The sequence below is a fragment of the Calonectris borealis genome, chromosome 7, assembly GCF_964195595.1.
Source record: "Calonectris borealis chromosome 7, bCalBor7.hap1.2, whole genome shotgun sequence".
In the NCBI taxonomy this organism is placed as follows: domain Eukaryota; kingdom Metazoa; phylum Chordata; class Aves; order Procellariiformes; family Procellariidae; genus Calonectris; species Calonectris borealis.
The window spans coordinates 30,926,150-31,502,865 of NC_134318.1; the positions used below are offsets into that span (position 1 = coordinate 30,926,150).

Genomic DNA, 576,716 nt, shown 5'->3' on the forward strand with positions numbered 1-576,716 from the left:
CGAGCGCTTGGGAATGCACGGTTGGAAACAGGGAGTGCAGTGGGAAAGAACAAATGAATTCTGACACTGTAAGTGAAGATAAAGCAGTGAAGAGAGTGAGGCTTCAGCTGGCAGTCATTGCATCAACAGCTTGGATATTTCAATAATCAGTTTAAAGTTGGGTTTCTCAGGCATGCAAAAACCTCAGCTCTTCAAGGTGTGTAGTTGTAGCTCAAAGCCATTGAAAGTCAAAAGAGATTATGATGGTGTGGTGTAAAAATGCATTAATGAGATCTCTTTTATCCGTTGGAGGAAGAGACAGAGGTGGCATAGTCATGAGCAGATTTCTGTTGCTTGTGATCCCAAACTCCTGTTCAACTAGGAGCAGAGAAGGAGGAAGCTGTTTTTTACCCTCTGCAGAAAGCTCAGTCACTACCTGAGGCTGAACCACCTCTGGACTTTCCTAGTAGCTTGTGGCTCTCCAGTTGCATGAAATGTGCCTCTGTCTTCTTTTCCCCATCTGTTGAACAAAGTGGTCTTCAGTGGACAGACACAGCAGCATGAGTCCGTTATCCTGCTCATTCTTGCCCAGATGTGCTCTGACTGGTGCACGGCAGTCCCTCTGAAGTTAGTGGGACTGTGGGAACGACCTGTGTGACTGTGCTCTCCTGGCCAGATCTTCATCAGATATAAATCTGCACAAGCTTCTAGCTTCAGTGAGGCTGGAGTAATTTGTAGTGTATTTTGCAGTGTTTCTGCTTGAGCAAGTCAGCAGGTAACTGCTGTGGCACTCCTCTGCCTGTAATTACAAGCAGCAACTCCATTAGATGCCACACTAAGAAATTACTCTTTATATTACTCTATGACCAGGTGACCTGCCTAGTGGATGAGGGAAAGGCAGTGGATGTGGTCTACCTGGACTTCAGTAAAGCCTTTGACACTGTCTCCCACAGCATTCTCCTAGAGAAGCTGGTGGCTCACGGCTTAGACAGGTACACTCTTCGCTGGGTAAAAAACTGGCTGGACGGCCGAGCCCAGAGAGTTGTGGTCAACGGAGTTAAATCCAGTTGGCGGCCGGTCACGAGCGGTGTTCCCCAGGGCTCAGTACTGGGGCCGGTCCTGTTCAATATCTTCATCAATGATCTGGACGAGGGGATCGAGTGCTCCCTCAGTAAGTTTGCAGATGACACCAAGTTGGGCGGGAGTGTTGATCTGCTCGAGGGTAGGAAGGCTCTGCAGAGGGACCTGGACAGGCTGGATTGATGGGCTGAAGCCAACTGTATGAGGTTCAACAAGGCCAAGTGCCGGGTCCTGCACTTCGGCCACAACAACCCCAGGCAACGCTACAGGCTTGGGGAAGAGTGGCTGGAAAGCTGCCCGCAGGAAAAGGACCTGGGGGTGCTGATTGACAGCCGGCTGAACATGAGCCAGCAGTGTGCCCAGGTGGCCAAGAAGGCCAACAGCATCCTGGCCTGTATCAGAAATAGTGTGGCCAGCAGGAGCAGGGGGGTGATCGTGCCCCTGTACTGGGCACTGGTGAGGCCGCACCTCAAATCCTGTGTTCAGTTTTGGGCCCCTCACTACAAGAAGGACATGGAGGTGCTGGAGCGTGTCCAGAGGAGGGCAACGAAGCTGATGAAGGTCTGGAGCACAAGTCTTATGAGGAGCGGCTGAGGGAACTGGGACTGTTTAGCCTGGAGAAGAGGAAGCTGAGGGGAGACCTCATCGTGCTGTACAACTACCTGAAAGGAGGTTGTAGCGAGGTGGGTGTTGGTCTCTTCTGCCAAGTAACAAGCGATAGGACAAGAGGAAATGGCCTCAAGTTGCACCAAGGGAGGTTTTAACTGGACATTAGGAAAAATTTCTTTACTGAAAGAGTGGTCAGGCCTTGGAACAGGCTGCCCAGGGAAGTGGTTGAGTCACCATCCCTGGAAGTATTTAAAAGACGTGTAGATAAGGCGCTTAGGGACATGGTGTAGTGGGCATGGTAGTGTTGGGTTGATGGTTGGACTCGATGATCTTAGAGGTCTTTTCCAACCTTAATGATTCTATGATTCTATATCCCACTTAAGCAAAAACATGTAAGAACTATTCATTCCATTTTGGGGCTCTGTGGTGTGTGATCTGTCTCTTATCTTCAGTTTTCTCTCTGATTTCCAGCCCTCAGATTGGAAGGGGCTCTGTCCCCATTGAGTTTTCCAGTGTGTAGCCAGTCTTTGGCTGTACATTTTGGCATCTCACAAAGAGCAGCCTAGGCCCTGACTGCCGTCAGCTGTCCCACAAGTGATTACTGCAGCTGCTCTCCATTTCAGCATATGGGGAGGCTTAGACCCGACTCAGGGACAGGAGTGGTGCTTTGAGATCCAAACCTCTGCTGTGGTTGGATGTAGTAATGGTGTCAATATGGAATGTGCTTGCCTGGAAGTGTTTTTTCTGTGCTCGTGCTTGCCTTTTTTCTCTGTAGCAGAGGTTAGCCTGATCCTTCTGCTAGGCGGGTAAAGGTGCATTCAAAGGACAGGTCTTACCGATAGAGGAGTGAACAGCCAGCCAATCTCCCATCCGGTTGTTTCACCAGAGAAGAAAAATGTCTGTGTTATATTTTCCCCTCTGGAAGGAATTTGGTGCAATTGATATAATTCCATAGTCTGCTGTGGGTTTTTTGTCCTATTTCTTTCAGCAGATCAGTGTGCCAGTCTGAGCTTTTCAAATACAGCAGGACAGCAGAACATAGAGACAAGTGGGAGGGAAGTTCAGAGAAAAGACATCCCAAAAGAAGCTACCACTTTTCCCTGATTCTAAAGGGCTGGAAGAAGATGCCTTTGGAAAGGATGAAAATGCTGAATATAGTTTACATGGCTAGAGGATAAGGAAGGATGCATGCGCACATGCAGAATGCGTGTTGGGGAATGGCCTCCAAAGCAGGCCACAAAAGGTTGCTGAGAGCAGTAACATAAAATTAAGAAGAGGGGAAACTGTAGGCTGGAAAGAATTGAAATTGCCCTGGTGAGAGATCTTTAACAAGCAGTGGGTAATTTCCTCAAGGGAAGTGATAGACTCTCCATTGCTGGGGTTGCTTAAGTAAACTGGATGAAACAGTAAGAAAAATGCTCTAAGGACTAATCTTCTGTCAACTTGATGGATTGATGACCTAATTGGTCCTTTGGTTTCCTTCCATCTCTCATGCCTACTGTTCTGTGAACAGCAGCTTCTAGTCATTAGGAATAAGACTAGATGAAAGGAGTAGTGTTACTGGAAATACTCATTTACTTTCTGTGATTTGGTCTTCTTCCAGACCTCTTGGCCATGAGAATGCTTTGGTGCTGTAGGAGATAGAATGGGTGTGGGGCTCAGAGAGTCCCAAACTGAAACTTGCATACTGCTTTCCCTATAATGCCTTGAGTTGTTTCTGTCTCTCAGACAGGATATTCCTCTGAGACCTGGCCCAAAGCAAGCTATTCTTACAAAGCTATGGTAATTCATTGTCACTCCTACACTTATTGGCTGGGTTGTGCCAACCTACTCTTTCTGCACGCTCCTTGAGGCTTTTCAAGGCACAAATAGGCAGACAGATTTTTTTCACATCAGATCTCATGGTTTTGGGCTATCTGGTGATGCAAAACAGATGGGAAGCTTTGTGAACTTCCTTCTCCCTTCCCCACATATTTTCCATCTACCAAGTTTCCTGTGCTGCTTAACTTCCCAAATGTCCCACCTAGGAATCTGGTGCATGATCAGGGAAAGAGGAAGGGCACAATGGCTGTGTTTTAGTATTCTTGGTGCCTGGAAAATACTTTCCATGCATTGGAAGAAACTTTAGGATGCTCAGGGTACTCAAGAGACCAGAATCTGCTCTGCACTGGGAGAACACCAAGGTGGTTGGAGGTAAACACAGCAAGACACAAATACAGCTGGGTCTTGCACCTATCTCATTTCATCCCAGTAATAACGAAGGGCATCCTTTTTTCTTCCCATTCTCCTTGACTGTTTACCTTTTCCTTTGCCTCTTTCTGTACCATTTAGGATATGTGGATCATTGCTACATCTACTGTGCTGCTATGCTCAGGATTTCAAGTGCCGAGAAAACTGTCTTGCTGTAGTTTCCTTGTCATCCTTTTCCCTTTGTACATCTGCTGGTAAAGCAGCCTGGCAATAGATGAAACTTTAAATACATTAGACATGCATTTGCATTTGAAGAAGGAAATAAAATATGCATGACTCATCCTAACTCAGACTCGCAGACTGTTTCCAGATTACCTTCCTGCAATCAAAATTTGACTTTTTAAAACAATTTTAATTGCTGTAGGTTTTTTTTTTTTTTCAGGTATAAATGGTGGAGTTCCCAGGGCATTCAATGAAAACTTCCTCAATTGATAAAGGTTTTTATGATTTCTTTTCAGAGTCTTCAGATCTGGTCCCTGTGAACTTCTGAGCATCATCAGTCCCTCTAACCTTGAGTGGGGTTACATAGGTTACAGTCCTAGTCTTTTTCTTGTCTTATTTTCAATGGCTTCAATGACTTCTCTTCTCAAACTGCTTACAGGTGTCAGTTCCCTTGGAGCTTCTCAGCAGGTTGCATTTACTGCTTTTAACTTGGCCAGCACATCCTTGACAAATGCCACTTGAAGCTGCAGCTCCTATGACTCCCCTTATGTTTTACCTTTCATTATTACATCTTCTGTTCACTATTACCCAGTCGTAAAATTACCAGAAGGAAATGGCAGTGGACTAGGACCATTGATCTTCTGTCTATAGTTCAGGCTAAACTTGAGTTCATTGGCATATAGAGCACAAACTTTATGCTGAAAGGAGATTTCTGCAACTGCATCCCTAGCTTGTTCAGTGCAACACAGGATTTATGCATGTATGGGAAGGGCTGTGATTGCACATGTGAAGACTAGTGCAGGTGTTGGAGTCCTTTGAGAGAAGTAGTAGTGGGGTTTTTAGCCAGAGAAGACCAGTGGTGGAGGGATATGAAACTGATTGAGTTATCTGTTAACATCAAATGCTGGAAGATTATAAAAATAACAATGTCTTCTGAAATAAATGGACTAGAGTCACTTGGAGGGGAATGGCACATAATCCTGGCTGTGCACAGCAATCCCAGTCTTTGTTATCTCCAAGTAACTGGGAGGGAAATTGAGGAAAGAGGTTCTGGTGAGGAATCAAAAAAGTTACTTTGATAAATCTGGAAAGGTTCTGAACACCCAGTTATTCAGTGTCCATATGCAGTCCTTTCTCCAGCTGCTAAAACTGAGGAAAAAAGTAGGAAGGCTTTCAACAGATATTCATTGGCAATTAGAAGGGAAATATCCACTGTGCTGTGTCTGTTTCCCTTGGCCATTTCCACTTAATGAATGCCCTCAGAATAGCAGCTCTGCTACTGAGCCAAAGCAAATTCTGCACCATGTCGGTTAGTTATGTGTGCCCTGTGGACAGAGAACAAAAGTGCTAATGCATGATTTATGTATCAAACCAGCACAGTAACATTAACAAGCTAAGCTGCACAATGCGCCTGTTGAATAGAGACTGCATCTCCATAGGCTAAAGTGCTTCTTGCCCTGACCCATCTGCTTTACTGAGGTTGTTCTAGCTGTTCCTCCCCCGCCTTTGGAGGTGAAAGCATCCTCTGTGCTGCTGATGTGATGCTTGAGCACAGGGTGGAAATCTGTGCTTAGCCACTGTACAACAACTAGGATGCAACATTATTAATCATGGGTGTCACTGAGCCGAATGTACCTGCTGAACTGGGGGATGCAGGGAGGTAATAGGAAGGGTCTCTCTAGGCAGGTTTATTGCAGTCAGTTCCTCAATGATGTGAATATATCAATTTTGGGGTTCATATTCTCTTTTAGAACCTCATAGCAGGTTTGTGGTTCTCTCTTCTGGATTCTGTGAAGGCCTGACTGAGCGGGAAAGGGGACATGTAAAGAGACTAAATGAGAACTGTAAGCGTAAGAGGAGTGGGACAGTTTGGTGCAGAAGTCAGATCATTTTCCTTCTCTTGGCTTTTGTATTTTGGTGTTCTCAGCAGCAGCCAAAGGCTGATCGTTGCACGCTGGAGCTGGACTCTGTTCTGAGCTTGTCTACGGCTTCTGCGTCTGTGTGCAGGTGCTGTCTTTTGGAAATACTTCTGGGGCACGGCCAGCTATAAGCTGTGTCTTCAAGCTGTGTAAGTTTGTGGTGCAGGGGAAATAGTACATGAGATGTGAGTAAATGGTATAAGTACCATATGGATAATGGCTATTTATTAATAATACCTATTCTCTGGCTGCCATTTGGCAAACATAACAGCTGGACTGCCCTATAAAGAAATTAAAATGACTTCTAGGAATGGAGACGTTCACTTGCTTTGTGAACTTTTTGTAGAAGGTACATTACCTGCAAGGGTATGCCATTTTCTACAGATCCTTACCTCTTACAGTTTTATTTCTATTGTTGATTCATAATGTGAGGCTTAGGAAAGCCATGTGTAACCCAGCAGGTGGTTGTCACCTTTATCTTGCTGGCAAGGTGTGGCAATAGCATAAAAGTCGTGAATGATCTTCTCTATCGATTTAACATAACTTCTGTTCAGCAGAGAGCACTGTTAAATGCAGATATACAGCTCTTCCTGCCTGCGTGGTCCTACCACCCCTTAACATGGGTGATAATAGGATATATCAATCCTAGCTGTCAGGGCGCTTCCTCTTTTGAGCCTGTGCCATTTGTCATGTTTTAAAAAATATGAAGGCTGTTCTTTAGTGTCTCTGTACTGTGTTGGCTCGGTTGGAATTGCCAGCTTTGGGAGTTAGTCCACCTGAAAATGGAGAGATTGCAGGAGAAGGGAATAGCTACAAAATGTCTTCCTCTTTTTGTGGTATGAGAATGTTCTCTGCTGTGCTCACTCACCACTCAGGGTTAAGTGGTAGACTTGTTCCCAGCTGAGCTGAAATGGGACAGCATTGCACAGAGCTTGATGATCAAGCAGATCATCTTTGTATCAATCAGTGTTGGGATGTTATGTTTTGAAGCTCTTCAGTTTTATTTCCTAATGCCCTTGCGATGGCTGTCCCTGCAAAAGAGCTGTGGTGTGTTTGGAACTGGTATCGTTGCTTTTCATGATCTTAAGTGTGCCTATTAAAACAAAAAAAGGCCATATTGAAAATCAATTTTCTCCTTGCAGGTCTTGAGCAATTTTGTAAGATATAATAAGATGAGCAATCTGGTTCTGGCAGTGAAAAGAACAGATGCCAAGCTGTAATTTCCCTTACCAGAAAATGCTGCAGAGTCACTTTGTGTTGCAGAAAGAACAATCAGTGTTATTAATAGAGGACAGTTAAAACTTGGAGTCCTGAGAGCACACACTTGATCTGGTCTCTGCCATATGGAGGACGGTACGCAGGGACACATCCTGGTGAGCCAGGGGAGAGATGACAAGATCTTAGAGCATAAGAGGTTGTCTGTACCTTGACTGAGCAGTGGAAACTGTTGAGTAACACATCCCATAACACCAAGGGGTCATGTTTCTGACTGTAGGAACTCTTGATTGTATTTTTTTGCAGGGCCAGCCTCCATAGAAGATGGTAGAGCAAAGCTGGCATTGCCCATTTGCACAGAGCTGGTAGCTGTGAGGCTCTGACCCAGGTCCTCTGCATACTTCTCAGCTGAATAGATTCAAGGAATTGGCCAAAAAGAAAAAAGACATTATCTCTTGAAAGTGCCGAAATTTGCCGGTGTGAATATGTTCCTTCTCTTATCTCTAGAAATATCCTGGGTCTGCCACCACCACCTCCTTGTCAAGGTCAGACACCAACCAGCTTCTGGAACAATACAATACCTCTGCCTACTTATTTTGCGGATACAGATGTGCATCACTTTTAAAGCAGGTGCTGGCTGGTACAAGGTCACAGGGGTAAATTCACACCTGAATTTACTGCATTTTTATATCCCTGGGCAAGCAAGCCCTAACTCATCTAAACAGTCTTCAACTTGTTCCCTATTCTGGCCAGCTCTCTCATCTCCTTATTAGAATTAATTGTGTTAAGTATTGGGTCACAACTAACCCTTTTTTCTGGAGGATGTGGCAGAGATAATATTGCATTCTCAGCGTCATCAGATTTGCTCTTCTCCATTAACTGATGGGCTTATGCTTTTCTTTGCTCTGCTCTTACTTTTAATGTATTTATAGAGTCTTCTTTGTTGCCTTTATGTCCTTGTTAGTTGTAATTCATCTTATGCCTTAGCCTTTCTGATTTATCCCTGCATGCTTATGCTATTCCTTTATACTCTTTCTTAGTTGCCTGTCCTTGTTCCCACTTTTTATACAGTTGCTTTTTGATTGTTCAGTCTTTAAAGTGCTCCTAATGTAACCATATTGGTTTCAAGCTATGTTCACTATCTTTCCTCTGTACTGGGGTAGACTGCTATTGTGCTTTTGATACAGTCCCTTTCAGCACTACCAGATCTCCTGCATTCCTCTCTACCTTAGATTATCTTCCCAAGAGACCATACTTCACAGTTCTGAATGTGTTGAAGTCTGCTGCTTTTTTTTTTTCCCCTTCTTTTTTTGAAGTCCATTGTCCTCATTCTCCTGGTCTCCTTTCCCTTCCTCTGCTGTGTTATTATTACTTCCACCTGCATTGCATTCCACCTTTCAGTCCTTAACAGTTTCTCCTTATTGGAATCAAATCTAAATGCCCACCTACTTCCTATAGTTTTCTTCACCTTTTAAAACAAAGGCTTGTCACCATTACAAAGAACTTAGACTCTGTGTCCTATTGTACTGTTTCAAGTAACTAAATCCTCCAGGAAAGATGATATTTCTGCTATTTACCCAGAACAGACTCATCCACTTGCTTCTCTTTAGATCATCCCCTCCTCCCCACATTCTTTAGAGCAAGAGATCTGGAATAGGGCCTGACATTTCTCCTGTTTCTGAGCTTCAAGCAAGTACTGCTGCCATGAAGTGCAGCACCCCTTCCCTTTTTCTATGTTGTTATTCCCTTGAATATGTGTGTATATAGCTTTCCCTGTATTTTTTTCTGTGTGGCCTTATTTCTGATAACATCATTTTAAGTATGAAAAAGCCCCAAAGTTACAGACCAAGTAAGTGAAAGCAGAATAGGATCCTTTATAATCTATTCCAGAAATTGCTTTTTCCTTCACAGTGAGCTTTGAGCTACTGTGAAACATCTCTGCTCATTATTGGGATCCAATACAAAATCTGGTAAATGAATGCTGGCCTATTACAGCTTTGCTTTGAATGCTGTCTTCCCCTGTCCTTAGCATGCTGTATCAAAGGATGCATTTACTATGCAATTTTAGGCTTCTGATACTACCAACAAGTGATAGGATGAGAGGAAATGGCCTCAAGCTGTGCCAGAGGAGGTTTAGAGTGGATATTAGGAAAAAATTCTTCGCTGAAAGGGTTATTGGAACAGGCTGCTCAGGGAAGTGGTTGAGTCACTATACCCTGGAGGTGTTTAAAAGACGTGGCGCTTAGGGGCACGGTTTAGTGCTGGACTTGGCAGTGTTAGGTTTACGGTTGGACTTGATGATCTTAAAGGTCTTTTCCAACCTAAATGATTCTATGATACTATGTGTTTCTCCAGGGCAGAGCTGCCTGGTCAGATAACTCTGGGAATCAAGAGACTACATAAATTCTCATTTGTCTCTTTCCCTCACAGTGTCTACAATGGCTTTCCATGAAAATACAGTCAGTCTTTTTCCTAAAGAAGGTGTATTTGCAAGCTTGGCTGCTCTCAGGTGAAGACTGGTGCCACTGGTTTAGCAGCAGGAACAGATAAAGGTGGATGTGAAAGGAGGCAAGCATTTTCAATAGAACTGATGCATAGTTAAATGAAGGAAACAATACAGATGCAGAACAATAATAATTTTTATTGGACCTACAAACCCCTGCACTATATGATATATCCATAAGTGCTATCCACTAGCACAGGACCTAATAGCTAGGTATTTACATGTATAAGATGCCAGAGTGTTCATGTAACATCTGGAATTTTTACCACTAGAGCAGAAACATCTGCTGTTCCCCCACTTCGGTAACAACAATAAGTGATTATTCTGGACCAGTAACAAAGGGTGTCATGAAGGCAATGAAGGGTTACTAATGAAGGCAAATGTATTAAAATAGGAGAGATGAGCTGCTTATAAAGCCTCCTGTCACCCTGTGCTTAGGGCTGAATGCTGTGTTGTACTTCGTTTTTCAGTTGGTCAAATAATTTTCAAAATGTTTGTAGTGATAGGAAGGGATTCACAACACAGTTCAGACTCAGGTCTACCCCAGCCAAAACCAGCACAGTTCTGAGTTTTCTTTTTTTCTGGCTCCCCTCCAGAGTTTCTTCAACTTCTAAATCATTTGCCAGAAAATGAGGGGGAAGAAGTTTTTCCAGTCTCTGCTCCAAATAACAGAATTTACAGATCTGCTCTGTTAGTAAAAATTGTATTTCTAGGTATTTAAACATTTTGCATATTTCATAATCTTAACCACAATATAAAGCCATAAACACGCATTGTTCCAGTGTTGTTTATTACAGTGCCTTTAAAAACAGCATGACATTTAATTCAGTCTTTTGCTCATTTTGGACATTTTCAAAAGAATTCTCTTTCATAAGTCATGTGCTATGGTTTCTTACTATCTAATTGTGAGTCATAAAGCATCCAGAATGGGTTGCTTATATATATGTTTTGGTTTTTGTTTCATGTGGCAAAAAAAAAAAAAATCACAGATGTACAGAGGAGCTTGAAATTAGGAATTCTAACAGGTTCAAAAGTCAGAGTAACTAGAAAGTTGGGGTGCTTTATCTATGTTTGATCCCATGATCCCATTACTTTTGGAAGCTACTTTTTTGAAGTTCTTAAGCTATAAGTATTAACTCATTATATTAGAGGCTGCTGTAGTCTTGCTGATGGTTTCCAAAATGTTGTTTTCCTCAAGTGAGAAAGAAATGCTTCCATTATAAAAAGCTTAGCAGATAATTTGCCATTCATGTAGGTTGATTGATTCAGCTACTGCAGATCACAGATGGGCAAATGGTTTGACTACCAGCTGGGCTAAGAGAGTGGTAGGTTCAAGTTTCTACTCTGCTCTAGAGTTAATCCATTACTAAAATCAGAGGTGTTCAGTAGCATAACTCTGAAGAGGGGTTAGAGGTGCAAGTGTTTGATTTGGATATCAGAGTCTCCAAAGTCCTCACTTGTTAAAGGCATATGTAAATACCTCTTTCTAGTGTTTGAAGGCTGGAAACTTTAAAGGTTCCTTAGTAATGAATAGCTGGGACAGAGCTTGCCTACAGAAGTAAATTCAGGGGAGGCACAGGGTGTCAACTAATGGAATAAATTAGCCTCCTAAGCTCACATGAATGCCCTCATTCAGAAATAAAGTGGTCTTAGATTAGAGGAATGCATGGCAGGGCTTGAAAAACTTCCAGAACAATGATGTCCATTGGGGAGTTTAAAGAACCTTAATTTGTGTGTGCTGCCTCCATGCCACTTGCTGGATTCACCTCATCTTTTCTGAGCATTCCCATGATGAAATGGGCCACAGTTAATTCTCATACTCATTATCTGAGGCTTAGATTTCCTTTGGAAACACTGATGGCAACAAATTCAAAACCTGTTCTCCACAGCTGTAACTGTTGTCAATATTTCCCTTCTCTGGTAGCATTCCTGCCTGAAGTCTCATTCCTCCAGCTGTGCTATTCAACCATCCATGCCAAGTTAGGAAGAATTCTTTGCACCTCACCATATCCATATGCCTCTGCCACACTAACATATTTTGAGCCTCACGCCCTGTCTCACGGGGACATCCCAGTGCTGCTGCATACCTAGGCTGAGAACTGCAGCAGTAGGTTGCATAGATGTTGCACGGAAGCGCAAGGCCTATGTATTGGCCTGTTCGCAGGGAAAAATTAACGGTAAATTGGTCTTCATATTGCCTTTTGGACACCTGGTAGTTTTTAATCTAGACATCAAAACAAAAGCTGCTTTCAGACACACTCTAAACAAACTGAGGTCAGCATTCAGCTCTGAAGGAAATAATTTGTGGCATTAATAGAGGATTATTAGGGAGGCCTGGATCATTATATGAAGTATAAGCCTGCCTTCTGCATACAACAAGATAACAACCAGCCATCCAAGGATCTTTAACCTCTAGAGTTGACAGCATGAGGATGAAAACAGAAAAGTATTCCTGTTAGAACAGAGGGATCAGAGGAGGCCTGTGTAATTACTAGCCATTAAATAAAATATGCTCCTATGTCTTCAAATGCCAAGGCACATGTATAATTAGCTGATAAACTGCAAATGAATAATTACGCAGCAGCAAAAACCAGAGGAGTGGAGGGATGTTGTTCACTTTCTCTCTCTTCTTGCAAGGAAGAGTACTATGGAAATTGCTTATTTTAGTGAAAAGTTGGTTATTTGATGTTAAATGGCACAATGACTATCTGAACTGGGAGACAGCATTTCACAGCTGGCCCCAGGATTTGCTGGTTTATGAACCGCTGGTGAGATTTATGTAGCTTGGAGATGGATGGTGGTTGTAACTTCAGTTAGTTCACGTGGGCTGTGTTTGCACACAGGCAGTCTGAGGGATCTGAAACAGAAGCTGCTGCTGAGCTACCTGGCAGTCGCTCTGCCCAGGGAGGTTAGCAGCCTGGAGATGTTTGTAGGAACGGAGATCAGGTCCAGGTCTGCAGGATGGAGGTTGGATTTTCAGCTGCCTTGTGCTGGTGCAGTGCTGATGATGTGAGGATTGCTCCAACATGCTGATTTACACCAGCTGTGGCGTGGCTGTGAGGTACGGGTCCTCGCTCAGGTTACTGTGCTGAGTCACTGCACATAACTGTCCCTGACTGCTGGGTCAAAAGAAAAATAATGCAATTCATTTTAATCTCCTTTCATTGCAGTCTAAACTGTGCTAGATAATGTCACTCTTTCTGGGATGTAAGAGTGTTTCCATGGATGTTTACAGAACCTCAGAAATGTCATCAGTAGATGCCTGTATGAGCCTCTCCTACCTTCATAATTACGGAATCTCTAAAAATAGTTTTTCTCTAGACACGTCAATGTTTCTAGATTTGGCAAAAATGGGAGTGAAACAAATAGAATCAGGCACAAGGAACTAAAATCAGATTTTCTTCCAACTAACTCCCCAATTCAGGAATTTTCAAATCAAAGAACATAGATAGAAAGGTATTGATTGTCCTGAGTACTTACAAACCTCAACAGGTTTAGAAATGTAACTCTGTGCCTAATAATCTGAAGTATACTCACTGTTTTGTGTTCAAGGAGTGGGCTGTTGAATGGAATTACAGGTTTGCTTGCAGTATGTTATTCAGCCTTTAGATGTCTCCTGCTGCTGAAAAAGATGTTTGGAAAGGGCACTCCATGGTTAATAAGAAAAAGAAAGTTAGAGTGTAAGTTTTGCTGAAGCCTCTTTCTGTTACCTTTAATGGGCAGCTTTAAATGTTTTTTAAGAAAATCTCTAATTCCACATACCATGGCAGCTAGCAAGGGTGGGTAGTGATGCTTATAGTTTCCAAATCAGTTCACTCATTTCTTCCTAAAGTATTTGTTTGAATTTTGAAGCTTACAATTAAGTCTAAATATAACATTTCAAGTGAAGTATATATGCATTTCTGAAGTTTGAACACATAGAAAGTGACTCATGATCATAGAATAGCGAAGATGTTTTTTAACATTAGATTAATTTATGCTCTGGAAGAAACTGACATGCTGGAAGTGACTTCAGAATTTGCCTCTTTAATAAGTATGTACATAAAAATGATTTCATATACATAAGCTTTTCCTCTCAAATAATCCCACAGCATTTTGCAGATGGATGTACTAATTAGGGCCAGTGAAAAATCAAACATTAAAATGCAACCTGAGAAGTGCTAAGTTTCAGAAAACATTGCAGATTTTGAAAAAAATGAAGGATTGCTGTAGCAATTGTTTTAAAATGAAGTGATTTGCATAGAACTATTCCCACCAAAAATATGGGGGTTTTTTCCTACAAAAATTTTTTGAGAAACTGTTGTGTTTGAGTTTTTCTCTTTTTTTTTCTTTTTCACCAGAAATACACCCAACATGAGCTAATGTAAATCTGATAGTGTTGAATATGACAACAGCTGAACAGTGAGTGACTCCATCACACAGATTTACCTCTGGGAATTAAGGCTATGAAATAGCAAGTTGAAATTGGAGGAAACTTAGAAGAGCTGTGGTTCAGAGGGTTAAAATCTGTTTGGAAGAGGAAGGCTTATGCCCTTCTTCTTTCAATCAGTGCACTGCTGTTTTAATTATCAGGATTAATGATCTTGGCTTTTAGCTCTCCATCAAAGGGCAATGTCTCCAGTGCAATTCATTTTTCCTACCGAATAGTTGGTTTAGAAGCCATTAAGTTACCTTCAGAATCTCCAGTGTTGCTACAAGCAGCTATGATTGAAGTTGGTGTATAGTTTCTGGTTGGAGTTGATTAGGTAGTTTCTTCATCCCACTACATTTTTAGAAAATTCAAAAGCTTTTTGCTTTGAGAACTTTCTGGGTATATTGGTGACAGAATGACCAGCGTAACTTGGTGGAAGGAGGTGTGTGTAATGGGCAGGCAAGAAAGCTCCCCCCTGAAAATCATTGCAGAGTGTGTGACCAGAACCTGTGAGGCTTTGGGTCAAAGGCTTCAGCTGCCACAACGATCTCGGCTTCAGTATCCCCCATATATGATGTGCTTGTGAGGACATAGTTTCCATGTCTCTGCTTCTCAGGCTCTTTTCTTTGTATGAAGAATTAGACAATCCCTATGCTGATTCCACAGGCCTGAAGTTGAAGTATTTACCTGCAACAAAGATGACAAAGGTCCAGGTTTGAAACGGACACAGAAGAGACCTCAGCACAGATTTCCCACATTTCCCCAATGGTATGTTATAAGGTGTGTTGGGTTGCATGCATATCCATGTCTAAATACTGACCAGAAATCCTAGCCTTGTCAAGATAAGTTTCTTCTGAAAAGAAAAAAAGTTTGAATTGACAATTTCTTGTGAAATACAGGTTTTAACTCAAAAATTCCTGCCCTGTTTTAGTTTTAACCCTGTTCAGTTTGTGAGATCCGATTTGATCAAAGTACGTGCTGAGACAGCTGCAAGCACAAAATACTCTGTGGCAAACCTTAAAGCATACAAAAGAAAGGGAAATTAAATTCATTTTCGTCTCAGTAGGCTTCCTGGAACAATTTAGTATGTAAAACACAACATTGTTCATAGCAATTTCTTATCCTCAGGGTGCCAGTTCCTAAATTCTAGAGGCCTTCAGAGACACCACACAGCAGTGTTTGATAAGGGACACCTTCTTAAAATTTTAGCCTGGGTTCCTCCTACTTCTCATTTCCATTATCAAGTAATATAAAAGGAAGGGGGGAAATCCAAGCACTGAGTTCACTGAGACCAGAGAGGAGGTAATAAGAGAAAGCTTTATTGTGAAGCCTTTTGCAACTTTTTGAACTGTGCCCAATTCGGATGGAGAATACTTGGTCTTACTCAAAAGTAGCTAAATTAATTTTTCCTCTCTGCTATCATTCAGTATGGAAGAAGTCATTTGGCTCCCAGAGAGTAAGAATAGAAATAAGACTGCAGTACATAATTTTACAAATTAAGGATTGCGTTCTTGGATGGTACAAAATGGCATCATCCACTTTGTATCCACAGCACTGCAGTGAGAATTGGCTGTCTGTTACTTTCGTGTTTGCTACTCTTCTTAGACATTTGTTCTATGCCAAATGTCTCTATTTATATGGGGAAGTTAGCGATGGTACAAGGGAAGTTTCTAATGAACCTCACTGAAAAAACAAGAAGAAATGTTTGTCATTGTCATGGTTTAACCCCAGCCAGCAGCTAAGCAACACGCAGCCGCTCGCTTACTCCCCCCTGGTGGGATGGGCGAGAGAATTGGAAGAGTAAAAGTGAGAAAACTCATGAGTTGAGATAAAGACAGTTTAACAGGGAAAGCAAAAGCCGTGCACGCAAGCAAAGCAAAACAAGGAATTCATTCACTACTTCCCATTGGCAGGCGGGTGTTCAGCCATCTCCAGGAAAGCAGGGCTCCATCATACATAATGGTTACTTGGGAAGACAAACGCCATCACTCTGAACGTCCCCCCCTTCCTTCTTCTTCCCCCAGCTTTATATGCTGAGCATGACATTATATGGTATGGAATACCCCCTTGGCCAGTTGGGTTAGCTGTCCTGGCTATGCTCCCTCCAGCTTCTGGCAGAGCATGGGAAGCTGAAAAGTCCTTGACGGAGTGTAAGCATTACTTAGCAATACGAAAACATCAGTGTGTTATCAACATTATTGTGATACTGAATCCAAACCATACCACTATACCAACTACTAGGAAGAAAATTAACTTTATCCCAGCCAAAACCAGGACAGTCATGAACAGAGGAATTATTCACTCTAACAGTCTTTCATATGAAGTTTCCAATATCGTTCGAACCTCTGAGTCTTTATGAACCACTGAAACTATTCTATAAAAGAAAGAGAGGGTGGAGTAAGGGATTTCTCCAAGGTCATGAACTGCATGCACTAAATTCTGACTTTCAGCTGTCAAGAAAGCTCTTATTTCAAGATGTCAGTCTTCACTGGAAGTTTAAAATGTTGGCAATCTTATTGGAGGGACAGTTCTTTAAAGGGCTCTGATTTAACTTTTCACTTCCAAAAGCTTTGGAAGAAGACCTGTTTCTAAACAATTTGAAGGATGTGATTTTTAACACCCTTAAGAAAAATTAAGATCTATTGGGACTGGTTTAGATCAAAGTCATTCCTGGTCATTCCTGAGGGTATTGAAATAGATTAGACATGGTCTTTTGCTAGGTCTGTCTTCTGTAATTCTTTGATTACCTCTTATTTCATACTGTATCCCAGGATGTGAAAATATTGGAATATTTGGATCTTCTTTTCAGTGATTTTTTGCTCACTCGTGTTATGGCAAGGTTAGTACTAAGAGGCATGTTGCTGGAACATGTTACATTCAGATGTTAATCAGCTGACCTCTACAGAAGACATGATACATGTTACTCACATTACACTGTTGAAGTTATGCCTAACTTTTAATTTGTCTGATTTATTAAGTCTTAATTTTAGAGTGATCTGAAGAGACATTAAATGCTAATTTTTAATTACACAAGCAGACATGAAAGTGCTTCAGTATTTAAAAAGTAGCTGGATTAACTCATCATAGTTCTCATGGCAGTTTGATCTTTTCTGTCAGCTAGTACTGCCTTCCTAGTAGCTTTGACTACACTGGAAAACTATTGTTGATTCACTTCCTGAGTCTTTTCTTACCGAGAAGAGCTTAGCACAGTTCTGAAATATGTATGTAGAGAGAGGGAAGACTTCATGCTTAGAAAAGTGCAGTTTAAGAAAACCACACAGTTTGATTTACACTTGCCTTAAGGACTTCCAGGCCAGCATTCTCAGCTCAAGGCTCCTAAGATCATGGAGCATATGAGATTTTCTGATGTCACTCATAGTCACGAAAAGTCAGGGAGTTAAAAGTGAAGTTGGGACTGTATTGTTCTCTGAAGTCATAGAAATGAAAAGCTTAAGGGGCCTTTTAGGATTTCACTCTGAGGTCATGACACCAAATCATTGGATAGATGAAGTGGCAGGACAACCAGGTTCTTGATGGATACCATGAGCTGCATCAGGTCAACAGTATTGTTTCTTCTTTGGTGTCAAGCAGAAGTGAGAATGAGTGTAAATGGTTTTGCCACTGGTTTTCTGCGTGATGCTTGACTAGTCGTTTAAGCTTTCAGTCTGTAATCTCCTAGCGTGTAGAGAATTGAAATCACCCTTTGTGTCTCAGATCTTTGGCTGGAAAACAAAGGTTTAGGTTCAGATGTTGACCACATTCATGAATCTTCCATACTGCTTCCAGTGTAATTCTCTTGAAGCAAAGAGGTTTCACCTGTTGGTAGATTACCTTCCTCCTTCAAAATGATGGATAGAAAATTACCACAAAACAAGCTCTGTCAGTTCTGATCCTCTTCAGGATCAAATTTCATTAGGACAATAACAAATTTTTGTTGCATTCATACACTAGCTGAACTGTAGCAAGCAATAGGATTGCCTAGGCAGTAAAGAGAGAAGGATGTGGAAGTTTTGGTGTTACCTGCGTGTATTGAATAATGCATTGATTCTGTCCTTAAAAGGAAACACTTCAGAGTTTGACTTAGGGGAAGGCATAAATAATTGCAAGAGGATGATGTCCCTCCTTGGCAGCCACAGGCATTGTGAATGGGAGTGCAAACAGCTTATAGACAAGTGTCAGGGCACTAGTGAGTATTGTATGTGCAGAGATGCCAACAACAGGACTCCAGAAGTTGATGGGGGCAGAGTCTCTTCTTTTGTAGGTAATATTCTGCAGGTTTTTGTCAATGGAGTAATACTTAAATCAGCAGTGAGAGCAGGACTGGGCTCTAAACATCCGGCCTCCTATAGACCCCAAATTATGAAGGGTGAGAAGAAGAGAAGGTTTTATCTCGGTCTTATCTCACTCTAGCTTTGTGCCACAGCTAGGTCCCCTGGTTTCCATAGGGTATCTTGTTGATTTGGTCATACACCACTTCACAGGCTTCAGGTCTCTTAATCTCATTTTCTGACTGGAAGAAAATCCCATATTATTATTTTATTCCTCATTCTCTTATTTGTCTAGCTGTAGGGACAGTCAGGCAAGTCTTTTTTGAGCTCAGCCTATGGTTGCTATAATTTGCCTTAAGACTACTTTCCCTTTCAGTCCCAGCCTGGGGATCTCAGAGCTGGCAGTAAGCAAAAGATCACAGGTGAGGATGAAAGTCTTTGGAAGACTGAAGTGGCTTCTTGTCAGGCCACACTAGGCTGCCTTTAAAAATTAGGTTGCATGAGGAAAGCAGGCTGGGACCTCCAAGGGATTAAATTTATCTAAGCCAGTGCCATGCTTAGGGAATATGAATCTCTGTAAATGGTTCTACTGGGGACTGAGAAACTAGTTGCAGATGACATAATGCATCATACATGCAGTCTGCTATTTGCTAACACGGCAGTTCACAGGGATGGCCCTTCACTGCCTGACCTCCAGAAAAGCACAAACAGGACATAAAAGCACTGCACCGAGAGCTACTCGACAGAGGCCCAAAGCTCCAGCTGCGGGAGGAGATTGCTCATCTTTGCATTGCAGCAGAGTGAGATATGCATTACAAGAAAAGCTATGGGAAAAAGAGCAAGTCTCAGTGGTTTCAAAAGCCGTGCTTCCATGGAGCTCCTTACAGTGTTTTCAAAGCAAGTTATCTTAGGCTATTTCATGGGTGCTCATCAGCCCAGAGAAAAGTTCTGGAGAAAGATTTCTGCCTAAATTGCTGCCTTTGTTAGTCCTTTGGCTGCAAAAGTCTTGTAAGAATCTCCTTGGAAGGCTTTTCTGGAGACAAAGGAGGCTCTAAAATCTCCAAGAAAATGTGGGAATTTGTAAATGAAAAGATTACCAAGGACTTCAGATAGCTCATGTGATTGGACCCTATAAATAAACTTCTTAACAAGCCCCTGTTATGGCAACAACCCATCATGTACTTCTTTTCATAAATTTCTGAGGCTGTCTCTGGAACTTGGTGGGAATGCATCTGGTGGTTGAACCCCTTCTGAGAGACGGCAGTGACTCTTTTTGTGTCACAGGCTTTTGACCGCTACTAATGGTCAGACAGCAGGGAGTTAAGAGCAGAATGGTGAGGAGAGTGCAGAGGAAAGGTCTTTCACCCTGTGTTCCTGAGGTTGTCTTAATTAAAGCATAAAGGGCAAGCAGTCTTTTTTCCTCTTATGCACGTTGAAAACAACTGGTTGTATGTGTCAAAAACATTTCATTCCCTTCATGTCCTTCTCTGTGTATTGATTGACTTAATTAGTAGTGCATGGCATGTTTCTCTGTTTAACAAAATGGTGTGGGATTTTTGACATTTAAAGAGTTGGACAATGCACATGAAACACACATGCTGTTTAAGACAGTCTTTGGTATAGAGATCCCTATGGTTTTTTTCACCAAATACTTACAGCTTCTACAAAGAACCGAACCCTTCCCATCTTTGCAAAGTATTTATGGTGACAGAAACATACTTTGTTTCCTGTAATTGATGAGACCCTTATAATTTCACTAGCTGCAAGGAAAATAATGAATTATATAGAGGAAAAAAAAAAACCAACAACTTTAGTTGTTTTTTTCTGAAGTGTTGACATCAAATACCAGACATCAAATGAAGTGAAACAAAGCCCCTAATGTCTTGGTTTTTTGAACAGCTATAATGATCTCTCCCTCTCTAACAGGCAGTTTATTTTTGGTCACCTTCAAAGCTCTGTTTCCTTTGCTCCTGGTGATGGGAGGATGTGCCCCTGAAATGTGTCTGTATGGAACAAGGCTGAAGTTTGAACTGAATATTTTAAGAAGGATAATCAAACATTTGTGCTGCGTGCTGCTGTGTTTTCCCACTCTGCCAACTGCGAGCCAGAAACACTGCTTGATCAGAGCTCACGGGCTGAGGTCTGGCCTGCTTGCTGACTTACTGGTTGCACTGCCGTATTGACTCTACCGTACTATCACTCTGCGCCTCTGCTTTCTCTTGTAATGTTGGGCTGTGATTTGCCAGTTTTTCAGCCAGATTCCACAGGAGCTTTCTGGGCTCCTCTGTTTCATTTTCATTGTCTGGAGCTTGATGTTTTATAGGATTAATATGGTTTCAAACTGGAATGGGCAAAACATTTAAGGAAGCTGTAACAAATGTTGGTCACTCACTTTTTCCCCGTTTCCCATGTTTCCTTGCTGTATAGGTTGCTTACTTGGAAACTCATGTTAGTGGAGGAATGGAGCCTGTATGTTTCTGCTCTGAAACGGCAGGCTCTCTATCAGACTAAAGCAGAACCTTGCACAGTTCTTAGCAATATTGCTAAGATATTGCTGGCTGTAGGAAACCTTGCCGACGCTTGTCAGCTTGGCATAACTCAATGGGGTTGGCCCTGTGCAGTTAAAAGTCTACATGACTCACTAAGCAGATTTTGCCTCAAGGTTAAAGTGCCAAATTCCAGTAGAATTTAAATATCTCTTCATGGGCATCTTTGAAAATCTCAGCCTCAGTGACTTGCTGGGTAGCTTCCATTTATTGTACATTGTTTTACCTGCCCTTCTGCTCTAATTTTTTAACATAAACTAGGATGATGCTCATCAGAAATGAAATATCCAGTTTCTTGACAGAGACCTTACGATCAGTGATTTAAACATTTCCCTTAAAAGAGGGGGGAAAAAAAAAATCCATTTTTAAATTTAGTAAGCCTTTGTTAAACACAGCACAAAAATACAGGTGTTGGGGGAACTTAGCTAGTCCAATTTGAGTTCCGTAGGTCTCATGAGATGTTTACTTATTTCAAGTTTGTCTATACCTGGATTGCTAGTTCCTGATTTGCTCAGTGTTTAGTCAGTATTTGAGGTCTTAAAGATTGTTTGGGTTAGGTGAAGAAAATGCTGGAGGGACCAAGCACTTTCCTGATATAATTGCATTCATCCACAGTGGCTGTATACAAGCCTTTCTTTCAATTAGCAGTCTGCCCCAAAGCTCCCTCTTTCTTTTTGGCGTACATACTCACTTGTAGAACCTCCCATGCTTGGATATACAGTCAGTCTAGTTTCCGAGTCATGACGTCCCTATCTTTCACTAAACAAAGGGACATTTCATGGTTCCCTCATTCCATCCAAATGGAAGAAAGCTACCAAACCAGTCACCTGGAAAGTGATGTAAGAGCCTATAGATGAAAAAAAGATAGCAGTGGGACAGAGGATCTCAAATATAACCATATTTGGACCTTGGCATGTAGAAAATGAATTTATTTCTAAGGCTTTGTTCAGAAAAATATCAAAAAAATTCTTTTTCTTCTCACTCAGAATACACATCATAGAATCATAGAATCATAGAGGTTGGAAAAGACCTCTAAGATCATCGTGTCCAACCGTCAACCCAACACACCATGCCCACTACACCGTGTCCCTAAGGGCCTCATCTACACGTCTTTTAAATACCTCCAGGGATGGTGACTCCACCACTTCCCTGGGCAGCCTGTTCCAAGGCCTCACCACTCTTTCAGTAAAGAAATTTCTCCTAATGTTCAATCTAAACCTCCCTTGGTGCAACTTGAGGCCATTTCCTCTTGTCCTATCGCTAGTTACTTGGCAGAAGAGACCAACACCCACCTCGCTACAACCTCCTTTCAGGTAGTTGTAGAGCGCGATGAGGTCTCCCCTCAGCCTCCTCTTCTCCAGACTAAACAACCCCAGTTCCCTCAGCCGCTCCTCATAAGGCTTGTGCTCCAGGCCCTTCACCAGCTTCGTTGCCCCCCTCTGGACACGCTCCAGCACCCCCATGTGGTAGTGAGGGGCCCAAAACTGAACACAGGATTCGAGGTGCGGCCTCACCAGTGCTGAGTACAGGGGCACGATCACCTCTCTGCTCCTACTGGCCACACTATTTCTGATACAGGCCAGGATGCTGTTGGCCTTCTTGGCCACCTGGGCACACTGCCGGCTCATGTTCAGCCGGCTGTCAACCAGCACCCCCAGGTCCTTTTCCTCTGGGCAGCTTTCCAGCCACTCTTCCCCAAGCCTGTAGCATTGCCTGGGGTTGTTGTGGCCGAAGTGCAGGACCCGGCACTTGGCCTTGTTGAACCTCATACAGTTGGCCTCGGCCCATCGATCCAGCCTGTCCAGGTCCCTCTGCAGAGCCTTCCTACCCTCGAGCAGATCAACACTCCCGCCCAGCTTGGTGTCATCTGCAAACTTACTGAGGGAGCACTCGATCCCCTCGTCCAGATCATTGATAAAGATATTGAACAAGACCGGCCCCAGTACTGAGGCCTGGGGAACACCGCTTGTGACTGGCCGCCAACTGGATTTAACTCCGTTGACCACAACTCTCTGGGCTCGGCCGTCCAGCCAGTTTTTTACCCGGCGAAGAGTGTACCTGTCTAGGCCGTGAGCCGCCAGCTTCTCTAGGAGAATGCTGTGGGAGACAGTGTCAAAGGCTTTACTGAAGTCCAAGTAGACCACATCCACTGCCTTTCCCTCATCCACTAGGCGGGTCACCTGGTCATAGAAGGAGATCAGGTTGGTCAAGCAGGACCTGCCTTCCATGAACCCGTGCTGGCTGGGCCTGATCCCCTGGTTGTCCCGGACATGGCTCGTGAGCACCCTCAAAACCAACTGCTCCATGATCTTCCCCGGCACCGAGGTCAGGCTGACCGGTCTGTAGTTCCCCGGATCCTCCCTCCGGCCCTTCTTGTAGATGGGAGTCACATTGGCGAGCCTCCAGTCGTCCGGGACCTCCCCAGTTAACCAGGACTGCTGGTAAATGATGGAGAGCGGCTCGGCAAGCTCCTCCGCCAGCTCCCTCAGTACCCTCGGGTGGATCCCATCCAGCCCCATAGACTTGTGAACGTCCAGGTGGCATAGCAGGTCATTAACTTCATCCTCTTGAATTATGGGGGGGTATCCTGCTCGTTGTCCATGTCTTCCAGCTCAGGGGGCTGAGTACCCTGAGGATAACCACTCTGACTACTAAAGACTGAGGCAAAGAAGGCGTTGAGTACCTCAGCCTTATCCTCGTCCTTGGTGGCAACGTTCCCCCCCGCATCCAGTAGAGGATGGAGATTCTCCTTGGCTCTCCTTTTGTCATTAACATACTTATAAAAGCATTTTTTGTTGTCTCTCACGACAGTGGCCAGGTTGACTTCTAACCGGGCTTTTGCCTTTCTAATTTCCTCTCTGCACGACCTAACGCGATCCCTGTACTCTTCTTGAGTTGCCTGCCCCTTCTTCCACAAGTGGTAAACTCTCCTTTTTTCCCTGAGTCCCAGCCAGAGCTCCCCGTTCAGCCAGGCCGGTCGCCTTCCCCGCCCGTTCTTCTTGCGGCACATGGGGACAGCCCGTTCCTGCGCCTTTAAGACTTCCTTCTTGAAGAACGTCCAGCCTCCCTGGACCCCTTTGCCCTTCAGGACTGTCTCCCAAGGGACCCTCTCGACCAATGTCCTGAGTAGGCCAAAGTCCGCCCGCCGGAAGTCCATGGTAGCGGTTTTGCTGGCCCCCCCTCTTTACTTCACCAAGTATCGAGAATTCTACCATTTCATGGTCGTTAAGCCCAAGCCGGCCTCCGACCACCACGTCTCCCACCAGCCCTTCTCTGTTCGTGAACAGCAGGTCAAGCGAGGCATCCCCCCTGGTGGGCTCGCTTACCAGCTGCGTCAGGAAGTTATCCTCCACACACTCCAGGAACCTCCTCGACTGTTTCCTCTCTGCCGTGTGGTATTTCCAGCAGACGTCCGGAAAGTTGAAGTCCCCCACGAGAACAAGGGCTAGCGACTGGGAGACTTCTGCCAGCCTCTGGTAGAATATTTCATCTGCCTCCTCGTCCTGGCTAGGTGGTCTATAACAGACTCCCAGCAGGACATCTGCCTTGTTGGCCTTCCCCCTCATCCTTACCCACAAGCACTCGACCTCGTCATCACTACCATCGAGCTCTAGACAGTCAAAGCACTCCCTAACATACAGGGCTACCCCACCGCCTCTCCTTCCTCGCCTGTCCCTTCTAAAGAGCTTATAGCCATCCATTGCAGCACTCCAATCGTGCAACTCATCCCACCATGTTTCCGTGATGGCGACTAAGTCATAGCTACTCCGCTGCACAATGGCTTCCAGCTCCTCCTGTTTGCCGCCCATGCTGCGTGCATTGGTATAGATGCACTTGAGCCGGGCTGCCGATTTCTCCCCCGACAATGGCGTGTGGTCCCTAGGCTCTTCTCTAGAGAGCCTGGTTTTATCCCCTTCCCCCTTCGAATCTAGTTTAAAGCCCTCTCGATGAGCCCGGCCAACTCACACGCGAGAATCCTTTTCCCCCTGTGAGACAGCTGAACTCCGTCCGTCGCCAGCAGGCCTGGTGCCCGGTGCCCGTGGTCAAAGAAGCCAAAATTCTGCCGATGGCACCAGCCCCTAAGCCACGTGTTGATCCGATGAGTTTTCCTGTTCCTTTCGGTGTTCTGCCCTGCCACTAAAGGGATCGAGGAAAACTTCGTCTCATCCATTTTTACTGTGCCCCTGCTTTTTGTCACAGTGCGCTGAATAATCCGTGGTCCCCAGCAGAACACAGGACAGAGTTCTGTTGTCATAGGAGCTATAATGGAGCCCTGAGATTAAGTTATGCAGTTAGAGCTGTTGCTGACTGCTGCTTGATTTCTGTCAGCTTTCTGAGGAAAGGAATAAATGTATTGAGATGTATTAAACTCTTCATCCCTACCTTCCCCCTCTGTTCTTTGAAAGGGTGGTCCCCTTATGACTACTGAAAGCACTGTGAAATGAGTGTGTTCAGTGTATGAGGTAGGTACTTGCCCCAGCTGTCCACCTAATAGTAGCAGAGATGCTTGGTTGGGTTTCCCTTGTTCTGCACATCCCACCGCTCAAGGGGGTCCCCTTGTGAATTTGAATGCCAGCAGCTATCGGTTTGAAGTAGAAGGGCCGAAATCCTATACCTGCCACTGCTGGGGTACTTATAGTAGGACTCTGGTCTGAGTGCAGGATTCAAGTGGCCTCAGGCATCTTACAAGGGCCATATCCTAAACTGCTGTAACTTTTTGAGAGTCACTAGTCCTTTCTATGATTTATAACAAGAGGATCCAGCCCGCTCTGTCATTTGAGGACATTTTTAGCCTGGTGAATGTTCAGAACATGGCAAATTCATACAGAAGCCCATGAACTGCTTCACCAGAGCGAGTCATGTTCTAAAAACAAAACTGTTCCTCTTTAACTGGCAGACCTGATATAACACAATGACCCTGGTGCTCTTGGGAAGCTTCACTCAATCTTCTGCTAAAGGCGACTATTCATTCACTCTGCAGCATAATTGCCCTATTTCAAGGCTAGAGCTACCTTCCCTTGGGACAGGTTTCACCTTTGCTCAGCTGAGCATGTGTAGGAGTGATCCACAGGAGCACGTGGAAAGCAATTTTAAAGCAGCAAATTCCCTGCTGCTTTTGGAAGCTGTTAAATCAGGTAGTGCTGGGGTGAAGAGAGGGTACAATGCAAGAAATTCTCCCATTCTGAATAGGTTTTCTGTTGTTGTGAGCTGACATGGCTATTTCCCTCCAATGCTAAATTCTTCCAGTATAAATTTTTCAACAAGGATTTTCTTTTTCCTTAACAGCAGTGATAAAAACCCATGATAAAGGTGGAAATTTTGATGAATATGCTGTGTATTTGTAGTGTGGTATTTCCTCGAGCTCAATAGATCTATGATAAAAAAGAGGTGTGGATACAGAGGACTAATATTTTTCCCACTTGTTTGGCACTCATTGATGGGAAGGCTATATTGAAATATTGAAATAACTGTTTCGGCTGACACACCCACCAAGAAACCAACTGAAGGCAAAGGTTAAGATCTATAGATATATATTACATTCTTAAGCAGTTTTTGTTGCATATATCACCTTAAAGAAGGAGTGTGCAACTGTGGCCTGTAGTTTGAACACAGTTGTGACTTTACTGTTTATGACTTCTGTCATGTAAGATGTCTTTTGCCTTACTCATCTGTTTTCAGTCACTGTATATAGGCAATCTATAGAGATGCTGGATATATATGGAAAATGGACGGGTTAAGAGATGTATTATGAGGTAGTGCCTGCATTGCCCGCAGATCCTGGAGACTTGTGCTGTGTGTGCTGCGGCTGTGTAGATGATCTGTGAGATTTTTGGAATAAGCTGTGTTAACAGAGATCCCGAACGTGGAGCGTTACAGGTGCAAAGCGGATATAGGAGCTGTGCGGCTCTGGTGCTGGGGATGGGTCTCTCTGTAGTGTCCCAGAGTATCTGTGCAACAGCCAAGGGAGAACCAAGAGGTTGTTTAGCCATGAGAAGGTCCTGGACGTAGGCTAGTGATACGTGGTAGGGGGTCACTGCCTGAAGAGGACTGTGTTGTGTGGGTTTATTAGCATGCTTTTTACTGAAGGCAGGATTTATAAATACAAATTTTCCTGAATGGGTTCTGAAGACATCTGGCTGTCTGGAATGACAGAAATAGATCATGAGACTGAGTGAAGTTAATAAATGATAAAGGGTACTTGTCAAATTTCTGCATGTCTCCTCCCCAGCAAGAGAGTTTTAATTCAGGCAATAAACAACCCCCTCTGATTTGCCTTTGATTACAGTGGGCTGTGCTGATGTTTGACATGCAGAATCAGGCAGCTTTATGCTATAGAAATGAAGATCTTTGCTCTGGAGCCTGCTGTAAGGTCCAGTGGAAGTCGTCCTCAGACAATGCTATGCTGAACTCTTTCCATCGCTTCAGAGTGGTTAAAAATTTCTCCGTTAGTTGAAGGCCTCAGCATCCTTCAATTCAGGGTTGTTTGTGCAGTTGAGATTCTGCTTGCTCTTAGTCCTCCTTAGCCAAGTAAAACAGACCTGGGTAAAACACCTTTCAGTTAAAAAACTGGCTTCCTAGGCCTCTGTTTTGCTGCTTACTGCATATGCAGCAAAGCCACAGAGCTGACTTTATACACGGCCTGGTGGGTTTAATTTGTTTGATTTTCTGGGGATCTTGGTATATTTTTACCAACACGAATTCACTCTTTCTGCTCTCTGAGATGCATAACTGTTTCTGCTGTGCTTAGGAGAAATACCCTAAATAGTTTGAAAATAACCATTTATGGAGGACTAATTTTGGACTGGTTAATGTTGTTCATCTGTGATCAACGGACAGACAGCATTTTGAAGTGAGTACACCCTGTGCTACTTCTAAAAGGCTGTAGAAATCATCTGATGGATTTTTTGTTTGATCTATTTTACATAAAATTCTCAGACAATTTAACGGATAATAAACAATAATTTTATATACAAATAAAATACCATAAATTCCCCCCAACTTTAATAGAAGAGAGACTCATCTTTGTTGGATTTTTAATTTTATATTTTGCTAGCTGATAACACTTACTACAGATGTGTCTCTGGTCTAAAATTGGACAGAAAGGTTTTTTTTCCAAATTATTTTTAGTCACACTTTAAGTTTCCATTTGTAAACAGTTCATAAACAATTTGTTTTAATTAAATGGTTATTGAAATGTTATCTTCCTCTCCAGCAGATCAATAGGACCTTCTCCAGAGGCGTATGTAGCCAGCTGTAACACACAATGTTCATGTTCATAATAGGCTTGTGCTGTCCATGGCTCAGCTATGGTTTGCTGGTGGTTAAAGCCCACGGCAAAGATAACAGATAAAATTTGACTTCTGTTCCCTAACCTACTGCTGCCCTCCTGTCTATGCCGTAATTTTCCCCATATTCATTTCGGAGATAATCATATTAATTAACCCTTTATAAAGAAAGCATTTGTTGATAACTAAGGGTTATTATAATAAATTACATATGGAACATTAACAAATACTGTGTGATCTCAATCTTAATGAATTTTGTTTCTCATAGGGTCATCTCTCTCTCTCTCCTCCTGCTAATTTCAATCATTAACATACTCAGGTCATTGTCATCTTGCAATATGGCAGAGGGATTAGCTTGGAAAACTCCTAGCTACCAGTCAGTGGAAAGATATCTAAATTACAATACCTAAATTAAGCCCTACAGTAGCTTCTCGTTCATCATTCTTTTGCTTTTAGACACCATAGTAGAACTCCAAGAATTTCTTTTGTGCCAGAGGAGGTAGTACGAACAGGGGCCCGTGTGACCCACTTACAAGAAGGCCATGCTACAGCAAGGAGGTGAAACTTGGTCTTTCAAGTCCTTGACCGATGGATTAATAACTGGGAACTTGCACGCGTTTTTGTCAAGAACCAGCTTTGGTTCCTCTTTTCCATCTTACAGATAGGAAAATGGGAGGTTCACAAAGGAGAAGTAATTGCCCCAAAACACATAAGATGTCAGTGGCAGAGCTGGCACCAGCTGCCAGCCACAGAGAGCTTTTGATGCAAGATGTTGCCTTGCTGTTTTTAAACATGTACAATTAAAACTGCTTTCTCTTTTGTCTCCATTATGTGTAGCTTTCTACTGTAACTGTTATACAAATTGTCAGCCTGACCTCTCCCAGAAGCTGCTCTATTTGGAGAATGATGTTTTAAAAAAAAAACCAGCCTGTAAATTCATGCCTGCAAAACCCTTGGAAACAATAGTGGAGTGATACCTGCCCACCTACCTTCCAGACTCACAAAGCAGGTAGCTTGTCGTGAGAAGCCCATGTGTGTTTGTGTGCTCATTCCTCTGTGTACCCAAACCCCAGGCTGAAGTTGCACCTTTGAAATCACTCTCACAGAAGGTGTCTTAACTTTCAAGAAGTTATACCAGGAGCAGCAGAAGGTATGGAGACTGCTTTCCATCATGGCTGCGACTCTTTCTTTCTGCCTTTTCCATCCATATGACTGGGGCCAGGGAGAGGAAGGACTGAATTTTCTGATGTCTAACAGAAAACCCTTCTCAGGAGGAGACATTAATTTGGGGATCTCTCCTCTGTCCTATTACTTCTCCTGAAACTCTTTTGAGGGAGTTCATATCTCTGAAGCCTCCACTGATTCATGAAACTGGTTTGAAAATGACCAGTTAATTCAAAAGCAATAGAGTGGGTGGGAGGGACAAGTGGCCAGGTGCTCCCTAAGGGATTTCCAAATTGTAATGATCATGTCAGAGGGCATATGGGTGGATGAGTTAATACCATTAACCTGTACTGCCTGCAGTAAGGTTTGTATGCAGAGATTACTTTCAGAACCAGGGAATTTTCTTCTCCAGGTATTTTGGTACTGGACTCTGCACTTAGAGTGGAGATACTGGGATTTGCTGTAGCTGCCTTTGCTTGATGCTTGGGTTGCTGCAATGCATTTGCTGCAGAGGTGTTACAATAAATTAAACTGAATTCCTGAGAGCCTCTGCCTGCTGGGATGACATGAAAGTCAACCCTGGCAGTTGTCTCAGGACGTGTATGTGGGAGCAGGTTTGTCTGTATGCTTTTGCTGGTTTACTTTGAATTAAGCACTAGAATTCTGTTCATTTTGCTAAAAGCAGAACATGTTGCAGCACTGTTTTAACTTGAGAAATAATAAACAGGCTAGCTCTTAACATTGATTAATGGGGAGGTCCCTTCTCTGCCAGAGCAGTCTTTTACTGTGCTGCTCTGGCTGCCTTGCTCCAATGAGGGGTCCTCACTGGACTGTTAGACCGAGACTTCTACCCTTGGAACAATGCACCAGACAGCGATGAGTTTGCTTTTGTGAGTAGTATTGCTGGAAACGGTGGGAAGCTAGGAGACAGGAAGGACGTAGTGGAAATATGTTACATGCATGACTAAACCTTCCCCTTAAGGATATGGTTTTGGTTACGGTCTAAGTAGTGACTCAGTTAATTCAATTAAGGCACTATATAGATGACAAGAGCACTGGCTTTGGTGGTGTTTATCGACTGCTTCCAATGTTCAATGGATGCAATGAAAGTGAGGCCCAACTTCTTCCAAAATTTGGTCCTGCTAATCTTTTAAGAGGTGCTTGTGCTTCAGCAGCAGATGTCGTTATAAGAATTTTATTCATCCCTATATATTCACTTTACAACTGACACCCAAGATGGACCAGGCTGTGCACATAATCAATGCATGGGTTTTGAAAAGAGTTTTTAAAAAAAAGTCAATGTTTGGCTCTTGGGGTTCTCATGTAGAGCAGAAAAGGACTTCTCACTTGTCTTATTCTGAGAACTGTTTCTCCAAACTCTCTTCTCAGAGTGCTTTTCTGTTCCCTACTCACTTGATTGGGGAATGGAATAAGCTTGTGTTAACTAGTCATAATTTTTAAAAATCTTTTCCTCCTCATCTGTGTTATTTTAATGAGGACTCTATTTCTCCATTTCAATTGTTCATCATTGCTTTATAGTGATACAACTGTTAATCAGGTGTTAACCAGGGGAACTAGTTCATCATTTTCCTCCTGTATCTTTATGTTGTCAGGATAAGCAACCTGATTTGTGTTCTCTGATTGCTTCAAATCTCCTACAGCAGTCTTCTCCCTCAGCCAATTTTTCCTGTGTTTTTACTTATGACTGCTTTTTTTTTTTTTTAATTAAATTTTGTGTTTAATGGGAGTTCTTTTATTAGCACCACTGAGAATTGGGCTGCTTTACCCTAGGTTAGGGACAGCATTTACTAAAAAAAAAAACAAGTCATCCAAGCAGAAGAAAAGCAAAATGGTCACACTCAAAGAGCAGAGACAGTTGGCTAACTAGTTTTGCTTGGCACATGGAGCCCTTCTGCCTGCCACCAGCCTGTACTTTGCCTAGAAATAACAATCTCGCTCCCATATCGCACCCTGATTTGGCTCTGTGGCTCTATTTGGTAAGATACTGCTGGAATATATGACACCACTCTTGAGCCTGGGATATAACACTCCTGTGTGAAATGATTCTTATTCCCAACTCTTGCTGGGCCCGGTCTTTGCTGCCAGGCTGTGTGCTTGTATTCTGCAACTCACCACTAAGATCTGTTAAAAAATACAGAACTTTCTGCTTATTGTCCTTCAAATAATTATCTTCTGAACTGTTTTTCTTCAGTGCATCTCATAAATGGCATGCCATAGAAGATTAGAAGAACAAGTTTAATCACTCCCTGACTTAAAAGTAAAAGGTGATACTCCCAGTGGTGAACAATCCTGACTCTATTAAATTGGTCCTATTTTACTTCCCACTGTGTACCCAATCGATAATAAGCACCACTTCTTGATGACCAAAGCTGAAACTCTTATGATCCTACCCTAGAGATGTGCTACTCTTCAGTTTCCCATTAAGAATGATATGGTTATTCTGTGCCAAGCGCATGTAGCTTCTTGTGCTTTCCGAATAGAGGATTTTATGAGGTGTCCCAGCAGCTGTGTGTGTCCAGCCAGAGGAAGCAGGAGCTACTGTAGCACTGGGGTTTGCTGAAGGGCACAACACATGGAGGGCAACGGTGGTTCAGATAAAGAGTGGAAACTTGTAATGGGGGAAAAAGCTGCCAAGCATCCTGCAGCCTAGCAAGCAATAAGTGAGTCTATACCTGTGTCAAAGCTCCTTACTAATACCATATACTGGTAGAATTCTCCTAGAGTGAATGTAGCTGTATGGGCAACAGTGCACTTGTACAAAGAGTAAAGCAGAATCCCAGAAATGCCCTCTTTGCTCAGCAACATACTGTTTGCTTTACAGGTTTTTCTTGTTACTATTAAGTCAGTCTATGGGACTGGAAAACCATTTCCTCCTCAGGTGTAGACACTGCAACATGGATGGATCTGCTAGGCAAGTCAGCTGCAACAATATGGTGTTAAAGAAATCAATGCAACCTTGACAAGCACATGGCCTGGTCAGCCCATATTGATTCACTAATGACATGCTATTGCATAATTCTCCTATTTGGATCTGGTGGGTTCTAGACATGATTGATTTCAGTGTTTGCAAGGAAGCACATAAGAAGGAAAGAAAGTATATAAATTATTCCGTGAAAGTTGGTTCTTGAAAGTAAAAATGTTTTGGACACCAGAGGGGAATTCTGTAGCAAACTGGCAGACTTGTGCAACCTTTTCTCATACTGTGAATCTTAATGTTAACTTAGGAACATGTGGCTGAATGATCATCAAATCCAGTTGCTTCTAGTCAAGGCAAACATCTTATAGCTATGTGCTCTTCAAGGATGATGGAAGACCCACTCTTCCTTCCCACCACATCTTCACAAAAACTCCAGTTCATTGTCACACACTTTTGGTGCTGAATACCCAATGTTTTTAAGTGGCGAAGTACCATAGAACACGGGAGACCTTAAGGCATCTAAAGTGCTAAAATCCTATGTCCCTGCAAAAGCCAGGAATTGAAAGTACTCAAAGGACTTCAGGATGAGGACAACCTCTAATTTAGTTGGGATTCTTTCTGGCAAGGGGCTGAGGAAAGAGTGGAAAATGCAAGGGCTGAAGACTGTAAATCTCAAAGGCTTCCTTTCTGTTTACTTCAGCAGATTCTAAGAAGTTTCTACCTGGATTATTTCAAACATTGTGCAGGACTTGGCCTGGCTTAGCAGTTCTTCTCTGCTTTGTTGCCTTGTACAGTTTGAGGAACATGCAACTTGATCCATTTTCCAGGGTATATTTTTCATTCTCAAATTACCTGTCAATTTCTTAGTTTTGGATTGTGTTTTTGAGGAAACTCCTAATTCAGACTTGTGTAGCCATTCATCAGGTAAAGGACATGGATGCAAAATCTATATAAGAAATAGCTTAATGTCTGCCAGCCGGCTCCTTCCTTTCAGGCACCTCATTAAGACTCCAGTTCTCATACGGATATAGGGTTCACCTCTAAATTGCTCAGATTTGTGTGAGGACATGTTGGGAATTCTGTGAAGTTAGAAAGCAGCTAGTAAGGGAATATAAAATGGAAATATGTTTGTAATTAAGTGTTTCCAGCGTAACCAGAATCTCAAAAATGATCACATGCATTCAGTGCAGAATTTGTCTGTATCTGTAACAGCTGAAAGAGCCATTGTTTTCTCAGTTCAAGCCCCAGCCGGGGCATTCTTTAACAGTATGAAACTCTTCAAAGCAAATAGGAATGGAAACATTACATTTTGGCTTAAAAAATTCATTCAAAATGGGTTTCTGTTTGTAAAATATTTAAACGCTTGCCTGCAGTCGTAGGAATACAAGCAAAATTGTGCTACTGCGTGAAAATCTTATGAACTAGCACAGAAATGGAGGTCTAGATGCAACTGCAGTTTAGTAGATGACTCATGTACGTAACTAAATTATTCTTTAGAAAAATTACTTACTGACAAACACTTTATTTTATGACAATTCCATAATGGGCACATAGGAGAGAAATACATATCTCTATACACACATATATAACATTATCATATGAAATATTCTACCGCAGATTTTTGAACCTGCCAAAACCAGATCATGTCTCTGAACCTCTCTTTGCCCTTCCATCCTCCTGTTTATCTCTTCATCCTTCCATCCATCCCTGCCCCTTTGACCAGGACTGTAGTTTGTGTGCTTTTGTGATGTGTAAAATTTATGGTTTCTGTGCTGCCAGCAAACGAAGACATTTTGTGCTCAGGAAATTATTCTCTAAGTACTGCCCACCTGAACCCCTTTATGAAAGTTTCTTTTTGACCTAACTGGGTTTTTCCAGCTTCTTGCTTGCTATCTAAATGTGAACACAAGGGAGCACCAGAGAAGGTTTGGTGTTTTTTTGTTTTTTGTTTTTTTTTTTTTGTTTTTTTTTAAGGAAAAGAAAAAAATCAGTAAGTAGGTGTGTTCGGGGAGGGAGTATTCCTTGAAGAAGGCACGATCTGGATGGGAAGTGTGGCCAGGGCAGATGGTTAAAGACTATTCTTTATGGCCAGTCCTCTTCAGATCCCGGTGACCTGGGCCACATTACTGTCCCCCCCTCCCCGCCCAACAGCCGTGGCACCCCCTGAGGGACATCTCCCCAGCTGCCACCGCCTCCGCTGGCCTCATGTGGTTTAGCAGTGGCCCAGGGTGCATTAAGAGTGTTGTGTGGCTGTTGCATTGGTGCCAGGTGCGCAGCCGTGGTCCTTGGGAGAGCAGAGCAGGAACCCTTTCCGCCGAGGTGTGTGTGTACGCGTTTGCAGCTGAGAGTTGAGGCTGCTGTGGAGCTCTGCAGGGCAAGGAGGAGCGCAGAGCCAGGCGTATTAACATATTTATGTTGTTCTACAACCCAAAGAAGCGAAACTATGATGTGCTAAAGCTACTTATCTGTTGCTTATGACTACTGCACTTCTTCTGTGTAATCAGCCAGAAAACTGTCTTAGGAAGCCCTGTTTTGCTTCTCTTGATGTTGAGAAGAAAAATCGCATTTACAGCAGTGATACAGAAACAGGAAGAAGCAGATGCTGGAAAAAATTCATTTAAAAATTATCTTGAAGAGGAATGGTGGGTGCAGAAGGGACTATAGAATAAACTTACCAGGTTTGATTAGGTATGTAACACAAAAAGAGCCGAAAATTAAGAAGCCTTTTAAGAGGGCTGCCTATAGGGCTGTAAACACTGAAGACTGATTCCTGAGGACTGGGGATGACATTGTATAGGGGTTTGAAATGCAGTGTATCTGGGTCCTCTAGCAGGTGCTGCTGGGAATCTGGTGACTCTTCAGTAATATTTGTCTATATAAAGGTGCCACGGGGCTTAATGTCATCTTTTCCCAACACGTTCAGGGATCCTGTGGGTGAAGTTGCCAGCTTAGCTCCACTAAGCATTATGGCAGGACATTTTGACCTTCAGATGCTTCAGTCCCAGACAGAAGGCTTTGGGATGGAGGCAGCACTGTGCACAGATGTTGGGGGTGAGTATGCAGTTGTCTGCTATTTGTCTCCTAGCAGCTGGTCACTCTGGAGTGCCTCACTTATCTTAGTGTTGTAGGACAGTGGCGGCGTTCCTGGAAGAACAGCTCTTGTACGCAGGTCAGCGTCCAGGCTGTGTCGGGAATGCTACACTCATCCTCACATGGCTCCAGGAGAGCCTCACTTTCTTGGGAGCTGCAACACACTGCTGCAGATCTGTAGTGTGCTGACGCTGTTGTTTCTAGCTGGGAGGAGAGAGTAGAAAGGGGCCCTGGTGAACAGTACCAGACCTGTAACCCTCAGCTTGGGTCTCTGTGAGCAACAGTCTGCACCTTTTAAATAAAACTCCTGTGTTCTTTGTTTAAACCCACAGTCCATGTTCCTATTAAAGGGGGTATTATGAGGACTGCATCAAAACAGGGTGGTTAGTGAGGATGCATTGCAATTCTCCTTGGCATTCTCCAGCTTCTGTCTGTTCCCTACTTTTCGTTTGAAAGCTTATAGTTACAGTTCCTTGACCAGGAGGAAGCATCTGGGCGCCTATAACCGTGCAGCTGCATGAGGGCAACAAAACTGCTACTGTTGTCAGTAATGGCCTGCTATCAAGCTTATAGGCTTGAGTTGGGTCTTCTGGTTTGGCTGGGGTGGTGGAAGGTTGGGAATCCACCGTGTCCCTCTCCTGCCGTGCAATCTCTCATGCAGCCTGCAGGCTTGCTGCTGTGTCTGCTGACTTGCTTGTATGAGACCTGCACGGGGGCAGTTCTCCAGGATTGTGACTCTGGCTTTAAAGAAAGCTGGCTGCTGGAATGGTTGCTTCTTTGATGTTTACTACCACATTCTGTCTTCCGTGGTGCCAAATGCACTGATGCATGCAGAATTAAGTGACTGCTTTTAGCCAGATTATCGCAGCTCACACAGCATGCCGGGTTCACAATTATACCGTGGCCTGCTGCAACTTGGGAGAGGCATTAACTTTGCTGCGGATCTCTTTTTACTGTGTGAGCATTGTGCCCTTGTCTTGTCTGTCTGCTCCTGGGAGCAAGGGGCAGTCCAGCTGTATTTCTTTCACTGTCTGTATTGACTCATGGTTAACATTTCTCAAGGTTTTTTAAATACAAGTAAAATGTAACTCCTGGGGTTTCTGGGAATACGTCTGATTTTTCAGGTTTTATCTTTGTCATTGATCCTTTTCCAGTTACTTCAGCCAAGGGTGAGGAAGTGATGTGTGAATGATGGAGCAGCTCTTTTTTATAACTAGGCTGTATGAAAGGGTCAACTGTTAAGCTGGGATTCTTACAGAAGCCCCAGAAATAGGATATCTCTGCTTTTGTGCAGCCAAGACAATTACTCCGGGGAGAATGCTCTTCAATGCACTGAATTCGCCTTTTTGCTCTTACATTTTTTTTTATCCTCTCCCCGTCCCCCCCGGAGGGTGAACTGGACAAAGACTACATAAAGGATGCATTCTGTGAGGTCAAACCCATTGCAGATATTTAGTGTGGCCTCCGCAGTAAGAATTGCTCAACTCAAGTTGCAAGAAAGTGATGATAAATGATTCCTGTACAGGGTTTACTTTAAAAGCATTTGAAATTGATTCTGAGCTGACTTGAAGTAGAGCATAGAAGAGGAGAATAACTGATGTTTAGTTTCATCTGATAAGGGTCTTCAGGTCATCATGAAATACCAAATGGGCCTCTAATTTAGTGGTGAACACTAACAGAACAGAGAAAGCCTCCTGTCCTTAGTCCTCAGTTGTGGTCTAGCATTGCTTGTAGTTACTCTGATTCTTTTTAGATAGTCATAACTTGGGCTGATAAAAGGTCCAGTAACCTGGTGGACCGATTGGTGGGAGGAAATACATCTTTCATGGTGCAGGCTGAAGAGGAAATGAAAGTTTTTCCAGAGGTTTTCAGGAAATATTATTTCTGGGACATCATTTTGCCATCTGACACATTTATCTTTCTTACATACTTCCTAATTCAAAGAAAGCAGCTACAAATAAATGTGCAAGAAGGTTATCATTTAGTGCTAAGTTCCGGGTTTGTTTCTTTGGTTAACCAGGTACCACACTGTCTGGACAATATTTTGCATAAAACCATCATTTCAAATCTAGGAGAAAAAACTGACAGACTTCTGAGCATTATAAAGCAGTGATTAGGGGATTACGAGTAGATGTACACAGCTGATCTGCCATCTTGCTCAGGCCAACCTTCATGAGCAAATCTATCCTTGAGAGGGATGGATCTAGACAGGTTAGTTTTCTGTTTTTTGGTGGAATGCGTGGCTCCAGATTTTCCTACTAATAAAGAAGATCTCATAACCAATTGAGAGTTGCAACTGGGATAGAGGAAGGTCCTTGAACCCAGTGACAAGTCTTCGGGCAGCTGACAAGTGGTTTTCAGAGATGCATGAAATCATGTCAATGTGCACTGTTATGACCTGCTCCCTGTGTAGCACAAACAGAACACATTTACAGCAAAGCTACAGGTGCGATGTGGGTACACGTTAAATCTAGTTATGATGTGGCTCTTCATCAAGTGAGTTTCCTGCAGTGCATAGCTACATGGACTGCCCCATGTGTTTGGTCTCAAAGCACAGACTGCTACTGCCTGAGCAGAAAATGTAACTCTGCTTTTCAAGGCAGGATTCACCAGCCTCTGTGTTTGGCCTGCAACAAATCGAGACATATTATCAATGGAAGCCCTTTATTAAAAAAGCCTTCTGGAAAATATAGGCAAGGGACAATGTATTTAACATTTTTTCCCCATGGTGTGCAGGTGCAATGTGAATGCAGAGCAAACCTGAACAAGGAAGATGGCAGAGTATAATAATATCATGAGGAACTAAGTGCCACACACTTGGGTAGAAGCGCTCATTCCTGAGGAGATGAAATCAAGTCTGCTTTTGGCTACGTGTCTTGAAACCACTCTTGCAGGTCCAGGTTTACTGGAGTGTAGATTTAATGCTCCCTCACTGAGCTTTTCTGCCAATTGATTGATGAGGTAATTGACAGGCTTTTAAGAAGAAGGAGCTAATGAGTAGAGACACATTGCAAGGTTTCCCTATTCCAGGTGGACTGGAACATCATGCAGGGCAGCAATGCAGGATATGAGTTCTTGTGGTGAATGTTCAGCACCAGAGCTTGTACCGCAGGTTCAGGTTCCCTCATACACAAGCACATGGGGCTTAGGGCTTCAAGGACTCAAGGTAAATTCACGCACATCATGTGTAAGTAGGGTACTTGGGCGATAACCTGCTGTCACCAGTTTGGAAGATCTTTTTTCCCACCTACCCATCAAAGTCCGGTTCAGACTGAACAGTCTGATTCTTCAATGCTTCTCCATTGCTCTTTAGGCAGTAGTAATTATCCTGGATGTTGTATGATCACCTGCCTTGTAAAACATTCTCTGATATGGGTATGAGGGCATAGTCAAACAGAAACTTGTTTGGGAATTGTAGGCAATCTGTGAAACTTGGATCTGGAGTAGCGGTCCATTGTCTTGAAAAGTTAAGCTGGCTGGTGGGACTTCTGGCCTTTTTCCCTCACAAAAAGGACATTTTTAATTAGGATAATTTACTTTCTAGTTTCCAGGAGAGCCCCATAAACAGCCTTATTAGCATACCTCATAAGAAGACAAACCTCCTCAAGAACTGAAAGAGGTAGAATTGGTGGGGGAAAGGGGGGAAAATTTTAAGCTGGCATCAGTGCCAAAGATGTGATGCTACATCCCAGTATCTCCACGGAGTGTGGAGAGACATAGATTCTTCAAGAGATGATGTAGAGGGCCTTAATTCAGTGCCTACAGTAGACATCAGCAGAATGTCAACCCAAATGAGTCTCTGACTCATTCCTGTTTTTTTAGTCTTTGCACCTGGTTCTCTAGGTGCCCTTTAGTTTTTGACTGTGCTTGAAGATGTAATTTGATTGCTAGGACCACCTCCAATCCCTCCATTCTCCTTTACATGTGTGGAGTTGTTCTACCCCCGATTTGTTCCTCCCACCCATCCCTTTGTATAGAACTGGGCGAGCAGCCTCCAACACAATGTGCCCAAAAAAGGATTGTGCAGTTGTAAGGTGCTTGTCACCGTCACACCTCGTTCACAGCAGGGAGATGACTCAGCTGCCACCCCACATGGCTGGGATGTGTCACCAAGTGAACGATGACATTTTCAAATGCAGTGGGATTCGGAAGTGGAGTAGAGGGGAGAGGAGGAGTTGGGCTATGAAAGGACATTGGGGAACATCGATGTTTCCAATAACCTGAAGCTTTTAGTTAAAGAAATATGCAATTTAGAGAGGCAAGTATAACTGTCATCTGAGCACGTTGCGATCTATTCTATTGTTTTACTTTACAGTGAAGGGAAGGCTGGTCCAGTAGTTACAGGTTCGGCATATGACTTGAGTAATCTACGTTCAGCTCCCTGTTCTGCAGTAAATTTCTTGGATCTCTCTTACCCCAGCTCTGAAACAATGTTGAAAATAGTGCTCCCTTCATGAGAACATGGGAAGATTTCAGTCACAGTCTACATATGTTGTTGTCATGGAGTAGATCTGATTAATGCCCCCCCCCCCCCGATGCATCAGTGTTTGTGAAGCATTTGGAGCTCTTTTGATGGGTAAAGCCATGAAAATGCAAAATTTTATTTTAGCTATTCTGGACAAAATACATTCACTATTTGTGGTGGCATAGTCTGGACTAAAAGTAAACCTATTGTGTTTAGATGGTACATAGACAAAGGAATCTCAAGGCTCCCATGGAAACTAATGCTTGGAGACAGCTTTTTTTGAATGGATAGGCTACTCGAATGCTTCAGATACTAGAAATGGTGAAATAGATGTTGTTGAAACCTAAGCAATTTTTGTGTAGAGACACTTTATAAGTATGGGAGGTTTTAACTCCCATGGATAAACCTCGTATTTATTATTCACAGCAATGGGCAGCTTCGTGAACAGGTAAAGGAGGAACAACTGGGGTATAAACTGTGGTTCAATCTATCACAGACTTCTTTTGCTGCTGTGGGGAAGTCACTTAGACACAGTGAGCCTTGGTTTATCTGTAAACTAGGAAAAATATCCTTATCCTGCCTCACAGTGGTCCTAGGTCCTAATGCTCATTTTTTTACAGACTATTTATGTGCCATCCTGCTGTCTGGGACACTAGAGAGCCTCATTTGGATGCAGCCTAAAACAAAGTTCCCTGATGCTTCAGAGACATTATGGAACCGTTTGTTGGTGTTAGACATGAAGTCCTGGCCAGAGTCCAAGTTTAGTGTAGTCTCAGTCTGCCTACCAGAAATTCTCCTTTGCACATTCAGTAGGACATGCTCTTGTCTGTTATGTATGTCTATTGTGTGCTGTTAAAACAACTGACACATTTCACCCTAGAGGAGCTGCATGCTATAATTGGTAAATCTTTTTTTACAGTAAAGCAGTGCGTGGCATTTAAGTGTTTTGAGTTTCCTTTTGGGAGAAGGAAACTTATACAAAAGGATGAAAGAGCATTGTCTAGATGGGAAGTGCCTAAATATGTTCTTTCTTTGGTAGAACTGTAATGCCAAATTCAGTGCTTAATGAACAGATGACAATGATAAATGTTTGAAGAATATAATTATTGAACAAATGTTTCAAGCCAGCAGGTGGAAACATGGATTCAGTTAGTGTTTAGGAGTCCAGAAACATGAAAGCAAAGGCATGGAAAGAATCTTCTGTGTCAAGAAGTCCAGGTCTGTGCTGTCAAAGGCATCAGCTGTTTCACTAACTGATTAAACTCACTTTAAAACAAGTTAGGGATCACTGCTACCAAAAAGTTGTTCCATAGTCCAACACTTGCGGTTAGAAATCTTTCTTTATTCCCCAGCTTAAATGTCAGTGTGTGTTAGTTCTTTCCTTAATGTTAATCACCTAAGATTTGTACAGACAACAATCATATCCCTTTTCCCTTTTGTTTCTCTAAACTAGGTTCACTTTGTGGGATAGATTTTTCTCTTCCTGATCATACTGTTAGCCTTATTTCGTGCCACTTCTGATCTCAGTAGATCTTTGTGAGTATAGGTGACAGGAACTGTCTGCTTTATCCTAGGGGAGAGTTCTTGTAATGGTCTAACAGCTTCTCTTTTACTGGAAAGAAGGCACCTCATGTGGTTCAATGATGTTTTTTTCCCATTCTTGTATTTTGTTGGTGTCATCTGCTGAGCAACTAATACAACATGCTCTGTCTTTTCTTTTGATTAGCTCCTTGCTTAAAGCCACAATTCTTATTAGTCTTTAACTGCTTGCCTTGACTGTGATCCTCCAATGTACTCATGATGATTCCTCCATTCCTGCCATTGGCCAATTTCCATTATTTTTAAGTCTAATTTCGTAAGTGGAAACACAGAGAAAGACTGGTCCTTATGGGAATCTATTAGTAAATTCCCTCCATCTTCATATTCCCCTGTTCAGTACTACCTATTGTTGTTTCTTTTGTCAGCAGTTCTTGCAATTCCTGACCTAACACCCCCTTTTTCCCCATCTTGACTAACAACCTCCAATTTAGCACCACAGCAGCTGCTTTACTTGGAGTCCAGGTAGATAAGATCTACTCCAGTTCCTTTGCAGAGGAAGTGGTTACCTTATCAAACACAGGTATTGTAATATTCTAGATCTAGCTTTGGGAAGTCTGCCTTCAACTTATCTTTATCTTAGATTTTTTTTTCTTCGGAAAAGATTGTAAAATCCTGCATATGGGTGAGGCCAAAATAACTGGCCTGTAGCTACCTAGACACAATTTTTAAAATCTCCTTCTAGCAGTTAGATAATCAAGAAATGAATTAAAAGTCCTTGAAGAGAGGTCTGTGGACTCACATGTGGATGGCCTGATCTCTCTGACTGGCACAAGCAGAACAAGTGGAGTTTTACTTCTTTTCCATGGAACTGGTAATTTCCTCTCCTGTGTGTGTATTTCCAAACATTGTTTTGACCCTATTTTCGTTATTATCATCTTTAAGAAAAACTGAGGTAGACTAGTTATTCTGTTTTAAGGTCCTATGTCAATCACTGTAAATCTTTAGCTCACATTTGTTGTGGACCCATTTCTTCCTTTCTTGCTTTCCTTTCAAACATGAAAAAAACCCTTTTGATAAAGTCCTTCGTTTCCATTTCTTTTGCCAAATTTAATCCAGTTTGATTTTGGACAATTCTTGTTTTGTGTTTCTGTACTACCTGATCCTGGGGCTCACTGTTGCTTCTTGTGTCCTTCCTGAAGTACCTGTTCATCCAGCTGTATCCAGAACCTTTCCCTATGAGCCTTTCTCTCCTTTCTGGGATTACATAATTCAGGTAATCCTTTCACCTTCAGTTTACAAAACAGTTACCAAACCTGTTATGGAGTCAAGTTCCTGAGTTCTCTGGCCCTGGTAACTTTGCTCATTCTCTTTATTTCTCCAAGAAAAATGAAGAAATATGGTTGTTTGGAAGAGAAATATGTACTGACCCAGCAGAATCTTATGTAAGCCTGGAATATTTTGCACCTAAATAAAATAGCCTACTTATGGAAGAAGGGTAAAGCCTCATACTTATGTGAGATCCAGTGGCAGGGGAGACCATTTCATACAAAATGCCAAATTCAGTACAACCAGAGAAGCCTTCTGTGTGCTAAAAAAGGTAGAGATGGAGATGAATGAGGAGAGACATGAGCTGTCCAGCAGGATGAGCATACTGCAAAATGTACTGAGTTTCCCTGCAGGCGTCCCAGCAGCAGTGCAGTAGAATTGCCTTTAAACCTTGATACCTGGTAAGCTTCCACTGCCAGCCTGGTTGTTTTGGGAAGTTTTTTCTCTTGTGTTTTTCTTTGAAAGTGAAATGTGAGAGTCATTGTTCTCGTGTCCCATCAATCCATGCATTAATCTGACAGAGTGGGACCAGCCAAGGAAGGACACCAGTTCATTCTTTTCTGCATGCAAGAATTCTGTTCGGTTGCTCCTGATGCCAGGTAGCACATTGTGACCTGAATCCTCAGCTGGCATAAATTGGGAGAGGTTTGCTGAAGTCAAGGGAGTTGTGCTGATTTACGCTCATAGGTATAACAGAGAAGGATGTATTCACCTCTATCTGTGTTCCAGGGCTGGTCCAAACCTGCAAATATTGAGCCAATGCTTATTTTATTTGGAAAGTCTTTTTGACTTGATCATCTTGGATGATGAAGTCATATTTGCCAAGTTAAGAGGGCTCAGACTGGGGCATTCCACAGCAAAAGAGTACAGATACAGATTAAAAAACCATCCCCATAGGGAAAAGCTGTGGCAGACTAGGATTCCCTATGAATTGAAAAGGTAGGCAGACACACAGCATTATTTCCATTTGCAACCTTTATTGCTGACCAGCCAGATTATTTAAACAAAGGTGTTATTTGTGAAGAAAGCTGATGTGAAATAGTCATGTCATCAGTTATTCCCCAGTACTGTTATGTTTAGGCTCTTTACCCTATAACATGTCCATGTTCATTTGCTGTCTTCGGTTTTAGGTTGTAAGGGTACCTTATTGCTTGATGTCTGTACAGTCCACATACCTTACACAGTCCACATACCTTACACAGTCCACATGCAATGACAACTGTCTCATTGCTCAAGCAAGCATGGAGGACAGAGATGAAATATTATATTATGTAGATCGATATAGGGAATTCTAGCAGCCTAAGATGGGGAGTTGTGGCCACAGTGTATATAATTTCATTTTTCTGGTAGGACATTTTCACTTCAAAATTTGTCGTAGCTGCTGAAATGCTGTCCTTGGGTTGCAAATTATGACTATGCATATAGTCCCACTGAGTACTGCCCTGGTTGATAAAGATGCTTCTGTGGACTCTGAGCTAGCACAGGATATTACTTGATTTTGATTTAAAAAGAGAAAGACTAGAAATGATTGGCTGCAGTGCTGGTAATTCCCTTCCTCTTTCCCCTTCCCCTTCCCTCAGTGTAAGCAAGTCACACTGACATGAGATAAGATGTGGATATATAGAACATCAACTCCACTTCCACTGTGGGATAAACTATCTCATACTTACCACAAGGTAAAAGCGTGTAGACAGGCAGCAGCAACAGAGAACCAATGTACAATAAATCTACATGTGATAACTGGCTTCCATAGCTACCACATCAGACTCTTGCCTCCTTCCCTCCCCTTGGCAGCTAGATTCAGAAATTAGATAGCTGTAATTTTGTAAATGCCCATCAGCTTAACTCAACAGAATCCGTTGTAGACACCTGCAAAGAAAAGTTGGGAGCTGCAATGTCACTAATTTGGCTGCTTTAATCTGTAGACTACTCATCTGCCTAATTTATCTATGTGTTTGTCACTCACTAAAAGTGGCTCGCCAGTGGAAGGGTTCCCATCTGGATACATTGATCACAGCACACGTGATAAATGCCAGATGGGAAACTGGCACTGACCAGGAAGCTTGGGGCTTCACGCTTCACTAGCAGCTCATGTAGGTGAAAGCTATACTGTTGGCTTGGCGTCGATGGAAGAAAGGATGTTCGGCTGAGTAGAAAGCCTCTTTCATTTACCCTCTTGCTCCACACAAGGTGCCATTTGCTTTCTGGAGGAGACTGATAGTGTGGTTTTTTGTGCTGCCCCAGGGGTGCATTTCAAGTCCGTCTGGAGAGGATGAGGTTCCTCAAAATGAAGGATGATGAAGGACAACTCTAGATCCAGGACAACAACAATATTGATGACCAGTAGCACCATTAGTGGGACAAGAAATAATTGCTCATACGAAGGAAGAGCTCTGGTTTTGGTGGAGTCCTACCATATGTTCCTGCACTCCATACTTAGCACAGCTATTCTTGGGGACAACCCATCTCTCTGCTATGCCCCTATGATAAGACTTATCTCAGCCCTCCCCTACATGATCGCCATTCAGGAAAAGTTTCATTGCATCTGTTCTCTGATCCTTCAAATTACATGGCTTTACTGCTCTTTCTGGGAGAGCCTCCAAGACAGCAGTTTTCCCGAGCTCACTTCCGTCTCATTTTGCTCTAAGTTATGCCCTCTGGCATATCTCTACTTGCAGTTTTGCAATCCTGGTTCTTCCTGATGAATACTTCTATATTGAGAGTAAACTAAAAGAAAAGGCCAGGACAGATCCTTGGACTTGTCTACACTAATATGCTGTGCAGAATTTCACAGTGGATCAAATCTACCTGCACTGCCTTCCTGCGTATGTGAAGGGTTGCAGCCTAGCAGCTTCATCACTGGATAGAGACTTGGAAGATCTGAGCTGTTTCTGATTTTTTGCCCAGGTTTCCCACCAGCCTGATAGGTGACCTTGTGTAAAGCATCTCACTCCTCCTTCCCTTCTACAAAATTGAGCTAATAATGCTGAAAAGTTTTCCTTTGAAACATGCTTTGGGTTTACTGATGAAACCTGATATTTACTGTCATCTTTGTGTGGTGGTTTGCTTAGTGTATGTTGCCCACCAGAGTCTTTCAGTGAAGCCATAGGTGCAGCAAATTTGTCATTCTTCTATGATGTCCCTTGTGCTGGCAAAACTGAGTAGGGCTTTTTTTCATCACAATGACTAGTGTTAGCTTATAGCAAAATTCACATGAGGGAGATGGAAGCATCCAACAAACACTAGTGCTAGAACTCTTGATATGTCTAGAATAGAAATCGCTTTGCATACAGAACAGCCACCACTAGACTACAATTTACTGACTACACCCTGCTGTCCACATAAGCCTTCGACACATTATGTACCGGGGGGACGCTGTAAGTGCATACGCTATGATTTCCAGTGCACTTAGCAGGCTCTATGGCTGCAAGAGTTTACAGTCTGATCTAAACAGGCCTATTCAGAGACAAAAGGCATACAAACTCTAGGTATACAATGTATGCTTAGCAATGAAGTCTTCAAAGATGGAGTGAGGCCTTAGTCATCAACCTAAGCAGCTGCCACCTCCCATGAATTTAAGTAGGGGTTAAGTGCTTCCATGATTCCTAGGATACAAGCCCTAGTCCTTAGGATACAAGGGACGTGTGCATGTCTTGGCTGTTTGAAGAAGGGAAGGCAGCGTAAGGTAAAAAGAGAGAAGGCTACTGGAGGTATGAGGTAAAAGTAAAGATTGAGAGATTGAGAAGGAATGAAGAAGATGCCTGACCTCAGCGTGGAAGAAAACCCATCGATGCTTAATGTGAGATAGTGCAGAACGTGAAATATGTAAACGCAAGATTTGGAAAGCAGATGATCTCTGCACATAGCCACTCTGGTTGCTGGAAATTACCCAGGAGATCTGGCTATATTTTTGCATGTTATCTCCAATCACAAGGTATCTTAGTCATAAATATTGCTCCATGCAGACATGAAAATCCATCTTAGGACTCAAGCAGTTAAATTAAATAAAATCTTCCCATCATTGTCTGCCAGCACCTCACTGTGTATCACTTGTTCCTAAAGACACGGCCTTTATTGCAAGGAAGCCAATAACAAGGCAACGAGTCATTTCTCAGAACGCAAAAAAAAGAGCAAAAAACATTATCCTGACAATTGCTGAGGACGACTGATGTTGTAGTGTAATAATAAGTAGCCCCTACTATGCCTTGTAGATTTAAAAAACTTTTTAAGGTATGCATATGTATTGTCAAGTTGCCTCAACACCAAACTTCTAGACCCTCAAGCTACATACAGCGCAGCAGTAAAGACATGGCTGAGGGAGGAACTCGGGTGCTTTTGAGTTAACTTAAGATAAGTTCATGTCCACACAGCATCCTGACTGTCAGACTTCAGTGGCCGCTAGTCAAAATTCTCTGATGGAAAACTTTTTCTGAATAGTTGTTTTCTTCAAATTTTCTTGTGAAATTTTTAGTTGTTTCTAAAAAACTTAAATAAAATGCTGTTTTTCATAAAAGCTTTTAAGTAAGTTCTCATTATCTTTTGAAAAATATTTTTTTTAAACCTTCTGAGAGGTGTAGAGGAGTCAGCAACCTTCATGCTTTCCCTATTCTTTGAGTAAATAGGAAGACCGCAAGAAGTGGAAAAAAATGGAAGTAATCAGAAAAACTTGTAAAATTATTACTATTTTTAAACATGCATAGCTTAGTTTTGAATCTTTTTTATGGGAAAAATAAACTGCCAATGGTTACAAATTTGAAGTGAAAATATGCATTTTATTTTGAATTTTCAAAGTACATTTTTCCCAAACCAGCTCAATTTTTTACCAAAATTTCACATAAAAAGGAGAATATGGGGCAATCTACCTTCTCCAAGTAGCACACTATGAGTTACCAAGAAGCCTGAAGTGCAGGGAGCCCTGAGCAGCAGCTAGGGAGCCTGATCTGGAAAACAGAAAGCCATGGTAGAGACTGAAATCTGAGCAGTCTCTGAGACAGGGCAAGGAAAACGGTGCTGGTAGAGTCTCCTGCCTTCTGTCGCTGTTGCAGCTCCGGCTGGCAGGCTGCGGTCTCGTGGCAGCTGTGACTGGGACATGCCTGTAGCATGGGGGGCTTCAGAGCTGGAGGGTGTCTCTGGCTGCAGCAGGCAGGCTGGCGCAGAGGCAATTGTATGCATTTACCCTTGACTTGATCTACAGCCGGTTTTAAACTGTAGGGCAAGCAATTATCAATAAATCTAATAGTAAAATTAAATCAGATTATTATTAATTACATAAATTAATTATTTATCTTCCCCCCTCAGATTTCCTAGTAGATTATAATGCTGGTCCTTGACATCACGAAGTGGGGGGGAAATGACATAAGTCCTGGTCCCAGCATCTCTGCTTGCTTTATAGATCCACCACCTCTCCAGCCTTTGCTGATGCCTGACAGCAAGCCACGGCAGTGCATGCTTATAGCAGATGACTGCTAACATCTGAGAAGGAAAGGCAGCTGGACGTTTGGAGTTGCCATTTTGTATCAGAGTTATAGGCTGTAATTCTCTGCCTTTGAAAATGTGAGTAGGCTTGTTTGATTCCTGTTATATTCCCTTTAGCTCCTTACTAGGGAGGTATAACATCCTCCGAAGTTACACAGTTTCTGAAAATGCTGTTATAGAAACAGTTGCTATGGTGGAAAACCACTTTGCCCAGCATCCCCACCCTGCTGCTATAATCTGCATCCCTTGCTACCACAGGCACTGGGAGCTGCAGATGTAGACCTGACATGGAGGTGCAAAGCTCCTCACATCCCCTGTCTTTACAGTGTGTGCTCCTTAGTTTGCCTGATTGGTCTGATTGTGCTCCAGGGGTCACAATCAAAGGGGTCCACCTGCGAAGCGTGATCCTCCCACCACAAACCTTCCTGTCAGTATTGAAGTTGGCTCAGAAACTGGTGTACAGGACCTTAGTATTAAAGAGTGCCATTTTGTGTTTGGATGGCTGGAAATTCGTATCTCTTTCTGGTCTGATGAAAGAGTTTAACTTTTGTTCTGTGGGGTCTGGTATCAGACACATGGGCTAGTGAAAAGCAGGATAAGATGAAGACTGTGATGTGCGATGCTTATTCCACCCTGACATGCTGGTTCATGGGCCTTGCTAATACGAAGCTCTTTAAGCATGGATGCATGGGACTAGGCCCTCGAGCAGTGTGCACTGGGTCTGATACCTGCTGCTCCCTCTCTGCATGCAATATGAAGCTGCATTTGCCCTCCAGCTCTGTTAAGACAGTGGCTGCAAATTATTCATTTTTCTTCCTACCCTTTGTATCAGGTGCTTAGCACGAAAACAGTTTTTGACAGTGACAATCTCTGTACGACATCCAATATGACAGACTCCCAGATGTGGCTGCAATCTTTAAGTGCTGTTGCAGTACCCCTGCTAATGAGTTCTTGCCAGAACTACTAACCCAAATCCTGTGGATGTGGGTGTGTTTGTATTACAAGGAAGTTCTCCTCCTTCTCTCTTAACTTGGTTTCTTGTTGCCCAAAGCTAATGCAGACATCAGTTACACGCATCTAGTCACATAGACAATAGCTCCTTCTATAAGCTGAACTATTCCTGTCTCAAAATTTGGAGAAATTTGTGACTTACCCTGGAGCACTGTGGTGTATCTGGCAGCAATAAAAAAAGCTACAGCAGTGAATGAAGGAAGGTATTTTCTAGAACATTAGAAGTTCAGGATGCACTCACAATTGAGGTTTTGTTTGCTGTTGTTCCTTTTAGGTAACTAAAAATTCAGGGAGTGTGTTGGGGGAAGCCACTTTGATATGTTGGGTGCTCATCTGTCCGGGAGGATGTGATCTGAGCAGGGTGGACAGTTTCCTTCTCTGTGCAGAACAGAGCAAGGGTTGTCTGAGTATGAGAAAGGCAAAGCAGTGATCCTTCAGACCACAGCCTTGTTACTCTGGGCTTTTCTGTTTGGAATCAAGAGTTTCTTTAGCTCTGCAATTTGTACTGTTCTGTAACGCAAAATGGATGAAAAACATCGCCTAGGGAAAAGACTGAGGCTTTCTTGGGTTCACAGTGATGTTGCTCCCTTCATATCTGTGGGTTTTTTTTCTGAGATTTGCCATTTCTGTGAAAGCAGGTAGGGAGGTCTGGGACTTTGCTTTCAGAACCTGGGAGAGACTGGGCTTTGAAGGAATACATGCCATCATCCTTGATGTATGTAATGCTACAAAGCTGAATTTTCAACTTTTGGTGTGATGTACTGTTTGATTCTCACCCCCGTGACGCTCCATTCTTCCACTAAAGAGTGATGCACAACTAACTTTGGAGTTTTGATGGGGGAGGGAATATATTTCTTTATGATGTAACTGATACTGGCCTTTATTTAGGGGCAAAATAATGAGCAGAAGTCCTGGTGGCTTGATCTCATTTGACAGACTCCATACTCCAGTGATGTCAATGAAAGGAGATATGGCACCAGATAGCACCCCCAAATTATCTTCTGTCCAGTGAGCAATCTCTCGCCCTCACACCTAAAGATTGCATTGAACTGCTGCTGTGGTGAGGTCCCCACATCTCTGCACAAGCTGTCCACTTCTGCAGGATCTCTCCTCAGTTCATGCTGGCGAGCGTGTGCTCCTGGCTGGTAGCTGTGCCTCAGGCCCTTCCTGTACTCAGTTCAAATGAAGGCAAGAAAGGACAGTGGATTTATTCCAGCACTTTCCTTTTGTCTCAGGGCTATCCTGACTCTGCAGGGATTTTTAAAGCTGTACTGTTTTTCTTTTTCTCCTCTGTGCGTGTTTTTCCTGGTTGCAGGGGTTTGGATTTGCTAAACCAGTTCCCTTGCTGGTGGGCACACCTTTTTGTGTTTGAAACACAAGCTGCAGGATACATATTTTATTTGTTTCACCAACTTTGTTAACCACACTGCAGGAAGATGAGCTGTGAAGCTGGTGCTGGATAAGGGTTAATTGTGATGAATGGCATTTCCCCCCCTTGCATTCAGGCAAGCATTCAGGTTTGTTTCATTTGCATAGAAGTAGGACAGTATGAACCCAACTTGAGTGCTGCTTTCTCTTGATTATTCACGTGCTTAAGCTCTTATTTTTCTTTGTTTGCCTTTCCTGTAATTACATATGTTCTTCTTGCCTCCACACACATCAGATGTTCCTTGATAGATTCAGGTCCTGGTGTAAATTTTGAGTAACAGCCTTGATTTCAGTGGAGCTGTTTTTTGGGGACCACTCTCTTGCAAGTCTTGGAGTTAGAGCGATGTAAGCCAGAAATGAATCAGGGAACAATGTTCTAGTAGCTCTTGACCTCCCAGGAACAGAGGCTGGCCCCATTGCCTTTCCTGTGCTGTTGGCTTAATGTTTCTCTCTTTTACCCTCCCCATACTGCAGGGATCAGAGTCTGACTCTGCTGCCTCTTATTTAGGGCTCTTCCAGTGCGTATTACGCACACATGAGTTCAGAAGTGACAGATCTTCCTGGAGGCTTATGAATGAATGAATGATTTATTGTGGGGCTGGGTAATGCTATTATCGTGGAATGGGACAGGGGTATTTGGTGTTGTGCTGGTCACTAATTCATGTGCGAAGCCTCAAGTGTTGATCTGTGTGGATTAAATGCATGCTGAAGATGTTTTCTGTACTGTGTCACTTGAAATTCTCTCTCATGATGCAAGGCATTCAAAGCAAATAATTTTCCATTTCCCATTTGCCAGTGAATGCATGCCATTTAGTTTGTAATTGGAACACAGCATGCTGCGTGTGTCTTTGCTAGATCATGAAAAGTGGTCCATTTTCTAAATTGCACAAGTATTTGTCACCTTTGTTTTAAAATGGGTGTCATACATTTTATGGGGCATGTGAATACATATATTAATTTTCTCACACAGGTGAATCAGTCGTATTCTGATCCGACATGGGTCTTTATGACCCTGTTCAGGTTACATTCTGTACTAAATTTTGCCTTTTGCTTCTATATATAGATTTTAGCTTTGAATTTTTTTTAAGGAGACAAAACAAGGAATAAGTAGGCGTATCAAAGGGGCTGTGCTTCTACGTGTTATTCATAAGCCAGGAGATTCAATGAGCTATGCCAATTTGGCTTGTTGAAGACGCTTGACAGTCCATTTCTTATTAAATATGGTACATTTGAAAACTTTGATTTTACACAACTGTTTGATTAATGTGTTTTCTAGGGAGTTTTTAAATACTTGAATTGGCTGAGAAAAGTCCACTAATGCTTAATGGGGCATGACAGTGGCCTCAGCCTAGCTGTGATGTGGAATGTCATCTGGCAGGGGAGACAGAAAGGGTTATGTTCCTAGTGTTATGGGGGATAAAATGCAAATAATTAATGGAACAGATTTCCTTCATACTTCTGGAAATACAATTTTTTTTCAGGTCAGCGAACATTATGAAAGCCTTGTCATCTCTGCCTCTGAAGAAACATGTGCCTTTCAGAAAGTGAGAATGAAACTCCTTATTTTTTCCTTTTCTGATCCTACTTTTTTCCCTTGAATATTTGGGGGGTTTTTGTTGTTATTTGGTGGAGGGGCTGAGGGAGGGAAATGGGGGCAGTTTGCAAACAACTTAACATCTCAGGAGTTAATCAGAGTTCATGTGCCAAGCCAGCGTTAGTCAAAAAAAGCGCTGCTGCTCTTTCTGGGAGAATATTCTGGGAGAATATTCTTCAGCTGTCTTTGTATTTTGGCGGAGGCAGAAAAAGGGTTCAAAAGAAATGCTGTAGGATTCCTGTCTGCCTATGATTTGTAGTATACATGGCATCTGTAGTGCAAAAAGGACTGCAAAGTGCAGAGCAGAGAAAAATGCTGTTACAGAGTTGAAGTGGGGTTATCTGAAGAACCTAATTTTGCTCTTGATGCTCTTGGTGAAAATTTTTACTGTTGCTCAAAGAAATTGAATTTAGACCACTGCCAAGAGCTGTTGAAAACCCCATTGTGGGCTAAGATCCCTTTTCTGATGTTAACTCAAAAGGAGCTTTGCCATTTTGTGATGCAAGATTGAAACCAATGAGGAAAAAGGAAATAAGAGGAGATCTGGAAATGCTCAGAGTAGTTAACGGGTAGTGAGGTTGGGGGAGTGGTTGTGGAGGGAAGAAGCTCTCTTTTCATTCCATTGGGCTGAGTGGTGCTAAACTGAGAGGTGGGCTGGTTTGCAGGACCGAGGTGCATGTTGGCTGGAACGATTGACCCTGAGTCTTTGTATTCGTGGACTGAGTAGGTGGGCAGTGGGATCTTATTCTCTAGTGGATTTGTGGTCTATTTAAAGCATAACTCTGTGCTTACTCCTCTGGGATTCACTAGTCTTATCTCAATAATGTTATTTATGAGTAAGGAACAAACTTGACTGGAAATATGGATACAATATGCACTCTAACATGACAGCCTTTAGATCAGGATTGTATTATGTGGAAGCTAGGTTTACATTACATCCAAATAAAATATTGTCAGCGTCTTCCTCTGCCTACACCAGTACATTTTCTAAGATTCAGAGGCAATTTCCATCCTGTTCCTATCTCCTCTTGTCACCAATAACCAGATTTTCACAAGAGAGAGTCACTCGGCAGGTCTTATTTTCACATACACCAGTTTCCTGTGTATTGTTTAGGGTGTCATAGTATGACTGCAATTTATGTCCGTATTAAGGAGGCTTTACAGTGGATTTAAGAAGCTTTAGCATATGGGAGAACCAGAGAAACTGATGATTTGGCTTACATTTTTCCAAATACACGATATGCACAGGATTTTCTGAGCCAGGTGCCCAAGGAGTGGTGAAACCCATTAAGGCAATGCACCTCTTGATACTCAAAGTGTGAGTCAAGAATTCCTCCATGCTCTAACTGGGTTGGAAACAAGCAGAACATAATTTTTTTCTCAATGATACAAACCAGGGAGTTAATCTCCTCACTTATCAATTAAAGAGTTGCTTCAGAGCACACTGGTCTCATTAGATCTGGAAACTCAATGCCTTGATCTATCATAAGTGGTTTAAGATAAATATGGAGGAGGCTAGATTTCTTTTAGTACTTCACAATTTGATTTAGCCTAGATATTATTTCCCAATGGTGAAGGAATTGTTTACTTTGGAAATATCATAAGTGATGGAATATTGAGAATCGATCAATCATTGCCTTGATGCTTACACACAGACATCACCGAGATAATAGGGATAATTACAAAATGCAACATTCAGGTAGAGTTGCTTAGAGAAGTGTTTGATTAAACCTCGACAACTAATGAAGGGTGAACCCATACCTAGCAGTTACTATGCATTATAAAGGAGACATCCTAACTTTTGTCTTTGAAATGTATGATACCATTCAGAGATATTAGAGTGTATAAAATAATACCACCTTTATTAACATAAAAACCATATCTGCCTGACTCAATTCCGTATGTTGCCAATGTTAATTAAAGCCCATCCTTTGACTCCTGGAGAGTTTCTCTGAAGTGGTGCAACTTAGAACAGGTTTTGGTTCAAAGTTTCTTTCATTCTCATTTGCTTATATTGACAACCAGTATAAATATATAAGGGCAAAAAGTAAATTTGTTCTCCCTTTAATGGGACCACTTATGCAAGGGCTTTGGGATTAGATCTTAAATTGGCACCTTTTAAATCTCTGATACAGTTACAGACTCAGTGAGCCATGTAGAGCTCTCAGCTTTGTTACAGCTAGAACTAGCTGGAAATTACTTTTCTCCTTTGTCAAAATATGTTTTCTAACAAACATTTACCCTGCCTGCTAAAAACAGTGCAAAACACTGAACAACAAATGTAGTTTAGCTGAAAATATTCAGCTTTATTTCCTTTTCTAGAGAAACAAAACACAGACAGACAAAAAATAGTTAGGAAAAAGTAGATGACACCTGGGGATAAAATCTATTGCTGTGTTTAAAAGAAAATCTTGGGGAAGGGAAAGAAGAGAAAAGGAGCACCAGATAAACAGTTTTACGGTTCTAGTCACCAGTATGTTTAAAGACATACCTCCTCTTTGCACCTTCTCCAATGCAAAATGGCAAGACACATTAACTAGTAAAAATGCTGTCTCTCCTCGTCACCATCTTCAGGTTTCCTTGCATTCTCTCTTCCCTATAAGAAGGAAAACAGTCAAAGTAAGATAGCAGATATATCCCTATTGCTGTAGCTGTGAGATAACTGCTGTTATAATGCAACTGTTGCGGTGACAATCCAAACTGGGGTGGGGCGAATGCAATGAACGTTCTATAAGGAAGTGGACTGATTCAGTCTCTGCTGGGTTTGTCAGGGGTTTGCACACCTAGGATTCAAGGTAGCTTGCATGTCTGAATATGTTGTCTCTGGAAGAGTACTTCAGAGTTTATCCCTGTGAACAAGGGGGGGCAAGGGGCTGAAGGTGGGTTTGTGTGGCAGGGAAGTGTGCGGTATGGTAGAGAAAGTTTATACTGCCACAGCCACGCATGCAATGTTAGTAAGTGATTGTGAAATGGCTTGATTTTCACATTCAACTCTGGATGTTTGAGTCTCGAGGCTTGGGTTGGAGCTTGTATTTAAATAATGGTGCTCAGATATTTAGAAAAGATCCTTGGCAACTTCAAGTATGAGACCCTTTTGTTAGAGAGAATATTGTAATGATCCAGGCTTTAATATTGCATCTGTTGGGAGATACTGGCAAGGAATTGCTGATCATACTTTCTCTGAGTACACCCTTGTAATTGGTTGCTATGCAAAACAGAATTAATGCTAGTCCTGCGGGCACCTGTGTCCTTCAGTCTTGGCAAGAACAGATCAACGCACCAGGAGAAGATGAGGAAATCCACATATTTCCAAGAATATGTGGAAAGCCAATTTACAGGCCTAAGAATGAATAAGACTTATCTTCTGAGGCAGCAGAGTTGGGAAAGGGAGCATATAAATAAGGAGAAACTCCCCTTTGAGATGAAGTGCAGTCCCTGTCAGAAATAAGTCAGTTTTAGACCTCTGCTCAGGGCAGCGAGTGAAATGAATTAAAGGTGCAGAAAACCTGACCATGCCTGTGTCAGAAGGGAGAGCAGCATCAAGGATTCTGGTCTTTTTAGTTCCCTTTGCCATTGATACTATCTCAGTTCCCTGGCTGAGCCTGTTCTAACTTTATATACTTTAAATCATTAAAAAAAATCAATGTATTACCTGCATTCCCCTTCAAGAGTGATATAGTTTGCAAAACCCTCTGGGATCTGCTGGAAGAAGGGGATAAGAATGTCACACGTTCTGTTGTCTCCTCTCATGGCAGGGTATATTCAAAGCAGTTGGGGTTGCTAACTCACGCTTTCATTCTGGAGGTATTTGTTCAGTAACGAATGAGGCAGAGGAGCAGACCCTGAGAAATCTGCACTCTCTGATGCCCTGCTGAGTCTGCTCAGACGTTAATGTAGAATGTCTGTTCTCTCGAGGGGTGTAAAGTACACGATCAAAATGCAGAAAAACAGGCCTCTCAGAAAAATTGGGCCAGTAGATCCAAGGAAAATGGAGAAATGAAAAATTAAATGAAGCCAGGCTTTTCCCCCTCAAATAAAGACAGATCTCACATTGCAAATGATGAGAAGTCTGCAAGATAATGCACCAGGCTTCTGTAGGGGCTTCTGTATGGGTTTAACTGGAAAGAGGACAACTAGCAGCAGCACGCCAGCACTGGTTTGCAAGAAGGTTGCTAATAATCACATCCCTGCATCAATCGTGAGCAGTAGAAATTAGGAAAAGAAGGAAGAAGTTAAAAGTCAGCAATCTTCCTTACATCTAATGATGTCCTCTTGGACATGCGCTTTCTGCTGGGATCTTCTAATACATCCAGATTCATTCTTGCTGCTGCGGCTGTTACAGACTGTTATTGCTCTGGTGCTCAAAGACAGTGCCTAAGTAGGGTTTCATAGTGTGAGGACTGTAAAGAAATACAATAAATAACCACATCCTCCAAAACCTCTTCTGAAGAAGTTAGAACAAAACTAGCTTTCTCTTCAAAATTTACCTGACATTGCTGATGTTAAAGAAAGAAGAAAGCTAGAATAATAGCTAGACTGTCAGCGCCTACTCCATTCTTTATAGAAATATCTGCTGAAATAAAATGATGTGCTCTTTTTGGCCATAGTCTGGCAAAAGAACAAACACTTAATCTTAGTGTCTGCTCACAGTTTGGCTTCAAGGTGATTTGACCAAAAGCTTTATTTAATTGTATGGCAAGCAGCCTTTAGGGCTCCCTGACCTCATGTGTGTGATGTGGAAACAGGTGATGACAGCAAGTAAGGACTATGTCTGTAGGTTCTCCCTTTGGAGAATTCATATTTTGGGTGCCTGTAAGAGTTTATTTTGGATTCTCATGTCCTGCTTAATTTTTAATGGGGAAAGTGAACTTGGGTTAAAGTGCCAGATTCAAATATTTTTATTTTGATGGATGAAAAACTGGACAGGATCCCGCAATATGTGCTTGCAGCCCAGAAAGCCAATTGTATCCTGGCCTGCATAAAAAGAAACATGGCCAGCAGGTCAAGGGAGGTGATTCTCCCCCTCCACTCTGCTCTCCGAGACCCCACCTGGAGTACTGCATCCAGCTCTGATGGCCCCAGCACAAGAAAGACATGGACCTGTTAGAGTGGGTCCAGAGGAGGGCCACAAAAGTGATCAGAGGGATGGAACACCTCTCCTATGAGGACAGGCTGAGAGTTGGGGTTGTTCAACCTGAAGAAAAGAAGGCTCCAGGAAGACCTTATTGCAGCCTTTCAATATATAAAGGGGGTTTATAAGAAAAATGGAGAGACACTTTTTATCAGGGCCTGTAGTGACAGGACAAAGGGCCACAGTTTTAAACTGAAAAAGGGAAGGTTTATATTGAACATAAGGAAGAAATTTTTTATGATGAGGGTGGTGAGACACAGGAACAGGTTGCCCAGAGAAGTTGTGGATGACTCATCATTGGAAGTGTTCAAGATCAGGGTGTACCGGGCTTTGAGCAACCAGATTTAGTGAAAGATGTCCCTTCCCGTGGCGGGGAGGTTGGACTCGATGATCTTCAAATGTCCCTTTGAACACAAACCATTCTATGATTCTATGAAATATACCTATGAAGGGCAATGGGAGAGAGAGCCAAAATAAGGGGAATAAAACCTGTTGTAGAAAGGAATATAAAGGGTCAGTGGGCACCTTCAATAGCTTTGCCTAGGTGGCTGCACAAAGAAAAAATGCCTCTGACTAGAAGGAAGTCCTGCTCCCTCTCCCCCATGAGATGGCTTTTGCCGCACTCATGGACATCCAGCTTAGGCAGAACAAGAGGAGGCTAAAGAAGAGAAACTCTTAGGGCTTTCTTTGTGAGGTCTGGCATGGAGGAGGAAGTAGAGGACCAGCAGCAAACATGAAAGGCAGCTGAAAGTTCAGCTAGGAGTACTAAGAGCAGTGTTACATTACTGGTGTGTGTGCAACCTCATCTGTGACTGCCAAATCTGGTGAACAAAGATTTCAGTCCTCTGGTCTCAGCTCAGCCAACACTGCTACAGATTTTTATTTCTGATGTGGAGATGGGCGCATATCAGTTGCTCTGCTACCTAAAAAGGGAGACCTCTATTCTAGCAGGTGTGGAAATCTAAGTCCAAGACCTAAAGGAACCTGAAATTGAGAATTAGAGATGTTAAATCACTTCGGTTGCTGCAGGGAGAGATTTAACCTCAGTGTGAATGGGGGTGTGTGAGCTCCCTCCTGTGTCTACTTGTGTGATAAAGGTGGACCTCAATGAGAGACCTAGGCAGAGAAGACCCTTTCGTTTAAAGTACTTCTGAATCTCCTGTGCTGGTAATGCAGTGATGATGGCAGTATAGGGGAAAGCCTAGAAAGAACAATAAGAAATATTCTATTCCATCTGGGCTGGGGAAAATTAATTGCAACATAAAAATGCTATTATGGTATTAATAAGAAATCCTATTATGGTATTAATAAGAAATCCACTTGTGGAAAGCACGGGGTCAGGCTGAACCTGCTATTTGTAAAATTTACACAGCAATCCACTAATTCTAATCTGTTTGATTTAATCAAAAACTTCAGTTTAAAAATTCTTTAAAGAAAAATTTAAAGATTTAAAGAAAAGACTGTCTCTGTTAATGTCTTTGTGATTTTTTTTTGTCTCTCCTCTCTCTGATTTTCACTGAGACCAGAAATCTCAGTAGTTCAGAATTTCAGATCAGTGGTGTTTGAAGATCATATTTTAACCCCATTTTGTCCCTTTTTTCTTCAGTATATGATAGAAGACTGGAATTAATAACTTCCAGCTGATTTCTTGTTCTGCTTCTGTGTTATTTTCATTGTTTCTTTTGCCACACTGTCAAGCTTCCAGAGGTGAAGAAGTATTGGAACGGTGCAATGCAAGGAAAGGGAAAACACACACACTCCCCAATGGAAAAAGAACAAAACCCCCTGAAATCTTTAGTTTCTCTGGGTTAAACTGCAAAAAGTAGAAAGGAGGAAAGAGGGGAAGAACCTTTCCTTTCTTCAAAATAAGAAAACTGAACTGGCAATGATGTGTGGCCAAATGAAGGGTTTGTGTGCCTTTAAGCTCCTTTTTTTCTCAAGGTACCTTGAATGATCTATGAGAAGCTACGATTCCTTTCCAACAAACCTTGCTTTCAAGTGTCAACTGTTTGTAACTTTGAAATGATCTTAAAAAAGAGTCAGCAAAAAGCTGTGAACGGAGAGCATCTTCTATCTTGGGATAAAGTGGAGTCTGGGTGCCCCCAACCTGTTTTTTCACCCAGATCTGATTCAGGGTTATCCTGCTGCCAGCCAGAAGGCAAGTGAGTGGTGTCAGTCACAAAGTGTGGTCATCAGTCCAGTAACCGGGCTGAGATAAATCTCTCGGGTACCAAGCTTATGTTTCTCAATTCCTTACTCAGGACACCCCTCTAAAAAGGAGCAATAGTTTAAGCACAGTTATTGTGAGGAGCAGGAGAGTGAATGCTTTCTGTGGAATGTGTAATTATATAAAGGATAGGAGGCGTGGATGGCCAAAACCCTTTTCAGGACTTCATCTTCAAAGTGGTGAGGCAATTTCAGCTCCATTTTACAGATGGAAAACTGGGAAAGAGGTTTTAAATTATTAGCTCCAGGCTCTGAAGGGAAAATCAGTGCTGGTTTGCCCACTAGAACTATCACCTCTATCTCTGTTTGGACTACAGTCAACCCTTTACAGATTAATAATCATAATAGTGCCTTACAGCTTTTATCAGACCATCTGATCTAATCTAACCTGTGGATGTGAAGATGAAAGGTTAATTTGCTTTCCTTTACCTTTTCTGTCTGAACGCATTGTTTCCTTGTCTCGCCTGCCCACTTTTGGCATATGTCTCCTGCTGTCTCGTAACACTAATACTGGTTTACATCTGACTCTGTGCAGAGGACTGCAGCCTCTTCGAACAGCAGCTGCCTATTTAGAGATGTTTACGAGTTTCCTTTAGTATTTCCTCTCCTCTCCTGGCAACTTCTCTCACTATGATTTATGAATAGCAAGCATAGCTGGGGGTGATGCGAAGTATCAACACCTCTGAATTCCAGTGATAGGAGCCAGGGTAATTAAGAATAACAAACCAGGAGTGTTTGCTTTGCATGGAGATCACGTAGCAGAGAAGAGTTATTCTGTATTCTTTGGGAATGGGGGAAGTCAGTCCTAGCCCTTCCCTATGCTGTTAAACCTGCATGTCATTTTCCTTAGATAATTAAGTAATTCCAGCCTTTCAAGGAGAGACGCCCTCCTTTTTCCCTGTTAGCTTGCAGATGTAGTACATGCACCTTGCGGCAAATCAATGCTAACTATATTACCATGCATTATTGCAGTAATGGAGTAGAGTGAGCCCAAGGAAAAATGTTCAACCCTTGCCGATTGCATTATAAGCATGAGGATCTTTTATGTGGCAGGCTTATTAATTGCACTTTCATTTGTGTCCTGAATTTTAACCCTTTTGAGATTGCTCTTCAGCTCCGGAGTACCACTAAGATTGCCAGGTGTTGGATAGATTCACAAAAGGGAGAATGACAAGAGTGGTCTCTGTGGTGCTGCACTGGAACCTGGACATCTGTAACAAAGCTGAGGAATAGATTTAAACCACCACCAAAATAAGGTAGCTGTTAAATCACTTAGCAGAACATAGAATAAATATACTCTGTGTTTGGAGCGACAAATGCTGTGGTCAGATGTTCTTTTAAGGGAAGGGGAGTGAAGGGTTTTGGCCCCTCCGCCTGTGCACCATTGGCCTGCTGCATGTTTTGGCGTCGCACAAAATGCCTGTGCAGATTGTTCCTCCTCCCTCCCCAGATGAACTCCCTGATTTGCCCCAGCAGCATTTTTATTTTGTGAAGATCAGCCTCCTTAGCTGTTCTCATTTGCACTCTGTCTGAAGGCAGTGAACTTGTGTGTTGTCTGTAAGTCATAATCTAGGCTTCAGAGTGGGGATTGTCTCTTTGCTGCATTTGCAGGCCTTTTCCTGGAGGCTGATAGGAACTCTAGGCATTGCTAGAGTTTAAATGATTATTAGCTTAGTAATTAGCATTTGCATCATGCAAGTGCATATAATAGTGATACCTAGCCTTTGCCAGCCCACTACTGAGCATGCATTACACTGTGTGTGGGTTACATGTTGTTCTCTTCATGGGGACAATATTATTTTTTCTAATTTACTGTGATTTTATGAAACTTCAGTGAGTCCCCTGTGAGTTGAAGCTGTCAGCCAAGACAGTCTGGCAAAGGCTGTAAGAGCTGCCACTTAGTTTTGTCCTGCTTCCTGTCTTAGAGGTGTTGGGACCATAAATTTGCCTGAGACTCCCCCTTTCAGAATGTTTCAAACTCTATTTGCATGAGATTTGATTCAACCTGGCTCCTTTTAGGAGTAAGTTGTTGCTGAATCAGTGCACAGGAGATTTGGAGGACTGCCAGGACTGGCTTGGTAAGAAACACCTGCCTAGAGCCAGCTGCTTGCTGCTGTAGTTCTGTGTTATTTTTCTTTATATTAATACTTCCTTTTTGTTTTGTTCTTCCCCACTAAATATACACCCTTCCTTTCATGTTGACTAGTATCAAGTCTTTCCTCAGTGCTGTAGTTCAATTTCTCTCTTATTTGGTGGTGTTCTTAAAAGAAGGGAAGGAAATAGCCATAGGTGAGAATCTTAAAAGGTGGTGTTTGTTGTGGGAGAGAAAACAGCACCAAGCTGTGGCAGGTTGAACATCCTCCTGTGAAGTCCCACCATCAAAGCTGGGGTCCCTGCCAGACTTGTTTCTCTCTAGCTTGCTAAGAAAATTCTACCTTTGCACACACACACGCGCAAATTGCTTTGGATTTAGCTTGAGTAGAGAAGAAACAAAACCAGCTCCTTCCCTTTCTAGTCTATCTCAAGCTTGGGGGAAGGGGGAGTAGAAGAGGGAAAGATTTGTCTGGAAGAGGATACAAAGTGGAAAAAGTACCTGGGGTGAGAGCAAAGTCTTAATTGTAGAGAACTGTTTCTGTGTCTCTGACCACAGCAGCTTCATTCTTCTCGTATGCACTCTGTGGGGTGGGAAAAGGCAGTTTGTGTTGTTTTTCTGTCTTTTTTCTGATTTCTTCAGAAGAGTTTTCTAAAACATCTCCTGTGCAGTATCTGGTTGGCTGGAGGCTATCAAGGAAGTTTTCCATCCTTGTGGATTTGTGAGTTGTTGCTGTTTCTTTTGCCAGTAGCCTGTGGGGACCTGGATGTGGCTGATGTTTGGTGTCCCTCCTTATTTAAGGGTCCTCTCCTTATTTACTAATTTCTTTGAATTTCTTCCCTGGGGCCTTCTCCCCCAGACTAGGAGAGGAACTAAGTCTCCTGGAATTGCTGAGGACAACGTTATCTGGTTGCCCTGGGAGCTAGCACTGTGCTGCATGGGAATGCTTGGAGAAGGCATGGTCATCTCCTGTCAGTGACACATTCCCAAGCTATCCCCTCAGTTGCCATTTGTGTTGTATGACTTGTGGCCTTATAGGGACTTTGGTTTACAGCCAGTAATACAGCCCTGAAGGGCTAATTACTCCTTAATGGGCTTTAGGGATGTCACTGTTACAATGTTTGGATTACAATCTTTTGATCTCTGCAATAAGACACTCCTAGGCCTCCTCTAGAAGGCAAATCTGTGTCAAGCAAAAATCAGTGGATCTCAGGTGGTAGCATCCCTTGGTGGGGACCAGGAAAATACAAGTGATATTGCATACCCCACACAACTTTAGTTACACCTGATAATATTTAGTGTTTCTTCAATGATTGGTATGTAAGTAGGATCCCAACCAGCAGATGCTTGGGAGTCATGGAAATGTCATCTTTTTGAACTGAAGTGGGAGCAGGTGACTGTTAAGCCTACAAGCCCTGTGAAGCCTTGGAAATTTGGAGCCTAAGGAGATGTTCAGGGGAGGAGGGCATAAAGGCTCTTGAGGAGTCCCATCAAAATACAGGATGAATATGGGATATTTTCCATTTCTTTCTCTTGCCTAGATCCACTAGCTGTTGGTATCTTTCCAGTGGGATTGTTGAGAGGATGGAGAGATGGGCTCTGGCAATAGACCTTCCACCACAATGCAGGATGAGGAGGGACAGCTTGAGTCTGACAGAGCACAATTTGTGAATTTCCAACCTTTATGATTCTATGATTCTATGATTTGTGCTCTGCTTCTTAGCGGCAAAAGTCACTCCTAAGCAATCATAGACACGAGGCTTCATTAACAACCAGAAATGAAAAGCGGATGAGAGGTGCACAAAATTTCTAACAGTAAGGAGGATTCCTTCTCTCCATGGAACCTGCAAGACTGAGGCATACCCTGGGACTGGAAGGGAAATGAGGGTCATTTACTCTTTCTGAATCAATGATCATGTGAATATTAGTAACATTCCCTGGTTTTAATCAGATTTTCTCCAAATGGAACATCTTAGTACCTATAGCATGTTCTTGGATATTATAACATCTTAAGCCATGATTATGCCTCTCTTCATTATACGTGGCACAGTTGTACTAGCTTTTTAGACAAGCTCTTTGAATTCAGAAGACAAAGAGGGGCTGCAGGTTTGAATGTCCTGACCCAGTGCTTTCTAACTGATGCTAATTTCAAAATAATTTCAAAAACTTGGCAAATGCTTCTGAAAATCTAGGATCTTACTGTGGTCCTGGATGATTTGAAATCTGGGAGACAGGGAATCCTGTATTTCTGACTGCAATCTGCAGTATACAGTGAATCCAATACAGTGAACTTGTGTGCTGCACAACTTGTCTTTGTATATGCTGCAAATCCATGCACTTATTCCATTCTGATAAGCTCTTTGGCTTCCTGATGATGTTGATTATCAGCAGAAGGGGATTTTTCTTTTCTTGGCTTTAGGACCAACACCAGAAACTAAAACCTGCAGAATCTCTGCAGAGCATTCAAAAGACTCCTGCGTTCTCTGTGTGTCGCCAAGTCCTTCACCTGCGCTGTGCAGGTTGTGGACCTTTTGGGCAGCCTTAGCAGTGGGTGAAGATAGAGGAGCTGTCTGAGCATTCCTGAATGAAAGGGGCTCTTCTGTCTCCCACAGACATGGTGTTTGGATAGAAAAAATCAAAAGGAGGGATGCAGACAGGCCAGTCACCAAACCTGGCATTGCATCTGCTCACGCTGGTGAATTTCTGAGCCTGAGGGCGAGATCCGCAGAAGTGGTTCTTCACTCTGCTAAGCCTCTACCTGCTGCAGTTCCAGTGTGGCTTGTGGCCCTCTCCTGCTCTGGGGCATTGTGTGGATGGTGTTGAGCAAGAGGATAGTGGTGCTGTGATGTGGTGAGGGGACCCACTACTTTGTGAGAGCCCTGCTCCAAGATCAGCTGTGATCAAATAGTCCCACCACTGTCCCACGAAGTGTAAAACTCTTCCCTTGGCATGCTGGTATGTGGTACCCATGTTGCATGCTTGTGTGCTGGGCTGCTGGACTCCCACTTCATTGTTTAGTGCAGGAGCTAATTCCCTCTTGCAGCATCTGCACAGTGTTTTTTTGTAGCCCCTGTTTAGGAGCTTTGCAGCGAGTCTGGCAATGCTAAAGGCTCCCTGCCACGGGCCTGCTGTGCTTCAGAGGCAGACTGTCTGCTGCACACCCGGACTGGCTGTGCTAGGAGAAAATCTGTCCCTTAATGGGGATAGTACTGTACCAGCAGAAATGGTGGGGGCCCTGCCTGCAGGTGATATTTAGTTTGAGGATATAGGGACACCAGATTTTAATGATTTTTGTTTAGGTAGATTCAGGCCTTTCCTTAGTAAACAAGACAGCATTATCACAGAGCTGCTTTGTTTTCCAGTGACTGGTCTCACACATAATAAATAGGTTAAAGTTAACTGAAGCCAGCATTGATTTTTCTCTTAGTACATGTGGGATTTCCTCCCTTGGGAGGGCTTGAGTAGTGTGGGAGACCTTCAGGGGAGGGTGTATGTGTGTGAGGAGAATGCTGTGTAGCTGGGGCATTATTTTTTTTTCCCACTCTAAATTTTCCTCTTATAATCTCTTCCCCAACTCCTCCTGCCTTTCTTTCAGGTTCCAGCTCCCACTCAGAAATTTCCTGGGGTGATAGTGACCGGGAAACACACTCTGGGCCTCCGGGGTAGCCTGGGTGTGTGCAGTCCTGCAGAAGGAGATTGCATGGAGCAATGATGGGCACAGCTGGGGAAAACAGAAGGGATGGGGATACTGGGGAGCAGGTCTACAACTAGCAGTGGAGGTAGTGATGGTGAAGTTATTGATATGTGTGAAACTCTTAGGTTTCATAATTTTTTTTTCCAAATGAAAGTCACAGAATAGGGAAAAAAAAAAAGGAAACCCCAAATGATCAATGCTGTTTTAGAAGGCTTTGGCGTGAAATGATTGCCAGGCTCTATTTGTTTCTTTCTTTAGATAGTGTCATTAGATTTCTTCCATCCAAAACATCCCCTCCAAACAAACATAACTCGCTCAATTGTCTTTCTCTCCTTAATTGAACCCAGCTCCCCTTGGTTATAGGCATGTTCTGCTACTTTATATTTGTGCCACAATTTGCCTTCCAGAACATTTACTTACTTGCTTACTTAGAAATCTACTGCATTGCCTGGTGTTATGGCATATGGTTGCCTTACATCAATTAAAAATCAACATGGTCCAACAGAATATAACACCAACCCCTGCTTCTTTGAATGGATGTTTGCAGCTGGGTGGGGATTAAAGCAGATTGTAATGGATTAGACCAGGGATTAAAACAGCCTGTAATGGATACTCTGTTGCACTATTCCATTTCTATTCTTGGATATAGACTATCCAAATCTAGGGTTGTTAAATGACATCCTCACTGTCACTGTGTCATGCAAGAGGCCAGGTTTTGAAGAAAACCTGATATTCCTGCAACAGGGATGGTACAAACGGGAAAAGCCCCTTTTCTGTGTGCTGGTGATGGGCACGCAGTTCGCGAATCGTGCAGGAGATGGGGGTGTTGCTCACGTTACCTTTGTCTTCTAGAGAAGAAAAGGGATTAGAGAGCGCTGCTGCTTCTGTTTTTGGCACTGAGGCCTCTGCTAAGGGCTGGGAGATCCGGAGCCGGGAGATTTCAATAGACAGTCCCACATCATCAGTGGGATTTCAGCTGTGCATCCTATTATTTAACAGTAATAAGCAGGCACTGGTGAAGGGATTTTAGGATTTTCTTTAGAAACACCAGCCCTTCCTGTGGGTATCTGTCTGAGAAATGAGGGCCTGAGGTAATCTTGCTGACATAGTATGGACTGAATGTCTGGGATCGTCCCTGAGTGTGGCAGGTGTGGATGATATTCACAGAGGGTGATTTTAGTTGCAAGTAATAGCTCTTCAGTCTGCAGGGTGGGAGAGACCTGCTATCGGGGTGGTGAAAGTACTGCCCTAAAGAACGTGTTGGTGAACACACCTGTGCATGAAGCCCATCACATTCTGTGCCATGTCCAGCACAGCTGGGCTCTTGTGGTGACAAAGAGCGATGTGGTGGACGCAAAACAATGCCTTGTGCTGGCAGGATATGGGAAAGGAGATGCATCCACAAGTCCTCTCTTGGTGTGGGTGGGCTTTGGTCATGAAGTCAGGGATGATGCTGCACAAATGAATGACTGATCCAGGTGTGAAGAAGGCCTAGGTCTTAAACAATATCCAGCAAGGCTGAGAAGATAAATGGGACTGGGTGGACTGCACAATGGCTAAGCAGTAGCAATTGCTAGCCCCACGGTAGTAGTTACTTTGTGGTGACAGGGGTTCTGGACATGCAGAGATCTTCAGGAGGAGCAGTGAGCTGCTGCTGGGTCCAGAGGGATTGGAGAAACTTTAATCATAACATAAGGACAAGTTCTGCGTGTCACAGCTGCAGTCTCACTGTAGAAGGATGACATTTGGTGGGCAGTGCATCCCTTCAAAGTGCATAGCAATAGCAAGATCCAGGGGTGGCATGTGTGCCACTGATGCCACATAGCTGGGGACACTATTCTTGCAGCAGTGGATCTAGGGGGACAGTTGACGTTCTGCCCCTTCCCTGTACCACTTTGTTCCTTTACAAGCAGCAGGAAGGTGCAGTCTTGGGGCTGGCCGGGCTCTCTGTGTGCAGAGCAGCACCTGCCACAGGTGTGTGTAACTTGTGCAATCCCCTCGCCTGCGGTTTCATGGATCAGCTGTGGCTGAGGCCCACGTCACTGCTCCCACACAAATGAAATGTCATCTCCTAAACGTTTTGGCAGCGTAGTTTGAAAAGGAGCCGATTCCAAGCCAGAAATAACATCCGTTGGGTTGGGGGCGGGTTATTTGCTTCCCCTGCCCACACCACCCACTTTCTCTCTCTGCGTCGGGATTTGCGGCTCACGGGCAGGGCCGTGCCCGTGGGTAGGGGTCCCCACCGCGCACCGGCTCGCTCACCACCCCCCCCGCCTCCCCGGAGCTGTCAGTTCTTTTCTCTGCAAACCGGCTGGCACCCCGGACCCTCTTTTCACTCTTGCAGGGACAGCCATTTAGCGACAGCTCCCACCCTGTTTGCAACAGCCAGCGGTGTTTGCAGTCCCCTCTTCCCCTCTCCAGCTCGCTTCTCGCTGCGGCAGCCGGGCTGCACAGACCCCCCCGGCCAGGGTTAGGCGCTTTGCAGCAGGAGGTGGCCGAGCGCGGGGCATCGGCTAGCGAGGACACCCCTCCGCTCTCCCCGCGCGGGCATAGCCATCACCGATCCTTTCTCCGTGCCTCTCTCCGCTCCCTGCCGGGCTGGAAGACCCGCGTTAGGCGGGAGAAACTGTTGAGCCGTCCCCGCTCTGGGACTGGCGGTGGGGGGGAGATGCCGCGGGCAGAGCCGTGTAGTTGGTGGATCCGTCCTCGGACGGCAAAGAATGGCTGAGTGGTAAGTGGGAGGGTGGGACGGTTAACATAACGCTAATTATTGACACTTTTCAAAGGGAGGAGGAGAACGGGGGAAGGTCGGCGGTGGGTTTGATCTGAAGAGAAAGCGCCGACGTGTTGCTGCACTGAATCGCTTCGGAGGGACGTGGTACCGGCACGGACGGCTATGAGAAGGGTGACCCCCGGGAGCGTGGGGGACGCCCCGCAGCCGTGAGAGGCGGCAGCCTGCCCTCTCCTCCTCCCACCTTGTCCGGGGGCTGAAGCTGCAAAGGCTCCTTGGCCTTTGCCAGCAGAAAGCAGGTGTCCTGGCCGGGGGAGATGTTGCATCCCTGCGGTGGGAGCGGGAGCGCTGCACTGCCGTGACCTAAAGAAACACATTTCCCTCGCTCCTTCTCCCGCTCACTTCATCCCGAGATGATGCTGCAGTGACTTGCCTGCAGATACTGCCCTTTCTTGGTTATTCGCCCCCCAAATAAATCCTGCTAGTCTCCCTCCTTGGATGGTGGCAAGGTTACTGGGATTCCCACGTAAACGCGCGGGTACCCACGGCCGGGGGGCTCCGCTCGGGACGCGCACATCCGCGTGCCCGGAGCCGGCTCTGGAGCGGTGCTGCTGGATGGCTGAGTCCGTGGGTACGCTGTTACACACGGGGAGTCACCCAGGAGCTACTCATCCCAGCTGTGTTGCCTTATGCCCCTTGCCCATATCCAGCCTTTGTGCATACATATACATGCATATATATAGGGTGAGGAATACCTACACTGCTGTAAATACGAGTACATGTAAATATACATCAGGAGAAACTGAATCACGGCTGCTTTGTCTCAGGCAGGAGCACACATGCCAAATCGGGAGAAAAGGCCGGGTGGTGCTCCAGCTGATTCGGTGCGGCGCGGTGCCCCGCTCCCGCCCCCGGCCCCGCTCCCGGCCCCCGGCGGCGCGGCGCAGCGCGGCTGGTGACTCGGTGGTGTATTTCAGCGGCGGCGGCGGCTTGGCAAGGCTTGGGGCTCCTCCCCCCGTGTGGTGTTACCCTCTCACTTGATCAAATCCTTGAACGTGAACAGTTTCACTGAAAAGCACTTTTCAAAAAAAAAAAAAAAAAATCCACCAACAGTAAGGAACAGAATCCAACTACCGGGGAGAGAGTTCTTTTTTTTCTTTTTTCCTTCTTTCCTTTTTTTTTCCTTTTTTTTTCCTGGTCATCGTCTCAGAGGCTGAGAAAGAGGGAAGAGAAAGAAGGAGAGCGAGAGAAAGAGGAGCCCTTTGCAAATAATAATTATTATAATTAGAACCCGGCCCCTTTCTCCTTAAAAAAAAAAAAAAAAGCCCTAAACGCAGCGCCTCGTCCCCCCTCCCTCTCCAAGCCCCCCGACTCGCTTCGCAAAGGCATGGAGAAGGGGACCAACTGCTTTCCGACCTGCCACACCGTTTTTCTCGCCTGGACATGGCTCTTACTTCTCTCTTGGTGTTGCACCGGCGCCGAAATAACTTGCAGATCCTGCTCGTCTCCATCGCCCTCCTGGCCGTCCTCCTCGTCTCGCCTTAGGCAGGAGCAGCGACAGCCGCCGCCGCCGTCGCCGCGAGGATTACGGAGCTGGCCGGGCGGCCGAGCGCGGGGCTCGGCCGGGGCGGCGGCCGCCGCGGAGCCGCTGCCGGGCGGGGAGCCGGGGGGCCGAGCGGGGCCGCGGGGAGCGGCGCTCCGCTCGGCGGGGGCGGGCGGCGGCGCGCCCGGGGGCCGGGGCCCGGCGGCGCCGCGGAGCCGGCGGAGCAGCGAGGGGCGCCGGGCGCTGCCGGCGGGCGGCGGCCGGGGGGTGCCCGCGGCCGAGGGGCAGCGCGGCGCCCGGGCTCAGCCCCGCGGGCCGCTGGCGGAGGGGAGAGCGGCGCGGCTGCGAGGGGCAGAGGAGCTGCGGCTGAGCACCACCACCTTCGCGCTCACCGGGGATGCGGCGCACAACCAAGCCATGGTGCACTGGTCCGGGCACAACAGCAGCGTGAGTACCGCCCCATCGCCCCGACCCGGCTCGGCTCGGCGGGGAGGGAGCCCTGTGCCGACCCGCGAGGCGGGAGGGTGCCGCGCTTGCGGCTGCGGCCGGGGGTGCGGGGGGGAGAGGGGCGCTTGGCGGGCACCTCGCTCGTATTGCCAGGGGGAGCGGGACACGGAGCGGTGGCCGCAGAAAAAAAGAAAAGTTTTCCTGGGAAAAGATGAAGGACAGTGGGAACACCTTTCTCCCCCCGCCCCCGGAGGTAGAGCTGCGATCTCAGGGTTGCGCGAATGGAGCGCCGCCGCCAAAGGGACCGGGAGGGCCGGAGCCTTCTCCCTTGCGCAGGGAAGACCCCCGGCTCCCCGCTCCAGTCTGTCCCATGTGCCCGCACAGCTGGGTCCCCTTTCTCTCTGTCTCTTCATATGTAATATACACCGAGGCACGCTTCGCTGCCTCTGTGCCAGGGGATGAATGATGTACAGTGGTGGTGGAAAAGTCCTTCTGTTCCCCGCTCTGCATGCTGGCGACAAGAGAGGTCCCATTAATTCATTAAGGGGTGGAAAGCCCCACAGCACTTTAAGGGGCTCTGAGAGGAGACAGATAATGCAAGCACAGTGAAAAGTTTATAAAAACATCAATGGCATCTCAAGCCTTTTCCCCAAGTCAATAATAACGAGTAGCCGAGGTGTCCCTGAAAGTCTGTGGGACTGTGTGTGCGTGTGGGGGGTGTCCCAAAAGCCCACACGCCATCGTGCCGTGAGAGTGCAGGGCCCTCCCTCGCACCCTGCTTTGCAACGCCCGGCAGATGGCTGTGGGCAGAACTTCAATTTTCTTTTAACTTAGTACCAGAAATACTATTTCTCCTCTGATGTAAAGTCTGAGAACAGGCGTAATTTAAAGGACTCTGGGAAACCTTTATGTCTGGTGACAATATTTCCATTATTCTGACTATTATAGCTTGTTACTGCCTTGAATATGCATCTTTTATTGTTTTCCACTATTGGAAATGGGTATAAAGCAATTAACAGTATAAAAGAGATCGGCTGGATTTTCAGATACATTCTTCGTGGAACTGATTAGTCATTAAAAAGCAAATTGTCTATCTATCTGTCTATCTATCTATGCATCAGCTATAGCTTCATAATGTGCAATTCAATTACCTCTTTATTTTTTTGACTGGAAGTTTTTTCCTCTATTTATTATTACTTAGGCAATAATTCTGACAGCAATGTAGATGTTACTTTGATTTAACCAATTTTTAAAGGCAGTTGGGTTTGCCAGACATGAATTCCACTCTCATTAAAGATGAAAGCAAACATTCAAGAGAAAACAGCTGCATGGTATATTTTAGCACTACACTTGTCTCTAGGATTATTTATTTTTAATATAACATGGCATGTAATGAAGAAAACAGCCTATATGCCCTCTCTTTTGTTTCATTTCAGTGCTGAATCAAGGGGTGTTGAGCAAAAGAAGCTAAAATCCTCCCCATCCCTTCTCAGCATGGCTTTCCCATAGTTTTGAGTATTTCTGGTTAAAGTAGCAGAGAAAACTCAATCTGTACGCATTTGCAGGGGAAAGAAAGGTTATTTTTTCTAAACCGCAGGTCAGAAAGTGATTTTCACAAAATTCTCCCTCCTTCCTTGGTTTCTTTTATAGAAAAATGCCATTTAAATAAATAGTTTCCTTTATTCTTTAACTCCAGGTGACTGAGAAGGGTAATAAAGGAAAACGTCTCGATTGTTCACGACTTTCCATTAAGATTTTGCACCTCAAGATACCATGCGTTGAAAGCTTCCAACTCAAAAGCACAAGCAAAAGCAAAAGACTGGTATTTGTTGCCAGTGTGATGTTTGTAGAAAGGAAAGGCAAACATTTTAATAAATACTAGTGTTATCTTTTCATGGTTTTTCTAATACGAGGTTTAGCATCTGGAGACTTTTTCTCTCCTGTCTCTTGGAGAAAACACACTGCGTTTAGTGATTAATTGGATTTTTTTTAAACAGTGTAGAGGGAAAGTTAAATGCCTGAACCTGGGTCCTTTTTTTTATTAGCAGAGAAGGCTGAATCCAATGCCTGTTTTTCTACTGCAGTTCAGTTTTTACCTAATTCTATTGTTCGGGTGACTGTGGCACAGGAACGTCAAGCAATTTGCCCAAGGTCACTCAGGGAAACAGTATGGCTTTTTTTGCCAGCCACATTGGTTCACAGTCTCTCACCTCAAAGCGTGTATTTTCTTAGGTCACAGTAGGCGTAAAGCAGCAGGAAGGTGTATTGCAAATGGACAAAAGATATTAACTCATGTGTCATGATTATGCCAGATGACTTGGGAGAGCAGGTAGGACACGTCTGTATGCTATTGTTTTCTCTTTACTGTCAAAGCAGTAGAGAGACATACAGCTTGCTTTTACCAATTCCCTGATACTTGAACAGACTTCAAAACTTAAGCTTTTGTCTCTTATGATTTATTAAAAACATGGTCAATCAAATTTCATGCAATGAAGCGGTATATTTCAAATTGGGCATTAGTGGTGGGGAAATCCTAGCAACTGGATGGATTTGCAAAGAAGAGGAAAGCATGGTAATAAAAAAAGTGGGTTTTTACTGGGCCATATAGATCTACAGACACTCCACAAAAGGGACATCTTTGCAGCTGCTGCATGTCCTGTTACCTAGAGTGTTAAAAACCTGCTGTATTTTTTTGTTATTATTTTAAGAGCAGCTCCCCCTCCATCTCCTATCCCCCTTTTCTCCCATGTCCCTCAAATCTTAATTTAACTTATTAAAAAATAATCCCTCCCAGGCAACAAACTTTTGTTTTCTCCATTTGCAGATAGTGAGGTCAGGATTAGGATAGAGGCAAAAGGCTGGTGAGATTGGGGAATTTGAGTTCTCTGCTTTGTCCTGCCCAGAGGCTTTTTCTGTGACCTTAGGAAAGACAATTAACCTCTCTGGATCTCCTCTTCCATGTTAAGTGAGGATAGTACTACTTAGCTACCACAAAGTGGTGGTGTGGAGCAAAATTCACTTCTGCTTTGTACAATACCTGAAGATCTTTAAGTGGAAATTGTTAGGAAAATGCAAAAATACTATTCTGTGTAGAAATGAGGTTTTTGTTCTCTGTATTCTTGGGAAGGGGACTTGGCTTAATTCAGTGGGAATATTAGAAAAAGGAGGCTTGTACTTGGGCTTTAAGTATCAGTCTGACCTAATAGAAGCATTTATTGAGAGAGATCACTGAAGCTCTTGAGGGACCTGGTAGAGATCAGATAAAATGTTTTCTTGCTAAGGCCTTTCTGAAGGAAGAAGAATTTTTAGTGAAAACTACTATTATTCTCAGAAGATCTGTAAGCCATTCTTTTTTCAAAGCCATTCCTCTCTGAACACACACTGTGTACAAATGTGCCATTCAGTGAGCAGTTGTACCCTCTAACTTGTTTTCCCTCTCTCTAGATGGTTATGTTATTGCATGAAATTTTTGCTCGTTCTGCTCATCAGATGCTCTCTCCAACCTTCCTGTGGAGATGATGAAAATTCCTCAGATTATCTTTTCTTCCTACCTCTCCCCCTGATTTCTGGAATAAGGACCTGCAAAAATAAGTAGCAGCACCTTTAATACTGTTACAGCTTTAAATCTTGCTACCTTGTTTCTTGACAATAGTTTTTTCAAGAGATTCCAACAAGCTACAGTGGATAAAACACACTTACTCAGATTGCTCTCCTGATATGATCACTAGTGGAATGGTAAATGGGGACTGTTGTCATTAGGTTTCAGAGTTGTCACTCTGATGCATGTAGCTGTTTATAGGAAGTACTTAATTCTGTCCATGCTTTTTCCATGATGGAAGTGCTACAAATTCTGTGGTGGTGTGGGTGGTTTTTTTCTATATAAGAAGCAAAGATGCACGTTTTTAGCTTTCTTTTAACCTCTAGAAGACATTTTCAATCCATTATCTATGGAGAGGCCTCAGCTTATGATCATGACATGCTTTAGATATCTCATATATACATGCCCTTGCCTGTCTAGTAACCAGAGGCAAGCTTCAGGCATAAAGTTGAGGAAATGCACTATAATGCCACAGTAAAAGCAGGAGAAGGCATTTGTCTAAGGCATGTGCAATATTGCAGGTTGCTTCAGCCAGGCCAAATTCCTATATGATCCTACGGGTTGGATTTTTCATGCTATAAGAAAAATATCAGCAGTGCGTATTTTTATCTCAGTGCAGTGCAGCAGATAAACCTGAAGAAGGATAGTGTGCCTGAGTGATATAGCTGCTACTTGTGCAGACCACGCAACCGTATTGATGCTTATAGTATGATCCAGGCTCTGAAAGTTGGGGAAGGCAGGATGAGAACTGGTGAGAGACTGGACTGGCGCCTTGTTTTTTCTTGTCAGCCATGCTACGCTGTTTTGTCCAGAGGTCCGGTCAGCCTGTGGCCGTCATCTCTAGAGTTAACATGGTTGCAAGATTTACTCCAGGACGGTGAATATGAGTCTTCTTTGGGAGAAGACTCTGGTAGAGAGGAGGCTAATAGTACTACAGTAGCCTGCAGCCACCTGAAGTAGAGTTAGAAAGAAGATGTAGCTTACCTTCTTGGTTGAAGAGGATATAGCATGTGGCAACAGCCACAACATATGTCAGATTGGACATTGGGAAGAGTTTTTTCTCAAAGAAAGTGGTGCAGCAAGGCACCAGAAAGTTTCTGGAATCTCTGTCTTTGGAGATTTTCAAGACTCGTGTGGACATGATCTGATGGTGATAACCTTGCTCTGAATGGGCTTCTGTGATTATTTTCCTCCCGCTACCACTGATCCTATTCCTTTACCCTGTGGAAGCTCTCAGGGCTGGCAGTGAAAAACAGGTTGTACAATTCTCGCAGTGAAGCCTGTCTCTTCCGGGAATGATTCTTCTGAATGCTGTTGGCAGTGTTCTGGTGTGATCTGCTAATGTACTGGTGGTTTGATGCTGAGACATTACTCACTCCCATGGTGAATTACAAGCTGGGGAGGCTGATGGGCTTGCTGTGTGCCAGGTAGTTTTTCATTAAGATGCCTAGCAATGCAGTGTGTGATGGGCAGAACAAGGTGGGCAATATTTGCAATTCCAAATAGACTGCTATGCTTGGAAGGGAGGAAGGGGAGAAAATGAATCTTTAGGCAGGCAATGCTGCATTTAGTTGTCATCCACGGGTAACTGCTTCAACAGTCCAGTTGGATTTCAGTTTAAAATGTTTACTCCTAGAGCGCAAGATGGTGACAGAGCAATCATATTAATTGCACTGCATTTGGTAGATATTTTGATTGCTATTCTAGACTGTTTCTTTCTCAAATGGCTTTTGGCTAGGTTGTGGACTCATTGCCATTGAAGGTAGGCCGGCTGTGTCACAATGTCTTGATATATTCTACTTTTCCACTACGTTTAGTAATGAAGTTTGCCACAGAAGTCCTTCTCCAGGACTTTGCCAATCCATTTTTAATCAACACTCAAATAGAAGATGAGGAAATAAAAACGAAACTCTTGCATGGCAATTGCTTTTATGGTTGTGTTGAGTCAGTAGAGCAGGAAGATGGCGGCTGGAAAATATTTTTCGGGTTATTTCTCTCTGGACTGGTTTCATTGTGAAGTCAGGTCGATGTCCAGTGATGGACCTTGATGTTGCCTGTGGATCCCGTGAAGCTGGCAGATTCCCCGGGCCATTACCCTGCCTAGCGCAGCAAGCTGTCGATGTTCTTGTAGCCCAGAGCTCAGTAATGGAACTGCTCCTGTTCTAGGTGCCTGTTAGTAGTTTCCATTCAGGCCTCAATACTCAGAGTTTTTCATGCTCAGGGATGAGGCCTAGGATTTGTGGCTAAGCTTTCACAGTGATTTAAATGCAAACAGAAACAGCTATGTGATTCTTTAATTAATTTTTTTTATGGAAAACATTCATCCAATTAGATGACAAAGTATTTTGAAAATGGGTTTGAGCAGATAATTGATGTTAGGCAGGAGAAATTTTTCCCAAAAGGGAAGTGAGATAAGACAAATATTTTCTTAAATGCAAGGCTGTGGGAAGGTGAAACTTTCTGAGAGTTTCCAAATTTATAGCTGGATTCATGCTAGAGATTTTAGAAAAAATATAAAAGTAGTGTCATCTAATGGGCAAAGCACAGGTTAAGGAGCAAAGATCTTTAATGTTGGTTGTACTAAAAGATACTGGAAGCCAGTCTTGCAAACAGTCAAGAATTTACTTCAGTCATACCATAGTGTCATGCTCCTTAAGCTCCCTGGATGTCTGTAGATAGAATGGAGGAGAGCAGTACATGCTTGCCTGAGTCAGTACGCTCTTGCAAATCCAGATTCGTTTCAGGATTGAAGGACAAGCCTGAGCTCATGGTTGGGACTGGTTCCAGGACAATTGCAAGGAAACCTGTCAGTTATGGAGTTAAGGCTTGGGTTTGGCTGGGATCTGGTCAAGTTTAGCTTCCAGTGAGAATCTGTGTTTGAAGGTGTGGAGTGCCTCTAATCAAGACAGTAAATTAAATGACATGTTCCTTGCGAAGCATTGAATGCTGTAAATGCAGAAAGTCTCCAAAGCAGCAAGTATTTGGTTGGATCCTTAGTGTAAATTGATGTAGGATTGATCTATGCTAGTTTACTGTAGTTGAGAATTCAACCTGCAGTATCCTACAGCAGAGAAAAGTGCAAGGTAATAATGAAAAATGAGTACAGAGGCGAGGAAACATGGGGCAGTACAGCAAGGAGACCTGTGGGCCCTTTACATTCTCTAATTACAGCCACAGGGCTGCGGGTGGATGAGCTTCCTTCTCTCTTGTGCACAGCCCTTCCCTCTCTCTTGCTTGGTTCTGGGAGGTGGGAGTTTGACCTACACTGTAAGCCATGTTGGAGACACATCTGGTGGCATATTTGGCAGAGCCCAACAGGGATTTTAAGCTGAAATAATCCTTAGTTGGAAAATACTGCTCTGCTGAAGCCACACCTTCGCATGCAAGTTTCTTGGTTTGCTTAAACTCCCTGCAGGAATCCAAGCAAACAAATTCCCGAATCCTAACTTCCCCGTCATGTCCAGGGGAAACAGCAGCATCGTTGTTAACATTTCCTCCATGCAAAAAGAAGGGCATGGCAGTATTTCCTTTCCTGCCTTTATGGGGTATTGTGAGACTGAGGGAACTGAATAAAGTTTGCTGCATGTTTGAAGACCGTGGCTGTGTGGGTGTTAAACGTATTTGATAAATAACCTCCTATGTGAATTTAAGGGTTAATTCCCAGCCCTCGTGGCCAGCAGAGTCCCAGCACACAATAAAAATCAGAAAAGATTGATGCTGAATAATCAAACCTCTCTTTTTCTCCTTCCTCTCAATCCTCAAGGAGATCTGATTGCTCTCCCACTGAAATGAGTGGCAAAGCCCTCTTGTTCAAGGAGGGTCCCTGACACTGAGACTGTCACTCTGTTTTCTTCCCTTCGTATTCAGATATGCGATACAAACGCTAGCCAGGCAGAACTGCAAAGCACTACAGAGCCTCTGTGCCCAAAATAGCATCACTTTTAATTAGCTCCAGCGTGATTTGGATACCCTGGGGTGCAGGCTGTAGGAAAGGGTGCCGGGTTGCTGGTGTGTGAAAAGCAGAGCTGGGCGCTAGAGGGAGCGTGGGCATTTGCTAAAGGAAGGAAAATACTGCAACGGATGGGGAGGAGGAGCTGGGGCCTGGGAAATGCACGCTGGAAAGACAGACGCTGCTGAAATATTGATATGAAAACCCGCTTGGAGTCATTGACTCTGTGAAACTCCTGCTGTCTGGGGTTGCCTTTGCAAGAGGGGAAAATAATCTTAGCGTGCACTCGGCCATGGTAAAGCATTTCACCTGTCCTTGCAGCTGATACTATCTCCGTTTTGTGTCATCTCTAATTGCTGCCAAGCCTTTTCCTGAAGATGGGAGTCCCAATGCCAGGGTCTCTCGTCTGCTCCGGTTCCCTCCAGCCTGAGCCAGGTGCCTGTAAAACCACCAACATCCCTCCGGCAACTGCTGGCAGTGCTGCTGGGTTGGCAGAAGAGATGATGTTAACATTTACAGTGCCAGGAAGCAGCAATCTGAATCCTGGCTGCTCCTGACGGAAGCAGGGGGTACTCTCCGCCTCCTCAATTGCCGTGGCCCATTTTGTCTCCAGGACTAACTCTTGAAGATAGCTGTTGATAGACCCGCTTTGCTGCCGATCTTCTCCTTCTCCCACACCAGTTATAGCTGGTAGGTGAAGGCAGCAGAGTTACGCTTCATTGCCTCTCTCCCTGGTGCCTGATCTGCAGAGGATACGCTTGTCCTGACAGCTCCCTGCCACTTGGCATTCCACAATATTTTGACCAACTTGAGGATGTTGCACAAGTCTTAGTGTTTTTGTTCCTCTCTCCATTTCTTTCTTGTGAGCGTGGGGGGACAGAAGGGACTGGAATTCATCCCAGCCACTGCACGGTGGGACAAAATAACACTTCTTCCTGGGAAAAGTGGTTGCACTTACTGGTGTCCTTGGGACTAAACCAGATGTTTGGGACTTGGAAAAACTAGAACTGAGCCACAGCAAATCATTTAGGTCAATGATGGGCTACAGGCCTCGGGATCTGAAAAGCAACTGCTTTGGCACTGCTTCAGACACTACACCAGTCTATAACAAGTGGGTACTGCTGGTACATTTTCAGTGGACAGTGATGCTGCTGATACGCTCTGGAAATGCGTTGAGCCCCTTGTGGGGATTTGGTAGAGGACTCCGGTGAGGGGCTAGTGGAGTGGAGGGCTTGAGCAGAGAGCTCCAGCTGACTTTCAAGGCAGAGAGAAAAGCTTGGCTTGAGTTCAGATGTGCTTTCTTGGGGTGCCAGAGGAGAACAGGCTGTGCATGCAGGTTGTCTTCATGATTTTTGGACTTGCCATTTTGCCTAATGGGGTATGCATTGCCTCATGCCTTGGCTTTCCCATCTACAAGGAGGAGTTAACTCACATGCAGGGCTGTTGCTGAGGCTTAAAATAGATGGATATTTGCAAAAGCTCTTGGGTGGAAGAGAATGTATAAAACATGATTATTTAGCTCTTGCCAAAAGTGCTTTAGGACCTCATGGGTACAGGGAGGAAGTGGGAGTGGGAGCCCTAATTGGTTGTTAGTCTTTCCCTGTGGTTTGTGCCTGATTGGAAAATCCCCAACAGCTGTGATCAATACATCAGGTGCAGGTAAGCAGGGCTGCCTGTCTGCCGTCCTTACTTGCCTCTGTCAGAAGACTGTGTGTGTGTGGGAATTCTTTCTGTACAAGGTAGGGAGGTGGATGACTGTGTAATCATGGGCATTTCTCTGTTCTAGGCTTCTGTCCTTTACTACCAAACCCTGCCAATTTTGTGCTTACAGGGTGACAGATATGACTGTACTTATAAAGCTCTCATGCTGTCTACTTCAGCTGTGTATTTCAAAGGTCACTAAAAGGAAGGTCAGTAGTATTAGTCACTTTTTTTTTTTTTGAGAAACTGAGGTATGCAAGAGAGGAGGGATCTCTCTGGGTTGTGCTGCTATCCTGTCCCTTATTGATATGGTTCCTTAATGACAAAGGACTTATTTTACTTCATCTGCCACAGCTCAGATGCTGGGTATATTTTCTTTTTAGAAGAGATTTCATGAAAGAAAGGAAAAATAGGTGAGAAGAGGAGCTAAGAGGGGGAAGAACAGGATTCTCATTAATAATTGAAAAGTGGAACATGCTTAGCTAAAATCATTAACAGATTGATCAAGTTAAAGCACTGCAAAGTTCTGGCTGAAAGTGATTTAACAGCATCTTTGTCTGCTGTTCTAATCCCTTTACCAGCATGGCTTCCCAGATCGAGTTATTTCAAATCGCAGCTTCTTTTGAGCTGGATGAGAATTGACGTGATGTGACTGTAGGAGCCATGAATTTGGGCTTCTGTTGGAAATACAGAGACAGGAGAGGGATTACATCTGTCTGCTGAGTAGGTTGGGAGCTGGCTCTGAATTATGTGGCTTGTTTGCAATGGGTTGAAATAATTTAGGATGATACTCATAGCAGGGCACACGTAGGTCTGTGTCCCTGTTTGTGCAGTCTTGTCATGGGATAATGTAGTAGGATGCAAAGTTCAAGGGTCTTGTTAGCTTTTGGAATCATTAAGGTGGCTTCCCCACCCTTTGTATTACACTTCACAATGCAAGGGGAAAAGTCTCTGCCCCACACCAGGTACAGGTGAAGGACTCCCGAGTGAGCCAGGGCAATTAAATCTTCCTCTTGCCCTCTTGAATGGGGCCCGGGCTGGGTCTCCCCATGTCAGTCTTCTGCAAGGTGGAGGGCTGGGGCACTATGTGAAGGGTAATGTCCTTGTACTGCCACCCACAGTGTCTTTCTTGCTTTATTCCTGATCAGCACTTGATGCTATAGTGGGAGTGTGGATGGGTGTGCAGAAGGGTATCTGGGGCTGAGGCCCTGCACTCCTAGACAGACCTACTATCTGAACCCATGTGAACTCTTGTGTTTACAGTGGGACAGGGTTTTGCTTCTGTTTGGGTATCGAAAGGCTGGTGCAAGACACAGGACTGGTGAGCCTGCATGGTGACCTTGTGTATGGGAAGCCTTGCTCACAGTGTGCGGTGGGATAGGCAGGCAGACCTGCGTATCAGGCAGGAGGCCTCTGAAAACCACATTTGCCATCTGGCCTGAAAAAAGGCTTGCCTATGAGATGGTGAGGTTGCTACTTGAGAGAACAGTTATTTTAGAAGAGAGAGAACCTTTATCCAAGTGTGCTTTGGCAACTGTTGGAGCAACACCAGGAGAAAGCCCCATGCAGTCACAGTGTCTATATCAGGTGTTACGGAGGTATAATAGAGGTGGTTCAATTGTCATAGGCCAGGCTTCTCTGGGTAGCTAAGCCTTAAACAGAAGGGCTTTCAGAAAAACGTGGGATATGGAATATGGCAGAGAAAGATCCGGCCACGGCATCCCACTGCATTATGATTTCTGCTGAGTGGTTTTGAGGTTCTGCCCCAGTAGCAGCACTGAACACTTGATTATCTGGCCTGTGAGAGCTGCCTGCTCTCCAAAGGAACAGAAAATGAGTAAAATGCCTGGTCATTTTGTTAAGCAACAGAAGTTAGCCATCACTTATCCCTTAACTGCTTGCCCTTCTAGGACTCTTCATATGTCTCAGTGTTTCCTCTCATCTGTCATGATCCCTCATTCTGCTGCCCATTTTGAGGAGTAAATAGTGGCACATGGTGTACTTGGCTGAGCATTACAGGTGTGCTGGAGGGCTGGCTGTGGTCAATACATTGATCAGCTGAAGCCCTGCAAGCTGTAAGAATGGACACTGGGTGGCTTATGGTTCAGGCCAGATATTATTTTGGGACCCACTTCTCCACCCACCTGAGCTTACAGGAACTTGGTATCTCTGTGACCTTTTTTCCCCTGTTGAATTCAGTTCAAATTGGTCAACGGAATCCGAAGTTATCCTTCCCATGCTAACTCGCAAACTAACTCTGTTGCGTCCAAAGCTGAAACTTCATTTCTTTTTGAAGGCAACCTAAAACACAGCTACAGCATCAGCACTGAGGAGGCCTTAATTTAGTTAATTAATATTTTTCACTGTTGGTTTTTGCCAGCCTGCCTGCCTGGGAACTCTCTTCCTTTAATCAAAAGGCAACATCACTGACAGTGTCGCATTCTCAGTTTGCTTGTACTGCATCCTTTGTTGCAGACTCAATTCTACCCTCCCTTCCTTTTAATTAATCTCAGATTATCTTCATTACTTGTTCCTACCTCACATGCTACAAGTAACAAAACCTGCCTTTCCGAGTTGCGCTGAGGTTTTGTTCTGGTGGCTCTTAGCTTTCTGTGTGCTTTTAAATTTTTTTTCATTTGTGCTTCCTCTAGTGCTACTGGAAACGGACAATAAACTGGATTGGGGAGAAGGTGTCTTAGTGAAAATTCACAGAAAGGGGAAAGAGGCAGGTCTATCTCCAGCCCTGAAGAATGAGATCAAACGTTAGATGGTAAAGTAAAATATTGGATCATTTGAGAATGCTGTCTTCTGTAAAATGGGAGATTCTTATCTTATTCCCCAAAGACAAAGGTTAACAGTCATGAAAGGCACCGACTAGTGGAGGCTGTTCTCAGGCTGGGGCCTGCCTGAGCTGCAGAGATTTCTCCATGTGCTCATCCTAGTGGAGACAAGGGCAAGAGGCAAGAGCTGATCCATGGAACGTGTGAGGACACAGGAGTGAGTTGATATGGGTGTGAAAGCATGCAGTGCTGCTGTTTCTGTTTCACAGCTCATGGGGAAACACCTTGTCTAATGCTGTGCATTCTTACCTATGAGAATTGTCTGTAACATTTCTTGCCCTTGGTAGCTAACAGGTTTACCAGTGCAAAACTTGTTATACCTGTATTTATCAAAATGAGCTGCATGTGGGCACCTGAAAGGAAGGGACAGAGTGGAGCTTCCTGAGCTTTTTACATCTTTTTAAAATCCCATTTCAATCACTGTGGGCTTATAAAAAAAGTGTTTTAGAAATGTAGAAGATACTATGCCCATGTTTACATGTGTGTAAGGATATGTGACCTGATAACTATAGAACTAGGTATATAACTGTTTAACTAGATAAAATGCAAGTATCATGTAACCAGAGATTATTTGGGGCCATAGTCTGATTCTGCCTGCTTTTTCTCTGTTCCCTCTCTATACCCTCCTGCTGTATCTCATGTGTTCTGATCCCTTTATATGGGATTGCAGGTCCCTTCCTTCTCCTTCCCTTGCTATGGCCTTTGGACAGTGGCAGTGGGCCTCTGGTATAAATCAGGAGTGAAGGTTTTTTCTGTGCCTGGCATGGTTGGATCTTGGCAGCCCTTAGTTATAGACTATGTTCCTTCGGTTGAACATGGTTGTTCATGTGCTGAATTTGGAGCTCTCATAAAACATGTGTCCTCCCTGGGCTCAGTTCTGCTCTGCTCTCATCTGCAGATGTAACTGATCAGGAGATGGGAGGGAATGGTAGCAAGGTGGAAAAGAACTGGCAGTTAGTTGGGTAGTTGGGGTCTGTGTCTGTCCTTGCAACCTTTTCTGTCCTGAGCTAAAAGCATTTTTTTCAGAAAATGCCTGTGGAGTCGTACAGTTTAGAGAGATAAGTAGAAAACTGTGCTTAATGGTAAACATTTGGGAGCAAGAATGGCTTGCGCTTTTTTTTTTTTTTAAACCCAGGTCTATGTACAGCACCTTGCACAAATCTTGTGTCTTTAAAGGATGCTGTATATAATAGGGATGGCATAACCTTGCTGTTTGTTTTTGCCTGCATATACAGAATTTGAACTCCCTGAAGAGGAGGCAGTGTGGGCATTCCCTGCCAGCCTGTTCCTACAGACCACAGATGATCAGTTCTGATGGGGAAGATTTGGCCTTTTCTGTTGTTTCTGTCTTTTTGACACTGGCCTGTGCTAGTCTCTGGGCTGGCACGCTGGTCAGTTTTTGCTCACTTTCTTCCTTCTGAATGTGGGGCCAGAAGATGTTTTGCTCCTGCATGATGGTCCCCTGTGGTGAATTCGTGCTGACAGACAGTGCTGGCTACAGGGAGGCTGGTAGCTATTTCAGGTTCATTCTTTATTTAAGTGCTCTCCCTCCTGAGGCAGGCTTGTGCTTGACTTGTACTGACGCATTTTCCTCGTGCATCCTTCTGCTATGGCAGCTCCTGCCCAGGGCAGGGACAGAGAACCAACCTAATGGAAGGAATTAGCACCAGAAGAAAAAAAAAAAAGTCCCCTGAGCAAGGCATGTACAACTACTGGGAACTTAAGCAGTATTTTGATGCTGTGCTGCTTTGTGGCTAAGTCTAACCCCCACTGGGAGAGAAGGGAGGAAAGTGATTATTTGGCGTCAGTGTGCAAGTGTCTGGGACATGGTCAGTTCAGGTTAGACATGCCATGGCTGAATGATGTTTGGAGTTGTCTCAGACAAGAACTGGGCAGAGAAATGCTGTCAGGAGGCTTTTCTCCTACTTATTTGGGTTGATAGAGTTGAATGGGTCATCCTCACCTGCCAGGGTGCATAAATCGCTGTCATGCAAGCTAAAGCTTTAGACCACTCGTTAAATGGTCTGTCCTGCTATTAACTGAAGGAAAAGGAAAGGTGTGAGTAAATACATATTACCCTTTCAAGGGATACTGTTCAGCTGATGTTTATGGTCCAAAATCCACTCTGGTTTATGGCACTTTTATGCTGGTGTTGCTCCAATAGAGCTCGATTTAAACTAGTGCGAACAGGACCCTAATGTGAATATTTCTGTGTGCAGCCTTAGTTTTGCCAGTGTGGGTCTTTATATATCTTTTTTGCTTTGTGCCCTTGATTTTTTTTTTTTCTTCATTCTTCTTGGTTTTTCTTTTCCATTGTCCTGAGCTTGGGACCTTGGAAATGAGTTGCCTGATCGTGGGGAACATAACTAAGTCTGCAACTTGAGGCGGGAAGATTGAGGTATTGCCACAGTGTAGGCAAGTATCACTCTCCCTGTCTTGTATTGGTAGGAAACTTGGATGTTCAAGTGCAAATTTGCTGGAGTGCACTAGCATGTGCCTGCGTTGCTGGCGTTAGCAATGCAATCATTGATGTTCATTGGCTACTAGTGATTTGGACACTTTAGGGTGAGAACTGCTGAGTGGGACTTGCCAAATCTCTGTTCTTTTGGAATATTTCTAATGAAAACCTCAGTGTGAAAATACATTCCAAATGTTAATGTGCTGGTTCTGGGAAAAGATGGGTATCCATTCCTAGTGCACACGGTACCTCTCAAAGTCTTTCAGGCAAATGTGTGTTCTCAGTTCACTGCTTTGTTAAAGATCTTCGCTGCTCATGAGGGGCTGTTGTTTCGAGAGGTTGTGCAAAAGCACTTGCCTTGATAAGGACCAGAGCCTGATGAAGCAATGGCTTCTGTGTGTTTTGCAGTGTGTTTCAAGGGCTTATATTTCATCTTCCTGATGCTGCAGTAGGGCAACAATAATACCTTCAAAGTTGTTGGTGGTACATTGATGGAGTGTCAGTAAGATGAGAATTAGACCCATATGCTTTCCCCTTCTCTGGCTGCTGGCGGACTTAGACAGTATGGAATTTGAAAGCCTCTTCCATCTGCATGGCTGTGCTTCAACCTGTGTTTCATAACAGACAGCAACCAGAAAAGCATTAATGCTATGATAAATTACCAAGTATCACAATCCATTGAGCTGCATGGTGAAGCAGAGGGTTGTCTGTTGAAGGAGTCGAGCAATTGCAAAGTTCCACCAAGCAGTGTCCAAACAGCATGTCAAGCAAAAATAAGACTTCTTTACCGCCTTGGTGAAGACCAGCCTGGTTTGTGGTATGGCACGTTCTCTTACTGCTTTGCTCATTGCCTGAGCTCTGAATCGCTTTTCCGAGTTCCCAAATTGGCAGTGACCATCTCTAGCCGTGCTGTGCTGGTCCTTCACTGGTCCTGGATTTAGGTTCCCCACTAGCTCAAGTCCTGCTGGCTCATCTGAGGAATGCAGCCAGTGCTTTATAGGGTCTTGGTGAAAACCCAGAGAAATCATCTGGGCTTTGGCTCAGGAGTTAAGGCTACTTAGCACTTGAGGCTGAATGACTTAAGGCACAAATAGACAGTGCAGTAAAGGTGGTGTATTTATTAGAACAAGTTCCCGTTAACTCTTCTCCTTGCCATGTTAGATATCTCTAGCTGTTCCTGTCCATTGTCGTACAAGATCTGACTCAAAGCCAGCAAATTCTTTGCATTTCTATTGAGTTTAATGGGTTTTGGATATGTGCCCAGGAACATAAGATCGGATGTGCTGGATGAGACCAAAAGTCCATCTATTCCCAATGTCACATATCTGACATTGCTCAGTAGCACAGCTGTAACTGCCTTGAATTGTATCTGGCATATCTAGCATCTATCTGGAATCAAGCATACATAGTACACAGAGCTCTGCAAATAATTTACTGCTCAGCTTGGTGTTTTTGAGTGTGTGTGGTGTGTTTGACAGAAGGGAAATAATTTGGGCTTAATCCCTAACCCCCATCTCCACCCTGACAGGTCTCCCCGGATTCTGACTTGGACCAAGCATAGACTCTCATTCTGATTTTTAGAAAAACCCAAACAGATAACCGAATAAAAAAACCACATACCCCTAATTTTTAAGGAATTGTTGAAAGGATTTTTTGGTATAGAAAAGCTGAGATTTTTATTTTAAAAGGTTAAAATGAAACATTTCTAATTATATACTTATGAAAGCAAATTCAGCACAATTTAGGAGATATAAAATATGCTGGCCTTATTAAGTTGCTATTTTACTGTAAAAAGTCATGCTTGAAGATACTACCCCCTCTGATTTTCTGTGCTATGCTGTGTCTTGGTATAAAGTTGGTGAAAAGAAGGTCGCGGTGTTTGTGTGCTCTTGTTGGAAGAAAGCAGTGAGCTCCATGGATAAAAATAGAGATTATAGTGTCTGATGCAGGCCCTGTTAGTAAGATTGTGTCACTTTGTTTTAATTACAGGAGTTACCTTGCTGACGTCAGTGTGTCTGTCAGCAGGGCAGATGCTTATGTACTGTTTTGGAGGTGGCCAGAAAGTAACAGTTACTTTTGAGAGGGTTTTTTTTTGAGGAAGAAGTTTTTAAACTGAAAAATTCAAAGTGTGTGTGTGGTTTTGTTGGTGTGTTTTTTTTTTTTTTTTTATATGGGTTTGGTAACATTTTTTGCTAATAATAGCAGTTGACAAAAACTAAAATCAAACTCCCTCTTCTTTGTCCTGGTTAGAAACTCACCAGTTTATGGCTGGCTAGGTTGGGAGGGTGGTGTATTTGAGAGTGGAGGTGAGAGAAGGGATTAAGGAATTTTAGTAGCTGAATGATTAATAGTAGGTAGAAGATTGAATCAGTAGGTAGGGGCTTGATACTTTGTTTCTCACAAGGCCGGCTCAGCCTGATAAGGCCGACTTAGCTATGGTGTAAATTAACTGAGGAGCCTCACAAGGACAGTTCCTGATAAAGCCTAAAAACTTGTCTCAAGAAGCCAGCTAAAACGGACCCTGCGGTATGGACAAAAGTAAGAAGACAACTGAGCCTGCGCAAGAACAAAAGGTTACTAGCGGTGATGAAGAGGAACTATCAGCCTTCATCCCCACGACCCCCGACGACCACCACTAGGAGGCAATGCGCAAGTGCAGATGGGAGGGGTCTATGGAAATGACTTCTTGGAACTCATTTTAATACAAAGCGGAGACAGGTCATGCATATGTATAAGCGTATTACAAAACTTTATGAATATGTAATATTTTACTGTATATATTTATGGTGAGTACCGCGTTGAGGCGCGCACGATTTTGGTGGGATTACTCCCCCGTGCCGCCCAGCGCTGAATAAACATACCTACTTTACAATCTCATAGATTGTGGAGTCCGGTTTCCGCAAGTCAGAGGGGGAGTTACACTTCAGATCTAGATCACTTGGTCCCATTTCTGAGATCCAAGAAAATATTTTGGCAAATGCTTTCATTTTGCTTAAAGGGCTGTTTGTTTTTGTTTTTTTTACCCCAAAGTGAAGTTGCAACTTGTCGTGGTTTAACCCCAGCCAGCAAAAATAAACGCCACGCAGCCGCTCGATCACCCCCCCCCCGGTGGGATGGGGGAGAGAATTGGGAGGGCACAAGTAGGAAAGCTCCCGGGTTGAGATAAAAACAGTTTAATAATTGAAATAAAACTAAGTAGAACAGTAATAATAACAGTGAGAACAACAACAATAACAGAATACACAAAGCAGGCAATGCACAACAGAACCGCTCACCGACCGCCGACCGCGTGTCACGAACGGGGGGCGAGCCCCCCCACACACCTGGTTTTTATACTGAGCATGATGTCACATGGTATAGAATACCCCATTGGCCAGCTGGGTCCACCACCCCGGCTGTGCTCCCCCCTCCCGGTGCAAGCATCACCCAGCAACAGCCAAAGCATCAATGGGCCATCAACGCTCCTTTCACACCGAACCCAAAACACAGCACACCCCCCAGGCTACTGGGAAGAAAGTTAACCCTGTCCCAGCTGGAACCAGGACAATATCCACCCCTTATTCTATACCATCTACATCATGCCCAGGTCTCACATTTTCCCATACATTCCAATTAGTCACCGCTCCTTTTCCCTGCCTTTTGATATATACGCACACAGAGATATCATTCCCTTAGTCCATGGGCCATCCCTCTAAAACGTCCGTTGAGTTCATTTAGTCCATGACTTCGGGTTCCATCTGTCGTAACAGTCTTGCAGGGCAGGAGAGATGGTGTGTGGTGTCGGGCTCTTGCATGCGGAGGCCAGTTCTGGGCGCTCGTCTGGTTCTATCATTGTTGCACCTTGCTCAGTTTCATCGGCGTTCATCCTAAATTAATCTGGGTGATTCTTACTGTAATACTGTTAATATGGCATATGGTAACCATAAAAGTGATGACATACAGTACTATGTAATAACTAACATCGTACAATTCAGTTCATTGGCTATTTTCACCCAAAATTAAATCCCCCTGAGGTACACACCGGACTTCCCCATCCTTTCTCATCACCCACCAAGTGCACCCAGGTCCCTGAGCAAAAGCAATCCCACGGATGGGTTTTCCCTTGCCAGAGGCAGGAGCAACCCAGACTGTCTTCCCCAGCATATTTCTCATATGCACGACAGGGACTTTATCCCCCTCTACAGCACGTAAGGGTTTGGATTGGGCAGGGCCAGCTCGAGTGACAGATCCCCTAGTGTTCACTAACCAGGTGGCCTTTGCTAAATGTGTATCCCAATGCTTGAATGTCCCACCACCCATTGCCCTCAGTGTTGTCTTTAGCAGCCCGTTGTATCGTTCGATTTTCCCGGAGGCTGGTGCATGGTAGGGGATGTGATATACCCACTCAATGCCGTGCTCTTTGGCCCAGGTGTCTATGAGGGCGTTTCGGAAGTGAGTCCCGTTGTCTGACTCAATTCTTTCTGGGGTGCCATGTCGCCACAGGACTTGCTTTTCAAGGCCCAGGATGGTGTTCCGGGCGGTGGCATGGGGCACAGGATATGTTTCCAGCCATCCTGTGGTTACTTCCACCATGGTGAGCACATAGCGCTTGCCCTGTCGGGTTTGTGGGAGCGTGATATAATCAATCTGCCAAGCCTCCCCATATTTATACTTCAACCATCGTCCTCCATACCAAAGAGGCTTTACTCGTTTGGCTTGCTTGATTGCAGCGCATGTTTCACATTCGTGGATAACCTGTGCAATAGTGTCCATGGTTAAGTCCACCCCTCGATCACGAGCCCATCTATATGTTGCATCTCTCCCTTGGTGGCCTGAAGTGTCATGGGCCCACCGAGCTATAAATAATTCACCTTTATGTTGCCAGTCCAGATCTACCTGAGCTACTTCGATCTTGGCAGCCTGATCCACCTGCTGGTTGTTTTGGTGCTCTTCACTGGCCCGACTCTTGGGTACGTGAGCATCTACGTGTCGTACTTTTACAGTCAGGTTCTCTACCTGGGCAGCAATATCTTGCCACAATGCGGCAGCCCAGATGGGTTTACCTCTGCGCTGCCAGTTGTTCTGCTTCCACTGCTGCAACCACCCCCACAGGGCATTTGCCACCATCCATGAGTCAGTATAGAGATAAAGTACTGGCCATTTTTCTCGTTCGGCAATGCCCAAGGCCAGCTGGATGGCTTTCACCTCTGCAAACTGGCTCGATTCACCTTCTCCTTCAGCAGTTTCTGCAACTTGGCGTATAGGACTCCATACAGCAGCCTTCCATCTCCGATGTTTTCCCACAAGGCGACAGGACCCATCCGTGAACAGGGCATATTGCTTCTCGTTTTCTGGTAGTTTGTTATATGGTGGGGCCTCTTCAGCACGCATCACCTCCTCCTCTGGGGATATTCCAAAATCTTTGCCTTCTGGCCAGTTCGTGATCACCTCCAAGATTCCTGGGCGACTGGGGTTTCCTATTCGGGCCCGTTGTGTGATCAGCGCGACCCACTTACTCCACGTAGCATCGGTTGCATGATGTGTAGAGGGGACGCCCCCTTTGAACATCCAGCCCAGCACCGGCAGTCGGGGTGCCAGGAGGAGCTGTGCTTCAGTGCCAACCACTTCCGAAGCAGCTTGAACCCCTTCATATGCTGCCAATATCTCCTTCTCAGTTGGAGTGTAGCGGGCCTCGGATCCTCTGTATCCCCGACTCCAGAACCCTAAGGGTCGACCTCGAGTCTCCCCTGGTGCTTTCTGCCAGAGGCTCCAGGTAGGGCCATTCTCCCCGGCTGCGGTGTAGAGCACATTCTTCACATCTTGTCCTGCCCGGACTGGCCCAAGGGCTACTGCCTGAACTATCTCCTGTTTAATTTGCTCAAATGCTTGTCGTTGCTCAGGGCCCCATCTGAAGTCGTTCTTCTTCCTGGTCACGTGATAGAGAGGGCTTACAATCTGACTGTAATTTGGAATATGCATTCTCCAAAAGCCTACAACGCCTAAGAAAGCTTGCGTTTCCTTTTTGTTAGTTGGTGGAGACATGGCTGTTATTTTATTGATCACATCTGTTGGGATCTGACGACGTCCATCTTGCAATTTTATTCCTAAAAACTGGATCTCCTGTGCAGGTCCCTTGACCTTACTTCGTTTTATTGCAAAGCCGGCCTTCAGAAGGATTTGGACTATTCTCTCCCCTTTCTTGAAAACTTCCTCTGCTGTGTTGCCCCACACGATGATGTCATCAATGTATTGCAGGTGTTCTGGAGCCTCACCCTGTTCCAGTGTGGTGTGGATCAGTCCATGGCAAATGGTAGGGCTGTGTTTCCACCCCTGGGGCAGTCGGTTCCAGGTGTACTGGACACCCCTCCAAGTGAAAGCAAACTGTGGCCTGCACTCTGCCGCCAAAGGGATGGAGAAGAATGCATTAGCGATATCAATGGTGGCGTACCACTTGGCTGCCTTTGACTCCAGTTCGTATTGAAGTTCCAGCATGTCCGGCACGGCAGCACTCAGTGGTGGCGTCACTTCGTTCAGGCCACGATAGTCTACTGTTAGCCTCCACTCTCCATTGGACTTTCGCACTGGCCATATGGGACTGTTAAAGGGTGAGCGAGTCTTGCTGATCACTCCTTGGCTCTCCAGTCGACGAATCAGCTCATGGATGGGGATCAAGGAGTCTCGGTTGGTGCGGTATTGCCGCCGGTGCACTGTTGTGGTAGCGATCGGCACCTGTTGTTCTTGGACCTTTAACAACCCCACAACAGAAGGATCCTCTGAAAGACCGGGCAAGGTGGACAGCTGTTTAATTTCCTCCGTCTCCAGGGCAGCTATACCAAAAGCCCACCGGTACCCTTTTGGGTCCTTGAAATACCCTCTCCTGAGGTAGTCTATGCCAAGGATGCACGGAGCTTCTGGGCCAGTCACGATGGGGTGCTTCTGCCACTCCTTCCCGGTTAGGCTCACTTCCGCCTCCAACACAGTTAACTCTTGGGATCCCCCTGTCACTCCAGAAATACAAATGGGTTCTGCCCCTTTATAGCCTGATGGCATCAGGGTGCACTGTGCACCGGTGTCTACGAGAGCCTTATATTCTTGTGGATCTGATGTGCCAGGCCATCGAATCCACACAGTCCAGTAAACCCGGTTGTCCCTTTCCTCCACCTGGCTGGAGGCAGGGCCCCTCTAGTCCTGGTCATCATATTCGCTATCTACTTCTTGTAAGTATGAGTCAGAAGTCCCTTTGTTAAGGTCGGAAGTGGAATCAGCCCTTCTACTCTGTCTGGGGAACTCGCTGGAGACCGGAGCAGCGGTTTTCCTGGAAGAACCCGCTTTTGTGGTTGTTTTCCCTTGCAACTCATGTACCCGTGCCTGTAGGACTGAGGTAGGTTTTCCATCCCACTTCCTCATGTCCTCTCCGTGGTCACGCAGGTAAAACCACAGGGTGCCCCGGGGTGTGTACCCACGATGTCTCCTCTCTTGAGCAGAGGGACGTTTGCTCCTAATGGCTGAGACACTGGCCCGTGCAGGGGGGAAGCAGGACATATCCTCTTTGATTTGCTGGACCTCCTGAGACAGTTTCTCCACAGCAGAGACACAGGCCCGTAGGGAGGAAGAGAGACTTTCTTCATATTGCCGGAGTTGGCCAGCCAGTTCATCCACTGTTTGTTCCTCTCCATCTCTCCAGGTCATTACTGCCAATGAGTTTGCATGTGACGCTGGTGCGCTCCGTACAAACTTCCGCCACATGGGTCGGGTGCATTTGACCTCATCTGGGTCTTTGGATAACTGCTCGTTGTTCAGGTCATCATAAATCACTTCCAGCACGGCTAATTCTCTCAGGTACTGGATACCTCTCTCCATGGTGGTCCACTTGCCTGGGTGGCATATAACATCTTCCTTGAAGGGATACCTTTCCTTCACACCTGACAGGAGTCGCCTCCAGAGGCTGAGGACTTGTGCCCCTTGTCCAATTGCTTTGTCAATGCCCCCTTCCCTAGAAAGGGATCCCAGCTGCTTGGCTTCCCTACCCTCTAATTCCAGGCTACTGGCCCCGTTATCCCAGCATCGGAGCAGCCAGGTGACAATGTGCTCCCCTGGACGACGGCTGAAGTCTTTTCGCATATCTCGCAGCTCACCCAGGGATAGGGATCGGGTGGTCACCATCTCATTTACGGGTTCTGCCTCCTCCTCCTCCTGTTCTCGTGATGGCCCTGGTTCATCTTCATCCCTTACTAGACGAGCTGATTTTCTTGTGCATTTTCTTTTTTGTATAGGGGCGACTGATACCGGTGTGGGTTGGTTCTCTGTCGCAGGGGGCGGAGTAGCTGCTGTGCTTGCCCTGGGGGGTGGGGTAGCCGCAGGGCCTGTTGCTTTGTCATCAGCTGCAGAGACGTTTCCTTCCCCTTGGGGGTTCTGAGTGGTGTTAAACAGGGCTCGGTAGGCGTGGGCCAGGCCCCAGCACATTGTGGTGATTTGCGTCTCCCTGGAATGGCCAGGGTGACAGCATACTTCTTCCAAATATTCTACTAATTTTTCAGGGTTCTTCACTTGTTCAGGGGTAAAGTTCCAGAACACTGGGGGTGCCCATCGCCCTAGGCATTTGCCCATGCTATCCCACTCGCCCTGCCACTCATAGCTATCCAACCTTGGGGCAGATCTCTGGATGACATTCTTAAATTGCTTACTAACCTTGGATAAAACCGCAACAATATTCCCAAGGAGTACCAAGAGATATATCTTAACTACCCAGGGATGTTCAAGGTACTGGCAAGTTATTTTAACAAAGGAGATGAAGGTAGTGAGGGTGCCATTCTCTATTTCCTCCATAAAAAATCTCTCGGAGGAAAAGGTATAATTGCTAATGGTCTCCATGAGGTGGTACCCGAAATGCAGAAACGGCTTCATTACGAATCCCAAATACCAAATAACCCCCAATGCCAGCGTTTTAGTAACAAATCTCCCAGGCAAAACATCATTAATCACGGCAGAGCACAACAGACTACAAAACCCAACTCCAATTTTTAACAGGTACAGTAAAAACAAGAGCATGGTGCAGAACAAACGAATATGTCACCAGATATAAATTCCTTAATATGTTCTAAATAATCTGTCGTTATCTCAACCCTTCGTGCCCCACGTTGGGCGCCAAAAAGGACTGTCGTGGTTTAACCCCAGCCAGCAAAAATAAACGCCACGCAGCCGCTCGATCACCCCCCCCCCGGTGGGATGGGGGAGAGAATTGGGAGGGCACAAGTAGGAAAGCTCCCGGGTTGAGATAAAAACAGTTTAATAATTGAAATAAAACTAAGTAGAACAGTAATAATAACAGTGAGAACAACAACAATAACAGAATACACAAAGCAGGCAATGCACAACAGAACCGCTCACCGACCGCCGACCGCGTGTCACGAACGGGGGGCGAGCCCCCCCACACACCTGGTTTTTATACTGAGCATGATGTCACATGGTATAGAATACCCCATTGGCCAGCTGGGTCCACCACCCCGGCTGTGCTCCCCCCTCCCGGTGCAAGCATCACCCAGCAACAGCCAAAGCATCAATGGGCCATCAACGCTCCTTTCACACCGAACCCAAAACACAGCACACCCCCCAGGCTACTGGGAAGAAAGTTAACCCTGTCCCAGCTGGAACCAGGACACAACTGAAACGGAGTCATGAGCACCTTTGGAGGCAATGGGGTAGACCTCACATGCGCATTACTTGCGCATGATAGAGAAATATATATGAGCTCATTCTTTAGCCTTTACATTAACCACTAACAGCTGTTTCCCTCTGTGCCTCAGCTTCCCCACCTGTGAGAGGAAACTGACCGCCTTTGCAAAGCCCTTTGGGACTGACTGATGAAAAACACTGGATAAGCACTGTTATCTATAGCTATTGGGAGCAGATGTTTGGACTGAGATGTTTTTTCTTTCTCCTTCCCACAGAGAATCAGGCGTTGGCCACTGTTCAAGGCAGGCAATGAATGCAAACCGTTCTATTGTATTTGTCCAATCTTAATTTTCCTGGGTTGCATAAGCAGCATAACAAAGTTGTGAGACTTGTGGCCTGTTTGGTTGTGATCCCATCAGTCTGCAGGGGGTTATAGTCTAAATGCTGCTGCAGAGATGTTCCAGTTGAACTCAATTTATGGCTTGCTTTTTGAAACATAATTTCATTTCTAAATGTGGAAAGTGTATGGACCTGGAGATTTGCCCTGGTGCTGGGAGGAGAGTCCTAGACTGATTATTTAAAATGAATTAGTTCTGATGAAATATTTAGCCTTTAAACAACACATTTAATACAGTGAATTGCATTTTATTTATTAATGGCTGTTGCAATGAGATTTGGAGAGGAGTTCTGCTAAAACGCACTGTTGTGATATTGCAAAATATAGTAATGACTATAATATATTTTTGAATTATTAATATCCACTCTGCCTACAGAACTACATAAGTGTCAGATTTCAAAATTGTTTTTATCCGAAGAGTGACATGTAGGCATTTTGCCCTTTTTTATAGTTTTTCAAACAATTTTTTTTTTTGTTAATTAAAGGGACAAAATGAAAGCAGGAAGGACTGTCAGGTGTTGCCATAGTTTAACTCAACTCTCATGAGAAGAGCACTCCCAGGAAACGTCTCGAAGATTATTTCTCTCTGCCAGAGCCAGGTCTTTTTGCAAAGACAGATTCCTTGTAGTGGAAAGATTGCAGTTAAAGGGAAAGGTGTGTGGGAAAGCCAGGCACAGGGCTGGCTGAGGCCGCTGCTTCTTTAGCAAAACGCCCTTGTCTTACTGCTACCTTCTCTACTGCCAACTGGCTTATTTGTCCACTTCATCCATCCCTTGGCGGTTATTGTCAAAGAAAGCCGGTCAGAGCACTCTTAATCTCTGTGGACCAGATTTTCTTCTACTAGGACAGACGCTAATCTGTCAAAGGTTTGGCTTCTAGCCAGTGACTCTGCTCAGTTCAATTTGTGGCTGTGGTCCTCTGAATGATGGCCAATTCTGCTTGTTGGGCCCCAGTGCCCACCTCAGGAGGGATGCTCCTTACCCATTTCATTCCATGTGGTGCCCAGGGAGGTCCTGGATATTGACTGGCCCATGCTTGGCCTGGTGTGGGAGTGTGATGGTTTTGCCATGGGTGTCCCCCCAGCATGGTTGTGTCTCATGCCAATGAACACTTTCGGAAAAACTCAGGCCTGGTTTAGGGGACAGGGTAGCCCAAGGATGTTGCCTTTTGGCACCTTGTCTTGGGGAGGAGGGAAGTTTAACCAGATGGAGGCAGACCCTGATGTGCCAAGTGATCTCTGGACCAATAAATGGGCCCTGGCCTGTTTCAGTTTCTAATGTGGGCATAGCAAATGAAGAGCAAAAGTGATAGGAAGGTAGAGATCTCTCTTCATTTCAGCAATTGTTTTTCCACTGTTCCCTTTGAATGGAGTAGAAGTTGTCTGAAGTCTCCCTGAACTTTATTTAGGGCCTGTAATACCAGTAGAGGATGGTGATGCTGGGGGAATACACCAAAGATTTCCCTTATCCACCTAAAACTACTGCTCTGGAAGCATCCTGTTAAACCACTTCTCCAATTACCCCTTGCTCTCTGGTGTGACTTTCGGGGTTGCCAAGCAACTAGGAAAAGCGTGCAAGGCATACTTGTTAATTACTGGCAACCAGTGTGTTTTCTTCCTCCTCCCAGCATCTTTCCTATTTTATTTAATTTTCCAACTGAAGCTGTCTATCCAAAGGAAGTCTTTCTGGATATTTGGATGTATCCTGAGGCACTTTGAAAAATCTAATTCATGAGTCTGCACCTGGAGATGTTGTATTGGGTCTGGCTGGCACAGAGTTAACTTTCCCCATAGCAGCCCTCATAGTGCTGTGCTTTGTATTTGTAGCTAGAAAGGTGTTGATAACACACCGGTGTTTTGGCTAGTGCTGAGCAGTGTTCACGCTCAGCATCAAGGCTGCCTCCTCCTGTTCCCCCAAAGGCCCAAAGGGGGTGGGCAGGACCTTGGGGGGGGGGTATAGCCAGAACAGCTGACCCAAACTGACCGAAGAGATATTCCATACTATATGACGTCCTGCTCAGCAATAAAAGCTAAGAGAAAGGACGAAGAGAGGGGGCGTTTGATATTAAGGTGTTCGTCTTCTGGAGCAACTGCTATGCGTACTGAAGCCCTACTTCCTGGGAAGTGGCTGGACATAGCCTGCTGATGGGAAGTAGAGAATTTTTTTTGTTTGTTTTCCTTTGCTTCCACATATGGCCTTTACTTTTCTTTATTAAACTGCCTTTATCCTGACACATGAGGATTTTTAATCTTATTTTTTTCCCCTTGTCCTGCTGAGGAGGTGAGTGCTAGAGCAGCTTGGTGGGCACCTGGTGGCCAACCAAGGACAACCCACCACAGCTGTGCATAATATACATATAGACCCTATTTGATAATAAATTAGAAACTCTTTGAGAAGGAAATTCAAGTAGGAAGCAGGTAAAGTGCTATTAGCATTCTGGGCTTTATGGAGTACAGATCTTGAGGATAAACTCCTAGCTGCATGTCTTAGAGTAGAAATCTTAAGAAGATCCAACAAGTTGCAATAAACAACGTGGACATGTCCAAAGTCACCTGGATTAGGATGACCAACTTTCTTAACTTTAGGAGCCAAATGTCTGAATCTTTGTTCAGGAGTCAAAAGATATGAATTGCAGAGAATTGATGGGAGAGTGAGCTCTGGACTTCATGTGAAGACAGGCAATTGCATCGCTTTTTGCAGGCCCGCTGTGGGATAAGGTTGGACTTTGTGTGCAGCTCTCAGAACTAGTGGAGTCAAGAGAGTAATTCTGAGGAGGATCAGGCAAAACCAGTGGCAGCAAGGGCAAAATAAGTTCAGGGTTACATACGAATCCCAGGAACATTGTTAAAACTTTTCCTTTATTAGCTATTTTCTTTCATCTGATATTTGATAATGCTGTTCCTACTCTTTGGCTTCCAGAGAACACACTTGAGTCTTTCAGCAGAGCTATGTTTATGCAAACTGAAGAACTAGTCTTAAAATAGCATCTAGCATTAGTGTCATAAAAAATTATTAAGTGGTAGTAATAGTAAAATGAATAAATACACCACCTTAACCTTGTTAAGAGAGACATTAGTCTCCATGTTCTTTTTCAGACAACCCTTTACTTGTAGGTAAATCTACTGGAAAAGAAGGCATTAGTCCAGTCTTGTTTCTAAAATCCTGCTGACAAGTTTCCCCCTGTTCATCCACGGGGGAGGAAGAAGCAGTAATCTAATGGCTAAGTCTGGAAAAGAAGTTTTGCATTAAGAGGGATGCAGCTGCCCATGCTGCTCCCTCCTGAGGGATTCCTGAAGGATGGAGTAGCTCATTCTTGGACCATTTAATTATCTTTCTTTTACCTTCTATACCATAGAGGTTAGCTCTGTTCTTGCTGTGATCTGTGGGATTGCAGTTTGTCTTTAAAGAGGAACTTTTGGAAGACATCAATAAAAGGCACAGTCAAGCAGGAGTCTGAATGGCACCAGTCTGAGCTCAATTTTCATCGTTTGTGAGCTGATCAGGAGCACAGTACAACATGGGACATGGTTTAGTGGACATGGTGTGTTGGGTTGACGGTTGGACACGATGATCTTAGAGGTCTTTTCCAACCTGTATGATTCTATATCAGGGTGACTAGTTGTCGACTCCTGTACTGCAGGTAGTCTTGACAGCAGGGTGAAGGTGAACATTTTCAAACTGTAACACCTAAGAATGTCTATAGCCTGAGGTGCTTTCTAGGGGGATTTTTCCAATTCGAGGACACAGTCTCCAGGGAAGGCTTGTGAATTCAAGGCTATTTCTATTCTAGAAAAAAATGTACATTAGCTTGCTCATGGAACAGGAGCTTGCTCAGATATGGAGAAGATGCATCTAATTGTGTGAAAGCATCAGGCTTGGCAGAGAGAGAAAAATGGGACTCTTGTGAGAGAAAGATGTTTTACAGTGGAAATATTCCGGAAGCTTTCTCTCCGTATATCTTCAGGAGCCCAAGTACCCAGGGCTCAAATCCACGATTTGCATTACCTTTGGCATTCTTGACCAAGATGTGGTTTTCCCTCTGTTAGCTCTTCCATAAGCTATTGACCTCTTGGACACATTTGAGCCATGTACTGGCCTCCGTGTGCTGGGCACCATCCTCTGCAGTCTTGGTCACCAACTTTGTTCTGCAGTGACCCTGCTGATGTAGATGGAGTTACCCTTGTTTATATTAATGTATTTGAAAGCAGCCTGGGACTCCTGGGCACTGGTATATTGCTCATGGTAGAAGAGGAGTGTGGAAGTGACAATGCTTAGTAATTGGGAGGTTGGTTTCTCTCTCTTGCCAAGTATCCTGGACAAGGGGAAGGAAAGACAGAATTAATGGAAACAGACTCAATTGAAACTCATCCTTGCTGTGGCACTGGCTCAGTGAAATCCAATCCTTTGTTAGCCTTTGGGTCTTTGCTTATAATGCTCCGTAGTTAGAGAGAAAACACCAAAGAAACATGGCTTTGTCTTCCAATGGCTGAGTTTGTGGAGGAATAGAGGACTGGTCCTAGGCAGAATTTGTCAGCCTCCATGGGTATGCTGTCTGTTCGCTGTCTCTTTGTCTACCACAGTTGCAATGAAATGATGGGAATAGGAAGGAGATATCCAAACTTGCCTGGGAGCTGGTGAGAATCAAGTCTGCATGGGACCGGCTCTTCCTTCTCTGAAGTTCAACATACTTGAGAAATTTGCTGTCAACAGCCAGCACAGGTATCTTCTCTACCTTGGGCCAGACAAGCCTTTCAGTTAGGGGCTAGTGTGGTCAGCAGAAAGCAGTGGGATTGCATCAGCAAGAAGGACCTGTCGGAAAGGGCAATAGTAGCAGGCAAAAATAGCTTCAGTTGTGAACACTGACAGGTAGCAGATAATTCTGGGTGGGTGGAGGGGATGTATGTCCAAAACAGCACCTTTGAACTCTCAAGCACAAGCCTGCTACTTGTAAGCTACAACTGGGGCTGGCTGTGAATTTTGACAACACCCTAACTAAACAAAATTTGCATGTTCTAAATTCTCCAATTAGTAGAGAGGCAGAGGCTGATCATGCATTGTACTTCTGCACGTAGACTAGATGGGTTGGGAAAACCAGGGGCTTGGGGGCCTTGAAAGAACAGGAGGCTGTTCAAAGAAGGATTCCTGAAAAGAAATGGTTTTGAAAAGAAGGTGGTGAAAATCCTGGCTGGAGAGAAAACCTTCCCCACACTCCAGATCTTGGAGATTAGGAAGATGTGTGGAGATGAATGCTGGGGCATGCCCAGAGACTTTGGCTGGTAACGCCCAAGGCGGTGAGCAGCAGCAGAGCGTAAACGGACATGAGTTTGCCTTACCTTCTTGGATCAGCTGTGACCTCCTTGCAGGAAAGGAAGTGAAGATCCAGGGAAGGTACTGCTGAGGGGGAGCAAGTGAGTATATGTGTGAGGTAATCAAGTAGGGTAATATCACTGGTTCTTGAAGAAATGTGAGAGAGAACTGGTGGTAATAAATAGATTAATTCGATTTAAAGCATATAAGTTGTATATAACCTATCTGGACTATAAATAGAGGCATTTAAGCAGATGATGATGTGCTGAGTGAACATACCAGCCTTGACCTCCTCTAACTGCTCCAGGTAGCAAACACTTCCCTCTTGCTTATTTGCACACTTGTTTCTGGTGCTTGTTGCTTATGTTTTGCCACCAGACACTGGCAGCCTGCTTCCACTTGCTAGAAGACAGATTTTGCTTATTGCTGCAAGAGTCTGTGATGTAATTGTGAGCACCCAAGGCTTGGTCTGAAGCCTTCCTTCCTGAAAAAATAAATGGGGGTTGACTCATCTTTATTTAGCTTTCACTTTCTTTGTAGTCTTAGGCTGCAAAATGCATTTATGTGGTGATTGTCTCAGCAAAGATATCACCCATTTTTTCTGAATTTCCAGATGATGCCTTGTTTTTTTTATGTATTTATATGCATGTTAAGGGTATGTGATGAATAAAGTGAATCTTGCTTGCTAGTTCTCCCTACTTAGGCTGTATGGGTATGAACACAGAGGGAAAATGGTCTGCTTGCAGGCATGAATTGCTTGGGAAGAGGGGGAAGGACCAGCCCCTACTTTGTGTGTAGCCAGCTGGGTCTGATCTGGATCAGGTGCTGGGGCATGGCTCTGCCCCCATGCGGTTCCCATCACCTGTGTTAGAGCTGCAGCAAGCCCTGAATGCAAACAGTATGAAAAGGTGACTGAGGATTTAGTGTGACCCATGCTACTTCTGATCTGTTGAGCTATTCCCCTGTAAGTTAAGCATCCTCTTTCCATGGTGTTACCTGCTATCACTTAAATAAATACTAATTGAGTGCAATCTGTAGGGAGTTTGAAGTATACATCCTACTGGCTCTTTGTTTTCGTTCAGGCAAGAGAGCGCTGGCAGAACTTGAGCTTCCTTGGGGGAAGTCTAGTGTCCATCTCTGAGTTGACTGAGAAACGCAAACTGGATTTTGGGCAAAGTAAAGCAGAACAAATTTGTCTGGGTTGAGCCTGGGCATGTTATATTGACTGCTGGTGTTGACATTCATAGGGAAGTAAACTGCAGTAAGGAGCTTGGATATTTTGTGAGGAAACTACATATTAAAAATTTATGCCAAAATATTTTTCCCAAAATTGCTTGTGCTTTTTGCAGCTGGAAGAAGAAAGAAAAAAGGAGGAAGGCCCAATGAAAAGTTATTTAAATGCTTTATTAATATATTATGTAAAGTGACTTTGCTTTCAAAAGAATATTTTTTCAAGTTTAGGTGGTGTCATTGAAAAATATTAGTCCTATTAAAAATTTATTTTTAATATTTCACATTGCTCTTTACTGGTTTTATGGCAAATGTTAAATTGAGCAAGAGTTTTTACTTAAAGATTTCAACCGCATGTAGTGCTAGTTTTAAAATGAGAATAAAATCAATACCATGAGTCTCCATAAGACTCATGGGAGAGGAGAGGGATTACAAAATTACTATTGACGTGTTTTTCAATGTAAACAGTTCTCCAAGAAAATTGAAAATTTCTTGAAAAGTTTCAGTTTTAATCAAAGGACTTCAAAATGTCATACTGTATGAATTCTTTTTAGGAAATTGCTTTGATTTTTGGTTGTTCAGTGCTGGAAAAATGTTTTAAGTATTTTGAGCAATTCTAAAAATTTTATGATAAATGTTTACAAAAATGGGGAAAATGTTGAAACCTTAAATGGGAGGACAGATACTTTCCAATCAGCGCCAGTCATAGATAAATCTGTCAACATTTATAATCTGAGCTAGGAAGTTTAAATATCAAGTATCATGTGCTGAATGTTTATATTGAACTGCCTACAATCAATCCATAGGGTCAGCTTTTAAAATGTCAGAGGTTTAGTACGTGTTGACAGGAAGCTGAGATTTGCTCAGAGCACTCATATGCAGACCAAGATGCCATGTTTCTCAAATGTGGTACCCATGGCCAATCGGTTACCTGGTTCTTGCTGGCAACGTTTCTTGAGTTATTGGAGCTGTCTTTAAAGATTTTTTGGTGTGGTTGGGTTTGGGGCACGGGAGCCGGTTCTCTGTTACTAACGTATCACTAGGAGCTTTGGCCCTTGGTACTTTTGGCCTTAGTGGAATTCTTTTTTTTTTTTTTTCCTTTTTTAAATTTTTTTTTTTAATGCTGCTGCAAGAGAGGAAATGACTTGCAAAATCAGGTGAATTAAGTTCTATTTCAAGGGAAGATCTGTCTGTTCTTGAAAATCAGGAAAGAATTTAACACGTGCTTTCAGAGCAAGGAATGCACAATGGATGAGGAGAAACAAAGGGGGTTTTGCCTATTTGTGTAGCAGTCGAGAAATGAAGAAAGGATAAAAGAAAGCGTAAGACATTAATGGTCAATTTGGAGGTTTGGGGTTATTTAAACTTCAAACGTTAGCAGGTTGCTTATGCTACCACTTCCATTGCCTCTGGAAATGTGGAAATGCTTCCTTTCTTCCACCAGTTAGAACTTGGATTAGGGATATGAGCACCATGGCTGTAGGTGTAACAAATAGGGTTAGTGAGAGTTGACGGGAGCAAGGTATGATGGGTGACAGGCATGAGGATGCAGGGACATGATTATGAACAGGGGTGTCATGGTTTGGGGTAGGGAACATCCCTTGCTCTTTGGAAAAGCTGTGCCTGGAATAATGAGAACCTGATCACAGTTGGACTCTGTGCTATTATGTTATAAGTAAACCACTGCAAGACTGGGCTTCAAAGAGCTGACTTGTGATCCAGTAAGATAACTGCAATGTGCCTATCCCTTTTCTTTCCCCATTCTTCCTGTTGGAGCCATTCACTTGGAAAGAAGTTACAATGCTGTCGATCACTTTGGCTTCTGGAGAAAATACATATGAAAATCTGACCTTCAGTGAAAATGGCTTGATAAAATACATAACTGTGTTCAGGGAAAACAATGGTGAAAACCTGTGAATGGCAAGCTTTGCAGTATCTCACCAGCCTCTAATCTTGAATTTAAAAGCAAGCTGCTGCTGTGCTGATTTCTCTGTATCCACTACTTAATGTGCCCAGACTGCAATAGGAATTTTTCTCAAGCCTTGTGGTATCTGGGGCTCAGATTGATGCAGCTGACAGTGATGAGAGAAGTGTCTGGCTGGAGGACACTTGGCTCAAATCTGTTTGCAATGCTAGCCAGGACTCTGAGGGAGGCACAGGCAAGATAACACCCCCCTCAGCCTGTGCTTTCTTATTCTGATCTCTTGGAGACAGGCTTGATGTCCAAAACAGGAAATCTGTTCCCTTTCAAAAGGATCCTCAAAAATTGGTTCATCTGAGTGTTTTTGAGGCAGGTTGTGGAATATTACTCTTGGCAATAGTCAGGGAACCACAGTTCCTTGACTTTTGGTACACGTCTTCTGTATTACATAAGCCAAACTCATCTCCAGCCTGTCAGCCCTTGGTGAGTTTGGTTTGGCATCTGTGGTTTTTTGTGTGGGTTTTTTTTTGTTTTCTTTGTTTTCTCTTGGCTTTTTTTTTTTTATTCTAAGGATGCTTGTTAGCTAGTGGCCATAAAAAGTATGTTTATCAATCAAGTCCTTCCTTATCTCAGGCTGAAAGATGATAACTGTTGAAGGTCCCCACTGCAGGAGTCAGGCTTCCCCACAGAATGTGAATGTTTTGAGCCTTGAGGACAGTAGTGTCTGTCCTGCAAAGTGTGATCAGGGGTTGTGCTAGCAGAGAGATGTCGCTGTAGCCCATACAAATACACCACTTCTGCAGGGTCGCGCACTTGAAAATGGCCCTGCTTAAATAAGCAGCTTTACTGGCTAGCTGATAAAGGCCCTTACAGGAGCTGAGAGAGCAGCCTGCTGATCAGTGAGCTGTCATCTGGCATCAGGATTTGGTGCCATCTACTTGGTGTTTTCAGGCTCCTTGTTACCGTAAATCTCAGGGGCTCCTCGCAAGGACTGAGGCACCCTGGTCCTTTGGGGATTTCGTCCACAGGTTAATGCCTGCTGTGAGGCTGAGACCTTATGATAGATGAGGCATGTTTGGGTCTGGCAATGAAACATGATTCATTGAAAGTGAAAGCTGAAAGCTTTATGGTGAGAGGAAGAAAAAAGGAGAGGAGAAAACAATGCAGTAAAAAAGTTTACCCAGCTTTTCTGCTTATTGTCAGTAGTATTGTTTACTATGCTAGTAGTTTAAAGCTCTGACTTTGGATCCAGTCCTCTCTGCTTGACTCCTTATGGTGCTAATGATCTCTGCCCCAGGAGCCCTCAGTTCAAGCTCCGCATCCTGTGAATGAGAAGAGATCCCCCAGGCCTTGACCACCAGCTCTCCCCAGTGCTCTACAAGGCACGATGTCCTGCGTACTGGGAGAAGAGCTGCCATTCAGGTATTACTCAGTGTGTCGTGGGCTGTGCACTGAAGGAGTTGAAATGCTCTTCTTTGAGTCTTTCAATGTTTGAGAACACACTGATTAGGAACAGGTAAAAATAGCAGTGTAGGAAGATGCACGCTGAAAGACTGCCTTAAGCAGGCAGGAGAAAATAGAAACGTTGCTGATTATCTACATATATATATATACACACACACATACACTCCCCCCTCGTAGGAAACTCTGCAGGGAGTTGGAAATGCAGCAGCCTCTTGTGATCTGGAAGCAGCTGGTTGGATTATCCATGAAATGTGCTTTATGACTTCACTCATCAGCTTCAGCATGTCTGGCACTGTCTTCAGGCTTTTTTTCCTCATCTGCCTGGTCTACCAGAACCCTTTTCCCACCCCTAAAATCTTTGCTTCAGGAGATTGTCTTCCAAGAAGTTCCTCCTTGTTTAGTCTTGGAAGCAAGCTGTGCAAGTAGTATGTCCTGTGCCAGCCTCATCCCAATCCTTGCCTATATGAGTGTCTTGTGTGCTCACATCAGCAAGCGTGGTGGCTTTTTCATATAGCGCTGAATGATGCCATGGGGCAGAAAAAGTCCAAAAATTTCAAGATGTGTGTTTTTGAGGAAGGGATGTGCCTGGGCTTTAGGACTTCAGTGCACTTCAAACATTTCAGATTGACACCTGAACTGCAGATGTTTTAAATTTTATGGTGATGCCCCTGCTTGTTGTCTTGGGGTACATCAATCTTTGCATGGATCTCTAGCAATTACTCTTGCTCCCTTGTGCCTGTGTACTGAGCTACAAGGGCAGTTGGCAGAGATAGAATCATAGAATCATACAGGTTGGAAAAGACCTCTAAGATCATCGTGTCCAACCGTCAACCCAACACACCATGTCCACTAAACCATGTCCCTAAGTGCCTCATCTACACGTCTTTTAAATACTTCCAGGGATGGTGACTCCACCACTTCCCTGGGCAGCCTGTTCCAAGGCCTGACCACTCTTTCAGTAAAGAATTTTCTCTGAGATGATATGCTGCAAAGCATGGTCCTCCATCCATGTCCATCTCCATCCATGTCCATCACCATGTAGCAGCTGGCTGTTGTTTGCCAGTCTCAGCTGTCTTTTAACGTGGAACATCTACACTCCTTTGGTGGATTTTGGTTCTTGGACTCTGACTCTTGATGTGAACCCTTGGGTATTTAAAAGGATTCTCTCAGTATGGGTATTCATGAATTTGGCTGGCCAGGGAGGTGTTTAGAGAGAGGCACTTTAGGAGTTAACTGTATTCTAGGCAGTTGTGCTGATTCCCTGTGTCTCCTTCAAGCCTTTAACTCCATAGCAACCAGATGTGCATCTCTGCCTCTTCCCCATCTCTCATCACAGCCTGATTGAAGCGTGCCAAAGGTGGGATGTTATTGAGTGATGAATTTTGTAGAGTTGGTTCTTCTCATGTATTGCTGTGACACATTTACCCTCTTGGGATTAGAGCTGACCCTAAAATAATGCAAATCTGGTGTTTCTGGGGATGTTTCCCCTTGCTCCCATCTGGTTGCTCTCGTCTTGTAGCTAAGTATTGTGCAGTTTTTTTATGGTCATTTTCCTCAAAGATGTGAAATTTTTTTCCAGGTAACTTACCACAGGCAAGGGAGGCTGTAAGTCTATTTTGACATAAAACTAAAGGTATTTACATGCTCAATGTCCATGTTTTTGAAAAGAAAATGCATAGTTTCAGTTAATTATCTGGAGAAGGAACAATTGGCAAGTAATTCTGTTTGGTTTTTTCCCTGCTGCATTTCTTCTCTATGTCTTTAAATAAATAAATAGCAAGGTCTTTACTTCTGTTTAGAATGAAACTGGTTTTGTGTCTGATGTGTGAGTTGTTTGCTGAGTAACACTGAAAAACTCTAAAAGTTTCACCATGGGGGTGGACTGATAACTTGTGGGTATCTTCTTAAACCATAGAGAGCTGATGCCTTGAGCTGTGGTAGCTGAGCAGGGCTGTTCTTTTACTCCCTTGCAAATATGTAGCAAAATGTGTTACCACAAAATCCAAGTTAAACCAATTTGCTTGGCCATTGGGACTAGGCTGTGAGTGTGCATATGGCCAATTACCTTTGTTCATCTGAGAAACAGTAATTCCTTACGTGTGGTAACTTAATTGTTTATAACTGACCTGTCTGTACCCTGTGATTTCAAAGCACCAGATAGATGGAAAAGCTCAAATGGATCTTTAAAAAGATGTGATCCAGACAGCCGGCAGGGTGTTTTTACAGATAGATCTGGCATGCCAGGTCTATGCAGATGTAAAATGTTTTATCATTATCTGGTTTGGACAGGATGGGGACAGAGAGCACCAACTCTTGTAAGGCTGCAATACCACCTTACTTGGTGGAGAGATGATGTAATAAGCCAGCTGTCCTTTAGGGCCTGTGCAAAGAGTAAAGGAAATCTCATGGCATTTCTGGTCTCAGAAACGGAGCCACAGCAGGTGGTGTTTTTTGTTCAGCTATAGAAAATTGTCATGCTGGTCTGTTGTGGCCTCAGCCACCAGAAAGAACTCAAAGAATCCTTGTAGCTGAAAATAGCCAGATACTGTGAGAGTATTAGGGCTAATGCTATGTATACTTAGCTTAACCTCTTTCTTCCTTAGGTGTCTACTAGTGGCCACTGTTGCGAAGCAGGATAGTGGGTTAAATGGAGCCTTGTTCTGATTCAGTGTGACCTTCCTTTTGTTTCTGTGGGACTAGTGAGATAATTTTAAACAGTTGACATTCAGTGAATCAGCTTCTTTCTTTTAAACAGGTATTCTTAGGAGACGCTTGTGATCTATTCTCAACCAAATCTTTTGTCTCAGTGGAATCCTCCTTACTCTGAGCAGGATCTGGACTTGTCCATCAAAGGATCTGAACAGGATAGCGGGCCAAGAGCAAGGAGGCACATTGAGAATAACACCTGTTTGTTGTAGGATGGTGGCTTGATGGCTGGCCTGACTTACTGTGCTTCTCCTGGGAGAAGACTGGTGGGAGACTGCTGGGATACCAGGGAAGGCTTTTCTGAGAACATGGGTGCTGGAGGGTCTCTTAAAAGAGGATGCAAGTATGTTGGAGAAGTCTCATACCTGATAGCTCTCCTTCTTCTGGATCTTGGGATAGCACCAAGGTCTGGCAGTTGGGGCAAACATTTTGTCAGTCAACTTTTGGTTCAAATCTAACTTCCAGCAATGTAGAGCCCTGTATTCGGTAAGCTGTCACTGCCAGTCCGGCCTGTGGTATGACAGTGCTTCACCTCCTTTGAGAAGCCATAATGCTAGTGAGCAGAGTATCAGACCCTTCTGGGGTTAGACTGATGCCACCTTAATGCCTTGAAGGATTCAGTTTGAGGGATAAGAGGGGAAGAAGATACAGCTTTGGAGGTGTTGTGGAGTAGAGAGGGAGAAATATGGTCCTCTTGCCTTAGTGTTTGCTCTGTGCGTAGATTTCCTAGAGATCGAGTGTTAAAGTTGCATCTTAAACTGCTCCTTTTGGAAAGAGGACTCAAGTGTTTTGCATGAACTTTGCTCACCTCTCCCCAACTGCGTGTGTTCTGCTGTGTTGCCCATCTCAAGCTGGGCTGTTACTAAAAAGCGCTACGACAAACCATCTTAATTACCCTGCCAAAGAGCAGCTAATTTTTTTTTGCCACTTCTAATGGTTTTTAAGGTAAGGTGAAGTGCTGTTTGACAAATGGGACAGAGTCAAAGCCAGTTTTTAACTCCATGCAGAGTTGGTGCTGGTGAATGGAGTGGCTTCTGATTCGTGCTGAGGTTTGCACACGTTAATTTCCCAATTGCAAGCCATGGAAAAGAGCTAACCAAAAGAGTGAGGGGAATCTACCCTGGCCACTTGCATCTTGGTTCCCCATGTAGGCACAGAGATCCAAAAGGAAGGGGAGCCTTTTTTTGTGCAAAGGAAGAGGCTGGGAAGGGAGGAGGGAAAGAAGCTTGGTGAAATCACCTAGGATCAGTCCTAAGGAGCAAGGGTTTGGAGTGAGATAAAGGTGAACAATTTGATGGGACTTTCCACTAGGAATGCTGTTGGTGAATTTAGGGTAGTTCTCCAAATGTTTGTGTCTGTTATGGTGCAAGTTACTAATTGTCTTTTGTGCACGGATTCTGCTTTTGGCAGAACTCTTGCTGTCTGGACTGTTTTTGCAGCATGCTGACACGGAAAGGCATTCTTCACACACTCAGGAAGTATCACCCATGTTGGAGATGTGGGAGTGGAATAAGCACCTTTGTGGGACTGATATGTCACGACCACACATGGAGAAGGTTACTTCCTGTTGGAAGGTAGCTAGGCTTCTGTAAAACTGACTCAGTCTGTCTTGTTCAAGAGGTCACTGTTTGCTCTGAAGAGCTAAGGGGAAAAGGTAGAAAAAGATGAGATTCTGAGATAATGAGCAGCAGCATAACACTTGATAAATATCTGTGTTCTGGGTAACAGAATTGTACGCTTCAGGGTCTGTGGGCTAACTGACATCTTGCAGCCTGCTACTTTCCCTTTCTTTTCCTCCCAAAAATCCTTGGTCCGTATCTTCGCAGTGTCTTCGCAGCAATGAGGACACTCGTCCAGATACATCTGATGCGTTGAGACCCATTCCAGGGAGTGAGTCAGAGGAACCTCTCTTCCCTTCTCCCAAACCAGAATTCTCTTGTAGTTCACATTTTCTCTGATCACTTGTTTCTTCTCCTGCCCTGCCCACCTATAAGTCCCTAGACTCTTGCCAGCTGCCTTTATGCATGGGAATGATCTAAGGCCTACCTGCATGTGTGATGTTCTTGGTGCCAAGATGACTTTGATATACAGGGCTGTGATGTTTGTTCATTATTCTGATATATCTGTCTTGCTGCAGTTTGAAGATTGATTCCTGGAGGCACTAATCTTATTTCTTTGGTTTTTCAAAATGTTCCTTAATTGCTCTGTTTAAGGTGTTTCTGGTGAGCCAGGCTCTATTACTCTCCTAAGTGCTGATGGCTGCAGCAACATAACACACTGATTCAATTAAAAAATAAAACAAAATCAAAATCAAAATCTCAAACCAGGCAACTTTTATGAAGTGTTGAACGCTGCTTTTTTTTTTCCTCTCTTTGCTAGTAACAAGGGTTTTGTGACATTAATGCTGTCACAAATTGGTGACTGCCTACGATTGTCATTATCCTGCAATTCTCTCTGACCATTTGGATTCCACTGCACCCACAGGGATCAAACAGCTGCAAGAAGAGAAGACACTTAGCATAAAAGAGTCTCAGGGACACTAGTCAAATAGTTCTGATTACCTCTACTCTAGAAGATGGTGGTATAGTTATGTTCTTGCTGATTCATTGTAATAGTTCCCCAGAGGAAGACAATTTTCCTGATCTTTGATTTAGCAAAGGATTTGGTTATTGAACATGGAGGTTTTAGAGGTTATAAGATGTGATCTTGCAATGAGATTTGAATGATTTAAAAAGCTACCGTCCCTCAGCAGAGACAAAGTAAATGGAGCAACCTTGCCTTAACTCAGCGTGAAGTCAAACAGGTTCTTGTATTAGCTAGTTAACATTGGTGTAACGTTTAGTCAACTTTCCTTTGTGTTCTCCAAACTGATCTTCCAAACAATGGTGATCTCCAAGGTACAGTAACTGCTCGTGGAACTCTACTGATCAGCAAAATGAGAGTTTGTCAGTTTGATGTGGCTGCTTCATGGTAACTGAAGGTGGCAGAGTTGAGAATGCTCCTTTGACTCCGAGTTTGGAAACTGGTTTATTAACTGGCCACGTAGCTGTGGGGAAAAAGTTGCCCTTAGCAAAACGTGAAACTGCTTTCCACTCTGGAGTGTGACAGCTAGAGCAGTAGTGTGCTGTACCTTCTCTTCCTAGGGGCTACCAACCTAAAACATGTTTGCGGTTAAAATAAGCAAAGAAGGAACTTGTTTTTTTTGGGGAATTTGGTGACTGGGAATCCTAAAATCTGGATTTTATTGTCTACTTGTATTGCTGTTAAACTAACTGATGCTTCGAGGGAAGTTAGGAAAACCTGCCATTTTAGGAACCATTCTGTTGCCATCTTGGGAGCGTTCTATATTTCATCTTCTTTTTTTTTGTTTGTGAAGATGTCCGCGTAAGAATGGGATATCTTGCTTAGGAATCTTACCTACTTGCTCCAACTATGGCCAGCATAATCTCTGATTTAAAGAGCCTGAAGACTTGATTCTTCAGGCTTTGGGAGAATAAAGATGATTAATAAAAAGGGGATAAACAGAGATTAAAAAAAGCTTTCCAGGGACTGCTCTGAAATCCTTTTTGGTGCTGTTGATGCTAATTTTGCAGAAGGAATATCTCTGCATTACCGCGTGAAAGTCTGAGCTCTGGGGAAGCCCTGCCATACAGTTGTGTGAGGACTTGCAGTGTCTTCATTCCCCAAGTTGCACAAGGTTAGGGGCCAGCTGATGAGACTCTCTCAAGGCTTTAACATGCTTGGGTTTTGCAAAGTGCACGATGGAGAGAGCTGCCTGGGAGTTGTGCATGTTGGAAGCCTGAATAGTTCAAGCTCTGAAGACTTAGCTACATTGTGCACTTTGCCTTGTGCCATATGACAGTTGATGGCAGTTGGCCGAGGACTGGGAGGATGGCTTACATTTCAGCAGAAGGCTCACTGAAATGAATGTGCTTCTGCAAAACATGTTCAGTCGGTGTTTTTTCTGGGGGGAAGCTGTCAGAAACTTCTGAGCAGCATACATATAGGGATCACCTGGTGGTAGGAGTTGGGGGAAAAGGAGGCATTCACATCTTATTTCTCACGTGTTTCGATAATACTGGTGGAAGTTGATATTCTGAGTATTGAATTCCTGTGTGCCAAACCACTGATATCGACAGGAGCCTTGTTAACCTTGGCACTTGGTGGAATTAATGGTTTGTAGAAACATAATGAGATGATTATTCTGTGTGACCCATATAGATTGCTTGAGATTGCTGTGATTCTACTGACTGACTCCTGCTACAGCAGCAGATTCCCACCTGGCTATTGTGCCCAAGCACATCTGATTCCCCTTTGCTTGCATCAATGATCTTAGGAGTAAATGATATTTTTCTGATATGGTTACACATTGAATTTTACATGTACTTTGCTCAGCATTGCAAGTTAAGGTTGTCACCCTATAGTCTTTTTGTTTCCTTAAGGTTACCCATCTTGTCCTTATTCCCTAAAGTTCACAATCATCCCAGCTGTAATAAACTACAGACATTTAATTCTGATGAGCTGTCACAAGAGATATCACTGACGTAAAGATGGTTAATAGCAACAAGAGTTGGAAAACGGAGATGAAAATAAAATGTTTTCAGGGAGCTCTTAGCAATTCCCTTGTGATCTTGTTGTTGATCTTGACTGCACAGAAATGACAGCATATACTGAGACACCTTTTGCTACATGTAGAAAAGTGGAAATTACCTGTCTTCAGCGTGAACCGTGGAGGAAGGTTTGAATCCTGGAGGCTAGCATGAGATTCTTGTCTCCAGAGACAGAAAGTGTTGGGTCAATTAGCTGTTGAAAGCTAGGCTTCTATATCCATATTTAAGCAAATGGATCTGCAAAGAGTTCCTTAGAGACATATCAAAATTCTTCCTAAAGAGAGATGGACAAATTCAGAGTGACTGAAGCTGTTCTTTATATTGCTTTCAGGGTTGTTTTTGGTTGTGTGGTGTGGTTTTTTTTTTTTTTTTTTTTTTTTAAACCAGGTACAAGACATACATGTGTGTGCACACACACGTATATGCAGTCCTTGAAATCCAGAGGCCTCCTGCTTGGAGTGATGGGTTCAGATGCCAAAGCTCAAGTGAACAGTAGATACGGGCACCCATTGATCGGCACAGGGTAATCCCATACCCTGTGCTTTATTGATTCTGTCCTTTGGTGGTAGTTGAGGGAGGGGGATTAAAAGGAACAGCTGGATTCCTACTCTGAGTCCCTGAAGCAGCTGGTGCTTGGGAACATGTTCCTGGGCATGTGCTGGCTGGAGGCTGGAATTGATGGTCCTTCATTACCTGGCTCTTCATTTACTCAGTTGAATCATATTCTTTAGAGTGGAGATAGGGCTGTGGGGCTAAATCATTCCTGTATGATGGAGGAATGGCAGAAAATGAGATCACTGCAATTTACTTGGTGTTCTTGATAAGTGCCTGTTAGAGGAGATGATGATTCCCTGCCCTGTCCCATTCTTCCACAGCCCTTCATGCACACTTCCCATTGCACACCGCAAGCCTTAGGAAGATGGTAAAGCATGAGGGAAAGGGATTTGTTTCCTGCCAGATGAGGCGGTTATTTCTCCCAGAAAATTTTGTAAGGTCTTGCAGGCTCTGACTCTCCACCCGGTATCCAAAGCTTTGAGGGAATGGATGCTCCCATCGGTGCAGGTAGCATTGTATGATGCCTTATGCACTGAACCTGGAATGGGAGCAGCCAGGGACCTGAACTATTTTGTGAAGGTTTGTGAGTATTCATTTCTCTTGCATATTGCTGTCGTCCTGTCATGCAGCCAGGAGCAGGTCTTGCCACCTCCTACTCAGCTTCCCCTTTTGGAAAGAAAAAGAAGAAACACAAAAGGATTTTGTCACCTTACTGCTCTGGGAAGCTGTAAGTTTTGGTGATTAGACATCAGACATGTGTGATCTTGGGACTTCTGATTTTTAAGATGTATCATTCCAAGACACACAAAGCCCCTATGGGAAGCGTTATGGTTTGCAATCCTCCTTACTCTTTGAGTTTATAGCTTTTTTATTGTTTGTGTTGTCCTGCAGTTGATTTTTAAGCCAGGTAGGGAGGAATTCCTTTGAGTTTTTTGTGTGGATTTTTTTTTTCTTTTTTATTAAAAAGAAGCTATTCTCCTGCAGTCAGGAGGAACTTTAAATGGCCAGATTGCTAAATATACACTCATTTCACCAACTATTCATTATTACCATGGGTTTTAGTTATTTGCTGCTTCTTCCTTCTTTTTCTTAACTTCTTTGATCAGTTCTACTTAAGTTATTTTGGGAAAGAAAGTGTGAGGAAGTGAAAGCTTGTTTGAAATGCTATGAGTTTTTTAGTGTGTTTTTTTTTTGTTTGTTTGTTTTTAAATAATATTTAACAAAAGTGTTCTTTTGTATTCAGTTGGGGGGAACCACTTTTTCATGGCTGGAAAAAGGACAAAATATTTGGATCAAAAGGGCAGAGAAATGTTTGCTTTTGGTCAAAGGCATGTGCTATTAGAAAGATGTTTGAAGGAAAATTATTGACAAGCTCTAATATTTAGGTACTGAAGTGTTTCTAAGTGCTTTCTGTGCTTTATAACTCCTCACATTTATTGATCACTTGAGCTTTCTCTAACGTTAGTCCTTCCAGCAGCTTGTCCGGCAGTACATTACGTGTTGTATCCCTTTTAGAAATCCCTCACATAAAACATCTTAGGTTTGGGCAAATGTATTCATAAAGCATTACAGTGAAGGACCTGAAAGCAGAATGAATAGTGCTGTCCCATTGTTATGCCATTGTATTTGGCAGCAACTCCAAGCCATGTATTTACTAAGCTTCAGCAAAACGCAGGTTATTTGTGTCCAGCATTTATCTGGGAGTTTTCTAGCATGGACTGGATTTTAGTCCTGTTGGTTACGTGGTGGTAATGTGACAGTAATAGCATTTGCCATCTTGCAGAACAATGCATTCAGGAATGTTATGAACAATTTAGTAGAAGGCTCCATGACAGGAACATTTCTTAAATGGAAAAGTTAAAGATTGTGGCTACGCTGTGTTTCTGTCTGACACTATCTATCTGCTGCCAGCAGAGACTCTTGCGTTTGGCTTTGCTGCAGCCTGTTCCTGCAGCCTGTTCCCGTGGCCTCCCTTGGGCTAGCACCACAGCTGGTGCAGCGTCAGCTGGGCCAAGGAGCTGATCTGTCAGGTGGGGAACTCAAAAACCCCAAACTTGTCTGGGTAGTTTTCAGCTATCTTTTCCTCCCCCCGAATTTATCACCCAGCTTATCAGGACCGGCACAAGGTTTGCAGTGGGAATGAATAGCTGGGGGTGGTCAAGGAGCATGACTGCTGTTTCTGGTGGCAACTTGGGCTTGTGCTGCATCAAAGTGGCTGCATAGCCAAGCCCTTGGTTTATTTCTGCACTGACGAGCCATTTGTGCTGTTTATTAATATTGTACTCATATTTCAAATCTTATCCTCCCTGTCTGCCTTTACAGATCTTCCACTAATGCTTTTTCAACTGAAGCATCTCTGGATGAGATTGCCCTGGTGTTCCCAACTGATTGGGGAGTATGCTGTGCCTCAAAAGGTAGCACTTTCTTAGTGGTAGGTAGCCAAGAGCTGATGGGAATGGAGGGGGGGAGGCGGCAGGAAAAAAAGGAAACATTTCCTGCTGCTTCCATTCATCTAGTTTTCAGTGGTGGCTGGAAGAATTGGGGTCTTTCAGGCCAAAATGGCACTGCTGCATTGTGATATGTGCTTATCGGAAGATCTGAGGACTCCTGAAAATTGTTTACAAGTCATTTGAAGGTCATTACTTGAAGTTCTGGCCACCACAGGTGGTTTTTGTATTACCCATCCTGCCTGTCATGACCCAGCACGTACTGTAAGGAAAACTAGTAGAGAGCTCGGGAGTTTAAGGGTAGCAATTTAGCATCTATGCTTCACTTGCAGCCTGACTCAGAGCTGGTTAAGTGCAGATCTCTTGATTTCAATAAGTGTTGCTCTGTGCTTATATGAGTGCTTCCTGGTTGTGGATCTGCTTCTACTTTTTTAATGTGTGTGATGGGGGTGGTGAGTTTCCCTTGGTTTTCTTTGGCTTTTCAGGTATTTTTCAGCTTTCCCAACCTCATTAGAATCTACTTCCAGACCTTGCTAGGGCAGGAGGGATTTGGGACTACTATTATTTCAGATGGACTGAGAACTGAGTCCTAGTCCTACTACAGCTGTATGGCTATCAGGTGGGAGAGTTTGAGCATCTGGTCCAAAAAGATATAAATACTCTTCCCTTCTTATGTTGATGGCTATAAAGTTCTTTCCAGACTGACTAAACGTTTTGCATTTCAAGCAGTGGTGTGAAAACTGATCCATTTGGCATTATGCATTAGCTGGTCTGTTAGCAGTGTAGGATATTGAATGCTGACTACGTTTCCTACCAGCTAGCCTTTAGGAAGGGATTTGGGATTTAAGAGCTGGTTATAAATATGGGGTCCAATACTAGAATGTTGGGTGAGTCTCATGGGAGATGGGTGCCAGTGCTTGTATGCAGAGAGGGATTACTTGATTTACTTTCATCCTGCAGGAAGGAGATGTTCCCCTGGCTCTGATGTGACTGCAGGTAGTCATAAAACCTATGTGCTCTATCCTGAGACATGAGATAACATGCTTGGCAGAACTGGGGTCAGTCACTAATGGCTTTAATAAATTAATTAATTAGAACAATGTTCTTGGGCCAGTGGCCAGTCTGCTGTCAATGAGCTGTGTAGCACTAAACATGACTACAGCTTAAAGCAAAAAGCTGTGCAATCATACACACACATCCATCTCCACAACCACAGGTTGGCAAAAACCATGCAGGAAAATAAAAGTAGTAAAGACACATTCAGAAGTCCAAACTAAATTTTGTTCAGCTGTGCAAACAAAATCCATTGTAATAATCTATTGCATGAGGTGGGCTTGGGTTTCTTCCAAGAAGACTTGGGTTGGGGAGGGCTAGATGTAAAAGGGCCCAGAAACATCGAATTAGGGGTATGATGTTATAATGCTTTGAGTGGCAAAGTGGGCTTAGGAGATCCCTGCCCTTTCTGAAATCCCCATCTCTGGGTGTTGTTCCTCTCCATTGTGTTGATGCCACTGTTTGTGGGACTGTACTTGTCATGAATTGCTGACAATCAGATCAAAAGCAAAACTTAAAAGGAGGGGAGGGTGAGTGGAACCTAATCTAAGCTTAGTCCCAGGAATGTTTGTGGGGATGGTAAGTCACCGTAGAGAGAGTGGGAGTGAACATGGTGGGAACCTCTTAAGCAGAATTTGCAGCCAGAGGGACTGTAAGGTGGAATTGTGCCCTTATGCATCCCCAATAGGCCTGCAGTGGGTCTGTGAGCTCAGGGAAGTGTTCTCCATTGGAGAAGCGAAGGCAGCTGTATTTTTGTGACACTAGATTTTCTTCTGGGATATCTCCAGAGTGTGTTGTTGATACACATTGCAGTAACTCTCATTAAAGTCAGAGACACCTTTAATAGAAATTCAGATTGCTCAACTGTGACATATAGACTGCAACAGCAGCCCACAACAGATATGTTGGTGTGGCCAGAGCCATCTGACTAATTCACAGCAATTAACTTTTTTTGTAAATTGAACATGTTTTTCTACTTGCATATTGTTCATTGGCAATTTGGGATTTTTCTCAGGTTTACTCATTTTTCAAAATGATCTCCTATGTATCTCCTATGACTCATTCTTTGTCTATGGTTGACTCATGAACTCCTTCATACAAGCGTATGATGTGCCGGTTAATTTGAATTAGCTTCATAGGTCATTTGGCATTGGTTTGGTGTCTGATTGGCCAAGTCCAAATATTAGGTTCAGGATCCTTGAGAAGAGTTCAGATCAATCTGTACATAACTGTGCTCCAATATTCATATAAATTTGCTCTTTCTGTGAACTTTTAGGCAGAAATGTGCTCATTGAAAATATTTTAAGAAAGATTATATCAAAAGATGCTGGAGCAAGATCAGGGCCAGATCTTTAGGTTGTCTGGGGAGATAGGGTAATACTACTGGACTAAATTTTTAGCAGTCTGTTGTGGTAAGTTTTCTGATGGCTACATCAAGATTGGTAAAAACTGTTCTTCAGCAATAGCTTATTCAACCTTCTCCTTTTGCTGCCGAGCAAATTTGACTGTAGGCACATGCATGGGACGGGATGCCATCAAGTTACTGCTGTGATCACTTGCTACCTCTCATCTGAGTCTTCAGCGCTGAATGATGTGCATCCTTTTTGTGTGCTACTGCTGAAATCTGAAGAGACAAGCATCAATAACATCTGTCTCATCCTTCCTTCAGTATAGGGTTATGCCTGTAGCAGAGAGGGCAGAAGTGAACGTGTGTCGTCTTCACTCAGGTTAGGCTCTGAAAGAGATGTGGCATGTATGCTATCAGCTGCAAATCTAACATCGGTTGTGTTTCACATCTTGGCATATTAACTTAAAAATTATTTCAATCTGTAGGTAGGTCTGTGTGGCTCAGGAGGACTCTTTTTTTGCTGTAAGTGTGTCCTCTGGCGGAGGGGCAGAACGAGCAGCTCAGGGAAGGGAACGTGTCAGAGCTGCAAGAATTGTTCGAGCTCTTCTCTCAGTACCCCTTTACTCATTTGTGATCTGTTTAACTGATGCATAAACTGACTGTGGGACAGGTCACCCATACCTTAGCAATTATGGCGGTCCAGTTTAAATAATCGTTAGCCAATATGCTTGATTCTGTTTCTGTCTGGTATTGGCAAAAATGTAGCGTGGCCTCTGACCCTGCTGAAGGCTCCTGCCAGTTTTGCTGGGGTTGGGCCTCATCATGGCCCTGTCTGGCAGACCCATGTTGATGCATGCTTCGAAGGAATTGTGTCTTGTGAGGAGGGAGGTGGGTAATAATGGCTATTTGCAAAAACCAACTGTGTTAGTGAAAATGAAATCCTGCCTTCTTGCAAGCAAATCTAAAATACTATAGCAGTGCAGTGCTCTGGAATTGTGAGAGTGAGCCCATTTCCAAAGTGACAGGCACTGGAGATAGCTTAACGTAGATAGAAGGCTCATCCTTACCATGTGTTCTAGGCTCAGAGCTTGCCTGGATCTGTAACTCGCTGTTGGTGGCTTGCAAGTTTTCCCTTCCATCGGTCTCATCTGTCATGGCCTCCTGCCTGGCTCTGAGAGCAGTCTGGCAGGCAGAGGTGGGTTAAGCTATGTCAGAGCTTTTTATTATTGAAAGTACGTTCAGCCTGTGGACGTTAATCAGTGGTAAATTAGAATGCAATTGATACATGCATATGACATGCACATTAATTTTAAACGTGTTTATTGTAATTAGTGCTATTACAATGAATGCCAGAGGAAACAGGGAGTGATTAACTTCACATAAGCTTTGTTATGATTTGTTTAAAAAGTTCAACTTTAAAATGAGACAATCAAAATGTTGCTGTTTGTTAAGGGGGATGTGTTTGAGTGTTGTTTCCTAATGAGGAAAAACCCTTGCCACTCTCCTCTGACTTGCTTGGGTGACTCCTCCTCTACTACCTCTCTTCTTCCTGATTAAGGCTTTAGGCTTGGATCTGAAAAGTTTGCAGTGCAGAAGCTTCTCTACTCCTCTGTGATACTCTCTGCCATCTGCTCAGTCTGTTGTCTGATTTATGTGTGGGGCTGGAGTGAGAAGCTATTGGGAATGTCCCACCTAGCAGGACCTTGTGTTCAAAAGAGGCTTAGAGGATGATGTCCTCCCCTGATAATATGTTAAATTAGGGTCTCTCCTGGCAATACACAGACACAATGGTGTGATCTCATGTAGCAAGGCAAGAGGAGGCTGAAAAGTCTGTTTGAAACTTAGGCTGTGTCTAGCAGAGGTGTCGGCTGGAGTATCCTACTGGAAGTGACAGTCTCTCTCTGGTATCCCCGTAATTCCTTACCCAGACTTTGTGTGTTGCTCATGTTAGAAACTTTGTTTGCTCTCATCCAACCAGTGTTCCCCAGTGGGCACTGGTCCAAGAAAAGAGGTATGTGAGCCTGCCACAGATGTGGTGAACAGAGCTAGGGCTTAGCCAGCAGGCTGGGGGAGGACCAGGACGCCCCGGCTTGTTTTCTCTTCCTGGCAATCTGCTTGGAGTGTGATGTTAACTATGTCTTCTGCAAGTGCCAAAAGGTCTATAGCCTGTCTGGTCTTGGTTAACGCTAGGGATTGGGAAAAGGAAAAACAAAAAGCTGATGTAGAGGTCTAGCAGAAATTTGCCTCAGACAAGTGCTGTGGGTGACTCACTACATCTCTTCTCCTCTCTGCCAGCCCCTACTGCCTACATAGATTCAGTTCTGCTGATGTATCCTAATCCTGGTGAACTGCATTCACGGTGGAGGTTGTTCTAGTCCACTTGGTTAATAATAAATACACCAATAAAACTCACCACCACTTTGGCATTGTTATATAAGTATAAATCTATAAGTAGATCAGGCATTGTTCCATGGACAAAGAACATCTATGAGAGCAGAAATTAAAGAGATTAAAGAGACTGGATATTAGAGACCCTTGTCTAATATGCCAAAGTAGGATTGCAGTATAGCTGTGGGTCCCTGCTGTTTAACTGATAGAGCTTTGATCTTTCCTCCTTCTTTCTTCATGAAGTTCTCCTGGTTTCTGTGAAGACTGATTCTGTATTTCTGGGTGTGCATGTCCTGTGCAGAGACCTAGCTCTGGAAGGAGCTGGTAGCTGCCCAGCTATGTTGATGCTGTTGTAGAGAGGTCATAGTGGGGTGGTACAGATAGGACTTTTTTGGCAGAGATACACCCCCGACATGCTGTAGACAGAGTGCTTTTGGTACATGAGCTTGTGCCTCTGCAAAGTGTTGTGCATGTGTGTGGACTGGCCAGCTGTGGAATTTCTCTGCTGTATCCCTTCAGATGATGCTGCCAGTGTCCCAAATGTAATGACCTGGCCTGTCCTCATTCTGCTCCTCCCCCCCATAAAAGCTGTGCCAATCTCTGTGCAACTCTAAAGAAAATATGGGTAAGCATGTGCCTGTTTTTTTCTGCCTAGTTCTTCTGTCTGAAGGATGATTGAAGGACAGCTCTGAAAAGGGTGTATTTTCTCTTGCGTGCCTGTTTGTTTTCATCAATAGAATATAACCGTTCAAGAATGATGGCAAAGTATGAGCAAGTTGAGAGAAGCTCTATGAAACCTCCAGTGGCTGTATCTTGGGTAAAGGGTCTTGGAATCCCACCCTGCAGTTTAATTAGCCCAAGATCCTCATTTGGTATTAGGTAGAGTTCCCAAAATGCTCTTCATCTTCTCTACAGCCTGTTGAGAGGAAAAGGGAGATGTGTTTGGTGAAGAAATGTTTGAACTAGCCTGTCTCTACAGATTTCAAAGATAGAGACTTTCTTCAGGGTTGTCTAACCTGATATCCCCTCTGATGGAGGCCAGAGGTTTACACTGATTTCTGCCTCTACTGCAGCATGTTTAGGTTTTATTTGTAGTCTAAAAGCAGTGACAGCATGTGGCTTCATCGAGACTACTGTTCTTGATTACATGACAGCATGTCCCTGTCTCTGTTTTGGTCTGAGATCTTTGGTTTTGCTGGGGGGGCAGCTTGTTGGGAATACTTTTTGCTTCCGGGACAGTGTAAATAGTCAGCTTCTTGGCCAGCATCATGCCTTTCTGAACTTAATGGCTGTCCTAGTTTTGGAAGGTACTTGTGTATAATGGCCAGCCTTCCAGACATCAGTTACTAATAGCTCATGTAGGAAAAGCCAATGTGTAGGAAATCTGATAACAACCGCATGATGCTGTTCCAAAACAGCACTTTCCCAAATAACTTTTGTCTGCTTGTTATCCCTTACTTACCTTCAGCATCCCAGCAGAGCTGCTTTCTTCATACTGGGGCTTGCTTGGTCTATTCAGTTTCCAGGGGAAAACAGAGGTCACTCAATCCAGGACCCTTGAACGAATTGCTCCTAATCTACTGGGGACACTGCCTATAAGTCATGGTTAAGCAGTGGTAAATCTGCTAGCTTTTGGGGATTTTTTTGTGTATAGGCCTTTAATATATTATCCCTGCCTACAACATGCTGGGAGCAAAGAGGTGGTTACTGGTATGTGCTGGTCCCTTGCTGGATTAAGCTGCCTCAACAACCGTAGTTGCTGCTGTGGCAGATAGACATGTGTAAATGGATGGATCTGTCCATTTTTGAGACCTATGTTCTGGTGCCTGAGGTTTTGACTCTGACAGAGGCTCAACTCATTTAGCTGTTTGTGCTTTAAAATGGTAAATGACTGGATCAGGGCATGAATGTCTCGGGCTTCTCGGTTGTCCTCAGTGTGACCATAGACTCATATTGTCCACAGCCTCTGAGTGCTACACAGAAGCCAGGGAAGGATCTGCTGTTGTTTGAGTATTAGTCTGTGTTTGGCACTTTCCCAGGGAGATGACTATTATGTTTATGCTTGTAGGGTATACCAATCCCCTTCGCGCTTTTTTTTTTAAACTCATTAGCTAATCTCAGCCAAATTTGGCAAAAAGGCAGAGGCATCCATGCTAGAAAGCCTTTATAAGCTTCAGGACAGAAGATGGCCAGAGAAGAGAGAGAAGAGCTTTGGACTGGGATGGTGGCTACTGTCACCCTGTATCAGACATGAGGGAATCCACCTGGGGACCTCAGTGACTAGGGAGGTACTCTAAACTGAGCAACTGGGAAACACTGGACCCTAGGGAACAGATGTTTGCACTGCCCTTGTCTCCTTTCTTAAGACCTTGGTGTCAGGTCTCCACCCTTATGACTCGATGGTAGGAGCTGGTTATGCTGGGTGCCCGGAGCTTACACATCACCACCTCATCTACAGGGACTATTTCACACGGCTGAAGAAAAAAGGACCCAAGGTTGTGCGTGGAAAGCAGGCAAAACACAACTTTGTGCTCAGGGAGTAACTAGCGCAGGGCAGAGGGTGGGTGGTGAGCATCCCAAAGAAGGAGTTTTCCAAGGAGTGGGGAGTGATGGCTCTGAACACACTGGCTTTATGTTGTGTGCTAAGTCTGTGATGTAAAACTGGGATGTCTGCGGTGAAATAAGTCCTGCTGTCTGGGAAGGAGAGTTACACAGCAGAACGTGGAAGTGCTGGCTGCAAGCCCAGGAAGTGTCCGTTGCTGGATCACATACAGTTTGAAATGCAGGACACAACGGTGAAGTAGGAGCACTCTGTGCTTTGAAGAACAACACAGACCAACTCACAGCCAGCTGCGTGCTTTATCTAACTGATGACTCGCTGTCCTGCTAAAGAGTAGCTTTTGGCTTTTAGTTTTAATCTTGGAAATAATAACAGCATGTTGCATGATTCATAATTGACCAGTAGGGAACCTGAAAGTATGCTCCTGTGATCTGCTTCAGCCAGATTCTTCTACTGCCATGGTGGGTGACTAGTTCAGAAACTGGCTGGGGCGGGGCGGGGAGGAGGGAAGGCTAATGATGTGAGATCCAGATTCACAAAGGCTGGCTGGTTTCATAGCCGTCCAGACAACACAGCAGTAGTTGATGTTCACATTGAACATACAAACCCTGCTTTTTGTGGTTTAAAATGGGCATTGTCAACTATGTATTTATTGCTTTTAATTTCTTTCTTGCTCTTTGCAATATACCCCAGAGGTTCTTGAATTACATTTCTTTCCCCACCTATTTTTTGTTCTATTCTATTTCACAAAAGACAGTGTGGATTTTTCTCTTTTTCTTTTTTTTTCCCCTTCACCTTTTTGTCAGGTCTCATGTATAGTTTCTGTGAGCAATTTAACCACTTCATTGTTCTACCTGTGAGGTAGCTGCATAGGAAATAAATTGTGACTAACTGTAGGAAAATCGTGACTAACTGAAAGGAACTATAAGAGAATATAATATTTTCCTTTCAAAATGAAAATATATCAGAAAATCCTGGATCCTAGAAAACTTCAGTGTATCATGTCCTGTATATCTTCAATAAGCGGGAGTATAGGTAAAAGAAAAATACCCTGCAATGTGATCTGAAATTGTGTATTTAGCAAACAATGCCTTATATGATCTAAATAAGCAAGTGCTATGCAGTGAAGAGAACTTAAAAATGCAGACTCTCCCTTGCTTTGTGATTTTCATCAGTTATCAAAAGCATCAGTCCACATTGTGAGCTAGCTGCTGGGTTCTTTCTTGTAATGAGAGCTGAGTATGAGTTATAGAAATGTAAATGGAGCAATCAGAACCTGCATCTTTGCTTTTCCTGCTTCTGTAATGGGACAGAATGGAAATAAATCAACTTAAAAAACCCCCACCAAACCCATTTCATTGCTTTTCTGAAAGGTTGCATGCTGGGTTTTGGCAAAAGCTAATTTTTTCCACCAAATTGTAAACCCTTGGAAGGGGTGAGGGTGGAGTTTTGCAGTGGGAACAGCAGGAAGGGATCCTTATCTGTGACAGTGCTAATGGGTGCTGTTATCATTCTAGATGGTAGGAGTTGCCAGGGTGAGCAAATGATGCATTGATTTGAATTTTTTTATCCCAATAGTCCAAAGAAAGAGAAAAGACTTCAAGAAGGAAAGGAGAAAAGGAGACCCAGAATCAACTGCAAATGTGTTCAATAAGGGAAAGAAAAAATGAGGTTCAGCACTGGACAGCTCTAGCCTGTGTGGATTGCTTCTCCAGGCTGCCGTTGGACATGCCGAGAGGACACAGCTGGAGAAGCTGAGTCTATTAGGATGGAGCTACTCGGTGGCTGCTGGTCTCTGGGGCTGTCAGTCTGTCTCCTTTAGCAGTAGCTTGATTTAAATTTTGTTAGTCGTTCGGTTTCTTTGGAAAAAGGGGAAAGAGGTCCACACATAACACTGTCGTCTTGTTGCAAACAGACTACGTTGTGGAGGGCAGACTAGAGATGTGGTCACGGTGACAGTATCTCCTTTCTCTTTAACAGGGGCAAAGATGCAGATTGATACACTGTTCTTTAGCATGCAAAGGTGAGACTGAAGCCAGTTTTGTGAGCACATCTAATAATAGTGGCATGTAACAAACCCAGTTCCTTATTGATAGGAAGAAAGGTTTAGGTCTTTTGAAACTTCATTAAACTCTCTGTAGTAATTAACCACTGTGCAAAGGTAGCTCTCTGCAGTGCTGTCAGCTGGGCTAGTTCCAATTAGATGCACTGCCTGGACGTACCTTATTGACTAATCTAGCCTGAACATCAGGTTGCTTGAGAGAAATGGCTTGGAGAGAACATACTTCTCTTTTCTCTCTTATTGGGAGGAGACCAGGTAATTTGTTTTTAAGGGAGCGGTGAGTCTGATTATAAGAGTTTCTTCCATGTTTTTCTTCTTGTCATGCCAGGAGACTGAAGCCAAGGAGTTTTTCACAATGCCATGAGTGACCAGTGCTGAATGTGACAATAGCTGTTTGGGACCAACCTAAAGACTATCTAACTTAGCATCCTGGCTCCAGGGGTGGTGGATAAGCAGGAGAGAAGTGAAAGGAGTGGGGCAAATTGGATTCTTTGGTTGGCTTTTGGCCATCCTTGTATTTAATTTTTTGTTGGAGTCCATTCCTGTTCAAAAGACCTGTGACCTGTATAGTAAAAATGAGCACAGTCTAGGGAAGGAAAGGGTAATAGATGTACAGGAAGGGACTGGAGGGTATTAAATCCAAGTACCCTAGTTCCCAGATGCCTTTTCCGTTGGCATATGTTAAATTTTGCTTTAAATCTACCTTTAGCATAGCTTGTCTATAGAAGAACACATAAGTGCACACAACACCCTCTTATTCAATAAACACACTTTTCCAGTTGTGTCCTTGAGTCTCTTTCCTTTGCTGTGAAAACGCGCTGTTTGCTTCTGCGAGCTCTGCAGAGCTAATATAGCTGTAGGAAGAAGATGGATTCTGCTCACCTCATCTGTCATCAGCAGCATTGTCACTCGGGTATGTTTCTGTTGCTGAGCCCTTTATTGCAGGTATGGATGGGAGAACGCATTTTCCTGACTAGTGAGGTTATACCGCTGGTGCCCTCTCCTGGAGGCAAAGCTGTGCTCTGCTAATGCTCCTAAGAGCATGCCCTGTCATCTTGTAGGGATTCATGGCTTGGAGAGTATAAGGCATCAAGATGGAGATTGTGGTGGGGGATCAGAAGAACGAAGTGTGCAGTCCCATATCTTGTGACAAATACCAGATGCTTCAAAAAAATGCTTGGCATCTGTGCTTGGCTTCCCTGCTTGCAGGGAAGTTTCTTCTCTATCCTAGGTTGGTACAGGCCCAGGAGTATGGTGCTTTAGATCTGTATGTAATGCTGTAACATGACAGTGGCATTTTAATGCAATGAGGAAGGTGTTCTGGGGCTGTGCTGTGCCAGTAGAAAGCCCATGTAGGTTGTGGGTCACACTCTGTGCTCTGCTCTGGGGGTCAGGAGCTTTGAGCCTGTAGGGCTGAGGCATTGTTTGCTTTGTTGTTCTCAGCAATCAGAAAGACAGTGGGAATCTGGCCACCAAAAATCTGCAAAGTCAAATTACACCATTGAGGGGTAAAACTGAGGGACAGTTCCTCCACAATTAAAAGCTGTTGAGGTGGTGGGGGTAGGTGCTGTCTCTTGGCCTGTTTTTATGTGGAGGCTGGTCCAAGCGAGGCCCTGCTCCATGACTGGGCGCTATCTCAGTGTGTGCCCATAAAGCCCATCTTGCTCACTGGGTAGCCACAACCTTTCTTTCAGAGCCTTCATTCAAAATGCAGCCTCTAGCCATTAGGCTGGCCTATCCTTAAAACTACCAGTAATGCAGGTTATTCTATACATGTGGTCATTTTGCACAAACATGACACTTAGAGTTTTCCTCTCCTCTTTCCCTGCAACTCTTTTAGTTATCACAAGGAAAAGCAATGTCTTGATTTCCTCTGTGAGGCAAAGGATGGGAGACCCACTGTTAAAGCTTATGTGTTGAGTAAAGAGAGACTACCAGAGCCCAACAATGCCATGTAGCAGCCCCACTGATACGGACCACAGGCCTGTCTAACCCTGGGTCATTGGTATGAGGGAGATACATGCGTTGAGACCAGGTTTATAAACTGCACTGGATCAGGAGCTGTGAGTGCTACTAGATATGGAAGGGAGCTGGGATGAGGTATGTCGGCAGCCTGGGAAAAAGGAGGTCAGGAGGCAACAGTGTGGGTGTGAACATTGTGTAAGGAGATGGACGCAAGGGTGTAGGAGTAGAGTGCAAAGAGGCACAAGGAGAATGATAAGGTTGCTGGGGGTGCATTAGAGAAGTTGGAGACCAAATGGCAGCAGTTGAGTTGGCAAGAGCGGAGGGATTGGTGACAGAAATTGGATAAGTTGCTCTAGCATCCGAAGTGGGTGGTCCTGTTCTTCCTCCATCTCTTTGCTGCTTCCCTGCAATGCCCAAACTATCCCCTGCCTTGCTCCCCTGCAGTCTCTGTGCGATCCTGAGGTGAACAGGACTGATCTCACTGAACAAAGCCTCTTATTCTTCTGGGGCAATTTCCTAGTCTTTTTCTCTGTGGTCACTCACACAGCAGTATTGGTAAAAGCAAGTTGCAGCTTATGAAAAATGGCTCAAAGAGGGACTAGTTCCTTTAGCAGCAACATCAGCTCCTGCCTGCTTTGCTTGTGTCAAACTAAGCTCAGTGCATGAATGTGAAGGTGCACCAAGTCCAGGTCTTCCCCTTGCTTTATCTTGTGTGGTGATGTGGAAATACCTTTAGGAACCTACGTTGAGGAAACACAACCTGAGTGCAGAAGTTGCTTCCTTAGACCCCAAGTCTGTGTTCTGGTTTTTGTGGCTCTCTTTGATAGCCCCTTTCTGCCCTATTGTGAAGTATGTACAAAGCCAAGGACGGTTAGCTTAAGGCAGTGGGTACTGCTGGACAGTGAGATGCCTCTTTGGCAGATACTTGCAGTCCTTATGTTTGTGAAGAGGGTATGGTGGCATTTCCAAGTTTCTCCTAGTGCTATAGGAAAGGCTGTGTCAGAGGGGGGTAAGGTGGTCCCATTTTGTGTTACTGAGGGCTAGAAAAGAACCTGTGATGCATTATGGAAAACACAGAAAATTGGTAAATCGAGCGAAGCCATCAGCCACCTGGCAAGGCCTATATTCATTTACTCTACTGGGATGCTGAATTTTTAAAACTTAAAAAAACCCCAGTAATACTGAGCCTCTGTATTCCCAGCCAGCTGGCTGCAGTTGCTGTGATAGTTACCTCATTTGCAAGAAAACAGTGAGTTGCCAAGATCTACTGAACTTTGAAACATCAGCAGAGACCAGAAAGTTTTGCTTTAGTGGGGTCTGTGATGGGCCTGGGGCAATTTGACTATTGCATCTCAAATTCTGCAGGTCCCTTGTCAAATACTTAGTTTTCTTTAGAAATGAGCTCCTTTCCCCCTTTCTGTTTTAGGGTTGTTTTTTCTTTTTTTTAATACTTTTTTTTTTTTGAGACTTTTTTCTGATCTGGAATTTGAACTTTTATTTTTAGCCATGTTTGTGTGGGTATATATGTAAGGGTATATTTTATACATGTTGGATATTTTCTGTTTCAGAATAAAATTTTCTTCTCATCCTGTTATTTTGGGGAGTGTTTGGAAAGGGAGAGCAGGTGGCAGGGACAGGGCTGCAAGGCATATTTTGCTTTAAATCACTGATTTCTAAAGAGATTTCCCCTGTCTTAAACTATGTTGGTGGAAAGCCGTTGCAATCATTTAGTCTCAGAGAAGTCTGACTCTTGGGACAAGTCTCTGGAGTGCATCTGAGCTTTCTGTCTATTGAATTCTCCTTGCTGAATATTGATACTGTTGTCTGGGTTACAGACAGAGATTTGAGCTTACAAGTTACATTAGTTCTTTATTACATCTTCTTAGTTGGGGCTGTATTTCTTTTGTTCCTGAAGCAGCTGAAGAACCTGAGTTTGAGTTGCAAGGCCATGACAGCACTCGGAGAAACAGATTTTTCTCTCATTAGCAACAGGTTGTTGGAACCAGAGTGTACAAGATGGGAAGCTGGCATGGTTTGCTCTCACACTGGGGCAAAACAATGCCTGGAAAGGGCTACAGTTCTGCTGGAGCTCAGGGTGTTGAGCATCTCCCAGAGATCAGTGATACATCCTGAGTGACTCAGGGTGTGGATGTGGTTGAGCCACCGTGGCAAACTGTAGCAATCAATTTGGCAAGACTTGCTTCCAGGTGAAACCCAGGGATATATGCACATGACTTCATTTGAGGTCTGGTCCAGTCCCTTCCTTTTGTCAGGTACCTTTGTATTTAAAAAATCCTGCCTGGGGACTGAAAGTGGTTTGTAATATTTAGCATGTTGTGTGCATGGGGAAGGAGATAAATCATCAAAACCAGTGATAGCAAGATAAGTTGTTTTCCTATTTAGTGGTCTGTAGCCAGACTAATGTAAGCACTTCTATGCCTTGGCCAGTCCTGTGTTGCTGTTGATGTCTGCTTACCAGCCTCATTCAAGCATCCCCATAGCTATATGTAATCCTCAGCAGAGGTAAGGGTGTATCTTTGCTGGTGTTGAATGCTTGAGCAAGTCTGTTCCCATTTGTGTCTTTTGCAAAACTAACCCTTGTCAATAATTTATAAGCCCTAGGAAGATCTCATCTAGAAAATGATGTATAATTCTTGTCAGCCATGTTCAAGGAAGAAGAACTGAAATGGAACAAGACAGGCAGAGATGGGCTACTAAGATGACTGGGGAAAAGAGATCCCCCCTCATGAGAGGAGACTAAAAGGTTGTAAAATGGGTAGAAAGGGTGACAGAGATGGCAAGTGCTTGTTCTCTGTAAATACATCAAGGTCACAAATACTAGGGAGGGAGAAGAGCTATTGAAAATAGAGGGCAATGTTGGCTCGGGAACAATCAGTTGTTAACTGTTAGTGAATGAGCTGAAGGTAAAATGGGGAAAAAGGCTTCTGTGCAGAGCAGTGAGGCTGTGTAATGGCCTTCTCAGAGGTGCCGTGAAGGAAATGGAGCATTTTCTTAATGGGAGGTAGTTGCTTATGGTACTGTTAGAAGATTTTGGCACAAGGAGGTCCCTGCCATTTGTGTGTTCCTAGACAACAATTGTGGGATGCTTTTTGTAGATTTTTGGGCACCATATTTTTGTAGGATTAATTTAAATGGCAATAGTCCAGTCCTCCAAGACTTTTCACCTGATCCTACTGTTACTGTGTGTGCGTGCAACTCTTCTGTGTAAACAGCTCTTACATTTCACTCCAGAACAGGTTGTGTTTTAACCTGTAGAAGGTGTAAATGGTGCTTTTGGATAATTCTTTATGTCAACCTTGACTACTTTCAAGGTGTTTTGGGGTGAACAGTGTTCCTGGAAACATAGGGAAGAGGTGCTTGCTTCAGGAGGTGTGATGAAGATTGAAATAGCTCTACTTGTTGATAGGATAAAATTATCTTCCCTTCAGAATAGAATGATAACTGGAAAAAATTCCTTGGACATCTAGAAGGTGATCTGGGGCATTTGCATTGTTAGCCCACCTCTCTGCGGAAGAACCTTCTATTTGTCTTTTAAGGCATTGGGCACAGTGTTTGCACCGACTTTGGATGGGAGCCCAAGTATTCTTTCGTTCTTTTCTTTGCAAAGAGCAGGTGGAAGATGACAAGTAAATGATGACATTATTACTCTTGCACTTTAATAGTTTCCAGCGAACTTGCAAGTAAGTGAAGGCAACACATGAAATATTCATGGTTTGTCTTTGCTCTCATACAAAAGGTTGAAAGCTTCCAGAGCCGAAGCTCAGGGTACATGAAACATATGGAAATGGCATGTGCAGCTTTGCCTGAAGGGCTAATGCTGACCTTTTTTGGAGTGATAAATAAGTTTGTTTTTTCTTTTATCTCAATGGAAAAAAGACATCTGGTTTCCACACGCTGGATTCAGTCCCTTTGTCTGGAGCAGACTTCCCTCTAGATCTCTAACTTCTCTCCTCTGCAGCCACCCCCCCTTGTTTGAAGGCAAAATAAGGTTTTGAAGGAAAATATTTCCCTTGTGCCTCCTTTCCCCTCCAGTTTACAGAAGGACCACAACTAGAAGCGTTTCTCTGTAAATGAACAGAAGAAAATGGACATTGCAACAGCAGAACTTTTACAGCTGGTTATACCCAAGAGGAAACTCTACCTTTCAGTACAATGCCATAGATCTGTAAGCAGGAGGAATGCCCAGCTTGCTCCACAAGTGTTATGTGCCCATTTCCTCTAAGGGCCATGCTTCTCTCTTACAGGGCTTTCTGGTAACTCAAAAGGCAACAAAAGTGTCTATATACCTCCCTGCTGTTTTCCCTTCATGCCTTTCTCTGTTCCAGTCCTTGATTGGCATCAGTTCAAGATCCTGCTGTTCCTAGTCAGCTGTAATTGACTGGCTAAATGTGAAGAGCAGGCATGTGAGCTGTGCTGCTCTGATGGTGGGTGCTTGCCTCTCTAAGCACCCTGTGTCCTGCTGCTCCTCAGTGCTGCCCTGCTGCCCCTGCCACGGATGGAGAGAGATTTGTGCCCCAGGTTGGAGCAGTAAATTCTTGCAGGTTTCCCCTTGTGTAAGCCCCTCCAGGAGGTGGGCAGGATGCGGTGATTCGATACATAGCTGGGATCTTGGCACTGTGGCCAGAGCACTGTCAGTGGGGAGTTAAGCCAAGGAGCACTTTGTCCTGGCTTCTTGTCACGGCTGGGGATATCTGGAATGCAAGAAAGCCAGGGAGACTTGCAGGTCTGTGATGCTATTTTCTCTTCAGGTGACCGGAAAACTAGCCAGGATTTTGCCTGGGAGCTGGAGACAGTAACCTCTAGTAGCAGGGTTCAGTGCAGGGCTGTTCCTGAGCTGGTTAGAGTGCCTAGAACTCAGAGGCAGCGTTTACCTTCTCATCTGCCTAAGTCCAGATGTGTACTATATATTGCATGAGATAGGTGCTGCTGTTGCTGTACTGGGTCCCCACCCTCCCCTGGATATTTGTATGGGATGTCTTGAGTGATGTGATCAGGGGCTTGTTGACTCCCTGCTGTCCATGTCCAGGTGTAGTCGGACATCCTTTGGTACTTAAAGCTACTCTTGGTGGTACTGATAAAAAAAGCTGGTAGTGTTAGTGAAGTGTGGGCGTGAGGTCCCGGGGAGTGAATGGCTCCAGCCACATTGTGCTGAGTGGCTCTAGCAGCCAATTCCGTGCGTGAGCAAGTTCCTTCTGTGGGCCGAAATTCCCTTGCCAGAGTAGTTGATTCACTTCAAACTCTCATGCCTGTGGAAGGGGGCAAGGCAGTGCTGGGGTGACCAAATGCTGAGGGAATTGCCTTTTTGAGCCAGCCTTGGAATGGGTTGTGTGCTCTGAATCACCTCCTGTAAGGGATGAACACCTACTGTGTCATCAAAACTGTGATGACTTATAGCCCTGGTCACCTGAAGCAGTGCTTGCAGCAGGCAGCTGTAGATGTTTCTTTTACCTGCTCGAAAAAACCTTTAGCTATAGAGGGAGCAAACTAACAGCCCTGAGACTTGTTCTCTGCCTGCAGAATGGGCAGAGCAAAGTATAAATCTTGGTAATGTCACTGTGAGCCTGCTCTGACTTGGGTCGTGGGAATTGCCAGCACGGCGACTTGTTTGTTTTGGCTTGCAGGAGAGGGGTCCCTTCTCCAGGATGTCAGGGAAAAACAGCAGAACTCTGAGGCTGATGTAATTAAATTAATTCAGGGACCAGCACCTGTTATTTAACCAGCATTAACATCCACCTATGACTGACTGTAATGGCTAAAAGTATGGTTGCATAGATTTTAATATTGTATTTGCTTTACTTAAAAATAACAAACACATTGGCTTTCAGGAAGCTGAGTTCTCAACCAGAGAGTATCTGCACTTACTGCTGACATCTGGATTTCTCCTACATATTTTTGCTTGCAGAGACTGTCATTAATTGTTAGTTATTTTGCAGAATTTAACACCAAGTTGTTCTTCTTTGGATAATGCCATATCCGCAGAGATAAAGCTGACTGTCCAGTTCTTGGTACTTCTCTCTCCTGGTATTAGTAATGCTCTCTAAAGGATTCAACCACCCACCTGCCCTTTTCCACGCTCTGGTGGGGTTAGAGACCAATAATTGTGAAAATTTAATATTTGGAGGTACCATTAAGGGTGGAGTGAGAATAGAACGAATAGAAGTAGAGATGATAAGACAGTACATCACAAGACAGTGATAAGTCAGTGCAATATGAGAAAGAAGTGTCAAGAGAGGAGCAATGAAACAGAAACACTCTATATCTGTGAAACTTTCCTACCTATGGTCATGTGGCTTCTGTTTTTCCTGTGTTGGAGAACAGAACAGTGACCGTGATTGGCATCAGTAGTTGAGCTGCTACTGGTGAATATGCCAAAGAAATTATTATAGCTAGGAGTTCCAGAGATTTGCAGATATTCCTCAGCATTTCAGCTGTCAGCAGTTTGGCATTTTATAAACCCACCTCCCTTATTAATCTCTGCTGCAAGCGATTGATTTTTTTTTTTTCCCTTTTCTTCTTCTTGTGGGCATGTGCGTGCTCTCTAGTAATGCTCCATCACGCCTGCCCCGCCATCCAGTGCTGCACAACACTGGAGATGACATTTGCAAAGTGTCAGCAATCCAGCAGCTTAGAAAGGCCAGACTGCTCTGTTGAGAGTGGATCTCGGCACCTAAATGCTATTGTTATAGCCTGCCCAGGAAGCCTGGCCTCAGAAGGGTTTGTTGAGCACTGATAAAGGATAAGCCCAAAGAAAGGAATGAATCTGTAGAGTATTTGTAACAGATGAAAGCTGAAGCAAAGAGAAACCAACAGCGTTATGAATATCGTGGGTCAACAGAAGGCAGTTTCCAAATGGCAATTAATTTTTTTTCATCTGTATCCTAAAATATTCAAAGCAGAAACTTGAATGAAGTGTTTTAGTTGAGGAGGGAAGATACATTTTTATCAAAATGCAAATGTTTTGTGAAGGCAGTTTCAGTTTTGAAAATAGCTCCCATTTCTGAAAAGTATTTAGAAAATAAATCCATTTTAAAAGTGAGCAGAGTATGAAGCAATTAGGAAATACTTTAGCTTGCTTTCGCTTTTCAAAAGCAAAAAATTTTAATGGGTTATGAAAACTTAATGGAAAATATTTTTGTAGTGAAATTGAATATTAAATTCATTAAAGATATATATATATTTTTTTTTTTTCCTCCTCCCCTACCCCCCTCGCCTTCCCCTGAGCTAAAGGAGTTTGAAAGATTTGGCTGGTAGTACCTGCAAGAGCCTTCCAGCTGCCATTCCAGTACAGGATCTCAGGACTGGGATCCCAGAGGACTTTGCTCCCTAGAACTTTTGAACCCACTAGAATGAAGCTTGCTGTTTCTCTTTCTATCTTTATGCAGAGTAGTTCTTCTACAGTTTTGTTTATACAGTTAGGATTTGTTCTGGAGCCTGGAATTTTGTGTAGTTTGGAGAAGGAGTAGAAGAGGTGGCGTAGTTTAGCTGAGATGAATGCCTTCCGGCTTTGAGTTCTGGCTGGTTTCCGTAATTTCATGGGTGGTTTCATTCTAGCAACTATGGAAAAAAAATAGAATATCATGTCTGCTGGCACCAGAGCTTGGTAGAAATTCCAGTTCTATCAATAGCATTTTATTCCTACAACATGTGATTTGTCCAGATATATGAATAATCCTCTGACAGTATGGCAATTGTTTGACCTATGCATTTTGTTCTCTGATTTACCACCTAAAAAGCAAAATATTTCTGCTTATAAATTTTGATATCGACACTGAAGGTGAGAGAAGAAAAACTTCATTTCATAAGTATTTGATGTGAACAATATCAGGCTCAATTCATCAGGATACTTGGGTGTACTGAAGCATGGTGAATTGTTGTGCCAAATCCCAGCTGCCATTCTCCTTGGTGACAAGTAGCAGGAAGAATGGATGCCGAGTAATAAGGTGCAGTGCACCGTACAAGAGGGAGCACAGCAATAAACTGTGAAAGACTGCTGGTAACTCTAGCTATAAAGTGTGAGAATGAGGTGCTGAACTCATCCTTTCCAAAGCTGCTGGACTGAATTGCTTCCGCTTTTATTTCTTTGAATGATCTGATGAGACTTATTTAAAGGTGGAACAGGAGATAAGGTGCTGTAGGAGGAAGCACTCAGAGCTGTGCTCTAACAGATCACAAAAGGACCCCTGGACTTGGGCTTATCCCTGAACTGCGAGTGGTGGAGGGTGGGTGAGCTGGCTCCTGCTCTCATGCCTTGGTGTCCTGCCTTCCTGCCACCCCCTTTGGAGTTCTCATGGAAAATCATGGAGGGACCTGCTTTCTGCCCTCTCACTGTACTGTACTGCTGGGTGGTAGATGGAACAGGATTACCTGCGCACTTCATCACTCATGGTCTACAGCTTTAGTGTTAGCATACAGGCCAAGGCAGGCTGCTAGCAGATCTGTGGATGGGGGAACTTGTCCAGCACCTGAAAAGTGTCTGTGTGTCAAGCAGCACAAAGAATGTTTTCAATGGGAACTGTTGAGTTTTAGGGGTTTTGTAAGCTGAGAATTTATAGGTGCAGATACACTTTAATGCCTTGCTGTTGAGAGCTATTATCACGGGAATGTGGTAGGAGAGCTGAACTCCTAAGCTTAGGACAGCCTGACCTGTCCTGAGAAGAAGTGCCACTTGCACACACTTCTCGTACAAGAAACTGGTCCTTCCAGTAAAAGAAACCTCTTTTGTGTCTAATCCTCCTAGTTGGTTCAGTTTTGATCTGTGTATAAAGGGCCAAGTAACATTGCTGGTGGTACTGAGAGCTTTTCCACTTGCTGATTTCTATCTATGTTTTCTTATCACTGAAGGTAAGTGCTCCAAGAAAGCCCTCTGAATATTTTTCCTGTGGCTGATGAGCTAATACTGAAGACTCGTCATCCCCTCCTTCCATCCTTTTTTGTATGCATCTAAATATGTTTCCAGGGGCAGGATGGATTTGTCATTGCTATTAAGCAATGGAAATAATCTTAATTCAGACTCATGCTCTGATGTCTTCTAAGAGAAGTTTCAGTGTCCATTTTTCTTTGCATAATTGGAAGTGCTCTGCATTATTACTGACGTGCAGCAGTGTCTGACCTATGAATGCATGGCAATTTCTCTGTGGATACTAGCAGGTTGTGTGTGGTGAAGGTGGGAGAGGGAAGGAAGTTGCGCAATGTGGGAATATGGTTGTTTTAATGACAGTGAGCAAATGGGACCAGGAGGGCTTTATTATGGTGAGAGCAATCTCATGCTGCCATTTTTTGTAGTCAGTCATGACAGCTGGTTTTGAGTGCAGCGTTCTTTTCTCCTCTCCACCTTTCCAAACATCGTGTTTCTTGCATTGTTAGCAGGGAAATGAGCTGCATGGCACCCACGTCGCCCAGCAGTGTGGTCATGGTTAAATGGGGACAGTGTAAGCAGTTATTCCCCTTGAATGCGTGTTATACAAATTTAGAAGCTTGTTGATTAGGACGCCTCCATGTGCTAAGGTTGGGGGATGCTTTTGCTCATGTCCTGGCTGCAGTCTGTTGCTCTGAGTGTTTTTTTGGCTTTGGTTGCACAGTGGGCTTTCACCCTTCCAATATATCAGTGGGATCAGGAACGGATACCTCTGTTCTGCTAAGAACCAGCTCGTATTTAGTGACTTATTTGGGGTCAGACTGAGAGTTTGCACTGGAACTGGAAACTGGTCCCAAAAAGAGAGAGCTGTGAAACATTATTGTCCTCATTTTCATGTCTAAACTTGCTTGAAAATAACTGCCAATGTCTCTGTTACCCCAGTAGCAGTAAAAATATTGTCTTGTGCTTTTTATCTCTCTACAGGCGTCCAAAAACAGCCGGTATGTGTCACGATCACTGTTACAGATGAGGAGACTCTGTGACAGAAGGATTAAGTGTCTTACTGGTATATGCACAGATCAGTGAAAGATCGGAAATGGGGCAAACTGCCAGATTTCCTGATCTGAAAAAATACAGAAAAGAGCATTTGGGGAGCTGATCTCTTGAGGTATGCTCAATTTCCTCCAAACTCTCCCAGATAAACATCTCTAGCATTGTCTCAGATTCTTCCACGGGTGTGTGTTTCTCTCCAGGGTAAATTGTGTCAGTACTTTACCAGCCCTGCACATGTCTGACTTAATGGGGTTTGGCATCGAATGTTCTACCTTGGTTACTGCTTTAAGCTTGAGGAGACAACAAGAAAGCATCCTTAGACTTGTCCTCTTAGCTATATTGCCACCTGTCCTCCGCTCTTGCTGCAGCTGGAAGCAGATTTTTCCCAGTAGCATATGTTGTCACTATTATTAGGATACCAGGACAGCACAGTGTCCCCCCTATAGAGGAAAACCAGTTGATAATGCATGACATCTATCTAGTATAGTCTGAGCTGACCGAATCTCATATTTGTGCCCAGGAAGTAGGCTGCACTTGTGTTTATTAGCAATAGTTGCTTGGCTCCCTTGCTGCAGCGTGCAAGCACTCCACAAATTAGCAATCCTTAGGAGTCTTGCAAGGCAGGACAGGTCTTTCACAGTTTACCAATGGCTTGGCCAATAAAACTAGGAAAACTGTGCCAGGCTGTATTTCTTCTCCAGGTGTGTGGGAGAGGGATGTGTACAGTCCTGGCTGAACTGCTGCGGAGCTGGCAATGGGTGAGGACAGATCTTGAGTGAGAGCATTGACAGAGCTGTGTAGGGAGCTGACCCAGAGAACAGCAGAGGGCAACAGTCAGCTTCAGGAGGGAGTGGATGCTTCTTCCCTTGTGCCTGTCTTTTGGCTGTTGCTATTAATTATTTTCCCGTGTACTAAATGATTTACTCAACTACCTTTTTTTTTTTTTTTTTTTTTAAAGAACCAATTAATTGCTTAATTTCCCTTTGCCTGTCTCTTCAGTTGCATTGGGGCACAGCAGGGAGGAAATGCTTGCTCTATTGGCTATTTCTAGGGAATTAAGGACCTGAATAGCAGCTAATCAGCGTTTTAACTGTAGTTTTCTATATTCTCTCAGTGTTAATGTTGATAATAGATAGCTGGCCCAATTAAACAAAAAAATTATCAAAGCGTGTTTGAAGTGCCCTTAGGTAATTCTGCATGTTTGTTGGAGAGCAGCTAGGAAAACAAAATTTGACCTTCTGCAGAACAAAATCATGTTACAGAGAAGGATGGAGTCAGTGGTAGAGTGGGAAGTAAAAGTTGATGTTAACAAATTGTGGCAGAGATTTGGCTGTACTGGATCATTTTACCTGTTAAATGCAGTATCCTTCTTATGGCACTGAGCAATAAATGGGTGTTATGTTTGAGTCATATAATCCTCTATGCTAGTTCTTCAGTGAGATCCAGAAGCAAAGTAGTAGGTATCTTTCTGACCCTGAAGGTAGTTAATTTGCATTCTGAAGCATGAGATCTGATTACTATTATCTTAGCCGCTGCAGTTATTGACAGTAAAATTAACCAGCTCTTTTTAAAGCTAGACTTGTTCTGAATATACAGGCCATTTAATGGGGTCACCTTTCACTGATGCATGAGGCAGTGGCATCAGACGTGGGTAGAGGGTTGGGTTTCTGCTGGGATCTTCACTCAGACAGGATTTCCCAAACACCCAGTGCAGCTGGGCGTTGAATTTGTGTGTATGCTTGATGCCCTCACGTGAGCAAAAGTGGCTGACTGCATATGAGAGAAAACCATCAGACACAGAGGCAGTGTTTGCTCGTGCGCTCGGCGTGCTGTGTGGTGGTGTGATAATGACATGCCCACAGGTGGTAAAGTTGCTTTGTAAAATCAGGCCCCTCCAATTTAGCATAGCAGTACTGATATCAAAGTTTGAGGAGCTCCCACTTTGATTCTGTTTGTTAAGCTGTGTTCAGGCTAATTATTTTCTAAGATGGTGGTGAGGAAGTGCTAGATCAAAGCAGGCGAAAGTGGTGGCAATTAGGAGAGGGAGACTTCCATTTTGAAGTCAGCAGTGAGTCTTGATGCTGAAGATACCCTCTTTTGGACCTGATGTCTAGACTGTGGTTTAGCTTTGGTGTCTTGGCCTGTGGTCTTAACACACAAACAAACCCAGCTGAAATCCTGTGTATTATGGTGAACCCTGTGCTTACTGTGTGTATCTTGTGGCACTTATGTACCTTTTAAACTCCAAAAGACTAAGAGGGCTATCTGTTGTTACGTGGCCGGCCTTAATGTCACGTCAGCAGACATGAAATGTGCCATGGTTGTTAGCAGTGGGCCCTTGGTACTGGTCAGACTTCAACATTGACAATTGTGGGTACCATATCAAATCAAAGCAGCAAACTTCAGTTGGATGGCATAGTCATCTTTGCTCTGTCAAGCTCTTAGAGTGCCAAAGCTTTGTAAAACTGCATCTCTATACCTCAAGAGAAGGAGAAACAGGAGATTAAGAGATTTCTGACCTTACAAATTGGTGGATGAGTTGAATATAGTTTCAAATTGTCTAGAGAGTGGGTCAGTTTGAGTTTGCTGAAGGCTGTGAAGCGCTGAGGGTTGTGAAGTCTGTGTTATTGGGGTGCTTTAGGAGTATTGAACTAGTACCAGGTATCAGAAGGACCTGCTTGTCTGCTCAGGATTGCTATAAATGCTAAGAGCTGCTCAGTCCGAGTGCTACTATTTGGAAAAGAACTGCAATACAAGTGATAGAGAGGTGGGATCAACTTTTTATTGGGTTGCAGGACCAGTTTCATTAAGGGAAGAGAAAGATTTTCCTCTAAATCCTGGTTTTGCCAAGAATTTCTTTGTGCCACAGAGCAAGACGCTAGGCTCAAATCCTCAAGGGGATTTAGGTGCCTGGTGCCAGCATAATTTCAGTGGCTGCCAAGTGCTCGAATGGAAGTTGGAGCTATGTGAACCTGGTATTTTAGGCCCTAGGAAAGTTGCTCAGTATAAAGCAGAGGTGGTGTGCAAAGAAGCTGCAGTTATTTGGGAAAACACCTTCATTGGACATTACGATTCCAGAATAAGCTTGTTCCCGTGGGGTGTTGCTACACTTATTTAAGAATCGTTTCTTGCACCAATTGGTTTCGCTTTGCAGACAGCCCATGGTCTCTCTGCAGCTTATTTCTACACCTGTAAAATAGAGATAATATTGTCCACCATTTTTCTCAGGTTGTAAGATTTTCTGGGGGCAGAGTTTGGCAATGTTCTTGCAGAAGACTTGACAATCCATAGGTTTGATCCTGTTTGGACTGTGAAGTGCTATTTCTGTGTGGGCAATTACTTGCAAAGGTACAGCCCAGAATCTGTTCTCTTGTGCTGAGCTACTTAGCTCTGATCACACAAGAGGAACCAATTGCTCCAAAATACTTTCTTCCAGTCCCTCTTGCTGTGTTCTGGAGCATCAGACTGTACGGTTGGTTTAGCCAAATCCAGCACTCGGAAGAAATAAACGAAATGATCTAGATACCACGAGAGTCTTTAAACATAATATCCAAAAGGGAATTGAAAGACAGAGTTTCTGAAAACCCCTTGTAGCTAATTTTCTAGATCTTCTACTCCTTAACAAAAATGCTGCAGATTGAACTGCCAATACCAGCAAGTATTTTTCCTTGCATTAGGTTCTCTCGGGGGATGGCTTACTGGACTGTATTAAAGCTGGCCCTGGAGACTGAAGAGCAGCTGAGGTTTGCAAGTGTTGGATTCTGAACTGTCCTCTGTCTTCAGAGGCAGTGTTATTGTTTGAGCTATACAACATTAACATGCAAAGTGAAGACGTAAAGCTGCTGGACACTTCTGAGCTGCAGCTGATATATTGGCTGTTAGTAGATGCTTTCTCTGTTAGCAGAGTGCTTGAGGCCATATTTGTGGCATTGTGCCAAAAGCCTGTGAGCCGCTCATTATTAATGGGCAAAGTTCTTGAGGGAAGGAGCCCATAAATGCCTTTTGCTGGTCTCACTTTTGCAGAGAACTGGGAAACACTCAGCACCTACTTGGCAGCTTGTAGAGCTGGATCCTGGATTCCGAGGGGGCTCTGCCCGGAAAACATTCTCCCTGTTAATAAAAGAAAAAGATGATTTGACAAGTCATGGCACAGAAATACTCCTTTCACCTTAGTCAGGAGGCCTGGCACAGTCTGTGCTGGTGGCTGGCACCAGCAAGGGTCAGTAGTATTAGCTGCAACGGATGTGGGAAGGTGAAGGGCTTGATGATTTGGAGATGTGTGTTGAAGAGGTACTGAGGGATGTGAGGCGAAATCCAGTTAGTCCAAAACCTGGCGACGGTACTTGAGCAGTGTTCAGAAGTTATCTTATCCTGTGGGATTCAGGAGATGTGAGTTCAGGTCCTGACTTGGCTGTGGACTTCTCATGTGACTTTAGGGCAGGTGTTCAAAAGGGATTTGGCATTTACAGAAAAGAGTAGCAGGTAGCAATTTCAGTCTTCTCAGACTCTATCCTGTGGGTCTCTGAATACTTCAGCTCCTCACTGGTAAAACAGGAATGAACATACTTTTCAGGACACTTGGAACAGTTGAGAACAAGGGTATTAATATATAGGAGGAATCCTGATGATGATGATGAAAGGTCATGAAATGCACAAATCAGTGTTCTTGGACAGATCAGGCATTCCTCCTTCAGTCAGAGTAGAAATAACTACAGCGTTTCAAATATTAAATACCATCTTCCCAGAAGGCAGATGTGAAACTGCATACACATGTGTAAAGAGACCTAGCTTGAGCAGTTATTTATCTGCACAAGTGGGTCTAGTTTCGAACTAATAAACTCATTATGTCACTAAAGAAGGCAACACCTGGTTATCTTTTTTTCTGGGCTTTGAATGTTTGTCATATCAGCTGGAATGGATCAGGTTTGTGGGACGTTATATTAGCATTTGGTGCTTTTCATACTGTTATCTCTTTCATTTTAATGGTTTGCAATTACTTAAAATAACAATAATAATAATAAAACCTTGAAAATGTTTTCCTCTTTTCAACCCCACACATTGTCTCACATTGTGAGACAGCCTACCAGCACCCCACCACCGCCCCTCCATTGACAAACCTATGCAGAATCACCTGTATTGAGACATGGCATGAATTACTTTATGTGGGTGGTGAGCTCCATGTGCTGATGACCCTGGGCTGGAGAAGTTTTTTACATCGGCCCTTAAAGTGACATATTAGAGTCTTCTAAAAAACAGGGGGGAGAGGGGAACCCCACACTCCTGCTTGTTTTTTCTCTTTGGTGTAGTATGACCTATATAATTTGTCTGATGGGTCCACATTCAAGAAAGATATTGTTCACCTTGGTGCTACAGAACTAGTGTCCTACATATCTGCTATCCTTGAAGGTTTCAGATATCAGAGTTTTTTTGGGGGAGTTGGTGACTTAAAGAAGAGCTCGCTCCACAAAAACAATAGAAAAAGGACAGACATTGTTTTTTCTGTTGTCTTTCCTCTGAGCCCAAAGAGGAATTTAGGCTGGGATAATAAATTTAGGTCTGCATTTTGTCTGCTTTGTATAATCCCCTCTCCTTGTGCCTGATGCACTGATGGTGTTTAAAATATTCCTTTGGCTCATCCCAAATGTGATTATTATCACTTTTAATTATTGATGAAGTAATTATTATCATAGAATAATTTACTTTGACCTTTTTGGAGCCCATATCTCCAAGGTGGCTGAGTTTGTGTTCCTTCTGTGTTGTGAGGAATAACAACTTATTCCATCCAGCTGGAGAAACGGCTGTCTCTGGATTGGAAAGCAGTGACTATTATGCACTACCACCACTGAACAACTATCCATAGGGTCTGGAGAGCCCAGGAAAACTGTGTAGATTAGCTGTTTACATTTTGATTAGATTTAGTGAAACTTCCCATTTTGAGGATGGTGACACTAGTCACAAACAGCCTCATTTGCTGTGTTCAGGTGCAGACTTCTGGACTTTGGAAATGAGTTCTCCTCCATGAACTGGAAGGGCAAAGGTATCTAAAGACTAAGCTGAAGCTCTCTCTGAGGGTAGCTGGCATCCTCTTCCGACAGGATTTATTGTTCCAGTAAATGGGATAAAGCTGATGTTGTGAACCAACAAAAGCATGCTTGCTGTGGGCTGTAGATGTCCAAGACCATTTTTTGCAAAGGGTCATGCAAAGAGAGTAGTTTTCAGTGCTGCTTTGTCTCACCTCTGCTGGCCCACTGCCACTTTGAATCAGTAATGCTGTTCCCTGGGCATCAGATGCTTTGCTTTACTGTGGTCACTGGAAGGCAAAAGTGTAAACAATCATAAGCCCTGTGCTATAATAGTCCATGTATTAAAACCATGCTGGAGACCACTTTATAGCCTTCATCACAGCAGAATCAAGGTCCTAATTCTCCCTTGGAGCAGAAGTAAACAACTTCAGACCTCATGAGCATTATATGCCTTTTGGACAGATGAGCTAATTTTTGTTGTGGCAGAGCAATGTGTGACCCAGTTTCAAAGGATGTAAATTTTTCATGTCTCCTGACGCTAGCGAATAATGCAGAGTTAGACTACTTCTTGGGCTGGCTTTCTGATATTAATAAGCTCCATTTGTTTTTTCCCAAGTGGGAATGGGATGAGAACGCATGCCTTAATTGTGTCTAGGTGTGAAAGATGCTACCTCGTCCTTAGAGGAACATGAACTCAGGAAGAGTACAGGGATCGCGTTAGGTCGTGCAGAGAGGAAATTAGAAAGACAAAAGCCCGACTAGAACTCAACCTGGCCACTGTCGTGAGAGACAACAAAAAATGCTTTTATAAGTATGTTAATGACAAAAGGAGAGCCAAGGAGAATCTCCATCCTCTATTGGATGCGGGGGCGAACGTTGCCACCAAGGACGAGGAAAAGGCTGAGGTACTCAACGCTTTCTTTGCCTCAGTCTTTAGTAGTCAGAGTGGTTATCCTCAGGGTACTCAGTCCCCTGCGCTGGAAGACAAGGACGACGAGCAGGATAAACCCCCCATAATTCAAGAGGATGAAGTTAATGACCTGCTACGCCACCTGGACGTTCACAAGTCTATGGGGCCGGATGGGATCCACCCGAGGGTACTGAGGGAGCTGGCGGAGGAGCTTGCCGAGCCGCTCTCCATCATTTACCAGCAGTCCTGGTTAACTGGGGAGGTCCCGGACGACTGGAGGCTCGCCAATGTGACGCCCATCTACAAGAAGGGCCGGAAGGAGGATCCGGGGAACTACAGACCGGTCAGCCTGACCTCGGTGCCGGGGAAGATCATGGAGCGGTTGGTTTTGAGGGTGCTCACGAGCCATGTCCGGGACAACCAGGGGATCAGGCCCAGCCAGCACGGGTTCATGGAAGGCAGGTCCTGCTTGACCAACCTGATCTCCTTCTATGACCAGGTGACCTGCCTAGTGGATGAGGGAAAGGCAGTGGATGTGGTCTACTTGGACTTCAGTAAGGCCTTTGGCACTGTCTCCCACAGCATTCTCCTAGAAAAGCTGGCGGCTCACGGCCTAGACAGGTACACTCTTCGCTGGGTAAAAAACTGGCTGGACGGCCGAGCCCAGAGAGTTGTGGTCAACGGAGTTAAATCCAGTTGGCGGCCGGTCACGAGCGGTGTTCCCCAGGGCTCAGTACTGGGGCCGGTCTTGTTCAGTATCTTTATCAACGATCTGGACGAGGGGATCGAGTGCTCCCTCAGTAAGTTTGCAGATGACACCAAGCTGGGCGGGAGTGTTGATCTGCTGGAGGGTAGGAAGGCTCTGCAGAGGGACCTGGACAGGCTGGATCGATGGGCCGAGGCCAACTGTGTGAGGTTCAACAAGGCCAAGTGCCGGGTCCTGCACTTGGGTCACAACAACCCCAGGCAACGCTACAGGCTTGGGGAAGAGTGGCTGGAAAGCTGCCCGCAGGAAAAGGACCTGGGGGTGCTGATTGACAGCCGGCTGAACATGAGCCGGCAGTGTGCTCAGGTGGCCAAGAAGGCCAATGGCATCCTGGCCTGTATCAGGAATAGTGTGGCCAGCAGGAGTAGGGAGGTGATCGTGCCCCTGTACTCGGCACTGGTGAGGCCGCACCTCGAATCCGGTGTTCAGTTTTGGGCCCCTCACTACAAGAAGGACATGGAGGTGCTGGAGCGTGTCCAGAGGAGGGCAACGAAACTGGTGAAGGGCCTGGAGCACAAGTCTTGTGAGGAGCGGCTGAGGGAACTGGGGTTGTTTAGCCTGGAGAAGAGGAGGCTGAGGGGAGACCTCATCGCGCTCTACAACTACCTGAAAGGAGGTTGTAGCGAGGTGGGTGTTGGTCTCTTCTGCCAAGTAACTAGCGATAGGACAAGAGGAAATGGCCTCAAGTTGCACCAAGGGAGGTTTAGATTGAACATTAGGAGAAATTTCTTTACTGAAAGAGTGGTCAGGCCTTGGAACAGGCTGCCCAGGGAAGTGGTGGAGTCACCATCCCTGGAGGTATTTAAAAGACATGTAGATGAGGCCCTTAGGAACATGGTGTAGAGGGCATGGTGGTGTTGGGTTGACGGTTGGACACGATGATCTTAAAGGTCTTTTCCAACCTGTATGATTCTATGATTCTATGATTCTATGAAAGAAGTAAACCCCTTCCTGTCTTCTAACAGAAGGACCAAGCAGGATCCACATGGAAAGTGTTCTTGAGTTTTGGAAGTTAGTTTTGGATAAGTGACTCCTATGACATTGATCTTCCATAGCAATCTTTCCTCTGGGGTTGGGTGCACAGATGCTGTGCTGGTAGGTTTTACTAGAAATATGTGGGTGGAACAAATGGCTGCGGCAGGGAGCCACTGAACCACGCTGCCTCCTGTTTGTGGTGGAAAAAGGGATCTGGCTCTAGGTAATGCCACCTAATTCAGGATGTTGAGGTGTGGTGTGACATGGCACTTTGTGAGAGGAAGCAGTCCCTGCTTGTGGCCTTTCTTTGGGTTGAGGTTTTTTTCACTGAGACTTTTAAAGAAAAGAAGTTCCTGTTTTGGCTAATATTAGCCTCCCTCCCTGTTGCCGGCAGCGAGGGCTGTGAAGTCAGGAGAGAACATCCTCTGTTCTGGCTGTGTATTTTATCTCCCCTCTTGTAGCACAGGCAAATTGGGCAGTCTGCTGCCCCAGGTCCTGTTTTTGGATTGCAGAGAGAAGCATCACTTCCATAGTCACAGTCAGCTTGGACTTGCAATTCTGTCGGTAATGTGGGATTACCAATTGTTTGTTCCTTCAGGCCAGCAAACTTTAGAAGATTGGCTGGCACCGATCTCTGGTAGCGAGCTGTGAGTCTCTTTGGTTTTATTTTGCTGAAGTAACACTGGCTTATATGAGTTGACAGCTGACTGTATATGGCATGCAAGGTTTGCCAGAGCAGCTGTTGCATTTGCATGTGTGCATGAAATCTCAGTATTGTCACCCTTGGGGACTAAAATGCTCGAGATGCCTAACCTGATCTCCTCATGAGTGGGTCTTGCATTTACATGGCTCTCCTTGCACTTGAAATGTTTGCTGGGAAAATCTACATTCTTCTACATCTACCTCTTCTCTGGGCACACACGTCCACTCTTGACTTAGACAAGAGCGTGTTCAGGAACAGCAAGTTCCTTCCATGAAAAGCAAAAATGAATGGTGCAAGAACTGAGTCACCTTATTGTTAGGACAGTGAATTATTTAACTCCATGCACATCATTAACATATCATTCATCACAGCAGAGTTTGACAGGTATATTAACCTCATTCAAGCTACTGTTTGCTTGTAGCAGAACAGATGGGGGGTGGTCAGCTTCATATAACAGGATGAAATACCTCAGAAACTCAGTAAGATATGAAACATTAAGGAGAATTGGACATTAAGGTGCAGTTCAGGCCGAGTTTCTTACAAGTAGGAGTAAAAGTAATAAAATGTACTTTTATGATTTTAATGACCATGGCATGGCTTGAATTGCAAAGGTCACTCTGAGATCTAGAAGAAGAAAGAAAAGAAACGAGTATGATCAAGGGAGCAACTCTTTCCATCTTCTCTGCCATTATCTGTAACCAAGGTTACATTCTTCTTCTTGTGCCAAATCATTATAGCTCCAGGTAGGTTTGCAGTGTGATTTAGCTGTATTACTTTGCATGTATCTATGATTTTGTTGGAGAGACAGTCAAATGTATGCTAAAAGATCTGGTTTTCAAGGTGGTGAGTGTCCACAGTAGCACCTGGCAATAATGGAAGGGCATCTGACAGATCTAGTGTGGACTCTTCCATGCATGAAGATCCTTCACGTGCTCCAGTTCAGGGCGGCGTCCCTCATTGCTATTGTGTAGAAGGATTAGGAACCAGCAGTCTTTCCATAATGGTTGCATGCCAGTTGTTGTGTCATGAACACATGCAACTAACTGTGGTTAGTTTTCTTTTCTGACCATAATACCCTGGTGTCTTGTGTTCCTTGACACACAGGATGGAGTTTGACCCCTAGATCCTTTCCACAGGTTGAGGTACTAGCAAAAGGAAGGGAGGAAGGCTTCTAGTGCTGCAGGTAGATCCAGGTTCCAGCAGGACCTGAGATGCATCTTTAAAGTAATCCTTGGCAACATGATTGTAGAACAGCTGGGAATTTGACTTTTTTTTGCCACCCCCCCATGGCCTTTAGTGTGTTATAGGTGGAGCAGTCCTGTCTTTTCTTAGGGGGATTGCACTGCTGTGATTAGAGCAGGTTAGGAATTTGCTGATGAGCTTTGTGTTGGATGCTATTTCCAGTGCCTGGTCTAGTCATTCCTTTTGGGTTTTCAATCTACCTGTCAGCTCCTTATTCATTATTTGAAGCTTTTTGTTCTCCAAACGGTGACCTTTTCTAACAGAAGAGTGTAGGAAGAGAGCTGGCTTTCCTAAGAAGCGAGTTATACAAAAGGGGAGTAAAATACCCTAAGGAAGGAGAAAGGGGAAAAAAAAAAAAAACCAAAAAGGGGGGGGGGAAAGGGGCAGAAATCCATTTTTGAGCATGGCAGTGGGAGAAGTCAGGAGGCAGTGCTAAAAGCCTGGATTAAGTGAGAAACCAGCCTGTATCGTGCTTACAGAAGGCAAATACTAAATTTATTACATTAGGTACACTGGCAACAGAGCTACTCTTGCTATTAATCTGAGGATGCTGATATCGCACTGTCTGGAATTTAGGTAATTGTGCCTGTGGCAGATGCTTCTAAAAGTTCATGCCTGAGTGATACTTGGGGGGAGAAAGCCTGACAAGAAATGCATTACCTTAGACACAGCATTCACTTAATAGCCAAGGTCCTATGCATTCATCACTTGCCACAAAGCTTGTGTTCCTGAATCTGAGTGTACTTGAGCTCTCTCTCTTTCTCATTTTATATACATTTTTATTCACTTGCCCACATACACAAATATACATCTTCCTAGCCTTTATGGTTATATAGAAAATGTCAGAATGTGCACTGAAGCATTAGCTGTCTCCCTAGGAGTTCAGGCAGCCAGAATGAATAATTTTCAGAGGTTTGAACAAGCTCATTCATTAAGTGAGGTGTTAACCCTGGAATTTGCAGATGACCAATTAAGCACCCATAGTGATTCACAAGTGATGGTTTTAGCAAAAACACCCAGCTAATTTGTCTAGTCATAAATTCATCCTGTTGGAAGCCCTGTGTAGCACAACACAGAAGTCTTTGGCTACTTCTTTTTCATCTTTACATGTATCTTTGATACAGCAAAACCAGAATATTTAGGGAAAAATAAAGCCCATGCAGAACACACTGTGAATGCAAATAGCAATGATCATTTGTGGTCTTAATTTATCTAGTTAGATGGGATCTGAATTAATTAGATAATATATGAAAGAGTCCAGGGCTATTGTCACAAAGTGTTGGTCTATCTTGCTCTAGGATGTGAAATAATGTATTGCATGGAAACCTTTGCTCTGAATTGTCTTATCTGTGGATAGATTTGCCTTGGTTACATGTGTGTGTTCATTTGAGGGCGAACAAGCCTTGTCACAGTGCCTGTCCCTGACCTCTGGTCCCTTAACACTGGACCAGAGCTATCTATGGCAACAACAAATGTCTATCTCTGGCATGGCTGCACTAGAAAGATTTGCTGAGTTGTGGTCTGTTGATTGAAGCTTATGTGTCTTCATATACAAAGCAGTGTTAGGTGGATGAGTACCACCTCACATGGAGATGGTAAGCTCTCATCTGCCTTATGACAGCCACATGGTACCATCCAAGGCCGGTCAGAGATGCTCTACTGATACCACCCAAGGCCCACGTTAGGGTAAGGCCTGGCAAATTAACGTTTTGTGGGACTGGAAAGTATAACTTGATATTGAGAATGGAAGAGGAAGACCATCCTGCTTTCTGCTTCCTCCGAGCAAGATTATTTTAACTGCCAGAAAGAAAGTATGGGTCTGAGTCTGTAACAAAATTGAAGGGGAGGCCTAAACTAAGAGGTTGAAGGAGTCTGGTACAGACTCATGTGAGTTAGGGAGGACAGAAACATGAACTTAGTGGCTGTGAGTCAAATTTGCTGGCAATCTCCTTATTCTAGGTGTGTTTTTTAAACTACTGACCCAAGACAGCAGGTATCTTGGACACAGCTGAACATTTTAGTCAGGGAAGTAACTCTCTAAATATGTTATGGTGGACTGTGTTTATCCTTTTGTACAGGGATGGAGAGGATTTACTCTGGTGGAGAGCTATAAGTAGCTATTTGAAAAAGGAGTTTTCTTTTTCCTTTCTGTGTTTGGAGGCAAAAGGGAACAGGACATTTAAATGAAGATTGACACACCCATTACCCAAGATCTAGTAGTCCATTATGTCAAAAGGGCTGGGAGAAAGTAGTCCAGGAGAAAATGCTGAATCTAGGCTTAATGTCAAAACTCTGAGGTTGGCTAACTGCTCCCTGGAGGTTAGCAGACTGAAAATGAGACTGTGGAATGAGTGGGATCTGTAACTTTCTCAGTTTCACAATCAGATGAATTGAGTGTTGGCTAAATCCTAAATGTGCTGCAAAGCTGCCTTTATTCATTTTCCGAATGGATTGCATACCATTGCTTGACTGCAGGTATTCTTGTATTTTTGTCTGTTCCCTCACCTATCTTGGAGCAGATAACTCTGCTATCGAAGGAAATAGGAACCCAGTTCTTAAAATGTTTGCTTTATTTTCTGAGCAGAGATAAACAGTAAAGAGAATCATAAGCCTGGAAAGATCCAGTTTATCTCTTCTATTGCAAACACTTCCAGATGAGCAAGGGTGGCCAAAACCAATGCCACCTTGCATTCTTCGCCCTTTGCAGTCAGAATTTTGTTGTGGTTGCCAGTGGGACAGGATGACACCAGGTGGTGATGTGAAGGGTGAGGAACTTGTTTTTGCACCCATACTAGGCAACTAAGCAATACTTGTTCTTTAATTGCCACTAGAAACTTGACTTATGAAGCTGATGCACTAAATATACCACAGGCCAGATTCAGCTTTGGTCGAGGAGAGCCCATTGCTGTTGAAATTAATTAATTACCATCAAGGTAAAATTAAATTCTCTGGAAGGAGCCAGAGCAATTGGTTCAGCAACTAATTCTGTCTTTGGCCTATTGGAAGGCACAGGTTGTGTATGGATATGTGAAATAGGATGGCGTAACATCCGGCACTCCTGTGGTCCAGGAGATGGGCTTGACCCTTACTAAGAAGAACAAACTGCATGGTCATGGCTGAACTTTCTGTTCAGTGGTAAGTGCACAGCGTCAGCCACCCGCAGTGCTGGAGCCTGAGAAGGAATTGGTTATGAAGCTCGTGCAACAGCAGCAACTTCCATTGCCTGCATGTGCCATTAGCAAAAAATACTTCCACAAAAATGTCTGATGTGTTACCACCTAGATTTATGGCAGTGCAGTGTTCCTCTTAGTTTTTTTCTTTCCATCTTCTTATTCACTTTGGAAGTCATGTATGGGATATTAATTTTTGCTTGAACAATTGCCTAAGAGACAGTACAAAGAGAGACTGAGAGGTTGGTTGTTGTCTCATTGGACTTGTAGCCTAGGTATAATATAAACAACATCAGCTAGGAAAATACAAGGAAAAAAACGGCACAGTTAATGCTTAGCAGGCCAGATCCAGGGGTTTACTAGTACGTGCAACCCTTCCTGTTGTAAGACATCTTGGAGACATCATGGTAAAGGAGAGGCGTAGAAGAAACTTAAAATAATATATTGTGCAGAAGCTCACAGGGAGTTCTTTCAAAGTGCAAGGGAAGGGTACTGGGGGGAAGGGCTCTTGCACCTAATGTGTGGGCAGAGGAGGCTGGCAGGTGATCAAGGACAAGTGACAGAAAAGTCAAGAAGAAGGAAAGAAAGATGTGCTGCATGTTAGTGATGTAATTTAAGAAGAAATAGTCAGGGAGAAATTGAAGGAACTGAAGAGTAACTAGAAAGGAGTTGTGAAAAGACAGGTAGGATTTCAGGGTTGGAGGCCTTTAGTATGAAGAGTACAGACATTTAGTTTAAACAGTTGCAAAGAGAGAAGGGAGAGAGACGGAAGATATAAGTTCTCCAGGACTTTCTCCCCGAAGTGAAGGGAGCACATGAGTGGAAGCAGCAGAGGGGGAGAATAAGGGAAAATAGGCACTGTTGGCAAAGTAGAGAAGGGCCAATAACAGAAATGAAGGGCAAAACAGTTCAGAGAGCCCCACAGGGAAACTGCAAAACTTCTTCCCACTACCTGGCACTGCTGTGGCAAAGTACCTGTTGTATTGCTGCCTGTTGCCCACCAGCCTGTTGTCGTTCTGAAAACATGCTCTTGCTCTCAGCAGCAAGAGCTTTTTGGGGAACTTGGACTGCTAAATTTGGTATGATTTATCTCTTTCCGCAATGTGAAGCAAAGAAGTGTATAAAGAAGCAGGAAGGTTTCAGATGAACTCTCTCTATTATAAGCCATTTCTTACCAGCCAGGACAGCAAATAAATGCCACGTATAAACTGAATTTAATGCGCACATGTGGAGTCACCAACCTCAGGGTTTTGAGCAGCTTGATCTATTAGTGAATCTGTTCTGCATGTTCCTCTACACAAAGTCAGATGTTAAAAATGAGACCTTTAGTAACTGTTATGGGTCCTCTATTTAGAGTGGCCCTTTGCTGCTCAGAGATCGCAATTTCCTTTTGCTTGAAGCTACATACATTCACATGGTGAAAATTGGAGTTTATCCCCCATGCTTTTAGATGTGATTGCCTCTGTGCAGGTTAAAATTCAGCTAGTTGGTAAAGCAGGGGCTTTTGCTAAACCATCAAATATGCTATTATATGGCTCTGGGAAAGCTGCAGCACAGGAAGAAAAGGAGAGTGCAAGAAGTATCCTACGGAATTACACTCTTAAATACGTAATGAGAATCAGTTACAGTGATACCATTTTTCAGGCTTGTTACCGTTATGGATTTATGTAATGCCGCTTTCTAGTTTCATTATATTTTTTGTAAGAAAAAGAAATACCTGCATTGGAACTTTAATACTTCATAAAACCTGGAAAAATATAACTATGAAGTATTCCTTTGGATTCCTTTCTTGCATTACCTTCCTTTCTCCTCTTCTCTAAGTCTACCAAATGGCTTTTTTCCTTCTGAACAGCCTTATTTGGCAGATACATAAGTAAATACATGTTTAAAACAACAACAAATACTGTTATGCGGTTGTATATATCCCAGGTTCTTCCACTAAATGGATGTGTATTTGTAAAGCTGTAACAGAAATATATTTGTTATAATCAAATACTTAAAAAAGCCCTAATGTGTGCATGGAAATTAAAGTATAAGTTAAGAGTTCTTGTCTACCTCTACTGCTGAAAGATTACATCTTCTCTTTGTGTGCCTGTTTTGTGTGCCCTGGGCAATTGCAGCCTGGGGGGTCAAAGAATGGACAGAGCATCCATATGGAAAAAAAAAAGAAATACCAGCTTCAGATGTTTTGCTGATGAAAACAAGTTTTTTGTGGAAATGGAAATAAGGGAGTGTCTTAGATCAGCTGATATGAGTAGTTTGAGTCCATTTCCTAGTAGATAGACATCCATGTGACAGAACCTACCAGTGCAGTTGGTAGAAATGGTTGGTGTCAACAGAGACGCCAACTCTGAATGGTCATGAAAAATTGATTTGTGCTCTTACTCTTGGAGATGGGTCTCCCTGAGCCAAGGCTGATGCACACTGGCAGGGAATGATGCATAGGTAACTTGCCCTGTGCTGCATATCTCTTGTGATGGCAAATAAATGGCTTGTTCTCTAATCTTGTCAGTCTGATGCTTTTCATAAGCACCAGAGAGGAAAAAGAAAACAAAAACCAAACAAAACTCCAAAACAAACAAACAAACCAACCCAAAAAACCTACAATTAAAAATGTTGCTGCATATGTGTCATTTCTGGATTGCCACGGAGACTGTCACATTAAGGTTAGTGTCTTAGCTTAAGCTACCCAGAAATGAAAAGTCAAGTACAGAAACTTGTGCTAAATTTATCATCACAAATGACGGTAAGAACCAGAACCTGTCTAGTGAGTTACAATGTCGCCTTCCTTTATGGGGATAAATTAACTACATTATAGTCCACATAAATTGCATTTCTACCACACAGATTTGTTAGGGCTGTATATCAGGAAGCACTGTCTTCTCTGCTAATGACAAAGTTGCTTTGGCCTTTCCAAAGCTTGGCATATTGGATCATAATGCAGCTATTTCTCTGCTCTTTCTCCAGCATTGGCATCTTGTCTTTGTTTTGTTTGCCCAGTGGTTGTGTTTTCCTATTACTTCCTGCCTTCTTGCTTCCTTTCTGTATGAAGACAGGGTAACAGTGATTCTTGATGCCTGCCATATTTGACAGGGATTCTTTTAATCCCATTGCTGAAATATATGTACAACTATGTAGCACTGAATTTGTTCACTAAAATATTTGTTGAGGACTGAAAGGGAGGGCTGGAGGAGGGAGAAGAGGAAGACTGGGCTCTCAGCTGCTCGCATGTGAACCTATAAGCTTCTCTGCTGCATCCTCTGGCTTTTCTTTTTGGGCCACTTAGACCAACAGACTTCACTGTGTCATCTTTTACTTCTGAAACAAAGCAGGTCAGACACTAATCCAGCCTCATTGTATTAGAAGGGGGTCAGTAACAGAACCCTATTTAATACCCTGAATGCTAGGAAGTGGGCTTCCCACTTTGAAGTTTGTGGGTCAGGCCCTTTTGCATTGTGCCTGCAGTGTACTTGATTCTCTTTTTCCTTAGTGCACCGTCTCATGGCATATAGTCTTGGATGACTTCTTCCTCCTGTGTACTTAGCACACAAAGCCAGACTGGATTTGATTCTCACTCATACTATTAGACTACTATTGCCTTGCTTCATCCCCTGGCCTCTTACTAAGCTGGTTCTTTTCTTTGTCCCATCCCAGAGGTGTGTTGATCTTTTGTTCTAAGAGAAGCAATTAGCTCCTGAAAATCTCTCTCCTTCTGCACAACAGTCTTGACAATGTTACCTTCTCTGGCCTGCCAGCAAATACACAAACACTTACTTCAACTTTTCCCTTCCCCTAGCTTGCTCTCACTCTTGTCAGTCTCTCCTTTAGCAACTAAACTCCACAGTGCACAGAGGATAGGTCTTGCAGGGGGGAGAGTGTTTCGAGGAGGCAAATCTCCTGCTGCTTCAGTGAGCAGGATTATATATAGCCTGCAAGATACACAAAGTAATCCTTGCAGTGCACTTAGTGCAAGTAAGACCTCATCATTAGTTCTGTGGCCAGTCTAAGCTGACTTAAAGAAAGATAAAGATCAGTTTGAGAGAACCTGAAAGAGAAGAATGAAGATTCTCAAACACAGGGTAACCTGGTTTACAGGGAAATCTTGAATGGATGGGAGTTGTTTAGCTAAAGAAGAGGAAACAGAAGAGGGATGATAAAATGAATGTAAAAGGCAGTTGTTGAAGGTAATAATCTTTTCCCTATATCTGTGAAGGATTGGATGAGAAATATGCTTAAAATACAGCAAGAAAGAGAAGGGTAGTTCATACGAAAAGGTTTATAATGGTAAAGTGAGTAAAGCCTGGTATAAATTCTTTGGAGGTTGTAGCGTTCCTGGCATCAGAGATCTTTAGAAACAGACTAGGCAGATATCTCTTGGGAGTGATTCAGAGAAAGTAGATCCTGCCTGGGGAATCGAGATTGGTTAGATGGCCTCTCCAGATCTCACTAGTTCAATTGTTCTATGCTTCCAAACCTGAATGATCCTCCAGTTTGTTACTTGTTGCTGTAGTGGCAGCAGATTTCAGTTCCAGTTACATCTCTCTATCAGTGTCAACGACATCTTGATTTGCAAGAATTGGTGTGTAGCTTGGCCTTTCCTTCAGGCTTGTTAAATAACAAGAACCTTTGGGCTGGCTTGTCATGTTTTTTCTGACACAACTACATGTACACTTTTGAGACAGAAATACTATATAATTCTGGCTGACAAGACCTGGTATCATTTTCAGGGGTTTTCTTTAAGGAAGTCATAGAATAGTTTGGGTTGGAAGGGACCTTCAAAGGTCATCTAGTCCAACCCCCCTGCTGTGGGCAGGGACATCTTCAACTTGATCAGGTTGCTCAGAGCCTCGTCCAACCTGACCTTGAATGTTTCCAGGGATGGGGCATCCACCACCTTTCTGGGCAACCTGTTCCAGTGTTTCACCACCCACATGGTAAAAAACTTTTTTCCTTATATCTGGTCTAAATCTACCCTCTTTTAGTTTAAAACCATTACTCCTTGTTCTGTCTCCACAGGCCCTGCTAAAAAGTCTGTCCCTATCTTTCTTATAAGCCCCCTTTAAGTACTGAAAGGCTGCAATAAGGTCTCCCCGAAGCCTTCTCTTCTCCAGGCTGAATAACCCCAACTCTCTCAGCCTGTCTTCATAGGAGAGGCATTCTATCCCCCTGATCATTTTCGTGGCCCTGCTCTGGACCCGCTCCAACAGGTCTATGTCTGTCTTGTGCTGAGAGCTCCAGAGCTGGACGCAGTACTGCAGGTGGGGTCTCACCAGGGCAGAGTAGAGGGGCAGAATCACCTCCCTCGACCTGCTGGCCACGCTGATTTTGATGCAGCCCAGGATACGGTTGGCCTTCTGGGCTGCGAGTGCACATTGTTGGCTCATGTCCAGCTTTTCATTCCCCAGTACCCCCAAGTCCTTCTCAACAGGGCTGCTCTCAATCTCTTCATCCCCCAGCCTGTATTGATACCAGGGGGTTGCCCTGACCCAGGTGCAGGGCCCTGCACTTGGCCTTGTTGAACCTCATGAGGTTCACATGGGCCCACTTCTCAAGCTTGTCCAGGATGGCATCCCATCCCTCAGGCATGTCGACTGCACCACTCAGCTTGGTGTCGTCTGCAAACTTGCTGAGGGTGCACTCGATCCCACTGTCTATGTCATTGATGAAGACATTAAACGGTACTAGTCCCAATACGGACCCCTGTGGGACCCCACTTGTCACTGATCTCCATCTGGACATTGAGCGTTGACCACTACCCTCTGGATGTGACCATCCAACCAATTCCTCATGCACCAAACAGTCCATTCATCAAATCCATATCTCTCCAATTTAGAGAGAAGGATGTTGTGGGGGATCGTGTCAAAGGCCTTACAGAGGTCCAGATAGACAACGTTGGTAGCCTTTCCCATGTCCACTGATGTAGTCATTCCATTATAGAAGGCCACTAGGTTTGTCAGGCAGGACTTGCCCTTGGTGAAGCCATGCTGGCTGTCTCAAATCACCTCCTTGTTCTCCCTGTGCCTTAGCATAGCTTCCAGGAGGATCTGCTCCATGATCTTCCCAGGCACAGAGGTGAGACTGACTGGCTTGTAGTTCCCCAGGTCTTCCTTTTTTTTTCTTTTTAAAAATGGGGGTTATGTTTCCCCTTTTCCAGTCAGAGGGAACTTCACCGGTGTACAAGTACTTTCCAATTGCTATACACATAGGCACAAGTTTTCAGTCTTTTGCCAGAAAATAGGAAGCACTTCAAAACTGGGTCCCTCTAAGCCACTGTAGCTAAAGCAAGTAATTGTATTTTTGCACGTTTCCCAGTGACAAAGTAATTTCTGGAGGATAACACCACAGCTATGTGATTACATCTTTACTTCAGACTGTGGGAAGAATGATAAGAAAAACGAGCTTAAGCAGGCTGTGCAGGAAAAGCTGCAGTGAGGACTGGATTCAGCTACATATGGCAGGGGGAGAAATGGAGACTGCCCTTGTGTGGTACTAAGTGTCCACAAGGCCTGTGGTGGGGGGCAGAGACAGGAGACTGAATTTCCAGCTGGGGAGGAGAGCCAGTGTCAAGACAGCAAGAGGTGGGAGAGCAGTGAGGGACTTAGCCGATCTTAGTGGAGCAGAGCTCAGAGGTGGAGTCAGATAGGGCTCTGCTTTCTGTCTTCCCAGTGGTGCTTGCTTCTGTTTAGAGTAGGGTAATTCCTAGATGTCCACTGGATCTGCTGGTATTTCCACTTTGTTGGGAGAGTAGTATCCTAGTCCAGGCCTGGTGAAGTAGGTTAACTCATTATACTACCTTGCAGCTGGGGCAAGCAAAAAGCGTATAGCTGTTGGAGGTAACTCTCTAAGCTGTTAGACTCAGTTTTGCTCAGGTGCCTGTTGTCAAAGCTCATTCCTGACATTCAAAGGTAATGAAACTGGAACAGTGGCAGTGCACTGTGAAATCCTCCTTTCTTTGTGAGTTCTGCTTATTTTTGGTGTATTCTGCCATGTTCCCTCCATCTAAGGCTGTACTTGCACACTGTCCAGGTTGTGTTCTTGTTCTCTGATGTTCCTGTGAAGTCAGCCAGCTGCTATAGCCCCAGTGGGCTGGGCATCCAACAGCTTTGTGCAGGATAACAATACTACTAACTAGCAGGAGACTGATGCTGCACCTCGGGTGTTCATTTGGAAGATTTCTTACATCTTACACAGACGTAAGAAATCAGATATGGGCAAGACAGAGGGGACTTCACATTCCCCTTCTAATGACAACTTTTGGAAACAACTTGAAATTGTCAGTGCACTGTGTTGTCTTGTGTTGTCTGAAGTGTCCAGACTCTGCATCTCTAGGTGCTACATTCCTTATAGGGTACCCCCAGAGTAATCTTGAGTTGTGCAGCATCTTGATAACTTTAAGATCAAGAGTCTTAAAGTCTTTAAGACTTTAAAGCAAACTCACCTTATTCAGTCTCAACACAGACTCCTCTTCTGAGGTAGTGCCCACGTTGGGCAGTCACTTCATGGGTTCTATAAATGCAAGGCACAGAGACAAATCTGCATGTTGTCCAGATCTCAGGAGTGACTCCTGTAGAGGGGGCAGTGAGTCGCAATAGGTGGAATGTGAAACTACTTCTAGGTTCAAAAGATGCAGTTTGCTATTACCAATGTGTTTTGTCAGGTAAGTGCTATCTCAGGCAGTCCTGGATGTTGCTGGGAGACACTTCAGGTGTAATTAGGAGTGTAGGCTGCAGTTCAAAGCTGGCTATTGTTCATTTGTTCTGCTGCTGTGCAGGTGAACTTTGAGTCACAAAGACATTGCCAAGGTCTGTACTCTCTGTCCATAGATGTCCATAAGGCATTAGTTATATGACCATGAAGCTTGCAATGGTTGGACATCCATCTACCTACCTCCAAGGCTGCCTCTTGCCACATGACCCATGGCTACTGCTCAGTGGAGAAAGAAGAACATTATGCCCTTGTAATGAACAAGATGGTTGTATTTAAAAATGCCCTGAGGTGATACATCTAATCCACACCTTAACCAGGCAACAGGTGAACTTTGCTTTTTGGGCATGATGCAAAATCCACTTGTGTAGCAGGGAAGGAATGATGGTCTTGTTGGTGGAAAGATTTTTGATTCAGTCTGGTTAAGTTTGTTGTCTGGCAGGTTGGCTGCCAATAAACTGTGATGAAAACTTGGCCTTCCTGAAATTGGTAGGGGTGGGTCTTTTATCTTACACACATCTCTCAATGAATCACTCGTGTGCATAGATGTCTGGATACTCAAGCTTACTTTGCAAAGCCCTATTTATTGCACACCTTTAGCAGACTGAATTCCAGCAGCCTTTGAAAACTATAGTATTAAATGTGATATGGGCCAGCACTGAGAGGGAGGCACATACTATGTGTGATAAGGGGTAGTGTTTCCAGGGGTTTCTCTACCCATGCTTAATTTTTTGTTTGTTTGTTTGCAGAAAAAAATTGAGTGATCTGAAATTAAATTTGCATCTGCGTGATGGAATGAAGAAACCACTTTATTTATGTTTTCCAGATTAAATTAAGTGAATGGATTTTCTGTTCATTTTGCTTTTTATATTTCAAAGACATGTTCCTGATTAAATTTAGGTGAACTTGGTTCTGAAATACAATTTTGAAACAGAAAATCCAAGCTCTGTAAGAAACCAGTGTGGAGGCCAGATACGCTTATCAACTGCTCTTTAGCTCTGACTTTATCAGACCTTTTGAAGCCATCTGGCTCCCAGCCCTCAATAGGTGAGATTATTATGTTGGGCTGAAAATAGGACCATTTCTGTACCAGACCTAGGAAAAACCTCAGAATTTGGAGTTTTGGTGTACAGTGCAGGATTTCTGCTGCAGTCTAATACTGCAGAGGAAATGGTCCTAGCACAACCTCGGCTGCTTTGTGTTGTACTGCTGGGATGGTGCTGCCCTGCCCTGCTGGGTTGCCATATCTGGAGAGGATGTGTAGAGGCATACATGTTGGCTCCACGTGCAGCTGTCTGGGATCTGACAGTTCGTTTGTATGTGTCCCGGGCTGTGTTACAACCCACTAGACTGTCTCCAGAAGTGGATTTCCATAAACAGACTGTACATTTTGATTCACCTTGACTTGTCTTTTTTTCCTTTTTATATGAGGAATGGTAGTAGAGGATTTTTTTTTTAATAGTGATCAACTATCTTAAGCAAGTTATAAAAGTGCATTGCATGATAGACCCAGGGTCCTCTGGCTTGTGTAGTTGCTTGTGCTACTCAGATTGATCAATGGTGTTTCTATTTGAAGGGAGCAGAACTCATTAAACCATAGAGTGACTTAGATTGGGGTGGGGAGGAGCTCTACAGGTCGTCTGGTCCAGCTCCTGCTGAGATCAGCTTCAAAGCTGACTCAAGCTGTGATGTTAGATAAAGTTGCTTAGAGCCTTGTCCAATCAAGTTCTGTATACCTCCAAGAACAGAGATCCTCCAACCTCCCTGGGCCCCTGATGTAGCAGTTGATCACCTTGATTGTGTAGGACTTTTTTCCACTCCTTTATACCTCCCTGAAAATTCCCTTGGTGCAGCTTGTGTGTCATTGCCTGCCAACAAGGTTGGTGCTTGTTAGTGAGACTTGATACCCCTTTTTATGATGATGACTCATAAGTATAGGGGGATCATAGATAAAGGAAGTCAAATAATGCATCCCTGAGCTATTACTATTTCTGAACAGGGCCAGCAGCTTCCAGTTTGAAGGCTGCACAGTTAAAGTAAGATTCATTTTCTGCCCATCTCCCTGTTTCATTAAATTCCTGGTCTCAGCAACAGATTCATTTTGGACTATTTACTGCTCTTGTTGCCATCTTTGTCATTGGAATGGGATATCAGCATGTTAATGCCTCATATAACCTGTGAATGATGGTAGAGCACTGTCGCTCTTTGACATTTTCAATGCTCTGTAATTTCATTATCTGGCCATTCTTCCCTTTCCCTGCAGTGTAGTGTGTCTGACATGGTGATTGCCACTTCTAATGTCTTTTTCTGCTACTACTTCCAAAGATTTTCCTCTGTCATTATGGGTGGTTCGTCTTTCCCAAAAGGAAGGTAATTCTTCAGATTGAAAAGAACTTTCTCTTACATCCTCAAACTATATATTTTTTTTCTTGTGACAGAAATAATCAATGGCTGCTTCTTTGTGGTTTTCATCCTGAAGGATTTTATAGTACTGTGTTAGATATATAAGCACCACTCTTCACTCTGGCGTGGTCACTTTCTGAGTGAAGCAGGGGAGCCCTATAATAGAGAACTGTTAGTTCTGTTCTTGTTCTTTATATATCTTATTTCTTTGGGTGCCCTGATCTCTACCTGAAAATGCTAATACAAGCCAAACAAGCCATGTGAAAATGCATTTTGAAGAGTGTGTTAAAACAGCAGAATGTTTAAAAAGTGTCTCCTCATTCAGCTAGGGAGCAGAGGGATGCCGAGTGTCTGACATGGTTTATTACTCTCTGTGGTCCACTTCAGACAATCATCTTGACATTTCTCAGATTCCTCATTATTGCAAGGATGGAGGACAGTGGCAGTGCCCTTGACTTTTCTTTTCCTGTCCTCCTATGGTACATTACAAGATTTTTTTGTGGTTTTTTTTTTTGTTTGTTTGTTTTGTTTTGGCTTTTGCAGTGAAGGTCTGAAGTTTGTTCAGAGGAGTTGAGAAGTATCTTGGGATTTACAGGGTGGGGACACATGAGATTCTGTGGATTGCTCTAGACAAAATATTGTCCCTTCTAGTACTGCCTTCCTATGATAGTGTAATGAGCTCTTGGAGTGAGTGTATGCAGGTGACTGGGTGAAATGCTGCTTGCTCAACTATTTGGCAGATGTCTCTGGATATCAAAGATAGTAGAGATCAGGGCTTATTTTAGAAAAGTGGTTAGGGCACTCATTGAATGCTTATACTAAACAAGAAGAATATGACCAACATTAGCAACAATTCAGTTAACAGCAGGGAATTTCGTAGTGTGTGTAAGAGTGGGGATCATGTGGCTGGAAATCCCAGAGGGTTTCTCAGCCATGGGCATGTTAGTTTTTACTGGAAGTTTTGGAAGAGTGGTAGGAGCAAGTTCAGAAGAAACTTCTCTCAGGGAAATAAAGTCAGAGATGCAAAAACCAAGAAGCTTGATTTGTACATGCTCTTTTCCTTTGTCCCTGGCTTGAAAACCTTTTCAAAGCTGTTACTGGGGTCATTATCCATGTGCTGGTATCTGTTGTTACGATCTGAAAGGGCTTTTCATGGAATGCTTGGGGTTAAGCGGCACCTTCTCCTTAGTTCCAGCTCTGTCTCGTCATTTGGAAAATCATTCCCCATTCTCATTTCTTGTTTTTTAAAAAGCAGATAATATTTACTGGCCAAACATGTACAGGCTGAAGACTTTTGGTTTCATCACTTTGGATCTGTTGAAGTTCTAATCAGTGCTAAATGTTGCTGTTTCCATTCTTACACACAAATTTCTCACGATGGCATTACTGACTCTTCTGGGCCACCGTGTTGGGTGCTGGACTGTGACACCTGTAAGACTTTGGATTTGGCCTGGATTGTGGTATACTTGTTGTTTCCTATGTCTGCAAATCTCCCAATCCCCTTCCTCCCTTCCTCTTGGGCACATCAGAGTTCTTCAAATATATATGTATTAATTCTCTGTTAGTTCTGGACTCTCCAAGGGGCCAATGCAGTGCATGGAGATTTACGGAGCAGAGGAAATACAGCTTGGTATTTGGAGCCATGACTGACACTCTTTGTAGCAAGGACATTTAACTAGACACAGCCTCATGCCAGAGCCCCTGCCCTAGTACAGGACACAGTGAGGTACTGTCCCTTGCACTGGAGCTGCCAGTCCTTGGGCTGGCGGTGTTGCCACAGTCCCTATTGAGGTATGGCTGAAGTGGATGTAGTGCACAGACACGTGATGGGAGTGTTCAGTGAGTTGGAAGATCTGATTTACTGAATGAATATTTAGAGTCAAATCCATACATGCATATATGGCCAAAGGACTTCTGAGGTGGAAAGGGGGGCATGAGTACTTGTGTAAGGAGCAAAGGGAAGAGGTGGTGCTGCGGGCACTGTTATGGACAAGAGCTGGCAAGGACTAGCTGGGTGGAGGGGAGAACTGTTTGTGAAGGCTATTAGCCAAAGAAGGTCAGTCTCTATATGCTGCTGCTTTATACCAAAAAGGGACTGACTCTCCCCTTTCTTGAGTGGCTAAAGGGGAATCCAAAGGAGATCAGGCTCCTTGGACTAGCTTTCACCTTTTTAAAGAGAGGAAACATTTAAATTTAATGTCTAGAAAAAGCTTTATGAAACTGAGTTCTCAGCCACTCTGAGTAATCTTACTAAAGAGGCTACTTGCTTTACAGCTTTAAATCTACTTTGGACAGAGTATTAGCAATTATCCCATAGGGAACAATCCTGTATTTTCTGGATGAGCTGATAGGCCTCTTGCATCTCTAATTTCTATTGTGCTGTGAAGATGTGGATTATTGTTATTAAAGGCCGTGAGAAGCAACTGGTCAGCTCATTGCCAAACTGCTATAATTCATGGGCGTTATACATGGGTTGCAGTTTGCTTAACATTGCAATCCGTGTATTCTAAATTGTTTCCATAGTGCTTAGCCAATAAATTACAGCTTTATTATGTTCATGCGGATCTCTTGTTTAATCAAGAATGCCATGCATGCTGTGAATGCTAAGCTGTTGCTCTAAAAATACTCCTTGTTCTCTTGATGTAAGAGCGCGTGAATCAAGTTGGTGTTATTTTTCCTTTATGTTTGAATGTAAATCCAGTATTCTTGAATGTGAAGGGCTCATGGCACCTATAAGTACTAGTAATAGCTGTTCAAAAGTGCTCTGTGCCATTCTGACTGTAGCATTGCTAATTTGAGGCATCTAAAACATCCCGAGTCAATTTTCTGTTTTCTTTCTTGCGGAGAGAAAAAAATAACGCAATGGAGTTTAAAACGATTACATAGCTGCATCTATGGTTAAAACCAGATATGTAGCTAGACAGTTGTCTCTACATGTGTGTAAAAAAGAAAAAAACAAACCCACACCAACAAAAAACCCCCAAACAACAACAACAAAAAGAGAGAGAGAGTATATGAGATGTGCAGTGTTTTGGGAAGTAGAAGTCAAAGACTTTAAATGGAGTTCTGAGTGTATTTTAAGTCACTCTCTGAATTCTGAAAAGCAGAAACTGAGGTTGGGTTTTTTTTGTTTTGTTTGTTTTGTTGTTTTGTTTTAAGTCATCAGTAGCCTCCAAGACCTAGGGCTTTAAGAAAAACAAAATGCAACAATCTATGAGAGGTGACTTGAGCTCTTTGATACAGTAGAGGACTCTGTGGTGGTCTGACAGCTTGGTTCAAGATTGAGCCCCTGATGCCTGTTTGTAGCATCAATTTTCTAATGAGAGCTGCTCTGACTGCAGTGGTCTTATGGGGAGGTCTGTGGAGCTGTTGGAATCGGTCTCGTACTGGTGTAGAGACCTGTATCAATTGCCTTTTGAAAGGCTGGAGTGGAGAGTACCTTCATTCTGTTGTAAATTCACATATAGAACACAACGGGTTACACTGTTCCAATAACTAGGTTTGCTGAAGATTATCTTTGGACCGCTTGCTGTCGGTCCTGCTGTAAAAGGGCCCAGTGAAATGTTTCTGTTTGGGACTACTTCTTTTTATAAGTAGTAGTCTGTAGATGATCACCCTCGTTAAAGGACAATCATAAAACAGCAAACACAAAATGGGCCTTTGGATTTGTTCTTTAGTCTGTCACAGCTACTTAAAAGACTTGCTGCTCACCTTTTCCTACACGTGCATCTTGCCAAGATGAACCTGTACAGTGTTGACACCCTGACACCATCAGCTTGAATCAGTCCTCTGGTCCACACCATGCTTCAGCCTCTGGTAACATTCGGAGCTCTAATCCTTTGCCAGCTCAAGATTTACTCATGAAAAGCATGCTGCTGTTTGTCTTTGAACTTTATTCCCCCTTTGGAGCAGGTACTTGTCGTGGTGAACTTCTGCACAGTCACAAAGGCAGAACAGGAGACTTTTGGATCTAGGTTATGTTATAGTCCTCTGTTTTGGAGGCTGTTGTGGTTATTAGAATTATTCTTAATGATGGGTTTGTAGCCATCCTATCATGAAATTTGGAGCGAGGAGTGGGTTTGTTTACTGAAGGATCACAGCACAGAGAGAGAACTCACACTGGAACTTGTGGAGATGACCTAGCTTTACCTGAAGAGGGATTGGCAACTTTTTTCCTTAGTGCCCTATTTAAGATTTTGTGTTCATATGTCATGCAAGAATGGGATTGAATTTTTCCTTCAGAGAAGATTTGTCACCTCTCTCTGTCCTTACTGCCATCCAAAGACAACTAGAGACTATTGCTCCATTTTAGTCTAGGCTCTAATAAAACAGGACAAACTGGTGTGCCTGGCCCATCTCCAGCCCATGTTTTCGTTTCAGAGAAGGTGCCAATCTTAGGTTTTATTGCATAGTTGTAACAGATGCTAGAGAGACTGTATGGCAAGGATTGACAAGGGGATGGGGAGTGTCTGAAGTCCTGCGTCTGTGATTTCATGACATTCATGAAGACAGGACCTTGCGATGTGACTGGTCAGGGAGAGGAGAAGAGATTATTCCGATGGAAATCTAGGGCTCTTGAGATAGTAAAGAGGAGAACGAAGTTACCACAGACCTTGCATAATGGCCATTACAGATCTTGTTTAAGTCTTCCTTTATCTCACTGCACAGCCATTCCCTGTTATGTTTCTCAAGGGGCAGAAGAATTTTTGGAAGTTTTGAGAAACTTCTGGTGCTCAACTGAGAACACGCTGATGCAGGAATAGTCAGTGGGACTATTAACGTTCTTTAGAGCCCTTCTGCAGTGGTGGGCAGTTTTTGATATCTCAGTGCAACGTGCAAGACAACCCTACAGCCCGTGTATGTGAAATTCCCTGAAGGTCATCTGGAGACCCTGCAGAGCCACAGAGTATTTTCATAAAATATGAGGCTCTGTCTCTTTCTCCTTTTCTACCTCCAGGTTTTGGGTCCTGGATGTTCTTGTGATGGCGAAGAGAGCCAATGCAGGTGCTGGCAGAGCATGTCCTGGGTTATAGCATCCCAAATCCTGATCTTAAAAGCAGTCCCAGTTGTCACAACCGTGATTCTTATGAGGAAGGATACAGACAGTGGCTTGAAATGAAGACTGTGCTTCAATTTCTCTGTTGGCTAGAGGGCAAGAATTTTTCAGGTCCAAACAAGAAATTTTTAGGTCCCTAGGTAAGAGAAAGAAAGTCATCTCACAAGGTCAAACCTTCTGAAAGTTTTCTACTGCAGTGAGGGTTGCAGTATGGAGCGAGTAGATATTTTCATCTGACTGACTGCCCCTGGGCCCCAACCAACCCTAAAAGGGTTGCAAAAGTCAATAGTGGTTTGGATTTCCACAGTGGTTATTTACCTCTTTTCTTTTATACAATCCATGTCCATAATGTAGAATCTGTATTTCTGAGTTTCCTACTTTCACAGCTTTGAAATTCTCAGCCATAATGTTGTATTAAAGGAGATTTGAATTCAAGTTCCTCTATTTTTCTCAGCTTCTTTTTTTTTAAGTAACGGAACACTTAAGTCTGTAAGAAAAATTGCCCTTGACAGCTTTAACTGCGCTGTTCCACATCTCCCCATGTAGACATTAGCACAAGGTATTTCTAAAGTGGGAAAAATATATTTTCTTTCTTACAGAGAGCTCAAAAACAGGTGAATGGATTTTTTCTTAATTTGCCCCCCAAAATTGCAGTATTGGGCTGACACCAAAAGTTATGATTTTATTGTGGTTCCTGACTCATTCCTTCATGCTCCCCTCCCGCCCCAAAGTTGGTGCCAGTCTTTCAGAGGACAATTTTTTTTGGGGGAGGGAAAAAAAAAGGTGTTTGTTTTTTTTCTTTTTTCCTTTCCTACAGGGTCAGATTTTAAGCAAATATATTTTACCTGTCTTTAGGAAATACTCAGATGGGGGAAAATGTTCGCTCTGTATTATCTGTATCTTTCTTCCAAAGCTTTATCTCCTTGGCAGGCACAGAACTGGTAACTGGCTGATTTGGAAGATGGGTCGTCTGTCTTGAGTGACAAACCAGAGCTCTAATTGGGGGTTCAGGTCCCTCTTCTGCCTTTACTTTCCCTCTCAGGTCCTGGGTATATCCCAGGAGTGTGGCTATTGTAGCCTCTTGCTGCCTGGAGGAATCCTTAGCCCTAAGTTATATTCCCATGGTAGGGCATCTCAGGGGCCTGCTCTTTCAGCTGACATGGAGGGAGGCATCCCATTAGTCCCTTGAATTGACAGTTTTGAAGTCTTTATGTGGCCAAGCATGAAGGAGGAGAAATCACGGCATGTTCCTTCTGTTAGGCAGGCAGTACAGCACCTGCTCACTCAACAGTTTCCTGTTCCACTTGCTAGGAGGCCGCTTTATCTCTGGGTGAGGCTATTTACAGGCTATTGTGATACAGATCATGTTCATTCTTTCTTGCTGATGTAACTGCAATCTGAAATAGTTAAATGTCAGTTGGAGGCAGAGCTGAACCCCATGGCACCTGCCTACTGTGAATGTCCATCAACTGGCTCATATAGTTTTTTGGGTTACCAGGCAGAATCCAAATAGCTCTGGCCCCGTGGTGCTTAGGGCTGTTCTCTGGAGGGGATGGTGTGAAAGGCTGGGTGCCTCAGAAAGAAGGGAGAAGCTGTATCTTCAACTCAAGAATTCTCTATCCTCTGTTCTGTTGCACACCATGGAAGCTGTTGCTAGTGTCTTGCACAGGCTCGTTTGCTGTTAACATACCTGCTCCTCTGGACTCCATAGGAAGAACAGAAATTGTTTTAGTGCACTTAGATGAAGGAAGATGTTACATCTGGCTGGCTCAATGTGGTGGATGTACACAGAGGAAACATTCCCAGGCCAGTTCCTCGAAATACCTAGTGAGTCAGATTTCATGAAAGTCTGCTTGATTAGGCCCTTCAAAGGAGGTAACATCAGGGTTCCAGCGGTGTTTGGCATGAGCAAAGAGCTGCTCTGCACAGGAACAAAGAAAGGAAATTGCCCAGAGAGTGTGTGTTTTCACAGCAACAGATGAAAATAACTACTTAATGGTACAACACGAAGAATATATTAAAAAAAAAAACAAGAAAAAGCAGCTATGTAACTATGGCACAAGTTCAGGCACTGTAGTGATGATGAAATGTATGCACATGATAAATACAGAATAAAAATGAAAATAAATATAATAAAGATGATTAAAATAAAGAGTAAAGATTAGTTCAAAGGAATACCAGTAGGAAAAGGAACTGCTAGGGTAGAGTTTGACCTTACCATAGCTGAGCCACTAAGTTTCAAAGTAGCTTTGGGCATCTACAGATAGGATCTGCTGCATAAACATAGGTTCAAGGTCAGAAGGGTGCAGTCAATTGGACAGACCACATTTTTATTACCTTAATATATAAGATAATCAGATCATTTAATCTTTGTTGAATCTATAATAATGTAAAAAATATGTTAATTGGCTAGTTAGCACTCAAGCTATTGCTTCTGACCTTTTGTCTGTGGAGAGCCCTGCCTCTGCTCGTCCCTTACCTGCAGCACTTTCCGATCCTATGTGTCTTGCTCAGCCTGACTGACCCAAGTTGCCTGTGATAGTTACTCATATATTCTAAATGATCACTTATATTTTTATCTTATTCTTTCTGTTATGATTCTCATATTTCACTTTCCCTACTAATTAATTATATTTATAAATAATCTACCTAGGCGTATTTAAAGAATTACGATTAAATCATGGGTTTATTCTAATGATGTTACAGTCATTCAAGGTCAGGTAGTAAATGTGGGGGAAAATGGAAGTATTGGACTTTGGTACCTGCAGTAACCATAACAGAACGATTTGTGCATTTTGCCCTTTTTCCCTCTGTGCCTAAACTTGTCACCTGGCAAACTGCAACAATCTTTATTTCCCTGGGCTGTTGTGAGGAAGGGAGTAAGTCAAAGTCTAAGGTACTTGGACTTGTTGATAGTATGGATCAAGTGGCAGGAGTGGAAGGTCTTTTAACTGGACATTAAAAGCAGATGTAAGGGCTTGCCTCCCAACAGGGACATCCTTTCCTTTCATGGTAACTTCTGTGAAACTCCAACTTTTGGACTGGTTCCCCTGGAGGGAGAGGATGTTTTCTCGGAGTAATATTGTTCAGAATTGAATAATATTGTCTCAGAATAACATTGCCATTACAAATTAATCTCCCTGCAGGTGGGTGAGCTGGCATCAAAGCAGGGAATAGAGTGGGAAGGCTCCGACGCCCTTCCCCGCTCTGAGTGCCGGGCCAGTGACCAGACCGCACTGCTGACACGGTGGCTTCTCCAGCACCCATCTCCTGCTGTGTTGAAGGCAAGGCTCCATGTTTTAGGGAGCACAATAGGCATGTGTTTCTGTGGCATGGCATCAAATTTCCTACTGTTATTTTCCTGAGCTAGCAGTGAGGCATTTTCACATGAACAAGTAAATCTTTGGGTCATAGATATGAGGCTGGAAAGGACTTCAGTAGCTTATCTAGTCCATCTCCTGTCCCTGGGGAGAAAGGGAATCTCTTGCCCATGCTCTGTTCAACGCCAATTACTTGAGTTGCTAATTGGAATCTGAGGAAGATCAGTAATATTTATATACGTACATATGTTGGGGAGAAAAGGGGAGGGGGGAGAGAGAGAGAGAGAGTGTGTGAGAGGAGTGAGAGTTCCTGAGTAGAGCCTGGAGTCTGAAATGGAAGAACAATAAGCAGGCTGAATTGTTTTGAAAAATTAGCTTTATGGGAGCTTTTTTCCTCTCTTCCTTTCAGAAACGGCTTAGACACAAAATGCCCCACATAATTTAGTGTCCTTTACAGAACCAGTCAGTCTTGCCTTCAGTCCTCAAGGAAAACCCTCAACTGTCCTGGCAGTTTATAATATCTCAAAGGGCTGCGCTCTCTTACCTTCTGTCAATCTTTTTTTTTTTTTTTTTAATTGAGAACTGTCCGTTGAAGGTAGTGTACCCACCCACACTTGGAGGTCAAGTCATTCCTTCTTTTCAGGTCCCCATGTCAGAAGCTTTAAATGGCCCTTCAGCAGGTATGTGACTCCACAGAGTTAAATTGCTGCACAAAATCTGCTGGTTCGCAGATGGTATCAGGAGATAATTGGAACAAAAATGGAGCCAGCAAAGTAACTGGGGCCTTTTTTCATTTTCTTCTTGAACTTAGGTAGAGATGTGCACGCAGCAGCTTTAAAAGGAAGACGGAGAAGAGGAAAAAAAGATAAAATTAAATTTCCCAAGGCTTTGGTGGAGGCTTCTTAGCAAAGGGGAAGAATTGGGAGATATGATCCAGCACGGGTTGCTGAATCAATAAAAATAAATTATGAGTTCTTTGCTGTCACCTCTTATAATGTATGATAGGGGACCCTTAAATCATATCACTACCTGCCAGGAGAGATTGTATTTATGTTTAACTGAGTTACGCAGAGATAAAACTCAGGCTTCTGTTATTTTAAGCAATCTAGATGTCTTTTCTTGTGGGAATGTGTGTTTATGTGCAGCAAGGCCATCCTGAAGAGCTGGGAAAGATTCTGTGGAGCACAACTGTGCCTTGTCAGGGGGGTGGGTCAGATAATCTGGGGGGTCTTTTCTGCCTCTGACTTCAATGACTAGTGCTGCTTGCAGGCTGCTGATAGTATTGGTGTGTCTGCCCTCCCCTCCAGTGTGTTTATTCCTAAGGGTCTGGAATTCTGCTTAAATGTCTCCTGTGTTTTATTGCTGTCCTTAAAAAGGTGACTAATTCACCACGCCTTTCCCAGGCACTCTCTCCTGATGCTGTGTGGCTAATAATACTTAGCTTTTATGGACTAATTTCCCCCCCCCCTTACAAAGTGGACAAAGGCTTTACGATCTGACCTGGTAGCTATGTTTAGGGCTCTACTGCAACCTCTGGGACAGAATCCAACTATTCTTCAAGGGCTGATAACCTTGCTGGAGGCTTTTTTTTTATTTCTTTAGGAAGGACGTGTTAAGAATATGGTTGTAACTTTTTTTTTTGTATGTGTGTGCACTAAAGGTAAGCATGTAGGTATGCGGGAGGTGTATTTGCTGAAACTGAAGCAGGATTTACCAATGTTGGTTTTTTTCTATTTCCTTGGCAACAATGTTACGTGAGAGATATTGTCCAATTTTTAACGTGTAGTGGAGATGTAAGAGCAATGTGGCTGACTTACAGACGCTTTACAGCTAGTGGCTATGCACACCCCTCATTTGGGTGATAATTAGAATCTGCGGTTTGGGAGGAGGAGAATCTGACTTCTTTTCCCATGTTATTGTAAAACATTGTAGTCAGATTTGTCTTCTGAGTCCTGGAGGCATTCGTCATTGCTTTGGTGTTATCCAGCTGCATTCACAACCACGGCATGGACTTCTACGTGCAAGGCACTTCTGAACATATCCTAAATTACAATCCCTGCACCAAAATGTTTAAAAAACAAAAGCATGAGAGACCATGTCGGGTTCAATTCAAAAACCTTTCCAGGTTTGGGTGAGTCCAGAAAGGTAAATCCGTGGCACTGGAAGAGGTGTCTGCCTCAGCGTTGATGCCAATGGGTGCTTTATCTCTGGGCAGGCTGGGTTTGCCCTTGAATTGCCAAAGCAGAGGAGCAACATACAAGAATCCTGCCCTGCTCCTTGCCGGTAATCGCGTGGGAGGAGGGAGTTGGGCTTTCCAGAGCTGGCTTTTTCTGCAAAACACTGTAGTGGTTTTGTTTTTTTTCCTCCCTCAGATTCTGTTCATTCACTGCAAGCCTGTAAATGGGAATTTCAAACTGCTGCTTACATCCTGACGGCTGTTTTGTGAATGTGATCTACCTCCAGCATCACAGGGGAATCCATGGGAAGACTTCTCGCGCTCTGGCTCCCACTTATTCTGCTGCCTATTTACACTGAAAGGGAGGAGGGCAGCAGACAGGAAAAATATACCGTGGCAGTTTTCATACTGGAAAGTGAAAAGCAACACAGGCAGAGGAGGATTAAAGGAGCATGTCTTTCTTTTAGTTACTGGTTCTTGTTTTGAGGACAAGTTTGACAGTCTCAGCTCTTTGGAGATCACAAGTTCACTGGAACATGTTTTGCTTTTGTGTGTGATCTTGGGACTTGTCTCTTTCAATTTCGGTGGGTTCTTTTGCCTGCACTGCCTGAAGCCACCCACAGATCATTTTTATCTCTCTAGAGATTAAAAAAAAAAAGTCCTTTGCTGCTGCTTAAGTTGGCATCACTTTACTCTTGCAAAAGTGTTGCTCTGATTTCCAGTGGGCAGGATTTGGCCTGTGTTTGTTGTTAGTACCTCTGTTGTTTTCTTCTTATGTCTTAGGATGTGCTATTCCTTAACTGCAAGTATCTGGAGGTATGTTTTCTTCAGCTACGCTCACCAGGCAGGGGAAAAGAAGTTAAATTTGTATTTAAGGTGTATGTGTTCCTTTTTTTGCTAATCATTCCTTTACTGTGGGTAAACCTGGATTGGTGCTTTATCTTCCAGGTGATGCTTCTTAGCTTAAATTAACTAAATGTGTTGAAGCAGATTATGTCAGCTATGTTAAATTCCGGGATGGAGACTCTTTTTCAGAATAAAATGGTCTTTAATTTGATTTTTCTGATGTATTTGCGAAGTGAATTGAACCAAACTCTTAAAAGTTGATTTGGATTCTTCTTCCTGAGTGTTCCCATGTAGAGAAACACTTAGTCTCTCTCTGCCTCTTTGTGCACCACCACACTCATCAGTAAAACAAAGATGACATTGCTTGCCTTGTTTCAGAGTGGTGACGCTCGAGAATCTGTTAACCCCTGTGGAATATAAATTCCTCACCTGGAGCTTTATAGTAATGCTGTATGCTTCTCACAACTGGAGATGGCACTTTTGGGTATTGGCAACTGCACTTAGACCTCCAGGGCAAATGAGGATGGTGATGTTGTGTAGTGTGATCACACACACGCATGCATATGTTTTTGAGGGTGTATTTGTGTGAAGCGATTTTTGGTGGGACCAGGGCTATGTTTTTGGGAACCACTGTACATTGATCTAGGAAAATACTTATACTGGAACTGAGTTAATTTTCTTTGTAGCAGCCTGTGTCATGCTGTGTTTTGAATTTTCGGCTAAACCAGTGTCAATAACACACCAATGCTTTAAGTATAGCTGAACAGTGCTTGCACAGTGTCAAGGTTTTCTGTTTCTCACTCTGCCTGCCCTAGGAATAGGCTAGGGGCAGTCAAGAGCTTGGGAGGGGGCACAGCTAGACCCAAACTGGCCAAAGAGGTATTCCGTTCCATATAATATCATCCTTAGGAACAATAGCTGTAGAGTAGTCTTTTCAAAGTAGCCATCTTTCAGTGACTGCCTTTGCATAGGTGTTGGTGGTTTTTTTTTTTCCTTCTCTTTCTTTCACTTATTAAACCGTCTTTGTCTGGAATTACAAGTTTTTCTCACTTTTGCTCTTCTGGTTCTCTCCTCCATCTCCCTGGGGTGGGGAGAGAAGAGCGAATATCTGGGTGGGTGCTTAGTTGCTGGCGGGGGTCAACTCACCACACATTTAAGCACAAATGTATGTTGAGCATGTAAATGATCCTCTTCCCATCTTCTGAGCATTTATATATGAAAAATTAGACTGAGATTGGTGGCTTTTGCCTGAGTTAGCTTTGAATGCAGAGATTATATGAAAGACTACTTTACTTAGAAAATTTTTCACGCTGAATAACTCCATGAGTTTGTTGATCATTTCTTTAATTATTAATTTTGTGCCTTAAAAAAACCCCACCACCACCACCAAAACAAAAAAACCCCACCCAAAACAAAGCAAAAAGAAATAGGTACGGACCTCCACAGAGCAGTGCTGCTGGCTTTTTAAGTCCCAGAGCATTTTAAGCCAATTTGCCTTCAGCTGTGAGCAATTTACTGGTACTGGTTCCCAGTAGGCTGTAGTTGTTTACATTTTAAATTTACTTGTTGGGTGCTGTTGTGCTCATATGAATTGGGGAAAGGCAGATGAAAATTGCAGACAAGTTTCCTGTGTCTGGTGGTGGTGGGGGAGAAAAGTTTGCAAACATCATGGAAATAGGTCTGTAGGCAGGACATGGAGACCCCAGCGTGCCAGAGCAAATGGGTGGAGAGCTCTCATTTTTCACATGTAAATCTGTCCTCGATTTCTTTGTTGTGTTGTGCGCTGCCCAGTGCTCATCCCTTTGCTCATTATTAATTACACTCTGTAAATATGTGGACAGGGCTACTGATGAGCTGTGTTAATCTCTGTGCTGATATAGCAGGATCATTTAGAGAGGAGATGAATCTCATGAAGTGGAGCAGTGCTGGCCTTTCAGATGTCTACCTGAAATTATCACCTATTCTCTCTGGTTGCTGTGCTCTTCTCTCTCCTGTCTCTAATACGAGCATCGCCTTATACAGGAACATGACTGCCATTGATGTGGCACTTTTTGGTTGTCCTGAAGTTCTTTGTCAACCTGCTGAGGAACTGCAATGCCTTTACACCCTAATTTGTGGGAAAACGAGTTATATATTCCACTGTGGGGTATATGCAAAGCACTTTGCCAGTGTAGAATTGGCAAGATCTGGAGGGGGGTTTAATGTACGAAAGTAATTTTCCCTCATAGTAAAATTTTATGGGCATGAAAATTGTTATGCCACTGAATACTTTGAAGAACTTCTGAGTGCTTTTGTGATTTATGGGCTCAGAGATTCCTAATAACTGTCTGAACAATAGGAATCCCTTCAAGGATGAAACCTGGGGTACTGTTTCTGGTTATATATTTTTCTGCTTTCATGCCAACCAAGTTGTGTCAAGACTCCAGGCTGCTGGATTAGGCAATCTTGGAGACCTGCTGGCCTTTTTTTAGAGAAGCGGTCCATCATATTAGATCTGGATTTAGTGTTCAGTATACTATACAGTGAGATGATGGGATTTCTCAGTGCCAGAGACTCTTAATCTCTATTGTAGTGTAAGCTATTGAAGATAAATAATTGACAGGAGTTGGCATTTTTGTCATGCAAACCTTACAGCAGGGTATTCGAGATGATCTTAGAGGTCTTTTCCAACCTTTACGATTCTATGATTCTATTCAGCAAACAGTGCAGTTTCTGCAAAACAAAAACATACGGACTGTGGAGAGACATGTGTGTAAAATGAAGTGCATAAGGAAATTCTTGCAGTAGTGGAACATCGCTTGTTTCCAAAGAAAAAATATTTTTTTCTGGTTATACTTTCTCTAGCCCCACTTCTGTCTAGAAAACCAAACGAGTTTATTGAATTTTTCAGGTCATTTAGTTTTGTATAAGCTCAGCTTGAAATTTCATTTTCCAGAGGGTTTGTATTTCCTTAACAGTTGTAATTCAGTCTGGCCTATTTCCCCACTCTGTTCTGCAGGCTGGTTCTCCCTTTTTTCATTCTCAGCCAGCTGAGCTGCTTGGTGCCCCGAGGGATGCCTGCCCTGGGGTGTCCTGGGAAGCGCAGTGTGGCTGTGTGGAGCCCGGCCCATAGGAGACAGGGAAATTTCACCGCTGAGCTGTATTCCTTGGAGTGAGCAGTATGACCCCAGAGAAAAACACAGTTCAGCATTGAGCTGACTTGAAATTAATTTTGGGGAGATTAGTTTGGTGAACAGAAACAGTTTAATTTGGCACTGTAAGGGCGTTTTCTTTATTTTGATTCAAGAATGCCTAAGTGTAAGTTTTTGCTGTTTCTGAATCAATATAAATTGGAACTTTTTTTGTTTTTATTTCTTTTCCCCAGAGCAAAATATCTTCATCTTAATTTAGGTTGAAGAGTGGGCATTTTCTATGGGGTGGCAATTCTAGATTTCCCTCAGTTGAGGGGAAGAAAATGTTTATTTTTGTTTTGAAATAGTACATTAAATGTGAAATCTCCAATTTTCAATTGAATTCAGCTTTTAAAATGAAAACCGTCAAGATTTTCATGCAAAATTACTCTGGCACAGAAAAGCCATGGTAATTTGTTAGTGTTGACAAAAACAAGCTAAGCTTCTTCAACTACAAAGTAGAAATCAGAATCAAATGTCTCAGATTGAATCAATGAAGGTTTTTTCTTTTTCGTTTGTTCTCCTATCAGAATTCAGTTTTGGAAAATATGTCCAATTTTCCATATGTTTTGTTCCATTCTTTTTCAACTAAAGCATTCAAATTACAGAACGCTTTAGAAAATCTGGTATACTTGCCTACATCTGCCCCCGATATCCCTGCTTCTAGTTTCTTCTTAGCACGGTTGGGGCAACATGAAGTGGAGGCCTCAGAATAGCCTCCTGAAACGCTTTGAAGTTTCCTCTGCAATGTTGTGTCAAAAGCACCCCATGAAAAAACTCAGGAACCAGCTGTGCCTTTCAGGCCTTGATTTGTGTCTTAACTGCGTGTGACACTTCCTTCGTAGTCATATTTTCTCCGTGGTCTCACGAGGCAGCGTTGTGGGCGAATGTGTTTTTGCAGTTTTTCTTGGGAAGGTTGTGTGTTCAGCCTCTCTGGTTTTCAAACTCCCAAACCATTGCAAGAGTTACCTTTATTGCATCTGAAGTGTCTTGTCTCAAAAGTAAGTGGGGACAGGGTGGAGGCCACCTGGGGTTGTGGTGCAAGAGCGTTGCCTGGCCTGGGCATACGTGGTGAGTGATTTTATGGATAGCTTGCTGTAGGTGACTGTACCATGTATTACCACTGCCTCAGGCAACTCCTGCTATTTCCTGAGACCCTTTGTGAGATTTAACTGCAAAGGGATGCTCAGGCTTTTGCTTTCCATGCATTAACAACAGGCAGAGCTGGATTTTTGTTAGTCATCCTGGGTGAAAATCCAAAAAAGCCATACTAAACAACATGCTTTTACTTTGGATTTATACCCAGGAGATGAGTAGGATTCAACCCACTCCTGTAAAGCTGGTGTTATCCGGCAGTTTGCAGGGTTTATAATAGATAAATGACATCTGCAAATATAGAGCATAGGAGATCCGGGGAGAGGCACACAAAAAGCTGGGAGAGTATGAATGCTGCCTTCAGTTGTAATTGCAACTTAGGGTAGAATTATTCTGTTGAAATTTGACCAGGACACAGAGATTTTATTTAATATGTTTAGGGCTGGATCCAAGATCCACTGAGCTCAGCAGAAGTCATCCCGCCGTCTTCAATGTGATTAGGCTCTGAAACTGGAAAACTAACTTTACTCACTACTACAATGTGGTTTCACAGTAAGAAGGGTGTCATTTCTGGCAGGGCAGGGCTTGGGCCGTGGTGCATGCCTTTCTAGAGACTTGCAAGAGGGGTGCTGTCCGAACCCCTGTGGGAATATAGGGAACATCCTAAAAATGTCACTCTCATCAGACTTTAGGTAGGAGCAGGCTGCATGGCTTCCCTCAGTTGGTGTAAGGGGAGGACGTATACAAACCTTGGTTGCTGCAACTTGCAACTGCCTTATCCCCCTTTGTATGAGATGCAGGGTTTAAGTTGCGATAAAAAGGATATTGTCCTTATTTCCCCACTGCACAGCATCGGTTTAGGCTGACATGGGCTCGCGTATGCTGACTCAAATCTGCCTGGCAGGTTTCTTTTCACACTGTGCTGGAAGCAGCTCGGCTTTTATCTTCCTCCTAAAGGTCTCTGCATGGGGAAATAAAGGGACAAAATGCAATTGGGGATGGGAAAAGTGAATCCAGTAGAGAGAGGGATGCTCAGAGCGTCTATTCTAAAGCCATTAAATTGGGCGCTGACTGCATAGTCACGTACCAAGGACCCTTACAATTTGAACAGGTCTCTTCCCGGTATTATGCTGACAGTAACCGACTGCTGCAGCCCGTGTGATATTGATTAATTCTTTGGCATTTTTCTGCAAAGCTTTAAACTTCTTACCCAGCAGCCTTTCAGCTGGGAAACCCAAATGCTGTGTGAGGAGGAAGAGGGAGGGACATGTGGCTTTTGTAGTAGAAAAGATCCTTGTTGCATAGGAAAAGATTAATGAACCCAACCCGTTGAGTCACATCTCTCATTTGGACCCATCTTTTAGCCAAACTCTGAAGTACCTGAAGTACCTGTTAACACCCACCCCCCCAAAATATTTACCTATTTCCCTAGATGTTTTCACAGCCCAGATGCAAGGGAAATTAGCCTGTTCTTGAATTCTGCAAGAAGGAAACAATGCTGAAATGTTAAAATGAAGCAAAACCAAAATGAAGAGATGCCCCAGAGCTCTTCCTGAGGCTGGTCCTGTAGAATCCGAGGGAATGAACTGTGTGACATTACTACCCACTACTGGTTATACAGGCTGGCAGTGAGGAGGTTGCAGAGAGAAGTCCCGAAGGGATCAAAAGGGACTTCAGGGCGCTGGGGCGGCTGGTGGGAGGATCGGGAGCACAGGTGGTGTTTTCCTCGATCCCTTTAGTGGCAGGGCGGAACACTGAAAGGAACAGGAAAACTCATCGGATCAACACGTGGCTCAGGGGCTGGTGCCATCGGCAGAATTTTGGCTTCTTTGACCACGGGGAGGTTTACACGGCACCGGGCCTGCTGGGGACAGACGGAGTTCAGCTGTCTCACAGGGGGAAAAGGATTCTCGCGTGTGAGTTGGCCAGGCTCATCGAGAGGGCTTTAAACTAGATTCGAAGGGGGAAGGGGATAAAACCAGGCTCTCTAGAGAAGAGCCTAGGGACCGCACGCCATTGTCGGGGGAGAAATCGGCAGCCCAGCTCAAGTGCATCTATACCAATGCACGCAGCATGGGCGGCAAACAGGAGGACCTGGAAGCCATTGTGCAGCGGGGTAGCTATGACTTAGTCGCCATCACGGAAACATGGTGGGATGAGTCGCACGATTGGAGTGCTGCAATGGATGGCTATAAGCTCTTCAGAAGGGACAGGTGAGGAAGGAGAGGCGGTGGAGTAGCCCTGTATGTTAGGGAGTGCTTCGACTGTCTAGAGCTCGATGGTAGTGATGACGAGGTCGAATGCTTGTGGGTAAGGATGAGGGGGAAGGCCAACAAGGCAGATATCCTCCTGGGAGTCTGTTATAGACCACCTAGCCAGGACGAGGAGGCAGATGAAATATTCTACCAGAGGCTGGCAGAAGTCTCCCAGTCGCTAGCCCTTGTTCTCGTGGGGGACTTCAACTTTCCGGACGTCTGCTGGAAATACCACACGGCAGAGAGGAAACAGTCGAGGAGGTTCCTGGAGTGTGTGGAGGATAACTTCCTGACGCAGCTGGTAAGCGAGCCCACTAGGGGAGGTGCCTCGCTTGACCTGCTGTTCACGAACAGAGAAGGGCTGGTGGGAGACGTGGTGGTCGGAGGCCGGCTTGGGCTTAGCGACCATGAAATGGTAGAATTTTTGATACTTGGTGAAGTAAAGAGGGGGGCCAGCAAAACCGCTACCATGGACTTCCGGTGGGCGGACTTTGGCCTGCTCAGGACACTGGTCGAGAGGGTCCCTTGGGAGACAGTCCTGAAGGGCAAAGGGGTCCAGGAAGGCTGGACGTTCTTCAAGAAGGAAGTCTTAAAGGCGCAGGAGCGGGCTGTCCCCATGTGCCGCAAGAAGAACGGGCGGGGAAGGCGACCGGCCTGGCTGAACGGGGAGCTCTGGCTGGGACTCAGGGAAAAAAGGAGAGTTTATCACTTGGGGAAAAAGGGGCAGGCAACTCAGGAAGAGTACAAGGATCGCGTTAGGTCGTGCAGAGAGGAAATTAGAAAGGCAAAAGCCCGGCTAGAACTCAACCTGGCCACTGTCGTGAAAGACAACAAAAAAATGCTTTTATAAGTATGTTAATGACAAAAGGAGAGCCAAGGAGAATCTCCATCCTCTACTGGATGCGGGGGGGAACGTTGCCACCAAGGACGAGGAAAAGGCTGAGGTACTCAATGCCTTCTTTGCCTCAGTCTTTAGTAGTCAGAGTGGTTATCCTCAGGGTACTCAGTCTCCTGAGCTGGAAAACATGGACGACGAGCAGGATAAACCCCCCATAATTCAAGAGGATGAAGTTAATGACTTGCTATGCCACCTGGACGTTCACAAGTCTATGGGGCCGGATGGGATCCACCCGAGGGTACTGAGGGAGCTGGCGGAGGAGCTTGCCGAGCCACTCTCCATCATTTACCAGCAGTCCTGGTTAACTGGGGAGGTCCCGGACGACTGGAGGCTTGCCAATGTGACTCCCATCTACAAGAAGGGCCGGAAGGAGGATCCGGGGAACTACAGACTGGTCAGCCTGACCTCGGTGCCAGGGAAGATCATGGAGCGGTTGGTTTTGAGGGTGCTCACGAGCCATGTCCGGGACAACCAGGGGATCAGGCCGAGCCAGCACGGGTTCATGGAAGGCAGGTCCTGCTTGACCAACCTGATCTCCTTCTATGACCAGGTGACCCGCCTAGTGGATGAGGGAAAGGCAGTGGATGTGGTCTACTTGGACTTCAGTAAAGCCTTTGACACTGTCTCCCACAGCATTCTCCTAGAGAAGCTGGCGGCTCACGGCCTAGGCAGGTACACTCTTCGCTGGGTAAAAAACTGGCTGGACGGCCGAGCCCAGAGAGTTGTGGTCAACGGAGTTAAATCCAGTTGGCGGCCAGTCACGAGCGGTGTTCCCCAGGGCTCAGTGCTGGGTCCAGTCTTTTTCAATATCTTTATCAACGATCTGGACGAGGGGATCGAGTGATCCCTCAGTAAGTTTGCAGATGACACCAAGTTGGGCGGGAGTGTTGATCTGCTCGAGGGTAGGAAGGCTCTGCAGAGGGACCTGGGCAGGCTGAATCGATGGGCCGAGGCCAACTGTATGAGGTTCAACAAGGCCAAGTGCTGGGTCCTGCACTTCGGCCACAACAACCCCAGGCAACGCTACAGGCTTGGGGAAGAGTGGCTGGAAAGCTGCCCGGAGGAAAAGGACCTGGGGGTGCTGATTGACAGCCGGCTGAACATGAGCCGGCAGTGTGCTCAGGTGGCCAAGAAGGCCAATGGCATCCTGGCCTGTATCAGAAATAGTGTGGCCAGCAGGAGTAGGGAGGTGATCGTGCCCCTGTACTCGGCACTGGTGAGGCTGCACCTCGAATCCTGTGTTCAGTTTTGGGCCCCTCACTACAAGAAGGACATGGAGGTGCTGGAGCGTGTCCAGAGGAGGGCAACGAAGCTGGTGAAGGGCCTGGAGCACAAGCCTTATGAGGAGCGGCTGAGGGAACTGGGGTTGTTTAGCCTGGAGAAGAGGAGGTTGAGGGGAGACCTCATCGCGCTCTACAACTACCTGAAAGGAGGTTGTAGCGAGGTGGGTGTTGGTCTCTTCTCCCAAGTAACTAGCGATAGGACAAGAGGAAATGGCCTCAAGTTGCACCAAGGGAGGTTTAGATTGGATATTAGGAGAAATTTCTTTACTGAAAGAGTGGTCAAGCCTTGGAACAGGCTGCCCAGGGAAGTGGTGGAGTCACCATCCCTGGAAGTATTTAAAAGACGTGTAGATGAGGCCCTTAGGGACGTGGTGTAGTGGGCATGGTGGTGTTGGGTTGACGGTTGGACACGATGATCTTAGAGGTCTTTTCCAACCTGTATGATTCTATGATTCTATGATTAATTATGCTAAAAAAGCAAGAGGCAGATGCTCAAACGCTTTTGACTTCCACTGAGGAACCTCTATTCTTTCTGCAGAAGTTCCCATCCCGTCTGAGTCTGGGAGCTTGCACAGAGGCTCACAGGTTATCGGAGTGCATAGCTGCCTTTCTGGGAAAGGGCGACATCAGGCAACATAGCTGGTAACTAGGAGGACTACATTTACCCATGAAATCTGAGGTCAGAGCACCAAGGATATCAGAGGGAAGTTATATTCCCCTGTGGTCCCCTATGTACTTCTTAAGTCCCCTCTCCTCCTGCATCAGTTTTGCAAGGGCATGACTTCAGAGTGTTTGAAGCTCGCCAAAAAGTTAGTCAGTGGGTCCTGAAGGCTCTGACTCTCCTTGAGCACTAAAGACACAGCTGAAGTTTTGTTTGCTTGGTGTCTAAGCTGAATGTCATGCTCTGTGTCCCTCTATTTTACCACTGCAGAAAGGTGATAGCATGTGGAAATTCTCATGTTCCTGGAGTCAGTGACAGCAGATAGAGAACAACAAAACTCATTCTGGGCAAAATGTACTGTTTTGCTGGATGGGGATCTTCACAAAAAAACTTGCCAATTCTTTCCATGGAGACTCATCAATTTGTGGTAGCACCTTGAGAAACAGGGAAAGTAATTTCTGATTGGGCTAATGAGTTAACAAAGGTGCATCTGATTCCATCCCTGACCTTGAATAACCATAGTTGTAGAGAGGGCAGCTCACAATGTTCCATTAATTCCTATTGGCATGTTTTATTTCAAATGCAAAACATCTTGAGATTAAAATAAATGTTACTGGTTACATGATGCATTAAGCTAATGATTTTTTTTTTTTTTTTAACTTACTTGATCCTATAATACCACAACTTTAATGGATAAATGCTAAGTTCTCCTTTGGGTGATTTCAGATGCCTTGTGTATTGTTACACAGTCTAAAGGAAAACTCTTTTTTTTTTTCTCTTTCTTTTCCCTTTCTCTTCCTCCCTCCCTTTGCCCTCCCTAGGTGATTCTCATTCTGACAAAGCTCTACGACTTCAACTTGGGAAGTGTTACGGAGAGCTCACTGTGGAGGTAAGTGGATTATAGAAATCACAGCAACTGGCATGGAAAGATTGCACTGTGTCTCTTGTAAAACTGGAGGCTGAGCAAGGGGAGGGCATGGGATGGAATCTGAGATAACTGGAGTTGCCTCTTGGAAAAGGGACACATGATTAAGAACACATTGCTTTAGTGAAGTGAGGTCTGCAAACGAGGGTTTCTTGATGTATGGGCATTTCCCTGGCACACAGGGGAGCTTGGTTTCATTCTCGCCTTTGAGTGTCCTTAGACAAGTCTCTTCATTCCTCAGAGTCTCTGCTGTGAGGCTGGCAATGAGAGCAGTCTCTATAGATGGTACGTGCTTATTGGAATAGTGTCCAAGATGGCATACAACACAGTGCATGATATCTTAGCTGATCATAGCCACATTCCTCAGCCCTGTGAGCTGAGATGGTCATCTTGGCAGTGCATCTGTGTTGCCATGGGCTGTAAGGACAGTAGCCACTAAAGGACTAGAGATATCACAGTGAGGTGCTGGTGTCTTCTCCGCTACGGATAGACTCAGATGTGTCATGTACCTGCCATGCTCCTAGTCTGGCATGGGAGATGGAGTGTCCTGGCCTGGGGAAGCACACTGCTGGACAGAGTGTATGTTTGTAAGTACGTGTGTGTGTTTAAAAAACAAAACAACCCCCCCTCCCAAAGCTCCCCCCCACAACTCACCCTTATGAACAGGCCAATTCCTTGATGTCTGAAATCACCAATAGTTTCTATCTGCTGGGGATTGCTCTTCCTCCTAACATCCTGCCTATGGTGTGGAAAGGGTATGCCTTTAACAGAATTGTTATTAGGCATTTTTTACCCTACGGAAAAAAAAATTGAAAAAGCAGCCAAGGGTTGGAGAAGACCAAGTGCCTTGTGTCAGGTTTACCTGGTGTATTGCAGCTATTGCACAACCTGCTGAAAGTGTAGTTGGTGGAACTGTCGACGCATTGTAGCCATTGCTCTGGGTGTGAGCAGCTTCTTGGCAGATGGTCTTTTGTACTTCTTTCTTCCCAGCTAATTTAAAAGCCCCTTTTTGGAGCAGGCTTTGGGCATGTGCTGCAGATTTATTCCTATTAATGTATTTAAGGGTTAATTGTTCAGTAGAGCTCTTGAAACTTCTCAATTTGCACAGTACTTCCAAAGCCTAATTGTGCTGTACCATGGTAATCTGCAAAAGTATGAATAACCGTCAGCTAGTAAGAGAGAACACAGTCATTTCCACTTACCCTGGTACTTTTCAAGGTATTAAAGCCTTAAAAAACTTCTTCCTCTTTACCTAACAAGTACAAATGGCACTGTGATTGTACTTTAAACGTAATTGCCAAGCAATCTGCTCTGCATAAATAATGTAACAAGCAGGCAAATCCTGTCCTAATACTGAACTCACAGCATCACCTGAGCTCTGCAGAAAGGTAATAACAGCACTCCTTTTGGAGTTTTCCCAGAGTGACGGAAATGTACTTCATCATCAGTACAACTGAATGCATCCAGTACTCGGCTGGGGAAACACAGTGATTTGTGAATGTGTTTCAGTGTGTTCTGGGAACACTTCTGCATCTTTTCTGCAGTGAAATAGGGGCCAGTGTGGGGCCTAGAGACTCAGAGAGCTTGAGAAGGCAGAACCTCCTGAGTTCTCTTCCAAGGTCTGGGAGGAAAACTCAGGGTAAGAGCTACTAGGTAGAGCTCCTGGGCTCTAAACCCACCTGGAAAATTCAGGATTAAGCCACACTGTACTTCAGAGGGGAGTGTAGAGTCTTAGAAAACAGCTATGAGTTTCTTTGGAAAGGACGCTGTAGAAATGGAAATAGATACTAAGTGGAAGCAATAAGGCAAGAGAAAGACTCCTTTTCTCAGGATTTTCTGTTCTATTTGCACATTAGGGCCTCTGAATCTTTGCATGATTTAAATATTCACTTTTCAATATTGTTTTTAATTTTTGAGACCTTGACAATTTCAAAAAGAGGATCTGTCTTTGCAGAGTGAATGTAAGCCTTCTGACAATAGGTTTGTTTTCCTTAGTTACTTTTTGTACACTCCTTCAAAGCCACCTTTGAGCTCCCAGAACTGGTGGGTCACAAACTGAATGCAACTATCAAGTAATTATCAGAAGGAGATCTGGATGTTTCCAGGGTTTTGGTTTTGGGTTTTTTTTTTCTTCCGCCCTGTTTTCTGGGAATACGATACATCCTTTAAGCTAACCCGGAGTCCTGCCCATCTGAGCAGTGGTGCTGCGGATATCTATTCTGAACGCTTGGCAAACACAGTTGCCTCCACAAGGGAGGAGTGGCTTTTGTGGCAGAGAGTAATGAATCACACGGCAGTGCTTCAAAGGATGCTAAGATAGAGCAGAATGCAATGCAATCTCCAAATATCATCTTGCCTCCGCCTGCTTCATGCATCAAAAGCTTCTTCTCAGTTCCCCCTGGGTTATAGCATGAGAGGCTTCTTTTAATGGAAAACTGAATTGCCATATAAGAGAAATTTCTAATCCCTGCATCTAAATACAAAGAGAAGTAAATCAATAAGAAAACATCCTGAATGTAATTAAAAAAGAGGGCGAGAGCAAGAGAGGGGAATTAAAAGTTAGGTTGGAAGCTGCTGCTATATCAGGCTGATATCAGTTTAGGCAGCGGAAATGCTAGTCAGCATTTGAATGCAGGAAGGCAGGCATTGCTCTTAGTAAGCAAATCCATGCTTCTGGGGCCTAAAAAAAAATCACAGAAAAGGCCTCCATTGCTAATGAAGCAGCCTGCCTTGAAGCAGCCACCTTCAAGGAAAAGACACACAGAGTCACATCCCTCCCCCTTGTGAATGCCACATCTCTTCTTGGTCACAAGAGATACCTGTCAGTTGTGGTTTGGGTTTTTGTTTTTCCCACCAAGTCGAGTGGAAGTGATCATTCTCCTCCTATGAAAGGAAGCTACTTTATTGTAGTTGTACTTGTGATGGTATGACACATGAGGGGAGAGGTCTTTTTGCAAATATAACTGTAAAAATAATTTAATTATTTAAGCCTTTCAAGCATGCAAACCCTTCATCAGTTCTCATGGCCTAGCAAAATATCCAATTGGGTAGTTGAGAATCCAGCTACATCCTGCCTTCTGTAAGTAAAAACCAGATTAAATACACTTTCTGTAGAATTCCTCCTGCCCACCCCCCCCAACCACTTCTTCTCCATCAACAAAAGGAAAACAGTTCTCCTTCTTAATCTGTATATAAAATTTATATGGTTTTGATCTGAAGTACTGTTGGAGCACCTCTAATTCCCAAAACCTTTGCAGGCCAGGGTCCCTGCATGAAACTTCATTGCCCATGTAAGCACACAGGAATGATCTGTCATGAAATATGAACCCTCTGTGTAAAGGGGCCAGGCTGCTTCACAGGAATTGTAGTCCAAGAAGGCATCTGTTGAACAGAGGAGAATGAGAGGGTTAGATATGCAAAATACGGTGTCTAAAAGGCACCAGTCACAACCAGGAATTGAAGGGTGGGGTTTTTTTTTGGCCTATTTTTCTGTTGAAAATCTCAGGCAAATTTTATCAGGAGGAAGAGAGAAGGGAAAGTCTATTCAATGGCTTATTTCTTCAAATGTGCATGTTCGTAACACTTCCATATCTGACCATAGAAATTGTGATTGTGGTAAATGAATTTTGGTTTCAGGTGTATGTTGTGTTCAGGTGTATTATACGGGGAGTTCTGTAGGTTGTACGGTAGGCAGCAAGTCCTTTCATTAGTTAATCTTGTTGCTGTCCAGTTGTTTCCTTCTTGTGTTGTGAGTGTGAATAAACAGGAGGAATCTGTTGAGCTCCTTTTCTTATTCTGTGGGCCTTTTACATTTAACAGGTTTTACAAGCAAAGGAAAAACCTTGTGAACGTTTCCTCACTTGTTGCTAACCTTGTCTCCTGTTTAAACTGTACAGTTTTGAGATAGGCTTATGTGAACGTGACATTCTGTATAAGTATTTAAAGTTGCTATTGTAATATTTAAAATGTTTTCAACTGTTTCAGCTAGTGTGGGTTGAGCAGTTATTTCTGCTAAGATAAGTGGAATAAAAGTTTTTCCACTGTTGCCTTTTTTAGTATCCAGGAACAGTTATATTTATTTGGATTGCAGTAGCTAAAAAGACAGCCTCCATCCCAAGGGAGCTTTCAATCGCAGATGAAAACAAAGAGACAACAGGGCGATAGAGTAGACAGGAGAAGCCCAAGTTAGCAGGGCGGTATTTATGATCAATGTGTTGCATGACTGCAACACATCAGCTAATTAGGCAGTGGGGAGTAGTTCAGATTTTCTTCCAAAGTGCAAGCACTTGCATGTGTCAGTTCTGAGTCCCTGCTACCATTTTACCCACCTTTGATGGGTCCCCTGGAGTTCCCCTCCTCTGGTTGTGGTCCCAGCTAAATTATCTGATGGTACATAATGCCGGCCCATGCATAACTCATATTCAAAACCATGACTGAATCTTTCTGCTTAAGAGGCTAAAATGCTGATGAAGGAATTCTTACATATATTCCTTCTTGTTTTCTGTTTATTAATGAAGAAATTATGTTTCTATGGCAGCAGTCAAAAATCTGCAAACATTTTTTTTCTCTTGTGGATGCTGTGCCTGAATAGGTTGGTCTGTTGTCTTAGCCTCTGTGCTGAGTTAAAAAAAAAACTTTTAGTTTTCTAACAGAGAGCTGCAAAACACAGCAGCTGCAACTCCTAGCTTGGAGCTAGAGGAGTAAAACTTCTCAGCTTGGTTGCAAGCTGCCTTATGTCTTGCATTGCTCTTTCATTCAGTTCTGTTTGAATTACCAAAGGGCTTTACGCTGTTTCCTCCTATGTCCTTGCTGCTTAAGCCTCCCACAGTCTCCAGAGACCACCAGCATATTTCAGTGTACCTCTAGCATTTGTTTCCTTTGCAAATTTTCACAGCTCATGCTGATTTCTGTGCCCTAGGTTCATGTGTTGAAAATGGAGCTGGCTTCAGATCGGGCTGCTCTGTAGGTGTGAAATGGTGAACGTGGTGTGAAATGCCATGTCTCCCCTGTGGCAAAGGGGGTTAGTCTTCTTGCTTCAAATGTAGCTGCCTCTAAGATAGGCGAGTAAGAAGGCAGGGATCAGGACATTCAATAAGCCTGACTCAAATTTCCGTATCATCCTCTGCAAAACAAGCTAAATCTGAAATAGGTCATGGCACAGCCAGAGCTTCCCTAAAAGACCATTCCTATCCCAGTGTCAACGCCTTATTTAGACTGTGGTGCTGAGAATGGCAACTTCTGCTTTGTGCCACAACCTCTTGCTCAGTACTGGTCAAGCTCCACATGTTTTGCAATGGGGCATTGTAGTTTTTCTGGAATTTGCTGTATTGAAATGCAGTCTCCAGACAGCCACCATGACCAGCTGACATCTCCCTGCAGTATTATCAAATTTGATTATATTTATTGTTTTTCACTTTTATGCTGACAACATGCATCTTAGATACATTTTATTTTCTGGAGGACTGTATTCAGGCATAAAATTAATGGAGCTCGTTTTCAAAGTAGTATCGCTTCCCATTATTGCATCTTATTGGTATTTTTTAACAACACTGCAAAGTGCAGAAGTCCTGTGCTGATGAGGAGAAGCGTTTCTCATATCTGCAAACAGCCATCAGGGCATGGAGGGAAGGAGCCAGCTGGGTGTGTAAGCACACCTGTGACCTCTCTTGGATTTGAAAACCAGAGTGCCCAAAAGTTTGGCAACTCCACTGTTGTTGTCTGTTAGAGCGTATAAATAGCCTAGCTCGGTGATGGCTATGGGAGCCACCTGTCAAAATCTGTGATTGAGCGCTGCTAGGTGCAGACTATGTTTGCTGAAGAACTAAGGGAATGGGGAACTGCAGCAGATGACTGCAGTGTGAGGTGAGAGTTGTTCCTCAAGGTTCCCAGCACACCCTGAGTTGCAATTAGTGTGGGCCTTCAGCAGCATCCCAGAATAATGCAGTTCTTAACCTCTAGTATTCTTGCTGATTTGTCTTTTTCCCACAGTGGGTGCTTCAGTTTACCCTGGCTCAGCGCAGCATGGCTGTCAGTCATAGATGCCATCTTGGCATGGGAGCCACACTTGAACTATTTGGGAGATGCACCATAGCTGCATGTTGGCCCATCCCTGAGCTAGCTGCTGCCAAATGAAGATCGTGGCCATTTAATGAAGAGAAGTTCCTTGGCCCAAATTGCTATGTAGTCACTAGCTGTGAAGAATAGAAAACGCAGCGTTCTTAAGCCAAGTGAAAATTTATTCTTTGCTCTCATGGCTAAATTCCTGCTTATTTTGGAGAAACGGGTTTTGTTCTCTTGCTCAGGCTGACATACCAGGTTTGGTAGAAGCTCCTGACATCTGTATTTGTCCAGCTGCACAAGTGTTACAGCAGGCATCAGAAAGTGGGTCCTAGTTAATGAAAAGGAGCAAGAGAGAAAGCTTTACAGGTGAAAAGAGTTCTTGAGTATCAGCCAGGAGAGAAATTAATGGGTAAAGGGCATTGCATTAAGTTACACTGTAGGGATGCTAAATGTCCACAAAAGGCTATACATACAATAACTTTTCTGTGCTCTTTTCATAACTATTAAGAGCAATACAGGGGTGGCTTAAATTCCTGGTGTTTGCTGGTTTAGGGGGATATCTGTGACAAGAATGTTAGAAGTTGCTGGTTATCAGATGGTGATAACCATTGACCACCTTATCCCACTCTATAAGTGAAGCCATATGAAGTAGCTAATTATGAGCTGATTCAAAATGCTTTTCTGGTTTGAGGTGATTCATTATCCCTCCAGTTGTGGCTTTCCAGAGACCTAAACAAATCCTTTATTGTGGACTTCAGAAAATGTACATAGGGGATTGTTTTGATTTGCTTGGGCTGTGTGGTTGGATGTGAAGGTCCATGGGAATTTGGAAAAAAAAGAAAATAAGGGAAAAAAAAAAAGAAAAAAAAAAAAAAAGAAAGAAAATTCAAGGAGTGGAACAGAATGAACCATAGGTTTAGCCCTCCTCAAATGTCCCAGACAGTCCCAGGTGGTGTCCAGAGCACACATTCTTTGCAGTTCAGAACGGAAGGGGATGCATCATTGCAACAAATGGCTAACATGAGTTAAAACTGTTTTAAACGTTGGTTTTGGGAACCAAACATGAAAATTAATAGACTTATCTTAAATTCAGGGCTATGTTTTAGAGTTAGGTAAACTCAGTAATGGTAATAAAAATAAGACCTCATTCTTTAATTCTTTATTTCATTCTTTAAGTATATGACTAACTTCTGGAGAGAAGTTTCATTTTTCTCCTTCACGTTGCTTCCCTAGCCCTATTATATCCCATAGGATTTTTCCACAAGGGAATAGTAAGGTTCACACCTCTACTTTCTGATGGTTCCTTGCTTTAACAAGCAACCACATTAATGTTGTCTCAGAGATGGAGGGGACCAAGGGGGCAATGCAAAATCATGTGAAAAGCAGTAGCCCAGCGAATATGAGTCTAAAAGCCTTTGTATGTGTCTTGGGGTGATGTGTAGATCGAAGTCCCACCTTTGCCTATTAAGATGCCTTAGTCATCTTGTTTCATGGAGCTCATTTGTCTTTTTTGAACCAGCCTTCTGGCTGGTCCATTTGTTGTGTCTCTTAATTGCTCCATCAGTGACCTTTCTGTGGGGGTGGGGATACCATCAGACAAGGGACCTTTTGGATTTATTAATTTTTTGTTTGCCAAGAAAGCTCTGAGACTAATTGCCAAGACTTCCCAGAAGATATTAGTTTACAAATTTTAATGACACTTATGATTTATTAATGTGCTTCCCCCTGCATCTGCTCATCCCTATTCCTTGGTGGAATTCCTGCTGAATTGGAGAGAATTAATAAAAACAGAACTACAGATTGTAATGGTGGTTTACCTAGGCTGTTAATTAAAAACTTTTACCCATATTCAGAGTGCTTTATTCATATCTGTGATTCTCTGAAGACAGATGTAAGTCTTGTTCTGCCCCAGAATCTTGATTTGGTGAGGGTGTTGCACGTCAGTCCATGGTGGCGGAACAGAGGTTCACATTTACGTGTGTGTGTAACTCGCTGTTCAACACGTGCTACACATCCTCGCTCTGTGCTTCATCCACAGAGCTTCTACAGTTTGAAAGTGGGGCTGCTTTGCTGAAGTTGTCGACCTCCAAACATGTGGTTGTGGGAGGACTGGACTGGTCCCTAATGATGGATGCTGCAGATATGTTTGTGTGAGGAGTGTGTTCGTTAAACAGGTCTAGAAAGGTCATGTGGTTGTGTAGCAGTTTTGATCTCATAGATAACTGCGTTATTGGGTTGTTCCTGTTAATAAGTAGGCCTGGGAATTTTTGGGTACATCTTGTTTTCTGGCTGGAGACAGGGAGGCAAGAAAAAAGGCAATCCATCACATTCCAAATTTTTTGAGGGAATGTTCTTCAAAGGTGGAATTCCAGATAAAAGATAGAGAGGGCAAAAGCGAGCTCTGTTTTGTTTTAATTTTCCATGTTTCAGGTAAGAGCCCCAACCAGCCATCTCTCTTTTCCTCTCTCCCTGTAACTGTGGAATTATTTATACTCCGCAAAAGAGCTCCAACAGGAGAGACTGAGAATCTCTCCAGGGAGAGATACTAATCTTATGTGTGGAAGATCCAAGTTCAAGCCCTTGCTCTGAATAAGTATAAAGGGAAGTGCTTTTTTATTCCACAAGTAATTAAATTGCGTAACTCATTGCTACAGGATGTTGTGAGGCAGAAATAATAAAAGCGTAAATGGATTTCAAAAGGGGATTCAATGAATTAATGGAAGATATTTCTGCTGGTGGCTGTTAAATGTGATAGTGTGGCTGTAGCCTCTGGCTTATGGTAATTATTTTCTGATATGACATTCAAGGAGCAGACAGATCTACAGTTTTTGGATCAGTGTTGCAGAAACATCATCCATTTTTTGTTATCTGTTCTTCAGCAATGAGCTATTCATGCTTTAGGTGTTCTAATGGAATAGCTGGGATTGCACTGGAGACATGATATGCCACAGTATTTTAGTGGTTTTGGGATTTAGAGATCTCCAAGTCAAGAGAGCTGGGGGAGAGACCATGATAAAGAATCATGCTGTCTTTTATCTGTTCCTTATGCTTTTCCCAGAATACTCTGTGGTAGATTAGCAGGCAATAGGCATTTTTGATCTGACCTACTGAGGCTGTCATATTCAACCCAAGGGATTTGAGTCTTCTACACCACAGGTAGGTTCTCCATCCATTGCCCAAGTGGTGACTATCTTGGATGTTATCACATTTTCTTAGTAAACCTATTTTATCAGACTAAAAGTATACTTTGAAACTGTAGTTTAAAAAACCCCAAAAAACAACAAAACCAAAAAACAACAAAAACCCAGACTATCTTTGATGTAATCTAATTTTCCAGCCAGTCCTTTCAGACACACAACTGGTTTTGATCACCCTGACAATAGAAACTTAAACCTGTCCAGATCTCTAGTCTTTCCATTCCAGAAAACTAGATGGTGCAATGGGAAATTTAGGGAATTTAACACACAAAATTAATTTAACAAAAGGTGTTTCTGGTGTTGATTCAATCATGAGGATCTTGGTGCGAATTAATGAAATTTGTTGGGGGGGAGGGGGAAGTGTTTTAGGGAGCTGGAAGAATATGCTTGTCCCTGCTTTTGCAGTTTATATATGCTATATTTAATATAGTTTTTATGTCCTTGTTAATGAATTTCTTTGATTATGAGCTCCTCAAGAATGGAGACATCTTATCTCATCAGAAATGAATTTTGAGCTCCGATCATGTTCCCAGGCATTTAGTCCTGGGGCTTTGGTGGAGAAGGTCAGAGGAAGCTTTGCCAAAAGTGAATGTGTTTTTGAAGCATCACAGTCCCTATGAAGTCATCTTGTCAGGGATGGCAGGTAAAGTGTTTGTAGTGCTTTGCCTACTTGTTTAGAAAAGTAGCAAGGCGGCGTTCAGGAGGGAGTTTGTAGCCAAGAACCTGCTGTTGCAGATCCTGTGGGTGTTGTGACTGTTGCTGCATCAGCAGAGCTGCATCTGTTAACAGGAATTGGCTATTCCATCTCTTTATCATTTGGAGCAGCAATTCCATTGCTCTCATTAGAGAGCTGCTCCTTTTGTTGGGTTATCTCATTTTACATTCTAATTAGATTTGGATGCCGACTGCAAAACTTTTTGCAGGAAGCTACAATTAAAGATGAATTTGTTTTGGCCTTACTAATGTCTTTTTCTGATCGCTCTTTACTGTGCAGAGGAGTTTTGTTGGCACAGATTAGTAGCGGATGCATTCAATGTGGATATGTGCCAATATTAATGAAAACCACACATTAAATTCACCTATAAATATGCAAATAGATAATCGCAAAATAAGAACTTTCTTAATAAATTACATAGAACTTTCATACTAGAGCCGATCTGGTAGGCCTTGGAAAGCCTGAAAAGAGATGCTCAGAAAAGAATATGATAAAAATCTTATAAAATTAGATGGTGTGGATAGGATCTCTACTAAAGCAAGTGCGTGGAGCATCTCTCGTATGAGGAAAGGTTGAGAGAGCTGGGACTGTTTAGCTTGGAGAAGAGAAAGCACAGGGAGGAATCTCATCAATGTGTGCAAATACCTGAAGGGAGGATGCAAAGAAGACAAAGCCAGGCTCTTTTCAGTGGTGCCTAGTGACAGGACAAGAGACAATGAATGGGCACAAACTGAAACTCAGGAGGCTCCCTCTAAATATCAGGAAACCTTTCTTTACTGTGCAGGTGACTGAGCACTGGCACAGGTTGCCCAGGGAAGTTATGGAATCCCCATCCTTGGAGATATTCAAAAGCCATCTGGACATTGTCCTGGGCAACCGGCTCTAGGTGGCCCTGCTTGAGCAGGGGATTGGACCAGATGAGCTCCAGAGGTCCCTTCCAACCTCAACCATTCTGTGATTCTGTGAAGAATAAAGGAGCATTGGACAAAAGTTCAGAACAAGTAGAAGAATCTGGTTCTTAGGACAACACGTAGTTAATCTGTGGATCTCTTTGCTAGAGCATGTTTTGGTAGGTAAAGTTCACATGGGTTCAAATGGAGTCTAGACGAGTTCCTAGAAGCAAAAAAAATCTGTCAAGGATTCTATTACATGCAAAGACGCTATCTGTGGCTCAGAAAGTCCCCTGGCTTCTGATCAGTCAGACAGAGATAGGCACAGCCACTTACTCTACAGGCAGTCAGGGCTGGATCAGGAGCCAGCTGGTTCTTGCACTGAGCAGTTTCTGCGTTGGTGCCACCTCATGGCTTGCTGCAGGGTGCGGTTCCCCTATCCACACTAAACCTAGCCTTTATATCAGCTTACATGATTTGTTTCTCTTTCAGTGAGCTGTTCTTTTCCTTTCTCTTCCCCTCTCCCTCCTCCCTTGACTTTTCTTTTCTTTCCAATTAGGCCTGGGACCAAGTCATATAAATCTTTGATGCTTTGTACAGTCGCTGGCAGAATTTAGTACTTTAACATGGGTTGTGTCTGTTTATATTGGTGTTTTATTATGTTGTGTGGTTTTTTTTTTTTTTTCCCAAATACACTGCCATTTTATAATGGCTATAAATAATCTGAAGGATGGAGAAACATTGTTAAAAAACATGCAAGAAATCCTTCCATCTCTCTTTTAGTCTGGTCCGTCTCTCTCATTATCTCTGTGGTACATTCATTAGGCTTCTAATGAAGTTAATAAGTGCCCAGTATCAAGCAGTCACTTCTCCAAATAATATTTACAAAGGGCTACATTCCCCCAGCCTGGAAGGTAACCTTTGATTTATTTACTTACCCCGTGTTCTTCATCTGTAAAATCTGGCAGCCTATTCTTTTACAGTATATGCCTGACCAAATAAAAATGAAAGCTCCTGTAAACTACTAGATCACAGGAAACTAGTGCATTTTTACATGTAGGATTTCTGCCTCTGAATAAAAACTGTAAAAGGTTAGTGAGGCCATTTTGTAACCAGAGTATTAGGGCTTTTTTCTGGGTCTTTGATGGCCAGTTACTTTAGAGAATTGCCTCTGTAGATATTAGTAGTCCCTCATATCCAGTTATCCCTGAAGCTTGCTGTCCAGATGCCTGAATCTAGCAACAGACTATCTGCAGGAGCTGGGCATTCAGAATCCTGCAAGTCTGGTCAGGGATGCAAATGTGGTGCTGTATTGGAATAGTTGAGGGATATTACGCCGTGATAAATCTAAGAATATTGTATGGCGTCTGTAACCGGGCTGTTGCATTTTCTTTTATGGATCTTGTAGTCTAGCTTAGAGGATTGGTGAGGAAGATGATAATAGGAGACTGGTTACAGCAAGATGGCCTGTTAATGCAACCTTTACTGCCAAGCCTTACCCCAAAGTCAGGTGGTAGTTCTGCCCAGGGGTGAGAGGGGCACTATGAACTTTCCTGAGTGAGTTCTGGTGCATTTAAGATGGAACTGTCTCCAGCAATCTGTAACTGCTGCCAGGAGTGTGGGGCTTAGCAGCAGAGTTAGCTGGGCTGAATATGTGTGCAGCCCGGCTGTGCACCTTCACAGCCCAGGGTCTTGGCATGGACTCGCATACCTTGGGGTCTGAGTTCATACACTGTGCTGTGCAGGGGAGTGGGGCAGGCAAGCAATGGGCTGGGACTAGTACAATATCTAATTACCAGTTTGTACAAGCCCTGGGAGGTTCAAAATCCAGCTGGGGAGAGGCATGCAGAAAGGAAGAGCAACCCATCACTGGGACGTGGGTTCAGGCCTTATGAGGATCTAAAGCTCACAACAAGTAATCAGCCCCATGGAAAGAGAAATGCACTTAGCGTCTGTCCTCTTGCATCTCTTTCTCTGGAATGTTAGAAATTGTGATAGTGATTTGCTTTAAGAAGGAAGCCTGGTTGTTGATTATTGGTCCTGGAGGGGGAAGAGCAAGCAGCAGGTTCAGAGCAGAAGTCAGGAACAGAGTGGGGAAGAGTAGTCCGCACACAGGGAATAGGTCTCAGGGCCTGGTGTGGGAATAGGAGAATCATACAACTTCCATCAGCACCAGGGGATGTATGAGTTCCCTGAGGACTTCAGCAGACTATGATCCATCTATGGGTCTCGTGTAATTACTTCAGGGATCGCAGAAGAATTGTTGACCTTGAAGTGTCACAGACACAGGTCTCTATAAAGCCAGTGTGCGGGAGGGCTTTTCCTTTCTTTGGATTACTTGCAGCTGTCAGTGTGGCTGAGGAAAACCAAGGCAGTAAGATCATCTGTTAAAACGTAAGGTTTCAGATATAATGTTATATTGCCATGGAGTAGTTAAAGCTACAGAGTAAGCAGTGGACCATGGTACATCATTCAGTGTGCCTATAGCAGAGTGGAGAATAAATGTCCCATGGAAGATTAAAATCCCATTGGTTCTATTATCTGTAACCAATAAAGGTAAAAGGGATGTCTATGAGGAATACAGAGTTAACGCAGCACATCTAGCTTTTCACCCACAAGTGCACGTTTTCTATTTTGTACAAGGCACGCGAAACAAAGCAAGACAAGCTTTGCTTTTTTTTTTCTGGAAGAGTATGTGGCAGGGGAGGCTGTGGTGGACCATCTGCCTCTCTGAGGACTTGGAGGTGGTCTGCACCAATGCTACCTCATCGTAGGGGCTGAGGGGTCTTAGTCACACCACCTGAAAACTTCGTATCTTTTTCTGTGGCATTTTAATGGTGATGAGCACAAGTCTGGCTATGTAACAGAATGTGGCCCTGTTTTGTGGTGGGAGATATATAAGAAGCCCATATTTCCTATTTAGAAGTGATCCTTTTGCACAGTGACAGTGCATGTGGTTATGGGGTTCAGATGAGGGTGTGGTCTAGCTGAGTTGTTTAGTTATATCTGATCCAAGCAGGGTGCATGCACCCTAGTGACTGTGGTTCATCACGAAATGTCCTCTATTGCATAACATATTACAAGAATCAGAATTGTGACTGTGAAGACATGGGAATAGTGCTCTTCCTTGGTATGTAACAGCACTGCAACAGCAAACTTATTCTCATGTGTCTCTGCTTCCAGAGCGTCACTGGACATGGCACTTTGCAAGCATGCCCGCCTGGCAAATTAGGCAATTGATTTGGTACTTGCACTGCTGGGAAGCTTTTGAGGCACGCTTGGCAGTGGCATTGCTCAGTAGCTCAGGTCTCATGGAAAAGTGGGTTCTTGAATTCTTCAGCACAGGTGTTCCACCTTCCTATTGTTAAAGTCTTTGTATCACTTGCAGGAAGCAAAGGTAAAATCTTTTGTTCTTAGGGCTTCTTTCTTGTGCTACCTTTATCTCAGCTTCAGTGGTCACTGTGTTCCCTCTCATCCTGTGTGACAAAAACCATTACAAATGCTGCAGTAGGCTGTGTTGCAAACTCTTATCTTTAAAAATGACATTCCTAAAGGTTAATAATTGGAATGAGCTCTGGCAGTTACTAATTAGCACCATTACACAATCAGCTCACATTCTGGCAGCATTAGGCATACTTAATCAGTCAATTATCATTGATCTCAGAAAGTGCTGCTCTAAAGTTAGCATAAGGTGCCTTTGTGAGTGGAGGGAGGGAATGTGACAACACCACAGTGGTCAGGCTGCTGGGAACGCGTGGTTTAAGGGACCAATGTTGTGTACCTGATTGTGACGGATGGATCTGAATTAGAAATCAGATAGTATAGACTCACCTTCAAACAGAGGTGTAAATAGGTCCTACCGCTGTCTCTCCTTGCCATTTCAAACAGGGAGAGCGCTGACTTTGGGGAAAAATGGGTTTAATGGCTTGAATGAATTCCAGTTAACGTGATGACTTGCAAGCTTTCAAAGGACAGCTGGAGTGTAACGTATTTTTTTCCTTGTTTTTATTTTTCTTCATGTGATTAATAGTTCTCGAGGTAAGGAAGTTTCAAACAAGACGGGAAGGCACGGGATTTCCCTTTAGAAGTGTTGCATAAAGCGATCTTAATCTCATGAATCTAAATGTTATGACTGCTTTATGCTCCCTCAGAAACTCAGAGGTGTGGAGCCTTTGCTGTTCGTGCTGGCTTAGAGTGCCGAGGGAGCAGGCCTGACTGGTTTTTTAGCCAGTGTTTTGCTCTTCCCAACTTGAGTGTGGGCAGCACATGCATCTCTTTTAAAACCATCTGTTGTTTGTGCCTGGTCAGGAAGGTGTGCAGTGATGTATGGCCCACGCAAGCAAGGATGGTGGCTACAGTCCAATGTGTGAAGGAGATTTTCCAGATCTCTGTATGGAAAATGAATGTGTGGAGCCGAGGTGATCAGGACTAATGCGTTGGTCTCTGCTTTTTGTTGCTTCCTTCTATAATTCTGTCTTTTGACTGTTTGAGATATGGTCTGCAATGCATGTAATTTCACAGTGAATTGCATACACCTGGATAGAATGGGAACATCGTCGATGACATGTTGGAACGTAAGGGGAGTTCAGGATACTGTGAAAGTAAAGAAATTTGTGTAGGTGAAAGGGCCGGGAAAAACGTAAGTTGCGCTTGATTCCCCTTTGGAATTTGTCCCAGGGCCTCTGTCTATTTAGGACAAGAAAAAAATATATTGTTGTGATTATTTTGGAGTGCGTTTTTAACCTTCCTCTCTCTCCTGCTGCTTATTGTCTGGAACTTTTCATTGTGGGCAAATAATTCAGAAAAAAATCTGGTTAGAATCTTACAGGCTGGATGCTTCCTGAAAACCTTTTTGTTTCTGTGCAACAGAAATCTGAGAATACACTTCAGGGCTGACTGAAGTCAGAAGTACATTGATTTCTTTCTGTATGTCTGAATTTTTACCTTTGCTCTTTGCAAAAATCTGCAAGGGATCTTGGGAGTAGGCAAAAGAAAAAACATGTCAGAAGGTCAACTCTGGCTCCAGCTTTTGCAAAAAATTAGCCCAATGCAAAGGACTTTGTTTAAAAACTACTTTCCCATACATCTGATTCCGGAAGTGGTAGAAAGTGAGTGCAAGCACAAGCTATCCAGACCCCTAAAATTTCCTTGCCTGCTATTAAATTTAACTGTAAAACTGTACCCACATATCAGGAAAAGGCTCGCAGATTATTGCTATGAGTACATACTTTAACAATTAGTGCTTGTCGTCGTTTAACCCCAGCCAGCAACTAAGCACCAACCAGCCGCTTGCTCACTCCGCCCGGTGGGATGGGGGAGAGAATCGGAAAAGTGAGAAAACTCGTGGGTTGAGATAAAGGCAGTTTAATAGGGAAAGCAAAAGCCGCACACACAAGCCAAGCAAAACAAGGAATTCATTCGCTACTTCCAATCGGCAGGCAGGTGTTCAGCCATCTCCAGGAAAGCAGGGCTTAATCATGCGTAATGGTTACTGGGGAAGACAAAACGCCACCACTTTGAATGTCCCCCCCCCCCTTCCTTCTTCTCCCAGCTTTATATACGGAGCATGACGTCGTATGGTATGGAATATCCCTTTGGTCAGTTGGATCACCTGTCCTGACTATGCTCCCTCCAGCTTCTTGTGCACCTGGCAGAGCATGGGAAGCTGAAAAGTCCTTGACTATGTAAGCACTACTTAGCAACAACTAAAACATCCCTGTGTTATCAACATTATTCTCATACTAAATCCAAACCACAGCACTATACCAACTACTAGGAAGAAAATAAACTCTATCCCAGCCAAAACCAGTACAGTGCTCAATGATTCATTGCTGTTGATGATACACAGCGGAGGGTTAAGGTTCACTTGAGCTGCAGATACTTCTCAGAAGTGTGAAGGAAACTTGGTAGAAGAGATGAAGAATTTGTGCATGGCTAGTGACTGTACAATGTTCCCATGCAACGCTACAGGCTTGGGCAAGAGTGGCTGGAAAGCTGCCTAGCAGAAAAGGACCTGGGGGTGCTGATTGACAGCCGGCTGAACATGAGCTGGCAATGTGCCCAGGTGGCCAAGAAGGCCAATGACATCCTGGCCTGCATCAGAAATACTGTGGCCAGCAGGAGTAGGGAGGTGATCGTGCCCCTGTACTCGGCACTGGTGAGGCCACACCTTGACTACTGTGTTCAGTTTTGGGCCCCTCACTACAAGAAGGACATGGAGGTGCTGGAGCGTGTCCAGAGAAGGGTAACGAAGCTGGTGAAGGGTCTAGAGAACAAGCCTTATGAGGAGCGGCTGAGGGAACTGGGACTGTTTAGTCTGGAGAAGAGGAGGCTGAGGGGAGACCTCATCACGCTCTACAACTACCTGAAAGGAGGTTGTAGCGAGGTGGGTGTTGGTCTCTTCTCCCAAGTAACTAGCGATAGGACAAAAGGAAATGGCCTCAAGTTGCGCCAAGGGAGGTTTAGATTGGACATTAGGAGAAATTTCTTTACTGAAAGAGTGGTCAAGCCTTGGAACAAGCTGCCCAGGGAAGTGGTTGAGTCACCATCCCTGGAAGTATTTAAAAGATGTGTAGATGTGGTGCTTCGGGACATGGTTTAGCGGGCATGGTAGTGTTGGGTTGACGGTTGGACTCGATGATCTTAGAGGTCTTTTCCGACCTTAATGATTCTATGATTCTATGTTTATTTAACCTGGAGAGAGGAAATATGTAGAGGAACCTATTTACACATAGGTCACTAATGTAGGATTCAAATTTAGGGGGTTGGTTGGACTAGATGACCTTTAAAGGTCTTTCCCAACCCAAAATATTCTATGATCCTATGATTCTAAGGAAGTCAGAGTATTTCCAGGCACTTTTCCAGGCTTTCGGTCAGGCATTGTAAATGTAATGAAGGGAAACATGTCTTCATATATCAGGTACTTAGCCCAAAAAACTCCCCTGAGCAAACCCTGGGGCAGCCCTGTGGAAATCTGTGCCTCAGGAGAAGCTGGTAAGAGCTGCTGCTTGGGCTGGGTGCCAAGGCAGAGCTCTGACTTCTGGGTGCAGATGGTGTGCTACAGAGCTCAGGCAGGCATTTCCTCCCAAAGTTTCCAATAATGCATAACCTGCGTGGGGTCTTCTGGAGGTGATAGATACTCTGGAAGACATATACAAGACTCAGGACTCGGAACTGGTACGTAGCTCCAGCATTCTGCTGTATGACAAATGATGCCTTCTCTGGTAGTAAATGACATCACCTATGAAGTGTACCTTGGTACGGCAATAAATACTACAGTAACATCTGTAAGTGGAGGTAATTTTAGTAAAGAGGTGCCAGGCCACAGTAGCTCAGTTAAGGAAAAAACAGTTGGACACTTTGTTCTTAAAACAGTCCTATAAATATACAAATATATACATTCTTCCCCCAGCCCCCCAATATCTATTCCCCAGTTAATGAGTAATTTGCAGCAGTGCAGAGGCTGGTTTTAGGAAAAACCTCCTTATAGCTGAGCGTGCATTGCTTGGGAAGAGGGAAGCCTCCATTTTAAAAGACTTCAGGTACGTGCTAGACAGCCTTTTGAGGTAGATGTCTCATTCTAGTTACTCTTGTCTTTGGGAGGGAGGGAGAACATTGAAGACTTTTTCTTAACCCTGTTTCTGTGGTCCAGTGATAGGAGAGCCTCCCAGCCACATCCCTTGGAAAGAGCAGCACAACAGGCTTCATATTAGAAGCTGACTATGGAAGGAGCTGAGAGGTTGAATAATTTTTACTTGAGTGCATTCAGCACATTTTTGCATCTTGTGACCCATCCTACCTTGTCTTGAAATGTCTCCATTAGAATATTATGTAAATGAGATAGTGAAGCCAGCGTGGAAATTGGACAATGTGCAATAACAAGTGTTAACTTGAGACTGAGGCCGTGCTCTCTGCAGTGCATTAGTTCCAATTTAGATCCCATCAACAAGCAAAATATTGCACTGCAGATGTGCAGTTTGATAGGTTGCATGGGTCTGATGGCTTGAAAGCATGAAAAATTGTGATGTCACCTCTTTGACCTCCTCCCCAACTAATTACACAATGGAGAGCATAGAGGGCTGAACAGCTGGTGGAAGAGTAAAAAGATGTGTTTGAAATGTGAATGATCTTGAGCAGCTCTGAATCTAGCTTTTCTTTCTTGAGGAGGCATGAAGCTGTGGCAAAATTGGTGTTTAAACCAAAATGCTGTTGTGTTTGTAAAGGTAGGCAATGGAGGATTTTTAGACATAATACTAAGGAAAGTGGTGAATGCAGGCAAGGACACCTTGACTATGATTTCTTTAGCTCATGGTGCTAGGGTAGGAGGGATCATGCTAAAAAGACAGTCCTCGTATGACCTGGTTGACTGGAACAGACTGTTGCTTTGCTTTCCAGTAGTCACTCTGCTTCATGGAGTAAAAATATCAAGTGATTAATTACTTGCATGCAGAGTGGGATAGAATCATGGTAAGATAAACTTTAGAGAAGGAGTCTTTTGACACTAGAGTCTTTCTCGGAGCAGATACTTTTTGAAAATACTGGGTCACACTCTTGGTGTAATCCTAAATAAAAAAACTTTGTCTAGAAGCAGCTATGTGGATAAACTGTGAAGTAATAGCTGTGTCACTGGTGACTCATTGATGTGTAACTATTAAAACAATTCCTAGGTTATAAAGGCAGGAGGAGCATTGTGCTCAGACACTGTGCGAGATGATGGAGGAGAAGAAAATCACTTGTCACAGATACCAAGCAGAGATTAATTCCTCAGACTAATACCTGCTTGATCAAGAGCAAAACTCTTGGGAAAACATCCCATCTTGATTGAAAAATTAGCAGTGATGAAGAATTTAGCTCAGCCATTAGTACAGTCTGCCTGGAATAATTGCCCTTACTGTTTAAAAGAAAAACCAACACCCAAAATAGAACAAAATACCTTCTTACCCATACTTGTCTAACCTTAGTTTATCAGGTTCTGGCTCTTGTACTTTTGTGGACTGGGTGGCTTTAAAGGCCCTGTACTTCCCCAAGCAGGTATTTGCATCCTGATCAAACACCAGAAGATTTTCGTAAGGTAGCAGGTTTTCCCCACTCTTGAATGATTCTTGTTTGGATGATTCTTCTCTTCTCACAAGGTACCAAATCCAATGTCCTCAAAATTCTCATGTTCGTGTTTATAATGTGGGAAGGGAAGTCTCAAGAGGGTGCTCTTCATAGTAATGCAGTTCTGCACATCCTCAGATTCATAGATTCAAAGCGCAGAGAAGAAGTAATGATAATAATCTAGTTGTGTAGTGCAGGCCAGAGAATCTTACTCAATAATTTCTACATTGAGTCCACAGTGTAGTTTGAAGTATTGCTTGTTGGCTGGAAACATATTCAGTCTTTGCTAATACTTATAGCTTTTCAATTATGTGATCTGATTTGCATTGCTGCTAGAACCGCATTTCATTTTTGATGCTGCAGCAAATGGACTCTGGGCTGAGTTGGCCAAATTCAGTGAAGCTGAAAGCAAGCTACATGTCTGAGAGCCTCAGCACCTGTGAAATTTCAATTGCAGTCATGATTCCTTGATGATGACAATGAAGCCTTGGAGCTCTTTTGTTCCTCACTTTCCCTTTCATGGCATTATAATTATTTGCAAAAAGAGCTGAGAGCATAAAATTCAGGGGCATGAAATAAATCACTGGCTCATTCACATGGATCTCTTTTTTTTTTTTTCCTGAGCTGCTTTTTTTTGTCTTTAAAGAACCCTTGAAAGCAGGGAGTTTTCCTTCTCGAGACTGAGGATTGAGAAGGGTTTGCTTCCTTTTCAACTCTGTCAAAGGCTTCATGGCTGATAAGTGTCTCCCTGGATGGGTGCAGACAGACTCAAGCTCTCTGGGTGTGCATGGAGCTGGCTGGTGCTTGAGAGAAAGGAGAATCTTTACTTGAGCTCAGTGCTGCTGTAAAATAGCTTATTAAGCTTCCATCTTGCAGATATTTCAGATGCAACCAGCCCCAAGGGTGAACAGAGGAGCCAAGGTTCACCTGCACCCATCAGTATAGATGCATCCATTTGTTGTTACTACTGTGGTGCCTGCTGGCCTTTGTACTGTGTGTGGGTGCATCCGCAAACTGGGTACAGCCTTCATCAGGCTTCACATCACCTGGAAGCTGTTATCAAACTGCAAATAGTGCTGAGTGGCCCCAACTCCTCATGACCACTAGGAATGAAGATGCTTAGTACATTGAATGGTAGGTGGTCAGGACACTGCATCAGCATTGCAATAAGAAGGTCTCTGCAGATGAAGATCCTGCCTTGGCAGGGATAAGGGCAGCTGTAGGGTTAAACACACTGTACTGCTCCATGAAAATTGGGTGAGGTGCCCAGCTCCTTCTTTGATTGCTTCTCCTGCAAAAATTCCTCTTGACTTAAGGGGAACAAAATCAAAACGTGCAAATTCCATGGCTTTGTTCCTCAATTATGGACTGAAATAGGAGACGGTGATCAGTAGATTCATGTTGGAGGATTTTATTTGCTGTGGGTGTAAGATCAGGTGGGTACAGATAAAGCATGCAGCTTTTCTACAGCAGGAACTGAAATACTATTTTGCAAAGACACAGTCTTGGCTGATCTGACTGTTCTGGCACAAAAAAAAAGGCTCTGCATTTTGGAACTACTGGCTTGTGTTTCCTCATGTTATCAGTTAATTGAAAATAGCCCTCTGCCCTTTGTACAGATGTTTTAATTTCTCTTCCTGGACTAGGATATTTTATTTTAGCTTTGCAACTGTATTATTTACTTCTCTAATGTATTTTCAGGTGCTGTAGTAGAATGCACACTGCACAAAATAAGGCACAGTTTATATTTGTATTGGATTGCAGATCCCTATGCATTAAGGAGGAAAAGCTGTCTTTGATTCCCTGCCATTAAATACTTGTTATGTTGTTTATAGGGTTTTAAAATCAAAACCTCATCTAGTCATTTCAGCACTAGTCGCCTTCTACCTTTCTGACTCTCGGTAGAGCATTTACAAGTGTTTATATTGGCTTTTTCTGCCTAGCAACATTTGTTGCAAGTAGTTTAGGAAAAAAATGGTTTGCCATCAGAAAGCCAAAGCTGCAGCAAGTCTTAAAAACCTTTAGTTATCCTTCCTCAGAGTTCCCTTTAGAAACAAAGAGCTATTTGATGTGATAAAAATGAAGACTTGGTGCTACGAAATCTCTGTTTACATTCTGCAAACATGACTTTATTTCATCAGTGTCTTTTTTTTATGAAGAAAAACTGCGAGATGTCCCTCACTTCCATTCGCTTTCCCGAAATAATAGAAATTATACTCCCGTGTCTGTAGGTGATTGCTGTGGCATGCAAGCGAGCTCTGGGGCCGGTGTGTCCGATACTGTAAGCTAAGGGAAGGCCCAAATGAGAGGTCAATTTGACAAATTACTGCACAGATAATAGCCTCTTCCCTGCATGTTTATGCTCTCTTTTTGCTGCGTAGGTCTAACATGACCAGTCAGGTTTTGTTGCATTTGAGCAATGAGGTTTCTGTCACTTCTTTTGGGAGCCAGTTCCACGGCTTAAGTGCCAGAGCTGGCCCAAACCTGAATTTTCTATCTGACAAGAAAGTGATGTTTCAATTTCTTTGTCCACCTAGACATTTTGATGAAGTATCTCCGATGAGTACTACTGATGATTCTGCAAGTTACAGGATTTTTCTGACATTTGGTCCAAAATTTCCTTTTTTCTATTTCCAATTTTTGCATCCATTTTGAAAAGGTAAATATGATTTTTTTCTGGCTGAATCCAGATCAAACTTTTAGATCTTTCACAGTCTGATCATTATTATAGAGACACCCAGTCCTTGCTTTGCCAAATTGTATGCCTAATAATTTTAATTTTACCTGCAAAGAATACACTTCACTCTGGAATACTTAATTGGTTTTGTTCTGTGAATTTTGCCCAAATTCTTATTCCTCAGTACACAATGTGATTAAAAACTGATTTTTGGTCAGTGAATTAGAATAAATCTGCTGGATTCATTGGAGCTCCCTAACACAGTGTAGCTAAGATCTGACTCAGATTTGTTTGTCTAAATATAGTTTTCCCAGTAGTATATATGGATGGATTTTGGGAACACAACTCCCTCTTAATATTTTCCTACTTAGAAGCTGTTGGTTATACAACAGTCAGGGTGATGGTGGTTTTCATTAAACAGAAGCTTGCTTTCAATGTTTTTGGATTAGTTTGTGTTGAAATACCAGTAATCTAGAAGAAGAAGAAATATGTCACAGGGTAGAGATGGTTTCAAATGCCTTTTTTTTAGAAAAAATGTGGACAATGTTCTTCACATGTCATTTTACCGGAGGTCATGTGTGAAAGAAAGTGAGTCAAATGGAGTATTTATTGAATTGTGCAGGTGTTTTTCTTTCTGTCTGTTGAAAACAAAGATTGCAAATATGCATTTTTTTTTTTCTTAGCACCAATCTGTTATAACAGACTTGAGCCACGTTTCAGTCTTTAAGACCCTGTGAATCTTCCCCTGCCTTGCAGTTGGAGCAAGAGGTCAACTTCTGTGGGGTACTGGAGCTTTCAAAATCCTCCAGGAGGGAGATATGGATGCTTTCCAACACTTGAAGATCTATCTTTAACATGGAAAACTTTACATTTCAGTGTCCATCTACTTGCACTGGATATTCAAATTTGAAGCATGTTCTTTGGAAATAGGGTCTAAATGCCTCATCCCTGGACTCCTGTAGTTGTATAGACTGAGGAGACCCTTCAGGTGAGGGCCAAAACTCAGGAAAAAATTTGGGGTTTCTGTGCTTTTTCTCATTGGCAATACGGGGATGGTAGTGTTCGCTCACTTGAGGAATATGTAAGTCATTGCATTCAGACTACTGTGGAAATGGAAAGTGTTGCATTATTAGTATAAGCATCATAGGTATCTTAAAGACAAAGCTTATCTGTACCTGTATTTTTCTCAATACAAAGTTAAACATGGACTCATCAAAAGCATTTGTTGTAAAAAGCCCCCCAAAGCCTCACCTTTTCTTCCAAACACCAGGTTGCGTGCATTAAAGCTTTATTCTTTCAGTTAATCTCTGCAAGGATTTAATGCTGTCTTACTGCCTGACTGACAGTCTTCAAAGGACAGCTTCTGATTCTTTCACAGATTGTAACAGTAAAAGCTTTTTGCATATCTGATGTTCAGTGTTTATTGTTCAGTTGTGTGGTTTGTTGGAGGGGTCACATGCAACAGTTTCTGTAGCGAGATTGGATGGCTGGAGGGAAGGTCCTGCTGAGAAAATTAATGTCTCGGGGACAAGGTAAAATGGATTTTAAGAAGAAAGATGTTTCAGGAGATAGATGTAGGAAAACTTAGGACGTTTTGATTGAGATTGTCAAAGCTGCACATTTAAGCTGAAGATCAACTCTCGTTAAGTTTAATGGGACATTTGTATTAGGTAGGTGGCTTTAAAAATCTTTCCCTTTACATATATCCATTCCTGTTTTTCTGCACAGAGAATATTATCCACAGAAATACCTATGGCCTCCAAATTTTAAAGCTTTTTTTTATCACTAAGGGAGAAGATAGATAAATACTTTGTTTATGGGATGGAGTAGATATTTGTCCTGTTCAGCTACTAATTGTATTTATATAAATCAGTTAATAAAATTAACATTGCTGTTCTGATATTCTCATTGGGACTCAGTATTTTTTTTCACGGGAATATTTGCTTAATGCCAATATCTCCCAACCAAACATTCATACTCGCATCTTTCAAACACCTGAAAAATGACTGCTGGGGATGGAATGCATGTTTGCAAAATAGTAATAAGACTTACAGAGAACAGTTGTTGTTCTTATCTTTGGAGACTAACAGCTTCTCTAGAAGGATGATCTGTCATTGCCTGGGACCGCAGTCAATAAGAAGGTAGGTTTCTACATCTTGTTTTGCTGCTGGAAATCCTTCTCTCTGGAGATCCTTCTCTGGATTCTTGTTCACCTGTTCTGCAACATGGTAGTTATCATGAATCAGGGCAACATGCTTCTGTGAAAACCCCATTTGGCAAAGTTTCGAAAGAGCATCCATGGAGCAGGAGAGCCAGGGTGTAACTAGCTTTGGAGACACATGGCAAGGGAACAGCTTGGTGCTGTGCTTCAGGAGCTGGGCTGGCAGGGCTTGTGGTACTTGGCACATGGTTGTGGGCCACCTGTCAGGTCACATGCCATGCCAGGCATTGCGTTTCTCTCCAGGCTGCAGAGCAGACAAGAAAAAAAAGGCTTTTTTTTCTGCAAACAGCTTCATCTTAGGAACAGAACAGTATGAGTGCAGAAAACTGAAGGTATCCTTGATTTGATCACCAGAGTCTGGCACACCTACGCTTGGTTTCAGTTGTCTCTTGGCTGAGTGGATAAAGGAAGACTGGTGCAAAGTGAGGGAGCTGTTGGGGGTGTGGTGACAGTGGTTGCCTTTGCTGTTTTCCTCCAGTCCACAGACACTGCAGCCAGCATCTTGAGAAAACTGTACCTGGCACAGTGCCCCCTCTTGCTTCTGCATCAGTTTGTCCCTTTCTAGAAACAATTTTTGTTTGGACCAAGTGTAAGCTGACATCAAAGCTGTTTTCGCTTCTCTCAAAGGATATTATTTTAAAGGGCAAATAATTCCCAGAGCAGGATTCTACTGACCCCTCCTTTTTTCTGGTGATAAGCTGATTACATTTTCTGCTATTTTTTATTTTCCTGTTTTGCTCTTCCCCAAACTTTCAACTGCTATGAAAACTCCCAAGTGGCTTTTGCCCAAACACATACAGGTGAGCTTTTAAATGTGAATTGCTTGGTAGATAAATGAGTATTGGTTGCTATATTTAATTATGCAGTCTTCTGTAATGTGTCTCCAACAAGCATTCATCTTGTGGATAGTAATTATTCTTAGCATGCCCATCTGAGCAAGATTATGCTTTGGTAATTGGTTTTGAATCCTATATCCATTTTATTTTAAGCAGCACTCTCTTTAATCCTTCCTATCAATGTTTGGGGATTGAAGGTGAGGTGAGCATGTGGCAGGAGCAAGGGAAGGATTTCTCTTTTTCTTTGTTAAGATGCTGCTGAGCTGACATGGTAGAAGTGGAGGGCGGTTGTTGGCGAGCACAGATGATGACAAACGATACTGCTGGCTTGTTTGTTCTGCACACTGATACACTGCGCATTGAGGCAGTCCAGGAGACACTGTGAGCAGGCAGTTTGTGCAGACCCCCATGCTATTGCTGGCCCTGGAGTTGCAGTGAAAGTGGGACATTCTCCCTCTGGTGACGCAGGGCCACACTGATGATACCGCTGTTACTTGTCTGCAATGGAATTGTGATGATTTCTCTTTGTGGCTTATGTACGAACCAATGGCCTGGCAGTCTTGGACAGCAGGTGGTTAAATAGCTCTTCATGCTTTTGAAATGGAAGTTATGATTCTTCAGCTAAGTCCCTGTATTGGTCAGATCTGAATGTAACCTAGGAAATTGATTGAGTTGTTGGCTTTATTATCCTTTTCTATGCTTATTTGGTCCTGTTGGTCACACTAGCTATTTCATTTATGCAAATAAGCTCAGAAGATATTTTCTGCAAAGATGAATTGGATATCTCCATGCTCATCTCCTCTTTTCTCTTCAGTGGGGAAACTGAAGCAGAGGAGTTGAAAACAAAATGTTTTCATGATCCTAGTGAGTGCTTCCAGCCAGAGATAATAACTCTTATGGGGGCAAAAAAAAAAGTAGATGCTCATGGCCTAGTTTATGGCTGCTGGCAGAACCGTGTGTGGAAGCTCTTTATATTGCCCCTCAAACTCAGGACGATGTAGCCCTTTGCCATGCGTCATCTCCAATATGTCTGGGTACCTCCAGAGAGCTCTCCTTTAAAAGCCTGGGTGGTAAACTCCTTATCCTTCCCCACTTAGCACAATCCATCTGCTGAGCTGTGGAAGGAGAGGGAGCAGAGCGCCCTTCATTCTAACTCCCTACCCTCTGGTCTGTGCAGCATTTATGAAGGCACCAACTTGAAGAGTTCTTGTACTAGGGAAACAGGGCATCGTCTGCTAGGTCATTCCCTAGAGCAAAGGGCATTGTGTTTACACAGCATAGGTAATAAACACAGCTCTTGGGAGCAACTGAAATCTCTATTCAAAGACTGGTTGCTAAAATCCTCAACTCGGCAAAAAAACCATATTAAGATATTAACCATACTAAGGTAAGGGTTTAATTCTCTGGAGGCAGAAGAGCTGCTTGCAGAGTACCCACACCACTTCCTGCTTCCCCGTGCACTGTGCTCGTATCTGCCACCAATAACCAGGATGTGTTCAGTCCAAGGCTGGTGTACCCTGTCAAACCAGATGGTTCCAAGTGACTAGTTTGAGAACCCTAGTTCCATTTGAAGTCTTAAAAACATGGCAGCTGTCACATGTTATTACAGATGAGTGTTAAGGTTGTTTTAATTTTGAGCAGCATGATGTATCTAGCTCCTTGACAGGGAAAAATAGCATTGTGCCAGTCAGTGGGAAAGGTTATTCCTACAAGGGTTGATGTTCCATTTGCAGAAAGGAATTTATAATTGTACTTGCTCACACAACAGCAGCAACAACAGTGTTCCTAAGAAAGGAATGAAAAGGGAGATTAAGAATTCATGTTTTCTGCTCAGGAGAGGTAAGATGGATACATATGTGAAAACATGGATTTAGCTGTCCACTGTTAGAAATGAGGTCAGGAAACCCTGAGAGTAGAGACTTGAAATAGTCACATTACCATGCAGCATTTCAAAGTCAGATTTTAAAAGTGCGTGAGTGTGTTTGTGTTTGTTTTGTTTTGGTTTTTTTTTGTTTATGGTGTTTTGGTATAGTGTTGGTTTATGGGGTTTTTTTTTGTTTGTTTGGTTGGTTTTTTTCTTCTTCTGCAAAGACCAGTGTGATTTTCATCATTAGCAGCAGGGATCTAAGGGAGTTTTTGAGCTACTCCAAGGCATGCCGTGTGTTGGCAGTCTCTGCAGAGAGAGGCCAAAGGCTTGCATAGACTGAGAGAAGATGGTCCTGTCTGGAGAAGGCAAAACCGTGTTGCTGGGGTTGGTTAAGAGAGTCTAGGAAGAATAAGAGAACTGTGGTGCTGTTTTGCCAGAACTGTTAGGCCCAGAGACATGGCTTGTCCTCCTGAATTTGTTCAGCCTCATTTAGTCGTGGCTCTTGAGCATAGCCTGAGTAGAAGGCTTCTCTTAGATGAACAAAGGGAGGAAGGCACTGTATTGTTGCCTGGGCCACTTTTGACCCTGTGTGGTGTAGGCATAGTTGAGACGGTAGCTCAGATCTGGAAGTGATGGCTGGTGAGTGATGAAAGGGAAGGGACATTGCTGCTGAGGAAATGCAGTGGTGGTCTGACTGGGCACTTGGAGCTGCTTTTGGGGAAGCCAGACATCATTGGAATTTTCTTGGTATGCTACAGGCTTCCTGACGATTATGGGTAAGTCAAAAAGTAGTCAAGGCCCCATGTCCAGAAGATGTCGTGGCTCTTTGGTTACTTAGTTGTCCCATTAGTTAATTATATGGGGAAAGCTGTGTTCTACAAGAGATGAAATACTGAGTGCTCTCAGATGTGGTACCACATTGACTGCAAAGATAAGGGCTCAGAGTTACAGGGTGATTCACACCTAGCTTTTTCTCTACTTGTGGGGTAGGGACCCTGAAGCTGAATGTCTGGAAATCAGTGATGTGAGCATGCTTCCTTGCAGTTTTAATGAAAAATATTTGTGTCGGTTCCTTGTTGATCAGGCCTGATTCTTCCCTCCCTGGAAGGAAATTTTCGACCTGAGATCCCTGCCTTTCCCATCTTTGGGACTTGGTAAAAGTTGGATGGGCTTGGGGAGTTATTTCCCCACTGAGCTTTGTCCTCCATCTTTCTAAAAAAAAAAAAAAAAAAATTCTCCTTCCATCCTTCTTTTCCATGTTCTTTGGGGGCAAAACTAACTTTTCAAAACAGAAGATGAATTTGAGATGCTAACAGGAGGGGAGGTAGCTTTCTCATGCAAGTGTATCTCCACCAAGGGCTGAACACATGGTGAATGTAGCTGCTAGCATTAGGAATAATTGTTAACATCCTGGAGAGCTGTGATGGGGGGAGATAAGGATGGGCAAACCAGCATGCTCTGCATGCGATAGTCACACCATCAGCCTTTAGAGCCAGACAATCTTTCATTTTTATTATAATTGTGGCATCTCTTTAATTTCCTTGGCATAATGCACTTAATCCATAATTATAAAATACGCAACTAGCCCTTGGCTTTGCTGTGTTCTCGTAATGTGAGAGTGATTCTGTGTTTTTATTAATTTAACTTTCTACAAGCTAACAGATTGCCATAAAAGAAAACAGAATTTCTCAACCAGTACAGCTAATAGCTGTATTTCAGCAAAGGCCCCATGGTACATGTTGAACAATAACTACCACTCCTGTGCCACTTGCAGTTTTTAATTGAATTTCTATCCCATGGATATCAAGTCAGAGCCATTCATCTGCTCCACTAAGTCTTCTGATATTAAACAAGTTCTTCCAAGTTATTATTGTAATACAAATACTGCTTGACGGTTGATTTGCATTGCATATGCACTGGTCTGGTGGAGGTAATGCAGTGCAGAAAAGTTTAGCTTGCATAGGCACAAGTAAAGGAATCATATTATTATGGATAGAACTATTGTACTGTACCTTTCCACTTCTTTTCTTGTTGGAATGATAGGATCTGCTCTGCCTGTCCTGCTCAGAGTGAGACAGTGACATTGGAAAAATTATTGTACAACTGTGTGATGTCTTGGAACCAGCAATGGAGACCTGCCTGGCTCATCAAATATTTAGTCTCTGTTCTCCAAGGAAGTGGCTCCTGAAAACCACTATTTGCAGCACAGCAAAAGTCTTTCTTGTTCCATGGTTCACCATGTTTATCTGGTGTTGACGAATAGAAGTCACAATGCTTGTGCAAGGACTGCAGGGTAGATCAGTGCTGGGACAGAGCTGGGAACAGGTCACATCTCCCACTTATGTGCATGCAGCAAATCACTCCTTGTTTCTGAGATGGTGCTCTTGCTTAGAGGCTGTGAGCCTTGGAATTGACTGTCCTGACATGAGCTTGGACCGCACTGCCATGTGGTGGAGTCTAAATAGCTCCAGAATAATGAACTCTGACACTAATGAAACTATGGTCTCAGGTTCAGCACGTGGAACTGAGGGGATCCATAGTTTAGACTTTGCTGTCACCTTACTCTGCCCTTTTCTTTCATCTACATAACCTTTTTTAAAAGATGAGTCAAAACATCGCATTTTGTGGTAAGATGTGATTTCAGCCCCACTTTCCCCCTGCCAAATTCAGAGACTTCTAATTTCTGACTGTGTGTTTATGATACTGGAGCGTTACAGTCTATGACTAAGGACTCATCTCTGGGCTCTTCTTACCGAATGTAACAATGAATGCAACAAGAAGTGCAAGTGTGCCATGCTGAATATTGATTACATGGAGATTCTAGAGTGCAAAATTAAAGGTGATTTCCCAGCATGTTTCTCCCCTCTCCACTGTTTTCTATTGATTAATATACTAATTCTATTGGGGAATTAATAATTCAGTCACCTGAGAAGTCATAGTGACCCCAAACATCAGGGCTCTGGAGTTGCTACCTCCCAGCTGAAGTTGGGGCTGGCTGTGTTAAGCGTGTTTCCTTCTCTGTTCAAGTCTGAAGCGTACACACTTGGTTGCACTAGCAGGGTGCAGAGAAGCACTCAAACAACTGGCCTGTTCTTGGTTTGATGTTATACAAACATGTAACATTGTCAGCCTTGAGTATATTAACAAGAAGTCCTCAGGAAACGGGAGCACTGTTGCTTGTCTGCAGCTTCCTAGTGTGAGGGTAGGTCTGTGCAGATTGCAGGTAGTGTCAAGGCCCCCAGGATGCCGATATTTGAAGAGAAGTTGATCTCAATTCTCCAGCCACAGGTTTCAAGTAGGAGCCATTCAGTCTCTTTTTAAAAGCATCTTGGAGTATAAATTCTTTTAATGGTGTCTAGATTGTGATGACAAGGTCTCAGCTGCACAGTAAGGGACCGAAGGGCATCTGAGCACTGCTGATTGGGGAATTACTGGAATCTGTTTGACGCATGAAGAAGCACCTGCCTGAGGATATCCTTGGTGTCCAGAGAATTGCCAACAAAGGTGTAAGCCTTGCTCTAAGGACATCATTTGCTATATTTACATCCTGCTTTCTGGATTCTCCAACCATTCTGGGAGGTTCATAGGACAGCCCTGGGTTTAGTATGCCCTGTCTGGAGTTTCTGCTTTTAGTTTCCACTGCCCTATGAGCTATCCAGGCAGCATTTAAAAGCATGTAGCAAAATTCCATTTAGAGCCTGTCTAGAAACCACGATCTGAAAAACTCTGCCTCTTTATCTTCCTTGTAAGGTTGCAACTCTGATATTAGCTTGTGACAGCAATTATTGATGGTGTCATTAAGGATGAGATCCCATTCCCAGCAATGCATTTAATATTTTTCCCCCTTTTTTGCTGTGGAGACACTGATAAGTGGTGGCAGAATGAGATTTAAAAAAAAGAAAGAGAGAAGGTGGGGGTTAAAGAAGCTCATGTTTATCATTTGCCCTCATCCATGAGGAAGGGAAATTAATTCATGAAAATATTTTGTGTACTAGAGTTACTAAAGTGTAATCTTTGCAAAATAACGACTTGTAGCAAAAACTCATCTTTTTTTTTATTCTCCATTTTCAGCATCAGTTATGTAGTAAAGTATGGACAAAGAAATAATCCCTTCAGATAGCACTCCCAACATGCACTTGCCGTTGGCTTGAAAAGTCAGCTGCTATTTCACCATGGTACTCTGATTATTACAAACACATTGTTTTAAAGCTTAGCAGCTCTGTAATAGATGTATATGTACATGATGTAATATCTCTTTCTGTGTTCCCTCTTTCAATAATCAGTCTCAATATGAACTTTATTGATCTATGATTGTAGCTCATTAACATGGAAGTATTACCTTACATCTGAGTCAACCGCAAATAAATGTGTTTGTCTAAAATAGAGTCTGGGGAAAGGCATTTTTGACTGCATGGACTGTCATTAATAGAAGCACACACCAGAGCAGTTAAAGAGGTATTGGGGGGGGGGGGAGGGGGAGGAACGAATTGGGGGAAGTTTGGTTAAAGTTTGGCTGTTTTCCTGTAGCAGGAGATCTTCTCATCTGTTTGTTTATATTGTCAACTGACTAATTGATGCAAGTCCACTGTGGTACGTAGTTAAAAGTGGGTGATAGGGCTGTGTGGAGTGAATGTTCTGAAGAACATGCTGTACTGTATAGAGGCTTCCAGTTTTGGATGTAATAAGTAGTTTCTTTTGGACATATACTAGCTGAAGGTCTAATGTTAAAACATGAGCAATCAAGTAGCGTACTCAAGGCAGTGGTGCGAATCCAGCAGGCTTCCTGTCCAGATGACCTCCCAGGGACTGTCTGAAAGGGCAGAGGTGGGGGAAGAAAGTTCATCTGCTTTGAGCCATTGGCCACTCATCACTGGCCTTATTTTTTGCAATAAGCTACAGAGATGCACCACTTTCCCTACATGTCCTTATGCTCAGTGTGTCCATGCACTGCTCACTGACGTCTCAGTCATGACTAAATGGTTTTGCTAGAAATCGTGGCACTGTGTGGCACTTCCTCTTTTGTACCCATATTTCATTTTCTCCTCCATCTTCAGAGTAAAACCTGTAGAAATGTGCACAGACAAGTCTGTAGAACTACCCCTGCACTGAGTGGTTGATCCAGATCCTTATTGACTGCAGGGGGCTTGTGTTCAGAGCATTACTATTCAGCCTGCAGGAAGATTCATTCCCAGAATGTTAAAGCTGATGTTAAAACAAACCACGTGCCTTCTGGTAAGGCAGCTAAAAAGGATAAGGAAATGGCCAATGATAAGCTGCCACTATTTCCTAATTAATCAAGGCTATTGCAATCTACCTGCTAAAAGATGGGCAACCCTTTATGCTGACATTATCCCTGGGGGTCTTAATGGTGTCCTCCAGGAATGTAGTATCATGCTTCATTTTCTCATTGGCTTTTGAAGCATCAGGTTGACTAGAGTGAAGAAAAAAAGCCATTTCTCTCCTGGTCTAAATAGTATCAGTGAAAGAACTTAAGTGCCACTGGTTTAACACTGTCCAGGGGCTTTGAATGAACCATGCTGGGTTAGAATACGATTAAAGATACCCTTGGCAATGTAATGAGTTCTACTCTAATTTTTTTTGAAGCATGGATCAGTGCTGTCAGAAACATGAGCAACAGTTGGTTCATCAACAGGCAGATATCCTGAGTGGGACTGGAGCCCAAGTTCAAGTAGAAAGCATGGCCAAAGGCCCAAAACATACTGAGTCATAGACTTGAATGCTAGGATAGACAATTATGGTGATGGACTCTGAGCTCTGACATAGCACAGGGCATGGGACCTCACAGAGTAAGTCATCATAGAATAGCTTGGGTTGGAAGGGACCTTTAAAGGTCATCTAGTCCAACATCCCTGCAATGAGCAGGGACATCTTCAACTAGATCAGGTTGTTCAGAGCTCCGTCCAACCTGACCTTGAATGTTTCCAGGGATGGGGCTTGTACCACCTTTCTGGGCAACCTGTTCCAGTGTTTCACGACCCTCATCTTTCTCTGCTCCTCAGCCTATCCTCCCTCATGAGTTTGAAGGGGATGTGCATTTCCTTGTGCTCCCTTTACTATTCTGTCATTAAAATGACAGTCACCCAGCCATCTCCTGGGGGACTTGCTGAAGCTGATTGACTTTTCAAGCTGTTCCCACTTTATTGATCTTCTATCTGAAAAAATTCCAACAGGTTTATTTTCCCAAGACAAAGTGTTTTGCGTTAGATGAGCTTCTGAGTGCTGAACACAAAAGATGACAGGAAAAGGAGCCTTTTCTGGGGTAAAATTAAGCTTGAACCTACTGTGGTTTGAAAGATGTTAGGCAGTGAGGTCTCAGGGCATGATAGTGCAGGAATGATAAATTGTGTGCTTTCTGAGCTGCCCACAACTCACAAGCAGTTAGTGGGGAAGAGGGGGATCCCCATGTTCAGCATCTGCTGTATGGATCACAATCATTCATTAACCTCGATAATAAACAGCAAGCTTACCTCTTTGGAAAGTCTGTATAGACACAAGCTTAGACCTCAGTGTCTGCATTTTGAAGACATGCTAACTAGAATCAAGGCTGTTAATCCTCTTGCTCAGGGAATGAGTAAGACTCTCACTCAACCAGGGCTAGTATGAAATATCTACATGCAGTGTAGCACTGGATTTAACTGTATTAGGAGAGGCTTAATCCAGCTGCTGATCTGACTGTTGCCCAAGCCAAGAAACTGCGTGACAGGTGACTGGTTTCTTCCATTTTTGCACTTATATTTCTCAACCAAAATCCTCTGCTCTGAGGAACTAAGAGAGGATGTAATGGCATAACCTCACTGTCTGGGTGAGAAAGGAAGACAGTCATTTGGGACCATTCAGAACAACCTTAGCTTATTGCCCAGCTTATTAACCAGGCTGCCCTGCAAAGCAAGGGGTGCAACCTACATAAAGGCATTGTCAGCTGTGTAATCCAGCTGAGAGCTCCTTCTGTCTTGTGAATTATGTCGTCTGTGTTACGGGATGCTCAAAAACCTTGGTGTATGGTTCAGAAGGCTGGGAGGATTCGCAGGCCCTGTCGTAGATATTTCAGTGGTAACTGAAATGGATAAACCTCAAAGGATTCAGGAATGGGCGGATTTAATGTTTTGTTTTATTTATTTATTTATTTCTCTTATTGAAAGAGAGCTTGTGCTGGAGACTGTTCTGGTGGGAGGATGTCATTGCAAAAAACTTGTTCAGAGCAATATTAGCCTGAGACTTATTTATGTTCTTTTCTGGCTCCAAATTCTTTTTGCTTCTTAAGAAAACCAAACTTGTACTATTGCTTTGTTTTGCCCGTGCAGGTTTAAACTTCTGAAGTTTCTTAGAAATGCAGAATTCTCACAAATGCAAAATTGTGAAATGCTTGCAAAATGCTAGCATCCTCTTGTTAATGTTGCTATTAGTCTGTATGTTTATAGACAAACATAGGTATAGTGGGTTCTGATCTTTATTGTGTAAATTTGTGTAGATCTGCCAATATTATTCATTCACTTGAATGTAATAGGGTCACATTGACTTAAACTAATTGTGGATCTGGTGCTGTCTTATTAGTTGTAGAAAAGTAACATGTAGAGGCTCTCAGTCATGTTGTGACTGGAGGTAAAGATGTGTTCCTAAGTCTAGAAGGGACTTCTTGCATTGTCAGTCCTCAACTGTCTCAGGTGGCTGCATCCCATGAGCTTTTTTTTTGGGAACAGTAAGAGCCAATCTTTTCCCAGGAAGCTAAGTTAACTAAATGGGAAACTGGAGTGCTGAGAAGCCTTGCCTGGGGTCAGGCAGGATTTCTGTGGTATTTATGTTCAGGCTGTGTGGGTGTGCTGCTGGGGGCAGTAACCTTTGTGGGCCACAAGTAGGAGAGTTGCAGGTAGACATAAGGCTTGTAGGAGAGGGGTCAGTTGAGGTAGGGAATGGAATGTGTTGCAGGCTGACTGTAAAAGTTGGTTTGGGAATTGTCTGAATTTTTTAATATCTGTGTCTAAGGAGCTGGACTGAACTACTTCTATTGCTGCCCTCTTTTTTAAATAAATCAGTTTTGCAAAGATTTGCTGATATTTTGAAAAAGTTAACATGCCTTGTGTTACATTAGAGATGACTCAGGTTCATCTAATGTCCCCACAGTACTGCCTACCACTGATCCCAAAACAGGCAGACAGTGTCAAAGGCAAGTTTCTGGTAAACCCTGGCCACAGTGACCATCCCAGGGGGCATGAGTGGACACTGATGTTGGTATCCCCAGCTGGGAAACTGAGATTTGAATCACTTGTCCCCCTCTCTTCGAAGGGTGAGGTCACTTACTGTCAGGTAGTGTGTTTTGCCCAGTGTGTACTTATTCTCTGAGTGGTTGGAAGGACTTCTTTGTCATCCACATCTAGCATAGAAATACAGAGTTTAGTGATGGGGCAGTTCCATAGTTTCCCCTCAGCATTTTGTTCAATACATGCTTAAGGGGACTTCCAGTTTAAATGCACCTAATAGCACGGTTGTTAAATTGAACCTCTACAATTCCTTCAGAAAATCTTACATTCAAAGCGCTTTCCTTTTGCTACAAAATAATGCAAATTAAAATGATTAGCTACTTAAGAGAATCATTACAGAAGCATTTTTAGCTATAGTAATAAAAGTAGAAAAGGGCCTGGGAAGGACCTTGTTTCTAATTAATAATGTAAGTAATATCTGATTAATTAATGAGGCTTTGTCTTCAAAGCTGCCTTTTATCTTTGAGGCTATTAAAGTGTCCTGTAGACCAAATTTCTTGAATATGTCTTGATAAGGCCACCTTTGCTGAGTCAGTCAAGTGCTTGGAATCAAATCAGTATGCTGCCTTATCAGGGATGCATAAAACACCTCTTTGGAAAATTAGAATACATCAGAATCAAGAACACGATAAATATGTCAGATCTTTTAGACAGTACAAATGAGAAGTGAGTAATGATGATTTGCAGTTCTTCAGAGCTGTACAAAAGTAATGTTTTTACATAGATTTCACAGTAGGAAGTGACCAGAGCAGAAAAAGGAGAGGCCTTTTTGAAGCCAGATGGTCTTAGCTCCAGATTGCCCCTGTTTCGTGGCAACTGAACTGTGTCTTGGGTGGTGTCTGCAGGGATGTGGTGTCCTAGTCTCAGGTCAGAAGCAGTAAGATGATGATTCAGATTCTAATGTCCTTGCTGAGGCTGCTAATGTGGATATTACATCATGCCTGTATAGCTTTCATGTTTGTGCTTCTGTGAGGTACAGTTTCTCCCAGTGAGCATCAACTTTCCTGACCACGATAAGGATTGCCAGCAGGTCATCAATGGTGTAATGGGGCAAGCATACAATGAAGGGAAGTGCTTATCCCAGTTTTTGAGGAGAAACCATTTCACATTTCCTCAGGTCTTTGTATCCTTGATTCTGTCAGCAACCATTGGGAAATCCATATCACATTTCTCTGCTCGTCTCTGCTCTCTTCACTTTGTAATGCTATAGAGTGTGTATGGCACAGTGGAGTCCTGATATCGTTTGGCACTTGCTTCTAGTAGTAATTCTCATACATAACCCCACAGAATAACAACATTTAAAACACAGAACACTGGTACATTACAACAAATGATGAACTTTTGATCTCAGGCAGGATGACTGAGGTCTTTCCCTTCATTTGTACTGCCAGCTCAGTGCATGAACTTTTCTAATCCATTTGGTGTGAGATACACCTTGCCTTGTTCTAGCCATCTAACAGTTGAGTGTGTATCGGTTGCTCTGGTGTCCCTTTACATTGAAGGGAGAAAGACACCTTAAGAGAGCAATACATCCTCACCTATTTTAGGATGAATGAATCATTCTCTGAAGTTAACATTCTCTGTTTATAGTTAGAGAGAAAATGTGAACAGGCTTGGGAGCTAGAGCTAAATACCTAGTTTGTAGGTAGCTAAATTTTAGTTGAAATAAATGGCCATGGTATAGAGAAGATGGAGTCTTACTTACAGCTGGGGAAGTAGAGTCATTTTAGTATCAAGGTAGGAGGCACCAATCTTTGTTGCTTTTGTGTCTCCGTGTTGTGGGCTATTCTGCAGCAGAATATAAAGCGATGATTAGTAACCACTACACCTGCAGCCTGCTGATGGTGAATGCTATTTAGACACTGAATGGCACATTGTTCTGGATAGTCAGTGATTGCTAGGGATATCCAAAGCACCACTGTGCTTCTACAGGACAAATAGAACAAGAATGATGCAAACATACGGCTTTCAAGTTAGTCCCTTACATCCCTGTAGGCTAAATATACAAAACCTACATCTCCAGAGACTGTTTTTGCCCATCTGAGTAGTCATTTCTGCTAAGGAATGACTGGTGTGAACAGTCGCCCTGCCTTGTGGGATGGTCATCAAATGAAACACTGATGAGCAATCAGCCACTAGAAATGTGACTGATATTCACATCTCCTGTGCTTTATTGCCCGTAAATCCAGAGGTGGAATATTGTGTATCCTTTTGTCCAATCTCTGAGACATCCAGAGTCCTCCCAAAGACTCATATTGAATAAACAAGAGAGGATACCTTTCCTGTCAAAAATAAAAAAGAAGAGAAGAATCTGCAAGAAAGAAAGAGGAAGCCAGTGTTCCTGGTTAACTCCTATCTCCTTCATTCTGAACTGTGAATCACAATGACTAATGCATCATGGCAGCTCATTTTGCCTTGCCAGTCTCCACTGTACATTATAAATTTCAATTTATCAATAAAGGTCATCTTCAAGTCTTTCAGATGTTTGGTGATGGGAATTGTCATTAATCAAAAAAGAAAGGGGGTGGAGGAAGGGTGCTGGTATCATAATAGAAATTGGGGTGGGTATTCTGCTGTTTAAATGACATGCAAACTAAAAGGAAAAAAAAAATTTTCCAAGAGAAATTATCAAAACTATGATTTCCTTGAACTTCTTTTTCCCCAGTGGGATCTATGGGTTTAGGTATTTTGAAACTTTGTGGAACTGAAATTCCCTAGAACTGACGGGTTACAGTTCCAGAAGTATTGAGGATGTAAAACCTTGTGTAGGATGGTAGAAAGTGGTTTTAGTTATGTCTTTTTAAATACTCTGGGTTTTTGCTGATATACTTTGATAGTTGTTTTTTTCAAGAAAGATCTTCCTGTTAAAGATTGGTCTCTGAAGCATCTGTGACAAAAGATGTAATTGGACTAGAAAGAGCAGTCATAGGATGATCAGAGATATGAATAAGTTATACAAGGAGTGGCTAAATAAACGAGGAGTCTTCAGACTGGAAAAAAAGAATCTGTGGGGAATATGACAATGATCAGTGAAATCACAAATGGCAGCATGGGGCTCCACGGTTTCATTCTTGTTAAGTGGTAGCAGTGGGCTCTGAAATACATTATCAGGTCAAAACAAAAGGGAGCATCTCTTCATATAGCACACAGTTGTGGTATTTATTAACATGTGATAATGAAGTTGCCAAGTTTCCCTGTGGGGTTAGACAGATTATTGGAACTAAAAGCCCACTGATGGCTCTTGCACACAAAGGCATCATCTTCAATTTAGGAAGTTCATGATATTGCTGTAGCCTGGGAAAATACACCAGGAAGCAGTACCATATGCTTTCTCAGTTTCTGTTTACTTCCCCAGACTTTCATTGTTGTACTTAGTTTTCTTTAGTGGAATGGGGACAAAGGGAGGCAGTTGTTTCTGTTTGTAGTTGTAAAATATTCTGACTTTATATTTATTACAATCACTCTAAAATCATGGTTGGGTAAAAGCAAGTTCTTAGCACAGCAAATGTTGTGCTCTGCTAAGTGAAAGATTCACAGAGTACAGATACTCAAATTTCCTTGGTTAGTAAGTAGGCACAGCCCAACATAGCTGGTGGGTTTTTGTTTGTTTGGGCTTTTTTGTTTATGTTTGGTTTTTGTATTTTTTTTTTGTCAGAAAAAAGTGTCCTTGTGTGTGACCCGGTCAGCCAGACAGGCTTGCACTGGTTAGAGTGGATCTTTCTGGGAACTGTCTCGTTGCAAGTGAAATTAGGCTCCACTGTTGCAGGCTGGGAGCTGGACCTGGGCTCCCCTGGTTGCCTTGACGTTGCGAATGATATAGTCCTGGAGAGGCAGAGAAGGAGAGCCTGGGGAGCTGGGCTAGCAGTGACGGGTGGCACCATGTCAGCTGCTTTTGGCGGAGCATTGCTAGACTTGCACCCATTCCCTGCCTTGGCAGTGGCAGCAGTCACCCTGCCGTTCCAGAGCTCCAGCTGGGGCTGGATTAGCTGCAGGGCCAACTCTGTGTTTCTGTCCCAGGCATTTGGCTGCCCAAGGCAAACTCTGGCTTTGTCTGGGCTCATAAGCAGCCCTAAGAGAGGAAATGTTGCTTCCCTTTTTTGTATCTAAATATGAAAAATGCTTTGGGAGCAGAGGATGTTCAGCCACCAACAGCCGTAGTCATCAAAAGCCAGGAACTAGTCTGAAATGCTCAACAAGAAAGAAGAGGAATAATCTCACAGAGTTAAGAGAGGCAGGGCGAGAGCATGCTAAATGACCAATATCCTTTTGAAGAGGAGCAGCCCTCTGCCCTGCCTATGAGTTAGTGGGACCAGTTTCCCATATGGTAATTATTGTGTGGTTGTCCTGGTTCTTGATTTAGGACTCTGTGCTCCAGTAAGAACCCATTTAGCCATTTGGTGCAAAGCAGTGTGGTGGGGTTAGTGCTGAGCCAGCTTTTGCCCGAATCCTGAACCACTTATGGTCACTAGGGTAATTGGCCAAAGGGGTTTACAGTTGGGGCTACCACAGGGAGTGGTCAGGCTGGACTCTGACTCAGGAGGGGTATCTTCCCATAGCTTCAGAAAGGCCTTTATCTCAGGGAGGGTAATTTGAGGGGGAGAAAGGGGAAGGAAGAGATGGAAACAAATTGTTTCACAAGCAATGGAAGTTTGGGAGCCTGACTTCTTGTGTTGTGCAGTTGGGTTCTTTGTAGTGTATTAATATGTGAGCTGTGTTTGAATGTTTTCCTGCAGCTGGATGTTCAGAGAGATGTGCCTGCTCTCACGTCTCATGGGATTTGGTTTCATGCTGCAGCTTTTCTCTGAGCGCTAAGAAGTTTGCTCTCCTTTTCGTGGCTGCTGGTTTTCATGAAACTTGTAGAAACTTTGTTCCTCTCGGGTTTTTGTTTCTTTGTCAAACTGGGAGAAAATTGGCCAATGGGTAAAAACAAGAAGTTGTTTGGGGGGGTATGGAGAGACAGGCACACTGCAGGCAGTTAGTTTGCAGGCACATGAGAAGAGAAGCAAATGTTAATCTGGGCTATGCGTGTTCCTGTTGCTTTCTGAAGTGCACAGAGAATCGGGATATTCTCCTGCTCATTTAAGCGGAGCTGTGCCCCCCGCGGTTCTCAACGTGGGGCTGCGGGTGTGTGTGTACCGGGACTCTGGTCTGGAGATGAATGCATAAGCTTTAGTATCTTAGGAAAAAGGCTAAGAATCTAAAATCAAAACCATACTTGCTCCTTCTCCACTCACAATCGGGGAGAGTCACAGACGCAGAGGAGAAGCCCCATGACAGAAGAGTCGGTGGTGCATGTACACTCCAGGAGGTTGACTTGTCCCTCCCAGCCATCCGGTGCTGGCATTTGCATCTTTTTTGCTCCTGAGAGACTGATACATATTTTAAAACCTATCTCCATAGCTGAGTAGCTGAGACTGCAAACAAACAAAACCTCCTTTCTCTGCCTGACAAAGCCCTGAGATGGAAACCATCTGAGAGGAGGGCTTCTCTAAAAGCTATTCAGATGGCATTCTCTCTGCCTCTCCACACCTCTACTTCATATCCCTGGGATATCACAATATTGAAGTCTGCTGGCTCAGGCCTGTTTGTCGGATTCACAGGGAAGCTCAGGCTCAGACCTACAGGAACAAGATGGATTTTGTTAGCTCTCAGTGCACTGAGTTATGACCAGGTTTGGTAGAGAAAAGCTTCTCTGCCTGGGTGTGCCCCTTGAGCCCCGCTCTGCCAGACTGTGGGACAGCACTTGCTGCAATGGTTAAAGCACGTTGCGGCCCATCAGGGGAGGGCAGTGGAATCAAGCAGGTGATTTTCTTTCCCAACTCTTTATAATAGAATATGATTATGCGAGAATTTACAGTCTCCCAATATATTAATTACATTATAAATCTTGCTTTTCCAAAGGGAATATGTAGAATTTGGTGCCACAGCCTGTTCAGGGAAAGCCCATGTTTATTTGGTTATGTGAATATGACACTTGTGTTGCACTGAATCAAGTCTTTCTTCATGTTAACCAAGAATAGCAAAGAGATTCTTCTTCATGGCTGGTAGGAACTGCTAGTTTTAAAAACCAAAAAGCTGAACTGGAGTAGACAAAGTTCCATTCAAGACTGGACTACCCCTTGAGTTTTATTGCTTTTCACTGTGCACCCTTTCTTGGGATATTGCCAGCAGCTTGGTTTGCAGGATGGAAAACAGGATAGAGCGGACAATGAAACGCTGTAAGATCAATGTATAAGGACATGTGGGACAAAATACACGGACTGAGCTTTTACAGGCTTTGAACATATAGCCAGAGTTCCATTCCACATTGTAACAGTTTCTGTGCTACCAGCGGTGTAATGAGGTGCAACAATTTGTTTTATGAAAGCACTGTTAATAACACTTTTATGTACACACATGTGTGTGTGGTTAGAAGCAATCTGCAAATAGCAACTTGAGGCTGAAGGCAGTAACAGCCTTCCGAAATGATGAGACTCCAGTGATGGCTTCAATGGAGCAACCCAGAGGAGAACCAGCTAGGCAGGATCAGTCGGCCATAAAAGGCCCAACCAAAGTTAAAGCAGGCATTTGGGGTGTGACTCATGGAAAGGGTCTTTTGTATCACTGAGTCTTTTGTCTTTTTGATATGACTACAACCTTTCTTCCCCTGTGCTCCTTTAATAATGCGCTTTGAAGTGCATCTTATTCTGACTAGAGGAATGGGAGAAAACATGGTATCCAGTCTGCTTGTAGTGTCAAGGAACTGTAAGGACACGTGTGCTAGTTAATTTGCAGTTAGAAGTCTTCTACTGCAAAGATAAGTAATTAGTAAAGGAGAAGGGTTCAAGTTAAGATCAAAAGTTGAGCCAGAACTGTTCTGTTCCACCTGTGGGTCACATCTCTTCAAATGTTCAGGCTTGGGTTGCTAAAATTGGGCAGCCAACATTTTTTTTTTTCTTTTGTAAATATTTGTTTTCAAATTAGGCAATTTGGTGGTAGGAGTTTAGCAGATTTGAGTATCAAGCCACACACTAGATGATTATAGAGGCTGAAGTGGCTAATTGTAGGTGCCTGCTTTTGAAAAAATGAACCATTACCTATGCAAACTTTCAGTTTCTTCACCTCTAGAATAGAGATAATATTTCCCAGTATGGCCCTTGGGACTTCGTTAGTTTGAATGGATTAACATGAGAAAAAAGCTTTGGATTCTTTGGATGGGAAAGTGCTGTGGAAATACAATATATTATTGTGATATCCTTTGAGATGTTTCTGTGAAGCCAGTGGTGACTGTCATGATAAGAAAGAAAGCCTTAGAGAAGCTAACGAAATAATGATCCCACTTCCTTTCTAGCTATTTTTTGAAAGGGCAAATGCAATGAGTGATAATGGTTTAATGAGAGAGAGTCATTAGGGCATCCAGCCTGCATCTTTAGAAGTGCAAGGCATTTTGGGAGATCTGAAAATGACTCAGAGAACAAAACCAAAGTAGTTTTGTCAGATTATTAAACTGTTATTTGTATTCTCTTTGAATGCTGATTGAAACCAGTGATCTCTTTCCCTGGCTGGTGGCCGGTACATGTGTAGTCTCAAATGTGACTTGTTCAGAGCTTCAGTGCTGTTGGAAGTGTGAGATCAAGGAAGTGCCTCAGTGCTTGCCCTCTGTGTGTTACCCTCTGCTTAGAGCTTAGTGTTACTTGAGGATTCCTGACCTGATGAATTTGCACGTATAGGAGGCCTTGTGTAGTGGAATTAATTGGCCTGGATTATTCAGTTTTATTAATCTAGCTGCTTCAGTTTCCAGAATGGCTGGAGGGGGAAAGCTGCTAGGTTTTGTCTTTGCGAGACAAGACCTTCAGATTCTTTGGATGGGAAAGTGCTATGGAAATACAGTACATTACTGTAATATCCTTTGGGACGTCTCTGTGAAGCCCAGCGAGTATCAATACTATGTATTAGTACAAAAGAGTTTTAAGTGTAAATAGAGCTAGTATTAGCTCTATTTTAGTATTAAAGAGTTAAACCAGAACACAAGCAAGTTGTTTAAGACTTGAAGCACCTCTGACTGCTGAGTATTCAAAGGAGGAAGGTTGGTTCAACCCATTTAAGGAAAGAACCAGTTTGCAAAATATTTAGGAATTGTGCTTGAAAGATTTGCACAGAAGCAAATGTGTTGGAGCCACATCAGTGATAAAACAACCTTTTGACTTCATGGGTCCTACTACTTGGAAGCCTGAAAACAGCCATCTGGTTTTGCGGCATGGCCTTTTTGGTGTCATTCTGGACTCCACTAGCAGAGGAAAACCAGCGGAGCTGGGTGCAGATTCTGGCATCGCTCAGTTTCTGCAGCCACTTGAGTGGGAGCCTGGAGCTGCTCGGCGCAGCAACACTGTTCACTGTGATGCCAGAAGGGTGACTTGGGCTATTTCTCTGCCAGACAGACAAGGAGCAGAGGATTGGTCTCAGGCAGAACCTCAAAGCTGCGGATGCTGGAGGCTTGCTGAACTTAGAAAATCAGAAAATTCCTGGAGCTAGTTACTGGGAAAGGCACTGAATTTGCTACTTGTTCTCTAATCATCTGTTTAGTAAAAAGCATGATTAGAGAGGAGGGCAGGGGCCATGAATTCTCACCTTAATAAAATCATACTTATGTCCAGGTGGGCTTTTTGTGAGGGTCTTTCCTTGTCCACCTGATAAGGATTGTGTTTGCTTTGTCCATATGATAGAAGCTGTGTAGAGTCAGGAGTTAGGCTCTCCCCAGTGTTTGGATGGGGTGGGTGGGCTTTTCATCAGGTTGTGACACCTCTCCTAAAGCAAGGAGGTGCTGACCGCTCTTCAGGTGTGGGATCCTGTACTAGGTAGCTGTTGATTTGTTCTAGTACGAAAAATCTTGTTTGTTAGGCAAAGCAGAGTATGAAAACAGCAGAGAAAAAAGCAGGGCAAAGTGAGGTTTCAAACATGCCCACAAATGAGGAGGAGGAAGCTACAGAAAACCCTCTGTGACGAAGCAGCCCTTTTCCCCAGTCACGAATGGGTAATGCCACCCCCAGATCATCTGCTCCTCCGGGTGGGATTTGCTAGTGCAGGGGCCTGAATGTGTCTCTGTAACTCAGAAAAATTAAACGCCTGGCACAAAGTAGGATGGGGGTGACTGAGGACTCAAGATGCCAGTTTAGGTACATTTTTATCTAGACGTGAGTTCAGCTGTTACAATTCTGAGCCACATTTGGATCCCCATCTCCAAGTCAAAAATCAGCCTACTTAAATAAAACTGTTGTTGATGGGTTTAATTTGGATTCTTCTGTCTGAAAAGAGAATTTGTGCTAAGGGTGCTGCTGAGTTCAGAGTCCTCTCATGTAGATATCATCCCACACTGGCACATGAGAGCAGAGCCTCCCCTACAGTCCATCTTCACAGGTGCACCACAGCTCCCCAGGTGCACAGGATCAATTGATGCAGAGACAGACCCTGCCCCAAAGGACTGAAATTTCCTTGTCCTTTTTGCTGGCCACCCTGAATGAAACACAAAAGCTTGAGTTTTAAGGGTAAAAATGCTCAAGCTGTAACTTTGATCATCTGTTCTCATGGTCATTTCCTTCCCCTGATAAGCTCTAATAACCACATAAACTCTTTTTGTCTCCTCTTTTCTCCAGGTCGACAGACTATGGCACTACCTATGAAAAGCTAAATGACAAAGTAGGCCTGAAGACTGTGCTGAGCTACCTTTATGTCAGTCCCACTAACAAGAGAAAGGTAAGGGAAAGCCATCGAGTTGGTAGCTATAGAAACAAAATAACAGCATTCTTTTCATTCCGAGAGGAATTATGATCCTGAAATGAAATCCGTTGGTAATTCACAAGAGCTTGAATTTGCCGTCGAAGTTGCACTCGTGCAATTCCATGGAGTCCAGTAGAATTATGCCTGTTTTTGTGATGGGGTAGAGTCCTTAATCTCCTACTGAATGTGTTAATAAATAAAAGGGAGAGAAGCAAAAGGGTTGCTTTTATTTCCTTCTGACTGTTACACCTTTAAAGAAGCTGAACTCACACAAATGTTTCTGGGACTCTTGCTTATACTGGCTTTGGCTAATGTGTCTCTCCCTCCCTTTTCTGTTTCCTTATTATTAGAAATACTGAGTAAAAGGCATTTATTTCTGCATTTGACTCTTTTCCCCTTTATGCTTTCCCTAGCTAGAAGTTGGAGGTAAAGATGTAAATGACATTTTCATTGATTACATCATGTAAGGGGGCTGAAAGCAGAATATGCCTCGGAGAGTGGGTTTAGATTTGAATGTGTAGGAGAGAAGATGAGGTCATAGCTTTCAAACCCCCTGCTCATGCTTCCCACGTGATACAATTAGGGCTGCAGCTGGCTCACAGAGTGCAGCCCAGGAGTTACTACTCAGAGCCTTTTTGGTTTAAAATTATTGCCTGTGTTGATTCAAGGGAGGTAGTGGGACAAACAGGCTTTCAGCTACCCACAGAAATCAATGTGGGAGGGCTGCAGCATGTAGCTAATTGCTGGCAGTGGAGTTGTGTTTGGATGGGGTGCAGCCCATTCTGCCTGATCACTTCCAAACTGCCCCTCTCCTGTCTCCATCAACAGGTTTCCAAACTAGTATTTTGCTACTTGTACTGTTCTTATTACTACTATCGTGTTTTCCATCACTGGTCAGTCTGTGGAGGTTTCAGGATTGATGCTTATTTCAGTGTATGCCACCTTAAGGCAGTCATAGCTCTGATTACTACCAGCAACAATATATGTGTGTTTGGATCTATAGAAGAGAGGAAGAATGCAGTAGGCAGGGGTCAGCTTATATTTTTTCTGATGCAGAAGCTGAATTCTCATGAAAACTACCTTGACTTCTTTTTTCTGAGCAAAATGGAATAAAGATGTTTCGTAATGAACTCTCCTGGCCTTCACACCCCTCCCATATGCAGTATGGTGGGCACTGAAGAGTTAATTCTTCTTCATTCTGTTTCTAAAGCAACTCTGCCCACCCAAAATCAGAGGCAATATGCTCAGTTACAAATTCTACATCACTGGTGTAAAGTCTCCCTCACAAATAGGAGTACTAAGATATATGATTATCTTCTAACAATTTCTCAAGCTATCGAGTTTTACAGATTAATAGTCTTTTCTCTCCTTTTTTTTATTAATAACACCTACACTTCATCATATAGTGGCATGCAGACCAATCTTTACCTGCTGTTTTCTTATTTCAGATGACAATTTTTAAATTTTTTTTTGGTGTTATGTCTTAAGGAAATGATTTCTGGATCTATCTGTCTGTCTTCCCTCTTCTCCTCCCTTCTGAAAAATCTTTTGAAATGGAGAGATGAGCTGTAAGGAAAACACGTAGAAAATCAGCTTCAGTGCTGGCTGCTGTGGGAACAACTTGTTTTCATCCTTTCTACCTCTGCTAAATATATGGGCACTTAATGTGCATGGTTAAACAGGTGGCTTGCCTGAACTCAGAGCTGACTCTGTTTTGTTGACCGTCAAAGCAATTCCAAACATCCATGCAGCATTTGAAAAATGCCTGGAGAAGGTATCACTGGATTGGAGCATCTGGGATTTGTCAAATTCAATATTAGGTTTATTGTCCACCCACCCCTTACAGATTCATGAGGTCGTGCACTGCAAAAAAATGCACTTGGGTTGTAATCTTCTCCAGGTCTCGCTGGGTGAATATTGTTACAGTGGCCTGCAGAGAGTAAGGATCATGTTTTTGGTGAGCTCCTGAGGACAACCACCAATCATGAATCACAAAGCAGTAGGTGAATCAATTGCATCCCAGTAGAGAAAGTCCAGATCCCCTGTGTTTCACCTCTAACAGCACAAGCGCTGGCTAGTTGAACACAATGCAGTGATCTCTTGTGAGCCTCAAAAATAGGTCTTTGTTTGAGGTGATAAATGGGGAGGGAGATACGAAAAGTAACACACGTGCACAGGGCCTGTGCGCACACAGTGAATCATGCAGACCCTTTCCAGGCAAGATATTTTCTTCTGAGGCTCCCAGGTACTGACTGGACCCTGTGTGCCTCGCAGCTCCTGTCGATTTTTGATGGGTTTTCAGACTGTTGCTAGCCTTGGCGGCTCATTAGTGCTTAGAGGATTAGCAGTTACTTGGAGGAGGGGAAAAGCTTTCCATACATTCATTCCTAATTGATTTACTAGTGAGAAGGATAATTACCTCTCAGCTACCCTGCAGAACTACAGTGGGAATTACCTGTCAGATTTCTTTGAAGACCCAAAATGCCTCTCTTCAGCTATTAAATAGGAATTATGCATTCAGCCAAATGCCAGTTATATAAACATCATTTACCTGAATTGTGGCATAACCCTGGGCTCAATTATGAGGCAAGAGGATTTAAATGCTGCCTTTTTTCTTTCTTCTTTTAAAAGAAAGGCTTTTTGTTTCTAATTTCTTTTTTGAAAATTTTTGGTGGGAATATTGTGAGTTTTTTGGCAGCTTCTGCTGTATTTCACGGCTCAGTGCTGCCAGGTTATGGTGGGACACTGATTTCTCAATACCAACATCTCTGCTTGTTGCAATACGGGGGATCAGACAAGGCCAGAGTTGAAATACAGGGGCTGAGCAGTTGGGTGAGGCATGGCTACAACCCATGGTCTGGGAGCCTCTGTCATTCCCCTTTTCTCTTGGTCCCAAGAAAGCCACAGTTGATGCATGCCTTATCCTCCTGAATTATGGCACTCAACACCCTTTTCTTACAAAGTGGATTCCATTCTGGAAGAAAAATTGAGCTTAATGTAGGAATGATTTGGTGAAATTCTGGAACATGTGCTACATGTGGAGGTCAGACTTTAAGGCCTAAAGAGCCGTTAGGCCATCAAGTATTTCATTCTCTTTGGGTTTTATTCTGCTCCCAACAAAGTTAATGTCTGAGCATCTGCTACATAATATTGATGGCAAAAGCAAGTCCCCAGTTAGCTTCATGTATCCTCTTTTAAGCTAAAAGCTCTTGTTTCAGTTTGGGTTATATATTTAGTCAATTTTATTCCTTTCATGTTCTTTTTAGGCTTCCTTCTAAGCTGCTCCCGTGTGCGTCTCCCATGCCTAACTGGAAAGCCCCAGCAGGGTGTTGAATATTACCCCTGTTTGTATTTGGTGTCCTGCTGAGTATTGAGGTGTCTTTCCTGACACAGCAGATGGACAAATGCCGGAGCAGCCTCGAAGCAGCTGGTCCCTCAGTCCTGTCCTTTGCTCCTCAGTGAAACACTGTCAGTCACTAGTGTTTATCAGTGGGCAAAATCACTGTGGAGAGATCATGTCTTTGTGCCTGAAGAGGAAAGAGGCAGCTGAGAGGGGGAAAGATGAAGAAACACAATATCTACAGTTGTCATGGTGAGAAATCCAGGACAGCCTCGGTTCTCCCTGGGCACCTCTTGGCTGTGCTGGTGTTTGGCACTTAGAGGCCAGATTCAGTCTATGGGTGTTCCTTGGTTTTACATGTTGCCACTGGGAGATACCAATGCTCCACATGCACAGAGTTAACGAAGGCACAGAGCTGTGTAGCCAAGACTGAGTTGAGGTGGCTTTGGCTGTGTCCCCAGGTGGTGCTGGGCAGAGGCAGGGCTGGGTCCCAGAGTGCCTGCTCCCAGCTGCTGACCCAACCTGCTGATGGCTGGTGTTGGAGCTGAGGTAGGGGGTGCCTGTTTCCCAGAAATCACAAGAAGACATTTGGAAAATGCACTTTGCCATTGTGTAATTTGAGCTTTGCAGCTATAATTAAATCAATATAACAACATGCAGACACGAAAGGAAGTTACCAAGAATATTTCTTCCCAACTATGATTCCTCTTGCCTGTCAAGTATCGTTGCTAGTGATCACGGCCAGCTTGGTGATCTGAGAGTACCCATCATTGGAAATGAGACCACCCTGGAGTGCCGACATAGTAGGCTGCAGCCCATTGTGAATCCATAGCCTCTGGCTGGACCGGAGCAGAAACGCTTCCTGCTGTGAGCCAGGACTACTTCATCTTCCTGTGGAGCAGTTGTACTGCTAATTCCCTCCTCCTAAGAGCTAACAAGCTCAGGGCTTCACAACGCTTTGCAGCTGTGCGTACAGCCTCTGCTCTGGGGGCTGAAACTGCCAGGCTTGTATCTGCTCTCCTGCAGATGCTTGGGCTGTTTTGTCTTTCACTTGCACACTAGGGACTTGTATTTGGATCAGGAAAATCTGCATTGAGTTCTCATTAATACTATGAAATTTCAGGTGATATCAGACCGAGCAGTCAGACAACTCTGAAGTCCTGGGGGCTATGGCTTTCTTAAGAGTTATTGTTTTGAGCCCGGTGAGAAGCCAAGTGCCTGCAGTTTTGACACTTCCACCACCATGCAGATGCTCTAATAGGCAGAGTGTATTCCCGGACACATCTTCCCCTTTAGTGCATCTGCCCACCCGGTTGTTGGCCTGAGAGACCACATGAGAAGCATCTGCTTTGCCCGATTGACAAACAGGTTGCAACAAGCCTGATAATTCTGTGGTGAACTTCAGAAAGGAGAAACTTTCATATTTGTTTAGCAGCACCCCTTCCTTACAGATGAACGGGATTTAAAGGCAGATGGTTGGGTGTTCTGAAAAGCTGAGACTTGCAAAATGCATAGCTTTGGCTTTTCTACCCGATAGCCTCTTGTCTGTCTTTAGGGCCATGACAAAAGGCTACTTGCTTTCTGCTGGGCAGAGATCTCAGTTCCCTGCTGACCTTTAATTTAATGCTATATTTTGGGTGTTAGTTACATTTTACTAGAGGCAGATTTTCACAGCAGTCTGGGAATTAGAATTGTTTATTTCTTCCAAAACACTAAGGGAAAGAGTGTTTTCTATTTTAATAAGAACATTTTTCTTGACTTTTTAAATTCCCATTTTCTTTCTATCCCATTTTTTTTTTTCCTTTTTGGTTGTTGAAAACTTTCTGTTAGAAAATTGGATAATTTCCACAAAAAAATAAGCCTGTGATTCTTTGACTAACTGCCTGCACTTCAAAATGGCACTGAAGTGCTGCGAGTCCCTATTTTCTAGCATGGGTTGGTCTGCTGGGTAAGATACCCTATCCCAAGAACATTTGCTTTCTTCTTGGTTGTCAATAACAGGATTCATTTTAGAAGCGGTGCCTCACAGAGGGATGCAAAGTCCTTCCAAAGGGTGCAGAAAGAAGATGAGAACGGAATTCCCATCTATCTGAAGCACTGCTCCTTTCAGGCACTGAGGTGCCATTTTGAATCTTTGTTGTGGACCCATAGATTTCACGTATTACTTTTTCCATGAAATGTTCCGTGAAGAATGCATATTCTTGGTAAAGGTGGTGTTTGGTTGAAAACCCCACTTTTATCTCTACCCTAGGTATTCCTGTGGAGATTGAGAGGACGGAGTTAAAAAGCATTTAAAAGAAAAAGAAGAGAGGAAAAAGGAAGAGAATGACAACTCTGACAAAATCAAACCAAAAAGCACTTGTCTGTATATAGTATTGCTCAGATGAGATGTGGATAAACGGGAGGTCCTGATTGCATTTAAGATCCGGGGTGACAGTTCTGATGTCTTAGAAATACCTTCCTTCATGAATTTGCTTTGCAATTCAATTGGATGCAGTCATCTTTAGCTTTTTTCCTGCGCTGTTACCATCATTGTTGTAGGTGATAACTCAAAGAATTAAAAGGTCTGTAGTCTTTTATGCTGACTCTGCACAGAAATATCACCCAGGTGCAGTGATTTAAATGAGGATTCCCCCCATTTTTCCGTTATACCAGAACTGAAGCATTAGAGATATTATTTATAGATAGACCTTCTAGCTAGGGGATTTGAACAGTAGTTGCAAACAGCATAAAGCAGAAATGAAGTTACAGTGCTCAGTTAAAGACCTTTGAGAAAATGGTTTTGCAGACTAGTTTGCCGGTTGTCATAGAGTCAAAATGAAGGGGCAGTCCAAATCACTGAAGCTATAAAAGCCAAAGGCGTGCCACACCTCCCATGCCTAGTCATGCCTCTGAACTTGGCCCATCAGAATGAGAAATGTTTAGAGGTGTTTGGAGAGGCAGAAGCTCTGAAAGCTAGATCTAATTAGATTTGTTTGTTTCTCTGCAGCTTCTTGGGGATGAAGCGCAGCAACTGTTTATGAGCTGGCAGAGAGCAATGCTGTGTTGCAGTTCGGGTTAATGAAGGAATAAGTTAATTGTGACTGTAATATCGAAATTGCAGAGGAATGCATCTACCTGACTGGAAACTAGCTAGCACATTGGGAGTGACACCTCCTCTTACAGAAGTTGGAGATCCTAAATGAGCGCAAGTCGCTTTGACCTCCTCTTTATTTCTTTTTGCTCACTTGGAGATAACTGAGAGCAAACCCTGTCCTGGCCTCATGTATCTCCAAAGGGAATTCCTCAGCTATGATTGGAGTCTCAGGGCAGAACCGTGTCCAAACTGATTTTGGTTTTGCCTTCATTTGTTAGTTCATTTGATGATCTCAAAGGGAATTCACAGCATTTTTTTTTCTCCTTACTCATCAGATGTGTGACAGGCTGATGAGGCAGAGGTTCCAGCATGCACCTGATGCTTGCTCACCCTGAGCTGGGCTGCCATCCTTTACCACAGCTCCCATTAGTCATCTGTTGCTTTTTCCTAAGATTGCATCCCAAGCTATCAGTGAGGAACTTGAGCTTTGGAGTATCCTAAAGCCACTTGGCAGATGGAAGGTTTCTTTGGATCCTTCTTCCTTATTATGCTGACACTGTGATAAACAGCATGTGCTGCAAACTGGCACTTGCTGGTGTGATCTCAGAGAACGTATTTATAACACAAAGGCAATGGGACTGAGTTAGAGCCACAGGGCAGGAGTGATAGAACTAGTTTCTCGTGTCTTTTATTCCTAATCTTTCCTTTCAGCCCAATGAAATACAGTTACTAATAGTTACATTAGCAGGGCCTAAATTACCTGAGCTGCAAATAGAATTGTAATCGTTTCTTCGTGCACGCCTTCTCTGGACTGGTTGAGCTGCATATGATGTTCCTGTGCTTCTCAGCACTCTAAAAACCATGCCACCCAGTCCAGAGCCTATGTGGGCAGAACCTGTCTACTGCTCTACAGGAAAGGCTGTAGCTCTGAAACACAGCATCGGGGTTAGCTGAGCTCAGGTTTGTCTGCTCTGGTTATGCCAGTGGATTGTACAAATGTGACTGCGATCTGGTTAACATCGCAGTGTATTCTGTCTCGTACATACACTCCAGGGACAGTCACTGGCAGTCTCCAGAACTGACAATTTAAATAGAGGAATAAAATGCGAATGAAGAAGTAATATTTTTCTTCATTTACTGATGAAGCAAAGATGTTTTCCTCAAGGTCACCGACAACATCCATGGGAGAGTCAGAGGATATGTGACATGATGTGTTTTATCTACAAAGTGCATGGGATTCTCTCTACTTGTCCGATTAATTCAGCTTGAACTTGTAACGTGAGAAAAGAGAGAATTTTTGTAAATGTTTGCAGAACCATGACCTGAAACTGTATGAAAGAAATCTTTTGAGTTACAGATGTATTGTAATACTTGGAGAAGAGGACTTTAGGAATTTCTCCTTTTGAAGCGATTTTTATTGTCTTTTTTGAATTCAGAAAAGTCACGTTTTTGGATTAGGTTTCTCAGACCTTTCCTACATAAGAAATACAGTTTCCTGATGCTGGATGACTTAGTTTATTAGTCAAGATCAATGAATGGAAGATGTTGAGATGTAAAGGCAAAACATGAGAATTATTAGAATACTCTTAAAATACAGGGTCTTTTTCAGTATGCCCAAATAGTGGTGGGTGGTTTTTTTGTTTGTTTGGGGTTTTTTTAGATTATTATTATTACTATATTTGGGGATTGTGCCTCCTTGTGGATCTTTGTAGTCGAGGTGCTCCTGTGAGAGAGTGCTCTGCCCTGCTGCAGCCTGGGGCTGTGGGGTCTGGCATGTCAGATGCCCCACTGGGACCTGACCTGACCTGTAGGCTCCTGTACTTAAAGAAAGAACAAACTACTGTCTGTTTGTTTGCAGGTTTTAATTTAACTACTTCTGACTTGATGTAAGTCATAGAGATAAATGGAAGTCGTATAGCATCTGTGGTCTGAGATATGACCATTTGTCACCACAGACAACACAGAACTTGGAACCAAGCTTATGAGAGATTGCCAACAGAAGCTTTCCCCTTTCTTAAACAGGCATAATCTGATTGTTGTAGTCCAGGGAAGGCTGTCCCTCGGTATGCCTGAACATGAAAACTAGAGATTCTTGGGTTTTTTCTGTTAATTCTCTGAAAAAGCAGATGCATTCAAAAAACAAACAAAACCCCCCAAACCCCAGTGAACCTCACCCACTGCTCATCAGCTGTTTTTAAAAATAGACACAATTGTGATATTTAACAAAATGCTCACATATGGCAGCATTTAATGGGGGTGGAGGGCAGCGGGTTAGAAGAGAGATGGGTATCTGTTTATACCTATCTTAAAGATACTATATTGAAAGCCATCATTTCAGTGTTCATGAAGAAAAAAAGTTCATATATTATGAAATTCCAGAATGAGGCTTGTCTGTGTGTGCCTTTATGCATCTGCATTTCATGTCTTTGTACTTATGCATTCCAAGAGCTTTTACTTGCATTTTTCATAGGTTTCTGAACTCATTTAATACACATTTGGTTAGTGCTGAGGTAAGTGTTGAAAGTGAATGGAAACCTAATGCAGGACTTAATTAATAAAGATAGGTAATAAAATGAGGGCTGTCTAAGTTGGCTTTATGAAAAATGTTTTGTTAAATAAATACCATTTTAGTCTTCACAGATATTGCAAGTCTGGTTGATAAAAGTAAGCATGACGTTTAAGTAAAATGAGAAGAAAACAGTCAGACACCTGCTATGTCTTTTATTCACCAAGGACTGGAACTGTGATCCTGAAATCCCTGCTTAGATGCTGCCTGGGGCTTGGGGAAAAAACTGGCCACTTGAAAGAAAACAGGCACAGGTTTTAGGGAAAGGCAAATCTGAATTCAAACCCTTTGGACTTGACTTATTTACCATGCATGCTTCCCTGACATTTCTTTGTGTGCAAAAACCAAGTGGGTGAGCAGTGTTTGTTTGGCAATGTTTCTGATGGTGAATGTAGGTATCTACCATTTTAAACATACAATTCCCAGCCCTATAATCCTAAAAAAACCTAAGATTGGTTGAGGAATGTATCACTGCACTTCATTGTTTACTGGAGTGGCTGGAGAGTCAGATTGCAAAGGGGAAAGATGGGAGAAACCCAAGCCAATATGTCAGCTTTGTTTTTCTAGGATTGGCAAAAAATGTTTTGGGAAAAAGGTCATTTATCAGGTAAGACTCACCTTGGCAGGATGCTGGTGCACATCTGTGACAGGGCTGCTTTGTCTGGCTTCCAGAAGTCAGTCCACCTCTCCTGTTGCTCTCTCTGCCTGCTTCACCTTGTATTGCTAGAGTTAGGGCCCTACAGAGCCTTAGGGACGGTACGAGGTCGTAAAGAGAAGAGATGGGGTAAAACTGGAAAGGTCACATCCACGTTTAGATCTGGACTTCCCAGAGTTGGCTGTCAGTATTTAATAAAGAGGTAGTTTGCTCTAATTTAGCCAGCAAGTGTTAAAGGACAGATCAGAAGTTATAATATCCACTAAAATAAAGCTGCAATTTTGCCACTTAGCATGGCCATTGCTTTTATGAAGTGGGCAGAGCGGACATGTGTGAGCTTTCAGAGTGCCCTGCCTTGGTTACAGGGACAAAAAGGGACTGTCAGGATGCATCACCTTGTAAGGGGCTGCCTGTACTTAACACCCAGCTTGTCAGCAGGGTGGGCACAGTTGCACACCCTGATGTAGGGCAGGTTTATAAGACTTCCTTCCTTTCTCCACCCTCCCTACCCCTCTATGAAACATGGCTATCTCCTTTACTGCTGCAGTTCCAATAATATATTAATTTATGAAGTATGAAAAATGAGGTAGTTTTGAATTAACGAGGAGGGGAATGGTGCTTCACAGACAGCAGGATAATCAATCAATAATAACGAGTCAGCATGTCCTGTTATTAAAAAGGAGGAAAAATAATAGAATGGGTGGAGAGCAGCTCTTGGAAAAGGGGCAGGTGGGTCCTTCTGAAGACTGCATAATGCCCTGACCTTGATCTTTAGTGATATGAGCTGGTTCATCCGGACACAGTTGTTCTTCTTTAAGGAAAATCACCATCCTGCCAACCCCAACCCTTAAACCCAACAATCTGTGGCAAAATGTCTTTTTGTTTCGTTCTTTTCCAAAGTGAAGAATAAAGAAATCCAGCATTACTCACTGAATGAATTCTCATTTTTAGCGGAACAGATTAGCAGCGTCTGCAGGTACATGCTGGCGGTTGAAGGCTCAGGACACTGTCTCACTTTCTGCCATATACGCGCATCTGCCTCTTACAGTGTAAGTGCAGTAACTCTGACTTCAGCTCTGATGTGATCAGCTCTGTGTAAAATGCTTTATCCCAAGCAGCACTGTGGATCTTTTTGCCAATTGATTCTTAAAGCAAAGTGTCAGGGTTGTGCTGCAGATAAAACCTTTGTCCCCTTTTCCAATTCTTTTTCCTCTTACACTAGTTCTTCAGGACACCTCAGTGACCTGGGCTTATGTATGTGCATGGAAGGATGTGGAAAGGAAAGTATGTGATTTTTCCCAAGGCTGCGAGGTACCCGTGACCCTGTTGGACGAGGACATAGTGGCTATGGTTCACAGCCACTGGGGCAGTCACTCACCTTCTTGGTGTGTAATCGCAGACAAGACTTCTACCATAAACCTGCAAGGGCTGTATCATTGGAAGCTAATTTTGCAAATGTAATGGAAACTGTTAAAGCCAGTGAGCTGGTAGTTGTGAATCCTGTTCCTAGGTCCTGATCCTTCCCATATATTAGGATCTCTGGCACCTGAGTTAGCGTGCGAAGCTTGCAGCCACAGTGGATAGCTTAGAGCTGAGTGCTGCTGTGCAGAGCACTGCAATGCCATCATATTTTGTAACTTTAACCTTTAATTTCTGGGGGCCTCAGCCTTTCATGCAGAAAAAGGATAGACTTTTTCCTACCTCCTCAGCTTTCTCCAGTGGGGGGATGTTAGGAAGAGAAATACATTAGGGGCAGTGAGGGACATGAGTAATAGATGCCAGATAAGTAAATTGAGATAGATCATTAGCATCTGGATGTGAACATTGATAAAGCTGACTGTTGTCTATGTTCTCTCTGCAGTCTGATAAAAAGCAGAAAAATAAAGTGTGTAAGCAGAGGAGAAGCAATGATGCATTTAAAATTGTATTCAGGTTTAATGGCCTCAAGGGAGATACATAATACAATTTTTATTTTTCTAAAGAGTCATGAAACACTACTGTCCTCAAATGAAATAGACTACTGTATACGGGCTGCAAAAGTTTACCCCCATGAGTAACTATCCATGCACATTTCTCTCTTCTGTAATGGGGCAACTACTGTGAGTAAACTTATTCCCACATGTAAAGTGTTCTCCCAAGTGAGACCTATAATCAGAGGAGTGTTTTTATATACATGGCGTTCTCAGTTCCAGCAGCTGTGGTGCACACAGCCTCTCCTTACTGATAACATTATTTTCTGTAACTATTTCTGCTTACATGGTAAGTTACCATAATGGTGAAAATTACTTTGTAGTTCTATGGATAATAGCACAACCATGCATTTACTCAAATAACATATAATTACAACAGTGAATGCTGCTTTTCTCTTTCTGTGCACACAGTTTGGGATCAGAGCTGTTCTGTGTCACTAGAAAAAGCTGGTGACCACAAAACAATGTGTCAGATGTTGCAACAGTTAGGGATTTCCTATATAGAATCGAGAAGAGTAAAAAGGCATCATGCAGAACTATGCTATGCAGAAGTACCAGACTCCAGGGCAAAGCATAATATAGATCAGAATTTCTTTACATTTCTCTTCTGCTGATTTGGTGTCTGTTTTTCCTGTGGAAGCACTGGTTGTTGCCTAAGGTCACCAGCCGGGGTTCCTTCTACTTCTGGCCCAGGCCCAGTCATACAAGTGCTGGTCAAACTGGATATATACAAAACCAGCCATCAGTGGTGATGCTTGTAACCCATTTGGCAGTTCGTAGAGGGGAACTATGAATGAACATGCTGTGATATGGAAAAGACTTTGGCAAAATAGCTGAACAGCATGCAGCACCAAAGTGGCCTCAGGAAGGTGGGATTACTGTGGCAGAGGACTTTACTCTGATGATCTGTGGGGAGCTGGAGAATGTGCAGCTATAACAAGAGTATAATGGAGTAACCTTGGGTAAACTCTGCCTTGCTGTGACAATGAAAAGGTTTTACAACCAAGCATGTGGCTGTTGCCAATCAGTCACTCTTTGCCAGGTCAAACACATGCTTTTTGGATGGCTTCCATCCCCACTGGCACCTGAAATTTAACAAGCAAATGCTTGCTGTGCCTTGTAATTAAAAGTGAAAAGTACATGTGTCCAGTGCCAAAAAGACAAGAGAAAGGGGGGAGACATGTTCTGACCTGCTTAGCAGTAAAACAAAGATGAGACGTTCTGCTTTGTTGGGTCTAGTACGATGGCTTATTCCACTCCTATGCATGCAAATTGGATCTAGCCTGGGATTTGGCATTGTGGGCAGATTAGGACGGCAGCCTTAGAGTACCTGAGTTCTTTTCCCAGCTCTGATTTTGCTTAAACCTTACAGCCATGGTATATTTTCATTTCCCACCTGCCAAGGAGGATGGCAGAGTGGTTTTCCTGGAGGGGCTCTTGCTCTGTATTCAATTTAGCCTTGATTTGCTCCTGATCCTCAGGGCATCCTGCAAGGTGCATCTGTGCTCTTGCGCAGCTGCTGGAGGTGGTAATTAAATGAAGTGCTCTCTCCATTGGGGATGGGGTGTGTGAGCTTGGAATTCTGTGAAGTGTTTTGTTTTGATATGGCAATTTATGGCAGGTATGGCTGCAATGCCAAGAGCCTGTTTTAATTTTGTACAAATCTGAACAATTTATTATAGTTGTAATCTGGATATAATTAGATATGGGAAACAATAGAGGTCAGAAAGATTAACCAGGGTTGTTCACTGTAAACAAGCATGGTGGGCTGATGTGCATCTCCTTAGAGAAGGCAAGGTGGTGCTGGTCCTCATTTGACATGCTTTTACTAATCTCTTTTCTCGGAGTAAATCATGTAAGATATCTCTCCTATGGATTTTCAGATAGGAGGACCGATACATAATCATTCTTTTGCCACCAAACTGCTCTATCTCAGAGTCTCCCCAAAGTCTTTCTGGTATCTCCATCCTTTTTATTCTTTGCGAGAAGCAAATAAAAGAATTACTGAGATGCTGTAATCTTAAATGTGTACTCTTCCCTGACTGAGCCAACTGTACGTAGCACATGGTGGGACTATATGTTCCAACTGCATGTTCAGTGTCTGAGTATGATACTAGTATCTCATACATGTAGATTATACATCCTCATAGGCCGGACTTATGTTCCCTTGAACTACTGGTTCCAAGTTCTGTTAAGACAAGACACGCATTGGTTTGGTTGTAGCTAAAACTCTTAGTTTTATTTCTGACAGTACCAGGATTCGGCTGAGGGGCTTTTCAAGTCAACAGTGCACCTAGGGTGCTGGATCCTGACGGGGAGGGTGTGCTGTTTGGACAGCACGTTTATGCTTGCATCATTTCTGATTGATAAAATGGTCTTAATATCTATGCAGAATATTATTGTGGTACAACTTACAAAACTTATGATGAAACTTGCTCTCAATTTTGAAGGCGGGCTGTCTAAATATATGTAACAAGGGGACAGCAGAATTACATATTGCATTTCAAAAGAGGATTTGATATTCATAAAAATGAACAAGCACCCCAGTGATGTCCTGTTTTGTGTTGCAGTATCACCAGAAGACCCTGCTGTTTTAGGTTAAAAAAAAAAAAAAATCATTTTATAGCGTATTACTTTCTAGCTTGTAATGGTCTTTGTCTTTCGTATACCCTCTACAAAAGACAAAACATTCTACAAAGACATAAGACCTCCATATAACCTGAACAGTACAATGTGCTCTGATCATTCTCTCTCAATGCTGGAAAGATGAGGAATCCACGATGTGGTCTCCCTGATGTTACTGTCAGAGATCTGTGCTGTCTTCTCAAACCAACTTACTGGAGTAGAGTGCTGCAGTCTCCAGCACAGCTGGAGGAGTCTATGGAGGAGTTCCTTCACAGGAGTTGGATGCTTACAGAAACAGCTGTTGACATCTGGAAAGTTCAGTGACAATCAATGGGATTCTGCAAAGTAGAGATTGGTTTGTAATTACAGAGAAGTCCTGATGGGAAGAAAGTTCTGGAGAGAGGTTAGCATGAAGTGCCTGAAAGGTCTTGAGAGAGCTATTTGGTTCTTTGGTCACGGTACATATAATGCAGACCCAATGCAAAAGTCTCAGGAAACTCTATTTCATTGCTCATTTTCTATGGGTGTCTGACTCATTTTTCATTATCCAATAATAAATACAGTAGTGAAAGTCACCTTTAATGCTTAAAGATTGCATGGATTTTATGGGATTGTATTGAAGTGAGTGCCAAGGTATAAAAGCCTTATGGTTGAGGTACTTTTATAACACATGCTTCATAAACCCATATAAAGTGAGTGCAGTGCACTTCATCCTTTAAGATTACAGTGCTATGGTTCTGAGAGATGGTGATCTAGTGCTATATTCATTAATTAAACCTGTTATTAATCTTAAATTTTGGGCAATAAGAAGTGAAGTTACAAGAAGTTGAAACAGGGTAGGTCCAGACAATTTATCTTTCATGAAAGCTCAGTGCACCGTTACTGCTTGACTGATGCCCACAGGTTATCCTTAACATTAAGGAAGTTTTTGAGCTATGTGAAGCAAGAAGGAGCCCCAAATCTGGACTACTCTGTAACACGAGGGTTTGCAATGAGGGATTTCCTTTTGGGATGTAAAGTTAGTAATTATGCAGAAGCTGTTGCCCTCTTCATGGCTGTCTTCTTTGGCTTCCCAGAGAGAAGATGTCCCTCCCACGTCATGTCATGGCTGCTGATCACTGAGTAATGGGGTGGGTTGCTTTACTTTATTATGTAAATAAATAGGATTTCTCTCTAGGGTAGATTTTTATCACTGCCATCTCCCTTTTTTTCCTATCTGACTGATATCCAGTCTTGGTGACTGGAAAGTAGAGGTTGGCTTCCTTTTCCCCTGATTATTGCCGGAGTCAGTATATCTACAGGGCAGTGAGCAGGTATCTAGCCGTTTCAGAACACTTTCTGTAAAAGTTTGTGTAAAGTTAAGGTGTGTTTTCTAAACTAGTGCAAATTGTGCAAAGATATTTTTAGCTTAATGATGATTTATCCAGGTGTTACTTTTGCTGGTAAGTAGACAGTTATTTGTGACACCAGTACATTTTTGTCTCAGAGGGGTTTGGGCTGATTTAATTAAACTGAAGTTTTTTAATTGAACTGAAATGCGGTGAGAAAGAAGAAAAAAGGATGAGATTTTCATTGCAATGAGCTGCATCTGTCATTCATGGGATTGGCATAGAAGGGCTTCAGGTATGCTGTGTGTCGCTGTGTTCTCAGAGTTTAAGGCCGTGTATATATCTGCGAGGGCATCCTTTAGCCTGCAAGGCAAGTAAATTGCAGTAATGATGTAGGAGAGAGGAAGAATGAATAAGCAGAGGGAGGGGAATGAATAAGCAAATATTTGCCAGTAAGAAATTTCAGACAGTCAAACATTTAATCTCAAATGCTTCAGCAGTGAAAAATTACTTTTCCCATAAGAGAGTTCCAAACTATTCACATTGAACATACTTGTGATGAACTGATGCTTTGAAGGAAGAAAGTGATTTTTGTATTTTTAAACCTTTAAATGTCATTTGATTTTGGTTTTTCAGTTTCAAAAAGGAGACAGGACATCATAAACCCAAACAAAGCAAAAATCCTCCATTTGCACTGACATTTCAGCATATATTGTTGAAAATTTTTTGGCTTTTTAAACTCAAAGCTAATATGGAACTTTGTTGGAAAGTAGGCTTAGATCCTTAGATCCATACAATCCTTTAAATGTTTTAAATCAAAATGGGAAAGCAAAAAAAAAAGCTTTTTTCTTAAAAGATTTGCGCTTTCCTGTTGTTGATGTAGATGTTGCCTGGCTTTAGGAAGGACCTAAAGATTTTTTAGGAAGGACCTAAAGTGCTTCTGAGCTGAGGGTCTAGTGGAAGGAGGCCAAAAAAAAAAAAAAAGCCTTTTTATGTGTAAGCTGAGCACATCCAATATGGAAATCACTATGAAGCTGTAAACATGAAAATTAAAGTTTCTGGTTTTGCAGCAGTGTTTGTGGCAGAACTACCTTTTCAATTGCAGAAGAGGACAATGCAGTGCTACAGAGCAAATTGCTAACACTTTGCTAAGGAGCTGGGTTTCTTTTGTAGCTATGGAGGCTTGGGTGGTTTGTAGGTGGATTTTTTTAAAACTGTTTTGTTTATTTCTTTTTAGAATAGCACTTCATATAAGTGAATGAGTGTTACTGGGGCCTCTGAAAAGGACCGCTTATAAAAAGTGCATTAAAATGAAGAGGAAAATCAGAAGGCAGTACACAATGGTTTAATGCTATCTACTTACTTCTGGGAACAAAAGACATATATTTTGAACGTGTCTTCTTTATTCATTTACTGGATGCTTCCTGCTAATGTAGCTCAGTGGTACTACTGCTACAGATATTGTACCTATAAAACTTCTCCGTGCTGATTTAAGGACATGCACTTTGGTAATTTACAGTGAAAATTTATGTTGGCTGAGAAAAATAAAAGGATTAAATGAAAACTAATATTAATAAAAATGCCTTTTATGTGGCATGTTGTTTCGTTTTTTGACCAGAGATGGTTTATTAAAAGATTCAGCTGTGTACAAAACAGATCTTTGTTGTGCTGGGATAACACAGAACCAGGGAGCAAGAGTGGTGATAACGCTTTTGAATCTGATGCTATGGATACAGGTACTATGATGATGGGGGTGGAGGTGGTTGGTTTTTTGCCTTGGGTGCAGAAGAGGAAGGATAGCGGTGATGTGCCAACCAGGCCTGTTAAAGTGAGGGCAGAGCCGTGAAGGGTGCTGAGACAAGAACTGAGTGCCAAGCTATAGGGGAGTCTTTGGCATAACTACAATAGGGAGATTCAGGCAGATACGAGCTCAAGCTACCTGTAGCTCCAAGCCAGTATAGTCTGGGCACGTTGTTGTGTTGTGCCCGCGAGAAGCGTGCTAGCTCATTACTGGTGTGGTTCAATATTCCAGATCACAGTCATCTTTGTGCCTGGCTGGCTTGGAGCAGAGGAAGAGGCATGTGTCACCACCTTGGCTCATCCACCTGGACATAGTCTATGTGAAACCACTACTGAGGAAGGTGTTTGCATTAACCCAGTGACACACCTGGGATTTTAATCAGGGTAGCAGGAACTCAGATTCTTAGTTACAAATCCTGCCTTAGTTTTTATTTTATTAACCCCATCAGACAGCATGCTGTTTTTGGTGGATTTGTGCTGTGATGTGGTGTCACTTTCCTTCCTCCCCACTTCTGCATTTGTTCAGAGCTCCTTTAAGGGTCCTACACGCTCTCCAACAAATCTGAGTGACTCTTAGCTACTTCTATGGTTTGTGTACCAAATACATTGTGGCAGGTATAGGTATGACACCTCCCCTCCTTGTTCTTTCTGCCTGCAGCCTGTACTGCTTATTTCCTGGGATAAATCCCCTTGAAGTATTCAGAGCTGGATGCATTTCCTGATCACATGCCAAAGATCTCAGTCTGTACATCGTAGTTTATGTTGTTCTTGCAAGGTGGCCTCTTGAATCACCTCCCTTCTCTGTGCTTCCCCCGCTGGTGTCTGGTGTTCTGCTGAACTGGAGTTCATTCAGAACAGCTCTGTATGTGTCATCATTGCCCCCAAAGCTCCTGCTTTAGAGGAGATACACCACGTACCAGACAGCTCTCTTCCTCTGCATTCATCTCTTAAGGACCTACCTGAAGTTCAGTCTGATTTTCAGCCTGGTTTGTTTTGTCTGGTGCTTGCTGTTCATTGTCCACTGAATTTTGGAGGTCAGGCTATAGCCTCTAGAGGAAAAGGTATGTAGTATAAACCACCTCATTTCAAGTATGTTTTCAAGGACTTACCCTTAGCAGTAATCAATCCTGCCTCCCCTTCCCCACTCCACTTAAACTAGAGAAGGCAGCAACTGAAAATAATATTTTATATATATGTGTGTATATATATATATTCTAGAATGTAGCAAGGTGAAATGTAATTTCCTTTTTAATAAAGGCTGCCATTTAATTTAATATTATAGAGAATGATTAGATCTTAAAAACCTATAAATTACATTTGACAACTCTCTGGTGCTTCTTTGCTATTCTTTATGGCAATTACAAATGGCAACACAGGGTGCTGGCAGAAATGCTCATTCTGACTGGAGCTTGTTTATTGGCTCTTAATGAAAAGCGATTAATCTAAATCACTACTGGGGTGGAACCTTCGCCCTGGGCCCATAATGAGAAGTGGCAGTTTCAGGCTTTTGACAAATGTCCTGCTATTTCCCCTGCCAAAAGTTGTCCCCTCCCCCCAAAGATTCCAACAGAAAAAAAGACAAAAAATAAAAAAAAATAAAACCCAGAGTCTCCCACTCTTATTTTCCTGCTTGCCACATAAAAAAACTGTGGACCAGTCCTAGCTGCATGATTGGTGGTGGCCTTTTGTTTTTCAAAATTTCAAAATGATTCAGCCTCCTGTTTCTTCCATCCTGCTTTGTGTAGGACCAGCCTTGCCTGGGAGGATGGATGACAACAGAGATGTTGGGTGTGTTCTTTTCTCCATTTGCATAATGGAGAGTTGAAATCGGACCTGGGTGAAGGGGGGTGGGCAACTATGATGGCACTTACCACAAGGTATGACTGTTGTTAAGACTCTTCCAGCTTTCCCTCTAGCTCTTAATTTTCCTAGCTTGATGGTTTTATTGTTTGATCTTGCAACAACTGTTATGCTTCCAGAGGAACAAATTACCTGGCTTTGTGAACCATCTGGTGGAAACATCACCTATTCCATCTCATCCGACCCATTTCTTGAACTATCCACGGAAGTGTTGCAGAGTGGATGTTTTACATGTGTACCACATCAGGTCTGTGCAACTCTTAGGTTTCTTGTGCTCCTTATCTGAGGGCAGAACTCTAACAGTGACCTCTTAATAAACAGCATTATTAACTTGGTAACCTTCTGCGACATCAGCTGGAAAATCTTTTTACTCCTGAAGTATCCTTCCTTTTAAATGTAAGATCTCTCTGGGATATCCTGTTATATTGGCAACCTTACATCCTTCTTCCATTCTCCAGATGCAAGCAATTTTTACTAAAGTATGTTACAGTTCTCTCTCTGGCACAGGCAATATGCTTTAGATGAACAGGGGTATACTTGGGGGACAAAATATCTTTGAAGTCTAAGTCACCAGTGACAGAAAAAATATCTTGAAATAGTGAAATAGTGGGACAAATTTCTTGTTTGGAGCAAAATTAAATATGTATTTTGATCTGATTAGGAAGAAGAAAGGTACCAAAGCTTCCTTCTAGGTGGAGGCCATTGGGACCTATTCTCAAGACTAATTCCCAGGGAGTCGGTTGCCTGTGAGGATGCTCTCATTTCCCATGCTGTGCACCAGAGCATAATGCAAGGGCACTTTTTCAGGACTTGCGGTGTGACTTTCTGTGGGAACAGGTGGAGATTGCTTTATGAGGCTGGTAAGCGGTATATGAAGGAGGTCTGAGCTCAAGCTGCATTCATACAGGTAGCTTCACCCTGGGACAGCATTCAGTTCCAGTTTTAAAGGCCCTTTTCATTTCTTAATGGAAAGGATCAGAAACCACTTGCATTATATTCACTTTCCCTTGGTGACCTCGTGGAGTTGATGAGGTACTTAAGATTAAACAAGCGCTGAATTTTTTTGCTTGATCGAGGTCTAACATACCAAGGGTCTTACCATTCCTTGTAACTGATTTTTGCTGTCAAAATTAATGTGTTTCCCTACTGTAGTCTTGAAGTTGGAGCTCTGTAAATTTGAATGAGAAAAGTTAACGTAGACATGTGAGTGTAACAAAACTGCAATGGGTCTCAGACAGCTGATCATTCTGCAGCTAGCTAAAAAAGGCAATTCCTGGATCTGTTTTCCTGCTGAAAGGCAGTTTCTGTATTTGTTTCAGCTACTGTATCAATAACCTGCTGTGTTTAGCACAGCTCTAATTTATTTCCCACCGTTTGCCTTTATTTTATGGTACTGGCATTTGCTTTAATGTGATGTTGTTTTCTCCAGATGTTAATAAGATGGTGTTAATGTCTCCACAGCATTTTTCTTGATAACATTTATGTAGAGCATGCCATCTGATAATGTGGAATCAACCTATTTTAAAATATTGGTAATAATTTTCTAATTAAAATTAGAGGCTCAGAAGTGTTTTCCTCCCTGTACAAATTGAGGTCATACACTTTCCCGCGCTTGGGGAAAATTATGTGTTTGCTGAGTGAATGATTATCTCCTACTGTATAAATTGGAAGCATGATATATGAGATCGCGTATCAATGTTTGTGCGCACACACATGGACTATTTTCAGATGCCAGCAGCTGATCCAGGTAGGCATTCTGTGTTTCCAATGAGGTGATGCTCTCACTCGTAGCTCTTCAAGCTGCCAAAGAATGAGCGTTAAATCTCAGGAGTGCCCTGTTGTGTACTTTTGGAGAGAGCATTCCACATTTGGGAAGAGAGGTAGTAAACTGGAAAGGGACCAGGTAAGCCTGATGTGGCTGTCTGAAGTTGCTATACACAACCAAAATCTGCTTCAATATCAACATAGCATTTTTCATTCTTGCTGGGCTTTCTGAATTTGTCTGGACAAAAATAAAATGAAAAAAAAGGAATTGCTGGATGAATCACCAAATAAAATGGAAGTGAAACACCAAAAAACCCCCACTATTTGGGAAATCCTATGGGCTGTTTACACTTTTAAGCAATGTTCTGAATACGTGTAATAGGAATCAGTTCTGTATGACCTCACTTTTAAATGATGTTCAATTTCTCTTTTCCATTAACACTCTTTTCCCTCCATTTTTTGATTTAGATCATGCTTCTTAGTGATCCAGAGATTGAGAGCAGCATCCTCATCAGCTCTGATGAAGGGGCTACCTATCAGAAGTACCGTCTGAACTTCTATATCCAGAGCTTGCTCTTCCACCCCAAGCAGGAGGAGTGGATCTTGGCCTACAGTCTGGATCAAAAGGTGAGCAATTGATTTCATGCTTCAATGATTCTTGAGCCAGGTGTTGAAGGGGATAGTGTCTAGAACCGCGCACTTCCAGAGATGGTGAAGAAATTATGGTGTGTTTGCTGCTCTCACCTTGCTGTTTTAAATGTGCTCAAAACCCACCCAGTGACTCCAAAGCAAGCTTGCTAAAGGGAATGGAGTTGTACAGTGATCATGATGGGTATGGAAACTTTAGTAGTGGTGATGGTACGAAAGATGAAAAGAATCTGAGATTTGACATGACATATGGAGCCGTTCTAAAAACCTATTGATTTGTAGGCCTTGGTGATTGCTGAGCTGTCTTTGAGAATCGAGCACCCAGGTTGAGCTGGTCCGTAACAGCTGGCTGTTGCGCATGAAGGCGTGCTCTTTCTGCTTGTAAACTGAACTCAGTTCTCTGGAAATCAGTAAGCAGCAACAGATGGCAAACACCTCTGTGCCACTTTTAAGTCACTTTGCAGTGCCTTCTGTTAGGGAGACAACTCTTAAGTCTGTTACTTTGTCCTCAGCAAGCCTGCTCTTACTCATCTGCCTTGAAAGATGCTGAGCAATGCAGGTGCAATGTGACTTGTAAAGTGTTGTGGCTATAAAGTGTGTGCTTCAATTTCTGGAACAGCAGGCCCCACTACAGCTCAAAGCTGAGACATAGACCGGGTGATCAAGTTACAAATTTTAGAAAGCTTAAAACTTACCAAGCTTTTATCTTTCTTCCATTTCTGTCGTCCGTAGACTCCGGAAAGTAAAAATACGCTGAATAGCCACTTTAAGTTTTTCACATTTATCTGTCAAGTATGCGTATGTGTGTGTGTTCTGGGTGGGATTTTCAATTCCTACAGTTATTTTTGAAGTTTTCTAAACTAGTCAGTCTGACATCCCTGCTATAAGGACAATACACCCAAAATATTGTGCCTCCTGTATTTGACAGAATTTCCTTTGAAGAGCTAGTACAAGTCTTTACCCAAGTAGTTACTGAGAGTTACATAATCAAATGATCTACTACTCCTTTACTTCCCGGTGTAACCTTTCCATCCACTTGTTAACAGAATGCTATGGCAGACACCGGGTGGTTTGCTGCTATGCTAGATGATGCTTGAGTGACATTTGCAAGCACAAAGCTATTGTAAATACACTCCTTTCATGGTATCAAGTCCTTACTGTATGAAGGAGTTAGTCGAATGTCAAATAGTTTTGTGCACTCAAACTGTTCAGTGTAACAGGGATTTTGAAGTAGGCTAGAAAGACCAATCTATTTATTTGATGTCATGGAATGGTTTGATGCCACTTTCAAACTGCAGGTAAAGATTTTAAATGGTACTGGTGTTTGTACAAAGACAGTCCTGAAAGAAACAGACATCTGATGAGGTGCTCATGGATGTGAGAAGACAGATAGGACGTGCTGAGTATACATTTGCAAAGAGATCCAGTTGTAGTGAATGTGGAGAAACTGCTCTTGGGTGGAAACACTGTACTTCTATTTTCAGTGCTTTGTAGTCTTTTTATGACATGTTAGCCACTGGAAGGAGAAATCAAAATACAAAGTATGCACATGCACTTGACTGTGAGGAGGAGGTAATTATGCTCCCCTGGTCCAGTACAGCAATGGTGGCTCAGGAGCATTTTTTCTTCTGCTCCTTCAAACTAATGCATCTGAGCACTCACCTCAGCTGTTCTCTTCTGCTCAGAAGAGAGCCAAGGAAAATGAACTGCGAATTAGAAACACTCTGAGGCTGCTTGCATTTTATCCCAGGAACTGAACAAATTTGTCCATAGTGTAAGAGCAACGATGAGGTGTTGGTCAAATGGAAACGGAGCAACACGAAGTTCAAGCTTTGCCCTTATGTCTGCCTTTGCGTTCAAGGCCCCTCATGATGCTTTTCTTCAGTGTTCAGAAAGATGGCCTCAAGTGCTGGTTGAAAGTTGATCCTTGAGCAGAACCATGGAGGCAGCGCTTTTCCCAGTTGAAGCATTTGCTTACATAACTAAGGTATAGATTGTGCTCGGCCACATCTTGGCTTGGTAAGGGCTGGTAAAGAATTGTCACTCTGGCTCAGGATCATGCAGCTTCACTGCAGTTACAGTTGATACTGAGATAATGGGCAGTGCTCTTAGAGCGCAAAGGTAGTGCTATAGATTGTGATAGCAGTGCTATGTGAAGTCCCCAGATGAAGTCTTCTGAGAGGCCAGTGTAATACATTCCTGTCTGTCTGGAAACAGGAGTACTGCCACAGCTGAGTGGGAACCAGAGGCCAGCCATGACCTTCTGTTAGATGGGGGTTAGGCCAATGACAAGAAGAAAGTGTCTTTTAGGCTAAAAATCCTAAATCCTTAAGTAGCTTCATCAGGTCTTGTGCATCTTCATAAGACTTGTGGTTGTTCTCCTCTCTTGTTCTCTAGAAGCCAGATCTGGATCTCACACCTTCCCACACTGCTATGCCATGCCCTCCCCTAGCTGTGATTACGGGATCATGCCAGTGGCAATGATCATTTGATCTCTCTGCTGCTGGCCAGAAGAGAGATATCAAGAGCTCCTAAAATAAATGGCTAGAGAGGCTGCAGTAGTGCTCTGCAGTTGTGAGAAGGCTATCCAAAAAGATGCCATGTTGTTGTCAGGGGCTAATTCTCCAACTGCAGCCTGATTCTGCTGCTACTCCTCTGTCCTTTGTTTTTGTGCCCATTTTCCTGTGAGGCAGCATGAAGCACAAAATAGGTGGTGCTGGATTAAATAATGCTTGCTTTCTCACCTCATGTATCCAGGTTTTTGGGATACAACTGCTCTGAAACACTTTTGATTTAAATGCATGAAAGGGCAATAAAATAGAAAGTTTATCATTAGTCTGTAACCTGCAGGTAATATTCATCCACAGATACTGTGACAGGGAAGGTGCCGATGAAAGTCAGTGGCTTGCTGTATGTTCAGTGGTGCAGCCACTCCTACAGTGGGAGACCATAACTTTCCACCTCTCTAATCTTTAAAAGTGTGTTTGACCTTTAAAGTCTATTTGCAATGACTACTTTAGAGGCAGATTTAAAAATGCAAATAACTCTGAAAACAAATCAAATACATACAATTTGACTCCCAGCAGTAGGAACTATTAAGAGAAGATCTAATCCCTCCTCTCATAACTGTGAACGTGTAAACAAGTTTGCAAATTTAATTTCATTTCTTAGATTAAAAAGTAGCTTTCAGATTAATATTTATTTTATTAATTTTCTTTCAATTAAAAATAATGATATTGTGTTGTAAGCAAGCTGTGGTCAACTTGGAAATTAATGAGAATGATGAATCTGAAAATTCATTTTGCCTGGTATGTTGTTCCACATACGGAATATCAACAGCTAGTGCCCTACAAATAATTGATTTGGTCACTGCCTAGATCAAAAGATTTAAAAATTGTTTTGTGTATAAAAATAGAAAACAATGTTAACGTTTTTGTGTGAAATAAAAATAGTCAATGTTTTGGATCTTCCTGTTAGAAAGCTTTCCTCTGAGGTCTTCTGACCTACAGTTCCATGGCTGTGATTCAAGCCTCTTTTTTAATCATTCTTTTATCCTAAACATCCCTCCTCCTTTTTGACTAACTTCGACACATTTGACAACAATATTAGGCTATTTATCCAGCTGATTAAAAACCCAACCAACCAACTAAAAAAACCCAACACATTTTGAATTCTGTCCTCTAACAGAATTATTGTCCCTTCTCAGTTGGTGTTTTAGAAGGTGTATTCACTATTCTAAGACAGTGAATAAATGGAATAATGTAGAACTCTGTGGAACCACAGTCTTTACGTGTCCCCTGCAGTTGGACAGTGGCCAAATCATAATTGTTTTCAGAATATGGTATCCCAGTTAGTTTTTTACCCAGCTAACAGTAACTTCCTACAGTCTTTTAGCTGGCTTAGGAGAATGCTATGAGACCTCAGACTAAGTGTATGTATCCGTGACATGCAAGCCTTGTCCTTTCTTTCGTGAGAAGTGATGCCTTTCTGCGGTAATATTCTAGTTGTGAATTTTCTCAACCAGGCACTGTTATACCTCTATTATGTGTAATTTTGATCATAAGTTTATGTCTCCAGTTTCTCCTGCTGGCTCTCTTATTCTCAGCCTTGATCTTCAGGTGTTGCAGGATGCTCTGCGGATTATTGTTCTTCTCACTGCTCCTCGTATAGCCTTGTTGTTGAATAACCCCACTCCCTTAGCTTATCCTTTGCACGAATCTGTTTTTATACCTCCCTGTGGACTTTTGCTACCAGTCTCACGTGATTCTAGTTTAAAGCCCAAGCCTCACGGCAATCTTATATCCAAAAATGACCTTCCCCTTCTTTAAGAGAAGGAGCCCATCTCTTCTCAACAGAACTTCTGCTTGCAATATGACTTCATAGCTGAGAAAGTCAAAGGATTTCTGACAATGTTATCTCTTCCATCAACTGAAATAATTGAATACGGCATCATTTCAGTCCCCAAATCTTTTATTACCACTCCCACGTGCATATTGTCCCTCTTTTTCCTGCTTGGGGCTATTCCCAGGAGCAAGGGAGAAGATTCAGTGAGAGGGATGGAGCTCAGTAGGCTTTCTGAAAGATGTTTTGCTGTGTGGCTGCTGGTTGTTTCATTCATTTAAGGACAAATCACAGCCACCACTATTTGTTTTCTCTTTGGAGTATCCAAAGAGTTATTGAGGATACTTCCTCAGTATGAGTCAACACAGTGTATCTTTCCTGTTCTTAATTTTTGTAGCCGATTATGACCCTCCTCTGCCTTGCTAACTCTCTTGTATTATCAAATAAAGTCAATATGGCTTAGCCAAGAAATCTGTTTGTGTGGGCATGAATGTGTAGCAAGTTCGTAGACCCTACTGTCTTCTCACAACATATAAAGCATAGACAGGAGGAGTTTTTGCAGGGCTTTAAGCAAGGATGGGTGGGTGTACTACTCCCCCCTGAGCAGCCACATGGCATTGTGCAATTATCAGGCCCTGGAAGATTAATTACATCTTGTGAGTTGAAAATCTTGGATCCCTTCCCAGTAGCTTTGTGTGTGCCTACTTTATTGATAAAATAGTGCAATCTGATGTGTGCACATGTTGGTTCTGTTAATGGCCCCCCATGGCCTTTGACAGAAGGTGGACACTATGTAAACGTTATAGCCAATTTTGCTGCAAGTCAGACTGGGTCTCACTAGTAGTGTCCATATTGGCACTTGGATATATGAGCCATTACAAAGGGAAAATGGGGCTTCATTGTCAACTTTTTACAGGTTTTTGCAGAAGATATATAGGAAGCAATTTTAAATGACCCTGTATCAAAGCGTGATGGGAAGGGGAATATATGAAAAAAGAGTGATATTCTCTGTTGGAAAGTATTGGAAACTGCTTTATGGAGTGCTGTGAAAGCTCAGAGTCTACTAGCTTATACATGAGGTATAGTTTTCCTTGCTGCCATTCATAGTGGCTGGGGATGAAGATCTTGAATTGATCTTACATTTCTGATACTAAGGTTTCAAGTGCCTCATCATTTGTCTCATTTATCCAAGGAACCAACTAATTCTCAATAAGCTCAACTTTCCACAACCCAATATGCCTCTGGGGAATGGATCAGTCTGGAGGTGGAAACGGAGGGCGGTTTCCAGGTGCATGGAATTTCTCTCAGAATTACATCGAAACTTTTTTCAGAGCAACATGCACAACTCTCTTGCATGAATATTTGTTTAAAAGATAATTAAAAAAAAGAAGAGATAAAATAGTAGGGAAATAGGGAGAGAGATATTTAAAATATTTCAAATCACCATTGTTAAGAGAAAAAAAACTATGCAAAGAGATACAGTTCCACCTGTTCCTTACAGGCCAAACTGTGATTGGGAACCCGCTGGGAATAGGTGAGAGACTGAATAATTCAATAACAGACCAATTTAAATTCTCCAGCTACACCATTATGAGTTTGAGAACATTGGATAAACAAGAAGTTTGGCAATTATTGGCTTCTTGCTCCATAGGGCTTAATCTTCAGCAGGAAGCGAACAAAAGAAAGTGGGTGTCTTACTATCTCTTTGAATGAGGTGATAAATAAAATGTGCACGATAACATTCTGCTGTATCACCAAGTTGCACTTGGCAGACAGTATCAGATCTGACCAGGGAGATTCCTTCAGTGTTGGAGATGTGGCAAGTTAGGATCTGAAAATTGAACGCGGTGCATGTCAGAGCCCTGACTATCTTGACTAGACACTGCTGAATTTATCAAAAAGAATCAGAGATAACACTGGGACTACATGGGAAAGTTCTTTTTAATAGCCTAGACACACAGAGCCAGAGCCACCAAGGCAGTGCCTCTCTGCTGCCAGGCAGAATTCTCCCCTGGAGTTAGGGCCCAGGCTCCCAGTACGACACGGGGCAGTTAGGCAGCTAAGAGTGGAATTTTTTTTTTTTTTTGACAGTGTCCAGTTGGGTAGGGTGCTGCCAAAGAAATCCAGTGGGACTTGCTGACAGGACGGCAAGGCTGGGTTCATGTTCTTCTCAAAATTTAGGCACTTTATTCCAGGCAGTCATCCATCTTTGTCTGGGATTCTTTGTGATGAGCTGTTTTCATAGACTTACAGAACAGTCCAGGTTGGAATGGGTCTCACAAGATCACCTGGTCCAAACTTTTGTGGGAAAGGGAGCCTAGATGTGATTATCTAGCACCCTGTCCAGTCATGTCTTGAAAGCCTTCAGTGATGGGAACTCCACTGTGTCCCTGGAAGGGAGGTTTCAGTGACTAATTATTCTCACTGTAAAAAATGTCTTTCTTATTCCAAGATGAAACCTCTCCTGGTGCAACTTCTACCCCTTGCCTCTTGTCCTCTCCATGTGGCTCCTTGTGAAGAGGAGTCATATAAAGAAATTAAGTCAGACCTTTGTATGCACACACACACACACACACACAGAGAGAAGAAGACAACTCCTCATCTCCTCTTTCCCTGTCATAGTAGGTCACTGAACTGGGACATTAAGAGAGCCCTCAATGCCCTGAAGGATCGTTGGTCCCTATATCTTGGGGGGGCAATGCTACAGGATGCCAGGCTTAGCTCCCCCTCCTCTGCTCACCTTCACCAGCACAGAGACTGGGGAGTTGTATTCTTCATTCCCAGCAAGTGCCCCAGCCCCTGGTCTCAGATTTTTCTGTGCCTTTCATGGAAACTTAGGCACGTGGAGACTTCAGGGTTGTGTTCAGGTGAGGATATGGCAGTCTGAGTTGGAACTCCTAATGTTGGACAGCGCAATTCTAAGATAGCAGCTGCGCACTGCAGCCACGCTGAAATTAAGCAGCGTGTGCTGCTGCATGTCCAAGTGAGACATGACCCCAGCCCAGGCCTGTAGGTTTGCTTTCCTTAGGAACTGAGGTATGGGACTGATGAGGACAGGTGGGTTGGTGGCTGCCTTGCATCTCATTTTGATATAAATCAACAGGCTCCCAGGGCTGTCACCTGGTCCTCAGCAGCACTCCTAGTCCTGGAATTTAGATGTAACTGTAGTTGTCAGAAGTGTGAGCAACTTCTCCTTTTATCAGCAACAGCTCAAGACTGCACCTCTGGGGTAAAACTCAGCTTTTCTTAGCAAGATGTGAACATTGTATTTAACAAGGAAAATAAGCTCTTTTTGCTCCCGCATGGATCCTCATGGTAGAATCACCATTTCATTGTATGATGTGAGAGAACACACTGGGGCTAATTTCTCATCATGGCTCATTGATATCTGAAGAGCACGATGACTGTGGTTCCAGTCCTGTGGATACAATACTCAAGTTTCAAATTTATCCTGTACCAGTCACTCGGCATTTGAGCATCCTGCAGAGTGAAGCCGGAGGCACACCTACTGCATTCTTTTCTTCACCCAAAGGGGAAGGAAATTGAGGAAGCTGCCGTAATAACAATTACTCCTACAGGTCTATCATACTGAGGAATGAAATAAAGTGAGTATGTTGTCGAGCTATAAAGGAACACTTAATGTTTTGTGTTTAATACACGCCATATTACAGTAACTGTTTTTAGAAATCCCTACCATACTGACTGGTCCATTGTATTACACATTCATATTAAGACGCAATCCCTGCCCCAGAGAGCTTGCAATTAAATGTGAAGCTGACAGAAAAAGCATTGTCTGCAGAGTATCCATAGTGTATTCAGGCACAGGTCATTAAAGTGTTTCATTGCCTAACTACCACTGAAGGCTATAACAAAATCAGAAACTGAACCCAGATAGAGTCCTGTTCCCATGACTTAACCACAAATAAGCCTTTCATCTCTTTGCCTTTTGAATGCTCTTCTGAGAACATCAGGTTCTACAAACATATCATGTGTCCTTTGCTGGACAAGCCACCTGCCAGCAGCAATCCCAGACAGGCAGGGCTCCATCAAACAGATAAACTGAAATGTTAGTAAAGTTAAAAAAAGCCAAACCAAACAAAAAAAACCCCCACCAAACCCTTGAGATTGGGTGTATTTAAAGGCAATTTACAGAAGTTTCTTCTTCAATATGGTAATGAACTGAAGAATTGAAATCACTTAACTTCATTTACAAATCATGAATATGTATCAGTGCCTTTAAATGAAAGGACGACTAAAACAGATATAGTGTTTGTTCAATTCATTAAAAGGAAGACAATTTATCAGGAGTTTTTTTCTACTCTTAAACTAAAGCTATATGCAAATGTAGGGAAATCAAGACCTTGCGCTAATTCTGCTGCATGATGAATATTTTTATAATCCTAATTAGAACCAGTCATTTAGTTCAGCAATTTCCCCCAATCTAGCCAATTTGAAATTAAAATAGATGCCTTGATTACAAAACTCATTAGCAAAGAAGCACCCTTTTCGCTAACCAGTTCATTTGGAATGCACAAACTGAATGAAGTGAGGAGCACTTGTGTTGTCAATTGCTGTAAGTGAAGTGAGCCTTAATTGTTAGCATTGTGAAGTATTTGTATTGCTGCATGTTTCATTGCAGTATAATATATCATTCATTAAATGTTACAAAAGCAGTTTTAAAATTATTTAATTAAGTGGTATTGGTGCACCAGGTAATTTTTATAAAGTCAAATGTCACAATTGTTTGCATTTGAAGTATTGATGGGCATTACTGTTGGAAAGAAGACATATGACTCTGCATTTATCATTCTGATTATGGTAAGCCTGGCAGTTTTAATAGGAGATGAGAAATTAAATTATGCAGCCCTGCCTCTACTTCGGAAATGCCCAATGAATTTTGTCCTAGCAAAATAGTGAACTTTGGGCTTGTGATGATTTGTGGTGGCAAAAAGAAAGTAACGGCTTGTGAAACTTGATTTAGCTAGAACAGACTTTCCTATTGCTTTTTATTTATGTTATAGATACTTCACAAACAGATTTTACTTTGAGAAGGAAAATATAGACATAAATGGAGTGAGACACATTCAATGCTTAAATGTGCTCTGCTGCTGAAGAAACAGTTTATTGTTTAACAAAGCAAGGATCCTGTGGTTTATTCCTGGACCACACTAAATCATGGCTGTATATTGATTTTATCTGCAGCCTAAGTGGGGCGAGGGGTGGTTATAAATACAGCAGATGGGAATAAGCATGAAGGAATGAAGAAGGTTGAAGAATAAGAACATTGGGGGCATGATTTATTTTGCCTGACTGTAGAGGTCTAAAATGTAGCAATGTATACCTATATTAGGTGCCGAGACTGCACATAGTTGTTGGTGCTGATCTACTGAATGGTGTTGATTGATTTCTGGAAGCAAATGTAGGTGACTATTTCAGGATGAGGTAAATTGTACCTTAGACTCGTTTGTATTGACTAGGCCTCCACTGACTCTCAAGAAAGTAATTTCCTTTGCTGAGATGTAAGTATTTGCTATATTACCTGAGATTAGGGGACTTAAACCAACCTTGCTGTCTGGATGTGTGCAAAATGGATTACATGGGATATGATTCCAATATGATCAAAGCAACAAAATGCATTAAGTTTCCCGGTTCCTGCTGTCGTGTCTACAGGTTCTAATGACTCCCTGCCCTGGAGGAGAGAGCAAAGATGATGTGCAAGCAAAGATGGAATTCCCAATCTTTTGTTTTTCTTTATTAGGATTCGTTTGTGTAGAAGTGAGTCACCTATCAGGCTGCTTCAGTGAAATGAAATTAATCCAGAAGGGTTTCCTTGGCTTTTTTCCCTTTTCATTTTCTTTCTTTCTCTCTCTTCTTTTTCTTTTTTTTTTTTCTTCTTTCCCTTTTTCTTTTTTTCCATATTGCCTTTCAAAGCTCTTTGTCAGTATTTGCCTGGCCTGATGGCACCATTAAGTCTTCTCTAAAATCTGTTGAGCAGAATTATACATGATACCACTTTCAACTGAAGAAAGAGCACAATTCAACTGTTGACTCTACTCAGATGTCTGTCAATGCTGACCATGGAAAACTTCATTTTGGTGTCCTTTCCCCTCTCATTGAATTGACTCCATGTGGTGCTTGAGTTTAGAAATGTGACTATTCCAGGCCAAAGAACAACAGTATTAATTTTACCCAAAATATCACGGCTGAAGTAACAGAGAGGAGCCTATGACAATGAACATAAACTTGTGTGAATTGTCATCAAAAATTCATTTTAAATAACACTACAGATAAAATGTAGAACTTAATAGAAAAAAAGGCAACCCTGACCTCAGAGCAGCCCAATGGTTTAGCCTGGGCCTAATTTTAAGCTTATGCATAAATGCTTTTGTGGATTAAGGCCTATAAGTATGTAAGCCTTTACACATTAGGGTGTGAAGTGATTATACAGACAGGCTTTCATTACTGCAAAGTGCCTGCAAAGACATACAAGTCATGTATGGGCTTTTAGTGTTGGGATTTTAGGTAGTTTCATTCTCTTGGATTTTGCTGTGCTCTCGTCTTTCTTTAATGCTTCAGGACGTTCAAGCCATAGCTTGGGAAAGATAGGTCTGCCAGCACCTGAAATTATGACCGTGAGCATGTAGAATTCAATACAGAGGGACACTATTTAATTTCCTCAGACCAAGAATGCTTTCTGGAAGGTGACGATTAAGAAGCTGTTATGTTTTGTCAACGAAGAATCATGCTTTATCCAGAAGGATTCAGGACCCAGCAGCTCCCATTACTGTCATTACAGTGATTCAGGCAGCTGAGAACTGTTGGAAGTCTGCCTGACAGGGACTATTCTTTCTGTCTGGGTAATGGTGGCATTAATTAGTATTTGCACATTGCCTTGACAATACAAGACCTCACTGTCTGGAAGTATTGCACATTAGGATGGCAGTGGGCTACTTAAGACAATACTTTTACCCTTAATGTCCTCAAAGATGGGTGACTGGGATGGGATAGACCAGTGCCCTTGAGTCAGCCAGCTGGATGGATGATGCTGAGGGGGAAGGTAAAGTGCCCCCCATATATGCACCTACACATGCCTATTTGCTACGTGACCAGCAACCAAGAACTGGGACAGTCTGTGAGGGTGCTTCCTGAGCGGTGCGTTTCTGTGTGCCAGACCTGGGAGCTTGCAGTGGAGCTTGCCAGACCTATTCCAGTGGGAATAGCAGGGCGTCCCTTGCTCTAAGGCAGGGGTGTTTCAGTTTCCTGTTAGCAGCTGCTGAACCTCTGGCATATTTGCATAACCTGAAAAAAACGCTAGTACTTGGGAAGAGGGCTATGTGGACCATCCAGGGATGGGAACCTTTAGGAAGTATATAGTTCTGATCCTGACGCAGAGCCTTGGCTGTAGTTGGCAATGCTAAGGACCAAAGTCTTTGCCACTGTTTTACTTCTAGCTGCTCTTGTAGCTATGCTTTCCGTTGCAATTGAGGATGTGCAGGCCCCAGTCAGGTCATCAGATCCTACAGGCTGGCCCTAGACCATACGGCGCATCTGTGACTTGATATCAGTGGGGGTTTATTGCTACAGTAGTAATATCTGCATAGTGCTTTCCTGCTGAGCATGTCACATCCATTTAACAGGACACCATTATTATATCTTATCTCTACCAGTATATTATCAAAATCATTTTATACAGCAGAGACATGCGCATCTGAGAGCCAAAGAAAGAGAAACTCCAGAAAAGAAGCAGGCAGGAGCTGACATTTCCTCTCCACCACTCTTCTGTGAAGCATAACTAGATCTTGTAAATCCCAGGATGCCCTGGGGATTTTTGCACTGTGCTGTTCTTAGTAGGTCCCTTTGTGCCATGACCAGGAGGAATCATCTGGTTTGCCCAGCAGTGCCAGTGTTATCAGTCTTGTCCTGGTCATGTTACCAACCACTGTCACGCATGGGGTATTTAAATGGCTCAGAAATCACAGCTTGATGGTTGCCAATATAGAGGCAGAGTCAACGAGACAGCGAGGGAGGCTGAAGGGAAAGTGAAGCATAGGAAGGTGAAGTGACCTATGCAAGGTTAGCCAGCTAATCAGTGACAGAGCTGCAACGTTACCCAGACTTCCTAAATTACGTTCTGTTTTCCTCTCCACTGGCCCAGGCAGCCCTATGGAAATGTTACAGGAGTTCCTCTTTTTGCAACCGTGTCTCTCCCCAGGCTTCAGGCTGTGGCAGAACTTCCAGCGTGGTTGGGGTGGGGACCCCACGTGGGAATTTCACATCAGCAGATGCTGTAGTTGTAAATGTGCCACAGGGCAGAGAGGGCCCTGTGTAACACAGCAGTATACTAAAAAGCTCATACATTTAATTTCAAATAATTTAGTGGCTATTGTGTGAAACAGATTTCTGTAACACTGGAAGCTGGTGTGTGGCCCTAGTTTTGTTTCAGATAGCTCTTTGCAAATAGGTTTCTCTCTGCCTCTCTCTCCTCCCCTTTTTGACTCACTGCAAACCATCCCTGCCTCCAGTGCTTGGTTTCAGCAGGGAAATGGACCACGTTCTGATCTGATAGCACACCTGAGCTGGTTTACAAAAGATGTGTACAGCTGAAATTCAGTATAGGTCTATTGATTTGAGCAGGGAAATGCTGATTTACATCAGTGGAGAGTCTGGCCTGAAAACATGTATGGTCTTCTGTTCCTGTAGAAAACAAGGTAGATGTAGTTTACTCCTTCCAGCGTACAGGTTTTTTTTCCCTAAAATCTGCCTGCTGAGAGGTGCAGAGTCCCTGGGCTCATCTGCCTGTGTGCAAGTTATCGCTTATGTTATGGCAACTATTTGTTTCCATTGTTCAACCTTGACATATGAAAATTCATCTCTTTTTTTTTTTCTTTTTTTTTTTTTTTTTCCCTTTTTTTCCTACTGATAGAAACTGCATGTAACCAATATTATTCTGGGGAATAAAGATGTCAGAGGAACAGCTGTAAGTCCTTTGTCCCCACAGTAGGCATGGATAATTCAAATGTCCCATACGCTCAATGGTAACCCAGTGTGTGTTTCAGCTTTTCATGCTCATTGCTTTAATGGTAAAAAAGGAGGCCAGTATCTGGATTTTCTGGTGTAGCACCTCAGGACTAGCAATGCCAAGCTTTTAGAAGTCATGAATTGGTCCTTTGAAAGTCATGAGTTTGGCAGAGAAAAAAATCAGGAAGCTGTTTGAATAATTTCAGTTGTTTTCTCTTATATGTCTCTTGATGTTTCTCTAACTGAGGAAAGGTTGGGAATCATGTTTTTCAAATGCTTCCTCACAGCTAATAAAACTAGAAGCTTTATCTTTAAAGAAAAAATTAAGGCAAAAAAGCCAAGATTTTAATAATCTCTTAATTCTAACACTCTTCTGCTGCAAGCCATTTATGCTTCTAAGAGAGATCTTTATTCATCATTGCAAATGTGACATGTCTTCAGTTGCATTTTGGTGCTTATTTCAAACTGGTCTTCCATATAGGTTGTCTGGGAGAAGACTGGTGGCCTGTTTGTATGGGGTATGCACACGCTTGTGTGCATGTTTGAATTCTTGTAGTAAAAGCCCAACAACAGTTTTGTGGCAGTTACAAAGTGTAATAAAATTCTATAGGTTTGTGTTCAATTGATTTTTATAGGACCATGGGTGGCTATAAAACGAAAGTTAGGGCATGATGCAGTAGAATTTTGGCACATCCGAAGTATTGTGGGTACGACAAAAGGAGGAGCTGAGGCACCAAAATGAAGGAAGGTATTTTTGAGAGAAGGACAATTGATAAAACAAACGAACAACAAAACTTACAGCTTTATAGACAATCCTTGGGATTCTGTAGTGCAAAAGGAGAAAAAACTGATCCTTCCCACAGCCTCCTACCTTGGGCATCTCATTTCTGCCAAAGGCTCAGTGATCATAAACTGATCTGAATATAGATTTGGTAGCATTTTATACTTGCAGTGTTCAAGAGATAACAGCACGTACAAATAACATGTTAGCAGAATATAGTGTACCCAAGGGGACTTTCCTGCCATATAGTAAAAGAACAGTAATGTCATCAAAAGTTTTGCTGCCAAAACAGGACTCTGGTTTTGTCCTCTGACTAACACAGCACTTGCTTCAGGGCCGTTGATTTTCTCAGATCTCGGTGCAAGTTCACAAGAGTTATGCGCACATACCCAACGGCACAAATGTGACAAACCTGAAAGTTCTGCTGCAAAATTGAGTCCCATGTTCCCTAGCCAGATGAGTTGTGTTTTTTCTCTAGTGGCAGCATGGAGAAGGCTGCTTTATTTTTCTTCTGCAGCCTACCCTTATCTTATGAATTATGCTGTACTATCACTGTGAATATTGGTTAACTTCAGGAATTAAATATACATTATATCAAGTTCGGTGACTTCTTGTGGACCCTAGTTATTGCCTTGGATCGGCTTTGCTTATTGTTGGGTTTTTGTGGGGTTTTTTTTCTTCACCCTGCTCCATAAGGTAGATTGAAGGTACCTAGAGTTTGAATTAAATGGGATAAATAGCTTAAATATAGACACCACAGAATATATAGAAACCTAGAGAGCTGCTGAGAAGGGTCAGATAAGAGCTTCCTTTTTCTTGCATGATCTGCAATTGCAGATTCATTTATTCCAAAGGTACAATTTTCCACTGTTTGACTGCAGGAACCGGGTGATGGATGAATCAGAGATGACAGTGTAAATGGTGTATGCCCAGCAGCCCTAGGGGATCCCTGAAACATGCGAGTTTCTCATTTGGTGATTTTTCTGGCAGTGATGCCTCAGTGCAGTGACAGTTTCTGCTACAGCTGTCAAGCTAAATTGTTCCTGATGGTGGCTGGCATTTACAGTGATGCTGTTCATTTGGGTTCCTCCTGTAAACACCCGTATGCTGCCCTTCAGGCCAGGGCATGGGTGGTATTGTCAGTCTCCCCTGCATGTTTGGATCAGGATGAACTGAGTCACGGTGAAGTGCAAGGAGGACACCATCTCTTGTCTTCCATGAGACGACTTGCCGTTCGGGATGAAGGAAAGGATATTCCCCTGGAGCTTCCCAGATTTGAAACCCCTTCCTACATGTGACCTCTGGCTTGGCTCTGTGTGTGTGTAGATAGGTGCATGTGTAAGCAGGCTCTGCTTTTCCCTTCAATAGTTGCCTGTTGTCAGTGCATGGATTGCCAGGGAATCTGGCCAAGGAGAAATTTGGCTAGCTGGACCTGGACTGAATTACCCCACAGGATTTTAAAGAGAGTTATAAGAGCAGTATATAGCAGAGCCCCTGGTGGAGACCAGAGCTGACTGGGGAGTAGGAGAGTAAGGCCGAAAGGAACTGTGAGTTTCTTTATTATATGTTCAAGCTCATGGAAGCAAGTTTGCTTTGGCACTTGAGGTGTCCAATGAATCAAGATGTACGGGCCATTTAATCTTAAATTTTAGTTCTCTTGATTTATCATAGGACAGGATATGACAATTGGGCAGTAATGAAGATGGCCTGAAAGAATGAATTGTAGAAGATGGTACAAGAGCTAGGGTGTTCGAGTAGGAGATAACATTTGCTAAAACTGCATCGTCAACACTCTCAGAAGCTGAAGTTTTCTACCTTGTTTTTACAATCTTTTTACTCATAGAATTTATTTCACAGTCACAGTTGTCCTATGGGCAGCATCTGTGCTCTCTTTTGGGGAACACAAGACTCCCATTAATTACGGTGGGCCTTTCTCTGGGCCAGTTTGGTCCAGTATCTGGCCTTGATCCCAGGCAATATAGAGCATAGGCTGTGTGTGGGGCCAGAATTGTCCAGAGAGGGATTCCTCCCAGTGCAGGACCTGTGCACTTCCTTAGCAGTGCCCATTCATCTACTGTAGCTTCCCACTGTAGCTTTCAGGATGGCATTGGGAGCATATCCACGACCAAAAGAGTCGGAGGTAGCGTGGTGTGTTGTGGCAGCCTATAAATGCCTGCTGTAAGGCCCAAGAAGTAGAATCCAGATAGAGTAAATCCCGTGAAATGCCAGTTGTGCCGTCCTTCCTGACTTACGAATCTCTTAACAGCAGAGCTGAGAATATAGCCCTTTGGCCCCTTTGCAGACTACATTGCCATGAGAAGTAATAGACTCCAGCGATAAAATGGAAAGGAAATTATTAAAAATTAGTATTTGCAATGCTTGTATTGAACTGTCTTGGGAAGTGTGTCTAGGAAGAGTTTCTAAGGATTAGAAATGTCTGCCTCTGCCTTCTCACCAGTGCCAGCCTCCAAAGTTTCCCGTTTCCTTGGTGTTATGCCATTTACATACAGGTAGACAGTTCTGTGCTTCCTTTTTACAATCCCTGGAGAAATTCTGCACGTTCAGCTCTTGGAATCTCTCTCCTTGGGTCACTTTTGTTATTACCTTTTCTTGACTTCCCTCCAAGCTGTCTGGCACCTGCGCCTGTGATGCATTTCTTGGTATATGCATCTTTGCCTCAGATGCAGTGAAACCTCTGCCATGGAGAGCAAAGTGTTTAGCTGCTCTGAATGCACAGCACTGGCTCGTGAACCTGCTGGGCTGATGTGCTAATGCCACTGAGCAGAGCAAACCCCTCCAGCTTCACAGCTTTGTTATTGTGTCTGCATGCAGAGAGGCTGCAATGGTCTCTGGCAGCAGGGAAGGGTGGGATTAGAGCGGGATTAACTGGAGCAGCCTGTATTTATTCAGTGCTCAGCCACAAGCTTCCTCAATCATCAGAAAGTATATCTTTTGTATAGCATAACCTTTGCTCGCCCTGATTTTGGGTGCTTATAGGAAATGTGCTTGGCACAATGGGCCAGTGCAATACTGTGGTTTTCTTGCTTTTCCCGAGGATGACAAGAGCTACTTGTCAGCTTTTGAAATCTGGTAAGATCCTGGCTGAGTTCCTCTTAGGAAAGGTGTGATTTAGTGGCCACTAAACATTTTGCAGTGATCCCTTCTTTGCATCATAAGCCCCTGACAGAACCCATGGCTTCAGGCTGAGGGGTCACAGTGTCCTCACAGGGTGAATGGCGTAGAAGAAGGTGGACAGTTTGTGAGATTGCTCTGACTTGGTGAAGAAATAGAGTTGCACAACACCACTGCGAAGTGGGGTGCAGGTCTTAAGCACCTTTGAAGTTTGCTGCTGGTGAGATGAGAACTGTATGAGGAGGGTAGACACTTACCCTCTGCCAAGGCTGGCCCCAAGTGGGAGCAGCTTTACATTACAGCATTTTCACCTGTGTGAGCTAGATTAGTTTCAGGTGTGTGTCTGCTCAGTGTTTGCAGGGTGATGGGTCATATAACTTGGGAACTGTCTTGAGTAACCTCCTTTGCCTGTGAAAATGTTGATGAATGGAAAACTGAAGCTGAATTGGGTGGCAGGTGTGTGTGTGTGTTAAATAACGTATGATTTAATCTGGAGCAAAATGCGTTGCTTTAATTTTGCCAAAATGACATGTTCTGCTTGAGCCCAAATTAATATTTATTTCTTTCAAGCCATGTGAAATTTTTTACATGAACAACAATTACATCTCAGAATAAAATGCTGTTCTGAGTGCAGTTTCAAACTATTTTCATTAATGCCCATGTATACACTTTCAGAAATGTTGTCTTTTCCACATAAATAAATAACTGAGTAAAATCTTATATAAATTTGGAAGGTGTTTGGGTGATGTGTAATCTCTTTCTTTCACTGGTCTGAAAAAAACCCTCTTCCATTACATCCTGTTCTGCATAATGTAGAGGTAATGCTATAGATAGTGCCATAGGGTTTATAAAGGAAGAAAAAGAGGAAGAGCCAAACATGTGATTGTAGCTTTATGTCCCACTCTGGCTAACGTCTGAGCCTCTCCTGCTTTGCCTGCTGCAGTCTTATGCTCAATAAACATGAAAGATTGGTCTGTAATAGCAATGAATGTACCCAGACGCTTGCACTGTAATTAAAGGCATATATCACAGAATAAAGCACATTTGAATGAAAAATCTTCCCATTGGACATGTGGTTCCCATTTATTTCCCCTTATTGTTAAACTTTTGGAGTATAAGCATTGACGGAGCGTAAGGAGGGGTTTCTAAAGGGCTGCAGAGTGGAGCCCCCAGGAGCAAACAAGATTTTTCTCTTGAGCTGGGAGGGCACAGAGCTCCTCGGTGCAGGCTGACCTGCACGGCCCCTTGGCTATATCCACGCGGTTGGTGGATATCCAGTTAGCACAGACCTCGGACCAAAAACTGCCTAAGGATTTTTAAGCTGAGAAGAAGTTGGGCAAAGGGACCAGCCTGGGTTGGAGGGGGAAAAATCAGCAGCCATTAGAGCTGATTCAGTCTTTTGTCACTGTTAAAGAGCTGATCCTAGGGAAAAAGGGAGTGAAGCAGCAGCTGGGGACAACAGCAGCAGCCTGCAACCCTCCTCTGCCTCTGGCTGAGCTTATTGGATGCCAGTGGAAGAAATACTGGTAAAGATATCTCCTGGTGCACCTTGTAGACCCTGCTAGCAGAAGGCAGTTCTGCCACCTCCATCTCATTCTGATCTCTTCACAGTCCCAGTATTGTCCCTCCCTTCCCCATTCTGCATCCCTGCCCCTTTCTGTGTCTACTCTCACTCTCAGCTCTGCATCACTGATGTGGGAAACTGTCCCCCTGCATGGCACGTTGCTTGCCTTGCCTCTTATGTCTCAATCTGTTCTCAGACTCTGGAAGAAGGGTTTTTTGGTTTCTGTTTTTTTTCTCCTTTTATGTCTTTAGTTTTCAGTAAGGCTCGTTAACAAAACATTCATCAGAAGGGGGTCAGTGGCAAGATATTGCTCAACTTCAGCCCTCCTCCTGACTCTAGAGCTGATTTTGAAGTGGTTAAAATGTCATGAAGAATGGAATAAACAAGCAATCAAAAAAGTTAGCCTTCCCTCAAAATGGTATTTCTATTTATAGTAGCTTTTGCAAGTTGCTAAAGCTAAATTATTTAGAAATGATTGAAATGTGTTTTGACTGACCAAAGTGAACATGTTTTTTTCCCCAGATTTTCAGTTTAAGAAAAAAAATCTGAAAGTAATACTTTTCATCTCAATTCTGAGCTGCTCCAGCATTTCTGGGGGTGGGGAGAAAGTAGGAAAAAGAGAGGCTGCTTTTCACCCAGGACTGAAACATGCCTTAACTTCTTTAGCGATACTCATTTATGTCACTGCTCTTGTTGCAGCTGTATCTGGACTTCTTGTTCCACTACAAACCAGTCACCCAGTAGAAAAGGAAAAGATATGCTGTGCTCGCAACAGAAATGGCAAATTTTTGGCTGAGTATGCTCAGTACCAACTAGGCTTAAGAGAAATTGAAATGTGAAGGTTTTTGAGTGGACTTTTTTTTCACCAGTTTAATCCACTTTCCTCTTTTTCTTGGAGATGAAGTGGAAAAGCAGAGAGGCAAGTCTTGCTTTGAGCATCAGGTTTAAACAAACTGCACTGCTGTGAGTGGAGCCATCAGGTGAAAGCATTTTTTTTTAACTGTAAAACCATGAAACATGACATCAGTGCACTGTCTTAACGTACCTGGTTTCTTTATAAGCCAGGTCTGGGTTGAGCCGTACAATTAAAACATGAAGTGAAACATTTCCAAAGTGTTTGGGCTTTGTGTAGAAGATCCCGGAGCAGTTTCTTATAATATTGGGGTGGAGTCTGAGTTTCTTTTGTCTGAAGACCTACTTTTGCCAGCCAGCATGTGAAATATTTCAGTATCAGATTTTAAAGTGCAAAGAGAACTTCCCAGCCTCTGATACATTTTTTTTTCCTCTCTGTATGAGACAGATGATGGAAATGCATTTAGTATTTAATTTCTGTGTAGACCAGTTTCTCAACAAAATAGTGTGTTTCCAGTGCCCCTTCTACTGTACAACATTTGTAGGGAAATGAGCAGCTCTGGTGAGTCTCAGACATGCAGCAGTCTGTGGATACGTTCTCTTTCCGTGCCTAAGACAATCTGGCTATACTATGCTGGAGAAGAACCTTGGGCTGTAATGAGGTCTCTTGATGCAGCCTTTAATCACCTGGAAAGGAAATCAAAGCAGAGAGATAAACTGGTCCATTTGTTTTCATTACAATTACTAGTTTTTACAACTCTGTGTAAACAAAGCCCATAAATATGGTGCTGGTAGACTTCTTTCTCCTAAGCTCAGCTCTACCAGCTGTTACACAAATCTTTTGGCTCAGGAAGCAGGAGGTTTATTTTTAGGTTCTTTAGTGTGGAGCTGTCAAGGATGCCTTATCTGAATTGTCATTTCCAGCAGCTTGTGGCAAAAGAAGAGAGTAAGAATCTCTTCTTTCCCTTCGCTAAAGGTCCAGAGCACTTCCAAGCTTCAGATCTTGGTGCCTCTGAAGCCCCAGCAAAGAAAGGTGGCACAGACAGGTATTTCCCGAGAGGAGGTAGAAGGAACGAGCACAGATAATATCATTGTTCTTGAGTTGGTCATCAGCTTGAAGGTGACATTGGCCTTTGTGTCCCCTGATGGTAACATCTTGACACTCCAGAGGTACCTCACTAAGGCCCAGACTGAGGGGAATGGTAGAACAGAGGAATCGGAGAAAGGCCCTGAATCTTTCCTTGAATGCAGCCTTTCCTACTGTGAGTAATAAAGCCCCTTCCATGGCAAGGGTTGCTCCTGACCTGATTTCAGCCACCCAACAGAAGCACGTTGGACCTGAGTCCTGTCACTATTATGCTGCAAGTAAAATGTCCTGCCTCACATGAGAACCTGAGAAAGGGGGCTGCATAGACCCCACAGCTTAAACATTATACTGGTGCTGTGAAAGGGAGAGGTATTGAGCTGTCCTCAGAAAAGGAGGGATGGAAGATGGGCGAGGTAGGTAAAATGGAAGATAGAATCATAGAATCATAGAATCATACAGGTTGGAAAAGACCTCTAAGATCATCGTGTCCAACCATCAACCCAACACACCATGCCCACTATACCGTGTTCCTAAGGGCCTCATCTACACGTCTTTTAAATACTTCCAGGGATGGTGACTCCACCACTTCCCTGGGCAGCCTGTTCCAAGGCCTGATCACTCTTTCAGTAAAGAAATTTCTCCTAATGTTCAATCTAAACCTCCCTTGGCGCAACTTGAGGCCATTTCCTCTTGTCCTATCGCTAGTTACTTGGGAGAAGAGACCAACACCCACCTCGCTACAACCTCCTTTCAGGTAGTTGTAGAGCGCGATGACGTCTCCCCTCAGCCTCCTTTTCTCCAGGCTAAACAACCCCAGTTCCCTCAGCCGCTCCTCATAAGGCTTGTGCTCCAGGCCCTTCACCAGTTTCGTTGCCCTCCTCTGGACACGCTCCAGCACCTCCATGTCCTTCTTGTAGTGAGGGGCCCAAAACTGAACACAGGATTCGAGGTGCGGCCTCACCAGTGCCCAGTACAGGGCCACGATCACCTCCCTACTCCTGCTGGCCACACTATTCCTAATACAGGCCAGGATGCCATTGGCCTTCTTGGCCACCTGAGCACACTGCCGGCTCATGTTCAGCCGGCTGTCAATCAGCACCCCCAGGTCCTTTTCCTCTGGGCAGCTTTCCAGCCACTCTTCCCCAAGCCTGTAGCGTTGCATGGGGTTGTTGTGGCCGAAGTGCAGGACCCGGCACTTGGCCTTGTTGAACCTCATACAATTGGCCTTGGCCCATCGATCCAGTCTGTCCAGGTCCCTCTGCAGAGCCTTCCTACTCTCCAGCAGATCAACACTCCCGGCCAACTTGGTGTCATCTGCAAACTTACTGAGGGATCACTCGATCCCCTCGTCCAGATCGTTGATAAAGATATTGAACAAGAACGGCCCCAGTACTGAGCCCTGGGGAACACCGCTCGTGACCGGCCGCCAACTGGGTTTAACTCCATTGACCACAACTCTCTGGGCTCGGCCGTCCAGCCAGTTTTTTACCCAGCGAAGAGTGCACCTGTCTAGGCCGTGAGCCGCCAACTTCTCTAGGAGAATGCTGTGGGAGACAGTGTCAAAGGCTTTACTGAAGTCCAAGTAGACCACATCCACTGCCTTTCCCTCATCCACTAGGCGGGTCACCTGGTCATAGAAGGAGATCAGGTTGGTCAAGCAGGACCTGCCTTCCATGAACCCGTGCTGGCTGGGCCTGATCCCCTGGTTGTCCCGGACATGGCTCGTGAGCACCCTCAAAACGAACCGCTCCATGATCTTCCCCGGCACCGAGGTCAGGCTGACCGGCCTGTAGTTCCCCGGATCCTCCTTCCGGCCCTTCTTATAGATCCGGCCCTTCTTATAGATGTGATATAGCAGTAGGGTATGTTTCTGTAGTACCAACTGCTGTCTGCATGGCTACACCAAATCTATCCTCTCTGTCTTCTTAACCAATTCTTCTCAGTTCTATCATCTTTCTTTTGTTGCTCTGCTCTGGTGAAGCTTCGCAGTCTGCTCTGCTCCCAAAGGCATGCCGTGCCAGTGCCTGAGGGCAATTGATGGCTGCAAGATTGTTGTAGGGGGTCTCCACAAGTGGATTTAGCATGTGGGGCTACGAGAAGGAGGAAAACCACAATTTTATGACATCTCAAATGGAAAAAATAATAAGGGGAAATGGCTTGTGTGTTGTCGGTATTGGTTGGACATCTTTGGATCAGTCATGGCTCTTTGGGAGTTTACTATCCCAACTTTAATTTCTTGGGGCTTTGGGGATCTGATTACTAGTTGTATGAACGAGGAGTTATAGGGAGATAGTGTCTCAGGGATTCAGTTGCAGCTGAAGGAAAAATATACCATTTTCAAATGATGAAACAATAAAACAGGAAAAAATGAAGGAATACTTTGGCAGCTTGGAATTTCTGTACTAAATTCAACAAGTGGAGAGCATGGTGACTAGATGGATCTGACTGTCAGGAGTAGTCTTACAGTGGTTGAGTAGGGGTGGGTGTTATTTTAGAATTAAATGAAAGAAATATAAGATAACAGGGAGAAATGCAATTATTACTCCTATCCTTTTACTTGCTGGAGCAGTTATCTACTATGGTACAGACTCCTTTGTTTTTGTGGTTGGGGTGGTTTTTTTTTTTTTGCTAAGTAAGGGCAACCTTATTAAATCCTTCCTATGTCTAATTTTAAGTGTGAAAAAAAGATCTTTCTTTGCCATGGGTGAAATGAGGACCATCCATTTATTCTATACAGAATATTGTTCCAAGATCTTGCAAGATGTTTCTCCTGTAGTACTCAGCTGCTCAGTGTGCCTTTAGAAAAAATGTTGATGTTGTCATCTCCTGAAACTTTTTCACTGCAGTTTGTATTTGTTGCATATGGCTCTCCACTTCCATGTAATGGGTCATCTCTGGCTGTTGTCAGACATGGCTTCTCTGTTCTGTACTCTCAAAGCTGAAAAATGTTGTGAGTTTTTCCTCCAGTTCATTTTCCTTCTAGGAATGAGCTTTCTGACATGTTAATGATGGCACCACCTTCTTCTTTTGTAATTTTAGCTGTAACACAGATGTGTAGAGAAGACACACCTTGCAATTTTCTGAGTGGTTTACAACCTTTTCTCAGCTTCTGAGCCTCTAATTTTTTTCCAGTGATCGTGGTCATTTTCCCTCTGTAGAGAAAATTTAAGACCCTGCAACAGACTTGCTTTTTTGAGTTACTCTTTGCAGACCACTTGCGTGCAGTCCAATTTCCTACAGAAATGTTGACCTAATTTTATTTTTCTTCTGTCCCAGTTTGATTTTTTGGCAGGAACCCTCCACACATCATGCAGATTTTTCCCACCAGCTCTGGCTGAGAAGGTGTTAGTTTGCTTTTGTGCTTTTCTGGGATCAGAGCCATCTTTTCATGTAAGCAATCCAAGCTACTGTTTGGGATCGTGCTCTTCTGAGGACATGGCAGGCCAGGCTAATCTGCCCCTCCTCTTCCATCATCTTACCATGTGTCAGCTGCTGCCCAGTGATTACCACTAGGCTGACTCTCACCCTGCTGGATTAGTATGAATACATCTTTCCATCATCAGCTGGAGGTTTTGTCTGGGAGAAGTGTAATTTTGTGTGTAATAAATGAATTGTTCCTTTAAGTACATATAGTCCAGCTGTTCTTCCTCACTTTATCTGATGCCATTACTTGCAAACTTCAAATTCACTCCAGGGTTGGCTGGCAGACAGGGAACTATTGAGATTGTCTCCAGATGTTTGCTCAGGCCAATAGACCTGATTTCATAGCAACAAAAAGTATTTGATTTTATTTGTATATAAGCTTTTTATGTATGTTCCTGATGCCCTAATTCTTCTTCTGTGTTTAAGCAAGAAAACCCATAAATGTCAAAGCTCTCTGAATTTCTTTAGGCTGTTGTCTATTGCTTCAAAATCTATACATGACATCTTCAGTGTGCCTTTTGCTGTAGTAAAGTGTATCCAGGCTATTGTATGCTTGGCCTTTCTTCAGCTTGTGCTGAACCTTCAGTCTTCTGCCTGCTTCCCCCATGAAGAACAAGCAGGCCAACCTGGGAACAGGGAACCTAACATGAAATTCATCTCAATTAAATCGTCTATCTGCGGTGGGGTTATCTCCTTCTGCACTAGTCACTTCTTTTAGTGCCTATGAAGAGAAATGGAGGCTTCTAAGGCTTGAATAATATGTAATTTTAGAAGTGTACCTTAGTATGGGAATTGTGCTTTAGAAGTGCCTGTTTTGAGCCTGTTTCTTGCCCGTCTAAAAATGAGCCTTGATGACTATCTCGGATGTGGATGACTAACATCAGGGGGTTGAATCTCTTCCTGTGGTTTCCATGTTTTTCCTTCATTGCTCATTCTTCTCCCCTCTCTCCTTAAGTGGAGTTTAAGCAGGCCAGTTTCTCAAGCTGCTCCAGTTTTGAGAAGCTTGACTTCTTGAGCAAAATCATCCTTTTGCATTTTTTTTGCTAGCTTTCATTGGGAAAACAAAGGAAACACTCAAAACAGATTACCCCACCCCCAAACAAGATCATCCAAGCAAGCCAGCAGGATGTGTCACCCTGAGAGATTGTACTGGAGAATTGCAACAGCATTGAGGCATTTTTCATATGCAACACTGCGTGCACGTGTGTGTGTAGAACTCCTTCCTTTCCAGCTCTGTAGTTCTGAAATCTGCGAGTGTTTCCGGCGTGTTGCATGTGTTCGTGACATAGAATTTGACACCAGGGATAAAACCCCCTCTTTAAGGGGCTTGTTGCTTATCTTGGAAACAATGTGTGTTAAATAAAATGTTGCAAGTGTTCTTAGAGTTTGAAGAAGCAGCATTCTGCCTGTGGTATGTAATATCTTTATGACTCAGAGTTGTGCTGAACAAGACAAGCATGAGTTAAGGTTCTGGCCTGTGGTGAAATAAAATTGTATATCACTTGGGCTGCCAAGGTCTTTCCTCACACAGGTTGTGTATTCTTGGTAAAACACAGGACTGTGTTGGTGGATGTGATATGACTTGCTACGATTCTTGAATGTGGAGCATTGTGATGCTGTTTGGATAAATATTTGCTATTTACCTTCTTGATGTATGGCCTTTTCTTTTTTTAATGGTAGGTCTAACTAGGCTCCTTAGCATAGGCAGTTCTTCCCCAGTGCTCAGTACCCATTTTCAAAGACTGCGCCTGTACTACTGAGCTGGGGTGACTTCAAAGTCAGGTGTGAAAACAGAGCTGCTCTTGGATCCTGCTAGTGTGACCAGGATGATACTTTCAGGGTAATACTTTAGGTGCTTCATCAGGCCTGAAAGCACATTAAAGGCTATATTTTTTTGACACGCAATGCTGGCCCCTTCACCTTCCTGCATCCCATCTGCCCTGTGGCAGTGTCGCATGCCAGTCTGCGGGCAGGCAGAAATTCTAGGGTCATGCCTAGTAAAAACCCCTGTTGTCCTCTGCAAGGGTAGATAAGATTCATAAGCATCATTCAGATGGGCTCAATAGGGAATTTGAACATTGCATGCTTGTTCTCAAAAGCACGTCAGCTTTCAGGAGGCTCCTGGAATCTGCTCAAATAGATGCAGAAGTTGCTGGGATCGGCCAAGTGCTCTGACTGTATTTACTGAGGTGCCTCTGGGGTAGATGCAGGATTCTGAGTTTATTTTCATGTTAAAAAACTGAATTTTGTCACCCCTGCCTTGAGTCAGGACTTTGTCCTTCTGGTTTGCATACTGCTTCTGAATTGCTCCTTAGTCAAGTCCTCTGCATGCCACTTTTTAGCTGTGTCAAGGCACAAGACCAGCCCATACAAACATAAAGACCCATAACGATCTTAATTTTTCATTCATGAGAGTAGGTCAAATAGCACAAGGGAGTTGCAGAAAGGGCATACCTTCACAGTACCCCCTGCTGGTACACTAAGTCCACCCCCCTTAAACCTCAGTGTGTTGGAGTGTTCTGGGAGGTGGAAATGCCAGAGATTGCTTGTCACTAAAGAGCCAAAGCAGAGCTTTAAAAAGGGAAAATCTTGGCACCAAACAAACCTCATTTCTTTCCGTCGCTTAGTATTCAGGACAAATTAATCTCTATTGAAATACTTGCCACTAAATTTGTTGTCTCTTCTAAAAGCATCTCTTCTCCCGTGAAGGGAGATTTACAGAAAGTGTATATATATATATATTCAATTTTAATGAATATTAGAAAACCCTTTATTGTATGTTTTATTTAGTAATTCAACATTAACCTTTACATTCACATCTGTAAATAATACTATAAAAGTGAACGGGGCCAGAGAGACCTTTCAGGAATTTTTTCTGTCATACAGCTTTAAGAGTAAATCATCTGGTTAAAATTCAAAGTAGACACCCAGAATAAGTAGGTGAATAAATAAATAAAAGTTCTTGAAATGAATAATATCCTCCTTATCTCTTTATCTGAAATCACCTAAAGGCTGCAAGTTCAATTTAATCCTTCTACCATCAGTCAGTCTGAGCTTTAATAGAAAAAAGGGGGGAAAAAAGTACTCAGTAGCTGGTCTCTGGTTTTTAACTTGATAGAGAGAAGGATGCTCCCTGAATGAGAGACTGTGGGAGACATAAGTAGTTAGAAAGAGATTGTGCTTCATGCCACCGAGCTATCTGTAGCTACTGCTGCTATCCAGCTGCCAAAGAAAAGGAAATGCTAGGGGCAAAAGATAAAAGAGAATCTAAGGAAATGGATGCATTTTGCTAATCCTTTCCTCTCATGGTGAGAATTGTTAATATCTGTTGCAGAATACAATACAGATGCTAATCCCATTTGCACTTGCTTGTGAATGGGAGTTAACTGAGGCTAAGCTGCCTGGAGCCTGTGATTTGCACAGCACTGTGGCTCAATCTGCAAGTCGCACCCAGGAAATGGAGAGGATAGCCAAGTTGTTTGGTACAGCTGATGCAACTCAGTCTGTGTGCAGAGGTCCTTGTATGTGTAAAGCCATGTCAAATGACTCAAGGAATATTGCTGGCAGGCACCGTGCTAATGTCAAGGCAGAGTTGTAGCACTACAGTTTTGACTATTGGACGGTGGATTTTCAATTATTGTTTCTAAAAATCCGGATGTTCCTTCAGAAGGAAGGATGTGATGCTGTTTGGATAAACATTGGCTATTTACCTTCTTGATGTACAGCCTTGATGTTGACTTCATAAGCCTATCCTCGATTTTGGAGAAGGAATTTTCTTTTTCTGGCTCCTTTAATTAAAAAAGATAAGCAATGCTTTATTTTGTATCTACGGATAATTCCTTTTGGGGCAGAGGATTCTCTGCTGTATTTTTTTAGACTATCACTGTAATTGGTTGACCAGAAAAGCAGAGGAAGCCCAGATAACGTGGGTTTTAGTGCAGTATCTTACCTTATCTAGTGACAGTGCCAAAGAAATACTGCCAAATCAGAATATTCAGATCATGTCTGATCACCTAAAGACCATGGGGCAGAAAATCTTTCCTAATATTTCTTACCACAAGCCCAGTGATGTTGATTGGAGTGAAGTCTACATAATGGGAACCCATTTTGACATGAAGATTGGAGGATGCCTGCTTCCATCTCTTTTCCCCTGATGTGCTTTATTCACTGGCAGCTTGAGCTGTCACTGGCAGAAACTGGACTTCCCCTTGGCATAGATGCAAAGGACTGATTCTTTTGTCTTTTCACATACTAGTTGCATTAGATACTTGATGGGATCTGAATTTCAGTTTTTGAGTTTCCTTTTGCTAGCTATACAGTGGTTTGGTTATGTAGTTGACTACAAACATAGTAAGAATTAATCAGCTGCCTCAGGCTTTGGACACTGCTCAAACAGCCCTTTCCAATCACCTTTGTAAATTGTTCTATGGTCCAGCTCTGATGTGGCTGCTGGATCTCTGTGGTCAAAGATACTGCCCGTTCAAGGAAGTTTAATATTCAATGCTAGCACATATAGTTTATCTTCCCAGTCACACTTAGCCATCCATTATAGCTGTGCCATAGTACACATCACTAGGTTGTGAACCCTTCTAATCTGAACATGGACCTGCCTCCAATTTGTAAATCCAGTTGCTCAAAATCAAATCAAATGCAGAACCTTTACTCAAATGATATCGTTTTCCCATTAAGGACCTAAATTTGGGTATTACAAACATTTAAGTTTGTAATAAGTTTTCTCAGCTCTGTTATCTACCTCTTTAACCTGCAATCAACCCTTATTTTTGTAAGCCAGAATTTATTTCAGATGAAATTTATTTGAAATCCTGTTCAAAACATTGCCTGTTATTTATTTCTCTGTGATCTAGTTGTAAAGCAGAGTAGTTATTTCTTACAGTGTATTTTTTTTCTGAAGAACCAAACTTGCTCAAAGTTGGAGAAAAGGATCTTACGTATGCTTTGAGTGAGTGGATTGTGGGTAATAAACTAATTATATGGTGTTTGTGGTATTAAGCTGATTATGTATGAAGTGAACCTATGTCTGAGACTTAGTGTGGAGCTGCATGGAAATTTGTTTACATTACAGCTGCAACATTTGTTAGCCAGAAAGACTCAAAATGATTGTTAGATTGAAAATTTGGCTTTCAGGAAGAACCACTTCATTATCTTTAGTATTTAACTAATGAGCAGATTGATTTCTAACTGATCTCAAAATTTAGACCTTGTTCTGAACATAGAAGTTGGAAGTTAGGAGCAATTTCCTTTTCTTTCCCACCCAGGAGAGAGATGTAATCCACACCATAAAAACGAATCTCAGCATGACCTTGAGTAGAGAGTCACTACCTACCACATCATAGTCATGTTAACTAATCCAATTTGTCTTTCATTCTATTTAATGTTAGGAATTTACATGTCATCAATCACCTGCTTCCTGTTGTGCTGAAAAAGTCAGGGGGACTGCCAGCTTTGTCATATGGCAGCCAAAGTGAATGTGTTGACAGCTGAAATCAGGAAGCACAAAAATATTTGAAAAGGTTGTAGAAAAGCCAACCTGCTTTTGAGTTTCAACAGCTCAGTCTGGCTTAAACATGAGGGGAGGAGATTGCCTTATTAGCCTTCCCTGGCAGCGAGGCTGATTGAAAACTGTGCAGGACAATCCATTCCTGTTCTTTAATCTGAGCTGATTTTAATACTTTATTTAGTGGCAGCCCTTCCTCTTCTTCCTCAAAGTTTATACTTCCTCTCTCTCTCTGTCTTTCAGCTGTACAGCTCCATGGACTTTGGAAGAAAATGGCAGCTCATGCATGAGCGGGTCACACCAAACAGGTTTTACTGGTGAGTTATGCCCTCAGGCTTTGCTTGCTTTGGGCAGGTCATGGAGGGGAGAAGGGCATCTAACTTGAACGGATTGGTTGCTTTACCTGAACACTAAGTATGCCCTTGGTTTTGGTCACCATCAATGTTATATTCTCAATCCATAGTATGTATTTTGCAGTGCTATGGCTGAATGTCTCCATGTTTGTACTCTTTCTTGTCTGATAACAGTGGTGTCTTGTAAATACGAGTACAAGTCTTTTGATAATTGCAAACCTCCTGCTACTTTGTTACATACCTACTTACTGTAACACAGAGAAACTGCCCAGTGCTTCAGTGACAAAGGTATGATCATTAGACCTCCTATTTTTAACCCTTCTGAGAGCTGCTTTAGCCTACACAGTCTTTGTGCAGAGCCAGTCACTCTGACCAGTCTCCTTATGCAACCATTTGGAGAAAGGATGATTCAGACTCTGCTTTGAATCACTCTCTGAGGAGCCAGTTTCTTTCTACTGACTGGTGAGAGCCCAGGATCTGCAAACAGTTTGCTAAAAATCTGCTTTGTGACTATTTTCCTTTGCATTTCCCAAGCATCAGGCTCCAAAATTGGGAGAGTGTCTTAAAAACAGATGATTACATAAATTTACTTCCTGTCTCCAAGCTCCTCCATTTCAGATGTTGCTTTTCCAAACTTCTCTCCACCATGTGAAGGCCCAAGAATTGAATTTAGAGAGAAAGAGAAAACCCAGCAGTAGTCTTCTGCAGTTAAATCTAGGATTTGGGGCTTGAATCAGATTCTGAACACTGTACTACATGCCAGATGATGGTGTGTGTGTGAACATGTAGAAGTGCTGATTTACAGAATCTGTGAATAGTTGAAGAAGTGCCTAGTCCTTAAGGCCAAAAAAGATCGTAATATTAAGGAACCAGAGGCTCTTATTTACAATGGTTAAAAATAAAAAAGAACTTGGATGACTTAAGAATTGGCTCCCAATTGCAAAGCATGATGTATATATCTTAGAGTCAAATTCTCATATAAATTCTTACATGTCATTAAAAGTACCTGGAATCCAGGCCCAAAATATCTGTGGATTGGATTTGCAGTATTTCCACACCTTGCAGTGGATATAGACACCTCATGGGATTTTCAAATTGTCAAGGTCCTTCTGCAAATCTCTCTAAACGGCTTTAGACTCCTGCATTTAAAACATGACTTTCTGGCACCAAGTCTGGAGATTTCCCTCAGTGTGCCTGTGGATTTTGGACAACGTAAGAAGGTTTTTGAACATCTAGGAAAGGAAGTTGTAAAGCTCCTAAGTCACATAGACCTGCAAAATGTATCAAAGATCTAGAACCTTGTCTAACCATGTCACCGTTTCACGTTTCCATAGTGAAGGAAAGGTGGTAATGTTCTCCTGGTTGTGGTGGCAGGTGGTTGATTGACCTAACTACCCAAAATCCTTTGATTTCAGTATTCATACTAGGTGCATATGACAAAAGCGAGTGTAGATCCTCTCCAGGTGTATCCTTCTGTGGAGTAGAATAGCTGGTCTTATGGGATAATTGTACCCTACCCTTCAAATAGCACAGCTGAGCTTAGGGGAGAGGCTTTCTTGGAGGATAAAGTGCAAGGGCTGAGCTGACTTGGGAACAAAGCAGAATGTTTTTCTAAAGGAGAGGCTGTGTTGTTGTGGTTATTTTCTACTTTCATATAATAATGGTTAACGGAAACTGCCTGTTTGTCTCTGTCCATTTGACACCCAAACCTGTAGATTGTTTTCCACAATCTACCTCATTTTTCATCCAGCCTTTTGGCTGCATAGTTTGAAAGCTGCTTTTTAACACTGCGCTATATAAAGCCTCTGTTTCAAGTGTCTCTTTCTCTTAGAGAATGTAGAAGTCTTCTGTAGCTAAAACTCATATGGCATAGACTTAAAAATCTTTATTCCACTCAGAAACAGTAGAATTCCATTGGCAATAAACTTTCCAAAAGAGTGAATTAGGGTTTTCCCAGAGAGAGAGAGATTTGAACCAATTCATAGTGCCAGGGGTCAGAGATGTTGAAATTTTGGAATGTAATAACTCCCCTTAGCTGTCCAATTTCTTTCTTTTTTCCTTTCTTTGTTTTTAAAGCTGCAAACTGTGATGGTTTACAAGCTCTGGCTTCTATGATGTGTACAGAAAAAGAAATGCAAGAACACTTTAGCCTCAGGAATTTGGTGATTTCTTTTTATTAAGCTATGAAAGAGGAAGAAAGTGGGTATAGCTCCAAGTTTCAGAAAGAGATGAGCCACTACTCTGTGGAGTTCATCAGCCTATCAAATACTACATTATCAAACCTCTTAATCGAAACTTCCTGAAAGGTGAAATAATAATGATATGGAGATGCCAAAATCAGAGGTAACCTGCTCATTTGTGCTAGTCTGTGTTGTTTATTAGTAGGGGCTCAGGCAAGCATCCTTCATCAAATGGGACAGTCTTCATTTGATTTGAATGTGGCTGGCTTTATCTGGGCAGCCTTTGTCGAATGTTTTTGCCTTCAAAGCATGACTTTTATCTCTCAGGCTGCTGTGAGTGGGCTTGCGAAGACTATAATCTTCACCTGGTTCATGGGATCAGTCAGCCTGACAGGGAGAGGTCTTGTTTTTCTCCCTGAGACCTTTCCAAATAATTATACCTTCCCTGAGAGAGCTCAGATATAGAGACTTTAAGGCTAGGAGAAAATTACGATTGCATCAGAACTCGTGAGGTTGGGATGTGAATTTTCACTCAGCACAGTAAGCAAGACACCTCTGTTAGTCACGGACACACAAGTCACTCTGTGCATTTTGCTGTAGCTCTGGCAGGCGGCATCTGTGATGGCTCCCCACTGGTCAAAAACAAAGTCCTGAGCTCCAATCCTGATCTGTGGCTTTGTATCCTGGCTCTTGCCTTCAACTTCTTTCCTTAGTCCCAGATTATGGTGCTAATCACTGGGTTGTAGTTTTGTGTACTCATCCCATATGGCTGTCACATGTCCCGCAGTTTGTGGGACATCTCTCATCAGTTCCTGCAGCCAGCTCAAAGTTTGTGCATGAGCTGAGATTCATCTCTGGGCCACTCATAGGATTTGAGATCTCTACTTCTGTAGTAGTGATTCATTTGTTAGCTACACCCACTTATGGCAGTGGCAGAGCTTGAACAGAATGTGTTAACTGATGTGAGTACAGGCATCCAGATTTGGCTCCCACATGCCTTGGCCTCAGAGATTTTAATAACTTAGGATCCTGTAAGGCTGGAAATAGGCACTTACGCTAATGTGATACAGAAATTCCCAGATCACTCATCACACTGAAATTACTCAAGATAACTGGAACCAGTATGGGTGCAAAGTTTGTTAAAGACAAACTCAATGTTCTTTTCTTTTAAAACACATTTCTGCAGCTCCCTCTGGGCCCTGTTCATTTTCTCTCACTGTAACTTAGACACCTGTGCTGTCATGTGGAGGGATATAAAAAATACGGTCCATATTTTGTACTGTAGAAATACGGGAAAGTTGGGAAAGTTTCCTCTTCTGTAATACACATGGTGTGTTCTGTGCTGACTAAATACAGTCTCTGTTCAGATAAGAACTCAAAGGACTTGAATTGTCCTTAAGCTGCTTTACCACCTCTGCCTTTTCCTGTGATGGGACAACAGGACTAAGCAGGTGGGCAGGACAGATTGGTTAATGGAACATTCACCAAGTCTTGTTCAGCACTTTGCTGGACCACAGCTTTTCCATGTCATCTTGGGTGACTCAAGGTGACTTTGCCTGGTTACCCCCTAGGTAAGACTGGGATAGGAGAGCATTTCTTTTCCTTGTTGGGTATAGTGGGTGAAGTACTCAAATATTGTGATATCAGGTGCTACAGCAGTGGATTAAGAGCACTGAAGGGCACTAGAGAATTAAAAAATGCATTAGTGGCATATGAAGTCCTTTCATAATCTTATGGCTTAATTCTTTAAAATGTGGAGTTCCACAAGGTGACCTATATTTTCTGGCTCATCAGCTAAATGGCTGTGAATATCATCCCCTGTCCCTCAGTCTTCAGAGGCCCTGCCCATGTTTGCTGAGCAAACACAGGGATTGCCATCCTGTGCAGAGGACAGAGCTATATTCCTTGGGACACCCACCCCGTTTCTTAGGGTCTCCCCAGGCTGCTACTCATTCACGTTTCCTGCCTCCCATCATCACTTGGGAATATGAAGCGGTGGATGTGAGACCAGTTTCCATTTTTTTTTGTCTTGTACATCTAGACATTTACCTTTCTCTCATTTATTTTTTTTAAACATGCTCTCTGGGACTTCGGGTGATTCTGTCAAAGCCTGGAAGCGGGAACAGTGGGGAAAACCCATTTGTGTGGAAGAAAGGGAGAAATCTGCACATCATTTCTGAAGGCTACGGGGATATTTGGAGCACTGAAGTCAGTGCCCAGGGTGAGCCTAGTCAGTAAAAGATACTGAAATACACACTAGTGACGAAAGCTGGGCAGAAAACAGCAACGAGGCAGGAGGGGAGAGACAGCAGGTTGAGGAAAATAGGACGTAGGCTAGCCTGGCTTCAAGGAGCAATGTTTGTATCCGCAAAGAGGAAAAATGTGGTGTAACAAGCAGTTCTCAAATAGACTGCTGATTCCCTTTCTGAGACTCCCCAGAATTTTATTTTTTCTTTTTCTGTGATAACCAACCAGATTTCTGGTTGTTTTGGTATCCATGAATGCCAGCCACAATCGTTTTGAACTCCAAGGATGAAAAATCGGGAGAAGGGAACAGGCTATGCTTTCACTGGGAGAAGGGAAGAGGCTGTGCATCCACTTAGGCTATGCTTTGGATTTACAGCTTTTCTGACATAGTTGTTTGAGGCATGAGCCAGGAAATTTTGTCTCTTGAGGGTAAGGTTTTCAGTCCTTTTTGTCATGATTTTGTATAGCAACAGTGATAAAATTTAGCTAGTGTATTTCTATTTATTTGCATCTTGAATTTAATGAAGACTATAGTGGAGGCTGGTTTGGATATCTGAGAGTAACGTAGCAGAAGATAAGAGATTTACCTCAATGTTTCAAAAGATTATGATCTGGGTTTGGATCTGCAGCTGGGCAGAAGTTTGTGCCTGTTTTTATTTCCTCATCTTTGTGACAGCACTGATATTTCCTAATCCCAGTGCCAATTTGAGTCCTCACAGACTGTTTCAGCAGCAGTTCCAGAAGTGACCTTTGGATACAGCTAAGGTTACCTTTACTTGACTAGTTTGCCAGCAATGAAATGGTTAGTCAAATATGTGCCTGTCTCTCCTGTAAATCCCACTAATCATTAACTACCAGATGGTATCTTTGCGCAGTGCTGGGGAAACATCGCCTGATTTTTTACAGCCAAGTTTAGTGTTAAGAAAACATAGTCTTGTAAATGTCAAATTGACTATTAAGTAATCCTGCATTAGAGTTTTTCAGAATTAAAACCATACCATACATGGAGCTGTGGATAAAAGGAGTAATTCCAGTTTGGCAGCCATGGATAATACCAAGTATAGCATCATCGAGGCATACACGCAGTGGCTATTCACATAGACTGCACATGAAGAACTGAACAGGGACCTATTACTGGAGGCTCCTGTGGGCTAATGGCTCATTTGCCTGTGTTAAGGGACTTGCTTCCCATGCCCTGTGGGTGAGAACACCTGGGAAAGGTTTTTCTCCCAGAGGGTAATGCTAATATAAATATGGAATGTGTTACTCAAGCTGCCACGACCATGAACTGTACTAGGCTGAGGACAAAATTTTCAAACTCTAGCCTCAAGCTCTGTAATAAGAGTCCAGGAGACATAAGACCTTCTTAAAAGGTCTTGGCATATACTGAAAGATTTCCTTGCAAGGTCACATTAGTTAATTAAAGATCACAACACCATGGTGATAATAAGACCAATTTTATTTTCCTTTTTACTTAAAAGATGGGCAAGTGGGAGAACTGTGAGGTTAGGGATTTTCTTTTCATTTTGTGTGCCTACAATTAGTGCAGTTGGCACTATAGATATTTAACGTTTCCTAACATTAGGTCGTAGCTGACTAGCTTGTGATTACACAGTAACTCAGTGGCAGAGGTAGAAATGGAACGTGGATATAGAGTTGGATAATATTTGTTAGCTGAAATAGTGTTTATTTTTGTTGAAAAAGTTTCAACTCAGTAAAGAGATTTTAGAATTCATGTTAACATTATCAAAATGTTTCTCTCAAAAAATTAAACTAAGGAACATCCTGAAATCATTGAAATTTTTTGATGTTTTTTAAAGTGATTTTTAAGTTTGAATAAAATCTCATTTTGCAATATATGAGCTTTTGAAATTAAAGTAGGGAAAGAGTGCAGTCTGAAACAAAGTGTCTGGATAAAGCCAACATAGAGGGATCCTGATTCCTATTCCCATCTTGATCTTTTGTGATGCAGAGCAGATACTGGTCCCTTATGTCTAAGTTAGATGTTTGGTATGCTTATAATGTACTTCTTCATAACTGTGATCAGTAGCTTACAAGAGTGATCAACAAAGTTTGAGAAATCTTTGTAAGTTTTACTTTTTGCTTTTGTCCTTGAGCGTATTTTTCCTTAAACTTAATCCTATCCTGGTTTTCAACTATAGGTTGCTAAGTTTTCTTCCAGGGATGTTGTGATAGATTTCATGGATATCTAAGAGTATAAAATCCTAAATGACCCTAAGAAAAGGAAAATCCTTCACTTTCTGTCTCTGGGAAACCCTGCAGGACAGTTTTATAGAGGCTGCATAGACTCCACCTGTTCTATTTGTGCCTACAGTTAGTATAATTTTCAGATTACCGTTCCTGTTTTTGAGAACAGTCCACGTTTTTTAAAAACTAATTTATAAGAGATTGACACAAATAGTTGGATCTCGGAAAGCATCTTTGTAAAAGGTGGCAAAAAACCCTGGTACACTACTGGAGAAGTATTATGGAATATTTTCTAGTTTATCTGGGACTAAAAGCAAAGACATTTGGGTTTCTGGGTTATATTTACACTTTATGCCGACTAATAGCTTCATCTTACAAAGAAAATTTGATACAACTAGTCTCTTGTACTATGAATTTAAGCTCTAGATAGTAGCTGATGCGTTGGAAGAACTCCTAAAGGATGTTCATTGCCTGACATTGCTGTTGTGTGGTGCTCCTCTCCGTATTGCCTGCTTTCCTAGGAAAATAAGTGTTTGACTTTGTAAAAGTCCTGTGGGTGCCATGCTCCCTGGGCATGAGCTCCATCAGGCTTCCTGGGCTCAAAGCTGTTTTAGCAAGGAAAAGGAAAAGCATACTGGCTACAAGGTTTGTGTGTGATCATGAAGAGAAATAATTTAAAATACTTTAAATTCTCCTTTAAAACCCATGAACCACATAAGAAATGAACCACGAGAGAAGAGCCATATAATAGCAAACTTACAATTCATATACCACCTCTGAAATTCTGGCTGCTATCACAGCCAGAATGAGTTCTTTCAAAGGGTGGTATAATACCTTCTGGGAGGGCAATTTTGGAATAAGTTGCCTTTGAGGACCTTTTCTTTCTAACCTCCTTTTGCTTGAGAAACACAGCATATCTTGCAGAAGGAGAGATTACCTCTTCTCCACTAATGTAACTGTAGATGTCCTTGCATAAATATTATCTGGCTTTTAGAATTTGTGATTTGTTGTGATTTTAGTACAATTTGTGATGTTAGCCGTATTTATGACTTTAATGTACTGCGGCTGGCAGTGATTTTTTTTTTTTAACACTGAAAAAGAAAGGGTTGAAATATTTCTGTTCATTGGTTTTAAATTTAATGCTTACCACTAAATGTCACATATTGTACTGCAGTTAGGGCTTTCAGCCGTCAAAAAAAGCCTTTTGCTTTGGTCTCTCATCTATCAGGTTTCTTTATGTCCCAGGGGCCAGTCTCTTCTCTTATTGCTAATCTTGGATCTCTCTGTAATCCCCTCCACTCTCTTGTGACTAAGTGAGAGACTGGATAAAACCAAATAAACCGCTAGTAAGAAAGATCTAAGGAGGAATTTGTTGAATATTTCTTCCAATTAAGATTGATCCCAATGCCATGTCTGTCTGGACAGTGCATGGTGGAAGGATCTGTTTCCTTCTCATGCAACAGGGATAAGATGTCCAAAATTCACCGCTGTGTTTCACAGGCCAGTGTTGGAAGCTTAAATGCTGTACTGCAGACTCATGCAGCCTGTCTGGGCTGACTTCATTCTGTCTCTCCCTGATGCACGTGAACTCAAACACAAATTAATTTCAGCCTGTCAGTAATGGTCCCAGAGTAATTCTTTGTGATACTTTGTAGGAAGCAGTGATGAAAGCCAGCGCTCTAATTAATATATTGAATAATGCATCTCCCTGAGGCATATGGGGATCTCCCATACTGTCATAGCTTGGCAAAGCTAATCAAAAGCTAGGCTGCCGGGCTGATGGTAGTATCGTATTTTGTACTCTCTGGCTAGCAAGGAATATTCTCCCACTTTTTTTGTGGGGGATTTGGCTTAGGTTTTGGGCTTTGTTCTATACCACACTAATCTCTGTTTCTGGGCAAATGGGAGAATTTTCATTGTGGGAGAGAACCCCTCTTGCTTTTAGATGACTTGCAGAGAAATCTTAGGGAGTTGTTTTAAAAGTCACCACTGTTCTGACAAGTTGAGGAATGACCTTTTCACATACTCTGATTGTGGACATAATTTTCCAGCCATTTCATTCAATGGCAAAACACCTGCTGACATCAGGGAGATGAGCAGCTTTCCTGGACCCAGCCTCCCTGCTGCCCCAGACATCATCCCAGATGGCCCACTTGGATTTCCAGAGATGCGCCTTTGTGTGGGTTCTTACAGTTCTTGTTTCTTTACAGCAACTGGGGCTGGAAACATTCTTGCATTGGAGAAAGTTGCAATCTAATGGAGAATTTATCCTCAGTAAGTACATCAATACTATCAGGGACCATTTTTGCTTGAAACTAGATTTTCAGTCATACCTCAAAGCTCTTCAGGTAGATTTTCTCAAGAAGAATCAGGAAAGACCCAGATAAATTCCATTTCATTTCCCTGAACTGACTTCAGCCTCTGAACGTTTGGAAGTTTGCCTGCCATTAAGTTGAACAAAAACAGTTGTTTTATTTAACAGAAGGAGCTGAACCCATGCTGTGCAGAAAGAACAGTCTTATCATGGCAAAACAGACAAGATGTTTCTGCATTCATTTAAACGTGAGCCATTTGTGTTGCTCAATAACATCCATTAAAGATAAGGAGGTCCCTCTTTATGCCTTCTGCCTGTTGGAAATTAACAAACTCTCTTAGAACGACAATTCATCAGCAGTTATATGAGGCAGAATTCATTCTCGGCAAGAGAAGAAATTGAAACTCCCATCCTTTCGTTCCCTGACATTCCCCTGAGCCTCCTCTGTAGAATGAGATGAGTTTAATTCTACTATTGTTAAGCATAGTGAGCACGAAGCTACATCAGAACGTAAGAGCGGGAAGGAGTATCTTATTAGCTGCACTACAGGTTCTTTTAAATAATGTTGATTCAGTAACTTGTCTCTTGCTGATCATATACAGAACAAGGATGAGAAGCCAGTGAGTGAGGCTGTTTTACTTGCATATTTGTAGTGAGCTAATTGGAATAGGAGATAGCAGTGGTTATCATAGCTCTGTAATTATCTCACAGATAATTGTCCTCCATTGGGCAGAAGGCAATGAAAATGGGATGTAGACACATTTTCATGTTTAGTTCTGTGGCTGAGTTTAAGAGAGAGAAACATACTGACCTGTGACTGCCAGCAAGAACTGAGGAAATAATAAATAATACCTGTAGACTTCAGAGCTGATTGCTGTAGATCTGGGTTTTCTCCCATAGGAGAAATGGGAAAATAAAGAAAAACAAACCAAAAACCATTCCAGATTTTTGGACAAAGGGTGCAGAAAGACTCTTAGGTTTTGCTCACAATATTTTTGGTTTTCAGGTTTTGATTGAAAATCTTTGAGGGAAGGAGACATGTTCCATTATAATATTGATTTTAGGGGCAATCTGTAATAGTGACTCCCTAAAGCCATTTCTGGATCTGCTGTAGTTTCTCTAGAATTCTTTTTTTTTCTTTCTACAAATCATTAGATTTGAACAGTGCGTTGACACTTTGGAATTTGCCTCGAGGATAGAAAACAGCAGAGTATTACTTTTCATTTGGCCTTGTACATTTCTTTCCTTTTATTGCTCATCTATAACAACAGATTAAGAACCCAACAAAGAGAAGCTCTTGATTTACCTACAGCTTGACCGTACATCTTTACTTCTTGACATGTGGGTAGCACAAACTGCCATTGCAGCATTCTGCCCTGAGCTTTCTTACTTGAAAAGGGCAATACTTTGGGGATGGGGATGCTTTGGGACTCTGCCGTTGTGAAGAGCTGGGAGTGCGTCTAGTGCTCAGTCCCCCTGGGCAGCCTTGTCGTCTTATTGTTGGTGCATCCATCTAACTTGAAGCAAAGGAACGCACAAAAGCTCCATGGTTTCTCTTGTCTCTCCTGCTACAGTGTCACTCTTCCACAGATGGAGAGACCTGCAAGTGGCTGTGGCCATTTGATTCATCTCCTCTCCATTCTGTCTGTGTGGATGCTTCTGTTTTGAATGCAAACCTGTCTTGTCACGAGACACATGGTGATCTGCAGACCTCCTGTCACCATTGCTTTTACCCATCATAACCATGCAGACTTGCTGTTTCTACAGACAGAGCCTGTCTTTGCATATCTGTCTGCTGCCAGAATCCTTTTTGTTTCCTGCTTCTTCATCTTTTCCTCTTGTGGATGTTGAGACAAATGAGCATCTCGCTCTCAGTGGCTAATTGAGTGTGATTTTTTTTTGGGCAAGGAGACACGTTGATGCATTTACACTTGCTGGTCCAGAACAGAGTAGTTTATTCTCCTCTGTCTTTCTCCTCCTTCCCCTTCTTCTTCTTTCCTCTCTCTTCCTTTCCTGGCTGATTGTTAAAAGTCAAAGAATGAAATAAGCCATTTGTTCTCTTCAGGTTAGCATCTGAAATGAAGAGAAACAACTGTCACAAAAGGTTTGTGACAGAAATCTAGTTTTTCACATTGCCTTTCTCTAAAATGCATAAACTGAACCACAAATTTATTTCCAGAATGTTAGATGTTATCCCAGGGTGATTCTTCACAATATTCTGCAACAGGGACTGTGGAGACTCATCCTTCCTTAACTAATGCAATGCACAATGCCCATAGGTGTATGGGGCTTCTCAGCATATCCTCTACATTTTGCCTGTGCCAAGTTTCATACTGGCATCCCCTCTTTGGACAATTTAAGTTTTATTTTTATTCATCTACTGCTGCATTCATTTATTAAATGATGCTCTCACTCTGAAGCTTTTCAGAAGCACTATATTCTGCCTAGGACTCTGTTAATAGCTGAATCACTGAGCCTTAGCGTTTCAGGCATGTCATAATTTCAGTCAGAAAATGTTCATACAAATGAGGCAATTAAACACACAGTGAACTGAGAATCCTTATTTTGGTGTAAAACATTATTTGAACAGGTCATGTTTAAGATACTTTTCTGGAAGCCAAACTCAAAAGAATGTTATGAGTCTCCTAAACATTCCCTTCCAGGGAGGGAAACAGTAACTCCAGTGAAGTCCTTGGCTGCAGGACTGATGGGCTGAGCTGATGGTGTCTTTGAGCATGTACTTTGCTTTTCTAAAGTGGTCAGAAACAGGGCTGATTCATGTTTCCTGAAAAACCAGAGCAATAATCTATAGCAATTCCCCATCGACATGACTTTCAAAGGAGGGTAGCCAAGCATTGGGCAAACATTAATTAACTGGGCTTCATAATATAATAGGCACTAAACTAATTTTAAACCAAATGCAGGGAAAGAGATGAAAGTCACTCAATATTTCAGTGACCAGTCTTGGAAGAGAAACAAAAACTCTGTGCTTGAGGTTCACAGATCTGCGCAAAGCACAGCTGGCTGGAAAATGTCATTTCCCCTATTTATTTATTTTTTCCAAAAAGCTGAAAAACACACACACCACACCACCCCCAGCCACCCACCCACCCCCCACCCCCCGCAAACTGTTCTACTCCTAATTTTTCCATTGGGAAACAAAGATTTTTGGTTAAGTAGAATGAACTATTCCTCTGGAATGGATTCTCATCCCAACCCTCCCAATAATTTGGCTTAGATTTTGATCACCAAGATTAATTTTGTACACAATAATTTCTGCATTTTGGGTTTCCACTTCTCCTATTTTTCTGTTTTTTCCTCTCCTATTCCAAAAAAAGAGGGATGGTGGGAGAAGAAAAGGATGAGAAGGGAGACAAAGCTAAAAATATGTCATTAGTTAGTGTTTCCAAAAATACTTTTTTATTCTTGTTTCCTCAAAGGAATAGAAAATTAGAATATTAAAATAAAATAAAACAAAAAATTGTCCTGCAAAAAATGTCCCTTTCTTTGGAAGGCAAGACGGAATCAAACCCTTCTGTTTCAAACTTGTCCACCATTAAGTTTGCAGACCTCTAATCCCAGGTAAATCCGCTCTCTCCTCTCTAGAAATGCCTTCCTCAAAGCATTGCTGTCTGGGCTGGATGCACGTGGGACAGAGCGCTGATGGTATATCGTGCACTGAAGCTTTGAGATGTCTGCAAGACAGTAACATCTTAACTTGATGAGCTCGTGCTTCATTACTACTACCATATCCTGAAGCTGGTGCTGCTAGGACTTGCAAAAAAAGGCTTCTTATTCAATTAGGATAAGCCCCCAGGGCTGCTTTTATATATCCTGGATCGGCTGTACCCTGATGAGTCAGGAGCAGCAAGCTGCATGGGAGTAGCTTATTTAGTTCATAAGTAAGCAGCAGGACTGTGACTGCACCTGGGAGCACACCCGCTATGAGTGCTGGCTTGACGTAGCTGACAGATCTGCTCCCTGCCTGAATCTCAGTCCCCATGAGAAGTTATTTCAGGCTGGGAAATTAAGATGCCACCTTCAGCACATGCCCTGCCTGTGCTGCTGGCCCTTTCAAACCTCAACAAGGCTGTAAGTAAGGATCTTCACCCTTCTACCCACACAATTTTTTGAGTATATTTTACAAAAATTTGGTTGTGTTTATTGGGGTTTATAGTATAGATTGGGGAAGAAATACCAGAGGACTTTAAAGGACTAAGACCTATTAACTGAATGAGAACTAGACACAGAATTATTTGTACTTCCTTAGTTTTTGGTATTAGCATACAGGGAAAAGAAAAAAGCATGAATCAGCAGCAGCTTTGTTCTGTTGATAAATACCCTTTAAAGGCATTCTCAGGTTCAGTGGCATTTCTTTCCCACTGCTGTTAATTTCTGTGATATAAAGAGTCACCTTCTTTTAGGCAGTGGGAAGAGGAAAAAATGTTTCTGTGTGCAGCAGAGCCTGCTATCTTGTGTGGATTCTCTAGTGACCGGTGACATGGTTGAATCTAAATGTCAGCTTTTCCTTCAAGGAAAGGATTGATTTGGACCTCTTTATTCTTCCTGGCCTGCTGTATCCATGAAACAACTGTGTGTAGCAACTTTGTAGTTCTGGGACCTGTAATCCACTCAGTTTACAGGTAATTCATTCAGACGTTCAGCAGGTAGTGGGGATGAGATGCAGGTAGGCAGATGCATGTATGCACACATGGAAACACATGCAGAGGCTGTGAACACCTTAAGTTTTGTTTCCATTGAGATACCAAGCAGAACACCTTCTTGTTCATTGGGACCTTTTTAAAAAGGATTGGGTCTGCTGAAAAGAAATTAGCTGAGAATAAACACTTGGCAATTTTTTTGCCTTATCTTGCAAGCTAAATCTCACAACAATTACTTCTGCCGATGTCCGGATTTGTAGCATCACGGAAATTAACACTGGAAAAAGACATAGAAAGCTCCAGGGACCTGGCTAAGACATTTTCTTACAGTATCTTCCTGCCCAGCTTTTTCTCCAAGCTTCATTTGAAATATGCTGTGCAAGGAGGTTTTGTCTATAACTCTTCAGAGACCTTGTCATATCCTACTCTGTCCAGCAGCGCCTCCCCCTTTTCAGCCACAGAGAACGGTACTGTATTTATGTGTTTAATAAATACATTCTTTCCCCTGACAGTTCAACATTTGTATCTGTTCTTAACTAGGGTAGTTTATGGCCTGGGGTAGATGCAGCTTGTGTGCACGTTGGCTGTTACGTGTGCAGAGTTAATTGCTGATGGATCTAGTTTTAGACTTGACTGCAATAAATAACAAATGAAAACACAGAATTCCCTTGACCATCTGAAGGTAACTGCAGTTATTGTTACGTAGGCAAATGAGATGCCATATCAGATGGAGAAGGTAGCCTTTTGGCTGTTGGCCAAGGTTGGAAAGGTATGTATAATTTAGCAACGGCGCTATGTGAAAAGATCCAGATCAGTTGAGCAGGAATAGTAGGGATTAATTTCTGGTCCCGTCCGCCCATATAGACATGGCCTTTTTGTTGCTTGGATGAGTTATTCCCATACGCTGCTTGCCGGGTACCACACAGAAGTGTTTATTCACTTCTGGGGCAGGATACAATCAAAATTGCAGCAGACTAGTTGGCAACATCTACTAATTTGACTGCAGTTGCCTGCAGCAAGAGGATGTGTTTTTCCCCCTTTACATATTATTGCACAATATATGTGCCTCGTTCTTTCCCATTTCTAGCCCTTTTCTACTGCACAACATCCTGCTAAGTAGTCTCCATCTGTTTCCTCCGTTTCTTTACATGAGCAGTGACGATTGCCTTCAGTTTGACATCCTAACCTGCAAAAATGAGTTTCAAAGCTGGCACCTTGGGAAAGCCTCAATCCCTTGCAAAAGTCTTGATTTTGTTTTGCAAAGCCAGAGCTGCTGAATGCCATCTCGACTGGTCAGAAACCCTGGCAAAAAGTTCAACCCAGCAGATTCCAGACCAAGTTTGACCTGATTTTTTACCTTGTTGTAAATCCTTGACACACATGTTGCTGATGTCCAGTGATACCCACTCCCACCCACAAGCTGATGAGTCTAGGAGATGGAGGAATAGAGTATCTCCTATTCTCTATTGATGGTTTAGGGAGCAAGAATCAACAGCAGGCCGTCTGAATTGCTCAGCATTCTTGATCTAAGATGGTAGAGTAGCTAAATCTCAATGCTGTCTTTCATTTTTAAATGCCTGATGTCTGGAAAATGGGTAGAAAAAAATGCAAAAATCGTTTATTCCATGGAAAAGCAGTAGAGTTGGTAGGAACAATAAGCTGAGGTGTGCAGCAGGCAGGTAACCTGGAGAGTCTGTGTATGGCTTTTTTCCTTTCTTTGCATATGCTAGCATGTTTCATTTTGAACTATATACTGTCTTATATCGAGACATTTCAGGAATAGCTACTTACAATACAGAATACTGTGTTTTCCTTGCCCTTCCTGCTTGCTCTCCCTCCTGGTCAGAGATGAAATATCAGCAGAGTGGCCTAATAAATGTGCATCCAGGCACAACGCTCTTCCCTCAAGATAGAGATAAGGATCTTGCCAGGGTCCTATCCATTCTTCAGCTTTCAAGGACACACAATCCTCTTCTTTCCTTCCTTCTTTTCAGATCTTGTGAAAACCAAGAGCTACTATGAGAACAAAAAAGAAAAGCAGCAGCAGAAGATAGAGAAAAAGTAACCATTGCTTCCTTCCTAATGGGATTCAGAGGTAGTTTGAATTCTTAATTGGCCAATGATCCTGCACCAGCTGCAATACTGCTGCAGGCTCTACTGCTTTTGCAGCAATTGGGGAACATGTCAGCAGGAAAAAAAAATGACCTTTCCTGTCACTTCTGCCTGCATCCTCTCAGCATTTTCTCATCCGAGTGGTGATAAATGAATACAGATGGTGGAGGATGTTGATTTAGCATGGTTTCCCACAGCGAGAGTGCCCTTTTTCCTCCCCACGGCCATCCAAGGCAGCAGCACGCACGGGTGCATTTTGTGGACCTTGGTTTAGTTTTTGCTGTCTGGAGTTTGTGCACATACAAAACACAGAGCTGAGCTGTGCATGGAGCCTGAGGTGTGACCATGTGGCAGGAAAACTGTTTTCAAGCTGAGCTTAGGCTTCTGAGTGTTTTTAAATACTCTTGCCTTTGTAAGTCTCTGAAATAGAGCCATTTGTCAGCCAGAGCGCCATGAAATCCCTTCCCAGCCACCCCACTCTGTGGACTCCACTTGGCTTTAGAAAACACACAAAGGAAATGGTAAGTCGGGGATGCTGACATCTCTCCTCATCATACTTTAGTTGCTCAAATAGTTTTGAGCAGTACATCCTCCAAATGTTCTTCAGAGAGATAATGTATGAGAAAATATAAGGCTGTGAAGGTGTCTCTTCTTGTTTTGTTGCTGCTCTTGTATTGCCAGACCTGAGAGGTTGTTGTAGTGAGTTCTCAAGACCAGAGAAATTACTGCATAGGGTAAAGGAATAGCTTTACAGTCATGTGTGCATTGTTGCAGCTGTGCTCCAGGACCTGCATTCACATCTTGCTCTTTCCACTGCCTAACTTTTTTGCATTCTTCATGTAAAGCTTCTCAAAACAAATGATGAGAGACCACTTACTGAAAATACCCATATTCAGGAGTCAGAGCACTGCAAAGCAAAGCTGTGTTCTTTGCCAGTGGGAACAGACGTGAGGTGAGGCATGAAGAAACAGCATTGATTGGGGATTTGTTTTGCAATCAGAGTCTTTGATATAACAGAGCGACTTGGTTTGGGAGAAGGAAGGATGACCGATGCATTACTTTACAGGCTTGTTATCTGCCTGCAGATAACAGGAGCTTGTCTTTCTTTTGGGTTGCAGGAGATTGCGTTGTGAGCTTTTCCACTTGAAGTATGGTATTCGGCGAGCAGAGGAGTACTAGGCAGTGCTGTATGCTGGTCCTTTTTTCATTGTAGTAGTTGTTCTGAAAAGAACCATCAGGCTTATCAAAACTAATTAAGGAAGCAAGCAGATGACACTGGGAAGGAAATTCAAGCAGAATGACATGTTTCAGGAGACTCCTGTCGTCCCTGGTGCTCACGTAATAGGCATTATAAGTAGAGTTGATCCACAGAGCTTGTGTATGCAAACACACAATGGCAGTGAGTATTTTGGATTTTGTTTGGAAATGCTTAGGTTTTTCGAATTACAGTCTCTCTTAAAATGGATATTGTTGTGGCAGGCCTTATACCGATGTTTCTTATTACCTGGGCCAGGAGTAGGTTTGCCCCATTGCTGCGGGGGGGCACAGTGCCCCCTCCATCTGGAGGGGAGGGACCCAGGAGATGTCGTGGGGAGCAGGTGAGGCAGCCTGGCATTCTCGTGTCAGGACACAGTAAACGGCTCTGGGTGAAAGGCTGGTGTCTGGCTTCCAGAAGGAAGCCTGGCGAGTGCAGTCTCCAGAGTGAAGGCTGGATTTAAGTAGGAAGCCTGTTGGGAAGGGCTGTGGGGCAGGTCCCTAATGTGTTCCCGATCTGTACCTAAAAGTGCTGAAATTACCGCTCCCTTTGGTAAAGTTGTGATGGATAGGTATGTTGGTAAGCACATACCTCTGTCCCTATTGGCATGTGATAGGCGAGGGTCATGATTGCTGAACAGCTGAAATTACAGCATTTAGGGCTACTTATGGGAAAAAGGCAGAAAACTTCTGCTGTGGACTAGAAAGATGTGTGCCCTTTCTATATATCAGGAAATAATGTTGCTGCACACCATAATGTTTTTCACTGACAGTTTGAGGAATTTCTGTTTGTCCTACGTCACTGTTAACTGTGTCCAGATATTTGGAAGATTTGACCCTGATAATTACCTGGTCACAGGGCATCCTTACTGATAACAGCGCTTTCTTCCTTGTAGGATCACCCTGCAACTGATGGTAGCGATTAAGGAGCAGACTATTTCTCACTAGGAGTAGGATGAAGAAAGCTTTGTCTGTGCAGCTTTGTTTTGTTGCGTTGGGTTTTTTTGGCCACAATTCACAATGTGTTGTGAATGGACTCGCTATTGATGCGGTGCTCTAGTTAACAAGCAGTGCCAGTTTCAGTTACCTACACAGTGGGTCATAATGGAGTTGGTTTGGCATTTGCAGCACTGGCTGATCTTAACTGAACTCCGGCACATTTGTATGTTTGTCATTGCTTCAATTGCTATGTTTTTTGTGAGATCCACAAAAATGTATCAGAGCATCTGTGTTTTGTTTGTTCTTTTTTTCTTCTTCTTTTTTTTTTTTTTTAAATGTTTTAGCTGTTGATGCCCCAAGGATGAAAGCAGCAAAAGATTGTGATAAAAGTGTTCCAGAATATTAGGGAACTGTGAACGTTGGCTGGCTCGGAGGGAATCTATTATTTACAATCTACTATATCAAATTCAGCTTCCACCAAATTAGAAACTGATTTTTGTCGTTGTCCCTTTTTAATCTAACCCTTTGGTTAACTCAGGAGAAGCAGCTCCATAAATCACGTGGACATCTATGGATTTTTTTTTTTTTTCCCTGCCAGCCATTGCTAGGACTAAATGTTCATCTCCCAGTGATTCTTATCACCCAGGACACTAATAATAACATTTCTGTTTTGGGCTTGACTTTCCCTCTGCCAGGAGGAAAACTATCTTTGTAATGTGCTTTGCAAAATATTTTTAGGGAGTAAAATAACAATGCACAGGAAGATTTGACTTGGATTTCAACCAGTGAGGTTAAACAAACTCATCGTGCCTTGTTTCATGATTATCAAGGACCATGGCATGGGACCATAGGGTGAATAATGAATACTTTCTTACTTTTTTTTTATCAGAACTTCAGCATGCATGTGTGCATCATTGTTTTTCTTTTGAAGATGGGGAAACTGAGGTAAACAATAGCAAGATTGCCCAGCAAACAAGGGGCAGATCAGGAAACTCAGTCTCTCATGTCACCATTCAGCCAAGTAAAACCCCTTTTTAATTTGCTGTCTATAAGCATGAGGCTGCTGTGCCCTCATCTTTCCTTCAGCATTAAAACGGAGCTCTGGTTTTACTGGATCTTGGAACCAACTTGCTTTGCTACCACGGTGTCGTGGTTTAACCTGGCAGGCAGCCAAATACCACGCAGCCGCTCACTCACTCCCCCCCACCCCCAGCGGGACGGGGAGAGAATCGGGAGGGTAAGAGTGAGAAAAACTCGTGGGTTGAGATAAAGACAGTTTAATAGAACAGAAAAAGGGAAAATAATAATGATAATGATAGAATATACAAAATGAGTGATGCACAATGCAATTGCTCACCACCCGCGCTGACCGATAACCAAGTAGCGATCGGTACTTCCTGGATCACGCCTACCCTTCATATACTGAGCATGACGTCACATGGTATGGAATACCCCATTGGCCAGCTGGGCTGGCTGTCCTGATTATGTTCCCTCCCATCTTGTGTACCTAGCTCAGTCAGTAGGCACGGGAGCTGTCCTTGGACTAGGAGAGCACTTAGCAACAACTGAAAACGTCAGTGTGTTATCAACATTCTCCTCATACTAAATCCAAAACACAGCACTAGGAAGAAATTTAACCCTATCCCAGCCGAAACCAGGACACACGGGAATGATCATTGTAGTCTTGATTTTGTAGACAAGGGATAGGGAGGTTCACCCACCAGTGCCTGGGAAGATGTTGGTTTTAAAGGTTAGTATATGACCCCTGGGAGTGGGCTGTGTAGAAACACAAAGGACACAAGTTGGTAGGAGGTGGGGACCTACATGTCAGGTGTCACAAGGTAGACTTGAACTGGTTTGCTTTCCCTCATGCTCTCTCTGTCCGATTGTAGCCTTTTATCTAACTGGCTGCCTTCTCTCTCTCTCTCTCTCTCCCCCCCGCTCAGGTCGGTGACCGGTTTGGATAAAGAACCTGACCTTGTGCACATGGAAGCCCGTACAGCTGATGGACGTGAGTGCCTGCAGTCAACGCTGAAGTGGGCTTTGAGTCAAGGATGGAGTGGGAATGGAAATTCACTTTACTCATTTTGTCTCCCCATTTACATTTTAATTGATAGGAAAGATGGGGATCATGGGGTTTGATGGGAAGCATATTCTTGCATATTCTTATCCTTAGCCCCTGGGGGGGAAATTCAGAGGCTGCAGGGCTTTTGTCTGTGTAGAGGCTGGGCAGAAGCACAATCTGTTGGGCTAAGGAGCTGTCTATTCTCTTCCCTATTTAGCTGTTTCGGTATCATGAATTTTACATGAATCATAAAGAGCTGGGCTACCAGCATTCTGCAGTACAGCCTCCATGCATTTCCAGAGGTGTTCAGAACAGCTAAGTTGTACCTGGGAATTTGAGAAATCGCTTACAGTCAGAGTTATCCTCTGGCCAGAATGTCCCTATGCCCCAGGTACCCTTTGTCTCATATTAAAAGGATTTTTCAGTTTTGCTTATGATGTATGAATAGGTGCTCCATACCAAAACATTACAGGCCTTGAAAGGGTGCCTTGATCTGAAGTAAGAAAGAAAAAAAAAAATTCTTAACCCCTCACTGAAATGAATCTAGCCACATTTGCAGTAGAATGGATTCCTATGTAATTAACTTCCAGTGAAGAAGACAGTATTAGAAGTAAGTTGACTTTTTCCACCACTCTCTCCAAACTGTTTTAAGTATTTCACACAGGAACTACAGCATGGTAATGCATCTGCTCCTGGGGTGGGACCAGGTTTACCCCAGCTCAATGCTACACGGCATGGGACATGTGTCCCTTTTACACTACAGGGACAGTGTGGAAAGCAGGATAGGACTGAGATTGCAGAGGATTTCTGGGAGGAAAAGGCCTCATTTTTGTTCGCTGCAAACTTTTCTCTGTTTTAGTCAAGCGCTGTGTAGGCCAGATGCTGTGCCAACAAGCTCCTGTCTGTCAGGGTGGCTTCTCTGAGGCTGTGGATCTTCTAAAATCACTCATTGGCCTCCCACGGCTATTTAGTGATGGCAGCTGAATAAATAACCAGGCAGTGAAAGCTCAGGGGTGACAGCTGTTTGTTGAATATGTGGAAAAAGCAAAACAGGCCAGCAGGTGGGTGGGCAAGGTAGGGAGGCTTCTTCAGTGCCTTTGCTGCTGTGTGTGCTGTTGCAGGGATGCTGGGAGAAGTGGCCAAAAGCAAGTAAAAAAACCAAGTAAGTAAGCAAACAAACTGCTGATGGAGTCTGTTTTCAAACTAAGTTTAAACTTGCTCACCCAGCTATTTGAATATTGGATGTGTCAAGGATGTAGATGCTTCGTTTGAAAGATGTCTCCCCAGTTTGCAGACAACTGTCTTCCTTCAGGTCTTGTTTGCTCAGGGGTTTGCTGTTTGTTCTTGTTTAATGTATAAATTCAGCATTTTGAAATTGGCAGTTGATGGTATTGAGGGTTTCACTGAAAGTCAGACTTAAACCAGGAGTGTCAGCAAAACAGGCCCATTGCAAGCCATCGCCCCAGCAGACAGCAGGCACAGGCGAGGCCTGGCGGGCTGTGCTGGCCCTGCTGGCATGTCCCGCTGAGGGACAGCACCAAAATGACTCCTCTCCCAGCCAAGCACAGCACAAAAGAACTCTGTTGCTCCAATTAGAGTTTTTAAGGCTTAAAACGATATTAGTTTGTGTTACAAAACATTGACTGCCTCAAAGCTATAGCCTCACCTGGTGTGAAATGGTACAGCTCTGTATACTTCGGAATGGGAGGGTGAGCTTTTCTCCTAGCTGGCTCTGTAGCCGAAGTGGGCCTTCATGCTCTAAGTGAAATGGCTGAGGCCGTTACACCTGCTGGAAAATGGGTCCCTGCAGTTATTTCCTCTTGATCAGAAAGTTTCTGATGAAAGTTTTCCTTAGTCGTGGGGATAAAGAAGGGGAGGCTTTTTTAATGCCTCTTAGGTCAGCCCGGTGGCTCCGTCACTTATTTGATGCATTAACAGACATAGATTTGAGTATTCCCGTTGCTCAGTTCAATTCAGGGACAAGAATCCCTGCCTTCAGTGTCCCTGGCCACTTGAAAAGTACATGATTCTTCTAGAGGGGGCATTTGTCTTTCCCGCTCTTCTGTTTTCCTCCATGTTTTTTATTAAAAAAAAAAAAAAAAGGGCGGGGGGGGGAGTGAAGTGGTATTTAGGATTAGACTCCTGAACTTGACGATTTTTTTTCTTTTTTTTCTTTTAGCAGTAATGGGACTCAAGAACCTATCTAATACTGATTCAGACACTGGAGCCTAAAATATGCTCTGTGGCTGGGAACAGGTGGTGGGGCATCATGCTAGAGACTCGTTCATCCATAAATGAGTCAGGGCTATCAACAATCTCATGGAGCAGGGAGGTGGAAGTCCTGTTCACCGCTCTGGTGTCTGTCCTCCAATACGTCTTGCTCCATGGTTTTGTCTGTTCGGTCATTAGGAATGGTAGGGTCTCTGAAAAGACATCTGCCCCAGTGTCTAGTCTCCTTAAATATTTCCAAGATGTTGCTAATTCTAGTGCCCAGCTGATCTCAAGCTGTTCCTGTCTTTTGTAGCAGATGAAGTTTTTCACATTTTTTCGACATCTTGGCAGAGCTATTGTAGCAGAATAATAATGTAGGCTTGCATTTTTAAATTATAAAAACATGTAGGAGCCTTGGGCACTGTACCTTCTGCCTGGGTGTAATAGGCAGCAGCAAGGACAGGGTTGGATGCAAGGGAACTATTACAAATACACTGACACAAGCACCCACCAGCACCTCCTGGGAAAGATATATTAAATTTCCGATGTTCAGTGAGATAATCTTCTCCCCGCTCACAGATGCAATAAACAGTATTTTAATTAAAGGGAAAAGAGGGGAAAAAACCTAACCAGAAAGATAAAACAGGCTAACTAATTCCTGGGGAGTAATTTACAGTCCTGTCTACATTTCTAGATCCTCTTTTCCTTTGGGGGAAAAATTGTCAAGGCCAGCTAGTTTTTTCCCCCTCCCACAGTAACCTTCACTGACAGTTTATGATTTTAAGTCTTGCCTGGCACCAGGACCTGACTTAAGCTGAGCCAGTCTGCCAATGCAACTTGTTTCCATCAGCTGCCCTTCTCCCCGTTAGCCATGCTGGCCAGCCATGCCTGCTTTTAGCTGGCTTGTTAAATCTGCCAAGCAGGAGCAGGCCCTGCTGTCCTGTGTCTCTGTAAGTCACAGCAATCTTCACATAGGTCTGCCCTTTGCAGCCTTCAGCACAGTGACAGGTTTGACTATTTCAGCGTCTCCCTTCAGGCACCCACATCTTTGGGTGTTACCCACCAGAGGGAGCCTCTTGTGCTTCCTGCCAAAGCTGTCATGACTGGCGGGCAAAGAAGAGACTTGGTAGTTTGGCTTATTTCACCAGCTTATCACTGCAAATTTCAAGAAATTGCTTCAGTTTTATCACTTCTAAAAAGGGTAAAAATACACTCCAAATTCTCAACATGGGAGACTATGTTAGTTAGCAATGGGGAGGTGTTTCAAGCTCCTCAACTGGAAAATGGCTGCACATCTGAGAAAGCCGTTCCCTAATTCTAAGTGAGAGAAGTTCGTGGGAAGGGTTTGTGCGGAGGTATGGGTGTTGGGGTTTGAGCTGCAGCAAACCCTCCAGACTGCTTGATGTCCATATTGCCTCATTCACAGATGGGCTGAGAAAGTAGCTGGGTGTTGGGTTATAAGCATGAGAAGTTTTTGAGGCTGTCTAGGAAATAGGGAGCTCTTCTCAACTCCTTTTGCAGTGGAACATAATAAAAAGAACACAAAAACCCAAACCTCCTAATTCTGGTGTTGTGTGGGATGATATATAAATCGGAAATAATCCCTAGATGGAAGCCAAACTCCCTTAAGGCATGCATCTCCCAGTGAAAGGTAAGCAAAGCTTTAAAGGCATAGCTTGGGCACATACCACCTGCCCCTCTGGGTGGCCATCCTTTTTCTTTGTGGCTGTTCAAAACAGGGTTGAATATTTAACTCCCTTCAGAGAAGAGAGAGATAACAGCTTGGAAGTTAGGATGCCCCATTCTCTCTTAATTGACATTTTTGTTGAGGGGCCCTGCACTTTCTACATGGGGGAAGATGTGCTCTGCAAATGGGACCATAGCTCATGAAGGGATCATATCCTTCAAGAAGCTTGAGCACAGACTTGGAGTTGTTTCTTGCTTCCAGTCACACACAAATGTGAATTGCGTGCTGTCATATTTTCACCTGATTTTTTAACATATTTTAAAGGGAATTATTTTTCATTTTTTGCGGGGCAGCAAGAAGCGAGGCAAGACTTGAACTTATTTTTGTGTCCAAAGGCAGACAGGTTTGAGGATAATTTTTTTACGTCTGTGTTTTCTTTTATAGGCTTTGTGTTGTAAAATAAATGAAAATAAATAAACAAAAGACTAAATAGAAAATGGGTAGTGAGCTACCCCCATTTTCCACCACCAACTTCCCGTGAATATTAATCAGGTGCCATTCTTTGAGTGTATTTGATTGCTGGTATAACACACTCAAAATGACACATTTTCCAATAGGCAGGAAGCTAGTTGTCGTGTCAACGTTTGTGATTTATTTGCATTTATTTGTGACAGGTTTTTATTCCTCTTCCCATTCTGTCACTCAGAGCAGCAAATTATCCCCTTTTTGGAAGGATAAGAATATCCAGGCGACTGTGTGGGAGAATGTACTGGAGGGAATGAGCTTCTAAAACTACGGCTCCTGACCTCTCCTCCTTGTTCTGCCTAATTTTAGTGCTACCTCAAAGAACAAGTCAAGGCTGCTGAGCTCTTTGGGTAGCATGGCAGTATATAAGACCATCTTGTTTTCTGAGAAGTTGCTTTTATCCGCTGTAAAGATGTCATAGATTTAATGTTGAGGAGGTAAATAGCAGCTCTGGACCAAGTGTCTATGAGTCAGTTGATGAAGAATCTTAATTTATCCCAGCTGAGAGTCTGACTTCTCTGCTGCTGCTATTTTACGCTGGGAGAAAGCACAACTCTGATACTCCAGTTATCTGACACTGTCTCTGGGTCAGATATCTTTCGCCATACATTTTAATTACCTCCAGATACTCTGAGTTGGCATCAGCAACAGTTTCTGCTGCTTTAGCATCATCTGTGGGACTACGTTTTCATTGCTTTACCAGACCTCTGCAACTGTTCTGAATCAACCATGTAGCCCTTATTAACCTGGAATTCCCAGTGCCTCAACCCAGAGCCAGGTCTGCAGCCTTTAAACGTGGACCTTCAGTCATGTGACTCGTCATAAGCCTTTATTAGATTAAAGCTTAGTTGTAGTTTGTGACTTTTTTTAGACAATATCTTTTTAAAAATGATTATTCTTGTTATCAATGCCTCTGTTGTGCATTCTTTTTGCATTCTTAAGAGTCTGTTGGTGGGATAAGGCTATGGAAGGAGAAACTGCCAGTTTGTGAACCTTGTCTTTAAATCTGGGAAGGCAGTTAGCTGAGTGTCAGAGGATTTCAGTCATACCCCCCAGTGCTTTCCACTGAACCACATTTTGCCGTCACTGGAAAGACACAGACTAAGGACAATAGCAAGTTTTATGGGATGGAGAATCCTGTAAGCAGCTTTGCTAGGCTGGTTACTGTCCTTTTAAAATTCCCTTTCATCCTTTTGGGCTCAGTTTGACAAGATCCTTGTTAATAGGTGCAGTTGTGAACCAAAATCACTGCACCAGGCTCACCCCAGCCTGTTGCGGCATACATGCACAGCCTTTATCATAACAGGGCAGCCCTACCATCTCTCTCTCTCTATTGCACCTCTCTCCCCTGTCTCTCTCCGTTGACCTCTCTGATATCTTCTTTCCGGCAACGATCACATGTCTGCTCACAATTCCCTTCACCTGTTTCTGTTCTTGAATCAGCTGGTACTCATTAGGCCACCTCTTAATTCTTCTCCACATTTCCCCCTTTTTTGTTTATGGTTTTATAGCATTGCCAAAGTCCTATCCGAAACTCCCGATTCCAGAATTCTTCTCCACATCACCTCCTTTTTTGTTCTCAATTGCCAAATTGTCCATTATGTTCACTAGAACAAGTTCATATTCAAATGAAACCTGTGACCCATATTCTTTTATTGATTTGCGTACCTCCTTAATCACCTCATATGGTAGACAAACTTAACATTTCTAATTCTTTTTCCTATTCTCCATAACCCATATTCTTTTATTGATTTGCATACCTCCTTAACATTTCTAACTCTTTTTCCTGTTCTCCATCACACAGTTCACTTTCCTCTAGAACATCACTGATATGTGTGTGTGTGGGTACGAATCCCCGCAGCAGATCTTCTTGGGGTGGGAGGGCGGGAACAAATGGTGCTTCAGCCTCTACCGCTACAAAACTTCATCTGCCGTTGGCGCAAGTTCAAATAAATCTTTCTTATCTTTTGATTTTCCCTCCAAAATTGCTGCCATTACATTCACTAGAACAAGTTCATCTTTAGCCTCTGTTTCTGTAAAGCTTCATCCGCCATTGGCGCAAGTTCAAATGAATCTTTCTTATCTTTTGATTTTCCGTCCAAAATTGCTGAATCAGTCACGTTTTGCAACACCTGCTCTTCAGGACGCAACTTCTGCAGAGCTGCATACACACAATATTCCTTCTAGAATTTCTAATTGCAAAGTTTTCCTCTTCTGCAGTTCTTCTACTGAGATGCCAACTGCCCCATGACCAATGTATAAAGTTCATATAACTTCCCCGCGGCTGCTCACCTCTGTATCCGTTTCCTTTCAACGGCTCTTTTTCTTTTATCCCGTTTCCTTTCAACGGCTTTTTTTCTGTTTCCTTTCAACAGCTTCTACCCTGTTTCCTTTCAACGGCTTTTTTCCTGTTTCTTTTCAACAGCTTCTATCCCGTTTCCTTTCAACGGCTTTTTTCCTGTTTCTTTTCAACAGCTTTTGCAGTTCAGCGGGGCTCACCACCGGATATTTCTATTTACTTTCCCCAAGACCTTCTTTCTTCAGGTTTATCTCTTTCAGTCCCTGTTCGGGCGCCAGTTGTTGCAGCATACATGCACAGCCTTTATCATAACAGGGCAGCCCTACCATCTCTCTCTCTCTCTCTCTCTCTCTCTCTCTCTCTCTCTCTCTCTCTCTCTCTCTCTCTCTCTCTCTCTCTCTCTCTCTCCCCCCCCCCCCCCTCTCTCTCTGCCCTGCCCTGCCCCCCCCCCCCCCCCTCACTCTCTCACCTGTCTCTCTCCGTTGCCTCTCTGATATCTTCCTTCCGGCAACAATCACATGTCTGCTCACAATTCCCTTCACCTGTTTCTGTTCTTGAATCAGCTGGTACTCATTAGGCCATCTCTTAATTCTTCTCCACACCAGCCCTTATAAACCCACTGTTTTCTTCCTTGATGGTCTGTCCTCACCCTTGGTAGAAAAGCAAACAAATGCGTGAATCTAAGAAGCCTGTAGAAGTGCCACAGTGTAAAAGACATGACCCTTTTATCACTGCAGCCATCATCTCAGTTTTATTTTCATTTTCTCCCTAATTTACAGTTTTCAGAAGAGCGGTTGAAATGCAGAGATGGCATATTTAGATTACATACATCCAGAGACACAGTGCCTTGATTGTTCTGTTTCATGAGATCCTTTCTTAGCCTGAGTGAAATAATGCTTAATCCCCTATAACCCCTGCCAACTTGCTGGCAGCGAGCACGTCTCTTCTTGCCACTCCGAGCAACTTTCTGTATGTCTACCTTTGTCTTATGTCGTCTTCATGTTCTCTCAAGCAATGTCAAGGACTGACAAGGCATCCCATTAGTGTGATGGTCTTCTCATCTTCTCTCTAGACAGAAGCATTTGATGCCTCTTGCAGTGCATGTAACTACTGTTGGGACTCTTCAGCTAGTCATGCTATTTCATACCTAGCCTATATTGGCTATAAAGACTTAATTTTGGGAGATGATTGTCATTTTCACAACAAAATAAGTTGAACTTAATAGTGCTGGTTTGGACTTTTTTTCTTCCTTGTGTGTTGCTACCACAACTAAAACCAGTCATCAAGGCTCGGTTATTTCAGGGGGAGGATGGGGATATAATTCCCAGCAGGGCAGTGGAATTGATAAATTCTACCCGGGTGGCTTTTGAAATCTTCTTCTGCTCCATATAGTCTCATCATCAGTTTTCTGATGCATTTATGATTTGTACCCTCCATTTATGGTTTGAACTCCAATCTGTTGAGGGATGTCTGCACAATAAGGAAGGGAATAGTGAGTGTGGAAGCGTGATGAATTTCTGACTCAAGAGAGCAGTTACAGTTTTAAAGGCTGGAGGTAGATCATGCAATAATGTCTAGCTTGTTGGAGATGAGGTTGAGACTTCCCTTCAGAGACCTTCTTTCAAACTGCTGATGACATTTTCAGACAGCAGGCTCCTGCCTGGGCATTTCTCACATGTACATATTCTCCCATTACAGACACCCACTATTTGACCTGTCGGATCCAGGAGTGCTCGGAGACCAAAAGGAGTGGGCCATTTTCACGCTCCATTGACATCAGCTCCCTTGTTGTTCAGGATGAATATATCTTCATCCAGGTACGTTGACTTGATATGAATGTGACATGAATTCTGCCTGCGCGAGGTATTGTTCTGTGCAAGAGAGGAAGCATATTCTTAGGACAAGTGCATGGGACCGCAAGTTGTAAGAGCTGGGAGTCTATATCTGCCTGCTCTAGATTGGCAATGCAGTCTAGGATAAAACAGTTGATCTCTCTGCTCATCACTTGTCTCATAGTGAATCTGATATATTTTGAAAGTTCATTCATCTCTAGTCATAAGGGTCCATGGGTTTCACAGAAGCTCTAACTTGCTATTGTTGTAGCTACTTGGAAAATAGAAAGAAGCTAGTGATGAACTGGAGAGAACAGAGAAGAACAAAGGAAAGGTGTGAGTGATCATTTTAACAAATGCAAAGGTTTATGCTGATTTGACAGTCAAGTACTGCTAAAGGAGCAAACAAAGATTTGCAGTAGGAGGTAAAATGGCAGAGAGATTGGAAAAAGGTGTTACAGTGCAACTTCAAAGGGGAAGGTGGCTGTAAATTTGTCAGCTAGTTGATGATGATTTTGGAGATGGGGAGAAAGTGACAGAAATTGAATGAGAAACTACTTGTTTTTGAGATTTTCTGAGAATACATGGGCTGGCTGGAACAAGGCCATCTCTCCCCTTTTCATACCTGTGGAAGTGTGAGAATGAGTAGTACAGTATGAAAGAACACTTCCTGAAGATGTGCCATTTGGGTGAAAACTGGGAGCCAGGCTGCAGTGATTCCAGGTCGTAGAAAGCTCAGGAGACAGAGATTACAGACATGGTGATGTTAACTGCTTGTCACCAATGCCGAAGAGGGGGAATGAGATGAGATGAGATGGGGCTTGGATCCAGGTGGTACAGAAGAAACATATGCTTCCTTTTTTGAGTAAGACTGGGTTACGTTAAGCTCCTATTTTACTTTCTTGGGGGAACGTTTTCCTGAATGCATCCAAATTATAAGAAAGTTCTGCTCTGTTTATTGTGAAATTGTCCTTAGAAAAGGCAATTTAAGTGGGAAGGCTGATAATTCTGTGCTGGGATTAGGTGGAGGACTGGATCCATATGACCTTGGAGGACTGCAATGTGGAAACTGCATGTACTTGAGTAACACTGGCATACTTCTGTGAGTAGAAGAGTCTGCTGCTCTGGAGATGACCGAGTGCTATGGGAGCCACAGCTCTCTTCATTTCCCCATGAAACACAGCCTCCTACCGCTTCCTTTGGCATCATGGGAAGACCTGCTGCTAGAATATACAGAGAATGTAACTTTTGCAACTTAGCAAGTCATGATTTGACTGGAAGCAATGGCTTTTCCAATCAGTAAATGCTCTACTCTCCAAGGAGTATTTTAGAGAGACGCTTTTAATCTGGTGTTTTATGCCTGTGGCTGAGGGTATTGTGGAACATTCTTTATGGCTAGTGTAAGGCCTTACAGACATTTCTCATTCCACAGCTCCCACCTGTGTTAAAACAAGGCTGCTCTGTTTAGACACTTGTGCTCGCAGTGAGGACATCTGCCTGGTGTGCGCATTCCTTTGCCTCAAATTAGCACTGAGCGGCTCAAGCTAATAGCTGTTAATTGCTTCAGGTTAAAAAAAAGTGTGTGTGTGTATACAAACACATGCATGTATGTATATATAATACTTCAAGTGCCTCGAATATCCTTAGCAATGTTTTATTATAGCTTAATGAGTGTTGGAAGTTAAAATCATATACCCACACTTCTGAGAAATGTTAAATATATACACTGAACGTTGCTGCTGCTTTGGGCAGGAGACTCTCCCTTTCACAGGTTGTCTATCACTTTTCCTTTTTTTTTGCATCACACTTGCAGGATTTCTGACTGTCCAGCAGCCTGTTGTAAGTGGCTGCAGAAACCGGGCATGGATTGAATCCATGTAGTACTCGAGTAATACGCAGACACTTCGCATTCACAGCACACACATTTCTGAGCTGAAGGTGTGTTAAATCCACCGTGTCCAGCATACAGTTGATGGGCTATGCAGAGTGTTTGCTCAGTACATATGTAGGAGTGCTGATATCTCCTGGATGTATTAGTCTCACAAGCCATGTGATGTAGCTGCCTATTATGGGATGTGTCAGATTGACTGTGTGTGCAATGTCTTATGCATATCATTCTGTCTGGATAATCTTGGACAGAAATATGGGAGCCAGCTCTTTTGAATTTCAAATATTAGACAGAGATGAATAAATAAATATCAAATTAAATGTTAAGAACCTGGTGAAGTTTAATAGCTGCATAAAGGATGGGTGCATGAGTTCTGATCTGTCTGTGCTGGAAAAAATCAGAAATAATGTCTTAGAGTAGAGAGAGGAACTAGTGTCTTTTAACTTTTGTCATGAAAACAGTAGATTTTGTGTCTAAACCAGCAGTCTGTGTTCCTCTAAAGCGAGTAGAGAGATCAAAACCTTCAGAGGCAATTTATCTTCTCCTATTGCTCTTATTGCAGGATGAGATAGGTCTCTCTCTGAATACGCCTTTCTCATTAATATTAGAAGGAACTTAAGTATAGCTTAGAGAAGATGACTAACTTTTTGACAGCTAAAATTAGGGAAGATTAATCCCAGCTATTGATATCAATGTTTTAGATTATCTGCATACAGTTATTTACTAGTGAATATCCATTCTACCCAAGTTGATGAACAGGCCTGTAATGTAAGATTCTTGGGAAGCATTAACCTGTGTAACTGTGCACTCAAAGCAAATGTGATACTATGGTGCGTAATGGATAGGGGAAAGAAGAATACGAAAAATGTTATAATGCCATTATAAATCAATGATTCCTTATCATGTGGATTGCTGTTGTGCAGCACGTCTGAAAGGATTTTGCAGAATTGCAGTGCAAAGAAAGAAAATGAGAATGATCCTATGCTTGAAAAAAACTTGCCCGTGAAGAGAGTTTGAAAAGACTCAGACTGGTTACCAGGCAAAGGAAATAAATAATATAGCACATGATGAAAAATATAAAAGGTAATGAAGACGGAAGGAAGAAATAGCTACTAAAGAGAGAGTAGGAAAAATTCTTATGAATAAACCAGTAGGTGATCACTCTGAATTTATTGATTGACTTTCTATGTGATTGATCAATAGTTATTTAAGGATGCCTAGCACATCACTAAGATTGGATAATTCTGAATAAATTGATACATTAAGAGAAAATCCTGCTCTCTGTTGTGTGTATAAGTTTTCATTCAGTTCACAGGATTGCTCTGATCTAACCAGGAGCCAGTATCATCATCTTTCATGGTTAATACTTAAAATTCATACAGCTTGCAGAGCAGGTCATTTATCTGTGAGAAAAAAGCTTGGAATATAACTGAATTTATTTACTGTACCAAAAAGGAGCTAATTTGATGAGCAACTTTGCCATTAAGGTCAGTGTCAGTCGTGTTCAATTATATAGCTGTGCAGTAGTGGAGCCCATACTTTCTCTACAGCTGTAATGTGCCTTTCTCTATAGCTGTACCACACCTTTCCTGATTGGTGTCTTTAAGTACTCGCTACTGAGATAGTATCACTTTCTAAACTCAGGTGCAGAGATAACCTGCAACTGCCTATAAGATTTGACTTCCTGACAATTACCTGAACTGCTACTGTATTCTCATGTGCAGAGCTTACATTATAAGACCCAGGGGTCAGGGATAGTATTTTGTTTTATGTATGAATCTAGTCTATTGATATTTTGGAGAAATTCTATGGCAAAAATAAATCACAGGGGAAATTTTGGGGAAAATATTTTTCAAGCAAATCTTGTATGATGGTTTTTAATGGAATTGCTCAGGTTGCTTAAAGGAGTCTAAAATGCAATACGCTTTAATGAAAATGGGGATTATTTTTCAGGAAAGTCTGTTTTGAGTGAGAAAGGATTGTTTGGAGAAAAACTTGTTATTTTCCTATAAGTAAACAAATAACATTAGTACTACTTAGTTCTTTAAAGACTAAAGAGAAGAGCAGGAACGATCTGTGTACGTTTCCTTGCCAACAGATGAAAATGTTCCACTGAAAATGCAAGAAAGCATAAGCAAACATCATCACTTATTACAAGGAAAGAAGAGAGTTTGGACCAAAAAAGTCTCAGTACAGTGTTGCTTATTTGTGGTGATCTAAGAACTCCTAAGGGGGTACGAATACGTAGTGCGTTCACTGGAGATCAGCTTTGCTCTGGGACAGTGGTTTCTGCAGAAAGCAACGTTCTTGTGGGCAGACCTACAGCTGCCATAGGGAGCTAATTGTTGCTAAGTTAAAGTAGTTGTTCCCAGTTACCCAAAGGTTATGCTCAAGCTATCTCAGGTGCAATAGCTCGGTGGTTCTGCTGGGTGGCTGGAGTCCTGTGTTGGATGAGTCTGGCTGCTAGCGGGGACTGATGACATTCCCAACGTACTGGTGCAGACCCATGTAAGGACTGTATTTTCACACAGAACCCTAGGTATCAGGAGAGGGACAGTAATAATGATGAAACTCTTCAGAATGTGTGGCATGAGGACTGCTGGCAGTACTGCTGTTATAGCGCTGGTGGCCTAAGGGTGTAAGTGAGACAAAGTTTACAGGCAGAGGTAGTATTTTTTATGAGAATGGAATTGATAGAGTTAGAAAAGGGACAGATAAGCTTTTGGGCATACTCACGAGATCCTGAGGGACTTGAGGAAGGATTTAGTCTCTGAAAATTGTCTTTTCTTTTTTTTTCCCAAGCTATAGATGTAGGTCTCATAAAATATGTTTCCTCCCCCTATTAATCTTGTTGTGTTTTCCTCATGTAAACCCTTCAGTGTGTGGCTTTCCTCCCAGAGGTCATACCAGTCTAGTTCAGCATCCAGTTAACACTGTCCCCATTCCTCCCTTAAGCTTCTGTCTGTCAGTGCTTGGAGACCCTCAGGGTAACTTTGGCATTTTTGATTTCAACTGGCTGTAAGTCAGTGCAGAGATGTGTGGATGAGCAATCAATACCTATCTTGATTGTTTCTTATGTCTTTATTTTTCCCTGGGATGGTGCAGACTCTGCTATCCCAACAGACCACAGCTGAAGTCGATCTGAAAGGTAGCTCGGAATTCCAGCACTTTCCGTGATAGTGACAAAGCTACTGGGCATGGAAGACTCCTGTGAGATTTAGAAGCTCATACCTGGTTTGAATTTGCGGATGATGCCTGTTTTTTCTAGCAGGCCAAACAAATGCCTTTGGAGATGAACACTCGCAGATCTACTTTTGGCTGGTGGTCTCACCTTATAAGGCCAAGGAATGACACCTGCAAGCTCTGGTTGAAAAGGGCTGGCTGTTCGCTTCAGACCCTGCTCCATTTCCACTTTAAATGGGAAGTTCTTTGCGCCATTAACCAAAAAGACATGCTGAGAGGCAGTACATTATCACTTTCCAAGGCCTTTAAAGAGTGGGAACATGGGTGTCCCTTCCCTTTTCCACTCCTATGGCATAATTTATCAAGGTCTTTAACTGCAAGCTGAAAGAACTGCAGGTCTTGTCTCTCACCTGGCCCCTCCTGCCATTGCTCCGCTTGCGAAGCTTTCTTGGCAGCTTTCTACGCCATTTCATTTGTGATTCAGTCTCCTGGGAAGCCTGGGAACTGTAGAGCTCTCTCTTGACTCCAGACTCCTTCAGGTCAAGTTGTGCTGGAACATATGATGGTCCCATGTCCAAAAAGCTAAGCTGCTCTGGTGCTTGCCCTTTTTTTTGAGGTTGATGTGATGAAGGAAGGAAGTACTGTGAGGGGAACTGGGAAGAGAGAGAGAGTGTCTCGGCTGTGGTTTATAATCCTCCTGAATGAGATGGGGTCTGTGGCATGCCATTTAGGAGCAGGGGATGGTGATTACTCACAGCTTGTACATACAGCAGTGTGGGAGCAGCTGCAGTTCTTATAGATGGCAGGAATTCCATGTGGAACGTGAAAAGTTTAAGTCAAAATGCTCTTCTTTGGTACTGATCATGTGTCTGGCTCTCTTTCACCCTCTGAAGTAATTTTGCACTTAGAAGACCCCTGCTTAATTCAGAGAGTTGCACAGCAGGGCAGCGTCTCAGCCTGCTCACTAGTATGAGTGAGAACGAGCAAACCCAGAATTTCTCCAGTTGTTGTGTGGTGCAGCTAAGTGGGACTCTTACAATACACATCTGAATAATTCCTCTGGCTCAGAGGAGCAAGCACTTCTGCCAAAAGCTGTTGAACAAATTCGGTCTTCTTTTGCATCAGAAAGTCTCCTTAAAACATATGCAGATGTCGGTATTCACCCACAAACACTGACAGCTTCTTATAGAACCTATGGATAATACTGCCTTTTTAGGATGCCTGCAGTCTCACCAGAGTGAGTCCAAAAATTTCAGTTGAAGTTGTTTAATGGAAAATGGTTTTCATAGAAAATACCTTTTTTTTTTTTTTTAATCAGAATCAAATTCTGTTTTTATCAAAGTGGATATGTTTATGAGAACTTTTTTTTTTCAGACTCAGTGAAAAGAAAAATATTTATCATTTATAGCCTTAGAACTAGGGTGGGGGGACATTTCTCTTTGAGGTTTTATAGAGGGGGAAAAAAACGTTCCTAATTCTATAAGCTAAATATGTCTAAGGTTAGCTCAGAGAAGTAGTTTGTTACTATTACTGGTTATAACTGTAGTTGTTTAGGAAAACTTGGAAGTGCTTATGTTTAGTAGGACATGAGTGTACATTTCAAGTTTATTGGGTATTTAAGACTAGGTTAAATGTGCATATTTGCTGAATCGAAGTCAGTTATCAAGTGAGTAGACTTCAATCAGCAGCCACAGCTGCGATTATGCCAATTCATATGGATTCCTGACCTTAGTTCTCAAGCTGTCAATTTAATAACTTAAATAAGTAGTAAATTTCCCCAGGAATAAAGAAAGGAAAAAGACTTTTTTTTTTTTTATGTGAAACTTCTCAGCAGTGAAACAAGATAGGAGGGGAGAAATTAAACTTTGATTTTCTGGTCTAGAGCCTTCTCTTTATTTTCATAGAAGCTAAATACACCATGTTCAAATATAAATTTCTTTCCTCCATTTTTTAACTAGGCGCCAAAGGTCTTAACAGAAATCAATCCATGCAATTTATTTTTAACTTCACCCTGCTTAGCTACGATTGATTTTTGTCTTTGCGATCGATGGTAAAGAAAACGGCTTGGTGGGACAATGGAGCACTCTCCAACTTGTAAGGTTTGGTCTTTGAGTCTTTTATTGAAGAAATCATTAAAAGCTTATTATGAAACTAATAGGATGAAGGTGTTTAAATGATGAACATGATTACACCTGTTTTACTGGTGAATAATGCCTGCTACAGCTGATCTTCTCTTGCCCCTATTTAAAATGCTGGACAGCACTCCAGTGGGGGAAATTAATCCATACAGATGAAAGAAAGTGTATCCCAGGTGCTAGTTAAAAGCTCTTCTGAAAGCAAGATAGGTAGTAAGCAGTTAGCTACTTTCCTGTTCACTGCTGGGTGCTTTTCATCCATTTCTAGCACTGTTTCATCTTTGCTGTGCCAAATATCAGATTTGGAACTTGAACCTAAATATCTGTTGATAAAAATTATTAACATTTTCCTTTATTTATTTTTTTTATATTTATTTTGTTTCTAGAGCTTTTTGTGCTGTACTTTCTTTTATCACTCTCTCTCCTCCCCTCATGTTGTTTGATTTATCAGCAGCGTCTGCAGCTGGAGATGTGAAGGATTACCTTGTCAGACTCATATGTTTCCTCTGAAATCCTTCAAAAGGAGATTTAATGTGTACGATTATGCTCCTCTCCTAAGTTGGTTTCTATATTTGCAGCTCTAACTTGGCTTGTGTTTTGGTGTAACCGTGCACATTTTCTGCAGGAGTTGCTTTTAAAACAAATCCAGTATTTTCAAGTATTTTCACTCAAGATTACTCTCTCCTATAGCTGTGCCATCATAGCTCTGAGGGGAGAGGGAGTTGAACAGGGAATGGACCAGTATAATAAATGCTCCTTTGTCTTAGCAAATTTTCACAGATGGGTCTGACACTCCAAAAAGTGGCATGTTTTCAAAGCCTGCTGAATTTACCAGGCAGCTTGAGGGTGCTTTGTGCACAGAAACACTAATCTGTATGTCTTTCCAGCATAGAGACATATCACCTCACACACAGGTAATTGCATATTGCTTTAATGATTGTACAGAAGGTATGATATTAATTAAAACCACAGGGAGATAATTCAAACTAGATGGCACCTGTCACGATGTGATTTATGCTGGGGCAGTGAAGAACCTCAGTACACAGAAATATCTGGAAGATGGTTTGTCCTGGCCATGGTGGGTAATCAGGAAGGAAGAACATTACACTAGGCTCGTGCAGATGTGTTCTTCCTCATCTTCTGAATCTCTTGTGGCTAGTATTGGGGTTAGGTTTGGGAGAGGAGGCACAACTTTTCAATCCTATGCTGGCAAACCTGTGCATGGCCTAGACAATAGTTGGCTCCGAAGAATACCAAAATCCCTCACTAAAGGTGTGAGTGGAGCAGCTGCCTGCTTAACTTGTCATCACTCCTCCATGCTTTAATCCACAATTTGATTTAGAAGATTTTATGCCCACAAGAAGGAGAAAGGATAACTAAGGTTAAAACAGCAAGGACGGATGTCAGGGCACCCTATGGAGATGGAAAGCACAGATCCAGGATGCCGTTACAATACTGATACCGAGTTTCTCAACTTTTGACTTCTTACCAACTTATTTTATGTTACTGGGAAGGAGGGAACTCTGCAAGCAAAGAAAGTCATCCCAGGAAGAAAGTGAGGGTTTATTGGAAATAACATCAAAAGACTTACTATCAATAAGGAAGTTTAAAATTTGGTTCTGTAATGGACTGAGTCACCATTTACTATGCTAGAAGTGGGAGGTAAATTACAGGAATCACAAATGTCTAAACATGTCTGGTCATTGTGGGTTGATCTGTGTTATTACCAATTCTCTTTTGCTTTGAACATTATCAACAGCGTAAAAAGTAGATGATCTGTTCCAATAACTGTGCAGGACAAGCCATAGTTATTGTTGTAAACCACCCAGGCTGATAAACTATGTAGAAAAGAGCCCTCTGTTCTCTTTTAGCCATTAGCTTAGGAAGTGTCTGCTATCTGCACACTGTCGCTGTTTCTCCACCAAGACTGTGCCTCTAATGTATGGTGTTTCATTGTCAGCATCAGTGCATGTTCATTTAGGCTTTCTTCGAGCAAGTTCTTCGAGCAGCAGGAGGCAGGTGGGGTCTTTTCAGAGATTTAGTAGTTCCATGTTTCTTACAGCAATACCTGCCTTACATTGGAAATTATGGGTCCCAGCATTGGCTAGCCAGGAAGATGAGAAGGAAGCCTGGTACACTGTGTCTGCAGTTCCTGGGATCATCTAGGGTGTCTTTATATTCTGGGACTTCATTACTCATTCTGCTTGCTTTCTTTTATACATGTGTTTTTTTGGTTAAGCAGAACAACTATCTAAATTAAAAAAAAAAAAAAGGAAGAAAGAAAAAAGAAAAACAAAAACTGTCCTTAAAGAATCATATTAAATCATTAACATTAGAAATGTCTTCATGTGTTTCTAGGCATGTCACAGAAATTATTGGGATGAATGGATTCCATGGCAGATTTTCTATAACTCTCTGCATCCTTGTGAAATATTTGTTGTCTTCTATGTTTGATGTGTTCTGTCCCATTGCAGGTCAGGAGGGGGGATGAGGCAGCATACTGAAACTTTCAGGGCTTTTAAAGAGAAACTTCTCATGTTTCTCTTCTTAAGTGTCAACTGCTGTAGTTGAGACCAGACTTTTATCTTGTAGCAAGATGTGGAAGTATTAAAGAAAAGTAGCAGATCATGAATGGAGGGAGGAAGAAAGAACACAGGTTAGGAAAGACAGATGTGTTTAATGACAAACACATTTGTCCAAAGGAATCATTTCCACTGGCCAGAAGTCCAGTTAAACACATAAAACAGAAATCCAGAAAAACAGATTAACGACCCAGTCATTAGCAAAGTAGGAGGAAAAAGACAAACCCAGCTAATTCTGTACTGAACATGACAGATGAGCTCACAGCAAATAATTGGGTGACATTCATCAAATGTGAACTGAAAGGAGGCATTAGAGGGCAAAACGTTATCATAATCTCTGGGATTTACAGTGTTGGAGAATTTGCTTATAGGAAAAGGAAAAGTTCATCAAAATAAATTAAGTTGGGCCTTCCAAAATTCATTCTTTACCACAGTGCTTGCCAAATCTTTATTGAAGGCTTGATCATTTTTTGAACCATTGTAACTGTACATGTAAATCATGCAAAGATGAGGTCCTGGCTGGGAAAAGCTTCACACAACTCCTGCCAACAGAATTGTGGGTGGCTTCATATTAACTGGCTCAGAAAGACCACAGAGCACAAAGATTTCTATTTCTAAACCTTTGTCAAGGTGACCTAGTCCAGGTAGAGGACTGAAAGGGAGTTTAGCTAATGCATAGTGAACTTGAAAAGTGTTTGAATCCTACCTTTCTACCTTAAAAAACAGAAAAACAAGCAAACAGACAGAAAATCCAAACTAAAAAACCTCCAGGTACCAGTTTGCAGTGGCATAAAACCAAAGAGCTATGTAAAATTTTTTGAGTGTGGCAGACTTGGAGTAGATCCTGTCTTGGCACAGAGGGGGGAATGTAATCACCCCTTGATATTTCTGCCGCTATATTTTCATGTGATTAACTTGAAGATTGTTGGACTATTCCCAATGTTAATTAGTCATCACAGCATTTAGAAAGTATGTAAATACTCATGTCAAAGACAAGTCTCAGCCCATCAGAAGAGGTGGATTTTGAACCCAGGGTCGTTACCAAGTAGTCACTGGACACATTCAGTCCTATCTGGATTCTGCTACAAATAATGATCTGGTGCTGAAATCATCAGTGGTGTGAAATGAGTTCATGTGGCAGAGTTATATCATTTGAGAATTTGGATCTTTCACTGGAGGTCAGAAATATCACCAAAAGAAGAGGGGATATTTAAATATTCCCTATGCCATTTAGGTAATATGAACTAGAAATGTGGGATCCTTTGGACAATGCTTGTACAACACATAGAGAGATACAATTACTGTAAACATGAATTTTTGCCCTTGAGCTGGACTGAGCGTGAATCACCTGCATAGTCTGTTCTCTCCTCTGAAAATTTGATTTTGATGTGGTAGTATTAGATGGGAAAGATATCCTTCAGAAATAACACTCGCAGCCCTTTCACCATCCTCACAGCTGGAGAGCAGGACCCTGAAATTCTACTGTGTAATCCACAATGCACTTTACATGAAGCGAGAGTCAAGTGACTCCTGTTCTCTCCCTTCCTCTGCCACTGGCTTGTTTTGAGACCGTAAGCAAATAGCTTTAGGTTTTCATGCCTGTGTTTTCCCTGGACTTTAGTTATAAGTTGTCTGTATAGAGTTTGTTTGCTGTGATATGGTTCATTTTTCTGCCTTCTTATGTGGTGTGTGGTATAATGGTGGTTGTTTTTTTTTCTTTTGTGAGCACTAAATGCAGCTGTGATAATATTACAAGTAAAAATGGCAAAGAAGCAGAAGGGGAAGTCTTAGTGTAGAAGTTTAGAACTTCTAAACCTTCCTTTCTTTCCAGTTTTTCAAACTGTCAATAGAAAAGCCTTATCTTGAGTTGATTAGATATCAAATTTCATGACCAGTAATATCGTGTCCTTCAAATGACAGCTTCTCCAGGGAAGAAAGCCACTATCTAGAGGTGATATCATTACTGAGAATATAATTGGTGCTATAGCAATATTCCATGTAAGCTCATTCTGAAATATCACTGTCAGATAAAAGGGAGTATATCTAGGAGAGAATCTAGGACCTTTCTGTTAGCTTTATTGGAAACTTAAGAAGCCAACAAATGGCATTCCAAATAGTAGACAAGTGCTTTGTGTATTGTTTTGTCTTAAAACCTGCAAGCCTGCCAAAACAGCAGAATATAGGAAATTCACCGATGTAAACCTTGTTGTAGCCAGACCTGAAATGGTGCCAGAAAGAACACCCACAGCAAGAGTAAGTGACTAGTGACAGGCTTAAAATCCCATATTTTACCAATTGTCAGGGCTAGATCTCATTGATGCATGACATTTATGTGTAGCCTTTACAGCTCATTCAGTCTATAAAACCGCAGATTTGGATGTCTATCAGTCCCCCCCCAACCCCACACCCTTGTTCAGAGACGGTATGATTTCAGAGAAACCAGTTTTACAGTGACGAAGAGCATGTAAGAGCTTAGCTCCAGCTTTCCAAGAGTGCATTCATTGCATTTACTCTTTGCATTGCTAGTACGGATCTCTCCTGTTAGTCACTGTAAAAGGTTGTTGGAAGACAACCCTGGCCCCAAGGGACTTAGAGTGCAAACAGACAAGGCTGAGAAGCAGCAGAGAAAAGAGGTATTACCTCTTTCTTACAGGAGAGGAACAGAAGCACAGAGACTTTAAATGACTTGCCCAAGCTAGTTATGCTGGAACCATGTGATGAAACCAGATCATCTTCTTTCCTCCACTCAAGACCTTAAACTTTATGATCACTTTTCCCTTTTTCCTGAGATGTTAAAATCATGCTGGATTTGAAGTATGAGAGACAAAATGGAAAGTTCAATAGCACAATGTAAATAAATAATGCTCCAGCCCTCTCAAGTCTGGGATTTCTTTGGAGTTATATGGATGCTTTTAAGGACAGCTGTGCAGGTCATAGAAAAGATATCTGAAAGAAAGGTTGTCAAATCCTCTTAGATGTGTCAGCATAGGATGTCTTGGAAAGGTCACCACTCACTTTCTTTGGTGTTTCCACAGGTGACAGCTGGTGGAAGAGCAAATTACTATGTGTCATACAGACGGGAGACTTTTGCACAGATTAAATTGCCCAAATACTCTCTTCCTAAGGTGAGTGCACCATTTATGAACACAGACATGTAATATCTTGAATAGCACAGCCTGCCCAGTGATGAAGCACCTCGGTGGGATTCCTCTCTGGGGAGCTCCATTTGTTGTGCTACTTGAATGATCTTTCTTAAATACAGATTTGGGATCTTTGCCTCTCCCTGCCTTTGATTAGTGAGTGTTTCAGGAAGAACAGTTTCTTTTTTCCTCTGTAAAGAGCAAATGGAAATGAACAGGTACCTCAGAAAATAGAGCTCAAACCAACTTCTCCTTGACCAATCTTCTATGAACATCTTTCCCCAGTCCTACTTTGTTCTCTATTAATGATTTCTCTGTAAGCCTAGCCATGACAGTGAGGGTCCTGGAGAATGGTTAGGATGCTGAGCACTACTGCATTCTCCATACAATGAGAGAAGCAGAGGGTATAGCTGCTCCACAGCCCCCATCCTATGGCTGGACGTTGCCAAGAAGTCATGAAGGTGGAGCTGGCTCCCTAAAAGCTGAGCCTTATCGATGCTTTGGACACAGATGCTGCTTAGGAGATGACTGAGATGGCCTGAGATTAACACAGACTGGCAAAGCTGGGAGGGAGGGAAGTTAGTACTTCTCATACAACTGTGCCTGGATTTACCTTCTTAGGCCTTAGCTTTCTACCAGATCAAACAGTGCAAGCCTCAGCAAGGAGAATATGTCCCTGGAATTATACTCAAATTCCATAGTGTAGTCATTGCTTGGGATTGTGTAGAACAGACAGGACCAACCTTTCCAGCATCTTGGCTGGATACAAGTTTCTGGGTAGCCTGATGGGCAGCTGCTCTTTGGAGCCTCAGAATGACGGTTGAGGCTACTGTCATAGAGAGCTGATAATCAACAGTAACGGCCTTCCCCTTCCTTCCACAAGTGAAAATTTTGGTGGGATAATTGTAAGATAGTTGGCTAGATTTGCCTTGTGGGCTGGATCTACCCTTCTGATTGCCTATGGGATATCTGGAGTCTAGAAGATATGGCATATTTGATTTAACTTGTACCTGAAAACTTAATAGTTGTGAGAAATTTGCATCTCAAACTCCCAATGTTGCACCTCAACTTCTTCCCATTGGGTTGATCGCAATCCACAGTGTATTGACACCTGCATAGCACAGATAGAGTTTCTTTTGTTTGTCATTCCATGGTGGTAGTGTGGGATTCAGAATGTCTGACCACACACCAACTTTTGGAAACCCTGCTGCCATTTTTCAGGAGAAAAACATTATTTATGCTCTCACCTTATGGATTGGCCTTGAAAGCTGCCCCTCATTAAGAAGACAAGTGGGTAGAGAGAATGACTGCGCTATGATTGTCCTGCTTTATTGATTGATGCTGTCACAGGTTGCTGGCCTGTTGTAAGACAGATTTGTTGGTGGCCCTGGTTTAGAATTGGTGCATAGTATAAAAATTAGGGATAATTTTGTCATTTAAAAATTGAAAGTACTTTTAAGCTAGGTGTCATGGCAAAGTCTTCTAGCCATGTAAAGGAGGCTTGTTTATGCTGCCCTTAGTCACTAGAACATTTTTGCTGTACAATATTAACTATCCTGTCTGCTGTAGATTAATGAACTCTGCTGGAGTTGTACATATGTGAGGCTGGCAATAGGGTAATGCAATATTTCCACTGCAACTGGTCAAAACAGATCGAGTCATTGGGTGTTTTGCTTTATTTTCAAACTGCTGGAATAGGTTGGGTAAGTACTTAATCTTTAAGGAATTAGAGCTGTTGGACAAGAACAAACTTTCTGATTTAGTCTTCCTTCATTGAGGGAAACGGCAAAGCTCCACTGATTGTACTCACTGGGACAGAATTAAGCCCTCACATATTTTTTCTCCCCATCCCATGCTGATAGGCTATGTTAGGTCTATTAGAAATAGCCCCATCTAATCAACCCCAACTTTTCATCTAGATACCTCACACAGAAGATTAAGTTGCCTCCTAGACAGGAGGGGAATATTGAGCTGATCTTCCCCCAGATATTCTTCCCCAAAATCAGGTCACTCTGTCCTTTGGGAGACTTCCAGAATTATGGTTTCTTGATGCAGAAACAGTGCAAGAAATTAATCAAGGCTCCTTGGCACCCTGGGGGAATTTTAAATAGGTACAAATAGATAAATGAAGTCCCACATAACCACAGTGATTTTGCTTCTAGCTGAACCAGTGTTAGTTAGTTCAACAATGGTGGCAAGGATGAAGTGCTTCAATACTCATCACCACCCTAGAAATCATTTCCATGAACCTGCTTTAAAAGAATACTGAGAAAATGCACTGTCAAATCTCTTTGATATTAAAACTAAACAGGGAAACCCTTGCTGGACCTTCATATCTTGGCCAGCAGCAGGAATTCAACAAAGGTTAGTGGGTGGATTATTTGATAGCCTTTATATAGTGGGATAATAGATCTCAGACAAACTCTCAATAGAAAAGTATATTATTAAAAATCACTACCAGCATTAGCTCAAACTGATCCCTATACCTCAGCTTCAAATAAATGTAAACTCCCAAGTTTTTTTAAACTGGTTCTTTACCAGTTGGAAACACAAGCCTGTTAGTTCAGCATGTGGATGGAACTTGTCACTGCTTTTAGCCTGGTGCTACACGACGCTTAGTGACTGTGAGGACTCCAGGCTCCAAGGTTGTGAATCTTCCATGAGTGATAAAACTGACTTTCAAATTTATAAATAAAAAATGAAACTGGATGAAATTCCTTGAAGCTACCAAAAATGAAGAAAGCAAAAATCCTTCACGCAGCTGGTGATCATTAAAAAAATGAAATGCAGAAAAGTCACAATGGTGGTAATTTATTGGCTTGCTCTAAGAGAAAATTGTTTAACATACCTATAATTCATGCTCCATCTCCATTCTTTCATAAGTCATGGTAATTACTACATGTCCCAAAGGGCAAAGAAATACAGAGATCCTCAGTAATAGGCCTTTTGTCTTCTTTTAACAGGACATGCATATTATCAGCACAGATGAGAATCAGGTGTTTGCAGCTGTTCAAGAGTGGAACCAGAATGACACGTACAACCTGTATATCTCGGACACCCGAGGGGTGTACTTCACCCTGGCCTTGGAAAACGTGAAAAGCAATCGAGGACTGGAGGGGAATATCATCATTGACCTTTATGAGGTATGTAGTAAAGGTCACCCTACAAAGAACAGCAACTGCTCGCTAGTTCAAACAAGTGTAAATCTCTTACCAGCCTTCCAGGATCTTCATTTGTTTTGGGTTCAGCCCAGAGGCATTTACTGGATTTGATGCTGAGCCGACTCATGTGGGAATAGATGCAGTGCATTCTGCTATAGGTGTGACAGCTGGTTGCTTTCAAGTCAATGACTGGTTAGCTATGTGGCATTTCCAAAAGGGAAAACCATTATCCCTCTCGTCCTAATGTGGACGTTTAGAGAAGGACTCAAAATACTGTTTTTCCCCTTGAACAGCTAGAGACGCCTGCTTGCAGGTAGGGAATATGGATTCCACTTTTGTGAACCCTGAGCAGTTTATGAATTATAAACAAAAGTTTATAGGTGCCATTTACCCAGAGATAACAGCTGGATAACTTCTACCCTGAATCATCTTCCATTCTCATTCTTCTGCCAGGCCTTTCAGCCTTGGCCAACAGCAGTCCATTCAGAGCAGTTGTTCCAGTTCCTGTTTTTTTCCAGAGCATTCTGGTTTTGGTGTGTAATAACTTGATGGATGGAAGATCTGCTGAGGTTCAGGGCTCAGTGCTTTGCCAGCAACAAACAACTAATTGATAATACTAATAGTAAAGGTTGCAGGCTGACTTGGGAAAGTTCTATTGTTACATGGAGAAATGTGTTTGCAGTTACAGATAGAAGTTAGGATTATACATTTATTTATTTCAGCCAGAATAATGCCCATTTAACAAGATCATCAATTTGTTTATAAAAATCCAGGTAGTTTAAGGCAATGAGAGAAAACTCAAAAATAATGCATGGATCAGTATGAAGGACAGGCTTTACGTTTTATTTTCACCTAGTTAAATACATTTTCTTGTCTCTGAAAAAAGGTGTATTTCTTTATTGTGATGAACCAGCTGAAATAAACATGCATCATCTCCCATTCCTTGGCAAACTATTCCCCAGCTCTGTATCATAGACTCTTTACTGCTAAATGCTGATAGAGATTTTCACGGAGTCCTTCAAAGGGCAGTGTCATTCAGGGGGCTTTAGAGTAGAAGGATTTGCATCCTGGCTGTTGCCACAACTTGCAGATTTGCAGCAAGTTCCTTCTCCCTGTCTCACTTTCACAGCTGTGCAACAGAGACCAGACTGAACAGAAAACCTTCTTGGGGACATTTTGACAGGAGCATATTCTGCTGGAATGGGTTCTGCTGACAAAAATCAAAACATTTGGAACAACTGGATTGATTTTGACAGAATTTGGGAGTGGAAGGAAAGTGAAGAAATCAAGTTTGCAAAACATCAGTGTTTCAACATATTCAGGATTTCCATCTTTTGTGTAAAAGGAAAAAAAAAGACCAACACAAAAAGATCCCACACTGCTTCTGATGTGACCTGCTGTCTCCCATGTTCTGGCAATCTGGGGAGGGAGTAGGGCGAACGACACCCCCAGGCTCATAGAGCCCATGTGTGACACAGTGCATGCTGTACCTTCAAGCCTATCATCAGCCTGTCTGCAAGCACTCAAGGAAATCCAGAAGTGGGCTGTTTCCCAGGGATTTGCTCTGTGAACATCCTTGTCTTTTTCTTCTAGAGAGGGAGACTGCATGAGGCCTTTCAGCTGTGCAGGCATTATTAAGATGTACTTGTAATGCCATTCACAGTCTTCTAAGGCTGGATTGAGATGACTTTATTGCTTTTTCAGAGACCTTCCACTCCTAAGAGTGCTCAGATGGGCCTTACTTTTGGCCTGTTCTTCCGATGTATTTTTTCATCTCTCTCCATTTTTCCTAGGTAGCAGGGATCAAAGGCATATTCCTGGCTAACAGGAAAATAGATGACCAAATCAAGACTTTCATTACCTACAACAAGGGCAGAGACTGGCGTTTGCTGCAGGCACCAGACACCGATCTAAGAGGGGATCCTGTGGTTTGCCAGCTGGTGAGTGGCAGACCTTTTCCAAAGCACAATTGACTCCTTCAGAGCTGCTTATTTGAGTCACTGGATTAACAAAACAGACAGTGAAACTGGGTAGGAGGGATTCTTGCCAGCCAAAGAACTGCAGAGTCCAGGTGCTCCAGAATGGGGGCACAGTTTACAGACGAGAACTTAGGGTTGGGCTTACTGCCATAATTCAACAACATTCAGTGAACAGCCCCTGGGTATTTCTCTGAAGATGCACTGGTTAATCTTTCTCCCTCTGTTTTTTCTCTTGACCTGTTGAGTGTTAATTGAATTAAGTAGATTTCTTTCTCTATAGCTTCATAGAGTTTAGGGGAAAATTCTGACCAACTTTCTTGACCTTTTTTTATGGAACTTAAGTCAGAATAAGAAAGTTTCTGGGAAAAAGTGCTCTAGATCAGATTGTTAGTTAAAACAAATGCAGATATTGTTGTAACGCAGCGTGTCTGTTTTTCTTGCTCTCAGCTACTTTTATAGTGCTTATTCAGAAAATGAACATATGCTGCTATTTGTAACAGTGCTAAGAGCAGAGGGGTCATTTTCAGAAGGATCAGAGCATCTGTGTGCAGTCGCCAAGGGTTCCTCTGATATTTAACTTGTTGCATATTAAAACTTCTGACTTTTCTTTGTTTCCTGTCAACAGCCCTTTTGCTCATTGCACTTACATCTGCAACTCTCAGAGAATCCGTATACTTCAGGAAGCATTTCCAGCAAAGACACGGCTCCTGGGCTGCTGGTGGCAACAGGTAAGAACATAAGTGCTTCTTACCACTCACCCATTCCTCACTGGGAGCCTGAGAGTATACAAGATGTTTCCTGTTGGTGTAAAAGCTTTCAGCTCTGTTTCAGCTCTGTTTCAGCAAGTGCTGAGCTCATTAACGTTAACTCCCATTTGCTATGGGCTAGGAGAAGGTATGTGGTCCCACCCCTGACTTCAAAAAAGATAATGCCTGTCAGGTATTTGTTGCTCTGCAATAACCCACTTCATCAATGGGCCATTGTTATTGTGGGTTGTTCTGCAAAATAGTGCTTTGGCAGGTCACAAGGTTTTAATGGCGACCTGCTGCAATGCTTCACAGTGGCAATGACTGACCCACTGTAATCAATCTGAAAACCATTACAGGCCCTGTGTGCACACAGCATGCAACCTAATCAGGATGGATAGGGCTACCAACCACACCCAGAACTCCCACAGCTCTGTGGGAGCTGCTGGGCTAACAAAGTGCTCTCTGAATGACTGGTGCTATTGAAAGGTGGTCTCTGAAGCAGGTAGGCTGTCTTGCCTTTTCACATGGAGCCTCCTACATATGCTCAAATACATACAAATAGCTTAACTGTTCTTTCTAAGGCTCATTTTATCTCTTGTTTTGTTCAGCCTAGCAGTGGTTTGCAAGTGTGTCATGTTAGCATATTGGCTATATGAATTTACACTGTTTCTTCCAGCCATTTCCATTCTCATGTCCTTCTGTGCTTCCATGTGTCTGCCAGACTAAGACAGAACCTGAGAGACAGGTTCCCTTCATGACATTTATATCTCAACAAGGGAAACACCATGTGATTTCCAGTTCACTGATCCAGGCCAAATGGGGCGAGATAATTTATTTTAAACCTCCAGATCTTCCTATGCATAGCCAAGTGGAGTCATCACTCCTGGCAGGTCACACTTGCTAGATGGATGCTTAGGAACAAGCCCTACTCATGATGCTGTGATTGCAGGGCCTTTTTTCTTTAGCCTTTTAGGAAGCAAATTGAGGCAGCAAGACAGTGAGATTCTAGGCATTGATCTAAATTGTTAGTAAATGTGGTTCTTTTCAAGCTGCCAGTGCATGGGATGAATGCTTTCCCAGTCTAACAATTAACCTTTAAAAGGCAGAATATAATTTCTGCCTTACTGCTTTGTACAATAAAAAGCTTAACCTGTCGGGAATATACACATCTGTTTCCACTAACCAGTTTCACAACAACAGGAACATCTCACCATGTTGGCGAATGTGTTCCAGGGTAAGCATTGCAACTAATTCTCACAGGCATTGACTGCTTAAACTGTCTGTGTCTTACTCTGATTTACAGTGGTACATTTCTGGCAATGATGGGAAACTCGGACTCCTGATCTGAGGGCAGAGGTTAGATTCTTGCAAAGGGAAGAATTATGTTTTAGTATCTAATTGTACAGCTGCCAAATCCTCTTGACTTGTTTGGGAGTTAGTTACGTTTGGCGGGGTTTGAATCCATGTAGCTGAAAGAAACTAGATGGAGAGAATTCTGGTGGAGGAGGAATTGATTGGATGGTGCCATCCAGAGGGTAGCGATCAACGGCTCAATGTCCAGATGGCGATTGGTGACAAGTGGTGTCCCTCAAGGGTCTGGGACAGTACTGGGACAAGTACTGTTTAATATCTTCATCAATGACATAGACTGTGGGATCGAGTGCATCCTCAGCAAGTTTGCAGACAACACCAAGTTGAGCGATGCGGTCGACACGCCTGAGGGATGAGATGCCATCCAGAGGGACCTGGACAAGCTTGAGAAGTGGGCCTGTGTGAACATCATGAGGTTCAACAAGTGCAAGGTCCTGCACCTGGGTCAGAGCAACCCCCAGCGTCAATACAGGCTGGGGGATGAAGGGATTGAGAGCAGCCCTGTTGAGAAGGACTTGGGGGTACTGGTGGATGAAAGGCTGGACATGAGCTGACAATGTGCGCTCATAGCCCAGAAGACCAACTGAATCCTGGGCTGCATCAAAAGAAGCATGGCCAGCAGGTCAAGGGAGGTGATTCTGCCCCTCTACTCTGCTCTGGTGAGACCCCACCTGCAGTACTGCGTTCAGCTCTGGAGCCCTCAGCACAAGAAAGACGTGGACCTGTTGGAGCGGGTCTAGAGGAGGGCCACGAAAATGATCAGGGGGATGGAACGCCTCTGCTATGAAGACAGGCTGAGAGAGTTGGGGTTATTCAGCCTGGAGAAGAGAAGGCTTCGGGGAGACCTTATTGCAGCCTTTCAGTATTTAAAGGGGGCTTATAAGAAAGATGGGAGCAAACTTTTTAGCAGGGCCTGTTGCAACAGGACAAGGGGGAATGGTTTTAAACTAAAAGAGGGTAGATTTAGACCAGATATAAGGAAATTTTTTTACCATGTGGGTGGTGAAACACTGGAACAGGTTGCCCAGAAAGGTGGTGAATGCCCCATCCCTGGAAACATTCAAGGTCAGGTTGGACGGAGCTATGAACAACCTGATTTAGTTGAAGATGTCCCTGCCCACAGCAGGGTGGTTGGACTAGATGACCTTTAAAGGTTCCTTCCAACCCAAACTATTCTATGATTCTAAGAAAATAATGGAACAGGTTTGCACAGAAAAACAGACAGATAGAAGTGATAGCAACAGAATCTCACCTTTTTACTCTCTTTCCTTGCCACAATCTGGAAATCCATGTTTGGAAAGTTGGTTTTCCAGTTTTGATATTTGAAATATGATGATACAAAACTTACATTTCTGCCTTTAAGTCAGTTTCTAATTCTTGAGAACTTCCACTCATGACAAAACACTGGGCTAAACAAACCTTTGGACTGACACAGTAGATTTATCCTCGTGAACCTGGCTGTCCCTATAGACTGTCCTTCTACATGGTTGCCCACAGCACGTTTTTCTTGTACCTTCATCTAAAGCAGTTGGTCATTCTTGTTGGTGTCAAGGAAGAAGATTAGGAAGATAGACAGTGTGACATTTCCTACATCCTGAACACTGATGGAAAAGACCTTCTTGAATTTTCCTGCCTCCCTGAGCCAGAAATTCTATTTTTTGTAACAGTGTTGTCACAACAACGTGGCTAGTTGGATTCCATGATGGTGACAGGAGTGTGTCAACCCACATCTGGGTTTTAATTTCTCATTTTCCAGCATTAAATGTCAGAAATTCAATTAACATTTTCATTAGTGTATTTTTATTATGCTCCTGTTGATGCTACAGATGTGTAAGAGTGCCACCTCTCCCTTTGCTGTTTTTGAGGAAAAAATATTAGTTCTCCCTTCCTTCCATGGAAATTACTCTGCTTTAAAAACAGCTTCATTTGGAAAGTATAAAAGTGGCCCATTGGGTAAAGAATTCATGGGCTTTGAATAAAGAAGTCATGGGTTTGATCACAATATGGTGGCTGTGGACCATTACCATTGGGAGGCCTTCTGATGGAGCATGTGTCAGTGTTACATCTGCCTGCTTCCTATGGGACAGACATTCATGCCACCAGAATCCCACCTAGCACTGATTGAAGGTACTGTTGACAGACCAGCAGAAAAACAGTTCCTGGGTGACTGTGGTAGCTTTTCCCTGAACCATTGGGTGCTTTGGGAAGTGGGGAGATGAGAACAAATTAATTTAGAACAGTAGGCCTGGTGCTTGTGGAAATTTTAACTCTGGAAGAAGCAGCAAGATGCTGATCTCAGGGCAGTGTGGGGAATAAGTTAATAAGATCTATTCAGAACATGTGCATGTTTTTCAGATGTTGGGCATCTCCACCAACTATTGGTGGATGCTCAGAAGTTCCAGAGGATTTAGTACAGGGGATTTAGCCCAAGTTCATTTTTTACTCTGTATTAAGATGTATCACTGTAAGATTTGAGGTTCTTTCTGCCATCTCAGATGAGGGACCTTGGAAAAAATTGTTTCCAGCTCTGAGGTAGTGTCTCCAAATGGTGTTCTGCTGTGTTTTCTCTGTATATGGTTGAGATCGATGTTTGAGCTTTTCTTTACATTGCTTTGATGTGTGTCATATCCATTCCCTAATGCATGGTGAAGGCAGAGTAGTTCACCCTATAAGGCTGTCAGCAGAACAGTTTCCATCATAATGGAAATTACAAGATTAAAATTAAGAACTGTACTAGGTAACCAGTAAATTTAAACTCACAATTTGGGACAGCTAGGTCAGTGAGAAGAATCAACATTGTCTAGAATGCTGCACAGTCTGGTCTCTATATTTCTGCTGCAAAGTCATTTGAATCACCTTAATTCTCTGAACTGTTTCTGCCTCCAGGTGAGGTTCATAACTAAAGAAACAAGATTTTCTTCAAGTGGAATTTATATTTCATTACATCACAGTCCTCATTAATTGCAAACGGTTAGGAAACCTAGGAATAAGCTTTGTTTATTTGGCTGCAGGTTCTGAGATCAGTTATGTGTTTGAGCATTTTGAAAGAATCTTGAGTAGACTTTCTAGCCCCATAATCATGGGCTTCAGTGGGGCCTGGGTTTCACCTCTAAACTCAGCTGTATGAGTAACTTCCCTTTGGATGCTTTCCTTTACACAGGAAGTAGAGACAGGTAATTGCCTTACTCTTGACAAAGACTGGCAGATCATAGAGATGCAACTCACCAACCAGAGCACAAAGACTGCAAGTTCAGAGAAAAATGTGTATGGAATTAAATATCTGGTAGCCAGGGACAGCGGCCGCTATTCTGTTGCCATTCTGGTGACTTGTGTGCACCAAATGGGCGTGTGGTTTTACATGCAGTTCTCCGAGTATATAGGTCCTTGGCTAGAATAAACCTGCCTTTAGTGGCTTGCAATTATGGGCAATGCTACCTGTTGGGAAAATAAGCTGATACTACTGTTTCTCCCCAGTGTCAATTTTCAAATGGCACAGTTTTTATAAATTAATCTTGTTTTTAGATGAGAATAGAATCAAGAACAGCAAAGAAGTGCTGGTCAGGCCAAGTACTTTTGGTTTCCTGGAAAAATGCAGTTCTGTGTTGATCCATACAAGAATGTCTGACACTTGCTTGTGTTGCAGGCAATATTGGCTCTGAGCTTTCCTATACTGATGTTGGTGTGTTCATCTCTTCTGATGGTGGAAATTCCTGGAGACAGGTATGTTTTGCAGAGCAAAGGAAAGCATGGAGCCTTTTGCTATTGTTCTTCTCCTGAGTCTTCCCTTCCCAGTGGAGTGGAGCACTCATGCAGTACCTGATTTGTTTGCAGATCTTCGAGGAGGAATACAATGTGTGGTTTCTGGACTGGGGAGGGGCACTAGTGGCCATGAAACGCACGTCAGTGCCCATCCGGCACATGTGGTAAGGAAACTTGTTACTTTAAGAAGGTTTCCTGATGGGGATAAGCTGACAGTGGTGCTAATATCTCTTGCATCACCTGGTCAACCTCTGCTAATGTCTACAAAATGAGCAAATGAGATCATTCTTATCTGTGTTTTACCATCATTTTGGTTTTGTTGATTGATATAAGGATTATTGTACCATTTTATAAATATAATGGCAATATACATAATCATACACATATATGAATTACTCTTTGCAATAGTCATGTACTATGAGATTTCAGGTGGGGTTTCTTTCCCATAGACACATATATACTGAGTAAGAAGTCATCCTCTGTGCTTCAGGTATTTCTGAGAGGATGTGTCCCTCACTTCAGCTTTTCATTTACAGAATTTGGTATTAAACTGGTAAGACAGATACAGAGAGGGAGAGGAGAGAGCAGTAGGTGTTGATAAGGACAACAGAGATATGTTGCTAATGTCTCCTATAGGATTCCACTATCAATTTCCAGATATAAGTGGTGGCAACTGAATAGAGTTGGGGGTGGAATAGGGCAAAATGATTTCTCAGTTGAAGGTACTGTTTTTGCTATAAATGGGTTATAACAGTCTAAGCACTAAAGATACTTCTCAAAATTATCCTCTCCTTAGCCTTTGCCCCTCTCAGTCTTGCGCCAGCTAAGCATTGGAGAGAGGCATTCTGAAATTCAGAACTAACCTTGTTTACAGAAAATGTGTGTATTAGCATCATCTTCAGTCTCTGTCTTGAGTGAAAGAGGGGCATGGCTAATGGACTGACCTACCCAGCTTCTAATGTTGTTTAGAAGTGAATTAGTTAGAAATAGCCTTAAGAGACAAGTTTTGTGTTCCTGTCTGCAAGATTGAGTCGTCCCTCAGCTTGATGGTGCTAAACACATGTCTATCTCATGCTCTTCATGCAGAACAGGAAATGTGGCCTTCAGTCAAATAGAAGAAGAAAGCAATGGTGTTTGGCAGTAGTGATGAGGTGTTAAGGTCTCCTCTACCTGAGCCATTATTGTACAAAATCCTTCAGTTAAATTACAGTCATTCAGAAGCTGGAGACCTCAAGACAGCCTGTCTTTACCCATCACAAGCTAATGTTCCAGAGATGTACCTTAAGAACATTAATGACTACTTTTTCACCATGAAAAGCTTCTGGACTTTATATTTTGGACCTGACAGATAACTCTGGGATGACTGCAACATCAATTTCTATTAAAGTTTGAATATGTTGCATTTGAGCACATTTCTTTACTGCTTGAGCTAAAGAAATGACTGCTTTTGTTTTGGTGTAATAATGGATTGTTAACCACAGGATGTATTGGCTCATATTCCTAAGGCTTTGTAATTTTTCTAGGATCTTCTTGAGATAGGGGGACCAAGTGTTCGCTACGAGGTCTGTGCCTTCGTGTGGGATTACAAGCAAGTAATTATATGCAAAATGAGGGTTGTGATCTTTGCCTTGCTTTCTAATGTTCAGGAAACAAGTTGTTTGTTTTATCATAAGAAAACTTGTTGCAGTCATAATGCAATATATGTACCCATACTGAGTCAGGGCCAGGGGTTAGTCTAGGCCAACATCCTCTTGCCAACAGCCTCCATAACTTGACATATAGAGGAGTGTAGTAACAGGGCCGACCCATAACGATGTTTCCGACAGACTCCAGCCTTTCTGTCTGTGTTGTGTGACTAGAAACATTTGCCTCTGACAGATAACTCAGTAGTCATGACTATACCTGAAGTGCCCTCAGGAAAGAGGACATCAAGACCATGTCCAAGTCTTTAGACCAAACCAAGTATGAGCCAAGTGTGTGTTAGCCAAGCACAGGTGTCACCAGCAGTAGGTACACCAGGCTGTGGCAAGTTGAGCTCTGGAGGAGTGAAAGGTGAGCCACTTACTGAAAGAGCTGTAAGTCATTTATTAACCATTTATGAGTGTATTCTTCAACCTCGGTGCAACTGTTTTAACTGTGTCTTACCTTGTGAAGGCTCTTTGGACGTGAAAAGCACATTAGGTACAAGTGCCTGTACTTAGATGTCAGGAAAATTTTGGTCACAGGTTGACTTTCCATGGGAACTGAGAGCCCAGTTCACCTTCGTCTGCTTTGCAAAGGTTCCTTTCAGATGTTGTGCCTTTCCACTAAGTCTCATGAAATGGCATGTGCAGGACTACAAGTGCCCCACCCGCTCTATTAAATGAGTAGTGATTTAGACCTGTTATCAATAAGCTCCAACAGGTTTCCTCCAAAATTGTACCCTTAGGGACTTTGGAATTTGCTTCACATTGCCTCAGTAGGCACCTGTTTTATGGGCAGGAGTGGAATAGATTAAAGGGTACATGTATATCTATTAGTTCTCAGGCTGAGACATTGTACAATAAGTTTCATCCTGGAGAAAAGAGGGGCGGATAATTGAAAAGCCGAGAGAACTTTAGCTAAGCTAATGAAGCATGCTGTTCCTCAGAAATTGAAATGCTATTTAGATAGATAAGCATGCAAGCAGAACAGCATACAAATGCACAGGTGTATGGGAAGATACATACATTTAAATAAATAGATTTGGGGCAGATAAGCTTTTTGTATGCTGTTGTACTCCCAGCTTTCTGTCTTTGGTCTGTAGTCAGCTTCCTATTCTGGCAGATGTACGTTGTGAGTCAGGTGAAAGTGTTTTGCTAGGTGCTGTGAGAGGCAGATACTTAGGGAATGGTGACTGCAAGCCTTGGCTTTCAGGTTGAGGCATAACCCATTGTATATAATACATATTACACTGTCCTCCTGGTCTTTTGGTGCCATCTCAAATACTGTCCCTGATGCTACCTTCTTGGAGTGGGGAGGATTCAGTTTACAGCAAGGCCCTCTCAGACAAATCCAGGTGCTCAGATCCGTGTACACACACACACACACACATGCTCATCCCCGCCAAACTTTCCTTGCCTGGAAAATAAGGCAAACTTCTTTTTTACACTCACTTTCAAATGAGAAGTGTTTCCTGCTATTCAAAGAAGAAGTTTGTGCCATTATTGTCTCTTTGGTAACGTCCATTGAGAGTAATTTGTCAGCTTTCACAGCCCAGGTACCTTGCAGAATTACAGAGAACTCTGTAATGACCCTGCTGGGAGAGGATCAAATAATTTCACAGCCAATAAACCTTTGTGCTTCTCTGTTTGTTCTTCCTCTGCTGGTATATTGTGGAGCCGAAATTCTGAGCAGAAATTGTGCAGAAGCGGTTGTGTGGAGAGTCTGGGGACAGAGAGAAACTGCATCTAGCAGCTCTGGGAGCTGGATGCTAACAGTTTGCAGGTTGCCTGTCTTTCCTGCTGCAGTAGCAGCTGGGTGTGTACACCCTCCTCTGGCTGTTCTCTGCACTATTGTGGGCACAGACTGTCAGGGTGATGTCAGAGCTGGTAGCTCCTTGACGGCTGGGAAGCCAGGAGCTGACCGGGGTCCCTGGGACAGCGGGGCAGGATCTCGCAGCCAGGGCCCATCCCACCACCCCAGCCAGGAGTGGGGCAGCCCCAGCCCTGGGCATCGGGCACCTCACTGCCGACAGGGGTGGGCTGAGGCCAGGCTGGGACATCAGCCTGCTTGTCAGGCCTATGGCTGGGCAGGGCTTTGGCAGAGCTGGAGCCTGGCACTCCTATGGTATCAGTGGAGCTCCTAGACCATGGATGGGGTGAGGGGAGGCCAAGAGGGAGGCTGGGAAGGGACACTGAGGCATAGGCCACCAGAGACCTGTCCTAATCTGTCTGCTGGTGTGGTCAGTTAGACTGTTCATTCACTTACTCCTTTGTAGATATCAGAGATAAAGAGGTTGCTGGGGTGTAGCTGAGAGCAGGGTTTGCTAACTCTCCTCTGCTAATCTAAAAGCCTGTACTAACTCTGATTCAACCAAGACCCTGTCAGCTGGGTTAGGATACATGTGCTCTTTGATAAAAACAGAAAGTAAGGCACACAGTGGTTGTGGGTAGGGGCAGATGATCAAAAGCCACTGAATTACCCTGGCTTGTCACTGACAGTGAACACTCTCAGCCTCTAAGAAGAGAAATGCTTTAATTTTAGCCAGCATACAACTTTGTTTTACAACTGTGACAGGCAAAGAGCACACAGACTAACCACTAACTGTGGCTCAGTTTGTCCTCCTTCCTCCACCTCTCTGTAAAATGGAGACCACTTCTGAGATGACATGCAAAGAAGTATTAATAGGGCTAGCGAGATTGTAGCTAATGCCATATGGCATTGATACATGCATTGGGTCAAAACATTCCATGGTGTCGACAGCAATTTTCATGCATTCAAGCCAGGGCTGCTTATGCTCTGAGTGCTGCCTTATGCCAGCTGCTGTTGTAGATCCAGAAATGGGACTTGGCAATGCCCCTTGATCCCTTGAAGTCTGATGTACAGCTGGATCAAGTATATCCATGTTCTTATTGCCAGTGTTTATACTCTCTAAGGTTTTGATCTTTCAAAGTACACCAAAAGCACGAATTAGTGGGCTGGGAAATGGCAAAGATTGGTGCTTGTCTATAAATCTTGCTGCTGGAGCTTGCAGACCTTAGCCAACATTTAATTGCTGCAGTTGCTCTAGAGTAAGTCTTTTTATGTGTATAAATCTATTCTGCTTCTATCCCAGGGTGAGTTTTGATGAGGGAAGATCCTGGAGTAAATACAGTTTCACATCAACACCACTTTTTGTGGATGGATCCCTTGTAGATCCTGGCATAGAGACCCAGATAATGACGTAAGTATAGCAGCTCTTAATTTTTTCTAAAATGTGATGGCATGGAGATCCCCAAGTGCATTGTGAGCCTCATGGTGTGCAGTGCAGCACTGTGTAGCTACACATGTAGTGTTGCATGAAGGCATAGTGCTGTTTTGTGTTTTTTGCTGATGGTCACAGACCCAGGTGGAGTGTCCATGCATCACGTGGCAACCAGATGATGGAGCCAAACTCTTCCTAGTAGTGGCAAGGGATATAACAAGGAGAGATGGTCCCAAGCTGTAGCTTGGGAGTTCAGACAGAACAGTAGGAAAATCTGCTTCTCTGAAGGGTTACAGAGAAGTTGTGGTATCACCATTCATGGAATTTTTCCAGCCTTGGCTAGATGAAGCCACATCTGCCCTGATCTATAGTTGGCAACAGTCTGTCTTGGAGTAAGAACTTGGACTAGTGACATACAGAGGTCCCTTCTCATAAATACTGCTGAGATTCTGTTCCTTGGATATGATGGCCCAGGGACTGCAGTGCTCTTCAGAGGCCAGAGATCTGTACCGTTGCACCTAATGTCAGTTCTGTGCTTGCTCCAGTTGTGCAACTTGACTGTTTTTTGAGATTGCTGCTGGGTAAGAATATCCCCAAACCTCGTCGCTTGCTATCTCCATTGTGGGCTGTACATCTGTTTTTAGCTCCAGCTAAAGGTGTTCTTGGTGTGCATATGCAGAATTGAGCTCAGAATAGCTTTCCTGGTCTGGGGTGTAGTATGCTATAATTCACCCATACCATGGAAGGAAGAGCCTGGGCTGGTACTGAAGGTGTTTGGACCTTCCTCCTCCCAGGACTGCTGAAGCACTGGGTAAGGCTGGTGGAATTGGGGGAGTAATGTCGGACCAAGAACAGGCCAGGATCTGAGTTTAACAACCAGGGGAGAGAGGGAACTTTTTAAGTTCAAAGACATCTTCAAAGAGTCATCTGACCCCTTGCAGAAAGCAGATCAGAGCACTCTGTTCTGGGATTCTGAACAAAGCAAGGACTAGATGCACTGCCTTTGTTGCTTGCAAAGATGCCTTCTTACCTGTATTTTCTCCGAGCTGGCTGGAACAGCTTTCTGAAAAGGATCAGAAAGCAAGGTGGCTAAGATGCCTTAGACTGAGGGACTCCTGCGAAGCATATCTACAATGGCATGAAGGAGTGTCTTTGGTTAATCACATCACACACTGTTGCAGCACTCCAACTCAGGGGCAGGAGATATACTATAAATTTCATCTCATAGTCGGTTTGCTTTTCCTGCTTTCTGCACCTGCACCTGAAGTTCCTGCAGATTTTCACTACTTGCAAGAGAAAAGAGATTCAAGCCCAGTATATTTTCTTCTTGGCTTTAGTCCATCTGCCTATTTATGTGCCAGAAATGTGTAGGTGGATTTCATTGCTGGTGTCACAGGTAGTGACAGACTGAGAGTAGACTGCTGGGTATGCTTGTCACCAGTTTCTGAGGAAGCTTGGATCAGATAACAATTGTGTGTCTTGGGCTTTTCTGCTTGTGATTTGAATTTATTCCAACTGGGTTGCATGATTTGTGTTGGTATGCCTTTCAAAAACCATACCTACACCAGCGTGACACGAACAGAAGAGACTATGTGGTGAGGAGCAGTCTGACCTGCAGTAGAGCTCACCTTAGCTGCGAGAAAGGGGCTGGTGGAAAATGCTCTTCTGGCAAAGGGTTATTTGAGCTGGCTTCTTTGCCATCTATGCCATGACAGATGAAGTGTTTTGGTGTTGTAGTCTTGGGAGGATAAGGAAGGTGTAACCAACTCCTGTACAGCCCACCTATATCTCCTCTGCTAAAGTGTCTTAGGAAGGCCAGGCTAAGTAATTATGGTTATCCTTTATGCCTATAAAGCATAGGAGCTGCACACTTAAGTTTCTTTCCCAAAACGTGCTGGGGCAGAACGAGTCAGCCTCTGTGTCTATGTCACAGACAGCTGTTGAGATTTTTATCGTAGTAGAGGTTGTATCAATTCTGGTAGGGTTGCTAGTTTGTCCTTTACTCCAAAACCATGCCTTGGCTTTGGCTTTTTCTTCCTAAAAGTGGAGTACTTGTTTGTGTAGAAGAATATATCTGTGCATCTGCTGCCTTGCTATCTGCAAATATTGCCCCTATTTTTGCAAGGAGCAAAACACAACAGCATATGAAATACCTGTGATCCTTTTTGCAAGACTGCTGTGAGCATTCTGTGGGGGAAAATATATGCCAATCCCCAGCTAAAGATTAGACCCTGCATTCTGTTCACTCTACGCATTTTTCTTCAAATGCAGTAATAATGTGTCACTTTCTGCGTTAGTTAATATGGTGTTTTTCTGTGAAATTCTTTGTGCAATGCGCAATGTGTATCGCTTTCTAACCACACACACATGCAGACACACACATGCAGAGACAGATCTGAGCTTAAATAAATCTGCACATCAGCACCTTCATTGAAATCAATGGAGCTAATCAGTTTCAGCTAGCTGTGGATTTAGCCCATTTACTTTATAAATCAATGCAGTTTTCTTTTGAGATGAAAGATGCATTTTAAATCTAAGGTTATTGTTATTTATATCTCTGTAGTCTTCTGATGGAGAATGTAGGAAGTGAGTTACCTTGCTGAATATTGTGTATCAGCTTTGTTGAGAGCTGACTCTTTTTCTTTTGAAATCTTTGCAGGCATATTATTATTATTGCTATTGTTATTGTTATTGTTTTTATTATTACTGTCATCACTAGCAATTTTTAAAACTATTCTTAATAGTCTGTAAAAGCCATAGAAAGAAATTTCGCATGATACTTACCATAAATGTTTAGAGAAATTTCTATGCACAACGTTAAAGGAACTGAGGAGGAAAGAGACCATTTATACAGCCCGTATGCAAACCATTTCTGTGCGGATCACTTAGGTATTTCTTGCTGAGAATTTTAGTGAACTCATCTATAAGGGCAGTGTAGGATCATGCTGAGCTTGTGGAAGCTTTGGCTGAGAAGTCAGTGCGTTTCTATTGCTACTGGCCATTCTCTGAACCAAGATAACACATGGTGGTTGGAGGTATGTGGAATTTGTGTTTGCGGGTAGAAATCCCAATGATTTCAAGAAGCTGATGAGAGGAGCACAATGGTTTGGGATCAGCATACCCCAACTGAAGATGGGATCAGTGGGAGCTCTTAGAGTAGAAGCAGGGCTGAGGCAGAGAGACCAAGACTGTGCTCATATTTGTGTACTGCCAAACTGGGTAGGATAGTGGCTTTAAAAGATTTGTCTTTCATCCTGAAAAATGCAAAATATTTCATCTAGCGGTCTCAGCTGATTCCTGTTAGGGAAAATTTTTCCATTGATTTGCATCAAAGTGGTCTGTGTGCAACCACTTCTGAAAAATAATAATCTGAGGGGAATGTGTATTAAATAGCCATTATACTCCAACTATTATTAACATATTACATTATTAATAGTATTATCATTATACCATCTTATTAAGTCAGTATATCAGTAGAATGACTATTATTTCCAACCTTCATTTTGTGGCACATCCTATGAGTGGGCTCTCTGGGCCATAGGAAGGAGCAACAGTTTTAGCACAGAATTTCATACCACTTCATGGCTGTTATGTGAGCAGTTGCAGTATCTGTCTGTAGTGTATGAGCATTCTAGGCTTTTTGGATCTTCTGTGCATTGTGCTGTGTATATGTGTCCTAAGACAGTCCTAAAGAACTTACCAGTATGGTAAAATCTGTAGATTTGCATGTAGGGGCATTATATGATTCTGAATATTTTAGTGTACTTTGAATTGGGAGCTGCTTTTAGTGGGGAATTGGATAAGAAGTTTTGCAGAGGTCTGTTCCAACCTAAATTATTATATGATTTTGTTATTTCATATGTCTATAAAGGTGCAAGAATGAATTATTTCCTTACAAGCATAGCTGAGTGGGCTCCGCTAAGAATGTAGTTTTGTGACAGGGAAGTACCACGAGACTGTGTAAGCTGGAGTAAGTAACTTGGAGCTACTGCCTAACCAAGGTGAATCCACTCTCCCTTCCTCCATTTCTGGCTAATCAGCCACTTCTGCAGTTCTTTTCACTGTTGTTTTGACACTCATCTCATCTGACAAGATGGTCAGTTCAGCTTCCTTAGTGTCACAGCACTTCGAGAGATGTGTACCAAAGCACCTTGCAGTGTTTGGTGCAGGTGTGAGGAAAGCAGCTGCAGAAAACAAAGGGTCCTTTAGGAAAATAACTCAAATGCATAAGGGCGATGCGTTAGGCATGTTCTTTGGTGCCTAGAAATCACTAGTCTTTTTGAAAGCTACAGTTTTCTAACTTCTGTCCTGTCCCTCACTGGCGAGTAGTATATCTTTTAATGATTTCACATTCTAATGGGTCAGATCTAACATTTCTGTGTTGACAAGCCATAGGCACAGCATGTTACTTGCCTGAGGTTGCCCACCAGGGAAAAGGAATCAGATTGTATTCCCTTTCTAGTTGATTGTGATATATCCAAACAGAAGCAGTATTTGCTTGAGAGAGTTGCTAGTCTGTACCATTCCAGTCAGAGACAAGATGGTTTTGTTGGTCCAGAGGAGGGCTTTATGTTGTTCCAGCTCTGACTCATAATTATTACCCCTGCCACTTCATCTCCTGTGCTAAGCATCTCTCCAAACCTACATAAAGAGAAATAACCTTTTTGCTTCTCAGCCCTGTAGAGCTTTGCTGTCATTTTAGTAGACTCAATATACATGTGTGTGTGCAGACACTCATTTATAGATGGGCATCATTAAGTTTGTCTGTGCTGATAAATATACATTTATGTAGACACATCCACGTGTGTGTATATAAATATATGTGTTTCTGTGTATGTATACTTAATGATCCATATATATCTGTGTATGCATCATTGAGCATTAACGTTTTCAGTGAGAGGATTTAATACAAGCTGGTCTGCCAACATTGCTGTGACTGCTGCCCTTGGCTATGTGTACGTTAGAAAACGTTCCTGATTGTAAATGAATAGGTTATGAGCCCCGGCCCTTTCTAACACCTTCTCGTTTACATGGCCATGCAGCTTTACCAGAGATGAAGTGGGAGCATTTTTTTTCCAGGAGACCCATAAAATTACTGGCAATCCATCATTGGATGGCAGAAGAGTGGAGCAGAATGAATAAGTAATTGAGAAATGTTGGAAAAGGTGAGATGGAGGCCAGGAGAGGTTTAAGGTGAGAAAGAGAGCGTTAAGAGCACAGGCCATACTGGGTCAGACCAGAAGTCCCTCTAGCTCAGTTCCATGCTCCAACAGAGGCAACTAGATGATGCTAAAAATAGATATTAAAAAAAAAGAAATTATAATTCTCTTGTACACTTTTCTCATTTACAGAGATTTGCAAATAAGGGACTTTCTTGGCCAAACATAGTATTGTTTGTATTTCTAGGACATTCATGATTTTTTCTATTTTTTGAGTTTTTTTTCCCCTAAATCCCTTAAAAAAATTTACTAGTCACATTACTGTGTGGCCAGAAGTTCCATGAGTTAACTCTTATTCTGAAGAACTGACTGACTTGTGGAGGACATCATCAAAGTATGTATAAGTATGAAGGCAACATGGACAGATTCTGATTAACACTCAGCAGAGATTCTGCAGATTGAGTATGAGAGAGGGGCAACAACTCCCAGGTCCAAGCTCCCACTGAGTTCAAAACTACATGGGAGCCAGGAGTCATTTTCCTGTCACTTTCTGATAAGGTGATTATCATCTTTCCTCTTTAAGCAAGGCAACATTCACTGCCTTCTGCTCAAGTCTTGCTGTCTCATTTGAAAGCTGATACAGGAAAGAGAATTACAAGCTGACACAATGTCCTTGAAAGATTCTGCCCCCTTGCTTAGGGGTAGGGAGCTGCGGATCTGCCACCTCTGAGTGGTTGTGCTGAGAAAAGTAAGGTGAAAACAGAGAGGCAATAGAAAATAGTGCCTTTGCTGGGATGTGGTCAGAGGAGCTGGCCTTCTCCCTGCTGGGCCAGCTTTTGCCCTCCATAGCTGGCACCCGTGCTAGCAATCTCAGAAAACGAGAGAAGAGGTGAGTGTATGGCAGAAACACCAAGAGATTGTCTTTCCTAGAAGGAATTGATGTTCTTGTCCAACATGCATAAAGAAAAGACGGTGTTCCTCAATTCCTGTGGCCCAGCAGAGGCCTTCAAACTCTCCTGCCATCAGTCTGGTCTCTTTTCACTTCACTCTGCTTGAGAAAAAGAGAAAGAAGCTGTCTGAAAAAAAGACAGATTTTCTTCTGCAACCTCTGCTGCTGCTGCTGAGCTCAACAGAGTATTTGGTGAAGAGGGAATCTGGAGGAAAGATTTCACCAGAGATCTGTAGAAAGCTAAATCCAACTTGCAGCTTCCAGTGCAGAAAACAACAGAAGGGATCACGTACAGGGGCTGCTGTGGTGAAGGATTCTGAACTCTATCCTTATTTATCTTCACTTCTCTTGGGAACCAGAGCTGACCAGCCAGCCTGTGCATGCTCTCAGGCCTCCCAAAACTGTGGGGTTTTTGAGAGATTGGAGGGCAGATTTCAAAACCTGGTTTACCCAAGTTGCGTAGGTACCATTAGATATCTCGGAAGGACTGGTAGGTTTTAATTGCTGTCCCCATGGTGGTTTTGTCTCGCATTTCATTTTTCCTTTCTTTTTATGTTTATTGCAATATCTGTTTGTGGTGTGACCAGCTTTATTATTGGCTATGGATTTTACTGCAAGGCTCTGATATATCCTTGTGAGTTCATTGCACTGTCCTCACTCATGGGGCTGTGCAAACTGCAGTGTGTAAACCTATATAAGGACTCTTCAGAACAGGATCTATGAATTAAAATGAATCTGTGAAAATAATGACTGAACACAGAAGGAAAAGTAAAATTTAGAACTTGATCTGAGAACAAAAATTACAAATATAACTATGAAGTTAGGAAAACAAAACGATTGAGAGGATATTGGCATTTGCTGTAGTGAGCTGCATTCCTGTATCATCTGATCTAATTTCAAAACCTTCTGGAAGTAATGAATAGCTGGGACTTTGCAAGAAAATGATAAATCTGCTAATGCCATCAAGTGACTTCACAATGGACAAGAAAATGTGTGTTATAGGTATTCCCATTTTATCCCAGCAGATGATCAGTTTATACCCTGGAGTAAGACAGTTGATTACCCATATCGTTATCTTCGTTTGCAAGACTTAAAAACATTATTAACGATCACAGATTAATCAGTGTCACTTCCTCCTCCCATCTCCCTCCCTGACAGAGGAGTACTGTATTCCTTAGCCTTTGGATTGCTGCATGAATTCACCTAAACAGCCCACAGAGGCACAATATTGATTGTGCTGCTGATACTTGCAGTATGAGCTGAGGTATTTCTGTGGCACCTGAATAGACAAATCAGGTGATGAGAACATCTGCTTAGAGTAATCTTTCTCAGACAGCATCGATTTACTGGGCCTTAGGAAGAAGATGTCTGTGACCTAAGATCAGTTCCCAGCAGTTGTGCCATGTACTCAAAAGATTCCTGGCAGAAGCTATAACATATGGAGAAGGCACTGGGCTCTGTGGCATGTATTATCTATCTTTGGCTTTCTGGGGCAAACATTACTCTCATTGGAGTCAAGTGTTATTTATGGATAGTAGATCAAATATTACGCTAAAGAAATCAACATCGTTAGTTGTATTCTGCAGGTAAAGAAATTGAGGCAGAACAAGGGACATGCCCATGGTCCATAGCTGTCATGGGGAGAGCTTGGCATTACATCAGGTCTCCTGAGTCCCAGACGAGTACCCCCCTGTGCAGACTTTTCCCATTCCTTAAGGGGAAGGAGATGCTGAGTCATGTCTGTAATGCTCAGACAAGGTGGATGGAGAGGTAAGCATGTTCAGGGAGAAGGACTAGAAAAAGGTGTGCTGACTGGAGGCTTTTATTCACTGAATAAAAAAACCCTTACAGAAGGAGCCAGAATGAGCAGCAGGCTGACAAATGATTTCTTTTCCCTGAGTGAAAGGACAAGGGTTGCCTGATAACAATACAATCCAGATATTCTCATCTAGAGGCTAATGTGCTTTGTTTCTTGTGCTTTTAAGTAAGGACAGATGGATCATAGGTCCTGTGCTGTCCTCCTGCTAGCAGCTGGGCTGGGCTGTACAAAGCACTCAGGCCTGGTGTGGGATGCACAGCCAGGGGTAGGGTGCTGTGCACACGTAAGTTCCTCAGAGTCTTTCACCTTTCCGTTAGAGCAAGCCATGAAATATTCTGGTGCCCTGATCCCACCAATCCTCGGGGGACTGAGAAACCATATGACCTCAGCACTTTTTCAGCTCAGCCTGGCCCTGATCTGCACGGGGCAGAGGGTGGTACAGCACACCAGCTTTTCTGGGACCTGGGAAGGCTCAGCGCTGGGTTGGCTGAGGAGTTCACTCTAACAGATTTTTCATCATTGGGGCTGCAGTGAATGGCGGAGAGCAGCTCTCCAGAGCAGCCATACTATAATTTGAGGCATCTCACATAGTTCAGGTAGCGCTAGAAGCCTTTATTGCTAAGGAGAGCTTGTCCTCATTTGAACATTGTACATGGTTTTCTTGTTTCATTATTCCTTTGACCCCAGCCTGTGAAAATTCCCCCACTATAACTGGTCAGCCACCTCCTCACGCTGTTGCCCAGCCAGGTACAAATCTCATCCCCTGTTCTGAGCTTTCTTTTCTCTGATACCTGTGCCAGGCAAAGCTTGTCACCCTGGTCCACCACAAATTGTCCTTGTCACATGTGTTTGGAGCTTACATATTCTGTGCAATGGTTTCCACGTTTGTGTTGGACTTCTCTGGTTGGAAATCTGCTGATTCATAGGATGAAAGATTGAAATGACTGAACATGCTGTGTTATCCAGCTTCTGGCAAAGGGCCAGCACCTGCTTCTGTTGGGACCGCAGACCCCTTAATGGAGGAAACACTCAGATTGCTGATACCTGCTTGTATCTTTTCGAGAAGAGGGAGGCAACATCTTCAGGTTTCAAAGCTGTCAGAAACTGGTTGTCTTTCATGAGTGCTTGGAAGAAAAGAGAGAACACTTCTGAAAAACAGCATTAAAAATTAATGTGCTTTCTTATCCCCCTTCCCAGGTGTCTCACATTCCCTTTCATGTTGCTGGGATTTCTTTTGAAGCAATTGTCATGTAAAGTGGTTTGGGAACATCGGCAATAGATTTCAGACCAGATTTCAAAAGGTTTGGTTTGTCATTCAGTAAGTTCTTATTTTGATAGCACTTTGTATTTTAAAAAAAAAAAAAAAAATCCGTCTCCCCATTGCCTTGTGCATTATTTGTGCGGCTAATGGAGAAATCGAGCCCAAGCTGTAGGGCTGCTTTGTAATTATATGTTCTGCAGATTACTTACTAATTGCACTTGGCATTACTTGCTAACTAAAAGATCATGCTGTACCATGTCATTTGCAGTGGTTTTCCTCTTCTGCTGGCACTTTAAAGGAAGTGCCCGTTGAGCTGATGAATAATCCCAGGACTGTTTTCCAAAGCTAAGGGAAAAGGGTCTGCCGTGATTGTACTGCAGGATTTTTATTGCAAGATTTTGGTTTTTCTCTGTATTCACAAAAACTCTTCCATCCCTCCTGACCTAGAATCTGACAGTGGTGCAGCTTTCCATGACCAGTTCAATATGGATTGCTAGTCAGTGAATCTGGCCAACACTTTGAATTTCTCTTCTGTGGAAAATCTCCATGTCATGACATTCAGTTTCACCTGGAGGTGGAAATAAACCCCTTCCTTCAGATTTCATCTGCATGAGAAATTCTGTGAAATTCTCGTTTGACCCTTCCCCTTGGGAAGCAGAATACAGACCAAGATTTTCTTGAACAAATTTGTCATCATGCAAGCTGCTATCTGCTGTTGGTATATTCTTGGTAGTTTCACTGCTACTGGTTTTTCTCCCTCTGAATAGTAGCAGCAGAACAAGGCCTTATGTCTGAGATGGTCTATGGGAATTACATTAATTTGCACCAGCTGAAAATCTAGATCCAAAAGAATGGCATATTTTATTGGGAAGAAAATACATCTTTTCTTTCTAGAAAAAATTGCCATTTTTCTTACTCTCTTTCTATCCACAGACAGAAGTACAACAGCCCTGAATCATCACACACTTGCCCTCAGACTACTGTTCCTAGTTAACAGGTCAGCCAAAAGCAACTGAATTAAAAGCTCCAAAGTGGCTCTTAAAGACCATATTTATTGTTTAGGAAAAAAATTAGACCATGTTTTTTGTTGGCAATTGCCTGCCTTTCCAGAGTCATCTTTCATCTTTTATGTTTCCTTTGTTTCCAGTCTCCTTCTCCCTGCATCATCTTGCCAGTCATGAGACGGTATAACTCTCACTCTCCCTCTTCCACTCTCCCTAATTGCTGATCTGTGTCTCTTTCAATTAGGTTCTGCTTCCTTGTCTCAGCTCCTTTCCATCCAATTTCCATGTAACCAGTGACCTCCTTTAACGCTAATTCCATCTAAACCCTAATAAAAAAGAATCAGGAGGTTACACAGCCCATTTGGTTTCCTCTAAAGTCATGACTTATGTTTAATTCATGGGGAAATAGCTCATCTCTCACTCCCCATTCATAAAACCTAACCCCGCTGGTACAATTTGCAACTGTTCCATTGCTGCTGTGTGTTTTTGGCCCTAACAGCTCAGCCTGCACATAGGAGCTAGTCTTGCTTTACTGCTGCTGTCCTACACACAGATGGCTTCAGATCCAGATTTCATAACAGGCCCTCTTTTTTGTGTACAATCTTCAGCATTTTCTTTTATTGTCTCAAAAGCTATAAATGTCAACAGGTGATGGAGGTACATTTATGTACCAAGTCCTTCTGTTAAGTGTGCGCACTGAGCCAGGATCTCTAGCATAGCATCACTATTTTCCCAGGTAATGTGGGACCAGGGTAGCCTGGCTAATGGGGAGAAAAATCCAATCCAAATCAAGGCAATTATGGAAGTGTGAGAACCTTGTACAGGGACACAGTTCATTCTCAGCTAAACTTAATATGTTTGGCTGGATCTTGGCTCTCTCTCTTAGGCCATCCTCCTACCTCTGGCTTATGTTACCCAGCACTCTGGATCAGAGGAAATGACAACGACTGGTTTGTGTTGCCTCCATGTATTCATGCCATGTTGATGCTGAACTAATCAGTTCTCCTGGAGCATGGAGCACTGGGGTATAAAGTACAATAAACAGCAGCAAACTACAACTCAGATCTGGCTAGGCTTCTTAGCTCCATCTCAGTGCTGGTTGTATAAATGCCAGAATAGGTCTTGTAGAAGAGCTTTATTCTCCAGGCTTGCCAAGAGCCACAGGAATGGAAAAGCAGAGTTTAGACATATGCAGGCTTTACCTGGCAGCTGCTCAGGTCTACATCTATGCATCATGCCCAAAAATTAAATGGCTTTAGAGTTCATGAGAGCAGACCAGCCAAATTTGAATAGCTCTGGTCCTTGACTTTTGCACTGATGGGTCCAAGCTGATGCTGCACGGACCTACCCTGGGTGAGGGTAGGTCAGCCCATCTGACACCTATCCTAGATGCTTGTAGAGAGGAACTCTCCAGTCTGTGCTATGCCACTGTGTTGAGGGTGGCATTGACCAAGACCTGCTCGTGAAACCACATTGGTGATACTTGCTGGGAAGGGGGGTTGGCCTTGGATATTTGGTTAGCTCTTAAAGCTGCAGCAGTAGCAATATGTGCTTCTGTTTGCTGGACATCAAAGAGAGAGTGAGCACCTTCAGTTGTGGTGAATTAACCACTCAGTGCTCCTGCAGCTGTGACTGCCCAGATCTGGGGCTCCCCCTGGTTTTGCTGAAATACCTTCGTCTAGAAACAACAGAAAAAACCCAACACACTTCTTTCCCTGCCAGGAGGTGGTTCTTCCAGATCGTGCTTCATAGCACTTCTTGGGTCCGCCCATTAAATAGCTACTTCTGGCACTACCTGTTAGAGGCACAGAGGTAAATAAAGAGGGTTTTTAACTGGAGTCAGAGGGCAATCTTGCTTCACTTTCTCCCTCTTACATTCCCACAACAAAAGCACAGATTCAGGTCAGCTGAAACGTACTGATCTGGGTGATTTTACTCTTGGGGTTTTTTTGCTTGCTAAGACACTTCCTCTGCAAGCATTTTTCTTTTACAATAAAAGGGAAAAAAAAGCAAGGTTGATTTCAGGCTTTCCTAAAGCATCAGTCTATTTATGATGACACTGCAATTAGCTTTTCCTTCAGTATTATCAATTAAAGTATCTATTTGGCTCTCTTTCTATCTAGTTTTCTGTTGATGCATCCATCTATCTGATTGTGTAGTTCATCTCAAAAGGTTCTGTCTATTAAGTATATTTATATTTTTTGCTTTTATTTTAGTTTTAAATATTCAAAATGCTTAAAAAATGCTTAAAACTTAACCAGTCTATTCTGTAGGGCCTAATCTTGTAAAAATCTGACTTCAGAGGCCCCAGGATACTTTCTGAGAAGCAAAATTAGGTACCTTTTCATCTCTCTCACCTTGTTGATATTCAGTAAAGGAAAAATGCTTCAGAAAGGAAAGTACATTTGATGTTTTGTGTAGTGAGGATGACCTTATCAGCTGCTTCCTTCCTTTGTATCTTCAGTCATCTGTCTCACTGATGGGCACAGCTGAGGACAGGAGGCATTACCAGAGACTTTGACGGTTTTCTCCCATTACATGCAAAGGAGCTAGGCTGACTAGTGAAGATAAAAGTCCTCCATCTACACCCAGACCAGACCAACCAGCCAAGTACAGACAGCTTCAACGTATGCTTTCTCCATATAATGTATTGCCAGTTTACTTCAGAAATGCTGGAAGGGGACTTGATTTAGGCATGAGAAGACATTTCTATTTCCACGTTTGGGCAGCTCGTGTGAAACTGCCAGTAGGGATAGATCCAGATGGATACAGCTGATACCTTTCCTGTGAGCAATACAGGAGCTAGTACTTGAGAAGTTCTATTTCTCATACCCTAGGCAGGGACAGGAATTAAATCTATGGACCAGAGGTGGATGAGTGTTATCTTGTGACCCTCAATTCTTTCTGTTGACCTGTCAGGAATGAGCAGTACTGAATTACATAAAAAGCACAACTATCAACAATGCAAGGAATGATAAGGCAAAAGCAATGCAATTTGACAAGAGAACACTGTATAAATGTAAAAAGCTTTTTAAATAGTTTCTGTACAAGGTTATCCAGTCAGTATACACCGCATTTGTAAGTTATTGTGTATTTAAAAAATTAATGAAAGATATAATTATAACAGCATTACCAATGACCTTTTCCAAAATGACTCCATTATGAAGCTGTAAGCATTTCAGAATTGTTTTCCAAGTTCCTAGTAATTTTTTTGCAAATTAATGACATCCAGTCCTGGCAATAAAAACCTTGCCTTGTTTCTCTAAAGAAGGGATTGGGAAGCGTTTTCTGGTTTCCTAGCAATGGTTTCACTGTGAGTTATGCATAGAGCCAGTTAAGAAGATGCTGTCCTATTAGCTAAGACTTTATGTGGAGTTTTAACTGTTTAGTCTGAGGGACAGAACAAAATCTATCCCGTCTAAAGCCTGTAAATTACCATTCCATGGCTTAGGTTGGAGAACCTTTGTTAAACTGAGCTTAGTCAGAAAACTGACTCTGTCTAAATGCCATCTGGGCTCTTGTATTTATTGCTTCTCAAGGACTTCCAGAACAGACTGCTTAGATGAAAAAAATCAAAACATACTTTTTGTGTTGGCTTCCCAGAGTTGGACCTTGAAAACCAAGCTCTCTTCTTTTGTCTTCTATTCTTGCAACAAGCAATTAAGAGCTTTCAGTTAGACCATGGCAGACAAAGTTATTGAGGCAAAATTCATAATACATTATGTCCCCTTTTCCCCTGTATCATCTTGATAGTTTAGCTATATTTATTTAAAACCTTCCTAATTTAGTGAGCAGAGAAGAAGTAAATGAGAAATAAAGGCACATGGGAATCAGATAAGATAAATGAGATTATATCGTCAAAGCAATGTGAGGACTCACCAGTTGAGTAGGGAAAAATAAACTCCCACCAATCCCTTTTTCCATCTCTTTCCCTGGGACTTGTTTTGTTTCTAAAAGAGATAGGCTCAAAAAAAAAAAAAAAAAAAGAGAGAGAAAAAACACACTTCAGACTGCTGAGGTAATGAGCACACAAGATTTTTCCATCTTCAGCCAACAAGAAGTTGTTATCTCCTGTACACTATCTTCTGCCTTGCCTTTTACAGCTCTTCTAGATCAGCTACAGAAATCCAGATGTACTAACTGGAGCACTTAATGCTAAGCACTTATAGATAGCTGAACACTAGCAGTTTTAGGATGTTGCAGCTCTTTGCCGTCTGCCCAACCCTCTCTGTTTGGCCTAGCCACCCAAAACGTAGACTGGGGAGGGGTCGTATGCATGCATCTTAGTCACTATGGAAAAATGTCCAGTGATGTAGTTCACAAAACTGATGAAAGCAGGGTTCAGCTGCAATACCTGATTTTGCCTAGTCAGGGTTTGTTCCCTGTGATGGTTTGTTTAGCCCATTTTTAATTCCATAAAAGATGAGGGTTTTCACCACTTCCCAGGGAAAGCTGTTTGAGAGTCCAGCCCACAGATCACATAGCACTCTTTTCCATTCCTTATGTTTGCTTACTCTCATAGAAGTTTCAAATGCAAAACAGAGTCATCTTGAAATGTAACGTAACCTTCATCATGTTGGCTGGTCAATCAAAAAGTGCTGTAGGCATCCAGGTTGCATTTATTATTGGTGAGCAGTGCTCACAGGGTGCGGTTGCTTGCTAGCTGCTCTGCATATGAGCAGCTCTTATCTTTGAAGGCTGCATTGCAATGGTTGATCAGGCTTAAGAAGCTTTTTATTGGCGGGGGGGAGGGAAGTTACTACTTTAGGAATCAGGTGACCCAGAACCATCTCTGCAGCAGAGAGGAAAACATCCCTCTCTGTTCACACTCCTCTAATTACATTTAGTGTAGTATTGTTTCCATCTAAATTATAGCAATTATATACAAAGATCTTCTTTGAAATCATTTAATTAAAGAGCAGCTAATGCCTTGTGCTTTTGGAATGCTAATATATTGCCTTCCACTTAGGAAACCTTGTTTTTTCCATTAATTATCATTATCATGGAGAATATCAATGGTAGAGGGGTTTTTCAGCTTGTTTTAATAGATTTAAAAAGCAAGTGGTTCTGGCAATTTTTGTAGCTTGTAAAGCACAAAGAAGCCTTTTGTTCTCTTGCTGGACAGTTAGCTAAGAGTCAGTCTGAGGAACAACATTTTCCTTGAGATGCTTTGGCTGCCAAAGTGTTGGGTTTCTCCAGCCCTGTTATCTTCTGGGTTCAGGCAATTGTTTGTGTTTGATTATGTTCTCCCCTATGTTTTCTGTGTAATAAACACCCAGGTCAAATCCTGAACTGGTGTAAATCTGCTGGACTAAATGATTTCTGCCTGCTGAGTTGCTGCTTTGTGGGAATGACATTTCAGTCATGCATCACATCCAGGACAAACAAGATTCATGGGAGAGCTGCTCAGCCGTGCAATAATACTGCGACAAGACATGCACTCTGTAAGAGTATGTGCTGAAAGCAGTTGTGGCATAAGAGCTGGTGGGATTTACCCAGTGCCAAGGGAAAGTTGGAAGGGGAACTGGAGTTAGAACTCCTACTTGAGTACAGTTTCGGAGGCTTTCTGCGTTCCCCCTCTGTGCTATTTCCTATTCCTCCCTTCTCCCTCCTTCTCCCAACAAGTGCCCTGGCACCCCATATTGCTGTGGTTCCCGTGGGCTGATTTTGGTCCAGGATGTGCCTTCTGTGTTGAGGAACAGGAATTACAGTTTCTTCCGTAGCTTTGCCTGAATGCGGTGGTGTTTCCTATCGCTAATGCCCCACAATTAGGACTACAATAAGAAATGTTCTGAAGAGCCAGCAACAATCTACCTAATAAATCCATTCCTACACACAAGTCTTTCCCCACCTACTAATTTCTAATCTGTGTACGCATTTGTCATAGGTTCTTCTTGCATTGTATCTTCTCCCCTTCTTGTCAGCTTCTTGGAACTTGCCTCTATGAGGCAGAACTTGGATGTAGAAAGGCGTCCACAGCAAACCCACAACTCCAGGCTCTCAGAACTATCCCACCCCCCTTTCTCTCCCTGATACCCATCACCTGAGACAAGTCTAAATGGGATAACATGACTGATTCCTGGATGGTCTCTGTTTTAGGAAAAACAGCACAATGCAGAGGAGTTTTGGTGCAGGCTACAGTCTACAGGAGTAGTTTGGGCAGTGAGGGGAGAGCAAAGCCAACAGCCCTGTGTGGTTACAGTGTAAATTAAGATGAAGTAGAGTAAAGAATGGCAGCACACTGGGGACACAGCAGGAATCCGGATTGCAGTCAGTGCTTGGAAACTCAACAGAAGTTTTCTCTTTTGTTTCTTTTTTGCTTTCATAAGAAAATTTGTAAATCATCTCTCTCTCCCCCTCTTTCTTTTTCAGTCTGGAATAATTAAAAAAACCAAAAACTTTAATCTCCTAAGTGGCTTGGCTAAAAATGTAGATTAGTGAAAGATTTGGTATAAGGAAAAAAATCGTTCTTTCTCTGCCCTCTAAATCTCACAACAAGGGTGATAATATGACGTTTCCTTCTTCATGAGTGTCAGAAAAGATTTAGGTTTCAGTACATACAGAATTTTTAAAATCTGAAACTTGTATTTTAGATTAGTTTTTAGGTTCTTTTGTATATTCATTTGAAATAGCCAAGGATTTGGCATGTTATAATGACAAATCAACTTCATTGTTGTCATTTTTTTGTTGTTTATGTGTACTGAGATGTTCTCCCTGCCAATGAGAAGCTGTAGTTTTGTTAACGGCTTTTAAAGTCTGGCAACCTGTGTCCTTGCCTTAATCTCCTCCTGTTACACACCTCTTTGGAAATCCAGCTGTAGCTGATTGAAAAGCTGTTCCTTACTGACAAAATCACAGCTGGCCAAGGGAATCGGAATCTGTTACTTGATCAAAAACTGAACACCCTGCAGAACTAATGCAATGTTTCTGGATGGATGAAGTCTCTTCTCTGGGTACCTGGTGTTATTTATTAATTAAACCATGTTTTTGCTATGATTTTGCTTTCTTTGGTGAAGGTGCAAGCTTCCAACGTGTGGAGTCCCTTAGTATTTGTGGTGATGATACTTTGGTGATGTATACCATCAGTGCTTATTGTTGCTTTGGTCCTTCCTTTCCAGACACTTAAGCATGCACATAGCTTTCCCTGTAGGTGAAGGAGTGCCATATAGTTAGGATGGCATTTAGAGACACCTGTGTTCAACAACCAGCTCTGCTGCTGACGTTCTGGTCCAAACTTGGGCAGAAGCCTCTGATGTTTATTCAATTTTATATGATCTCTTTCATCACCCTGTTAGTTACAGACCTGTGCCTCAATTTTAAATTACAGCCTGAGTCCTTCTCCCACTATTTTTTCAGTGCTGACCCTTTAGCTCCAACTGCTCCTGTGTACTGTCTTACTCAGTACAAGCCTTGCGTTGCCCTGGAATTGTGCGGGAAAATGTGTCATTTTCATCTTGAAAAACAACTTATTACTTAACTAGGTGAACCATGGAGTGTGATCAATGAATGCTGATGATGAGTGACCTACTCAAAAGAATTAAGAAAAAACTGCTGATAATCTTACAGTGGTGATCACTTATAATTCCACTCCTACTAGCCATAGTCAGCATTCACCAGGTGGAAGGGAGGCTGCTGTCTTTGCAGGTCGCTTGCCTATAGTCTGTATCCCAAATATGTTATTTCATGTGTTTCTTTTACAATTCATTAAATAGTAAGTTTGTGCAACACGAAAGTTCAGCAGTAAAGAAACTGAGTCAGCTAAGAAAGGCTTGATTTTGAGACAACCAAACCCATACATTCATCAGAATAGCTCCCTTTACATTAGGCACATTACTTTCTAGTCTGGTTGTTTATTGTTCTGAGTGATACCTAGCTGTCTGTATTAGACTCGGGGCCTGTTGTGCTAAGCACTGGAGGCATGGAAGACCTTCCAACACAGGCTGTACAAGGGGTCAGGCAAAGGCTAAACAATCCTAGGATGTTACAGGTACAGGACTGAATAACATTTTCTGGCATCAAGCTCCAAGACGGTATGTTGCTTTCTGCAGCTGAGATTCATGAGAAATTATTTGCTTAATGGAACCATATCTCTGGTTGACTCTAGTTCTTTCTTTTTTCATCTCCCATGCTCAGAGTTTTTGGGCACTTCAGTCTCCGTTCTGAATGGCAGCTGGTCAAGGTGGACTACAAGTCTATCTTCAGCCGGAGGTGTAACAAAGATGACTACCAAACCTGGCATCTGCACAACCAGGTATTCCCATTGTGTAGGGAGGGCATGAGGGGGGCTCCTTTTCCCGTACTCTGTGTTGCCAGGTAGGAATGTATTTGTTCTTTTCAGCAGAGCATATGGATTTTTTGCATCCATCAAATCACAGTTCTAACCTGTTGATGCTTTATCTCCCTTGAAGCATATGAATGAATAAACATGGGGCCAGTCTTCTCCGGGCAAGTTAGGGAGATTGTTAACTTTTCTTTGTATGAAAATATTCCACTGCTCCAGCTGGGTCTTCTTGCCCTCGGTGCTCAGGGCAATGTAAAACCTCACCTTGTGATTGAATTGTAGGAGACATTGAACTCTTTGTAGCTCTGTCAGTGACTCATGAAAATAATTTTGTTTCACTTTGCCTTTCTTTTCCCTACTCAAAAATGAAAACAAAATCATTTATTCATTCTGCAGGTCCTGCAGGTGTCTGTAAAACTCTGGGGAGCCCTTGAATAAAAGACACCAAAGAAGACCAAATTATTTCATTTTATTCAAGGATACATGCTTTGCTTTTCATACACTCTGGCTTATTTTCACGCTGGATATATTTAGGTCCTGAAGCCACTATAACTGGGAGAGCTCAACACCCTCTGAAGATTACTTATGGGTTACTGGCCACCAGTATGATGTCCCACTCCCTGCAGGGCAACGTAACTAGAGCCAGAACTATTGGCATTCTGATGTTCCTGAATGAAATCCATGAATTAGGAATGAGCATTAATTTGTCAAGAATGTATCAGATACCTGAAGTCATAGAATTGAATAAATGAAAATAATTTACATGAAAGAAAAGGGAAGATGTGTGTAACCAGGCAGCCATCTTGGGAATCACTGTTAATGGGAAAGAGAAGTGTTTCAATTAGGTGTTGTCTTTTTTTCTTACTTCTATGCAGACAAATTATTTCTGCATCAGAGAAAATTCTGTTTATAGCAACTCACCTAAATGTCAAATGTTTCTTTTAGATTACCTACTCCCAGTAGTGCTCTTGGAAACCTTTGTGTTCAAAAAGCCCAATATAACACACCATCAAAATCATTTGAGGTCTATAACAAAGCCAGGACTATCAAGGAAAGAGGAGGGGAGCCAGGACTCCTGGGTTCCACACCTAGATTTTGCCCCTGCCCTGGCTTTCAGGCTTGGGCATTTCTTCCCATAGTAGCTTTCATATGGAAGAAACCCTGGAGTACATCCACATTGTCTTTTCAGGATAATTTATAGGACTACATATACTGGCAGATGCCTTCTGAAATATGGCATAACTGGGTGCCTGCGATGACTTAGGCACCCAGGCATTTTGGGCACATTGTCATTAGCATCCCAACTCAATGCTGAACACAGTGCACTCATGGGTCCTCCCAAGGTGGCTTTTGAGTTTGCAAAGCCATAAAAGGGAGCTAGACTCTTAGCTTCCAACTCTCCCAGTGGTAATTGCATGCTTTCATTGCCTTTTGTGTCTTTTGACAAAATGCTCCATTTAGGGCCCAGCTGCCATTACAAATCTGTTTTTCTTTCTCCTCTTGTTCCTTGGCTGCTGAAGGGGGAGCCTTGTGTTATGGGAGAGAGGAAGATCTATAAAAAACGCAAGCCTGGAGCCCAGTGTTCCCTAGGTCAGGACTATTCCCAAACTGTGGTGTCTGAACCATGTGTCTGCGGTCAAGGGGACTTTGAGTGGTGAGTATGTGACTCTGGGGACTTTTGCAGGGACTGTTCTTGTAGTATTGGCAGTGGCCGAGCTACTGCCCAGACAGAAAACCTTGCAGAGAAACTGGGTCTCATGCAGCTTTGTGGCTGTGATCATACCATATAGCATAGATGTGGTCCCCATACCTGTTGTGTGAGGGAGGTGTCCCCTTCATCTCTGGGAGAGATTTGTTAATCTCCATGAGAAATCCAAGCCTGGAATTCAAAAGCAGAAAATTGCAAGTACTGATTAACATTTTTTTGTCCATCATTCTAGAAGAATGACAGCCAGGACTCATCTCTGGTCGAAAGCATGTCCCTTACAGGAGAAAGAGGGAATTTCTCTGTCCTCACTTCCAAGGTCATTGAATACCTAGAGAGCAAGACATCAAAACATGCACATTTTTATCATTATTCCTTTGAATTCTTGGGAACCATTTGTTGCTTTTTAGCAATGTTTTACTGAGAAATTTCTGAAAGGGTTTCTGTGACATGACTGTACAGCCCACCCTTGTCAGATGTAGCTACTTGTTTTGCATAAATATTGGTGTTTCTAACTTAATGCGGCCATAATTTCCAAACTGCGTTAAGGTCACTTTGAAAGAAGCTTAAAAATAAAACAAGGGAAAAATGAACCACTGCTTGATATTGCTTGACAATCAGGGATAGGAGATGGGAGAATGCATAACAGTCAAGATCTCTGCACAAGGAATTCCTGCAGGGAACCTGTGGTAGGCAATATTTCAAAGATTTAAGACTGTCAATAACTGTGATGTTTGAGATTAAATGATCAGAATGTCATTTATATGGAGTTCAAAATACCCTGAAAGCAGATCAGCTGAGAAAGCATTTTCATTTTTATAGTAGGTTATCAGGATCAGTGTCTGATTTGGTATCGGTGTGATTCCTGAAAACTTCACTTGCCTTTGAATCCTTCCTGAAGAGGTGTGAGGCATGAGATCTGTACACTTATTTGGGCAGCTGAGACTCACAGTTCTTTTTAGAACATGGACACACTGGAATGTGGCAAAAATGAATAAAAAATGTAGACCAAAGTGTTTTCTTGAATATTGGAGTAGTTTGGCTCTAAGAGAGGTTCAGGGATATGGAGCAGAGACTTTCATCTTATCTGAATGGATGTTCAATTTGTTCCTAATGCCAAAATTACATCTGAGACTCCTTAGCTGGACTCAGGAGATCTTTCCCCTTTGTTCTCATCATGGGAACTTGCAGGATGAACAAACTATCTTTCCCTGCATTATCTGCCCTTGGCATTGGCATATGCCTCTGAGCTGAACCAAGCACCAATCTCCAGGGATGCTTATGAATTTGCTCTTTTTTCTTTTTTTTTTTTTGCGGCTTTGTGCCTCACCAGCTTTCTATTTTCACAGTGAAGCTTGTCTTTTCTAAGCTGTAAGTGGAAAACTGTGGTAGGTAAATTGGTCTTAAGTGCTGTTCTGCCTTGAAAAGGGTCTGCATCAGAATGCACCTTTTCAATCAATTGACGTGTTCCTTGCATGTGTTCAGTATCATTTTTGCTTAACTTTTCCACTAACATGAGAGAATATTGCTGTTAACCTTGTCAGTCCTGCAGAGGAAATGCAGTTAGAGGACAGTAAGCTGGCTTTTGTTTCAGACTCTGTGCTGCCAACAGAATTGTTAACTGGCTTTTAATTGCAATATTATTATAGCTGGTGATGGAGAATCAGAAGAACCAGCTTCATTTTAAGATTGAGTTTTGATGCTAATCTGCAGGGCTGACTGGAAGAAGGTGTGGGGCAATCAGTTTGAAGAAAACACTAGCAATGCTGGAAATGGGGCACCAAGCTTGATTATCTTAAGTGATTTTTAAAGAGGAAGGGTGGACCCATCTTCTCTGACTTGTGACTTCTAAAGGATGAGACAGTTATTTAGTCAGTGGCAAGATAGAGGTTATTCTAGAATATGATTCATCTGTCTTCTTTTGGATGTCAATATGTGAAGGGGAGGTGCTGAGAAGTGCCTTTTCTCTCTGCTGACTGGAAGAAGGCTCTAGGCAGGGAGCTTATGGAGATATGTCCCCACTGTAGGTAAGAAGGACAGCTCCTACTCTTTCACCTGGTTCTTTTGAAAAGGAAAGATGTCCACTCAGCCTTTTCTGGCTGGGTTCACAACTGCCAGTTGTTCTTGGAAACACTGACTGGCCTGTCTCTTGTGTGTGACCTGAGCAGGTCCTGCGGAGAGTCAGGGAAAGGAGAAGGGTCAGCAGGTGGGGTTGTGTGAGTACACTGGGACCAGCAGGTCCCAACAGACAGGCCCTCTGATTCCTCAGTAAGTAGGTTTGGAGGCTGGTTCTGGTCACAGAGCATCCCATGCTACTAGGTGTGATGATGCCTGCTTTCGAGAGCTGTGCAGACAGGACAAATGACTGTGGGAGCCCTACAGAACAAGCTGTGAGGGCTGTGCTCCCTCCCTCTCAGTCACAGCGCCCTTGCCCCTGCCTGCCTCATGTTGCAGTGCTATCTGTTTCCTGCTGTTAGACATAAGGCTGATCTGAATGTCAGGGGCATAAACCAGGATCCAGGGCCGCAGTTCAACAAATCCTCATGAGTCAAGATCAGGGGTGACTCCTGCCAACCCTCGCAGTCATTTCCAAAAGCAAACCCTGGCCTTTTTCTGACAGATAGAATGGCAGAAGGAACTCAGAAGTGTTATTAAAATGCTCACTGATCTTTCTTTTCCCTCCTCTTGCTTCTTTATTTACTCTGTCAAGATAGCTTTCCTGAGAAAGACAGCACAGCAGCTGGACTTGATTATTTCCTTAACTTATGCAAACCCTGGGGCTTATGAGAAGGAAGGTGGGCAGCATGCAAGGTTTTAATATACATTTACCAGAAGTTAATGAACAAGCATGGAACCTTGAGGGCATACAGCAATGTTGTCTTTAATTTTATTAAATATTTATGCAGCTCTTTTCTTCTTTGGGGCAAAGTACAGCTCCTCCTGAATATTTTTAATTACCAAGTCACTGCCAGGCATTTTTGACTGTGCAGGTCAGACCCACTGAGAATGATTAAATAGAATGTTGAGAGAAAAAGCATTAGGGAATCTCCGAACCTTTTAAAGTAGCTTGCAGAATTTTTGCCCTCCAAAAAAGACACAGTAGCAGCCTTGGGTCACTGGGGACATAGCACAATTTTGTCTCACCAAAGCTCTTCCTTGAGACTTTCTTTGGCAATTCAGACTCTGAATAGGGGAAGGATTAAACTCGGAGTGTCCTAAAGGCACAGAGAGCTTTCAAGGCAGTGGCTTCTGTAGTGTCTGTGTTTCCACAGAGGTTTAGTTTGTTGGCATTTGTTGACCTGCTTCAGGCAAAAATCCAGAATCCCTTTTTATCTGCCCCTTGAATCCAGCCTGCCAATAAAGGCTATGAATAGAAACCTGATCCAGAGCCTATTAAAACTTATTTAAAGCTTTGGATTAATCCTATTTCTTCATTGTTGTATTGGCATGCAAAGGCAGCTGTAAAAAGAAGTCTTGAATGTGGTTGTGTGCGCTTCCACTCTTTGGTGGTCCAAGGAAGCATCAATACCCTGGATTACCTTCCTCATGTGACACAGTATCATGTAATCCTTAGACTACCAAGTTGGCTGTGTTGTTTTAGTTTAGTGTTGGAAAAACATGAGCTATGGTTTTCTTTCAGGCCAGTCATAGCTCAGTCGAAGAGCAGGGAGGCCATTAACATACATAAATATACATACCTTGGTTATTTGTTCAGGAAGTGCTTCTGGTGTTTTATATTCTTAACTGCTTTGCTGGGAAAAAGTAGTATTATATCTTCGAATTAGTCTGGTTTGTTCTGAAAGCAAAGACTGCAAAAAGCAAGCAAACCAAAAGAACCCAACAAGTGAAGCTATTAGAGATTAATAGGAAAAGAAATTAACAGTACAATTTTCTTTCTGAATCTCTGCCCATGTTTTGTTACCAAATGAAACACAAGTCCTCCAGTGCTCTGCAAGGTTGGTAGTTCTGGTGTTGTCAGGTATCACATACCTCCTGTGAACTGTGTCCTTGCCTCTCAAACTAATCAAGCACTTTGTCTCTGGATAAGCCCAATCCATGATGTTGTGCCATCCAGCAGAGAGCCACCAACACACACATGCTTTGGGGAACAAAACCATCACCTAAACCTCTGAGCTAAATCTAGTCAATGGGTACAGTGATGCACTCTTGACTTGTCTCCGTAGTGACTATGGGTATGAGAGGCACAGCAACAACCAGTGTGTCCCAGCCTTCTGGTTCAGCCCGTCCTCCCTGTCCAAGGATTGCAGCATTGGTCAGAGCTACTTGAACAGCACTGGGTAAGTGAACTTTGCAATCTCTCTGGTTTTGGTGACCTTGCAGTAGACAAGAGAACCTGGATGGTTCTTTTTTCTCTACATCCTGCCTGGCTCTTTTCCGGTCTTATTCGTGAGGTAATGTTTGCAGCAACACCTGTATGGAACATTGCCTCATTCCTCAGAGGCAGGGAGGTGCACATTAACATAAGTGACATGTAGATATTGTATTGCTATCAGGTGATCTATGATCCCTGGAGCCTAGACTTGGAGCTCCCCTTTGCTGCAAAATTAAAACGTGAATCAAGAAGGTCTATCTAAGAAACAGCTGAACAGTTAAAATGACAGGTTCAAGGTACTTCACATCATGTTTCATTGAACCTCTTGCTATCTTACAGCTTGTATTTATAACAGCTTCTGGGGAGGCTCAAATGAGCAATTTTTAGCCTCTTTTTTTTTTTTTCTCTGCCATTTTCACTTTGTATATATAATGCCTTGAGACTTCAGACAGGCTACATGTGCTGGTTTCTCTTGGTTTTACCCAGAACAGATGGCAAGTGTTGGTTTATTACGGTAGTATCTCTTTGCAAATGCTATTCTATCGTGCGGGGGATACTTTGAAACTCTGGTTGTGCTGGCTGGTGCAAAATTGCGATGTTCCTTCTCAGGTACTGCAGGCCCTGAAGACTTTGTAGGGCTGCTTCTGCATGTTCGATTGTTATGAGAGGGTTGTTCATGGCTGGTTGATGCAGGTGGCTGAACAAAGTGAGGCTGCTGGGAGTCTGGAGTCACTTAACTTCAGACACCCCCTTTCAGCTGAAAGATTGCTATAAATATGGGTTGTAATTACAGGAGCACTGGCCAGTATGACTGCCTGTAGCCCTCTTGACAGAGAGAAATAAGAAAACAGTTGGGGTCTGTGTCTTCTTAACCAATCCTGTATTTTTACTGTGAAATTACTAGAAAGGGTTAATCCCCCTCAAGAACACTGGGAATAGCCAAGTGTCTTGCTAGTTAGCTAACCTCTTCCAAGAACAGCCAAGAGAAAAACCCATTCCTTGAATCATTTTAAAATTGGACTGGACAAAGCTCTTGGCAGATCATTCCAAGTGCCTTCTAGCAAAGTAGAGGCAGACAAAATGTAATCATAATTAAAAAGCTGGGATGCAGGGTGCAATCCTGCAGGCATGGAGAGTTGGGGGAGTTCTCTGCAGAATTCACCTCGACAATGTGTGTCTGTTCTCAGTGATGCTGCTGAGAATCTCTGGAGAAGGTTGGATCGTGATTTGTTTGGCTTTCTCCAATTTAATAAAGCACTACATTTCTTTGATTCTTCCTTTCAGTGAGGGAATCATGCACGCAGTTAGCCTTTGAAAAAACACATGCATTAATATGGAGTAACAAAACAAAATCAAAGCAAAGAAACTTTTCCGCCCACAATCTGAGCCCAATTTCCTTTTGTTACTGTTCTCCAGGTACCGAAGGATTGTGTCTAACAACTGCACAGATGGCTTGCAAGAGAAGTACATGGCCAAGATGGAGAAATGCCCTGGAAAAGCACCTCAGGGACTGCACATCCTCACTACTGATGGAAAGTTGGTCATGGAGCAGGGACACAATGCCACCTTCATCATCCTTATGGAAGAGGTTTGTTAGTGGGCTCAGCAAACCTTTCACTGTGTGGCAGGACTGGCACGCTTTTCCTTCAGCTGTCAGGCTGCTGAGAGGAAAATAGGGATCAGGTGGGGTCATGAAATGACGAACACTACTGAGATTTAGGAGAATTCATGAAAGAGGGCTATACATGAAACATACAAACCAATCATATGGGGTCAAGCCAAAGGAGCATTTGGCCGGTTATCTTGTCTACCAGTGATGACAAAGCTGATGCTGAAGAAAGATAGATCTGGTCAAAAATAAATTTCCCCACTAGCTTCTTGCTGCCTCCAGTGAACTGCAGTTTATGGAGTTTGTGAGGCATAAATGGTGTCTCTATGCTTAATAATTCTGTTTCTGGGATGAAAAGTTTTAGCTGAAGCTTTGCTGGGAAAGGTTAAGAGCAGTGGGGAACATTTTCAGACTCACGGAGAACAGTGAAGGACATTATTTTTTTGCAGTAGGAACTGAGACTCGTCAAACCACCTCTGAGCTCTCCAGCCCATATCTTTTTATTTATAATGTGGTAAGATTCCCTCTGTAGCCAACAATAGCGTAAGTGATACCAGGCCATGCTGGTGCCTGAAGCATCAAAATATTGAGGCATTTCTGGTGGTCTCTCTGAGTCAGGTTCCCCTCTGTTTTGTAGCCCGTGTCGCCAAGGCTTGTGGCTCAGTGGAGAGTTTGATAGCTAAGGAAGGCACTTGGTATGTATTCAAGCTCACAGGAGGGTTTTTCAAATGATCTTATGCCTCTTCTGGTCTGTGATTTGATTTAATGTTTAGGGATATATGTGACTGCACCACAAAAAGCCCTGCTGTGTTTGCAGTTGCTGCATTCCCCTGCTGGCTTTTGACTGCCCGTGGAAGGTGTTATTGGAGGTCCAACAACGATTTTCCCACAATGGCTTGTGTTACATCTGTTTTCTGGTTAAACAGAAGGGTCAACTCGCAACCTCACTTCTAACATCTTTGGGTGTCTCAGGAGGGGCAGCCAGGGAGTGAGGTAGAGTTGGAGAACCATAAGTACATTTTGTCATCCACTCTGTCCTGTGTACTTCGTTTTAGGACAGTAGCTGGAGACAGCTGGGAGCCAGACACGTCATGTTCACAAACCTAAGAATAATGATCCTAGGACAGACTAGATGCCTGTCTCCTAAGTATCCTGCCTCTGACAACAAGTAACAGTAGATCTCTCGGGAAATCATATTAGAAACAGTGCAAGCCTGGTGTCCCTTCCCCTCCCAGTCCCCAGAGTAGCCTCCACTGGCAACTACTAAGACCTTCAAGAATACAAGAAGCTGTTGTAAGTCTGAGCATACTGCCATGGAGAAGTTTTTTCTCGTGATACCTTATTATTTTTTTTTTTAAACACACACACTTCTATTAATTTAAATTCTTATACAGTAACTAAATGTTTCATTGGGACCACACTAATCTGACAGGGCCTTTTTACATACTTCCTCAGAGGTTCATGCATGCTCTGCTTTTATACAAAGGAGATTTCTTGTCTACCTGGCTGATTCCTTTATATTCTGCAGACTTGACATGGTAAGACAATTTGTATAGACACTCTGAGTGGGAGTTCAGAAAAGAACAGACATAATCTAAAAATTAGGAATTGAGTAGTAATTTATTAAGGAACTCAAGCGGAACTGCTACATACAAAGAATGATAAACAGATGGGGAATAAGGCAGCAGTCAAGGTAGCTGAAGAGTGGAGTCTTTACAAGGCTTTAGAGATTGAAGAGGCAGCTGAATAAATATGTGAGGGCGTTCACCCTATGTCCTTTGTTGAAAAATAAGGTTAGTTAGAAAAATATTTCATTGAAACATTTTTTTTCTAAGAGAAGAGGATTTTCAAGAACATGTCTTTGTGGGTGAACAGCTTATTCCACAGAGGGTTGTGTGTCGAGTTTATTTCTTAAAAGAATAGACATTTTAAGAGGAAAAAAAAAAAAAACCAACACTGAGATTTTGGGCAAAAGTTTTCCAGTCTTTCAGCGTGAACCTGAGACAAATAATTGTCATCAAAGTATTCCTTGTTAGTTGGAAGAAATAATTTCTGTAGAAGTTTTCATTATTACATACCTTGCTGTCATACAGATTCATTCCTGCCTCCCTCCACCTTCTCTGGTCAGTCTGTTTCCTGGTGGGTTGTTTTGCACCTATGTCTACACTCTCTTTCTGAGCCAAAGAGCAGTCTGAAAAGCCCTCCTATGGATATATCTTTGTGATCTCCATTCAGCCTTCCTACGGTTTCAGACTAACCCTGATCAGCAACTTTGTGATTAGACATCAGTTCCTTTCTACCTTCTAGTAGACACCCTCAATATATAGATGTGACTGACCTTTATGCTGTCCAATGCTAAATTAAGACTTTATCATAGTCAATTGAAAACTGAGTTTCTCAGAATTTATAGATTTAGCTTTAGTAGTATTGTTCTTAGTGGTAATTCAGAATGTGTGTGTGGCTGTCCTGGTTTCGGCTGGGATAGAGTTAAATTTCTTCCTAGTGCTGTGTTTTGGATTTGAGAAGAATGAGAAGAATGTTGCTAACACGCTGATGTTTTCAGTTGTTGCTAAGTGCCCTGCTAGTCAAGGACAGCTTCGATGTTCTACCAAGTGCACGAGAGGCTGGGAGGGAGTATAGCCGGGAGTTTGAGCACAAAGAAATAATAGACTGCCAAATTGCTGTTGTATGGAGTTGTGTTCTTGACCAGATCTATGAATCTGGTTTTGCACCTGATCTTTTCCGTGCATCCCCAGCTCCCCTCTGAAAGATACATAAACTCCCCCATCAGGCCCAAATGGTTGTTTATGTAGCAGCTCCAGTTAAGAAACTGTTCTGTTCCCTTGTATTCTGTTTATGCCATCTCACAGCTTCCCTCTTTCAATAATTATGAGGTGGTGGCAAGGCTTTCTAACAGGTTTGTAATTGCAAGTGAGCTGAGAAGGCAAGCAGTGACTATTCAAAGAACAAGCCTGAACAAGTATTGGAGCTCTGCACATCTGTTAGAAGGTTGCTAAACTGTGTTTATAGAAGGAGATAGCCACATCCATGTCATATTTTTATGCAAACAATTTGAGAGCTTCATTAGAAGAACCAAAATACATCATGTATATACACTCCCCCCCAGCACCAAGCATATTTTGGATGAAATACAGCCCTCCTGAAATCAGTGGGAATTTGGCTCTCAATTTCAGAAGGCCAAAATTTCAACCACTGTTCTGTCTCTACATTTTTTGTCACTTTGCTAGTGTGGCTTCCAGGCAGGAAAACTTTCCCAGGCGATTCTTCATGGGGAGATGACTTTGAAGGTCTGTTCCATGGCAATACTCCTCTTCATCCATTCCACTACCCTTTGCCTCCTCACTGATTTCAGTATGCAGAGCTCCAATCTTTGTGACAGCCCCTAGCTCATTCTGGTTTGGTAGTTTACAGGGCTTAAAGCAATAAAATGTGCCTTTTGAATATATATGGACAGCAACGGCTTTTTTACATTTGAAATGCCTCCACTTCATTTCTATTTTAATTTATATTCATAAACTCCAGAATATCTGACATCATGTGTGGACCTAGCACACTTGTTTTAGTATTTTATAGACTGGATACAGAGGTATGAAAAAGGGAGAAAAAGAACATGATTAGTGTAATGGGCAGGCTTTGCATTGAAGACCGAACTCTCATAATTGGGTGGAAAGTTCATCTGCTACTGTTTAGTCATGAAAAATCTGTTCCTGTTTCTCCACTTCAAACCTTTTTATTTCAGCTAGAATTATATTGGAGAAGCAAGGAGGAAATAGAAAAGAGAATTGTAAGGCATGAGAGAGGAGCTGCCGTGATGGGTGCAAGAGATTTCAGCCTGAGGTCACCAGTGATGAATCCAGCCCAGATGAAATTTTTATCTTCTGTTCAGTGTTTCCATATGAGATGAACTTGTGGTCTTAGTACATTCACTTGAGAAGTGGTTTTGAAAGGTTTAACAAGCTGTGGGAACCTTTTTATCAAATAACTGAATATCCCAAGAGTGTAATTTTGCCCCTGCTAGAGAATTTTTCAGAGTGACTTAAAAAACTTCTCTTTCAAAAGGATGTTATTGGCTACTCAATATTATAGATAGGTTTTAGTGTGACTACCACTCTAGTCCTCTATGTTTTCTTTTTTGTTTATACTGTATTTTTAATGTCCTGGTAGGACACAAGTGAAAATGGTGCCCTGACCAAGTTAATAGACAAAACTCCCCTGGCTCCTGTGGAATGAGAATGATGGAGCAAGGAAGGAGAGAGTCTAACATATATAACCAAATATCCATATTTCAAAAACTACATGTAATAACCCTGATTATATGGGTGTGTACCTGAAGACTCCAAGTATACACTCAGGGCAAATTCACATCTGAAAAATACCCTTCCTACACACTGATTTGTTAATGCAGGCATAGCCTATGGAGAAGATAAAGTCTGTGCGGCATGCTGCAGTCCTGATTATGTACACAGGGGACCTGCTTCAGTGTAGCCTGGCTTCTTATCTGTGCTCCCAGGTTTTGATCCAAAGGACAAGATCAGGTGCACTTTCAGGGCTGGGACCAGTAGCAGAACACAGCATCCTGCCTGTGTCAGTACCGCCGTTGCCACTTATACAGGCTGATGGCAACTGCCAGGAAGACAGCAGCTCCTGTGAATTTGGAGTCAGCGGGAGGCAAGAACTGGGACCTCTTGCCTTTCATGGATGTTTCTATCTCTGCAGGAGCCTTTGTTCTCAGTTGCTGATCATTTGGGTTAGAACAGCCTGTGAGCTATTTAATGCTGATTTAAGGACCTCTTTTTCCATGATCCAGCCAATATTCTGCCTTTATCCTGACTGTCCTGGGATGATAGGAAGTCATGATCCAAAATGGATCTGTGCTACGTATGAATGTGTTTGGACCATATGAAAAACCGCTTACGGATGTGAGGTTCACAGTCAGAATTTAACTGCAAGCCATGTAAATGTCACACAGGATAAACTTGAAAACTACTGCTCAGAGGAAAGCTGGTGCTGTCAGCTCTAAAACTCCTAGGGACGGTCACATCTGTGGTTGTCCCAAGCAATCTTTTCCCTTTGTCTGATCTGCACAGTTTTTCTAGAAATTCATGGTTTGTTTTGTGCAATGCCTGGCCCAGAGGCTTTAGTGAAATCCGTGAGTTCAGTTGTCTTTACCAGTGAGCCCAGTGGATGTAGGACCCTGCAGAATTTGAGTTGGCTGTGAGGGGATTGGAAGTACATCAGAACTGGCTGTGAGTTACATGGTTGCTTTCCTCTCTTAGATCAGTATGTACTGGAACTGCACATTAACTTTGATCCTGACCCTGTGCACTTACAGCTATAATGGGGTTTATGAGGTGGCCATGAAATATTTCTGAATTTCCTACCTAAAAAACAAAACAAGACAAACCAAACAGTTAAATTTAGGGGCAGGGATTTTTAAAAAAAAAAAAAAAAATTAAACTTTGGAATCTCACTCTTATCCTCAATATATCTGGGGATTGGTTTCAGTTTTGGGCTAGGAGCATCTCCAAAAGGTAGTGGTATCCTCTTCACCCATAGTGAATACAGTGGAGACTTTTCATGAAAGGAAATTATTTGGGCCAATACATCTTATATATATATGCACAAAGCTACAGAGATTTAATCTGAGGTATAGTTTTATTTCAGTTTAGTGAAATCACTGCAGTGGGCTTTAGGTCTGTTTAAATTAGCCTTGTTTTGTGTTACTTTAGTCAGCTGGGGACAAGTATAAAGTAAAGCTCCAAGAAACTGAAATAACAGACACTTCTACAGCTCAACTACAGTGGTTTAAAGCATGATTTAAATTAAAACAGTGCAGCTGCTGCCTCCAGACAATACCTGCAATGCTGGAATCTCTTGTCTGTTGTTCCCTCCATCATTTAATAGCTGTCATTGCCAGTAATCCTAGAAGGGATTTTCTTATCTACTTCATTCTGCTGTGTATCCAGGCCCTATCTCTGTGTTGATTGGCATTAGGCAAAAGCTGTCAGTCCTCGATGTGGGACTCAACCTGTATAAATTCAGCCATCCTGAAGTTACATGTCTAACTGAAACTAGTCATCTAGACTTTCTGTCATCACAGCACAGGGATGGATATTTGCAGAAGATGATTCATGTCACCTGTCTCAGTTATCTTAGAATGGGATGTGTTGGTCTCTTGCTGTCTGTCTTTCTCTCTCTTCCACTGACTATACAGGAAGCCTGGAAAACTAGCTTAGACTAGACTTACAACATTTCAGTGACTAGGTTCTGTTTCTTTGGAATGTCTTAGAGAGCCACTTCAGCCATTGTCCTGTCTCCAGGGTGTTGCCAATGCTCCCATCTGCACATGGGAATTGCTCTCCATTTAGCATCTAACCTACCATCAGTGTGGTGCCTCCCATCTCACTGCCTCTGATGGAGGTACTTGTTGGACACCACCCATTCAACGAAAGGCTGTGCAAAGCCCTGGCCACTTCAGTGACACGTAATCCCTAACCATACACTGCATTAAATGGTTCAAATATGGTCCCCTTATATATGCACATTTGGCACTTTGCCCTCCCAAAATCTCTAAACTCAAGATGAGGGAATAACATCTCTTTACAGAGAGTTAGGTTCTTCTAAGCATTGCTTGTATAAAATTACCTGGTGTTGATTTGAGTCTGGCCCCTTTGGGGACTGACAGAACAAAGTTAGGCTTTTTTAGTAAAGTTACAAGCTTATGTCCATGCTAATGAAATGGAACTGAGAAGTGGGATGGAGGGTAATACAAATCACTCTTATCAGCCCAGTTTCCTAATCCTAACCTTCTCTGTTGCAGGGTGATCTCCAGAGGACAAACATTCAGCTTGATTTTGGAGACGGCATTGCAGTATCTTATGCTAATTTCAGCCCTGTTGAGGATGGCATCCGGCATGTGTATAAGAGTGCTGGAATCTTTCAGGTGACGGCATATGCAGAGAACAGCCTGGGCTCTGACACTGCTGTCCTCTTCTTGCATGTGGTCTGTAAGTACTTCCAGCTGCTGGATTCCTTGGGTGAAAAACCTAACCTCACTGAATCCCTGCAACTTCAGTGGGGCCTAAGAACACATGCAAACCCACCTACATATGCAGTTCATGCTCTTCCAAACGCTTGGACTTTTAGACACTCTTCTATCTTAAGTAAACTTTATTGAATGAAGAGGAAGGGAAACTTCTTTTAAAACAACTATATTTGCAGTTCTCACAGGTACAGAGAAAAGTTTGAAAATGTTTCTCAGGCTTTCTGAAAGGGTCAGAGACCAAACAGTACATGAAACAAAGTCCAAATGTGTGTTTTCAATATACTTCTAAATCCAAGAAGTTTAGATTAATCTACTAAATTTTGAGTCAGTTATTCAGGATTTGGGAGTTTACAGTGCTTATTAAATAAAACAAAAACATTATGCTGAGCATACTTCCTGGGATATGAATGTACTGAGGACTAATGTGCTACTTTTCATATTTCATGTGTTTGACATGCATCCCTGACTTTTCCCTCCTATTTGGTAGATCAATGCAATTTCTCTCCACTTGGCAAATGAGCAGACTCAAATATAGAGCCCCCAGTTGGCTTTCTCAAAGCCACAGGAGAGAGCAGAGGGTGTGGAACACAGGATGAGACCAGGGACATCCCACTTCTTTGTCCTGCTCTCAGGCTGCTAGATCTCCTGGGCAGAGAGCTCCATCTGTGTTCAGACGTACCTTATCGTTTTTGCCCCTAATGGTGTTCACAGCCATGTCTGTCTTCCCCCTTAGTCTGTCAGAATGTCTTCTTGCCTGCTTATCTTTTATTTGAGCTTTTCTGCTGGAAGGAAGCAAGTCAGAAATTTCCAAAACTCAAGAACTTTTTTCTTCTTTTTAATTTCAAGCTCCCTGTGTGAAGGAATAAATGTTCCTTGAAGCTTTTATTATGCTCATAATTCCCTCAAAGTCAATCATGGCCGCATTTAACAACCTGCTATTAGAGCATTAACTGTTTTTTCCTTCACCTTGGGCCATTAGCTGACAAAAGTGATGGTTACCTGGTAATAACAACCAGCTTTGGATTATCTGATTTTTCTCGTAGGAACTGCTTTTTCATGGTGAGGATTTTAGAACAGAATGCAACAAGGGGCAGTTGCTTGGCCTGGTTGTGCTACTCTACCCTCTTCTTCCTGAGCCTCTCAGATCTCTCCTTTGATTTTTATAGCATTCTTAGGTGGCCAACTTATTATCATTATCTCTAGGGAAATATTTTGCAAGCTTTTACATTCATGCTAACACTGAAATAAGATGATTCCTCAGTACTAGACTTTTAATACTTTGGATGTTCTAGTCAATATAGGAGGTTTGACCTTGAAGCTCAAATATACAGACAAAAATCCCTGCTATATAAATCACCCTTATTATACCATCTGTCTGGTGCTGGAATCCTGTGCTGAAAAAAGGATAAAAAAGGTCCTTGGCCTCAAGCAACAGTAGTTATCTACCCTGCAACTTTATCAGTGGTCAGTCAACTTTTCACCTTTCTGAAATCTGCTGTCAAGCTACTCATCCCTTCATTTTAAAGGAAGTGAAGATATTAATATTTTTCCTCTTACATGCACTGTCACAAAATATTTGGGGGAACCTGCTACTCTTGGGAACCCAGGGTACTTGCTATGGGCAGATTTCAGGAGTGACTTGCTGGTAGACACCCCTTTGGAAAGGGGGAACAAAAAAGTTCTTAGGAGCCAAAAGAAAGAATAGTGTCCCATTGTGCTCAGAGCTGTATGTTCTTGTGGTAAAAGAACAGGTCTTGCTCTCCAAAATCCTTGTAAACCAAGTAGGTGGAGAAGTGATTAATGTCCCCGTTTCATGCTTGAAAAGCTGAGAGGTAACACAAGAAAATTGTCTCAGTTAAAATCAGCAAATTTCCTGCTTCCCGGAATTAATGTCTTATCCAAAAAGACCCATCTCACTTCTTTCTTATTTCGTCCTTTCCTTCTCACAATGATAATTTATCAGTTTGCTGTGTTTTAAAACGTACCATCCAGAAAGACTCAGTAACACTGTCTGATGTGCAGCAGTTACCAGCTGAACTTCAGTACCAGTAAAAACAAAAAATTAAACAAGAAGGAAAATAGTGGAGATAGTAAAAGCTTTAAACAAACTAACAAACAAAACCTCAGTATTTTTTACACATATTTGTTTTTTCTGGAGAGGAACTGGTTTCTTAATTCTGAACTTCATGCACTGGACTCATTCTGGACATTTGCATTTATTAGACACAAATTTGCATTGATACTTTGTTATTTTTTAAGTCTTTCAGAAACAAGTTCTCTGACTGCTAAATGCTTTGATATGCCAATGCACACACCTTTCAAGTAGTTCCTGCCTTTTTGCTAGTGGTAACTGACTCCCCAAAGACTTTTCAAAGTCAGGTCAAAGTCAAAAAGATACCAAGTATTTCCAAAATCATTAATCTTTCTTTTGGATACCTTCTAAACAACTGTCAGGGAGTATTTAATCAAGTAATAAATGCCTAATATATAATCAGATTTAAATAATCTTGGCTAAAATGTTTTTCCCACAAATCTTGGTAGTGGATATATTTAAAAGAAAACACCTTCTTCCTCTCTCGTGTCCTATCGCTCAAGCTTTCAATAGCAACTTGCCCTATCCAGCGCAAAGCCAGTTCATTGTTCTCCCTCAAACGGCATTTAAAAAATTCTTCTAAAAACAGTGCTGACTCTGTCTGAAATTAGCACTTTGGAAAATGTGTGTTTCTGGCTCCCCTAGAATTAAGAGTGACAAAAAAAATGTGTGATTTTATGTTTATTAATCTTGTATCTTTTTCTTTTGCTTATTGACTGCTGAAATTGTCTTGTATTGCTCTAATAGAGTCTCACTGCTGACATGAAACTTTTGATTTATTTAAAGGAAAGATCCTTGCTGTTCACAACTGCGCAGGGAGGATTTAACTCAAAGCCTCTAATAATGGACTATCTCTTCCCACAGGTCCAGTGGAGCACGTCCATCTGAGTGTCCCCTTTGTTGCCATCAGAAATAAAGACGTCAACATTACTGCAGTAGTTTGGCCCAGCCAGGCAGGCACGCTTACCTACTTCTGGTGGTTTGGTAACAGCACCAAGGTACAGCTGCCCTTTGGTTCATTTTTACTTCCTAAGCTTGTTGCACCAGACAGGGAACTCTCTCAGCCCTAATAAAAACTTCTTGCCTTTGCTTGTTTTGTGTTTTAGTTTTTTCCTTATCTTAAAAGGGTTGTCATTATCTGAACTTCAACCTTTGTGAGTTTATTTCCTTCTGCCTCGTGTTGTTCTTAGCTGTCATTACTTTTTTACATCTTGTTGTTATCAGCCCTACTGAGCTTTGAAGACCACTGTTATTACCAGCATTCACTTGCAACTTAACTGAATTATATACCACTATATATGGGATAACACTAGCTTTCCAACACACTGTTTAAAAACTTCTGGTGTTCAAATAACCATGGGGGTTTCCATTATGTACCAGTATGCAGTGTATAATGCTGGATTCCAACACAATACTTTAAAGCTGTTGGTGTTCAAATAACCAATTGTATCTAGAATTTCAAGCTAGACTCTCAATGAATTGTGTCCCATCCGTGACCATTTTTCACAGTCTTGGATATATTAGAGACAGAGGTGAGACTTCTTTCTAGTGAATTTTCAAATGATTGGCAAAAATTTATCATAAAGAGCTTTTTTATCAATAATTAAAGTGAAACTACAAGTTGCAGTCATGCTTTCAAACGGAGAGAGCAGGATTGCTTGTTAGTTACCGTTTTTATTACAGGCTTTAGGAGTGAGACAGCTGATACACAGGCACTATCCTCCATTATTATGTTGTCCATAGTTGTGAAATGTACAGACGATAATTTTGCAATGTAGTAACTGCTGTTATTTACAAAAGCAATTTAAGTCACATCATTGTCTCACATTATTGAGTTGCAATTGAAGGTGGGCATTGAGGTGAGATCACAGGAGAAAAAAACGGAGATTTTACATGAAATATGGAGCTTCAGATAAAAAATAGCAGGCACACAAGTATTTTTTTTCTCTTTGACAAAGCTGCTTGCGTTTTAACCTCGTACTCTAGCTACCAACAGTAGCAGGAAAAAAAAATACAGTAAATGCTGTGTCTACTGGGATTTTACATCAAGTTAGGAAGCTTACTGTAAGAACTCACCTATTTTTGTGGAAGCATAATTGAGGCACTGGAAGAGCTCAGGAATAAAACCCACTTTCTATAACTTGGCAAGTTGCTGTGCCCTAGCTGAGCTGTGGCAACAAACCACATACGCACATCGAGTCCATGACAAGTATCAGGTAATTCCATGTAGTTTATATCGCACCGAAAGAGAGGGATGCAAAATCACATCACAGTTCAGATATTTTTGGCTCAGTGCTCACACACGGACAGCCATTAAAGTACATCTGGGACAATTTAGGTACTGGTAACTTGATCATCTGCTTAAGCCCTCCAGTGTACCCAGGTGTCAGGTTTTCCTGCCATTGCTTTTGTCATTAATATAGAAGTTGGTTGTGAATAGGACCTTAAAAAAGATTTTTTTAAATAGGAAGTAATCTAGAAAAGGCAAAGCAAAGCAGTGGTGGTAGCTGAAGATTTCCATGCAGCTCTTATTGTGCTTGCACCTGGGTTGTAAATATGATCTGTTATTTGTTTTATCTTCTGGCTTAAATTTCAGACCCATAGGCAACAAGCAGATATTGATGTGTTTGGGGTGGATGCTTTGGACATAGCTGTACATGGAGTAGCTGGTCTTGATGATACCTTGGAGTGATTGTACATGTTGCTGAAATACGTTGAGATGTGGATTAGTAAAGATGGTGCCACTTAGCTGTGGCCAAATCAAAGACCCAGAGCACCTTTCATTCTTTGCAAAGCATTATCTCCAGCTATCTCATGAAATGTACTTCAACTTCAACTCTAACAGACATAACAGCAGCAGCCACCTTTTTTTTCAGGACAACAATCTGCATCACACCAAAATTCCTTCAGGGATGTTTAATGTACATGTCAGAACCTTCTCTGTGCCCACTCATGGGCAAAGTGTGGTGCTCTTAGTACAGGTGGAAGATGGGGACACCGATTTGTGTGTGAATTACAGGATGAGGTGTGTAATATTGTGCATAGTGACTGGTATTGTTAGGTGATATATTCTGGTTCCATGTTAAGAGATTGCAGCTTCTTTTCCTGTTCAGCCTGTAGGCATCCCAGGCAGAACCAGATGTGTCTTGTGTCTCTGTGCAGTCTCACTAAGGTACTATCTGTGCTGCTGCACAGGCGAATGTTGTCTTAGACTCAAATGACCTGGCTGAGGCTCTTCTGCTGCCCTCCCCACCCTGCTGGAACCATTGTACTGAATTTCTACTGTGCTAATTTTTGCAGTATACCCAAAGGCCAATTTGCTTGGATTAACACAGGTCCGGTTTAATAAATGTGTCCAGCTGTCTAATAGGTTTGAGCAAATGAACCTTAAACTACTTGATTTAATTTAGAGTTAGTTTCCAGGTCTTGGTGCTTGAATTAAAATTAAGGAGTTGGCTGAATGTTGAAACTCCATGATGGAGGTGAAATCACCCATGATAATGGAATGTCCAACATACACACATACAAAAAGGAAAAATTGTAATTTTAAAGGCCATATTGGTTCCTCTTATCTGCCTTTGCAGAGAATCACAACCTGTAACCTCCAGGAAGATTGCTAATATCATGCAGTTTGATTTAGGCCCATTCTGCTTGGCTAGGATGTGTGCATGTCTAACTATGTATTAGCTAGACCTCCAGGACTAGCACAAGCTGGCACCCTTGCTGACTTGGTCTGTGAGTCTCCTGTGATCAAACAGATGTATTTTTTTTTCTACTGCTTTTTCAGCTCACGGTTGAGGTAGTAAAAGGAAGGTGGCATTCTGCAGGGAGGGAAATGTGTTTGCCAGCCTGGTGTATGCCAGTGGTAATTTTGATTTGGCTATGAAAATGGCATATATGGCCACTGTTGCGAAATGCAGGCAAATTGGCAGTCTGATGGGATGAAGCGTGAGAGCTGGAAGGTGAATGTTTAGGGGTATTCCTCTGGAAACAATCTGGCAGTGTGGTGAAGGGACAATAGCAATGGTACAATGGTTTTACTTGTGCTCTTAGACCTCTAAGTGTTTTTGCAATGGAGGCTAATATCACTATTTCCATTTTAATGGTTTAATCTAAACCAAGAGATTTGTCTATAGACCAGCTGTCAGATCAATGGCACTGCGAAGGCTAGACCTCTGATTTTCAATATGCAAATCTCTTTTCCCGAACATGGTGCACTTTTCTCAGCTAGATGTGTATCAGTGTGAGAGTTTCCTGTGCAAAAAGGAGAGCTGTAGTGCTATCAAGGATATTTTTGTTTGAGAAGGTGCAGATAAAACCAGCCTTTTCTGCCAGGGCTCTGAGCTGGCTAAATGCAGGTCAACTTTACTCTGGAAACCATTCAGCCACATTCAGACAGCAGTGTCTGCAGGTATTATGCCATGCTTTCAGCCTTCTTAGTGTGGTTTGCCATCGTATGGTTGGAGCAAGCTTACAGACTCAAAGCATGGACAGGGCAATGCTTCATCCTGAGAACAGTTGCTCTGAGATAGATAGATGGATTTGTGCTCATAAGAGCAAGGGCTGGTCCTGAATCGGAACAATATGGATTGTTTGAAGAAGCATCTGCATCTTTGGTTTATATTCAAATGCTGGTTTGAGCTGGACCCTGTGTTTTGCACAGCTGATGTAGCAACTGTGCTGAGTGTGCATGCCTGTGCGTGTACAACACAGCATTCTGCAGCGCTAATTCTGCAACTGCTGACTGCGCTCTATTGAGGTATTCATAGCATAATGGGTTGCAGTTCAGTGGAAGAATATTTCAGGAAGCATTTACTGAAATGAGAGAAACCTTTGCCAATGGGACAGTTCTCACTGGGTGGCGTTGGGGCCATATTTAGGCCTTAGCAAGACAGAGCAGCATTCCTGTATCAGGGAGGAAGGATATCGTGGCCAGGTGGATTAGTCAGGTACATGTTGTGATCCTGAGTTAATCTCATCCTGATTTTGAAATTACCATCTGTGTTTACCTCTTGCAGCCCCTCATCACCTTGGAGAGCAGCATCTCATACATCTTTGCCGTGGAGGGGATGAACACTGTCACTGTGCAGGTTTCTGCGGGCAACACCCTCATCCAAGACACCAAGGAGATCGCAGTGCATGGTACTCTCACCCTTTTACAATCAGATCTCTGGGAGTATCTAGAGGTGAAGAACAGACAGCCACTGCTAAACCAAAATTAACTCTCTGAACTCCCTAGCGCCTGGAGGAACCTCTGAAGGCAAACTGCAAACAAACTAGCTCAGATGTGTCATGATCACAAAATACAGAAGTCAATTGGATGGGGCAGCTAGCCAAATTTGTAAGCTCAGCACTGTAGTAAAGTGGCTGGTGTCTCCTTTGCCTATTGGTCTGTCTGTACACCCTGACTGGGAACTCCCAAAAGAAAAAACATTTCCTCTGTTTCCTAGCTGTAGAAAGTAGTCTTAGTGCATCATTAAGGTGGCCTGAATACAGCTGGTGTTTCTCTTTATACAGTGGCTGTATAAAGGGCAGGCTTCTGGAAGGGTCTGGAAAAGAGGGGCAGAAATGACTGTGTTGTTGGTATCTCAGCGCATCTTCCATGCCACAGCTGGAGGTCTGAGTGTGTCCACCGGACTTCCCTGTGGGTTATGTTTGGTATGTTCTTGCCATATCTGCACGTCATGGGCTCCAAAAAGCACCCTTTGGCAGACCACAGAGCTTACCCAGTTGGGGCTTGATAAAGGCTGAGTGGAAGGGCTCTCTCAGCAGTTTTGTCCAGGACTTTGAGATTTCTCCAGAGAATAATTTCCACCATGGGCTAGTCTTCATTTTCCTTATCCAGTTATTGGGATCCAGCATTTGAGGGTAAGCTTTTCTTTGGATAGCAAGTTTTATTGAGAGACCTGGGATTCCAATAACTCGGGTTGCACTGTGTAGGTGAACTATGTGTGTTTTGTTTCAGTAATTAAATATAAATAAATGTCCTGCTGGTGACTGGAAAGCTGTATGCTCAGATTTAACAACCAGCTAAATAGATACTTATTGATTGCCTGGCTGTGAATTGCAATGGGTTTTAATAATTTGTTTATATGATTTAGTAATACCCAAACTCGCTATTAGCAAATGTAAGTAACCCTCTACTTGATCATTTTGAGAATTGCAAAATGCAGTGTTTACTTCTGGGAAACTTGCATCTTTCCACTAGTTTCTGGAATAAACCTGAAGCAAGTGTATCTGAGAGGGTTCCCTGCAAGTGATCTTGATCTTTGGTCCCAATAGGTCCCACAGCGCACTCCTCACTCTCTGTTTTTACACACCTTGTAAGAAATCTTGCCGTTCTATTAAAAGATCCAAAGCTTTGGGCTTCATCACAAAGAGAAATTGATCCCTTTGGACTGTCCAAATAGTCCTATGCAGCGCCGTGCTGCAGACTGACCTGGTCTAAGGAAGGAGTCCTTCCAGGCCCCCAGTCTGGTGATCAGTTCAAGTCTGAGTACATAAACGAGCGAAACCTTTAGTAAACATGCACTTTGCAAAATTTGTATCCTAATCAGTGTCCTGTGTTAAGTTATTATGGCTCTAGGCAGGAAGGCATGGCTTTCTGGTGTTAGCAGTGGAGGAGATTTTTTCAGGTTTTCTCAAACTGTGATTAACAGACCAGAATTTACTCAAAAAATAAATTGGACATGGTACTGAGGGTTCAAAAGTCAAAGGCTTTGTATATCAAACTCTGGGTTAAGCCTTCAGAACTTGAGAGAGTTTCCCTGCTCTCTTTGATGCTTGTTTTATTTAAAAATATACTGCACCATCTAAAAAGAAAGAGCAGATCTTGCAAAAGATGCAACATAAATGCTGTGCTGGCACATCCCTGCTATTCTGTGGACTTATATTCTTGCTGGTTTATCTTGATCTAAAACTGGTACCTTCTTACAAATGATTAATGGTACTTATTTGAAGTGTCTGGAGATCAGGTGCTTCAAGGTGAGGCACAGCACATCTCCAAAAACAGAAAGAAGAGCCTTCTACCCTGAGAACTTATATCTGAGTGTGAGTCCCATTCTGGATTTGTGCCTTCCACTGGCCCAAATCCATTGTGCACAGTTGTCATAAGGATTTCAGGCTTGGTCTCTGGTGACACCAGAGGGGAGGGTTGGAATTGGAGAAAAATTTAAATTGTTCTGTGTTTGAAGTCCAGGAAGTTTTTCTTCCTCGCTTCAATCAGTCAATTAGGAAGTAATTTCAGTGTTTCATGAATAACCATTGCTTGATTAGCCAGTCATTAGCACCACTGGGTTCTGATTTGTTGGGGTATTAACCACTCATGGCTTCCCTCCAGGACGGCAAAACAGATAATATCTGCTTTTGAAAACATTACTTACCGTAAGTGTTTGCTCTGCAGAGCGCAATGTACGCAATTGCACAGACCTTCCGAATTTCAACCAGATGCTGCCTTATTTACTGGTCAACTTCCTTGTAAGCAGAATCTGATGAAGTTCAGTGGCAAAATTACAAAGCTCAGAGGCATCATGAAGGGAAGGCATCTTCTCACCTCTCTCATTCTTGCTTCCATTTCTTCTGGGAAAAACCACAAGTTGGCATTAGGGCAAAATGTCCTGCATAAGAACTTTATAAGAATTCTTTCCTTGCAAGCTTTCTGTCCTGCTTAGTGTTAGCCAGCCCTTTTTCTTCCTTCAGCCTTTCCTCTCTCTCTTGCTTTAAGATAATTTAATTATGGTCTTCCTGTTGTCTTCTGCACCCTTGGCTGTACCCTGAACACTGCCTATTTAATCTTCTCATAAATACTGTTTTTCTATTCCAGAGTATTTCCAATCTCAACTCCTGTCATTTTCTCCCAACTTGGACTACCATAACCCTGACATCCCTGAATGGAGACAAGACATTGGCAAAGTCATCAAGAGAGCTCTAGCACAGGTGAGCATCTGTTTCCTCACCTGTACTAACATTGACTAGCTGTTAAAACATGCACTTTTTCAACATGTTAGCTTAAAAGAATGGGAAAGAATAGCAATAATGAAGCTATCATTTTAAATCAATAAAAAACTTCTTAATATGCTGGGTCTTTTTACAGAGGTAAACTATATTGGGAATTTTGTGGAAATATTAGAATTATTTTTATTAATGTTTCTGTGGTGCTTTTAAGCTTTTAATATCCTTGAGGACTTTACAAATTCTAGATTGTAATAATATCATTATTATTCTTATTTTGCCAAATTGATATTACACTATCCACTGTTTTTTACTCCAAACATTTGGGTATTGTTACTGTGCCTTGTTAAACAGCTGATCCACTTCACCCCAGAAGATAGACATTGTAGTATGTTGGATGCATGAGGAAGATATTTTTACCTCTTCCTGATACTTACCTTTAAAATACAGGACAAAGGGAGACTTCTGTGGGTGGAAGATTCTGAATCTTCCTTTGGGATTAATTAGAATATGTAAACTAGCACTCATATTCTTGCAGGAAAGGGGACAGAATAATTTATGATATCAAATAGCCAGGGACTTTGATTTTGTGTGAAATCAGGAGATAGATTTAGGCAAGCTTTTGTGTTTTTTACATTCTGCCAAAAACGTATCTTGCTTTTTTTTGCTTCAGCTACAGCTGTTCTTAGAAATGGAGGCTGATTATTTTTACAGGGATAGTACACTCCTGCTCAGCTTTTCTCATCTGCAGCCCACTCAAAATTTGCAGTTTATAAGAGTTCCCTTGATTGTTTTCCCATCCTGAGATAACACTAAGTTCATTTGTTTAAACTGTTGTTCCCTTTTACTGTATTCAGAGTCAAGCTTGCAGAAAAAAGAAATTAATTAGGTTGTAACTATGAACAGTTACAGACAACAGTAGAAATCATGCAGAAGTGCTTGCTTGTATATCCTTTTGTGACTATTTGGTTGCAGCCTGTGGTCTATGCTTACAGGTTGGATCACCAGGAATGGGCTGCCCCATTTCAGTTCAGGAATGAGGCCAAGGAACTTGAGGTGGGGTAGGACCAGGGAGCTAATGGGGTTAGCCTCATATAGCAGAGAGTTTCTGAGGGAGGAGAGGCTTCCTGCCCTACTGAGGATGCACAGCTTGGATTTGGGGAGAGAGGGCAGTAGCCTCAGTGGGCAGGTCGTGTTGAAAACAATTGTGAGTCTCTCAGGTGTGGAACTGACTCCTGATTCAACAAACTGAGCAGTTCCTAGCACAGCCCTCCCGATCAGCCCCAGTAGTAAAAAGTCTCCCACTGGAGACATTAAGTTATTCATGTATGGCAAATGTGGATCCCCATAACCTGATATTAGAAGGTGATTGCAGGCAATTTTCTTCATATGTCCCTCTTAGGTGCACACTTACCAGTGGTCGCTCTGAGCCAAACTCTCTGGATCTGACTTTGGGTCATTCTTTTGTAGCGAGAAGGCCTATATGGAAAATTCAGATCCGGAGACATGGTGGGTTTGGACTTTGGGTTGAGATCTTTGGGTCCAGGGGTGTTGTCAAGCCTGCATTTACTTCTAGAAATGAAGTAGAGTGAATCATTGGCAGAACCTCTATTTCTGACCCACCAATTAGGCAGAACAGCTCATTACCTACAGTGGAACTGCCAAATAACAATTTGATGGGAGCACAGTTTCATGTAGTGAATGGAAACACCAGTAGCAGAATAGCAGCTAGAGACCTCCTTTTTACTTTTCTTTTAGGTGACTGGTATCCCTGATGAACAGATCTTGGTAGCTGTATTTCCTGGGCTGCCTACTTCGGCTGAACTCTTCATACTGCCCTATAAAAACACAACAGAGAGGAGGAAAAGCAGTGAGGCTGATCTGGAGCAAGTAAGGAAAGAAGGATTCATGGAACATTCATTCCTATCATACCATTTGCAGATGGGCCCCTTAACTTGTGCAGCACTGAAATGACTTACAAGAAGTGTGATGGAACTGGGTGCATCTGGGACTGTGGCAGTATAGTTTATGGCACTAAAGAAAATGATTTTCAGAGGAAAAATGGGCTTTTCTAATACCTCACTGAGATATGTCACAGTCTACCAGCAGTGGTTCTTCCTAGATCAGTGGTGTGTCCTTATTACAGTAGTTATGGCCAAAGGAACCTTGAATATGTACTGTCTCTACTCCCTGGAGGAATGCTAATAGACAGAGGCCAAAGAAGCGAGATAATATACTGAGGTTTACTAAAAATAAATCAGACTCTTCAGCTCATATATCACTGGAACAAGACCTCTCTTTTCTGCAGCAGCGAATGGCGTGTGCAAACTATATTTGGAAGTTACAATATCCATCCATTTAGATAAATAGGTAATTACAGTGATGAATAGCAACAGTGATATGCAGGCAAGGGAAGAGCTAGGAACAACAGCACTAGTCTGCTGAAGCTTTCATGCTAGAATTACCAAGTGATTTAATCAGCTCTGTAAAGGCAAAGGAGTGAAGTACTGCTGGAAAGGCTGCTTAGCTCTCACTAATGTTATTGTATGCAGCATTTTTACTGCGTGCAAGCTACATGTGAGCCCATCTCCCAGTAACTCTTGGAGGAGCAACTCTTCTGTGATCAAACATTAAATAATTCAGAGGACTGCTGAATTCTGTGGAAGCTCTTGTCACCCACTGAGCAAAGTCAGTCCCTCTGAGTTGTAGATTTGTCCTAGGAAGCTAGCAAAGCTGGCCTCTTAAATTTATGGTGGTGAGTGTGCAGACTGTTGTGATTTAACCCAGCTGGTAACTCAGCCCCACCCAGCCGCTCGCTCACTCCCCACCCTGGTGGGATGGGGGAGAGAATCGGAAGAGCAAAAGTGAGAAAACTCATGGGTTGAGATAAAGACAGTTCAATAAGTAAAGCAAAAGCCATGCACGCAAGCAAAGCAAAACAAGGGATTAATTCACTCCTTCCCATCGGCAGGCAGGTCTTCAGCCATCTCCAGGAAAGCAGGGCTCCATCATGCGTAACAATTACTTGGGAAGACAAACACCATCATTCTGAAAGTCCCCCTTCCTTCTTCTTTCCCCAGCTTTATATACTGAGCATGACGTCATATGGTATGGAAAACCCCATTGGTCAGTTGGGGTCAGCTGTCCTGACTATGGTCCCTCCCAGGTTCTTGTGCACCTGGCAGAGCATGGGAAGCTGAAAAGTCCTTGCCTAATGTAAACACTACTTAGCAACAACTAAAACATCCCTGTGTTATCAACGTTATTCTCATACTAAATCCAAACCACAGCACTATACCAACTACTAGGAAGAAAATTAACTCTATCCCAGCTGAAACCAGGACACTGAGCCATGAGTAAACTCCAGTCCAAGGCCCCTCTTCTAAAAGAAGGAGAAATATGGCAAGTTTGACATTAATCTTCAAAACTGGATTGTCTCATCCACAACAGCCTATTTAAACAGGAGCTACATGACTAGGATTGTCCTGAATTAATGTGAGTAAAGAAGTGTTACTAGGCTGGACTACCTAACTCAGTTCCATCATCCACCAATGAAAGGCCAATTTGTCAGTGATTTCCAAGTGCATTAGATCAAACTCACAGGACATTGTGGAGGGTGGAAAGATCCTTAGTTCTTTTCTCTCCTCCCCTACACCCCGAAAAAGAAAAAAAAATTTGCTAACTTTCTTGGTCTGCTTCCCAGGAGAGGTATAATACTCTGAGTCTCAAAAGCTGTAGGGAGACTTGCATGCAATAACACACAGTTCTGTTTTAAGTACATGTACACGTTTCTCTCTACTTCCTCAGTCTCTCACTTCCCTTCTTTTCCTGAAACAAATAAGAGATGTTAATCACCATTCATAGGCTACATGCATTCCTGAATGTTCTCCAGAGCTTGCTGTCTTCTGTATTGTAACTGCCTGTATCTCTTATTATTTCATCAGGTGGTAGAAATCCTTTTTAACGCTCTCAACCAGAACCTGGTCCAGTTTGAATTGAAGCCTGGTGTTGAAGTCATTGTGTATGTTACTCAGTTAACGTTAGGTGAGTGTGGAGTCAAATGCATAGCTGTGGTTCTCTTGAGGCTTGAGACAACTCCAGGAGAACCAGTCTACATACGACCACTCATAGTTTGGTATGTGCTACTGGGATATGTAGGACTGAGTGTATTAAGACATTGTCTGTGGTAGAAACAGGAAGTGTTAAAAACAGAATCCAGCAGTGGCATCTTCATGCATCATAGAATCATAGAATCGTTTATGTTGGAAAAGACCTTTAAGATCATCAAGTCCAGTCGTTAACCTAGCACTGCCAAGTCCACCACTAAATCATGTCCCTAAGCGCCATGTCTACAAATCTTTTAAATCACCTCCAGGGATGGTGACTCAACCACTTCCTTGGGCAGCCTGTTCCAAAGCTTGACAACCCTTTCAGTGAAGAAATTTTTCCTAATGTCCAATCTAAACCTCCCTGATGCAACTTGAGGCCATTTCCTCTTGTCCTATCGCTAGTTACTTGGGAGAAGAGACCAACACCCACCTCACTACAACCTCCTTTCAGGTAGTTATAGAGAGCGACAAGGTCTCCCCTGAGCCTCCTTTCCTCCAGGCTAAACAGTCCCAGTTCCCTCAGCTGCTCCTTATAAGACTTGTTCTCCAGACCCTTCACCAGCTTCGCTGCCCTTATTTGGATGCGCTCCAACACTTGTACCAGTTTGTACAGGTATTAAAAGTACCTTTTAAGAGTTCCCTATGGGTTAATTAACTAGTGCATTGATGTTTTTCAGGTGTTTCAGAAAATCACGTGAATGGTGTTTTATTAAGTCCTCATTGGGCACCTGTGGAATTCAGTGGGAGTATTACTAACTTTCATGGATATTGGATCACATCCTTATTGCAAAGGGCTTGTTAATGTTATGACTAGCCAAGAAGCTTTATACGGGCAAAGTACTCATGAAAAGAAGATTGAGGCCTCTTACAGGGAATACGTGCTTGAATATTGACTTCTACAAATTAGAACTTATTTAAATTTCAATGCTACCAATCTCCATTTTCGCAGAGTAATGAATAGTCGCTTTAAGCTTCATCACCCCCTTTGCTTTAAACTACCCAGTGTGAAGCTCTCAGCTACTGCTGAGAATTTTGGCCAGCCTACTGTGAAGCTCTCAGCTACTGCTGAGAATTTCAGCCAGCCTGGTGTGAAGCTCTCAGCTATGGCTGAGACAGTGATGACTACAGAGGAGATGATGGATTTATTTTTGCCCTTGTTTTATATGACTGCCCTTGCAATTATCTGAAATGTGGGATCTTGTGCATGTGACATTGCTGACATTGCTGATAGCCTCTCTGAAAGATTGGGATTCATGTCCCACGATAATACACTTCAGCTTCTTTTTACATGAGACTCTCAGAGAGCCAAGAGCTGGGCTAAACCAAGGCTCGTGACCTATCCTACAGGTAATGCCCTTTTGCCGTCGCTTTCTGACTGTTGTTTGGTGATGAGAGTCAGATGTTAATAAGAGTAGGCTGGAATGAGTTAATTTGCAAAACTGGGAATGAGATCCAAATATCTGTAGTCTCCAGGTTCAGAATCTGGGTTTGTTCTAGTAAGACAGTGCAAAGTGTGGATTTAGCTTACAGTGCTCAACTGTTCTTGCACACCCCCCCGCGGGGGTGCTGCATTTGTTTCATGGCCATTCCCATAATATTTTGACTCAGGTGAAATGACTCTTTTCCATGAAAGAGTCCATAGAAGTAGTAGAAGCAGAATACTGGCAGGATCAGACTCAGGTGTGAAAATTTGGCAATGGAACCAGAAGTGACTCTATTTGCATAAACTTTGTTCCCATCTTCTGGGTGACAGAAAAAGAATAAAGAACAGTAAAAAACCAAAACCAAATATTTACACGGAATGAGAAACACTCAGCTGCTATTTATAATCATTTGCGCATCATTAGAGACTTCTCATCAGACTCTTGATTCTCAGCACAGTGCTCAGGCCATTAAGATGGCCTACTCCGATGAGCTGTGGGAATAGCTGCATAAACAAGTGTCGTGGTTTAACCCCAGACAGCAACTCAGCCCCACACAGCCGCTCGCTCACTGCCCCCCCAGTGGGATAGGGGAGAGAATCAGAAGGGTAAAAGTGAGAAAACTCATGGGTTGAGATAAAGACAGTTCAATAAGTAAAGCAAAAGCCACGCACGCAAGCAAAGCAAAACAAGGGATTAATTCACTCCTTCCCATCGGCAGGCAGGTCTTCAGCCATCTCCAGGAAAGCAGGGCTCCATCATGCGTAACAATTACTTGGGAAGACAAACACCATCATTCTGAAAGTCCCCCTTCCTTCTTCTTTCCCCAGCTTTATATACTGAGCATGACGTCATATGGTATGGAAAACCCCATTGGTCAGTTGGGGTCAGCTGTCCTGACTATGGTCCCTCCCAGGTTCTTGTGCACCTGGCAGAGCATGGGAAGCTGAAAAGTCCTTGCCTAATGTAAACACTACTTAGCAACAACTAAAACATCCCTGTATTATCAACATTATTCTCATACTAAATCCAAACCACAGCACTATACCAACTACTAGGAAGAAAATTAACTCTATCCCAGCTGAAACCAGGACAACAAGGTATAGTAATACACTTTATTTAGTCCACCCAAAATGTCAAGGATAGATGGATCAAATCTCCAAAATGTTATAATGTAGCGTGTGCTTGGGTCCAGGATTATTGCTTTGGGCTCCTCTACATTGTGAAAACTGACACAATTAAAAAGTCTGTAAGGTCCAATACAAGGATGAACCTTGAGGCTTCTCACAAGACCAGATCCCTGTCACATGTGTGACAGACACATGTCCTTGGAACATGCAAGTCATGCTGTTCATGGATGCTCCAAGGTAGCTTCTCCAAAGAGGAATAGACATGCATTAAGCCACACCTCACAAATTCCATTTCCAGTCCAGTCATTGGAAAAACCTGAAAAGACATAGCCCAGAGTGTTAACACAGGAGTGATCAGCCATTCAGCTAAGCATGGCTTGCTGTGCCTTTTCACTAGGAGATGTTAGGCTGCACTGTCTTGAAAAAGGAGCTTCGCTTTCAAAGGATGAGAGTCAACTTGTTTCCTACTGATTGGTCTTGCTGAAAACAGCATGCACCATGCAGTGGTGTTAAAACAGATGTGGCAAAGATAGAGTTGAGCTCAATTCTCTGGTAGTTATGTGTTCCCTAATAATATCTTGTAAATGTAATGCTCTGCCTTTCCTCCTGCAGCACCCCTTGTTGATTCCAGCACGGGTCATAGCAGTTCGGCGATGCTGATGTTATTATCTGTGGTGTTTGTAGGCTTGGCTGTTTTTTTAATCTACAAATTCAAGAGGTAAGTTGAGAAACTTTGGGGGATGGGAGAAGGAGACACTGGGTGGTTTACAGGCAATCTAGGCAGAGCAATGCCTGGATTGCAGATGCAGAGCGAGTTATGCTGGCCTAAGGCTTAGACCAGTATAGTTCCCTATTTCTCATATATAGAGACAAGACCATCTACTACCTTTCCACCACAAACCCTGTGCTCTGAAAGCTCACCAAGAGCTCAGAAATCAAGCTGTGACCTGCTTCAGCAGATTTGTTTGAACCACAAACCAGAAAGGGAACCCTGTGTGCTCACTGAGTACTGAGCTATGCAATGCAGACTTCGTCAAAAATCACGTGATGGATGTCTTCATACAGTCTATATCCATCTGGCCAACTGCCTTAGTGCAAGAGTACCTCATTTATATATTGCAAAGTGAATAGTTATTAGTCTTGCAGGGGAACAGGTGTGATTATGTTAAGGGAGGGAGACTCAAAGCCAGAAATGTTTGTAGCAAGCATCAAAATGCCTTTGGGAATCTGTGCTGAGATTTTCTTTGCCAGATGTTAATATAAACCTTTTGCTTCCAGGCAGCAGGCAGGACCTGTGGTGGCCCATGGCACTTTGCTGCTGCAAGCTATGAAACAAAATGTGGGATAAGAATGGCCTGTTTGCTGAAGGGCTGCCTTATGAGAATATTTTAGGCAGATGGAGCTCCTTAGGAGGAACTTTGCATTCAGTACAGTACTTACTGTGTTAAATGGACTATGTGCCCAGATCTTGCCCAGTGGCAAAATATTGTATTAGAATCATAAGCTGAATCTGACTTTAAAAAAAAAAAAAAAAAAAAAATTTTTGGACATGAGTAGTTCCTCCAAATTGGGAACCTAGAGCTTTTCCTGTCCAGATTCCAGCTATATGTTTCTCTCTCTAGCTTTTCTGCAGCCCAAGAGAAGTACTCTCTAATGATGTTAGTGGGATACAAACAATATTCAAAATGGAATGATAAGACAGGCATGTACCCTAGTCTCCAGGTTTAAAGCTCGCCTCATTTCTAACCTCTTGCATTAACCATTGTCAAAATCAGTGGGTGGCACTGCTTCTAGTGCTTCATCCTGCGCACATCAAGATCTGTTACCAAGTTCCCACTGACTTCAGTGCCCCAGGATAATTTCCAGAGAACCCATGTGTGTGAATCTGCTCAGGTGCAGACTTCCGGGTCTTCAGCATGCCTTGCTTGTCGCAGTCTGAAACCCTCTCTCTGCTTCTGTGAGGTGGAATACAGCTTCCCAGGTGAATGGGGAACGGGACGTGGGACTTGTTTAAGGCATTGATTTAATAATGTGCTGGGGAAGCAGCTGATGATTTCTCTCACTCCCAGATGTAGGATGAGGAAGGCAAAGAAGTCTCTCTGGGAGAAGTGTCAAGATATAGATACAACCCTTTGTAAGACATGCTTTCCTTTGTCTTGGTGAGATGGTTTCTTAGGTTTGGCCTAATGTCTTTGGCTCTTGGTCAGGGATCACTTACCAAGAAGAAGGATCTGTATATTCTGGCTGCCAGAGAGCAGTAAGGAGCTTGGTAATCCACTTTGCTTTGGCAGTCTCCAGGTCATGTTATGCTTCTACAGCTCATAAAACTGACTCTTGTACTACTTAAGCATCCTGAGCCTTAAGCATAGCAGCCATCAGCCTTGTGCTGTGCTCCAGAGCTGGGAAGACCCTGCCTTGTTAAAATCTGTCTGAAAATTAAATGTATTACAAATTGGGGGTGAGGGGGAAGGTGGTTAAAACATCAGTTTTGCTTAGCCCAGAGCTCATCAACTTGCTGTCCCCTCTTATCTGCTCTGTCCCAAAGAGGACAAACCCTGGTCAAACTGACAAAGTTCAGGATTAAGTCAGATTCCCAGGGTGTCCTCAGCTTGATTTTTCAGAACAGAAATCAACTTTTCAGCTCTGTCTAAAACCTCTGGCTCAATGGATCAGAAGTGAGAGCATGCAACAATTCTTAATGGAAAGAGGAGGTGAATCCTCTAGCTCTCAGTGGTGCAGAGGTCCATTAGCAATATGTACTTTTCTGATTAACGGTGATCCCAGCCTGCATACAGAGCTGCTGCTTACAGGAAAAGGTTGTGGGGAGAGCATGGGCCTGCACGAATTTTTAATTCTACAAATTTATAGAATCGGTGCTTTGCTGGTTTGCATGCAGACTCCTTATTATGAGTCCATCAAGTTATAGACTCAGCAGGTATGTTAAACACTGCTGCCAGAGACGTGCTTGTTGAGGAGGCCTGGGTGGAAAAGGAAGGAAGGAAGGGGGAAAAGTAGGGAAATAATCTGTAAAAAGGTTGTTTCTTTTCTGGGAAGTTGAGCATATAGCAGGTCAATACTATGTGTATATGGGTGGTGAGTAATAGTGGGGCAATGGGGCAGTCCTGGGACAGGAGTGCAGGAGTGTGCGTGCATGCGTGTGTGCTCAGACATGTGCGGTGGGATGTTGTGGCCACCTCTGTCTGTGCTGGGAGGCACAGCAGGATTAGGTATGTGTGTATGGATGCACATATGTACAGCCGTCTCAGTTGCTTTTTTCCCTAATTCTCTGAAGTACCTGGAGGCTCTCTGCCTCACAACTCCAAAGAGCTTTTCTCACCTTTCCTCTCAAAGTCAGAAGATGATGACTTCTCTACCATTGCATTGTTTAGAAGTGAAACTGTCTTCCAATACCTCCAGGTGTGTTCTTGTGTCCACATCTCTACACACCTCCAGACATATTCTGGGCACATAAACCTTATGGGAATGCATTTGTCCTCTCTCATCCAATGTGCGTATTCCCTATGTGGTGCTTATGTCGTCTAGTGATCTGTAAGGCATGTCTGAAGGTTAGAAAGGAAGGGAGAAGAACACGAGGTTTATTAACTGCTGCTAAACATCCCAAATATGTCCTGACTTGCTGCTGGTTAAGAACAGAATGCCAAATCAAGCCAATAGCACAAGTTGTTTGAGGCCAGAACTTCACTGGAGTGAAATCAGCATAGATCTATTGAATTCATGAGAGTCAAGGTAATTGCTTTCAATCTCTGACAACTCCAACAGCAGACAGATTAGCATAAAGAGATGGCATTTTATATAGCCTCTTTTGAACACATCTCCTTTCTCTCTTCTGTATGCTTTAAGGAACTGAAAAAATTCTCTGAATTTTCCTTATTTTAGCAGTGTGAACTGCATGGCACAGAGTCCTTTTAAGGGCATTCGAAAAAACAGTTAGTCACCTTCCAAGAGGCAACTACACACAGATAATCCTAGCAACCCCCCCGATGCTTAACACATTACTTTTCAGTTCTTTCATTTTAAACTTGCATTCCTCCAGGGATTACTATCTAACTATCTGTCTAGGCCTATCTAACTATCTGTCTAACTAGCTGACTTTCAAGGATATCGTTCTAGCAGTCCAAATTAACTTCTCTTGGAAGAAGGAAGAAGAAATAATCCCTTCACTTTCTTAGCTTCTTGAGCAGCAAGGGAAAATAAGTTCCTGCAAACTTACACTATCCGTAGCATGGCAAACTGTTTTTGCAAGAAAATGGTAACAAATAGACTTTGGGTGGGTGTTATGAGATCCAAGTCCTTTCTGTACTCTGAGGCAGGACCAATTCTTTATAACTTTTTCTGAATTGACAATTCCTACTGAGTCAGTGTGGGCCTGTCAATAGAAACAAGCCTAGCAAATCTTTTCTCAGTTGATAGTAGTGCTCAAATTGATTTTTATTTTTGGTTTCCAATGCACCGCTGATCATGTCATAAATACTGAGAGAGTTGGCAATTGCAGCTGATTGTACTTAGTTGATTGCTGCTCTCTGAGCTGAGTGCACAGTGTCTACTGTGTGCACAACTTTTCATTTAAAAGGGCAGGACCAGAACATTTAGGTTTACAGCTGGAGGAGCCTTTGGGCACAGGATGGGAAGGCAGTGACCTGAGATCTGGGGTAGCTTTAGACAGGTGTTGGAATTAGTGGATGCTAATGGCACTTTCAGAGCTGAACATCACTGTGGTGCTTTCGCCATTCTGAGAGCTGATACTTTGCATCACTGCCAGTGCTGCATTTGTGGGATTGGTCTCAGTTTAATTGGTCTGATTAATCAATGACATGCCAAGGATCCTTGTGTTACAAAATATAACTTCTCGTTTTCCTTTCCTGTGCAGGAAAATCCCTTGGATTAACATCTATGCCCAAGTTCAGCATGACAAGGAGCAAGAAATGATTGGCTCTGTCAGCCAAAGTGAAAATGCCCCCAAAATCACTCTGAGTGAGTTCACAGACCCTGAGGAGCTGATGGACAAAGAGCTGGACACGCGAGTGATGGGTGAGAGACAGCCCTTGGCTGGAACTTTTTTCACAGTCTGGGTGAGGATGTTGGTCATTGGGGCATTAGGAGAGGCAGCGACTGTGACTCCAGATACAAGCAGAGCTTGAGGCACTGAGAGAGGGAAAAAATCTCGCTCTGCAACACAGCAACAGGAAGTTTTTCTTCCAGTTTTTCAGCTTTTCTCACAGTGTTACATGACCAGGGTAGGAACCTAGAAACAGTAATAGGTATACAGGAATTAGTAATGGCTGTGGCTCAGAGCTATGCCTGCTCATGACCCTCTCTCTCCCGTGGAGGAGTCCCAAATTCCCTGAACCCTCAGAAGAATCAGCTGAGCCAAGCTTACACTCTTGGTGTGCTATCATTATAATTGATTGTGTTCCTAATAGCTTAATGAGTTTACTGCTGGTCAACTGAGCTGTAGTAACAGGCTTTCTGCATGCTCCATGCTTATTGCAAATACAGAAAAGGATGTGTTACTTTTAAGAACCTTTTCTGTCTTTACACTTACACAAGCACATCCTAAGAAGGAGTGAGAAGCAATACAGACCAAACTGTTGAAGCCACTGCACTGACTCTGTTCTGCATTTTCCTCCACAGGAAGCATCTCAACAATTGCCAACAGTGAAAGCACAAAGGAAATCCCTAACTGCACTAGCGTTTAATACTGAGAATCCACTTGGTCTACAACATTTCAGACTTTTTATTTGTAATTATTATTGTTATAATTATTATTATTATTATTATGAAAAAAGAAAGAGTTATATGTCATTATTATCTTTTGGGAGGGGATGGGGTGGGCTTTTTCTGTTTACAAGGACTGCATTCATAAATAGCAGGGGTTCTCCATATTTAGGGAATACTCATCAGATGAGAAAGAAAAAGCAAAGAATGAGTCAAGTGTGCAATGGGGTTTGAATGCCAGCCTCCTGTTAAATACAGAATGGGAATTAAGTATTCAAATCCAACAGGTAGGTATAGTACCTGAGGCAACATGTTGTAGGTAAATTGTCCCTTTTCAGCCCTTTTCAAAATAAGTCATGAATCAGCTACTTCATCCTGCCACAGGGCTCAGGCTGGGTTGTTGGACCAGGTTCTGCAACATGCCAACAGCCCTCGCTTTCCAATGACATGCATGTCTCAGCTTTTTGCAGGATCTTGCCTCTTTTAATTGCTTTTAATTTCAATCACCCTCTGGCACTGTTGACTGCTGAGAAAGGAAAAAAAATCAGAGCAAACACACATGTCAGTGTTCCTTGGACTGTAGATTGGCTGGAGGGGACAGCACCACAAGCAATGAAGGAGCATGCCTGAGTTCATGAATGCAGCCCAAACCCCGTGCATGTGAATAGCGAGGATGCTGAAGGCCTACTGTAGATAATTACAATGTACATAGCTTTTTATTTCTTGGGAAATAATTTAATGTTTAGTAAAAGAAGATACGTTTAAAACAAAACCTGAACCACATACACACATGCACGCACAAACACACGCGTGCACACACACACGTGCACACACTTGTACACGCCAGCCAACCAGGGACCTTGGTGAGCAGTTGAATCAAGCTTTGGTTCCAAGTGTGTTCCAGCTGTCTGTCATATTTCAATCTGACACTGCTTCTATAATCAGCATAGTTTATTTCTCTGTGTATAACTGCAAGCCTTTTTTTTGATATATATATAGTATCATTTCCTATGATGGACCAGAAAAAGATATTAGCAGGACAGACTATGAGCCTGTCATGAATATCTTAATGATGTTCATCATCTATTCACCTCTGTCACTGTTGTTCACTTCTGAGAAGGATCTTGGTGACATCCATTATGGAAAATGAGGAAAACAAACATGAAATTATCACTATTTTAGTGTGGGCAAATATCAGTGTGCTTGCCGTACCCTGTACAACCTCAATTCAACAGTGGGCCAGGTTGCAGTAGCTTTATTCCCAGTGAGAAGTCATGCTTTTAGCCGTTAAGATGGTGAAGTAGAGTGCTATTCAGGATGTGTGAGCAGTAAATTTTGGCTGAACATGATGCATGTGATTAGGGCCTGGTCTTTGGAGAGGGGGATGCAGGGTCAGACCTGCATAACTGAGCTAGGAAATGTCTTTCTTATGAGTGCTGCAGAATGGTCGCTTCCAATTTTTGATGGAAATGCCATCAGAGTAATTTCTGCATGGTGGGTTGGTGCTTTCTGATTAAAACAGGGAAGTTAATGAACAAAAGATAGTGAAAAAGCTCTTTAGGAATCTTCTAGCACACTAGAATAGGTCCTAGGAATGGTAGAGTTTTGGGGCAGGAGGTTGACTTAGTAGTGAGTTACTTTTATCCATTTTTCTTGAGTTGATGATGTTAAAAATGGACCTTATTCTGCGGAGTATTGACTTATAAGACCCAGCAGGGGTGGAAGGAAGATTGGAAGCATGTTTGGGAAGATGTTCTAGTGCTTGCGTGGTAACAGGAGGCAGAAATGAGGCTAGGTGACAACGTTTGTTACCATTTTTTAGGATCTGGATACAGGATTCCATATCACCTTTAATATATCTGGACTGAAATGAGGAGGTGGCTAGAATTTAGGTGTTACTTGCTACCTCTGCATTGCAACGTGCCACTTGGCTACAAACCAGCCACAGCTACATGTGTTCACTCTGTTAATGGGCCGGAATGTCTTTCAAAGGTTATAATTCTGATGGGTCTGCAGGTGGAGAGAAAAATGGTTAAACACAGTTTTGCAGAAAAACACAAGAGGTATTTCAAGATTAAAATTGTAAAACCAAAATGTAGGGAAATACTGTTTTGTGTGAAGTACTAAAGCTAAGCATTCTCAATTATTCTGCTACTCCATTTCAGTCAGGCTTGTAGGCCTTTTCTGTTGATTTAAAAATAATTCTTTTCTGCTTCCTCCCTCACTTTTCTGCTCTAGTTCCTAATATAAGCTGGAGAGTGATGGCTGTGTTATTCTGTTTAACTTTGAGTTTCCATCCATCACGTGTGCATAAACTGTTGCATTACTGTCTCTGTTCTACTGAAACACCAAAGTAGTTTACAGTAATGGCCCAGTCTGGTGATAACACTGTTAGCACAAGGCCATAGCTTCCCATTTAGGTATAGACAGGAGGGATGTACATAAACAATGGTCCAGTGGAACTTGAGGTAAATTGTGGGCTGATCTCAGACTTTGCTAATCATTAGGATTTGGGCGACTGCTTTTGTGAGCTGCTGCAGAGGACTGAATGCAAAATACTCATTATTTTCCATGTTAACTTTTTCTTTTATAAACCAGGAAACGAAGTGAAAATATTCATTGTTGTTTGGAGTTTTCTAGGTTTTTCATGGGATTGATGTCATGCTGATTTAAAAAGAAAGGCAGGGGATTATACTTTTCACAATTTCTTTTCACAATTTTTTACAATTTTTTTACAATTTTCCCTTTACACTCTTAAAGATGGCTGTTAAATATCTCATAACAGATGGGAGGAAGTGAGGAGGAAAAATTGGGAGTAAGCTGCTGAAAAAAATGAAAACATTTTCACTTCTCAAAAAGAAATTTAATCTCAATGAAGGCTGAGAAGTTCCTGAATGATACAGTTAATTTTTGGAGAAACACCTGTCCAGAAAGCCATTTTCCATCCAAAATTGTCCTAAAGGGACTACAAAGCAAACAAACAAAATCCATGGAGCCAAAATTAAATGTCAAAAAAACCTGCCTGATTCTTGAGTTGGCTCAAACTTCATGTTCCATGAGACTTAGTGGCTATCACTACCTCTCAGGGTAGTTTGTCACACTGCTGTCTGTACCAGAGTGTGCTCCATGCACATTTGGAAAGAACTCCCTAGGATGTACATGAGACCACATTTGCCAGATCATACCTCCTGCATTAGGACACAACCATGGCTGATGGCAGCTGAAAAACTTGTGTTCATGCCTGAAAGCTACTCCTTTAGGATACTAGAAGGCTAACTACTGTGTCCCAGTGGGATACCTAGGGCTGTATCTATCCATTGGACCTCTGTAAGGTGTGGATTGGGCAACCAGCACTATCCATCTTTTTTGGAAGGTAACTGAGCTGCAGCGTTGGCACAGACTGGAGTATTGGCCACTTTTATTTGTGTATCTCATGTTGGGAAATAACAACTTGAGGATGTCATTGGGGTTTTTTCCCCCCTGCAAGTTTTACCCCTGACAAAAATGTAATGGAAATCCTTGAAGCTGTAGATGATTATTTACCTGAGTAAGGAGGGAAGGAGACAGTGCCATGAGTGGAATGTAAATAGCTCCCAACTGTAGTTGTGTATAAAGAGGAAAAGAAAAAGAAAGAGAGAGCAAGAGACTGGGTCAGTGCCCTCTATCACTGTCTTCCCCCCATGATGGATTCTGTTGTATTAGCTCTAACTTAGGAATGATACATGAGACCTGGAGACTAGAGACACCTTTTGGCTCTGTATGGCTGTCAATCTGATGTAAACACCCAATAGATCCTCTACTTAGTTTAAACTGTGCTTGAGAACCCCAACACTAAACCCGGAAGGATCAGAGATGAGGCTGGAGTGACTGGGGACTGCAGAGTTTTTCAGTTACAGTTGCCATCAATAACAGCATGTGCAGGAGAGTGTGCATTTTCTTCTGGACTAAGCTTTGGTTTCAGGGATGTGCAAAGATGTCCTGTTCTCCTCCCTTTCCCTTCAATCAGTTCCCACACACATTCCAGGTCTGACAAACCAAACCAGAATCCTCACATCCCTTCTGATGATGTCAGATGGTGCATTAAACCCAAACCACCACCATGGTTTTAAAAGATTAAATGAGACAGACAATTGCAATACCTGTATTAAACACAGTAATACAAATGCATGAGTCATATATATACATATATATATACTGTTCTTGGTTTTATTGTTCCATTTGAATATTTCTACTGTAAAAAAGGCAGTGGTTTTGAAATTGTTGAAAATAAATGTATTTTTGTACATCAGAGTTACCCCTGGCTGCTCTTTCAGTCCTTGTTCTTCTCAAATTTCCTTGTGGCAAAGACTGCTCATATCTAGCCCTCCAACCCTATCTGTCATTCAGGGTCATGCAAAGTACATGGAGGGTGAGCAGAGAAATGTTATAAGCCATGATTTTTAAGATAAAAGATAAAAAACCACCTCTCCTTTCTTCCTCCAAAAATAATTATCTCCTTGCCTTTCCATCCCACACTGGTTCTTTGTGGAGCCCCGGAGGTAAATAGGAGGGGAGAACTACCTGCTTATGCAGACAAGGCCCTGTGAATCCCATGCTTCCATCTAACAGACTTTAGTCTGAAAGAAGCTGTGGAGCGCCCAAAAGCCACCCCACCTCCCCCTTCTCACCCCCCCCCCCCAAAAAAAAAAAAGCACACCTTCTTCACTCCTTGACACAAGAGACTGTTTAAAAATGGAAAGAGAGCATGGAAATATGTCTCCGGGTGTGCATGAGCCATATCCCTCCATGGGCATCCATACACACACTCACACCCCTCTCTTTTAGCTCTGGAGGTCTGTAAACTGCAGATTTCTGGAGTGTGGGAGAGTTACTTGGGAAACATCTCTCCACGGCTGTCTCCTTCTTACACTCCTTCCCAGGTGTTCACCACAGGTCACTGGTGGAGGCAAGACTAATGGGTCAAATCTTTTCTCTGACCTGATGCAGCTAACCTTTTATGTACATATTACTTAAGAATGCAGCTGGTATCTGTTTATTCTCCCTTTTATAATCCATGATCAGTTGTTTTTGTTTTTCCTTTATGTCAGTAAGCTGAAAAGTTCAGGCAACCAAACACTAGGTTGGCCATCTCTGAGAGTGATCTCCAGCACCACAGAAGACATCTCAGCTTTTGAAATCTTTGGATCTGGCCCTCTTTACAGCAATGCCAGTGTAATGCTTCTGTTCATGGAATCCTGAAATACAAGTTATAAGCAGACAGGCACAAATGATGAAATTACTGTGGCTTAACAAGCCACCACTGAGACCCAGTAATTGACTATGTGTAGAAACCCAGCTAAGTGCAGCTGTGAAGTCAAATGCAGGCACTTAAACATCAGCCTTCATCATAGTCTGGAAACATGAGCAGTAGCTCAATACTTGCCTGAATCCAGCTGTTCTTCTGGGATGGATGGACTTAGTCCCTGTATTAAAGGCAGTGTAAGCATTGTTTGCCACATTATGATATGCTCATTGTTATGCCAAATACCCCTCTATCAGCAGATATGGTGCTGCCCAGAAAAAGTGCATCATAACTACTCCTGGAGCCAGCTCATCACTGTCTTTTTTCACTTTTCATCGTGGTGCTTAACAGCACCCTTATGACCCAAGGCTGACATGCCGGGTGTGGGACACCGGTAGTATGGGAGAAAAAAGTACTGTCAAGGCCATTTTCCCCAGGCATTGATACTGAAAAGTTTGGCTTGGTTTGGGCTTGCTGACTAACGATGTTCTTGTGTTCCTTGTGCAGGGAGAGCCTTTCGTTGCTTGTATGATGGGAGCACCTAGAGGGCCTGGCTGAGAACACATCTCCCTTGCGCCCGCCACTGAATAAACCACATCGCAGCGATGTCGGTGATGGAGCGCGCAAGTGCAATGAGGCTTGGCTGGGGCTGGCTGCATCCTCACCCACACGCTGCAGCATAGGACAGAGATGGAGGAAGGTGCATGCCTGAACCAGCCAAGGCTCTGTCTTCACGCTCTTTGGGGCATTGGGCTGGATTCTCCAGCTGTAAGGCAGAATCTGAGAGGCACCTGATGGACCTTTTGTACTGTTCTGGAAGATGGAAGCCCTTCTAAAATCATCAGCCTGAAGAGGCTTATACTCACTGCTCCTGCTTGCCAGGAGCGTGCCCAGCCTTGCCAAGGTAGGAGAGAAGCCTCTTTCCCTTGGTTCAGTCCAGGCCTTGGTGCAATCAGAAATACAAGTTCTCATGCCCCAGAGACTTAGCCCAAGAGAGGAGGCCTTGTGCTCCAGGTACCTCCCTGTGAATGTTGCTGTCCGACTTCTAGTCCTTGTTCTGGGGACCAATGAGACATTTCCCATCCAGAACTCATGGAACCATGCATTTCAACAGGGTGAGGCAGCGCTTGGCTGGATTTGCCTTCTGCCCAGGTCTTCCTTTTTCCTTGGCCTTCTCCCCAGTGAAGTACTCTGGTTATTAAGTACTATGAAAGCACCGTTGCATTACTGACATATTATTGTAATACATCACTTGAGTGCTGGTCTGCTGTCATATATCATGGTACTACATCAGAGGACTGACAGGTGACAGGAACCCCAGACCCAAAGGCAGATCACTTTTCTAAGCTTTATGGGCTGCTTTTTTTCTCTAAGATAGCAAGCAAAGGCAAAGAAAGCAGTGTTGGACTGCTGCCACGAAGCTTTCAAAGCCTTTAAATATATTTATCTATACATTTTTCCCTTGACCCTGAAACATTAATTAAACAAGTCTGTTAATGTTTCTATATGAGCCTGTAGAAATGGGTTTATTTTGGGTTATGGAGGAGGGAACGATTGTGAACAGTTCCATGAGACTAGCATGTGTGAGTGTCTATGTGTGAACAGAAGGGAAATATTTGTCCTTGCAAAACAAAAAAAGGTTTGTTCCTGAATTTCAGAGAATTTATTATTAGTAGTAAGACTTGACCATATTTTTAATGCAGTTGTGCAGGTAGAGACAGGACAGAAGGTAATTGTGGTGTTTGTTATTGGAATTTTATCCATGATAATACAAAAGGATTTGCTTTGCCGCTGCTTTATTCTAGTTCTACTTGTGCAGGCCCACATCAGTGAATTTAGTCTTGATTTACACCAGTCTGAGCTCTCACATTAACAGGAGTTACATGCCTACTTCAAGGACAGAATAAATCCTTTTTAATGCCTCGTTGTGAATGTCAAACAGTTTTCAGTCCAAAATTTAGGGGATATTGTAACACCAATAATAATTAAAAAAACACATACAGGGACATAGTGGGGAGGAAAGAGAAGGATGTTTATTAAATGAAACAGAAATGTTATGATGATGTGTGCTTTTAAAACTCCTGTGTTGATTATATAAATGTGGAAGGCAAAAAGGAGAGAAAAACTGAAAACCATACGTGAAACGGAGCAAGGAAGAACAGAGGTGGAGCACGCTGGCTGAGAGCCTGTGGCTGACCAGCATGCACAGTGAGAGGGACATGGATGTTTAATCATTTAATAGTTTTAGCATGGGAAATTTCTAAAGTCTCAGGCTGGATCAACCGAATCAACAGGAGATGTAGCACATTCAGTATATATAAGATGGGGTCATCTCTGCTCCCACGACCCGAATCTCAGCCTTAAAATTCAAGTTTTAAGCAGCTGATTCCCTACTGAAGGCCCAGAGTTAAGCACTGAGGTTCCGTGTAGAGCAGTGGTGGGTGAGTGATGGTTCAGGCAGGATTTGTACGCTGTTTTCAGAGCTCAACTCAGGGTTGCATGTAATTGTATTCAAAGGGTTGGATGGATGCTGTGAAAAAGAAGTGGCTCCTGATGTGGGATGCCTGAAGAGGTCAGTGGGGAAAGGGCAGGAAGATGGGATTACGAAATGCCGTGCAATATTTGTCAGTTCATGGGACTCACTCCTCTTTCCTTGATACTAATTGGACTGTATGCTGGGTGAGGTAGTGAGTAAAAATCATTTCCTGGGAGGGAAGGCAAGGATAAGCTTTTACAGGGAGCTATTTAAATGGGCCATCAAGGACTGACTAAGACAATTGGCTGGGTTAAGACAAGGGATGTAGCTATCTGTCCTTGTCTTTTCGAAATGAACATCCCCTGAAGAGACCCTCAGAGAAACCAGGGAAATTAGAAGAGTTTTAAGGAGGAGAAGAGGTGGTGAAAATGAAAGCGAGACAATCTGACAACCAAGATAAGGCAAAGTCAACCTGGGCAGCATCTCTTCTTGCCAGATCTGGAAATGTTTGGCTGCACTTATGGCATCCCAACATGCACACACCTCATCGTTTCAGAGTGGTTCCGGGTCTCCTGAGAGTCCACAAGGATGGGGAAGGACTGAGAGCCATAACATGGCACTGGGATGCTCAGGGACAGACAGTGCTGCCAGCAGAAGGAGAAATGTTTCTGTTACCTCAAGAGCTCTGCTCCACAGCATGCATGTGCTAAAGTCTCTAAAGTATATTGTAGGCAAGTTTGGGAGTCTAAATTCAGTTGCAGCTCTGGACCTTACTGCCTAATAATATCATATACATTTGGAATAATCTGAGATATTGTTAGGAATACCTGTGAGACTGTTTTTAATCTTTTTTTTGACCTTGAAATGTTCCTGTCAGTTCCACTCTGCAGGCTGCTAGAGATCTGAACCCTGTTATAAGATGCTTTAGTAAAGCCTTTGACGCTGTCTCCCACGGCATTCTCCTAGAGAAGCTGGCGGCTCACGGCCTAGGCAGGTACACTCTTCACTGGGTTAAAAAATGGCTGGATGGCCGGGCCCAGAGAGTTGTGGTCAACGAAGTTAAATCCAGTTGGTGGCCAGTCACGAGCGGTGTTCCCCAGGGCTCAGTACTGGGTCCAGTCTTTTTCAATATCTTTATCAACGATCTGGATGAGAGGATTGGTGCTCCCTCAGTAACTTTGCAGATGACACCAAGTTGGCCGGGAGTGTTGATCTACTCGAGGGTAGGAAGGCTCTGCAGAGGGACCTGGACAGGCTGGATCGATGGGCCAAGGTCAATTGTGTGAGGTTCAACAAGGCCAAGTGCCGGGTCCTGCACTTCGGCCACAATAACCCCAGGCAACGCTACAGGCTTGGGGAAGAGTGGCTGGAAAGCTGCCCAGAAACGTGCCCTTAGAAAAGGACCTGGGGATGCTGGTTGACAGCCGGCTGAACATGAGCTGGCAGTGTGCCCAGGTGGCCAAAAAGACCAACGGCATCCTGGCCTGTATCAGAAATAGTGTGGCCAGCAGGAGTAGGGAGGTGATCGTGCCCCTGTACTCGGCACTGGTGAGGCCGCACCTCGAATACTGTGTTCAGTTTTGGGCCCCTCAGTACAAGAAAGACATTGAGTTGCTGGAGCGTGTCCAGAGAAGGGCAACGAAACTGGTGAAGGGCCTGGAGCACAAGTCTTATTAGGAGTGGCTGAGGGAACTGGGACTGTTTAGCCTGGAGAAGAGGAGGCTGAGGGGAGACCTTACCGTGCTCTGCAACTACCTGAAAGGAGGTTGTAGCGAGGTGGGTGTTGGTCTCTTCTGCCAAGTAACAAGCGATAGGACGAGAGGAAATGGCCTCAAGTTGCGCCAAGGGAGGTTTAGATTGGATATTAGGAGAAATGTCTTTACTGAAAGAGTGATCAAGCCTTGGAACAGGCTGCCCAGGGAAGTGGCTGAGTCACCATCCCTGGAAGTATTTAAAAGACGTGTAGATGTGGCGCTTAGGGACATGGTTTAGTGGGCATGGTGGTGTTGGGTTGACGGTTGGACACGATGATCTTAGAGGTCTTTTCCAACCTTAATGATTCTATGATTCCATGATTCTATAATTCTATGATTCTATTCTATGCTGAGGGACTTTCCTCTTTGTTTTTTTGTATAAAACTTCCTTTCCTTTTGTAGGCTACACAGCAAAGTGTCAGCATAAGCTTCACCCCCCTCCACCCATTGCACTTTGGGACTATGGACAATTTACAATATGAACAATATTTACAGTATGAACAATTTGTCCATTTCTAAAAGGAAAAGTCACAGAAAGGACAAACACATGCACTCCTGTGGCTTTGGTGCAGGACAGCCTGGAGACAGTTTTTGGCATCAGTAGGCACATCCCCACTGCGCATGAACACTCACGAGTCCCACAACCCCTACACCAGCAGAGGAGGAGGATTTAAGAACCGCTGCAAATTATTTATTAATTCAAGGTGTTTTTATCAGCCTCCAAACATTAACTGATTCTGAGTCGTGGGAGGGAATTGATCTAATTTATTTATCTATTCCATTGAGGAATTTTGGAGAAAGTTATTTTGAGAGCAAGGTATGAAGACAGTGCAAGATCTAAGCAAATTAGGACAGACTATGCTAGGCTGAGAACCAAGCTCCTGTATGTCAGTCTGGTGGAAGTTTCCTGGCTTAGGAACTCCTGAGTCAGTCCAAGGTTGCTCCTTGAGCACCCTTTATATGGTCTGTGGGGATGGAGGGCAAGATTAAACTGAAGAAAAGGCTTAGTTCCTCGCTTAAATGGCTATTTGGACTTACTTAAATCACTAACCCAGGGTCATGCATTAGTTTCTGATTTAGGCTAAAGTGGATCTCTGCATGCAGTTAAGCTCCATCATGTTTGAGTCTGAATTTCTGGTGTAGCTGCTGTACACCAACAATCTGCAAACTGGATTGAACCTCCCCTAAAGACCACCTGGCTTGCATTAGGACCTCTGGCTGCGAACAAGACTAAAAAGGGACACTTGGGTCAGTGGACTGGAAGGTGTTGAAGGTGGAAGTGGATGGAAAAGACTTCAAAGGGAGGCTGAGGGTTCGCTCTGAGCCCAGAATGGTGCTAGGCTTTTTGTTTTGTTTTGTTGGGTTTTTTTGTGGTAAAATCCTGCCTCTAATTTTTAAATCAGAATTAATAGCTAGTCAGGAACACTGGCTTCAAAAGTTATTATTATGTTTCAACAGATGTTCAACCAGTCAGATTATTTAATTAGCTTCATGCTCCTTAACCTCATAAATCTGTGAAAGCTGTGACAAGGAAAAAGAAAAGAAATTAATGATAATAAATCAATACCCTAGACCTTCTTAATACAGTCTAAAAAGTTTGTATCAAAGCACCATTGAAAAGTTTGGGGAGCAAACTGAATGTCTCTGTCTGGGATATAAATCTCTCTTGAGCACAGTTTTGGAGGAAAATGCCTAGGATTCTCAGCACAGCATCCTTGGGAAGTGGGGAGAGCCTTTGAGTGTAGGGAGCTGGTTTGGCATTGGAGAGACCTGCATACAGTCCCCAGTTCTACCACTGATTTAAAATGTGACTTTCAGAAACTCTGCCTGTTCCTTTTCCTGTCCTGCTTCAACAGTGGGAATGTTATCTGAGCAGAATCCGACCCTACGTACAGCCATGTACCTCCGTTCACAGAAAGTTTGCATTATGTCTACGTCTATGGTGATGTAGAGATGGTTACTTTGCGAACTTCAGGGAGAGAACTGATGGTAATAAATAGCAGCATAAGAGCAAGGAGACAGTCATATTCTGACATTTTTTCTTCTTTCTGTTCCACTGGGTCCTTGGGTTTTCATATACTTACCTAGAAAGCAACTGATTTTCTTAAAACAAAACAAAAAATGGAGCACCCTCTTTCCACAAAAGCCCTACTGCTTCTTTGCCCTTTCTTTGGCTTATGACTCTATTACAGACCTGTTTGTCTCTCCTCTGATGCTCCAGAACGTTTCATTAAAAGGAGATGATTAATAGATTAGTCTCTGTCAATTATCCACTTCTGCTTGACACAATTCTATGTTTTCCAATTGTACACTTCTTTTCTTCCCCAGCATGGGAAAATACAACTTCTCCTCAATGTCCAACCTACGCCAGCCCAGCTCTTTGATGGCTTCTAGGGTCCTAGGACCTCTCACACAGAGAAAATTGGATGGGTTTATATATATACACACGTACACACACACATATATTTGAGGATTTTTCTCAAAGTTACTTCAGAAAAGAGGGTCATCATTTAAGATATTATTCGGAAAAAAGCCTTCTTTTTTTTCTCTCTGCTTCCCATTGGCAAGGATGTTTTGGGAGACTGGCTTCCTGATTTCCATACCTCCATTACTCCCTTAAGTTGGGTAATAGCAGTATCACCCCTTCTCCCACCTTCATGTTATACAAAAAACCTTTCTTTTTTCTGAGGTGGGTGGATGAATAGATGGCCTAGGGACCTGCCAGCACATCTGTGGAGTAGCAAAGCCACCCCAATCAATGAAGGTGGAAAGCTAAGTGACAATTTGGTTGCTTCACCATAGTTCATCTGAAGTACTTGGTGCTATTGCAGCTTAGTACTCAATGGGTATGAATCTGACCTTGAAAAGCAATCCTCCCCTGTTAGGTTTCAAGCAATTCAGTGGGCAAATGTTTCTATTGTATGGCAAGAACTAGCTATTGCCAGGATCCTGGGCCAGCCGTCACCAGCAACCGGACTGGTATTTCTGCATTTACTGCACTCATATGTTACATGATTAGAGGAGACATCAGTCAGTGAATCAAAGCATATAGTGACCTACTTCATCCTCAGCATGCCTGGAAGAACAGGGCTTTATTCCCATGTGCAGTGTTTTAAAATGTGTTGCCCTCATCTTCATTTCAGAAAAATACTTTGTTGACAGACTTTTGCCCCTCCAGAGACCGACTTCAAACGAGAGATCGTTTATAGAGGAAAAACTCCATTCAGTAAGGGTTTTTTTGTACTCTCATTGGCTCCAGCAAGCCATTTTTTTGGTCTTAATTCTTCCGTCCCTCAATTTCATGTAACGTGTCTCACAATATGCCTGCCCTCCATAAACCAGATAAATCAGATGGGACAGAAACCTGGGCATGGCAGGAATGGATTTGCTCCAGAAACTTCTGAAGGTCAGTTTTGACTTTGCTCTGAGCTCTGTGCAGTGGGATTTAGGTCAAGCATGGACAATATGGTTGTCCTCCTGAGATCTACAATTAAATGTTTTTTCCCTGTGTGCACCTAGTAACACTTGCTCCACAGCATGCACCAGTCATTGCTCTGGACTTCGTTATGCCGACTGCAGTAAATGGGTCTGCTGCTCCTGCTGTTAGAGCCATGGCAGGAACTAACATCACCTATTGATTTTGTCTATTTTTTAATAATCAGATACTTTCCAATGGCTGTATTATGCTTTGTTTTTTTGGTTAACTGCTTCCTTTCATCTCCAGCACCACCACTCATTTCCCTGCCTTCCTTACTTTTCAAATGGCATCAAATCCCTGCTCAGAAATTCCCACCTATGCAGCCAGTTTAGTGGGGAGGTTAAATTCACCCTTGTTAATTCAAAGGTACGGAAGAGGAGAAATCTGGGTGTAGAGAATGGCCATGCATGTTTGCATAATTGTCACAAAATTTAAGTTCAAAAATGTCCAGGCAATATGACTTCCCTCCTACTGAGGGTTAAAAAACATCACCAGCTGCGTCTGCCTGCAGCTCAGTGACACCCTTCTGCTGAAAGCATCTTTCTCAAGCCAGGCTTTGATGTAGCCTGTGAAGAAATGGGCAGGACTCTCAGCTAATACTCCATTTATAGTATTTCCCCCTCCCATCCTGTAGGAAAACAAACAAATGATGTTTACACTTGTTGCTTTTGTTGCCTCCCTTTAGAAATTATGCTACCATTATATATGTTTTTCTCATCAATTTTTAGCAGGGATAGAATTAAGAATGAAATTGCAAGGGAGGAAAATGTTTGTAACAGCTACATTTTTTATTTGATGAGAAATACTTCCCAGGTAAAAGGAGACATTCTTCTTGGACAAATTCCTCATTTTCTGCAGAGCACGAACAGGTAGGCTGAGGTTTTGCATAGTAACCCATCATTAGTACCGTTCTTAGTGTCAGTAACCAAACAATCTTGTTTTCTAGCAGTTAGAAAGAAACCATAAAAATATCTTTGAGTGCAATCTGGAAGACTTGTTTTAGAAGCTCTTCTTTTAGAACTCCAATGCCCTTTAAAAATATAGGGCTTTTTTTTCCCCTTTCATTTCTTTAAGTTTTTTTTAAAAATGAAGAATACGACAGGGATTAAAATGAAAAAGGATCTGGAATCATTTTGACTGAGAGGAAAGAAATATTTGTACATTATTCATCGTACGCTCAGTTATTCATCAAAAGTTTCATTCTTCAACTAAAGTCTTTTCCTTATCTTAAAGCCACTGACATGAATATATATCACCAAGTTAAAAAGATTGAATTACACTTCTCCCGCTGCTGCTAAGATTCATGGAAGCTCAAAGCCCAGCCTAGTCCCTAGGTGTACCGAGCCAGTGTATTTTATGATTTTCGGAGAACAACGCTAACAGGGTTTGTCTCTTCATTGTGATACGGAGATGATTGAAAATGTGCCGCTATATCGCTTGATAAAAGACCTTTGCCAAAAAGGAGAGCAGCTTTGTCATTTGAGAACATGACCCGTGGGGCTTAAGAGACCTACTTGACAGCAAAATCTCTAGCAGATTTTTTTTTTTTAAAGCAGTATGTTCTCCATTGCCATTGTCGAGCAACTTGAATAAGAGAAAAGAAGGAGCTGAGATATGATCCATAAAATCTTCCCTGAGTATTGTGTTGCCCCATGAGTACCGGGGGAACAAGTGACATTTTCTTGCTCTGGTTCCTAGTGCTTGTTCAGAGGAAGAGTCACTCTTGGTTCGTACCGCTCTGCTACACCAGCTCGTGGCTTCCCGAGGTGGTGTCTGTTCTTCAGGTGCCCAGCTTTAAAATGAGCACGGGTGCAGCAGTATGCTGCAGCGCTCAGTGCAGGATGACTGCCCACCCTGCCTGATCGAATTTTGCAAGTGCTGGGGAGATGTTTGCTGCCATGGTAACACTTGGAGTGCAAAGAAAGGTGGTTTAAAGTGAGTTTGGTGTGTCTAATGTGCACAGGCAAGACATGTCCTTTGTGCTGGCTTGAAGCAGAGATGTCTGGAGGCTCTACTCCCCAATCATCCGTGTGATGGAAAATGCATAGAGCTGTTTTTAGGTCCTGCACAGGGATCAGGGTCAGTCGCAGGAGCACGGCAGCCCTGTGGCAGACAGGCTGAGTGGCCAGCGTGCAGGACATGGTGCAGCCTTGCTTTGGGCAGTCTCAGCTGTCACCCCTGCCTCCTTACTACCCATCGCAAGAGAGAAAGGGCTGTCCCTGGCACTGGGGACTTGGTGGCATCAACTCCAAACTCACTGAGAAGAGAAAGTAAGAAGGGCTTGCAGGTGTCCTGAATTTCCTAGTGGGTCTTGGCTGGTTTTACATTTGACACACAAGGGCTTATTTTTTTCCTGATCATTTTTAAGATGCATTAATAGAGCCAGTTCACACCCAGGGACCTCAAATGTACAACAGACAGGAGGCAAGTCCTGAGGCTCTCTCTCATACCTGTGTCGCGGGTGCCGACATGGGTGCAAGGGGTGAGGCAGGTGTTAGTGTCTCTGCAAACATCCCAGGACCGAGGAGGGACCTCAGGACTGCCAAAAAGATGCTGTGACTCTCAACAAGATGGAGCTCAGTGAAGAGAAATCCTCTTACTCCTCACAGGCTATGAAGTGTGAATTCTGTTTCATGACACAGACTCTACCTCTTAAATAGAGATAAATTTTTCACCAATTTTGGCATGCATTTCTGCATCCAGGGCTACCAAATAGTATGTAGTATCAAACAACAGCAACAACAACAGCAATGCAATAGTATCGTCTAATGATATCAAATGCTATTGTACAATTATTTGTTTTGATAGCATTTCAGACCTAGGGCTATCATCAGGCATTTCACTGTAGAATTGGTATATTTTACATAAACACACAGAGCCCTCCTCAGCTATCTTCTCCTGTAGTGACCCGCAAGTGCATTTTTCTGCTGTGCAGGTGGTTGGGCACCCACCAATCCTTGTTTTGCTCCATAACAAGGACAGTGTTTGATGATCTGCACTGAGCCGTACATCATTCTGCAACAACACGGCTTTGATGGGAAAATGGACCGCTGCAATTTGAGCAGGGCTGAGCTCTGACTTGCCAAGGGCATGCGGAGATAACTTGAACTGAGGGGAGCTTGGGAGAGGAGAACTGTAATTAAAATCCCCACTGAAGTTCAGGAAAGCCGGATAAAATAATGATAAACTGGACCAGGAAAAAAAATAGTGACAGCGTTGTTGTCATTTCAGATTAAATGGATCCAATTTAGTGTGGTGATGGTGAGAAATGTATTTTTAAGGAAACATAAAGGGCCTTTATATAAGTCTGTGTTGTCCTTGGTAATTTAGCAAATGCTGTTTTTGTGTTTGCTTTCCCCAAACCATAATACTTGCAAATTTTGCCCCCTTTTGCTGCTGTAAAGTCCAGAAAAGAAGGCTGGGTTTTAAACTCAGCCCACGTAGCCCTTGACTTACTTACTATTGCAAGAAACAGACTGTGAGAGGCCCAATGGGAAATCACATTTTCTGTGATTTGAATACCCCTCCTTCTCCCTAAATTATGAAGTGATGCTGGGCTAAAGGTAGCTGAGGAAGCATGGCTTGCTCTCTAGGTGGTTGAGCAGCAGGGCTGAACCAGGCAGATGACCAATTAGTGAAGGCAAATAGCACAGGAGCAAACTCGTTTGAGCCAGGCTGCTGCTGCAAATGAAATGAAGGGTTTTTCGGCCTGTGCCCAAAAATAAAGGAGGCTGAAGTTAATTCAGCTGTCCTACCTATGCCCTCAGCATCAATATCCATATACACTATGCCTATGCTAGTGAGTGTTATTTTTAACAACAGAACAAAGACTATGAGGAATTGAGAGAGGTGTCTGCTTTGTTTTGAGCTCTTAAACCTCTTAATTTCCAAGACCTGTGCAAAAGCCTAAGGAGGTTTCTAAAGTATGCATAAGAAAATGCTGAAAAGTCTCACTTGTGCCATTTCTGCTACCAGAAAATGTGCCGGTGGTAGCAGGTCCCTGCAGTATTAAAGAAGAAGGTCACAGTCCATCAGCTACTGAAGCTGCAGGACTGGGACGGTGGTGTAAATCAGCGTGCTGCTCTGACGCCAGTCACTCACGCCGACTTTCAAAAGAACGGCACTGATTTATGCCAGCCCTGACTCTGACCCCTTGCAGTGCTGGATTGATGTGTACTAGGCCAAAATCGGGAATGATCTCTTCAGTGGCTGCCCTTATTTTACAAGTTAACTTTTTTCTCTGTTTCCCCCTTCTGAACTCTGGAGCTCTCTCTTTCCACATGAGCTGAGCTTTCTTGAAAATGATTGTTTAATGGGAACATCTGGTGTGTGAATGGAAGACTTATTCCTCCTTTTCCCTTCAGTAAATGCTCCTTGCATACTTTAAAAGTTGATCTTTTTTTGCCTTCCCCAAGCAGAGAAAAAAATATGGATCATTACTTGACAGAACAGACTGTGCTTTTTAGTTACTTAATGTGTGCGGGTGTAACCTGCAAGCCATGACTTAAGAGCTTTCCCCATAATTAAAAGTTTTCTGCTGTAAAGTCTTGGTTTCTGATTAAAATGTAGCAGTCCTTCCTATTGTTCAATTAGCGCTAATTAGATAGTACCTGTGCACAATACTCCTTGCAATTCAATAACCACAATCTGGGATATTTCTTTTTTGTGAGGAAAAAAAAATCTTACTAGAAAAACCTGACAAAAAATCCTGAGTTCGTTTACTTATGTGCTGTTTAGAACTGTGGAAAATTAAAAAATGGAGAGATAAGTAGGTATTATTAAAAATATTATTTGCATTCATATTTTCCCTTTCCCTCCCCTTCCCTTCCCTTCCCTTCTCTTCCTCCTTCCTATTTGCAATGGAGGTGCTACAGAATGATGAGCTCTGCATGGGCTTTTATAATAACTGGCTTGGTGAACATCTAGTGGTATTGGAGAATTCATAGGCTCCATACAGTTGTGTTCATGCACTCTGATGGCTTTTTGGCTAAGCCAGCTTTAGCTGAACTCCCTGCTAGCTGAAAATGATTTATGATGATCCAATGGGAAATGCATAGGCCATGTAGAAAGAGTGGATATGCATAGTTAGTGCAAGGTGCTGCATATAAACACAGCTGCTCTGACGCCAGTCAATCACGATGACTCCCAGCAGACCTATGCTAATTTATGCCAGCCCTGACATGGGCAGATGGCAGAGACCCACAGTGTTGGCATGAGAAAGGTGGAGGCCCAGCTTCTCAGTGTACATAGGAATGTCTTAAATGGGGAGCTGGTGTCCCTGATTTGTTTAGGACAGGCTCATATACTCTACAGATGAGAGCAGTTTCGCAAACCTCATGACAAGGAAAATAGATACAGCAGCGGGCAACATCCATCTGTGCTTTGAGTTGCAGGATTCTGCTGTGGATCAGCCTGGTACAGCAGTGGCACTGCCTGTAAAACTGAAGTGATGGGCATTGATTCACCTAAACGCTTTGAAGCCTCCAGAGAAGACAAAATAGCATCATATTGCTATCTCTAGGATGAAAGCACTAGATAGTTTGGCTAAGAGAAGGTGGGGCAAACTTATGGCATGATGCGGCAGCTTGAGCTGAGAATCACAAAACAGAAGCCATTCACCATTCTTTTGGCATGATTCAGTGTCAACCAGACAGAAAGTGATGCCAAGGCTTAGAAAATGCCATCCAGACCTCTCTGTGTCAGGTAGAATTACCCTTTCCTGCTAGTTTGGGTCAAAACTAACAAGTAAAATGATTTAAAGTGGCATGAGTCAGCCCATGCCTCATCCACCTGCCCAGCCATCCATCTTGGGAAGCACCGGCTGAATCCAAGAGCTCTGCAGTTGTTCCAGTTCATTCCCAGTTAAGCCAAGCAAGGTGTACGCACCATTTGAAACTGCCTGCACAAGCTGATTGCATGACAAGCAGAAAAGAAAACTCCAAATCAGAAACCAGAGCCTCATTTCCAATGATTGATGTGCTAGGGCACATGCAGTGCTTGTGAGGAACCCCTGCCCTCCACTGACCCTATGGGCTGGAGCAAGAAATATCTTGTCTGTCTATCCTTGCTCTATTTTTTTCCACTCTGCATTGCCAAAAAATCATATTTTGAATAAAGATGAGAATTTCTTACTTTTAAAATCTACTTGCAGTTCCCTGCAGGGGACCTCTGGGTCCCCTGTAAAAGACCTCTTGGTCTTTTGGCCTCCAGTTGTCTGAGATATTCAGAAAATCTGTGCCACATCAGCTGGGACTTTCAAATGAATCAATGTAGCACCAGCGATAGCCTACATAGGACTGATTAAAATATATCGACCTGGTGTCTTGAAAAACAGCCCACCTCCTTTCTAATTTTGAGGCAATGTGTCGCACTGTCTTCATTCCTGCCTGCCCATTTCCTCTTCTGCTCTGATGAGACACTGTTCTCTGTGTACGCAGCTTGGTCCCACTCCTTTCCCCCTCTACTGCTTCTCTTTTAAAAATGCAAACATTCAGCTGTTCATCAGAAGCCTGCTGTTTTCCTAGACATTTTACTATCAGCCTTGTTGACAGTGGCAATTTGGATCATTTTGCTCTAAGCATATTTCATTGTGCAATTATAATATCGGGACTGTGTCAGGTGACACTTTGAATGCTTGTCTGTGTGTGGTGGTGTTTTGGTTTGCTTTTATCGAGCTTCAGTCTCAGAAATAATATACTGCTCATTTATTTTCTAGGTTTAACAACTACCTTGGTAACTATCAGAAACCGGAGTTATACGTTGTTACACACATTCCTTCACTATTTGAACTCCTTCTGAATTCATCATGGAAATGGGCTTGATGAGTTAAATGCAGATAAAAGAGGGACAGAGGGGACAAAAGCCAGGGCCACCACTGTCTGTGATGGCCAGAAACTTCTCTTTCAGTTTGGTTTACTGACATCTGCATTTGAAGTAACAGGACTTAATGACAATAGAGTGGCTGAGATGCTGAAGTTTTCTCCCAGAAAAAGAAGAGATGGGGAGGGGTGTTCTGACCATAAACACTGGAATTAGTGCTCCCCCAGAATATCCAAACCAGGATTATTGTCCTAAATCATGTTCAGTCAAGAACTTGGAGCAAAAAGAAATGGTCTGGTTTTAGCAGAAGTTTCTCTTACAAAAAGGAACACATGATCCGTAGGATGGACAGTATCTCTCTTGGTCTCCTCTCCCACTTTCCTCATCCCTCTGGGCAAATCTTTGTTTATCTTTGTAGAGATGAACATTTAGCTGCTGGAAAAAAATCAAACCTAAAAACCCATACCCTTCACAACTCAATGATTTATTTCTCCAAGTGACTTGTGTACTCTATCTGTGGAGCAACTCTTTATATACAGGCTTCTATTTTGCTGTTTCCCCTTAAGGGGCTATTAACTATGCAAACAACCTCAAAACAAAGAGCCTGGGCCGTTTCATTAGGGGAAACCATCTCTGCTTCCAAAGGCCTCCTGGGAAACAGGAGGAGTTCATTAAAGTCAGGGTGGTGTAAAAGGCTTTGTGCGGATGCAGAAATGGAACCACCATGAAACATTAATGAACTCAATGTATGAGTAAATCTCAAACTAGAGTAAAATTATGCTGTCTCTGGGGACCTGAGTGCACCTCCTTGGATTTTATTTTTTTAACGCTAGGGAAAATGTAGGTTTCAAATTTTAATGTGAAGAGCAAAACACTTTGCTGGTGTGAACTGAAGAAGGCAATCAAGCTGGCCCTAGGCCAGTGATGTGTAGAAAGTAAACATCCTAATTGTCAACTGCTGCCTTTGCTCCAGTCAGTGATATTGCCAAGACATAGGTTGCTTAATCTGTATTGCCAAATAAAGGCTCACCTGATTTCTTTTCCTTTTGATTCTCCATGAACAGAATCCACTGCTGAATCACTTTTCTTGCTTTGATAAGCAGCTATATGTCTTGCCATATAAAGCACTGAAGAGACATTTGGCAATGTTACGTCAACAGCAGGCAACTGTTCAGGACAGTATTGATCCCAATGGAAATTACTGTATAGGTCTCTCCTGTGAATTATGATCTCTACTAAAGTTGGGTGACAGTTCTCCAAGAAATACTTTGTTCAGCAATGGCAGAAAAAACACAATTTTAAATGCAGTGAAACTCTGCAGAACAATTTATGCTGAAATCTGCAAACATCATCAGCCCCAAGAAAAATATATACTCCTCCCCCCTAAGAAATTTAGTTTAGAAATGATGGCTCAAGTTTGTTTAAAAGTTGCTATTGAAAAGAGGAGAACAAATCTTTGATGAGAGGTGGTGTCTTCAGCGATTTTTGAGTTCTTTTGTCTTCCCCTCCTCTTCTACTACAGGGTGCAGGGAACATCTCACATGGATGACAAACCTTTCAAGACTGGAGGATGTGGGGAAGCTGGGGAATATGCCTGTGATACAGATTATTTGGGAAGAAGGCATATAGTAAATCCACTGATTATCATCCTGGGAAGTGTGTGTCATCGGAAGGCAGGAATGGTCATCCAGGGCCAAAATAAGGGACCACCTAGCCCACTGCTGGTCCTTCCCAGCAGCGGCCGTAAGCAGGGACTTACAGAAGAGAAGGAACAAGGCAAGTCTGTGAGATACTTCCTTCCCAGTGCTCTGCCTGCCTCCAACTATTATTACCTTGGGACATTTTGAGTCTGATGGGGTTTGTGTAACTTGTAACCCTGAAAGAATTTATTTTCCAAGTACCTCAGCAGTCTCCCCTTGACCTCTGTCTGAGTCCACAACATCCTTCGGCAAAGGATACTTCTCCCTGTAGTGCTTTGCTCAGCCTGAGAACCACTGGTCTTGAAGAGAAGCAGGCTAATCTTGCTGTTTTCTCCTAATTGTTTTCAGTAACTTTTTTCAGATACACAGCTATCTTCTGACCCAAATGACAATGACATCCTATGGTACAACAACTGTCCATTGCCTACAGTGTATAAAGCATATTGGGATTGCCTGAGACAAAGAACTAATGATTCAGCGTTATGTCTAATGTTACTTTGCCCAATGCTAACTGAGCTGCTAGTCTCTGTTCCAGTCCTAAGGTTAACCCAAAATATTAGATCTAGCCAGCTAACAAGATCCATGAAGCACCCACAGTATTAAGTTCCCACCTTGCCATGATGCCTGAATGGCACTGGTTGATAAGGTTAGGGTAGAGACCAAAAATAGCTATGCCCACACACCTTTGTAAGGTGGGTAGTTAACAGGCAAGAATATTAAATATTCCTTGCTATCACAAGAGTTGAGCAACCCCAGCAAGCAGGGTATGTGTGTATGGGGAGGGAATCATAGAATCATAGAATCATGGAATCATTAAGTTTGGAAAAGACCTCTAAGATCATCAAGTCCAACCATCAACTCAACACCACCATGCCCACTAAACCGTGTCGCTAAGCCCCTCATCTATACGTCTGTTAAATACTTCCAGGGATGGCGACTCAACCACTTCCCTGGGCAGCCTGTTCCAAGGGAACAGAGGGAGTACTTTGCACTGGCAATCATTCTGAGCTCTAGTTTGATTTTACATCTTTGTCCAGACCCAATATTAAAAACAAACATTTCCCCCGAAAAAAACCCTGGCACTAAGGAAATTAAAGCTAATGCCACAGAAAGTGCATTTTTAATTTTTCATTTACCTTTTTGGAAAAAGAATGGAATTTTAAGAGTTTGTTTATGTTTGTAGGCACATGATGTGGTGCATTTCCTGTTTGTCTGAAGGACAAGTTCTTCTGATATGAGGCAAGGCTTTTATTCTGGTTTTAAACTTTAATGTTTGTTAAAAAGTAATAATGCATCTTTGTGGCATGGGCTATGGTGGTAAATATTTAGAGGAATTGCATAAATCTGCCCTGTATCAGAGGCAAGAGTTCAGGAAGGATGCTGCCAAATTTGGAAAGGGAACGCTTTTTCTTTTTGAAGCAGATCGAACATCACTCTGTCCTCCTCTGCCTTTCCCCAGAACAAATTCTGCAGAGCAGGAGGTACTTCTGTTCACAGTCAATGGAGGAGCTGATCATCTCTGCCATAAAGAAGCATCAAACAGAGCAGTGTCGTTTTCTTTGTGATCTGTGCATGCGTGGTGCATTGATTTTTCCATGGTAGAAAGCAGAGCAAGCTCTCTCTTCAATGGAGAACTCAGGAAGACATTGTGTAAAAGTGAATGATTGTTAAAATCCGGCAGCTTTTCTCTGTTCTTGATTCTAACTGAGACAAACTGTTATGGGAACATGCTCAGTCTGAGCCTGCCAGCATGTATCCTATCAAACATTGAGTAATTCACCTGGATTGGAAGTTGGCCATGGGGTTGTTTTTGGAAGACTGATATCACATGCAGCTCATGGCCCTATTAGGAAAGTCTAACCTGGGACACCCTTAGAGCAGCAGGGGCACATTGATCCTTGGACGTCCTGGTGGTGCAAACACATTACCCTTTAGCTCTCTCAAGTCCTAACCCCATCAGCTGGTATAGGCAGAGCTGTAGTTATCCATCCTAGATGTCCATTTTACAACCTTCTCCCAGGGACTGGAGGGGAGACATATTTTTGACTGGATGTGGTAATTTTCTCAGGTTTCAAAACTGGAGGCTTGACAGCCTCTGTTTTTTAATTCTAACTAAGGGAATCAAGATCTAAGCTTTATTTATATTTTTTCATAATGAAAGTCAAGTTTTTTTACTGCTAAGTTGAAAAGGACCAGAGGGAGAGCTGGGAGGTTTGTCAGTAGCTGGGAGTCTGTACCAGTCCCTGGGCCAGTGTGTTCTTTGATAGCACCAAGCTACTATTAAGAGAGCAAGTACTTGGTATTTTCAGATAGGCTTAGTCTTGTTGCTTGTGCAAATCACAGAACAAGGAAGATAAAGCCTGACTCTCCCTGTACCCCTCTTGACTTACAGGGTTGTAGTATCTACTCCAGGAACAGGCCTTGTTTTTCTGTGCTAAGTGGTGGACGCCACAGAGTCGCCACTTGTTGTAAGAGCTTCTCAGCTTGGCACATTTTATTAGATTCTCTTTGCAGCCATGATCAGAAAAATTCAAGTCAGAGAGATTTCCTGGGACAACATTTTCCATCAAAATAATCACAGAAATGCTGGTTGGAAGGGACCTGTGGAGGTCTGTAGTCCAACCTCCCACTCAAAGTAGGACTTTCACCAATGTTAAAGCAGGCCAGCTGTGGCTTCGTGTAGCCAAGTCTAGAAAGTTGCCAAGGACAGAGATCCACCACCTCTGGTGACCTGTTCCTGCTCTGCAGCAACCTCCTTGTGAAGAAATTTTGCCTGCTGTCCCACCTGAAATGCCCAAGCTGAAATCTGTGGCCACTGCCCCTTGTTTTAGTGAAAGCAGCAGCTCTACAGATCTTGCTAGGCTTCCTTAAAGCATTTGTGTCAAATACAGGACATTATTTGTAGATAGGTGCCTTTTGTTGGATTATAGAGCACGTTAGTCATTCCCAGCTAGATCTGTGAGCACATTCTTGCCAATCCACCCTCTCCTATAGACCATCGGTATAATGCACAACACAGCAGTTGGTGCCTTGCCATAAATTATTTTTGGTGGAGGAAAAAACTTGAGGGAAAGGAAAAACAAATACAAATCATACAGCTCTCCAGGTTGCTCTAAGTCTTGTGTTTGCAGCCCCCCTGCCTCCCTCCCTCCCGCCCCCAGTTAATTAGATGGCCAGGCTGCGAAGATAGCAGGAATATTAAAAAAACCCGTGTGACAGACTTGTTGCTGCAGCCAGCTGCCATACTTGCCCAAAGTCGAGGGAAGGAAACCAATTAAATGGTCTTGCTTTGCACATGGAGGATGATGCTGCTACTGAGCAGAGAAACAATCTCATCAATTCCCATGGAAGGAGGGAGAGTTGAGGAAGACAAGGGGGAAGGTGAGTGAATGGCAGCTGGTGGAGGGCAAGCAAGTAGTGTTTTCCCATTATAGAGCCTAACAGGGATTGGTTTATGGATATCTCATTCTTTTCACGTTTGGCGCCTTTCATCTGAAATCTGGAGACCACAGGCAGTACACAAACTAAACTTGGCAACCTTTCATTCAAAGCTGCTTCTGGATGGCCACGATGCCAATTTTGACAAACACAGTCACTCCTCACTGTTCCATCCCCAGTATCCTTCCCTCGCTTATGCTAACTAATTCTTTTTCTTGCTCCCATTATGCGGCTTTGCCTGCCATAATGAGAGACCTGCTCATTAGCATCTGAGCCTTTGAATACTTCTGAGGATACCACTGCACAAGATCATTAGCAAGAAGAAAATAAAAAATACTAAGCCCTGCAAAACAACAGTCCCGCTCACAAACAAATCATGAGCCTGTGTTTTCCAGTCGGTATCTTGTACAGAGGGATGCTCTGGAGATTCATGAGTAGATGTGGCAGTCTTACCACTACCAGCTGAACTAGTCATATGTGTTGTGCCACCCCTCTAGCCCTGAAATGCAAGAAGTGCACCTGTCTGAAAGAATGAGTTGGTTGTGAATCTCACACCTTGTCAGGATCACAGCCACAGCCAGAATTTGCAAGAGTTTGGGGGAAATACCAACAGATAATGGCAGTTCCAACAGATAATGGCAGTTTGGCTTGATTTGTGAAGGCTGGCCAAGTGAGAGACTTTTTGAATAGATATATTTTTTTCCTTCAGGTTCATACAAATGGGCATGGCCATCCAAACTATCATCAGGACATTTGGCTTGAAAATTTAAATTGCAACACAATGCCATCAAAGAAAGACTTTTATAAATGTGTACCTTGGCTTCTTGCATCTCAGGAAGCTTTCCTCAAAAAATATCATTCTGCAGAAAACCTGAGAAAGAAGGAAGAAAATAGTCACCATCCTGTGCCTAGAAGATCAATAAATCTAGGATATAATATATGAATAAATAAGAAGGTATGAGGCTTTACTGAAGGGAATATCCCACTGTTGATTCATTCCTGTTCAGAGTACGGTGTGTCTGTTCACACAGACATATAGCTGCTGAACATGATCGTAACACTGCAAGAACAGAGGAGGTAGGCATGTCTGCAAAATCCCCAATGTGCATGTTCACAGATTTAAAGCCTTTAAAGAATAATGTGGGGAGGTGACTGGAAACATGTTTTGATGGCAAAACTAATAATAAAATGAGAAAGTTCTGCCAGTAAAGGAAACCAGTTAAAGAAATGCACGCCATTGCAACACATAGAGAATTGGGATCCAAAACTAGGCACTGGATGGTGTCATTAGGCAATTCACAGTGATATGCTGAAACACTTAAAAGGGAGCTATCTGGTCCAGAAGTGGGATCTACCCTTTCTTCACCCAATATTTTGAAGATATGGAAACAGACAAGGACTACCAGCAACTTTCCCAAGAACATACACATTATACACATTTCTGTGCTTGGCAGCAGATCTAAGCCCGTATCTTCAGAACTCCCCCAGTTTAACATCAAGTGCATTTTCCTTTCCACAAAAGACCACAATAATCTGGAATAGCTCTTTCTGTTCTTAGCAAGGATATGAAAAAACCCTTGGACAGAGTTTCCATTCAGGTGTTTTGTTTTTTCTGAAACCCTAACACCAGTCTGTGCTTTCGTTAGTTCTTCTTTTTAAAAAAAAGAACAACAACCCAAAACGTAATTTAATTACCAATAGCACTGTGATTAAATTTGGCCTTTTGCTTTCCTTCACAGTCAACCTCCTCAATTCCATCTCCCCGACGCCTCTCTCCGTAGTATCGATTCAGTATTGTTAACCTTTCCTTATTACTTGTTTATGTTCCCCCATCAGTTTAAAAACATCAATAAGAGGCTTTTTAAAAAGGACAGAAGCAACAAATAGAGAGATATTGAGGAAAGGTCAGGGATGCAGAAGGAGGCAATGCCTGCTTTGTGGAAGGAGCAAACAGACAGTACAGAAAGGTTAGTGGTCCTGCTGCTGAAGTGAGGGAGGGATTTGTTTATTCTACAGAAATGCCTGCTACTGGTGCAGCTATTGCAGCAGACATAAATACCTGTTCTGCCCAGTTTGGACTCAGGGCTACTGGGAGGGGCTGGACCTAGCTTCAGTAATGTGGCTGAGATGGTCTGCAGGATCTTTCCTTTCAGGAATCAGGAAGCTTTAGGTGTGTTTGGGTGTTTCTACTTCCTGTTTGAGCTTAAACCCAGTCTGAGGGCATTTACTGCTCTGCACAGGGCCGTGCTGGGTGGGGATGTGTTAGTTGGCTGTGACACGGAAGCAGAGTGGCTGCATCAGTGGGCGACTGAGTGCATTCAGCCGTCAGCATTTATATCCTCAGGCCAAGCACCACACAGGATCCCAAGATAGCTTTATCTGTTTGGGGCTCTGCTGAACTAGGAAAGGACCCCAGCTTGGAGGAGCTAGCTCAGGGTCCTCTGCCTCCTCCTCCTCCTCTTGGCCTATAAAGATATGCTCTGGGCAACTTAGAGTTCACTCCTGGATCAAATCCTGTCCTGCGTGATGCTAGTCCCTTTGCTTTGAAAAGGACTAAGGATTGAACCGTTACAGCAATAAACTCTTCAGTGACTTCCAAGACCCAAATCCTACTCAAGGGTCTCCAACAAGGGGAGAAGCCCATTAAGGGCTTCAAATTCTTGGCTCCCCAAGGAGATCACATCAGCTGGGGAGTAGAAGGTTAGTGTGATGGAGGAGGTGAAAGACACCTCGTCCAGCCTCAGCCCTCTGAAGCCTTTAGAGATTCCTGGCACATAAAAGGTAACTGCATCTCACTGCTTGCTCTAGTGTTACCACTGCTATCAGCAGACAAGGATCACTATGATGAGAGATCATACTTGTACTGCTTATTATGAATGCTTGGTTAAATGAACCCTGCTGACAGAGTATGTGTGCTCCATCACAGCCTTAAATGCAAATGCAGCTTCTATAAGCTTTGCTGGGGAATAAAATGTGCTGTGAGAAAGCAAGAAGTAGAAGAGTGGTGACTAATTCAGCACTGGGCTGTGCCCAGCTCACTGAGCATGTCAGTGAGCAGAGGGAACTGAGCGTCCCTGAAGAACAGTAAGGGTTCCCTGGGCACATAAAGGTGTTTCAGCAATTGGACTGTGAGAGGCATTATTTATTTTCATATCAAAAGGTAGATTGAGGAAGGAGCCTGACAATTATACAAGGTCATGAATGAACTGTGATGAAGGGCTCAGTCCTTGGGATAGTTGATGTTGAGGACACTTTGAGGGTTAGTATTTATTGACCGTCCATGTTAAGAACCTCTCAGTTCAACTCCTGACAGAAGTCTAAGCAGATACTTGCTTTGGTCAGTAGTTAGGTCTGAAGTAGAGCATGCCGATGACCCAGCCCTTCCCAAACCATGACTAGACCTTACCCATACATGTATATCCTGAGTATAGGAAGCCAGTCTCTTGCTTTTGAATCTTGCCCATGACCAACACATTACGTCCCTCTTAGATGAGAAGATAAAATGATTCTGAGAAGGGCTCTGCATGTGGGTGGTAATGCTAGGGATTTTGGAGGAGAAAAACACAGAAAAGTGATATTCATGTCTCTTGGGCTGCTGAGAAGGCTCTTCAGAGTTGGCTTTAAATGTCTATACGGATATACCTTGTAGGTGGTATTAATGCCGGTCGAAAAAGTCCTTCTCCTGAAAGTAAACAGAAGCCTGAAGCAAAACTATACACACACTTCAGAGGATCATAGGGATCATCCCATCATAGGAAAATTCAAGTTGGAAGGTACCTCAGAAGGTCATCTAGTCCAACCTCCTGCTTCAGCGTTAGAGAAACTCTGGCTTAGCAGAGCTGTGTGTAATTAAGCCAATGATGTTGTTTGATGAAATATTTTCTTCAGAACTGTACAATCCTAATGATATATACATCCAGAAGCTACAATTTCTACTTCTAAGCAACTTTCTACAGGGGCAAAGCATTATATTTCAAACTGGTGCTGTTACAGAATTAATCCACAGCTTTTATGCAGCCTCGGTGAGTTATAATAGCTGAACACATATATTTATATGAATAGTCTTAACACAACAAGCTTAAATTAACAAATAAAGCTGAGAGGAAGATTCCACTTTCATAAGATACCAAACATCTACAAAGATCCAAAATTCATTTAAAAGAGAGGGAACTCTGTAATAGGTGTTTTGTATTCTCAGCAGCAGTGAAAGAAAGGCCATGTTCATCTGCCTGGCATGGAGTAGAGTCTTGAACGGGACTACTTACATCCCTGGAAGTGAAATTAACAATATCACTGCTCTGGCTTCAAGAATGGAGCCTGGTTTCAGATTTTTCCAGTCTCCAGAAACTCTGTCTTGTGCTTGAGAGGGTTTTCTCAATGAAATTGTAAAAAATTACTTCTTTTTTTTTTTCTTCTTTTCATGGAAGTCTAACAGCTGTAATACTTATAGCTTTCAGAAAACAAGCTCTTGCCTTGAAAACTTTCCTTCATTTGCAGGCCATTTGCATTGTACAAGCACAGTGCCGGAAATACTATTCAGCATGAAGAAGATCTCCATTCCACGCATTCAGAGTGTTCTGTTAAAAGAAGAAACAAAAGCCATCTTAGTTATTAAAGATACATTTCTCGTGACCTTTTAAGAACAGATGTAATTACATATGACATATCTCTCTTCAACCCAGAAAGTTGTATAAAATATCTTTGCTATTAATTCTGAGAGGAGACATTGTGGTTAGAGGGGTTCTTGAAGTTTTGTTTTGAAAGACAAAGGTGATAAGTTAGCATCCTTCAACATAATTTGTAGTATTGGCAGGTGAAAAAAATAAAACCAAACAACAGCCCAGAAATAAAGCAACATCTTTGATCCTTATGGTAGGTGCAATGCAGTCAGGATATTTGATTCTTATTTTGCTTCTGCAAATAGGATGATGTATGCAGATGAATATTGTGCATTCTGTCACACCTTAATGTTAATCACTTACTATGAAAGTTCACCTGGCAGAGCAATTTTCACTCAAACTTCATGAACAGACATTTCCTCCCACCTTACTCTTCAGTCTGAAAATGAGATCTTTATTAAGCACAGTATGGCTATTTGTAGAGAAAGAATGACTATTTATATTGAGTTGCACAAGAGGATTTGATTTTTCTGAGGTATTTTCCCGTCTATAAAGGGCGTGTCCTGGCTTGGGCTATTCAGTTACCTCAGTGTTTTTGACATTTACCACCTTAGGCTCCATTTTCCATCCCAAGGAGTAAAGCCCCAGAGTTTAAATGCTACTCATTCCTAATGTTCAGCTTTCACCTAATATTATGGAAAGGCAAGGGATAGCATAGATTTCTCCTTTTCAGTTCCCAGTCACCTGAAGATCTTTACAGGCAGTAAGTAAAAGGGTATTAAAGCTGTCATTTTTCTTTTCTTTTGAAGTTCTTTATTGCATTATGTCATAGATATTTTAGCCTTAGACATAATGCTTTGCTGCTAGTTTACAATAATATTCTTCTGTAAACTGTAACTTGGAATCTGATCCACGTTTCAGGAGGGACACTGTACATCTTGTACATGGCACGTTAGCAACAGTTTGGATGTGAGATTGTAATAACCAAAGTTAGTTTATTTCTTCTGGTTGATGTTCCTTTCAGGTTTGACATTGGCATAGAAGTTAGTGATGAGGCTTACCATCCCAAGAACCACATTTTTGGGCAAGATTTCTGGCATGTCCTGATTCCAGGTGTGACGCGTAAAGAGAGGAACTTTGCACTTTCTAATATGTCCCTTGCAGTGCACTTACAAAACCTCCCCAGTGGCTAAGTCTACCACTTCTTTTCCATCTAAATAACTGTTGGGAGAAACGGTGGCTTAGTGGCTACAGAGGGTGGAAGCAAGACGGATAGCCTGGGAGGAATACAGAGAAATTGTCCAAGTGGCCAGGGATCAGGTTAGGAAAGCTAAAGCCCTGATAGAATTAAATCTGGTCAGGAATATCAAGGGCAACACGAAAAGCTTCTATAGTTATGTTGGGGATAAAAGGAAGACTAGGGAAAATGTGGGCCCTCTCCAGAATGAAACCGGAGACCTGGTTACTCAGGATATGGAGAAGGCTGAGGTACTCAATGACTTTTTTGCCTCAGTCTTCACCGGCAAGTGCTCAAACCTCACTGCTCAAGCCGCAGAAAGCAAAGGCAGGGACCGGGAGAATGAAGAGCTGCCCACTGTAGGCGAAGATCAGGTTCGAGACCATCTAAGGAACCTGAAGGTGCACAAGCCCAGGGGATCCAATGAGATCCATCCATGGATCCTGAGGGAACTGGCGGATGAAGTTGCTAAGCCACTATCCATCATATTTGAGAAGTTGTGGCAGTCCAGTGACTGGAAAAGGGGAAACATAACCCTCATTTTTAAAAAGGGAAAAAAGGAAGACCCGGGGAACTACAGGCCAGTCAGTCTCACCTCTGTGCCTGGGAAGGTCATGGAGCAGATCCTCCTGGAAGCTATGCTAAGGCACAAGGAGAACAAGGAGGTGATTTGAGACAGCCAGCACGGCTTCAGCAAGGGGAAATCCTGCCTGACCAACCTGGTGGCCGTCTATGATGGAGTGACTACATCTGTGGACAGGGGAAGGGCTACCAATGTTGTCTATCTGGACCTCTGTAAGGCCTTTGACACGATCCCCCACATCTTTCTTTCTAAATTGGAGAAATATGGATTTGATGGGTGGACTGTCCAGTGGATGAGGAATTGGTTGGATGATTATATCCAGACGGTAGTGGTCAACGGCTCAATGTCCAGATGGAGATCCGTGACAAGTGGTGTCCCACAGGGGTCTGTATTGGGACTGTTACTGTTTAATATCTTCATCAATGACATAGACAGTGGGATCGAGTGCACCCTTGGCAAGTTTGCAGACAACACCAAGCTGAGCGGTGCGGTCGACTCGCCGGATGGGATGCCATCCAGAGGGACCTGGACAAGCTCGAGAAGTGGGTCTGTGTGAACCTCATGAGGTTCAACAAGTGCAAGGTCCTGCACCTGGGTTGAGGCAACCCCCAGTATCAATACAGGCTGGGGGATGAAGGGATTGAGAACAGCCCTGCCAAGAAGGACTTGGAGGTACTGGGGGATGAAAGGCTGGACATGAGCCGACAATGTGCACTCACAGCCCAGAAGGCCAACCGTATCCTGGGCTGCATCAAAAGTAGCGTGGCCAGTAGGTTGAGGGAGGTGATTCTGCTCCTCTACTCTGCTCTGGTGAGACCCCACCTGCAGTACTGCGTTCAGCTCTGGAGCCCTCAGCACAAGACAGACATAGACCTGTTGGAGCGGGTCTAGAGGAGGGCCATGAAAATGATCAGGGGGATGGAACGCCTCCCCTATGAAGACAGGCTGAGAGAGTTGGGGTTATTCAGCCTGGAGAAGAGAAGGCTTCGGGGAGACCTTATTGCAGCCTTTCAGTATTTAAAGGGGGCTTATAAGAAAGATGGGAACAAACTTTTTAGCAGGGCCTGTTGTGATAGGACAAGGAGGAATGGTTTTAAACTAAAAGAGGGTAGATTTAGACCAGATATAAGGAAGAAATTTTTTACCATGTGGGTAGTGAAACACTGCAACAGGTTGCCCAGAAAGGTGGGTAGATGCCCCATCCCTGGAAACATTCAAGGTCAGGTTGGATGGGGCTCTGAGCAGCCTGATCTAGTTAAAGATGTCCCTGCCCATGGCAGGGGGGTTGGACTAGATGACCTTTAAAGGTCCCTTCCAATCCAAAGTGTTCTATGATTCTATGATTCTATTAGCCATCACAGAGGCAGAGATGATACCAGTACCACGTTGCTCTTCATCAACAGATGATATACTTGCAAATCACACTGCTAGGTGACAGAAGGGTGGAAAACTAATAGAAAGGGAGCAGTCTGTCTGAGTCTATCTCAGAGAAACTGCAGCCTTGTCTCCTTAGTCAGGTACCTTTCTTCATTTGGAGAATGTGCAGTTGCAGGCTGAGGTCAGCATTACCCCTGCTACAGGATTTGTAGATAAAACCACTGAGGAACTGTTGCTCTGTGCTTGATTGAAGAATATAGTCACACTTTCAGGGTGATCAGTTTTACAAATGAAAATGAAAAGAGGGAGGGTAGTCCCTGGGCCATGTGATAAGGGGATGACCTTGCAATAAGTCACTTGATTCAGCATAAAATCTAGGTCACAGTCTCTGTCTTTTGTTGTCATGTTGTGATTCCAGGAATGGGAGTTAAGTGAGAGACAAGAAAATGTTTTGTTATGGAAAAAGCGGGAGCCAAACTATCTTGCCAATATTACGTCAGGAACATGAGTAAAATCCTCTCTGTAGTAGGTTTGCCTCAGCTAAATCAAGATGTCTATCTCCTGTTTTACCCTGGTTACTCCTCATCATTTTCCTGCAAACGTTGAGATGAGAGTTTTCTGCAGCAGCACCCTTACCTAGCCAAGAGCATGATATGTGCAAGGGAGAAGAGTTTCTGCCTGAATGGCCTTTCTTGATACTTCTTATTTGGAAATGAGTTTGTCACTCAGTCAGGGAATGAAAATGAAGCCTAAACCAACAATGGATCATCAGTGGAACATACAGAGAGTTACGTGAGGGTTCCAGTCCTTGGTGACAGGTATTTAAGAACCAACCTATTATAATAGATAGGCAGTAAATCTTCATTTACAAAAAAACCAAACAACAACAAGAAAAAAAGCTCTCTTTCTTGGCTGTTCTGAAGAATTACAAGTGTTTAATCTCCAGGAGGAAAGATAGTAGAATAAATGATTTGCTCAGAGAGGTGGTGGAATAAACGGTTAAAGCCAGTGTGAGGAAACTCATTTCAGCAGCGGAGAGAAATGACAGCTAAGCCTTTCAAGTCAGTGGTTTACAGTGATTTACAGAGATCTAAGTATCTTCTATTTAAGGTAACTCTTTACACCAGGGAAGACAACACATCTTCAACAAAGTCAAGATGGGTTAACAGAGGAGATTAACAGTCACTGATGGTGTTATTAGGGAAGAGATTTTCGCCTTCTTTTTACAGAGAGTGGTTTTGCCTTTCTTAGATCCCTGGTGTGGGTCACCTTAGATGTATAAGTTCAAGCTGAAAAACATTAAACTTGTGCATATAATGACTTAGCAGAGAGATCCAGGCTACTGAAAGCAAGACAGCTCTAGGACTAGAAGCAATATCACTGAAGCAGTTTCTGCCTTCACTGAACTGACGAACTTTTGCTGCTTTCCGGACCAAACTGCAATCTCTCCACTGTGCTGCACATTCTGCAGCTGTGTGCCATTGCTGTGTTGAATGTCTCTGCATCATTCTCCACTGAATGATGCAGACATGCCATGAGAAAGCCTATGCCTTCAGTGAAAACCCTCCAGAAACTGCTGGTTACATCTCAGTAACCTGCAGAACATAAAGAAAGAAAGATATCGAAGGTGAGGTGGGCAACATCTTAAAGACAAGGATGCAGCAGTGAAGCTTATTTTTAGAAATGTATCAAAATAATTATAACAAAAGTAACTACCTTCTCATCAACCCAAAATAATAGACTGTTTCAGTCTGTTTTGTCATTTTTTTCTTGCCAAAACTTTGCAAAATCAGCATGAAGTAACCATTAATTGTGGCTGAACAAGAACAGTGCTTTTCAGGAAGCAAACAACTCACACCATAAGAAATCCCCAGCTCTCCCAAAGAGAAGCTGCAGAGTAGAGTTTATAGACTATTCTTGCGGAGAAGACTGTACTACAAATCAAAGCTAGTGCTTGAACTAACCTATTAGCGATGGATAAGAATTCCAACTTTTTAAGTCAATGCACACAAGCTTAAGAATAATAAGGCCAGACAAAACAAAATTGAGGAAAAAAAAAGGGTATGAATATTAGTAGTATGGTGGAGTATTAGAGGAACACACTCACACGGAAAATGAAGATTCGTTATCTTCTTATGAAGGATGTCTTTGCAGAAGATACGCTTGGTCTAAGTACATGTTTTGTGTTGGTTAATTACCTATCAATTAGTAATATCAATGAAATGTCATATTTCTGGTATTCAGGTCAGCCTGAATAGGTCCTTCTGATCCTGAAAAAGGAATTTCCTGTGAGGAAATCACTGAGCACAAGGAGCAATATGAAAGTAGAGTTCAGGCTCTTGGCTATACTCCGAAGAACTGGATGCTTAACCAGCTCTTGGCTTCTTAATGAAGCACTTTTACCCCCTCAAACATATAGCAATGTAGCTCAGTGCAGCCTGGAAATACAGTTAGATTTTTTTTTATCCTGTGACTATAAGTAGCACTTTCAAGAAAGGATCCAAGTGATACACAATGAAGTAATTTGCCATAATTATGATTATGTACTGTTGATAATTAGTCCAACCAAAAGAAAGAAAGAAAAGAACAAAGGAATTTTTATGAAATCAATTAAGTGGAAAGGAAAAAGAGAAGATGGATAATTAGATACTCTAAATAGCAAGTTTCATTTATGTGAACTGTGCCGCAGGGTAGACGGAGCATTTGTGGGTGGGCAGAGGATATCATGCCTTGGCAGCAAGCTACTTCTTTCCTTGAAAGACCACTGATCTCAGTAACTAGAGATCAGATTGAAGGTAAAAAGATTCAAAACATCAGGTGGGTATTAAGAACTTAGAAGAAATTGTTTCCTCTATCATTATGCTGTGAATTAAGATCACTTCAGGATGTGTGATAGAGGACATTTTAAGACCATGAAGGTAATTTTTGACCAGAGAAATCAAGTGATGGGCAGTCTTAAATTGTTTTACTGCAAGATATTTATGTATGTAACTTCTGCAAGGACACTGTGAGGGTAGTCAAACACTGGAACAGGTTGCCCTGAGAGGCTGTAGAGGCCCCATCCCTGGCGATGTTCAGAACCTGACTGGACATGGTCCTGGGCACCCTGCTCTAGCTGACCATGCTTTGAGAAGGGGGTTTGGACTATCCTACTCTGAGAAGCCTGGGAAAGTTATGCTAAGATTTTTGATACTCAGTCAGGTAATTTACTTACTCACAAATACATGGTATGAATGACTAAACAAACAGTAATTCTAAGAGAAAGAAAAAATAAATAAATTTCTAACAAGGAAGATAAACAAATTAGCAATAACTAACTCCTAAATTTTGACTATACCAAAAACGATTAACTATCCTTTCCTTTGGGTAGACAACTGCTAAGCCACTTCTACCCTCCTAAAGTAACCTTGCATCATAGCTTCTCATTTTAAGTTTTGCTGGATACCAAGACCTGATTTAAGCTGATCTGTTGCCTGGTTATTTTTTGCTAGCTGCTCCTTGCTTCATCAGCCTCTATCAGTCTTAGCTTTGCTTCACTCCATTTCTTGACTCGCTATATTCTCTAGCTGGCTCCCCATTTTGCTGCCAGATTTTGCTACTTCAGCTCCTAGGAGAGAATGCAGAGCAATGCATAAGTCACAGCTCAGCTCACAGGAAATTAGAAAGTAGCTTTTTCTGTTCATACAGCTGCAAAATCTCCTGCTTCTCTGTGCTCGTCTCTAGCCTTTGAACCACATTGCTGAAAGCGACTTTTTAAAATTAATAGGATGCCCAGACAGAGCTAATTAGCTTAAATTTCTGTACACTACTATAAACACAAATTTCATCTACTTTACTATATAATTTCTTCTTTTTCAATTATAACACAACACCACAAAGCAGCCATGTTTCAGGCCTGCACTTTCTTCCTTTCCATTCTTATTCTTTTTTTACCACATCCACTGTGTACACCTTTCCTTTTGTTTTTTTTCTCCTGTTTTGTTCCTTCTGAAACTCATGGGGGAGGATGAGATATGGGAATTTTGCCTTCATTTAAGTCTTGGCCACATAACTTTTGTATGCTTCTAAACCTTTGACCAGTGGTGATCACAAACAGATGCTGGGAAGATCCACTTTTATCATGACTCTGTCCAAACCATTACCAGTTCCCAAGAACAGACTGTACCAGAAAAATATGATCTCAGTGAAAAATTAAAGTTTGAAATAAACTCCTATTCTTTGCAGCACCTTCTTGAGAAAGGAGCAATGCCTCATATTTAGCTGTACCATATTTCTTGAAACACTCCGGAGTGCTTTTCCTCTTAGGAAGGAATATGTGATTGTACATAATGGTATTAGCTGGTAATCCTTGCTATAATATTTATGTTTTAGGACATCTGGTGGCACTATACAGTCCCTATGTGTACACGCAGTAAAAGAAAGTCCCTATCTCAAACAGCATACTGTTTAAATTGACAAGCCAGACTAAGGCATGAAGAGACTCTCATCATCCCCATCTTAGAGCTAAAAATTCAAAACTCGGGGACATTAGACAAGTGTTTTGTCACCATAAAGTGGTTTGCTGCTAAGCAGGGAGATGAACAGACTCTCAGGTTCATGTTTAACAATAACTAAGCTAGTCTGGAAAAATTATTTGAAGGAGCATGATCCAGCAGTGGGTGCTTTCCTGGATTCAACTCATTCAGTCTTGTGGGACAAGGTGCCAGAAGGAAGAATCATACAGGCATGACACACACAAAAATATGTGCTATTAGGATAGTATGATAATGTTGTAATTTGATTTAGTTCTCAAATTAGAAAGTTAGGAAGGAGAAAAATATAGACTGGAAAACCTGTAATAAATAGCTACAAAATATGTTTTTGAGATGTGAATGTGACTGTGTTTGATGAAAGGATCTTGTTAGCTCCTTTGTTGGGGTATGTTGTGTATCTAACACGGTCAACAATCAACCTACTTTCTGTAAGGAGTGCTCGGGTGTGAAGACGGCTCCCTCTGGGATGTTGGTCCCCACAATGAAACCCATTCCCATACTGCTCCTGTCTACCACCAGCCCTCCCACCATCCCCCACAAGTCCTTTTTCTCCACCGGCAACTTCCACAGCCTGTGAATCAAATGCCTGTGCTGGTTCTATTAAAAACCCACTGGATCTGGATGTTCAGCTCCACCGCTGCAGAAACCACAGTTATAATGCATCTGGAAGCGGCTCAGGTCTTAGTGTCCAAGGCAGAGCACCCAGTTTGCTTGAAGACCTGAGCAGGGTCTCTGTATCCACATGATATTGCAGTTATTCTGACCATGCTCTGATGACGCAAGGTCTTGCTGCAAAGGTCTTTCAGCTCCCGAAGGCAAAATACTCTCAGGAGGGAGGGAGCATGGCTGTCTCCAGCAATTGATGCAGATCGCCTCCTGGCTACACGGTTTAGAGAAGGCACCATCTTGACTGAAGTGGCCATATACACAGCTGAGGACTCCTGTGAGCCTCCTCTGAGCCCCAGGTTTCAGCTCAAAATGCCTGATGTAATGAGAGGGCCATGCTGCAGCCTGCCAAATTGTTGTTTTCCTACTATGATGATGAGAATGTGTTTCAAGTGCCCTGACGCTGCCTGGATAGTGTTAGAAGGCTGGTCTGGGTAGAGGAAAGCAAACTTTTTTATTTCCCACTCAAAAATGCCAGCTTCTTTCTACACATATAAAGAAAAAGATGCATTGGCTCTGAAGACCATGCAGCTGAAAAGGTGCAAGTACACAATCTTTCTGTCAGAGCAATAGTGGAAACGGGAATGCAGTGTGAATATTAGTGATTCCGAGAGTATCAAGCAGCATCAGAGAAGAAAATCCATCAGAACTATGAACTACAAAAAGGCCATTTTTGCCTGAAGCAGCAGTGGCTCAGTGCAGCCTGGGAGGGTGTATCAAGGAAGTGTTGCTATTTGTTTCCCCTGCTCTTATATTCTTCCTAGGGGATTTTTTGCAGTCTGATGTTGGAGATGGTGAACTGATGGCATGAAGCCTTGGGGTGTAGCTTTGATGTGGTCCCTTACTAAAATTTTTGCAGTGTCACCCATAATTCTCCTTCAGAACCAAACAAATAAACAAACAAACGAGTTATCCAAGAAGGCTGAAGAAGCTGTGGTCAGAAGCTAAGACCTCATTGTAAAAATAATAATAATAGTAATCGTAGTAATAAATGATTGGTCTTGCTCCAAAAAGAGTACAGTCTCTTTAAGAGCTTTGACTTTGACTTTTCCTTAGTGTTGGTGTAAACTGCTCAAGAGAGCTGCTGTCTTCCATCCCGCATCTACTACACGTTAAAATGGAGGGGGGGATGTTTTAACAACTGAGAAATTACAAAATGGGACATCTATTCATACCCATCTCACTCACCATGAAATCACTGTGCCTACACAAATTGGACAGGCAGACAAGTTTAAAGCACTTTGGAAGGAGACCTTTAGGGACCAAAATTGCTATCCTTTGCTAGCAAAGTGGGACATGGTGTCAGAGTGATTCTGTGCCCTAAGTATTCGCACAGAAACAGACAACCATTGACAAGTGCAGAACTGCTTTCCGGATCACCTTATTATTATGCAGAAAAACTGGTGGTCTCTGCTTCTTGCCAACAGGCTCATGTGCTTAATGCTGTACGGGAGCAAACCGTTCACAGCATAATGAATCAGAGAGCAGAGCAGTGCTTTGATGGTCTTTTAATGCTGAATCATTTTAACCCGTGGTGTTGGAGAGGGTGGACACAGCTGGTGTGCATGGCTTCCACTGAGTGGCTTCAGGAGGTGGCCAGACCTGGCTTCTCTAATGGTTACAATGCTCAGCTTTCCAGAATTAAAAATCCACGCGAACAGATTGTTTGCGACTTCCAGCCATGTCTGAATTTTAAAAGTAGCTCAGAGGAATGGATTTAAATCCACATCCCAAAGGCAAACAACGCCATAAGTTACTGAATTACTCCTGGCCCTTTTTCAGTATATGTGTACCACTGTCTCTACAAGCAAATCCCTAATGGCCTTTCATTCATGCATGCATCCAGGTGGTGTATTTAACCTGCATCATCCTCAAACCTGCTCTTCTCAGCATTTAATAATCCACCATCTGGGTCAGTTTCAGTTGTGGGAATTATTCCCACTGAGCAATGTGAATCCCTGAACTCGGGGCTCCTCGGGCCTCTTCCCTCCACTAGAGACCACGCATACATACACCGAACAAGTCCCCGTGGGATCAAATCAACGCTGCTTTGATGTGACTGACATTCACGGCTGCATCTCATGGCTGCAGGGGCTTTAGGATGACCTGCTTCATAAGTGAGTATTTTTAAATATGTACATTGTAAAATAATTTTAGAACATTTAAAAGTGGATAGATGCACAGACAGATAGACAGATAGATAGAGGCACAGGCATAAGGCTTGACACAGGGTCCCAGGAGAGTGGGTTTAGGAGAAGACTTGAGAGCATAACATAAGCAAAGCCCAACAAACCTTCAACTGAAATGACCACAGCTCTTTTGTCCCCTTTAGTTTTTCTGATAGGAAATTACCCCAGGAAAGAATCATTAAGCTGCAAATGCTCTTGCACCTGAGCCTTTCAGCCAGTCAGGGAGATGAACCCATTGCCAAGTGCCCAGCCAATATCTGCTCCTCAACTCAGTTCAGACACAGAGAGCTCTTGGTCATCAAACCTTGTATTTAAAACCCTCCAGGGAGTCTCTTGTCTGAATAATGAATAAGGCTGTGGAAATCTCCACAAGTTGGAGGAAAAAAAAAGAGAAGAAGTTTGTCAAACTGGCACAAGTTATTTGCTCAGTGCTAATAAGGTGGTGTTGACAGCTGAGCAGAAGAACAGTTACAGATTTTTTCACTGCTTGAGGCTTGAAGGACTCTGTTTTAAGTTGGAATACTCCATCTCTAAGAGTGGGGGCTTCTTGCCTCTGTTTTCATTGTCACCCTTGACCATCTTTTACTGACACCACTTGCCGCTGGATTTTTTGGGGGGTTGATTATCTGTGACCCCAGTTTTGATAGCTGTGGGAGGTTCATGAGGGGAATGTTAGTGAATCCCTTGCTGTGCTGGCACCTTAAAAGACTTCACATCTTTTTGGAAATCTGAAGCAACCTACCTCATCTCCCTGTGCCTCAGTTTCCTCAGCTACACTGTATAGATAAAATATCTTAGCCTTTTTTTCCTAGCTACAAGACCGTGTCTCTGAAATCACTTTCTAAGGGGAATATACTTCACTTGAGTTATGGTCGTCCTCCCAAGCTACTGTTAGTTGAGATGCTTTGTGCTGCTGCAAAAAGCAGGGCTTTACATTGACACAGCAAAGGAACATACCAACTCATTAAAAGTGCACCTACAGACAGAGAGGATGCTCTCGTTAAGCATCACACTCTGGCCATTTCTGACCTGTGTAACATTTCTCTGCCACATGGAGTAAACCAAGCTCTTGCTTAACAGGGACCAGCAGAACTCCTGAGAGAAACAAAATCATCTCTGTTGCATGCAGATTCAAGCAACAACTGTCTCCAACTCTACGCTGTAGCAAGTAATGACTGCTCAGCTGAGCAGTGGGACATATGTGTGCTTCTAGTCCATTATTAAGGAAAGTTGTCAGGAATCCATTTTAAGTGAATCTGCTTTATTCTTCGTCTATGATGGATTAGCAATCTCATCAACAGATGAATGGTAGCTTTTTAAGACATTACCTGAATTGCTTTCTACTGAAGTACAATTCCCAGAAAATTCTCTGTGCCCTCCAGTGCTTCTCTATGCTTTTCATCTTTGCCCTGTGGAGTAAGACAGAGCTATACTACTATTAAAGAGATCAGATAGTACATCTCCATGATCCCCATTAACATCTGGAGTGGATCTGGGGTAAAAAAGGGCATCTTTCAGCTCTCTTCCTCCAGTCCCTCAGCTCCTGCAGACTGCACAGCTCAGTCTGAATTTCAGAGGATTATGGGAGCCTGCTTTTGATTAGAGTGATATAAAGCTGGACTCCTCTGGCTTTGAGGGACAGGTCTATTGTATTTGCAAACAGACGCATGTTTTCAGAGAGTATTTTTGCTCCCAGCCTGCTGTGCTGGTGTGCAAACTTCCCCCACCTTCCTCCCTGACTGCCAGCTCCCTCCAATCACTCATTCTGAGAGTTTATTTGTAAATGAGCAATGAACAGGGAGCGAGTAAATGATCTGCTGAGGGAACTGGGATAAACCTGATTAATATTCTGTCATTTCTCCCAAGTCACAGGGTAGGTGACCACAGCCCCATCAGAGAAGTCCCGTCTGCCCAGTTCTTTGGAGAAACAATTATAAAATGCAAATATTGAGAGAACACCTCAGTATCTCACAATCTTCAATATTATTTCCTGGACACTGGTTACATATAAGAAACAAAGTCTAATAAGCCTTTTTCTCATTAGCCTGGGGTTGCTGTTCAAATAAGATGGGATAGGGCAGGGGGAAGGCTGAAGTGGATGCTCTTTTTTCATGAGCCAAAATCCACTGAACAGGAGTCAGGCCAGACACAGCCCAGAAACTTCCTACTTGCACCCTTAACTGACTGCCAAGGTCACAGCTCTTCTGACAGCTGCATCCTGGAAAAGCCTGTTCTCATTTCACTGGAAAGAGAAAGGCTTGAAGAGCTCAAGTTGGGGTGGGGGGAACGAGATCTCCTGGTGTCCAGTCCCTTCTTCCCAGCGTACCTAGGAAAAAGTCACGCAGAGCTCTCCTGTGCCTCAGTGTGTTTCCCAATGAAAACTGGTGCCACCCTGCCTTTTTCTCCTTTGTCAAGGCTGCGTTTGAATCAGAGGAAAAACCCTTGTAGACCCTGGACCAGGACCAAGACTCTTGAATGAGGCGATGCATGTTAAAGTTATCAAACAGACACCCAAGGAAAAGCCTTCTGATATCACAGCCAAAAAAAAAAAAAGAAGATGGCACAATTGATTCCCAATCTCTGGTAACACCAGTTGGCAAAGAATGACATAAAGACAGGGAGAGTTTCATGAAGAAATCAGGCCTGGATTTTATTTAGCAGCTCTGCCTTTTGATGGATACTGCAAACCATGTACATTATCAAGCAGCAGCGACCTCTCCAAATTAAAAATGTAATAAACTAGAATTTATTGAGAGGCATGAATATATTAGTCCAAAATAAACAAAACAAAAAAGGAAAAGAAATGTTAGAATGGGTCCATGGCTTCTTTTTATGGTAGGATACTACTAAAGTGGTTCCTGAGTGGGAAAAATGAAGCTCAAGTCTCAGTTATTCATCCTGATGATGCGACGGTATTTTTGCCTTGTAAAGCTATATCATGCTAATGCTATTGCTGTCATACCAACAAGGTTTACGATTTCCTCCTGAATCTTCTTGCTGTTGTTCTCCATTTTTAAGAGCCTATTAAAATAACCAGGTCACTTGCAAAGAAGGATAGTCTTGCAGTATTCACACATGGAAATGAGACTCAAGAGATCTGGATTTGACTATGGATAGTCTCACTGGTCTCCTACATAAGCTTAAGCAGTGGCTTAAGTTGTGGCTATGCAAGTGGGTTAACTCAGTGCAAGACAAGCTGTCTTCATTAAAAACCAAATATCTAAAGCCTGAAAACACAAGATACAGGCTTTAACTGTTCTAGCTGTGTCCCAGGAAGGACAAATTTACCCTGGATTAATCAGGGATAAGTATTTCATCATCTAGGACATCTGCCTTTTCATACACCTTTTCCTCCTTTGTATACAGTTGTGATGGGGTGATTTGTTGGGTTTTATACCCTATATTTCATTTCTCAGTTCAGGTGATGCTTATTCACAGTCCATCAGTACGTTATATCTTGACCTGGAAGAAATGTTTTCAGATGAGCAGCTAGAGGCTGAATCAATTCAGAAATTCAGGGTGTTTCAGGTGAATCACTTCCATGAAAAAAGCAAAAAGTGAAAATAACTTGACAAGAGCCCTGCTGTGCTGATTGGAAATAGCAATTACACAACTTTTGCTAATTACAATAATCCCAGAAAACAAAACTTTTTGTATAAACTATGAGTTATTCTTTAGTGAGGAGATTCCAGTTAGAAACACAGAAACCTTTTCATCAATCTGAACTGACTGATTTTTTCTTTATTTGGTCAGTGGTGTAAACGTTTAAGAGAAAAATCAATTGTTTCTGCAAGGTCTGTGTTTTACGAAGTGAGAGCCATAACACCTCTTGTCTGTGGGTCCACCCACTCCAGAGGCTGTGGTTACAAAAGCATTTTTTTTGGCAGCTGTTCTGATTTTAGCTATCCCCCTGTTTCTCCCCTAAGCACCCAGTCCTGTTCCTCAACTAAGCTCCCACTGTCTTGTCACCTCATGCCCACCCTTGGCGATGCGTTTCTGCTCCCATATGGCTCCATCATGATCCTTTATGGGGCTATATAGATCATAGAGTTGAGCTGGTTTAAAATAACCATTCCTTTCCTTACCCTTTTTTTAAGGTTTATTTTTAATCTGGATCAGTTCCTTGAGTGACTGATCAGAGAACAACATGATTCACCAGGCAGTTACATCAACACAGCTGAACTGGTATTTCACGTAAATGGGATTTCAGCGGTAAGGGGAGAGGTGGTGCTGGAAGAGGGGAGTTGCAGTTGTCACTGAATTAAATGCTCTGTAACGATGGCCTGCAGTCAGAGCTGTGATTGCAGCTTCCTTCAGACTCCACTGACTTTAATCTACTGCTAACTGTGTAGGTTTGTCAATGCAGGATAAGGCTTAGTATGGACTATCAGATGAAGAATTTATCAAGTATTGATTTAGCTCCTGCTAGGTTATCCAGCCTCCCCTGACTCTTCTGCTGCTTCAGTTTCATTGATATTCATGTCTGAATAACTGTTAGTAAAAATTAGGGTTGGTAATTTGGGTTTGTAATTGGATCTGATAACTAAATAAGTAAGAGTGAAAAAAAAGCAAAAATGTGCTAATTGTGAATAATTACGAGCCCAAATTAACAATTCTATTACCTCTTCTCTAAAACAAACATGCTCCCCTTCAATCTTAGTTTCAGAAACTGAAAGGTATGGGTTGCAGGTTCCTAAACAAAACCCAGAAAGAGAGATCATTCTGGCAAGAATCCTCGGCACTGAGACCTTTCAGAACAAAGCTACGGGACTAGAAAATGTCCTTGCCCCAAGTGCACGGCACAGAAGTGGTAGCTCTGGCAAAAGGCAGTGCCTTGAATCTCCAACATCTAAGGCAAATGTGTGCTTTGCCAAGTTTTCAGAGATCAGCAAGAGCTCAGGGACATTTCTCAGGGGGAAATTTCTGCAATGCCTTTCATTCCCTGCTGCCACAGAGCAAGGAAAGTAGGACGAGTCTGAAGAGTTCTTGTAAGAGAGAGTTAAAGGCAAATGGAGAATAAACCCAGGCTTCACCCTTCCTCTCTACAGCCTTCAGTTGCCATCTCAAGGTCCTACCTGTCTGTAATGCTGAGGAAGTGATTTTGGAAATGCACCTTACCATCTTTTACTTGTCTATTTCATGAAGAGTGGCCTCCTGACAAGTTACCTTGCATACAATGTAACATTATGTTAATTGATTGATTGAGGAGGAGGCTGGGCTGTATGTGGGGTGGGTTGATCCCCAGAAAAGATCTAGGCTTATTTTCAAAAAGACTTTCTACGTGGCTGTGGTTTTACCACCAACAAGCAGCCTTGTTGCTATAGCCCTGATCAGCATGGCTGGGAAGCTGCCTGTACAGACTGGACAAGTGAGCAGATACTTTTGCCCTTTCGTTGAATCACAATTATGGGAATCTCATTGTAAACATTCATTCAGTATTGCAGCTCATTTGTGATTAACAAAATGGAAACTAGTTCTCTTTAGAAATCCAGGGTGCAAATGTATGATACCAGCAAGTTTTGTACTGCTTATCTGAACCTCCATCCTGGAAAAATGCAGCCTGATGTATTTACTGAGTGCTCATAAATGGTCTGTGCATTAATTGGAGTTGGATCTCATACTTTTAGGATTGGAAGAGGCCTTTTGTGTGAAATAGTCACAATGTACCCTGCAAGCCATGAAACTCTTATGGCTCCATGTGTCATTTAGGGACAGAGCTGTGATTAACAATTTAGAGAGGGATCCTTGTCCAAAAACTTTTGCACCATCCAGGACTAGGGCATTGCCTTCTCCCAACAGAGAAATGACACAGTGCTTTACAATTAATTTATAGATGAGATCTGAATCTTGAATGGTTCTTGGCAGCATCAAAATGTTCTTTCCCAAAAGACAAATATATTTAGGTAGTCTAGAAATTTTTGAACTGCCACCAATACTTCCATAGCTAGGTGGGTTTAATAGGATACACTTCAAGGATTCAGAATTAGCAGTTCATTTGAAGGTTGACATCAGCTTGGCTTGAGAAAATACCTTTACCTCTGACTGATATCCTTGGGTTTTTTCCCCCCAAAAATGGAGCCCTCTTTGCCCATTGCAGTGTCCTAGTTTAAACCTATGTGTGACATTCCTAATAAAAGTTGTCATACAGTGGCAGATCTGATCTATTTTCTTATGAGATTGCAAAAAAAAGTTTAACTATAGTTCAGTGTGTATGACAGTATTCCTCCATTCTTTTCCAACATTATACATTACAAGCTATTGGCAAAGAGACAAGGAAGCAATCAATAACTAGATCATTCAGCACCCTGAGGAGGGATCTAAACCATGGAGTACTGTTACCCTCTGGGACTTGCATGTACAGTCCAGAAATACTGCAGCTGCGTGGGCATGCAGATAAAAATCATCACGATAGATGTCCCAGAAGCAGCTTTTCCCTGTATCTCCTTTTTGAGAGAAAAAAAAAGACACTCTGAAAGCCTGTATACCTTTCTCTGAAGAGACCAGCACTCACAAAGTGTTCATTTACAATATTGCCCATTTTTTGCTTCTCCCTTCAGGTCTCCTTTTTGCATCTTCTCATATGGACTTGCAATTGTCTCAGCTCCTAGTTTTCAAAGACCCTGGTTATTCCATCAAAATGCCTCTGCTCCTCCACGTACAAAGAAACATTTTACTCTTTCTACTTTCCCATTAATATACACAGTGTCCATCTCATTGCTGCATCCAGCTACAGGTAGGAAATACAACAGTTGTGTTACATCATGATACTCAGCAAAATCGGTCACCTTCTTTGACGTCTACTTCTTAGACCAGTCTTAGCCCTTAGAAATTTGCAATTGCCGTGTCTCTTTTCTCTTGAGGACATTTTGCTTTTGTGTGTTGGTTCAGAATATTGTACGTGTAACACATTTACCAGCAGTTTGTTACAGTAACTCTATATAACTTCGGGCATTGTGCAAAGTCCTAGGCAGAATATAGAAAGATGAAACAAAGCTGGGATTAAAGCTCCACAAATGCTTTTCACTTGTTACCAGAGTTGCTGTCCTCCAAGAACACACAGGTCTGAAGTATTCTGCATCCTTACAGTGACTGTAATACTTGCAAGTGTACTGATAAACACATACTGAGCAGGAGGCCTCATATGTCTCTCTGAGACATATATATGTCTCTATCTCTCTCTATATGTCTCTCTGTCTCTGAATATATGTCTAAAAATGGGAAGATGAGGTTGAAATGGTTTCTCAGTCCTCTCACCCCTCTTTTTTTTAATTTTTGTGAAGCCTTCCTCCTATTCTTCGTGTCGGTTGCAAAGTATGCTGAAGCAGTCTGCTCCTTGTCACATTTTAGGAGGAAAACGACATTGATATTGGACTAAATGCAAAAAGAGACTTTCCCCTAGTGAAAACTGGCTAATTGATGTCAAATCAAATAACTTTAAAGAGCTGTGATGGCTACAAATCAGATCAGAGAGGGCAATACCAGTTCATTCTACTTCACGCGGGGGCTGTGCTTTGCAGTTTAAGCGACAGCACTTTGGCATTCAGGGCTTCTTTATAATCCAAACAAATCAAATCTCAAATCTTTTTGATCTTGATGCCTGACAATAGTTGATGATTAAAACTACTGCAGTGGAGCCTGGGAATAGATTATTTTTATAAATAGCTGCAGTTTTGCCATTCCCTGTTCTCTTCTGTGGGTCTGGATGCTCGAGGCAAGAAAAGCTGGGGAGAATATAATAGATGCTAACAATAGAGGTCAAGTGGGACCAGGGAAAAAAGTTATTTCTAATAGATTAATTTTAAGGATACCAGACTTCTCTGTCTCTTTACCTCCGTGATTTAGATTTCAACCTAAAAGGTAACAAAACATAAAGAATATTTTAAAAGCTGAAAGCTAGTTTCCCAGTGATGATTCCTTGAATTAGAACTGAATTATCCATTGGTCTGGATTAAAGAAGTACAGTTTTAGACTGTGTCCACTCACTGTTGCGTAGAGAGATGGAAGCTCTCTCTCCACAGGTTCCTCGGGGCAGATATGTTAATATAAACTCTGCTCTGGGCATTAGAATATGGTAAGTATTTTAAAGAATGACAGGGAGGCTAAAAATTAAACAAAGAAGGATTGTGAGCAGTGATGGCTGACAGAAGGAGTAAGAAGTCTACTTTTTTAATCAGGCAGCTCATCAATTGACTGATGAGGGGGACAGTTTTCCTTAGATAGGTTCATTTGGACCCAAAAGTTTTAGAGGATCTCTGACCTTTTCTAATAAGTGTTGTGAGTAGGTAGGACACAAGGCACTTTCACCCCAGAAGCCTCATGGCACATCGTAGCCCTTTGCTTGTGCTAGCCAGCCTGCCCAAGAGGCCAGATACTGCGCAGAACACTGCCAACACAACTGTGAGGCTCTCAGGTAGTCAGTGGCTTGTAATCACTCAAAAAAAGTCACTTCTATATTTCTGCAAAGAACTATGAGGATATGTTTTCAGAAGAAAAGACGTGAAATGGTGTGAATATAGAATACGGGTATGATTTACCACCTCTTTATAAAGATATGGTCCAGGCAAGTTCCCTCTATGTAGAAATGTCCTCTTAGCCTCCACCCTTGTTTTTGCTACACAGCGTAGGGCAATGCTCAGACTAAGTCTGAAGCTGATCTGCCCTCAGTAAGTGGATATTTGTCCTCAAGTAATCCTGAGGTTCAAACAAATACCATTAAGAGGGGCTGCAGTTTTTCACCAGAAACAGTCACGCTAGAAATAGGTCTCAGGGAAAAAAAGCTTGCAATTGGGCCATGTTTCTCTTCCTACCACAAGCAGCAAGGGTTAGAAATCTTACCCTAAAACCTGTTTCCATCCAGGATTGGAGTGAATGCAATCAGTAGACACATTGGCAGCAAAATATTTGGCAGACATCACTGCTTTCATCCTTCCCAAAGCCCTGGAAGGGACTATTAATCTCTTTTTGCAGATCTTTCATATTAATAGTATGATGAAAACATAGGAATGTCTGTACCTGTTCAGATCAAGGGCTGTCAGAGTTTTGTCTCCAGCAGTAGTCATCAGCAGGTGCCTAGGGAAGAATAAGAATGAGACAATCAATTTCCCCCGAATACTCTCCCTACCAGATTATTTCATATCAGGAGATTTCCTGAACCTGGTTTCATTTGCCTACCATGCATAGAAAAAAGGGATAATGAAGAAGAATCTTTCTGCAAAACAGGAAAATATGCAAGAACAAAATTCTTTGGATGTTTTTTAAGGCAGCGGACTAGATCTTCAGATGGATTAAATTAGCACAGTGGAGATAAGGCTAATTCATTGATAGCAGTGCAGGCAAAATTCTTCTTCTTTCAAAATTTTGTGGAAACGTATATTTTACATTTTTAAAAAAAAACTTTTTTTGTTGTTTCGGATTTCTGTATATAATAAAAACATAGATGAAAATCACTAATGAAAACCTTGGAAAATGTTCCAGTTTTTGAATAAAACCATTGCTTAGCAATGTTCTATTACTCTATTAGGAAAGACAGTCCAAGCTAAATCAAAACCTAAAACCTTTTGGATAGCATCACCCAGCTCTGTTCTGTGACTCTCATTTTATGCCAATTGGGTAAGAAGGTGTTGTGCATTTTCAGGAGAAGCATGCCAGGTTTTAAAGCTGGCTTTAATGTTTTCATTGTAGATTTTTTTTTTTAAAGAATAAAAATGGAAGAAAAGGTAAGCCATGTGCTCAGCTGGGTTTAGTGTGAATTAACATCTTTTCTTGCATATTCTAAGACAGCCAGGCTGTAGATGCATCTCTGTAGGATGATAATTAGTAATAAAGACTGAATGATTCTCAGTCTGATTGTTGACACACATTTACAATTTATGTCTTGGCAAGCTCAGGATAGAGGACATTTTCAGAACAGATTGGGAGTTAGGCAAAAGAGATTCATGTTCGAAGACATCACTTAAAATTTAGTGAGCAGACAAGGTCCTAAAACTAAGATTAGCTTTTCAGGTTGGTTTTAGTATTGGTGAGATATAAAATTCAACTGTTATAAGGGATGGTGGAGGAGAGGAAGGGTGGAGAAGGGGTGTACATTTAGACTAGAGAGAGCAGACGAGTTGAACCAGGTGGTGAAACCTAATGGTGAGAAAACAGCGTAAGAAGAGACAAAGTTTCCCCACTGCTTTTCCACTGTTTAGTTGTGGTACTGAGAGAAATACCAGCTTGATTTCTTTATTATGCACCCGTAGCATGAACAGGAGCTGATATGGCAAATCAGCTTTGATGTTGGAAACCATTTGTCTTGTGAATGCAAGTGGCTACCAATTAAATAAAACTGGAAAAGAAAAGGATGCCTTTTCTGTTCTTTACGTTACAATACAAAGTTGATGTGACATATGAGCAAAAAATCTTAGGCTGCATACTGGTTATGAGTGGCCAAAAGCAGATGGACAGGAAGAGCTTCAAATGCTCATGAGTAACCAAGCAGAATGACTCAAAAAAAGACTTTTTTTTCCTTTTTAAATTTTTCTTTTCTTTTTTCTTTTTTTTCTTTTCTTTTCTTTTTTTTTTCTTTTCTTTTCTTTTTTTTTCTTTTTTTTTTTTTTCCTGAGAAGTCTATGGAATTGTCAACACACCCAGTGAGCTTGGCTTTGAGGAACTCATCACAAAGAATTTAAAGGACAGCAGACTAAACCCACCTCAACCTTATACCACAATATTGACCTGGAAGGACCTTAATTACAAGCAAGTGTTCCTACTACCTGTATTTCTAGACTCGTTCAGTCATCTTGGCCCATTCAGTCCTTGCTCCCTCTATTGAGGTTCAAAGAGAATCACTTAATATCTGTGTGTGGTGGTAATTTTTGTGGTGTGGCAATATCTTCAGAAAAAAGATCCCAAAGACATCATATTCTTTTAATAAAAATTATTCAGCCCAAAGCAAGACAAGAATTACCACATTGCTGTGTCTTGGATGCGAAATACCAGCCTTTGAAACTCTGCAGCATTGAGCTAACAAGCCTGCCTGGTGATGTGGTGTGAAGGGGCAGTAATTTAAATATAATTTTAAACATTTACTCTGTTTTATTGCAGTGAAGACTTTCCCTTCCCCAAAATTTAAAATTTAAAACGCATGTCCTCTGAGCATGAGGGCAGTGTTTTTTGCTTTCTGAGATGGAACAAAGTATTTCCTTGATGAAAAAAATATGATTTTGATTTTAAGCAGTAGGAACATTTTCCCATTGCATATTTTTCATGCTGTGGAAACTAACCGTCCACCAAACATTTCAATTGTGAATTCTCAAACAGCTCTTCTGAAAGACATTTTCCTCCTCATTTTGTATTAAAGCATAGCCTTGAATGTTGTGATTGCAAACAATACTCTCCCAGCATCCCCTCCCCTCAGATATCAGGGTATCATCCCCAAATCCCCTATGCATAAAGGAAGTTTTCCATTCCACTTTAGAACCTGAAAAGCAGGAGGATAAAGTTAATGGGTTGCAAATGAACAGAGAAAGAAAGAAATGATATAATTTCATTTTTAAAGCCCAAACTGGGGAAAAAAAGACAGCCAGAACAAACTTAACCTAAGCACATTGTTCATAGATGTGTACATGAAAAAGTGCAATGGCACAGACTCCTTCATCTACTGAAAAACTGAACAGGCTCCCTTGAGCTTTGGTGTATAACACTGATTTACACCTTCTAAGAATCTGGCCTGGGAGATTAGTGAGGCTAATTCCCCTTTAAAAAGAAAAAAAAAAATGCCTTAATCCATTTAACATTCAAACATCCCATTAACCTAAATTAAACGCTTTCTTGTAGGTTTTTAATTTAGCACACTGACCCCCAAAATGGAAAGGCCACTTACAATTACAAACCCCATAGTGCAGCCACCGCACTCTCTGACTTGCAATCATCCTTATCATCCCAAACATGTTTCTCATCCTGGCACAGCAAGATATGTATGTGTGTGTGCTGGCAGATTTTCACCTATGTGCTTTTCTGTTAATGTTCATTAATTCACGTAGCTTTGGCAAACTAATAAAGGGAAAGAAATGAATATATGGCAATTATTTTATTTCCTGAGGGTTTCTGGGTTCTGTAGAAATGGTACAAAGGGAGAAAAACCACCTGTAAAGGAAGCACCCCAAGGACAGCCCAGGAAAGTTTCCCTGCATCACCTGGCAGCTCAGGTCTGCCCTATGCTTTGCAAGGTAAGGTTAGAGTTCAGGAAGGAGGCTGCCACTGAGGAGGCGGGTTTGGTTTCCCTTGAAGGTTCAACAGAAATCTCTCTCAAGCAGCTCTGAGCTCTCCTGAAAAATAAAACATCAGGGTGCTTCTCATCACGGCAAAACGGCCTTTTGAAGAGAGATAGGAGCATAGCTTTCAGAATGGCCATGCCATGTTCCTGTCACGTGGAGCATGCAAGAAAGCTTCAGGCATGAACATAAGCTGGAGGAACAGTCCTGAAGCTCTTCAGATACAAGGACTTTTTTATGCAACCTGTTGATATGCCATCACTGATGATGGCGCCTTGCATTATGCTGGAGAGAAAGCATTGCCTAATTTGTTTCAAAGACAGCCCAGTGATGTATCAGTAAGAGTAGCTTAATTAATTGGAAGGTGTGTGCAGAGATAAGTTTTTAGGTACTCAAATTATCTGTCTGGTCTGTTTGCTCAATGCTCTGTACGGCATATGCCTCCAGTACACATTAGTCCCCTGGGCTCAACAGACCGCTGTGTTGGTTGAGCCATGGAAAGTGTCTTGTGTGCCCTTACCCTGCAGCTGGTATGAAGAAAATTGTAGTTATGAGGTTGTATTTGTCATGCAATGCAACAGTGTCTGGTGAAGCTGTCACTGTGTGCTCAGTCAGGTGAAGTGCCCCACCAAGATGTCCATTCACATCAGGTCTGCCCAGCTCAGTCTGGCTCTGGGATAGCCGCGGGGTTGACGTACACAGAGTCAAATGATGAGGGTTTCTGCCTGCTGTTACAAACAACCAAAAAGATCAAACACCTATTTTCTGACTAAAGACTAAGTCTCATTTTAGGTACCCAAACTAAAAATTCAGATTATCTCCATGGTAATACAGGAAGAACCAAAACTCTGTTTTTAGCTTTCAAGTTGCTTGAAAAGATGGTGTCTAGATGTATCTCAGTATTGCTGTGGCTGAAGACTTGTGGGTCCTACACCTGGGCTTGAACAAAGTTCTCCTCTGCCTAGGGCCTCATGGATCGAAACACAGGTTATCTACAGAAGCCAGAGTTGGTTACTGCTGGCTTTTAAAAGATGGTGTGGTACCAGTGTCTTCGGGGAGCCTGTTGCCTCCTTCCCTCCTCTCTGGTCCTCCCCACGGTGAAGGACATGTTCAATTCTTGTCTTTGCCTGTGAGAAATATAAATCTGCCTCTTTGCTAGCCTCCTGGCAAACACCCTGCACACCTCACTAGACCAGTCTGGGGCGTTTGCACCAGCTGTTACACACTGTAGAAAAAAAAAATCATTAAGGCAGAGAGTAAGTGTCCCAGAAGAGGGTTTCACTCCACAACAATTAGGGGACTCGTGTCCCAAAGATTGCATACCACAAGGCACCTAGACAAACTCCCTTTCTCCCTCCTCCCCAGTGGTTACCCTACAGCAAAGAGCTGGACTCACTGTCTGTGATCTGACAAACTGTGGGTCTTTTGGACACATTTCTAGCTCTGTTTTCACTGAGAAGTTTTAAGCCCCAGTGGCAGGTAGTACAGAAGCAGCTCAGGTTATCAGGTAGTTATTAACCTTTCAGGGCAACTCAGTTGTCCATGAGCAAAAATTATATTGAACCTCATGACACCTACCAGAAGGGCAGCTCATCAGAACAAAAGTATTGTCCCTCAGCACACACATCCGCACCTCTTTCCAACCCCTTCCCCATGGGTTGGTGCAAGAATACCGGTGTATCTTCCCTTATCCAGGCCAGCCAAGTGATTCAGGGCAGAGTTTGATCCACTGAGCAAAAACATGTCTATTATTTCTTAGTTTCAGCTCTCCTTTTGAAATAAAAAGGAATTCAATCCATCCAAATCCCAGTGGATCCACCCGCCTCACAGTCATCTGTCTTAAGAGGGAATGAAATGAATTTAATCTCCATAGATCGTATTGCACACCGCATTGCCAGCTGTCTTCTAGCAGGAGCTGCCATTGCTCAAAGGTCATAGTACAAATCCCTTGATTAAAAAACAATAACAAACACATTTTAAATGGGTAAAACCATAAGACGCTACCATAAAGCAGATTATGTGAAGTAGATACTGTTAAAACAGTTTAAATGCCTCTTTCAGGCATGAGTTTCGTTATCTCAAAGCATATTAGAGAGAGCAATAAATTTTTATGGCCAGCAGTAAAGTGTTTATGCGTGGCCCTGAACATAGTGTTGCCCAACCGCAGAACGTGTTAACTTTGCCTCATGGGTCAGTCGTACCCAGCAAACAGCTTGGGCCCCCACTGGAGTTGGCATTAGGTCTGCTCAGGAAGAGCTCAGCAGAGAGACCCCAGAGAGCCCACAAAGGGGAAACAAGGAAACCAGTGCTGCTGCAGGGCTGTCAGGGCAGCAGCTCTGGCTTGCACCTCCCGAGGGGCTGATTCAGTCGGAAAGTCCGTGTGGGGGGTGTGTGTGCGTGTTTGTGTTGAGACACAACCCCTGAGAGGATAGCGTTGAATTTCAATCTAAAAGAGATTGTTTTTCCAGTCTGGCATGAGGGCTGGAGTTCTTCCACGCTGACTTATGTAGGCAGAGGATTCTGGTTTTATAAGGTAATTGCAAGGTCCCTTGACTCTTTCCTCAGTTATGTTGTGGTGCATCCTAGGACATGCCAGCATTGTGCCATGTCAGAGATGGTGCTGACGGTCATTTGACGTCAGCCGCAAACTTCTGATGGACCAGCCCGGGAGTAAACCTGTCAGTGTATATGGACACCAGTAAACATGTGGCCCTACACAAAAGACAAGGGTCTCATCCTTACCCCCCCAAAAAAAGAGAAAAGGAAATGTATAACATTTTGTGGGTCACATTTTGGGTGAGTATTTACAATGACAACAGAATGAGCGGCAGACAGTAGGAGTCCATGCCACTAGCCAAGACGACAGGTTGGGATTCAAAAATCTGATCTCCTTTTTCTGATCTGTCAATGACTGTGATGTGCCACACCGCAAAAGTCACTTTACAAGCCCCCCCTTCCCACCTGCGTTTTTATTTAGACTGTTGGATTTCTGTCTTTCCATACATTTGTGTAGCATCTAAACATGATGATCTAGAGTGGAGTACCTAAGCATTTCCATTATAAGAAGCAACCTCAGTCTATCAGTGTGAGAAAACATCTGGAGTATGATTGTCTGAAAGGTTTTACATAAAGATACAGGAGGTGGATTGTAATGTGAACTCTTTCCTGCAGTCATATTCCTTTAATAAATTCATCCCGTTTCCGAAGTGAGCAGATATGCTTCTGGCTTTTTAACAGTTCCTTTTGCCTCTTCTTAAGCATGCAAGTCTCCCAGAGCTTTTGCTTCAGACAGCAGGACAGCTGGCTGCGTGGTTGCCTGATGCTGTCTGTGTAGCTGCTTGGCCTTTTCAAAACCCAAGGGCTCATTTAATCTCAAGGGCTGCGCTCCCTGTTAGGGACAAAGCTCAGCAACGGCTTGTGACACAGTTAGTCAAGCGCCTTATTCCCAAGTCTGGTTCCTGGACTCTGTTGTGCTGTTCCTCTGCTTTTGCCCTTCCCTCAGCTCATTGGGAGCCCTGGGTCTGAGACAGGGAGAGGGCAGTCTGCCCTGGGGGAGCTGCTTCTGCTCCTTCACAGAAAGCAGTGCCCTCCCCTGCCTCCAGCTCTCCAAACCAGGGTGGGATGCTGACACGTTTCTGTTCTGAGTGGGCAGAAAAGGGAAATCAAGAGGGGCAGTTCAGAGAGTCCCCTGCTCATCCCAGCTGAACCCTCAAAAAAGGCAATGACGGAGAGGAGAGGAGAGGAGAGGAGAGGAGAGGAGAGGAGAGGAGAGGAGAGGAGAGGAGAGGAGAGGAGAGGAGAGGAGAGGAGAGGAGAGGAGAGGAGAGAGGAGGAGAGGAGAGGAGAGGAGAGGAGAGGAGAGGAGAGAGGAGGAGAGGAGAGGAGAGGAGAGGAGAGGAGCTGGAACACTGTCGTAAGTAGCAGGCAGTGATGCATATTCAGGATGACTGGAGCAAGCAGAGATGTATGCATGAGCACGGCTTTTCCTTTTCCTCAGAGCATGCATTACAATATTCCTTAAATAAGTGAAAAAAACCGGTTTTAGTCAGTTCTATTTTTTTTTCAGCCGGGAGGTGTGGATAGGCAAGGAGGTAGGAAGGGGGCTTGCATTTTAATTTGCAAACTGGCTAACTTTTTATGCTTTAACCTCCCTCATTTTTGCTTGTCTCCCAGGACTGTGCTAGTCTCTCTTGCAGAATAAAACAGGGAAGGGGTTGTGTTACACATACAACATTTTTTGCCTTCATTTTTTTGTGCTGTTTATTACTAGCCAGTCTGCACAGCCCAGATGCCTAGGACAGCCCTCCAACAGGGTCTGGTGAAGGACCTCAATGAGATCTGCTGTAGGTTCTTCCATGTTGGGTTGGACTGGTGCATTTGCTCTTTATTGAAACGTTCTGTTATTTTATAAATAACACCACTGATGCCTGCAGCATGTTGCCGCCATGTATTGGGAGTTCTGATATTATGCCTTAACCTCAGAGCTCACAGGCACTGGAGAGCACTCAGTGTACCCCCTCAAGGGTACAGTAAACCAGTCCTTGGCCTTGCTTCAGGATACCCTGTTCAAGAAACTGAAGTGCTGTCATCATTGCTTATCTATACATTGCCTTGGACTGGTCATCTGCTGATTACCTTCAGTTATGGTTTAACCTGGTTATACTTAAACTTTATTTGACATGTGCAGAATTTTGCTCATGTACCCAGCAATGGAAGCTGTTGATTATTGCACGGCTGTTAGGTTTGGCTACTTATGAGATTGATCAACCAAGCCAACAAGTAATGAATTCTCTTTACAGCTTGCTGTCCTCATTTGGATAAGCAATTGACTAAGCAAGAGGCTGTTTTTAGCTCGTGCACAGCTCAGCTGTTACTCCTCATATGGTACAGGGGAACATCTCACCTTTTTCCCATCAGTTATGCACTGCTTCCCTCTCCATCATGCCATACCTAGCTACTGCAGCAAAAGTTATGCCATTCTTTTTTCCTCATGTTTTTGGAGCAGAAACTTATGTGCCTCTTGGCTGAGGTGGATGAACAGTCTCCTGAAATCACCAAATCCTAGGCTCAGGAAGCAATGGGAGTATAAGGCTTTGAGGCCACCCATTTTAAAAGTGACCTACGTGAGGTGAATGCACATCTTTTTGCTGAATTTTAGTAGCGGAGCCATAGACAGCTTTCAGTATTAAGGGTGCTATTCATGAGTTTCAAGACTTTTTTTTTTTAAATGAGTCTTAAAAAAGACTACACCTGGAATGGGGTCTCTGGTTGTATAGGAAATATAGGCTCCTAAAGGGTTAGTTAAACCAGGCATTAATGCCTCCCCCTGTATTCTAATCAGCCAGATCAGCTAGTATAAATGAGGTAAGACTCACAAACGCCAATACATATTTACAGATCTGGTTGAAAGGTCTCCGCCCCCCAGCAAGATTCACCTGTTCTCTTCCTCCTGCTAGACAACAGAAGACTACTTTTTTTTTTTGACCAAACATGTACATGTGGGGGAAAATGTATTAGAATTTAGGAAATTACTACAACAGAAAGGAAATGAAGTATTTGTGTGCAACAAAATTGCCTCAGCATTTGGAAAGTGAGAGGAAAAGGGAAAGCAGGGAAAGGAATAAAAAAGAAAAAGGAAAAAACAAAGAAATAAAAATTCATCCTTGTTGCATAATGTACTTTGTGGGGATTTTTAAGAGCAGTGGAATTACATATTACTTATTGGTAATCACATGTCTAACAGGGTGTTCAGTATCTGCTGACATAAGTAGCTAAAGGAAGCAGGGGTATTTCTCTTATCAATATTTAAAAGTCTCATAAAATCCCTGTTAACTGGATTATCACCATACTAGAGCTGTCATTGTGCAGGTCTAGCTGCCAGACTAGTATGAATAACAGAAGTGTGTGTCTCTGTGTGTGGACATGGCCCTGGAGGGTTTGCTCTTCTCAGAAACAGAAGTATTGGGGAAAAGGGAAAGGGCACTTCTTAGGACGGAAGAGTCGAGATAGATCTTGTCATGACCCTTCATATCACACTCTACTACTCTCTGATGTGAAAGCCCATCTTCCTCTGAAGTCACTAGGAATACTTGGGGCTCCCTTTCAAGTTGTAGGAACTACTAAACTAAAGGTGTGATGAGCTGTTTTAAATGGATAGTTTGCTACTATGGAAGAGGGTGGTCTTCCTTCTTCCTTCTCCTCCTCCTCCTTCTGATTCTTTCTCTTTCCCTATGCCAATTCATGTGACCCCTGCTGAACTGATTCAGCTCTCAAAGCAGGCAGAATGTCTGGCCTTTTTGCTGTTTGTGGCTTTTCTGATTGCCTATGGAGCATAATCAATCCACCAAAGGTCAGGAGAGCATCAAAGCCTGTGCAGATAAGCAGAGAGACCATAGAGCAGCTCTGCCATTTTTTGGTGTCACGAAGGTTAATTCTGTTTGTCTCACCTTACTGCACCTTAAAGAACAGAGAATAAGGCACCATTGGCAAATGTGGGAGGGCTGAGGGAATAGGTTGTGGGTGGGTGTAGTTGGAGTTGTTTGTGGAGGTGGCAGACTTCAATGAGAAGAGCTGTCTCACCTCAAGCTTTTGCCTAGAAGTTGCATGCTCTGTGCTAGCTCTTGAGAAGGTTGTGATCGTTCTTGTCTATTGCCACATAGCATAAATATTGTATGGCTGCATTATAAGATTATGAAATTATAATCATTATAGGATTCAGCTAGAAAGGAAAGTTGGCTAGATGTGAGGAAAATGGTTTAAAATTAAGAAGAAATGTTCTGTCACTGAATATTGCTAGGAGAATAACTCTGGAGACTGAAACCTTTTTTTATTCAGGTTGGCCAGCATTGGGTGAAAACTACAGTCCACACCTCGGTACAGGCTGTTGTAACAGCTTAGAGCCGTCAAAGACAAGTTTGATTCCTGCAGTCTGATTTCCCTGATATCTTTAATGGATTAGCTGATGTAATGACAAAGAGGGAAGGTGGCAGAATTTCAGATGTAGATAGATGTCGACGAGGAGTTTGAATGACTTAATCTAATCCTCCTACAGAGGACTCTATCCATAGCAGAGTAATGACTTCTGAAACTAAATCAGTTCTTGAGCTACAGGTTCTTGCTTGAGTTCATGACTCCAGTGCAGCTATCCTCATTTACACAGTAGTTCCCAATTCTGTTCACAATTAATCTAGCCTCTCTGTTGACACCAGCACACTTACTCATGCAATTTTGTAAGTAAGAACAGAGTCAGGCCTCTAGAGAGAAAGATCTCTTTATTTCCTGGAGCCACATATTCCCCAACTGCTTGTTATTTCCAGCATCTTCTATTTCTCCTGGCATGAAGGTATATTTCTCACTTTAAATTGACTTCATCCAATCATCTCTCTGTTTTTCTGCCTCTTGTACTATATTTGTTTCCCCTAGAACACACTCAATGCACCCATTACTGTGAGGATTTAATGGTTCTTAAATCTCTTCAGCCCTCATCAGTGAGGTTTCAGTTTTCCTGCTGCAATATTTAACACAACTGTATTGGAGGAGGGGGTGGAATAAAGAGAGAAAGGACACCTTACATTAAACTGTTCTCCAGGAAAGGGACTTTTACATAGGGATCTATGAACTGGGCTCTTCTACCTTTCCAACTTGCATAGCCAACTGTTAAATCATTTTCCACACCTAAAAAATCTAAAAACCCAATTGTTTTAATTCCATTTTATGATCAAAATCCTATTTCTACAGGGGAAAATAAAAAAGCAAAGTGATCTGCTTTCAAGGAACTAATCAAAACTGAAAGTGTGACTGGGGGACATATGGGATGGCAGAGATCTCATCTCATCTCGAAGATGGACAGAAGTTAATGACAGTACTCTCTCTTTGTACCTTTCTCTTGGCATCTCTCACGTACATTTATATTTTGCTTCCTTTCCCAGTGGGATCTTTATGTTCTGAGAAATTAGAAAGACTTTTTATGGAATAAATATTTTCTTGCCCTTGTGTATGCCTTTGGCTATTTGCACATTCCTCTACAAAATACAAGCTCCCCCTCATGCTCTCTTTCCACGGCTGTACCTATGCTGTGGGCTGTGTGACACATAATGCAGAGGGAAATGCAGGGCAACCTTGGAGGAGTACGGGTTTTACAGGACTGCAGTTCAAAGCTCTGTTCACAACTCACTGCATAACGCTGGTAAAAGAGATGTCCTCCACTGGCTCTTCTAGAAATCTCCAGTAATTACTCATCAAGATTCTGGTGCTGCAGGATATTCACGGGACAGCCTAGCAATGACTTCTATCCATTTCATAAAGACCACAAATGTTTTTTAGAGATATTGAAGGAGATACTGCAGTGCTAAGAATAATATTCACAGAGACAGTTGGATGTGCTAAGTAAAGCTGAGTTCAGGAGATATAACAGGAATTCAGCAATGGGCAATGAAACCGTGTATTACCTGAGATTTATACCTTTCTGCAGCTCTTGTATTGCTGGTTTTACTAAGAGAAAAAAGACCCCCAAAAAAGTGCTGGGTAAGATATACTAGTGGTGTGATCACACCTGGCAATTCTAAGGATGCTGCAGAGGCCACTGCATCCGGAAAATTATAGAGGTTCCTTTAGCAGGTCTAAACGTGGGACAAACTGTTATATTGTTGTAAGATAGTGTCAGGAACTTGCAGTTCCAACCAAATCTGCAGGTCTCACAATTAGTGATGAAAGCAGATTGAAACTGGAGTGGGAATTCCCCCTGCCCAGGGGAAAAGACCCAGGCTCAGACTGGCCTTTTGCAGCAAGGTGGTACAATGCATCATTGATCTTCCAAATCTTGCTCAAGCAACCAATGCTGGGAATACAGAAGAGAGCACTTTTGCTCCCCAAAAGGACTGCCAGAATAAAAGGTATATTGAATGTATGCTTGAAATGGCCTACTGTTGAGGAGGATCTCACGGCATAAGAGCTCATGGAAACAAGAGCTAGTTGACTCTTATTTCCTTGTTTCACTCAGTAAGTGACTGCTGGGAGAATGCATATGAACTTGCACAAACAGCATCATAGCAGAGGTTACTGGTATATAATGTAAGTCTGAGATCAAGTAAGCAAAGCTTTAGTAGGCTTTTGTGAGGGAAAGAAGGAAAAGTTTTCTGAGATAGGGGTGGTCTGTGGCAAATGGATTGTTCAGACCACAAGAGATATGGATCAGATACAGAGACATGTGAAGAATTCTGTGTCTTGAAGTTAAGAAAGTCAGTTCTCTTGGTGCAGGGAAACTGATTTTTTTAATATGCATCTCACTTAATCTATTGATGACATCTGTTTTAGGATGCCTGAATTTGGTTGGATAACCAATGTATCAGAGTAAACGAGCTCTTACTGACTTCAGAGGCTTACTGAGAGTGTAATATGCTATGGCAGAGTCAGCTGATTATCATGATAATGGGAGATCCAGACCTCACAACACACCTGTTCACAATAGCAGAAATAAATCCTCCTTGCCAATAGCTTACATCCATAGAAACATCCCAAAGCAGCTGAGGAATGCCAAGGCACACATACTAGAAGTCAGCAACAACTATGCATTAGCAATTATTCGTGGGTTTACTGTGTTCATCAGTATAACTGAGCTCCTAACAGAATCTATCCAAAACTATTATCTACGGGACTGCCTGTTTTTACATTATAGGGCTTTTAGGAGGGGAAGTGAATAGTAACTTCTCTCCTTCAGGTTGCCTCATAAATTTATACGTAAACAAACTCCTTTTTTTGACCCAAAAAGCTGGAGATTGCTTTGTATCTGTGTTATTCAGTGTGAAAGCCCAGAGATGGAGTGAGAAATAGGGGAGCTAAGATCAGTCACTAATTCTGGACGATCAACTTGAAAGTGATAGCATAGGCTGTATCTGTCTGAAAATGAATATCTACAAAGTGGACCCCTGAATCTGAATTAATCACCCTGAGCCCTCTCAGGGTGAGAGGAGAGGAACTGTGTGCAATTTATCTCAACATAAAATAGACATTTAGAAGAAGTTAGATGGATTGTGTTCCAGATGTATATTTATTTCTCTCCACTGACTGTGAAGAAGGTATAATAACTAGCACAGGTAAAGATTTCACACCATACACAGCTAAAGTTAGGTGAGGTGAATCACAGCCCTGGGTCTGATCCTGTGAAGCATCACAGTTTACACATTTCATTAATACCAGCTATAGAGGATAGCTGCTTCTGAGAAATCTGGAAAGCAACAACTGGGTTCAAGCCAAAAATAGAGACACCCTGGATAGACAACTCTCCTTGGAAAAAACACATTAAATGTTCTTCATCTCACAAGCATTGCTATTAGTAGTGGAAGGTATTCACATTGCTTTGCTTGAATTGGTTAACTGTATTGTCTAATCCATCCTTTTGAGGAACTTCTAAACAGATCCCAGCATATGCATCTTCTATTTTATGTAGTGTGAACGCACTTCAGGGGGAACTTTGACCCCTCTCATCATCCGCAGCAACTCATTGCAGTACTACAACACAGCTGGGTCAGTCTCAATTACTTCATATCAGATTCAGTTGCTTAATTGGAGACTGTGCTGGAGAAACTTTGTGAACTTGCGGCAAAAATAGCCCAATTAAATACGTTTTGCTTCTGAAAATGGACCCAGTATATGAACTAGCCATCTCCTTTTTCAGCAAAACTTAACAATAACTAAATGAAGCTAACATTTTCCAACTCAACAATTCTCTAATACACGGCATTTAGGTGGGGAATGAAAAAGGGTTTATTAGCTGACCCAGAAATTGACCAGTGCCCAAGAAATAGCCCATTTCTAGCAAAAGGAAGAAATGCAAATTGTTCAACTACAAAAAGAGAAGGTGATTGAAGAACTACATACATTCAAAAATCTGGTTATGGGAGAGGGAACTTTTCACCAGAAGTGCTCAGTGACCAAAATCATAATGCACTGATAACTATAGATGCTATTCTGTGTCTGAAAAGACACTTCTCATGCCTATCTTTCAAAAGCAGGAGAAAATTCAGGAACAGCCCACAGTCTCTGCACTGATTTCAGTGGATCCAGTTGGTAGCTTGGATACAGCATGGCTGAACATTTCAGATTGCACTGGGGCTGAATTTAAACTTTGTTACCATGGAAGATGGAGAACTATGACATTTGGGTGTTTTCTTGACCACCTCAAATGAGAGACCAATCACAAAGTAGGGTTTGAACTTGTAAATTAGGTACATGAACAAGAAGAGGAACTGGGTGGCAAGAAGTTCTAATATGCTGGGTAACAAAATGAACGAAATAAAGCAGATGCTCTGCAATCTCATTCGTGGCACAAAAAAGCAAAAGAGTAGACATTGGTGCAATGTCTATAATATTAAATTAACATACCCCTTATGTGGAACTGAAGCCAGACATCAAACAACATTGCTAACAATATTAATAAACCTCTTACCTTGCAGAAATAGGATGACTGTATCCCAAATTGCTTATTGCAACTGTCTCTGATCATCTCCCTAGAAACTAGAAATAATTTTGGAAAGTCCTAGATCACCTATGCCAAGACTAGGCCTGGGAATGTTTCTTAGCCTTTTTTAATCTACTGGTACAGCCAAGTGCTGGGGTAGAGAGATTTCCCAGAGCCCACACCAGAGCTGTGACAGCCTTCTGGCTCATTTAATTTCTGTTAAAAAAAGCTTCACAATAGCGAAAGCACAGATGCGGTATTGTTTGCTTGACTGAGGGGAAAGATGATTGCAGTGTGATAGAGAACCCAAACAAAACAAATTTTTGAGAAGTGCAATCCTTCCAGGGCTGAAGCTTCGAGTAAGAGCTGAGGGTTTTCAAAGAAAAAACACAGCACACCTCCACAGCAGCCTAATCCTGCTTATTTTCTCCCCAAACTACTCCCTCTATTCCTTCTCCAGGAAAAATGTAATGGGCCAATGCCACCCCAGAATCCTAAAAGGGTTTCATGCAAACTGCAACAGTGTTGGATGACTTAAAACAAGGCTGGCAGCGTTATGTGCTCTGAGTGAATTCCTTGATAATCATGTCCCATTTTGTCTTCTTTTCAAATCATTCACTTCAATTGGTCCAATCCTATTCAACAGATTATTCACTCATAAGCTTCCTCTGAGGAGCATATGGAAGTTAATTTCAGCCATTGGATATAAATATTTATATTCGTGCTCCTTGTCATCACCTCTGAGGTCCTTTCTAATCGCACTCAGCCACTCCACTTTCAGAAGGGTAAACCACCCCCTGCGGGCAGAGCACGGCGATCCCAGATTTACCTGTCTGAAACCAGACAGAAATGATGAGGAATTGGAGATTAACACCTCATAATAATGGATGAGGATCAGCAAATGGAGAGTTAAGCGCACATATGGACAGCTTCAGAGGCACTTTTTGCATTTATTTTGGTGCTTCTGTCTTCTGATTTTAAAAGGTAGATGTCAATTTTGCTTTTCTAAATAAACTGTCTATATTTCTAGGCAAGGAAGTTGCATATGCATTGTCAGGAGCATACTACAAAAAAATCCTAAATAAATGAATATGCTTGGTGGAGTAGTCAGTGTTTGGAAACTATTTAAGGGAAAGCTTTACAAGCTGAAGGAGGAAAATAAAAGAAGGATTAAATAGATTCACCCAGTTACACTATTCCTTTCATTAGAAGCAGAATTAGTCATCAGCTAATGAGAGCTGACTCTGGGGTCTCCAACACTGCACTGTGACCTATTCAGTGAATGCATTCGTGTTATCTGATGGATAAGACAGTCTTACCAGGAAAGTTTTGGGGGAAAAGGAAAAAACTGGAAAAGGATCATGCAAGCTGTGGTTATAGTAAATGCACCTACACAAAGGCATTTCCTACCCGGTTGTGAAGCCTTAATGTTCTTCATGTAAGGAAGCTACATTTTCCCAACTAACTTGATATCCTGGGTTGGATTAGGGTCCTACCATACCGGCCCATGGAAGAGCCTTTTCTTGCCTTTGATAATTCCTCATCTAAAGTGACAAAGCACACACAAAACTGTCAGAGAAAACAGAGGAAGAAAGAGGTGAAAATTGTTGGAGATCATACAAACCTCCTCCCAAATTAGTGTTTTACCCACTGAGACATACCAGCTCCTAAAAGGATGTATTAGGTCATCACACAAAAACCCCTCAATCCTGTCCAAAAGACAATAATTTTTCTTCTTTCTCCCCCTGCACCTGCATTTCTCCTCTTCTGTCCCCATTTCATCCGATAGTTTAATGGTATATTTTACCTCATACTGATTCTCAACTCTCTATTTTATTTCTCCCTGGTCTAGTAACAGCATTGCAAGGCTCACATTTCAGTTTCACCCTGTGGAGAAGCAATGCTGATTTGCTTTCCTTCAAGATGTGAAGCAACCCATTTATGTTTAATATTCGCTCTTCAGTCACACAGCGGCCTGCATTTAACTATATTTTTATGCATTATAAATGCACATACATTTGAAAGAATAAAATTCCCTCTATCCAACATCACTCTAAATGGAGCTGAGGTGAGCTCTTGTTTCCCTGAGGCAGCCTGACATTTGAAGATCATTTTTAACCATTTCAGTTTTGAACTGTACTTTTTCACTTCCTAGCTCCTTGTGTTGGTGGGTCTCCAAGCACTTCCCAAAACAGGCACTGAGTAACCCTCCAGACAGTGTGCTAAGGAATATAAATGTAACTTTTATCAGAGGAGGAAAGTCGCTGAGAAAGAGAACAGGCAAATTTACAAAAGAGCTTGTAGGGATTTGGTGTCAGCTCCTATGGATGCCTGATGCCCAAGCCTCTGATCTATGCTGTGCGGTGCATGCTCCTCATACGCAACCGGCTCCAAGTAAAAGCTCCAAAATCTGCTTTCCTTCTCGGACTTGGATGATAACTGATCAATCTGCTACACACACACACACACACCCTGTACCTCTCATCTCCTGGAACACTGTCATTGCGGGCTGCAGTTTGTCTCTAAGCACCCTGATATCAATAGCAAGTGTGGGTGACTTTGCTGTGTGGGTGATTGAGTCACCTAAACTGACCAGAGGGTGGTAGCAAGCCTGGGGGTGTCTCACAAACTCACTGAGGGGCTCAGGATTCATTCACAAGGCTGTGGAAGGAGCACCCATAATCCTGCAGTCCTTTGCCACCTTGACTTAGTTCTCTGTCTTTTTCAGTCAAGAACAAACCTCCACCAACCCATGCTACATCCACCAAGTTGTAATAATTCATAGTCCAACCTGTCAGTGTCAAGTGTCTAGGCTCCAAGGCTCTGAAGTGCCAGAAAAGCAGGAGATACTGGCTTTGTGTTTTGTGCAAGACACATCCCTTGGCATGAGTTCAAGTCTTCTGCAGCCCCTGCAATGCCACTGTGTGTGGCACAATGCTCCTTTTGTCTCCATGTGGCAGACACAGGGATCATTTATCAAGATTCATACTACTACAAAACTCTTGCTGAAAAAAGGGCAAAATTTTCTAAAGCAAGACACATTTCATTACCCTTCTTAATCCGTGTATTTATGGACAACTTGTTTCTGAATGGACTTTACAAGCCTCATTTGCAAGTCACAATACATGGTGAATAATTGCAATTACTGTCCACTTAAGTGTACAGTGAGACAATGATGCTTTGCTTTAAAAAAAAAAAAAACACCACACAGAATCCATCTGCCTTCAAGTGTGTGTGTATGGGTAAATAGTCTCCAGTGCCAGTTGGAAAAGAATTTATGGAGTGACAGCTACTTGTCACATGATGTGAAATGTGGTATTTTATGGACTGATCCTTTTAGATCTCCAGACCTAAGCAAAATTTTTGTTTAATCAGAAATCAGAGTAGACCTACTACAGAGCATCAGATGGTAAAGTGGCACTGACTATTCTCTTTCAGTCTGTTTAAAGACAGTTCCTCACCATGACATTGTTGGCTTTGATTTTTGAAAACATGTAGAGAGAAACTGCTGACAATAGATACTGCCATAATCTAGCAAGCAAAGGCTGATTAGAAATCAGTGACACGGATTTCAACAAATAAAGCATGACCCATCTTGCAACAGTGCAACAGTGAAAAGAATCACTGAACAAGGTGACTAAAGATATGGTAGATTTACCAGCATAGGAAGCCTTGAAATTCATTTGTTTTCAGCCATAGCAGTTTGTGCAATTTACCACATAGCCACATCAACACTTCTGCCCAGCATAAGGGAGTGGGAGAGAGTGCCCAGCCAAGGATAAGACTATCCATTTTGGGAGTATGCTGATGTCAGATGAAAGCTTCCTGCACCCTGAGGAAGCACAGAATACTTTGTAGTATAAATAAGATTATTACTCTTGAGGAGCTTATTCATTGTGTTTGGATTTCATCCCATAAGCTCTGGATGCCTACGTCTGAGTTAGTTACCTTAGGCTTCCATGCTAATTACTGAAGGAAAAATAAGGCACAACTCATAAGGCTTGGATGAACCATCTTGGAAATGTCTGTTTCTCTCCACTGACTATCAAGGATGTTGAAGGTGGCTTAAAGATGTTTGCTTTATGAATTTCACCGTTTGTGTCTCTCATGAACTCGTAGCAGAGACAGTGAGGTGATACTAAAGAAATTCCATGCTTATTGATGCTTCCTAGGATCCCTGAGGTCATAACTACCCAGTTCCTACAAGGTACTTAAGAAGGTCATTTCCTGCAAACTTCTGCCAAATTTTGTTGTGTTGTGCAGTCAAGGAAGTGAGGTAAAGCACTATCATCTGCTGATCTCAGTTTGTCCGTGAATTCAAGCTGGAGGCAACAGTTCAATGATTTGGGGTAGATACGCAGACTCTTTTATAGACATGACTGGATCTTGTCCACCTTGCTCCTGGGCAGCTGTTTTGATCTGGAGTAGAGCCACCATGGTCTTGATTCACTAGCTTGAAAGCAAGCCCTGCTGTAGGAAGGAAAACTGGATTGGATCCCAGCAGCACAGTCCATCCTAATTTCTTAAGATGTCAGAAGGGGTTTCTCTGGGATAGATATTATGGGCATTAAGGATGTTAAGGACAACAACATCTAGTCAGAGAGTATAGAAAATCAGAGTGGCTAGAAAACAGACCCCAGACATCTTTATAGAATCATAGAATCATAGAATGTTTTGGATTGGAAGGGACATTAAATATCATCTAGTTCCAAGCCTCCTGCCACGGGCAGGGACACCTTCCACTAGACCAGGTTGCTCAAAGCCCCATCCAACCTGGCCTTGAACATTTCCAGGGATGGGGCATCCACAGCTTCTCTGGGCAACCTGTTCCAGTGCCTCACCACCCTTGTAGTGAAGAATTTCTTCCTTATATCTAATCTAAATCTACCCTCTTCCAGTTTAAAGCCATTACCCCTTGTCCTATCACTACATGCCCTTGTCAAAAGTCCCTCTCCAGCTTTCTTGTAGGCCCCCTTCAGGTGCTGGAAGGCTGCCATAAGGTCTCCCTGGCACCTTCTCTTCTCCAGGCTGAACAAGCCCAAGTCTCTCAGCCTGTCTTCATAGGAGAGGTGCTCCAGTCCTCTGATCATCTTCGTGGCCCTCCTCCGGACTCAATCCAACAGGTCCATGTCCTTCTTACGTTGGCAGCCCCAGAGCTGAATGCAGCACTCCAGGTGGGGTCTCACGAGAGCAGAGCAAAGGGGGACAATCGCCTCCCTCGACCTGCTGGTCAGGCTGTTTTTGATGCAGCCCAGGATACGGTTGGCTTTCTGGGCTGCAAGTGCACATTGCCAGGTCATGTTGAGCTTCTCATCAACCAACACCCCCAAGTCCTTCTCCTCAGGGCTGCTCTCAATCCATTCTCTGCCCAGCCTGTATTTGTGCTTGGGATTATCCTGACCCATGTGCAGAACTTGGCCTTGTTGAACTTCATGAGGTTTGCACAGGCCCACCTCTCAAGCCTGTCAAGGTTTGAGATGGCATCCCTTCCCTCCAGCGTGTCGACCGCACCACACAGCTTGGTGTCATCAGCAAACTTGCTGAGGGTGCACTCAATCCCACTGTCCATGTCACCGACAAAGATATTAAACAGTGCCGGTCCCAATACTGACCCCTGAGGAACACCATTCGTCACTGGTCTCCGCTTGTACATGGAGCTGTTGACCGCAACTCTTTGAGTGCGACCATCCAGCTAATTCCTTATCCACCGAGTGGTCCATCTGTCAAATCCATGTCTCTCCAATTTAGAGACAAGGATGTCGTGTGGGACAGTGTCAAAAGCTTTGCACAAGTCCAGGTAGATGATGTCAGTTGCTCTTCCCCTATCCATCAACACTGTAACCCCGTTGTAGAAGACTACTAAATTTGTCAGGCATGATTTGCCCTTAGTGAAGCCATGTTGGCTGTCACCAATCATCTCCTTATTTTCCATGTGCCTTAGAATAGTTTCCAGGAGGATCTGCTCCATAATCTTGCCAGGCACAGAGGTGAGACTGACTGGCCTGTAGTGCCCTGGATCTTCCTTTTTTCCCTTTTTAAAAATGGGGGTTATGTTTCCCCTTTTCCTTAAAAGAGGAAAGCAATGTCTTTCCTGAACACATGGAAGAGAGGTGGGAAAAAATTAAGAAGTAAATGGCAGTTATTTCATTTTTAATCTTTCTAAATGCAATTTCGGTATGATCTGAATGATAGCAGCATGAGCAGAAATTGTTACTTTAATAGGATTGTTGTCAGATGCTGGCTGTGTTTGTACTACAGCAATGAATTTCCTGCAGTGTGGATACATTTCCATGTTTGATAAGTTACAAAGACTGCAAAACGTATTTCAGTTTAGATATCAAGTTTGCAGCAGTCTTTATTTTTTTCCCATTTGAAAGATTATATCTGTGGACATCTCACCCACAAGGTTGAGATCCTGATTATAAAGTTCTAAAGGCAGTTTGTTAAAAGTTTGTCACATGCTGTTGATTTACTAATAGCAATCGTGTGCGTGTAAGTACCTGTGTTGAGGAACCTTTCTTACTTCTCTGGTTGGAACCAGAGACTGTGGCCATATCGCTACTTGTAAGTCTTAATTTCTCTGAATTCACTCAAATCCAGTTTTGGATGCAGACACAGGCTTGGAGCTAGGCTGGAGAAAAGCTGCAGCAGGACCCTGAGCCTTCCTTACACCTTAGTATAGTTCCAAATGTACCCTTTCGTATAGGACAGGGAGCCTGCTTCGTGGCTGTCGACATGAAGTCCCCAGTGTTTTGCAATGATGTTATGGGGGCAAGCACCAGGAAGAAAAGTCAGACGGACTTTTTCCTCAACGTCATCTGTCACAAGGAACCATAGGAGTCGTGAGGAGCTGAGCCTGTAGGTATCCAATGTAAATATTCAATGTGTACCTCTAGACTGCTCTCAGACCCCTTCATGGGTGCCTAGCTTTGATATTATTTCTAGTGCTAGATTTCATTTCCCTGAACTGGCAGGCTGCCAATTAATTCTTTGTAGCCTGCATTTAAGCAACAATGATTTACAGTTAAGATGTCTCAGCTAATCATAATGTAATTAATAGTCTGTAGTGCTTTTATATCTTGGAGATGGAAGCATTTCATATCTAGGAGTTTTGGCTGCACTGCAATGATGGACTGTAGGACATCACTTTTTTTTTTAAGCTATTGCCTTATTGTTTTGCAAACTGAGAATTTCAAAGAACTTTAATGTAAATTTGACATTTTGATACACTGCTCGTTACTGCAGCATATTCAGCTTTTAGATAGGATAAGTAAACATAAACCAGTTGAATTTCCTTTGCTGGCACACTGTGAAATCTCCCACTAAGAATGCAGCAGACAGTATCAAAGATATTAATTCAGCATTTTTGTATGTATACCAGAACGTGGGATAAAAAGAAACTCACTGTGCTGGGAATCAAAACAGCTATCTGTTCCTACCTATTTAATGAACTACCCTTGTAACCTGGAAAAGCCCCATGACCCCCAGTACCAGGAGTTCTTCTTGAGAGCAAGAACAGAGATGGTTTGGAAAAAGCAAGGAAAGGTGACTTCAGACAGCCACAAAACCTCTATGAAAGGCAAATCTGAACTTCAGCTGGCCTGTGGGAGCTGGATGGGCTGCAGTCAGCTTTCCCTGGCAGAGCCCAGCATAGGCAAACCTTTCACAAGAGCTGTGCATTTGCAAGACCATCCTTTGGTGGATCAATCATGCCTCTGCTGAAATCTTCAGAAGTTTTATGCTATAAGCAGCGCTGATTATGTCTCTTGTAATCATTCACAATCCTGATGTCAAAAACACCTGTGTCCAGGAAGACTACCTGCAACACCACTGTTATGTCTTTTAGATAGAGGGGTTTGGAGAGGCTGTAGTGGAAGGCTCTCTAGGGTCTTGCTAGCACAGCTGATCTGATCTTTCTGAGAAGGGGACAGAGGTTAGAGACGTGTCCTGGGGAACTTCATAATATCCTTTACATCATGTGGCATCCCAAGATGCCTGGCCAGGCTCAGGGCTGGATGTGTCAGTGGAAGACCATTCTAGCCAGTGCTGTAGGCTCAGACCAGGAAAGTGATTCCTGGCAGGCACTGCTTGAAAACTAGGCTCTGGGCCTTTTTAGTAAGCTTTTTTTGGAGAGGCAAGCTGAATTGTCAGGAATACCTTTTCCTGCTGTTTGATGGTTGGCCTTTGGATTAAGCAATAATTGCAGCCTCCCTACTGGTTATATTCAAAAGCTACCAGCTGAAATTTTGCTGCCTCAGTAAAAAATGGTAACGTGATTAAAGCCTGAACTCCCTTTTGAGAGTTGAACTTCAATTTTTGAGAGAGACAATTAACTGAAAATTTGTAAGTAGTTTTTACATTTGTGTCTCGTAAGAGAAAAATAACTACCTGGATACTTTTTATTTTCATTTCAAATAAAGTATTCTGCTATGGGTTACAACTATTAAGAGATGGGGGGGTGTACATGTATTTTAAAAACACAGAATAAAAGAATGTATCAAAGCAGAAGAGAAATTCACTATTGTATATAAATTCTGTTATGTTGTCATACCAAGCCAGTTGAAGAAATTCAAGCAGTTTTTCCATCACAAGTCCCTCGATTAATACTGATAACTGAAGGCACATGAGGAACCCTACAAACAGGTTTCACATTGAAGCTTGCAAAATGTATAAGTAATGTAAAACAGTCATCGACAGCTGCAGTCTTCTGTCTTTGCATAAAAGTAGTGATTCTTTCTTCCAAGTTCCAAAGGGAATGACCACTTTTTCATTTGACACATCTGGAGAGTACCCAGTACAGTAGCACTCTGAAAAATCACTCAATATTATTCAAAAAAACATTAGGCATAAGTGAATTTCAGTCCATGGGTCTCTTGGAAGCTGGATTTGCCATCTGGGCTGTGGATGATTTCATTAGGAGGTACGTTGGCTCAGATGAGTCACACAGGGCCTTGTAGCTCTATTTGGGACAAATTTAGTCATTACAACAGAGAGAGAGATCACATCCCTGAGTCTTTGATTCTCTCTGGCCTGATATGGGAAGGAAAAATATAGTTTGTGCTGTTCAAAGAAACCAGCAAGAAAGGATTTGCTCTCTAAGACTTTTAAAAGAGATTTTCTTTCTACTTAAGTCAGATCTGATCTTGCTGGAGGCCTCACTACTACTTAAAAAAAAAAAAAAAATTACTGTTATATTCACTGCAAAGGATGACATTTCAATTAACCTGTCTTTACTTCATGCAAGTAAGTCATCGGGCAAGGACATATTCTCTGCACAGTGGTGGATGTTATCCTTCAGGTAGCCAGGAAGGGGACACACAAACATGGCATGGGGTGACAGTTTGGGTCGCTATCGCTCAAAAATTGTTTCTCTTTCACTCTGCTGAACTCACCACACAGGCTTGGAACTCTGATCCTGAGTTCGCAGACTTGACCGAGGATTAAATGGTTATCTGAATATTTGGTCCGTGGAGAGGTGATGGTGATAAAAAAGAGCTCACAGATGGCAAAGTTAATCACATTATCATCTTGCCTGCAAGTAACCTCTGAAATTTGTGCGTTTTAGCCACACCAAACCTATGGAACAATTAAGCTCAGGTGGACCTTTGATTAAAAATAACAGTTAGGAATATTCACAAATGCAAAAGGGATACTTTATATTTTTATAGCATAGGGGACAGAATTACAGACTGTTTCACGACTCCAGCATGAAAAAATTTAATTAAGATCAACTTAATTAATTGCTACAGACCCCAATTAGTAGTGTGTTAGTGCCAGGAGTTCTGGTTTCTCCTTTCTCATTTTTTCCAAAGCTGTGGAGTTTTCTCTCAAATGCTCAATCTATTCCTGGGCAATACTGTTAAATTTACACACCAAAAAAAAGAGAAAGTTAAGTAATAACTGCCAAGGAAAATCAACCTTTTTCTTTTCTCATTTACTGTGGGTCATTTTCTTCTCCCCTCTCTTTCATCGTGGTATTTTTTCCTTGTGCACCATTTGTCATGGTTCTTGGGTTCCAACAACAGCAGGTGGGATACAGCCCTCTCATTCCTTTAGGGCATCAAGTGCAAGTAGGCATCCAACCCACTCTCTGAACCTGGCAGACTTTGTCTGCTGGGAACTATTTCCTGACAAAATGTCTTATCTGCTCATCAAAAAAAGCAGCTTTTATAACTGGAATAAAAATGAATTATGCCAACCCTCTCCCGCTTTCTGTGGAGGGTCATGATAAAGCTCTGCTCTCTTAGGTCACAGTGCTTATCTTTTTAGGGCTGGAGCATAGGAGAAGACCTTAAATTTTGTGGTAGGTCTCACAACCTAGGTTAGGAAGAGGAAGGTCTTGAGCTTGTTCCCGAAGAAGCCACTGGATATAAAAGACTAAGAAAAAAATTTCTTTATGTCAACAGCCTTCAGCTACTGTCCTTTCCCCTATGCCAGAAGTGGATATATGTCTATCACTATAGTTCACAATCCAATGTGGTACATAAACTGATCTTTGCCTACTGTTCAAGCCAACACAGGAGAGAGAGCTGGGATGGTGAAAGGGAGCAGGGAAATGTGTGCCATTCTCCTACTCCCGTGTCATGACAGGAAACTGAGGATGGATATGTAAGTAAGCATGACAGCATCCTAAATATCCTGAGCACCTCCTCTGAAAGTCAGAAGCCCGCTTGCCCCTGATTTCAGATACGAGGAAACGTGGCAGTGATCTGATGTGAATTTATGCAACTCTGGTACCCACAACAGGATATTACTGCTTAATCAACAGTGACAACTCTGGAAGTCCCCAGCTGGGAGATATCTAGTTTTTCATCAGTAAATCCTTGCCTTTGCCACTTTGCTCATTGATATTATCTGTCTGTAACCTTGGCTAAACTTCACACATAAGGTCTAAACCTAGTAGTCACTTGAAGCACTGCATATAATAACAGAAGCAATCAGAGGGACTCGAGGGTGCTCCTCTTATTGTAGAATAGCTCAGCAGGGGCACCTATGTTAGAAATAGAAGACTTGGGTTCAGTTCAGGAGAGCATCTTCTCCAGAAAGTCTATGTGTGTCTACACTTTCCAATTCAGTTTTGTTAAGGAAAAAGCTTGGGGAGGAAAAAAAGGCAACAGTTTCTAATGATTCACCAAAAAGGGAGAACAAGAATGACCAGATGCCATCATTTAAAGCAGTAGTGCAGAAAGAGCAGCTGTACAACCCATGCTTATGACTGCAGTCAGTCCATCCTCTCTGAGGCTTCAGTACAAGTATTAGCTGCTTGCTTTAAAAAATAAATTAATCTCAGTTTCTAGTTTAAAATGTAGAAGGAGTTTTTCTGCCCTACAGGAGAAAAGTATGAAAAAAATGTTAGGATGTGCTCTTGAAGCTCACATGCCAACAGCAAAGAACTGATGTTATTACTTTAAAAATTATCTTTATTGAAGGAAAACAGCAATGAAGCAAGCTTAATTCAGTGGGAAGAAACTAGTGAGGGAGCTGCCCCCAGGCTTCAGCTTTAGAGGTTGGCACAACTAAAGAGTGCTGTTTTGAGAGCAGGGGAAAACAAAACAGAGGATCTGGCTGGGAAACCAAGCACTGAACACAAAGTATTGTTCATTTGCTTTTGAGACATAACTACAATATTGGATAGTGCTTCTTAGCTTTAAGTCATTTTCCAGCTACTGGATTGGAGGAAGCCATCGATAAGGTAACTGCTAAAAGGGACAGAGCTCCTTGTTGCATATCTCATCTTGATGGTTGAACCCTGCAGGACTGTTGGGCCAGTCGTCACTGGTCCAAGATGACACACGGCAGACACACTGGTGACTTCACTTCATCTAAGCTCTGTCATTAAAGTCAGTGCAACTGTCTGGGGAAATGTCCATCCACTGATGAAATTCTTCCCATTTTAGATATCTTGCAGGTAACTGTACAAGGCATTCTAGTATTTAAGTAGTATGAAATAATGGCAAAGATCATCTTTTCAAGTGTAAGAAGGATGGATGTACTTGAATTCTTCAACTTGCCTTTGAAGGTACAAAAGAAATCGCTATTCATCAAGAAGCATGGTAATGAATATACACAGTTCATAAGTTTATTCCAGCAAGTAATCCTTATGACATCAGCAGCAAAACTCTCCACACAAATGGAGCTACACAGACATGTAGGTTGTTGTCAGTTTAGAAATTTTAGAAGGAACATCCACCATGGCCTAATGTTTCGGGGGTGATTTTTCCCCAGTACTGAGTGCCCAGCTTGAAACTCCACAAAGCAGTAAATTCAGTGATCTAAAATTCCTGATGACCAAGACCCTTAATGAAATCTTGGATTTGATGCCAAAACCATGTGTAAAATATGATGTTTTATACATGTCTGCATAATTTGTTAATTTCGTAGTTAGGTTATCAATATATCTGTCCTGTAATTCTTAAAAACAATCTTAGATAATCACATTATTCACTCAAAAAGGGCATCCCATAATCGTATCTAAAAATTATTGCCGAAAAGGTTAAGTCTGCTAATAAAGTATAAAAGCCAAATACTCTTTTCCCCCCCCACCCATTATAAACCACTGTTTTCCCTCCTTCCTAATATTTTTAAATAGTAGTTTCTCCGAAACTTTAATACAAAAACTTACAGTGATTAATTTTTGAGGTAATCCCAAAGTCAAAATGTCACTGTCACTATTAAGAGGATGAAGTAACTTCCTGCCTGAAGAAAAATACCTTTGCTTCTTCCAGCTACTGCCTCAATATTGCAGGACCCACACAAACTGAGGCATCATGAGCAGCTTGAGAATAGAGGAGTCAACAGTCAGCTCTTCATGTTAAGAGTTCGGCCCTTTTTCAGGATGAAGCCATGTCTTAGCACCGGCCAGTGAAATTATTGAGCTTGGGCCATGCTGTAGGGTTTAGGCAGAAGGTTATTCTCAGTTGCATAAGCTTTAGGGTTCTGGAGTCAAGTCAGTAGCGCTTGGGTAGCCCCTCGACTAAGTTTTCCATCTGGTAATGACTTGTGCAGAGATGTATGTCCAGGTCTGTTCAAAGGGGTAGGCTCTCCACTGTGAAAAGGGAATTTCTTACCCAGGCTCAGAAAAGAGCATTGCAGAGCAGAAACAAATGCAGAAACTCTCCCTGCTCCCTCCTCCTCCACCTTCTAGAACTGACTCTTAAATCACCCTCTCTGCTCGCCCAGGGAGCCCCCCTCAACTTCCTGCCCCCACAAACCAGGACAAGGAGTGGCAGCCCCTTTACACGTTACCGTCTTATCCCTGCCCCGTATTTAATGCCATTGTTTCAAGGCAAAGCAGACAAACCAAAAGAAACAAGCAGACAAATCTCCCAAAGGGAGATGCAGACATGGTTGTCTCCCTTTCACACCTACAAGCAAAAGGATATAGCTAGTCTGTGTTTGGGGGAGCACATCTGGCACCTAGACATAAGAAAAGACATCACAAGACAGAAAGAAAAGACACAGCACATAGCAGCAGCCGTTATCAAATCTCCTCAAAATACCTATAAGAGAAGGCTTCCTTTCTTCACCCTAGAATATTACTCACCTCTCTTGCTGATCTGTCATGCCTTACTCTGCTCTTCAGTGAAAGAGAGGAGTTGGGCAGGGCAGCTCTGTTATCTCCCTGCATACACTGTTGCCCACCCATCTACTCCCATGAGGGAGGAGGGACATGGTGCTATTAGGGGGTATTTGGGGCCTGGAGGCAGTATCAATTTATAAGCCATCTTTACAGTATATTAACTCAGAGTTTATACCAAGTTTAGTAACATCATTGCAGGTGCCCACCACATTTGTTTGCACAGCAGTTGCTAAAAATACCGGTTTTTTTTTTAAAGGAGATTTCTTTTCCTAAGGTTAGGTTAGGAGAAAGAATCTGTTGCAGACTGGGAACAGATGAAAGAAATACCAAAAGATTGGTACAAAGAAAGCATTAGAAGAAAGCATTGGAAAATCAAACTTACCCAGTCTGTAACAAATATCACACTTGTGTTTCTCAGCCTCATAGTACATCAGGTTAAATTCTGTCCATATAAAGCAGTGAAGCAACAGAATGCAAAATATTTATAGTGCAGGCACTCAGTTCAATTAGCATTGCAGGCAGCCAAGTCAGCCACCTCTAAAGGCAGAGCTCTGCACTGCATCTGCTTGGCCACGCGGGCTGCTGCAAACCCATCGCACCTGTGCTCAATCAGCAGATTTGTCAGGTTTCCGAACTCCATAAAGGGATCCAACCCGATTCCTGAGCATCCCCAAGCTATTTAAAGGGATAATATGCTCTTCATCTATAAATATATGTATACACTCTTATAATATATATATATTCTTAATATATGATCTTATACATATATATAATATCAGCTCTTACATATGCTCTTCAAGCTTTTCAGTGAGGAAGGTCTCCACAGGGGGAAACCGGGGTGTAAGAAGGCAATTACCTTTGCTTTATTCCACACAGGATGACTAGGACATAAGTGTCCTGATTCCCAGCCAGGATTTCCCAGAGGATGCCCTGTCCTGCTGCAAATCTGATGCCCTCCACAGAGGGCAAATGGACTTGTTCATTTCAGAGATGGGTCTTCTGCATCAGAGGCTATCAGCAAAGCCGTTTGGAGGAAAACAGCTCTTTTCAGCACTCGTGCTCAGGATGTAAAAGACTGTAATCTGGAACATTAGACAAGGACTTAAATCCCTTGAAAGAAATGAATTTAAGAAATGTATTTAAGGGCTTCAGTTGAACTGCACCTTAGAAACACATTTCCCAGCACTTGAAAGGCTCGGACCTGGCCCAGGCCCAGGGTTCCTTTATGTTTGAAAGTATGTGAGTCACTTTAGTCATTCAGAAAATTACTATCTGTCAAATGACCACATCACAAAATCTCCTGACAGGGTACCACACTCGCCACATGATAAAGTTGCAGATTACTGAAGAACGTTGTTGCCAGAAGACTTTTTTCCCCCCACATCAAATAAGTAAAGGCCACTGGAATTGGAATGAGGTTTTCCATCTACCAGACTGTGTGGCTGATGTCCTTGGACACCTCCCCTTGGACCCACCCCCCTCGCCACTCCATTCCTGACATCCACAGGGGAAAGTGTTTTTCTATTCAGGATGCAGGGCAGGTGAGCTGTGGTTGAAAGACGATGGCTTGCAACCCCCCACGCAAATCCACAGTATCAACAGCACTAAAATAATACAAACATCATTAGTGACAAAGACAGATTTATTGCCTCCAGCCAGACTATGCTTGTTAAGGGAGCCTGTACAGCTCCATAACTGGATATGAATTCTAATAAAGTTTGTTTAAAAATGTGGTGGTATTCCAAAAGCAACTGTGCAAAATTGGCAATTCTGATTTTAACAAATCTACTCCTTGTAACTCCTCGGAGACCTACAGGTTTGCTGAGAAAAGCCTTTTTTTGCCTTTTTAAACACCCTTTACTAAGAACGCAGCAAGTTGGATACTTTCCTCACTCCCACTCCCCAACATTGTGGTTCTGCTTAAAGGAAGCAATCGTTTATTTATATCTGTATATTTTGTGAAGTTGCCCAAATACGCATGCATTCAGAAACTCACATAGAAAATTTATTCACAGTAATGAGGCATAAATGCTCTAATCTCAGGGGAGGAAGGTTGCTCGAGTTCCTTCACCAGAAGGTCATGTTCACTTTGAGATGATGCTGTTGGAGCTCCCACCAGTGCTAGATTTTATTGGAAAGAAATAGAGTGAATCTGTACTGATGGATATCCTGGGAACTCTTCCTGGATATACAGTACTTCTGGAAAAGTATGGCCATTCTGTTTCTGAACAATTTAGTCTGGATTAGCCCTCAGATGTGGAAGGAATCAGCATAAATGGCAATTATGAAAGAAAAATAAGAAAGACAAGGACACAAAAATAGCAAGTGCAAAGAATGTGCTCTGAGGACAGATGCTCTACCCCCGCTTTTGGAACACTCAATCTTTGTCCCAGCCATGGATTTTATAAGAGGACAGAAACTACCACCTGGAGCTGAAAGTAAAAGTCTGTGGTTTTTGGTGTGGGATTTTTCAATAATCACATTAGAGGTGAAGGGGGAAAAAAAGATATTCACAGAACACTTAGCAATGAACAGCCAAGCGATAACTTCACCATGCTACCTATGGTGTTGCTTTGTGGGAGCTGTAGTTTGGGAGGCTAAAGCCATGGTTGAGCGAAAGCTCCTACACTTCAATGCCATCCCCACTCTGCCCGAATTGCACGACAGTCCTACCAGTCAGAGCTTCTGAACTTCAAGTATGACTGTAGGGAGCAAAGTGGATCGAGGGTCAACAGGTTGGCTAAGTAAATTGGTTCGCTCGAGAAGCTTCTGAAGGAACAGGAAATTAAAATGGGGCTTTAAGCTTCTCCATATTGGTATATGGGAACAGCATTTGAGCTTGGACCACACCAACATAGTAAATAAGAAACTCCTACATCTTTATAGTGTTTTGGAGAGTGTACTTGAAAAAGAGAAAGATGCAAGGCTGCTGGTTTGATTTTGCATCAGGAAGGGTGTGTTTCAGACTTCACAGATGTTACAGAAGCAATTACAATGGTAAATAAAACTATTATTAAAAACCTGATGTTTTTAACTGCTATTTGTGTGTAATTACTCTTAAATAAATGAAGGGAAAGTAAATGTTAGGAGAATAATTTGCTGCTAATCAAGAGTAATAAAGTGGGCAGCCTCATTTCCTTTCCAGACTTCTCTGACTTTAATGCTGTTTTATCTCTCAGAAGTTTGGCAGCAGGAGGAAGCAAAAGGCGAAGTGATGTTATGATGGTGTGTGGGGGGGAAGAAATTCTGGGGTCTCAGGACTCTGGGTCTTGTTCTTTTTCTCTCCTTTCCTTTTCCCAGCTCTGATACAGCTCATCTGTTTAGCTGTGCATTTTGACAGACTGGGATGGGAAGTAACATGATGCTGAAGACTGTGCGAACCTGGACACATTGCCTTGACCCTGAGAAACACCCTTCCTTTCTGGAAACTAGACTCTTCTCCTAGAAAAAGTTCAAAAATGTTTTGAAGACAGATGCAAAGAGTATCACTGAGTTTGCCAAGTTTCAGATCACCCCTACTCCCTACCTCTAACCGCCTAACTTGCAGACTTTCACTTAACAGTGGGATCATAATCTGTTTATAGAACTGTAGAACAGGAAAATGGAATCAACATCATTTCCTTAACCTAATTTTCATTGATTTTGCTAACTGGAAGAGTGAGATTTTTCTCCTTAGGAGCCCATATTTGGGATCTGAGTAGGTATTCTATTCCAAGGTTATAATGTTAGTATAGTATCTGATATAACTAAGCAGAAGTGACCATTTGGCTCGACCCTATTGAGTCCCGATAACGATATCTTCTGTGTACAGCAGTGATGAAAGCACATGATGCTGTATAACCACAGGCAAAACATTTATGGACGGGTGCTTATTATTCAGTTCTACATTGCGCATCTAATCATTTTTGAATGGAAAAGAAAATTCAATTCACTCCAATCACAATACATTGTTGCTGGTAAAATTGAATATAGCTTCAACAATGAAAAGAGAACTGCCAATAAATCTATGCTGGATGTAAACAAGGGTGGGGGAAAATTTCACAGTTGTTAAACAGTATTTCAAACAAGCAAAGTGTGATTTTGATAATGACTCTACTCTCAAAGCACCTCATTCTTTTTAATTTATCCTGTCATTAGCCCGTTCAGGAGGAATAATACTGATAATGAAAGAGGAAACATGGAGATTAGATGTTTCATGAGAATCCTACAGCACCACCTTTGAACTCCCTCCTCCCTGTTTTTCTGTACCATCCCTACACCTCTGCATTCACACTGTTTCCAGCCAGGGTTGAGCTGTCCAATGCCTCTCGCATAAAACTAAGTGGGGTCTGCAACACAGCATTAGTGACTAATTTGGGTGAGATAATCCCAACCAGCCCTGTGCAGAATAGCTGATACATCTGACAACTCCAGCTCCATCTAACTATGTGGCTTGCCAAAGGCCACTGAGAGAGTAAGGTCTGGGATTCAAATCCCTGCCTTCCAACTCCATCTGCTCTTTTTGTCACTTGTTCCAGCCTATCCTAAGTACTTCTCCACAGAGTCCTGTTTCCTGTTCCTGAGCTTTCCCATGTCTCTGTAGTCCATCTATTCCTCTTCCCTTCCTCCTTTGCCTTTCATTTACCTTTTTACTGCCTTTGGTATGTCCAGGAGCTTCCAAAAAACCTGTCATATATGTCAGGGCTTGGTTCAGGGCCAGAGGCAATAGTGCTGTTGACAGGTTAAAGAAGGGGAAGGAGGGGCTGCGCCGCAACATGACAGCTCCATCCTTACTCCATCCCACAGCTCAGAGCAAGGACAGTGAACAGGATGAATGGTGAGGTGATTTTTCTCTTAGGTTCCTGTGTAAATCCATTTTATCTCACCTCTTCATTCAGAATTTGGTTTGAGCAGAAAATGAAGCAAAGGGTGGAAGATCCAGTATATTTGCTGAGGTAATGTATCACTCAAGAATCAAACATTTTTCTGACACTTTATAATGCGTAAAAAACCATGTAGAAGCGAGGTCCCAGGGCCCTGATTTTACAGCTGAAACATGACCCTTGTAGGCTGATTGCCCTTAGCGCAAAGTGTTGGGAGGGCAAGCGGGGCTGAGACTCTACAACCCAATCAGCAATGGGTTTTAAGGGAAGGGGATGTGAGAGGGTCTAAACCAGGAAACTTTTATCAGGGCAGTGTGATTAGGCAATGCCTCTTTGCGCTTTCAGCTATGCTTTGGAGCACTATAGGCTAATTGATAAGGTGATTAACGCTACAATGACATTTTGCTTATTGTGTCAGTGAATGTCCATAAATCCTGACTAGAATCCAGTTAAAAAAAAAAGCTGGTGTTATTATTTTACTCACTCTGGCTTGGAATAAAGACAGTGAAATAAATATGCCACCTTCGTATATACTGTCCTCTTGACCACAAGACCTTCTTGTTTCATTCTTACGCTTCCAGGGTCCTTCTCTCAGGAGGATGAGAAGTAGAACTAGAACAATAAAACTGGATTGTGGGAAGGACTGTGATGGGGAGAGGTGGATCTAGTAAATCAGGAAACATTTCAAGCCTGGTGGCTCTACTGAATGTGGGACCTTCCAAGAACCAGAGGCTTCCATGCATTTTGACTGTTAATCTACCAAGGTTATGAGAGATGGAGAAGCTTCCATCACTCTTCCCAAAGAGGTCACAGAGACTTGAACTGTCTCTGATATAACATTTTAAGCAAACATTTTAAACCACTAAGGAATTCTGCGATTCATCTTCCTGGAATACCTCGCCTTCTCAGTACACTTTCAAGTGAGCATCAACTTCTTTGAGTCATACCACAGTTTCATCCTGCCTTTTTCTTACAAAACAATGTTTCAAAATCCTACCATGAGAGAAATATCAGCATGTTTTCTTTTGGTTTGTTCTGTGTTTTTTTTTTTTCTCCTTTTTTCTTTTATTTCCCTTAAAAAGATTTCTCATCGGAAAGTTCTTATTGATGGAAACTGCCTCACCTGGCTGAGTTTACTTACAGAAACTACAAGGAAGTGTTCATCCCAACATCTTTTTTTATTATGCCTTCCCATTCGAAGTGGGAGTTGAGGCACAAAATAGTTAACTGGTTTGCCTAGTGTGACACAGGAAGTTTGTGGGAACTGTACCTAAATCTATGGCACCCAGAAGCTTGAGCACAAGGCTCTTCATCTGCTTCTCCATTTTATCTCCAGCTTTCCATGAATACCCTCATCAAATAAATTTATGAGAGGAAGGAATAAATTTGAAATATTTCCAAGCAAGGATTTCATATTCATCTTATTCTAACCAGCCATTTGATGCCTCTCCAGTTGGAGCATATAGACTTGTAACTGTTGGACCAGGGTCTGGCTTTCAATAGCTTGATATTTGTGATTGATGGCTTGGGCTCCATCTGCAGATGATGAATAATTCATGGAAATCAAATGGGAGACACTTGTAAATGACAGCTAAATACAAGAAACACAGCTCGTTCTTTGAAATGGACAGTTTTCAAGGAATAGAACAACCAAATTTTAGACTAATAAGGAACCCAGTGTCCACGTCTGGTTTAGCCCTCACTTTTCCCCAGTAAGTATCTCTCCCTAAACTGTTGACAGTAATCTGGGAAGAATAAGACAAAATGTTGAAGACATACACTGTGTGTGATAGGCTTTCTCAGCACTGTATTTTGCTAAATCTCTGGCATTTCTGTGTATACCTCAGGAGGGAATTTAATCTGTACAATAACTGAAATTGTTTCTATTCCAAGAAATACAGAATGTAATTGCAATTTTTTTTTTTACTATTATTATCTCTCTTTGTTTTCTGGATTCCTATTTGGAAACTTTAATGGAACACATTTACTTTAATTTAAAAAACAAACGCACAAATTCCAAATACTTCTCTTTTGTTCAGGCTGGTGTCCTGGTTTCGGCTGGGATAGGGTTAAATTTCTTCCTAGTGCTGTGTTTTGGATTTAGTATGAGGAAAATGTTGATAACACACTGATGTTTTCAGTTGTTGCTAAATGCCCTCCTAGTCCAAGGACAGCTCTCATGCCTACTGACTGAGCTAGGTACACAAGATGGGAGGGAACATAATCAGGACAGCCAGCCCAGCTGGCTAATGGGGTATTCCATACCATGTGACGTCATGCTCAGTATATGAATGGTAGGCGTGATCCAGGAAGTACTGATCGCTACTTGGTTATCGGTCAGCACGGGTGGTGAGCAATTGCATTGTACATCACTCATTTTGTATATTTTATCATTATCATTATTATTTTCCCTTTTTCTGTTCTATTAAACTGTCTTTATCTCAACCCACGAGTTTTTCTCCCTCCTACTCTTCCGATTCTCTCCCTGTCCTGCTGGGGGGGTGGGGGGGTGAGTGAGCAGCTGAGTGGTATTTGGCTGCCTGTCAGGTTAAACCACGACAACTGGTTTTGGAGCTACCCATGTTGATTGCTTGCAGGGTTTGGTTCTTTTAAAAATTTCTCTGTCAATCTTGGATCAATGGACAGTTTTTGTTAAATCAAGAAGATCTGACAAAAGGAAGAAAAGCAAAGAGGGGGAAATGAAGCACAGAATAAATGTCTAAGTGATGATCTGACTAGCCAAGGTAGAGTAGGAGTTTGCTAAAGACAGAATACTGGGCCAGCAGCACCGAACTGTGCAATCTTACAGAAAAAGGGTCTTTGTGCCATTCAGATGATGCTGGCATTTGAAATCTCTACACAGGGATTGTTTTTCAAAATGCAACTCACCTTGCATCTCAGTTTTATCTTCTCTTTTACTCTAATCCTCAAACTATTGAAGATTGCTCAGATTTTTTAACAGCAGCCTCCAAGATTGGTAATTTCTACCTAAAACAACCATTTAAATGAGAAATGGACACCTTTGATGGATGTAAAAACTTCTGTGCAAGCATGGACTGAGCTTCCCTGCTCAGCAGCCATTCAAAGGAAGTCATTAAAAAACAGTCAAAGGTGACAGCTCTTCAACAAATTCAGCCTCCTTTCTCATTCTTGTGGCCACACTACCTCTTCTTTAAATCTTACCATCTTTATCAAAGTTAGGTTTTCAGGTGTTACTCCAGCTTTGAGGCCAAATCTAATTTTTCTGATAAATCTATGCCAGATGCTTGAGTCAGAGAGATCTACAGCTAAGTCAATGTATGTTATTTGGAGAAATATCATAACTAGACTGTCAAAATCCTCTCATTTTTATGCAAGTATTATATCCTCTCTGGCCTAGATAGGTTGAGGACAGTACACAGGATGTCTAATAACATCTCATATCTAAACAGGCTTTTATCTTGCTATCTGTTCTTTCTTCTTTATCAGTAATGACAAACTCCATACCTAAATTAATTTTTCTACTGAATGTAGCTTCCTCTTGTACAAGCAGACAGAGCAATATCAATATTCAAACCTGAAGCAAACCTGGGGTGAATTTCTGAGTTTGGCACAAGCCTTTATTACCTTCTGCAAATATTTCAATTCTTATATAGGTAGGGTGCAAGAACAAGGAATGGCTCTTAACAAAGGCATAAGCAACCTCCAGGAGAGAGCTCTGTAGCTGCAGATGAAGACTTGAAGTTCTTCTGGAACAAAACCAGTAGAGATTATATACTTTTAAAACTGTTCTTTGCCTTCTTATTCTGTGCTTGTAAGTTCTTGTCTCACTGGGTGCACAACTGGGGCTGCAAAACAGCATTGACGCACAAATAACCAATCACTGTAATTATTATTTTAATTATGGCACAGGGAGAGATTCCTACATTTAACTGGGTTGCCGATAATGTTGGGCTTCAGACTCTCATGTTGACTGCAAAAGGAAAGCACCTTTTTCAGCTCTTTCATGGGAAAGCAGTGAGAAATGTCCCAACCTTTCCAACAAATAGCTTAGGGACCTGCCCAACAATTGCAAGACTTGAGTCATTAGCCCTCCTCAGCCTGCCTGGATTTGAACTCACAATTTTCCTAACCTGGGCTTGATCACTGGTTTAACAGACATTGAAGGCAGAGTGAAGGAAGCAGCTTTGCTCTTCTTCCTTCTGAAGCTGAATCACTGTGTAATCAAGGATATGCAAGGTGTAGGTCAAACAAGAGCAATAACCTCTGTGGACTAGAGGCATTCTGATTTTATGGCATCTGTACATTTCAGGCACTGCCAAGTTCCCAGCACCCTGGGAAACAAATAGTGTGTTTAGACACTAAGAATGCTGAGGTACAAAGTGAATAAATAGGTATTCTTTCTGCTATCTTGGGTACAGGTGGACTGCAGTCATTCTTCAGGCACCGTGTACTTCAGTGGTGGGACTCCTTGTCAAGGAAAACTGGTTATTCAGACTGACTTGGGTTCAAAAGCAACTTTACAAATTTATGTGTAGAAATCCTTTGAGAGCTGTGAAATATGAAGGTAATACTTCTGGCTCAGGGAGTGTCTGTGCTGCTGGTCACTGGAAGGCAAGACTTTCTGGCCAGCAGTATTCTGCGCTCGCTGTTCTTATCACACCTCAGCATGGGGATAGAGAAAAGATACCAGGTTTGATGGCCCTGTTTGCTGATCCCTTATAGTCATTCTTACATTTTCAAGTACACCAGTGCTAACTCAGGTGGTATCTAGGAGCACAAAATCAATCCCATAGTGAACTTGCTTAGAGCAGAGGTTGGATCTGTGGAAAAGCCCTTGGGTCATACTTTCTAGCTATAAAGCCAACAGGACTATGTAGGTCTCTGCTACAGTGACAAGGTTCCCTCTGGGGTGGCAGCTCTGAAGGCTCTGCTGTCTTCTGTCCCAACGCTCAGCCCCTCTATCAAGCCTGATACAACACCAATGTTTTTGGGAGGGCGCTTCTGGTTTTAACTCGCTCACCTGAGCTCCCTGTAGCCCAGACCAAGAAAGCTAGTTGCCACAAGCTCCCATCTTGCTTTCCAAGTCTCTCCCTGCTCCTTGTTGGTTTTCCTTGGCACGGGCCTTTCAGCAGACATGAGGGAAACACTAGACGTGTGGCAGCTGTGCTGGCATAGCGAGAAAACACATCAGTGGGAGATCCAGAAGAACAGATGGAACCCAGCAAGCCTGTGTGGACTGCCTGCACAAGCCTCTCCATGTCCAAAGCAATGCCAAGTGCCTCAGCAACGTGTAATTGGCACCATGCCCTCCAAACAGATGGACATGAACATTGACAAACCAGAGACCACATCCAAGCATTAAACATAGGCTTGTTGTGGGGCACTTGTCCTAGCCAGACAAGTCAAAACAGATGGCCAGACCTGTAGATCTTTGTTTTACACATCTTAATTACACAGCATATTTACTGACCCTGTTGGAAAGGCTCTGATTTTTAGGACTTTCACTGTATGCACAACTGAGGTTTAAAAAGATATGTCAAATGTGTGACAGGGGAACAATTGCCCTGTGGAAAGAAGCAGCTCATTTCTCTGCTTTAGTAGATGATGTTTATATAGGAGGGAGCTGGACTATAATTAATCAGATTAAATTCAGAACAGATACGTGCAAGATATCCCAGTAAGAAAGAAAAAAGCATGCTCAGTAAAGTGCAGTGAAGAGGAGCTGGCTGTGCAGCCAGGCTGCAGATCAGGCTCTGAGGATTTTTGTAGGCCACAAGATGAATGGGATTCAGTAGCACACTGCTGTTAAAAAGGTAGACTGCTTTCCAAAACAGGCTCTTGGCCGCCACCAATTTGAAGTTCAGGGAAGGTGGTCTCTCTGTACTTAATAACCTTCATTAGACCTTTTTTTTTTTTCCTGTTGCTGAATTTGCAAGACCTGCGATGTAATTTTTTCGATGCCCTCAGGAGGTCTTGTGGTAGGGTATAATTTTAGATATCCTACATTAACAGACATTTACACAAAATGAAGAAAGTCCAAAGGAAAGCAACATGGGTAATAGAGAAAGGGAATAGAAATGAGGTCTATTTAATCTGAAAAAGTAAGAGAGGCCTATAATGATAGTTCTCTACACTGTCAAATGCTCTTAATGGCACAGGCAGAGCTTAGCTTTTTTTTGAAGGTGATAGGACATGATGTAATCAACTTCATTTGTTAGTAGGACATGAAGATTTAGGATTAAAAATGAGGAATTTTGCACGCAAACTTGGAGGATGATTTTAAGACACTGAATTATAAATTACACCAAGTAAAAACACCACAGGATCTAAGGAGAGGATGGGATTAACAAGCACTATCCAACTCTGATATTACCCCACAAGACAGCACAGATATTTTTACATCACTGCCATGACAGAGTCATGCTGTCTGCATGGTAAATCAAGACAACATTTCAAAGGAAATTTCAGAAGTCCTTATTTCTGATATTTTCAATTTTTCCCCAGTAACTTTCTACAAAATCATTCTTGAAGTTCTAAAACTTTACTCAAGTAGAGTTGTAGTAGCAGCTCTCCTATGTCAAGGGGGAATGTTGGCAGAATAAAATGCTTCTGAAGATAAGTAAAGGAGGCAGCTTTAGTTCTAACATTTTAGGCCTGAGCTTTCCTGCATGTTGCTTTCTTGCTTGCTCCAGGGGTTAATGAAGCCACTTTTACAGAAAAGCATGGTTCACAGTTAGCGGGGTGCTGGATTTCCCGCATGCATTTAATCTGATGTCGGAAGGGACATTTATGTCTACCTAGTTTCAGAACGGGCCATTTCACTGAGTAATTTTTGCTCCACGCTCTTATTTTAGAGCTTTTTGTTAATTTCTTCAATGTACTTGGCCTGGGACAGCTGCAACTTCTTTGCTGGATATCAGATCCTTTACCTAGAGAAAGAGATTGGGTAGATAGGCCTGTGACAGATACGAAGAGTTCATATGCGAAGTGTCAGATCTTGAAGAGTAACGAACAGACACACAAACATGTGGAGAGAAACAGACACACGCACACTCTCTCTCTCCCTCCCTGAGATCATCATGCAGAGGAAATATTCTCCTCAGTACATTAGCCACAATGCACCCTGGTAAGTCATTGGTTCAGATGCATGAAAAATTGAATATTAAAAATGTGTCTGATATTTGAATTTAAAAAAAAGGAGTCCAAGATCTAATAAGCCTCCAGGCGTTTATAATATTCTCATTTGGAAGTTACAAAACAGGCAAGCTGGATGTCTACTAAACACAAGAACAAATAACCATGAATGAAATGTTAAGAATTCAAAGCCAAAACCATTTGCTAAAAAGCATAAATAGAGCATCATTTCAATTGGTCAGATGCCAAATTAAATGTAAAAAGAGACTAACAAAATAAAATCAGAGCAGAAAATGTTATTAGAAATCAAGCTAACAGAAAGTGTGTGTGTATATTTTCTTGCTTTTGTGATTATCAGAGGCATTTTCTGGCAGGGAGAGGGGTAAGTTTAAAGGGCAGATTTGCGTGTCAAAATAGCAGGATGCTCTGGTCAACGTCTAATAAAAAGAAAGTAAATAATGTAAAACATGTTTCTCTTTCAGATCATGTTCGTAACAGATCAACTGAGTTCTCTAACCAAGTGATATTGTGGAGGATTTAAGAGGTAGTGCAGGGGATTAGATGCAGAGAGGATACCTCCATTTGCATTTCTGAAGCACTGTGAGAACGTGTCCTAAAATCTATCTTCCTGCATGTCCTGGTGTCACTGGAGAAGCGGTCCTGGACATGTCTAGAGAGCACTCTTGAAGCAGTTGGGACTGCCCACCCCACCATCGGGGTGACTTGGTAGAGCAGATGACCACTGACTATTTGCACGGACGATCTGGGGAGGCAGCAGTGGGTGACAGTCAGCCATCAGGGAGCCTGACCTGCTCCTGGACACCGCCATGCTGGCACTTCATGGAGAGGATGATGCCATCAGGTTTCACACCCCATCATTCTCCACCCCTCTGTTCCTGTCCCTGCTACATGAATTGTGGAGTTAACACAAGATCTGTGCGGACGTGTAGGGCTCTTACTGAGTAAGAATGTACACACATGGTGCTATCCAGAAACAAGTGGCTGGTCCTGAATAACTTATTCTAGCACAACTTGATGTTGAGACAAGCTCTTCAGGAAAGAAAAGAACCTGTCGTCAAAGAGACTTAAATACAGATGGTTGAGAATTTTTCCTCCAAATATTTTCTTGATTAAACAGACATTTCCATTTTAAATTGGATGGGAATCCAGAAAAACAAACATTTAGTTTTCTGACATAAACTCAGCATTTTTTCATTGAAACAGTTTTGATTTCTGTTGATCATAGATTCTTCCTTTCAGTAAAATCAAATTTGCAACCAGATATTTTAATAGTTTTAATATCAAAACTTGCCTACTTACAACATCACTAGGACACCTGCTAATAGAAACACCACTGCATATTGCAATTGTTGCAGTCACCACCACTTGTGTTTGCATCGCAAAAGCGTCCATTGCAGTGCTGGTGTCCGAAGAAAAACCTCAGGAAGTGTTAGTGGTAATTACTTCCATGCAATTTTGAATAGCTGCAAAAAAGACTGTCTATTAGGTCTTTCACGGTTATGTTTTAGACCTGCCTTCACCTCTCCCAGGCAGAGCCATCTCAAGGCTTCTCATCCATATAGGCAAGTCTGGTGGGAGCTGTGCCCAGGGTGTGCTGCCCTGAGTGCCTGCTGTCTTCACCTCTGCGGCAGCCTGCTATCATGTGTGAGAATCCGGGGCCACACACCGGACAGTGTGACCCAGGATCCATGGCCAGTTCAGCTGACAGCAGGGCCTGGGCTGTGGCCAAACTGAAAAAGCAAATGCTGACCTGCAAGCAAAGAGATGGAAAGGCTTTGGTTTTATCCTCTGTGCCCTAGCAGGGAGGCTTGGTTACTGTAGGAAGATGGTGATACCTTACCTTTGCCATGTGGCTGGAAGCAATTCAGCTTAAGAGCATAGTTTGGTTGGTATGGCTTGTCTGTGCGCTTAGATTAAGAAAGACAGGGGAGAAAGATGAGGTACAGCTCGTGGAGTAACTGCAGGATTCATAGATGCCCACAGAGCAGAGCAGTAATAATGCCTTGTGAATCTCCAACAGGTCCAAAATTTGTGAGGAAGAGCAAGCAAAAAGAAACCCCCAAATCTTATTTTAGACATATGAGGAAATACTCTACAGCTCTGCCCGTGCCATTTTGAATTAGCAAGTTGTTCTCAAATAAAATGTAATGGGAAATAAACCTTAATGAAAGCAAATGGTACCTTGTGTTTCACAGCCTGTCACTTTGCTTGTTCGCTACCCAAGAGGAAGGCACTGAGAGATTTCTCACAGAAACAGTTTTAGTCTCCATGCAACCTAATACTGACAGAAATACACCCACTAGTACCACTGCTCTCCTTTACAGATATATTATCTTTTCTGTTTTCCTTTCAGGATGAACAGGACAAAAAAACATCTACTTGTTCTACACACCTTCAATCTACCTGTTGTTGTGGGACAAGACTTTCCTCTACATACACCAAAATGAACTTTAAATTAGGAGAAAGTAATAAAGGGAGAGATATTTGTTTTCAATGAGCAGCAGAAGCAAAGCTAGGAGAAGACCTTTCTCAGAAGATGCTCTTGCTCAGACTTGGCAGGGGGGTTCAGGTGAGGACCCGCTGGCTAAGCCCTATTCTCATTTAACACAACTGGGAGCTGATTTACCCACAGGCAACTGCCAGCTTTTCTCAGGGCTGCCACATGCCCAGCCATCAGCCATCAGCCAAGCTTTACACAGGACTGACATCGTCTGAGCAGACAATAACCGTTTCATAACCCTCTGCAGGCTCCTGCCTGAGGCACTTCTTTAGTTTTCTTGACCTTAGACCTGGCCTTAAATTTACTGACAGGATTATAGTCCTGTCAAAGCTCATAACAGTAATGAATCTCAGAGCAACTCAACGATTTTCACAAAACTTCACCTCCAGGAGTCATGTGAATTTCTTGTGATTCACTCTTTTACAAAGTATAGACTTAATAATTCTCATGGTTTTGGGAAAAAGCTGTAAAAAAAATAAAGTTGGTCATTGTATCTTAAAGACATAAAACTAGAAGACCCATGAAAAACTCCATGATTAATCTCAAATAAAGAAGCACCATGTAATGTAAAAAACACCTAAGGGTTCTGGAGCACCTGGCGCATAGGTGCCAATGTTGTTATGCTATATTTGTAAAATGGATGCTTTGTATCCACAGAGAGACAGTCCACCAGTGAGACAGGCTGAGGTGATTCCCCAGCAGCGCTTGAGCAATTTAGCACTTTCCAGGAAGCCAGACAAACTAACACAGCCTGTTTATTTCCTCTTTCTTTCAGTACTCCCACACTGGTGCCTCTGTAAAGGAAAATATTGATGGATCTGAAATATGTACGACATAGGCTGGGAGTCCATGGCAGTCATCTCCTAGCAAGCTGTTTCTGAGGCTGTTTCCTTTAGTGAGACCACAAATTATTCTCCGTCTTTCCTACTCTTTTTTTTCTGGGCATATGAATTTGCCACCTGCTAAGGTGCTGCACAATTACAACCACCAATGGTATGGAGGAAGAAATAGCAAAGTTTGCTCTACGATAACATGTTTGCAGAAGATTTCAAGATTCAGTAAAGGAATCATTTCCCCATTTAAAAATAGAGGAGAACAATATTTAGGGCCAGCCTTTCAAATTTTTAAAATTTCACTGAAATTTCTGTTGATCCATTTAGCTTCTAGAGAGTGTTAGGCTTAATTTCAAAGTGTAACATGCCTCGAGATCCCTATTTATGCACTGAATATTTTTGAACCATATCCTTCATCGGGTTGCCATGCAAGATAGCGAGAAAACCTCAGTGAAAACTGTGTAAACCCCTACTCCTTTTTTCTTTATTTGCAGATAGAACTGGGCTAGGCGGTCTCAGTAGCTGGAAATGGGAACAGGGAGCCAGTGGGGACCCAGTGGCAGCTGGAGGGAGCCCTGCAGGACACGAAGAAGTCCTGAGGTGGGCAGAGTGTCAACTCCTCCAGCAACAATCAAAATGAAGACATCCAAAGGTGCTGTCCCCACTCCCACCCTCCATTCCTTCTGTAAGCATAAATAACATTGCTTTGCCTCAGTATGACGTTCCCACTTCCACGCACTGGAACAGAGAGGAATGATTTGCAGCTCAGTTCCCCCTCTTTAACAAAACCCAAAGAGAAAACCTTTCCATCGGATGACTAATTCCCACAGATGACTTCAAAACACACTAGGGGGAGTTTAAACCTCGGTGAGAAAAGCAAGGACCCGAGAGATTGCTTAGGAAACCCAAACTGAACGTATCTCATTCAGTCCTTTTGTGCAAAGTTTCCTCATAGCAAACAAAGAATATACCCCTTGGAGGATGTGCCTGGCGCTGTGCATCATCCAGCAGAGGCCACAGCACAGTCATGCTGTGAACAACTTCCGAGCGTGCAAATGGATCGTGGCAGCTGTAATAATGCAAGATTCAATGAAACAACAATGAAACTTGTTTTTTCAATATATGCAGAAAGATGATTTATTTTAGTAATGACTGGAGGGAGGTGAGTATTGAAATCTCTGTGTTAACCTGCATTCTCTGCTGAGCCTTCGTTTGGTCAAGAATAAAGAACTCAGCAATATAACAGAAACTGTGCTCTTTTTTTTTTCTTTTAAAAATTAACCCCTTTCTGTTTTATGCAAAATTCATAGCAACACAAAACTTTTCAGAAACAGCCCTATCACTATAATTTCCTTTCCTTTCAGAAAGTACATTCCTTTGTGAAAATATCTGGTAAAAATAATAGCTCCACCTTCAAGGGGTGTTAGATCACAGTTGGTAGCCAAAGATCAGACACATCCACCTGACAAACCCTTTGAAACCCAAGCAGAGATACTTTGACATCCAGCAGGGAGAGTTGTTCATGTGGTTGCATTTTCTTTTCCTATTGTATCCCCATGTATTCGTCTGTCACGCTTCTCTTTTCCATCTCACCTCTAAGACCCCAATTAATCAAGACCCTGAATTTACCCCTTTCCTAGCAAACCCCCTAAGGCAGAGTGCCCAGTGGCTCTGCAGGACACGGGCGATGATTGCTTTAATTTGTTTTATTTTCTGTGTTTTTAACAACAAGTTCACACATTTTTAAAGAGAGAACAAGGAATTTCTACACAATGAAAGCATGTCTATAGCAAAAAAATTGATCAGGGGTTTTGTCTATGCCTATTTTGATAAAGCAAAAATAATCCTCCCCTCAAAAAAACAAAGTAGCGCTGGGGTTTGAGTTTGTGATTCTGCTCTGCCCTGTTTCACAGGTGATTCAGTTCCTGGGCTTTCCTTTTGCCTTCTGCATTTTATGTTCCGGAACAGGATGATTTTCACAAACCATTGTTCTGTGTAGCCTAACCACCCTCTTTAAGAGGACAAACCACACTGTGTTGTGAGGGACATATAATCTAAAAGGCAAATTTGGCCTAAAGAGGAATTGTTTGCAGGAATTAGATCGTTTTTCATTTACTGACGGCTCTGTAAAACATAGTTAATAATTTTTAAAGATCTATTCTTATCTGTTTATTTAATAATCCTGTTAATTGGTTTAAGCCTTTGTAGAATGCTTAAAATACTATCCTTAGCAAGAGGTCATCTAACACCTTTGCAAAACTTTATACTGTATTGTATTTCATGCTAGTAATTAAAAGAAAATAAATCACATTATTTTTCTCCTGATTTCTATTTTTTCATGATTTCCTCAATAAACAGGCATTAAGAAGCAGCCTGTCCTTTCACCACAATGTTGTTTGTTTCTATAATTGAGGTAAGTCAGCTCAGTGTCACAGCAGGAATTTAGGATTTTATTTTAGACCACAGGATGGAGTGGTGTACTTCTGCTTTAATTCCCCTTCTCATTAGAATAATGTTTCATGGGTGCCTGTCTGAAATCATCTGAGTGATGGAAGTCTTTTAAGTGTAAACCTAGTAAATGTAAAACTGAAATGCTGTTGCACTGTGTCCTGGTTAGGCATGGTTAGAAACCCTTGCAAAGTTTCTTTTTCCTTAAGCAATTATTTTTGTAACTTGTTCAGTTTATCTGAAGCTGCCTGCAGAATCCCAACATTAAAAGCAGTTTTAAGCATTTCTTTCTATTGGAAATCATCCCCTACTTTGTATCTGCTAAAACTTCTTTCAGCCATTAAAAAATAGTGGAATGATCTCAGCTTAGTTTCAGGTTTTTCTGTGTGTGTTTAGAGGAAGTTTCCCGGTGATCAATGTCTTTCTTTGGTCTGAATTGTCTTGACAGCCAGACACCTTCCTCGAATGTCTGCAATCCCAACTGTAAACCTCCTGATAGGTATTTAGTCAATCGAAGGAAGCCTGATTTTGCAGATGGAGGATCTAAGACTAGAGAAGGGAACCTAGGAAAGGATAAATGGAAATCTGGGAACAGACTGAATGAGGAGGGGGAAGGGAAAGCTGAAGAACAGGACTTTATGTGAGTACATAATTGGGGGGGGGGGGGGGGGGAGGGGAGAGAGAACAAAGGACCAGAAAGTGTACAAAAGACAGAAGTGGCAAAATGAAACTTTAAGATGATGGGAGAGGGGGAGGGGGCGGTATTTCTGAGGGAGGAACAAAGAGATATGAAGGAAAACCTACTCTTCTCATCTTGTTCTTCTCCTTCTGTGGCATGGAAGAAAATTGCCATGAAGGAATGTCATCTTTTGGCTTCTCCTCCCATGTCCCCCAAGGCTATGTGCCCATGTAAAGGGTTTCCAGATATTCACCCAATTTTCAGTCAAATTTTTAGTCTTCTAAGACCAATCAATCTTAGGTATGGCTTTTGGCAGCCATCTGAAAAGAGATATTGGGTGAAAAAATTGGAGGTTCACCCTGAGTGAGAGTAGACACAGATGGTAGACAGCAGAAAACCCACTGCCTTCATCTCTCTGTCCTGTCCTCTGCAGACTCAGTGGTAGTGAGGAGCTGCTGCTCTTCTCTACTCAGGGAGCATAAACATTTCCAGCAGGGAAAGTAAAAATTTGTAAATAAATATATATCCTTGTTACTCTGAGGATATATATGAGGAAGTGAAGGGGAAAACAGGAACTTTGCAAGAATATTGCACTCAGCAGGACATACCTCCACAAGGGGGTAAGAATGAAATTGTACTGGAAAGAAACCTGAAAAAATTCTGAAACCACAAGAACGTTTGGTTGTGCACAAATCTCACCCATATCTCAGCAGTGTATCATATCCCATTGTCTTGTTTTTCCTTTGGGTTTTTAGTTGCATTTAAACCAGCCCAACATCTGGTGGAGGATAGCATCGCATGTTTCAAATCCTTCGCTTGGATAGCATCACTTTAGAATAAATGAGTGCCTGAATGCACTGCGTAGGGAGTTCAGTGATTTGTGTGGTTGGGTTTTACACATTCATTTGGAGAGACAAGTGGGATTTGGAGCAGGTGACAAGGGAAGAACTGCTTGTGTGGCTAACTCAACATGTACCACATATCCTGGATGTAGGCAGAAAAGTGAAAACATGGTGTGTTGCAGGCTAGATAAGAACACTTTTTAAGTTATGTCTCCATGATAAAAAGATAGCTTTGAGAAGCATTGTTGCTAAATCACAAGGAACCACACAAATAAGAAAAAGGAAAAAAAAAAGGTAATGTTTGTTAATACTGTGGGAATTCTGTGGACACACAGAAATCTATTTGTTATAATCCAGTTTCTAGCTCTCTATTTTCTATAAATGTGAACAATTTGTTCAGCTTGTCTGCTTGTCTTTTGCACTAGATTTCTAACAAAATGCCCTTAGTCCTGGCAAGTCAAGCAAGATGCATCATGACGTACCAGTTTCCCTGAAGCATCTTAGGGACTACTGATTGCACATCCATTCACCTGCACATAATCCACTCACGTTTATCTGCTGCAGACAGTGGCATTCAGCTACGTCTCACGTGTTTTCTCCATAGTCTCTGATACTTACTGCAGACCTAATGGATGTGCCATCTTTGGTCATGATCTTGAGTCATTTGGGAGGCTGACTCAACATAAAAGATTTTGGCTTAGGTAGAAACAACCTGGAAGATGAGATAGCTGATTCCTTTTTCATTAAGTGGGGAGATAGAGTTATTATGGCAAAAATATGAGACCCAAGTGCATGGCATGGAGAACTTTAGACAGAAGAACCTACAAGAGAAGCAATGCATATGAGGCCCTGAAGAGGGGACAGCAGGAAAGCATACAGTCAAGAATTTAGGTCACCAATTGCATATAACTAAAAAAACACCCAAAGGTTTCAATTTTTCTGCAAACCTATGTGCCTGTTAAAATGTAACCTTTCCCCTCCCCAAACCTCAGAAAAAGTACCTGTTCTGCCATTACGAGCAAGTTAACCTTTATTAAAAAACAACATATATCCATTGCTAGGCTTTTGCATATAAGATGTTTATATATATTTGCTTTTTTGAACCACTATCTGGAATGCCTGATGTCCTCCTTGTGGTCTGTATACCTCAGTGCTTTTTTAAGGAAATGCAGAAAGAGAAGGAGAGAGCAGTGGGCAGCTGTACAGAGCTATTTAAGCTCATTCTGGGACTGAACCACATCGGTGTCAACTCCAGTGATGTATTGAACGCATGGGCCAAGCAACGTTCTTTCAATCAAACGAGGAAAAAAAAGTGGGAGATGAGACTTGGTGGAGTGGGTTGGTTCAGGAACTTGACACCTGGTCAGGTAGGAGCTTCATTAATTAAAAGCAGAGTGAAACAGAAAGCTATGTAGAGTCATCTGGGAGCTCTGTAAGTCTCAGTTTCCCTGAAAAATGACTCAATTCTACAAGGCACAGAACTACAGGAGACAGGAAAATCAACAAACAAATTTTGAACAGTATATTTCAGACACATCCAGGCCTTTCCTGTGCTCAGGAATTTATGTGTGACTCAAAAAGAAAAATCACTGGGAAAACATTTCTCACTTGAGTGTTTCTGATGAGCAGCAGTAGTCTTGCTCTCACAGTCGAAAAATGTCATCTCTTTAAATATATCCCCTACACTCTTCCAAAACAATAGGGTCACTCATTGCTTTTTTTCCTTATTACTGCAGAAGCAAGTGTCCCTACAGCTTTTCAGTGCCAGATCTCTTACTTCCCAGGAAAAAAAAACAACCAAACAAAACAGCAACAGAAAAAGAGCTCATTTAAAATAAGCACTAATAATGACTGTATGATCTCCTGGTTTGATATCCGCATGTTTATTTCTTTGTGGAAAGGGTATTTATGGACCTGACAGCAGCTGCTTTTATTTTACTCCCGTCTCTTTGATTTGAGAGAGTTTTTGTGCGTAATGCTTTTCACCAGAGAGGTGCTGTACGGCCTGTGTCTCAAGCAGTTAAAGTAAAAAAAATGATTGGATGACATTAATTCCTTGGTAGATATGACAGATAGATGGGAAAGACCTTGAGTGTCTACACTGATAAGGGGTCTGTCATGTCAGGGAGTAAGTAAAAGCACAATATTCCTGGAAGAGCTTTAAATTAGATTTTCCTCTGACCTACTTTTCCTCCAGTTTTTAGGGTCTGCTTGGTGATGACTTGATAAGGATGAAGGTAAGAGCGACTGATAAGAAATCTAGCTTGAGCAAAGTAAGACTACCTTGATCTGGTGGCTCTGACTGAAAATAATGCCTGATTTACTATGACTTTTCATTCGTATTTATTTAGTCCTTTCACTGGAAGTCTCGCTACTGTGAGCATTTGTTGCAGGAGGCTGGCAAAGATTGAAAATAGCCCTTCATCAAAAAAAAACCTTTTCCAGTAGAAGGAATTCTCCACCTTCCATCATGGTAATCCCCTAGAAATAGGATTATTGGAGGTGCAGGATTGTGTTTTGGGCCTGTGGACAGTCTTGTATCAGTGACTATCGTAATGACCTCTGCTAGGAACTTGCCTGACATGAGTGTCCAGCTCTTCTCTAACACATTGTCCAGCACACGCTGCCTCAGAAGTGTGAGCTTCCAAAGTGTCCCAGCTGCTGACTGCAGCCCACATTCATTCCATAGGACTCCAGATACTTCCACATGACTTTAGATACTTTACTGTATCTCCTGCACTGAAGCCGGTTTCATCCCAAGTCCCCTTTTCTATTAATTAAGAGAGAAAGAGAGGCACTTCTAGAAGATCTTGCAAGGCTTGGCCAGTCTCTCAGAACCCTTTGAAGTGCCTCCTGACACTAGAAGAAATGGAAGTCCTAAGTTAGACACTAAAGAGAGGCAGGATGAATTTAGACCTTTGGCTCCAACTCCACTACACTGTGAGCCACCTCTCAGGGCTGCTGTTCAATTCCAGCTGCTAGTTTGTGCTGAAGGTCAATACAAATTGCTTGTGGGAGCATGGCACATGGCACAATTCTGACTGTGAGGAAAAAATAAGAAAAACTAATAGGCAACCAGCAGTCACTCATGCTGAAAACCTGAATGAGAAACAAGTCCCTTGCACACAAGATAGCCCCAGAGACAAAACAGTGTATTTAAGCCTGTATTTCCTTGAATACTGACAAGATTTCATTAAAGCACAGGAAAGACATCCTAGGGATAAAATACAAACAGACGAGTGGTGGATGGATCCTTAAGAAGTTGCATACTAAATCCCAGCAACCAGAAAAAACAGCAATATGTTGTTTCCATTTCCTTGTCTTCTCCATGCATAGCCATCAAATCAGTGCCTGCTGGGTTCAGTAGCTTCCTCTGTGCCTCCAACATCTACAGGAAGCCAGTTTCTTAATAGCTTTTGATTCACTTTTAAAGCCCTATCACTGGAAACATTCATTTTGTACACAATCTCTATTAAACAAACAGGGTTACAATTCAGCCAAGACTTTCCAGTTCTAGGACAGCCAAAAGTACTTAAGCTGCTGGTTTCAGACAGTTTTCAGACTGTAACATGGGGTTAGTGGGAAGCTCAACACCTGCATTTACATAATTGCTTTTTAATTATGTTAGACTTTTTCAGGCAGAATGTTCCTAATCTGTATGTCTTTAAATAATCTTTTAAAATAATCCCAGCTAAATGAGCTCTCAGGGGTATATACGGAAGTAAAAAGAATAACTTATTCAATGGGTTTTTGTATGGTTTGTTTTGATTTTTAACTCTTCAGACAATGCTGTGGATAGGGGTGTTATTAAGAGAAACAAAATTGAGGTTATGAAATACTTGCATATCAGAATAATTTAATGGATGATATAGATTTGCGTGGAGCAACATCCAAAACATTTGCATGATCTGAACAGTAAATAGATAAGCACTGCAAAATTAAAATACTTCTTTAAACAACTGCACTATATGGAAACATTCCTACTGAGGTATAAATTGGCACTGTAAAAAGAGCAGCAGGTGCTAAAACAAATCCCAGACTCATTTATACAAGAGGAAAACTTGCCAAACCACGTATATATCAAATTTGTTGCTCCCAGTAATATTGGGGACTGTTCCATTAAGGGCTGAATTTCCTAGACAGAGAAACCGGGAGAAACCCTGTGATGTTTTTCTATAGCTAGGCACAGCCAACTGGACCTGCACTAAAATGAATCTCTTCCAAGCATGTTGAGCATTACCCGTTCACTAAGCCCCATGTGGTACCAGGCACTCCTCCAGCACTAGGGAGTGTAGTAAAGTGATTATGGGATTCTGTGACTGATGGCTCTATCACATGCCTGAGATTCATGGCTCCAGTGACGGATGGTAGTGTGCCTGCAGAAAATGCAAAGGAATTTGCATTTTAATGTAGTTTAGCCAACAGCAGAAAAGGGTTAAGACTAGTCATCTTAATTTGCATTTGCAGTGGGCAAAATAAGTGCCTAAAGACAATGGCCACAGCTTGATGTTATGTGTGCTGATTTAATTTGGCATCTGCGGCTTTACCATGGAAAAATCCTTAGTGGTCTGGTTAAACCACATACCTAAAAGTTAGGGAGCCTGTGGGTATCTGTTCACACTGAGTCTCAGCTTTCTGCTGTTCCTTTTCACTGTTTCTTCTGTTGCCTTTGGCTATCAGCTAGCTGTGTACATTAAAAAGGCAGCATTGCCTCTCAGGATATTTCAAGCTTTTCTTCTTTGCAAGATTAGACAGCCTCCTCTCTATTCCCTAGCTAGAGGAAAAAGAGCTACCCTTTTAGCCTTTCCATCCTTTTAAGGACTAATATTCCCCTTGTTTCTTCATTTCTTTCCTCCCGTTTTCAGTGGCCATCAGTGCAATACTTTTAAGTGTTCTCTTTTCAGAATATGATTAGGTTTTAATACCATTCATCTAGATTTAAAAATAATGGTTCAGCCTTGGTGTACTACTCACCCTGCCGCCTTATTTGAAAGAGCTTGGGTTTTAGTGGCCAGCTCCTCTCCCTTGCCAAAATCCTTCTTCAGGTTTCCCAAGGAAATGGTTCCCCTTCCATGTAGTGCTTATTTCTTGGGTTCTGCAACTTCTGTTCAGACAAATGAAATGAGATGTGCCTCTCAGCTTTGCAGTCTGGTTAGCAGTGAAAATCAAACCAGAGGCCTTTGGTGTGGAACATTGCGTCATAAACAAATCATGGTTATGGAAGCTGTATTTCTGTTTTCTCAACACAAGTAATAAATGGGAGGCAGCTGCGCTCCATGATTTAAGTCATAATATTTCAATTGCTATTGATTATAGTCACTTAGAGTATGCCTGGAGCTGCCCATGGTCCCTTCTTGGAGGGGGAACATGTCTACTGTTTTTTCATAGGGTAGGTGCTAAGATATGGCAAGATTTCTCTGACTTGTTCACAGTCACAGTGAAAAAAACTGGAGCAGAGCAGGGAACTGAACCTGTGCTTATCAGATTCCAAGAATGTGTTCTTCCTCCACATCCTGAAACCAGCAAAAGCTGATTGGAAAATGATGTTATCAGAGACAAGCATTGAACATAACAGAAGCCAATGGAATGATTCTAGCACCGTTGCCCCTCCAGTGTTTAGAAGATCAAGAAAAAGATTTTTAAAAGCAAACTGTCCTCCTTCCCTTCCCTCTGGGCTAGTTTACACGAGCAAAAATCCCAGACCTTTGAAACCACATGGAAGAAGGTTAATGCAAATGGACAGTTGTAAGACCAGAGAAAAGACTTTCTGAAGTCTGGTCCTTGCAGTTGTAAGTGGGAGAACTACGGAAACTGTCCCATTATGTTTTCAATATTCATCCTGAAACCAGTTAGGTTTCTTCCCTTTGCTAGTCTTTCTGAGAAGCTTTTCCAGAGCTCTTCTCTGCTCGTTAGCAGCTTTCTCCCAATTACCAGCCTAAATTATTATCTTTATTTTGCCATTGCTTTGCTCCTGCCCGTTTTACTTATCTGTTTCACAGCTTCTTCCAAATAAAACCACCGTCCTGGATCTTTGTCAATTGGCAATTTGAGACAGATTTCATTTCAGGCCTGGTCTAGAGCCCATTTAAGTCAATGGGAGTCTCTGTTGAGTTCAGTATGCTTTCCAAGTGGGCCTTTATAGGTTATCCCTGTAGTGAGCTGGATATAAAAGGTCTATGTTGATAAAACAATGTGCCTAACAAAATTGTACTGCAACTTACAGACTGCAGAATCCTTCACTTACCTGATTTTGTTGCCCAGTTCAGGAAGGAAAGACAGGGAGGCAGAATATCCAACATTTCAATAACAAGTGGGATCTAACAGCCAACAGGAAAGGCACTAAACTTAAAAGTAAGTGCAGTGGAGCACTTCCTTCTGAAGGCATTATGATGAAGCCATCTCTAGAATTATTTTACCGTCATTTGTCTTCATTTCACTCCTCTGCTCACTTGGGCACTGCATGAAACCGATGTTCCTGGGAAGAAAAACACACAAAATGTTCTTTTCATGTTCCTTTCCTTTTTTTTTTTAAGTCACCTGGAAGAGGGAAACCCTCTAATTCTCCAGAGGAGATATTTTCATCAATGCTATTTAACTATTTCCAAAACGTAGGGCTTTTTTGATTGCCATCAATACATAAGGTGTCCCTCATTCTAGCTTTTTATATTTTTTCTCAAGTGTCATGGTGCAAAACTGTATTTTACAGTTACAAAGCAATCATTTGACTTGTAGTGATGACACTACACCATAAAAAGTGGTCAAAACAATACACTTTAAAAAGTAAACAAAGCTGTTAAGTTTTTGGTGGATTGATTGACCAACATTACAGACAGTAGAAACTCAAGTGGTGATCCATGCAGATAAATTAGTCACATAATATTAAGCAACAAATGTTAAAGAACTGCAAAACTAACTGTAGCTTGAGACACAAACAGCCTGTGGGGAAAAAAAAATGGTCCCAGCTTGGGACTGAATGTGACCTAAACCCAGCACAACAGAGTGAAAGCAGAAACAACGTGAGCTGGAACATCTCAGTGGTAAGTTAAGACCCAGCAGTCAGGAAGGACACGTGACCCACAACACCTCAAAAAAATCCTCAGCAGCCTTCCCAGAAGAGTTGGAATTGTTGTTCTCTTCCTATATAACTTCAGTCCCAGCTAAGGAGTTGATTTAACTATTTAAATGTTTGTAATCATTAACCTTTCAATAAAAACACAGCTTCAGTTTATTAAGCTCATTAGGCTGTAACAAATGAAGCTTTTGAACATGCCAAAGAGCAAAATATAACTGGATTCAGAATGCAATTAGATGCATTTGGAGAGGATGATAGGTCTCTTGAGGGCTATTCAGCAGAGAGATGTGGATACAGTCTCTGATTCAGGAGGTCCCTAGGCTGCAGATTGCAGTGTGGTTATATCAAGGGAACACCATACATGTTTGTCTAGCTCTTATTGTCTCTGTTACTCTTTGGTTCCTGGGTCAGGTGGTTCTTTGATCTGATTCACTACAGCTGTTCTTGTGTACTATTATTGCTTGGCCAGCAGCCAACACACAGTGTCAAAATAGCTGAAAGAAAGTAGTAGAAAGCATTGGTTTACACCTTATAAACTAAGCAGCCCCTACAGCAGAACAGTGGTACAAACGCTATAGCTGAAGCCCTCCATAAGTCTAGCTTTTGACCAAAGGATGAATGTTACCCAGCATGGAAGATAAAGGCTTATTCAGCAGCAGTTGATACCAGAGTAATTATCAATCACATGCAGCTATACCAAAGTGTCCCTGCCTTTTTCTTTTTTTCCAGAGTAGGCAGGAACACCCTTGAAATAGATGGATTTGCATTACTGCACATTGTAAAGGACCAGTTTTCAGTGCCTTATAAACCTAGGCTGGGTCAGGAAGGAATACTTGGCTGTATCACCTTGCATGTTACATTTTCAGATCATGCATTACTTTCTTGGAGGATCATTCTTCTTATCAAAGCTCTAAGACATTTTCAGGACCCCCCCCCGGGATCTCTCCTAGGACCAAAGCTTCATGTACATAGATTTCAACAATGCCACATGCTTCTCATGGACCTACTTCAAATGTCACCAATATACTTACAGGTGAAGCTCTCACTTGTCAGATGGCACAGTTGCTTGACACACTGAAAACAATACCAAAAGGATAGAAAGCTATTCAAGCTACCTCTATGATTAATGAGAGGTAAACAGTATAAATCCACTACCAGCATAGTTCTTATTCCAGTTTTCATGCTTGCCATACTCTCTACAAATTTCTCATCTTCAGTCTTGTGTGCTGTTAATGCCCCAGAGTAACTTTATTGCTCAGGTAAACTCTAAATCTCAAGGAACTACTCAAAAATCACTGAGCTGATTGTATATCTGTTTTATTCCAGGGAAAGTTAAGGAACAGAAAAAATGGAAACATTTTGTTCTGGATCATTCAACCTGAGCTGCATTTACTGAACTTCAGCAGTGTGTCCTAGAAAATTTTTATTCTCCTTAATGGCTGGGAATATCTGTATTGTCTATGATGCTCCGTGGATATGAGATTCAGATGAAGCATTAGTGTAACAGATCTCCCTGCTATGAGGCCAAGCATGGTTGGGGGCCTGTTCATTCAGACCAGTTTTTATTGGGGTCCCTGAACCACTTACATGAAGGGAAAGGCTGTTGCTTTCAATCATCTTATCTGTGAGGAAGATATCAATGCTACACGTGTCAGTTGTGGCTAGAACAAAAAGCAGGCTCGTGCTCATATTCTGTTTCAAGATCATCACCTTGTGGAAAGTTGTCTGGGAAGCTGCCTGTATTCTTGATTTAGCTCTTGGAGGCTTGAAAATCATTGCATGAATTTCTGGCTATGTCCCCACCCAACTCTCATCACACAGAAGGTCTCAAATATACCTTCGTTTGTGTATCTGATCACCAGAATTGCCTGTATTTTTTTTCCCAGTCGGAGAAGAGTCCTAAGACCCTAGCATGGGGTTCAGCTGGAAACACTATGATGAGCACTACACAAGCCAAGCTAGAAAGATGCACTAAATGTGATATATAGATCCAATAGCTTCTCAAGTGAGTAAGCAGAGACCTAACTGAATATCAACATTAAAATGGGGTGGTGACACCTGATCCTTAAGAAAGCCACTGCATTAAATGGTGTAGACAATGAGGGCAGGGCATGAGGCAGTATGGAGAGACAAAATACATCAGCACAGAAGTCCAGGAACTTTATGACTATGAGCAAACTCACTCATATGTGAAATTACTCCATCTTCTAATAGGAACAAAAGTCACAAAGCAATTTACCAGTTGCGAAGATGTAAGGTTGTGTCATGTGTATGCAAAGGCTTTTACAACAGAGCAGCCATGTTCAGACTGTGACAAACTACTGCACAGACGATCCTTAAGAATACTAGGAGCTTTGTAGTTTGGGTGGTTTTTGTTTCATTTTTTATTGTTTTTTTTCTTTTTTCTTCCCACCCCCCCTTCAATTCCTGAGGTTTCAGCTGAGGAGACAGTGTCATTGTTGATTTTAAAAGGGCAGACTTCACAAGCAGATTAACATGCTCCATATGTCTGGTCAGTTTGTTGCAGAGCTCAAAATGTGCATCTATTAAATATAATCAACGAGGAATGATAGATGGTGTCTCACATTCCCGAGCTTGTAATTAAACAGGAGGGAGAGGCTGCCGGATGAATAGTGGAGGAAGCATCCTTCAGTCACAAATCCTTGACATGGAGATGTCAGTTGTTCAAAAGAGGTTTTAAGATCTCTGACATGAAGACAGCAAGGGAATGGAAAAGTAAGCAAAACAAAGCACTGGAAGGGCATTTTAACACTGTGTTAAGCAAATGAGAGGATAAATGATGACTGTATATTGGATGACGGTGGGAGGGTTATAAACATTACAGAGACAATTGCCGCTAAATGAGGTGTATCCCAGGCAGCTGTCCTGATGTATTAGGAGGCTGTTTTCAAAAGAAAAGCTTCTCCCGTCAACATTCAAACAAAACAAAATAAAAAGATCTCTTCTACATAGCTCACATGCCATGAATAACTCAGCAGCATGTGAGTTAAACCTTTCCAGAGGCAGGCTGTGTTCTGGCTGCCTCCGTTTGGGCATTATTTGAGCATGGACATGCACTCTCTGTAAGCCTGAATTATCAGAGCAACCATGTAAGAAAGCTAGCCTGCCCTGTTTGTCTGGACTTGTGTCTTTTATGCCTCTTTGATCTATGTGTGGTAAATCTGAGAGCCTTCATGCTGGCCCAGCCCCCATTGGAGGGACTTGTTTGACTATTGTCTTGCTGGATTGCTCTGATCACAAGAATTATTGGTTTCTTTCAAGGTCCATTTTCTTTTTTTCATACCATATGAACCTGTGACTGTCTGAGCTTTCTGTATTTCTTTAATGGAAATTTCCAGCGTGGAGATGTAAATGCAGTGCAGTCTGAGAATGTAATACTCATATTATAGCCAGCAGTGGGTTTTTTTGTTACTGTTAATAATATATTCAGCTCTTTCGGAGCACTTTCCCTCAGTATGCTTTATCATTTCACAGGCAGGGAAACTGAGGCAGAGACAAACACAGCATCTTGTCCTGGAAAACAGTGCCACAGCTGAAATACGATTTAAAACTTCTTAAGTGTAGTGCAGTGACTATCCAGAAAGCACTGCCTCTCTTTGGCCTGTGGGAAAATTATAGTTTAAAACAACTGTGGTTGTTATTTCAGTGAAATATTCTTATATTCCTCTGAAATATAAGAGGAATTGGACATGAGCTCATGTCCAATACTCTTTCATGTCCTTGTTATGCTAGAAGCCTCAACAATGCTGACTTCAAGGAACTGAAAGACTCGGTCTTTCCCATTGCATTAACTGATTGATGCTGGCAGAAGGTTTTCAAGCCACATTTCTTTCCAGTGATCAGTAGATCAATAGTGATCCATGGTGCAGCCTCAGGTGTTCCACAGAATGATTGCAAGTCCCTTTTAACCACCCAAAATATATGTCTACATATAACAACACAAAATCAAAATAAAGGAAAATAAATGAAGAGGCAAAGTCTACAACTAAGTTTTACTTAGTTGAAAGTGAAATCTGTTCTGGCCTAAGATGGTACATGGGTTTACTTTTTAAAACACTTCACTTACTACAGACTGAGAGTTACTTCTCGCAAAGATTTGTAAAGCGACTATCCTCTTAGGAGCACTGAGAGGTAGGATGCAGAGATTCTGCCACTACACAGCCCGTCATCTTAGAAAGGACCTGCTGCTTACAGCTCTGACAGGAGAGAGCCATGTTAGAGATAATGTTGATATATCCCTCTGAAATGACAAGATGGTCTGGAGCAAAAGAGCATCTCAGTAGGGTGGACTCTCTTTGCGTAGACACAGAATCGCTTTCTGTGAGAGTTATTGCTGCTGTTTGTACTACAATAGCATCAGGATTTGCCCCAGGGCATCATGGCTCTGCTGTACATACTACAGTCATCTCATGGAGTAAGAAACATCTCTGGCCCCAGAGCTTTAGAGCCAGGCAGGTAAAGGGAGAAATGACAGTCAAAGCATGAAGAAAAGCTGGCCTCTGTTTTGGGGAAACACTGACCATTTAGGATAAAGCTCCATTCAGAAAAAAATTCTTATAAAACTATTTGTAAAATGTTGCGTTTTCTGATAAAAAGGTGTCAGACTGGAAAAAAGCTGGCCCAGCTGAATCTGGGAAGTGAAGTAACACAGCCATCTCCAAATAGCCGGTCAGCGGCCAGTGCAGCAGAAAAGATGAGCTTCCTGCCTGAGTTGGTCTCTATCAAAATGGGTTGCTTCCCCCTTCAGTGGTGCCATGTGCACCCCTGCAGCAAACCCACCTCAGGGCATGGCAGGCTTACAGCAGCCTCGTGGCTGCACTTTGGGTAGTCATGTAGTGCTTGGACTGTACTGCTGTGAGGACTGGGTCCAGCTGAACAGGCTGGAGACAGTATGTGTCCACTTCTAAAATAGTGCCAGAACGGAGGTCTTCACTGTTGACTTTTAGAAGTCCGCTTTGGAGAGAGATGACATAGGGAAAGCAGCAGGAATGGAAGTCTGGCATAGGCTTGGTGAGAGTGATAGTGGCAATGAAGGACAGAGTATTTAAACCTGAAAAAAAGGTAGCATTTTCCTTCTGGTTGAAAATAACTGGGCTTCTAGCTACAATCCACTATCCCTTGGTTGAGGAACTCCATAGGGGTGTTGCTAAACCTCACAGTATAGCAAGCATATCATGAAAACCTCTCCCCTCCCTGGGTAGCAGAGCAGCCACACTGCTCAGGAACAGGATGGATCTTCGTTTCACCATCTTCTGCTTCACCACCTGGATGGGAGGAGGGAAAGGGAATTGCTTGTCCCCATGCATATCCTTTGAAAATTTTAATTTTCCTATAGGATTGCCTCCATCAAAAAATTCCCCTGAAATAATTTTCTTTCTCTGTGCCCCTCTGCCCCAGTTTCTTTCCCTTTTTTCAGCAGCTGAATAAGAAACCAGTTCAACATTGCAACAAGAAATTATTTTTTTCTTTCTCTTATTTTGAGAAATAAAATCTCATAGTTGATTTGATGAAAGCTTCTGTTTTACAGGGAAATCAATTCCTCCTCCAACCCCACTTCATTTTATAACAGACACTAGAAAAATACCCATTCCCTCTAAACTTGACAGATGCTACCACAAGGTGAGAAGGAACCACAGTTTCTTTCAGTATATTCTTTTTTAATATGCTTATGTACATGGAAACACTTCTTTATCCATCAATTGAAAAGTTCGTTTCTTCCTGCTGCCCTTCATCCCACTTTCAGTTCTCCCAAGCTAACCATGACTGTGCAATGTAACTGACTCTGGTATAAATAAGAGCTGAGGAAATGGAAGAAATTAAGAACTCCTCTAGCCCTAAGGCTAAGTATCGCCCTCCTATTTGTTTTCTCTGTATACTAGGCTTAATACTTTTTCTCAGCTGGGTACACGAGCTAATATACTACATAATCAGAGGGAAAATATCGCCTTATAGAAATCTCATTTCTTATCACACTTGAGGTTTCTGTGGATACTGGAAATACTTTACTGTTTCATAGTATGTGGGCAGAATAGGGAAGAAACCACACAAGTGAATAATTATTTTCATCTTTAAGGTCTCATTTGTATTAAAAAGTCTAAGCACTGAAAGTGGAAGGAGACTCAATCTTCTTCCTTCTCATGTGTGTTACCTTGTTGCTGAAATCCAAGTAATTTCCATGGAGGAACTCAGCTGATGCACAAAAAACTTCTGTCTTTCAGGTGCATTTAGTGATGGACATTCACAGTCCACCTATAGTACACATATGCCCATCACAGCAATGGTATGAAACTGTCTCCTTGTCTATGTTACGTGTCTTTTGTTCAGACACTCTACGGGGCACATCCGTTCTGTGTGATCGGTATATCTGCAGGACACAGCTGTCTGGGTGGCCTTGGTCTGCGGCAGGGTCTGCAGGAATTCAGCCTGTGAGTAATAACCTACTCACACTGAGCCTATCTATCTAAAATGGGGCATGAGTCTAAAAGAGTGCAAGCCTTAGAGCAATCCCCTTCAGCCAGCTGATTTTCACCATTCATCAACTCATAATCTGAGCTTAAAAAAAAAGAGAAAAATGTTTGGATAAAGACACTCACATTAGGAGAGATGCAAGTTAATCAATATAGCTCCTATCCTTTCAGAAGTCTTTTAAAAAGCTGTAAATATCATAACATAAGAAGGCAGTTTGCAAGAGAGAACTTAGCTTGAATCAGATATTCATCAGTATGAGTAGAAATTGATAAAACATAAACCCCACGATCTCTGTCCCCCAAACCAGGCTTCAAGCCTCTCCTTCACTCTCAGCCATGTAGCAGGGCAGACCAAGATCAGCCAATCAGATCACCCAGCTTGTGATCAAATTTGTGTACTGGCTATCTGGTTACCAAATCAAAATTAAAGTTTAAGAGGCAAAATTGTGAAAGCAAAGGTGAAAAGTCCTCTTACTTCTTTGGTCATAAACTTCCCCATTAATTTTTTGGTCTTTGGTGCTTTCCATGTTAGCCAGTGAAGATCTATGGTAAAGACCCTCTGTGGAGGCAACTCGTGCCTCAGAACTACACTCCAGAGTCAGGATCGTCCTCCTTTCTCCTGGGGGGGCTGTATAGTGCCCTGGCTGACACCAGTGGGTTGGCCATGGTAGTGGCAGCCTCAGGACTGGCCCCTCTGCTGCTTCCTTCCCTCAGGAAATACAGAAAGACCATTCTTTACCACACAAACTGTGCACAGCGCTAGGCAAGCATCTTGCTCTGAAGGTAGTTAAAGCAGGTTAAAATATTTGCAGAGACTACCCACAGCTCTTACATTAACTCTATTACTTCAGTTGCGAAGAAACTCAGAGCATTGCTGCGAGGAAGAAGGGCAGAGGCAATGAGAGAGGCTAAGAGCCACGCTCAGACCACCTACTGCAATGCTGGAAATGAATCCAGTGTAGGTAAATTGAGTCACCAACCCTGGAAGTATTTAAAAGACATGTAGATGAGGCGCTTAGGGACATGGTTTAGTGGGCATGGTAGTCTTGGGTTGATGGTTGGACTCGATGGTCTTAAAGGTCTTTTCCAACCTTAATGATTCTATGATTCTATGATTCTATGATTCTAAATTCATGCAGTCTGTGGACAACTCACATTTCCCCTTACCCAAAATCATATCTGACAGTGCATAACACTGAACATGTCTCCCTGTACTGTCGATGAGGAAAAGCTTGTAGAGTTGAAATAAGATGGAGTCTATTTTAGTGTTTAAATTGCTACCATACTGATCAAAATATGGCTGGCGATTTATCTGAGGCAACACAGGAGATTTGAAATAAAACACAGACTTGTACTGACCCCTTTCAAGTTATCTACAAGGGTCCTAAACACCTTCCACACAAGGTTCAAAGGACCAGACTTTTTTTTTAACTGTTAAATCTCTTTAATCTCTCATAAAGCTGTAAAAATAGGACTTGTTTCTTACAGCGTATATTTTAGCTGCATCTTTTATGTAGACAAGGGAATATTGAACAGTACTGCCACATTTGCAATGTAAGATGTTGTCTTTGCAAGCCCTTTTTTTTTTCCCCTGAAAGCTCAGGATCCTGGAGATAGCTGATTTTGTGATACTCTCAGACTTTCATTCACACACACACTTTCTCTAGTTCCCAACATTTCAGGAAAAACTTTGAAAAATTCTAATCTTCCTTTCCACTCCTTTGTCTTCCCATGAACAGCAACAGAAAACAACGTGACTTTTTAATGCCTTCTGACTACTGAGCTAATATCACGAACTGTCTGGAAAGGGTTTGACTCAGGATTTATCCTTGTCTGAGCTTGGCAGTGTGCGTGCTGGTCTACTTATTATAGCAGACAGATGTATGATCCTCAGAGCACTTAGTTTCTTGTACTTCTCCCTGAATTGGTTAATGCTTCACAAAAGCTGGGACAGAGAAGTGCCTAAGTCTGTGTGTTGCAGAGCTGGATGCTGCTGGCAGTGCACTGCTCATGGGAGTGAAGGAAAAAGATGGATATCATCAGGCTTTCAGTGCAATCAGAACCACATGGAAGTGGCTGCACTTCTTTAAAGGATACCTTTTTGGGTAGTAATAAGAAAGCCAGAAAGCCCTGCAGAGTGACTTACTCTGGAGGTTATGCCATGAAAAACCACGGGCTATGAGTCTGATTAACAATAATGACTCAGAACCAGGATCTTTCCTTTGCACCAAAGTCCCATTTGTTCCCAGTGTACATGACTGGTGCTGACAGGCCACCATTGGATTCACTGGGAAAAGTGCACTGCCTGCAGGTGTATCTAAATTGATGATGCACATTGAATATCCTGAGTATCCTGTATTACAGTGGAGACAGAGAGGGAATAAGAAAGGGGGATCTTGTACTCAGGTATGGCCAAAATGGAAAATTGTGAAGTGGGGATCAGGAAGGGATAAACAGTGAATTTGTGGAGCAAATAATGGATCACATAACTACAGAGGCAAAGTGTTTTTGTCTTGGGATTGCTTTCCCTCATACAGTTAGTTTGTTGATTCCTTTGGTCACTTGCTAAACCCTAATTAAGGAGACACTATCGGAAACAGCACCTATTCATATCTAACTGCCTGACAGTCACCCTTTTTCTTTTGAGTTGAGCCTTTCTGAAAAGTTGGCTCCTAGATCAATTACAAACCAAACATAGCTTGGTTTTTGGAAGGGACCTTTTTTCTCCATCACAAGATATTTAGCTTTCCAATCATGTAGCAGCTTCATGTAGTCTTCAAGAGGGAAGGAAGAACGTTGTACAGCCGAACGGCTTGTGGGCTCTCTTAGGAAAACCTGCACCTGCTTTCTGCCTGCGCATCCACACTCATCTCTGAACCAAGCCACGAGCTGACGCTACACAGCTGCTATGAGGCATTATGTCAGGGCTTCATTTGCCAGCATTTCCACCACTCTGGATTGCATTGGTGTCTCATAACAGCTCCCAGAGCAGCTTCATCAAGCTGCTAATGTCAACCAAGTAAATAATGCATGTTTCAACTCTGGGCTAAATATGCATTTGTCTGATAGACCGTAACAGCCACCAAGTCTGTTGCGTTAAGCAATCCTTAGCTGTATATTTACAGGATCAATGGACTGCTTACAGCTTTGACACATAAATCAGTATTTAGGTAGGTTTTTAAATAATTATTAGAAGTAAAAGAACATTTCTGTCCCTATATAGCACTTACATGGAATGAAACTTCTTCTCTCATGTTGCTTTTTTTCTGGAGCCCCCAGAGCCCTGATCAGCAGAGATATTTAAACACAACTGAGTAAGCTGAAATCAGTGTCTGAGCTTCATTCATTTTAAGCATGACATCTGCAGAACATGGAAGGTTCTCACAGGATCCAACTTGTCCCCTCAGTATCATTTCAGAGCAGTTGACACTATCCAAGGCACTTGAATTCTGTTTTGTTTGTTGTATAAGAAGAAAGAGAAAACACTGTGATCCTGGTCTACTTGCTCTGGGGTCTACATCTGTTAAGGACAATAGAACTGCCTGAGGATGCTTCTGCAGGGCAAGACAAAATATGGATGGCTTATGCACTTGTACAAGAATCACAATTGAGTACTCATTTCCTTTGTTGGCTCTGAGATACATCAGCTCTGCAATGTATTGTCTCCTTCCTCTGGCTGGGCATGGGAGTTGGAAGAGGCAGCTGGTTTCATCACTCAGGTCATTGATACAGAAAAGGAGGTACCAGTGACTGTGGACCTTCTCTGAGGAAACGCTGAGGAACCTACATGGTGGATGCTGGAATGAAATTCATTACTGTTGTGGCCTGAAATGATCTGATCTCAGAGGTGAACCAGCTCAGAAGATTTCTTCTTCCAGTCTTTTCTGTTAGTAATCAGAATGGTGGACATAGGATCTTGTCTCTTCTTTTTCCATAGATATTATATAGATATACAATGTGGAGCACACACACCTGCAGCTCTTTTTGAGTTTAAACCAGATAGAGGCAAAACTGTTCCTAAATTTCAGGGGATAATGTTAACTATGAGATGGTGATTCCAGTTTGTCCAGTTTCTTAGTTGAGTAGGATCTGTGGAAGGGTGAAATGAGAAGAAACCTGCATTAACTCAGGACACCATGAAGGTGGCATGAGCATTGAGACCCCATTGTGACCTAACCAACAGTAAGAGCATTAACTAGATAGCTGCTTAGTGCAAAATTACTGCAAGCATCTTCAGGTAAAAATCTATGAGGAATGCTCTGCTGAGGGAGGCTACTATTAAGGTCTGCTGTTCATCATCTAACACAGAAGAAAGGAGAAATTTCTAACTAAAGACAGAGGAATAGGTGTGCAACCCACTACAACAGTCTTATTTTCAAATGCATTTACTCCAAAGTTTATTCTTTCCATTTCTGTCACCCCAGACATTATTATTGCAATCCAAAAACAAGGTCTGTTTGAACTTGACTCTCAACTGCCGACACACAACATTTCACAATTAACTCTTATTACTACTGTCTCCAAAGTCCTGACTCTCATTTTCCATGTCAAAGCATCAACTGTCTGTTCCAGACCCTAATTGTGTTGATCGTGACCTTTGTAAACTAATCTGCTACAGCCATTCGAGTAATGAATGTCTTATGTAAAAATCAGTACAAACTGAATAAATAAATAAACTAAACAAAAATAAGAAATTGTAATAAACAGCATGCTTGGCAGCAAAATATTGGTTTAAGAATTCTAATGATGATCATGATTTATTAATGCACTTGTCAGCATCTGTTGCTGAGAGCATTATGTATGCCTCACTAGGATTTGCCTTGATTTGTTGAATGTAAGTCAGATAAACCACAATCATGTAATGAAAAGTATTACAGTTTCGGAATCCCATCTTTTTAATGTCTAGGGGAGAGTTGCTTCATGCCCTCTCTGAATCAGCCCTTTCTGTATAACTTTATTATTAACAATGAAAAACATCTCCAAATCAATTTCTCAGTCTGTGTACCGTGTTCTGTCAGCTCCCATGATCAGGCAAATCCACCCCACCAAAGCTGATTTGAATATTTCAATGGCTGATGGTGAATTGAAGAGTAGCATGTCATTTTTATATAATTCTCTCTAGAAGGAGGAATAAGCAGAAGTGATAGATCTCAGAAATGAATAAACTTTAGTTTTCTTATCAGGTACCTTCACATATGTCACCATTTCTGGAGAAACTCTGTTGTTGTTAAAAGTGGATTAAAATGAGGAATGGATACACATTGTATTTATACTCTACTTATCATGGTACTCATTAAGTGGACTATTTTACAGTCATGACTGATATTTGCATGTTGATTTACATTTTCTTTATACTTTCAGGTGTCCTGTCATATATCTGATTTTTGTCTCCAGGTACTTACTAGGGATTGCTAAAAAAACCCCAAACCCCAAAGAATCACTATTATTTTCACACTTGAGTAAAGAGGGGTAGCTAAATTCTGTAGAATTTAAAATTATTTTTTTATTGTAACTTTCATTGCAAAAGATCCTTAATTGCTTTAAGGTAGGACTGACTGAAAATCAAATTCTTACAGCCACTTTTGAAATGACGCTTCTTATAACTTCTGCAGTATCCTCACTGTCCATGAAATGCAGCTCTTTTGGGTGTGAAAAATGCAGTGGTGGAAGCTCTAGAATCTCTGGATTCCCGTTCCTCAATCAAAACTGAAATTTCATGGTTTAATCACTGAACCTTAAGGCATTAGTAAGAAGTATCTTGTCCTCTCCTGGTTTTAAGTACCCAAATATCCTGAGCAGGATCGAGTCCACATCTCATTCATCCTGCCACTCAACATTTCCTATCAGCTGTAAAGGGTGTTTCCTTATCTAGCATGCTGGGTCTTGGCAATCCCATTTGACTTAAACTAGCAGCCTCCAGTTTCCTGCCACTTAGAAAAAGGAGACCTTACCTTTTCCCTCTTGAACCAAGCACAGGTAGGGAATCCATAGCACAGTAGTGAACACTGCAGTGAGTCTGAAGGAAGGTGGCACACATTGGGAGCAAATATTCCTCAGACATTTCTGTGTTGCCCCTAGGCAGAGTGCCTGTAGGCTGATGGTCGTATATGACGATGTGCTCCGTCTCCGTGTCTCCCCCCCCTCCCACCCCTGCCCCGACCTGACCTTTTCCCGTAACCCTTCTCAAGCGATAACCACCAGTGGCGGTCGTGATGGATGCATCCAGCTCAAAGTGGATTCAGGGGAGACAGATAACATAATAGCCAAGGGCTAATTTATGGCAATACGTCCACCTAACCACAGTGCTGGTCAATGTCTGACGCAAGCCAAATTTGGAAGAAACTAACATCTGCAGTCGGTATGTAAATATGACTATGAGTCAACCATCTTACCCCTATAAATAGTGAGCAGCCCAAGAGCCCTTTGAGCTCTCCTGCAAGGCAGCAGGCTGCACGTCAGGATCTCCCCTTGAGTAGGGACGCCTCTCAAGGTTACTCCTTGAGGTTGAGAGAATCCTTATCGCATCAGATACTCGGTAAGTGAATTGGGAATAAACGCGCTGAAACTTTGTAATCTTAGCTAAGTGATATAAAGGACTGATTGACATATATAATCCTTTAGACATAAACCATTGACCAAGTCCAGGACTAAGTTTGGATCCAGCCACACCTAGACTCCTCTAAGGGAAGAAGTTTTGAATGCAAGGGGGTCTTCTCTGAACCTTGTGACTCAACTGGAGGGTCTCCCTGACAGTTTTGTCTGACCCTGTCCTCTATGCAGTAAATAATCAAGTGTATCTTGCCATCGAATCTTGTTAAACCACTGTCGCACTTACCATTGAAATTTGCTAACTCACTGTCTTATATCAATAAACATACTGCTGCTTCTCTCTTATGAGTGAAGTGCATCACTCTTTCTGCAACATGGTAGCATGAGCAGGAAACAGCAAGTGGAAGGAGCCCTAAGAAAACTGACTTTCAGATGCCCAAATATCTTAAAACCTTCATAATCCCACCCTAGTGCTTTAAGACCAGGATTAAAAGTTTGCTGTCTTTCCAGCCACAGCAGCAGTGAGAACCTTAGACTGGAACAAGATGGACAAAGTGATCCATTGATCTATGAGAAGCTCTACAGCAAATCTAATGAACAGCAGAAAAGGTTTTCCAATGCAGTAGAAGCCTGTTAAACAGATTGCACTGGTGTACGGAAATGTCATTTTCTTAACAGCCCTATAACACAGATAAATAGTGGCTTAAGGACAGAGGTGGCCTTTGCTGAACCTCATACATTCTTTTGATCTCTTTTTGTGAACCCTGCTCTCTAGAGGTTTATTCCAGATATTCATGAAATGCTTCTTTTTAGATAAATAATAACAAAAATCAGTCTTTCCCTGGGCACATCAGTCCTCTTGTCAGATTTATTTCTCTATATCTTTTAAGAGGTCTTTCTTTTCAAAGGCATTTGATGAAATACCACTTGGTGTGATATCAGTGAGGAAAACTAGTCATTTAACAGGTTTAGTTTTTTAACCTGTTCAGTTCTGTATTGTACTTGATCTTTTGATCTTCTGTGTGTTTAGACTCCTAGCAAGTCTATACCTTTAACTGATATTTGTTTCTTAAGGAGACATCTGAATTGTCAAAAGTATGATGCATTATTTATTTATTCATTAATTTTTTTAATCCTGTGGAATGCTGTTAACAAAGATCTGTTCTTTTAACTTGTTGGAAACTTGGTTTCTCTGTAGTAAGGAGCAGCAAAACCATTATTCTTTAGAAAAAACCCATGAAGAACAGTACAGATGGCACAGAAGCATAACACAAAGAATGGCAGGCACACTATCATTGCTATACTACTCTTCTGTTGTTCCTCTTGTTCAGGAGAGTCAGCATGTGATAAAGATATGGGAAGATACAACTAGTACTCAAACAAGGGTGGCACCTTTGCAGTTATCTCAGGGAAGAGCCACAAAGCACATGAAGCAGAAGGCGAGCCTTGCAGTTTCAGTTTCATCCGGACAAATACAACAGCTACTGAAAAGAAAAACAAAACAAGCAACAAACATTGGCTGGCTTCATCACTGTTCTTTTAATAAAATTCCTGGCATGTAGAGGAAACTGGAAAAAGAAAGTAGCAAAGCCTGTTCAGGTAACTGAAAAAAGCTTTAGAAATCTTGGAAGGATTAGTGGACATGAGTAGACAATTAATTTTTTCCATGGCATTTCTATTTGCATTGCGTTGCAACAGTTCCTAAGCAAAGTGCAAGAGGGTTTTTATTGTCATTTCAGATTTACATGGTAAAATTTAATGTAATACTTGTCAGCTTTAAACACTGGAAGTGTCAATAAAATGTCAAATTATACTTGACTTCAATCCTAAATGGTTATAAAAACGCAACTCAAATTTACAGTCATGTAGCCTTTTTTCCCCACCCCCCCTTCTTTTTCTCAGTAAAGCTCATTATATGAGATTGTTTGGGAGGAGCTAATTCTTTTTTTTCTGCTTGAAGTCTGGTGATTCATTGAGGTTTACATCACCACTGAAACGTTCTTCCCTTAGAAATCAATGGCTGAGGACCGGAGTGGGGACCCGACTTTTTAATTATGGCTTGAAGTAATGTAATTGTGGATTTTAATGGCTCATACATCTCTTTGACAGATCATCTGAGTTTGTTGAAAGTTTTGAAAGCAATGAAATCAATTTCTTGGACAGTTAGCTAGCAAAAAGAGAAAGCATTGGTGTTAATTGGAGTGTAGACATAATAACACCTAATACCTCTGTATTTTTGTGAGATGTTTTACACATTGAAGATTCTGGCCAGGAGCGTGGTAAAGGGGAGTATAAGAAGAGGTGCCTCTGCTCCTTGTATTCAGTGATATTTTATATTCCTGGTGCCTCAGTGAGCAAAACAGCTCTGATTGGATGATAAATTCAGCATTGCCAGCCCTGGCTATGTAGAGAGTGAGTCTGGGAATATTTCTGAAGATTAGGATACGTTGGCTGACAGGGTATCAGAGTACCCTGTCAACATTTAGTGTGTTCTTATCCAATACTCTACAACAAGGCTTTTGTCTCAAGCCTATAGCAAAAAGGTCCTTTTAGGAAGTCTGCATAGCCAACAGGGAGTTATAGTAAATAATCTATCAGTCCTTCCAGATTTCAGATGTCCATTAGCCTCTGGCTTAAGAAATCATCACCCACATAAAGATTAAGCAAGGTCTTCTTAAATGCAATAAACACCTTTCCCAGAAGCTTTGATTGAAAGTACCTGTAAATGTCATGGCTTCAATATTAATAGTCACTGCTGTTGTTGGTTAGGCTAATTCTCAGTGACACTAACCAAACTTATTCCATTTACTGTCCAGGTTACTCTACCATCCTGCAAGGAAGTGCCTGTGCCTATTAACATCGTTTTCATTAGTGATTTTATGATTCATGTGAAATACGGAGTAACAGGACAAAACACAACTTGGAAAGGAAGAGGTTTATCATCTCATTTACTAAGACGTTACCAGCATGTGTTGCAGCTTTGTTATGTCTGATTAGTTGTTGCAGTTGTCAAAAAACTTGGCCTCAGCCTGTTCTCGAGAATCAGCACAAGTCAGGAGGAACCGAATTACCTGGAGTTATTTCCGTGTTACTAAGGGGAAAAACAGGAAATACAATGGAAAATAGGAAATACATGTTACTGGAAATATTAAGTTACATTTTTTCCTAAAAAGATTCTCAGGAAAAGAAAGAAAACAGCAACAACAACAATGCATTCTTTGCAAAAGACATAGAAAAACCGTATGTAAGCAATAGAGAACGGCAGGCAGAAAAAAGGCTTCCCAAGGAAATCCTTGGACAAGGAGCTCCATAGGTATTTCAAGACAAAGATAGGATTCGTCCAAAACTCTAAGTAAAATAAAATCCAACATTAAAAAGACCTTCCTAAGATGACAGAATAGCTTCCCGAAGTGACTTAATTCTTCAGTATTGACCCTCAAGAACTAAGAAGAGTTCAACTGCCTAAGAAATTAAAATGATCTCCAAAGTATTCATTGAAGTGGCATTACACCTGTAGTTAAGGGCCAGCCCTGACATCCCAATATGAAGAGGGGAGTGAGAAGGGACAATGTTAGATACTACAGTGGTCTTTGCTGCTGTCGTTGGGGTAATATCGCTTGAAAAGTTGTTCAGTGTCCTTTGGGCCAAAACGTTGTGTGATTGTACAGGGACAAATTGTCCACAAAATTTGACAGTGTAAGCCTGATTTGGCCGTGAAAGCACCGGGAAGTCGTGTGACTTTTTTAACATAATGCAGTGCTCAAAGATGAAGCACGAGAGAGACTCCAACCTCTTCAATCTTCTGCTTCCCCTTGGCACCAAAGTCACAGTGAAGCAGCATCTGCCAACCCCAAAGGAGCTTGTGGCAGTTTATCTGCCCCTCATTCTGGACTTATCAACTGCTTCTCACATCAGGCAGAATCTCCTGACATGTGGTCACTGCTGTCAGTGGCTTTCTGGTGTCAGATCAATAGCACAGTGCCGCTTTGGAGTGACAGCTCAATTGGAGAAGAATTCTGGCATCCACATTTCAGAAGCAAAGACAAATCCTGCAGTGGAGAGCCACAGGACCGACCCTTGAAAGAATTAAATGGTGTTTGTCAAAGATAGCTCAGATTTTCTCAGGGATTAACTCTTAGCAGCTGGCTTATACGGCCTGTCAGGAAACTGTGACAACTTAAAAACTATTACAATTTTATTTCTCTTTTTGCTCCTCAAAAAGACACATTTTTGAATCTTAAGGTGCACTTGACAAACCCCATCAGATAACTAGATGCAAAGCAATCTTTTTTCTGTTTCAGTTGGATAAGAATCTGACTTCTGGTGTGATACTAGGATGCATGACACTATCATTCCAGAGCTAAGCATTTCTGTTGTAAATGCAGTAATTCTCTCATAACAGGTAATTACACAAATATATATATATAATAAAATCTGTTCATGGCTGCATGCCAATTTGGTAAACAAATAAGTAGTGATGTTGTCTTTGAGAAATCTTTGCAAAATCCATGCTAGGAAAGCCTGTATCTCCATAAGTGAAGATTAGGAGTCAAGCGAATCTTCCAAGCCTTTAGATCCAGCAACGTCACCATGTTTCAACCTTACAGCCTTGGAAGTCTCAAGGTCCAAGCTTACATCAGTTCTAAACAGATCCAGTTATATTTGAGCTAAAAGAGAGAAAGGACAGTCACCGTTGTCCAGTCATTAACCTTGAGCATTGACAATTTAGTTTTCACTGGATAATTAGATTTCTCAGGTCATTTGCAGACTATCTTGTAAGTTTGATTGGAAGCCTACATCCTTTTGGAAAGGGGACTTAAATTCTCCTGCAACTCCTCTGTTCACACCTGCCTGGTGGTGACAAGAAGACAGGTTGAAATTTCCAGGATCTCTAATGAAGCACCACCTTGTGCTCTCACCCACAAAAAGTAGGACTTCCTCTCCAAAAGTAGACATGGAAAGCACAGGTCTGAACTTTCATCAGGTCAGTGATTTCCTCTCCAAATTTAGACATGGGACTCCAAGGAATATATGACCTTGATGTTTGAATAAATCCCAGCCACCATAATTTAACTCTTGCCTGCAGAATCAATTTCTCTTCAACCACCTTTCTGTACTGTGTTTTGCCTTGGCTCGCAAAGGGCAAATCTTTTGTCAGAACAGAGGGTGGAGAGCAAAGGTAAAGCTGATGAAGAAGCAACCTTCACAGTCCCTGACAGGCCACGTTATCACTGTGTTGCTCTCTCCTAACAAAAGTCAGCCCCGTCTTATTTGCTTTTTCTACTGAAAAAAAAGACCTGAATTGCAAATCATGTTTATAGGGTATAAATCAGATTTGGTACATCTCCACCACCTGAAAACTTCCGTCCTAATTTGGGCATGGTGAGAATCCCCACCAGAGGCTGCTCCTTCTGACCTGCAACTCCAGGAACATCTCTGTAGTGGGAAGCTATATGTAGCTCTGAAAAATGAAGGGCTTTACCCTGGTAACCCAGGAAAAACTCCTGATAACAGCCAACATTTTGGAGAAGACCCTAGGGAATCCTAGGGTCTGTAAAACTTCTGTCTAGGGAAAGGAAGCTAATGAAAAAAGGGAGAAGCAGTCACCCTTGTGAATACACCAGTACTTTTTGAGCTCCTCAAGAGAAGCTTGGCTGGAAAGACATGAGAGGTGTTAAGATGGGGCAGAACAGAAGTCTCTTGGGGTCTGTGCCTTGCTCTGCTGTAGACTCTCAGCATGATATCGGACAAGTCTGACTGAGAGTTCTTACAGAAAAGATGGTACCCAGTGTGAAGTGCCCAGGGTATAAACATCTTTCTGTTTGAAAACTGCAGCGATACGCAGTGCTACAGTTTTCTGCACTCTGGGTTAGAGGACAGGCAGACTTGGTTCTGGGATTGTGGCGCTACTTGGAGAGCTACAGCACCTGAGCAGCAAAAGAAAGGTCTTGGAATAACGAGGAAGGCACATCACCTGGGCACCTCTGTCCTGGTGAATTTGCAGTGTTTGTAGAGATGTCTGGAAATTGAAATTGAATTGTTTTCTGCAGCCAGAATATGTAGAGAAAGAATAGATAGTAGTTAAGTTTGGTGCAATAAACAAACAAACTTTCCAGTTGGTCACACAAAGCCTAGGAAATCCACTTTCTAACAGATTAGAAGTTTCATATTAAGGAGTCTGCCATTATAATGCTGCAAAGACTCCTGAAAGGTTTCAAAAGCCAAACAAGAGTTGATCAGCTTCAATATCAAAGCAAAGGGGCTCATTTAGTCCAATGCTATTGATCTTAAATACAATCTCTGCTTAGACAGACAGCAACTTCAAAAAGAAAAATAACAATAAAAAAAGAAGAAAAAACTTACTCAAAAGCAAATCATAACATAACAATTGTAAAGAAAATGGAAACATCTTACTTCAGTTCTTCCAAGAGGCGTGGGAGAAATGCTGCCCATGATTTTGCATCTAATTACACTTTGAATCAAAGTTTTTCATCAGCCAGCCAAACGGCATCTTTTAAAAGTCCAGATAAATAGAAATGCATCCAATCTGGTCAGCTATAGTAACACGCAGTGGTTCACATAATAAGGATATTTACTAGATGGAATATTTGAAAATGCATCTACCTTGACTCTACAGCTCCAGAGAATTCTCAGTAAGATGGATTCGACTCTCCTTTTACTGAGATCAGGTAAAGATAAAACTGAGTCTTTGAAGTTAAAGGCTCAGTGCCCACATGCTGGCTGAATTTCCAAGGCTATGAGAAACTTTCCTTTACAAATTCATCCTCCATAGAGCAGTCTTTTGAACACTAGGCCTGTGTAACTTTGAGCTCACATGCTTTTTGAAAATACTGATAGACAATGTCTTGGCCATGTTTTCATAGTCAGAGATACTAGTATTTTTCCTTTTGGAGGAAAGTGGAAAAGACACAAGCTCCAGTTGTACTAGCCCAGAATAACATGCTTGGTACTGGTAAGTAAAGTGTTTCCGGTAGAGCTCCAACATGATATATTGACTAGGCAGTGGCCATTGTTGCTGCTTTATCTATTTTTCCATGAAAAGTGACTGTATGACTACAACACACAGGAATATGGAGAAATTTGTGCACCAATATGAGGAAATCATATGTGTGTTTAAGCTGTCTGAAATGTCTACAATAGGGAAGGGACCCTTCCAAAAAGACCTGCTAGAAGTTGAAGGAGATATCAAGAAAGATAGTAGAGACCAAGGAGTCATCCAGGAATAAGCCCATTAAAGAGACACTTGCTTCTGTGCATAACAAAGGAGTGCAGATGGGGAAATAGAAATAATTATTCAAAAATATTTTGCAGTGAAACAGCAGCACTGCTTATCTGATCTCTGCCCATCAATCATGATGACAGATTCATCTGCTTGATGTCCTTTGGGGGGACAGTGTAATCTAGAAGACAATACACTAGGTGGGGATTTTGGAGATCTCCATACTCTTCCCATCTCAGCATCCCTTTTTTTGTTGCAATGGCTGTTTCTGACAAACAGCTTTGAGATCTGCTAGTTAGAAACCCTTTTTCATAACCAGGTAGGAGCCATTTTAGAACAACACAATCAAGACATAAGTGGTGCTTTCCCCACACTTTTTCAATGATCTATCTTTTCCTCTCTTCTGAAGGATGAGCTGCTCTAGAGCAAAGAAGATCAGTTAGATTCAATCCTTGCTTGCTCTGGCCATTCTGGCAAAACAGACTGCCACCTAGAGTGAATTATCCGGATATTTGGAAAGGAAATATATGCAAAAAGATGTACCAGTGGAGGAGAAGATGACATTGTGATCTAGAAAATTGCTGGCTAGAAAACAGCATCTTATTTTGTACATAGCAAAGTCTTGAAGAGGTATTAGGTTGTGTGCTGTGAGTCAAGAAAATACTTAAGTACAGGACTGAATGCTCTGTTGAATTGAAAATATGTATTTTTTTTTAATCAGTATCAGCTGGAGACAAATTTGAATTCACTTCCTTGATGTTCAAGGCTATGGTAAAGTCCTGCTTCAATGCAGCAGGGCACCAATGGCATCAAAGCTGAATGTGGTCCTTCAATACTATATATTATCTGTAGCACAGATGTTGCTCTTGAACAAGGTTAGAGGAACGCCATGCAGTTGCATTAGGAGTATTTAGTCGCAGAGGGCCAAAAGTTGACCTTGCATAAAACACCTTTTTCCTGAGTGCTACTCAGCTGAATCACTGCAAGTCCACTTAAGCAAAGAGATTTAAACTGCTTGGACAACACTGGTGGAATAGAAAGAGCCCTGTTTCAGGATTAGAAATGATTCATTTTTTGAATGTCTTTCAGATTTCAAGAGGAAAAACCCCAGCATTCACAGTTATACCCCAAATGATCTGTAAGTACATGATACACATGAAATAAACTTTCTCTTTCAAACAAAACCCTGCAAAATTTTGCAGCCAAGTGTTTTTGAAATAACAGATGATTGTTTTACAGTCCGAAGGCAGAGCATCAGAATAATAACGGAACAGCTACAGCTACAGGAGAGGAAATGAGAGAAGTGTCTAACTGCCTCTGTATGGTGTGTGTGCATACACCTACGCTTAAAGCTGCACCCCATTGACTGGGCGGTTGATGGGACATGGCTTTTTTTGCAGTGGAGAATTAAAGACAGGCAGATGCAATGTCTGCTGCTTTGGCTACCAAATCTGATAGCCTGCTGTTAGCCCAAGAAGTCCACTTGGCTTGGGAAGATATCTGACCTTGACCCATGTTAAATAAGTAGACAAATAGTAATTTTAAGAACTCTTTCTAGGACCTTTCCAAAACTCCTTCTCCCCTATTTTTTTTTTTTTATTCTGTTCCTTTCTTTCACTGGTATTATTAGCTTTTTGAGTTCTTAAATTAGTAAAGAAAACACTGCTAGGAATTACATGTCTGCTAAATAAATCAGAAATGTGCATAAGAGTCTTGCAGCTGTTATCACTATACATTTGAAATATGCATGCATAATTTTACTGTCTCATCTTTCTCCATAAAATCCCAGTGTTTATACCTGTACTTTCCTGCCAAAAAAAAAGGGCAGGCTTAAACTTAAGGTGCAGTTCATATTCAGGGTTAAAATGATTAAGCATTTCTATACTGCTATCCATCCGTGTGAAAGTCTGTGCAACCTCACACACTTTAAATCCATGAATGTTTTGTAAAAATCAATGGCTTTCTTAAGATGTTAGTAAACTGAGGTACTATTGCAATGTGGATCCAAAAACATTGTTGTTTTTTCCAGCAAAGGATTCCAATATGGAAGGAATAGTTTTGAGTAGCTGAGGACAAAAGGACAATTATTTCTTCTCTGTCCTTTTTAGCAATACTGCCACATCCAGTACATACATGCACACAGACATACTAATGTACATACAAGTTAATGTTTTATTCAATTATTTGACTGGGACCTATCTTTAATTTACAGAGTGTTCATGCTTTCCACATGAATTTAACACCACTTGCTTGGACTGAATATAGTGTCCTTAAATATTATTTTTCCATTCTCCTTAGACTTCCCAACAACTCTGTCCGTAATATTGTTGCGTTTATGAAAATTCACAATGAAAATTTACAATGAAAATTTATGGGTAGGAATCACAAAGATCCTGTTAAATAAGGAGATACATTGTAATTAAAGACTAAGTTGATCTCTGAAATACTCAAGCCGTTCTTTTTTTCTTTTTTTTTTTTTGTTAAAATTTTCAATAAAGAAATATTATCCTTCAATAAAAACTGCTTCACTCTGGGGATCATATTACTCTGTCAGTAATTCTTCAGAGACAAAGCAAAACGTTCAGCTTCTTACACGATATTTGGAAATGGGAAATAGACATCTTTCAACCCAAAGGGAGCCAAAAATACAGGTATTTGTGGAAATCTATGTTACTATAATGTATTTGTATGCAGTTCCAGTATGAAAGAATGCTGTGTGAATAGCAGTGTAATGAAGGGAGCTACATGTGAAAAGCCTTTTGTCCTGAGGTGTTGATTAAAGGTAAAGAGAAAAAGAATATAGAAATAATAATAATAATAAAAAATTAAGACACCTTGCTCAAATGGAGGTCTTTTTTTCTCAGATGCCACAGAATAGACCAATCCAATATAATTACCTAAACCACAAGAGTATTCACATTCTTATCCAGGCAGGCAACTGGCGTTTGACTAGTTCAAGTTGCAGCTAAACATAAGAAGTGCTTCTGGCAAAAAAGCCATTAAGACATGTTAGCTCCGACAGTTGTACAGATGCCTACAGGCACTTCTGCATAACCAAGCTTTAATAGAGATGTTCATGATATTTGCTGTGTAAGTTACACACTGAGTCAGGAGAGGGATGAGAGGGGTTTCTATAACCCTAAGGTTATATGTTGATGGTCTTGCAGTTGTAGACTGAAAAAATGCATACAACTCAGTTTAATGACCCTCTTCGTTTAATAATGCAGCATATCATCGTTTCTAGACATGAAACATCTGTTACAATCACATATCATAGATTTTGTAGTGGTAAAGAAATAAAGAAACAGATGGGTTCCCTAATGCCAGTGGTGTTAATGTTTATTTAGAAACCACATATTGAATCACAGGCAATCTTTTCTTTTTGTTCCCCTACTCCAGCAGCAGGGATAGCACTGCTAATTTCATCAACAGCATGAAGCTTTTTTCAAAGGGAGGATGACTGGATTCTACACACGGCCCTGGATTTGGGTGTCACCATAAAAAGCTAATTTCCAGGAAAGGGGAAGGTTTTATTTTGGGGAGTTTGAAGACTGCGCCCACTATGAAAACCTTAATTTTACAGCAGTTTAGACCTCTGTATACCCAAGTTAATTGTAATCTGACTACCAAGGTACCGGTAGCCATGACAACACAGGCTGCAGAATGGACCAGATTTCTGACTCCACATCAAGGAGCCCCAAAGGGTTTGTACAGTGTCTGCTGGTGTGCTGGTGGTGTAACTCCGTGTCCATCAACTCCCAAGCTAGATGGTATAGAGTAAGTTCAGGTACACCTGCATGTGAGGCAAAATTATCTCTAAGATTAAGATCGTTATTTCAGCTAGCTATTATCACTGATCTTTATGATGCTTGCCAGAAATATTTTTTTAAATTTATTTATAAAGTTTATTTTTCCTGGAGAAGTCAGTTCTTCCTCAAGTTTTGACAGTCTTGCTTTCCCATAAGTTCTTCACCTTCTACTCTGCCAGCCGTTATCTGAATTTAACAACTGTTAAATAGCTAAGATTTTCCTTGTGCACATTTCCTTAGCATGTCAGAAATTTAAGATTTGAATCCCATGATCACTGAGTCACCATATCAGGTGAGATCAGATGCCTAATATTTTATCAGCTCTCCAAAGAAACTTGTGTTTCATTTCATGATGTGGCAGGAATTTGAAGAGAAAGTGCCTCAAGATGACTGAAATTACATTGCCACCATGAAGACTAACTTGGGAATTGTACATGGAGTTTGCTTTTACCTTTGCATCTCCCAGCCCCAAAAGCAAAAATGCATTTACTACCTCTATTTAAAAGCAATCTTATCTCTTGCTGTTCATCCTTTTTGGGTTTTTAGTTCCATCAGAACTGCTGTTAGTTATCAAATTCTTGGCTGCATCTCACACTTCTAATTAAATTTGAGGTTCTTCTTGTCCAGAAACCATCAGAGAATAGTTAAATGGGACTTCTATAGTGACTCATGCAAAACAGCTGTATTCATGATGAAATACAATTAAAAATTCAATATATCTTATCTGCTCCAGCCAGTGATTCAGTTGGAACAAGTCAGTTGCTGCTGTCGAGTGTGTCCTTGTAAACAGGTATTCAGAAAAGTAACTCTGCCTATGCTGAATTGTGTTGCTTTTCTTAAAAAAGACCAAAAAAAGAGAGAAAGGATCAAGGTCCAAGATGTATAACTTTATATATTTTAATTCTATATACCAGAACAGATTTTTTTTGGCAGTCTGTGAAGCTAAACTGATTTATGCCACTTGAATTTCTGTCCCACAAACTGTTGGACCAACAATCTAACATTTGTTTCCAAGTCAGACAAAGGCTGTCGAGTTATGTGTACTCATATACAATATATATGCCAGGCTTGGAGAAGAGAAATGAACACAAATCAAAGCAGCAACTACAAAAAAATTACAATGTGCTTTTTCAGTCAACATACAATAGTCCATTCCTCTCAGCAAACAAGGGAAGATGGTTGATTATATGGGAGGAATTAATCATAACCACAAGTATGTATCTTTTTTAGTCTATGGTGTCTGACAGTGGCTAAATAGATTTCTAAGCCTTCACCAGAGAAAGTATGAACAGAAAATCCTACAGGGAGCTTGGAAACACTAGAAGAAACGAATAAAATATGTTTCTATTTCCCATTGAATCACTCCACACACTTTCTCTCTCCTTTGTCTGTGCTTTTTATTGGCTACCTTAAGGGGACCTTTTGCCATTCTTGGGAAATGAGGAAAGAATTCTCTTTAAAATGCAGGACTGCCCTTTTCTATAAATGTGGTGGGAGATGATAGATATGTGAAACTGCTTTACAATCTCTATTGGAGCATTTAGAAAAATAACAATGACATTGAGTTGGAGCTATCTGCCTAAAAGTTAGACATCTAGCTTAAGGAAGTCTTGTATGTACCATCATACATAGGCAGTAGAGCGATTGGCACCACCAGAAAGAGATTGATACCACCTTACAATAGATACTTAAAAGAAATGGGAGAAATGGTCCTCTGGAGATGCCTATGTTCTGCTGTGGATAACAGTGCAGCCTAGGCATCTAACTTTTAGCTAAGTGAAATGAAACTCATCCATACTGTGTAGAAACCAGTGTAAAAAATTCACTGTATATGCCTACAATCCACAGTTTCATTACTTATTGCAGCCAAAGGATAGCTATCAAATATTCATAGGAATCAAGAGCCTCTAAGGTGAGGGAGCTACAGGACTCGGCCCCAAAATGGGAGAGACAAAAGATAAGCACTGGTAGTTGGCTGACCAGTGCTCTTCTCCTTTCTCACACTAGGTACTGGGGCAAACAGTGCTCCTCCAGCGGAAAATCCTTTGCAGTCCACCCTACCATCCCTATCTCCTTACACATGCTCCCACTTTATGGCCAGTGAAGGCAACTTGGGACTTGGGATATGAATCCTCAACTTGAGACTAATGTTTGATGCCTAGCACTCAGGCAAACAAGTAAAAACGTTCCCCAGCTGTCCTCTTGGTACAGGCTGATTTTAGTGAGAAACAGGCAGTTTTGATTTTAAGTGTCTGGGGTGAGAATAGGAACTCTCAGCTCGGCTTTTGTAATCCATAACAAAGGCACAAAATATTATCTGCTTTAGTACTAAGGATGGGTCCCACCTATAGTGTACCAGTGTTGTTTAGCTATTATCACATCCTTCTGGATTGTGAGTTACGGACTTGAATAAAAGTGAGAAGCTATTTGATCTTTGTGGCTCCTTCCACATCCAACTCCCTAGCTTTCCATGCCGAACAAGTGTTGTCCTCACTGTGCATTTACAAAAAAGAATAACGTTCCCTTTCACAGACCTTCCCTGTTAAATCCATGCAGATATATTACCTGATGTTGTAAAGGAATGGTTTCATTACGTTCACGATTGTGCCTCTAACAAGCCAAGTGTTTATAAATCCCTGTTAAAGCGTTCATGAAAGGTCTGCATAGGGAAGGGAGACAAGAAAGGGGAAAAAGGAGATGGGGCACCTGGGAGGGCAACTGGAAGATGATTTGGTGATGAGACCCACTCTTTACATTCCCTGAACTTCTGCCTGGGGTAACACCTTAGGTAACACGTCAGCTCCTGCTGTCCCATATCACTAAAACTAGACTCGGTGTGCATCTTCCTTAATATTTCACCTAGACTGAACATAAAGGTGAATTCCATGTGGCTAATTCTGGTTGCTGTTAAATTTCTTCACTTTGAACATGAAAAAAGTCAGCCATTGAAGTTTTTATCATAAGCTGGGCTTGCAGCTGGAAACACCCTCCCTGTTCTGTGTTTCTATTACTAAAACCCATCAACCAGGATTTATGTTACAGCCGTAACATTTATTTCAGTACACTTACATTTGTTAGAGTAGGTTCCAGGCAGAAAGCACATGAATTAACTATTTCCAGTGACACTTACAAATGTACAAAATACAGATATCACACACGAAACAGCACATACAAATATAAACATGGATTTTTTTCCATTAAAACTATTCATAGGAGAGGAAGATGGGTAGACTCCAGTACTGAAATACAACCACCTTCACTCAGCCTTGTTTAAGCTCTACTGACTGCAGTAGTATCACTTGTTATAAACACTCCTACTTGTTGCTCTTGATGAATTTACTCCAACGTGTTTTTTATTTTTGAACCCTGATGCAAAAAACAAAGTTTCCAGAAACAATCTGACTTTAGAAACTATTCAATGTTTCAAAAAAAAAACCCAAAACCAAAGCGATGGTCAAGTTTTAGATTTAGTGATAGCCAGAACCCAGCAATAGTTTTGCAAAATTCTTTCTTTTTTTACATCATGTTTATAATATTTTTATTCTGAAGGACAGGGGTAGAAGAGAGAAAAGGCTTTCTAATTCATGTGAGCCAGGTGACAATTCATCTTTTTGCTCATGACCATCATTATATCCTGACCTGGTATTGGACTGGACCACAAAAATGGCATCTTCTTTTTTTTTTTATAAATCTATTTAAAAAAGAAATTCAGCTCAATAAAAAGTTTTCTTCTAATCATTTGAGTCTGGAATTCTGTTTCCAACTTATTGCATTACAAAAATGCAAGTAATTACCAAAATCAAAATAACTTCCGACAGAAGAATCCCTAGAAATTCTCATTTCTGAAATGTAAAAATAGCCATTTCTAACTTCATAACCTTTCTTGAAAGATGTGTCAAATGGCTTTTTGCTTTGAAAAATTTGGTTTTCACCAAATTGAGATTTTTCAAGAAAAGAAAATATTGCCTATATTATTCTTTCCTAGCTCTCAAAGGAGATGGAAACTTGTCTGTTGAGCCCTGGATGAATGTCCACGACTCCTTTCCTATTAAAGCCACAGAACCCACATTTCAGAGTAAAATGTTAGGGTCTCCTTTTATTCTGCTCTGGTTGCCTATAGTACTCATAGGGCAGAAAGCATCACTCCTTCATTTACTTTATGTCTGTGAACAATTACATGTACAGACTACATAATTTAACTTACACAAAACAATCTGCATCAGACAGAGAGGAAATAAAATGCTACCATCTCCCCTCTGATAATGCAAGATGACTTACACGTACCCAGGGAATAAAGGCAACTTTTAGAAATGATATAGGAGAATCTCCCAGTGGTTCTTTGTGTGCTCCAGAGACAATTCAGCAATACCCAAAATGCATTTCCCAGGGATCAAAGCAATGCCAAAATATAAACATGATTATCTCACCAAATAATAATATTGAACATGAATGTTCATGAGTCCAGTGGTCCTCTCTTAACTATGCATGTGAAAATAAAAAAATATTTCAATTGTGAATATATTCTCAAGTTTTACTTGTGTTAATAAAAATGTATACCAGCGAAGTGGCTTTTCTGATTGGAAATTTTTTTGCCTCTACTAATATCTAATTGATTTTGTCAGCTGTAGCTAGTGGATTGGATGGAAATAATATAATGTTACAGGGAAGCTCCTTGATCAGGCTTTAAAATGAATGAATCATTCCTTGAGGGATACAGAAAAAATCACTTGAAATTTGCCTTTGCCTTGGAAAGCTGCATCACTCTACCAGCAACTATGTCTCTATTCCAGCAATTATTTCAAATTGCGACAAAGGAGAAGAATCAAGTTAAACAAATAAAATGAGATCCTTTCATCCTGGATGCATCTTATGTTTTTGGGACAAGTGAAGAAATCAGAATATTTGATTATTCAGCTCAAAGTTTGAGCGGTGCCTACCTGGTACACGGCTACAGCTTGCAGATTCAGAAACAGGAGCTGTCTTTTAAGAAGTGAAAGTTAGTAAAAAACAAACAAGCAAAGAACAATAAAAAAAAAAGGCAGAAAAAACCAAACCCTCCTGTGACAGATAACAGGCTGCAGCTAAACCCTGCTAAGCTCATTTTCAGTTTTGCTTCACAGACCTTGATTCAGATTATAGCACTTCAGGGACCTTAGGAGGTATGGATTGGGGAAGTTTTTGGAAGCCACTAAGTTTGTCTGGGGCTCTTGAGAGAAAGAGAACTGAGTCAGTACAGAGTCCTCACTGGAGTAATGGAAAAAAGCACGTTGAGTTAGCATGAGTAGCTGTTGCCTTGCTGCAGCCGGTAACTGTGTAACAAGGAAAGATTTACAGTAAATAAAAGAAGGTATCTGAAGAAAGAACTGATGATGCAGATTATCAAAAACATTACGCTGAATTCTTGGTATGAAGGATGTGACTGTGCCAGCTGCAAAGTGGGGAAGCCTAGTTTCTTTTAGACTCTGTCTTTGAAGCCATCTTAAAGTCTGAGCAGAAGTGTCCAAACCCGTCAGCATTCTGGTGAGAACAGGGTTTTCCAAACCAGAAAAGTTCCATAATTTTTGTCACATCCATTGCAACAATGAAATCAGCTTCCCTCATTGTTCAGAAAGTCATATTTTTCAAACAGAGAACCCTGATATGCAAAGTAGAGAAAATTAGGACATGTTAGCTTCCGATTCTTTCAGATTTTGACAGTAGTCACATCAGTTGTTAGCTGATGATAGGTGTCTAACAGAGTCTTCTGCCTCCTACATCAGATCTTTGGAAACTTAAGTTGTAGGTCCATACCTGGATTCTGAGGTTTAGACATTAATGAAGTAACTATCTCTCTAGACAGAGACATGATCCTGGAGAAGGGAGCTATGATAGATTCCTAATTAACTTCCAGCTCTCTGTACCTCCTTACTACATCTTCATAGCTTGCCTCAATAAAGCTGCAAAAGCATTACTCTCACTGTTTGTTCTACACTGTTTGTAGCTACACTGTTTGTTCCTACACTCGGTGCACCTTTGGTACATTGACCATCTCTGACTAGATACTTTAAAAAGTGAGGCAATACTCATGTTTGGTGACTCTCAGAAAGAATGTACACTAATAGTCATGGTGGTCAAGCGCAGACCCCAGAAGAACTTTGTCTCATGAGTTTATGTCTGATCTCTTTCTACTTAATGCAACTCAAAAATCTACATGTGTTAGATTAATACTTTAAAATTACATTTGGAGATGCCTCAGTGAATTCTAGCAGAAAAATGCAAATAAATGTAGATTTCTGTTATTATCAGCTTCATCAAAGCAAACAAGCAGCAGCCGGGCCATTATTAGACTTTGATAAGAGTGCATATTGAATGATTTCTCTAAGGGATTCAGTAAAACTCATCTCATTCCATTTCCTTTTATATAATAATATCAATTGTTTCATACAGGAACATCTGCACACAGTGTTGTCTGACCTCTTTATTTATTTATTTTATTTCTTGAAGGGGAAAAATGCAAGAACTGTTCTTTTTCAGTTCTATTTTGTAATTTCAAAATGTGAGAAAGAGACTTGAATAAAGGTATTCAGACAGAAGCTGAGGAAAGTAGTGTCGCAAATGCATAATCATGCATTAATAAAATAATGGCTCTGAAAAGAGAATGTTTTAGTGCCAGAGATAAAGAGGAGACTGAAAAGAAAGAGAAGCAGGAAAAGGAGAGTGCCTAAAAACATGAATTTCTTTCCTGAGAGCCGATAAAATGAGGAAATTTGCTATGAAGAAATAACTTCCATGGCTTATAACACTCCAGTAGCATTTGGCAAGTAATCAAAGTTGATTTTCTTTCCATTCAAAGCCATCATCAGAATTATTATTTTTTGTAATACCTCTATATATATAAAGCTCAGACATGTTTATAACTTTATTTCAGTGCTGAAAAAACTTGTCTTGAATAATACTGTACAAGGTCACCCATGAAAAAAAATTATTCCTAGAAACAATCATATGCCTGTCTGTAAAAGGAATTCTGTGTGCATTTTATGACTGATATTAAGAAACTTCTCAGATTTGTAGAAAATATTCTTACAAAAGAATCTATTCTTACAGTGTTTATCTCGACAAAGGGTTTGTGAGGAATTCCAGGGGACTATTTACTGTAACAGTGATCCAGTCCAGCCCTCTGATACTGATTTACCTTTATACTCCTGTATAACCCTGGCAGACTCATGGTCTAGTTGGTGGGACTTCTAGCAAACAGTACTTGGCTGGTGGGGTTTCTAGCAAACAGTATTTTTGGTTGGTGGGATTTCTAGCAAACAGTACTTGGACTGTGTTAAAATTGCTAATAATAATTGGTGATTTCCTGTTGCACCTAATGGGAAAGGTGCAAACATTTGTAAAGTCCTTGCTCTATTAGATGGGGAAAATTAGAGGAGAAACTTGTGACTGCAGAACAGAGAGATGGAAAGACATTACAGAATCCAAGACTCTTCCACATCTTAACCAAGAGGTTAAGAAATTCAGAAATTTATTAAAGCTTCACCTTAAAGTGGACTGACTGTCTTACCTTCCTCTAATTCCCAGTCTCCCTGACCAAAACCTGCTCCAGAGCCCCAGTCCAGTGACGGAGAAAAAGTTCCTCGAATTTTGAGTTACTCAAGACAGATTTATATTCATCTGTTTAGGACCACATATTTCTTAGTGGAAATACTTCTTTTTCTGAGACAGAGGTGATCTGTAAATGCTCTTGGTACTGCCAGAGAACATAACAATGGGAAATGGTCACAAACTGCAGCTGGAGACGTTCAGGCTGGACATTAGGAAGGTATTTTCCTGAGTGTATTGGCAATGACCACCAGAGAAGGTGTAGCATCCCCATCCTAAAAGTTTTTTGAGACTTGTTTGTACAGTGCCATGATTGACCTGAGCTACTGATGGTGACAGTACTGACTTAAGCTGGGGCTGGACAAGAGGACCCCCAGTGATGCCTTCCAACAAATGAGTCTATGACTTTCCCCAGGTGTTTATCTCAGATGAATTATTCTACCTCCTCTTGGACTTCGTTCCACCAGATGAAGCAAAGTGAACTTGGTCTCCACTGTCTTTATAACCTCCTTTCTTACAACTGCTTCTGCAGTCCTCTGCTGATTCCCACCTCCCTTCTGTATCTGTAGCCCAGTGCGAATGATGTTTCCGGGATCCAGCTGACGTAAGTTTACGTGGTTTGTCTAATGTCTTTTTCAGAGGCACTAAATACTTCCCTGTGTTTCTCCTGGAGGAATCTCACTTTATATATCCAAATAAATATTTGCCTTTTTCTTGGTCACATCACCACAGTGGCTCTTTCTCATCCTATTGTTGACTCATTTACCTGAATACTACTTTTCCTCTGCCGTTTCCTAATGAGGATTTGAGAATAAATATCCTATAACGAACATTGATTATAGTTTCCAGGAACATGTCCTTGACCTTTAGTCATCTGATTTCCATTAATCCAGACCTTAATGTCATCTCATTCATAGTATTCTTTAATTTTGTCTAGTGCCTCTAACTCTGTGTCATAGCAAATTTCATTAGCACAGCCTTTTAATGTTAAACTTCTGAAGAAATATCATCCTGATGCCAGTTCTAGGGAATTCCACAAGTAACTTTCCTTCAGTTAAATATTTCTCATTTTAGCACATACTGTTGTAATCTCTTTCTTCTCTAATCATGACTTGCCTTGTAGTTATTCTACTAATAACGATTTTCTGCAATGTAACTACTATATTCCCATGCTGCACCATATCAAATGCAGTTCTGAAGTCTGAATAGATTAAACTTATTGTATTTCCTTTACATGAGATATAAAGAATGATTCCTTATCAACAGATGAATTAAACACTAATAAAAGACAGCAGTATCCCATATTGGGAGATGAAACTAAAAGATCAGGTGGAGATCTGCCTTTTTAATTCTGCACCATACTTTCTTCTGGCTTCCCTGGACTTTACAAATGGACCCCTACTTTTTGTTCCAGATTTGAAAGAATGGGGTTTTTTTTCATCTATCAGTAATGATTTTAATTAAATATGTGTCTGCCGAGATCCAGAATGAAACTAGGTAACATACCTTTGATTGAGAAACCTGAAAGTGGAGCAAGGTAATTCAGCCATGTGTACTTTTGTTTCCCTTTTGATTTTCCTCTTTGCCTTTTTGTTTTTCACCTGAACAAGGGTTCGTGTAAGTTGACTTAAACTATATTTTAAAGTCCAAAAAGCAGCATTGAAGAGATTCCACATCCACACTTTGTGAATGTTAAGCTGAGATTGTTTGTGGAAATCAGTGATCCTCATCCTTACCAGCTTGGACGTGACGTACCATGGGAAGGACTATGGTCCCGCAGTACGGAAACCAGAAGAGGCACTTCTGCCACTAACTGTGTCGCAGGTTACAATGCTCAGAGAACACTGCTGTGCTAGACACCATATAAAGAAATTTGGAGCTCAGTTCTTGCTTAGGAGGTCACTAAGAGCTCAATTTTGTCGTCTAAGCATAGGAATCTGGTTCCACTTAAAATATCCTAGGATATCATGTCTGGTCCCCAGCTATTGTTCTAGAATGTCACTGCTCTTCTGTGAGTCCTGTGTCATATCTGCCAAACCTGTGTGCGTGTGTTGGACAGCCCAGGACATCTCAAATGGCTCTACATGCATTCATTCACAACACTAAATTGAACCGTTACTCTCCTTGTAAAATAAATGTCTTTTACAGTGCAGATTTATGGGACCACATGGTGTTTGTTTTACTGGTTGTTCAATGATCACAGAACGACAGTTCCTCTTAGCAAAGAACTGGAATTCAGTTGAGGTTTAAGAACTTTATCCTACATATCTAGGTGAGAGCTGATGTCTGACCTGCCAGAATAGTCAATAAAGAACTTGTCATGGAGGCTGGAGAGCTGTTCATTCAGCTCACCGGCCACTGCCTGCTTTAGGGAGACCTGAGTGTCCCCTGACTGCAGCAGCTATTTAAACATCTGGCCCCAGTGTAGGCACCCAGATGTAGATATCTCAATTTAAATGCCTTGGACTGGAGTTGATTCCCATCCTAAATGCCTGTTGCCTGCAACTGAAGTGCTGAATGCACTGAATAACATGGATATTTCCTTCCATTCCTGTGCATCTATTCACTCATCAGTAAGCATTAGAACAGCTCAGTGCTTCTCTCCAGCCTGGTTTTAAGTGACTTGTTTGATGTAGCGTCTGACTTGTGAGACTGTTGCATCCTCTAATGAATCTCAGTTAGACCCATGGTCTAATGCTCTCACATTCTCTCTTTGATCAGTGTCAGTCCATTAAACCCATCTATCAGAGATCCCTATGCTCAGCTTTATGACTATTGGGAAATTATTAGAATATGACCATAACCAAATAGACATGCCTACTCCTTTGGGCAATGATACCATCGTCGTTTTCTGGTCTGACACATCTTGCTTGTCAAAGTGATCCAGAAAGAATTTATAGGAAAGGAAATTAACTACAGTGTTGTATTGTACTGTGAATTCATTCATTTGTGGTGCTTTCGCTGATCACCTGTATTGCTCAGCTGCAGCTAACTAGATGAGACCTTTTAGTGGTGCAGCATTCTTAAAGTCATTTGGCCCATTCTTCATTATGTGCTTTTTAAAATTGTTATAGTAGATTAACTAACTAATGGCAGCTAGGCAGGAGCATTCTTCCTGGGTGGGTTATTTCAGAAACTGAGTTTTTCCTTCTGCTATTGGGAGCAGTTGGTTCTGTTCATGGTTGGTGAGAGAGGACTGGGCCATTGGGCAGACCCAGATTAGGAATGCCAGTGTGGCGATGTTTTTGTGTTTACAAAACCAATGTAATGACCTCAGAAAATGTGAGGGCTCTGTGGTACATAATGGTATGGAAACATCCCGCAGCCCTTAGAATTCATGGCCTGGGGACTTCTGAGTTAGAGCTGTCCTGGAAAATAGTCAATAACTTCTGAAATTGATGAGATGGTTTGATAGATGATAATGTAAATAGCTTTTGTACATTAGAAATTATTACCAAAAATGTTTTTGAAGGATTTAAATTTTCAGGGAATAAATATGTTTGTTTCCTGGGGATATTTTGGAGTATTTTTACCTCTTCTCCCCCTTCACTTCCCTCCCTTCCATCTGCCAAATAAAGGGAATTGCAGAAGTAAAAGGAGAAATTTAGAGTAATATTAAAATTTAGGCATATAGAGAGTACCTCAACTTCAGAAAGCTAACTTTTTTCTCCACAAACCAGAACACAATGTACAGAGAAAGGAGAAAAAAAAGAAGAAAAAAAAAGCATACAAAATTAAACTAAGCCAAACCTAAAACATTTTAATGAGAAGTTTCAAATTTTTCCTGTTTACAAGACCAGTTAACAGTGGGGACAATGCCTCTATTAAAAAAGGATAAGGACTAAATTAAGTATCTATATGCAGAATAAACAATATTGGAGCATGTAAGAAGCATTATAGTTAAGGCTAGTTGCATACTAATTTCCACTGGTATGTAATTTAGGTCTAATTTCCCATGGAATCATAATTTTTAGTCCTTTAAATCTAGGGATAAGTGATAAAACACTGAAAGATTAGAGGAAGGCAATCTTGAAATACAGATCTCCTTTTAAAATCTTTTATAAAGTACTTTCCCCCCACCTTTTAGACAGTGAGGAATACTTTCTTATCTGAGAAGATGAAGGTTTTTGAAGCATGAGAGAGTATCTATGCATCAGTCTTTTTGTCTGTCTGTCTATCTATCTATCCATCTACCTATGTAAGTCTCCATCACACTCACACTTGGGTGTGAAGCACGGGGAGGAGGGCTGGCAGCCAGACACTGAGCACGCAGTGGGGGGAGACACCTTCGTTCCCTCACCATATTGTGGGGACTCCAAAACCCTGGTCATAAGAAGAGGTCATATGGACTGATGGGGTGAGGTCCACCAGTAGCATCACTGGGAACAGAGTGATATTGCTAACAAAGTGGCATTTGGGCACAGGGTTTCATTTAAGAATTTAAAGCTAAAACAATCTAAGCCTGCATTTAGACATAGGTTTCTGAATTACTCCCTGCGTGGAATAGCAGCAGGGTTCAGGACAATATGACCTACTCAGCTCTGCATTTGTCTTTTGGAAGCGGGAAGCCTGCAAAAAGGGAAAAAAGTATTTCTTTGAAAGTCAAGAATTTTAACTGTTAATAGAGAAGGTGCATATTTATGAAGCTTGCCTTCTCCCCAGATTGCAAGGAACAAAACTGCGTGAAATATGGTGGCCTCCCAGGATTACTTATAAAGAGTCCCCACAAACTGCTTTAACAGTATCTTAATTTAATGCACTTAGTGCTTTCATAGTTATTGTAAGCTAAAAGAGGTTTTATGATCCAGCTGAACATTCACTGGGATCCATATTACTGACATTGAGAATATAGGAAACTTGATGCCTTTCTTCAGAGGGCAGCCCTGCTAGGCACACATATAAGCCATATACAAATAGTCCTCCTGAGTCTCCCATGTGAGCTGATAAGAACAGCCCACTTCTCTCGGTAGAGAGTCCTCTAAACGGAGTAGAAAAGAAAATCTTCGTACAAAACTGCGTTTTTTCGTTCTTTTCTCATCTTGCTTCAGATGGAGCAATGTCACCTGGCCTGGAAGAGGGGAATAGGCTCACACTTTATCTGCCCTGGAAGTAGCTGCTTGCTGTGCAGCATCCCTGTCCTGGCAGAGTTTAGCTGGCTACAGCTACTGGGGGAGAGAGAGTAACAGCATGAAGTTCAAGAGCCTGCATTATGGACGAGCACAAACTGAAGACCTTAGTGGTCCCCTTGACTGTGAAGTCTGCAGCAAACAAAGAAAAACTTCAAGAAATAACCTACTCTTAATCTGGAGGCATGTTTATCTAGTGTACCTGTTGTGAGATGTCTGAATACTACTAGAACAGCATATTCCACAAGAAAGAGCTCCTCCCAGGTGCATGGTGTGGTGAACAATAGAGTTTGATACTACATCTCTTTTCCAGTCTAAGTGAGATTACTCCACCTGAAGCTTCTGTGAGTGTGCTCCTGACACCCCCTTAATTTCCCAATTGTCTTCAGCAAATCATGAAATTGAATAGCAAATAATCCACTGAGACAATAGGCCATGCCATAGTCCTATTGCTCATCTATGTGACACTGTAAAGACAACAGCCTCATCCTCACCACCACTGCTGGTTGCTGGGGTCACTGAAAGATCCATTTTACCAGCTTGTTTCTAGATATACCCTTCCCATCTTACGAAAATTAAGATGCACATATGCCCTGCAGTAGTGTCAGAAAACTGTGGAAAGCTGTGACTGCTTTTAGCTCCTTCAGCCTACTTTCAAGAGCTATCAGCTTGAGGCCCATTACAGAACTGTACCAATGGCCTGTGGAAACTCAAGATGATGAGCTTCCAAGGTAATTCAGCTTTGCCAAACAATGCAATTGCTAACAACCAAAGTTTGTCAGTCTGCTATCACCTTCACAGTATGAAGCCCAGGCCTCAGCTATGGAGAAAGTGTAACTATTTGTAGCTGCAGGCTTCTAGGAAGAATGGAGATATCCTGCAGAGTCACTGTCAAATGGAGAAATGGATTTCCTCAGTGTGGTGATAGAGATGTACAGCAAGTTTCCGCAATCTAATTAGTTTCTTGATCAGAGGAAGACAACTCTTCAAGGCAAATGAAAAGGTCATTGCAAATCCCAGAGAAGTATTCATGTCTTTTGTCATATTTGCTGACAGATATTTAAATATAACCACTCACTTTTCCTGCAGACATTGTCAGCAGATGGCAGACAGCTGACAAGCAGCAATGAATTTGTATCACTGCCCTGGCATATCAACAATGAAGAAGTGGATAAAACAGTATACTAAGTGTTCTTTTTGTGCTGCTGTGAGATAGGTCTGGGTCATCATACACTTACAAGTCTTGGTGATGCATAGAGGACGTAGTGACTTGTCTGAAGATGGTTTAGGCGAGTGAACAATATTAGCAAGGGAAAGGAAGGGTGTCCTTTCACTGGAGCACTATGAGAGGATGTAGAAGACTGGGGATCTTTCAGAGACTTTCTGTATGACCTTAGTAAAGTCTCTTAATATGGTTCAGGACTGAAATCTAACCACATACTGTCTGCAAGACTGACTTCAGGTACTGCTGATGAGGTGGGTTTACTCTCTTTCAATTCTCTGTCTGTAAAATGGGGACAAAGACACTTCCTTTCCCCACCCACTGTAAAAGCTTCAAGGTAAGGATAGGCTGGAGGCAATTATGATGTGAATGAACACATTCACATTATAGCACAGGATCCTGAACACAGAAGATGTTAACAGAAGGATGAAGGCTCCATGATCAGAGAAGTAACGAGTTTTTGTTGCGTGTGTAAACTGTATAACCAGATTCCAGTATTAATCAATACTTTTATAGGAAGACTAGAAAAAGTACTAGCTTCCTCCCAGCATGGTATCTCATTCCTTCAAAGAACTTGACACTCTTCCATGGTCAGGATTATTCTGTATCTCCGTTCCATGGTGTCATGCTTCCAGCACACTTTCCAGCCTAACAGTGAAAAGCATGTGTGTTGATAGGCCACATGGACACTTCTCAGAGTATGGAACAGGTATATTGAGTCTTCTTAGAAATGTTTGTTCACACAGACAGTGAACAAGAGATTTCTTGCTTGGAAAAAACTTCAGCAATGAAGTTATGAGCTTGGAGAGAGGGTAGGGGATTTTACTTAAATAGACTTGTATAGTGCAGACAGGTCTTTGTCTGCACTCAGAGACCTGGTGAATCAAATCTCATGCTTCAGAGTATTAGATGATTAATGCATAAATCAGAAAGGAATGAATCTCTCACTGTTCATTCACTAATTAGGTAGAAATGTGGGTATGAAAGTATAAGTTACTTTCCTTTGATTGGGAAAGTGATGGAAGCAGAATGCATAGCATATCCTGTATTCCTGAAGGAATACTAAGCTTATATTGCATTAATGGCATGCATGTGTTAAAATCATAAATATGTAACATGATAGGTACTTTTACATGCTTAAGTGTATCACCCACTGATCATCTCTCTCAAAACCAAAGGTAAGATTTTGCTTTACATTGAGTTCCATGCCCCTCTAGCATATAAATGTGCAAAATAGATGTGTGAAACATTTTTAGATGTTCAAGAAAAAAAGAAAAAGAAAGAAAGACCTGAAGTAAAAGCAAAGTCAATGAACACAAATGTTCCCTAGGAAGCAGTGAGATGTTTTTTTCGCTTGCTTCTCCAACTCCTGCATACACAGACAATATATGAAATGCTCAGAGGGAAGGGTTGCCTGTTAGTACTTATATCCTCTTGAATAAATCTTCAGACAGAATAAAACTGACCCATTTTAGTCTCCAAGTAGGCCAATGAATTTAATTAATTTAACTAGGGAAGCATGGAGGTGGTAACCCCTCCTACCCACCAGCATTGTGCAACCTGATGGCTATGCATAAGTCACATGGTGCATTTGTGTCATTCACTTTGTGTCCCTCTCAGCTTCTGGTACCAGTTCATAAGGATGAACTGCCGCTTGCATTGTTTTGCAAGGTGCATCTGGTGAAAAAAAAAAACCTGTTGCTTGGGCCAAATTGGGAGCTGAAGAGAACATGTTCAGTGTTGTTCCTTGCAGAACATTTATGTCTCTGTGTGTGTACATATAAACTATGTTCTGTCTATACATGCTGCCCATCCGTAGGCATGGACGATGGCTTTTGTAGCCTTTACAAATGTTCAAGGAGAAGAAAGTGGTTTTGTATGGATAGTTAAGTTCAGATTCATCACACCAAACTGGGATGGCTGAATTACAAATCTGAAAGATAGGAATATCAAGAGGGAACTTAACTTTCTTAAGATGTCATGCTTCTCCCATTTTTTCTCTCTGTCTTTCACCGAATTTTCTACTGTATGATAACACAAACTCTAATCCCTGGTAAATAAATTCAGCTTAAGAAATTGGCAGAAAACTAAGCTGGGGACAGGGAAATTATCCTTTTCTAAAATATTTTTTCACCTGATCAGTGCCTTGCTCTGATTCACAGCCCAGTCACCCAAATGCTTGTAGAGGTGTAGGGACAAGGATCATGTGTGGAGCAGGAGTGAGAAGGCACAGTTGGGAGAAAGGTGGGAATTGCCTTTTCCAGTGGAAGTGCCGGCTTCTCCCAGCTTGAACTGACATGGTAAGTAGAGCATTGGCTGGCTCAGCTTAGGTCTTACATGGCATAAGATGGGATGTCATGAGTGCTGATACTTTTTCTGTAATATACTTTTTCTGACTAATATAGAGACTGAGGTTCTGGATCTGACCTCAGTATTAAGAAAACCTATTGACTTTAACGGATGAAAAGCAAGAATGAGCTCACCACATACCTGAAATACTGCTATGGTACTGAATTATCCTCCTCCTGGTAAGAAGGACAAGCTGCTGCTCAGAACATTACACTGGGTATGATCAACATGCTTGGGAGTAGAGGAAAATTGCCATTTGGTTCAATTCAGTCCTCCTAAATCAGGCAGAGATCTGATTCCAGTGGTCATTGTCAGTAGTCTAAAGAGGGAAAGCAGATGTAGCAATGGGATGGATAAATTTCATAGCCATTATTGTTGCAGGAAACGCATTTAATTTAGTTTCCAGCTAAATAAATTTACATATCTCAGCCTTAATTTCTAACAATGGGCTCAGGTTTTAGAGAACAGCTTCCCATCTTCACAGTGAACATGATACCTGTACAAATAACTGACTTTCAGATTGAAAAGATGAATAAAATTGAAGAAAAGAAAATTTTATTTTTGCTGATCAACTAGAAACACTATTTCTGTGGGTTTTTTTAAATTTACCTTGAATGAAAAGGTTATATATATACACACACATTCATACAGAGTTGGGCTAAGTGCTTTCTTAGACTGGAAATAAGTTTTTTATCTCCTTTTCTTTTTGATATTAAAATCAAAGGAAACAAAATGAAAGTACAATGTCAAAAAATGCCAGTCTAAACAGAAAAAATAGAAAATGTTCTTAAATGATTTGACTGTGAAATGTTTTGACTTCTTTCAAATGTCCCTTTTGAAGTATTTACTTTTTTAATGAAGCAATTCACTGAAATTAAAGTGAATCCGCTAACCTCTACTTTTTATTTCAATCTGAATTTATAGGCAAAAAAAAAGAATTATTCTAAAAATGGTGTCCACTTAGGCTGTCTTAACCTTACTGGTCCTAGGAAGGTTTCTCACATGCACTTTAATTATAAAAGGTCCTCCCTTGTTTTTTGAGCAATAGCTGCAAAAGCCGGCAACTCACTCACTACCCTTGTTTTCCGCTCGCTTAAGTAATTGTTTCTATTCCTTTAACATTTATTTGTCCTCAGTAATGTCCAGCTGTACCTTCAGACATGCATACATATGCATGCATCTGCAGTAAGAAGCAAGGCAAAAGCCTGAGTTCATACAGTGTAGAGCTCTCTTTTCATTCCCATTTATGCTGCACTTATCCCCATGAGCATCTAAGTGCAGCTCCAGTTCATTTGTTAATCAATGAATGTCCAAATACTTGTAAGCCTACAAAATGTAATGCGTTTCTCTCTCTTTTAATGAAACCATGGCTGTAATGTCACAGTTCCATGGTTTCTTCTCCTAGTGTTAGTCCTTAAAACTTTTCAGTTAGAAGACATGATTTAATCTTCATAGCTACTGAAGACATATGTTTTGTGTGAAACAATGTTTTCAACATGTATTTCACAGTCAAATTGGCAAAAGGAGATCATGGCGGCCAGAAGAGAAGCAGCATTTCTCTGTTTTCAGGATCCTCTTCTGCAAAGATGCACATCATGGGTGATTGCCTGAATCCTATAGTCCTGACTGATCAAAGAACAACTAATATCACTGGATCCTGCACAGTTGCTTCAATAACCTCCACAGCCCAGATTTTTAGAGGTATTTAACTATGTAATGATGCAGGTAGATGCCTAGAGATTTTCTAAATCACCTAAGCAGATTAGGTCCTTAACACCTAGCTGCTGCAAGTGGGGCCAGGATTTCACTCAACACCTTCCAGGTGAAACTATGCCAGATGTGGGAATGAGGGACTTTTCAAGATAGAAATGCTGTACTTTGAACGTCATTGCCAAGCTGTTTCCAACTTCCCACTCGTACTGTGCTGGTTTGGGAGCACAGACATTTCCTTCTGCTGTGGAGTAGGTTATGAACACCATAGCTTAACCAGGCAGCATTTTTGAGCTGGAAGAAGGGGATTTCTGCTTAAATGAAAAAAAAAAAGAAAAGAAAAACAACTTAGCAGGTAAAAAAACATGTGGCATTTAAACTATATAAAAAAATGGGGGAGATGGATTGTTTGGTTGTTTTTCTTTAAATATCTATATTTTGCTTTGTTCATGGGTCAGAATTGAATCTATTTTAACAGGAATCCGAGCTTAATCTAAAGTGACATTTGTTTTAGTTTTAAGTTAGGAATGCAAACCAAAATCTTTCTAGGCAGAGCAGCCCACTGTGTTTCAGTTTGAGTCCTGGTGGATTAAATACATTTAAAAATAAAATCTCAGTGTATTTCAAAGCTCACCAGAATTCTGAATGTAGGAACTGACATGTTTTTTTTTTTCCCCCAGAAAAAAAGCCTGAAGCAAGTTATCAGTCTGAAGGCTATTTTTGCCTGATTCTTTTTGCCAGAAACAGCAGCAGGGATATTCTCCTAGGAAGCTGTGTAACACAACATGCAAATGTTTTGGATAGGAACTGAAGAAACATTTTGTAGATCTCAAGCTGCAGAGGGAGTGCAGGTGCTCATTTAAAGATTATTGGCAACTTGAGGGCCCAGATTTCTCCTTACCTGATGAAGCCTAATTACTTTATAAGAGAGCAATGGACTAAATTAGCCTCTGGAGATACCTATCTCTCTTCATTACCTCTACAAGGAGTGTAAGGTGAATATGCTCAACAGTCTCCTGGGTATTAAGTAGAATTTTCATAAGTGAATCATATTGCTGCATCTTCCTTTTTTTTTTTCTTTCATTATATTGCTTGTATATATACATGCTGAGGACACTGGGTTTGTCTAGTTTAGAGAAAAGGAGGTGGAGGGGTGACCTCATTGCTCTTTACAGTTTCCTGAGGAGGGGAAGTGGAAAGGGAGGTGCTGATCTCTTCTCCCTGGTATCCAGTGACAGGACAGATGGGAATGGTTCAAAGCTGCGTCAGGGGAGATTCAGACTTGACATTAGGAAACGTTTCTTTACCGAGAGGGTAGTAAAACACTGGAACAGGTTTCCTAGAGGGATGGTCGATGCCCCATGCCTGTCAATGTTGAAGAGGCATTTGGACAATGCCCTTAACAATTTGCTTTAACTTTTGGTCAGCCCTGAAGTGGTCAGGCAGCTGGACTAGATGGTCATTCCCACTGAAATATTCTATTCTATTCTTTCTATTCTATTCTATTCTATTATGTTCTATATACATGTATGCTTCTACATACATACATGTACATATACATACATTGCATAATCCAGCCTGTGACTAACACTGTAGAGCTTTCAAGATAGAGTGAGGTTCTTCCTTCTTCTCCCTGGAACTCCCAGCTGCTCTACAAAGGTAACTTTTCTTGGCTTATGGAGATATATTTGATTTATTTCCACCTAATTCATACACCTTTCATTGAAACCTCACTATTTCTGGTCAAATGTCATACACAAATTTTTCAATGTGATCAAAATTGATTGACGGTGGACTCTCTTGCTCTTTCTGTCTTTATGCTAACTATTCCAGGACAGAAATATTGCAGATTTTCAAAGGGGAGCGAAAATCTGCAGCCAGGGGATTCATGCCAATGAGAACAGGACCTGTTCTGCAGACGAGGAATCTGCAGAGAGATTCAGTACAACACAATCAAAAAAAGATCAGTGACATTCTTGGCAGATATCTTTTTAAGCCTCTTGTCCTGAAGAAGCTCCTGTGCACTAATCTTATATCTGGCTTGTGACAGTGGGCTGGTATACTGAGCGTTGAAGCTGACAGGAGAAAGGATACTTGTCCTTATAAAGACTTTTGTGCCTTTGGTAACAGCTTCAGCTGTGATGTCTCTGAAGACCTCTCTTTGTGATGGTTTTGTCGTTTGGAGTGGGCAAACAAAGGAGGAAGCTTTTAGTGAGATTTGGCTGTGTTCAAATCACTACTACACTTGTCAAATACTTTTTAGGATGCAAATACACAATGGTTCTAGTTAAATCCAGTCCTGCTTTTTTTTCCTCTCTACTTCTTGAAGTATATAAATCCTAACCTGTTTAAACCCCTCCAGACACAAGCATTCTCTCTCACTCACAAACACAGAGCCAAGTCTTGCTTAAAAAAAAACAACAAAAAAACCCCACTTTAATATTGAACAGAGTCAGAAAGAAAAATCTGCTTGTCTACTTACTGAAAAAAAACAGAAAAGTATAGATTTAACGTGAAGCTAAAATATGTATATACGCACACAAACACACTGGTGTTTCTGTAAACATGGATAGGAGAAAAAGTCTGGCAAGACAGATACAGTTATGGTATTCAGATATAGATATGATATTTAAATTCAGATACTCCTGAAGGTAAAGAAAGGTCATCTTACAGGTGAGCAGCGCAGAGTTATGGGGGAACTGAAAGGGTCAGGGTTACCCCTGCCACCACTTTTGTGACGTGTAGTTTTGCTGTCTCCATCATCCACTAACTACAGACATGCCCTGTGGACTTACCTGGAATTTAAGAGACCCTACTGAAATGTGTTACACCAATGCTGTAATCCCATTGTAGAAGGCCACCAAATTTGTCAGGCACAATTTGCCCTTAGTGAAGCCAAGTTGGCTGTCACAAATCACCTCCTTATTTTCCATGTGCCTTAGCATAGTTTCCAGAATAGAACCAGAATTATCCATTATTAGTCATGGCAGAACACAGGCAAACAAATGTCCTTGCAGGGGAGGGAACATATCCCTCTACACAGTCAGTCACAGACATTTTTCAGTGATTATCATTCATCAACACTTCCACCTTCAAGCCAGCTCAACCGGGCTTGGTATTGACTGGACATGGAAGACATGACAGTTGAACATCATCTCTCCTGACAAAAATTATTGCTGTCTTGTGAACACTGAAGTTTTAGTTTACCTAACAAACAACACTGAAAGATAAGTTAGTGCTACCCATTGGAGTCATAAATGTCAGCAGTGGTAGTTCAGTGGGGAAAATAATCTCAGCCATTGCTGTTCATTCACTCATAATGAGAACTATAGCCAATGCAATTGTAGTGCTGGGAAGAGTGAAACTCTCTGGTACCATTACATTTTATCTCCAGAAATAAAAACATACCCATTAGGCCTTCAAGAACTCAAAGATGACAATAGGGAGATAAGCAAGGAGTAGGGATAGTTCATTTTTAATTGCTAGATCATTAGAACTCTAATGGCTGAGATGAGGGCTCTCCTATTGATTTCAGTATTCATAGCTTCTTTTAGTTTTGGGGAGGGACTTCAAGTTGCTCTGATTTTTGCATGGATACTACAAAAGTAGAGAGTGATTGATATTGGTAAGTAGAAGGCATCATAGCTTATACTCTGAGAGTGAGGGGTTATTCAGGAAGTGGTTGTTTTTGAAAGGAGTACCTGACTTGAGCTTTCATTATTTCTCTCATTCTGCCTGTCACCTTTATTTACCTGTGCTCTTGATTTCCAACCCTTTTTTTCTAAGAAGAGCTGAGATTCCTTGGATGGGTAGATACCAGAAGTGAGAGACCTCTTTTACTCATTCCCTTTGTGATGGGACACATCTGGTTTCCTTACAGACTTGGTACTGTTGTACAGAGTAAGAGTCCCTGAATCACAGCAGCAGGTTAATAACTGCAGGGATGAAGTTTGGAGGTTTAATGTCAAGCCCACAAATGTCTTGCTTTGGCTTTTCAGGAAAATGTGGGTGTTTGAGACCTTGGAAAAATCAGCTGTCACAGGTAGAAAAGCTGAGATTTCTTAAGACATAGATCTTGGGAAAGTACATGGCAAGTTTCCCAAGCAATATCTGATCTCACTGGGAAGGGAAGAATTAGCCAGTTCTAATGCAAATATACAGATCAGAATCTGAGGAGGATGCCTGTGTTAGTAGGTTTTGCATTTACAGAGAGAATCAGGTGCTATTTAATGGGCAGCATGTCTCAGCCCCATCTGAGAGATCCTAGCCCAAGGCAGTCTGGCTGCAGACGGTTTGTGTCTGTGAGTAACACAAAGGGGTTTGTTGTGTTTGTGGGACAGTTTTCATTTTTTTTTTTAAGCAATAGCCTTGGTAAAACAGTTTCAAAAGGGTTTAGCAATAATAGCAATGGGCCATATGAGAAACAAAAGCTAGATTTTTGTTGAAGTGATCCTTAATAGAAAGATTATGCTGCTGGCTGCTTTGAAAGAAAATGTGCAGGAGAAAAGACAGGAAAGGAAAAGAGCATTTGTCCTTTTTTCATTCCAGCTTAACAGCCACAGCACTAAGTGACTTAATCACTATAAGCTGCTGCTGTTCTTTTTATTTTCCCCACAGGCAGCCTCTTCCCTTGGTGTGCCTGTATCAGACGGGGAATTAGGAGCCACTTGCTGCCAGTGCTGTAGGCGAGTGAATGAATGACCACTGAGTTGTTGCACAATCTGTTTGACTGGCATCCCATGATGCTCAAAGCTTTTGAAGGAAAGAAGGTCCTACTGCCAGCCTGTCAATATTGTTAAAAAGAATAAGATTTTTTCCCACCAAGGTAGCAATGGGGTTTAGCTGGACAAGCTTTAGGAAAGAACAGGAATGGTTTAGGAAATAGAATAAGGTACCTCTGTGATTCTCACTTCTGCTGGAGGGACTCACTGAACTCTGGGGAAAGCTACTAGGACTGTGCATCAGGAGGAAAAATCAAGGTGTCTTAATGGATGTGCATGTAGATGTAGTTCTTAACCTGAAAAATAGTGAAAGTGTTCAGTGGGGAAGGGACTTAAAGTTGACATCTTCCAAATGAAATAATTCCTTTGTGGAGGATACAAGATTTCTGAGTTGGTGTGATTGGCTGAGCCAAAACCAAAATATTTTGTTTTCCTCTTTTTCTTTCAGTTCAGCTTTGCCTAAATTGGCAACTACTTGGATCAGTGCACTGCCCCATAGAAGTGCATGCCTTCTACTCTCAGTCTCCTTTTCGTTGGCCACCACTGTTGAAGCACTTTTCTCATAGAGCACATGGTTCCCTTCTTAGCATCAAATGCCACAGATATCCTGATAAACGTAGGCCAGTCCAGCCCAGGTCCTGTAAGACATGGGGCACCTGGATGACAATCCTAACAGGCACTGCAGCAGTGCAGGCAGATGTTGCTGAGTGTCAAAGCAAGCTGCAATGTTTCCCAGAAATCAAATGGCATGGAGACATCAGTTTTTCCTATTTCTCTGAAAAGTCAAAAAAACCCCAGGATATCTTTTACTTAGCATGAGCAAAAACAAACGTGGAAACATCAGCAGATCTTGCAAAGTAGAAATTCCAGTTCCTGAGAAACTGTAAAAAGTACTGTAAACATGAGCAAAACAAGAGCTTGTAGTTATACCTGATTTGTGGGGGTTGGGGGGTGTACCAACGCCTCTTTGCCAATGCAAGGTATTAATTAAACACCAGGAGGTACAGAACATACAGCCTGTTTATAACTCACATTTCAAATTGTTTCTTTTGTGAAGATAGAAGTAAGTACCCATCAGGCCTCTTGCCAGAAGGTTTAACTCCAGCCATTCATTCGTTATGATACTTGTGTATGATGACTGCCTATAGAGTGGCATCATCAGTACAAGTTTCAAACCCAGCTGGCTTCTCTCTGACACAAAGGAGACAATTCAATTCCATACAAGGTTAAGCTCAAACTCTGTCTCTTTGTTCCATGGCTTCTCTTTCCAACAAGAAAAAACAATTTGTGCCATTTTTGTGGCAGACATACATCAAAATGTTAGAAATAGGGAACAGTATTTAGTGTTTTCTCCCAAATTGCAGAAATCTTGATTCTTTGTTCTCCCAGGACGCTTGTATGATCTTGAGGAAATCACAATTTCTATGCCTGATTTCCCCAGCTTCCACAAAGGGCAATAACATCTTGGTATTTCAAATGTATGTGGCCATGAGAAATACTTAGAGAGAGGATGCAGCACAGGTAGATTTATAAAGAAGTGATATCCTTGTTTTTAAGCATCCATAAAACCAAAAATGATTAACTGAGTTTACAGAACAAGAAAAACTGTTTAGCTGTAAAGCTCTGTAAGATGGCATTGTGTGAACTCTAAACCGCTAAGCTTAAGAAAGTAGTTCTCATCTGCTCTGCATGCCATGAAAGTGTCATCTCCCTTAGTGAAGGCAGCACAATAATTGTATGATATGGAGTATCATACAAGACATGTATACATCTATTCAACCTGACTTTGATCAACATCGTCCAACATTCAGCTAAACACCCTAATACCTTCAAAGCCCTTCAAAGTCATTCTATATATAAGAAACAGTGTCACTGGAAATGTTTTCTCTTCATCTTTTACTCACACTACTAGATCCTACAATAGAAGCTGCAATTGTTAGTTATGTTATATACGGCCCAAAAAGTGCAAGCAAGAGGCTAATCTGTATAGAGAGATGCCCACCACCATCTGCACACACAAATTCTTTTCAACATTTGATGAGGGCAACAGAGCTTTCACTCTCTTTCAGGAGAAGCACATTTCTGGAATCCAGTGAAGCACTACTTTGCAATCTGCTGGAGTCTGGGCTCCCCTCTATGTGGTCCCTGTAGCACAGCTAAGATTAGAGACCTACCGTTAGTGGGTGCCATTTATGAGGGTGCGCAAAACTAAAATTTGAAAACCTATATAATAAATGAATGCAGATAAGCCAGAATCACAGGTGAAGGTTTTTACTTGCTTCATTTCTACCCCACATGAGACAGTGAATGTTAAAAGGAAAACTTGACATTATCATTTATTTGCCCACATTCAGAAGTAGGTTTTCAGTGATGGTAGTGAAGAACTGATTGAATCGATTAAAAATTTCTATTATCTCTATTGGTAGCTATTGGTTAATGCTGCTGCAAGTATGGGGGTTAAGGTTCATCAATCTTTTGTGTGCATGGTAGAAGTGCGGAAGAAGGAAGTGGAAAGGCAACAGAAGTACATGACCAGATCAGAAATCACTGGCAAGGCCCAGAAAGATAGGAGGTTTGAGCCGCGAGGAAGGGATAAGAGGTAAGATATGTCAGAGTAGACTTATGCAGCAGTCTGAATGTCAAGAAGAGAAATTGTTGTTGTCATGTTTTTTTTTCCCTCTGGCAGAACCAGAGCCACTTTGAGTTGAAACTCAAATCATAAAAGATCTCCTGCTTGCTGCCATGACCGAGATGAGAATGGAAAAAACTGAGATGGGACCTATTCCAGGTGAAGTCTGGGGTTTTGTAGAACGTAAGCAAAGATGATAAAAGACAAACGAGACCAGGATAAGACATAAACTGTCTCCTCCATCATTTTTTCAGCTAATAAACATGAAAATTAATTGTCAGAAATACAAAGTTCACTGCCGTATGTGGGATTGTCAGTGTTTGCAGCAGGTCTGCCTACTTTACATCACTGATGTCATTCCTTCCTTCCCTAGAAAATAGAAGCAATTAGCTAAGTTAAAAGTGATTCCGTTGAGGCTGGGTACTCATTATACCAGGGACTGTACATTGAGCTGAGTCAAAGAAAAAAAAAAAACAGATAAAAAATAGAAGATGAAAACTGGAAGGACCACAATTATTTGCAAAATTGTTTCAAATTTGGCAGATACTATCAGCAGCTCTCCCTTGCACTGCAAGAAAAAAAAACAGGTTTGTGGATAATTTATTTTTAAAAATTAAAACTGTAACACTTCTGTTAAAAAGAAAAATAGTATTCTGGATGCTAAAACTATTGCATTTTGAGAATTTTAAAAGAAAAACTTATGAGTGGGTTTTTTTAAAATCAAAACTTGGTGTTATGAAATGTATTAAAATGTATTTTAAAAAAAAAAGAAAAAAAGAATTGGTCAAAGCCCAGATGAAATAAATCACTTTGCTTGGGACTGAACACAATATCTGCAGATGGCTTTTATGAAAAATAAAAAAGACAAAGAAGTTATCGTTATTTAATCTACAGCAATTTTTTTTTCTTGATTTTTAAAGTCAACTACTGAATAAAAGATCTGCTCTTCATTCCAATCTAGTTGTGATTTAGACAGGGTTACATGAAGATAATCATAGTACCTTTATCTTGCAGATAAAAAATTAAAGCACTGAGAGAACAAACGATTTTCCAAGATTACATGTGAAAAGTAGCCCATAGAAGGAAGATTACCTAAACACCAGCTTAAATAATAACCTAATTTTACCTGTACTGCATGGGGAAGAGTGAATGGGTTTTCAAATTACCATATACCAGTAAGTTCCTACTTTGTGTAAAATAAGACTTGCCTGTCTAAAAGTAATTTGCACAGCATTTCAAGGTGCCACATCCCAAGTCTCCACATTTTGTGACAAGGGCAAGTACCTGTGGGTAAGACAGCCCCAAATTTATCATTATCTGTTGCAATGACTGAAGATGAAATTCCATTTCAGACTTGTTTTTTTTCCTAGTGCACCTCTGAAGTCCTTACCCTGCAATACATGCAGAGAGGTTGCCCTGGGAACGGTGTGAGCATTTTTCCCACCACAATGCAAATGAATCTCTTTGAGAACCTGATGTTTCCTAAGAGGTTTGTTGTCTAGAAATCATTTATTTGGCAGAAATGGTCCAGTTTCTTTCCACATGTCCTTCTAACGTACTCAGAAGCTGGTTTTTCCATTACTGTTTTTATAGCTATAAGAATCTCAAGGTTAACAGCAAATAAGAGATGGGATTTTGTTCTCATAAGGATTGATCCCAGTTCCATCGACTCGATGACACGCTGACTAATATTGTGAGACATTGAGCTCCTTCACTGCTGCAACCTTCAGTGCCAAGGGAATAACTCATGAGTTCATGAGTGTTCATACACCCAAGGCAGTGAAGCGCAACACTGAGGTCAAAGCGCAGTTGCGAAGGGAAGTTTGAACCCCAAATTCCCACTGAATTCAAGAGGAAATTGAAATGCTCTATAAGTCACTCGCTGCAGGCCTACACCTTACTCAAGCCAGAATTTCTTTCTGAAGAAGGTTGGCCAAATTGAGGCATAAGCAGAGTAGCTAGTTGTTAATGAGCAACAGAACTGGGATGCGAACAAGACAGTTCTGCATGGTACCATCCTAACTTGGACACTGAAGGCACCAAATAGCAACAGGCATTCAAGACTTTGCTGATTTTAAAAGCAATCTGCCCACTGCGGCCTTTGCTTTCCCAAGATGCATGGGGAGAATGGAGAAGACACACAGAGTGAATGCTGAAGTGAGCTGGCCTGGGAATGAGAAAAATATTGAACTATGGTTACATTGCTGAAACTTTTACGTTGGTATACTTTCGAGGACAGAATACAACATTGGACCCTAGTCAAATAATGGGGCTTTTGTTGCCTGCCCAGGACTCTGGAAACCTAATCTCAGGTTCTTAGTCTGAAAAGCATCGGCTGCTCTGGGACCAGTAACTCAACCTCTATTCAGACTATTCCAGAAGTGGAATTATTGTCCTTACCCACATCACATTTGTACTGTGAGCATCAAGCATGAAGACTGTAAGTGCTCAGATATAAGATGGTTATTTCCTTACCAATACAGACAGGCCCAGCTGCTGTTGCAGCCAGTGGAGATCTTCCCTTATTACGCAACAGGAACTGTAGTGAGTCTACATTTTAGCTTTTATTTTGGCATTCATTCAGCACCTTGTAATGACCAGTGTAAAATCTTTCAAATCACTAACGGACCACTGCAGGGGAGGAACATCTTTACAATTCCAGAGAATCGTGACCTTCCTGTGCTAAGATCAAGATCTTATTTAACTGAGATTTCAAGCCCTTTTTACAGAAATGGCTAGGCAATTACTTCCTGGCTCCTGTCTTTCCTGTATAGAGGGAACTTTGGCTTTCTGAAGCACCAATTAAAAAGCTCACAACTCTCTCTTTGAATTGCTTCATTGCTCCTGTTAATTGTCTCGTTTGAGTCTCTGCCAGAGTGAAAGTACCTTGTTACAGAGTTGTGAACCTGCAATCAACTTTGAAAACTTCCACTTTACAAGTCCAATCTAGTGATTTTTTTTTTTTTTGAATTTTAAATGAAAGGAAAAAAATAGAAAAATGTATTAGGTGTTTCCTAAATCAAAGTCTTTAATAACATGTTAATCTAAGTTATTATAGATTCTGAAAAGCAGTTATAGACAGCTGAAATTTTCCTATGGCTTACTGTCAAATATACAAGAGAGTGTTTGGAAAGTCTGTAAGCACTGTAATCATGGATAAAATATATTCTGCAACGGGACTCTAAATTTGCAGTAATTATGTACCATTTAGTTAATCTGCCTACATTATTTATGAAGAGTATTTTGTAGTTAAATACTTGAAGAGTTGACAGGGTAATGTTCAATAGCTACTTGGAACAGAAGTGATGGAGAGGCAGTAAGAAAAATAACTTCAATTTTAAATTACTCTCTCTGTGTTCATTTCCCTGTTTGTTTTTAACTCAAAGACATAGTGCGAGATCTTTTTTTTTAAAAAGGAAGATAAAAAAGAAAAGCTTGCTCTCTGTATGTCTGTGTGCATAACTGCTGCATATGTCTGTATGCCAATGCCTACTTTACAATGAGACACAAATAGCGCTGTTTTTTTGAGAGACCTCAGCTACCTGTCCTTTTCCACACTCAGCTCCATGGATGCAAACTGTTTCCCACCCTGATTTTGCATTTGCAAGACAAGTAGACTAGATAGAGATCAGTGTTGTAAGGTGTTTTTTGACTACGTCACATAACATATATGGATACACGTGTGCACTGAACCCTCATACTCACAATCTTAGCAAAGGCAGAAGAGGAAAGACAACAGGGAGCAAAATATGCCTTAGCTGTTCTCCTTGCCCTTTTCCCGCTGCCATGCAAGAAGAGGACCGGGACAAACCATTTCTCTGCAATGACATCTGTAATCTGGGAAAAGTAGGAAGGAAAGACGGCTCCCAGATGGAGAAGACAATGAAGGTAGAAGAGGAGAAAGTGTCAAATGTACACATGCTGTGGCCAAAAGCGGGCCTGACTGATAGAAAGTCAGGTGAACAGTTCCCCCTGACTTCATAGGAATTGCTGTTGTACACCATTTCTGAAGCTCTTGGGGGGTGGAGGGGTGTGTCTGTGTGCGGGCAGGGCGTGGATGAGTGCATGTGTACATAGCCTCCCGAAGCACAGACGCTACCACCACCTGGGACAGGTTCTTAAACTATTTCCCCTTGTTCTTTTCTAGCTCCTAAACCCTGAGATTAACTGGCATTAGAACAAATTCCCAGCTCCCTCTGGGGTTTCCTCCATGAAGAAAATCTGCTTTATTTGCCCACATGAGCTGTCTGTACAGCATGTATCAGATTCTTTGTTTATAACCCCGTGAGACATAATATGCAAATGTTGTTCCATCAAAATCAAATTAATGCCATTCATTATAAGGTGGGTGGTGACTCACCACCAGATGACAAGCCTGTTGAACCCAGGATTTATTACCCATGCAAGTTAGTGGCATGAGATTTTTTTTTTTTTTTTTGCAAGCGCAGTCGCTCTCCCAGAAGGGAACAGTCAGCCAGTCAGTTCTATCAGCTCTCACTGAGCATGCAAAAGTATTTTTTCTGTGACTGAATCACTGACATCCATGGTTATAGTGGATGCCTGTAAGGCATTGTCACTAACAAAGCTTCATTTGAATCAGGTCTCTGTGCTGTTTAGTTTTTTTACTGGTTTTGGATCAAAGGGCTTAAACATGCGGGAAAGTCCCAACACATGGTTTTGGATGAAGTTCATCTTGAAACCAAAAGCAGTTGCTGTCAGAGCTGCTGTCCAAGAAATAGCTTTTCCATCTCTCACCTGGGCTATGGCAGTGGCCCGAGCTGGCATGGTATGTGCCACGTGTGGCCAACACAAGGAGAGAACAAGCAGTTGTGAGGGGAAGCCACCTCTTCTGATGGCAGCCTGCACCGTGCTGGGTTTGAAGAGGTTCTGGAAACATACCCTGAGATGGAAACCAGCTTTGGTAGCAAAGCTCCATAAAACCACAGGCATTATGCATTCATGATTTATTTCCTGGAGTCAGAGGATTGATTACATGACAAAATCCCAGGTTTCATCAGGCATCTGATGAAGGACAAGCACTTGGCAGAGGAGGAAAGCTACTTTTTCTCTTCTGATTGCCTGTCCAGTGATATGGGACACGTTTTGTAACTCACTTTCTACATTCATAACACTGAGATACTTTTTTTTTTCAGTAAAATGCTGTGTGACTTGCTGATCAAAAGGAATACATACTACTTCCTTATGAAAGCAAAGAAAAACTAGAACTATAACCCACAGATATGAAGTATACAGAGGTCTGCCAGACTCTACAGAGAGCCTGACACGAGAGCTGCCTTCTCTATCTTAACAAGAAATTAACTCTGGATATCCATCAGAGCAGCACTGTAATAATTATGTAATAAGAAGCATGCAGCAGAATGAACTTATCCGGATAATGCCCGGTGGAAATGTGGTAGGTCTGCCACTATTATTCCTAACCTATCAGAGGAAGATGACTCCATAGTGGTGCCTAATAACATTCCCTGCTAATATGTATCTTTCCTTGACATTTTTGCTCCTGTGTTTGGATGCCAAATGAAGGATGCCTTTCTATCCACTCAAAAAGGTGAACAGAGAGGAGTTTCACTTTGTACCTGGATCACTCCGAGATGCACCCCCACCTTTCCAAGCATGATCCTTACCAAAGCATGGAGGCTAAGACATAGAAAAAGGGCAAGGACTCCATCCCAAATGAACTCTGCACCAAGACCTGCATTGTGAGCAGTGAAGGACTTTTGCTTTCCATATGCCAGTGGATAGCTTAGGCTCAAGAGTAATGAAAGGCTCTGTGGTGGAAGGGAGCAGTTAGAGGAAAAACAGTGGTGACCAGTTTCAGTGAGGAGGGAGGGTGGAGTGACAGAGAACGATCTGGGTCCAGCTACGGTACAGCTGTTGCAATATATTGCAAATAACCAATTGTTCTTGAAATTGCTGTTTAAGTCAAAAGTATTTCAGCTAATTTTAACCTATCTAGTTGAGGGCAGTATTAGCAGCATAGCTGTAAAAGGACAGAGCTCAGCAATTGCCTTAGCATTTACATTGGTACTCAGGGAGCATTCGGAAGGTCCTTGGTTTTGCTCTCAGTTTTGCTTTAAAGCCATCTTCGATGTGTCTTCCTTCTGCAATGCGGACATGTGGAGAAGGTTACTTTATACTTTAGCTAATGCAGAAAACACACCTGAGACAACATTACTGGCTGGTTCCCTCCAGCTTCTTGCCATCACCATTTTTGCCTTCCTTGGCTTAGCAGCACACCAATAAATACAGAGCCTGCTCTGACTGAGGAGAGCTGAACCAGCCCTGAAAACTGAGGAGAACTGAAGGACCTTTTCTTCTGGGATTTTTTTCTCTTGCACAGTTATATAAGCCCACTGACCATTACAGTGACAAGGAAAATGAATATGCTAAAAAACTCATGATGTTAAACTCCCACTGCTCTGGAGTCTCAAGGGTTGGACTTTTTACTTTTTCCTCTCCGTTTTTGGCGTTCAGGTTTAGCGGGATATTAGGAAATGTCGGGCTCCTGACCAGGAGGCTATCCTCTTAGGAACAATTGACATTTACAATAGGAGTCAATAAATACTTTGAAAAATGGTTCCTATCTGACTCACTCTGTGATTTTATTGAAGTGGTTGGATTTTTAGAAAAAGGAATGCTTTGAAGGATCAATGACACGAGAAAGCAGTTTAGTAAAAAGGAACTGACATCTGCTAAGCAGGACTTTCATCCTGATTGCAAAGAGCTATGAACACATACAGACACACAGACTACACACAGTTATTGACACTCACTGATGAGCCATAACTTGTTATGCTATGGCACTGTTAACTCGCTGCTTCTGTTAATGTAGCTGTACTCTCAGACCACTGTGGAAGTAAGCCTGTCCCTGACTTGTTATGAGGCTAAATAAAGAGATGATTGCTAAATGCACAGATGCTAACGTGACAAGAATCCATTTTTACGCTGGTCTCTGAAATCTGAGCAGTGCTACCCACAACATATAAAGTCTGGTCTAAAAACCATATTTCTTTTCTTCAGCAATTTCTGCTATTCTGTTCAAAATGAAAAACTGAAATGTGAGTATTTCTTATGAATTATTTTTCTAAACCTTTTTTTTTAAATTTGAACATTTAAATTTTGAAATTAGATGTTAACGTATCATTTTTAAAGAATTAAATAATATTTACATACTCTAGTAAAATTATTTTGTGACTACAGCATGAAGATTACATAAAATGTTTTTACCTTTTTAAAATGAAACTTCTAAAATTATTTAAAATAGGAGTGTTAAAATAACTTTTTATTTCTTCAAATTTTGTTATAAGAGATGTTTCATGTTCAGAAATGTAAACTGGATCTAAGTTTCACATCAAGTGAGAATCTGTCTTTAAAAATAGTAGAGAAAAAGGAAAACAGTTTGTTGCAGATTTTGGTGTTTTGTTGTTGTTGTTGTTTTCTTCAACTGAAACTTAACACAGTTGTGAGGTTTTTCAAAGGAAGCAGGAATAAACCCACTAGCTTCAGGTCTCTGGAACATTTATGTCTTGAGTTTGTCTTTGACTTTCCTCTGGAGTCCAAGGAGAGATCAGCTATTCAAGGGGTAATATGCCCCATTTTATAAGCCAAACGGATTGCAGGCACTCAATTATACAGGGACTCTAAATGACTTTCTGGGAGAGGCTACTAGCCTTTGGACAATAACATGTGAAGAAGCTGAATTCAGGCCATTACATATGTACACCATGACACTTCTGATGGACAAAACTCACAACTGATTCATAGAGATTACCCATGTTTTTTTGCACTGAACACGAGTGTGGTGTGTTAGGATGGGAACTGAACGTGTACATAAGGACAGTGCTTGAGACATTGCAGGCAATTAGAGTTGCTGTTTTCCTTTTGTTCCTTTTAAAGCCCCATGCTCATTCCAGATATAAAAATCTACCAGATATGAAAATCTAATGAGCAGTGAAAAATAAAGAGCTTGCTTTGTTTTCTTTTTTTTTTACCTCTTTGTTTTCTTTTTTTTTTTACCTCAAAGGAACATTGTTTAAGAATGAGATTTATGAATAGTGTTTCGAAGTCCTTTCACCAAAGGGCTTTAACAAGGAACATGACAGGTGTTAGGATAACTTTTAACCCAGACAAATAGATAAATAAATAAAAGATTTGAAAATTCAACTTTGTTCTGGAGGTGGACATAAGCAGTTTGACATTTCAGACTGGAATCCCAGATTGTCTGTTGAACTCAAGGATTAAAGAACGACAAGTATTTTTTCCTTTCTTGTTTTTGTAAAAGTGCTCAAAGAAAACAAAAGCACAGTCCCAGAGAGCGGTAAGCGAGTATAACAACCCATTTAAAAGGGCAGAGAAGAAAGAAAACAAGGAATCTGCTTTCTTAGGAGTCTCGTGATTCCCTTCTAAAATGACTTGAGAGATTTCACCATTGTTTTATTTCTGCATTAGAATTAAATTCAAAGCTTTAATGAAATGGAATTTTGTTAAAATGCCCCTTTCCAAAATAAGAAGGTTGGGGTTTGGGTGAGCTTCAAGGTCCTTGGAATCATCCAAGGTGTCTTCTCCAGGTCTTAGGAATATTTCTGTCAACAGTGGCATTGATCAACACATTTTCAAAACCTGGTTTGATCCCAACAAAATAACATTTGAGGAATGACAAATTTTGAGTTTATGTTCTGAACAGCCCTGGAAATGATCCTCTCTGTGTATGCTGAGTGAGTATGTGTGCACTCTCCACTGCCTTGGTTATGGGTCCAGCACTGCAGGCCTAAATCACCTTCTTACTGCCATGAAGGATTAAGTCCTTTATTAGGAAACTACTTTGGATTCCATTCAAGTAAGACATGTTTGTGGATAATTTTAAGCTGTGAGTAGTCATCTTGTCTCCCTCTTAAAGTGGATCACTTTCAAATGCTTGGCTCAACTGAGGCCAGAAAGCTCAGCATTTTGGAGGATCAAGTCAATAAGCAGCTTATTGAACTGCAGAAATTATCGGCTGGAATTCGCTGGCTTGTGTTCTGCAGGTCACACTGGATGATAATAATCTAGAAATTGATGAGCTTAAGTAGACTACTAATATGCATAAGCCTTTTCTGAACCAAGGCTCAAAGTAGCAAAAAATAGAAAAAATTCAAAAAATTGAATTTGCTGCTGCCTGCCCATCAATATTTGATTCCTTCATCTGTTTTGCATCTTGCAATCCTTGCCTTTTTCACCAAAATTAAGATTGGACCCATATGAACTCCTGCACACATTTGATTATTATTATAGATATTAGTCCTGGAGGAGAAAATGGTGCTGACTGGTTACATTTTTTTTTTTTTGCTGAGCTGTTTCACTATTTGATTTTTCAACCGGTGTTGTTTACTAGCTGGGAAAGTAGATGTTAAAAATGTTTCTGTCCCTTTTGCAAGTCCCTCCTTAGCTTTTTGGTCATTTTTGCTGTTGTTTTTAACATAAAATCTGAATTTTGGAACTAAACCAAGTGCATATGACATTTTTTTATAAAGCTAAATAGAGACTCAAAGGACAAAGAGATTTGAAACACTGATGGATAAAGAAGAGAAAGGTTAATAGATTTCTTTCACTGCTTTCTTTGAGGGAAAAGAGGTCTCTCCAGTGTGTCTGTCTGCCTGTTCCCATCTCTCTCCTCACCATCATTACTGAATACGTTGCTTAATATTAACCACATCTGACTGAAAATTCAGAAGGAGAAATCTCAAGATAAGCAGCCATATAAATGTGAGACGGATTCTTCCAGAGTATCCCACTGTGGTAAAGGTGGGAATGTTGGCCTGCATGTTTTAGAAGCTAGAGAGATAACAGAAAAGATAAACCTTATATATGTCCCAAATGGTAGGAAGAGCTTTGGCTGTGCTCTCAAGGCACCAAAGAATCCATGTCCAGGACCTGTCACAAGTGACCTGGCTGTCTTCCCTCCACTGTCTTCAGCACAGCTTGTCCTAACTTTTAAATGGAACTTTTAAATGTGTAATTGTTTTCCCTCTTTTTTTTTTTTTTTTTTTTTATTTATTGTAATTTTAGGTGGAAATGTTGAATACATCTTCTCTAAGAATTGGTGGCCACGCTAACAGCTGGAGTGGTTATGACAGCCTCAGTCCTCCTCACATCTCTATAACCGACTGATAATACTTAAGACTTTAAGTACATTTGAATAATAATGGCCTACAATTTTCTAAACATCTAAGTAGATACATGACCTTCATTGTCCAAGGACCCCAAAGCACGTGAAACATACTAATTAACTAAATCTCACAATTGCTAAGTACAATAAGCATGAGGCTGACATTTGATTACTATTTCTAATTATGTCTGGGATGCCTGAGGTACAACAGTATATAAGGAAAGCTCAAAATCTATTACAAGTAAAAAGATTAATCTCACTTTCCCAAAGGCAGAGCTGTGAAAAAAAGCTCTGCATTCTTGCTTCCTGGCTCAAGCCATGCACATGACTCCTTTGTTTAACTGTTTGCCCATTAAATCCCTGATTCAGCAATGTCCTTTAGCACAAATTTAATATGAAACTTACAAATAATTCAATTAACTCTGTGTTGTGTCTAATACACTTGGAGGTAGGGAAGTACTTCTGTAGAAGATGGTTGAATAAAGCAGTTAAGGGTGTATCTTAGGCCTGCAGTTAAGAAATTCTTTGATGAAGGTATTTTCCTAAATCATTCTGCAAACTGGTCTACTAATCACCCTGCAGTCCTTCTAGTACTTTAAAATATGTTGCTAATATATGACATTTCAGTGCAATACTTAAACATTGACATAATTGTTAGCACATGTACAACTCCATCCCCAATAAATAAATCATGTAGGATAGTGTAGGACAATGTGTCCACGAAGTATATACATAAGCACTGTTCTATAGTAAAGATGGATACAGTAAGTTTATTCTTTCAGTAGACATTGAGCGAAGCCTTTAATGTGTACCACATCTTCTGAGATTGTGTTTTTATTCTCATGCCATAGCTTTAGAAATGCTTCGCTCAGAAGCACTCAGCTGTGAAGGACCCAGAATACTGCTCCTTGTCAGGCCTTGCCCGTCACATTGCTCAGATGAAACATTGATTGGAAATTGCCAATGTCTGGGGCAAAAAGGCAGATGCAGTTCTACGGCCTGCACAGTATGATAATGATTTCATTCATTGGCAGAGTTAGCTCATTAGAGACCAAACATGACTCGTGAAATCACAGCACTATGGATCATTCGCAAACACTGCGTTTCCCCACTCAAAGCACGAGGAACTGAGAACTGAGCTTACATGAGGTAATGCTTGACAAACCCATACTGGGTACCAAATTAGAAAAAGCCATCGGCTCTCTGGTCATTGAATCTGCTCTCTAACAGTGAGCAAGGCCAGACCATCAGAAACAAATATTTTCATGACGAGCAGAACAAAGACTGGGTGCCCACAAATTTGTACCACTTGACTTACTGACTTATCGTATTGAATAAAGAGGGACCTGAGAGATGTTTTTCTACAAAGTCTTTTTGTTACTTGTGAATTGGCAGTGAGATCCCTTTCCTTCTGTCAAATTTGAATGGAGTAACTTAGAAAGTTACTGGTGAGAAATGGAAAACCAAGTAAGCAGGATATGACCCCTGTATGTGTGCACACGCAACTGTGTGCATGTGTGTGTACACATTGTACAACACACACGAACATTTGATTCCTCAATTCCCTACTAGAACTGTATGTTGAGAGAAAGGCTGAGTGTATGTGGAAGATGTCATAGCTGGATTTTCCACTCTTGGCCGTTTAGGAAGAATATTCATTCTGTGCCTCATGATAAACATTAGGTACACCCAGGGGTCTGCCTGCCAGAGTTCAGTAAAATTATTTCCCTGAATTAACTCCCATGGTGGTCCCTCCTCTGTGGGACTTCAGTTCTGTGGCACAGAGCTAAGAGGGGAGGAAGCCTGGAGGTCTGCAGCTGCAGACCCGTAGAGGTCTCTTTAGAAACCAGTCAATGTAGAGAAATAGACCCACTTTGCATATGGCTGATCTGACCTACATTAGCATTTTGTTTAGTCTGAGAGGAATTTTGCCCCTGAGCACCAATGTGGGTCTCACCAAGGGCAATCTGTGTGAGGACTGCACTTGCAGATTTTTGAATCTCAGCCAGGGAAGCTGCATTTTGACCCTGAGAGAACACAGAAGCAACACAGAAGTGCTTTTTATGTGCACTACTGTCCTACACAGGGAACATTTCTCTTGTCCCAGTTTGGCAATACCACTTCAGACTTTAACAATGAATGCCCGGAGCACTAGACACATTGTCCTTGCTGATCATGTTTCCTCCATCCTAACCTTGCTGCTTCACAAAAAGGTGGCTGCTGCACTTGGACTTGGCCAAACCTCTCTGGCCATAGCCCGGTGCAGGGACCTCACTCATCATTAGGCTGAGGTAAGGAGAACTATGTTTGAGGGATAGTTGACACCACAGAGGCAAGGGGCTTTATAAAGAGTTGGCTTCCACACTCTGCCAAAAGTTTGCTGCTTATGTTCAACCAGACGGTCCATTAAAACAGTGCCAGAGGCCTTTAGCACTTCATGAAAAGGAAACAAAGCAGCAAAATGGGTTTTACACTCAGAAACAGACATCCATTCCTGTCAAAAAAGAATGCTCTTCACCACTCCCACCCACCCCCTGCCTTGTTGAAGTATCTTTCCCTTTTCACAGCTTCTAGAAGGCAATCTGTGATGGAGGAGATGGGAAGTCTGGCCTCTCCAGGTTGGCCGGCAAGACTCAGACAGCGGGAAATCATGGGGCAGTGTCTGTTACTCTGTGTGCTCATGAGGTTGCACTTCACTGGATATGGAGGTAAATCAATCCATTAACTTATCCTGACCATGGTGCTAATTAGTTGCATATGTATAATCAGCATGCTCACAGGTATCTCATCATGAAATAGTGGGCTGACAGACACAAATTTGTTACTCTGCATCTGCTGCCAGATTTTGAAAGTTTGAAGTTTTTGAAAGTGAATTAAAGCAGCAAAAACCAACCAAATTTGCCAGCTGACAATGTCCCTCGTGAACAGATGGCTGGGAGCACCTTTTCTGAAGAAAGCCCCTTTTGACAGGAGGACAATAAAAGTTCACTGTTGAGATGAAGTTATTTCTGAAGTGAGGAGTAGAGAGCTTTCTCTCCATTTCCGTGGTTTATATATGCACCATAAAAGACAAAGATGAAAAGAACTCAGTGCTTTAACAGTTGATACTGTGCAGATAAATCTTACATCGGGGAGGGCTGCATTTTTGTATCAAAATCCCATATTTGGCCTGACTGAATTTGCATACTGAAAAGATGGTCCCCATAACCATTAACCCTGCAAATGGTAGGTGTAGAGGGCTGCAAGTCAAAATGATTCCCTTGTCTGTGTTAGAAATTGTTGATTTTGTAACTTACAGTGATGTTTTTCTTTTGCATCATGATTTTAATCTGAAACCATAATGTATTATTTAACTACTGAAAGAAGCCTGAATTGTTAATAAAGAAACATGTATAGATACACTGTGGGCTCGCCAGTGTATCAAAACTAAAGTTTTCTTATTTTATGTCGGTTTTATTACATAGTTTTATTCAGTATGGAAAAAAATTATAGCTTTGTTTAGACTCCCAAAAAGTTTTAATCATGTGCCTTATGAAGTTAAACTTTGTTGAATTACATTAATGTATTTTTCAGCTCATATGATTTTGGGTTGTGTGTTTTTTTTTTTCCTTCCCTTGACTGCATGTTGAAAGAAAGAAGTTAGCTTTATAGACTCACTTATATTTGATTTTCTATAATTATGGGCTATTTTGTGATATTTTCCATGGTGATAAACTGTTCGATGATGTGTGGCCTTTTTTTCTTCTCTCTCAGTTGGATATTTTACACATTTCAGTTATTATTAGGAGAAAAAAAAAATATTCATAGAGGAAGACTCATCGAAGTAACTATTAATCTTTCCAATAAATCTTAACATAGTCATTATTAACCAACTGTAAGAAAAAAAGCTAGCAAAGAAAATTCACTACAAGCAACAATATTATTCACTGGTGACAGGATTCCACAGTACCAGTTTAGATCTGAGGGAATTTTAACAATATGGTTTAAACAGTTCTAGAACAAAACATCAATGGAAAAATATTGGTTTTCTCATTAAACCAGCCAGCGAACAGGTGTAGTTTTGAAACCATTATATAAAAATTATATATCCTTTTTTAAAGGATAGGTGTGTTTTTTTTAATTTTTGGAAGGAAAAAAATGTATTATTACTATTTCCTTCTTTTCACTGAAAATCTCAAGTTAGAAATTCAGAGAAATTTACTTTCAGTTGAAAAGCATTTCCTTTTTAAAATGTTTATTATTTCATGGCAGAAAATAATTGATTTGTTAATCTTTGAGCTTTCCCTTTGGAAAAATGACATGCTGCGAGAGTTATCTTTGCAAAATTCTGGGACAAAATCTGTTACATTGTCTCAGAAAGGAAAGGGTTTGTAACTGATTTAATAGTGCTCTGGAGAGAAGACCGATACTTAAAAAGTAAACAATACTACTCTTAGCAGGGATGAGGATTTTTTGAGTGGTGACTTTCTGAGAATAGATCTAATTTTATCCTACAGTTGGAGGCAAATATATCTGCTGGTTGAGTCACTGTAACTGAGTGCTTTGTAACATCACCCTGTTTTAAAAGAGGATCCAACAAGTAATTTCAACTAGAAATTATCAAAACAGAACATCAAAAGATTGAATTCTGGTTACTAAACTACTTCTGAACGTATGACAGATCTTCATTTTAAAAAAAAAAAAAATTGTTTCCCAATTAATTTTACAGTGAATTAATAATCTTGGCTCACATTAATGCCACAGAAATGTCAACAATAATGAAACACTATCCAGGTCTGCCTAAACTAAACTCTCCAATAACTTTATAGAAGCTCCATTCCAGAGCAAAATCTCACAGTAAATCTCCATCTTTACAGGCATTCATTCAGTATTTCTGCTGGCTAGAAAAAGGCATGGTTTCTTCTTAGAACCTCCTAGACATACCAGAGCAGAAATACATATCCTATTAAAGATAGCAACAGTAAATTGGCATGATGAGCAGTTGATCCTTCAGAGAGCACTCAACCCAGAAATACACTTAACCATACCTTTCGCTGTGCTGCTGAAATAAAGGTTGGTGAGAGCTCATCTCCTGCCCAAGGCTGGGAACACTATGAGGGCAAGCTATGCTAAGACACTCAAGTTAATGTGCACAGCTGGCAATGGGGAGATGCAGGACCTCATCCCTTTCTGTCCTTATTCAAAGGAGAAGGGCACCCACCTGAGTGTCTCAGCCAGCTGATTGTCAAGTCAGCCTCCTGCAATCCATTATTCAGATGAAGGGGAGCAGCTCTGGCAGTGAAAAACGGTGAAGGAGATCTCTTTCATGCTCACTTGACTGCAATTCCATCTGACTTGAGGGAACTTTTGTGCAATTGATGTATTTCAACAAAAGCAATCAGTTTCAGTGAATCAGATTTTTTTCCAATAAAGCACACATTGTAGAGAATCTGATTTATACACGGAAGGTTTGCAGAATCCAGCCTGTGCAATGCTTTTTCTCTTCAAATATCAAAATGTTTTATAAAAAGGAGAGTGGGGAATCAATGTTTTATTATTAGAAAGGGAAGAGTGGTAGTTTAGGAACAGAATGGTGTTTTGCTGACAGACAGCAGTGGAGCTCACAGACCAACCCAGGAGTCCTGCCTCCGAGTTCATTGCTTCAGCAGAGTTGTATGAAATCCTGTATTGCTCTCTCCATTCCTCCATTATGTGAGTGGCCAAGAGACTTTTGAAAGGTTTGTCAAGCATTAAAATATATTATTGTGCACATAGCTTATCTGCCAATTTCTTCTCTGGAGAGATTTTTGTTATTTTTGGCTGAGTAAAATTCAGTCTTAGAATAAAGCACTCTCACAGACATTTTTTGGTTCTATTCTAATATTTTGTTTGACAAAATAAACTCAGTCTCCATGTTACTTGATCTGACAAGATGCCTCCTTTGGTACCAACTTTTAAGCTCTACTAAAATACAAAAGGGCTTAACCAGCTTTTCATTTTCCACAGATAAGGAGCATGATGAGGCGAGAGGAAGTGTTTGATGTTTCTCAGTCCATTCCTCAGTCATTAATGAAATCCCCAATGGCCTGACATCTCCAATTAGTATACTCATCTGTTACCTCTGCTTTGTTCAGTAACCAGAAAACCAAGGTAAACCAGTTCCTGATTAAGTAATATTGTGTTTACACAGAAGGGAGGGTGCAGGAGGGAATAAAATGGAAATAAACAAACAGGGATGTTAGGATTACTGATTTAGTTAATTATAATCTTTAATTGTTTGTCAGTGCACAGCTTCAGGAAGCTTTCCAAATCAAGCCCTGGATGTGGGACAAAACTCTTACCAGTCATTCTAGAGGTCCTAAGACAACTGGAAGCCATGCTTAGGCATAACGTGGGAGAAGGTGACACCTGTGTGTGGAATCCCTTAGTCCTCCCATATCCCCCAGAATATGTTCTTCAAATCTTGAATCACAGGAAATAATTAGGTCTTTAAAACTTATAGAGGTGGGGAAACAAATGGACTTTCCTCCTCTGCTGTACCAAAGATAAATGGACTTGTTAAAATTTTACTAGAAGATGCTTGTCTTGACCTGGGAACTTGCGTTTGACTCCAAATGAAAAACTATCAATCCAAACCCATCTTGAATGCTAAGGCCATGTAAAGTGAGTGAAAGAACAGTTTCATTTATGGTCATTTCTCAACTTTTGTTTGCTATCTCCTTACAGGTGTTGGAGAAAGATGCTGATGGTGGCTTCAGATTACCATGGAGGATTTAAAAAAAAAAAAAGAAGAAGAATTAGAAAACCTATTAACTGAGGTTTATGTGGTGTTAACAAGCATCAATAGATTTGACAGGCTTAATATAAGGGCATCCATTTTTGGCTTGCATTCATGAATCAACCCCTTAGCTTCTGGCTCTGATCTTCTGCCTAGTAGTGAATTTAGGAGTTCAATTTGAAATAGATTTTTTTTTTTAACAGTCTTTAAACCACAGTCATATCTAAACTGAGAAAGCAAATCCTTCCTTGCAATGAATAATTGCCTAAGTGCTACTAAAACAAATATATGCTTGACTTGCAATTGTCAGCCTAATACAGTATTGTTGGGAGAACAGCCAATAATGCAAATAATGTAAATTGCAATGAGGAGAACCTGTGTGTTATGAACCAGGTTTGGAACAAAGCTAGTGAACTCATTTCACTCAATTCTGGTAATAAATACTTGAGTTCATTATTAAGCTTCACTGGCAACCAACATCAAATCAATGGTGTAATCAAGGGTAAATGCAGAAGTAAGGGTAAATGCTCACCCATGTTTAATTTTAGCAATATAGAGAGGAGACAAAGCTTCTCACTGCTTGTTTGGGAACAACAGGTTGGTAGGTTTACTCACTTTTTCATCAACCACTTCACTACTATTACAGTGAAATTTATCTTTGTAAGACTTCTGCGTAGCTACCTAAATCTTAGGTGTAAAATATGGGCCACCTGTCAAGGTTCCCTTTTCTTTGAATGGGATTAGGTTCCTCTCAACTTAGGCATTTATCTTAGTATAAGATGGATCAGCCTATAGAGGTTCTTCACCTTACAATTGCTTTACAATAGATGCCTGCCTTTTATGATATAAGACTTTGTATCTTGTGGTAAGCCCATGTTGTCAAACTATTTATTCTTCTGAGAAGAAGAGATTTTTGTATTATACAATAATACTGAAATAATGGAGCTACTTTGGAGTAGAATATGAGTCATTGTGTTCAAAATCAATGGTGCTTAAATCCGAGAAAGGCAACATTATTCTCAAATTTCAGAAACCCTGCCTCATTTGAGTGAGGATTTTATACCAACTTGTGTGAAGTAGTAAGTGTAAAGCTCATCAGGAGCCCATGTATATTTACACATAACTTTAATGTTCTGTACATAAGAAAAAAGTCTCCATGCTGGATTGAGCAAGATATGATCAATCACATGAGTAAGTAACTTCCCATTCCATGTCCTTCCTCCAGTGATCATACAGGTGAGTAGTTACCTGCCTTAATTATCTTTTGATTTAGAAATGGAGTTTGTGTTCTGGTTATCCAATTAGTTCTTACATTTGTCTCTGTTAATGGTAGCATTTTGCCTTGCAAGCTTTGAATTGGTTGAGCTAAAAAACAGGATGAAAAGGAGAGAAAGAAATTAACGGGTTTTTTTAGAATCACTGAATAATTCAGCTTGGAAGATACCTTTGGAGGTCTCTGTTCTTAAGTCCTGCTCAAAGCAGGGCTTAAAGTTAGAAAAGCTTGCTCGGGGTGTTGTTTAGCTAAGTTCCAAAAATCCACATGGAGGGATAATCCAGAGCCTGCGGGTAGTCTGGTCCAGGGCTACTGCCATGGTGAATTTTCTTTTCCCCTCTCGATAAGTGAAATTCCCATTGCTGCAGCTCATGGCTACAGTCTCTTTTCTTTCTTTGCACGCTGAAGTCTGGCTGCTTCTTCTGCTGAAAGGAATAACTATCCAACTCTTGTTGAAAGCAACAGTTAGCTCTCTTCTTAGCCTTCCCTTGCGCAGGTTTGACAGATCCATCTCTCTCTCCTGGACTTGCATCAGTATGTCTCACTTGCATGGGTGGCCCAAAACCAGATACTACCCCAGAGGCCAACTTAATCAAGTGCCAAGTAGTAGGAGTAATTAACTCTGCTATTTATGCTCTCTTTAACACAGACCAATACTCAGCCTTCATTGCTATAAGGATGCCTTGATGACACATGTTCAATTTGTTGTCCACCAATATCTGTGTGCCCTTTTCTGCAGAACTGTTCCTTATGCAGTCAGTGCCCTGCTTACACTGTTGCATGGAGTTATTTGAAATTTTTTAACTGAATTAATTGCCATGGGCCTACTCTTCCAGCTTGCTAAGGTCCCTCTGAACAGCAGCAGCCCTACTCTCTGGGTTACCAACAGCTTGCTCTCCCCTGCCTTATGAGATATCACCTGTGACTTTGCTGAGGGTGTGTTCCCTCCTATCAAGCAGGTCATGAATGAAGATGTTAAATGGTATTGGCCCATGACACTTGAGGAGCAACACCACTCTTAGCTGGACATCATTTAGACTTTCAAATTGTTGCATTGTTCGAACACTCCAGCCAGTTTTGCACCCAGTAGTCCACCTATCCAGTCCCTATCTCCCCAGTTTGGCTACAGGGAAGCAGGTTGAGATGAACTATACCTGCTGGTCCCCCCCCTTGTCTACAGAATCAGTCACCTTGTCATAGACAATTTTGCATCATCTGGGTATGGATGAGAAGGGGGTGAGGAAATGCTTTCCATTAGGAGAGTTTGCACACACAGAACAACTCTGGTTTCTGTTTTCCAGATTATCAAAAGAAACCCACAGCATTTTGCTGAATATGTGACTACTCCACATGTGAAGGGTTTAACCAGGCCATTATTTATATGATGGACAGGCTGGAGTGATTCACAGTAAGTGACAAAAAGTAGCTCAGGATTGTGAAATCTAAACTCCTTTGTGAATCTGAGCCAAAGAGACTTCTGAAAGTCCTAGCTTGAGTCTGTAGCCCATCATTAGAAACAGCTCTGCTGCTGGAGGTGAGGGGAGCAAAATGAAAGTCCCTCTGCCTTAGTGATCAGAAAAGATCCTAGGCTACTCCCAGGACCCCTGGTACATTTGAGTACAAGTCCTTTGTTGGTCTAAAATATCCCCTGCAGTTTCTGCTAAAGACCTGTCTACTTTTAGACTCTGCAATCCTGCGCTCTGTTGGAGATTGTTAGATTACTATGGGGTTCAAAGTATTAGCCTTCTGGGGGAAGAAAAAGAGGAAAACATTATTGGTACATTATAAATGTTTATCTCTGATCACAAAGTTTTAACTATCCTTCAGAGAACAAACAAACAGAAAAGCCCTGATTCTAATTGCAGCTAATTTGCTATAAAATGAATGCTTTATTGTCATTGCTTTCATGTGAATTAGTCAAGTTTTACACATATTTAAATGATATCTGACCCAAGGAATCTATTAATAAAGCTGTTGAATAACTCCAAAAAGAGCATATCGCAGCGTGGTAAATGGTCAGGGCATAATACGGCAACTCTGTAAACGAACTCTTAAACCTAAAGCATGCTTTGAAGCTTTAAAAAGGAGAGATTCCCTAGAGCAGTGACCTGACTGCCTTCATCACTCAATGGGAAACAAGGTGCTTCTTGTGTGCAGGGCAGAAGACTCTTTCCCCCCCCTGTTTCTGGAGGGAAAAGGGAAATGTGTATGCCTTGCTAGGCAAACATTTGCTCAGGAAGTTAATGGTGTGCTCTGGTCAGGAAAAAGTGCACAACCAATTCAGTGTGATCCGCCCACTGGAGGAAAACAGTGAGCCAGGTAACCTCAGGCTGACTGAAAGGCTCAAGGCAGGGTGTCCATGAATTTTGAGAGAGGACTCTTTGTTTTCCCTGATACCCCACGAGGGGAGAAAAAGAGCCTGTGGCTGACTGTAACAAACTCATTCATAACACCTCTGCCTTCCCCACCAGTCTCTAGTCCCTACTCATTGCTCTTATTTGCCTCTTCCAAAGGCCCTGGCTCATCGTTCTGTGCTACTCTCCCAATACTGCACCAGTCAGGCAGATGGGAGACCTATCCGTGCGCCTGAGATGACTCCTGCCCTTCTTTGAAGAGGCTGCAAAGGCTGCCAAGCTAGTAGGGCACTTTCCTTTCTTCGTACTGACTGCAAAGGCCTTCTCTAGTTCTTTCACCTGCTGACTCCACCCTTTGAAGGTTCTTGCTCAGTCACTTACTCTACAGTGGATTAGGAGGGGAAAAAAGGCTTTTCAGATGATCTCCCCAGTGGAGCAGGTGCTAGCAGATTTTGTAAAAATACTTTGAATTTCCGTGGTCTCTCTCATCCAAGAAGCTCTGAAAGACTTTTAGATTCATTAAGCCTCCTGATCCACGGTAATAACAATGTTGTTATTATTATCCCCTCTTAAAGAGAAAAGCACCAAGTTTTAGAGCAAACAGTGCAGATGAATGACAGACCAGGACTGAGGATGGGGGTGTCTCACCTCCCATTCTCCGGTAGTAACCGCAAGGAAACATGGCTTTGCCAAAGCCCCTTGATATGGTGATCTATATTTTACATAGCTTTTGCATAGCACTACGTGATTTATTTTAATGCAAATGTTCATGTGAAAGGTGCATAGCTTTCTATGATCAAAGGAAATATATGATATTCTTAAGGCCAAACCAATTGAATATTAAATTATTTTAGCAATTTCTATTTATGTTATACGTAATGGTGAGATTTTAGAATGTAAGATAATTTTTCCATGCTCTATATTTCAAGTTTTTAACTGCAAAATCTACAAAAAGAATATAAAATGAGGGGAAAAAAACATGCTTGTAGCTCAATGCCAGAAACATAGCACCCACCACACTCCTGACAGGGATTATTCAATCACGGTAATCCGTGTGTGCTTATACAGCTGTTGATGCTTGACAAAATTGACAGTAACCACAGTAGGTCTCTTCATTATGATATACAACACTGCATGTGTAGGAAAGTGAATATTCTCGGAAGCTCATCATGAAAGGAAAATATAAATGTCCTGCATAGTCTTGCTTTGTGAGCACAGACCAACAGGCTGGAGGCTACTTGTTATTCTAAAGTCTGCCACAGATTTATAGTTTCACCTTGGGAATGACACTTCTCTGTTTCCTTTCCTACCTTTTGCGTTACAAGAAGAGGAGTGATTCAGAGCCAGATGAAATCATAATATGATTGAAAGCCAGAAGATGGCCTATTGCCTGTCATGCCACCCAAAGCGAATGCTGTCTTGGTTAGTGGGAAAGAAGCAGAAATAGCACAGATCTTCTCTCTCATTGTATAAGTTTATGTTGCCTGGTTTGAAATAGCAGCCGCCTCAGTTCCAGCCACCAGGCACTGCTGTAACAATAAATAATCAAAATGATGCATTTGCTAGGATGAGTGAAGTTTTGCACAAATAGAAATGGCTGTTCAGACTTTCAGGGAAATAGTGACTCATGAACAGGTAGCAAGGCCATTCCTCAGGTAAAGCTCACCTCCGAATCTACCCTGAAATTTTCTGAGGAAGCAGGAGAGTCTGCCTGGTCCTGCCCAGTCCTCACTATGGTGTCATCTACAGCTCCCATCCACCCAACCTTGGCTCAGCTGCGGAAGCAGGTGCTGCTCTCTGTGCAATACCACATTCTGTGCATGCTCCCTTGTTCCCTACAAATCACTTTGGGTGAGCCAACAGCCATTTCAGCCTTTCAAAGCAGCTTGTTTTTATTCCTCAAGAAAGAGTTTATAGCTATGATTTAATAAGCCTGTAGTGCTTTATATTTTGGCCAAAAAAATCACATTCTGCCCAACGCAAGCTATGTAAACAAGGGCAGTGATTATGCATTCGAATGATGGAATGAATGTGATGTTTATACAGTAAGATAATAGACAGAATATTTTTGATTCAACTGGTGATTATTTGCCATAAGCAATGGAATTTTTATTTTAGTACAATAGGCTTTGACATTTTCACCCTGGAGTAATTGTGTTCACAAATTTGGTATCTCTCCAGTGTATCTACTGGATATTTTAGCTGAATATTTTCATGCTGTGCAGCAATTAATTTTGTGAGGTTGTAATGTGTGTTGTTTTTTTTCAGAATTTCATTCTTTGTATTACCCACACACCATTTTTCAGCACAATTGAAATTGAACGCTATTGGTATTAAAAACAGTGCAAGACAATCTTTCTTAACCAAAGTTAGAAATCTGACTTTCATCTTCCTTAAATCACATCAATGATGGTAGCTACCCATACTAAAAAAGGCCGTGCAATAATAATACTTTTGCTTCTTTCTTGTCACTTCATGTTTACTTTTTCATCTCTCTCTTCATTTCTTCCATGTCTTTTGTTTTTGAAATATTCTCTTTTCCTTTATTCAGTCCTTACCTAAGAGAAATAAAACACCTCATTCTACCCTCCTTTTTTTTCTTCCCACACCTTTACTCTCTAACAATAAAATGCAAAACATTAGGCTTGGTAGGAGTCTTAATATGGAGACAGACAGGACTGCCCAGAGCCTTTAATTAGAATCTTACTTCCACATCTGAGTAGAATGTGGATTAATGAAAGACTATGCATTACTTTTTTTTTTCTTCTTCTTCTTTGCTGACAACAAAGAAGAAATCAAAATCTTCATTATGGATATATCTATCAGACAAATCCAGTAAAACACCTGACAGATCACACAACTAAAGCAACTACCTACTCTCTTTGCTGTCTAATGAACCTGGAAGGAGTTGAGGAAACCGTGTGAGCAGCCAGGAAATTACCAGAATGTCTAAACCACAGAGATGATGGAGCCTTCTTGAACTTGCAAGTTTGAAGTCAGAGGAGAGAAAAAATATTCTGAGGAAAAGCACATTAATGATGCAGAATATTCACTCAATGAAGAATAACTCTTTACAGATTCTTTTGTTTTGTCTGAAGTATTTAAAACTACATGGGACAAAATAATAGACTTCTACCACATCTTCCAGGTAACTAATATTAGAGATGAGGAGCACTTCCCACCAAAGAGTTTTTCTTACTAGCTTGTCACTGCTTTACTATTTCTCTAGGTCAGAGACACTATATGACCTGCAGCAACCCTCCTTTTGCTCAGGACTTTTCCTATTGTATTTTAATCTTTTTATAAGTCTCTTAAGTCTCTCTGTGGCATCTGTAATGGATTTTTTTGTTTAGTTTTTTTCGGGTGTTTTTTTTTTTCTTTTTTTTTTTTTAATTCTTCCCTTCCATACTAACAGGAGGATTGCAAAGGAATATTATCTGTAATATCTATAAGAAAGCAGTAGGGCCAGGTCCCAGCACAAACGACTTCTGTTTCTTATCTCTTCATTGTTTCTTTCCCTTTTCATACAGTAAAAGGTTAGGGTATAGAATAGATGAGGAAGCTGCATCAATCTGTCTGGCTTGGTCCACACACAAAATTTAGAGCTATTGTGTGTACAAATCCCAGCTTTTGTGGTAGGAATATTTAGACCAAAAATGCAGAATCAGAAAAAAATCTGGAGGCTAATGAATGTACATTAGTACTGTGGATTTAGTTTGATGCCTCTGGAGCACATCTGCCTTAAAGTCTGTTAATGAGTGATGAGTTACTCCTGCCAGTGAGGAAAGTATTAGTGCTGCTTTCTACAGACAGAAAAGTGACTGTTAATGTAGGCATTCACAAAGGCTACTCTCACAAGGATAATATTAATCTGTTTTATTGTCCAGAGCATAACCTAGCATGAGTTTTCAGGATGACTCTTCCGGGGAGTTTCTATCTTCTTTTTGACAAAGGAAAGAGTGTAGAAGGTAGATTTTGAGAGTAACCCAAGATAAGATTTCTTTTCCTGGCTCTATTCCTAGTTTTCCAGGATGACAATTGACGGGGTGTATCCAGAAGCTAACTTTAATTAAGGAAAGCAAACAGAAAGTAAGTGTTATGAGACGTGGGTGAAAAATATGGTGTTGTCCCCCAAAGAATTTTGAGAAAACTAGAAAAAAGTGTTTTTGCTAATATTTCCAAAGAAAATTTTGAAACTCAAAATTTTAACCTAGATTTTTAGGTTACAATAAACCTCAAAGTTTTTTAGGTTACATGGGAACATTAAAATGTTTGCTCAAATGTAGATTTTGCATGGTCCATATCCTCTTATGATTATTATAATTTTAAAGTACTAAAGTGGACTTTGCATTTCTCTTTCAAAAAAGAACTCAAAAACTTTCTGACGGAAAGATTATGTATGTTTTTTTTTCCTTCATGTCTGTGTTATAACTTGAGGACAAAACAGGGGCTGGGGAGGTCCCCTAAGGTTAGGCTAATTCTACGATGTGGCTAGATCTGTTTATTCATCTGTACATCTCAGAAGACCTATGTCACTTAATTCTAAATAGCAGAAGTAAGGCTGTTAAAAATGAGTATTACTCAGTCATATAATGTGCCAACATGTGTATTACTTGTTCTTCTGCTGGCTGATTTGCTACAGGATAATAGCCTATCATTGCTACCAGCTGCTAATTAGCTGCTAATTAATAGGTTGATAGTCTCTGAAGTCAGGAGGGACCATTAGCCCATCTACTATGACCACAGCAGTCTTAACACATTTCACCCATGATACCAGAACTTGCGACTGGCTGTTAAAGCCAGTCTTTGGCAGCAGCAACCACACTGCTGAAGTCATCTACAAATGGAAAACCTCCCAGTTCTTTTATAGTTATTCCAGTACTTTACCACCGTAAGTGCAAGACATTTAGACCTTGATTCTCACGGAATGTGTTTTCAGTTATTTGTTGGTCTCCACCAGAACAAAGAGCTTTTTATTATCTGGTATTTTCTTCTCACAAAATTGTTCACTTATTGTAAACAAGGTACCTCTCCATCGTGCATTTCACAAACTAAATAGACCGTTGCCATTGACTGTCTGCCCACAAGATTTCTCATTTGTCTCTGAAATTATTTCCTACACTGTCTCCACAATTTTATTAACTTTTTTAAAAAACAGAGATGCTAGAACATCTGGAAGGTGTTCTAGGTACAGGATTGAAACCATCCTTATGCATCCATCACACAGAAATGTCATCTAGATACTATCTTGAATTTGTTAGAGGTGATATGCCAGATTACTACACTGCTGGCTGCTTTGCCACCCCTGTACCCATCATTCAATCTATTAAGCAATATCTTCATTTGGAAGGTTTTTTGAAACACACAGAGTGGTGATATATCCTGCACTTCAAATGGCTTTCTTTTTTCACAATAACATGCAGATAATCATTCCTTTGTGCTGTCCCAAACAAAGGGAGAGTGTCTTTGGTTTTAGTATGTGACTAACAGATGATAAGAGAGGAGTTATAATTCTCCTGGAAGCAGACTGGCATAAGCTCAACCCAAGTAACCCTGGCTCCCCTGGTTCTTGCTCAAAGATGCTTGGTTTGGCACTCATTTCCTAAGCCTTTTTTGTATCTTCCGTTTTCATTTTCTATGAAAGTAGCCCTGAGGACACCCTAAGTGATTTCCCTTTCTTACTTCACATTCTCATCACTTCTCGCACCATACCCTCCCCACACTGGTTTATTTTGTTTATTTATGTTTAATTACTGGAAGTTTTTTAGGTTCACGTATGGCAAGTTATACATTATTATATACTTGATTACATGTAGACTTGCAATATTATAAGAAATGAGGCAGAAAAGTAAATTGTTTATAGCTTCTTTCCTACCACTGTTACTTTCTCAGTGTCCTCACATCATGTGGAGGGAGGTAACATCAAAGATACTTACCTGTTCTGTGTACATTATCTTCATGAGACAAACATCACAATATCACCACTTGGGTGAACTAAAACACTGTGCTGGGACTGCAGCGCCAGAATGACATAACCACGTACAAAATAGCTACATTCAACAACATGCTCTTAAAGTTTTGGTGAGCTGCTCGCCTAACCCACATGGACACTGCATGTTCTTAAAAATCCATAGCTATTGTCAGCTTTGTATATTAAGGAAGTTTTCATCACAGAATAAATTAACCCACAAAGCTAAGCCACTGAATGTTTTGTTATAGCTCCTTCACAGCTTCTCAGTTCTCCATTTAGATTTTCCTCAGCCATGGAGGAACAGACTCCTCCCTCTTCAGAAAATACAATGAAATAGCTATCAGTGATTTAACAAATCCCATAAGATCCTCCTTGAAGAAGAAATGCGCACTCTAGAATACCCAGGTGCACAGGGTTAGCCTATTAATATGCGTTTATGTAGACTGCTTTGGTTTCTTTAGCCTCTGGCTTTGCTGTATAAATATACTTATCATTCTTCTGTCTTCTGGACCAGTCCTGTGAGCTGAAGTTCATATAATCTAAAAGATATCTATTAACTCTGGGAGGGCAAAAGCTTTAAGAGACACTTGCTGAGTAAAGGGTTGTACAGTAACTACCATGGTATGCTGATCTCAGCTGACAGAGTTTGAATAAGATTGACTGTCGGTACTTTGTGTTCAGATTAGCAGAGCTGAACAGCTGTTTTCATTTGAGCTCACATGGGTTGGCCTCAGCTCTTTGTTTCTATTGTTTGAAATAGAAACAATCAATATGGTGCTGCAGACATTACTAGGGATAACAAAACATAAAATATCAATTGCATCGTGTGCAATCATTACCACTATAAACAGGCAAGAGCATTTCCCAGTCCACTGGGTATTTTACTAAGACATAAGATATATCTTTTGTCCCAGTTTGAGACAGCGAGTCCCCATATCCCTATTTCCTGAGACACAGCGGCGTGGTGATTCACTGGCTTCATGCCAGGAGCTAATAGAAGGGCCAGAAATCTCTTGTACCCAGCTAAGTTACTGGAGATAATAAAAACTACTTCTTGCTGGTTCATGGAGAGCTAAGAACAGTCCCGAGGATGCATGGTACATAATTGAAAAAAATTTCTAGGTGATGTGAATTGCCCCATACACCTGGACTGTCTGATCCAGCCCCCTATCCAATTGAAGGAGAGGACATGGGTCAATTAGGGACAACTGTGTCTATTATTTACTGATGTTCCCTCTTTGAGCTATATTTTGAACTGTTCTTTCCCCAATATTTTAGGCAAACTTGCACCATCCTTTCCTCTTTCTATGATAAAGGAAACATTCATTACCGAAGCACAACAACCTGATAGTTCCTGTGTCACTTAAAAAGACTACTGGGCTATGAGGGTTGTTTTCAAGGGATGGAATAGCCTGCCAGGAGGAAGGTAAGTGTCCTGCATGGATTGCAAAACAGGGGTTTTCAAAAGGAAGGAGTCATGAATAATATTTTTATACATATTATTCCTTTACTTGTGAATAAAGCAGAATGGGTCAGGGAAGTCTTAGGTGCAGTGGCAGTGGAGTTTCAGATCCTGATGGAAGTGAGGAAAGAAAATAAGAACGTAAAGACTCTGGATAACTGGTAAGCAGACTTGGGCTTCATCAGGAAATGGGTACACAGCATCTGTCAGTTTTGCCCAGTTTATCAGACTGCCCAGAGACACTGGATTCTCTGTCTTTGGACAGTTGCAAAACTGGACTGGATAAGGCCATGGGCATCTACATCTAACTTTGCAGTTACCTCTGCTTTGAACAGGGGGCTGGGTTACAGACCTCCAGAGATCCCTTCTAACCTAAATTATTCTGTGATTTATGCTATAATATTTTCCCTTTCTTTCTCCACTCGCACTAACAGTTCTGTCCTTTCAGGTCCCAAATAAAGGACCAACATAACTTTCTCTGTTTATACACATACTGTGAAAATACTCATATATAATTTGTCATATGACATATTGACTCAAAGTTTTTCAATGCATCACACTGCTGGACTAAATGTCTGCTTGCTTTTCCAAATCGGTTCTATGCAATGCCTACCTATGATAAACTGCTCTTAGCTGCAGTACTCAACAGATAACAACAGCAGGGTTGTGAATTAAGGTCTTGTAGTAAAAAGAATAGATCTATGAATTTTGTTTCAGTGAACCAAAACGGATTTTTATATTGGTTGCTTAATGAAACGGAGTTTATGTATTCACTCTTTGGGGATGAATTGTCCATCTATTTGACCATCCTCCCTAATAATTAATTCATCAACTACAATGAGATGAGACAAAAGGTCAAATGGTAGAGGTCTCAAAGATTGAATTACTACAAGTATTATGAAACCTGATAGATCAGAAAATATCCTCAGCTGAGGAAGTGCTGCCATATGATTTTGAGTTTTATTAGAAACCAGAAAATATATGTAGGAGAGAGCTGTGAGAGTCCCAACCTTGGAGAAAGCTTCACCTGGAGCTCACTGTTAGATACCAGAGAACACAACCACAAGACAAAACCACTAGGAGACCCACCTTTCCTAATACTCTTCTTCACAGCGCAGCTTGTCTTAAAAGTTTGTGCTGAAGATCCACTGCTGCATACTGTACAGCTAGTTTTGATCACGTTCATGTGTTGTGATTGTAGAAATAGGGCAAGTCCTGGCCTGCCAGTGAAACATTACATTGTGTCGTGTGATTGTTCAGAAGAAGAAAGAAGGAGAGGACCTTTTATTGACATTTGATCTACTAAAGATACAAATCAATAACAAGTACAGACAGGGTAAGATTTGATTTTTAACAAAAAGTCTGTGAGTTCCTACTCTTGGTATTGGTGACCCTTCTCCCCACAGCATCTCTCAACTTTGATTTCCATAAACCTCATAATATTATCGATTGGAGTGTGTGATGGTACTGGAAACAGAGAAATTACAGAGGCAATAGTGAACATATTTCATCATCCTGAACATATTTCAGCAAATCCTGTTTCTGAGAAAATGATTCCTCCTGTTAGAGACGAAGTTTTTGCTTCTAGCTTAGCAAATCCTGAATCTGTCAGTAAAAAAAAATAAATACATGTATGTATACATGCATATAAATATAAATAGATAAATATATATATTAACAATTTATTCTCTCTTATGAGTAGGATTTAACAAATGCAGGCACAGGGGAAAGATGTTAAATCATTTTTATTGCATTTCTTTTAAATATACAATAAGCCGGTTCAGTTCCCAGAGGCATTAAGTGAAAGAGCCCAAAACCAACATAAACAAATTCAAGCACAAATACAAACAAATTTAACACTCACAAACACCCCTCAGTAACTTGACTTCTATTTCCGAGTCAGGGTTGTGCCTAAGGAACCTAATATTTAAAAATTACTTTGTAGGCTCCTTATATTTCTCTGTTTCTGGGTATAGCATCTCAGGATTTTTTTTTTTTTTTGACAACCAGAAGAAGAATTTTGTAATTATTTGTTGTTAGATACTACACAGAAAAGAAATACCAAATAAAAATGTTGAAACTGCTGAAGGGAATGCAGAAAATAAAAGAAAACTTATTATGGCTGCAAGGCATAATAATAATAACAATAACAATTAAGGACCTTATTGCTGATTATATTACAGAGTTGCCATTGGTTTTTTGTACCCAATGTTCATGGCATGTCATGTACTTTGTCTCTGTAGTACTTATCACCTCTGTGGGGAAACACCAAATCTGTTTAAGTAACACCAAAAACAAAGGTAGAAAAAGGTATTTATGAGAAGATTTCTCAGATGGCCTAAAAAAGACTCATTATTTCCCACCAAAGTCAACAACAACTTCCCACATTCTGCCAGGCACATGGAACAGGCCCGGAAGGTCCCAAAATTATTATGATTAATATCAGAAGATCAGATCCTTTAAGCACACTGAAAAAATCTGGTCTTTCTGTAGGTCTTGCTGGCCTGGCTTTGAAAGGAAATCATTACCAGCTTTATCAAAAAGGTGGCCTTCCACTGTAGCCTGGGGTAGCTTTATGTCTGCTCCAAAAGGCATCTCCTGGCACTTGCTCTGCCACTGAGGTCTCTGGGTTGTCATTTCCTGGGGTAGATTAGTCAGTACATTGTGTGCTGATTCGTATATAATAGTATACAAAATAAATGGATCAAACCTTGAAAGAAGAAATAGAGAGAGACATATACATTAGTGGAAATGGGGACAAAATGCAGTATGTGTTTTCCAAGAGTAAACTGAAACCAGACAAACCTGGTATTTTTCTGTTATTTTTAATAAGAGAATTGTTTTTGGGGTTTTGTTTGTTTGTTTTTTAAATAGATAGGGGATACCTTGTGGTTGTAGTATACCTGTACCTCAGTAAAATATTTGATGCCCTCCCTGCAGAGAGGAACTCCTTGTTAGCCTAGAAAGGAAGTTTACAAGTTTAAAGTCTTTTAAATGGATAAGAAAGCTATAATGTGAATATGTATGAATGTGGCACATACGAAAGCTATCATCAGACTGGAAAGAGGCTAGGAGAAAAATTCCTAAAGGATTAGTCTTTTTCATGTTGTCTTTGACAACCTGGGTACGAAGTCATGCCATATCTGATACCAACAGCAGACAGTTATGATGCAGATACAGTGGGAAGTGCAAAGTCAGGAACAGAAAAATGTTCATTTTTTGCCCAGGACTGAACATGTACAGTTCTTCCATGCCTGTTCTCCTGGGTCAGTATAGAAAGAGCTATAACAGATTACAGGAAAAAGAAAGGAGAGGAGATGGAAACTGTTGGTATGGACATTTATT

At 42.3% G+C, this 576,716-nt stretch overlaps 1 protein-coding gene across 1 annotated transcript; it reads left to right on the forward strand.

Annotated features, from left to right (window-relative positions):
- Positions 1-68,165: 68,165 nt before the first annotated feature.
- On the forward strand, positions 68,166-392,139 carry SORCS3 (sortilin related VPS10 domain containing receptor 3). The gene is made up of 27 exons (XM_075154994.1): positions 68,166-70,122; positions 181,737-181,804; positions 227,308-227,407; positions 248,884-249,042; positions 279,020-279,093; positions 298,991-299,055; positions 307,530-307,648; positions 320,487-320,576; positions 323,555-323,734; positions 325,546-325,692; positions 326,357-326,459; positions 331,495-331,571; positions 331,683-331,774; positions 336,406-336,513; positions 354,860-354,977; positions 356,528-356,661; positions 360,897-361,010; positions 362,462-362,633; positions 369,496-369,682; positions 372,677-372,810; positions 376,831-376,954; positions 379,635-379,747; positions 381,521-381,652; positions 383,707-383,806; positions 387,035-387,140; positions 391,311-391,471; positions 392,075-392,139. The coding sequence occupies exons 1-27, from the start codon at positions 69,520-69,522 to the stop codon at positions 392,137-392,139; spliced, it is 3,645 nt and encodes a 1,214-aa protein (XP_075011095.1). The 5' UTR covers positions 68,166-69,519.
- Positions 392,140-576,716: the final 184,577 nt, after the last annotated feature.

Excerpts from the sequence above, each read along its gene's own strand:
- SORCS3 (XM_075154994.1), top strand. The coding sequence starts at position 69,520 with ATGGAGAAGGGGACCAACTGCTTTCCGACCTGCCACACCGTTTTTCTC. Across the intron at positions 325,693-326,356 it reads ATCCTGTGGTTTGCCAGCTG|CCCTTTTGCTCATTGCACTT; the intron begins GTGAGTGGCAGA and ends TCCTGTCAACAG. Across the intron at positions 369,683-372,676 it reads CCTCTTCTTGCATGTGGTCT|GTCCAGTGGAGCACGTCCAT; the intron begins GTAAGTACTTCC and ends CTCTTCCCACAG.